Source organism: Orcinus orca, chromosome 20, assembly GCF_937001465.1.
Source record: "Orcinus orca chromosome 20, mOrcOrc1.1, whole genome shotgun sequence".
Classification (NCBI taxonomy): Eukaryota; Metazoa; Chordata; class Mammalia; order Artiodactyla; family Delphinidae; genus Orcinus; species Orcinus orca.
The window spans coordinates 41,987,363-42,524,200 of NC_064578.1; the positions used below are offsets into that span (position 1 = coordinate 41,987,363).

The 536,838-nt window shown below is 44.6% G+C and overlaps 3 protein-coding genes, 1 long non-coding RNA gene, 3 other non-coding genes and 1 pseudogene across 42 annotated transcripts; 4 read left to right on the forward strand and 4 right to left on the reverse strand.

Moving 5' to 3' along the window:
- Positions 1-5,945: 5,945 nt before the first annotated feature.
- Positions 5,946-127,022, forward strand: CHST8 (carbohydrate sulfotransferase 8). The gene is made up of 4 exons (XM_004284146.3): positions 5,946-6,304; positions 61,230-61,445; positions 124,859-124,896; positions 125,448-127,022. Exons 2-4 carry the CDS (start codon positions 61,316-61,318, stop codon positions 126,552-126,554), a joined length of 1,275 nt encoding a protein of 424 aa, XP_004284194.1. The 5' UTR covers positions 5,946-6,304; positions 61,230-61,315; the 3' UTR covers positions 126,555-127,022.
- A 25,836-nt stretch (positions 127,023-152,858) lies between these two features.
- KCTD15 (potassium channel tetramerization domain containing 15) lies at positions 152,859-170,466 on the forward strand. Of its 2 annotated transcripts, XM_004284147.3 has the most exons (7): positions 154,128-154,171; positions 155,812-155,907; positions 157,465-157,557; positions 158,207-158,382; positions 163,282-163,426; positions 166,058-166,363; positions 167,486-170,466. In XM_004284147.3, exons 3-7 carry the CDS (start codon positions 157,492-157,494, stop codon positions 167,642-167,644), a joined length of 852 nt encoding a protein of 283 aa, XP_004284195.1. In that variant the 5' UTR covers positions 154,128-154,171; positions 155,812-155,907; positions 157,465-157,491; the 3' UTR covers positions 167,645-170,466. The 2 variants fall into 2 exon arrangements, with proteins under 2 accessions (XP_033269915.2, XP_004284195.1); XM_033414024.2 differs by lacking the exon at positions 157,465-157,557 and having other exon boundaries at positions 152,859-154,171.
- Positions 170,467-174,528: 4,062 nt separating this feature from the next.
- On the reverse strand, positions 174,529-174,601 carry TRNAG-CCC (transfer RNA glycine (anticodon CCC)). The gene has a single exon. It is a non-coding gene; the product is annotated as a tRNA-Gly (tRNA).
- A 25,390-nt stretch (positions 174,602-199,991) lies between these two features.
- On the reverse strand, positions 199,992-436,220 carry LOC117198252 (uncharacterized). Of its 28 annotated transcripts, XR_007474150.1 has the most exons (9): positions 408,778-408,792; positions 383,081-383,152; positions 319,471-319,619; positions 313,938-313,994; positions 240,162-240,279; positions 222,496-223,720; positions 222,076-222,232; positions 201,108-207,171; positions 199,992-200,646 (listed from the first exon to the last, which is right to left on the reverse strand). It is a non-coding gene; the product is annotated as an uncharacterized LOC117198252 (long non-coding RNA). The 28 variants fall into 28 exon arrangements; XR_007474142.1 differs by lacking the exon at positions 240,162-240,279; XR_007474144.1 differs by lacking the exons at positions 240,162-240,279; positions 408,778-408,792 and adding an exon at positions 403,684-403,698.
- A 14,140-nt stretch (positions 436,221-450,360) lies between these two features.
- Positions 450,361-450,473, reverse strand: LOC117198264 (U5 spliceosomal RNA). The gene has a single exon (XR_004479352.1). It is a non-coding gene; the product is annotated as a U5 spliceosomal RNA (small nuclear RNA).
- A 12,259-nt stretch (positions 450,474-462,732) lies between these two features.
- Positions 462,733-532,466, forward strand: LSM14A (LSM14A mRNA processing body assembly factor). Of its 8 annotated transcripts, none has more exons than XM_049703013.1 (11): positions 462,733-463,089; positions 487,993-488,156; positions 490,857-490,986; positions 500,831-500,953; positions 506,020-506,199; positions 506,481-506,546; positions 509,899-510,081; positions 510,189-510,360; positions 511,458-511,689; positions 513,768-513,844; positions 515,092-516,021. In XM_049703013.1, exons 1-11 carry the CDS (start codon positions 462,969-462,971, stop codon positions 515,138-515,140), a joined length of 1,497 nt encoding a protein of 498 aa, XP_049558970.1. In that variant the 5' UTR covers positions 462,733-462,968; the 3' UTR covers positions 515,141-516,021. The 8 variants fall into 8 exon arrangements, with proteins under 8 accessions (XP_049558970.1, XP_033269803.1, XP_033269804.1 ...); XM_033413912.2 differs by lacking the exon at positions 515,092-516,021 and adding an exon at positions 517,053-518,156 and having other exon boundaries at positions 462,734-463,089; XM_033413913.2 differs by lacking the exons at positions 513,768-513,844; positions 515,092-516,021 and adding an exon at positions 532,401-532,466 and having other exon boundaries at positions 462,734-463,089.
- LOC117198261 (U6 spliceosomal RNA) lies at positions 508,224-508,330 on the forward strand. The gene has a single exon (XR_004479350.1). It is a non-coding gene; the product is annotated as a U6 spliceosomal RNA (small nuclear RNA).
- Positions 525,247-525,393, reverse strand: LOC117198263 (uncharacterized; annotated as a pseudogene).
- Positions 532,467-536,838: the final 4,372 nt, after the last annotated feature.

Here is a 536,838-nt window from a genome sequence, read left to right on the forward strand (position 1 = left end):
TAGGAGGGGCTGACAGTTAAGTGTCAGCACGACCTGCTTCCAGCTTGGAAAACCTTTGGAGGGTCTGAGGAACTAAACCTTCTCAGGATTTTCCGGTTTCTCCTTCACGGGGAACCTGCAGGAGAAGGGTTCAGGTGCTTCCCTCCAAGGTAAACTCGGGTGTTTCCTGTGGAAGCATCTTCCCACAGAGGAGTGGGTAGCAGAGGCTGCAGGTTAGGGACCCGGTTTGGGTGTTGGACCAGGGACAGGCATTCCTGATCTGCTGCCCTTGGATGTCCCTCTTGGGGGCATATGCTGCCTGATTGATGGGCTTCTCCTGATCTGTTTCCTTGGATGCATCATGCAACCGGACTGGCTTTTGTTTTCAGTCCCGGTGGAGAGATGCACGCTGCCAGGTGCTGTGTGGGCCCCCGGCACACCGTGGAAATGCCACTTGCTCAGGATCGCCTGGAGAAGAAGGGCAGTACCTGCCACGGCTTTATCATCTCTGCCGTGGCCGCCCACGTGGTTTATGGCAAAACTCGCCTTTGCTAAAAGGGTCTGAGAGAACCTTGAGACTAACCCACTGCATCTGGGAGATTCTCTACAGTATCTGTCTTCAGGAAAGCACACATCGCAACTGAGCTTAGTGACCGTCTTGCTTTGCAGCTCTGTGGGCGCAGACCTGGGGCTCCTCCTGAATGCGCTTTTTCTAGCCTGGCTAAGAAATTGCCACTTGTGTGTCCTCTATCTTTGTGTCACATTTCTAAGCTCATATGATGATAAACCTCCCCCAACAGGGAAGTCTCAGGGTATATCTCCTTACCCCATGGCATGCTCCCAATGGCACCCGATAAATGTTTCTGGAGTGTACCTATGGAAGTATTTTGTTCAGCTCAAAGCAATCCTTTCTTTTCAAAAATCTCCAAACATGATTCTTAATACTAAGCATTACATTTAGAATAGCATTCAAGTTTGCATTTTTAAAAAACGCTTTTATCTATCTCAGGAACTCAGAAGATACTTAAGCCCCATTTTCTTACCACATAATGGAAAGAGATGAAGTGATTTATGCCCCTTGGTAAAGGCATATGGGCTGATGATGCTAGAGAGGAAATTCTACCCTCAGAGACCCCACTGCCTCTCTCAGACCCCATGGAGCCCTGGATGAAGCTGAGTAACCTACAGCCACTCTACTCTGGGCAGGGACCGGCAGACACATGAGAAGCTAAGCCGTGCCAATCCGGGCTAAGCCAGAAGGAGTCCTAGAGGATCAGCAAGCTCTCCCTATTAGGGAGTGTTTAAAAAGAAGTACCATTTATTTATGTCATACAGTAATTTCCTCATTTTAATAGTCATCTCAGTTAACGACTAACAAGACATAGCCTGAAAAGAAGGTCAGCCAGGTGAACTTGATTGACTAGGGAGAGCTCTTCATGATGAGCTCGTCTGTACCTGGATGCAGACAGACGCACAGGAACACTACAGTGGCAAGAGAAGTCCAAACTCATTTATGCTCCAGGTAGGGAAGACGTGCCCCCTACCAGGCGATTTCCACTGTCTTTGACTGACAGTGAAAAAGTAAACTTCAGCCCAGCCCCGCATGACGTGAATGCTGAATTCATTTGGTCCAAATGAGACAGCATGTACTGAGTTGTGACGTATAAATAGTCTAGAATTTTAAACTCTTTACCGCAAAGTGAAGAGAAAAATCTCTACCATTTATGTTCAGGGTCTATTGGACCCCCTCCTGCAGCTAAGCCCCACCTTAGTGTCCTCTCCCATAGGCAGACGGCCAGAGGATGATGGGGCCTAAGGATTCGTGGGAACTGAAGGAGTGACCTGCAGCTGACTAGCTCAATAGTGTTTTGTGGTTTGTTTTTGTTTGTTTGTTTGTTTTGCTTTTTAATTAAGAAGCACCAAAATGAACTTGATATCGGCAAGACTCAACAGAGAAACCAGGCTGGCTCTGAGCCCAGTTTGCGTGGATGGGCTGGACTTGGACTTAAATCTATCCGGCTGCTTCTTGGACTTTGGAGTCAACAAAAGGCCATCTGCAGACCTGTGGATCTTAGATTGGAAGCAGGGTATCCCTTCCTGTAAACCCCAAGGGTCCTCTAGCCCTCTGCCCTGGTTGCTGACTCTAGGCTTCCTCTCTGCTCTGAGACCCCCAGTGTCCTTTCAAGAAGGCCTCCCTTTTTACTCAAGTTAACCACAGTCAGTTTCTACTATGTGCTACCCAGGAAACCCTATCTGTTCCCCAGCTCTCGTCGTGTTAAGGATGGACACTGGTGTCCCCAGAAACCTGCTCTTTAAAAAGGAACTGTTCTTACGATGGTGGAATTTGAGAAATTATAACAGGTATCTGGTACACGTGGGTGCCTGGAACCCCAGCAGCATTGCTAATGCAGCCAACTTTCACACAGGCACGCTGACATTCAGGGAATTTCAGGCAACTCAACACAGAAGGAAGCAAAGTGACGTATTCCCTCCAGCTCCTCAGAAACCCAAGGGTGGACAGAAAAGGAGAAAGGTCACGGCGAGTGGAGGAAAGGAGCAGGGAAGGGACATTCATCTGATAAGATCCCAGGGGGCCAAGGGAACCTCTGGGCCTCCATTCCAGGTGAGGAAATTTTAGGAATCATGGAATCACAGCTCAGGCCTGGAGGAGCCTCAAGAACCTGGGCTGCACTCCCCTCACTATTCAAATAAGGAGGAAAGGCTTGGCCACCAGCCCATAGCAGGACCACAGCAGAAGCAGCTGGGAAGCAGCTAGGTCCCCGGGGAAGAGTTCTCCATCTGAATGGTGCTCAGATCAGCATGTCCTGATGTGGTGAAGAGACTCTGGGAAACCTTGGGGTCATGATATTTTAGAGGTCAGTATAGGGCCAGATGCTGGACACCTAAGCCCTGAGGTGGTTGATCTAAGTGTGATTTCAGGGCGGGCCGGCCCCGGACTCCACTTTTCAAAATGTTTTCACACCCTTCATCTCTTCTGCGAATCCCTGCTGCCCTAGCGGGGCGGAGTCGACTGTTCCCATTTTGCAAGTGAAGAAACAGGATGGGGAGGGCTAGGAGATTCGCTCAAGACCAGCCAGCCGGCCCTTGGAGACCTGAGACAGACCCCCTGGTCCATACCATCATTCTCTTCTCTCTCCCGTGGGATCAGGGAGACAGATGCTCCCAGACCTGCCACTCCAGATGACTTCCATCCCCCTCCAAGAACAGCGTCCTGGTGCTTCTCACTGCAACAGAATGGAAGGTTTAGAACTTAGGAGTCAGCTCTGCTACCCGGTTTCCATGCCCTTCATCAAACACAAGGTGCTTTCCCTGCTGTGCTGTCTCACTTCCCCGCCCCAAGGCAGCAAGAATCTCCGCTGCTCCAGGGAATGGTCCGGGGCCCAGCAGGGGAGGGGTGATTTGCCTGCTGCCCTCCGCCAAGCCTGGCCAGGCCCCCTCCTGCACCCACCCCTTTGGCCGTAACAGAATGCCTTCTGAACCCCTGTTACCTCTCCTGGGGCCTGGGAGGTGGACTCAGGGGGCCATCCAGTACGAATGTCTTTTTACCCTAGTTGGGATGCAAAGGGAACAGTTTGCCACTAATCTTTCAGTGGAGACACACATATCAAGAATCGTAAGCGAGCACAGGGCTTCCTGCCTGGGATTTGCAGTGTTTCTCCGCCTTCCTTGCTGCAGAGGCTGAGCCTGACTTTCAAAAAAGGGCACACAGCCCTGGACAAATCCCGAGGAGGAAATCTCAGTGTACGTTGGTGCCAGGGACCTCAGGCCCCCTTTGGGGATTTCCCTGAGGGCCTCTCGAAACAAGAAGGAAGTCTGAGTGCAAAACTGAGCATGTAGCATATGTCAAAGGAATGCAGTATTTCTGATTCCTAGTCGGTCTGCCTGAATATTAGATGCAAATAAGTGCTAATAAGTACGGTTGGAAAAGCTAATGGAATAACCGTCCTTCCCAGTAGGATCACTGCACACAGATGCACAGGGCAGCTGAGACAGCCTGGCCAGCCACACTCACCGTTAGCCTGCCCGGGTTAAAGCCTGTGTAGACACGTCCTGTGGAAGTAGAGCTTGTGTAGACTCATCCTGTGGAGGCACCTGTGGTTCAGAGCCTCCTCCTGACTGTAGGGCTGGGGTCAGGGAATCGGAACTCCTCTCCTCATCCTTTTCCCACTGTCCAGTGAGTGAGTGAGTGTGTGAGTGTGTGTGTGTGTGTGTGTGTGTGTGCATGGTACTGAAGAGGTTCCCTTGACCACCAGGCTTCAGCACCCAGCCCAGCAGCCCAGCCAACCAGCAGCCAGGACCCCAGGTGGTGAGAGGGGGCTGGAGGTGTAGGGACGAGGGGGCACAGGGGCAGGTAGAGGGGCAGGGAACTCTGGGCTCCTCAGGAAAGTAGATTTCTGCCCACTTCACCACCAAGCCCTACCCCTTTGTTTGCCACCTCCTTTCCTCCCTCTCAACTCTGACAGCTTTGGGTCATGGGATGGATAAGGACGCCACTGTCCTGCTCTCCCTAACACTTGAGTCCTTGTCCCTTACATTCAGTTTGTCCAGTCTGCACCTGACTGAGGTGGAGCAGGTAGATTTCAGCCATACACATCCCCCTCCCTCATATGCACACAAGTAACATGCAACCAGTGGAGCATGGCTGGGCCTAGGGCCCTGGTCTTGGAGAGGGAACCCCAGCACCGAACCCATTCTACTTTGGAATCAGCAGCCCAATCCTGGCTCTGCCATCCTCCAGATGTGTGGAATCCAGCAACCTGGTGGCTTGTAACTTGTATGCTGGGGGTAACCTTGTACCTCAGTTTCCTCCTCTATACAACAGGAATAATAATGCCTACTTAGTTGTTGCAGAAACGGAGGGAGATCATGATAGTTTATCAGCCGATAAAATGAGAGGAGGGTGAACATCCTTCACTTTATTTTACTAAAGGTTTCTCTACAGGTTTTTGAAAATACTGGGTGTCCCTTCAAGACTAAGAGGTGACTGATTAGCAGTTTCGTGTAGCTCCTGTGAGAAGCCAGCCTGCCTTCCTTCCTGGCACCTGCGGGGCCCCTGCAGGTGGGGGCTGCCTCTTCTCTGGAAGAACAAGGACCATAATATCAGAGCCCCCCACCGACTCCCTTCACGTCCCTGCTCTGCCCTGGCTTTGTGTGGCTATGAATCTGTCACGTGCCCACTCTCCTCTTGGGGGGATGTATGCAGAGGGGTTGGTTGACCCAGGTTGACCTCGTTCAGGACCCCTCCCAGCTCTCAGGTCCATGACGCAACAGGGACTTCAAGGAGGTAGCCCTCAACGGAGAGCCTGAGTCATGGGGCGCTTTCAGCGGAATCCAGAGCCCTAGGAATGCGGGGATAGGTGGGGACACGGGGGCTCGAGGCTGCCCAAGACCTTGACCGAATTCCACCGAGGCTGTAGCCCAGGGACCTTTCACAGTCTTCCTCGACTCTATCCAATGCGTTTCCCCAGCCCCGCGCCCCCGCAGAGTCGGGTCCTAGGCGCGCCCTCCTGCCCAGCTGTGGTCACGGCCCACTCTGGTAACACCTAGTCCTTTCCCGGGGTCGGCGCCGGCGTGCGACCCCCCGAGGCAGTGGCAGCACTCTGGCCGCGGTCTGGAGCCAAGTGGCAGCCGGGAGTCCGGCTCTCAGGGAACCCGGGAGACCGGCGCCACGCCGGGCATCCCCACCCCCACCCCGGCGGCCGCCGGACCGCGCCCAGCGGCGTTTACCTCCCAGCGCGCGGTTCCTGGGGCCGCCGGAGTCGCAGAGCGCGCGGGGGCGCGGAGCCCATGAGCTCCCTGGAGGGACAAGTCGTTCGCAGGAGTGATCCCCTCCCGACCCCGCCACCGCCGCCGCTTCCACCACCGCGGGGCGGGGCCCGGGGCGGGGCCCAGGCCGGGGGCGGGGCGCCGGGCGGGCGCGGCGCTATTTCCAGCCTCGCCGGAGGCTCCGCTCACACTTCGCTGGGAGCCTTCCCAGCGCGAGAGTAGGATCCGGCGGTGCAGTGAGAAGAGGAGACGAAGACGACAACGACGACGGCGGCGGGAGGGGGACGGACCGGAGCCGGGGACCGAGGAGGAACACGCCGCCGCGCCCTCTCCCTCTGCTGCGCGCTCCGGTGGCCGGCCCCACGCCTCTCGCCTCACCCACCGCACGGGGCTCCGCTCCGAGCAGGAGGAGGCACCAGGCCCGAGCTGGGGCGGGGGTCCTCCCTGCAGCCCGGGCACGCCGGAACAGAGGATTCGCCGTGGAGGACCGTGCCCGGGCTGGTGGCACCCGAGGCCCCGCCAGCGCCGGCTGCGCCAGGTAGGTGCGCTGCGCCCCCGCCCCACCCCTGTCCCCGCCCTGTGCCGGCTCCCGCCGAGAGCGGCGCCACGAAGGGTCCCGGGAGGGCCCGGGACTGCACTGAGCCGCATACCCGAGAACCGACGCCGGTAAGAGTCCCAAGCCGCGGGCGGAGATAGAGCGCGCGGGGTTCCGGTCTGGCCGCACTTTGGGGACTGGCTCCAGTAGCGGGAACTTTAATTAGACTTTTGCTCCTTGGATTTTAGTCGTTGCCGCGCGTCTGTGAACTGCCACCCTGAGGGCTCCCTCGGTCCCTGCGGATCCTCCGCTCCTCTTCTTCGCCCTGGATGCTGGGCGCGGGGAGGCAGCGTCGGGCCCGGAGAGAGCCGGGCTGGAGCCCCGCGGCGCCCAGAGCTTTCCCGCGCGCTGGGGACTGGGACTCGGGGACCGGTTGTGGCGGGCAGGGGCGAGGAAGGAGTTAGAGGCTGCCTTCTTGGCTTCCTACGGAACGGCGGAAGGTGCCTACGGGTTCCGTCGCGCGCATCCTCACCCCACGACTCTCCGGGGCACCAGCCTGTTTTGTACTCGAGGAGAGTGTGTGTGCGTCAGTGATCGTGTGAAGGTGTGTGCGTGCGTGTGTCTAGTAGTGCAGGAGCCCAGGAGTGGGCGGTGAAAGGATCCGCTTTGCCGCGGGACCCAGCCGAGCTCTGGCGGCGGCTGCAGCTTCAGCTGCTGGCTTCTCGTTCTGCACACCAGCCTCGCCCGAGGCCTGCCCGGCCGGGCGAAGCCGCATTCGCGGGATTTAGTTGTGCCAGTGCTGGCGCTTGTGTCGGAAGTGACCTCTCTCCCTTCCCCTAACTTTGCGGTAGGTCTGGGCTCCAGGCCCCGCGACCCCGACGTGGAGCTGGCGCGGCAACTATGCAGCGCCCTCGGCTGTGGGCACTCGCTGCCCGGCTATCTGTCCTAGACGAAGAGTAGGGGCCAACCCTGGGACTCTCTGTCCCTTAGCCGTCTCCGATATTGCGGTGGACCCCGGATCTTTGGGCCCCCTCCCACCTGTAGGCTGAGCCGTGATTGGCTATGCTAAGGGGAACGGGTTGGGCCCTCTGTATCTGTTTGGCGGAGATCTGGCCTGGCAGCGGAGCCTGAAGGAGAGGCCTGTGAGTGAAGGGACCTGTGTGTGTGTGTGGGGGGGGGGGGGGGGGGCGGCGGGGGGGTGGGGGTGGGGGGCGGCGGTTGCAGAGGCGTAAGGGGCAGAATAGCTGCTTCCCCATCCCTGGGCTGCTTACCAGCTGCACTACTAAGCCCACTTTCTTTAGCTAACCTCTCACATCTGTGTTCACCTTGACCCTTGCTCATGGGGTGGAGAACTTTTCCTAAGTCCTGCCCTAGAACAATGCAGCCTCTGGGGCAAGAGTGGCAGAGCCCTCTTTAAAATTTCCCAACTGTCATAGCCTCTCCTGCCCACCCTCTGCCCCTGTCCCAAAGGCAAGGCAGATAGGCCACCAGAAGGGGTTGACACTCTGGTCCCTGGAGGAGACCTTGTTTTAATCCAGACAGCCCACTACATATGGCAGGACGGGTTCTGGGAAGCCCTTGGCGGGTGTGGAAGCATATTCTGAAGACTTCATCAGACTTGCCTCTGTGAAGTGACCCAAAGGAGGGATAAAATTCAGACCCTGAAGAGAACTGGGCCTCATAGGATGATCGATAATCCAATAGCAGTTAAATAGAAAAAAAAACCCTCAAAGTCTGACCCCATCTGTTGCCTGGGACAGAGGGAAGGCATCGCTTATTTATTTATTTACCTGGAATCAGACTCCACAAGAGTGATTTATGTTCCCCCCAGTATTGATTTTTTAAAAGACCCCAAATTTAAAAGTCAAGGCTCTCTTAAAGCAAGGTCAAGGATTAATTATTTATAGAGACACATCCATCAGCCAGTGCGGGGGCTCACTTCCAAATCGCCTGAGTGGCCGAAGGAGCATTTTCTGATTTTCCCTGGTTCCGGCGGGGAGAGGAGCAGCCTCACCTGACCTCCTGGGCTTGAGCTTTCCCGAACTGTGACCAGAGGAGGAGGCTTTGTAACTCAGCCTGCTGTTTGAGATGCCTTTTTCATCTTGTAGCCAGAATACCACTTGGGAAATTTCATGCATATTTGCTGTGTTTCCGTAATGAACATTTACTGATTACAGCGTATCAGGGGAATTTCATTTTTTAAACATTTATTCAAATCTCTGTTTGTGTAAGCTAATAAGTCTGGGAAAGTTCAGTAACTACTTTTTGTGCTGTGTGGTTCTTGGGAGGACGTGCCTGGTGGGCTCATCTCAGAATTCACCTTCAAAAGGAGGAACGTCAGATTCTCCTGATTGGAAACGTCTCACAGGCTGCTTCCCTGCGCTTCACCTGGTTTCTGCCACCGGTGGCCTGATAGGCTTTTTGTGGTTTTGCCAATCGAAGAGGTGGGAGCTTTTAGCATTGCTAGCTGATGCATGTGGTTAAAGGCACCCGCGGTGGGCACGGGAGTCTTTTGGGGGCTGGTGGGGGAAGGTGTGGTTCCCCATCTCCTGCCTGCTGCCTGGTCTGGAGTCTCAGACACCTGTCTTAGCTGCCTCTGCCACACCTCCCTGATTTATCCGTGTGTGGCAGCCACATTGGAGAAATATGGATCAGGGAGGGAGTGTACGGGCAGGAAGGTGGACAAAGGACGATGGCAGCTCCTTCATGAATAACTATGGCGATTCGAGTTAGTAAACACTGTGAACTAAGTACCCAGCCTTTCAGCTAATCAGAAGGTAATGAGTTATAAACAGGAGATTTATGTAGTGCTGGCCCAAGGAGATCAATGTGGCTCTGACACGGGACAGCGAGAAATAGAAAAGCTATCAAGGCTGGTTGTCTGGACGTATATGCGGCCACGGTGTCTGGGAGCCTCTGGACATTTGTTGGGAGCAGGTGGCCTGTGCGGCGACTGCGGGGTGACAGTAGGCTCCCTGGCACTGTCTCTGGAGCCACTGCCAAGGCTCGTCCGACTCCAGAGCAGCTGTGTTCCCTCCATCCTGGGAAAAGGCTGCCCAAAGGCAGAGGAAACCCCTGGGCTCAGACAGCCAGCGGACAGAGCCACATTAGCTCAGGTGGCAGAGGACACCGGCGATGCTGTCTCATTTCTTTCCGGCTGGAGGATGTGTGACCCTGTGGTCGGTAAATCACTGTGGCAGAACATGAGACTTACAAATTGGTCATGGGAAAAAGTTGTAACTTTTACCCTGTACAAAACTACCTGTCATTTGTGATCTGGTGCTCTAACCTGCACCTGCTGGCCACAGATGCAGCCTTGGCCACCAGCAAAATGGGGGAAGCCTGCGTGTGACCAGGTAGGTTGACATCAAGAAGCAAAATTCCGTCTCGAAACCCACCTTTGGGGAAGTCAGAGAGTGTCTGCAGGCAACGGACCTGGGTCTCAGCATTCCCACTCCCCACCTTGAAGGCTATGCATTTCTGGGAAATCAGTGCTCCTTGCTACTGGTGACGGAGGGCAAGACACCCTGTCCCTGCCCACTCAAGGTCAGAGCTGGCCCTGGTGAGTGACATTTATCTGAACTAAATTAGAGTTGTCAACATTGAAACCAGAAGCCAAATCATGATCCGTCCCACACTCCCAGCGTCAGACTCCTTGCCACCCTCTGTTCAGTGACCGTATATGAGCATGTATTGCTTTGGCCAAAAATTTCGTTCAGGTTTTTCCGTAACATCTTATGGAAAAACCTGAACAAACCTTTTGGCCAACCCAATATTTTGTGTCTGTTGTTGGATCAGGCTCTGGGGAAAGCAAAACTAAGAGGGGCACCTGCCCTTGGGGTTTGTCGCCTACAGAAACTCTCTCACCATCCCCTCGTCACGCACCGATTCATGCTGTGCCAGACGACCCCATTACTAAACAAGTCACCAATACAAGTGTGATTCTAGGCCGTGATAAACGTATAACGGAAGCATCTGGGTGGTCGCGAGATGTACAGTAGGGTAATCTGACCTAGACCGAGGGCTCTGGAGGACCTCCTGGAGGAGGTGACTCTTCTGCTGAGCTCTGAAGGAAGAGCTGGAACTAAGCAGGGAGGGAGCCTCCCGGCGCAGAATGTGAACGAGTGAGAGAAATCGCAGAGCGCCGTCCAGGAGCTGTGGGAAGGCCCATGTGGCCAGCAGGGTGAAGGAGGGGGAGACGAGGCTGGAGACACAGGTGGAGTCCTGGCCGTAAAAAGCCTTGAAGGCCAGGGAGGGACTTGGGACTCGATGCTACCAGCTGCTGCAAAGTAAGGAGCCCAGTGAGGAGGGGGGCTGCAGTAATCCTGAAGGAAGGTGGCTGTGGTCCTACACAGCGGGTGCGTGGGCATGAATCTGCCGGGGCTTGGTTACGCGCAGAGAGGAGATGCTGACCGTGGTTGGGACCATGGCTTCTGGATCTTGACTGGGAGCTGTTAGTGCTCCTCGGACCAGAATGTTCCAAGTGCCCATCCGCTCTGGTTGGGTTATATCCTCCAGGGCTGGTGGGTCAGGCAGCCACTTGTGTGCCCCTGCCCACCTGGCCCACCTCCCAGCTGTCCCCTAAGCCCTTGGGCCTTCTTCTACCTTCCCCCGTGTGTTCACCGTTTAGCCCTGGCTCGTGGTGGGCACTCAGTAAGTGACAGCTGAGTGTCAGTGCTCTCTCATGAGGACAGGCTGCTCGGACGCCCCCCTTCATGCCCACCTGCTGGCCAGAGGTGGCCTCGACCTGTGTTTCATCCCTGGTAGGTCCTTAACCTGCCACCACTTGTATCTGACAGGCAGCTGGCTGCCGCCTGCCCCGGAAAGAACTCCTCTCCTTTCCCCTCCCCTCATTCTCCATCCTCTCTCCTTTCCCTCCTCCCTGTGGAGCCAGGCTGTGCCTGCCCCCCACCCTCTGTGAGGGGCTCTGCCCAAGGCCCTGAGCTCCCAAACCCGCTCTGATGCCGGTGAGTTCCGTGCAGCTGGCTGAGTTCAGCTCAGGCCCTGGCTTCCCCGCGGGCATCAGCTGGGTCCCCCCGGCTCTATCTTCCAAAACTAGAGTGGGGGGAGCAGGCCTGTGAGTCACCCCGCTTCCTGTTGTGCCCACGCTGCTGGCTTCGGGCCCTGAGCCGAGCAGCCCCTGAGCTGCAGGCAACAGGCCAGGTCGCTGTCACCTTGTCCTCACTCTGCCTGGACCTGAGCCAGCTCCTCCCTGGCTGGGCCAGACTCTGGGACGGGAGGGATGAGCACCAAGGAGAGGATGCTAGGAGGGACAGATCTACTCCACAGGTCCCAGGCCTCCCTGGGCTGCTTCCTCCAGCCCCTGGGCTCTTTGCCTGGAGTGCGGCCTCACCAGATCCGCCTTCCTTTCTATTCTGCCTGCTGCACTCGCCACCGTGGACCACCGGTCATGCCCTCGTGCTCATGAGTGGGAAGGCAACACAGGAGAGCACGCTGCCAGCAGCTCCCAGCCCAGGCTCAGGTTGACTCATACCTGGAAGACTAGCTGTCCCAACCTTTGAGGCTGCTTCTTCTTGGGGGGCTGACTCATCTCCCTGGACAAGACCCATCTGTCCAAGCCTGTGAGCACTGAGACCCTCCCCCAGCCCGGAGATGGGGGTGGGCCTTTTCTCCCTGTGCTCCTGAGGGAAGCATCCAGGCCTGCAGCAAATACTGACTGTGGTCCTTCATGTGCAGCACCTCCTGCCAGGTCTGGAGGAAGCCAAGGGAACGCAGCGGGTCATGATGCTGGTAGAAGCACTGCTCTCTCGGCATGGAGAAGGTACTCACTGATTGCTGAGGGCAGACAGAGTGAGCTCAACTGTGCAGTCTGTCTATACTGGTGGAGCCAGTGTGTGACACAGATACTTTACACCAGCTGAGCCAGTACATGGTGCAGGCAGTCTGTCCACACTGGCTGAGTCAAGGCTGTGAGCACTGGAACCTTCCGTTTAGTCCACGCCTGCCCCACTTTCTGTGGAGTCTTTGCACAAGCTCTGAAACTCTCTCTCTGGCTTCGGGGACTTCCCTGGGGCTGAACTCAGCTCAGGCCCCCTGCTTCCCCTCAGACATGGTCCTGCCCATCAGGCTTTGTCTCCCGGAGCTGGGGTGGTTGAGCCCAAAGTGCAACACAGTCTGTCTACACTGGTTTGGCCCAGTTCATGATGTAAGCCACCTGTCTATACTGGTGGAGCCAGTGGGTGATACAGCCAGCCTGTTTGACACATTTGCCAGGAATACTGTTTTCTACCCCTTGCCTTACACACATCTGGGTCCAAATTGAGTCTTACTTCCAAGGAGCTTTTCTCGATGGTTCCCTCAGTTCCCCACATCTTATTCGAATCTCTTTGGCAGAGGCTGGCACAGGGCCGGGGGTGGTTGTGCACGTGGGGCGTGGTGACCTGGTGCCGTATGGCGATCTCAGCCCGATGCCTCCTCTCCCGTCACTGTGCTTGGGGGCCAAGCCTGCCGCTGCTGTGGTGCAGGGGTTGCCTGCTGTCCGTGGTCACGGCCACCTCAGCATCCCTCGCAGCACCCACTCCCACACGTTTTTCTCATGAAAGTCATTTAGGCGTGGATTACTGCCTCCGTGTGCCTGGTGAACTGCATTGCTCCAGATGGGGCCCATCTTGCCGTCTCCTGCTTAGATTCTGGGCCTCTGTCTCCACTGGTGTTATTTCCACTCCTGAGGGTTGGCCTCATCTGCAAATTTAATTTCATGACCATTCATCCCTGTGAAAACACAATCTATGCCTATTACTTAACGCTTCTCAGTTCCCTCTGCCACGAATTAAAGTGTCAATGGACAGCCATGGCAACCAGCTCCACCCCTCGCTCCACCCTGTGCGAAGCCAGCACCTGGAGTCCGACTGCCTGGATTCAAAACCCAGCTTCACCACGTGATCACTTTGTGGACTAGGGACTCAGTTTCCTTATCTGTAAAATGGAGATGATAATAGAATACACCTCATAGAGCAGTTGCGCCCAGCAGATAGCCAGCCCACAGTAAATGGAAACTGCTATTATTTCATCGTCATTATCATCATCATCTCCTGGGTTTGGTCTTTCAGCTGAGGCTCAGTCCTTCTCCATCTCAGGGGCAAGGAAGCATGTTGATCAAGGGCCTTGTCTGGTGATGTGACCAAGGCTTAGGGGGCATGTGCCGCTACAGACTGGTGTCCCTTTTCTTAGCAATTTCCCATGGATGCGTTTTCCCTGTCTTGCATTCAGTACATTTGAAAACTTAAAAAAATTTTTTATTGAAGCATAGTTGATTTACAATGTGTTAATTTCTGCTATATAGCAAAGTGATTTAGTTTTGCATCTATATATTCTTTTTCATATCCTTTCTCTTATGGTTCATCACAGGATTTTAATATAGTTCCCTATGCTATACGGTAGGACTTTCCACTTCATCCCTCCCCCACCCCCCTCCCTCTTGGCAACCACAAGTCTGTTCTCTACGTCTGTGAGTCTGTTTCTGCTTCGTAGAGAAGTTCATTTGCATCGTATTTTAGATTCCACGTATAAGTGATATATGGTATTTGTCTTTTCTCTTTCTGACTTACTTTGCTTAGTGTGATTATCTTTAGGTCCATCCCTGTTGCTGCAATTGGCATTACTTCATTCTTTTTTACGGCTGAGTAATATTCCATTGTATATATATAACACGTCTTCTTTATCCATTCATCTGTGGTTGGACATTTAGGTTGTTTCCATGTCTTGGCAATAGTAAAGAGTGCTGCTATGAACATAGGGGTGCATGTAGTTTTTCGAATTAGGGTTTTCTCCAGATGTATTCCCAGGAGAGGGATGGCTGGATCATATGGTAACTCTCTTTTTAATTTTTTGAGGAACCTCCATACTGTTTTCCATAGTGGCTGCACCAATTTACATTCCCACCCACAGTGTAGGTGGGTTCCCTTTTGAAAACTTTTAACTCCAAGTACGGTGTGCATACCGAAAGCACAGATTGTGTGCAGAATGCAATGAATATCTGGCAAACAAGACAGGCCTGTGTGCCCAGCACCAGAGCAGTGATCAGAACATGGCAGCATCCCTGTGATCGCTTCCTGATACTTCCCTTCTAGCATGGGTAACTGCTCTCTTTACTCATAATGGCATAGATTGGTTTTCTTTGATTTTATTTTTTAATAAATTTATTTATTTATGGCTGTGTTGGGTCTTTGTTGCTGCGTGCGGGCTTTCTCTAGTTGTGGTGAGTGGGGGCTACTCTTTGTTGCAGTGCGCAGGCTTCTCATTGCGGTGGCTTCTCTTGTCGCAGAGCACGGGCTCTAGGCACATGGGCTTCTGTAGTTGTGGCACATGAGCTCAGTAGTTGTGGCACGCGGGCTCTAGAATGCAGGCTTCAGTAGTTGTGGCGCATGGGCTTAGTTGCTCCGCGGCATGTGGGATCTTCCCAGACCAGGGCTCAAACCCGTGTCTCCTGCATCGGCAAGCGGATTCTTAACCACTGCGCCACCGGGGAAGCCCGGTTTTCTTTGTTTTTAAACTTGATATAAGTGGAGTCATAAGTCTGTGTGCCTTTGTGTCTGGCTTACCATCATGTCTGTGAGAGTCCGCCGTGTTGCTGTGAGTTGTTGTAGTTTGTTTGTTCTTGTTACTGTATAGGACCCCATTGTGTGAAGATACCCTGATTTATTTATCCCTTCTCCTATTGATTGAGATTTGGGTTGTTCGGAGTTTGGAGCTATATCAACAGTGCTGCTGAAGACATTCTCGCATGTATCTCTTGGGCATATGTTGTACACATATTCATAAGCATGTACCTAGAAGAGAATTGTTGGGTCTCAGAATATGCATATGTTCATGTTTTGTAGGTACCAGCAAACAGTTTTCTAAAGGGGTTGTACTAATTCCCCCAACACATACCAGTTATATATGAGAGTGCCTGCTGTTCCACATCCTTTCCAACACTTTGTGTTGTCAACCTTTTTCATTTTAGCTCTTCTGTGAGTATGCAGACGTATCACACTGTGGTTTTAATTTGATTTCCCAGATGACTAATACAGTATTTATTTTTGCCAAGGATGTGTTGTAGTTGAAAACATTATTCAACAAATTTGAAAACTCACTTCCATCTTCAAATCATTAAGTGTCTTAAATGTCAAGGGTGCTGGTAATTCACTCTGCCAGGTAGGTTTCAATCCTCCATGTCGTTAGGCAATGGGTGGAGTAGACAGGTTATTTCTCTGGATGAAGCTGGGACCTGGCCACCTGTCCCAGAATGACCAGATGGATTCCTGTGGTCCATCAGTCTCTCCGGGGCTCGTTTTTCTTTCCCTTCACAGATTCCAGGAGCACTGAGACCGCCCTGTCTGTCATGTGCACTGCTGTGTCCCAGTGCTTAGGACAGTCCTGGCACAGAGTGGGGCCCAGGGCCAGAGGACGGAGCACTGCCTGTTGGCTTTGTCCTCTCCCACCCCAGCTGACTTGACAGGGACTTGTTGGAAGCCTGGGCTGCTATGAGGATGGCTCTGGAAGTCGAGCTCTCGGACCCTGGAGGGTGTTCTGTCCTGGTGCTCTGTTCCTTTAAATGACCTCCCCACAGCAGCTGTGCTCACCTCCAGTGCTCCAAGCACTGGCCATTTAGGAGCACCCCGAGGGGGCCCTCATCCCTGATGGGCTTATCTGTCATTGGGTCCCTCTGCAGAGAGCAACGCTCCATCCCTGCTCCATGTAGCCTGCTAGGCTTTTCAACACCACCTTTTCATAGATGACACACAAAGGGCATAGATGACATGCCCTCTGGTCAGGTGAAGGCGAGAGGGCCAGTCTGTTAGCACCTCATCCATTCCTGCCCCATCACATTTTGATGGGGACCATGATAAAGCCTCCTTTCTTTGGGTGTGACTTGGTCCTTTTCTCCTCAAGTGTGACAATTATGTGGAAAGCAGTACTGCCAGGGGGATGAGAGTTCTGGATCAGACCTGTGATCAAATCCAGGTTCTGTTCTTGTTTGGTTTGGGGACCCAGCCGTTACCTCCAGGAGAGAGATTCACATACAACTCTGATGCAGCCCATGGGGGAATAACGGGGTGGGGGGGGCTGATTTGAGATCTCTGAGGTTGGGGAGTGAGGGCAAGTGATTCTGGCCAGAGCATCTGCGGGGGGCTCTGGAAGAGGGAGGTCTGGGCTGGCCCTCAAAGATGGGGAGCAGGGAGATGACACCTCGTGGATCACTCAGTGTGAGCCCCATCCCTGAGGGTCCAAAATGTGAAGTCCTCAGGGAAGGAAGTGCATTGAGCCCCCAGGAAACTATAGTCTAGTTGACACGACACACAAGGGCATAGAGCAGGGACCAGAGTTCATCGACACACAAGGGCATAGAGCAGGGATCAGAGTTCATCGGTGAGTTATGGAAGGCTTCCTGGAGGAGGTGTGCTTGGGACTGCACATCAAAGGCCAGGCGTGAGAACTTTATCGTGGGCTGTTACCGAGCCCAAGCTCTCTCTGCTCGCTGCACAACAGGCCACTGAATGGGAGACAAGGTGTTGAGGCAAGGAATACGACTTTATTCGGAAAGCCGGCAGACTGAGAAGATGACAGACTAGTGTCTCTGAAAAACCATCTTATCGGGGTCTGGATACCTTCTTCATTAATAGAATCATAGAGGGAGAGGCGGTGAAGAAGTAAAGTAAAAGGGCCATCAGTCTTGCAAAACATCTGGAATGACCAGCCTCCGTGAGGGGATGTGTTAGTTTCTTTTTTCTTGCAGCCATTCACAGGTGGGAAGGGTTCCCTGAGGCAGGCCATTAGGTATGATTATAATAACAAAAGCAACGAAAAGCAAAGGTTAAAGTCGAACTGATCCAATGTGGAGTCCGATTTACCTCTTCCCTGTTACAATGCCAGTAGAAATTTTCTCCAAGATCATGGGGCAGGGGCCGTGTGAGCTAAATACCAATCACTTTAAAATAGGGCAACAAAGAGTCCATGACACATACATTGCTTATGCCGATGTGGCGGCGGGTGTGCAAAGATGGAAGAGCTAAAAGCAGTTTGGGAAAAACAACACCTTTTTTTTTCTGTGGAAAGACAGATTAGAAAGGTTTATGCTCTTCTGTGATAACTAATATGAAAAGTTTATCAAAGTTAAAAAAAAAACCTTTGACACTTTCTCCGGATTGATCTGAAGACTTGGCAGATTTGAGGAATCGTTCAGTAACGTTTTATGGGTTGATGCTAATTTGATGCCGCAGACGCATGCATCGTGCCAATTTACTGCCAAACCAACATTAAGCATGGACCTTTCATGCAAGGTTTATAGGCGGACAGCTCATAAAGATGCATGCTTGACAAGGATTCTGCTTCTCTTAGGATGTGCTCTATGAAGTGTTTATCAAAACCCAACTAAATCACCCGCGCCTTTTACTAATAAACAGTCTCTGGGGACTTCAGGCGTGAATTCCATACAGCATTTCATTCGGTGTTTCCTATGCAGTATTGCATGCAGTATTCCACCTCTCCAGGTCCTGGAACATGGGGAACCTATGTCTCTAAAAGCCACGGGTACTGGGTAGTGGTAGAAAAGGGAGCCCTTTGGGGTGGAGGATGCCTCAGGGACCACTTTGGAAATGACTTGTTACCCGGGTCCTGGGAAAGCTGGCGACACTCTTCCTAATGGGGTCTCCTAAAACGAATCAAGGGCTGCAACCTAAACGAGGTCTGTGGCCCCAAGGAAATACATTTCATGCTTTCGTTTCTGTTTCCTGGGCTGATGTGTGATGGATCATCGCTGCCTGTCTCTCTTCATCCAAATACGCTGTCAGAGCCTCGTCAGTGAGGAGATCGCCGCGCCTTGGCACTTTGTTTTGCCTGTTGGAAAGTGTTTAACAATAAATATTATCAAAACTCCTGTCTTCCACCACTGAAAACCACTGCTTTTGTTTTCCACAAAGGAAAAGTTGGCTTTCATGGTATGAGTCTAGTCTGCACCACTCCAATCCCTCGGTTCCTCCCATCCAGTGTTAATTACCCAGGTTTAAATGGAGAAGGTGGCTGGAGGGGGGCAGGAAGGCCGACTGCCCTCAGCACAAGGCCTCCTGGGGTTTCGCAAGGGGAGATTTGATCTTGGGCAAATGTCAAGGAGTTTTTGAAATCTGTGTTATGGTATCAGCTCATTGCCAGGGTAAGGCTTCATCTGGATTTCATAAATATTGTAGGGGGCTCTCTTCCTGCCACTCAGCCCCCTGAAGACCATTCCCGCCCCCCCCACACACACAACCCATCGCAATTGCAGGCTATTGCAGAGTTGTCATGAAAAGCCAAGCGGTGATATTTCAATCACAATATCCCTGTAACAAATTCCATTCACAGTCCGTTGGAAAGGGAGTTCAAGCTTCCTCCTGCTGCTGGGAGAATAGTATGTTAAATGTAGCTTCCTGGGGCCCTGGCAGCTAGCCAGGGCTTTGTAATTTATAGTTCTCCTTCCTGGTTCTCCAAGTGACCTTGGAACCTCCCTGCCAGTGGATTCCTTAGGTTCACTCGTTGCCCTCTCTTGTCATCCTCTCTTGTGAGAAAGGTCCTTAAGCCAAGCGAGCGCTCCCAGCACCCTTCAGGCTGGAGCTTGAGAGAAAGGATGTGAGCAGAGGCGCCCAGGGAGCTCGTGGCAGGTGATTGGAAGATTGCTTGTTGCTGCTGACCTTTCCTCTGAAATTTATGTCAGCCGTGAAACAGTCCAATATTGTGTTTAGAGGCAGCCTGCAGGTGACAGGAGCCTCTCTTGGGCACACAGCAGGTAATCCTTGGAAAAGAAGGGGAGGGACGATCTGCAATTACATTCATCAGCTATTTTTGGTTGAGGAATAAACAAAATGGCCCAAACTGCTGCTGTTACAGATTCTAGCAGAGGAGTGGCGTGTAGGAAAGATTAATGTACAATTAAAACCCGTGTACGCGTAAATTACAGGGTGACAGCTATCTAATGCAAACAGTGCAGACGTGTAATTAAGAGGAGTTATGGGCTCTCCAGGGTGGATTTGCTGAGGAAGGTGCTAGGGAGCTGTCTGTGGAGCTGGAAAGGCAGGGACGCGTGCTGGGGACAGGTGGGGGCCGTGCAGGTGGTGAAGAGGAGCGCCCCACCCCCCTGCAGCATCTGGGATGTGAGGGACCGCAGCTCCTTCAGGTGGCAGCTCCTTCAGGTGGCGCAGCCTGCCTCTCCAGCGTCCCCCGGTTCCTGTTCCAATCTTCCAGCCCTTTCTGGAGCAATCCTGCTCTCCCCTTCCTCACCTTTGGCTTTGTGGCAGTGAGCTCCCCTGGATGTCTTTTTTTACATTTTTAATTTCTCCTGCTTTGTCAGCTTTTTAAGGAATATGTTACATTATGTAGCAATCGGATGCTAACAAGCTTTGTATGAATAAATTAGACTCTAAACTTTTAATGTTATTACAAAATTGAAATGGACTCTAATGACAGTCAGAATTAATGTTCTGTTTCAAATAAATGCCGGGATGTGACTGAATTCTCAGTGCACTCTCCTCTCACGTCTCTAGCTCTTCCTAGAAGGGCTTGCCTGAGAGAGCACTCAGGCTGGCAGCACCCCTCCAGGGCGCTTCCCTGGCCACTCCCAGGTGGTGCTCTGCCCACAAGCTCCCATGGGGGCTGCTGGGAAATTCTGCTACTGATGCTCCCAGCCGTACCCCTCCTCACCAAATGAGAATTGCCCTCGACCTCTGCCCAACCCCATCTGCATCCGATGACTGGCAGTGTCCGTCCCTGCTCCGGAGCCCCCTGTGGGACGGGCTCAGGCCTCAGTTGTGAGGCATTGCGTCAGTTTCTCTGGCTGCCCACTCCTGTCTTCCTCACTTCCTCACAGGGGCCTCTTCCAAGAGCCCTTCCCAATAATCCCCAGAGTTTCCAGGAAACGAAGCCCACAGCACTGGCTCTTAGGGATTTCGCTTTTCCTAAACCAGCTGTCTGCCAGGTGAGTATCTTCTGCCAGCATCAGAGTCCCCGAGGACCAAGATCCTTCTTTTTGCTCTGTGTCCCCTTCTTGAGCCCAGGGCTGGGGTGAGGCAGTGACCAGGTCTTGGCCTCAGTCCAGGTCCCCCTGGGGAGGGTTTGAGCAGCAGAAGGGCCAAAGGGCTGCCTCGGATCTGAGCTGCCACACCACCCGGCTCTGGGTGGGGGGCAGACTTGGAGAGGTTTTCCTCAACAAAAACCCTAATGTCCCAAAGGGGCAGGTCAGAACAGGGGCTGAGAGCACTGGTTCCCACAGCCAATGGTAGGAGGGAAAAGGGACCTGGTAAAGTGGGGAGAGGGCATGATGTAGCCCAGACATGAACAGCCCGGGTGGAAAATGCAGCCCCCAGTGCAGCCAGGCTTCCTGGAAAGAAGGTGGTGCGGTTTGGGATGCCTGGGGACACTTGCCCCTTCGGAAGCGGGGAGGGGAACTCAGATCCAGCTGTCATCGCAGGCAGGGCTAGGGGTTCGGTGTAGCCAGGTATTCGAATATTCAAGAATGGGTAGATTTTTATATGAAATCTCTCCCCTTGTGAAATCTGGAGACTAATTCAGAATTTAAAATCCAAGTCCTACACTGACCAAACAATATGCCTGTGAACTGCATTTGGCTTCTGGGCTGGAGGAATTTGGACCCCAGAGCTTCACTGGCAAGGTGAACAGTTCCCCACTTGGAGGGTGGGGGCCAGAGCCCCAGAAAGGGACAGTAACCGCCAAGACTGCAGGCCATGCTGAAGAACTGCCGGGCTGCAGGCAGCTGTGGCCTGCCCAAATATGGCTTCCGTCCTGGGACCCCCCCCCCCTTGTCCAATCTGCTAGAAGGGGGTCCTTGCCACTGTGGCTGCGGCCATCGGGCTGCTGCCTGGACCCTGAGTGCAGCTGGATCCTGGCAAGTCCAGCGCTGGCCGGTTGGTCCACTCAGCTTGGGGTGTGGTGGATGAGTGAGTAGCAGAGCGGCCTGTGCAGACTCCCACCCCACTTCTGAGGGACCTCACCTTAGCATTCCTGCCTTCACCTTCACAAATCTTAGTAACTCCCTGCCTTAAGAGCAGAAAGAAGAAAATAAAAGTCTCATCACCCAACCTACCCTCTGGATCTGAGGTTCCCATACATTTTCACAGGGTGGGAAGATCTCACATTTAAATCACTTTATGTACATAAACTCGTAAGTCGTATTCGTTTTCTAAAAAGTGCAATAATTTTTATGCCTACTGCACATAACCTGTTTAATCACTCTATACGTCACGAACGCCTTTGCCTGCTAATGGATCTCTTTCCATCCCGCTTTTGACACCTGCACGGCATTCCTTCCTATGAATTTATCATAATTTATGTAAACCGTTCCCTGTTGGACATTTGGGGGGATTTTCATTGTTGTTTTTCAATTTTAAAGAATGTCAGAGTGAACGTTCTTGCTGTATTCCTTTGTGTCATTTCAGGATAAATTTCTAGAAGTAGAATTGTTGGCTCAAAGGGTATGCCTGATTTTTAAGACTTTTAATACTTCCCTGCAGATCACCTTACAGAAAGACCCAGTGGTGCATGAGTGTGCCTTTTTTCATACCAGCAAATCTTCATTTTTAAAATCTTGGTTAACTTGACAGGTCAAAGAGGGGCATGCTTATTGCTTTTTTAAAATAACTTCTATTTTCATCAAGGTAATATGTATGTGTCATTTTAAAAGCATAGATAATAAAAGGAGTGTAAGAAACGCAGCAATCCCCCGCTTTATTCCCCCCCCCACCCCTCCCAGTCCTGCTCCCCAGAGGCAACCCCCCAGGACTCTGAGCTGTTTCCCTGGCGTATATGACTACTTCTCTATTTATTTCCACATCACATGCATATGCTGCAGGTGTAAAACGGCCAGCCAGTTGTCCCACCTTTATTTATTAAGCACTCACTCTCTGCTTACTTTTTTTTAAAATGCTAGCTTCATCATTTGCTTAATTCTTGTATTTCCTGGGGCCGCTTTGGGACTCCTCTGTTTCAGTCTGTCTATTCTAGTACCAGAACCCACTATTTTAATGATTGTAGCTTACGAGTACATTTGTAATATCTTAGAGTGGAAGCAAACCATCTCATTATGCTTGTGTGATATCACATTTTTATTCTTTCAGGTACGCTCGTGGAAATGTTGGGTCAAATTTCAAATACTATCCGATAGTGAGTTGTATCGGGATTGTGTTTCATTTGTAGATAAATTTAGGATAAGTTGGCAGATAAATTGACCTTTTACTTTATTTATTTATTGTGTTTTGCCATATTGAGTCTTCTGATTCATTTACGCAACAAATATTTATTGAGAACCAGTTGTGTGTCAGGCGGTATTTGAGGCATTGGGGATACGTCAGGAAACAAAGCAGAGGAAGATCCCAGTCCCCCATGAAGCCAACATGAGAGTTGCTTTGAAGAGCCAAGCAGGGTAAAGGGGATCGGCAGTGGGGGGTGGGGAAGGAGGGAATGTGGGGGTCAGAGTAGGCCTCATTGTCAAGGTGAGATTTGGGGGAACTGAGGGCGTGGGCCATGCAGGTGATCTGGGACAGTGGTTCTCAACCTGGGGCAATTGTGCCCCCCCAGGAGAATTTGGCAACAGCTGGAAGATGCTATTGGTATCTAATGGGTACCGCCAGGCAAGGGATGCTGTTCCACATCCTACAATGCACAGAACAGCCCCCACAGCAAAGAATTGTCTGGCCCCAAATGTTAATGGCGCCAAGGTTGAGAAATCCTGATCTAGGCAAAGATATTCCTGGCAGAGGGGCACTTAGTGAAAGGTCTTAAGGCAGGAGTGAGGAACAGTAAAACGGTGGAGAGATGCAATGGGAGGGCAGCTGGGAATGAGGTCACTGGTCAGAGGGCAGATGGGAAGAGGGCTGACAATTTGGGTTGCGCGGGGCAGGATAAGGAATTTGACTTTACTCCATAAGAGGTAGGGAGCCACTGTGGGATTTTGAAGAGGAGTGCCATCATCAAATTATGTTTTGAGAGGATCATTCTTTTCTTGCTGCCATGATAAAGGACAAAGAGAGCTGACAGGCTGACAGGCTGTTGCAGTGAGAGATGGTGGTCTGGGCCAAGACAGTGGCAGTGACATGGAGAGAATGGGTCAGATTCCAGATAGATTTTGAAGGCAGAGCCAACAGGATTTCCTTATGGCTTAGATGGGGTGTGAGGAAAAGAAAGCTTTTGTCCGAGCAACTTGAAAGATGGAATTACCCACAACTGAGATGGGAAAGGCAGCGGGCAGAACAGGTGTTGGAGGGAATTCAGTTAAGAACACACTGTATTTGAGGAGATGAGGAGGGACCAACCAAAGAGACCAAAAAGTGACCAGTGAGGTAGGAAGAAAGCGAGAGTGTGGTGTCCTAGAACCAAAGTGAAGAAGGTACCTCCTGGAGGAGCGTGTGGTCCACCTGTGTCAGATGCTGGTGGCAGGTCAGGTAAGATGAGGACCAAGGATTGACTAGTGGATCCACTATGTGCCCTGGCAAGAGGGGCTTTGGTGGAGTGGGGGAAACAACGTTCTGATTTAAGTGGGTCTGTGAGACAATGGCAAGAGATGAGATTGTGAATATGGGTAACATGTTTTTCTGTGAAAGAGAGCAAAGCAATGGAAAGCAAAAAGAGTTGAGAGAGGTTTTTTGTTGTTGCTTGGTTTTTCTGATGGGAAAAATAACAGGATATGTATTTTTTTAATAAATTTATTTATTTATTTATATTTATTTTTGGCTGCGTTGGGTCTTCACTGCTGCGCCCGGGCTTTCTCTAGTTGCAGCGAGCAGGGGCTACTCCCTGTTGCAGCACATGGGCCTCTCATTGCTGTGGCCTCTCCCGTTACAGAGCATGGGCTCTAGGCACACGGGCTTCGGTAGTTGTGGCACATGGGCTCAGTAGTTGTGGCCCGCGGGCTCAGCTGCTCCACGGCATGCGGGATCTTCCCAGACCAGGGCTCGAACCTGTGTCCCCTGCATTGGCAGGCAGATTCTCAACCACTGCGCCACCAGAGAAGTCCATAACAGGATATTTTTATGTTGATGGGAATGATCAATGTGGAAGTAGAATGTGGAAAATTCTATAGGCTGTTTCGAAGTCCCTGAGAAGGTAAGAGAGCATTGGAGCTGGTAGAAGTGGAGGGATTAGCCCTTGGAGTACAGACACGTAACCTCTGGCAAAGCACAGAGAAGACTAAGAAGGCAGAATAGTGGGTGCCAATATGGCGATTGGAATCTGGAAGTTCTCTGTTTCTCTGTCTTGCTCTCTCTGCCCACCTCTCTAGTATAATTACATACTGTACCATTCACCCATTTCAAGTGTACAGTTTAATAGTTTTCAGGACATTCTCTGGAGGTCCACGCTCTCACTGCCGAAGGCCCGGGTTCAATCCCTAGTCTGGGAACTAAGATCCTATGAGCCTCGCAGTGTGGCCAGAAAAAAAAAAAAGAAGTTTTCAGGATGTCCACACAGTTGTGCAACATCAGCACAGTCAATTCTAGAACATTTCCATCACCTCAAAAAGAAACTGTGTACGTATTAGTGGTCCCTCCTCGTTTATTCCTCCCCAGTCCTATGCAACCCCTAATCTATTTCTATCTCTGTAAGTTTGCCTGTTCTGGACACTTCATATAAATTGAGTCGTATAGCATGTGGTCTTTTTTTGGCTTTTTTTCACTTAGCATAATGATTTCAAGGTTCATCCATATTGTGGCATTTCATTCCTTTTTATGGCTGAATGATACTCCCTTGTAATGTATATACTACCTTTATTATTTTATCCTTTTATCAGTGATGGGAATTTGGATTGTTTCCACCTTTTGGCTATGATTAATGAAGCTGCTGTGTACACATTATGGGACAAGATTTTTTGTGAATGTGTGTTTTCATTTGGGGGGGCATAGACAGAGGAGTGGAAATCATGGGTCATTTGGTAACTCTATGCATAACCTTTTGAGAAACTGCCAGGCTGCTTTCCAAAATGGTTGTACCATTTTACATCCCCCCTAGCTATGTATGGGTGTTCTCATTTTTCCACCTCCTTGCCAATTTGTTATTGTCTGTCCTTTTGATTTTAGCCATCCTAGTGGGTATGAGGTAGTATTTGATTTGCATTTAGTATTTGATTTCATTGTAGTTTTGATTTGCATTTCTCTAATGATTAATGATGTTGAGCATCTTTTCATGTGCGTACTGGTCACTTGTACATCCTTGGAAAATGTCTATTCATATCCTTTGCCCGTAAATTAATTTTTTTAAATTATCAAATTGTAAGAGTTCTTTGTATATTCTGGATACAAGTTCCTTATCAGATATATGATTTACAAATATTTTATCCCATTCTGTGGGTTATCTTATCACTTTCTTGGTAGTGTCATTTGCAGCACAAAAGTTTTTAATTTTTATGAAGTCCAGTTTATCTTTTTTTTTCTTTTGTTGCTGTGCTTTGGTATTGTATCTAAAAAGGCCTTGCCTAACTCAAGGTCATGAAGATTTACTCCTTTCTACTTTTTATTTATATATGTTTTAAATTTAATTTTCCTTTCTAATTAAATTGACAAATCTTCCCAGGGCAATATTAAATAGTAGCTGGCTTCCCTTGTTCTATTCCTGACTTTAATGTTTCATTATTAATCATTGATGCTGTCTATGAGATAAGATTTTCAGAATTTAAAAAAACAAAGTATCTCATCTTACTAGTGTTTATATGTAATCAAGGGCTTCCCCCTCCCCTGCAAATGTATTTAATCTATCTATGTAGATAAACATGGTTTTTATCCTTTGACCTATTGATCAATAAGTTATATTATAGATGTTCTAATATCGAGTTGTCTGTAATGCATTTCTGGATTAATCTTAATTTGTTGGGGTACATAATTATTTTATTATACTGCTTGTTCGATAGCCAGAAGTTTTATAATTTCCTTTGTGATTCTTTGTCTCATGAGTTATTTAGACTCTTAAGCATTTCAAAGCCATATTTTTCTGTTCTGCTTTCCAGTTTTACTGCACTGTAGCCAGAGATTGTGGTTTCTGTGCTATTGATTCTTTAACTTTAGTTGAGAATTGCTTTGTTTCCTGGTTAGTATATGGTCATATTTTGTTCCATTATGTTTGAAGTAATACATATCCTCTAATAGTTGGGTGCAGAATTCTATTACCTATAACTATATACATTCTTTAGCTCAATCTTGTTAATTGTATTGTTTGTATCTTCTATATCTTTAAATTTTTGTCTTTTTAATTATCAATTTCAGAATGAGATGTATTAAAATCTCCTAATATGATTATCAATTCGTTGATTTTTTTCTTTGTAATCTTATCAACTTTTACTCTCTCTTTTTTTTAAAAGCTATATTATTGGGTGCATACAGGTTCAAGACTTACATCTTCCTAGTGTGTAAGAACTCTTTTAATCCCCATTGATGCTTTTTTGCCTTAAATTTGGTTTAACCTTATATTAATATTGTAAAAAACAACTTTGTCTTTTATATGGTATAGCTTTATAGTATCTTGATTTTCAACATTTCTGAATCATGTTTCGGAAGTTTCTTGTAGCAAGATTCATCTGTGTGTGTGTGTAGTTACTGGTGTATTTGCATTCTTTTTTCTGTTTTGTTTTGTGTTTTCTACTTTCCTTGCTTTTTTATTGTTTCTTTTAAAAAAATCTTTTCTGCTTTCTAAAAGCTTAATTGTATTTTCTTTTTTCTTTTTTGCTCCCTCTATGGATTTGAAAGTTATACATTCTGTTGTTTATTCTTTCAGTGATTACCTTCAAATTCTTAATATGCATACTTGGCTTAACACAGTATGAATTAAATAACAGTTTCTACCTTTTTCCAAAGCAACACAATGACTGTAGAACACTTTAATTCTGATTATATTCCCATCTCATATCTTTTGTCTAATTTTAGCACCATATTGTTGACAAACTCCCCAATTTTTAAGTCATTATTACTGTTATTATTATTTACAGCTAGTGATTATTTAGGTTTACAACTGTTTACCAACTTTTTGCTTATTGCATCTTACTCCTTCTCTCTGGGTTCCATTTCTAACTGCCCCCTCATAACCCTTTAGTAGTCCTTTCAGGGAAGACCTGTGTGGAAGACCAAAGACTCTCTGGGACTTTGTTCATTTAAATACGATTTTGCCCTTAATGGTTAAACTGGGTATAGAATTCTTGGATGATAGTTATATTTCTTTAGCTCTTTGAAGACTTAGTCCATTGTTTTCCGGTGTCCACTATTCTTCAGAGAAGCTGGGAGTTAGTCTGTCAGTAATCTGTGGATAATATCTTTATCTCCAGTAGTTTTTGTGATTTTCTCTTTGTTTTGATAGTCCTCAGCTTCATTCAGATATATCTACTTACATAATTTTATTTCTCCTGCTTGGAAGTTGAAACACTTATTTATTCAATCTGATGACTTTCTTAAATTCTGAAAAATTTTCAGTCATCATGTCTTCCAATAGTTCTTTTCCTTCATTCTCAATGTTAGCCTTTGAAATGCCAACCACATGTATGGGGACAGTATAGCATGGTGGTTAAGAATATGGACTCTGCAGATAGCTACGTGGATCTGACTCTACTTCAGTGCATAACAGTTGAGGAGAATTATATAAACTCTTTCTCAGTTTTCTCATCTACAAGTTGAGCATAATAATATTACCAAACTCTTAGTTAGGTTGTTGTGATAATAAATGAGTTAATGTATGTAAAGTGCTTAAAATAGCTCCTAGAACATGGTCATTTCTTTGTAAGTCTTAGTTATTAGTGTTCTCTGGAATGCTCCAGAGACCCTACACTGACACTAACACGTTTGCTTCAAGATCATTATTGTAAGTTTTCCAGAAGGATCTGACTTTCTTTTAGTCCCTGGGGATGCATTTCTGCCAGAGTCTCTATGGTTATTAGTTATGGTTATTAGTATTATCTGGGACCTTCTCATTCTGTTCTCTTCCTTGTAACCTCAGTCTCATATTTTCTATGTATGAATTTTGGGTGATTATATCAGATTTAGTTCCTAGATCACTACATCTCCTGGTTTACTAATTAATCTATTATTAAACTCTTGTACTGTGTTTTTAATTTCAACCATTATATTTTTTATTTCTAGAAACTCTGTGGAGACCTTTTAAATCTACATGCTTGTTTTCGTAGTTTTTGTTCTTTCATTATTTTAAGTCTTTCTTTTACTCACTTAATAATTTAAAACATAATTATAGTATCTTTTGGGGTTTTTCCTTATTGTGTCATGGAGTACTAGTCCTGTTTGTTTATCAGCTGATTTCACTCACAGTGAATCATTTCCTTGAGCAGATTATAATTTCTATATGATATTCTAGGGAAACAAAAACATTATCCAAGCTAATTTAAGATTGGTGATTTCTTTCTCTCTCTTTTTTTAATGGTAGCCCTGTGCTTCCTGGGTTGTAAAAGTGTTGCTTCGGTACATTTCAAAAATTGTTTCTGCTGGGAGTTCCATGATGCACCAGTTGGGACCCATTTTCCCCATTATTTCTACATGCGGGGATTCTAACACCACAGCCATAGTGTAAATTTGGATTTCATGACCATAGTGCAGGGATGGGATTTCCTTTCTTTCTGGAAACTGCCCCCCTACAAGATCTTTTGTATTTCCCCAGACAGAGGTTGAGTGTTCCAGGCCGCATTTCACTGAGGTGAGATCCCCTCTAGAGCAAGAGCTCAGTTTTAGCTCCTCTTCTTATGAGAGGTGAGAGCCAGGCTATATCTCCTGCCCCTCATGGACACTAACGCCCCAGCTCTGCCCTCTTCTGTCTGCCATCTGCTATTCAGGGCCTCAGGGGCACCAGCTGACAGTTTATCGCTCCAGTTCACACATCTCTCTATTTTTTGCACCCAAGGATTTCCCTTTTTTCCCTTAAGCCTGATTATGTATTTAATTATTTTATATTATATTTTATCCAGCATTTCCATACATTTGGAACTGGGGGTGGTGATGGTGGGGGCTGTGTTTCTCTGTCATGATCTTTTATTTAGGATCTTTACATCTAGAGTGACAAGCAAGATAAATCTATGATTTTATTTTTGTTTCATCTTTGGCAGGTTTTGTTGCCAGGGTTATGCGTTATTCATAAAATTAATTAGGAAGTTTCTCTCCTGTCTTTATCCTCCGGAACATTTTAAATAGCACAGAAAATTTTCTGTTCTTGAAGTTTTGAAATGTTCCAGTGAAATCTGTCTGAGGACAACGCCTCTGGGGGTGGGGATGACTGTTTTCCACACTTACTTTCTATTCAGCTTTTCTACTTCTTAAATCAGATTGTGTAACTTCTGCTTCCCTAGACTATCATCCATTTAATCAAGATTTTGAAATTTATTAGCATAGAATTCCACGTGGTATTCTTACATTTTAATAGTTTTTTTTCCGTCTCTGGTTATACCTCTTTCTCTTTAATGTTTTTCTCTCTTTCTTTTCTTGATTAGACTTACCAGCGATTCGTATATTATATTGACCTTTTCTAAGAAACAGTTTTCTTGAATTTATTCATCCTGCTGTTGAAGTCTTAAAAATCTGTAGTTTCTTCTTTCATCTTTAATCCCCTTTTAAGGTTTATTATCTTGTTCTTTTTCTAATTTTAAGTTGAATGTCCAGTTCGTTTATTACCTTTTTTCTTTAAGCATAAAACACTTAAAGTATTAAAAATTTCCTCTGAGTACAGTTCTGGCCACATTCCATGAGTTTTGGTGTGCGTAAGTAGCCATTATCATAATTTTTCATGGTCTAAAAGTGCTGTTTTTATTTTCTCTTTGATATGAGAGAGGTGTTCAGGAGAGTATTTTAAAACTCTTTATTTTTTCTTCTGTTATTAATTTCTAGTTAGTATTGTATCCCATACATTGTTTAAAAACTACCATATTTACATGAAATTTAAATTGATGCCGATTGTAATGCCACTATTATATATGCCACTATTAATACCACTATTTTATATGCCAATAAGCAGGAAAAAAACCAAAACACTGCTAGTTAAACTCTAACATCACATCTATTGTAAGATGTATCTTGGTTTCATCAATGTTATGAAAAAGTAAATCTTAGCATGTATGAAATACGGAGTTTATCATTTATTTTATAAAAAAATTTTTTTTTATTGAAGTATAGTTGATTTACAATGGTGTGCCAATCTCTGCTGTACAGCAAAGTGACTCGGTTATACACATACAGACATTCTTTTTTTATATTCTTTTCTATTATGGTTTATCACAGGATACTGAGTATAGCTCCCAGTGCTATACGTTAGGACCTTGTCGTTTATCCATTCTAAATGTAATAGTTTGCATCTACCAACCTCAAACTCCCAGTCCATCCCTCTCCCTCCCCACCTCCCCCCTGGCAACCACAAGTCTGTTCTCTATGTCTATGAGTCTGTTTTTTGTTTTGTAGATAGGTTCGTTTGTGGCATATTTTAGATTTCACATATAAGTGATATCATATATCATTCATTTTAAATTTAAGTACATTGTGGTCAGAGAATGTGATCTGTAGTATATTAGTTCCTTGCAATACATTGTAACCTGGTATGTGGTAGGTGGTCAGTTTTTATATATGTTTACATGTTCTTGAAAATAATGTATCTTCTCTATTTGCTGGCTATAGGAATACACACACACATTTATATTTGCATATTCCACATATGCACACATTCATACACATGCATATCTAAAATCAATCTTGAAACGATGCTTTTCAAATTTTCTGTACCCTTGCTAATTTTTTGATTGGTTTGGTCTCTCCATTTCTGAGTGAGACCTGTTAAAATCTCCCACTCTGGTGGTAGATTTGTTAATTTTCCTTGTGATTCCCACTTTCTGCTTTACGTATTGTGAGGTGCTGTTGTTAGATGCCTACAAGTACCTAATTGTTCCACCTTCTTTTTCAGATTGTTCTTTTTCTCATTGTGTTGTGCCACTCCTTACCTCTGTTAATTCCTTTTTTGCCTTGAATTCACTTTTATTTGATAATAATATCAATAACGTCATGTCAGTTTTCCTTTGGTTACTACTTCCTGGCATTCCACGTTCCAGCCACTTCCAGCCTTTCCGTATTGCTTTTAAAAGGGTTGTACCATCAAGATTGATGGTTTTCATCTGGCTGGCAGTAGGCCAGATGAAAGCACCTGTTTCTGAAGGCAGCAGAGAACATGAGAAAGTGCATAGGCTGGGGATCCTGCGTGTGCACGTCTGTATCCTGGCTCTGCTCTCTAGCAGCGCGGGTGATGCACACATTCCTTTAACCTCCGGGGCCTCAGTTAGCCCATGTATAAAATGTGATCGTAACAATACCTAGCTCATGCACTTGTTTGGAGGATTAAATAAGCCAATACATGTAACATGTTTAGTTCGGCATATAGTGAGCATCGCTAACTGTTAGATGGGCTTCATCTCTTAATATTTATTGTTCTCACCAATACTTTGGATTTACTTCTATCGGCTTATTTGTGACTTCTGTTTACTTTCCTTTCTTGTTTTCCGTCCAATCAATACAACTTTCTTTCTTTTTCTTTCTCTCTGTTGATTTGAAAACTATAGATTTTTTCTATCATTTGAGTACCCTCAAAATGTTAACATACATATTTAACTATAAATTTTTTAGCAAGTCTAAAGTTATTATCTCTGTCATCCTCCAAAATAGTCAAGGATCTTTGCACATAGGGACTGCACACCAAACACTTTCTCCCTCCATCTTCCTTGTTGTTATAGTTGAGAATTTTTTGGTACCTTAATGCAAAAAATAGTATTTTTAATATGTACGGTTGATAGTTAATTAAATTTGCCAACAAATTTTACCAATGTTCTGTTTTTTAAATCCCACTCATTCTCTCTGAGTTCATTTTTCTTGCAGAAATGTGTCCTTTAGTAATTCTTTTATTTTAGCTGGCACACCCTCAGCTTTGGGTGTCTGAAAATGTCTTTATTTTGCCCTCATTCTTGAATAATTGAATAGAATGACCTTTATTTCCCTACAGCACCTACAAAAAATAATATTCCTCCACTGTTTTCTGGGCATCTCTTGATGCTGAGATGTCTGCTGTGGTCTAACTGTTGGTAGATGATCAGTCTTTTCTTTCCAGTAAACTTTAAGATTTACCTTTTTGGTATTCTGGAGTTTTACCAAGATGGGTGAATTTTTAAAATTTTTACCCAGATTTTAGCATTGTGTGTACATTTTCAGTACAAAAAAACTATGTTTCTTCCATTCTGGAATATTCTCAGCCATATTCCCTCAATTTATTGCTTTTTCTACCAGTACCCCATTCTCTTCTGCAACTCTGTATTAGATGAATGAGGTGATTCTTTTCAGCAGTTGTATAGGATTCCAGAGTTTGGAAGGACCAAAATTTAATTAAACATTCTTCTACTAATGGGGATTTATATTTTTTGAAATTTTTTCTATTGAAAACAATGCTGTAGCCAACATTTTTATCTCTCTTTTTTTCATTAGAGTCTGTTTTACTGCATCATGGTAAGGTAATGACGTTTAAGAAAAAAAGATTTATTTATTATTTGTTTAATTTCTCTTTTGGCTGCCTCAGGTCTTAGTTGCGGCACGCAGGATCTTTCGTTGCAGCACGCGGGCTTCTCTCTAGTAGTGACATGCGGTTTTTCTCTTCTCTAGTTGTGGCGCGTGGGCTCCAGAGCGCATGGGCTCTGTAGTTTGCAGCATGCGGTCTCTCTAGTTAAGGCACGCAAGCTCAGTAGTTGTGGTGCGCGGGCTCAATTGCCCTGCGGCATGTGGGAATCTTAGTTCCTTGACCGGGGATCAAACCCGCATCTCCTGCATTGCAAGGCGGATTCTTTACCACTGGACCACCAGGGAAGCCCCAGTAATAACTTCTATTGAGATTTTTTTCTGTAGTCTAATATAAGCCCATATTTCTAAATATCCTAAGAGTGGTTGAGAGAACTGTATCCTGTTTGCTGAGCACAAAGCTGTGAGAGAGAGCGCCAGATTTTATTAGTCACGCCTTTAATATTCTCACTTAATTTTGTTTGCATAATTTATTCATTTAAAAAGTGTTAAAACCTTTATGACTGGCTATTTGTCAAGTCTCCTTTTGCCTTTAATCGTTTGCTTTATAGACTCTGAAGCTATGTTGTGAGATGTATTGGTGCCCATCTGTGGAGGGCACTCCATGGGGCTGACCCTTGGCGTCCCCCTGAAGCTTTCGTGAACCTCCTTTGTGGCTCTTGGACTCTGCCAGGCACCCTGACCTCCCAGAGGCTGCCCTGTCACCCGTCCTGTGCCCGCTGCACCAGGCTTGCTAGAATTCTTGGCTGTGCCTGATTTCCTGCCCCATACCTGACCAACTTTCCTCCATGGATACAGGCTCCACCCCCCACCCCGCCCATTTCTATATTTATTTGATTCTTTCAAAGTAAGCTTGGAAGGAAAGAAGTTAGACAAATGGTGTTTGTTGTCATTCTTAACACAGAAGTCCCTTTCCTTCCGACAACTGCTTTTCCAGGCATGAGTGTTCTTTCCTTACTCAGCTTGACCACCTTCCTTAGCCCCAGCACCCTCAGGTGTCCATCTGTACATGTGTTCATGGCAGGAAGGAAGGTTTCTAACAAACATCCCAGCCCCACGTGAGGGCATGGAAGCTGGGTGGAGCTGGCGGCCTTGTCTTGATTCCAGTCAATGAATGAAAAGGGACCCAGGGTTGAGCCCCGTGTGTGTGGTCATCCAGCCAGTCAGTAGTCCAGTGGGGTTTTCACCCGGGTCCTCTATTCCTGGCTGCTTCATGAATTTCAGCTGGAGAGAGCTCAGCACCCCCTGGAGTCCCTCTCTCCTTCCCCAAGGAAGGGTCAGTCTGGCGCCCCATGGTTGGACCAACACGGCCAGACCTTCAGGAGACAGGCGGTACCCACCTCCCAGCCACAGTCTTCCCTGCAGCCTGCACAGCCCCTGCACAGTGTGCGTGGGACCCCTGCTCCTTTGGCCAATGTTTACCCAGCGCCACTCAGGCTGCCCTCGGGTGGGTGGGGCAACTCCCTCCCACAGGTCTGTTCTCCATCAGCAGCCGGAGTGCGTCTTCTTAAGGAGAAAATTGCACATATTTGGTGGGAGAGGTTCATACCCCTCCCCCATCCCTTACCTGCCCTGCTCCTCCTTCAGTTCTCACCTTGCACATCCTTTTGCCCAGGCCAGAGCCACATGCCATGGTCCCTTGCCTCAGGACTGTCTTGGCATCACTGGCAACTCTTTGAGGGCAGTATATACAAGCTGGCACATGGTGGGTGCAGTGCTCAGTGAGGGTTTGTGGAACAAAGGGAGGAGATAAAGGTGGGGGGTATGATGAAGGCGGGGGGCAAAGAGGAGGAGATACAAAGGCGGGGGGAGGTGCTCGTGAGTCAAGTTCCAGGCTCTGCCTGTTCCCAACGCCCGCCTTTGCTGCACTGTTCCCGGTGGGTGCCAGCTCTGAATGCCTGTTTAAGTCACTCCGTGAAGCTCAGCTTCTCAATCTGTTTTTTTATTTGCAAGGGCCAGATTCATCTTCCTTTTTTAAAAGTCAAGCTTCTGAGAAAGTCATTTAAATTCACAGTGATTCTCCTTTCAAATAGCTCGTTCGAGTGATGTTTTTGGAGTCATGGTTCTTAGGGACTCTGCCAGGAGGGGCTGAGGGTCATGCAAAGAAAGACTCCTTGAGGGGGCACAAGTTGTAGACAAGGACCAGGGCCTCCGGGGGTGGGGAGTGCCTTCAAATAGATGGCGGGGGTGTGTGTGTGCCAGGGGCCTGCAGTGCATCAACTGAAAGGTTGCTTTCTGACGTGACCCAAGGACGTTGGCTCCTCTTTCCTGGGAATAGGGATAGCTGGTTATGCTAAGCTCAGCGGGCACTCCAGACGTTTGTGTGCATTGAGATTAGAGTTTGCAACACCCAACCTTCAGATATTCTAGATGGTTAAAAAGCATGTATGTACTGCCTTGGAAAAATGTCCAAAATGTATTGTTAAATTAAAAAGCAGACTGTGAACAATACGTACTTATATACCATTTATGGCTTAAAAATATGTGCATGCAAAAAAAAGCCACAACTGTATATTCTCTATTTACATAATTGTAAATACATAGCTAGAAAGAAGTCTGTAAGGAATTAGGCCAAATTATCCCAGTGTGGAGTGGATTGGATTGGGGTGACTTTCAAAGGTATCTTTAATTGTACTGTTTGAAGTTTTTTCCTATGAGAATATATTCCTGTGTGTGTGTGTCATTTTAAGAGATGTATGGATTTAGAATTGAGATTCTATACGGTTTACCTTGAGCTTCTGGGATTTTCATTTTTATATCTTTGAGTGATGGTGTTGAATGGCTTACTCAAAGTTTATTGGACATCCCAAAAGTTTATTTGACTGCTGATTTATAAGTGAATTATATTTGCAGTTCAGGTCAGAGGTCAGCAGACTTTTTCTTAAAGGGCCAGGTAGCAAATATTTTAGGCTCTGTGGGCCGAAAGGTCTCTGCTGAAACCATTCAACTCTGCAATCGTAACATGAAGCAGCCATAGATAATAGGAAAACGAATGAGCATGTCTATGTCCCAATAAAACTTTATTTACAGAAACAGGTTGCCGGTGGGTTTTGGCCTGTGAGCCGTAGTTGGCTGACTCTTAGGGGTTTAAGACACAGATGGGTATGAAAGTAGAGAAAAATATCAAATGGAAGTATTTTAGGCATCTAATCAGAACCATCATATCGAAAGAATTGTTTGGGGATCTGCAAAACTGAAGGAAAAAGAAAAAAACATTGCTTTTCTTAAGCACTGTCCTACAGCCTCTTCCAGGGTGAAGCTAGGCTGCCGGAGCCCAGGAAGGAGAGGCAGGACTTCTCCTCTGTGGCTCTGGGGGAAGCAGCCCCTCTGAGAGGTGCTTCCCTACCCTGTGCTGGTCTGGGAGGGACCTGAACTTGCACACGGTTGCACTCAGTAAGCTTTGTTTGCCTGAAGAGGACTCTGAGTGGCCCACCCAGCCCTGGGGAGGTGGTGGACAGGGTCAGATTGGGGCAGAGGAGCCCCTGGACCACCCTCGGCCCTCCTGACTGGGGCATCAGAGCCCCTCTGCCTCACCCGGCTTTCTCCCGGGCCAGGGGGCTGAGGTTAAGCACCATGAGCTGCAGAACAGGAAGGACCTATTAGCGCCCAGCTACGTAGGCCACGTTAATTAGACACGTGGCTTAAGACGGAGCACTTGTTTCTGGGACTGAGCACCTTACACCCCATGGGACCCAAGAGTATGTGTGTCTTCTCTCCTTCATGGTAAGTGAGCACGTGTATGTGTGTGTGTCCCCGCACATACACATGCAGACGCCTGCAGAGGGGTGTGGCTGGGAAACCATCTCTAACAGGCGGGCACTTCAGCCTCCCCTCCTCCCAGCCTCATAAGGAGAATTCTGTCTTCCTGGTGTTTCCCATGCCTTTGTGTAGTCAGGGTAATGAGAAGAAGAAAGACAGATCCCATTGGTCCCGGAAGGAAGAGGGAACAGGGTTACCCAGGAAAGAGCAGAGTTATCACAGCAAAGAAAAGAAGGGAGTGGAAGGTGAGAGGGGCTGGGTGGGCTATGGAGCTCAGAGCTGGGTGTGAGGAGAGAAGGGGTTTGGGGCATTTGGACAGAGGGAGGAGAGGGACAGGGACAGCTGGTGTGCATACACGCAAGATATCGAAGCAGGATGGGGACAGAGGGCTCTAACAGGCAGCTGGGCGTTACCAATGGGATCCCTTTGTTATCTTAGTGAGCTTTGGGGATAGATTTAATTAAAGGTTGGTTGTAAAGTGGGTATTTTTTTTTTTATAAATGTATTTATTTTTGGCCGTGTTGGGTCTTTGTTGCTGCACACGGGCTCTCTCTAGTTGCAGCGAGCGGGGGCTATTCTTCATTGTGGTGCACAGGCTTCTCATTGCAGTGGCTTCTCTTGTTGCATAGCATGGGCTCTAGGTGTGCAGGCTCAGTAATTCTGGCTGTGGGCTCTAGAGCACAGGCTCAGTAGTTGTGGTGCAAGGGCTTAGTTGCTCCGCAGCATGTGGGCTCTTCCCGGACCAGGGCTTGAACCCGTGTCCCCTGCATTGGCAGGCGGATTCTTAACCACTGCACCACCAGGGAAGTCCCTAAGTGGCTATTTTTTAAATTCAATTTATTTAAACTAAAAAAAAAAACCCCACAAAACAGTTCACTGTTTCTCCCACCCCCCACCCCCTGCCTCTGGCAACCACCGATCTGTTATCTGTATTTGTGATTTTACTTTTGTTGCTTTGACTTTCAGTGTCAGATTCAAAAGATCATTGCCAAGACCTATGTCAAGGAGCTTACAACTTATGTTTTTTTCTAGTTTTATGGTTTTTGGTCTTACGGTCTTTAATCCATTTTGAGTTAATTTTTGTGTATGGTGTAAGATAGTGGTCCAGTTTCATTTTTTTTACGTGTGGCTGTCTGGTTTTCTCAACACCATTTACTGAAGAGACTTTCCTTTCCCCATTATATATTCTTGGCTTCTTTGTAATAAATTAATTGACCAAGTATGCATGGGTTTATTTCTGGACTCTGTATTCTTTTCCATTGATCCATGTGTCTGTTCTTCTGCCAGCCCCACACTGTTTTAATTACTATAGCTTTGTAATATAGCTTGAAATCAGGGATCATGGTGCCTCCAGCTTTGCTCTGCTTTCTAAGATTGCCTTGTCTATTTGTTGTCTTTTATGGTGCCATACAAATTTTAGGATTATTCTATTTCTGTGAAAAAGTGTCATTGGAATTTTATTAGGGATTGCCTAGAATCTGTAGATTGCTTTGGGTAGTATTTTAACAATATTAATTCTTCCAATACGTGAACATTGTATATCTTTCCATTTTTTACCTGTCTTTTTCAATTTCTTTCATTGATATCTTATAAGTTTTCAATATACAGGTCTTTCACCTCTTTGATGAAATTTATTCTTATTCTATTTTTAATGTATTTGTATAGGATTGTTTTTCTTAATTTCTTTTTCTGATTGTTCATTATTAGTGTATAGAAATGCAACAGATTTTTGCATATTGATTTTGTATTCTGCAACTCTGCTGAATTTGTTTATTAGTTCCAACAGTTTTTTGATGGGGTCTTTAGGGTTTTCTATGTAATATGTCATCTGTAAATAGTGACAGTTTTACTTCTTCCTTTACAGTTTGGATGCCTTTTATTTATTTATTTTTCTTGCCTAATTGCTGTGGCTAGGACTTAATACTATGTTGAATAAAAGTAGTGAGAATGAGCATCCTTGTCTTTTTCCTGATCTTAGAGGAAAAGCTTTCAGCTTTTCACCGTTAAGTATGATGTTAGCTGTGGGCTTGTCATATATGGCCTTTATTATGTTGAGGTATGTTCCCTCTATACTCACTTTGTTGAACGTTTTTGTCATAAATGGATGCTGAATTTTGTCAAACGCTTTTTCATCTATTGAGATGATCATATGATTTTTATCCTTAATTTTGTTAATGTGGTATATCACACTAATTTACAGATGTTGAAACATCCTTGCATCCCTGGAATAAACCCCATTTGATTATGGTATGTGATTCTTTTAACGTTGAACTTGGTATGCTAATGTTTTGTTGAGGATATTTGCATCTATGTTTATCAGAGATATTGGCCTGTAGTTTTTTTTTCTTGTGGCATCCGTGTCTGGTTTTTGTATCAGGGTAATGCTGGCCTTGTAAAATGAGTTTGGAAGAGTTCCTTCCTCTTCTGTCTTTTGGAAGAGTTTGAGAAGGATTGGTATTAATTCTTCTTTGAATGTTTGGTAGAATTCACCAGTGAGGGTGTCTTGTCCTGGACTCTTGTTTTTCAGAAGGTGTTTGATTACTGATTCAATCTCCTTACTAATAATTAGTCTGTTCAGGTTTTCTATTTCATCATTATTCAGTCTTAATAGGTGGTATATTTCTAGAAATTTATCCATTTTTTTCCTAGGTTGTCAAATTTGTTGATGTGTAATTGTTCATAATAGTCTCTTCTGACCCTTTGTATTTCTGCAGTATCAGTTGCAATGTTTCCTCTTTCATTTCTGATTTTATTTATTTGAATCTTCTTTTTCTTGGTAAATCTAGCTAAAGGTTTGTCAATTTTGTTTATCTTTTCAAAGAACTAGCTCTTAGTTTCATTGATCTTTTCTATTGTCTTTTTAGTTTCTATTTCATTTATTTCTGCTCTAATCTTTCCTATCTCCTTCCCTCTACTAATTTTGGGTTTCATTTGTTCTTTGTCTAGTTCCTTGAGGTGTGAAGTTAGGTTGCTTATTTGAGACTTTTCTTTATTCGTGAGTGGGCATTTATTGCTATGAACTTCCCTCTTAGAACTGTTTTTGGGCATCCCATAAATTTTGATATGTTACATTTCCATTTTCATTTGTCTCAAGTATTTTTTATTTCTTTTTGATGTTTTTCTTTGACCCTTTGGTTGTTCAGTAGCATGTTGTTTAACCTCCACACATTTGTGAATTTTTCAGTTTTCTTCATGTAATTAATTTCTGTTTTCATACCATGATGGTGAGAAAAGATACTTGATATGATTTTAATCCTCTTATTTTTATTAAGACTTGTTTTGTGGCCCAACATAGGATCTATCTTGGAAAATGTTGCATAAGCACTTGAGAAGAATGTGTAATCTGTTGCTTTTGGATGGAATATTCTGTAAGCATACTTAACAAAGTCCATATAATCTAATATGTCATTTAACGCCAATGTTTCCTTATTGATTTTCTGTCTGGATGATCTATCCATTGACGAAAGTAGGGTGTTGAAGTCCCCTACTGTTATTGTATTGCTGTCTATTTCTCTCTTTAGGTCTGTTAATATTTGCTTTATATATTTAGCTGCTTCTATGTTGGGTGCATTAATGCTTACAAATGCTACGTCTTCTTGTTTGATTGACCCCTTTGTCTGTAATGCCCTTCTTTGTCTCTTATTACCGTCTTTGTTTTAAAGTCTATTTTGTCTGATATAAGTATAGCTACTCCAGTTTTCTTTTGGTTTCCATTTGTATGGAATATCTTTTTCCACCCTTCACTTTCAGTCTGTGTGTGTTCTTACATCTAAAGTGAGTCTCTTGTAGGCAGCATAGGGTCTTGTTTTTTTTAATCTATCACCTTTCTATGATTGGAGAATTTGGTCCATCTACATTTAAAGCAATTATTGATAGATATGCGCTTATTAATTGTTTTCTGGCTGTTTTTATAGCTCCTCTCTGCTCCTATCTTCTCTTGCTTTCTTCATTTGTGATTTGATGTCCTTCTTTACAGGTATGCTTTTATTCCTTTCTCTTTCTCTTTGTGTATTTACTATAGGTTTTTGCTTTGTGTTTACCATGAGGCTTACACATAACAACTTATATCTATAACAGTCTATTTTAAGTTGATAACAACTTAATTTTGATCCCATTGTAAAGCTCAGCATGATTACCCCCCCATCCCCCATGTTTTATGTTTTTGATGTCACATTTTACATCTTTTTATCTGGTGTATCCCTTAACTAATTGTTGTAATCATAGTTATTTTTACTACTCTTGTCTTTTAACCTTCATACTATCTTCATAAGTGATGAAAGTGGGTATTTTTCTGAAAGGGACCTCAGGCATGCCAAAGCCAGCCTCATATGGGCTAGGCCCTATGTGGTCACAGGTGTGTGTGTGCACTCCTAGGCTTGTACACACCGAGGCTAGACCACGTAGGTGCAGCCAACATCATTCTAGCCTTGAAGAGTAGGGTTTGTAGAAGGCGGGTGAACAGTGCATTCATTTTATCTGTGTCCTGGCAGACAATAGTCAGCCCCATGTGGATGTTGCCCAGAGACCCTTTTCCTGGGTCTGGGCCTGGTTGTGGGAAGGGCAGAGGGAAAAACAACGTAGGAGAAAGCCTTAATGCAGCGCCCAAACGGAATTTCCTCCCCCTGCTGAAAGTTAGATCCAATTCACACCCTCGCACAGCCCGAAGGCTGGTGCTGACTCTGTTTGGTAACATCACAGCAAACGGCCTCCTTGTCTCTATTTTTGTTCTTGCCACTGCTGCTTCTCTCTGCACCTTTCAAGAAGCGTTCCTTCCTTCTGGAAGGCTGGGGTGCCAAGCTCCCCCAGCTCCTTCCCATTTTGGTAAATTAAGGGACAGATCGTGCCAAATTGTTCTCGTCTCTTTCACGAGGTTATTCGTAACCGGCTTATTTTCTTTTCCTCCATTGAGTGAACACATTAAAACTAAAATTAAATCATCACCCGAAGCACAGACAACGATCCCCTTCATAATTACATCCTCTTAATTGGCATCTGAGGACCCAGCTCATTTTTATGCTTGCTGGAAAATGTCTCAGGCACATTTAATTTTTTTAGGTTTAAAGGTCAACAAGAATATCTTACCTTAATTTGACAAGTGTGCAAGAAATAACGCAAGACTGGTTTATGTTCAGGTAATGCACAAAGAAATCCATAAATCAAGCTGGGGGAGCATTAGATGATGCCATATCGGAACCATCTGCCTTCGATCTGAGAAGAATCGATACCACAGAGAAAGCACCAAAGATGTAGTGATTTATGCCTTTGTGTCGGGGGAGAAATATTGGCCATTTTTAGAGTTACTTCATATCATCCTAAAACAACAGGGCCTGAGGGAAAGAATGAGAGTGGCCATAACGCTGCACATGTCAGAGAGCAAATCTGACGCTTGGTTTTTAATTGTCTCTGCTTGAGAAAGGATGATACTGAGGTCCCTTCATGCCCACCACTCTGCCCCCTCTGCTATTGTATGCAGGAAGGCTGCCATGAGTGCTGAGTCATGCCCAGAGATGGTGTGGAAGGAAATTAACTAAACTGCATCTGAGCGATTGTTGCCAGGGGATAGATAGATAGAGGCTTAGAGCTTGGGGACCCTGGGTTTTCCATGCTAGGCACGCTGCTTAAACCCCTGCCTTCCTTTTGAGAACCTCCACTGGTCTTCATCATGGGGCTGGGAGAACACACAGCCTCGGGGAAGTCCACCCTCTACCGTGCTGGGTGTTGGGGCTTGGTCCTAACCAAGATGGGAAGAGGTGCTGTGGCTTTGTGGGGAGGGAAAGAAAGGCTCTGAGCAATTAGGGCTTGGAAAGCAAGTGGCGTTGCTTCACCACCTTCCCCAGAGGTGGTCGTCGACAGCAGCACTTCTCCAGGGAGATGGGAGGAAGAGGGACAGGCAGATAAAGCTCAGGCAAGTGTATCAGTATCTGGGGAGGGAGAGGAGGATTTGAAATGCTTGAAAAAGGATATTTCATAATTGGAGAGGTGTTTTGTGGGGAGGGTTCAAAGTATAAAATTATATTTTCATAATCAAACTATAGAAAGGAAAGCTTTTTACAATTCTTCTGGTGGGTGGGGCTCTGCAGAATTTCGAACAAAAGAGATTTTGCTCTGTGACACTTGTGTATATTGTGGACCGTCATTGTGTGCTTATGTTGCCGTGTGCCCTGTGGTTCCCATTACATGTCATAAACAGAAGCATTTTCTGTTTTAAAGTGAGGATATGCTTTGAGGAAAAGTTTGATTTTTGTATTTACTAGAGAGTAGCACAGAAAAGGGACTGTGAGCTTGTTACATCTTCAGTTTTATCCATTCCAAGAGTTGAAGTTGGTCCTAACACTACACGAGCTGGAAATCAAAGTAAGATCATTTCCATCACCACAGGCGCCACTACACTGTGCTCACGACTTTTTATGTGAAACAAACCACCGCCACGTTCCTGCTTCTTGGAGCCTGCGTGTGGATGGATGCCGGGCCTGCCCCACTACCCTCTGGCTGCTGGCCGTGGAGGTCCCACTGCCATCTGCAAATCAAATTGAGCATCAAGACTCAGGTTTTGCTTTCTTTGTCCCTTTTGAGGTAACTGACGATGATGACACATGAGGCTGGTATCAAGGGTAGATTTATGTCTCTTGCAAAGATGGGGTCACCTTCCTTGAGGCACTGGAAAATCTGGGCAGTCAATGCCAAACCACCCTCCCATCTTAAAATATTTTGGACCAAGATCACATGAAATTTATTCTAAAACCTGTGGGTCTAATTTTTTTTTCCTGCAAAACGTCATTCTCTATGTCACATGAAAGAAACTAGCATCATCAGGATCTTGTCACGAGTCTGTGCAAAACTCTTGCAGTCCTAAAGGATACAGATTCTCACCTTACTGCAAATTCCCATGAAAACTACCTTGACGGCAGCCAGACCTTGCCTTAGTGAAGAAACTGAGAACATAGCCCGGAGGAATTCATTACAAGGGTGGAAGGCTAAAAGTTTTGCAAAAGGTCAGATCTATTATTTGGCTATTAGCTGTGCTGAATGGGTGATAAAGGAAACCGTGCATAGCTACCTCGGTGTGTGTGACCCCTGGCTCTGGAGGTGATCAGAGAGGAAGTGCTGTTTTCCTAAGCCTTGGAGGCTACCAGTAGAATAGATTATGTCTCTGAACTGGAGTCAAATTTCTTCGAAGTAAATGAGCTGAATTGGAAAATAATATTAGACTTCCATTAAGGGTGTGTTTGCAATGCCACATTCAAGACAAGGGCTGTGTGTGTGTGTGTGTGTGTGTGTGTGTGTGTGAATACAAGGGAAAACCTCACAAATATTTTCAGAATATACTCCATCATTCCCTGCCAAGCTTCAGCATTTGCCAGGTTTTTTTAGAAGACTTCAACCTTGCTAGTAAAATAATTATGTCAAAACAAAACAAAACAAAACACCTCACAACAACCAGAAACACCCACCCAAACCCAATGCATTGGATGCCGTGCTGTTCTCTTAATTCTCTGAATTTGGACTGCACACTGGGTTCTCTTGGTCTGAGCTGAAATTGTCCAAAGTGCTTGGTGAGTAAACAGGCTGAAGGTAGACGTTACCATGTTTTTAATCATCAGCGAAAAGACCAACTGCATCAAACTTTTGAAATTGATCATTCTGAAGTGTCTGGCATACTCAGCAGACATGATTGAAATAGTTTTGCAAACACGGTACTTTGAAATATATACCAACCCCGTTGCTCATCATGACACACGCAGTAGAGGTAGCCCAAGGCCAGTGCTGGCTGCAGAGCCATAGTGCTTGGAACGGCTGCTCATTTTCCCTTCTTGAAGACGTGCTCAAGGGCCAGTTTCATGGAAGCCCTTTCCAGGAGCGTCACATTTTTCTGTGGGTCTGCCTATTAGCCTGAGTCCCTGAGACATTTCTCGGAGACCCCCGTTGGAAGCTTCCACAACTCCCATTTCTTGCTGTCATTCAGGCTTTGCGAGAGGGAGTTGTTTCTCCAGGTCCAGGTTGATGGATTTGCTCGAGAGAGGAACGCTTCGGGGAGCGCTGTTCGTCTTCCCCAAAGCACCCGCTAACATGATGGAGCACTCCCTGTGTGCCAGGCACTTCCCATTTAGTCCTTATCACAACTTTGGGAGGAAACCATTATTACCCCCATTTTGCAGATGAGAAAACCAAGGCACATAGAGCTTAAGTCACTTGCTCAGGGCTACACAGTTGGTAAGTGATGGAGCTGGGATTTGGACCCAAGCAGCCTGGCCACTCCATCGCCCTCCTTCCAGTCATCACTGTGTGTCTCATTATCTCATTTCCATTTCATTCACATATACCAGGCAACTGAGTTTCCTGCACTTCTAGGTATGAAAAACAGCTGGGAGGGCCAGGCTTGACATGAAGAGTAACTTACAGTTTTCTCAGGAACTAGAATATTTACATGAGAAAAGCTCAGCAAGTGGACCTGAGATACACATTGATATCAGAGCAACAAAGTAAAAACATATAATTTTCAACATCATAATAAAGACCTCTTCTAAGAGTACCAATTCTCATGAGAATGGCAGACGCAGATTTTCATGTTACAGCTGAAATTTCTCACCTGGATTATTATGGTTGCCTGTTCCCTGACCCGCCTGCTTCTGCCCTTGCCTATCTACATGGCCAGAGGGGTCCTGCTGAAATCCAAGTCATAATATCCTTCCACTGTCCCCCATCTCACTCAGAGTCAAAGCCGACATCCTTTCAACAGCCCACATGATTGGCCCCTCATTACTTCTTTTACCTTATCTCATTTCATCTTCCTTATGTTCACTTCTTTGCAACATACTGGGAGTCAGGAATGCTCCCACTCCAGGGCCTTTGCACAGGCTGTTCCCTAGATACCCACATGGTTCAAATGTCACTTCTCAAGGAGGCCTCCTCCCACATGCTTAGGTCTTGAGACTGCCTCTAGCCTCCAGCTCTCCCATCCCCGTCACCCAGCTGTTATTCTTTTCTCCATAGCATTTATCACCCTCTAGAGTTATTTGTAGTTTACTCATTTACCATGTTCGTAGCACTATCTCTCTCCTGGTTGGAATATAATTCTACAAGGGCAGGATATTTGTTTGTTTTGTTCACCAGTAGATCCTAATTGCCTAGAACAGTGCCAGGCACATAGTAGGTGCTCATTAAGTATTTAACACATGTGGTTACCTCTAGGGGGGAGGGAGGGGTTAAGTAGTAGGAAGGGGTACAAAAGAGATTCCAAATATTGGTAATTGTTTTATTCTTTAAGCTAAGGGTAAGTGCACTGGTTGTTCCTTATATTATTTTAATATTTTTTTGTCTATCTGAAATGTTTCACAATGAATTTTAAAGAATCAAACTGGGAGGGACTTCCCTGGTGGCACAGTGATTAAGAATCCACCTGCCAATGAAGGGGACATGGGTTTGAGCCTTGGTCGGGGAAGATCCCACATGCTGTGGAGCAACTAAGCCCGTGCACCACAACTACTGAGCCTGTGCTCTAGAGCCCGCGAGCCACAACTACTGAAGCCTGTGAGCCTAGAGCCCGTGCTCCGCAACAAGAGAAGCCACCGCAATGAGAAGCCCGCGCACCAAAACAAAGAGTAGCCCCCACTCGCCGCAACAAAAGAAAGCCCGTGTGCAGCAACGAAGACCCAACGCAGCCCAAAAATAAATAAATAAATTTATTTAAAAAAAATCAAATTGGGTCAAAAAGTAAGATTTATATATGGTTTGTATCAGTAGGACAGTCCCCTTCCCCACCCAAGTGTATTGGCTCACTTTTGTGTACTATCCTGTGTCAGTGGCTGAAAGTGCAGGTTCTTAGGCAGTTGCGTTTGTAACCAGGAAATGTGGAGGGACAGTAAGAGGAAGTGGGACAAGGGCTCTGACCATCAGGGCAGCTTGGCTTGGAGGGTGAATGAAGTGAAGGGATCCCTGAGCTGACTTGCAGAGTTGACCGTCAAAACATGTTGAGAACAGATGAGGAACAAAAGCACAGCTGCCCTGGGTCAGCTTCCGAGAACAGCATGCTGGGAGCAGGGTGGGGGGGAGGGCGGTGAGGGATGTGTCTGAGGACCCTTGGCAGAAGGGCTCGCATCCCTTCTGTTTGCCAGAGAAGAGGCAGAAGAGAAATGACATTTCCTGAACCACGAGGATGGTGGAAAGGGCTCAGTCGGGGACCTGGTAGAAGGCTCAGATGGGACCTCCTCTGGGTGGAGACTGACCTGAGCAGGACAGAACTCAGATCTCGGGCTCCGTGACTTCCTGTGGCCCCATAAGATCCCCAAATCCACAAAAGGAGAGCCAGTTGCTGAGAGCCAGTTTTGGCTGTGTGGACGCCCTGGCCCAGCACAGGGCCAGTGGTCTGCAGATGAGGTGAGCTGGTCATGGCCGGGAGGACACATCTTGTCCCCACGCACGCCGGGCAGCTTCCCAGGTGTCGATCGATGCTTCTGGCGAGAACACTTCCTTCAGAGGAGCGCCATTGATCAGGCCAGACGGAAAACAAGTGGTGGCGATCGGGACAAGTGAATATTCATCTGGCAGTGTTAGAGGGCACGTGGAGATTATGCTTGCGGTGAGCGGCAGGGCAGGATCGATTCAGGACAAGAGGTGGACCAGATGTCTACAGGGGCTGAGACTCGGGCCGGGGGAGAGGGGGCCAGAGAATGTCTGGAACAGCGAGGCTGCCATGCCACCCCACTCACAGCTGTCTGAAAGCTGACTGAAGCTGGGGCTGATGGAGTGTTTCTGGGGTGTGTGGAGGTATCCTGTCTAGGGCCTTTGGGTCACTTGCTGCACAGCGGCCACCAGGCCTGGGGACATCTGTGTGCATGGCAGGAGTTGAAGGGACACACAGTTGCTGGGAGAGAGAAGGGATCTGCTGAGCCTGCCTCCATCCGAGGGTCCCGCTTCCCTCCTGGGCACACTGGGGGGTGGGGGGGGGTTGAGGATGTCCGACTGGTGCCATCTCTAATCGCTAGCTGAGACCCTTCTCCCGCGTCGTCAGTGCATCCCGCCCTGCACAGATGGGACCCAAGCCAGGGAGACTGTGAGATTTGGGACCAGGGTCCTGTGTCGTGGTCCTCCTTGACCTGGGGGTGGGGGGGTGGGGGTATGAACATGGATCCACCCGTTACACTCTGGGAGCCTAGCCCTTGGCTAGAAGCTTCCTAGATAGAGGTGAGAGGTCATCACTGCTGGCCTGGGAGGTCAGGAGTCTTGCCGGCTCATTGCCAGGTGCACGGTCAGCTAGGTGCAGCCTGCCCCCTCCCCCAGCCCCAATCAACCATCTGTAGGAACTGCTACCGACAGGAGGGAGGGGCTCGGTTCCACTGCTCTGTGCAGGCTGCTCAGCTAATGAGGGGGTTTGTGAAATTTTTAATTATGGCTTCCGTGCCTGGCTTAATTACTTGCGTATGGTTCTACAAGTGAGGAGAGGATGCCTGCATGCAGCGCTGCTCCTCAGCCCCACGTTTGACTTTAATTAAAGGCAGAACCTGAGGTCTTTCCATCGCTAATGATCATGGAAAATTAGCTTCCAGTTCCCAGGGGTCGCCAGAGTGATGCACCCTGAGGCGGAAAGGGACGGAGTGGGGAGAGTGGGAGGCACAGCACAGATGGCCTTTCTGGGCTGCCACCCCTGAGCACTGCCCCCCGCAGCCCACCCTCCCGCCACCTTCCCTCCGGGCCCTGCAGAAAAGGGAGCCTTGTTCTCCTCTGCCAGGAAGGAGGCCTGACCCCAGGCAGCAGCTGGGGGTGTGGGAGCACCGCTGATCTGGGAGCGAGGGCTGCTGTGGTCTGTGTCCTGGTGGCCAGGAGCTGGGAACGGCCTGGGCTGCAGCTGGACTGCTCCCTGCTGGTGGTCACAGGGCAGAGGGGTGGGAGGTTCTGGAACCGCCACACAGGGGCACACACACGCACACGCATCCACTCACACACACACGTCCACTTACACACATGCTCACCCAGGCCAGGCACACATACCCGGCCCTTCACCCACTCAATCCACAGGACGGAATCACAGAGACACGTCTGCACGCTCACACATGTGTGTGCACACATGTAGTTACAGACGCTTCCACGCATGAGCTGAGGGCCCTCTTGGGACCTTCCTTGCTCTCACTGTCCCTCAAGCTCTCACCAAGGCCAGTATCTGCTTGGGAGCCAGCAGGCCAGAGCTGCGGGCAGGGTGTGGCTTAGAGAGGGCTCCCGAGAGCGGCAGAGCAGCCCTGACCACCTCCCCACTGACCGACACAGGTCTGTGCTGGCGTGTACCTGGCATGTGGCTTCCTTGGTCACAGTCAGGGTTAGTTCCAGGGCTCAACAGGAGGAGTGGTGGAGAGCACGTCCTTTGGACTTAGACCTGAATTCAAGTCTGACTCCACCACTTCCTAGCAGTGTGGCCTTGGGTAAGTTATTCAGCCTCTCTAAGTCTGTTTCCTCATCTATAAAATGGGGGTTATACGTGTTCATGTGGCTTTTATATGGAGCGAAGGAGATAATTGTGCAGTGAGCTCAGTGGCCAGCTCTGGATCCCCCCTCCCCAGCTCGTACCCTAGTCTCTGGGTTTGGGAGGGATTGACCCCACCCTCAGCTCCAGGGAGGCCAGTTCCATCCCACTGGCTCCAGGAACCCAGGCCTGCATCCACCAACAGAAGGCATTCCCCCAGCCCCAGAGGTGCCATTGTCTTGGGATCCAGCTGGGGACGGGGCTCCCTCTGTCCTGCTGGATGTAACGAGGATGCCTGTGAGCTGGACCGCGGCTCAGCCATCGCACAACCGTGAAGGAGCCGTCTGAGGATAAAACCTGCCTGAGGACAGAGGAGTAGAGCCACAGGAAGGACCTGGGTCCTGGTGACACCATGAAACTTCGGGATTCCCACCGAGCTGGGTTTTCTATTGCTCACCTCCAAACACATGCTGGTTGTCACAGGGCTCATGGCAAACACTTAGTCTGACACTGCACACAGTTGATGGCAACCACCGAACCAGGCAAGAGCTGGTCTCCTGGCAACACCCCAGCTCCTTCCTGTCCCACCGAGGACGCTGCCCTATGGGTGGGGGTTGAGCCTTCCGCCCCAGGAGCTGTATTCCTTTGCCGGGGCTGCCATAACAGAGTACCACAGATGAGGGGGGCGCTTAAACAACCGAAAAATACTGTCTCACCATTCTGGAGTGTAGACGTCTGCGATCAAGGCATTTGCAGGGTTGGTTCCTTCTGGGCGTGGTGAAGGAGAATCTGTTCCAGACCTCTCCGCAAGCTTCTGAGGGATTTCTGGCAGTCTTTGGCATCTCATGACTTGTAGATCTCTGCCTTTATCCTCCCAGGACATTCTCCTTGTGTGCATGTCTGTGTCCAGATTTCCCCTTTTCATAAGAACATCAGCCCTATTAGATTAGGGGCTCACCTACTCCAGTGTGACCTCATCTTAATTAATTACCTCTGCGATGACCCTGTTTCCAAGTAAGGTCACATTCTGAGGTACTGGGGATTAGGGCTTCAGCATATGAATTTGGGGGGACACAATTCAACCCATAACAGGTGCATACGAGTGTGTGTGTGTGTGTGTGTGTGTGTGTGTGACTGCTGGGTTGGGATACTGTGTCACTACTCCCCTGTCCTACCACAGTGACTGTCCTCCAGGTGGAGACAGATGCCCTGGGCTGGAAGGCCCTGTTTCTGCGTGAGTGCCATCTGGTTACAGAGCTGTAGGAAGCAGCTCCTGACCAGCGAGGCTGCTGCAGTCTCACTCCACTTCAGCTGACTCACAAGCTTTCTCTCCCCTCAGATGATTTTGCACAAAAATTCCTTGAACTGTTAGGTGTCATTTTTATCCAGAGGTTGGGTGCTTTTCCCCAATCCAGGCTATGCTTTTCATGGCAGGACTGGTAATGGGTGGACCCCGGGCCAAATCCAACTTGGACATGAGTTTTTATTGGGTCAAGTCGGTTTTTAAAATGTACATTACCAATTTAAGAATCAGGAAATATCAAGTTAAAAATCCAGGTTTTCAAACCAGAAAATCTGAAGGTCTGGATCTGCTACCAAGGGTTACTTTAAAAGAATTTTCATATTAAAATGTCTTACGGTTATTATAGGACAGGGCTGCTTTAAACAAATGTTCACTGAAGACCATCGATTGGCCAGTCTGAGTCTCGTCATAAAAATGTGTATTTGCACCTGTGTCTTCCTGTTTTCAGCAACCATGTAAAAAGTCAAGGCTCAAGTGACCCTTTGCATGCAGAGTGGTATAGGGCATAACGTGGGCCCTGTGTTGATGCCATTCTGTTTTCAGATGCTCCCAGCTCACTGGGTGTTGCCCACCACTCCAGCCTGGCAAACATGCCATAGAGTGCCATGTCCAGGGATCATAAAGGTTTAAACCCTTTTCTACCTGTGTCCTTGAAGCTGAAAGATGAGAACATCCAGGACGCAGGGCAGCAGAAAAGAGGCTGCAGGCTCAGGGAGAGAAAAACCAGAACCCCTCCCCCTGCCTTGTATGTTGTTCAGGGTAAGCAGAGAAGTCAGCAGAACTGTTTGGAGAGAAGGACAAGACCAACCATGGAGAGCACGTGCCCTGCAGGGAAGGGACTGGGACTCAGAAGCTCACCCCACCTGCCCTGAGTCTCTTTCCTCCACCCCAGGACAGCATCCCATCACAGCAGGAATCTTCACAAATAGCCCTGTGGTATCAGTCCACCTGGGACTGACTTACTGGTTGGGAAAACTGAAGCTCAGAGATGTAAAATGATGATCCCCAAAGTCTCCTAGGGAGAAAATTTAGTGCTGAGAGTAGCACACACTCAGAGCCCAGTGGTCTTTTCTCTACACTAACTTCTCACTCTTACCTGTGTTGGAGGAAAGCCCAGGGGCTCTTTGGATGCCTCTCACCCAGCCTGGGGGCTGTCAGGGAATGGTGAGAGATGAGACCGGATACTCACTTGCCTTGTGGGACATGCTGAGACATTTAAACTTGGACTATTCGGCAACAGGGTGCCCTCAGACGGTTTTGAAAAGGGAGGGACAGCACATGCACTGCCAGAAGTGGTGTGGGGGTGGGGAGCTGTCCAGGACCCCGGTGCTGAATTAGCCACACTGAGGGGCTGGAAAAGATAGACAGGACAGGAACATGGGACCAAGTGTACAGTTGGATGTCGGGGGAGAGGGAAGGGAGGGGAGGTTGGTCCTAAATTTATGTCTTTCCAGCCCTGTGGTGAAAAGGCATTGAGGGGGAGGAGACTTGAGATACAGGAAGTCAAGTGGAAGGAGACATGAGGCAGAGTCTCATGGAGAAGGCAGGCTCCTACCTCATGCATAGCTGCTCATTAGGACTTCCAGGTCACTCACAGCCTTGGCCCCATCCTGATAGCCTGAGAGAGACCCACTTCTCCACGGAACAGTCAGGACAGAGACAACTTGGTTATTCTGCCATATCCTTAGTCTTTGAGCCCTTAGATCGGAAGGAACCAGCAGCCTGTTCTGAGAAGAGCTCCAGGGGAAATCATGCTGGACTGGTAGGAATCATGAATGTGGCGGTCAGCCTTGGTACCAGCTTAGAAAGGCCAGCCTGCTCCCACAGGACACCCAGGGCACACCTGCTGGGCTCCACATGACCTCAACTCAAAGCGCCCAGCCGGCCTTAGTGTACAAGCATCCTTTCCCTTCCTCCCTCCTCCTCCTAGCCTTTCATCACTCACTACACGTTGCCCGAATACCTCCTCTGTGCCAGGCACTTTTGGCAGCTGGGAGCACAAAAGCAAGTCCTCTGGGGCTTCCTTGCGCCAGCCGCAGGGAGAGGGATTCCCTGGAAGGAAGCCAAGCCTCCTAGCCATTCTCTACTCCTCTGGAGTCTGTGGATTCAGTTTGCAACTAGAGGCAGCTGCACTCTGCCAGGGCCCAGGGCATTCTGGGTTTACTCATACACTCCTTTCTGTTCATATTATACCCAACTTTCAATTTTGAGAAGTAAATATGCAATTTTTTCCTCCCTGTAATTTTCCCTGCTGTGGCTGTGGATTTCAAAGCAGCTGGAAAGTGTGAGTAGCTCAGTGCTTTCTAAAAGTAAAAGGAGGCCGTGCGGCTTCGTACGTCGTCTGCTGCACTTCGCAAGATCCAGAGGCTCTACTGTGGGGAGATGCTCTCCAGGCCGTACCGTCAGGGGAACTTTTAACCCAGATAATCCACGTCCCCACCTACCATTAGCAATGAGTTAATTGCCAAGAAGTAAGCGTGTGTGTGCACCCAGACGCATGCGTGTTGCAGGGATGTTAGTCGTGCGCGTTGCAGGTGAAACAAAGGTATCTGCTTACGCAGTCAAACTTTCTGCATGTTCCTCTGGAGACTTTCAAACCTTCGTGCCTCAGTAATTGAAGGTCAGGATAATCTGATCTACGCTTTTGTTTGGAAGAAGCAAGACAAACAGATCTGGGATGGCTTATTTACCGTGTAACCTTGACAGTCTCTCTGGGTCTTAATTTTATCATCTGTAAAACAGAGCAGTGGACTTGGAGATGTGCTGCCTGGATCCCCTTCCAGGAAGGACTCACTGACCACCCGCGGGACAGGTGGTCAGCCGTCAGCTCCTTAGGGATCTGCAGCAAACTGCCTTATCCCGGGTCATGCCCTTCCCTGGGCACCCCACATCCAGCTACTGAGTAAGGTAGAGGCATCCAGGCGGAGCCATTTCTGCCTGCGGCAGGGTGCTCTGACAGCCAGCACCTACTCCAGAGTTCCCATCCAGGCTATGTTGGACCTGAATCCCTGACCGACTTCTGCTCACTCCCCCTTCCTCCCTTTTCCCTTCATAAATGTTGAGCCTTGATAAACATCTTGTACCCCAGACTCCATCACAGCATCTCCTTATAGAGAACCAAAGCCTGTGACAAATAGGGATAAAGATTTTCACTTCAAGAGGTTATTGTGTGAAAGCTAAATGAGATGTTTATGTGGTATCCCACATAGTGCCTGGAACGTTCGTTAACAAAGCATGACAAATGTCTATTCCTTTTCCGTTTCCCCTAAAAACTGTGACACTAAGTCCCATTCCAGGCCTTGAGCATTTGTTCATAGCCTGTGCTCTGTAATATCGGTTTGGATAAAGACCAGAGGGGAAAGTGGCCCTGAAAGTTTGTCCCAGCTGCTAAGTTTGAGAACCTGGCAGAGGACTCTGGAGCCAACCTTGTCCCTGTGAAGTTCAGTATCCATGGATCACATCAGCCGTCTTCAGCGTCCCTCACTGACAAGAAATCGAGCATGCAAATACTCTTTTATCATTGATTATGATAAAAGAGTATTATCCAGGGGGAGATTCATGAAAGAGCCGGAAATACATTGAAATTCAATATTGTTTTAGTCCAAATCAATATTAATAATTGTTTGCATTTTTTAAGTGCAATTTGCAATTGAAAAATACACAAAGATCAACCAGTAGTTGCTAACACATCAAATTTTCCCGTTAAAGGCATAGTCCCTTACCTTTAAAATGTTTCTTATTCAACAGAGGATGGCGCTAATCCGTGAAAATGGTTATCTGTTATTTACGTGCACAACATTAGAATGGGCTTCCATTATGCGTGAGCTGAAAGGCCAGTACCTTTTCTTTTTAAGTTCTTGATTTTTTTAATTAAACTTTTTATTTCAAAATAATTATAGATTAACATACAGTTGTAAGAAGTAATACAGAGAAATACTGTGTACCCTTTATCCTGTTTCCCCCAATAGTAACATCTTGTAAAACTACAGTCCAATCTCACAGTGAGAACGTTGACATTGATACAGTCAAGACAGAGGATATTTCCATCACCGCAAGGACGCCTCATGCTGCCCCTTTTCCATTGTTTAAGAATTAAAGATTTTTAAATGACAAAGTTGACCATGGATACAGTGGGATTCAAATCATTAGCCCTGTTTAGATTTCTGCCTTAAAATGATTTTTATCATTAGGTGAGACACTGTCCCAACTGGGTTCAGTGGGTTCAAACACAGAGCAGTGGTAACCTAGGTAGAGAGTGGACCCAGGAGAGACTCGCCTCAACCATCCAGGCCTCAGGGGTAGATCAGAAAGAACCTGAGAACACATTTTTTCAGTTGGACACTTGCATCAGCGTCCCTTGCCCCCTCAAATGAGGACAGAGTTATCTCGAAGAGAAACAGCTTGGCAGCTTTGGTCCATAGGGGCACAGCATTGACCCAGATTTGTGGCAAGGGATAGTCAGCAGGTGTGGGGGAGGGACCTGAAAGTGGCCTCACGCAGATAAAATTCCCAAGGTGCCTTTCTGTTCTCCAGGATAGGTGTTTGTCTCACTCCAGAGCTGCAAGGAATTTGGAAACTCACCTATAGTGCATATTTTGGACGCACCTTGATTTCAAGGTTAGGAAAATCAAGCCCTGAGGGTCAACAGTTAATTGGAGGGGCAGCCAGGCCCAGAACCTGAGCTCCGCTCTGAGCCTTGTGTCCATCCCATGACATCTGGTCGCTTGTGTGGGGGCTGCCTGGGTTCGTAAACTTAGTTCCTCTGTGTCCTGGTCATGTTTCACACAGGCGTGAACTTGACCATTCTGGTCCTCCTCAGCTTCTGGGCCCACACCCAGTCACCTGTGGGATGAGCAAAATGATAACATAGTGATTTCTGCTCAGTTTGCTTTCATTGATTTTTTTTTATTGCAGTAAAATTGCTATTCTTACTGTTATTTATATATATATAATAGAAAACTTACCATTTTAACCATTTTTAAGTCCAGAGGCATTAACTACATTCACATTGTTGTGTAGCCATCACCACTCTGCATCTCCAGGACTTTTTTCATTTTTCCCAACTGAAAGTCTGTACCCATTAATTAATAATGCCCCGTTCCTCCCTGCCTCCCCTGCAGCCCCTGGTAACCACTATTCTACTTCCCGTCTCTGAATTTGACTACATGGAATCGCAGTGTTTGTCCTGTTGTCACTGGCCTCTTTCACACAGCATAACGTCCTCAAGCTTCATCCATGTTACTCCATGTGTTGCTTCATTGGCTTTTGATCAACACGTTCAACCTCCAGTTTTGTCTGGGAGTTTCCTGTCATCCTACTGTATTTTAAAGGTTTGGGAATCATCCATTTTACAGCCTCTAAATTACTTGTATATTTGCTTGTGCACGTGTTGTGTGTGTTAATACACGTGTATATATAGAAATAGAGTCGTCATTTACCTCTACAAGTCTACGAGTCTTCAAGCCCCATGATTGGAAACCCGCCCCACCAACATGAGGATCCTGGTGGTGCGTGTGCCTCGGGTGTTTGGGAGCTGTCAGGTTCCATTGGGCTCCCTGGTGGAGCTCAGTTCCTTGTCTCTTCTTCAGTCATAGGATTGGACTACTCATTGGACCTGATTCCAAGCCAGACCTGATCGAAACAAACCCACAGCTCCCTGAAACATAAGTGACCTTTTTAAAATTCCAGGTTCATGGAGTGCCTCTCTCCGGATGGCCCAATCACCTCTGTCTATTAACTCATGCTCATTCAACATGCAGCGAAGTTTATCGATCACCTGTGCCAGGCACTGTGCTAAGTGCCGGGAGTACAGAGATGAGCAGAGAGTCTGAAACAGGCATGTGAATGCTCTCCACACATTCGGGAAGGGCTGTAACTGAGGTACACATGCTCACAAGATTGGAGGTACAGCCAGGGCAGGGGTGGGGAGGGACTCAGTTTTTCTACCTGTAGAATTACTACTCCACGACCCTGTTCCATTGTCATAAAACACCCTGAAAATATAAGACGTTCTGGGCAGAGATGATACCCAGAGTAGCAGTGGAAGGCACTGCAGCCTGTGACAGCTTGGCCAGGCTCTCAGGACCCTCTTGCTGTGGCTGTTCGTCTTCCGTTCATCCTCTTTGTATGCGCAGTGGTGGGAAGCTGGGCTGTGGTGTTCCCAGTGGGGCAGTGGGGATATGGCTTGGGGCTGTTTGAGCCTGATTTATGCCTCGGCCTTCACCTTAGCGTCCCCTTTCCCTCCCCCTGCAGAGAGCATGGGGGATTGGAAGGACTCCCTGCCTTGTAACAGGGGATGCATATCAGGTGAATTGCTTCCCCCAGGAATGGGGTGCTGTCATGCCTACTTGGGTGTGCCAAGGCTGGGCCCTGGCCATTTCAGGACCCAGGTCAGCGCGCGCGCGCGCGCGCGCGCGCGCGCGCGCACACACACACACACACACACACACACGTGGCAGCGGTGGGGCAGGAGTCTGCAGCCCCGCCTCAGAGTCTCAGCACTTGCAGCCATTTGTCATCCTCACAGAGCATTGCAACTTTATGCCTAGGCATAAAAACTGGAGGGACTCGTCCCAGAGTTTGCTGCTGCTTCCACCACTGCCGTGAGAGCAGTTATAATTAGCTGCAGGATTTTAAGGACCTGAAATCAAGAAGAACCCCATCTCAGAAGTAAGCAGGAGCCACACACATGGAGGAACTCGTCTGACAAAACAGATGGAGGTGGTGTTCTCAGGGGACTGGGCTGTGTGCTTTGTTTCAGCAAAGAGCAGATGAGTTACTGAGGCCAGGAGGCTGAGGAGGGAAGCCGGGAGGTCAGCCCCAGCGCCAGCCTCGGTGCGGGGCAGAGCTGGAGGCGCAGCCCCCTCTGCTGCCCTGGCAGAACGCTTGGTGCCAGGTTCAAGGTGACGGCAGTGCCTGGCTCCATTCTCCTCAAGTTGCCATAGCAGCCTGTCTCCCGATGAGCAGCTTCTCCTGGAACCCTCAGCTGGGAGGGACGTCATTCTTCGCTCCTGCTTCGCTCCTGCCCGGTTAGAGAAGGAGACTGACTAGACAGAGAACTTTCCTGGGCCCGGGGTCTGCACACCAAGTGAGTGCACCCGGTGGGCATGTGGCTGGATGCATCCTGCTGCCTCCAGCGGGACCCAGAGTCCTCTGGGTGACTGGGGCGAGTGTCTGGGCCTTGGAGCCTCCACAGCCACGTGTGTCCTTGGAGCCGTCCGTCCGTCTGCCTGCCGGCCCTTCGCCACTGGAGGTGCGTGTGTTTTGTTGGCTGAATTCCCAAGTCCTTGCTTGTGCCCTGAAGTGAATTTTCTAGAGACGAATTTTTAAATCAGATAAATAAGGAAATAGGAGAAATCCTTGGCCCTGCCCTGTGTCCCAGGAGGTGTTTACAAGATTAATTGGATTTCTTTTTCTTACTGTAAAAATTGGTGGTGTCATTCAGGCCTCAGGGAGAGAAGCCGCTGGGAGCGCTAGGAATTGGGAGAAGGGCAGGACCTTCTGAAAACTCAGCGGGCTGTTTATTTTTCTTGCCTCACCCCTCCCCCTTCCACCCCCAGTTATTTGAATTTTCTTATTGTCTGTTGGCCTTGGAAGGGAAGCAGGGAAGTAGGGGAGGCTTTTCCACTTGTCGTCAGAGCCGAGGGTGATGCAGCACGTGCAGAGGATGCCCCAGTCCTCCCAGCTGGGGGCGGAGGCCGGTGAATGTGTTTATGGGCCCCCGGGCAGCCCGGCCCCAGCCTGTGGTAGAGTGTGGTGTCCCCTTCCCAGGCAGCAGCTCAACTCCCTGGAGAGGGAGACAGCCTTTGGACAGCTCTCCCCACGGCCTTGAAAATAACGTGTGACTTTGAAGACAAGGACCCTCATGGGAACAGTAGTGGATCAGATGTGCATACCCTCTGGAGTGTCTGGTGGTCTGCTGGTGACCTCTCAGCTACCTCCCTTTAAAGGAAGGACGTTCCTATGGATAATGTGATGTTGGCCCCCTCCTGGGGCACTGAAGACTGAGCCAGACTGTGAACTAGTCTCCCAGGAGGGGAGGCATGCTAACCTTTGATTCTTGTTTACGTGGAGCAGGGAGTTAGCCAATCAGATGGTCTCTCAGTGAGAGCCCCCACTGGGAGGAGTGTCGCGGGGGGTGGGGGGGTGGCGGGGGCGGGGGAAGGCTGGGGTCTGAGGCTTAAGGGCTGGGTCTGGGCAGGGGAAGCCAAACACAACTCTAACACCAGCTTCCCTGGGCTGGTGGGGGAAGGGGCTTATATTCTCTTGGGGGCCAACAAAAAAAAGAGTCACTGAAATGAGACACTTGAATGGTTGACGCTCCTGCCACAGTGAAGGTGCAGGTCCTGGGGCTGTGTTCTCTTCTCCCCCAGATTTGGGGGCGGGGATGTGGTCCTCATCCTGGCTCCAGGCACATGGGCTGCTGGAGCCTGGCTCCACTGGGCGGACTTGGTTTGGGCAGGTTCAGAAACAAGCGAGGACAGGTCGTGGCTGCAGGACAAGGGGAATCGATACTGGCTTGAACGGCGACAGTGTGACAGATTAGGAAGAAAAAGGGACTGACCAGCTCTCTGTACTCACTTCTGCAGGGCCAGCCACTGTACAGACAGTGCGATGATGATCACATGTGCGTCTGAGTCCCCTTTTCTCATCCAATAGAGTCTCTGGGTCGAGATCAGGCAGCTCTTTATTAGCTGTTTAACCGGGCCGCTGTGTACACTGGCCATCAATTTGCCATCCTGTCGTCCCGCCTTCCTCTCTCCTTCCCTCTCCCCCTCCTTAGATCAGATCAGCCTCCTGGCCTCGTGTCTGACTCTGCAGGCCGGTGTGGCTGCAGGAGGTGTGCCAACACCACGGCCAGCATAAGCTGGGTGTCCTTACAGCTGCGGCCTTGCTTATAGGCTTACCCGGTGGGTCCTGCACTCAGGGCCTGTCTTCACTGAGGGAAGGGCCTGGGAGACCACAGGGTGCCGGGCATGCTGTGGGCAGCGCTGAGAGTGGCCTCGTCCTTTCCCGGAGCCTGGGGCCCGCGCTCTCGCATCTGTGTCTTTGCAGGATGATGAGCCAGGTCCCCAGGACAGTCCCATCTGGGGCAGCCATGGAGGGGGAGGCCACAGCCCTTCATGAGGGGCTTCAGGGTCTGAGCCTTTGGGGACACGTGGCTACCCATTTTCACCCACCGCAAGCCCAGGGTGGGAGTGTCCCTGGTGACGGCAGGAAGCAGCCATCTCTCTCTGCGGCAGGGGCCACTGCAGCGAGGTCAGGGCCAGCTGGAACCCCAACTCCAGAGCCAACTCCAGAGGCAACCCGAGCCCGGCTCAGCGCTGCCTCCCAGACATAAAAGCTGGGAGGCCGTGGGAAACCCCTGCTCGGGCCAGCCCAGAGAGCCCGGCATTCACGCACGTTCCCGTGCGTGGAGGCCTGGAGCAGGTTAATTAAAGTTAACTGAGTGAAAAAATAATTACAGAGACTGTAGAGGGGAGAAATCTAAACCTGCAGTTTAACTCTCCTCAGCCTCAGAGCTTTGCTGAGCACCGTCTAGTCCTTGGGAATCTGTCTGGGCAGAGGAGGGAGGGGCTTCTCTTAATATCATTTCCTGCTTCGCGCCCCCCAGGTTGGATGCAGAGGGGGAAGAGTTAGGGTTTCCTCCCCCAGCACCTGGGTGCCAGGTCGCAGATGGGTTCCCTGACCAAGGTATCGCACCAAGGAGACCCTGGGCAGGGGCCATCCTTGTGCCGAGCAGCACATCTGGTCTGGGGCCCCATCAGCCACCCAGCTGTGCTCTTGGAGGCCGCTGGAATCTGCCCCCCTGGCCTCAGCCTCCCTCGGGCACTACCCTGTGCCAGGGAGGGGCAAGTTCCCAAGGGCTCCTTGGGTGGAAAGAGGGTGGTATCCCTGGGCCCGGGCGGGTAGGACCCAGTGAAGGTAAGGGGACCCTAGGCCAGGGATCAAACCCACGCCCCCTGCAGTGGAAGCATGGAGTCTTAACCACTGGACCACCAGGGAAGTCCTGGGGTACCCCCATCTTGACCCACAGCCTGGCCCAACCGATGTCACTTGGTTGGTACTGGTGTATTTGCAATTTCTTCTACTTCAGGAGGAACGAGGGTTGGGACGAGCCACGCAGGCATGCTCTGGGTCTGCAGCGGCCAGAGCAGTGGGGGTCCATCTGCAGGGACACAGCCTCTGAGCCTGGGGTCTGTCAGATCTGGGTCTGGCTGCCCCGTCTCAGCTCCAGGCCCCAGGGCTTTGAGAGCAGGGACAACCGTGATCTGGCCAGAGCTTCAGCTCCTGCAGGTGTGACTGTCCAGTGGAGCCTCGATCCCACCAGCCCATCCTTCAGTCTGTCAGGGAGGGAAAGCTCTGGCTGGTGGGGGTGGGGAGTCACTCAGTCCCTGACATCCTCTGGGCCTGGGAGGCTCCTTCTCCCAGCCTCCAGTTCCATGGAGACCCTTGTCCCCAGCACCCTGTAAACAGGAGCCAGGGCAGAGAGAGACCCAAGAGCTTTTCTGTCCACCAGGCCAGTTGCGAGGGAGAAGGACCCAGATTCCTGCCTGGACATTGCAGGGGTGTGACCGCTGTCCCCAGCTGTGGGTGTTGGGGCTCCATCCTGGGCTCCCCTGGGCAGGAACTGGGCAGTGTCTCTCCATGGTTTTTCTAGGGGTGCAGATACAGGAGACCCTGGCAGGAAGCTGGTGTCTTGGCCACAGGTGGTGACCGGGCTTCCCTTCACCTCCTTGGGCTTGAAAACGTGAAAGGGACGCACCTGAGTAAGGGTGGAGGGATCCAGGATTACGCTGGTCAAGTGCAGCGACTGGGGCCCTGGGCCTCAGTGATGGACCGTCTTTCTCCTCTGCTGCTCCGTAGACTGTGGCCTGATGGACACCTGGTGTGGACGATGAGGGAAGAACGCGCCTCCCACACCCGAGAGGTGACCCCAGAGCGAGCCCCGGATGGCCCCGCGAGCAGGAACGATGCGGCTGACCTGCATGTTCTCGTCCATCCTGCTGTTTGGAGCCGCGGGCCTCCTCCTCTTCATCAGCCTGCAGGACCCCACAGAGCTCGCCCTCCAGCAGGTGCCAGGTGAGCCCTCACTCTCCGCCCCGCCGTCTGCTGCCCCGGCTTTCCCGCTCGAGGCGCAGGTCTCCGCGCTGCTCTGGTGCCAAGGCAGGGGTCCTGGCCTCAGGGTGGGCACACAGTGTCTGTTGTCAGACCACCAGCCCCAGGGTTCTGGCCTCTGGCCTGTGCACTCTTCTGGGGAAGGACAGCCAGGCTACCCATCGCTCAGCTGCTCCCTGCCTTTGGTGAAACCCAGATTTAAGGAGGATTCTGCCACCTGTCGGGGCCTCTTCCACATGGTCTCGGACACCCGAAGATGAATGCCTTCTCCCTGAGCCCGGGCCTCCCAAATGGGACTCTGATTCTCTGCCCAGCCCCGGGGACCCCTCAAATGCAGGGAGGTCGGGGTACCTCCTGGCTTTGTGAAGCTGAGGTGGCTCCTGCTGGCCCCCCACCTGCTTCCTCCTGACGCACTGGAGGGAAGCACCCTCCCTGACTCAGAGGTGGGGTGGCAGTGAGGGGAGAGCAGGAAGGATGGTTCTGGAGACTCGGGGTGGACAGGATGTGGAGAGGGGAGCTCAGGCCAGGCCCCTCTTGCTGGGACACAGAGAGCACGGCAGGGCTGGAGGGCATCTGGCTCGGGGCCAAGGCCAGGGATCACTCTGCTCTGGGGTGAGAGGAGAGCGTTGCCAGGCCCGAGCACCAGCATTTCCCAGCAGTGGTCCCAGAGGCCTTGTTAGGGGAGAGTCCGTGATGACAGCCCTCTGCTCCAGGACACGAACAGAATGAGAGAGGTGTGGAGGCTGGGGAGTTAGGCAGAGGGATTCCTGTGCCATCCCTGCCCGCAGCCCGTAGCACAGGAGCGCGGGACACGGCACTGGGGCCCCTGGCCCTGAGTGCGGAGGGCTCTCAGGCCTGCAGCCTCCCCGCTCAGCACCCCCTCAGCCATGGCTCACACGCTCAGGGCAGCCCGCACCCGGGCTCAGACTGGGGGCCTGTAGGCAACACGCGGAAAGGCAGAAGAAGCACCAGGAGGCCAGAGCTGGGGCCCTGGGCCTGGCAGCTGCTCTCAGAGGCCCTGGTGGGAGAGGCTGATGAGTTGATTCTCTCATCACAGAGAGTCAGCTAGAGGCAGCCCAGGCGCTGGGTCTCCAGGAGACAGTGGGTGAGTCAGTGGGGCTGACTCACGCTTGGGCCGGACCCTCCTAGCGGGTGGCTGTCGAAGGGGGTCTGGCTGCTTCCTGGCTTCTGGAGAAGCAAAAGCAGGGACCCATGACCGAGTTGGTCCCCTGCGGAGACTTTGCAGCCCCACGTGAGCCCCAGAGTGGCCGGCTCACTGTGTCAGTGGAACCGGGCTCCACAGGCAGTGCCCGCGGGGACACTAAGAGTTGGTCTCTGCAGTTGCGGGTTATATATGCAGACGCGGGCTCCCAAAGAAGGGCCCTCAGACAGGGCTCGGGGTTAATGGCACCGTGTGTCCTCGGCAGAGGTCATGGTGAGTATGTGTGATTGGAGCACACGTGGGCAGAACATCTGCGTTCTATGGGACGAGCCTGGGAGAGAAGGCATGAGTGCGTCTGTGGTGTCCACCTGTGTATCCCATCCGTGGTGTCCTCTGGAGACAGGTGTTATTTTCCTGGGTGGGCTCAGGGTCTGGTGGCCACGACACACACCCCCCCACCGTGCTGTAGCAGCTGGCAACGCAGAGCCCTTGCCCCTCATCCTTCTGCAGACGTGGCTTCCTGTCCCTCCCGCCAGTCAGCACTGCCTTGCACAGCCCCCCCAGTGCATGCACGTGCGGATCTCCTTGATTACTGGTGGGGTGGGAGCCCACCGGATGGCTGGGGTTTCTGGGGTGGGCTGGAGTGGTGAGCAGGAGGGGAGCGTGGAGCCTCAGCCGGCAGGGCGTGTAGGATGGCAGGAAGCGGAGGTTCCCCTCCCGCTGCAGCCGGGGATGGCAAAGGCCTGGCAGACCCAGGCAAGGTGCACACCTGGGTCTTGGGCTCCTTTCCTCGGGCTGTAGATGGAGCTGGACCACCCCCTCGCCACATGCCAGGTGACGGGCAACCTGGATGTTCTACGGAAATCACCTCAAACACAGTCATAAAACCTTAAGTAATGCTTACATTACTTTCCCTGAGCAAAGTGTTCCTGACACAGGCTGTTTGTGTTGATTTGTTGCTATTCATTTATTCTTTCCCTGTACTTCTCACAGCAGCCTAATTGTGATTCGGTACCAAGAAAGCAATATCAAAGTAATTTTCCACAACATTAGTTACAATTTTCTTCTGATCTTTCAAGTGAAACAGTCCCATCCTGTTGGCTTCTTTGAGCATATAAACCTTGATTACATTTATCTGTTGGAAACCAGTACTTACAAAGTGTATGTATCGAGTTGCATGGGTGGGTGGCCCCAAGGGCCCTGGACAAGTCAGGATTTCTACCCACGGGAGGTGTGGATGTGTGGGGTCTGCCCTGTCATCTGGATCAGGCAAGGCCGATGGTGGGGGGCACCTTCAGAGGAAATTCCACACAGGCTACTCTGGCTTTCCCAGCAGCAGAAACTTCCCTGGGAACGGAGTGTCTGGTACCCGCTGTTGGTGGCACTGATCAAGGTGGAAGGGGGAGGGTGGGCAGGTGAAGATCCAGAAACAAGCTTGAGAAGGCGGGCAGAGCCTGTAGCTGTTTGTGGTCCCTTGGGGTTGGGGGTGTCCTTCAGATTTCTCCCATGCAGCTACCAGCTGTTAAAAGCACCTGAACTTCTCAGAGACCAGTCAGCAAATCTCACCTGGTTTGTGCATTAGATGCAGTCCTGTGGGGCTGCCAGCTTTTGTAAACCAAGCGATATTTTCCAAAATGTTTGCTATATTTTATTTATTTATTTATTTTTTGTGGTACGCGGGCCTCTCACTGTTGTGGCCTCTCCCGTTGCGGAGCACAGGCTCCGGACGCGCAGACTCAGCGGCCATGGCTCACGGGCCCAGCCGCTCCACGGCACGTGGGATCTTCCTGGACCGGGGCACGAACCCGCGTACCCTGCATCAGCAGGCGGACTCTCAACCACTGCGCCACCAGGGAAGCCCTGTTTGCTATATTCTAAATCAAACCTCCTGGAACATAAATCACTGCCGGTTAACCTACCTTCATTCTAAGATTAGATTTTCTTGGGTATCAGAATCCACCTATCCTACTATTTTTCAGTCTCCAATATTGCCAGGCCCTGAGGCCTCAGGAAACTCACTTCTTGACCCAGGAGACTACACTTGCCCCTTCCTTAAGTGGAAGAGAGCAGACCAGAACCGGGAATAACACATCCCGATGTGCTGGCCCTGGGGGTACAAATGGTGCTCTCCACGTGTGTGTCTGGACACCCTGACTTTTTATGAGCTGCCTGTCTTTACTATGAACGTTGTATTATGGAGAGCTTGGAACACACACAAAGGTAGGTCAGCATAATGCAATGAACCCCATGCGCCCAACACCCAGTAGCCTCAAGAGGGCCCCATCCGCAGCCCCATCCACTTCTCTCCTTTTGAAGCGTATACCATATGGCCTGTCAATTCAGCCATCAATTTTTTTTTTTAATTTCTATTGGAATATAGTTGATTTACAATGTGGTGTTAGTTTCTGCTCTACAGCAAAGTGAATCAGTTATACACATATATCCAGTCTTTCTTTTTTTTTTTTTAAATTATTTTTGGCCACGCCACACCTCATGCAGGATCTTAGTTCCCCGACCAGGGATCGGACTCGTGCCCCTTGCAGGGGAAGCACAGAGTCTTAACCACTGGACCACCGGGGAGGTCCCTATCCACTATTTGTTAGATTCTTTTCCCACGTAGGTCATCACAGAGTATCGAGTAGAGTTCCCTGTGCCATACAGTAGGTTCTTATTTTATCTACTTTATATATAGTGGTGTGTATATGTCAATCCCAATCTCCCAATTTATCCCTCCCCCCCTTGCCCCGCTTTACCCCCTGGTAACCATAAAGCCATAACTATTTCAATATATTTCTCAGTTTAAAAGATAAGAACTCTTTTTTTTTTTTAACATTCAACAGTTCTTTAATCTCACCACATGACCAGTGTTCACATTTCTAGTGGTCCCACAAATACCATAAACACCTTTATTTCCAATTTGTTTTATCCAGTATCCAGATAAGGCCCACATGTCGCAGTTGGTGGATGAGTCGTTTAGGTCTGTCTCAGTCTATAAGAGGCCCTGCACACCTTTATTTCTCTCTTGCTGTTTATTGGAGGAAACTGGGTCGCAGGTCCTGTGAGTTTCCCACAGCTGGGGTTTTTGCTGATTGTGCCTGTTTGGTGTAGCTCAGCACAGCCTTCTGCTCTTTGTATTCCCTATAAATTAAGTAAATTTAGCAGCTTGATCGGATGCAGGTTTGGTTTCTTCTTTCTTTCTTTCTTTCTTTTTTTGGCAAGAATTCACGTGTGGTCCTATGTTCTTCCGTTGGGAGACGCACATCTGCCCAGCTTTCTTTTGGTATGTCAGTTAGCCACTGACCCTGTGCCTAGACCGTCCATTCATTTGGGGCTGTACAACGCGATGTTCTTTTTTTTAAAATTATTTATTTTTGGCTGTGTTGGGTCTTCGTTGCTGCGCGCGGGCTTTCTCTAGCTGCAGCGAGCGGGGGCTGCTCTTCGCTGCGGTGCGCGGGCTTCTCATTGCGGTGGCTTCTCTTGTTGCACGGGCTCTAGGCGCACGGGCTTCAGTAGTTGTGGCACGTGGGCTCAGTAGTTGTGGCTCACGGGCTCTAGAGCACAGGCTCAGTAGTTGTGGCGCACGGGCTCTAGGCGTGCAGGCTTCAGTAGTTGTGGCACGTGGGCTCAGTAGTTGTGGCTCACGGGCTCTAGAGCACAGGCTCAGTAGTTGTGGCGCACGGGCTTAGTTGCTCCGCGGCATGTGGGATCTTCCTGGACCAGGTATCGAACCTGTGTCCCCTGCATGGGCAGGCCGATTCTTAACCACTGAGCCACTAGGCAAGTCCAGCGATGTTCTTTTTTTTTAATTTATTTCTTTAAATTGAAGTATAGTTGATTTTAATTTATTTCTTTAAATTGAAGTATAGTTGATTTACAATGTTATGTTAATTACTGCTGCACAACAGGGTGATTCAGTTGTACATATATATACATTCTTTTTTTTAATATTCTTTTCCATTATGGTTTATCACAGGATATTGAATATAGCTCTCTGTGCTATACAGGAGGACCATTCTGTACATAAAAGCTTACATCTGCTAACCCCAACCTCCCACTCCATCCGTCCCCCAGCCCCTCCCCTGTGATGTTCTAATCATTATCATTCCTTCTTCATTCTTTTAAGTGGGATGGATGTTGTTTTAATGGGGTAAAAAGAAGCATTGTTAGTGACCCGTGAAGCCAAGGTGAACAGTGGATTGATTGGCTTGTTCATTGATATATTTTAAAATGTGACCTTATGATACAGATTCTGTTGCTGGCACACTACAGATAGGTTGTTTTGTTTTTTTTTTAATGTTTGGTTTTGGCAGAGTGGATTTTCTTAGAGTGAACCGCCCCACGTTTTAGTGAAGTAGCTCTTTACTTTCCCCAAAGCCATGTGGTTGTGATGGGGGGGGGTCTCTGGGGACTGAGGCCAGTGCTGGGGTGCCGACGGAAAAAGGCAGCCACAGTGATGGCTCAGCGGCCCCGAGTGCAGACAGGACAGCCTCTGATGACTTGTTGGTCCATAGCCAGGCCCCAGGGCATTCCTTCCAGGGCATCCAGGAATAATAATAATAATAACAAAAGTTTACCATGTGCCAGGTCTTGTGCTAAGCCCTATACGTGTTTTAATGCATGTAATTCTTATAATAAATGAGGTCCTGAGACTTACAGGATGGACACGCAGAAAACACTGATGGGGGCTAACGCTCCCAGCCACTCACTGCATGCCCACCACTAAGACAAGCACTTCACAAGTACTTAGCACTCATTTAATACTTTCGGAACCCCCTGAGTTAAGTACTATTACACCATTTGACAGACAAGACTCCTGAGGTGAGAGAGGTTACGAGCTGTGCCCAGGGCCATAAAGCTTTGGGCTTCAGAGCCCGGATTCATCCTTAGGCAGCCGGCTGTTGCCCACGGCACCTACTGCCTTCCCAACAGCAGTGATGCTCACTCGGTCTGGCCTGTCTGGTCCCAGAGCAGAACCTGGCAGAGAGAAGAGGATCAAAGAGGCATGAAAGAATGTGCGTGCGAAGAGCTCCCAGTGCATTAGGGGCTGGAGTGAGACCCGGGGATCCAGACTAGTGGCTGAAGACACAGCCAGGCGCTGGGCCCCCTGCGCCCTTGGAAGACTGCAAAGAGCGAGCCTTTGCAGGCTCAGCGGGAAAGCTCTGGGGATTCTGAGGGTGCAGGGGCCACCGGAGAGCCCACTCCAGTGACTGCATGTCGTGGACCTGTGGGCAGAGGGGGAGAACACAAGTATAAGGAGAGTGGCTGGGAGGGGTTGAGGGAGACTGGAAGAGATGGCAAGGCCTGGGGCAGGCAGGCAGGGACTGGAGAGGGTGGGTCAGGGCCATCGTGGGGTGGCAACCCCAGAGTTGGTGACCACATGGGTGAGAGGACGAGGAGGGTGAGGAAGGCAGCCGTCAGGGTTCAGGGTGACTCTAGCGCAGAGCGTCTGTCTCTGCTAGATGGGGGTTAGGGTGCCACTCACCGAGGCAGACACTTCAGACAGGGAGTGGTCAGAGGAGGGAGCTGGAGACCACATGTTCTATTTTGGGCAGATGGCATCTGAGATGCTGGGCAGGGTGTGTGGAGTTGCACTGTGACTCCTCCATCCAGGGTTCCAGACTCACAGGTCACAAGAACAGGCGAGAAAAACAGGAAGCTCCCACCCTGCCCATCCCTCCTCCACCTGCATCTTCATTCACACAGGTCACACACTCACGCCTTCGCTCTCACACACCCGAGGGCAAGGTCCTGGCTGGAGGAGTCGGGAGGGCTTCCTGGAGGAGGGGAGCTGTGGATTGCTTGTTGGCCTTCTCCAGGGCACAAGAGGTGACGAGATGCTGACCTCCAGCAGAAGCAGTGACGTGGATTTGGATGAGACTCAGTGGGAGCCCGTGGTCTCTCTCCAGAGTGCATGATGCTAAGTATTGTGCCCAATATCTCACAGTTAGGAATTAACAGAGCCAGAATTGACTCAGAAATTGACAGAGCTCCTGCTTTGGTCCCCTGGAGGCAGGGCTGCGTTGGCTGGAGAGAGCGTGGCCCTCACTCTCGGTTCCATGGTTACCAGGGACACATGGCCCTGCCTGTGCCCATGTGCGGGGGTCAATGTCAGAGGGTTTGTCTTGTTCCTACAATGACTGTCTTTGCCTAGGTGTGACCCCTTGTAGCCCTGAGACACCACCAGGCCAAAAGCCCTGGGTGAGCCAGGGCCACAGGGGTAACTGCTGAGACGCTCTCAACAGCTCACCCACGTGAGGGTGATGGAGTAACCAGAAGCGCGGTGGCCGTCCCTCCTCCCCCTTCTCTGGGCAAGGTGGCCTTGGGGTAGGGGCAGCCTGCTGGAGCTGGTGTGCCTGAGCCCACACTCCTTCCCGGGCCAGGGGAGCCAGCCCCACCAGTTTCCATGGAGCTGTCTGCTTTGCCCAGGCAGGTGGGTTTTACTAGAATCCTGTCGAGTCTGTCTCCTGAAACCTTTTTCGAACAGCACTGGGAACATCATAGATATTTCCTACAACCCTTGTGAAACTGACACCTCCTTGTTGTGACTGTGAATATCAGAAGTGACATGTAATTGCAGTGATCCGTCCTGTTAAGTAGCTGGCAATATATCATTGCAAAATCAGCAGGGCTGGGACTCTCAGAACCCAGTGTTTCTAAACAACGCACCTGCAAGCGTGTGTGTTCAAACTCTCTTCACCAAACGCCGCCCAGGGCTCACGAAGGCTGCCTCACCTGCCTCGCCTCGCCTTTCTATGACCACAGCAAAGAAAACTTAACTCTGGTTAAAGCCACCCAGTGAGTTTTCGGTTCTTTGGAATGCCCACTCCTTGTCACAGAACGCACTGGGTTCTCGAAGTCAGGGCTGCGGTCAGGATGCTTGTAGCAGTGCTCCTTCCAAGCGTGGCCCTGGGGCTTCCTGTCCCCCCCTTTCCTCTACTCCAGAGTGGCTTTGTGGGGGGTTCTTCCTGGTGCCACAGGGTGAGCAGTGTGCTGGGCTGGGCCAGCCATCACTGTGCCAGCCTAGGGAAGGACACTGGTGGGGTCAGTGTGGACGATTGGATGGTTGGGGACCAGGGGTGGCCAGAGCCCATGGCACGATGGCTGAGCCCCGCCTTGGTCGGGTGGGAGCGTTGAGGCAGGGCCTGCACATTTCGAGGGCACTACTCACACTGTGTTCTATGCTAACTCCAGGGTAGGGTTGATTTCAACTGTGGTGTGAAGGGTGCCCCCTGGAGTTGTGCAGAGGACAGTACTGATGGAGGGGCAGACATGGGACCTCCACGGCAATTGGACAATGAGTGCCAGAAAGGGGGGCCATGTCAGAACACACAGCCCTCAAGTGTGGGCACCAGAGCCCAGGGGGGCTGGTAGGCCCCAGGGGTGCTGGTTTTAGAGCCTTCTCTGAAGTCTGCTTTGGGGGGAGGACCCTCACAGAGCCCTCCCTGGGACGCCCTGACCTCAGGGGTGTCCACTGCGGGCCCGTCTTCAGTGGAAGTTTCTCTGCCCCCATCCTCTCTCACCTGAGACACCGCCCCGGCCTGCAGCCCCCTGGCATCTGCTTCTCTGCTGTGGCCCCCATTTCCTGGGTTCCTCCCTCCCCACTGCAGAAGACGCCCTGGAGGTCTCCAGCTGGAGCCTCACTTTTCCTTTGGTGCGTTCGAATATGCTAAGTGAAAAATAATGAGCATGTAGGAGCTAATAACAGGAATCACCTAATTAAATTAGGAAACAGACATCTTATCACTGTAATCTGAAAACTGATATTAATAGAAAATGGTCCCAGCATTGTTATGCTAAATGTTCCTACGGGTGGGGAAATTAAAAAGGAGAGCAGAACGGAAAATGGGGACAATCGTATCCAATAAGAGCAAGACATGTTTTAAAGGAACTAAAGTAAAATGCTAAAAATAGAATACAGGATCACTGTGAGGCTCTAATGAAGTGATGGACAAAGGTGCCTTTGAAAACCACAGAGCTCCACACACGTGTACAATGATAATTTTTTAAATGAGACAATGTAATTAAGCTTCAGCGTGCAGGAAACCTAGTAATAGTTATCGTTTATTGGCACCAGGCACTGTCTCGGGTGCCTTTATTTCATCTTCCTTCACCCAGTGAGACACAGGCATCCCTGTCCTCAACTTACATTCAGAGAGGTTAGGTCAGTTGCCCAAAGTCCCACAGCCAGAGTGGCCGGAGCTGGGATTCGAACCCAGATCTGCCTGCTTGCAAAGCCCTTTGCCCTCCTCACCTGTTGCTGCTGGTTAATGTCACGGTCAGCAGTTCCTGTATTTTCTGTTTTTCCACCATCTCCTCAAAGGGTATTTCTTGCCGACACCCAGCAGATTTCTTGGCAGCCAGACTCCCCGCCCCAACCCCAAGGCTCCTCTGGCGTCTTGGTTAATAAAACCCACACAAAGACACCTTCTGAAATTACAGTGCAGCTGGGAAACTGGGGCTCCCATTGTGTCCGGGTCTGGGCGGGGCTGAGCGGCCGAGCTGGGCTGGCGGTTCCGATGCTCATGCCAACCCCGGAAGCCCCGGTTTCAGGTTGTGTCTCCACAGCAGCTGATTGTTCCCCCCCTGCCCCCCGCCAAGCCCCCTCCTGGGAGGTGAATCAGGCTCTGTTCACCTGCGATGTGAGTCATGACTCCGGGAGCCCAGAGCGGGGCTCAGGTGTGGGGTGACCCCTTTCCCATCTGCCCGGCCCAGAATGAATAGGAGGGATCCAGGGAGGAGGACGAGGGCTCAAGATCTGTGTGTGAGATGCCCCAGAAGTACCTCGTCTGGGCCACCGTGGGGAGAGCACCTGGGCCGGCATTAGCAGGGACATGCACCCCGTACCTCCCCACCTCTGTGCCCATGCACCAACCGGGCATCTTCAGTGGGGGGATGGAGGGGGAGTCAGTCACCTGACATCAGAGCCAGGCCCCCCACTCAGCCCAGAAGCTCTGCCAGGGAGAGCAGGACAGGGCGAGACTTCAATCCCAAAGTGGCACGGGGCTCTGGGGGTGGCCTCCTGCCTGGCTTGCCTCTCCACTCAGCCCCACGTGGTCTGCAGTCTCAGGGCTCTGGGAGAGAGGCTAGGGAGACAGTGAATCTCACCGCCAGCTTGGGGAAGGGTCCGGTCGGGTCCTAACATGTGCTTCTCTAGGCCCTGCTAACCTTCCAGAAGTCCTAGGTTGCTAACGTGGGCAGCAGAGAAGTGGTTCTCTGCCAGAACCTGGTCTAAGGACAAGGCTGTTGCTACGACTGCCATCCTTCTCCGTAGCTGGTTCTTGTTTTTTTAAACCCCAAAAATGTCATGGTTGTAGTTATGACAACAGAAGTGCTGGAGGCTGATTCTGGAGGCCGATGCGGGTCCGTGGTGAGGTGGGCCGATCAGGGATGCCCTCGGGCCAGGCCAAGGGGAGCTCTCACCTGGGCACCGACTGCCTGCCGCCGGGTGGGCATGCCGGCCCCTCCTATTATGATGATGCCTGTCTTGTAGCCTTCGGGTCGGTGTGGGTCTCCTGCCCAAAATCTTTGCAGGAAGTTGGGTGCTCAGGCAGGTGCCATCTAAGCCAGAAGCCCATCTTACCTGTCTGCTGGTATTTGCATGGTAAAGCTTATCTCCCAGGATTTATGGCTCTGCAGTTTTAACTTGAATCATGGTAGAACTCAGTGGACGATTCTTGCTTTTAAAAGTTTGTATTTATCTGGGAAAAATAGCTGAACTTAAATGGGTTCCATTGTCCCCAGCAGCTGGCTGGCTCCTGCCGGAGGGGTGAAGAGCCCCGGGGGGGTCTTCCCATTCTCCGTCTGGGGTCCAGGCAGGAAGCTGCGGGCTGCCTCTTACCGAGCCCTGCGGCCCAGCCATGGCATTTCCCAGCCCTCCTCAGCAGTCCTGAAGACCGACCACCTATAGAGCAGGCTCTCCCCGCCCAAGCTACCTGCTCACCCCAGCTTGGTTGTCCTCAAAGCAGGCCAAGGGTCCAGTCCCTGGCCAGTGGTTCTCAGCCCAGGTGGTTTCCAAGCTAGGTTGGACCGAGGGGGTGATCTGTGAACCCCTCACCACGTTTTGGTTGTGTGTCTGAATGTGCTTAGGTCCTGGGAAGAAAAGGCAGCCTGGAAGGAGTCTGGGACCCCCACTCTACCTCTCCAAAGGCTACAAGCATCTGTGGGTGCTTTCGACCTTTGCCCTCAGGGTCTGGGCCTGCCCCGCAGGGAGGGAGATAGGAAAGAGGAAGGGATGAGGGGGAATGTCAATTTAAAAAAATGGTGTTGGGTCACCAGGCCCATCAGAAAAAGTATCAGCGCAGAGCTGCCAGGGCTGGGAGACCCCAGGGAGCGGGGTGGGGGAGGGGAGGGGGGAACAGATGGTCCCTGGCTCCTGGGGCAGGGCCGCCGCTCAGCCTTAGCCAGGAGCGCTGTGTGGAATGCGGGCCCAGCGTGGCCAGATCCTCCTTTTCATTTTTTAGTTTTTCAAAGAAACAAGGAATCCGTAACATATAATTTCTTCTGATTTTTAAGTGGCAGCTCAAACTTTAGAAGGTGTTTTTACAGTTGGTCACGCTTGTCACCGCCTGTTGGTTGGATGGGCTGGAAGGAGAGGCTGTGTCCATTCTCCTGCCCTCCCTCAGGCTGAGACTTGCCCCCTCCCACCCTCCCTAGCTACTCCCCCCGCACCCCCGCCCCAGGACAGAGAGGTAGTGGGTCTCCCTGGTGGGCAGGGAACTCGTTATCTTTCCAGCCCCGGCAGGACTCACTCCAAGCCAGGCCCCAAGGGAGTGCTGGACAGAGCTTCTCCAGGTGTCTGCTGACCAACGGTGGCTTCCCAGAGCCCGAGGGGCCCCTGCCCAGTTCAGGGGGCCAGGAGCCCTGCCAGATCACTGTTCACCATTCGGGCCTGGGACCTGGGGGGCCCAGAAGATGACTGGGTAGCGGAGGTGCCAGGGAGGCAAGGGCCAGGGAGTGGCAATGGCACTGGGGCTGCGAGTGGGACCTGAGAGTCCCAGTAGCACCCAGGGAGGTGGCACCTGGCGGTGTGTTCTGGGCAGTGACAATGGTATGAGTGCCAGGTGCCTCCTGTGTCCCAGGCGCTGCACTTTACCTGCCTTATAGATATTTCCACACTCACAGCTGCTTGTTTCCATTTTATAGGTAGGGAAACTGAAGCACAGGAGGCAAAGTCACTTGCCCAAGGTTACACAGCCCGGAAGTAGCAGTGCCTAAACTAGAACCCAGGTCTTTGGATCCCAAAGACACAGGGTCTTATGGGTGACTGACAGCCGCTCAGAGCTGAGACACACACTGTTGGAGGACCAGCCTGGGAGCCTGCACGCAGTGCCACGCTGATGTGTGGGGTGTACTCCATTCCTGTGTGTTGCAGACACGTTCTGGTTTGCGCCTAGATCGGCTGGTGAAGGACGGGGACCTCTGTGAACGTGTGTGTGTCTGGCTCTCATCCGCGATCCTGTGTACAAGTGTGTATGTGCACAACCATGAGGTGTGTGCGCGCCTCGGGCTCACAGCTCACATGGGGAACGCTTCCCACTGAAGTTTGTGGCCGCCTCCTTGGAGGGCACACTGACGTTCCCACCTGCCACGGGCAGGCGTGGGACACACACAATCAGGGCCTGGGCTGGGACGAGCGACTCGGGCAGCAGCGTGGGAGTTGTCACCACAGAAGTGGGTGAGGAATGAATTGCTATTCCAGCAGGAACTTGGCAAAACCAGTTATTGTAACCCCCTGCCCGCGACCGGGACAGACCAAATAATGAAATTACATTCTTAATAGGTCAGGTCGAGTGACGGCTGCTCGAATTAGTTCCTTCCCAGAACCCGGCCAGAAGTAGCAGCAGTAATTAAAGGATTTTCTGGGCTTAAACCAAGTCTGCTCGTCAAGCAGGTACAATATACAGGGCTTGCAAAATGTGTGTGGGCCTTGTCCCTTCCTGGGGACTGGGATGAAAGTCGGCGAGAGCAGTCCCAACGTGGCCAGGCACTGGGATTCTGCAGCGAACCGGACCATGAGGTCCCTGCGCTCATGGAACTCAACAGTGAGTAGGGTGATGGGGAATTCCTGGTGTTCCCCACCCGACTCCCGCCTCCTTCCCAAGCAAGCTGGTCCCAGGAGCCCTGTGATGTTGAGAACTGCCTCCTTCCACTTGGGGACGTGTAAATTAGCGTCTGAGGCTGAAACCGTGCTGGAACTTCCCACGCACCAGAGAAAGAGAAAGGAAGGGCATTAGTGTGGCATGACCCCCCATCTGACCCATCCTGTGTCCTAGAGAGAGGGATGAGGGAGCCAGATCCAACGCTGGAGGTCAGTTGGAGCTCACACCCAGGCTGGAACATCCCTCCCCCGAGCCCGTTTTTCATTTCTTCCATTTGCTTCACTGAGAGGAACACACAGCCCTCCTCGGGAAGCAGAAAATGCCAGAATTCCAAGAAAGCAGATATCGGTAGTGTGGCTGACAGAGGTGATGTGCCCACCCACCCTGGGCAAAGCAGAACCTACAACTTCCTTAAAACTCCAGAAGGAAAGGGAAATCCCAGGAGCCAGAAAATGAGGCGGATTAGCGAAGCAGCAGTGAGTGCCAGGGGTCGCCTGCCACCGAGCCTGCGGCTAGAGCCTTTTTTTACAAAACACCTTTATTCGGGTATAATTTACATGCCATAAAAGTCACGTATTTTAAGTGTACACTTCAGTGGATTTTAATAAATCTACAGAGCTCTGTAATCACCACAATCCAATTTTAGGATATTTCCACTGTCCTCTGCCCCGCCCCCAATTTCCATCCCAAATCTCTCAGGCGCTTTGCAGTCACTCCCTGTTGCCCCAGGCAACCACTAATCTACTTTCTGTCTTTATCGATTTGCCCATAAATGTAATCATACAATATGTGGTCTTTTACATCGGGCTTCTTTCACTTAGCATCAGGTTTGTGGTCACTTGTCATCATGTAGCCTGCATCAGTAGTTCATCCCTCTTTATTGTTCAATAGTATTCCATTCCATGGATTCTTGGTTTACCCATTCACCAGTTGATGGACTTTTGGATTGTTTATACTTTGGGGCTGTTATGAATAATAGTGCTATGAACATTCACATGCAGGTTTTTTATTTCTCTTGGGCAGATACTTAGGAGTAGACTTGCTAGATTGTGCTAGATTGTTTAGTAACTTTATGTTGAATTTTTAAAGACACTGTTGCCAAAATGGCTACACTGTTTCCATTCCTGCCAACAATGCTCGAGTGTTCCAATTTCTCAACATTCTCATCAACACTTGTTATTATCTGTCTTTCTAATTATAGGCATTCTAGTGAGTGTGCAGTGGTATCTCATTGTGGTTCTAATTTGCATTCTCTAATGACTAGTGTTATTGAGCATATGTTCACGTGCTTAATAGTCATTTGAATATATTCTTTAGTGAAATATCTATTCAAATCATTTGCCCATCTTTTAAATTGAGTTGTCTTTTTATTGAGTTGTTATTTTTATTTTGTAGATACAAGTACTTATTAGATTTGCAAATAATTTCTCCCGTCTGTGGTTCGTCTTCATTTTCTTAATGGTGTCTTTTAAAGTGCAAAAGTTTTTAACTTTGAAGAACTACAGTTCATTTTTTTTTTCTTTTATGGATCATTCTTTTGGCCTTGTATCTAAGAAATCTCTGCTTAACTTAAAGTCATAAAGATTTTCCCCTATGTTTTCCTTTAACGGTTTTATAGTTTTAGCTCTTCCATCTATGTCCATGATCCATTTTGAGTTAATTTTTGTGTTTTGTGTGAGGTAATGGTCTTTTGCACGTGGATATCCAGTTGTCCCAGCACTGTTTATTGAAGGCTATCTTTTCCCCATTGAATTATCTTGCCAGTCTGGTCAAAATAAATTGGTCTTGAATGTAAAGGTTTGCTTCTGGTGTCTTAATTCTATTCCATTGATCTATTTGTTGATCCTTACACCAACAGGACAATGTCTTAATTACTATGGGTTTGTAATAAGTTGTGAAATCAGGAAGTATAAGTCCTCCAGCTTTGTTCATCTTTTTCAAGATTGTTTTGACTATTCTGAGTCTCTGTAAAGACAGTGTAAGTTCCCATGTAAATTTTAGGATCAGCCTATCCTGCCAACAAAAAGCCTGCTGAGATTTTGATAGGTATTGCATTGAATCCAACAGTCAACTTGGGAAGAACTGCACCCTTAGCAATATTGAGTCTTCCAATCCGTGAATGTGGAATGCCTCTCCGTTTATTTAGATCTTCTTTAGTTCCTATTAGCAATATTCTATAGCTTTCAGTATACAAGTGTTACCCTTCTTTTGTTAAATTTATTCCTAAGTATTTTATTCTTTTTGATGCTATAGTGAATGAAATTGTTTTTCTTTTTTCTTTTTTTTGGGGGGGCTGCGTTGGGTCTTCGTTGCTGCGCGTGGGCTTTCTCTAGTTGCAGCGAGCAGGGGCTACAATTCATTGCGGTGGGCGGGCTTCTCCTTGCAGTGGCTTCTCTTGTTGCAGAGCATGGGCTCTAGGCGTGTGGGCTTCAGTAGTTGTGGCACTCAGGCTCAGTAGTTGTGGCTCGTGGGCCCTAGAGCACGTGGGCTTCTGTAGTTGTGGTGCGTGGGCTTGTTGCTCTGCCGCATGTGGGATCCTCCCGGACCAGGGCTCAAACCCCTGTCCCCTGCAATTGGCAGGTGGACTCTTAACCACTGCGCCACCAGGGAATTCCCTGAAACTGTTTTTCTTAATTTCATTTCTGGACTGTTCATCACTAATATAAAGAGATAAAATTGATTTTTCTATATTGATCTTGTCCCTTGCAACTTGGTGATTAATTCTAGTTCTTTTTGTGAAATTCCCTGGAATTTGCTAAATACAGGGCCATGTTGTCTGCAAATAAAGAGCGTTTTACTTCATTTCCAATCTAAATGCCTTTTTTTCCCCATGCCTGATTGTACTGGCTAGAACCTCTAGTACAATATGAAATAGAAGTGGTGAAAGTGGACGTCTTTGCCTTATTCCTGATCTTAAAGGCGTTCATTCAGCCTTTGACCATTAAGTATAATGGTAGCTGTAGGATTTCTATAGATCACCTTTACCAGTCTGAGGAAGTTTCCTTCTATTGCTAGTTTGTTGAAAAAAAATTTTTTTTACCCTAAATGGGTGTTGGATTTTGTCAGATGCTTGTTCTACATCTATTGAGATGTTTTATGGTTTTATCCTTTATTCTGTAAATATAATATATTACATTAACACATCAACCTTGCATTCCTAAGGTAAATCCCTCTTGGTCGTAGTACATAATCTTTTTTATTTGCTACTGGATTCATTTTGCTAGGATTGTGTTGTGGAATTTTTTTTTTTTAATATTTATTTCTTTGGCTGCACCGGGTCTTAGTTGTGGTGTGGGGGGATCTTCATTGCCGCGTGCGGGATCTTTAGTTGCGGCATGTGAGATCTTTTAATTGTAGCACGTGGGATCTAGTTCCTTGACCTGGGATTGAACCCGGGCCCCCTGCATTGGGAGTGCAGAGTCTTAGCCACTGGACCACCAGGGAAGTCCCTGTGTTGTGGAATTTTTTAAGGGATAGTTGTCCGTAGTTTTCTTTTCTTGTGATGTTTTTTGTCTGGCTTTGGTACCGGATTAACATAGGTCTTAGAATTAGTTGAGAGTATTTCCTCCTCCTCCTCCTTTATTTTTCTGGAAGAGTTTGTGAAGGATTGGCATTATTTCTTTTTTAAATGTTTAGAAGAATTTGCTAATAAAGCCATCTGGAGCTGGAAGAGTTTTAAATTACTAACTCAATTTCTTTGCTATAGGTCTATTCAGATTTTCTGTTTCTTCTTGAGTCAGCTTCAGTAATTTATGTCTTTCTAGGGCTTTGTTTATTTCACTCAAGTTGTCTCATTTGTTAGCATAAAAATGTTGATAGTATTTCTTGATATTCGTTAGTGATGGCCCCTCTTTTGTTCCTGATTGTCAATTTTGTAGATCTTTTCAAAGAACCAGCTTTTTAGTTTCACTGTTTTTGTCTTTTTGTTTTTTCTGTTTTCTATTTCATTGATTTCTACTCTGATATTTATGATTTCCTTTTATCTCCTTGCTTTGAGTTCAGTTTGCTCTTCTTTTCTCTTTCTAGTTCCTTAAGGCAGAAGCTTAGGTCATTAATTTGAGATCCTTCTTTTCTAATATAGATATTACACCTATAAATTTCCCTCTAAGCATGGTTTTATCTGGAGTCCACTTTAGTTGTCTCATTTCCTAGATCTCACTTTAAATTTCTGCATGGTCTATTGCTTCCCTCAACCCATATCACAACCTTGGGCTAGCTGAGAATCTGGAATTATTATTTTCAGCAACATTCCTGGGCATGGAATGTTTCCATCTTCTTGGCCTGCTCTACCTTGGTAGAACTTCAACCACCGGGGAACTGAGTCGGGGTGATGGAAGCAGCCCCAGGCTAAAATGCCATAGGCTTACCTTATTCTTCCTGGAGTTCAGTAGAAGTTCTTGAATAAATGTTTCCTAATATGTTGTATACCGTTGGTCAATTTTCAGAGTTCTTAAACAGTTGTTTTGATTTTTTTTTTTCCTGTTCTGTCATTTCTTTGAGGGAAGGAATTTGCCGAGCTCCTCACTCAGTCATTCTAGACGTCCCACCTCCAGGACTGGGGTCTTGATGTCTACAAAGACAGGAGGTGGGGTCTCTGGCCTGACTAAGGTGCTGAACTGGGGTGCAGCCTCTCTATAAATAGCACCCTCAGAAGGCATCAAAGCCTCTCCCCATGGGTCCAGTTTGCTTGGGACAACCCCGATTTATACCTGTGGCCTGGTGCAATTATCATCAGCACTCCCCTCACTCCCGGAAGTGGCTTTATTTTGATGGTAAGTCACTGTGTAAGTGTAATTCTGTAAGAAGAAAATTTAACCAGAAAGGATGGGATGCAAGAAATAATGGTAAGGAAATAAGTTGTAGGTATGTAGATAAATGTGAATATTTACTGTAAAAAAAATAAACACTCATTTTGCAAGTTTAGGAACTGCAATAACATGGAAGTGTGTATGGGGACAGTAATTGGCTTTAAGAATTCTAAGATCTTAATCTTGTTAGGGAGGAAAATAGGGATAGTAATAAACTTTGGACTTTATTTTCAAATGTGGCTCAGCTCTGGAAGTATAATGTATATCTTCTGAGTCTCTGCACTGGCCCCTCTCAGTGTAGCCCCACTCTTAGAGCTGGGCACCTGTTTAATCACCTCCTGTTCACCTCACTGGTAAAAGAGGCTTCCCAGCCTATGGTTATGGGGATGGTGAACCCTCAACACTGGACAGATGAGCTCCACAGCCATTGATGAGTCACTCACAGCCTGGGGAAGAAGGACACTGCACGCCTTGCCCCTATGGTCACATGGAGAGAGAACAAGCGGGGGCTGTGGGAGGCAAGCTAGTAGTATCAAGAGGGTGGGGTGCCCCCTGGTTCCCATGGGAGGATGTCATTGATTTGTTTGAATAATTCCGTGGGCTGGTAGGGCACTGAAACCTGCTCCTCAGGGAAAGCAGAAACTGTGCCTGGTCCCCTTGATAGGTGTTGTTTGGCTAGGGGACCTCATCTGCAGGAGCAGAGTGGGGAGGGGACTTGCAGTGGGGCCATTGGAGGCCCTCCTGATTTCACCAGGTGTCAAGGCAGCATGTGATATTGGGCCTTAATTTTAGACCGACCTTTAGGCAGATTGTCCCACAGAAGCCTAAGAGTGGAAACACCTCACCCTGAGTGGGGGCAGCCCTGAGCTAAAAGCTGGAGAGAGGACGTCCTTGCTGTAGTCTCAGGACTCCCCTCACGCCAGCTAAGGTGCTGGAACCCTGCTTAGCTCCTGCCCTGGTCACCCTCTGCCCTTGCATCCTGCCTATCTCTATATCCATCTCTCTCTCCACCATCTGTCCAACCTCATTTATAGGAACATGCTATAAAACCCCATAGCCCCCTAGTTTGTGATTCCTTCAGAAATGATGTAGGTGGAGACTGTCCAACCAGTGTGGGCCCTCACCCCATGGACAGCAGCCACGCACCAGCAATGAGGCCCTGAGCCCAGCATTGGGGTTTCTGGTACTCACAGCCCCTACCTGCCATAGGTAACCCCAGCATCACCTGGCGCAGGTCCCTCCATCCCTGACACACGTGAAGGGTCTGTAGCCTGGCCACGCTCGCTGCTGTTTCAGGAACCAGTGTAGCTCAGTGGGTGGGTGAAATGAGGTTCCACTTGCCACCTGTGGCTTCTCCCGGTCCGTGGGGATCTGTGGAGGTGCCACATCTTCCAGTATCTTCTCTCCAAGCAGAAGAACAAGGATTGGTGACCCTGGCAGGTACCGTCGCAGCAGTAGTGAAGTGACAGGCTCCCTCCTCAGCTGTCTTTGAGGCACCATCTCAAATGCCACCGGGGCATGCTCACCAGCACGACCCTCTTTCCCTCCCCAGGGTCTTCATTCTTTGAGGCATGTAGCTACCAGGCAAAACCCGAGCATTTCAAACTGTTATTGCCGGAGAGGATGAGATTGGGGTTTTGAATCTGCCAGGTTTTTTTGAGCCACGGGTTCCAGACAGAGCCTGGCTGAGGAGCGCAGGGCTGGGTGAGGGCAGCCTGCATACCACAGCTTCCATCTACCTTGGCACCGGGAGGGGCAGCCACAACTTAGAATAACAGTTCTCAGCCTGGGCTCCACGTTAGAGTTACCTGTGGAGATGTTAAAAAGCTGATGCCCAAGCTGCCCCATGCCTAAGACCAATCAAATCTGAATCTCTGGGGGAAGAGATCCAAGCAGCAGAAGTTTGCAGAGCTCCCCAGGCAACTCCGCCGTGCAAGCGATTTTGAAAGCCATTGGATTCAGAATAGTGTTTCTCAGAATTTAACATAACTACAGATCATTTGGACAACCTGCTAAAATGCAGATTCTGATTCTCTGGGTCTAGGTGGGGCCCAGGATTCTGCATTGATTCTGCAGCAAGGGTTCATAATTGGAATCGTGCTACTTAAAGTGTGGCTGTGGACCTGCAGCAGCCGCAAAGCTTGGGAGCTTCCTAAAGATGCAGGCTCTAGGGCCTGCCACCAGATCTACTGAATTAGAATCTGCATTTTGATAAGATTCCCAGGTGGTTTGAATGCGCTTTGAGGTTGAGACACACTGGTTTAGGAGACTTTTATGGCCCAGCAAGCCTTAGAGAGAGGGGCAGGCTGCTTCCAGGCCTCATCAGAGGTCACAGGCAAACATCTCTTCATCATCAGATGACAAAGCCCAGGCTTGGGTCCTTCCAGAATCCTGACAGCTCTTTCATCTCTTGCTCTCCTACTCTGGGACCTGACCCAGCTGGGTGTGTCCCTCCCTTTGCCTTCCCCATGGCCCCTGCTCCAGCCCCGCCTTCCCTATCCCGCCTCCTGGGGTGGGATCCTGACGCCAGGCTTGCTTACACTGCCCGAAGCCTCAGAACTTCTCCGGCTTTGCAGAGCAGCCTTGCCCATTAGGGAGAAGGCACAGCCTGCTGACACACAACACTGTCTCCAACACAGTGTCCCCACTGCACCCTCCCTGCAAACCCAGCCAGCCCCTCCCTCCACAGGCCCCTAACCCCAGCGCCAAAGACGCCGGCTGCCGCCTTCTCCCACACACCCACTTCTCTCTAGACGGCTTATCCAGGATGCTCGCCCGGCTGTTTTCATGTTTGCCCTGTTGCCATCTGAGCTGCCCCTCTGCTCCAGCCAGTAAAGAACTCCAGCCCTGTCTTCACACAAGTCACTGGCTCACCCTTGGTCCTCCCCTCCCTCACTCTCCCAGCGCTGCTGTTTGGTCCAAGCCATGGGTGTTCTGTGAATGGCCTGCAGCTCCCAATTCACTCTCTGGTTGTGCCATCCCATGCCTTGTCCCCTGCACGATCTGAGCTCTTTCGGGAGCTGGGACTCCCATTCCCAGGGGTGGGGAACCTAGGGGTCTTGGCTGGTGTCTCGCAACTTCTCCTGGAACTGGGGTCAGGGAGGGAAAGCAGACCCAGAGGGCTGGTTTCTGAACTGATAGGGACAGGCCTTGAGGTAGGGCTGATAGGGCTGTGATTTAAGAAATGGAAGATAAGACTTCCTGGGACTGTCGGCTCTGCATCCAGCATGCTTCTGGTTGCCTTAGCAACTCAACAGGTTCAACCTCTTTTCTGGGCATCGCTGTCTGCTCAGACAGGAGGTGACAGGAGTCCTAGAGGTGTGCAGGTCTTCAGCAGGCAGACAGCTCAGCGCCCAGGATGCCCCTCACCTCCTTGCTGGGTTAGCTGACCTCAGTTGTCCTCTAGCTACCTGCATGATCCTGTGATCGTGTCCAACCAGCCAGCCATCCTCCCATCCATCCATCCATCCATCCATCCATCTGTTTATCCAGTAAGCAGTCACTGAGCATATGCTGTGTGCCTGGCCTCATGCTGGTCTCTTCAGGCACGTATATGAGTTCCTGGGCCTCCAGGTCAAACACGAATGCCTCTATGGGTCCAGAGGTAGCTGGGCAAGCCTGGAGGTCAGGAAAGCCATAGACATGCGTGAGTCCATTTAGAAGATATTCTCAACCCATAAACACTGCAATCCTGTCTACCACCCTCTGCCAGGCCCTTATGTACGTGTAATTTGCATAAACGCAGTCACATTCTGCACACTGTAATCTATTTTCTTTCACCTAATGCTACATGGTGGACCTCTTTCCACATAGACACATAAAGATTATTTTCACCCTTTTTAACAGCCTTATGGTATTCATTGTAAAGATGTCCCATTGGTTTATTTAAACACGAAATGGTGTTTGCAGTCTTTGGCTGGTTCATGAATTATTTCTGTTTCCTCTAGGGTCATCTTTATCTGTTTGCTTCTTTTGGTCTCTCTCTCATGTTGGAGGCTGTCCTCAGATGCTTGATGACCCTTAGATATCGATTCATAGTTGAGAGCAGGTCACCAAACACCTGATTGTTTGAAGTAAGGTCGGGGGCAGCCTTTACTTCATAAAGTGTGGGGAGGAATCAGCCATCTACCTGGAGTCTTCCAAGGGAGAGTGTCTTATCTGCTAGGGCTGCCACAAACTACCACAGACTGGGGGGCGTAAACAACAGAAACTTATTCTCTCACAGTCTTGGAGGTTAGAAATCCAAGATCAAGGTGTCAGCAGGGTTGCTTTCTTCTGAGGTCTCTCTCCTTGACTTACAGCTGGCCGTCTCCTCCCTGTGTCTTCACATGATCTGTCTTTATCTGTATTTGAATTTCTTCTTCTTATAAGGACACCAGTTATATTGGATTAGAATCTAGCCACATGACCTCATTTTAACTTCATTGCCTCTTTCAAGTCCCTGTCCGTCACATTCTGAAGTACTGAGGGTTAGGACTTCAACATATGAATTTTGGGAGGACACAACTTAACCCATAACAGAGATTTGCAATCTCCAGCCTGAGGGGGAGACCCCTGGCATATGCAGTTAATCCTCTTGTTTCAGAGCTGCCCTGCTCCCCTCCCAGCCTGGAGTCCTCAGGCCCTTTGCAGTCTCATCAGAGGTGAGATCTTCCATCTCCTGCCGGGTGGGGTCAGGGTACAGGTGGTGATTAGGGGACAGTTTGCGGGGCTGCTGGGCTTTCAAGCCTACACATCAGCCCTGGCAGCTTTGCCTCTCCAAGTCCTGGCTTCCGTGACACAGATCAACCCTCCATCCGCACCTCTGCAAGCTCAGCTACACGTCTCCTTCACCTTGTGGAATCTGTGAAGCCACTCTCCAACTTCCAAAAATCTGTTGGCATCTGTCATCTGCTGCTGTCCCCCTCCAGGTCTCTGCTCCCATGGGCCTCTATCTGTTTTATTCCTTGGCTGTCATTACACTAGAATCTTGGGAGGACGATGAGATAAATGTGTACGTTCAATCCACTGTGTCCACCCAGAAACCTCCTGGTCTGCAGGGGAGGGCACAGAAGCAGCGCGGACTCAGCCAGGGGCTCTCGGGCCCCATTGGACCCAATGGGGAGGAGCTATAGCCACCTAGGGCTTGAGGGGGTGGGTTTGGGGTGAGAGCACAGCTGTGGGTGAGGCCTATGGAGCTGCCCTTTGAATCCTGAATCCCTGTTGCTGCTGGGAGAGAGGGAAGGAGATTCCCAGCTCTTGCTGTGTGTGACGGCGGGCTCTGGACCCCAGGCTTGGTTCCAGGGCCTGGAACTGCCCTGCCTGCCAGCCCCTCTCCCCCTGGTGGTGTCACAGGTGTGACACTCTAGAGCCAGAGACGGTGTGGGGGGGGCATCTGACACCTCCAAAATAATACATGTTTTCCAAACTGTTGCTGAAGCTGCTAAAATGTTTTTTTAAAACCGTTTACACTTCCCTTGATATAAGGCAAATACCTTCTGTCAGCCGGATGTGGGTCGGGAGGCGGGGGGCCCTTAAACTGGAGAAGCTGGATCAGAGCAAGGCCTCTTCACGGGGGAAAAGGACAGGCTTGGAGGGAGACACAGGCCTGGGGTAGGGGGCCCTGTGTCTGTGAGGGAGGGGGACCTGCAGGGCAGGCAGGAAGGGGCTGTGCCGAGTTGCCGGATAAGCCATGGTGACAGTCATCTGTGTTTAGTCCCAGTTGAATTTTTCCTTCCGAGTCTCTGTGTCCTTGTGAGGGAGCGGGTCCCACCCCTACTTTTGGCTTCTGTTTTGGAAATCCTGAGCTTACTTTGGAATTGTTCTAGGGAAAAGGAACGGGGAATGTCCTTGAAAGATGTGAGGCAGATTCAGTGTCCAAAGCTGAGAGGAATGGAGTTTGCCCAAGGCTAGGAAGGGGTAGGTGTTTGGGGTTCCCTGGGTAGGGGGTGACAGGTGTGCAGGGGGGCCAGAACCACGCACAACAAGCTGGGCTTTACCCGGCCTGTGACTGTCTCCTGCAAACATCTCTCCAGCCAACCAGAGAGGCTGCCGGCCTGTATTGTGACAGTGCCACTGCACACTCAGCGTGTCAGCTGCTGGGTGACGATGGGAAGGCTTAGGGCCACAAGGAGACACTTGGGCTCCGGCTTCCCCGCTGCGAGAGCTTCAGCACTGATTGCTCCACGGGCAGCCCCGCTGTGTGCCTCGGTGGCTCTCTCCTGCAGAGGCTGGAGTTACCCCTCTGAGCGCTGGGAACTCCCAGCCAGACCTTCCCGACCAGAGAACCGGCCTGACAGAGGAGGGAAAGGACCTGAGGTTCCTGGTACCTTGGGAGGGGCAGGGAGGAGCCGTGTGGGCCCTGTGGTCCACACACACCCACACGTGTACACACGCACACACACACATCACACACACACATCACACACACCGCACTCCATCCCCTTGGCTGCGGTTCGCCAGCCAAAGTCACGCCCAGCCGAAGCTCTGCTGCCAGTCCTGGTGTCTGCTCGCTGCAGGGGGCAACCCTTTCCCTCTTTTAACCCTCTGGGGCTCCCATGTGGACTGCAGCACCTGCCCTGATGAGAGCTGGGCAACGTCTCCACTCCAAAGCCATGAGGATGCAGCAGGCAGGGAGCTGGTCAGGCAAAGGTGTGCAGGGCCAGAGCTACCAAGGGCAGGACCTTGCCTGCCTATCCTAAATGCCACCCCTTGGTTCCCTTCCCCCTGCAGGGTCAGCCTAGCCTGGGAGCTGGGGTCAGAAGTGGGGGAGCCCACAACAGGGATGGCCGTGCTCTGGCCGTTGCTGTGCTCTGGCCCAGCCTGGACACAGGGAGGAATGGTGCTTGGACCTGGCCCAAGCAAGGGCGGCCGAAGCCTGGTCGGACCAGACATGTTCTGTTTGTCCTTGGCCTGTGCCTGTGGCCATCCCCAGGTTCAAAGCCATTTGTCCCAGATGTGACTGGCATGTAGCACCAGGAAGCCCAAAGTCCACATATCCACAAATGAAAACTTTGTGGGAACACTGGTGGTCCCTCAGGACCCATTCTGGGAGCCCTGTGACCACCAGCTGAAGCCCAGTTCCAAGGTCCCTAGAGCCCCCGTTGGCTTTAGAGCTGTGCATGTGCCTTGCCACCAGCAGAGGGCGCCGTGAGCCTGCTCACAACAGTCTAGTCTACCCTCAGTTCTCGGTCCTCTGTCCTCCAAGACTGGGCACCCTCAGGACAGGGCCCAGGTCTGTTCCTGTCTCTGTCCACCTCCAGCCACCTTCTCACCTCCCATCACCATAAAGGATGCAGGACTTAGCACCTGCTAAGTACTTAATAACTATTGAATGGATGGAAGGATGGATAGATGGACAGATGAAAGAAGGAAGGAAGGAAGGGAGAGAGGGAGGGAGGGAAGAAGAAAGGAGGGAAGAAGGAAGGATAGATGGATGGACAGATGGGTAGGTAGGTGGATGGATGAACAACTGGATGGACAGATGGACAGATGGACAGATCAACAGTTGGATGGATGGATGGGTGGGCAGGTTGGTGAGTGGATAGATGGATGGATGGACAGACAGACTGATGGATGGATGGATAGGTAAATGCACTATAAGGAGGAAGTCACAGGGAGGTCAATAAAGGCTAATTGATAGACTGAAGCTATAGCCCTGGCTGTGGACTGAATTCTTTCAGGAAAAAGAGAGAAAGCTTCATTTTTCCAGTATCTCCAGGGAAAAGGCCCAAATGCTGACATTTCCTCACACCCAGTGTTCCTGTGGTCTTGTCATCAAGTTTCCCTCTGTTCGCTGGTTACGCCCCTTCCCCTCTCCAACCTGGGCTGGGCCCTCACGACTGGAACACAAACCTGGAAGGGGCGTGACTGCTGAGATGAGGTTTCTGGAGAGAAAGGACTGTTCCCCACCCGAGCGTAACTGCTGACCCAGCACCCCGCCCCTCACCCCTGCGCGGTCCTTTCCTGCCCTGCTCCTTGAATTCCGTAGCTCACCCCAGCAGCTCACCCCAGCAGTGCAGGCTGCTGGTATGAGCACACTAAGTGCTGAGGGACAGCTCGTCATTTTTCACCTGGCACTCACCCTTCCCGAGATCCACGGCTCTCCTCCGAGGCCTGCTGGCGACCAGGAGGCAGTGGCAGGCTCTGTCCCACTCCCCTGCAGGCCGAGAGTGCTCAGCAGGTCACACTTCCACTCCCAACACGCAATCCCACCGTGGCTTAGTGGGAACGTGAGCATGCCCTGGGCTCGTGAGTGCACATGTGCGTGTGAGCAGCCTAGAGCGTGAACGCCTGGCCTTTGGGGTGTGCCTGAGGGCGTATCTGTAAGTGTGTGCATATGACTGTGAACATCTGTTTGAGAATGTGTGTGTGTGTCTGCGTGCGTATCTCTTGAGTGTCCGTGTGTGTGTGTGTCTGTGTGCGTATCTCTTGAGTGTCCGTGTGTGTGCGTGCGCAGGCGTTTAGAAGCCGGTGTCTGTGCACGTATGTATCTACGCATGTGTGTGTCATGAAGGTGTGTGCCAGGTGCCTCTGTTTGTCATCAGGGTGCTGCTGTACGTGCCAGAGGCTGCAGCCCCCTTGGGTACCCCTTTGAGTCCTCCCTCCGGGAGAGGGGTGCCTGCAGGATGCCCTACCCTGGGCCATCTCAGTGTCGCTCCCCCCTTAGCTGGTGCCTAGAAGGGAGGAGTGGTGGCTGGAGCTCTGTTCTCACCCATTGTACCTTTCCTGCTGGAGAAAGCAGGTGCCAGAGAGAGGAGAATCCGTAGGGAGAAGGGTCCTGGGTTGACAGGGACATCTCAGTTGAAATGGACGGCATCAGGTAGGGCTGTGTTCAGGTGCTGTCTCCGTCATCAGAACTCAGCTTCTCCATTCTTCGCCTCTGCTTTCCCTTTATGGGCTTCACTCCCAGGCAGCCTCTCCCCAGGGGGGTGGCCCTGGCATCTCCAGGCCTCCATTATCACCTAGCTTTGTCACTAAGCTGGTTGGTCCAGCTGGATCACATGTCCCTCTGTGTGTGTGTGGTGTTGCCCCATCCAAGCTGCAGGGGCTGAGAGTGTGGAGGGGATAAAGTGGGTGTTGATGGGATGGGAACGGGGCGACTGGGTGGGCAGGAACAGGATGTGGACACTTTTCTCCCTGGTGTAGGTCTCACGTCCCGGGCACGAACAGGTGCAGACCCTTCCTCCTCAGTGCCCCAGCCCTTCATGGGGGCTCACAACAGCCACTCTGCAGGCCCTGGGTGAGGCCAGCTCCTCTGGCTTCAGGCTTTCCATGACCCTGGCCTTTGGCCACATGCCCTTGACCAAGTTCCCCTGGTTACCAGCCACCCAGGCCCTAAACTGGCTCCTGCCCATGAAACCCAAACCCTACCCCAGGCTCCCTGGCCCGGTCCCGTCTTGCCTCCTGCTTTGTTGCCTCCCCCTCCTCCCTAGAGACCCTGACCCACAGGTAGTACCTGCACCCTGGCGTGGGGCCCCTAACCCCATGCAGCCTTTCAGGAGGGGAAGATGCTGGGCCAGCTCCTCTCTCCCCGTGGACAGCATGGGGGGCCTCGCGTTCACAGTGGGCCTCCCATCCTGGATAGAGACACCCAGGACCCCTCTGACATCCCGCCAGAGGAGCCGGAAGCCGTCCTCCATGGATGGCTGCCGGGTTCCAGCAGGCAGGCAGCTCTTCCAAGTGTCTGTGAATAATTGAAGACACCTTAGAATGTGCGCCTGCGGCCTGGAGGACGCCCCTCCCCCACTGAGTGCAGGAGCGGGCCCAGAGGGTGCTGCTGCGTGGGCCCCATCTGCCGGGGATGGCCCTGGAGAGGGTGGAGGCCAGGCCTGGGCCTGCCCCCTGCACCAGTCTCCTTCCCGCCTGCCGCCCTTGGAACCCTCAGGGCAGAAGAGGGTCTGCTGAGGGCCTGCTGCCTATGGCGGGCCTAGCAAGCCTGGAGTTGCCCAGAGTGGCTGCTTGGGGGAGGGGGAGGGGAAGGGGCCCGGGCCATCCCCAGCAGCCCCTCCTCTCCGCGGCTGTTCCAGGGGGTCCAGAGGGAGGGGCCCCACCCGGGCCAACCCCAGCTAGGGGCCAGGCTGGAGCAGAGCCAGCCTGCAGCTGCTCCAAGGCAGATCCCTGGAGAAGGGACCCAGCAGGTGATGCGGAAAGGGGGCCGGTAGTGATTTCTCCGAGCTCTGGGGAGCCGTCCAATTCAGCTGTGCGTGTGACGTGCCTGGGGTGGGGAGGCAGATGTTACGAGGGCCGTGAGCGTGTGTGTGTGTGTGTGTGTGTGTGTGTGTGCAGGTGTGTCACACTGTGTGGATGTGTCAGGAGCTGGGTGGCTGTGGGTGTGATTGAGGGGTCGCAGCTGGGTCTCTAGGTGTACAGGTCTGCATGTCACAGAGCCTTGATCAGAGCTGGGAGGTCCCGAGCCTGGCAGGGCCTCTCCCTTTAGCTCCAGGCTGAGCCCTCAAAGCCCTGAGACAACCCCAGGGCGTCCCATCCTGGAGTGCGTCCCCTGGCTGCCGTCGGGGCTCCTCCAGGACCCTCATTCTGAGAGCTGAGCCTGAAGGTCTAATCCTTCAAACCTGGAATTTTCGGTCATGAAATTTGTGAAAGGTGAAAATTAGAAACCAAGGGGCACGTTCCTTGGCCACTGCGCCAGCCCGGGCTCCCTGCTGGGCCCTGGGTGGGGTCTTGGAGGTAGTGCATGCCCTTCTTGGACAGCTCCTCCCCCCTGGCGCTTGGTGTCCTCCTTAGTAGACAGCAGTGACTCCTCCCTCCTTCCCTTCCACATCTGTTCCAAATGCCACACGAGTGAGAGGTCGGATTTCTCTGTGGCTCTTCCTGCCCCTGACCCCCGACCTGGTCCTCACTTGGGACTCTGGGGGTCTCTGTAGAGAGGTGTGAGCAGGGAAGGGGTCGGGTGGGAGGAGAAGCTAGGAGAGCCAGGCTGGGGCATCTAGCCATAGGTGACCTCTGGCCCCAGCATTCCCTGTCCCTTTGTGTCCCCTCTTCCGGTCATGGTAGACGCTTTGGGGAGACTCGGCTCAGGGCGGGCTGGGCGGGGGCCTGGGCTCAGCTGGACTTGCCACTTGGGACGCTTGGAATGGGGTCCCTCGGGACTCTCTCCTGCAGGGGGTCCTGCTCTCCTGCCGGTCCAGAGAGAAGCAGCCGGGATGGGGCAGGAGGGTCAGTGCTCAGGGGGTGGGGGCATCCTGCACAATCCCTCTTATTCCCTCCCTGGACCTGGGAGAGAGGGTGGTCAGCTGGGGACTAGAGTTGACCTGACTCTGTCCTGAGGCCTTCGTGGACCTGGGCGGAGGGTCCTCAGGCCACTGATCTCTTGAGATGACCGTGCCGCCCGCTGGGAGTGCAAGGTGGAGCTGTGGGTAGGGCAGAGGACAGAGCCAGGTCACGCGGGCCTGGCCACACTGGGCCTGGGGCCGCCTAAATGGGAGGCATCAGCCTAGGGGTGGTGGCAAGGTCTCGGGCCTCAGATCTCCCTGCTGGGTGGGAAATAGGATGGAGCTGGGTCCGTTTCCCCAGAGCAGAGAGACCCACCAAATACTTGCCTCTCCACAACGGCATCCAGCCCCACTCTTGGCAAGGGCGGCTCTGGGTTTGCATCTTCATCCCAACTGCCACAAAGGAGGGGCTCCCCTGGCAAGGGGCGAGGGAGACGTGGGCCGAGGGTCCTGAGCAAGGGGAGCCGGCCAGCTGGCCCCGCATTCGGGCCTCCCATCTGCCCAGCCTCAGCGCTGCTCCCAACCCACACCAGCATCAGACCTGGCCGCACTCCCCGATTGTTCCTGACCTGACGGGTCCCCCTCCCAGCATGTGCACCTGCTGGGACGATGCACTCTGTCCAGAGTCACGTGGGAACTATTGACGGCCAAGTGTCCAGCTCCCCAGCCGCGCCTGGGTTATGATGCTCCCACATCACCTCCCTTTCTTCAGAACCGTGTGTTTCCTTGCTCTGAGGCTGTCTGTGTTCCTGCCAGGGGAGAGGCCTGGTACTGTGGGCATCCCCTCCTGGAAGTCCTCCATCTTCATAGCTTGGGTTAGAAAGGCAGGGCCAGACCAGTCTCGTGCTAACCTGGGAGGCTGGACCAGCTCCCATAGCAGGTCTTAGCACCACCCGAGGAGTCCTGCCTGTGAGACCCGAGGACGGGAGGTGGGGCTGGGGGCCTGCAGGCCTGTGGGCGGGTGCATCCGTGCACATGAGTATCAGTGCACGTGTGTGTGCCGCGTGGTCCTGGAGCGGGCCTCAGGGGAGCTGAGAGTCTGCGGCTGACGGGGCTCCTGCCCCCAGCCCGAGGAGCGGCGCTGGGGGCAGGGGGCTCCCGCTTGCCGGGGGTCGTGCATCTCGTCTCGGCTGGCTGCTTTATTAACCCATTTTGTGAGCAGACTCGGAGTTCATGTTGTGAATCCGGCCATTTGCTCCTGTTGCCTCCGTGCCTCCTGTGGGGAGGAGCACATGTTAAATATTTGCGGTTTTGCTGCGTTAGGTTTTAAAGTTCAGCTGTAATTACCGTGACCAGGTGCCAAGCGAATCTGCTCCCTGGGGATGGCTTCCGCTGTAGCGGGCTGGTGGCTGCATTCCAGGCCAGCCTCTGTGTGCTGTTTGCAAAAACCTACGTGCCTCCCCTTGCCTTTCCTTCCAGAGTCCCGCTGCCCTGGCCCCACTGAGCCCCGAAACCAGCCAGGCTCTACCACCTGTGGTGGGTCATGGATGGGTGTGTCCTCAAAGGGTCAAGGGCAGGGCCGTGGGCAGCCGAGTACCCATGTGGGCCTGCTGTGAGCAGCGCCTGGAAGCTCCAGCCGGCCTTAGCCTCGTGGCAGGGTCACAGCCCCGCCTGCGGCAGTCAACAGAAATTCTGGCTTCACAGGCAGAACTTTATTTCCAGAAGAGATTTGAGTTGTTTTGTTCTAGATCCCCCAGCCCACCTCGTGCAGACTGCTTAGCTACTCTTTCAGATAAATGCAGCCCAACCCACGATTTCCTGGACACATTTGGGATAATAAACACGACCCTGTCCCTTTCAGAAACCTCTCCTGGCTCCGGCCGGGCCAAGGGTGGCGTCTACGGCCTTCATCTGGTCGTACGCACACGCTGCTTTGGGGGTGGTTCCTGTTACAGGGGTGGTGGTGCCCCTCAGCTTTCTGGGTAGTGTCTGCTTCTTGCCCTGGCTTGCCCAGGACTACACATCACAGCCCCCAACAATGGATGTCCTTCAGAGTAGCTGCCAGACCCAAAGAAGGCAGGTGGAGTAGTGCCAGCTGGTGCCAGGTGAAGAAGGGGCGCATCTGGGCTGGACCTCAGGTAACCGTGCCTCACGCAGCCTCAGGAGAGAGCTCCCAGCCCATCTCCTGATACTTGGGTTTGGTTCAGTCAGCATCCTGGTCTCTCCTCTGGCCGTGCCTGGGCTGGCTACAGGTACCCAGACGTGCACCTGCCCTCAAGAGGCTTGCAGCCCACTGGGCAGAGGGATGTGGGGGAGCACAGAACGGGGGTGGGGGGGGGAGGGCGGCAGACCCCACCCCTTCCAGCTGCCTGGGAGACTGTGAGCTGAGGTCAAGAGGAGCTGGGGCCCCCCAGGGAAAAAAATGCATCCTAAGGCAGCCTTGCCCCCTGAGGGAGCTTTGGGCCTTGGGATGGAGACAAGCTCACACGCCCCGTGGTGTCAGCTGCTCTAGTCCAACTTCCGGCCCCACCCTCTGTGGACCACATCTTGTCCTGTGGGAGGGGCTGGGAACAGGCAGGAAGAGCAGCTGACCAAGTGCTGACGAAGCACAGGGAACTGGTCTGCTGGCATCTAACAGGGGTGAGATGCAGGGGAGATGGGCCCGACCCTGTTTTGCACCAGAGTGCCCTGCTTTGTGGGCATCCCAGGAGCTCCAGACCTCGGTTACCAGTGGAGCTTAGAGGGAAGTCCAGCGGACGCTCAGAGCGAAACAGGCCACAGTCAAGGTGTAGCTGGGGCAGCAGTCTCATCTGAAGGTTTGACTAAGGGTGGATCTGTTTCCAAGCTCAGCCATTGGCAGGAGTCATTCCTCCCAGGCCTGAGAACTCCCTCAGTTCCCTGCTTGTGGGCCTCTCCATAGGACAGCTCACAACACAGGAGCTGGCTTCTTTCAGAGCAAGGAAGCAGGACAGAGCAGATCACACAGGCATCTCAGTGTCTCTGTAAATTACCCTCAGAAGTGACATCCGTCACATTAGCCGTCTCCTGTGTGTTGTGTGTTAGAGGCTGGTCTCTCGCGTGTGGGGAGAGGGGATTGCAAGGGAAGTTACCAGGCAGGGATATCTTTGGGTACCACCGCGGGGTCTGCAGGTGCTTTCATAGGAAAATGACATGTTCTGATTTACTTTGTAAAGGATCACTCTGGCTGCTGTGTGGAGAAACAGTTGGGACGGGGCAAGGATGAAGCAGGCAGACTTGACTTCTCTGAGATTCGTTTCCCTATATGTAAATTGGCTGTAAGGTTAATCACAGAGCCTCTCTCACAGGTCCTTGTGAGAATTAAATGAGATAATATGGGGACCAAGCTCAGCACGGGGCGATGCAGACGTGTAATCTTTTTCCTTCGGACGTGTCTTTGGCCCTGGCCCTCCCAGGGTCTGGCATTTGCTGCCGCCCCCTTTGCTGTAGAACCCAAGTTCGTGTGCCCGACACACAGTGAAGCCAAACAAGCTGAATCATCAGAGTTTGGAGGAGAGAAATGTTTCTTGACCGAGAGCACCAACTGGGAAGATGGGAGACATAGGCTTGTTTCAAATCCATCTTCCTGGCTGGTCAGGGTTTTTAAAGGTATGATGGGGGTGAGGGCTGCAAGGGGCATGAATTTCTTCTGATTGGTTGGTAGTGTTTCAGAAATCTTAATCATCGACCTCTGGCTCCAACCAGTCTGGGGTCTACATGCTTGTCCTCAGCATGTGGTCACCACCCTCCACCTGGTGGGAGGGAGGGGGGTTAGTTCCTGCAGAACAACCATATAGCCTTTGAGGAGGAACTAGGACTCTGTTACTGCTGAACTGTTGTTTCTTAACTGCTTTTCCTTTGTTCCTGCCTTCCCTCATTTCCCTAATTAGTAACTGCTTGAATCTGCTCTTTGGAACTCAGGGAAGGCCTTGGAGACTAAAGCCTTTTTCTACAAACAAGAAACAGAGGACACAGAAAGGCCTGTGTACACAGAAAGGCCTCTGTACACAGAGGGCCCTGCAGCGTCTTGCTCAGCTTCCATCCCCCTTTTCTTTGATATTCCTCAATCCGGAGGGGAACAGGTGCAAGGCCAGAAGGGGAATAAAGTTTTGGATAGAGAGGTTAATCATAAACTCGGCAGGGGAACTCAGTTTTAGGGGGACTCGGTTTCACCTTCATCTCGCTGGATGTGTCTTTATGTGTCTAGATGTCTGCAAACAATGATTGGAGACAAGTTCAAGTTCTTCCCCTGGAGCTCTGGGCCCTGTGCGGCCAAGGGTGGCCCAAGTTCCTCGTTTGCCCAAGAAGACCCTGGGCAGAGGAGAGGTGCGAGGAGGTTCTGTTTTCCTTGCCGGCTGCCTCAGGCCCCATTTCCACCCGAAGCAGCTCACAGTCTCAGGAGACCAGGAGAGGCATCTCAGCACCTTGATCACATGGAAGAGATTGGGGTGCGGGTGTGGGGAGGGCCCTTCATCCACACGCTGGGGCCGCAGAGCCTCCACTTCAACCTGGCCAGGGCTGCCACCGCACCGATCGTTGCCCTGTGAGTCCAGCTGGATGTCCTGGGTGTGCTCCCTGTGACGCTGCCTCTTTCTTTGGAGGGTCTGGAAAAGAGCCCCCTGAAGTTCATGATTGACTTTAATTTAAGGATGAGCTCAGCAAGAATCTTTGTTCTGTGTTGGCGCTTGAGAAGCTCGTGCCCGTGTTCTGTTTCTCCCGCCACTAGGAGTGGGGTGGCTTCTACAACACAGTTCTGACTCTTGACACCCAGAGTTGGTGTCAGACCCCACAAGTGGAGGGCAGAGTGCTGCACACGACTGAGCTTCCTGCAGACACCAGCCACAAGTGGGGTCCCCAGGCCACCCGCACTGCTCACCAATGGGCTACAAATTCAGGGGCTCCACGATCCCCTCAAGTTTGATAACTAGTTAGAAAGACTCACAGAACCCAGGGAAGTGCTATATTCACAATTACAGTTTCGTTATAAAGAACGCACATAGAGCAGGTCCGGGAGGGTCTTAAACCCAGAGCTTCCACGTCCTTCCCCATGGAGTCAGGGCACATCACCCCCCGACACATCATTGTGTTTAACTAGGAGCTCCCCTGAACCTCGGTGTCCAGAGTTTTTACTGAGGTTTCAGAACAGAGGCAGGATCAATGAATCATTGACCAAACGATGGGACTCAGCCTCCAGGCCCCCACCCCCCACTCCATCAGGCACTGAAATTTCCAACCCTCTAACCGCCGGTGGTTGACCTTTCTGGTGACCGGCTCCCATCCTGAAGCTCTCAAGGGGCCCAGCAAGAGTCACCTCGTTAGCACAACAAAGACCCCTACCGCTCAGGAAATTCCAAGGGAGTGTGAAGCTCTGTGCCAGGAACCCCAGGACAAAGGCCGGTTATGTAGTTTATTATATCACAGCCTGTTCCCAAGTGAATACGTCATTGTGAAAGGCAACTCTCAGCTTTGCTTCTGAATCCATTTATAGCCCCTCACTCGTTTTTCCTTTGTCAGTCCCACTTTTAATTTATGCTGTCATTTCTTGTATGCCATCTTCAACCCTCTCTGCACGAGATGGAGTAGAATAGAGAAATCATCCCTGGTTCTAGCTTCAGCTCCAAAAGAACATGTGACCTAAGAGCGGAAGCTTCCTATGTGTATCGCACCTGACATCTCGGAGCACGGTGCTCAGGGGGCCCCCAGTCCACCCCCGTGCCTGCTGCTGAGACTTCAGTTGATGATCTTGTCAATTCTTCTAGTCAAGGCTCATTGCTCTGTGAGCAGACAGCAGCAGGGTGTGTCTGCTGGGGTGTGCCCCAGAGCGTGACTCGGGGTGCTGCCCTCAGGTGGGGTGGAGAGGAAGGGGTGGGGCTAGCCAGGCCAAACCCCAGGCTCCTAACTCCAAGGAGTGTGCCCTTCCTTTGTCACCCCAACTGCAGGAGCGCAGTGAGGAGAGAAGGAGGGAGGGCACTTGTGCCCAGGCAGGAGGGACACCAGCAGCAGAGTCCGCTGGGAGTGGGGACCCAGCTTCCTGTTCCCAGAGCTGCCCCTCCCACCATGCCCAGCCCCCCTCCCTGGGAGCTCAGACTTACCCAGGGTATCCTTCCTGCCCAGGGTGTGAGGGAGTGGGTACAAACCCTGCACGGTGAGTCGGGGATGAGGTCCCAGTGACGACCGCGAATCCTCCCGAGTTGGTCCCCGAAACATTCTCCGCTCCCCTCATCAAACTGAGCAGAGGGTGAGTGGGGTCTCTGTCCGAGGGTCCTCCACGCCGTGGCCTAGAGGCTGTAGCACATTTCAGGTGAGGAAGGCTGTGGCCCGGGGTGGGGGGCGGGGGCAGCCTCTAAGGGCATGTGCTCTCTGGCAGGCAGCAGTACCAGACCCGGCTTTCCTTTAGAAACATCCCAGCTGTTGGCAGAGATGAAGACAGTCCCTGGACACAGCCTGGCTGGGGAGAAGTGGAAGAGAGGCGGGGACAGCTTTGGGCCCCCTCCCCCCGCTGGCACTCATCCCACCACAGAGGCCCCTTGCTTCTCGGCAGGCGGGGAGGGGGCACATCCAGATGAGGCTTCAAACACCTGACATGCAGAATAAGCAATTGAGCTGGAGAAGAGAAAGGCACCAAGCGTGCCCCTGGCAGCGTGAGACTGTGGCTGTGAGAGGGGGCGGTGCCTGCCTCCCGCTGAGTGCTGTCCACCTCCTGGTTCCCCAGCCTATGGACAGCCAGGGGGTCTTACCTAGTCCGTCTCCCTCCGTCCCTCCATCCCTCCTTCTCTCGCTCTCTCTCTCTCTCTCAAGGACAGCTCCTTGCTGAGGGACCACAAGTGACCTTAGCTCAACCAAGCCAACAACTTGTGGTGACCAAGACAGACACCTGAGCCCCAGCCTTCTCTCAGGCCTCTAGCCTCGCTCCCCTGCATGGACTCTCAGCGTGGGGACAGTCTTGGAGGGCTTCTGGGTGGAGGCGGTCTCGGGAATCCCTTCCTAAGCCTATGTTCCTCTGAGTTCCTAGCAGCAGCCCAAACTCTGCCCTCAGGCTGAATGATTTGCTTTCATTCCTGTCCTATCAGCTGTGCTTACTGAACTGAGAATTGGACCCCTCAAGGGCAAGAGAGGAGGCTGGAGGATGGATTAGAGAGTGCTTCAAAGTCCAGGTGCTTTTTGGAAACCAGCAGTGAAGCACTAGCCAGGAACTGATGAAGCCAGACTCAGTACTGCCCTGGGGTCCTGCCTGCCTTCCCGGCTGCCCTCCAGGACTCCACTCCCAGCTGCTGTGGAAACCGCCTTTCTTCGTCAACTATGAGCATGGTGGGGTTGGGGGTGGGGGGAGGAGGCATTGGTGGAACCGGGGGCTCTCAACCCTGGACGCACATCGGGATCACAAGGGCCTCTCGCAGAGGTGAGGGGTTGGGGGGTGGTGCTTCCTACGGGCACTTAGGCTCCCCTGCTTCCCCTCCCCTGTGCCTGGCTGTTTCTTTAGCCGGGCACTGCCATCTCCAGAGAGCGGGGCTTCGCTTTTACAGAGGACCCTTCTGAGGCACTCTGTGGGGTCTGCTTGAGCTCAGACTGGACGCACAGTCTGTGCCTGTCAGGCCAACCTGGGTGACCGCTTCCTTGGTAGATAAGTGTGTATGGGCAGTTTGGGGACCTGGGACACTGCAGAGGTCCCATGTCCTTGGGGCTGTCCAGACGCCCTTCCTGTGCCTGAAGAGATGGTCTAGCACCAGCAGACACACTACCCTGCCCCCCACCTCCTTACCCCACACCACAGAAGTCGGGGATCTGTGGCCATGTAGGATACAGCCCACAGCCCTGTCCCCAACGTACATGAAAGAATATGTGGTGTGTCATTGTCATTCTACATCCAAGTGCAGGGCCAGTGGGACATCCATTCAGAGCTGTCCCCTGCAGTGGAAATCGACTGCCTGGTGACCAGGGATAAAGGTGGACTTGATTAGAGCTGAGACAAATGGGGGAGACAGTTCACTTCCCCTTGCCATTCGGTCCTTACCTTCAGCTTTTCAAAATTCAGAAAAAGGCCACAGGACACGGGCTTTCCTGGTGGCACAGGGGTTGAGAGTCCGCCTGCCGATGCAGGGGACGCGGGTTCGTGCCCCGGTCCGGGAGGATCCCACGTGCCGCGGAGCGGCTGGGCCCGTGGGCCATGGTCGCTGAGCCTGCGCGTCTGGAGCCTGTGCTCCGCAATGAGAGAGGCCACAACAGTGAGAGGCCTGCATACCGCAAAAAAAAAAAAGGCCACAGGACAGAACTCCAAGAAGGAATTAGCGCCAGGGAGTGCTTGGGCCTGTCACGCTCTCCTTCCAGGATGGGTGTCCTAGCCATCTCTTCCCCTGGGGCTCCCCCTGGGCCTTCTCCACTTGTTCTCCGCCCAGCCTATCCCCTTGCCTAATCCTGGGTTCTCCCTCTTCCCTGGACCACCTGTCAAATGACCTCTGCATTTGATAGCTAGGCACCTGGCCCCTGGGCTGTGACTCAGCATTTATCCCCGAGTCCTGGAGAATTTTCTGTCATCTTCAGCAACAAGTGGGTGCAGTTTTCATTATCATAAGACCAAAAAAAAAAAAAAAATGTAGCTGAGAAAATAGAGATGTGCTTTTCCACACTACACTGGGAACATCTTGACATTTAAATCCAATTACCCTTTTCCCATTCTTGACGAGGATATGACATGCAGCTAGAGAACATTCTGCTAGATAAATGTATCATCGTCTCTGCCTGCTTATCATTTCCCAGGGCTGATCTGGGGACTCTGTGTCCCCTGGCCACCCTCGGCCTGTGTGAGAGGATGGAGTCACGAACTAGGTACTTCAAAAGGCCCTGAAAATGTATGTTTGGAAAATTTGGGCAGCATTTGATCTCTGCCCTTCCCTGTCATTAGAATTAATTGGGGAAATGGCACAATTGCAGAGGCAGGAGGACTCGTGTCAACCTTTGTAAAGATTCTGCGGTCGTTCTGAGCTCGCCATCCCCCGGCTTTTGACAAAACGCCGCAAGCCAGGTGGCTGTAGCAGAGTGGAATTTACCAAACGCATTCCCGTATTACTTCAAAACTTCAGTTCTGTCAGAGGCAGGAAGTCGTGGACTCCAAATGAGCCAGAAAGCCAGTACGGACTTGTGTGCTGTTATTCTGATGTCCCCATTAGTTCTCTTGGACATCTGGAGAGATGAGGCACAAGTTCTTTGGCAAGGGCACAGATGGTTCCACAGAGGAAATTGCCAGGATTAATTAAGGCTGTGAGAGTCCTGTCTCCTCTCCCTTCCAGCCAGACTCCCTGGGATGGGCTGTGTCCAAGGAGATCGGACACAGCTCCCCACCCAACCCTGCCCCCTTCAGAAATCCATTTACCACTTAAACTCACAGGGAGTGCCTTGACTCTCCTCTCTCCATTTCCATCTGCAGAGAGAGAGGGAGAGAGCAAGGAAAATGTAAGTTCACGGAGATTTAGAGTCTACTTTTAACTTCGTTCCAACCACCTAATCTCTTCCCCAGCCCACTCCCAGCCATGGCTATTACCAGCCCGAGCTGATTCTTCTCCCACTCCCACAAGATGGAGCAATAAAAAGCAGAGAAAGGTAATCCCCACCCCGACGTCACCCATCCCCCCAGAAGTCATGGAAGCAGAAAACCTTCCCTCCCCTTCCTTCAGAGCTGGGTGACCAGTTGTCTTCCTCCCCTGAGGCTCTGGTCATCCTCAGACACCTCACATGGTGTCTGGACTTGTTCATCCCAAATTACACTGTTGTTTTCTCCTGTGTGCTCAGGGCTGGTTAATAAATAGAAATTAAGTCATTTATTTGCTTTTTGCTGCAAATCACAGTGTGAGACTCGAGTGGTACTTGCATTTGTGAATGCAGAGGTGTGAAATTTTTTGTCTGCTTGCATGTTAAATGGAATTCAAGGCTCATTCCATCAGCCCCAAAACATTGTTCCCAAGAGTTCACATGTATTACGTATTTTTACAAACACACTTTCGTCTCTTCTAATATTCCCTGAATGCTTAGGTAAGAGTTGAAAATGAGATCTCTCTTCTTTGACATCCAGGTTCTGGGCACCTCTCAGAAAGAGAAGGTCGAGGGATCTAATGGGATTTGGGGCTGATAAACAAGGAGCCATAGAGAACTAGACAAGGCTACATCCTGGCAAGTGGTACCACACGCTCGAGGCTTTGGTCAGGTGCAGCCTGGTTAGGGGAGGTTAACTCTCAGAAAGAAGGAGGGGTAAGAATGAGGACCCTGTCACTTTCCTTATAAGTCCTTCCATACTACTTTTTAAAAGAAATATGTGCTTTAAAATATTTTCTAAATCAGTTTGTAATAAGTGCCAACCACTTGTCCTGGAATTAGATGCAAATATGAGGCTGTACTGGAACCATCCACCAACCACAGGAGCCCTGGGTACAGAAAGTCAAACCAGGTCATAGAGCAGACCTCTCGCAGCTCCCTCCAAGAGTGCCTCACAATGGTTTGTGGGGTTCCTTGGTAGAAATTCCCAATCTCTGAAGGTGAGGGGACCTCTCCAATGACCCTCAAGGGTGAAGGTGTGTTTGCAGAACTGTGTCATGAAAACCGTGGGCCGTACTAAGTTCAAAGTCAGCAGTTACCAAGCTGAGAAGACACAGGTTTTCCCCACACAGCACAGGCTGTGTGGCCATGTGCCATGGGAAGGTGAGTCTGGGACAAAGAAACTGCCGGACTATGTCACTTTAGGGAATTAGTGGAAACACCCTTTCCAGAGGGAGGAGAATCTCTCTGAAACAGGCCTAGGCTGGCAGTTTAAGACATACTGTTAGACTCTCGCGATTAAACCACAGCATGGAGTTTCAGCCAGAGGAGGCCTCACTCCTCCTCTCCTCTCCTGTTTGTTCTCTCTCTCTCTCTCTCTCTCTCTCTCTCTCTCTCTCTCATCTCAGGAGGTTCAAGGACCCATAAAGGGGATTATAAGTTGACCTACGTGTCTTTCCCACTGGACAGTGAACCCCTCTGGAGATAAATGATTTATTTTTGTATCAGCCCCCAGAACTGGTATCATGTGCACGTGCAAATCTTGGCTTCTGAGTTTGAGGAACTGTCCGTGGTGTTGACACTCAGTTGCAGTCATTTCACTTGATTATGCTGATGGCCAGGACCTCACCTGGTTATCCATAGTGATGTTTTGACAGACTTCACACTGTACATTTCCAGGGGCTCCTGGAACCAGAGACCAGAACACGAGCTGGGGCCAAACCTTGGAGGCGGAATAGCATTCGCAGCTGTCCGTGGTCCTGAAAACAGCCACCCTTCTTCCAGTTGGCTGAGTTGCCAATGGGGCCCATTTTCAGGAATGTCTTAGTGCCAGGCCTCAGCCTGATTTCAGTCACCTAATTGCTGGTTGCTGTGTTTGTTGCTGCAGCTTAGATTCTGGCGAGAATCTGGCCTTCTGCTTCAGTCATGCTCCCAGTCCTTGCAGCTGTTGACGTGATCCTGTCTGAATCAGCTCTGCCTGTGACTTCAGTCTTGCCAGGCCCTGAACCAGGGTTTGGCCTCTGATTGCAAAGCTGTGTTTCCATTTCATCCTACTGCATGCTTGGTTCCTTGGGAAAGCAGACTCTGAGACAGAGATTCACGTGCAGGAAGTTTATTGGGACTCTATTATGACAGAGGACAGGAGAGTTAAAATAGCTTTGGAGCAAACTAAGCGTCTACTGTTGTCCATTCCAAGTCAATGTGAACTGTTTCTGATACTTTTTTTTGGACAGAGATGGAAAAGAATCTATTTGTCAAGCTATGGTCGTATACCATGTACCCAAGGCCACGTAAATCTAGCAGATACCACACGACACAGTGATTACAATTAGGGCTACAACTTGATAGAGTTTGCAGCAATCTCCTTTCTTCCTCCAGGACTCATTTGTCATTTGTAGGCACTAGACTAGTGAATTACATGGTGATTTGATGGTTTGACTACTCCTGCATCTTTTAGGTCTTTAAAGGTAGCACTCATCTCTGCCATTTCCCCAGGAATGGCAAAATGGAAAATTAAATATTACCTTTGATTTAATATCTTGGCTCAGGGGATATGGTAACTTCCAAAGGCTTCCTAGGTATTCCTTACTATGGTAGCTCTTATCCCATGGGTCAAGGACATAGGGGTTCTGCCAACTATCACATATGTCCATTTCAATTGTACATTCAGAGATGGGGGAAATGATCACTGGGGTGGGGGAGTCTGCCAGATATAGGCCATTTATTACCTGGTCCCTATATTCCCTCACTCTCCCTGAAAGGCTACATGTCCAGTTCCCAAGAGCCAAGTCCCTAGGTGTAAATGTCAACTCGGACAAAAATCTAGAGAAGTTTAGATGTCATTCCCCCCAACCCCTGCAGTGTACATTTATCCAAATAAATGGCTACCGGTCACTTTGAGGAAGGACTACTGTGTACACTTGCCATGATGACGTAAGGTTCCTCCTCTTGGGGACCCAACCTCCCCTCAGTCATTGAGTTCTGGATTTGAAAACTGGCTCAGGGATTGTGCCATTTTATTGGATCAGCGGCCCTCAACCTCCTGATCGTCCATCCTTGGTTTCTTTGGGTTGTATATATTGGTCAATACCCTTGTTGGCTACCCATCTTTCTTGCCCTTGGGATGACGTCTTCTATTAACCTTCCTCATAGCTTTCTGCAGGCCAGCTTCTGTTGGCTGAGGCTCTGACATTGCTGCTCATTAAGATTCATTTATGGTGGCTAAGCACCGCCACGTGGGTTGTATTATTTCAGGAGCCTATCGTCTCCCATGGATATCAGGGAGTCCTGATCTATAATGGCATCTCTTTATTCAGCCCTGTCCTACACAGGAGAGCCACCACTGAGCTTCTCATTGATGCTGGTGCCTGTCTCACCGGTGTATTTTCTATTGCTTTAGACAAGGGAGTACCCTTCAGGTCCTCCTACAAAACTCAAGTCATGTGGTGAGTTCTCTAGCCTTTCATAGATCAGCTGGCGTGATCACCTTTGTGAGCCTTTTGATCTCTTCCTCCACTGTCTGTCATAGCAGTTCTATCATTTCTGCTTCATTTGTGTGGGCCGTCGCCTTCTCTGTGTTTCTAAGAGCCATCCTAGCAGCATGTTAACATCATCACCTGGGGTCCTCGCCATACTCTTAAATCCTGTATCCCGAGAGAACGCTCCCCTATAAATTCTTCCTCCTTATCCAACTTGATGTTCTGCTTTCTTATCTAACACCCGCAGAATCTATGTATACTCCTGGCTCCTGCCGGTACCTGTTTTATGGATCCTTCACCTCTCTGAGGAGTATAGTCCCTTTTCTCCTCACATACATCAATCCAGATGTCCCCATCCCATTTCTCAGGCTCCAATTCCTTCTCCATCAGGTGCCTGACATTGCTGAGAACGAACTATGTCTGCAGCTCTGCTGCTCCAACTATGAAGTCCTGAGGCTGGTCCTCCTGCTGCAGAAGATGAGGGTCTCTTGATAGGCTGCCAAAGAGGCAATAGCCAACCGACTCCATTGTCCCTAAATGACTATTTGCCCCACATTTCTCAAACTTCTCATACATTTTTGAATACACCAGTGCATTTCCTTCCACTGCTATGCCATCCTAGCTCACCACCAGTGAAAATTTTAACAATTGTATTACTGCCTCTTGCCAGCGACAGTCTGTTGCTCCACCTACCACCAGGTCCGGGGTCCTCGCTGGCTGGCCAGCAGGTGATTCAACTCTAACACTTCATCTTCGCATCTGCTTTCTCAGACCACCGGCACCAACTGTCTGATTCCTTTGGAGCAGACTCTGAGGAAGTGCAGGGAATGTGTGGTGGAAGGTGTTCTCTCGGATCAACACCTGTGCGGGAAGGGGAGAAGCAAGAACGGGCAGAGGAAGAAGAGTCAGACTGTGATTTAGTCAGCCAGTCCCATATGGAGCTCCGGAGCAGGGATGGCCCTGAATGGATGCAAGGAGCTGGAGCCTTCATACTTGCATCAGCCAGTTACTGGATGCAGGCAGCCCCAGGGAAGATGCGACCTTGGGTGAGGCGACTTTCTGCAGCCGGAGGTAATCTCTGGAGGGAAACTCAGGGAGCAGTTTTTCCAAATTGCTTTGCTTACTCGAGTATCATTGAAAATTAGCTGTAGCTAATGTTACTGAGTTCACTTCTTTTTTCAGTTTTAGAAAAGCCTTTTCCTTCCAGGAACTGCCGTTTGGTTCCTGAGATACAAGCATGATCTCTGAAACGGAGATGGCAGGTTTTCTTAACGTGGCACGTCAGAGTTCTAAAATATGTTTACACAATTTTTTATCAGTTTAATTGAGGAATAATTTATACACAGGAAAACACATTCATTGTGCGTTCTGACAAATGTATACCATCATCCCAATCGAAATATACAACATTTCTTTCATCCCAGAATGTGCTTCCATACGCCTGATCACTCAACCTCCGCGTCCCCATCCCCCGGGCAACCACCGATCTTATTCTGACTCTAGAGATTAGTTTTGCCTGTTGTAGAATTTCATGTAAGTGCAATCCTGCAGTACGTACAGTGTGGCTTCTTTCGTTCAGCGTGAGGTCTGTGAGCTCACCCGTGTTGCCATGTGTATCGGTAGTTTGTTTCTTTTTACAGACAGTAGCATTCCATTGTATGGACATGCCACAATTTGTTTATCCATTCATCTGTCGGTAGGCATGTTGTTAGAGTTTACTGTCACGGCATACCTGGACACAGGCAATGCGGTCCTTAGTGAAGTTCAGTAAAGGGGTGTGACCTTACACAGCCACGCAGCCTTGAGTAGCTAGGAGGGGGGCTTCATGAGCCAGGAGACCGGACATAACTTCACTCCAGCATTGCTTAACCAAAGAGCCCTAGGAAACAATGCTCTGGCCAAATAACTGGTGCATTTTGTAACTTCTTCCAAGGCATGTATTTTTCTAGAAGATGCTCTAGGCATTTTCTTTGGAAACTACTTGAGTTAGTGTCCTGCCAAGCAATATTAATTCTCCTTTTTTAATTCAGGGTAATAGTAATTGAGGGGCAGACCTGCAGAGCAATGGGTTTGGGCACATGCATGTCAAACGGACTATATATCATGACATCAGACATTTCGAGAAAATTGCTTTTCCTCCCTGAATGCCAAGTCATAAATAATTTCAGGTTGGGAAGAGCTCTGGTAAGCATGTGCTTGACTCCAGGGAGTGGCCTGTAAGTATTGTGAGCCGTAGAATAAAAAAATGAGGGGACAGATTTGCGGGGTCACGTCTAGTCTGGATCTTGCTATAGCTCTTTGCCCCGCCCAGATCTGCTTTCCCAGTGATGAACCCATCACCCGCCCCCATAAGTGTGGGCTGCTGATGGCTCACAGCTGCACCCTTCATTCAGAGACTTGACTTCGGCTGACAGGAGCCTCATCTGGAAGGTGATACCTTCCTCCTGGAGGCGGCCTACAACCAGACACACTCTGGTTAACGTGCTTTGGGTGCAGGGGACAAACCGAAAAAGCCCTGGTTTGTAGCACTCTCCAATGTCTGTGGTGTAACTACTCCCACTGTGGCCAATGCCAGGCTACCTTGCAAAAATAAATAAGTTGCTTAGGAGTGTAAGCACGTGCCAAAAAAAAAAAACAAATGACATTTAAAAGCATGGGAATGATAAACACAGAATTCAGTGTAGTGGCTATCCTGGCTGGGTGGGATAGGGATGTCAGAGGGGCTGAGGGAGTCTGGGTGGCACTGGTACTATCAATAAAGCTCTGTTTCTTAAGCTTGGTTGTAGATACCTGAATGTGTGTGCTCTTTTTCTTTGTACTGTGTACATTATATGTTATACATCTTCTTTTGCGTGAATGAAATGTTTCATGACAAAAGCAATTCTAGAGAAGCCTTTTAAGCTTTGAACTCGTCTTCACCTACACACATAAGGCGTGGCTTTTTGGTAGAGACCGTGGAAGCAGCTTGAAGGCTGGTCTTGACTCTCCCTCCGTCTGCCTGCTGGGTGCAGCTACAAAGTTGACACCCCTGACAAGCTCTAAGCGTGGTCCCGTGGAGGGAGATGCCCATTTCTCTCAGGATGGGCAGCAGAAGGAGATGAGTCAGGGCCTGTGGACAGAACTGCGCTGTGCAGCACCTCCTCCCATCGAGGACCAAGCCATGCTGCCCTCAGGCCTGAGGCTAGATCTGCGCCCCACACCCAACTCAGTTCTTCTTTTGACCCGGAGGGGCTATTAGAGCCAGACCATCCCACTGTGTGATACTTAGCATCTAAATGTGCCCCAGGCACGTAGCAGCCCTGGGCGCTCTGCTTTTCATCTCCCACGGATGAGCCCCTGCCGCCCTCCCCAGAGTCCCCCTCATAATCCCATTTTCCATGGAAGGAGATGCAGGACCGGAGCGAGTCTGGAACCGGGCAGGGCAAGAAGCTTCCGGCGGGAGGGCTTGCTCTTGCAGCCACGCGGTGCCCCCTGCGCTCTCGTGCCAGCGCCACTGGGCGGCTGTGGCCCTGTCCCCTCCAGCAGCCCAGGTTCCCTTCACCAGGGCCTTCCTTCCCCGGGGTTCACTTCTGCTTGCAGCCTGGCTGGGGCTCCCAGCTGAGGAGGGGAAGGTGGAGGGTCTGGCCCACACCTGGGCACCCAGGGGCTCCTACCATCTGAACACAGTGGCTGCATGCTCCTTCACCAGGTTGTTCATGTCGCCCTTTCGTCTGGGAGACACATTCGTCTGTGGGTACAAAGCCCCTGACTTCCCATTATAGAGTTGGTGAAACTGAGGCTGCAGGCCAGTGAACTGCCGTTGCTCATGGGCCCCGTGGGGACTCTCACAGCTCAGACCCTCGGGGCCAGGCCACCTTCGTTAATGCAGAAGCTCGTGTAGTGAGATAGCAGGGACCACAGCCCAGGGGGAGGCGGCCAGGACTGAGGGCGGACAGCCAAGAAGAGTCTAAAGAAGAAACTCAGGCTGGGAAGCTCACGTCCCACACGTGCACACAGATGCCTGAGGGCGTCAGAGAAGTTCCAGAAGCTGTTTCAGATACGGCCCAGGCTGAAGCTGGAGGGAGGCAGCAAGGAAAATCCCCACCCTGAGTCAACCCCCTGAGAGGCCGGGCGGACTGGGAGTGGAATGGGGGAGCTGGGTCTGAGGAGACGTAGCAAGGGCAGCCTGTGTCCCGTGCTCAGCAAGACCCTGAGAAAGCAGTAGGTGGGGAGGGGAGCAGACCCTGGGGCCAAGGACCACAGGGTTTAAATCCCAGCTCCGCCACTGACCAGCTGTGCGCCCTTGGGTGGCTTAACACGTGTGCATCTCTGTCTCTTCGTGGGTCAAGTTGGGTCAAAATAACACCGACCTTGTGGGCTTCTGTAAGGGTCCAGAGCTTCTACAAGGTACCTGGAATCAACAAATACCCTCACTGACGAGGACAACAGGGTCGGTGTGGGAGCAGAGTGGGCTCTTCCCTGGGTGGCCTCTGGGTGCGGTGGGGGGGCCGCTGAGGTGGGAGACCCAGCCTTCTAGGATCAGAGCCCCAGGGAAAGGAGGCAGGGGCCCCTTGCAGAGGGTGGGCACGTGCAGTGGGCTCACACAGTGCTTGAGAAGATTGGGGTCATTGCACACATCAGGCGAGGAGGGGCCGTGCCAGGCGCTCAGAGGGGTGGCTCCTGTCCTTCTTCTGTCCACAGGCTGCATCGCCTGAGTCCTGCAGGGCCCAAGGGCCTCCGTGAAGCCAGAGCCTGGGTTAAGGGTGATCCCAGGCAGCTGACGTGACCCAGACGCAGGCCTGAGAGGTCAGGCCTGGAAGGACCCAGACCCTGCACCAGGGTGGTCTATCAGGCCTGCCTGGGAAGTGGGGTCTCTCCCCAGGGAGGAAAGGCCAGGGGTCTGGAAGCTGAGAGAGAGAGAGATGAGGCCTGAGAAGGGTGGCCTGAGAAGGGTATCCTGAGCAGGGTGGTGACAGCATGGGGGCACTAAGGAGACCCTGATGGGGTCAGGGAGTCTGTGACTAGGGGAGGTTACCAAGTGGGGTCAGTGGGGGTCGGAAGGATGCGTTCTTGGGCAGGGGCCTGTCACATGTCCACGGCTGGTCACAGCTGAACTCAGCTCTTCCAGCTGCGCACAAAACTAGATGCCCTCACCGGGGGCTCCGGTCCCCAGCAAGGGCGTGTACTGGGACAGACCCTTTCTCCTTAGTCTCTTGTTCATTCCTCTCCAGAGCTACCTGGGCCACCCCTCCCTCCACAGCCCCCTCCCCCAGCCTTGGGCCAGGCCATCCAGACTGCAGAGACTGCCAGAGGAGAGCGCCACAGCCCCACTCCGCCAGCAGCCAGGCTCCTGGGGCCCACCTTCTCAGCTCCCTGTCAGGGGCCCAGAACTATTGATTCTCTTAATTGGTTGCTCATAGAGGACCGAAGGAAAAACAATAAGCAAAGCAAAATAAAACATTCCTTTTAGCCTTCCACAAGTGTGGGCACCAAAACCTCAAGGTTCTCCTATGAGACCCTGGACACCGGGTGCCCACCCCCAGAGGAGGGAGAGGCAGCCATGGGCACTGGCCCAAGCCCCTCAGATGAGCTTCCCGTCCAGGACAGCCCTTATGTCCCTCAGCCGCAGGTAAGTGCACCCCCTGCCAGCCCCCGACCCTCCCAGCCATGCCAGGGAGGGCCTGAGGATTTCATTATGAGCTCAGATGATTATCAAGTACAAGGGGGAGTGAAGGGGACGTTATAAGCTCTCCTTTTAATAATGAATCCCATTTCCTCTTGCAGTTGGTTTTCTTGCAACAGACGCTGTTGCAGAAAATGGAACAAAATGGAAAAGACGAAAAGGCGAGTAACTCGGCCCCAAAGCCTTCCCAGCAGATGTCAGGGACAGCAGGGCAGGGTGCCCGAGGCCCGCCCACCGCACCCTCGCCTGGCACAGAGGCACGGCTGCTGCCACGGCGACCCATATGTTTGGACGATTCGCAGCTTGGCTCGGTATTGGGGAAGCTCGATACTGGGGAAGCGTGGAGCCGCCCTCCCGCTGTTCAATAACTGATGACCATTTTTCTCCAATTAAACTGAAATTGAAGGGTCCTCAGACTTAGACACCCAAGTAAAATAATTAGTGCTTAAAATGTTAATTGTGCTCAGATGTGCCTTTGCCTCTGGAAGCTGTCTGCAAGTGAGCATGCAGGAAGACAGTCCTTGGTGGAGAGAGCTCTGCCCCCGTACACCCCCTGCCACTGCCCAGCAGGCTGGCCTCCCCAGGAAGCCCAGAGTGCGCAGCACAAGTGCTCATTCTGTCCATGTGATGCCAGTGTGATGGCTCTGTGAGACCTGCTGTGACCCCCTGCCTGGCCAGCCCACTGTCCCCAGACACAGACAGGCAGTGTGGCGTAATGGTTAGAACAAGGGCACAGAGTCAGACAGGTCTAGCCTGGACCCCGGCTCTGCCATCCACAGGGCCAGCAGTGTGGACGCAGGCAGCATACGTGACCTCTGTGAGATTCATGCTCTCATTCATGCAAAACGGGAGCAAGACCTCCCCTGCTGAAGTACTTGAGACACCCTTGGGTCCTCAGCACCCAGCAGGTCCCAGATGATTCATTCCAGAAGCAATGGACCCCTTTCACCAGGACCAGGAGGGTTGGGGGTCGAGGGCAGGGCCACTGTGTTCTCTCCTTGTGGGCTGTGCAGCCTGCTTCCCCTGGGAACAGCTATTCTTCTGAGAGGAAGGGGTGTGAGGGCCGCCCACACCCTCCACGGTCCCACCAACCTGCTCGCCAGCTAGGGGAAACATCTCCCTGCCTCTGGAGAGGATTCACCCTGCCCCAGGCATTTCCTGCTCCTGACTCTGCCCACTAGTGCGCCCTACTTCTATTCTCTGCGGAGACGACACGTGTAAGAGGCTTAGGCTCCTTCATGCTGTGCGTCCCAAAGAAATCCACTTAGATATTCCGTGTTCCCTGATCCCCCACATAATAAGATTCCTTTATCTCTTGTTGTCATGGGAAGTATATATTAACTGATGAATATTAATGTATTGGCCGATTAATATTAATACCGAACCGGTTCATACTTCACAAGGCAGGGATGTCGATGAGCACGGCAGAGCCCAGACAGCTGTTGGGTTTTGGCAGATCCCGGGGGAGATGCTGACCCTCTCCGCCGCGCCTCGTTATGGACACCATGTCATTAGCGGTGTTTGTCAGAGCTGGCATAGAAGTGTGTTTGGACTCGGAGTGTGGCAATTAAAATCCTTGCCATCCAAGACAGAATATTTTATCATTTAAATAGCATTTTTACATTCTCCTAACATATTTTCCCAGTAACGTTGTTAAATTAGGTGATAAAAGGTTATTTCTTGCTTCTGAAGTTGAAATACGTTACCATTATTCCTTATCTAGCTGGAATTAGAAAAGTTTGGGTATTATATGTTCTGAAGGTTTCATTATCAAAATTTGCCCGACTTTATAAAGCAAACAACATTTTTCGGAGGGGAGGCCCTTGGTTTAATCAAAGATGGACAGAAGCTTTGTCTTCTGACATATTGGAGATTGCTCTCAGCATTTGGTGGAAAGGGAAGTGCTGTCTTTTGAAGCGGCCAGGATGTACACTCAGGGCTCAAGGGGGGTCAGAGGGGGTGCCGGCTTACCCTTGACTTGGAGCTGTTACCTAAGCCACCTCCTGACCATCAAGGAAGCCAAAGATGGTCAGGGACTGAGCTTCCCGTCCATCTTGCCCACAGGGAAGCCACGACCAGAGGCTGCATCTTTGGCCAGTGGGGCTGGACTGGAGCCTGCCTGTGTCTGTGTAGCCTCTTCATCCCTCCGTCACCCCTCCAGCTACCCACCTGTCCAGTCCTCACCCAGCATCCATCTCAAATCCCTTCCCTGATTGACATATACACACTACTATACATAAAATAGATAACTAATAAGGACCTCCTGTATAGCACAGGGAACTCTACTCAATACTCTGTAATGACCTATACGGAAAAGAATCTAAAACAGAGTGAAAATATGTATATGTGTAACTTTCACTTTGATATACAGCAGAAACTAACACAATATGATAAACCAGCTATACTCCAATAGAAAAAAATTTTTTTGGAAATCCCTTCCCTGGACCTCAACCCATCCATCCACTATCCACTTTCCATCCACACCCCCATCCACCAGCCATCTACCCACCATCCATCACCACCCACATGCCATCCTCTTCCCTTCTCGCCCACTATCCTCTGTGCTGTCAGTGCGCCACTCACGTGCCCTCTCCCCAGCCATCACCTGTGCTGCATCTCGTCTGATGTGGAAGACACCCCCTGTGCACCATATGAGCCTCCCCCCACCCTGATTTCCCCACCCACACCTCCCAGTTAAATGTGCCATGAGCAGCGGCTGGGGCCAATACCTCATCATGCATCACTTTCCCCCAGTGCCCAGCATCCCTGAGTCACGCCGTCCCATGACCTCCAGTGGGCATACTGTCTTTGATGTGGCATTTAAGGCCATGGGGCTCCTCCGAGAACACATCTCTTTGCCTAGGAAGAGAGTGCCAGAAGAGCTGCTGTGTTCCCGTGGGATCAGCAGACCTCCCCCCAGAACCTGACCCCAGTCCTGCCTCCTCCCATTGCCTTTCCCCCAGTTTGATGCCAGGGACAGGATTCATTTTACCAACAAAAAGGCTTGGAATCTCACAGACTTCCAGCCAGAATGGAGCGTCAGCTGGTCTGGTGGGAACTGTCCAGGTTGCTCTGTGGCAGCCCCTCAAGCGTTCGCCCTCCTTGCATGCCAACTCCAGCCTCTGCCCTGCCTCACAGGGACAGCCATTCCCAGCCATTGGGGGCATGGGTGGCAGCGTCTCTGACAGAAGACTTCAGCGAAGGACAGGAGCTGGGGAAGCAGGGCTGTGGGTTTCTTCCTGAGCCCAGGCTGGGGTCCCATCTAAATCCTTGGCCAACCTTGAGGTTGACTTCGGTTCCTCTGAGCTCTGCTCTGCAGGGTGATGTCTCGGGGGAAAGAGATCGCTCTCTGTTGACCATCTGAGTGAGAGATGCCAGCCCAGGGGCACCTGTCTGCAGCCCGATTGGTCCTCATTCTTCCCAGAAGCTGAGCCCTGCAGAGCCATTCTAGCCTGGCCCATCCAGGTCCTCTCCCCACCCAAGACAAGGCTGCAGACTGGCACATGGCCCCAGTATGCTGCGGAAGCTGTCCAGTGCACAGAGGAATGGCATACATGGGTTCCTGGGCCCTGACATCAGCCGGCTTGTGCCCTCTGTCGGGGATGCAGCAGGGGAGACAGTGGCTGAAAGCTGGAAATGATATTCTCAGGATGTCCACCACCCGTGAGCCTCCTCCAGCGCCCAGAATAGTGCCTTCCTGCGGATCTCCAGCTCTTCTGAAACCCCTGCCATCTCCAGCCACAAATTCGCACAAAAGCCTCAGGCGTTCAAGCATCCCTCTGCCCGATGCCACGTGTGTCCTGGGCACTCCCTGCCCCACATGAGCTATTACACAGCAGCCCCTCGTTCTCTAATCACCTCCCTAACAAACAGAAAACACTCTAGTCGCCGTTGTAAACATCCCTGGTGTGATTTATTGCCATCCACAATATTTTGTTTGGAGCTGTAAACCTCCAGACGTAAGTCATTAGAAGGAATGATGTTTAATCCTGCAGAAGAAGCCTCGGTGGGCTGAGCCGCTCTCACCCAGTCAGAACCAATTCCTTCTGGAGAGGATGGCCCCAAAGACACCAACATGGGCAGCCCCTCGTCTCCACCGCACACAGGCACAGAAGGACAAGGCGCGAGCCAGGTCGCTTCTGTTTTGTGGAATGGCACATTCTCAACTGCGAAGAGGTGCCCCAAACGCATGCCCAGTAATCCAGACAGGAGTCTTAATTCCGAAGGAAATGCACATAGCCGGGAGGGGCTGCGTCTGTGCCTGTGATCCGTGCTCGTCGTCCTGAGAGCAGCTGCCGGTTGGACTTCAAAGGAAGCAGAAAGACAGCTCAGAAAATCTTCTTCAGCTTTCTGTTCACAGTGGCCCTCGCCACCCTGTGAGCAGCTATTACACGGGGACCATGTTCTATTTGCAACGCAGGCGCGTCTGACTTCCAGAGCTTCGCTGCCAATGTGCAGGCCGAGGCTAAGAGGAGAACGGAGCCTTGAAGGGAACATCCGGTCACCTCAGAGAGTGCCTGCTAGGAACCCAGCAGCCCCCGTGCCCCAGCCAGGCATTTCCCTGTGAAGGGTGCCTCTCAGAGTTAAGGTGACATCCCCCAAATGCTGCTGGCCAGAGGGGCACTGGGGTCTCTGCTGCTTTGGCAAAGTCTAAATACACGTGACAGTTGTGAAAATGCTGGATGATAGTTCCGGTGTGTAGTTCTACTTAATATTCTTGTGCTCAGAGCTAAGAGGGTATTGTTATGCAGTGTTACGTTGGCTCGTGTTTCAAGGATGTTGGAAGTTTGGGCTGGGTTGTGTCTAGACACTGTTTCCAGCTTCTATCTGCAGGCCTTACTCAAGTCTTGGGTCTCTGGTTCAAGATGAACAAACCCAGGGTGTTGTCTTCCCCCGCCGGCTCCTCCCTCCCCCTGGACCTCCCCCGGACAGCAGGGCACCCCAGACACTTCCCTCATCCTCAGCCCTGACTCACCAAGCCCGCCAGCCCTCCCCCCTGGCGGTTCTCCAGAATCTGCCCTCCCCTTTCAGCTCCCTGTCCTGCCTGAGTTCAGGCCCGGCATTGCTCATCTACGTTAGGGTTTAAGAGTCCTGATCAGTTTTTCCTCGTCCTTTAGGCCTTTGGTTTCTGCAGGCTGTTACCTTTCGTGAGCTGGGGGCTGGGGACACAGGGCCTGTGGGTCTTTGCGTGATGGCGTGATGTGCGTGTAGAGCCCAGCTCCAGCACGCCGTGAGGGAGCAGTGGGAGAACAGGTTTTCTGCGCTCCCCAGCCCCCAGCCAGCCAGGCCCACTGCTGGCTGGACCCCAGGGTGATGAGCTGGGCAGACAGAAGGGAGAGTGAGTGGGTCTTAGCCAGATGTCCGGGGAAGGTGACGTCTCCACAGCCAGCCACTGTCAAGGCCCGGATTAGTGCCTCACCTCTTGGAGGACCCGGCCAAATCCTCAGGCCGAAGACTTCCTGAGCCGCTGGTGGCCCGGTCCTTGGCTGGACCAGCTCCACTTTCAAGGCCCTGCCTTGGGGTTAGGGTTAGCTGTGGACCGCAGCTCTCCAGACCCGTGGCAGAGAACAGCTGGATGGACTGCCAGGGCCCCCTGCCTTGCCCTTGCCATCTGTGAGTCACCAGGGGCTCAGTTCTGCTCAGGGGCACGCAGGATGATCCCTGAAATGCCACTGCCCCTCGGGGAGGCGGGGGGGGGTGGTCCCAATGGTGCTGGAGGAGGCACTGGAGAGAGGATGGGCCTGGGAGGTGCTGGAGTCGGGGCCAGGGGCCCCTCCGGGCACGATCGGTGGACAGCGTGACTGCCGACGCACGGCCATCTGGGGCGGCCCATCCCTGAGCCCCTGGGCAGCGCTTTGCGGTCTCCGTTGCAGGAGCCCGACTCCCCCCTGGGAGCCTGGGATGCCTCCCTCACCGAGCGGCCCCTGCAGCAGGTGGGGGGCCCTTCAAGGAAGCATCAGCTACGACGGATTTACTGTTGTGGCTCTTCAGGGTTTCGCAGGCAGCAGCTGTGACGGGTCTGACAGCCACAGGCCAGCTCAGTAATTGATGCTGCGGCCGGCACGTCACATCCTTAAGCCGGCTCGAGCCGGCCCGATCCTTATCTTGCGGCCAGGCCGTCGCGGTAATGAGGCTGCCCCGCCAGCGGCCTCTGACGGCCTGACTTGGCTCCAGAGAAGCAGAGTCTGTCACAGGCCTGGGCCAGTCGGTGGTGTTGGCATTTTCCCTGCAAACAGGCAGCCCCTCAGTGGGGCCGTCTCGGCCTCGGGCTCCAGCATGACTCACTCGTTTTTATTTTCTGGCAACCCCCAGCAGGAACTCACCAATATTCAAGCCAAATTAGGCCCCTTCCTGCAGAGCGCTGGCTGGAGAGCAGTCACCAGGGGCCCCTGACAGCCAAACAGGAAGAACATTACATCCATCCCATTCAAGCTGGTCACGCGACTTGGAGCCGGAGCCGTGGCTCCCCGGGGGCTGTGGACAAGGGCAGGACTCAGGCCAGGCCCACTGCCTGTGCTCCAGGTAACTGGCTGCGTCTGCCCTGCTTTCTGTCCTCTGGAAAGTGCTGGTCCCACACCGTCACCGACCCCAGAGAGCCACAGGCCATGGAATGTGCCCCAGCTCATACACCTGCCCCCATCGTCCCTCCTTCAGCCGCCCTCTGGACGTCTGCACTTGGGAGACCCATAGGCGTCTCAGACTCAGTGAGGATCTGCCCCCCTTCGCAGGAAATGCCACCAGCGCACCCCTACTGCTGAAGCCAGAAGCCCGGGTCCCTGACTCTGCTCCCAGTCAGCCCCCAGGTCCTGCTGATCCAGGGGCCCACTGGTACCAGTCCACGAGGGCCCAGCTCCACAGTTACATCAGCAGCTTGGAATCTGCCACGGTAGGAGTATTTACACACGGGAAATCAGCAAACACTACAAGTTAGGCTCCTCCCCCACCCGCCACCCACGGAGCCAGTTGTTAAACATTTACCAGCACACCTCCTACTGCTGACTGTTCCTCCTGAAATACTCTTCGCACGTTTCCCCACTTTCTACCGTCATCACCTGGGGCCAGGCCTCAGACATGTCCTGCCCGGACAACAGCAACATGCACGGACCAGCCTTTCTGCTCTGTCTTCAGCTCTTCATCTCAGAATCACTCAAATTCAAAATAACTCGCAGCTTAAAGCCCTTCTAGGCTCCCCCTGGGGCCTTAGGAGAGAAGTTAAGGATCTGCTACCTTTGCCGGGACCAGATGGCCCCTTGCTCGCTGGGCCTCCCTGCAGCCACCATGGTCCTGCCATTTCTGGACACCCTTCGGTCTCTGCCTCTCTGCATCCCGTGAGCCCTGCTGTCATGGTCAAGGCCATCGACCTCTGCCAGGAATGCCCTCATCACTTTCAGGTGTCAGTTGATTGTCACTACCTAAGGGAGACCTCACCTGATGCCCTGGACTTGCTGGTGTCCCCCACCACTTGCTGCCTGCCACGTCCTCCGTGACTGCCATCACACATGGAACCCCTGTTCAGCGCCTCACCTCCTGTGAACGCCATGAGGGCGGGGCCGCGACTGTCCCGTTCACGGCCAAGATGCTGTCACTGGCGCCTAAGACACTGCCGGGCACATACAGTGCTCAGTCAGCGTGGAGTGAATGGCCAGACCGTGGTGGCCTGCATGACTGTGTTCTACCACCAGCTCCCACGCCGCAGGTGCCGCCGGGGGCACCGTGACTTTGCCGGCGAGTGTCACGAGCTTGCTTCTATCTCACCTGCAGCAGCATCCGCTAGCTCCCGCTTATCCTGGAAAGGCCTATGTGTGTTGAAGGAATACATAAAAGGAAGGAAAGGCATGGCTTGCTCGAAAGCGTGTGCCACGTGCTCTCAGAAACCGTACACGGACATGAACGTGGCCTCCCCGCCCAGCGCAGGCCGCAGCGCACAGCAGGAGGCATGCGTGTGTGCGGCACAGAGATGTGGTGCGAGGCATCCCCTTGGCACACATGGTGTAGCAGCACGACGTACCAGGTCCCGTTCCATGCAACGTGCATATGTGAGGGCACAGAGCGGTGCATGGCACGTGTGCTGGGGCCACACACACCCCCTGAACGTGGTGGAGTCACCCCCAGGCTCTGACACAGGAGATCCTCGAGGTGGGAGCTGGGGACCCCTCCCCCGTGGACAGGCGGGTACTCGGAGGATGCTCAGAGACACCGCCCACCCAACCAAGTGATGGGCAGAGGGGTAGGGGTGGAACGGCAGGACAGCTGTCGGCTTTGCAGACCCTCTAACTGGCTGGCTGGTTGACTGACGGGCAGCTCCAGGGCCCCACTCTGACAGCTCCAAGGGGATTCACAGCCAAGGCTGAGCGGACAAGGAGCTACCCAGTTGAAATGCGGATCCTAATCTCAGAGGCGAGGGAATGGAATCGCTAACCAAAACAAGTAGCGGTCCAAGCTGTCAGGTGCCCATCAGCCCAAGACGGGAAGATTCCCGCTTCCCTCCCCGGCAGACAGGTCCCAGAGGTCCTGCGATCGCGCGGGAGCTGGGCTCAGGGAAACTCAGCCGGGGCGAAGGTATCCATTTGATGGGGATACCAGGGGCCGGTGGCTTCTATCCTGCGTGCGCTCTCTATGCCCACCACTGTGCACCGTTTCATTTACACATCTGTGGAACTGGGAGATGGGTATTTTTATCCCATCTTCCTGGTGAGGAGACTAAAGTTTAGTGAGGTTAAGGTCACACAGCAGTGTTCTCATTTTCTCTTTTCCTTCTTTTTAAATATGCTGACCCCTTGTTAAAAGCTATGACTCAGTGGAGTCTCTAGGTTAAGGGAGAGGAAGCCCTTGCTCTGGTCTGGGGCCGAAGGTGACCCCACTGTGAGTTTGGTTGTCTCAGAGCAACTTGAAGAAGTTCTCCCCACTCCCCAGAGGCTGAGGCAAGAGGACAGAGCCCTGCAGGGCCACCTGCTGTCCCGCCCAGGAGCATGTGTAGCCTGACCCCCACCTTTCCCCAAGGTCCACACTGACTACAGAGCCACCTTTTGGTTCCAGGAGCAGCCAGCACCTTCGTCTGGGGCCCCCAGCTGCCTGGAGCCCCATTTGCCTGCCCTGGGCCCTGGGGGCAGCAGGGGTGGCATGGCTGTGAGCTGAGTCCCTAGCAGAGAATTTAATGAGTTGAATTTTCCAGTGAACACAAGTGAGAATTTAAGGCCCTTTGGTGAGGCTTCTTCCGTCTGAGCTCTGTGCCTTGAGTCCAGGCTGCCCTCTAATTGCTGAGTTTTGCATCAAATCTGCATAAATTAACAATCTGCCCAGATGAAGGGAGCAGCTCACAATGAGGCAGACAGAGGCCGAGGGGGCGGTCAGGAGGGCTTGCCCCTCAAAGGGGCAGAGCCTGAGCTGGTGGGAGAAGAGCCGGAGGAGATACAGCCACTGCGAGGACCCAGGAGCAGGCCCTGGCCAGGTGCCCCCCAGGTGGCAATGGGCGGGAGCCAGCTGGGCGTGTCTTAGTTCCGACCACACAGACCCCACACAGCCGGGCTGGGCTGGACAAACCCTCGGCCGGCGCAGCTCCTGTCTGCATCCGGCTACTCGGCTGGCACCTGCCACCCAGACACACAGACGCTTCTCAGGCTACCAGGCCGAGCCAGAGAAGCTCAGCGGGGGGTTGGTGGACTCCAGCCGGAATCCTGGGCTGCAGAGAGAAGCCCGACACCCGTCCCCCCTCCAGGGCCAGCTCTCAGTCCAGGCAGCCTTGGCTTTCTCACAAGCGTTTACTGAGCTCCTGCTGTGTGCCAGGCCTTGTGCCAGACTCTGTCTGACACCGTTTCTGCCCCAAGAACACGGAGAACTAACACAGTCCTTCCTTACTAATTGGACCCCCCAACCCAGCAAGGGAAGTGTTTTCTCACCTCCTCCAGGTTTTCCCTGCCCAGTGCTCTGAAAGCCCTCTGAAGTCGCTTCCCCCGTGTTAGGAACTGAATTGTGCCCCCCCCCCCAAATAGGTTGAAGTCTCAGCCTCTAGTACCTGTGCATGTGACCATATTATAGGCTCTTTGCAGATGTCATCAAGATGCGGTCATTAGGGTGGGCCCTAGTTCAAAACGACCAGAGGAGAAGGGACAGGCACATAAGACAGCCGTGTGAGGACAGAGGCAGAGGCTGGATCTAAATTGCCACAGCCAAGGAGCATCTGGGGCAGCCAGAAGCTAGACGAGGCAAGGAAGGAGCCTCCCCTTGAGGCTCCAGAGGGAGCAGGGCCCTGCTGACGCCTTCATTTCAGACATCTGGCCTCCAGAACTGTGAGAGAATGCATTTTTGTTATTTTTACACCAGCCCGTTTTGTGGTACTCTGTTACAGCAGCCCTAGGAAACTGCTACACCCTCTGTGAGGGTTAAGTTTATATGTCAGCTTGACTAGGCTGTGGTGCCCAGGTGTGTGGTCAAACACCAGTCTAGATGTTACTGTGAAGGTATTTTTTAGATGTGGTTACCTTTATTTTTTAATTTTTTGATGTGGATCCTTTTTAAAAGGCTTTATTGAATTTTTGTTACAATATTGCTTCTGTTTTATGTTTTTGGTTTCTTGGCCCCGAGGCGTGTGGGATCTTAGCTCCCCGACCAGGGATCGAACCCGCACCGCCCCCTGCGTCGGAAGGTGAAATCTTTAACCACCGGACCGCCAGTCTTTGAATCAATAGACTTTGAATAAAGAGATTACCCTCCATAATGTGGGTGGGCCTCATCCAATCAGTTGAAGGCCTTAGGAGAAAAGAAGGAAAGAATTCCGCCTCCAGACGGCCCTCAGACCCGAGCTGCACCATCAGTTCTTCCCTGGGTCTCTAGGCCATGGCCTGCCCTGCAGATTTCACCCATCCTCCACAACTACAAGAGCCAATTGCTTAAACTAAACCCTCCTCCACATACATATATCCTGTTGGTGGTTTCTCTGGGGGACCCTCATTCAGAAACCTTTCAGACTCCCTGCAGAGTGTGGCCTCGCAGCTCCCTCAGGGTCTCTCCCCCGACCCGAGCAACCAGCACATGCACCCTGGCTGCCGTTTCTCCTGCCAGCATCCCAGTCTCACACCTTGTAGCTCATCACCGCTTGCGTGAGGTCCTGCACACTGGCCAGCCAGGCAGGGCTGCCCCAGGGCATGAAGGCCTTTCTCCCAGTACACGTGGTAGGTACAGGATCAACTTCTTTCTAATTGGGATATGGAAACAGCAGAGCCGGGCAACGGTGTTCATCCCACCAGATGCAGCTGCCAGGGAATCTGGGGTGGGACCGATGCTTGGATGCAGGATCTCGCATGTGGGGCACCCAGGGTGCAGTGGGGGACTTGCCTTTGGTGTCTCTCCTGGCTCCGCCCAGCCTGAAACCCCTGGAGTCTCCTGGCCTGATGGGCAGCATAAGTGGACATGTGGGTGGACAGCACAGATGGGTGTGGGGATGTCCATCATGCAGACTCGGCCGCCGGAAGAGCCAGGCTGTGGAAAGGAACCAAGGAAACCCAGCTCAGTGCAGGAAACTCTGGGGAATCCAAGGACCACGAGTCTGAAACTCCAGACAGGGCAGGGACTTTGCACTTGCACTCATAGCCTGGGGCCCCGCCTGGCCCCTCCAGTTCTCTCCCATCTCTGTCCCTGTTTGTGGGTCTGACTCCTTCAGGACAGCCATGCCTTCCCCAAGGCTGCAGCGTTTAGAGTGGCAGGACCCTCTCCCCACTGCCCATCAGGGCCTAGGGCTGGAATTTGAGCAGCTAGAACAGCAGTCACTCTCCTCAAATGACCGACCTGGGGCCAGGGGGTCAAGGCAGCCCTTTCTAGGCACTTGAGTCCTATTTTGACCCACGTCAGTGTCACCTGTCTACACAGCCAGACCGAAAGGCTGGTCCCCGGCCCCCACCCCCAGTGGGTCCCGGGCAGCCAGGATTGGGACTTCTGAACTGAACACAGCAGGTCTCCCTCCTGTGATTCAGAGAGGAGTGGTGGGCTAGGGACCGTCCTCCCCAACAGCCCACATGCCAGTGACCCCCCGCTCCCCAGCTCTGCTGCAGACCCAGGCTGCACGGCCTAAGTATAGGGCTGGCCTCACTCTCATCCGTCTCTGCATCCCCTTGGCAGGCAGCCAGGAAGCTTCTTCAGCCAAACGCTCAGAAGAAAACCTTCAGCCAATGAAGGGCTCAGTGTGGAGGGCGCTTGGCAGCCCCAATAGCTCACACCTTGTTTACTCCCACCGATGCTCACTGCCATCATACTGCATGTGTTTCAACCACTCTGCCAGAAAGAGAAAGTGGCCGTTTATTTCTTTCCGTACAGGGGGATAGTGCTCCCTTACAGGTTATTCATGTTATGCTGAAGGGAGAGGACAGGTGACTCAGACTCTGAAAGCAGAGGGTGTACATGACTGGCGTTGGGGGTTCCTGTCGCAGGGTAGACGTGAGGGAGACAGGCGAGGTGAGACGCAGTATGGTGATATTGGATGGAAGAGAAGCCTGGGGGCATGGCTTTTATCTACCTCTTAGACTTATTTGGGGGCTGGGCATGTGGTGCTGTGTTGAGGCCAAGTCCCCCATGGCACGGGTTCCGGGGGCTCCTGGTGACAATACCTTCCTGGTGGTGCAGCAGAGGCAGGGCCCTTCCCGGGCTGCTCCCTGGAGCTGTCCAGGGTCCTGAGTGCAGCTCTCTAGGGAATGCGCAAGCCCCAGGCTCAAGATGCCCAAGGCTCCTCCTGGCCGTCACCTGCTCAGAGCTGGGGGTGGTCTTTGCTTCAGCCTTTATCTGAACAGGGTGTGAAAGAGCAGCTTCCTCCAAGAAAAAGGTAGGGACACCGGGACCCTGGCCAGCGGGGCCATTTCCGGCCATTTCTGTTACATTTCCTTCCTTAAGTTTCTTTATTCCAAAGTGGCCATGTGGGATAGGCTCACAGTCTGCAAACAAGCTGCCATAAGTTTAAGGGTCACGAACATGCAGCTTGTGGCCAACTCAGGCTCCACATAAGGTCTGTTGTTGGGTTTTCCACAAGATAATCGTTTTTTTCAAAGGGGACAGTTGCAACCAGGTTGACTTTGTTGGACAAAAGCGGCCAATAGCTCAGGAGACTCACCCAGCCCTGGGCTCTGTGCAGCAAGGACTTTCTCTCCAGGCTGTGCTCAGAGCTCTGGCCTGGCCTGCCTTGGAACCCCTTCAGGCTCAGAGCCCTCCCGTCCGGTCTGCACAGATGAAAATGGGTCAGACCTCACAGCCCACCACCCTCCAGGCTGTGGGGATAGAGCTGATGGGAGGTCGCAGCCGTCGGGGCTGTGACTCTGTGAGCACATCCTCATCTGACTTCACCTGCTGGCAAGATGCCTTTTGTAAGCGGCTCCTCCACCCCGTTCTCGGCCAAATCTGGCACGACTCATTTGCTCCAGAAAAGGAAAATAAATAAGCAGCATCGCACCTTGACAAGTTGACAGGATTGACAAGCAGAGTAAATGCCTGTGTCTGAGGCTCTGAGGAGGAAAGGTGATTTAGCAGAGCCAGCTGCCATCAGAAAATAATTAAGGAAACCCGGCAGCGTGAAGGAAAACTGAGTGTGCAGAGGGTCCCTTCTGGTGAAGGGATCTGTGATCATTGGCTGCAAGAGGGAACTTGCACGTATCAGAGGGAAATGAGCCCAGGAAGCTCATGCTGGGGACTGCCACCTGAAGAGATGTGGAAGGGCGTGGGGAGCGGGGGGCGCGGCAGAGGGAAGGAGGCTCTGGGCTGAGAGGGGGACCCTTTGAGGGGCTTAATTCTAAGAGGCTCCTGCCTCAAGGTCAGGCACCCGCTGCTGACACCCCACCCCCTGAGGGGTGCAGCCAGTTCTACAGGGAGCTTCCCCCTCTCCATGGAAGAGTCTGGAAGGCCTGTTTCAGGGCTCAGCCACATGCACACACACATAATACACATAAGCTGGGGGATGCCCAGGAAGGTGTGGACACTCTGCCCTTTGCCCAGGGAAGGGTCATCCTCTGGGAAAAGAGGTCAAAGACTAGTATTGCAGAGAAGAAAGATGCAACGTAAGTTGTGCCTTCACCTCCACCTATCATGGGGACTTGGAAAAGGTCCAGCCAGGCTCAGGGAATTTAGGTTTTCCAGCCCAGGGGTGACCTCACATTCCCCCACTCTCACTTGCAGATGAATGAAGGAGAATTGTGGGCACATCCTCAGACTGACCAGTATAAGGCCAGGGGCACAGCAGTGGCTGAACCTGTAAAAATGGATCTCACAAGGAATCAGCGGAGTCCCTGGGTCAGGGACAGAGGACCCGGATGTCCCCTCGTCAGCTGGGCTCCAGCCACTGGACCTCTGCCGTGTACACAGAGACAGCAGGGGAAGCGCCTTCAGAACAGTCCCCACCCCCAGCAGCAAGCAGAGCTCAGGCAGGCGTCCCACCGCGCCAGCTGGAAGTTGGAGCTTCCCGCTTGTTTAAAGGATGCCCAGTGCTGACTGTGACTGTGGCTTTTGGCAAAGCCTCAGAGCAGAAATGTCCACTCGCCTGGCACAGGGGCAGGAAGAACCCCGGCGCCTCAGAGGCCAGGCTGGGATGGGGAAGGAAGCCAAGACTCCTGAATAGGCTCCCCCAGAGGAAATCCTCTCGTCCTCCTGGGACCTCCCCTGAAAAGGACCAAACGGACCAAACAGACCCAAGCAGAACCCTGTCCTCTGGTCAAAGCTTCGACTCCCCAGAGCTTATCCTGAGTGATAAGCGCAGGCAAAGCACCTCCTTGGTGGGCAGCGCAAACAGTTGAGTGTGGCCAGTGATGCGCTGATCTCTCTCCATTCTCCCCCCAGTCGCCAATAAAGGCTCACCAGGCAGTCAGTCACTGTGCGGGCCTCTCTTCAGCCCTTTGGAGATGAAGCCAGCTCAGCCAGGAGCCCCAAGACCAGCTGAGATGGTCCAAACCGCAAAGCAGATGCCAAGGTGAAGGAACTTTCTGGAGCCAGTGGGGAGGCCCAAGGCGGAGGGGAAAGAGTGTGTTCCACTCCCAGGCCTGTGTGCCAAGGTATGGGTACGAGTGTGTCATCTTCAGGCACAGAAAGGCTAGAGCTAGGACAGGGTATAAAGAGAAGATGGACAGATCTTCCCGGAGGGCCCTTCCCCATGACTTAATGAAAGTGTGAGGTGGGGGCAGGCTGTGAGGTTCCTGGGTGCTCCACTGGGCAGGTATGCGGGCACCCTTGGGCAGGGCGCCTCCGGACCCTCGTGATGGTCACATCAGGAGGTGGGACACCCAGCAGTGAGCGTCAGCTGGGAGCCAGTGGGACCAAGTCTCTGCTGCACTCCCACTCGCTGCATGGGTATGAGAGGGGAGGGGCACTTGCACCGTGCCATGCCTCTCCTCCCATCCCCCCGAACTGCCTTTTCCAGCCCAGGCATCCACAGTCAAGAGCCTGTAAGCAGGTGGTTCCTGTGGACCACGTGATACTTCCACTGCTAACACTGTCCTCTCTGTTTGCTTTTCAGGAATAAAGTTCAACATCAAGCCACAGGAGCCCCACAGCGTGAGTTCCGAGAGTCTGATGAATCTCATGGGCAACCTGGGGGAAGCTGGGGAGGGCAGGGAAGAAAACTCAGAGCTCACAGTAAACCCATTCTTGGAAAGAAAAATGTGTCCTGTCTTTCCCAGGAGCCTTGGGAACAAAGCCTGGGACCTTGGCCCCATGAATTTCCCTTTCCCTTTGGATGGCGGCCTTGGCCTGTGCTGATAGAAGCATTACCTCTGAGCCTGGCTCCCCCGGGCCACCGGCTCCCCCTGCCCCTCGTCACCAGGAGGCTATTCCTGGGAGACCTGCGCCATCTTGTGGCCTAAATGACACTTGCACCTCACACCACGGCCTCTTGAGGGGAGAGGGGATTGTGGGGGCTGTTATGGGGGCTCAGACCAAAGGGGTCGCGTCCTGCAGGGCCAGCCTGTCCCCCTCTCCCTCACCTGGGAAAAAACGCAGTCTACAGAGGGGTCAGGGACCCCGGCCGTGGCGAGGGCCTGACCTGTGTGACCCCCAGTGCCCAGCTGACCTGTCCACCCTGCTAACCAGTTCTCTTCTTGCCCCAGGACCTCCCATCAGGCAGTTCCCAGGATGGTGACTTTAAGGCACCCACAGAGAGTGTCACCCGAGACTTGTCCAGCCGGGCCCCGAGGGGCCTGAACCTACAGGTGTCCCAGCAGCCTCAAGCCCACCTAAACGTGGGGGCCCGTCTGCGACCCCGGCAGCGCCGCCGGCGACTGCTTATCAAGAAAATGCCAGCGGCGGCGGCCATCCCGGCCAACAGCTCTGCTGGTACGTTCGTCCGGCCAGCACCCCGGGCCCTGGACGGCCGTTGGGTCAGCCTGCACCAGAGCCAGCAGGAGCGCAAGCGGGTGATGCGGGAGGCGTGCGCCAAGTACAGGGCGAGCAGCAGCCGCAGGGCGGTCACGCCCCGCCACGTGTCCCGCATCTTCGTGGAGGACCGCCACCGCGTGCTGTACTGCGAGGTGCCCAAGGCGGGCTGCTCCAACTGGAAGCGGGTACTCATGGTGCTGGCCGGGCTGGCCTCGTCCACCACCGACATCCAGCACAACACCGTCCACTACGGCAGCGCCCTCAAGCGGCTGGACACCTTCGACCGCCAGGGCATCCTTCACCGCCTCAGCACCTACACCAAGATGCTCTTCGTCCGCGAGCCCTTCGAGAGGCTGGTCTCTGCCTTCCGCGACAAGTTCGAGCACCCCAATAGCTACTACCACCCCGTATTCGGCAAGGCCATCCTGGCCCGATACCGGGCCAACGCCTCTCGGGAGGCCCTGCGGACGGGCTCCGGCGTGCGGTTCCCCGAGTTCATCCAGTACCTACTGGACGTGCACCGGCCCGTGGGGATGGACATCCACTGGGACCACGTCAGCCGGCTGTGCAGCCCCTGCCTCATCGACTATGACTTTGTGGGCAAGTTTGAGAGCATGGAGGACGACGCCGACTTCTTCCTGAGCCTCGTCCGCGCGCCGCGGAACCTGACCTTCCCGCGGTTCAAGGACCGGCACTCGCAGGAGGCGCGGACCACCGCACAGATCGCCCACCAGTACTTCGCCCAGCTCTCGACCCCGCAGCGGCAGCGCACCTACGACTTCTACTACATGGACTACCTGATGTTCAACTACTCCAAGCCCTTCGCGGACCTGTACTGAGGGGCGGGGCCAACCGGCCGTGGGCGGCCCGGCGCCACCCACTCACCTGTCCGCAGGGGCATCCCACGCTCCGTGGGTTCTCACCTGGGAGCTGAGATGTACCCAGAGCAACAGGGCTCTGAGGAGCCGTGCCTGCTGGGTGGTGCGGGCCCTTCAGGGGGCCACAGAGGCCCAGGCCTTGGATGGGGACCCTGGCCTCTGTCCCATACCCACTTCCATACTCCTCAAATAAGGAAGGTGCTGGGGGGTGAGCTGGACACCCCAAGAGTCCCAGCTGCCCATACCCAGCTCTACCGTCAGGATGACCAGGGAAGTCTGAGGCCCAGAGGATGAAGGCCCCGGCTGTAAGGGATTTCCCGCATCCCTTAGCCATTGCCTTGTACCAAACCACAGGGTTTGCAGCTTTTCTAAGACCCGGGGGGAGGTTCCCTTGGAATGAGGTTCCAAATAAAGCACATGGTTTCCAGAGCAGCCGTGTCCGTACTCTGTGCGTTGGTGTGGAAACACAGGGGCCCCTCCCCATACTTTCTGGGGCTCCTTCTCTCTCCTGAGGACAGCCTGAGCCCCGCGCCTGCAGACCCCAGCCAGGCAAGCCCAGGGCACAAGCAGAAGGAGCAGAGCACCCAGCAGCTCGCTTTCAGGATGCCAGCAGCATCTCGCCTCGGGCTCCCGAGGCCAGGTCTCCATCAGTAGGGTCCTCCCGTCTGGGTACCGGCATATTCATCCCCCAAGAAGATAGACCTGTCCCCGTGGAGGACCATCAAGGTCACTTTTTGTCAGTGCACTTTGTGGGGGGCCCTCTGGGGACTGCCAGAGCAGTGACAAGCTCTCTGGGCAAGCTTGCTATTTGGGGGCTGCCCCTGGGGTCAATGGGACACTGCACACGGGTCTCAGGGGGTGTGGCATTTCCAGGCAGGGAGTGATGCCATCCTTGGCTTTCTGAACCCTGGGATAAGCAGAGCTTTGGCTGGAAGATGTCATCTGCAGACCCCCTGACCGGGCCTTGATCCCTGACTGCATTCCCTGACGGAACCACTTCAAAGCTACCAGGATTGCCTGCCCACATGTGAACCAGCTCTGCGGGGTGGGCGGGGGGGAGGAGCTGTAGAGGAAACTTCTCCCCCAAAGCATACATTTTTCACACGCAGGAATGGTCTGAAATTGTCAAAAGGCGGGGTGATTCTCGAAAGGCCTCAGAGAAAGTGTTGGTTGGAGCTTTGAGTTTGGGTATGACTATGGCTGTTTTGGGGTCTTGTTTGTAATAGGAAGTGCTGCCTGGATGTTTCTAGGGGCCTGTTTTTCTGTCTGCCACCGTTGGGTCTCATCTCTCTGTCAGCCTGTCTGCCCGCAGTCTGCTGCATGCCCTCCTGAACCCTTCTGTGGCCTTTCTCTCCCGAGCTGGCTCTCAGTCTGCTCCCACTTGCTAAGGGAGATGCTGCCAGACACAGGGGGCGCTGTGCTCCCCAAGGTGGGACATCCCAGCCAGCTTCACACTAGCATGATTGGCTCCATCTTTCTTTCTGGGCTCTGGAAAGGTATAAAGGCAGAACAAGGGGGTTGAGGCTGCCCACTAGCTGCTCAGGGCCACATGTAGCCAAGAACCCTGAGCAGGGTGAGGGCTCCGCTCGGGTTCCAGCTGCAAGTGGCCTGGGCCATTGGACAGAAGGAACCCAGAGGGGCAGGCGGAGGCTGGGGTCAAGGCCTGAGGGATTCACAGGTGTGGAAGGCGGGAAGGCAGATGGTGAGAGGCTCAGGGACGCCTCAACACCTCAGCCAGGGCCAGGTCAATGTGAGAGGAGGCAGGGAGGGGCCTGGCTGACCAGGACCCAGAAACAGCTGCCCCTAGGCTGTGGTGCTCACAGAGTGAGGTGGAATTCCTAATGCAGAAACAGTGCCTCTGGTCAAGGATGCCTTTGGCGAAGACTGTGGCAGTGTCACTGGTCTTCTACTCAGCAAGAAGACACACAGAAGCCCGGCTGGGGCAGCCTGCAGGGCACCTTCACCCACTGCTGCTGCTTGGAGGCGATCAGAATTGCCTGAGGGACCATCCTTCCATGGTGTGAATGAGTGTGTGTGTGTGTGTGTGTGTGTGTGTGTATCTGAGGGTAGGAAAAGACATCTTGTGTCATCTCTCAGAGACAACCAGGCCTGGGTTGGGCAGATGTACACACAAACACATCCATCAGAGAGGGGCTTTCCTTCTGGGTGGCGACAGCAGAAGCACAGTCCAGGCAATGACCATGATCACCGCTTGATGGTCCCCAGTATGAGTTCCAGAAGCCCAGCCCTGAGACCTCACCCTGAATCCACTGAGATGGTGCTGGACCCAGCTCCAGCCCCCAGCCCCAGGCCCAGCCTCATATAGCCCTAAGGACAGTGGACTTAACTGCCAACAAAGGAAAGTGTGTGTGTGTGTGTGTGTGTGTGAGTGTGTGTGTGTGTGTTTCTGGGGGGCGCATGGTGAGCATGTGAGTCTATGTGTACGTGTATAAGTGTGTGTGAGTGGTGTGGTAGGTGTCTTATGGGCATCTGTGTCTGGGGTGAGGGGGCGTGTACACGTGTGTGAGCCCGTATATGTGTTGGGAGGATGGGGGGAATGTGGACCTTCCTCCCTCCTCTCTGGGACCATCGTGTGCTGCCCCTCCCCTGCCCCTCCCTGCCCCATTTGACCTGTTTACCACTTCGTGGTGAAGGAGGGGGCCCTCTGAGTCAGGGGCCCAAGAAGGGGTCACAGCCTCCTCCTAGGGGCCAAGCCGGCCCATCAAGTTGGGAAAATAACCACTGAACTCCCAGTGCCCTCTGCCAGCTTGGTCCTCCAAATAGGCCCTCTCTGGGGCAGCCCACAGTGAAGTCCCTGCAGCTGAGCCCTCCCTAGACATGAGACCTGCTCTCTAAGTGGTGAAGAGAATAAACATCCCAAAAGCCCTAGAGTCCCCTGGGGAGATGAGATGTGAGGTCCAGCCAGATGGTCAGACATGAGTTTCAGTTACCTCTGGCCTCCCAGACATGACCAAACCATCCTATCTGCTGTCACCATGGGCCTGGCCACCCACAAAAGGGCTCAAGACAGAGGTGGGCAGGCAGTGGATGGAGGGACAGTCATCCAGGACCCCTATCCCCTCCCAGGCAGGGCCTGTTTACCAATTTCATCCTCAGGGTTGAGACCCCTCGGTGGGGGAATGGGAGCCCCAGGAGAGCCCTGAGGGCAGAAGGTGATCTTCCCTCACTCTCCCCACCCTCTTAGCCCTTTCCTCTCTGGGGAGCACTCATGGCTAATCATGGGAATTTTGTCCTGGTATCTCCCCCGATCTCACCTAGAACTGGGCACAAGGGGATAACTGCTGACCTATGGGCCCAGGAGTGGACCAGGGTGGTCTCCAGGAACTGGGGGTGGGCAGTGTGGGGCTGAGCAGGGCTGAAATAATCCTGCCCCCGTCTCCAGGCCCCATGCTTGTGGGTACAATGACCCTGGATGAGGCTGGGGGAGCTGCCCCTAGCATGGGGAGTGTGCTAGCCCCGGGTGATCTTGCTGGACGGAGGGGGCTCCGTGGTCCACGGTCCCAGGCTCAGGGGAGGGCACGTGACAGCCCTGAGCTTTGGTTCTTCGGGGCAGCCTGGCCTGGCGGTGAGGCCTGCGCTGCTCCCTGACTCTTCATGCTGCCCAGAAGGGCCCTTTGCACAGGAGGCTCGGCTGTAAGAAGACAGCAGAGGGTGGCCAAGGGTGCCGCTGGGGTTGGGGCCACGTGGGAACAGACGCTCCTGCCCCCTCCCCGTCTCTGGGCCGGCCTCCAGGAGGGGAGACGGAGAGAGTGGGCTGGAGGTCTGCTCCCAAGATCACTTGAAGCCTAGGGCAAGGGTCAGGTGTCAGAGGTCAGAAGTAATTCCAAACCATGGGGCCTAGGGTTTGCTACCGCGAATCAAGCGCTCCTGATGGGCCAGTGCCATGATGCCCTCTCCCACGTGCTGCCTGATACACCCTCCCAGCAGCCCTGACCATGCCTTACCCTACTTTATAGGTGAGGAGACCGAGGTACAGAGAGGCCTGCCCAGAGCTGCACAGCGGCAGGACCTGGAGCTGAAATCCCACCCAAGCAGTCAGGCTGAGAGCCCTCACTTTTGGGCCCGCCTTCCGCCCCGCCCCTGGGCATCTATACTGTTGAGGAGTGGGGGAGCGAGGGAGGGCGCACATCTTCTCAAGCAGAGACAGTACTGGGCCACCAGAGGGCGCTAAGCCCTCACTCCTGAGCAGAGGCCTGAGCATCCCCGGCAGGCCCACGAGGTGGCAGCAACACCCCGATTGTGTGCAGCTCACGCGGGTCGGAGTATCCCCCAGAACCACTGGAGACTGCGTCAGTCTTCGGCCCTCTGTCCCTCTCATCTGTAAGGTCACGGGAACCCTGCCGCTCCAGGTCTGTCTCCGGGCAGACCCTGGAGGTCAATCTCAAACCCTCCAGCTCCAGAGGACACATCTGCCCTAACACCAAACATCCCCAGCGCCCCTCCTGGGCCTAATGGGGCCAGGAGGTTTCAGGAGGTCCTGGAAAGCACAGACTGGTCAACACGAAGGACACAGAGAGCAGAAGGGCCAAGTGTCACCAGGAGTGTTGACGGGGGGTCTGCCATCACCCCTGCTGGCTTCACTCCCTTCTTTGGCAAGCTTAGATTTGGGGTACATCCTGACCCATCTTGGCCACTGTTCCTTCTGTCTCCTGCCCCTGGCAAACCCCAGAGCAGCCACCCCCCTCCAGCCTGCCCTCTCCACTGCAGGAGGAGAGGACTCCCTGGGCTGTCCTTACACGCACCATCACAAACCTCTCAGGGCCACCAAAAACCTGCCGGCGTTTGTCCTCCGCTCTCCACGAGGGTGATGCGGGCCCTCTGCGACTTCAGCCACATCACACACACATGTTCACATGGGCACAGACATGCACACACACACACACACACACACACACACCCCTTCTCACAAATACATACACATCCAGACCTGGGCACACATCCGCAGAGGCATAGGTACAAACACACATGCAGACACACACACAGACATATAAGCAGGCACAGAGACCCAGGTGCACAGGGACACAGAGAGAGACACATCTACACACTTACACAGACATGCACGCGCGCGCACACACACACACACAATGTGCACAGCTCACGGTGTGCCTCTTACTGCTATGAAAGGAAAGGGGAGGACCAGAAAGGCCTTCACTGTCTCACGTCAAATTGATGCTGCGTGTGCACTGACCCCGCTTCTCACTCCCCCCTGCCCTACCAGGGTCAGCCCTCCACTGCCTCTTGGATCCCAGCCCTTTGTCCCCTCCGCAAAGACATGGGCCTCTCTCTGCCGGCTCATCAGGCTTCAGCCCCTCTTCAGTTCACATCCCCTCCAGCCCTTGCCCCATTTCTGTCCTCTCCTTCCCAGCAAAACGTATCCTGCTGCCTCACGCCTCCATTAGCCTTTTGTTCTTGAACCCACCGTGGTCTGCCTTCCAGTGCCCCCCACACACAGAAATGGCTCGCTTCAGAGTCTCTAACGACCCCACGTTCTGAACTCAACAGACACCCCTTGATCGACACACTCCCTGGGCCAGCTCTGCCAGCCACACTCCGCTGTACGGCTGACGCCCAAACCTGCACCTCCAGCCCTGACCTCAGACCCCACTCCACACCTCTGTCGGCATATCTCAGGGCACCTCACGTCTCACGTCCCCACCAAGCCTCCCAACTCTCCCGATCGGCCCTGGACTCCTTTTCACACATGTCATTCTCTCTGTCCCCTAAGCGTATCCTCAATCCATGTACTTCGCTCTCTGTCCAGTGCCTTCACCTTAACCCAAGCCGCTTCTCTCCCTCCCAGGCCCCTGAGCAATATTAAGAATTCTGGTTTTACTGCTTTACCGGACATTGCTCTAAGCATTTCGTATATACTAGCTTATGGAATCCTCTCTACAACCCTGTAAGGTAGATACAGTCCTTATTCTCCCATTTTTTTACAGAAGAGGAGAGTGACACACAGAGAGGTTAAGTAATTTGCTCAAGCTCACACAGTTATTAAAAGGATGTTCCAGGATTCAAACCCTGGCATTTTGGCCCTGGTGTCCCCCAGTGTGGTGTCTCGCTTCTCTAGCAGCACAGAAAAGGTTAGAGCTGGGCTCCTCCTAGGCACGTGGGGTGGAAAGAGGGGAGGGGAGAGAGAAACAGTGGCCCAAGGGATCTGGGGTGGACAAGGTGGGACATGAGGACAAGAAGGGCTGATGGCAGAGGGAAGGTGGGATTTGGGGATCTGTAACCTTGGGGTGGTGTAGTTTCTGTGTGACAGGGCCAGACTGTGGCAGGTGTATGTAGGGCAGGGTGGGCAGAAGGAAAGGTTGCTGGACAGAGGCGACCTCAGTTCCAGAGCTTGTAAACAAGTCCTGTCCCATAGACATAGCTTCTTCTGCCTCCTCTTAGGTCTAAAGATGCCACCATTCCACACGGGTGTCTGCACCCAGCCCCATCGCGTGACCGCGGGCTACGTGGCAGTTGGCTGGGCTATGAGCCGGGCCTCTATTTGGGGAGCTGGTGGGAGAGGCTGTTGAGGGGTGGAGCCAGCACCAGCTCGAGGGGAGACGCAGGCGCGCCAAGGGCAGCCCCGGCAGACGCGGGGAAGAGGACCCAGCCTGGCAGGAAGGGCCGGGGCAGCGCATGCAGGTCAGCAGGGAAAGCTCGCCTTCTCACCCTCCAAGCCGATGTGCTGAATTTTACTTTTCCTTTTATTTACTTCTTCTGTTTAAATCCTGTTTCTCTCCCCGAGGCATCTAATCTATTATTTAACATTGGATTGTGCGATTGAACTCCCAGGCAAATTGGAAATTATTTGTGTTTGAGGTTTCAGGCATGAAGCCGAGGCAGCATTTCTGGGAGATCCTGGGAACCTGGGTGAAGGTGAAGAGCCCGCAGCCCTCCTCCTTGAAGGGGCGGGCGTGGGGTGGGGGGTCGGGGGGAAGGGGGTTGTCCAGGCCCCGGAGCTCCCCCACCAGCTCCACCCAGGCCTTGCGCGTCCAGAGCCCACAGCTCAGGGGTCATTCATCTCCACGCGGCATTTCACTTGGGAAACTCCATCCACACCACCCACTGGCAAAGTCCTGGCAGGCCGAGCAGGTGCCATCCGTCCCCCCGCCCCGCACCCACCCTGGGGGGAGGCCTCAGTACCAGGAGAATTAATGGCACAGGGACAAATTCGCCATCATTTTTCAGGGCTTGGGCTTTCCGTGGGGTTGCAGCCAGGGTTGGCGGCCTGATGGGGGTCTGTGCGGAGTGAACTAAGGTGGGAGGAGCCAGGGTGGGGCTGAGGGCCCGGCCCGGCAAGGTTGCTGCCGGCGCGCAGCCACAGGCCTCTGGAGCCCGAGCGCTGAGAGGGCATGTGACCCCCCAGGGCTGCCCCCAAGGACAGGAGTTGGGGCCACCCCCGAGGCAGAGAACGCTCGAGTCCGGGCAGGGTGCACGCCTTCAGCACGTGTGCGGGGTGCGGAGGGCAGAACCCCTTGGCCGCGAGAAGGAGATTGGATTTTGTGCTGGAAAAAACGGGGAGCCAGGCTTGAGACGGGGAGATGCGACAGGTTCTCTGTGTCAAAAAAAAGATCCATGATAAGGCAAAGGCCGTCGGCGCCCATGCACTCCACGTTTCCTGAATGGTCACACGTGCCAGGCGCCGTGCTAGGGACACGTGGTGATGGTCCGTGTGCTCCCGCCCGGAACCAGGGCCCAGCGTGTGGGATGACAGTGGGAGTGGGGATCCCCACATAGATCCTCAGCCACTCAGACGGGTCGCTCGAGCTTCCGCTGCAGACGGGTCACTCGAGCTTCCGCTGCCCCTGCAGGAACGCTGCGGGGGGCGGCCCACGGGGCACAAAAGCATCTCCCGGACCAGCGTGCTGCCAGCCCCTGCCACAAACCCCGGAAGCTGCGCAGACTCTGATGTAGCCCCCCTCAGCCCCTCACCCCAGGCCCCCACCCCGCCGGAGCCGCTGACACCGCGGGCCCTGCACACAGGATCCGGCACCAGGTCTGAGAGTGTGCTTGGCCATGTCACCCTCCTTCCACCCCTGACCCAGAGCCAGGCCCAGAGACCCAGCCCGGCCCCCTGCCAGGGCCAACGAGGGGCTCACGCTGACATGCCCATAGTTAGCATAAATATAACTTGGCACCCCCCAGAGAATGCATCATCTTTTCAGAGACCTCTGGAGTATATACAAAAGCTTATCACAGATCCCTCCGTCTCTCTCTCTCTCTCTCTCTCTCTCTCTCTCTCTCTCTCACACACACACACACACACACACCCCTCATCTCCCAAGGAAGGAATGTAAAAGCCACGTATGTAGACAACAGTGACAAGAATTGGATCTTATAAGAGCTGGGACCTTTTGGTAGCAAGTACAAGAAACCTGTTGGCACCAATCTCAGGTGAAGGAGGACTGATGAGGGGTCCAGTAAGACGGGGACTTAACAGCAGGACTGCAGAAGCCCAGGGCCTGGGACCCTGAGTGCCACCAAGGCTCTCTCTGTTGGGCTTACCTCCACTCCCTCGGTGGGCTGTTTCATGCTTCTCTGTCCCATTGTGAACCCACTTCCCCTGCTCTTTCTGTGCCCATGGCAGAAACTCAAGCAGGGGACTCACCAGGGGAGGGACTGCTGCCCAGGGAGGGACAGGCCCCTTGACTCCCAGTCCCAGCCTCAGGGACACTCTGATGGGCCCAGCAGTTCCATCTCTAGAAATCTGTGCTGCAGAAACTCCAGGTAGGGAGATGAGAATATGCGTGAAAAATGTTCATTGCAGCATGATGTGAACTACCAAAGGACTGGAAACAGCCTGAATATTCATCAGTAGGGAAGTAGAAGGACCAAATGCGATCCACTCGTGTTGCCAAATAGGATGGATCCACCTAACGAAGAAAGCAGGAGGTCCTCTCATTCACCTATTCAATAAATACCTTCTGAGCCCTTGTTACGTGAGGCCCACTGTGCTCAGTGAAGGGGACACAATAGTGAGCAAAAGCAAACCCCATCCTTGCCTTGCAGAGCTTGCTCTACCTGGGGGGTCTGATGCTAACGAAGGAGTAATGCTGCAGGGGTAGCATCATGAGCTTCGGAGGGCTACGGTGGAGATGACCTAGACAGAGAAGTCAGGGAAGGCTTCCTGGAGGAAGTGGTGATGGAGCCAAGATCAAGACAGGTGGCAGAGCAAGGAAAGAGCATGTGCAAATGTCCTGGGGTGAAAGACTGTGTGGTCAGGTGAGGGAGGGAAGACAGTTGCTGGGGCTGGAGCAGAGGGGCTGTGGTGGATGCCATGATGAGCCCCCCAGATCCCCTTCAGGAGTAAAGACCCTCCAGTGTCAGCAGTGCTGCTGGCAGGCAGTCTTCTTAAGGGATTGTCTAGGCTAAAGACAGCTGCTTGCCTGGGGTCACAGCACACCCGATATCTAATCAACATGGAAATAGAAAGGCCCAGCGTCCTCACCCAACAATTATGAAGGGTCATCCAGACTCAAAGCTCCACATGCCTGGACAGAATAACAGCCTCCAAAGATGTCCACGTGGTAATCCCCAGAATTTGTGAATATGTTAGCTTACAGGGCAAAAGGGATTTTTTCCACTATGATTAAGGATCATGAGATGGGGAGAAGATCCTGGCTCATCCAGGTGGGCACAATGTAGTCACAAGTGTCCTTATAAAGTGAGGCAGAGGGTCAGAGTCAGGGAGGAGAGGAAACGATGGAATCAGCGGTCAGAGCGATGGAAGGAAGAAACCACGAACCAAGGAATGCAGGAAGCCTCCAGAAACTGGGAAAGGCAAGGATACACATACTTCCTAAAGCCTACGGAAGGAATACAGCCCTGTTGACCCATTTTCAACTTCTGAACTCTGGAACTGCAAGATAATACATTTGTGTTGCTTTAAGGCACAATATTTGTGGCAATTTCTCATAACAGCAACAGGAAACTGACACAGCGTGAGAGCCCAACTTCTCCCTCCATCTAATCCTGCTTTATTCCCCTCCATTCCACAAGTGCTGATCCCAGGAACTCTCCCTTATAAACCTCTTGCATGCTAATGAGTTCTGCTTCCCGGAGGACCCCACCTACAGCAGCGAGGGCTGAGGAGGCTGAGAAAGCAGGTGCTGGGGTGGGATTCGGGAGCAGATTCACCCATCTCGCCTGCCTGGTGACAGTGGTAGGGGGTAGCTCCTCTTACAACAAGGTGACAGTGCAATTGTTATCACTTTCACCTTTGATGAATTGAGATCGTTTACCTGTGGAAGGAAATGCAACAGCTGAGGGCAACTATTCAGACACCTGAGAAATATCAGGGGAAAGCAAATTCGATGGAATTAGGTGGCTGTTGCCAAACTTGACTAACACTTTGAAAAAAGATAACCAAAGGCTGAGAGCAATTAAGAGTTAAGGGGGGGGGGGGGGCCTTCCCTGGTGGCACAGTGGTTGAGAATGTGCCTGCTAATGCAGGGGACACGGGTTCGAGCCCTGGTCTGGGAGGATCCCACATGCCGCGGAGCAACTAGGCCCGTGAGCCACAACTACTGAGCCTGCGCGTCTGGAGCCTGTGCTCTGCAACAAGAGAGGCCGCGATAGCGAGAGGGCCACGCACCGTGATGAAGAGTGGCCCCCGCTTGCCACAACTAGAGAAAGCCCTCGCACAGAAACGAAGACCCAACACAGCCAAAAATTAATTAATTAATTAATTAATAAACTCCTACCCCCAACATCTTTTAAAAAAAAATAAAAAGAGTTAAGCGTGAAATAATTGAAGTATAGTTGATTTACAATATTGTGCCGAAAGGAGGTCCCTGAGTCCTGTAGCAGGAAGGCAGACAAGGTGGAGAATCTCAGAGCAGCCAAGTTCCAAAGAAGATTAAACTTGGGGAATTCCCTAGCGATCCAGTGGTTAGGACTCCGCGCTTTCACTGCCAAGGGCCCGGGTTCGATCCCCGGTTGATCCCTGGTTGGGGAACTAGGATCCCACAAGCCGCATGGCGCTACCAAAAAAAAAAAAGCCTTGACATGATCAAGGCTACAGCAAAGAAGATTAAACTCAACCTAAGTAGCTCTGTGTCAAGATCATACTCTGATGGGGAGAGGATGGCACCCTGACGTTTCAGATGGGACATCTGAGTTGACACACCCCGAATCTGAAACCCCTGGATTGTCTTGAACGCTCTGAGCCTGCAGAAGTGACCCATTCTTCCCTATTAAGAACCAATGCTCCACTATTACTTGAAGAAATGCAGAGATCTCTGCTCTGCAAGACATTATACAGCCCCTCCAGGATCTGCCCCCACCTCCCCTTCTGGCCACTAGACCTATTAATTAGGGGTCAAGTCACACCATGACTGGGCCAAGGCAGTGCTGGACTTGATAAGGAAGGAAAGGAACTATAGCCCTTGGGTCCTGGCAGGAGCCAGGAGAGCACAGGTGGGACTGGAGTTTGAAGGTGCGTCATCCAAAGTCCACGGGGGAGCAGGGAGAGACACGTGAGGTTGGAACGATTGGAGAGCGTGTCAATGTGAGAGCACTTTCCTGGGATGCAAGATTCCCTAGCAAGGACCACGAAAGATGGTGCAGAAATTCTGCTAGAAGCATGGAAAAAGTCATGGTGGAAAGGGGACTTAAAGGGCTCTGCAAAGTGGGCAAGCTAGAGTGAACGTGCTAAAGCCCCAAGGCGGGGAAAACCGGTGGAGGACTATGTTGGGTAAGGGGTGGACACACCACTCACCCAAGCAGCAGGGAATGTGTGCATGAGAGGAGCTCCAGCATCACTGAGATGATGGGTGACGGCTCCCCTCTGGGCACCGGGCTGCTGGTAGGATCAGCTCTTGTGGCACAAGGGTCACTGACAGCAATGGGGCAAGAGAACCCAAAAGAAATAGAGGTCTAGTGGTGACATTTGCCCATCTGAAGAGAGGTGGAGGCACTCGTTATAGTGGGTGGTCCGGTCAGAGTGGCCCCAGGTGACCTGGCCTACAGCAGGTCCTCGAGAACAAGGGGTTCCCTGGAGGCAAAATAGATGGGCAGCCAACAAATGTTACACTCAGTCTGTACAATCAAAGAAATCAAGAATGGATAATCAGGAGCCTAAGGGCAATCCTCCCAACCAAAAAAAATGTCATGATTCCTTGCCCAGTTTCTGGAGGTAAGTCAGTTTTCAGACCAGGAACCCAATGACTGAAGGAGAAATCAAGCCTCCAGGATGAGCCTGTAACATCAAGCAAGAATATCTAGTAATCATCCCCCCAGTCCTTCTCCAAAGATACCCTGGGGAAAGAGGCTACCCAAGTAAGTCTAAGACATTAGACAGGGTCCACCTTGATATAGATATGCTGAGCTCTGATGTGTCATGGCGGCCCTCCATTAGAGTGGGGACATACAGGTCAGGTAACAGATGGAATGCTGGCCCAAGCCTGGCTTACAGTGGATCCACTGGACCCACAGATTCACCCAGTGGTCATTTCCCTACTCCCCAAAGTGTAATTAGAGACTTAGTAATTGTCACAAGCCCCACTTTGACTCCTTGGCCTGTGGGGTGAGAGCTTTCGTAGTGGGGCAGGCAGAGAGGAAGCCTCTGAAACTGCCCTCTGTCTGCTTCCAAGACAGTATATAAAAAACAATATTGCATGCAAGAGGGAGGAGATATGGGGATATATGTTTATGTATAGCTGATTCACTTTGTTATACAGCAGAAACTAACACACCATTGTAAAGCAACTATACTCCAATAATGATGTTAAAAAAAAGCAAAAAACAAAAACAATATCACATCCCAATTGGGGGAGGGGGAGGCTGGCGGCAGATATTGGAGCTACCTTTTTTTTGGCCGCACTGTGGGGCTTACAAGAGTTCCCCGACTAGGGATTGAACCCAGGCCCTCGGCAGTGAAAGCGCAGAGTCCTAACCACTGGACCGCCAGGGAATTCCCATGGTGCTACCTTTTAAAAGCTAAAGGATCTAAGGGTAGTGGTCCTCATTATAGCTCTGTTGAACTGACCAGTTTGCCCCTGCAGAAACGAGACAGTTGGAATGGATAACAGTGTACATTCACAGTCTTGCCCCAGAAATACATCAACTCTCCAGGCCTCTGTCCAATTATAGGCCCCAAAGATCTGGATTGGCCCCACATCCTGCAAAATATATTGGTCTGCCATATCAATAACCTCGTGCTCATCAGAATGAATGAACAAGAAGTGGCTAGTACACTGTGGGCCTGAGTAAGACCCATGCACTCCAAAGATTAGTAGGGTGAACCCAGTGAGCTCTGAGGAGCCTGTCATAACAATAACACTTTTAGGAGCTGCAATGGTCTGGAGCATGCCACGGCAACCAAAGCATAGGACAAATAATGGCACCTTGCACCTTCCACCTCAAAGAAGGAAGTATAATTCTTGGTAGGCCTTCTTGGGTTCTGAAGGCACCGTCCACGTACATGTGGTCTGGACTACTCCAGACCACATACCAGGAGACATGAAAAGCTGCTGGCTTTGATTCAGTTCAGAGATGGAAAGGACTTTGCAGCAGGTCCAGGCTATGATGCACGAGGTGCCAACTCAGGCTGTGCGGCCCAGAGGATCCTATGGTATTGGAGGTTATCAGCACTGGGAAAAGATACCATGTAGAGTTTTTGGCAAGCCCCAAGGGGAGGATTACGATGCAGACTCTTAAGGTTCTGTCACAAGGCCATGCCATATGGAAAATTATAAATCCTTTGAAAAGCTGTTCCCAGCATGCTATGGGCCCTGGTATAGACCGACCATGGGACACCAAGTGAAAATGCAGCCATAACTGCCTGTCTTAGTCTGTCCGGGTTGCTATAATAAAATACCATAAACTGGATAGTTTATAAACAGCAAATATTTATGTCTCACAGTTCTAGAGGCTGGGAAGTCCAAGATCATGGCACCAGCATGCCTGGGTAAAGACACTCTTTCTAGTTCATAACCAGCATTTTCTCACCATGTCCTTATGTGGTGGAAGGGGCCAGGGATCTTTCTGGAACCTCTTTTATAAGGCACTAATCTCATTCATGAGGGCCCCACCCTTATGACTTAAGAATCTCCCAGAGATCCCACCTCCAAATGACATCATATTTGGGGGTCAAGGTTTCAACATATGAATTTGGCGGGACATAAACATTCAGACTGTAGCGCTGCCCATCGTGAGCTGAGTTCTGTCAGACCCACCAAGTCAGAAGGTCAAGTGGACCCAGCAGCATCCATCATAAGACAGAAGTGGAACATCTAAGACCAAGTATGAGCAGGATGAGAAGCCATAAGCAAGGTGTGTGAGCAGGTAGCCTAGACTACCTTGTTATCCACCACTGTTGCACGGAGCCCTCTCCATTGATTCACACCTACGGCCACATGGTGAGGGGTATGACCAGCTGATGAAAGACCAGCTTTGTTCACAGAGGTGTTGGCTTGGTATGTGGAAGCAAGTTAAGAAAATAAGTGGTGCCTGCACTGCAGCCCCACTCAGGATTGACCCTGAGAGAGCACTGTAGACTGAAATCCTTCCAATGGGTAGAGCTGTAGACCTTTGGGCAGAGCACCTGTGATCCTCTTTGATGGAAATAGAAGCCCAATAGAAACCTAACAGGGTTTCTAGTTGGGAGACTAGAAGGAGACTGATTAGAAGCTAGGCCATCTGGGGCAATCATGTGGATGGGACATGGCACAAAGTGTGAAGCTTTCTTTCTCACTGGAGAGCATCCATCATAGAAGAGGCACTGAACAACCAAGTCAACAGAATGACTTGGCCAAGTGACATCAACCAGCTCCTGTCATTGACCTCTTCACTGCCGGCGCAGGTGGCAGGGTGGAGGCTATGAAGAAGTCTAACAGCATGGGATCTCACCCAGCAAGGCTGATCCAGCTGCTGCTGCTGCTGAATGTTCAATCTTCCAGCAACAGAGGCCAAAGCTAAGTCCTACACACAGTGCCATTCCTTGAGGACACCAACCTACAGATCCAAGTTGACCACACTGCAACCCTTTCATCCTGAAAGGAGCAGTGGTTCATTTTCTTAGGAGTAAACATATATTCTGGGTACAGATTTGCTTTTCCTGCCCACAGGGCCTAAGCCAGACAACTATACAAGGGCTTACAGAGTATTTGATGCACCCACACAGGGTCCCGCAAAACATTGTGTCAGCAATGGAGATATGAGGGGAGGCAAATGACTGTAATTTGCACTGGTCATAACACTTCCTATATCACCCTGAATCTGCCAATCTGATAAAGCAACGGAAGAGCCTGTTACAAGCACACCAAAGCACCAGCTCGGAGTTAATATTTTGCAAAGATAGGGTGCCATTTTCCAGAGCAAAGGGTACACTTTAAATCAACAATAGGTCGGCATGTGTCTACTTGTGTGTGGTCGGCAGAATAACAACCCGTTCCCCCAGAGGGTCCATGTCCTAATTCCCAGAACCTGTGAATATGTCCCCTTTACTTGGCAAAAGGGACTTTGCAGGTGTGATTAAATTAAGGATCTTGAGATGGGGAGATTATCCTGAATTATCTGGGTGGGGACAATGTCCTTCTAAGTGAAAGAGGGAAGCAAGAGAGCGTCAGAGCGATGCAGTGTGAGGAAGATTCAACCAGCTACAGCTGGCTTTGATAATGGAAAGAACCATGAGACTAGGAATGAGCCAGGCTCTAGGGGCTGGAAAAGGCGAGGAGATGGCTTTTCCCCTAGAATCTCCAGAAAGAATGCAGCTTGGTTTTTAGCCCAATGAGATACGTTTCAGACTCTGACGTCCTGAACTGTAAGATAATAAATTTATTTTGTTCTAACTCACCAAGTTTGGGGTAATTTATTACAACAGCGATTGGCAATGAATACACTATGTTGCAGGTAAGATGGGTCTGGGAACCAAGGAGTGGAAGTAAGAGTGTCCTGCTTGCCGTCACTCCTAGCCACCCACTTGGGAAATTTGTGCTTCCCACAATCTTGGGCTCTAAGGGTTTAGAGAGCCTGGTTCTCATAAAGAATGCTTCTGTCAAGGACCACAGTAAGAGTTCCGTGAATTATGGCTATAGATGCTGCCTGGACACTTGAGGACACCTGAGGCTCCTCGTGCCAAGGGACCAGCAAGAAAGAAGATTCACCATCTTGGCAGGGGTAACGGACCCTGATCATCAGAAAGAGGGAGCATTTTTGTTATACAGCAGGGAGCACGGAGAGAGAGATTCGGTGCCTGCTTAATCCACTTGCTTGGTGGTATTTCCCAGCCCAGTTTTGACAGTAAATGGGCAAGGGCAGCAACTCTGGCCTGAGAAGGTCATGTGTGCCAGGGTCTCAGACCCCTCAGGGATGAGGGTCTGGTTACTCCACCAGGTAAGCCACTGAGACCAGAACAGTCGTGGGGGGAATCCAGAACTGATAACGAAGGCAAGGGAAGATGAATATCGATTGTAGCCTCAAGACCAACTGCAGCAGTGGAGGCTGTAGTTAACCTCACTAACCCTCTCTTCTAAATTCCCCCAGGCAGAGGCACACCAGAATCCTGGAGGAGCTGCTCCCTGCATGTTTATGAAGAAGTAGAGCCTGGTCATGCAAGGGATGGACTGTGTTGGACATTTCTTGCACCACCAAATCCCCCTTCAGTACGAAAGAACTTATTCCCCCAACTTCTGGGAGTGTTGCCTGCAGAAAGCCTTTAGCCATCAGCTCCCTTCAGAGAATGCCTTGGGTGAAGAGAGACGCCTTGCCCAATGTTACACCCCACATCCAAAGACACATCCAGCCACCAATATGGCGGCACAGAAGCACAGCACACTTGCCCCATGTGGGGGACAACTCTGCGCTCCTTGTGGGGTCAGCTGAGACCTCTGTAGAGATTGATAAGAGCTCAGCTTCTCCCTCTGCCCACTCCTTCCTTGCCCCCCCTTTCACGAATGTTGATGCAAAAGCACTCTGTAAGAAACCTCCTTTGATAATCTCCACCTCAGAGCCTGCTTCCAGGGAGGAGCCCTCCCTGAGGGGGAGCAGGGAAGTGGGACCCTGAGGTGGGCCAGTCCGCAGGCACCACTGAGGGTGGTGTTATCTTCTCTTAGAGCAAGGGAAGCCTTGGCAAGGTTTAAGCAAGCGGTTACACGATCTTTTGAAAAGATCCTTCTGGCTGGCATGAGGAAAATAAATTGTGAGGGCAAGACTGACAGCAATGAGGACAGAAAGATAGTCCTTCAAGCATCCAGATGAGATGAGAAGGTGGCTGGACCAGGGTGGTGCAGGTGATGATAGAGAAACGTGGATGGGTAATTAGATAGTCCCTGGTGATGGACGGAGATGGGAAATGGAGAAGAGGATCAAGGAGAAGGAGGTTCCTGGATGACTCCCAGGTTCTAGCTTGCACAAGTGAGTGGCAGGGAAGATGGGGAAACCAGGGGGAGGCCAGGTTTGAAGTGGGGGGGCAAGATCATGAGTCTGAGTCAGGATATGTTGAGTCTGAGGAACCTCTGAGACATCCCCTGGGAGGCATCAAGTGGGGAGGCAGCGGGACCTGCAGGTGGGAGGAGGTGTAAATCTGTGAGTCATTGTCATGCAGAAGTGCTGTGAGTGAGATTACGGAAGGATAACCTGTGAGAGGAGAGGAGGAGGAGGCCTGGGAATGGCCAGATAGGGGGGCTGAGCCAGCAAACAAAACTGAACAGCAGTGGGCTGAGTAAGAGGGGAAAGAAACACGTGCGAGGTTTGCTCTGCAGATGTCAAGTGCAGCAGCCAGTCCAGGGGCAGTTATGCTGCATAAACGAATATCCCTAAGATCTCAAAGGCTGCAAAAGACTGAAGTTTATTTCTCCCTCACTCTAGGGGGCCAACGTGGGTTAGCAGGGTTTCTGCTCATCATGGTCACTTGGGAACTGGGTTGATAGAGGCTCCGTCTCAAAACCAGCTTCCACAACCGCCCAGGCAGGGAAGGCGTGTGGCATGGCACACAGCTCCTCGGGCTCGTCTCACATTTTGGGGGCCTCCCCTAACCTCAGAGGGGGCAGGGAGGGAGTCCACAGAGGAAGACAGCTGGGAGCTCTTGGGCGGCACAGATCACCGTCAAGCTGAGGGAGGGGAGGAGTGGCTGGCTGAGCGAAAGGCTGCTGAGAGGTGGAGTGACGTGAGGGCTGAGAAATGGAGGTGATGTAGGTCCTTGGTGACCTGAGAAAGAGCTCTGTGGTGGCTTTAAGGGATTAAAGGCCAGAAGCATCCCACTCCTGGGCATATATCTGGAGAAAACCATAATCCGAAAAGATACAAGCATCCCAATGTTCATTGCAGTGCTGTTTACAATAGCCAGGACATGGAAGCAACCTAAATGTCCACAGATGGATGAATAGGTAAAGAAGATGTGGTACATACATACAATGGAATATTACTCAGCCATAAAAAAGAATGAAATAAGGCCGTTGCAGCAACATGGATGGACCTAGAGATGATCATACTAACTGACGTAAGTCAGACAGAGAAAGACAAATATCATATGTTATCGCTTGTGTGTGGAATCTAAAAAAATGGTACAAATGAACTTATTTACAAAACAGAAATAGAATCACAGCCGTAGAAAACAAATTTATGATTACGAGGGGGTAAGAGGGGGGCGATAAACTGAGAGATTGGGATTGATATATACACACTACTATATATAAAATAGATAACTAATAAGAACCTACTGTATAGCACAGGGAACTCTACTCAAAACTCTGTAATGACTTATATGGGAAAAAAATCTAAGAAAGAATGGATATGTGTATATGTATAACTGATTCACTTTGCTGTACAGCAGAAACTAACACAACATTTTTAATCAACTATTCTCTAATAAAAAATTAATAAAATTAATAAAAAAGGTGGATCTCCATTTATGCTCTTGTTCTGGTCCCTGCAAATGTTAGGGGTGGGCCAAGGTGTATAATAAATAAACAAACATATATAATATACACACATATATAATTTTATATACTATCTATGTTATATATAATCTATAATAAATATATAATTATAAATCATAGAATAAAATGTATCATATATATGTATAGTATATACATTCCCACTCAAATTGGATTGGGATTGTACACACACACGCACACACAAAAGGATACAGTTTGTATCAGTCAGCTTTTGCTGTGTGACAAAGAAACACATACTATCAGTGGCATACAACAATAAGCATTTATTTCTCATGTGTCATGGTTGCTGGTGCAGCCCCACCCCACGTGTCTCATTCTGGGGCTCAACCTGGAGGGTCAGCAGTTGCCTGGGGCATTTTCTTCCTACTGCAATGGCAGAAGCTCGAGAGGCAAGCTCAGCTGCGGGAGTATACTTCAAGCCTCTGCTCCTTGTGCTGCACCTGCTAACTTCCCTTTGGTGAAGCCCAGGATTGGGGAGTGGAGGAGTACGTTCTGCCGAGCATGGTGCCATGGCAAGGGTATAGATGTCTAAAGCCACTACAGGGAAGGGAAAAACTGGTATCAATAATTTAATCTATCACATACCAAACTGAGGTTCCCTAGGAAGAGGAATATGAGATTGCCAGGGTGTGTGTGGAGGGGAGGGGGGCTAATTTGTAACTAATTCCAATTACGAAAATAACAAATGTTTTCATTTTTTACAATTTACCTGTAATCCCACATTCCTCTATTAGAAAGCAAAAATAAGACCTCGATTCTCCCCAGTCCCAGTCAAAAGCCTAATATAAAATTTTTACTAGTTGATTCACCCGAAAGACTGGCTAGACATTTTGAAAAACAAATTCTTTTTTAGATCCTGACCTCAAACCACAAACAAAAGTTAATTCTAAAAGGGTAAGAGACCTGAATGCAGAAACAGAACTGTCGAAATTAGTCTGGAGATATTTTGAGACATATCAAGATGCCTTTTCTTTTTGTACTTCCTTGGGTGACCTTCCAGCTTTTCAGCCAGAGGCTTGCATCGCCTAGAGGTGGAAGGAGATGGAGGGAGAGAGGGAGAGAGAGAGGTGGAGGGAGGGGGAGAAGGGGGGGAGAGGAGAAAGGGAGGAGGAGGATGGGGAAAGGGAGGAGGGGGAGGGGAGGAGGATCCAAACAGCAAACAGCACATCCAAACACCTCTTCCAAAAGCAGCCTGCTGGGAGGTGGGAGCTGGAGGAGGGGCCGTTCCTTACCTCTGACACCACAGTGGCCAGAAACCACTGTTTTCAGCATCAAAGACCCAATTCCAAGGGGAGAGGCCTTTGGGGGCCCTTGGCCTATATACACAGAAGAGCTGGCTGAGGGATGGGGGCCAGGGCAGGAGGCAGAGGCCACTGCATGGATCAGAGGGGTGACAAGGAGGGGCACCTACCAGGCCCAGGGATGTGAGAAGAGCAAGTGGCCAAAACACAACGCAAGAGGAGGCACCCGTTGGATACCAGTTATGTGAAAGTTTAAAGCAGACACAAATGTCATCATTGTTTATGAATACATTCATGTGTCGCAAAAAGTATAAAAAGGTGCGCAGGAATGTGGCAACTTCTGGGCAGCAATTACAGGGTGGGGGAAGAAGGGAGAGGTTTTAACTGGTCTGTATCGTTTCATCTGATTTTTAAATAGGAATCTGAAGCACATATTTGAGCTGTTAATATTTGCCATGCCTGGGTGGTGAGTGTATAGATATTTGTTAGATTATTTTCTATATTTTGAAATACACAGAAGGGGGAAGACAGACTGCGGATTAGTATGAGTAGTTTGATGCCATAGTTTAAAAACCATGTGCACATGTGCATGTTTGCATACCTGCTTGGACGCTGTGCACACGACGTGTCTGTGGTTCTGTGAGGCTCCATGTGTATCTGTGCCTGTGCAACATCATGTGTGTGTGCGTGTCCCTTTGTGTTTGCCACTTGCATGTGATCGTGTGTGTACCTGCATATCCGTGTGTGTGTCTCTGTGCAACTGTATGTGTATCTGTGGCTGTACGTGTCTGTGATTGTGTCTGTGTGTCCCTGAGTGTGTGTACGTGTGTGCGTATCTGTGCTCATCTATGTAATTGTGTCTCTGTGTGTGTACATGAACAGGAAGACGAATGGCTGGACAAACACCAAATTACTGACTCAATGCTCTCGGGGAAGGAGAAACCAATTTTTGTTTCTCCTTTGTACATCTCACTGTGTGTGTGTGTATGTGTGTGTGTGTGTGTGTTTTACAATGATCATGCAGTGTTTACTGAAACTTAAAATTACTTTTAAAAAGACAGTAAAGAGTTTCACAGTTTGAAAAATGAGAAGAATTTATCAGCAGACCCTTGTTGGCCTCTGGGGCTCCTCTTTGCCCCCTGGGTCCCAACCTGTGATTCCATCCGCCCCCAAGCGCCCTGAGCTCAGAGGAGCCTGAGGACACTTCCTAGCCCCACCCCAGAGGCATGGCCCACAGCAAGCATGAGATTTCTCTGAAGTTTTGTGTTTTATCTTTAAATGTTAGGCAACTTTTACATTCTCCCCTTTAACGTATACATGTTTGTCTTAATTATACAATCACAAGGTTTCAACCCCCAAATCTTGGAGTCAAGAGGCCTCCGTCCCTCTCATCTTCCCCAGCTTCTGTGTGTCTCCTGTAGGTGGGTGTTGGGCCAACAGCACCTGGAGTAGGATCCGGAGGTGGGATCACAGCCCCACCAGAGATTCTAGGAAGGTCAGTTGGAAGCAAGCAACCATCACCCTTCCAAGAGCTCTCACACCGGCCTGAGCCGAGTTCTCTGCATCTGCTCTCACCGTGAATCCTCCCAGCGAGGGCATCAGCTCCTCGTCATTACTATTCTCACGTTACACGGGAGGATACTGGGACACTGCGAGATGAAACCCAAGGTCACCCAGTTGTACTCAGACTTCCAAGTTCATGCCACGCATAGACGGTCTCCCTAAAGCCTAGGCCCAAGGCAAGTGAATTGCCTGTGACATGGAAGAGGGTCAGTGTACGGACCTTTGGCCAGAGGAAGGAGCCCTGGGCAGGGTTGATGACTGATCAAAGGCTGCCTCACTGTCTCAACTCTTGCTCTCCCTCAGGCCCATGTAAATGCATCTGCAGGGCCCCTAGTCCTGTGACCCCAGGGCCACTTTGATGGTCACCTAGAGCCAGAGTGGCAGCCACACAGTCATTTAGGGACAGGACTTGGTATTGAAGGCTGTCCTCCCAGGGATCCGAGCCAGCCTGACATTGATTGAGAGACCTGGAGGACCCTAGAGAGGGCCTCACTGGCCCCCAGCAACTGCGATAGCCTCACCTTTCTGGAATTCTTTTCTGTGTGTTGCATGGGGAGAGCAGCACGTGTTGATTGCCCTGATGAACGCCAGGTGCTTTTGCAGGGAACAGCCTCGTCTCCATACCTTGAAGGGCTGCAGGGAGGACCTTGGGACTTCACTGATGCAGCTCGAGAGAAGGAGCCCTGAGAAGAAGCCAGAGGTGAGGAGGTCAGAGGGCCTGGGGTCAGCGGCCTGGCTTGGTTGCCTGAGGGCAGCCCTTCTCTGCCAGGTCAGGGGTCTCCTGGGACCCTAGAAGGACCTGGAGCATCATCTCTGTTGCAGCCTCTCTGGAGGTGCCCTTTGGGGTTTGGGGACTCTCTTTCCTGTTCAGCTTCTACCTTCCTTCCAGCTCAGGGTTCTGGTCAACAGCTCTTCACCTTTGGGGCCCCCAGCACAAAGCCCATCCTCTCCTCCTTCCCCCAAGGCAGATCCTGACTGTGCCCAGGGTCTACCTTCCACCCCACGGCCCAGGGCAGCAACCCCAGCCCCTCACAGGCCAGGGCTAGACCTGATTGGTCCACGCTTTCCCCGGGACTGGCTTGCAAGTTGGCCAGTGGTGTGCCAAAGAGGGCTGTGAGGGCCACTGGATCACTTCCCTGGTCTCCACGCATGTCCAGGGAGATAGCAAGGTTTGAGCTACAATATCTTGAGACCAGAGAGGACCTGGCGTAAGGACAGGAGAACATGCAGAGGGTGGCAGGGGAATGTGGAGAGAGCCTGGGTCCTTGAATCCTCCGCTGAGTCTCTGAATGGCCTCCAGGACCACTCTGCCTCCCACGTGCCATTATGCAAAAGAATCCACCTTCCTTATCGTGAAGCCCATTGTGAGGTAGGTTTTGTTACTTGCACCCAACTCACACAGACTCTGAAAATCTGGTAAACGTGCTGAAACTTCTCTTGGGAAGAAGGCTCAGATGCAGAATATTGATCAAGTTGGGGGAGGGGGCCCTGGTCCCCCAGAGGTCATCCACAGGCCACCACCATGTTAGGATTCCTGGTCAGGAGATCTCAGTCTTGTCTCATCGCTATCACCCTGATGCTGGCTGCCGGGGAGGGCAGGTTGGTTTGGTTCTGAGCAGCATACCTGGGCTGCAGGCAGCAGGCAAGAAGGAGGGGGTGGTCTGTAGCCCCTGGAGACAGGCCCTGCTTTCCCTCCCATCAGAAACCAGAAATCCCACTGAGCATGGTGCTGGGGACTGAGCAGAGCTCCGTGAGAGCCGGCTGGTCTTGTTTTATTAACTTCAAGGACAGGCAGTTGGCCCCTACCTGCCATCCCTCAGTCAGGTTTGGACCGCTGCTCTCCAGGGAGCCGGTCACCTGGCTGACAGTCAGGAGGCCCTGTTTGCAGGGCGCGGCGCTAACAGTCCCACATTTTATCACTCCCTTTAGTTTCCAGATTCACTGGGGCCCTACAGGGAAGACTGGGGGATTCCTGGAATGGAGGCAGAGGCCAAGCGGATGTCAGACTGTGATCTCTGGGCCAGGCTGGCTCTGTCCTAGCCTGGTCAGGGGCCATCTCTGCCCACCAGGAGGTGGGTGCAGACCTGGGAGGGCCTGGCTTTCACCCCAGCGAGCCTGGGGGTGGCGGAGCAGACAGCCCTAACACCCCAGCCTCTCCCCATCCCCCTACCCTCACACTCTCCCCTCTCGGAGGGCAGCAGCTGTGTCTCAGTCTGTACATCTGCTATCTGGTCACAGACTTCCTGAGAAGGTTGAGTTCAGCAGACTTTGGGACCTCATCTTCTTATTAAGGTCTTGATCTTAAAATATAGTCTGCACACAGCAACAACAAAATACAAAGTCACACTGGAAGCCGCTTTGAAACATCCGGAGACTGAGGTCTTGTCCACAACACCTTGATGCAGGGCCTGACCCACATCGGCTTCATGTGAGCTCATGCAGAGCAGCCTCAAAGCAAGCTCAGGTCTGAACCCACTTTTTAAAATACGTGAACCATGACGGCTCAAGTGCTAGTCAAATCTACTGACAAAGCAAGTTCCATTCTGATTAGACTCACATCCCATTTCATCTCTTGGACTATAGTAATGAAACAAGATGTGTTTCACAAGACGTTTCAGTATGTTTTCAGTCCTAATTATACATCTTCAATTAAAAAAAACAAAACCTCACCACTGCCTTATATACCACAGATCATTAAATGCCTATCACAGCCCACGTCCAAGTCTCTCAATGTAAAAGATGGTTGACATTTAGCCGGGAACTTTTAAAACACTTGAGAATAAATTATGGCCCAAACTTACTCTTCTTAATGACACGTAAAAAGTTCAGCTCTTTAATAAAAGGATTCAGGAATATGAAAACAAAGTTCCCAGCAATATTAAGGAAATAAAGGTCTTTCAAAATGGTCAGTTCTTGTTTCAATTAAATTGTGCATTTTTAATATAGTTGGTATAAAGTGAAACGCTTAAAAAAACATCGAGGAATTTAAAATGAAATGGAACATCCTCTTTGCAGGGTCACCAGTACCACAGTGAGATTTGTCTCTTAAACAATGACACTTAGTATCTCTGTAGTTCCATGAATACTTTTGAAGTGTCATATTAAAACCAATCTCATGGCCTTGAGGCAAAGAGAAGCAATTAGTCTTGGAGTTGTGAATAAATAAAAATCCATTTATACACCCGTCCTTGACATGTACCTTGCAAATCTTAGAAACTTCATCTAGTGGGAAAAGAAATGTTAAATCATGAATACCCATACTAATCACATCGCCATGTGGCTTCCTAAAACAGTTTAGTTTATACCCATCTAAGTATTAATTTATATGTATATATTCATCCATATTGAACACAAAACAAAGAAGCTCTAGCAGGCACCTAGCGGGTGAGGGGAGAGGGGTGAGGGGCGATGGGGTCACAGGGGTGGCCCCATGACAAGCAAGTTTTCAGTGGGTCTCTGCTCAGATGGGAGCCTGCAGCATTCTTCCTCATGCCTCCCTCTTCCCCGCCCCCACCCCCACGCACTCCAAGGCTTGAGAAGGGGGAAGTTTCTTTCCCTGAAGAAGTTTGGGGTATCCACACACGCCTTTCTCCATGTGTGGTCCCAGCCAGCATTTAAGGGAGGACACAGGAGATCAAAGTATTTGGATACTTGTTTCACTTCTTATTTGGGCCCATCTCTTCAGCAGTGCCCGGTGGGGTGGGTGTAGATGGGAGCTTTGCTGCTCCTTGGCCTTGCGTAGCTCTGGAGAGACTGGGGCAGTCACCAAGGAGCAAAGCAGATCTGCTGGGCCTGGCCGAGATGTAGAGAGCAGACAGTGGTGCTGTCAGGTCCGAGCTGGGAGCCAAAAGCCCGGGGTCGCCAGGGCGTGGGGAGCTGAGTGGGCAGCCCATGGGCCGTGCGGGAGCCGCTGCACAGATCCCTGACCTACTTCCAGGGCCCCTTTCTCTTCAAGGAGCAGCTAAGAATCCATAAATTAAGGAAATTAACTGATGGGGCCTGCGGCATCTTTGTAAGCTATTTAAATCTATAAATTAACAACATCTTCTGCATATATCAAGTAATTGAACTAACTGCAGGGATGTAACTTTAATGAGAAAATTTCCCCCTTCTCCTGTAGTTCGAGCTCTAAAGTAAATAAATAAATAAAACCTTCCCTTAGGAGGAAAGTTTCTCCTTATTCCCGCGTGGAGAAGTTACAGTACGGCGGTGCGGGCCCTCTTTCCACGCGCGAGGTCTCCTGGTCAAGGGAGGCAGGCCCCCCACCTTGTCCTCTATTCACCAGCGCCCCTCCCGTGAGTGAAGCCGCTAGAGGGCGTCCAGGTCCGGCTGGAGCTCGGGGTGGGGGCCCCCGCGCCGTTCCCGGCCGGAGCGCACCGGTCCTCCAGCTCGAGCCTGGCTCTGGCCCGGGCGTCCCCGCAGCCGGACGAGGGCGCAGTGCAGGCCGGGCGCAGTGCACCGGAGGCTCCGCGCTCCGTTTCCTAGGAGCCGGGAAATGGTCCAGGAGGAGGAGGGGGGACGGGCGGGGCGCAAGGGAAACAGGAGAAAGAGGAAGGGGAGGAGGAGGTAGAAGAGGAGGAGGAAGGGGCAGCCGACTCGAGGACCAGGAGGGACGCCCCGAGCGCAGGCCTCAGCGCCGCGGGGAGTCTTGGCGGTAGACGTCTCCATCGCGCCGCGCGCGTAAAGGAAATGGCGCGTCTGGCGGCGGGGGGCCGGCTGGGCGCCCCCCGTGCGCCCCTCCCCCGCGGTGGCCGACCGCGTGTCCGCAGACGTCACGGGCGGCGCTGCTCCCCGGTAGAGGGGCAGCCGGGGCAGAGACCCGGGGAGGAAGGCCAGGGAGGGGGAGGGGCGGCACCGGCCCCCGGCTCCTCTGCAGCCCTGGCCGACTCGCAGCCCAGTTTCTTCCCAAGTCCCGCCCCTACCCTCGGGCGCCGCGGCGGCGGCTGCTCTCCTCTTTGTAACCGAGGAGTCAAGAAATGTGAGAAACGTGCCCTGTGTTACTTATTTGGGAGCCGAAAATTTATGCCCAGCTGAAAGCGCCCGGGGAAATATTACATCAGATGAAATGACAATGATTAAAATCAGCTTCTCCCCCGCCCCCTCCCGAGCCCGGAGGAGGCCCGGGCGCCGCGTGGCTGGCCGGCGGGGGGCGGGGGGCTGGGCGGCGGAGGGCGCGGGGGCCTGGGCGCACTGCTCCCGGGAGGGTCCTGGCGGAGGCCCCGGCGGGAAGGCGCGGACTCCGGGGGAGGCGGGTGGTGATCGCCCGGCTGAAGGAAGGGAAACGGCGCGTTTTTGTCGCCAGGCGCGGGCGCGCGGAGCTAATTGCGACTCTAATCCTCTGCCCCGCGGCGCAGCCGAGCCCCGAGCCAGGAGTCGCCGCGCGCTCCCGCTCGCGCTCGTAGCGCTGGGTAATTTGGAGCCGGATCGCTGCCCTTTGCGTCCGGGCTCGGCCGCGACGGGACGCGGGCTACGGGCTAAGGTGGGGGGCTGGCTTTCTCGCCAGCAATCGGGGAAGGCCGCTGGAGAGAGAGGAGGGAGGAGAGGAGGTGGGAGCGGCGGGAGGGCAGCCGGAGAGCGGCGCGAAGAGGAGGCGGCGGCGGCGGCCGCGAGGAGGGGAGGAGGCGAGGGGAGGGCGGGGAGGGGAGGCCCCGGCGCGCCGCGCCGCGAGGGGCCGCGCGAAGCGGGGGCCGGGGCGGGAGGGGTGGGTGGGGGGAGGGTTGGGGGCGAGAGAGAAAGTAACTCCAGGACGAGACCGGAGCGACCCGCGCAGCGAGCAGAGGCGGCGAGGCTGCGCCCGGCGCCCGAGACCAGCGGCTGCGCGGGGCGGGGGCTGCGCCCGAGTCCGATCCGCCGCTCCGGCTCCGAGGTAAGCCTCGCGCGGGCGGCCACCGCTCAGCGACGCGCACCCCTGTCCCTAAAGTGGCTGCGATACCCAGAAAGTCGCCCGGCCGTGATTCGGACGTGGGAGGGGCGGCTGCTTTGTCCCGGTGCAGGGCGGCGGGGGCTGGCGGCACGGGGGCACCCAGCACAAAGGCCTGGTGCGGGAGGGGGGGACTGCCCACGTGGGCCGGCCCTGGCCCCGGGTGGACCCTCCCCACGCGGGCGGGCACCGAGCTTCCTGCCGCACGGGGAGGTGGGGGTGAGGGGGTGTTCACGTCCCGGCACTCGGGCCTCAGTGCCGGGCCGAGCGCCCTGCAGGGCCGGCGTGTTTCCGGGGTCAGAACCTGGCTCACGCAGCCGGGACTTCGGCTGACTGGGCCCGGCTTGGTGTCCAAATCAGAGAGAGAAAAAGTCTCCAACGGGACAGATGTGTGTCCTCTGACGCCCACCCGCGAGTCCGAAACGGAGTGGGAGGGGCTGGCGGTCTGGTGGTCGTCCCAAGCGCGCGGGGTCTGGAGCCCCAGGCGGGCCGCGCGGAGATGCGATCGCCGCCTCCGGATCCCCGATTCCCGCCGGTACCCCCTGACCTGGACGCGCGCACCGGCACACTCTCAAACAGCCCCCCTCCCCCGTAGCTGGAGCGCGTTTCAGTCCTCCCGCGCCCCCCACCTCCGGCTGCAGAAAGATCAGCTTCAAGTTTTCACTCTGTGTCTCAAATGTGCATGAAGGAATTTAAGTGCACGAGTGAATAACAGCATTAGTTTCAATTAATTTTTTTTTAAATCCCGGCAACAATAAACTTTGAGAACAAAAGCGCTTTTACGTCCTTAATTAGGCGAGCTTCCCATCTGTGGTCTCTAAGTATCTGCCTCTTGATTTAACTTTGTCTTCCGCCCCGCCCGTGCCGCACACCCTCGCGGTCCTGCAAGGCGCTCTGGGTGCCGCGGCCACCGCCGCCCGCGGCGCCGCCGGCCTGCACCCAGCCGGCTCCGGCCGTCCCGAACGAAGTTCACACCGGCCGGCGGGCTCCGCGGCCGGGCTGGCGCGCGCCAGGTGGCCCGCCTGCCTCCCTTCCGGCCCGCCCCCTGGACAATTCTGCAGGCCCCTGGCCCTCTTGCCCGGGGCTGGCGCCCTGGGCGCAGACCCGAAGGGAGTCCTCGAGCCGCCTTCTGTTTACCTTTTATGGTTAAAATAACAGCTTAGCAAAGAAGCGACTTCACGAAGAAGCGATTTAGTGAAATCGTCTCAAGCTGCCGCAGCTCAGCCAGTTTAATCACCCCCAGAGAGCTGAACAACTGCGAGCACAATAGGACACAAAATCATTTTGTGTGTAAATGAGCGTGGCATTCTGCTCGCTTCCCTCTGCTCGGGCGGGCGGGGCTCGGTGGCGGGCGGGCGCGGGACCCCGGGCTCCCGCCGCAGCTTGGAGAAGCGGGTCAGTACCCAGCCAGTTTGGAAACCCGCGGGCCGTGCAGCACACGACCGCCGAGGTCCCTGCAACAGGCGGTTTGGCTGAGCCTCGGGAGGGGCGTGGCGAGCTGGGGCTGGTCGTGGGTTTGATGCTGGTGCTGGCGGAATGAACTTGTGTCTCTTCCTGCACCCACTTTATGCTTCTGACCTTGGCAGTGGTCTCGGGGAAAGGGTCGTTGTCCAGCACAGATGCGTTTGTCGGAGGGAGCAGTGGAGGTTCGCGGCAAGGCGTACAGCCTGGGGCTTCCAATGGTGAGTTTCTGGTGTGCCATGAACATCAGGTGTTGCCTGCGATGGAAAAGTCTGGGTGAGAACACGATCGAGCAGCTTTTGTGATGGGTACTTGGTGTTAAATGTCACTTCTGAGTAGTGTCCTGGCAGTAGGGCCGGCATTGTGCAGTCTGCTTTGATAGACGTTCCATCGGAATTCCTTCCAGCACAGTTTATCCTCAGTGTGGCTTTCCTTCTGACTCCTCCCTAGCAGAGCCTCCCAGGGCAGGATAGCCCATTCCTGAGATATGTTTTGGTTTCTCAGAACTTCCTTGAGATAAGTGACCTGGTTTTCTTTTTGAAGCTTGCGGGAACTCAGGAATGCCCAAAGCAGCAGACCCTGGACAGCTAGAAGTTAAACATGACTGTCTGCTAATAGCCACCCCCCACCGGTTTCCTGTCAGAGGACTTGCCAGGACACCGAGGGCAGGACAAATCCTGGGAGAGTGGCCCGGCTTAAATTTGCAGGATTTGATTCTCATTGGACCTTGGTTCATGTGTTAAAACTGGATGTTGAATTTCAAGGCACAAAGTCAATCCTTGAGAGAGGTTCAGGTTAAACCTGCAACGGATAAGTCCAGGTTTAGGTATATGGAAGCCAGTGGGGGCGGGGGGGGGGGGATGATAGTCACTGTGCACGTCTCCCCCAGCCCCGGGTCAGTGGAAGGGGTCTGCTTAAACCTGCTCTCCTCCAGCTCTCCTGCATGGGGCCTGCAAGTGTTCTCAGACAGCTTCTGGAGACTGTGGGACAGGCTTATTTCAGGTGGTTGCGGCTGAGAGGAGAGGCAGGAGAGAGTGTTCATTAGCTGAGCTGCTGTCTCCTTCTGGCCAGCTTTCTCTAATGCCTTGGGGCTGTGATCCCAAAGGGATCTGGAATATATTAGGCACAGACAAGACCATTCCCGGGGCCTGGGGAGAAACTGCAGAGGTGCAGGCTGGGCAAACAAAGAGAAGTTTTCTTCTCTAAGGAGCCACAGGGGGAGCGGTGGCTTCCTAAGTGACTTTCGCTCTTCCCTGGCTTCTCTGTGTCCAGCCAGTTGCAAACTGCATCTTAACACTGCAGAGATGGTGTTCAAAGAGGTCCTGGGGCTCCGAAGCCCATGGAGGGTGGGGGGGATCCTCTCTGAGCTGTGGTTCCCAGGGTTCTCTCTGAAGTAAGAGGAGACATGCTTGGTAACGTGTCTCAAAACCAAAATACCAAGAAAATCAGATTTGTTCTGAAACATTTTGGGGGCAATAATGGTGAGCATATGTTTCAGTACTGTCATTAGCTGAATTAGCAGACATGGAGCTGCCCTGAAAACACATGTGTGAGTGTGTGTGTGTGTGTGTGTGTGTGTGTGTGTGTAAGTAATCTCCTATGGCCCTGAGGCTTGCTTTGGGGTGTGGGGACAGGATAGTAGCGGGCAGTGTGGTAGGGCATGGGGTCCTGGGACGCATGTTCATAAAGGACGATTGTAAGCATCTTTGACTGGGAGACACGGCGCCCAGGACCACTGAGGAGTAAGTCCTGTCTGGTTGTGTTGGTGCTTCCCACAGATACTCTGGGCAGCGATGGAAGCCTAGATGCCTCACCGCAAGGAGCGGCCGAGCGGGTCCTCGCTTCACGCCCACGGCAGCACTGGCCCCGCGGTGAGAGCCAGCAGGGTGGGCTGGGTCAAGGGCTGGTGTCCTCCTATTTGCCGTCCTCCCAAGCGCCAGCTCACTGGCTGCCCTTCCTCGCAGCTGCAGTCACAGCGGTGGCATTCAAGAGACGGCTGTTGACTGGCCGCACGATTATGTATTTTTTTTGGAAACAAAAACGCTCTTAATTTGATGTGAAATTTACTACGTGTATAAAGCTCAATGCCTTAGGTGCTGAGGAAGTCCCTAATTTAGAGGTGTCTCGTTACTGAGACAAACTTGCAAAAACCCCTGAATCCCAATTCACAAATTGGTGATTCGTTTGTCAGGGGATATTTCACATCTAACACAGAAGCCCACGACCTTTAATTAGAATTTTGCAGTTTGTTTTATGCCCCTGGAGGCTGACACCTTGAACAAAATTTCTTTTTCTTGATTTCTTATTGCTAATAAGCATCTTTCTTTTTTCCCTCTGGTACTTTGAAGAAAATGATGCGAATACACTTAATTACAGTGGTGGCCACAATTTGTCAGCTGAATATGTGATCAGGCACAGGCAGAAGTGATCTGATTAGATCTGTGATCACATTGGCAGTAAAAGGAGTGCATAGCTCCGTCGTGGAGAAACCCTTGTTTTGTGCCTTGTTTCCATCTCCAGGAGGGAGGAAGCATGTCTCGGTTGTCTCTCACCCGGTCGCCTGTGTCTCCCCTGGCCGCCCAGGGGATCCCACTGCCAGCCCAGCTCACTAAGTCCAACGCGCCTGTGCACATCGATGTGGGCGGCCACATGTACACCAGCAGCCTGGCCACGCTCACCAAGTACCCTGACTCCAGGTAAGAGCCGAGCCCCTCATGGCACCGGGGTGTGCAGTGGTGACAGGCAGCATCTGTAGCCTGCTACCAGCCAACACGCAGGGCTCTCCAAGGCCCCCCTGCTCCTAGACCTGGGGAACTAGGGTTCAGGAAGCTGAGTGCCCCTGTCAACGGCTGCTTTGCACAGGGACTTGTGACCCAGAGCTGGTGGCATTGGTAGTATTAGGGGGAGTTCCTGACTCACTGGCAGAGGCCACTTTTCAGAGCCAGCCCCACCTGCAGCTGGCCAGCAGCTGGCTGGGGAATCTCATGCTCCTTCAGGTTACTCTTGAGTGAGACTCAAGCCCGGCCTTTGCAGGGGACCATTCGTGAGCAATGCTGCGTACTTCTTGGCGTCATGCTGGGGAGAAATAGTTCATCCTGTTTCCGAGCCTAACCCTTGGGATAGAGCGTAAGGGGAAGGGTGAGGGGCAGCTGCAATTTGTCCTCTTCGCCTGTTTGGGTGGCCACTGCTGGACCCTAAGGGCGAGCAGCAGGCTCCCTTGGATTTGGGGGGGTTGCAGCGACTGGCTAGGAATTCCGTGATGTGCGGGAGGATCCACAGCTGTGGATAAGCATGAGCCACATACCGCCATCAGCGGGCAAAGCGTCTCCGACCAGGACCCTCCCTGCAGGGAGCTTTACACTCTGCCCAGCTCCCCGGTGCTCCTGACTCCTGGACTCATCTGTGGGAGGCGCCGGGCACTGCTGACTCTCCTGCTTTTGCCTCTCAGGCATTTCTCTCCTAGGGGCAGACCTGGTTTCCGCCTGTAACAGCAGGGCTGGCCAGAGGTGGGACGGGTCTCTGAGCATCTCCTGGAGATGATGCCGCACGCTACTTGCTGAGCCGGGGACCGCTTGCTCCTGGTACAGTGAGGCGGCCACCACTGAGGGCTGGCGGCGGGAGGGCCACGGCTGCAGGGCATCACCTCTGTTTTAGACATTTAAAATAAAAAGAGGAGTTAATTAATTCCCCAGACACCGAGGGGGAGCGGCTCTGGGAAGCTTTCTGATCCGGCTGCCTCGTCGCCGGTGTGGCCGCTCAGAGCACGGAGGATCATAGCGTGTGGAAGTGGCGGCTTTGGGAGCTCGTTGGAGGCCAGCGTGGCGCCCTCCAGGGGGGAGTGCTGGAGGTGGATGCAGTGTGTCGTTCAGAATTGGGGGCATCGGGTGCAGGTGACGGTTGGAGCTTCACTCCCTCAGCAGACAGAGGCTAGGCCTGGGGCGCTTGTGACCTGGGGGTCTCGGAGGGGGCAGCATCCGGGAGGCCACGTCAGCCGTGTGGGCCTGGCGCTCTCTGGCAGAGCCCTGTCGAGGATGGGAGATGGATTCCACTTATTTAATTTCAATTTAGCCTTCTGCGGCATTCGCGCCTTGTTTGAGATAGATCATCCCTTAATCGGTTGACGACGTTTGCGAGTGAAATTCATGAAACCCTTGCCCACAACGTCTCTGAAGAGTGTTCCCTGAAATCAGACACTTGCCTTTCTGGAGTAATCATGGCCCAGGCCTGCAGGGAACGGCCTCCTCATTCTGTCTCCAGGCTGCTGCCTGGAACAGGGCGGGCAGGGGGTGGTCCTCCCCTCCCAGACCCACAGCCCATCCTCACCCATTGTCCTGCTTTGACGTGGGGCGGGCCATCTTGCTGGCCCGTGACCTGTGGGACCCGCGGGCCTGCAGGATGTGCCCAGAGCGGGTGGCGGTCTGCATTCTTTCCTGGGGCCTCAGGATGAATCTGTTCTGCCTGGATGGCTTCCGGCTCACAGGAGAGCTGCTCCTCAGGCCTGAAGCTTCGGCCTAGAGGCCAGTGGAGGGTGGTGTGACCTGTAGGACAGTCAGGACAGTGGGTCAGGCCAGGCCTGAGAAGTGGGTTGGGCAGCTCTGCTGGCCAGAGCCCCTCAGATCTCTCTCATCCTTCTTTGAGTAAATTATTAAAATTAAAAAACTGTTTCTCACTAATTCTGGAAACAAAATCAGTCCCTCATCCAGGGTCACCGATGTATAAGTCACCTGGAGATGGAGAATCGTGTTAAGGTCACCGGGGGTGGAGGGGGTTCTGGATGTCAGCAAAGTCCCACCCTGGGCAATGCCGGGAGCGCCCCCCAGCCCCTCAGGTCCCGGTGCCCACAGAGCTGTGCCTGGGCTCCTGGTTCTTGGCAAGGCAGGGAGCGCCAACGGGTCCTCGCCCAGAGCCGGCCCCGCCCAGCTGCCCGGGGCTGGGAGTGGACTCCTGTGTCTGCCAGCGCACTTGGAACATCGTTTAGCTCCTGCCATGGCAGCCCCACGCTTGCGTTCATCCTCGCTGTGGGAAGCAACAAATTAAGATGTCCAGGAACTTTAGAACTAATAAAACCTGCCACTGAAACATGCAGGAAATTGGAGCCGAGGCTTAAAAAAAAAAAAAGGAAGAAAGAAGAAAAAGAAAACAACCCCTATCAGCTGGGGTCAGAACCGGCCAGCTTATTCTGTGGAAGACTTCTGAAGTTGGTACCCCGAACCTGCAGTCTCCCTCAGAGAGTGGCCTGCGGTGGCAACGGACTCTTAAGACCACACACACGTGTCGGGAGCTCCCTTTGAAGTGACTAACCTTCCCTCAAGCTGCTCATGTCCTTGATAGCTTCAGACCCTGAGGGCATGAAAGGCCTTAGTCTGTGAAGAGACACCGAACCTGGAAAGACCTAGAACCAGCCAGTCCTGAAATAAGGCAGATTGAGAGCCTTCTAGCCTGGGACCCATAAGACAACCTAGAACCCAGGAAGCCCTGGAATGTGGTGGATTGGGAGTCGTCTAGACCAACAGGTCTGGAGCTTCACAGCCTGATGTCAGGAGGGTTTGCAACACAAGCAGCCGTGGAACATCGCTTGCTGCACAGAGCTTGAGCTCAGCCAGGGAGGGTGGAGCAAATTCTGCAGGGAGACTGAGGCTTCACACGTGCTGGCTCACCTATGGAAACGGCTCTCACTTCTTCCTGCTGGTGCCACGTGGGGTCCCTCAGCAGTCTGCGGATGACTGCCTGTGGCACCTGGCGTCTCACTCAGTCCTGTCTGTCTCCAGGGCTGCTGGGTGGCCCTTATTCTGATATCTGGATGCCCAAGCTCTGCTGAGGTCAGGTCTTGGGGAGTTTGAGGCCTGGAATAGGCCTTGGAGCCCACAGAGCTGTGCAGCGGGGCTGTGTTCTCCAGTATCATTGTCATCAGGCCTGGGGGTTGATGGGGCTCCGTGGCCTTTGGAGCTCTGAGATGAGCTGTATGTGGGTGACCGCAGCACTGGTTCCACAGGCTCGGGCCTCTCCACACCTCCCCATGGGCTCTGGCCTGCTCATGCCCTTCTACGAGGCAGCCTTGCCCTTTATATGGCCCCGCTGGGCCATGTCCCCAGAGTGAGAACAGGTTAGTCACTCTACCCCTGGGCAGACCCTCCTGGCCAATGCCTGAAGTGTACCAGGCCACCAGAGCGGCTGGTGTCAATGGAAGGCCCCGAGAGAGGCTTTGGGTGCCGTGACCCCCCAGCTCATTGCCCTGGCACACAGTGGCAGGAGTGGGGCAGGGCCTGCGGAGGGGGCTGCTGAGGGAGAGGGGAGCCTTCCTGGGAGGCTTGTACAGGTTGGGCTGGAAGGCCTGGGGCCCAGGTCGGGGCCACCCTTCTCCCGGGCTGTGCAGGGTCCAGCTGGGGACATGTATGTGGCCCTGCCTGTCGGCCGAAGGATGTCTGGAGATGCTGCCCCTGGGGAGACGCCGCCGACCTCCCTGCGGTTCCCGAGTCAAGCTCTTGGCTGTCCCCACCCCTCTTCGGGGTATCCTAACTCTCCCCCCCGGGGCCTGGGGTCTGCAGGGGAAGTTAGCCAAACCAGAGCCTGCCGCCCTGGGAAGTGGGGAGGCCTGGTTCCTCCTCCCTGGAGTGGAGAGGGCCAGGCATCAGGGCGCCCCGAGAGCCTGCTGCAGGTCCTGTGCTTCTGTCAGAGCCACTGTCCTTCAGAAGGTGGGGTGCTGGGACCTGGCCTCCCCTCGCGGTCCCCTCCCCAGTGCGCACTCGCTGTAGCACACGTGCACGCATTGGAGCACGTGTGTGCGCTGTTCTGTGTGCATCCACGCTGGTATGTGTGTACACACTGGGGTGTGCGTGTGTGTGTGTGTGTGTGTGTGTGTGTGTACGTGCGTGCACTGTAGCTACACACACACGTGCTGTCCCCGGTGCCTGCCTCTGTTCTCCCCTAGGGTTCCCTGAGCGCAGAGCTGTGGGTGGTTCGTCTGTGAGTTTGTTGAGCATACGTAGCTGTGTCTCTGGTGGACCCGTGCTGCCTGGTGTGTCCCGCACCGGATGTGTCTGGGTCTGCCTGTGGTTTGTGTGTTGTGAGCGAGGGGACCATGTGACGCCGTGCCTGCTGCCCGGGTGTGTCCTGTCCGCTGCTCGTTCACGCAGGTTGGGGGAGGTGGATGTGTGTGACCCGGGAGCGTGGCAGCTGGTTTACATGTGTTCACTGGACGGGCGGCCGTGAGCTGGCGTGTCTGGTGGTCAGTGGGGGTTTTCTGGGCGGTTCTGTCCAGCAAGGGTTTGTGTGCTTGGGACGGGGTGGCTGTGTCTGTGTCTCGCTGTGGTTTTCCAGGCCTGTAGCCTGTGTCAGCGGGCAGGCGGGCGTACAGAGCCGGGTGTGCCTCTCTCTGACTGTGGCTTGTGCGTGTAGGCGGGGCGTGTGCATGTGCTGGTTGCCGCGCTGGTGTCCCGGCTGCCGCTGGCATGTGCAGACATCCTTTTCAGTCCTGGCGCAGCCCAGAGTCACCATGTAAGGCCCCTCGCCCCTCCAGCAGGGTGAGCTCTAAGGAGTCGGGGTGGGGCAGGTGGACCCGCCCTTCCATCCCACATCTCCGCCCCCATCTCTCCCAGAATAAGCCGCCTCTTCAATGGCACCGAGCCCATCGTCCTGGACAGTTTGAAGCAACATTATTTCATCGACCGGGATGGGGAGATTTTCCGCTATGTCCTGAGCTTCCTGCGGACGTCGAAACTGCTCCTCCCAGATGACTTCAAGGTCAGTCCGCAGCTGGCAGCTGCGCGGCACACTGCCTGTGGGGTGGCGTTCCACAGGGTAGGCTGTGACTTCATAAATGGACCCACAGTTGTCACGGCAACCATAAAAACTTAAACGATGAAGCCGAGGGCTAAATCAGTTTTCCTAAACTAATTTTGTTTTCTCACATTTTTAGCTTATTTATCAGGGTGTAACAGCAGTTAAGCAGTGGCAGCGGCGCTTACCCCGGTTTCATGTTTGTCGTGTTGAACGACTGTCGTGTGCCGGAGTTACAGGAGTTAGAGGTTCCCAGATCTGTTCCTCGTAGGCACTTGGCAGGGGGAAAACTGATCCAGTCCAAACACCCTTAAACAAAAGCTTGCCCCCAGGTCTCCGGGCGAGCCTGTCTGCGGCAGCCGACCTGGTTCTGAGAGTCCTGCCTCCGGTGCTGGGCCCCTCACGGCACGGAGATCCCAGAGGCAGGAAGCCCATGCCTGGGCTACCCCAGCTCCAACCAGCAAATGTCCTTCCTTTCTTTCTTCCTGCCGGCACCCAGAGGACCCCAGTGGCCCTGGGGCTGTTTCATCCCTCATTCAGTTCAGTTCCTGGGTGCCAACAGCCGAACTCCGGCTGAACATGCAGTGAAAGACAAGGCAGACATGGGTCCTGTCCCCATAGTGGTTACGGTCTAGTGGGAAGACAGACGATGAACCAAAAAACACTTGAATTCCACAGGGGCAAACACTTCAGAGAAGCAGAGAGCACTGTGAGAGGGAACCACGCAGAGAGCAGGCCCGGGTGGGTTTGGAGGCAAGGCTGTTTCTCTGGGTGATGGCGGAGGAACGGGGGCAGACAGGTGTGAGGGCCTTGGTGGGAAGCGGAGAGGGGAGGGCAAGGAGCTGGATGGGTGGCAGCCTGGGACCGTATGAACTGGGAAGGAAAGAGCAGGAAGGAAGGCTGCTGCTTGGTGTCAGGACCTTGGTGGCCGGCTCAGCATTCGGCTTTTTACCCTGAATGCAGTGGAAGGGTTGTGAGTAGGGCCATGACCGTCAGATCTGTTGTGTGGAAAAGGATATGCAGGGGAGCAGGAGGGTAGAGGCAGTGAAGGTGGAACAGAGTCGGTAGATCAGATTCACGCTTAGGAAGAAGATGCAGGAGCCACGGGTGTGGATGGAGAGGGTCGGGGGCTCTCGAGGGTGCCTCTGGCCTGCAGCTTGAGTCCTGAGTGGCTGTGTGGAGGCCCAGGGTAGAACAGGCTGTGGGGGAGTGGCACCGCACTCCTGTGTGGAAGAGCTGGTGGGGCACCCGGGGGAGATGTTCTGGGCTATGAGGAAGGAAGTGGGGTTGTTGGTTTGCAGACATCATTTCAAACCTTGCATGGATGAGAGCAAAGGCCCGGCATGGTGCCTTGAGGAACCCCTGTGGAGGGACAGGATGGGTTCTTTTAAATGTTTGAATTTTATTTTGTTTATTTTTTATACAGCAGTTCTTATTAGTTACCTATTTTATACATATTAGTGTACACATGTCAATCCCAATTTCCCAATTCATCCCACCACCATCCTACCCACTTTCCCCCCTCGGTGTCCATACATTTGTTCTCTACATCTGTGTCTCTATTTCTGCCCTGCAGACCGGTTCATCTGTACCATTTTTCTAGGTTCCACATACATGTGTTAATATACGATATTTGTTTTTCTCTCTCTGACTTACTTCACTCTGTAAGACAGTCTCTAGCTCCACAGGATGGGTTCTTGACTGATCACCCCTGGGGTGACTCCGAAAGCTGGGGTCAGTCAGCAGGAGGAACGGACTTAGGGACAGTGGGGTGGGCCCGGCTTTGGGGGTTGGGCTTCCTTGACTCCCCCCAGGGGTCCTCAGGCTCACCAGCCGGACTTGAGCTGAGTGGTGTGGTCATGGGTCCTCAGCTACTCAGGGCTGGGGTGGGTGTGGGTGGACATGTGTTTGACCGGGGCAGTGGTCTGATCATCAGGGCCTGAGGGGTGGTTGGTGCGAGCCCGCCAGCCCGGGAGTGGGCTGCTGGTGAGAGGTGGGTGTCCCCCAGACACCTCCTCACACTGCCTGCAAGGGCAGGGGCCGACCTTGTCCTTTAAGCTTCACCCCGTCTTTGAGCTGGGTGTTTACATCCATTTTATAGATGAGGAAACTGAGGCTCAGAGAAGGTCTGGTAGATAATGATGCTGAAAATCCAACCCAGACAGGTCTGTTTCGCCTCCCTGCCCCGCAGTGAGCTCCTCCAGGGCAGGTGAGGACGGGGCTGCCCCGTGCCTTGCTGACAAATCAGTAGGTTTCCAGGCATCCGCACAGCCTCTGGCTCCTCTAACCTAGCCTCCGGGTCTATCCAGAGGCTTCTCTCTGCTTCAGGGGGATGAAGCCACCCCCAGTGCTTGGGGCCAGATGGAAGAGCTCATGGGGTCTTGGGACAGGTGCACACCAGCCGCTGCCTGCAGGGAGGCAACACCTTTTTTGGGGGGCACACATTAGGCCGAGACTCGTTTTCCCCGTCCCTACAATGGGGACAAACCGTCCCAGAGCACACTGTGCCCTGGGGGTGTGGGGTGTGAGGGGGGGGCCCCCTGGAGCCGGCCCGGCACATCCCCACCACCCCCAGCCGTGTGTGCGTGCCCACAGGACTTCAGCCTGCTGTACGAGGAGGCACGCTACTACCAGCTGCAGCCCATGGTGCGCGAGCTGGAGCGCTGGCAGCAGGAGCAGGCGCAGCGGCGCCGCAGCCGGGCCTGCGACTGCCTGGTGGTGCGGGTCACACCGGACCTGGGTGAGCGGATCGCGCTCAGCGGCGAGAAGGCTCTCATCGAGGAGGTCTTCCCCGAGACCGGGGACGTCATGTGCAACTCGGTCAACGCCGGCTGGAACCAGGACCCCACGCACGTCATCCGCTTCCCGCTCAACGGCTACTGCCGGCTCAACTCGGTGCAGGTGAGGGCTGGCCGGCCGCCGCCTCCCCCGTGCCTCGCCGACGCCCTCCGGCGGCAGAGGGAGATGGAGGGAGGCTCGGTCCCGGCAATGGCGAGGCCCTCCGTGCCGTCTTACAGAAAAGGCAACAATGTGTTGATGCATAATTTATGTCCCGCTCATAATTAAATGATGGCGCCTGGGGGATGGACTTAAAAAAATTGATCTATGCTTTTTTTTTTTCTTTCCCGAAAGGATGTTCTATAAAAATGGCCTAGAGTATTTTCAACAAAGTGTGCTTCATTTGACACCCAGAGTCTGACTTTGGATTCAAATTAAACCCAGGCAGTGGGAGCAGCAGGTCAGAGGCTGAGAGTGGCGGCGGCCTGGAGCCCCCCTACTCATCATGCTGCCCGGGGCCACCAGCACCCAGACAGCCGCCCCGTGCGTGTTTGGATTGGCTTTCCCCAGATGGGTCTAAGAGCTGGGAAGCCCCACGTGGAGTGGAGGCCTATTTTCCATAAGCTCTTCCAGACCCAAGAGCAGACTCCTATTTCAGGCTTGGGGCAGAGTGGACTTTGTGGGGAAAATTCCACAAGCTGTCCGTCAGAACTTGCTAGGTGCAGGACCCAGGTGTCAGACACAGTGACCAGGCCCTGCCCTCACAGAGGCGCAAGCCCGCCCACGTGGACACGGAGACCTGCAGAGACTCAAACATCAGGAGGACGCCTCCTCTCCACCCCAAGCTCCCTTGAGCTGATGGGCCCCCAGGCATCAAACCATCTGGGACTCGCAGCTCAGGGAAGCAGGTGGCTGCCCAGAGGCTGGGGGCAGGGTCTCTATTACTGGGGCCTCAGTGAGGGAGGGGGACCTGGAACCATGTGTCTGGAGAGAGAGGGGCCCAATCAAGGTTGTGGACCCCTGAGGGCAGCAGGGTTTGGCTGTTTGAGGGGCCCTGGGGCCTGGCCGCCCCTGTCCCTTCTGTGGCTGCCCCGCTGGATGTTCTGCAGGGACTTCTGTCAGGAAGCAAGACATGTCTTAACAGGAGAAGGTAGCTTGCCCTGGGCTAGTGCCCACTTGACCACCAGGCAGGGCAGGCAGACTCTTACAGCTGGGCAGGACTGACCCCTGTTTCTTCCCCGGCAGGTCCTGGAGAGGCTGTTCCAGAGGGGTTTCAGCATGGCTGCGTCCTGCGGGGGTGGCGTGGACTCGTCCCAGTTCAGTGAATACGTGCTTTGCCGGGAGGAGCGGCGACCGCAGCCCACGCCCACTGCTGTCCGAATAAAGCAGGAGCCCCTGGACTAGGCCCTGCCTCAGTGCCCACCTGAGGCCTTTGGGCCCTGGGGACACCCCAGGGACCAGGAAACAGTGCTGGGGAGTTCTGCCTATGCCTGCTTAGCGGTGGCCATGAGACTGAGGGTGGGGCTGGAGGGTCCAAAGCCTGCCCAGAGAGCCCCAAGGCCCCGTGTGTCATGGCAACAGAATGTGGGATGCTGGAGGCATGTCCACTGAAGGACTGTTGATGTGACCCAAAGATGCCGAGGTGGGAGAACTCGGCCACCAGTTGTCTGGGCCCCTCAGCTCCCAGTCCGGTCCTCGGGGCTCCGCGTGTGTCGAGGCAGGGTCAGCAGAGGCCTCCCCAGTGCACGCCGAGGAGCTGTCCATCCTTCACCACACGGCAGACTCCAGTGGGTCTCCTTGCGTCAGAGATGGCTTATTTTTCTACAGTATTTAAGACGGAAGTAAGTGCACAAGTCAGAGAGGCCGACAAGGACCAACGCTTCTTTATCTGGTGCTCAGCTCAGTCGGACGCGCAGCATGTCTGCATGGGGGGTGGAAGAGCTGCTGGACACTCGGGCCCAGGTGCCCGCAGAGCAGGGCTTGGAAACTTCTGGTTTCTGCTCTAGGAGCAGATGCAGGGATGGCAGTGCCACAGGGGCTGAAACTGGGCTCCCACGGGGTGGGGCTGCTGGGAGGAGGGTGGTACAGGTGGGGATGGATAGCTGTGGAGCCACTTGAGACCCTACCTTTGCTGCCACCTGGGGCACAGGCCACACTTGAGAGCCACCTGACCAACTAATGCCCAGGGCCTTCGATTCCTATCTATGCGTGCGCACACCTGGGCTCCCATAGAAGTCATCTCCCCATCGGGACCAGCCACGGGGCCACACCACATCCTTACCTCAGGAATGGGCCCCACGGTGAAGGGGCCCATCTGTCAGCAGCATCCTCTGGGTCCCCAGCTCAGGAAGCCATCCCCCACTCTGATTTTCCCACACTCATATGCACACTGAATTTTAATTAGACTGTTACACTAGCTTGCCAGTAAGACCCGGACAGAGTCATACCTTGGGTTCTTGGCCCTGGATTCCAACGAGGACTGCCTCTGAGGGGTCCTCACAGACCTGCTGCCTCTCAGATGACAGGCCCAAAGATGGATACCGCCTGCCTTGTCACACACAGTTCCCCTCCCCTCCCCTCCCGAGATGGCTCTTTCCCAGGTTGGAGAAACCGCAGAGAACTGCTGGGTGGGCGGGGCGTCCTGGCCAGCACTGCCCCTTGTACGATGCCTGTAGACTTGTATATGACTCCTTTAATATTGTAAAGATACTGATGTACAATTGTCGCGTGTTTGTGTAAACTACATTATGTTCCTAGTTCATGCCATAAATGATGCTATAAAGCGAAAGACTGAGGCTCCATCCTGTGCAGAAGCGGCAGCCAGATTCCAGCATTCCGTGCTGTGCAGGGAGGTTTGGGGATGGGATTCCTCCCTCGGTTCCTTCAGTTCAGATGAGGAAGAACCAACAGCCGTAACTGGGGGAGGGGCAGGAACAAGGGTCCTGAGCTTGCTGTTGTTAATTGCATTTGGGTGTTTCCTCACTGCTGTGCCTGTCCCCTCTGGGCAGCGCAGATTCGGAATTCTGATTCACAGCCCCTAACCAGATGCAGGCTGGGGAAAGGCAGACCCAAAGTGTCCAGGGACTTTTGAACCCAGTCTTCAATGTTTGTGATTTTTCCCTCCCTCTGGTTTTTGGTTGAGGTTGACGGCCTCTTTAGAGCGCCGCAGAGCAGTAGGAGAAGGTGGCAGGCGGTCCACGCATGGCTCAGGCCAGCCAGGGGACACGCAGCCCTTCGCATGAGGACAGGTCACCCTAGCTCAGCACAAGGCCTCGAGGCGTCTCTTTCCGAGGAGTTTGAATGTACTTACGCAGGCCTCCAATTTTAATGAGCCTTTTTGTATTTCTCCTCAAAGTCCTTATGTTCTAACTGACCAGGACCCTTTCCCATGCCAGTAAGGGCCACCAGCCTCTCCCTGCCTGGGGGACGGGCCACAGCCATGTGCTGTCTGAGGCCGCAGAGCAGTCGCCATCCCACTGTACAATCGAATTTGCTGGACAGACTTGCCAACCTTCTCCTTTGCTCAGCAACATGCCTACAGTTGGCACACGGGCATTTTGGCATCTGAGGTTCACGTCTGAGAGGAGGAGAAAGTGTTGTGTTTATTAGAAAGGAAGTCTTGTGGAAACAGCTCAGTGCCGTGTGTGTTTATGGATTTTTATAGTATGATAACCAGCATGGTTGCCGGTCGGTGGAGATTCCCTAACATTTTCAAGCAAACTATCATTTTGATTAAACCACTGTGCTAAAAAAAAAAAAAAAGTAACTACCTTACTGAATGTTACTCTTATCTCCTTACTAATTAAGACAAACCAGGAAGTATGATTTAGGGAATTTCTAAATTTGTAGAGAAGTACCATGTTCCCAAAGTGATGCAAAAATTCTAAGATAGTCCCTATAAACAATAAGTACAAACATCTTTATGCTTCCTGGAATGGATATGCTATATTGTAAGTAATCTCTTGATCAGTTGCCAGCGATATAAGTGTTACTTCTGCTCTTCATAAATTATTCTTGATTCTAAGCAACTGGACAGATAGCTGTGCCAACACTTCCCTGTTCCCCACCAGACCTCTGCCCGTGCAGGAACTCTGCAAAGCTACAACAGGTGGCTTTGGCCACTGTCCTAATGACACGGAGCTCAGAGTCAGGTCACGACACTAATATCTTTTAAAAAGCTTTTTTTTTTTTAATTTAAAGCTACCACTTGACTGTGTTCCATAGAAAATAAAGTATTTTTTATGAATTATACACCCAGCTCTAGCGCTTCGTTTCTAATCTACCAAGGCAGCCACAAGAAGGTGCTCTGGCTTGAGTGACTCTTAAGCCGCTGCTCCCCACACGTGGGACTTGGCTTGACCACTGAACAAGCACCTTGAGTAGCCCTAGTCCCACATACTGAACCTTCCTGATCTAGGTGAGGAGTTGCCGTGGAGGGTTGGGCCCTTCTGTACTATATTCATTTTGTGCACGTGTATATGTAAACCAAACCACTAACACATTTGACAAAGGGGCAGAGAAGCATGGATGTGAGTAATGGCTCCGTTGAGCCCCTGACCAAGGGAAGACCCATTTGGTTGAGTCAAGCAGAGCCTAATTAGAGCACGGGGTTGGAGATTACCCTTTTTCCCATCCAGGAGGCAGACCTGTGTTCTCCGGAGAATGCTACCTGCCAAGATGGCCCCATCCCATCAGGCCCTGTCAACCCTCCTGACTCCCCAGAGACAGGACGACAGCTGCAGGGGTCCTGCAGGACCCATAAGACTGGATGACCCATAAGTGGATGACAAGACGGAACGTTCAAATGCAGGAGCTGCCAGAGGATTTTCAGTTCGAGGCAGGGCACTTGGTTCAAGCCAATGGGGAGTTCTAGACAGAGCTGGAGGGCCAGCTCTTGGCTAGAGAGCACAGCTGCTGCCCTTGAGCCTGATATCTGGGCTGATGAGGGATGTTGTAAGAACTGTGATGTCACAGTTTGATGGTCTCGACTTCTGTTGACTTTAAGGTGGGTGGGCAAATGTGTTTAGCACAAAGGCAGCCACATAACGCTGGCCTTGGCTCAGATGTGATGAGACGTGGCTGACCGTTGTTCTGCTCACCCCCATGCCACCCAAAGGAGACGGCTCCATGTAGAGAGAAGCCTTGCCCTACCTGAAGATTGAGGCTCATGAGGCAGCCCTTTGTGGACCAAGAGAAAGAAAAGAGTATGGGTGGCAGCTAAGGGCCGCTTCCTGCCAGGAGCCAGAGTAGCAGTGACATTCTCTCAGAAGAATCAGAGTGACCCAAATGGAACCCAACCCCAGGGAGGGTTGTGGATCAGAAAAGGATTTCACAGCCCCTGCCTCAGTCCCTGCCCTCAAGTCCTCGGTAAGTCCAGGGGCATGGCTCTGAGAGCTGTTAGTGGAAGGAGAGCCCAGTCCCTGGGAAGCCCCCCAACCTCACCCCCTGCCCCTGGTTGATCTTGTTTGGGAACACCAGATGGCAGCTGTCTTCTCCCAAGCCCCAGAGCTGGAAAAACAAGACACCTGCTTGACCCGTGGGGAGCTCTTCAAACCTCAGAGCCTCAGGCAGAGTGGGGGCCAATCCTGGGATATGTATCCAGGCGTTGCTGCCTGTAGGTAGTTGTTTATTCACAGGGAGGAGGCCCCCTGTGTTTCCAACTCACCCTCTTACCCCCAGTGGAAGGATGTCTTGGACAGTATTTGTGCTATTTTGGGGTCATGTAACTTTGACTTGAACAGTGGGCCAGGTGGCTGCAGGGGCTTTGGACCTCGGTCAGCAAAAGGGTCCTGCTTACTGCAAAGATCTTTCTCTTCCTGGCCACCTGTGCCATTGATTGTTTGACAGCCAGCATGTACCAGCCACTGCAGGTACTTGGAGGACAGGACAGCCCACAGGGCTAAGAGAAGACGTCTGTTTATCCACAAGAATTGTTTACTTGAGGTCCTGTAAAGTTATCTGGAAAAGACCTTTCCATAGTACAGTTTTCAAGTTTGTCGTAACATCGAATATAGATGACCCGCAAATCCCTTGACTCGCAAGTAGAGCCGGCAACCTCTCCGGCCTCAGTGACTGGCACCTCCATAGTGAACCAGGCTTCTCTGAAATTCTAATGAGAGATCCAGGGACAGAGGCAGGCACACTCCCAAGGGGGAATACAAAGGAGATGGCTGGAGGTCAGTTGCATTTGGATTCTCCTCTTTGTTTCCATTACACAGAACAGCCAATCCTGACAGCCATCTCTGGGCCTCGCTGCTGAGCTGGACAGCACTCTTACTCGACTGAGTCATGGCTCTAGGATGACAACAGCTGGGTCATCCAGGCCTTGACTCCCAGGACCTCCTCACACAGACATCACAAACTGCGATACAGCCTTAGAAGAGCAGGGCCGGAGCCAGGGAAGCGCTGGGACGCCCAAGCCAAGCCCCTGGGAGGATGCTGGCCCTGCCCCTAGGAAAACAGGGGTCCCTACATCCCTGGCTGGACGGGGCGGGAGGTGGGCCACCTGCCACGGGCTTGAGCTGCTCGGGGTGGTGGGGGTGGGGGGCGGGCCAAGGCTGCTGTTCAAAGCCCATGTCTAGACTGTCACCAGAGCTTCCTCCTCTGCGTCCTGGACCCGGTCCAGGGCTCCCGCGGAAGCTGCGGTTTGGGGCAAACAGCCTGCACCAACTGGGCGAGGTGGCTGCTCCCACTCCGGACGCGGGCCACGCCCTCTTGGACGCGAACACACCCCCATTTCCCGGGGCCCACAGAGACACGCCTCTCCCTGCAGCCAAACAGCGTGAAGGCAGATTTGTACGAGTATGTGCAAGGTCCTGGAATTCTCGCCCGGTTGCCACACAGTATAAGGAGCATAACTGGGGGAGGTTATGCAACTGCCCGAGGGGCGCTGCCAGGGCTCTCCAAGTTCTCATCACAGGCATCCAGGGAGCCTGGGACGGAGCCAAACGCTAACAGTGCCACCTTTGGTGGCACTGATGGCCTCGCTCCGGCAGGGCAGCAGTATGGCTCTGCTGAGAGCTGGGGAGCCCAGGCCCCTGCTGGGCCAATGGGAGTGAAGCTTAGGCAGAGGGGACCGTGCCCGCAGCCAAGGCGGCAGAAGCCGAAGCAGTGGCAACAGCCCGGCCTGGGTTGCACAGGGCCGCCCCCAAACCCCCAGTCTGGATGCACACCAGATCCTGAGGGAGGGCAGTAGGGGGCGCACTGGGTGAGGGCTACCCAACTAAAGCAGGAGACTGACAACCCTTTCCCCACCCCGTGGGCAGCTGGGCTGCATTCTCAGTCCCACAGAGCCCTCCTGGGTGGGTCCAGCCCCGGGGCCCTGTGAGTCACTTCCCCAGGCCCTGGGGGCCTCACTTGAAGGTGCCTTCCTCTCAAGCAAAGCCTCCTTTGTTCTCCTGCTGGCTTCACTTCACAACCCTTTCCTCCCCTCTGCGTTACAAACTCAGGTTCTGTGGGTCATAGGGGCACCAGCTGTGAGCAGCACAGAGCTAGACACATGGAAAGTGGTCTGGCACTGCAGAGGGCTGGAGCTCGCTTCCCTGCTTCCTCTGTCCCCTGCTCGCTCAGAGCTCAGCCTCTCTCACTGTCCCAGACATCTGGGGAAGCCCCCACCTCCCTGCCCAGGCAGTGGGTGTGCAGCCTCAGGAGCGCCGATCATGGAAGAGTACCAGAAGGGAGGGCAGTTTGGATGCGCTCACCCTGGCCGGCACCGCCCAGAGCTGCTGAACTGGCCCCTGACACTTCTCTTGCCTCACAGAGAGGCTTCCTTGGCTCAGATGACTGCAGCACCATCACTCACTCTCTTGGTTCTCCATCCCCTTGCCTCCCCTACTTTCCCATGCCCTGGTGGAGGAGCCCAGTGGAAGCCCAGCCCAGGAATGGAATTCATCAAAGTGACTTCAGACACAGCCTCTAGTCTGCCTTCTCTCCCCTCCCACCTTCCATCTCCAGCTGGGCTGACCACGTGGGCCTCACTGTCCTGGGAGGTGCTTAGCTGCCGGGTGAGCTGAGCCACCCTGCGCTGAAGGCAGCCATCTGCTTGTGTGTGGTGAGCACCAGCCTTGCAGCCAGCAGGGACCCTTGTTTTGAAGCAGTAGAAGACTAATTCCAAGAAAACAAAAAAACTGTGCACAAAGAGTCTCAATTTTAAAAAATATTTAATTAATTCATTTATTTATTTTGGCTGCACCGGGTCTTAGTTGCGGCACATGGGATCTTCTAGTTGCAGCATGCGGACTTCTTAGTTGCAGCATGCGGTCTTCTTAGCTGTGGAATGCAGGATCTAGTTCCCCAACCAGGGATTGAACCTGGGTCCCCTGCATTGGGAGTGCAGAGTCTTACCCACTGGACCACCAGGGAAGTCCCAAGATTCTCAGTTTTATTAACAAGAGTAAAAATGAAAATAGGGAGAAAACCCAGTGTTCTAAAAGCAGAGGGAAGATGAAGTCTATTATGGAACAGCATTTGATGAAATGTATTCATCCTTCCATAAATATGTACTGTCTACAGTCTACCAGGCACTTGTAGGGTCTGTGGTCAAGTGGAGGGGCGACTGGAGGCCAGGCTCTAAGCCATGTGCATGTCATGCATGAGCTCACCAAATCCTTAAACCACAGCTGGGATGAAGGAGCAATCAATAGTCTTATTTACAGAGAAAAGGAAAGGTGCAAGATCCCCCAGATAACTGGCTCCAGAACCCATGCTCCAGCCGTTAAAAACAACAGCTAGTGTATTCGTTTCGTATTGCTGCTGTGACATATTACCACAAACTGAGTGGCTTAAAACAACACAGATTTATCATCATGCAATTCTAGAGATCAGAAGTCTGAAACGGGTTTACCAGGCTAAATTCAAGGTGTCAGCAGAACCACGTTCTTTTCTGGTGACTCTAGGGGAGAATCTGTTTCCTTGACTTTTCCAGCTTCTAGAGGCTGCCCACATTCTTTGGCTTGTGGCCTCTTCCTCCATCTTCAAAGCCAGCAGTGTAGCATCTTTAAATATCTCTGACTCTGACTCTTCTGGACTCACGATTACATTGGGCTCACCCAGATTATCCAGGGTAATCTGATTGTTTCAAGGTCAACTGATTAACCTTAATTCCATTTGCAACCTTACTTCCCCTTTGCCACATAACCTAACATATCTACAGATTCCTAGGTTTAGGATGTGGACATATTTGGGGGCATTACTCTGTCTGCCACAGCTAGGCAGCCACCTTATCCAATCAAAAACTATTCACTGAACACCGACTATATGCCTAGCATTAGTTTAGGTGCTTCCAGCGTACAGTAGTGAATGAAGAAGGCAAAAATCCCTGACCTTGTGGAGTTTATGCTCCTGTAGAGGGAGATGGACAAAAAATAAATAAATAAGCAAAATATATCATAGGTTAGGTGGTACTAAGTGAAGGGGAAAAATTAAGCAGAGAAGGGGATAGGCAGTATGTGTGTATTGCTATTTTGCCTGGTGTGCTGGACACCTACCATTTGTCCCTCTTTTTCTGCCTTGTTCCTTGTGGGCTGACATCTGTGAACAGCATGAAGGGGTTCCCTTACCCTCTGGCTTCCTTTTGGTCATGGCTGATGGGAAACACCTTCAGGAGACTGGAGGGCAGAAGGCAACTGAGGTCAGCCTCCCTCATCCCTCCTCCAAAGGCCTCACCCCCTATTAAGAGTCTTCTCATACAGTCCACCAAGCTCCAAGAACACATCCTTTCCTTGCCGTTTCAGGCCTAGCTATGGTAACTATGGCTGCCTTCATTAGCCCCAGGGCAAATTACCACCCCTTCCAGTTTCCCTATACCCTGTCTACCCTTTGTAAATAGTACTTTATTAAACTCTCTTCAGATTGTCTGAACTGGAGGGTGCCACCTGTTTTCTCAGGAAGGCCTTGCTGGGCTGGTAACATTTAGATAAAGCCCCTAAAGAAGGTAAGGTGAGAGACAGGCAGATACCTGGTAGAAGAGCACTTTGGGCAAGGTGGCTGCAAGTGCAAAGGTCCTGTGGTAGAACCATGCATGACGTGTTTGAGAAACAGCAGGAAGGAAGCTTGTGTGGCTGGAGTAAGTAAAGGAGTGAGAAGTGAGAGGAGGTGAGGTCACAGGGGTACCTGGTATAGGACAGAAGTCGGAGCATGTAGGGCCTTTGAAGAAAGTGCTGCCAGTGCCCCACCTACATCCCTTCAGCACTGTCCATTGGAGGCACGCAAACCCTCTGGCTTCCTACTGCCCCTGCAGCTCTCTGTCTGAGGGCCTCTTCTGGCCACAGGAGTGTAGCAGGGCAGGCCAGGGAGTTAGTTCCCTGGGAGTAGCCCCCAACCAATGTGGAGCTGGTGAATAAATACCCAGGTACCTTGCTGCTTGCATTTGACAATTATGAGGCATGCCCCAGGCAGCCTCCCAGAGGTCCCCAGAAGCATGGAGCTCTGGTGCTTACAGCGGTAACCCACTGATTAACACACCTCGTATTGGCTTTCTTCCTTTCCTGTCTCACTTCCCTGTTTATCTCCCCCTGCTCCTGGGAATCACCTCCCCAGTGAACCACTTGTACTCCAGCTCTTATCTCAGCATCAGCCTCTGGAACATCCAATCTAAGCTAGACTGTGGGCCATTATCAGGACTTAGGCTTTGAAGAGAGTGAGATGAGCATCCGCTGAACAGCGGTCATTAGAGGAGCGACATGGACTGAGGGGGCAAAGGGAGAGGCAGAGAGACCAGTTAGATGCTACTGTCATAGTTCCGAGGAGTGGGGAAGGAGCAGGGTAGAAGGAGTGGAGGTGGTCAGAGATGGTTAGATTCTAGATACGCTTTGAAGGAAGAATCCTTGTGATAGCTGCCCGTTCAGATATGGGATATGAGAGACAGTAAGGTGTCTAGGGTGATTTCAAGGTTTTTCCCTTGAGCAAAGGAAGGATGGAGTTGCCTTTTACTGGGATGAGGAAGACTATTGGGGGGAGAGCAAAACACGGAAGGCTGGGAGCTCAGGTTTGGACATGTTGAGCTGAGATGTCTGTTAGGCATAGCAGCGGAGATGGTGAGCAGGCAGATGGTCAGGTACACAAGTGGGGAACTCAGGAGGAGTCCAGGCTGCAGGTAGAAGTTAGAGGGTCATCTGTAGATAGGTAGTAGGTAAAGGCTGGATGAGGTCTCCAAGGGAGTGAGGGTAGAAAGCATAGGGAAGAGGACCTGGAACTGAGTTTTGGGCACCCACCATCTAGAATTTAGGAGAGATAAGAAGGGATTAGCAGAGAGATGTCCGAGAAGGAGCAGCCAGCAAGGTGGGAGGAAGGTCAGGAGGCTGAGTGAGGAGGAATATATCCACCTGCCAGATGCCACTGATGAGGCAAGAGTAAGGTGCAGCCTGGGGCTTGACTACTGGATTCAGGAGCATAGAGCTCATCGGTGACTTTAACACTCGCCCTATCAAGTGGGAATGAGGAGGCAAGACTCTAAATGGAGAATATTCAAGAGACAAGAGGAGGAAATGGGAAACAAATATGGAGAGCCCTTGAGGGAAAATATATCAAATATTTTCAATTAATTTTGTTTCATTTTGAAACAATCCCAAACCCATAGAAAATCTGTAAGCACCAGGCAAAACGATTTTTTTATGAGCCTTTTTACAGTAACTTGTTGGCATGATGCTCCATCACCCCCAAATACTAGTGTGTGTTTTTCACAAACAGGGACATTTTCCTATATAACCACCAAACGGTCTCCAACATCAGGAAAGTACACCGATACGTTACCAACATCTACTCCTCTGACCCATTCGGTTTCACCAACTGTTCTGGTAGCTTCCTTAATAGTAAGGCAACCAGTCCAGGATCATGTGTTGCATTTAGCAGTCCTGTCTCTTTAGTTCCTGCATCTGGGAAATTTCCCCCATCTTTCCCTAACTTTCATATCCTTAACGTTTTTGATGATTACAAGCCAGTTATTTTAGAGAATGTCCTTCAGTTTTGGCTTGCTGATATTGTCTCATGATACGAGCAGGATATGTGATTCAGCAATTCCACTTATATATTCAAAAGAATTGTAAACAGATGACCAAACAATACTTGTATAGCACTATTCACAATAGCCGATAGGTGGAAACAACCCAAACGTCCACCAGTGGATGAACAGATAAACAAAAGGTTTATCCATACAGTGGAATATTATTCAGCCATGAAAAGGAATGAGATACTGATATATGCTGCAACACGGATGAACTTCAAAAGCATTATGTAAGATGAAAGAAGGCAGACACAGAAGATCACATATTGTATGAGATTCCATTTATATGAAATATCCAGAACAGGTAAAGCCATAGAGACAGAAAGCAGATTATTGGTTTCCAGGGGCTGGGGGGAGGGGGTAACAGGGAGTAACTGCTTAATGAGTAGGGGCTTTTTCTGGAGTAATGAACATATTTAACTAGATAGAGGTGGTAGTCCTACCACATTGTGAGTGTACGAAATGGCACTGAATTGTTCACTTTAAAAAGATGATGTTTATGTTATGTGAATTTCACCTTAATTAAAAAATAAAGATTCAGGTTATGCATCTTGGGCCAGAATATCCCAGAAGGGTATTCCTGTTTTTCTCATTGCATCCTGTCAGGTGGCACATGATTTCTATTTGTCTCATTACTGACGATGTTCACTTTGATCATTAGATTAAGGTGGTATCTACCAGGTTTCTCCTCCTTAAAGTTACTCCTTTCCTCTTTGTAATTAATAGTACTTTGAAACTATGTAATACCCCGTTCTTCATGGAATTTTCTATCTATTTGTTTATCTCTTTATTCATCCATTTCTATTCTATTCATTCGGTCATAATCTGTTACCTTATTTATTTTGGTGCTCCAGTTACCCCAGACTTGGCCAGTGGGAGCTTCTCTATGCTGGCTTTCATATTCCTTTGACATATCCTCATCATTTTTAGTACCTCCTTGCTTCCCGGCATAACAAAGTCATCTTGTCTTTTTCCTGCTCCAGTCCTGGAGTCAGCCCTTCCTGCAAGGAACTCTGGTTCCTTTTAATAGAGAATACCATTTAGAAACCAAGATATAGGGCTATGTGTACTCATTGCTATTGGGGTATCACTTCTCCCAAACCTTCTTAGTGGACAATGCCAGGGAATGTAAGTGTGTGTGTACACATATATACTCATGCTTTTATGCACATTATGTATATATTTCTATATATATAGAAAATCATGAGTTCTTACCAATAATTCTAATTCCAGTCTAACAAACACCCCACATTCCAGTCTAGTGTTCTCCCTTTTCCAACAGTGAGAAACACGGCTCCCCTAGGCTTAAAGTATCCAGTCACTGCCTTCCCCCCAAATCCTCAGATGCCTTCTTCATCCTCCTTGGGCTCTGACACATGTGCTAGGCCACACCACTGTGCAGATGTTCTCCTCATCCAGCGTGGGTTCAGACCCCCCCAACCTTGCACTGAACTACTCTCCTCTGCAGATGTCCTGCTCACCCCTCAGGGTACAAGCTCTACTTTGGACCTCCACAGCTTCCTCCCTTGCTCAGCCCCACCTAATAAATGTTGGCCTGAATTGTTAAGGAAAGAAAGAGGACTAGAAGAACTCTGATAAACCATCAAGCATAAAAAGCAGATGAACAAACTATATACATTCTATACTTACAGTTTTAAATTTGGGGTGGAAGAAAGACTGTAGAAATTATACTAAAATTATAATTGATATGATGGTAGGTTAAAAGTATGAAGGTTCTTTTCCTTTTCCATATTTCCCAAATTATCTGTAATATGGTTGTATTACTTTTCAATTAAAATACTTCAAGAAAAACATAACTTAAATAGCACTTTCTAAATCACCCCAAGCTGCATACTGTGTGCTCAGGATTCATGCTGATGGTCCAAGAATATACCCACAATTTTAATAGAAGATCTGGAGAAAAGCAGTTTTATATCAAAACAAACCTGGATCAGAATACAAAGTTCTCATAAATTTTAAAATAAGACTTGAGCTCCAGTCCTGGAGAAAGATGGTACTTTTCCCTGCTTCTCTCTGTGCTGTAAGACTCACTATTGTGTGCTGCCTTGACATCTGGTAAAATCAGGAGGCCCTCAAATGGCATAACTGTAGGTTCCCTCCTCACTCTGCTCCCACAGATGAGGTCGCCTAGCCAAACAACCTCCTTATCAAAGGGACCAGGCACAGCTCCAGTTTATTCCTGAGTATTGGGTTTCAGTGCCATACCAGCCCATGGAATTATTCAAATAAGCTAATCACATTCTCCTGTGGGAACCAGGGGGCACCCCACCCTCTTGATACTATGCAGCCTGCCTCCTACAGCCCCTCTTTGTTCACTCTGTTCCCAAGTGAAACCCCCATGTGACCCTGCATGGCATGTGGTGTTCTCCCTCAGGCTATGACTATATGTGACTATTAAAACGCTGTTGATCTCATTTGCCCAGTCTCAGCAGTTGTGTATTCAACCATCCCCACAAACCTAGGGCAGGAAGACCTCCTCCACCTTTACCAATGGAGTAAAGAAGAGGTGTTAAAACACTACCCTCTAATTCTAACTAAATAGCTTGGAAATTATTTAATAGACAATGATTAAAAGACTCTTAAAGCCAGAAAGCTGAAGGTGGACTAGCTAGGGGATTCAGGACTTGAGGAACTATAACGTAGTGAATTTCTCCAGTTTTCTTTTTTATCTCTCATATGCCGAGGACTAGGTACCAAAGATTCCTACAATTCAGGACCACCAACGGGCATAAAAAAAAAAAAAAAAAACAACCAAAAAGACAAGGAAAGTCCACTCTTTCTGGACAAAGGACAAGTAAAGAAAAGCCCCAAAGAGACTAGACCTAGTGGGGACCCCCAATGCCTGCTCCGTGACAGAGGCACTGGCAGGCGGTCTGAGCTGGTGAGGTTGGTGAGCCGGTCCACCTGCAGGGGCAGCATCAGCTAGTGGCATAAAAAGATCCAGGCCCAGCAGATTCTGTCTCCCATCCCCAACCATCCAGCTGAAGAAGTTGGCCCAGCAATACCAGGTGGCCTCAGGAATGACATCAACAAATGACATCAATAGAGATTGAGCAGTAGCCCCAGCAGTGCTAGAAGAATGAAGCTAGAAGACTAGAATCACATTGAAAGGATTCTGATAGGCAAACCATCACTGGACCTAATACATATAGATTCTGGTATACATATATATCTATATATGATGAATATATACCAGAACCTACATGCTAAAATAGATTTAAATAGGTCAAGAGTATCATAACATAAAAACAAAAGTATCTGGGATACAACTGAAAATCACTCATCATTCCAAAGAACCACAATTTGAATGAGAAAAGAAAATTGACTCCCATAACTGGATGAATCAGATGTCAGAACCACCTGACAACAATTTTAAAGCATTGCCATAAAAATGCTTCAACAGACACAAATTCTCTAGAAACAAATTTAAAAATTAAAAATCTTAGCAAAAAATAGCAGTAATGAAAGACAACCAAATGGAAATTACAAAACTAAAAAATACAACAGCTGGAAGAAAAAAAACTTGCTAGATGGACTCAGTAGTAGAATGGAGATGACAGAGGATAGAAGTGATGAACCTGAAGACAGATCAATAGAATTTACTCAATCTAAACAACAGACAGACAGAAAACAGACTAAAAAAATTACAGAGCTTCAGAATTCTGTGAGACAATAAAAAAGATGTAACATTCATATAATCAGAGTCCCAGAAGGAGAGGAGAAAAGAGTGTGGGACTGAAAAGTATGAGAAGAAACACTGAAAGAAATCTACACCAAGATATTATCGTAATCAAACCTCTGAAAACTAAGAACAATGAAAAACAAAAATCTTAAAAACAGTCGAGAGAATCAATACATTACCTGTAAAGGAAGATCAATTTAAATGACAATGAATTTCTCATCTGAAACCATGGAGGTCAGAAGGAAGTGGCACAACACTTTTCCAAGTGCTGAAGAAAAGAACCGTTAACTACAAATCCTCTATCCAGTGAAACTATTTTTTCAGGAATAAAAAGAAAATAAAGCCATTCTCAAATAAAGGAAAACTAAGAGCATTTGTTGCTTTCAGATCTATCCTTAGAGGAAGCTCTTCAAACAGAAAGAAAATGATAAAAGTAGAAGACTGAGTCATTCAGGAAAGAAAGAAAAATGATGGAATGGGTAAAAATAGAAGCAAATTCAATAGACTATCCTTCACCTCATGAATTTCTTTAATCATATTTTGTGGTTGAAGCAAAAGTTATAATACCACCTGATGTATATAGGGGAAACTCTGAAGTCCATTATGTTTAAAGTGTGGGGATGGTAAAAGGATCTAAATGGAAGTATCATTTCTATCCTTCACTTGAAGTGGTCAAACGCTGACACCAATAGACTGCGATGTTATGTATGTATATGGTAATACCTAGAGAATCACTAAGAAAGCTATACAAAGCAATATACTCACAAACATCATAAAGAGTTCAAAATGAAACCCTAAAAATGCTCAAATAGCCCATGGGAAGGCAAGAAAAAGAGAAACAGAGCAATGAGAATCAGAGGCAACAAACAGAAAACAAATAATAAAATGGCAGACTTAAATTCTGACATATCAGTAAGTACTTTAAAAATGAATGTTCTAAATTCCAAATTAAAAGACAGAGATTGACTGAGTGTGTAAAAAAGCACAACTCAAGGATATGCTGCCTACAAGAAACTCACTTCAAACATAACAACATAGGGGGTTAAAAATAAAAGGATGGAAAACATATATCATGCAAACATTATTTTTTTTTTAATTGGCAATGATTTTTTAGGCTTGACACCATGAGCAAAGGCAACAAAAGCAAAAATAAACAAGCGGGACCACATCAAACTAAAAAGCCTCCACACAGCAAAAGAAAATATCAACAAAATGAAAAGTCAACCTACAGAATGGGACAAAATACTTACAAGTCATATATTTGATAAAGGGTTAATATTCAAAATATATAAAGAACTCATACAACTCAATAGCAAAACACCAAACAGTCTAAGTTAAAAATGGGCAGAGGATCTAAATAGACATTTTTCCAAAGAAGACATACAGATGGCCAACAGGTACATGAAAAGCTACCCAATATCACTAATCATCAGGGAAATGCAGATCAAAAGCACAATGAGATATCACCTCATACCTGTTAGAATGACTACTGTCAAAAAGACAAGAGATAATAAATGCTGATGAGGACATGGAGAAAGGGAACCATTGTGCACGGTTGGTAGAATGTAAAGTGGTGCAGCCACTATGGAAAACAGTATGGAGGCACCTCAAAAAGTTAAAAATAGAACTACCATATGATCCAACAATTCTACCTCTGGTTATTTATCTGCATAAAATGAAAACACTAACTCAAATATGCCCCAATGTTCATTGCAGCCATGTTCATATACTAGCCAAGACATGGAAACAACCTAAGTGTTCATTGATGGATGAATGGATACAGAATATGTGGTATATTTATACAATGGAATATTGTTCAGCCATAAAAAGAACGAAATCTTGCCATTTGCAACAATATGGATGAAACTTGAGGGCACTATGCTAGGTGAAATAAGACAGACAGAGAAAGACAAATACCATCTCACTTATATGTGGAATCTAAAAAACAAAACAAAACTGAAATAAACAAAGAAAAGCACACCAAATTCGTAGATACAGAGAATAGACTGGTGGTTGTCAGAGGCAGGAAGTGGGGGGTGGAGGAAATGGGTGAAGGTAGTCAAAAGGTACAACCTTCTAGTTATAAAATAAGTCTTGGGAGATGTAATGTACAGTATGGTGACTATAATTAATAATACTGTATTATATATTTGAAAATTGCTAATAGAGTAGATCTTGAAAGTTCTCATCACAGGAAAAAAATTGTAAATATGTGTGGTGATAAATGTTAACTAGACTTACTGTGGTGATCATTTTGCAATATATATAAATATTGAATCATTACGTTGTACACCTGAAACTAATATAATGTTAAATGTCAATTATATCTCAATAGAAATAAAAGGATGGAAGAAATATATCATGCAAAAATTAATTTTAGGGCTTCCCTGGTGGCTCAGTGTCTGAGAGTCCACCTGCCGATGCAGGAGACATGGGCTCGTGCCCCGGTCCGGGAAGATCCCACACGCCACGGAGCGGCTGGGCCCGTGAGCCATGGCCGCTGAGCCTGCATGTCCGGAGCCTGTGCTCCGCAACAGGAGAGGCCACAACAGTGAGAGGCCCACATATCGCAAAAAAATAAAAATAAATAATTTTAAAAAACAAGAGTCACTATATTAATATCATATAAAGTAGACTTCAGAACAAAGAAAATGACTAGGCACAAAGAGGGACGTTACTTAATGATAATAGGATTGATCCACCAAAAAATCTAGTTATCCTTAATGTGTGTGCACCAAAAAACAGAGCTTCAAAATATATGAAGCAAAAACTGATAGAGCTGCAAGGAGATAGGCAAATTCACAATTCTAATTGGGGACTTTAACAGCCCACTCTCAGCAACTGATTGACATACTAAATAGAAAATTAGGGAAGACATAGAACTGAACAACACTATGAACCAGCAGGATCGAATTGACATTTATAGAGTATTTCACCCAATAACAGCAGAACACAGTACTTTCAAGTACCCATGAAACATTAACCAAGATAGACCATATCCTGGGTTATAAAACAAATCTTAGCAAATTTAAAAGAACTGAAATCATATAGAGTGTGTTCTTTGACCATAGGGAATCAAACTAGAAATCAATAACAGAAAGACAACAAGAAAATCTCTGAACACTTTGAAATTAAACAGCCTACTTCTAAATAGTCCATGGATCAAAGAAGAATCCTGAAAAGAAATTTTAAAAATATATCACTGGGCTTTCCTGGTGGCACAGTGGTTGAGAGTCCACCTGCTGATGCAGGGGACACGGGTTCGTGCCTCGGTCTGGGAAGATTCCATATGCCGCGGAGCAGCTGGGCCCGTGGGCCATGGCCACTAAGCCTGCGCATTTGGAACCTGTGCTCCGCAACAGGAGAGGTCACAACAGTGAGAGGCCTGCGTACCGCAAAAGAAAAAAAAAAAATATATATATATATATATCACTGAGTGAAAATGAAAACACAGCATGTCAAAATTTGTGAGATGCAGCTAAAGAAGTAATGAGAGGAAAATTTATAGCACTAAATGCTTAACATTAGAAAAAGGAAATGTCTCAGATGAATCAACTATGCTCCCATCTCAAGAACCTAGAAAAAAAAATTAAAAGCATACAAATCGGGATGGAAGAAATAAAACATTCTCTATTTGCAAATGACATGTTGTTGATGAGTAAAATCCCAAGGAATTTACAGAAAAACATCAAAAACAAAAATTTAGTCAGCAATTTTTTTAATTCAAAGATTTAAAGGGAACATAATGAGACTAATGGAATGCATAAAGAGAAGAGCCAGATTGAACCTCTAGAGATGAAGAATTCACATTTGAAATGAAAATCTCACTGGATGGGATTAATATCAGAGTAGACACTGAAGAAGATAAAAATCAGCAAACATGAAGACATTGGATTTGAAGACATAGAATAGAAATAAATTGAAGCAGAAAGAAAAAAAGACTTTACAAAATGAACAGTCTCAATGGTCTGTGGAAAACTATCAAGCAGTATAACACAACTATAAAAACAAAGAAGGAAGTGGGGGTGGGATTTTTTTCAAGAAATAATGATCCAAAACTCCCAATTTTGGTGAAAAATGTCCACCCACAGACAGAAGAATCTCAAAAACCCCACATAGGATAAGCACAAAGAAATCATACTTAAATGGTTGAAAACAGGTGATGAAGCAACTACACATATTTTTTAAAGGCAGATTACAACATTACATACAGGAATTACAAAGATAATTCATGCTGACTTCTTGTCAGAAACACTGCGATCAAGAAGAAAATGGAATAACAGCTTTAAGTGCTGAAAGAAAAAGATGTCAATTTGTAATTCTACATTTAGCAAAGGTAATCTTCAAAAATATTTGTCTGAAAAATGTCTTTATTTTGCTTTAAATTTGAAGGTTACCTTTGCAGGATATAGAATTACAGGTTGACCTTTTTTTCAGCATTTCAGAGAATATATCACTAGCAGACCCTCACCTCAAGAAATGGGAAAGGACGTTCTTCAGGCTGAAGGAATACAATACGAAATGGAAATGTGAATCAACACAAAGGAGGGAAGACACGTGGAAATAGTAAATAGGTTGATAAATATAAGCCCTCTCTTTTCTTGCTTTTTAAAAAAAATTCTTTAAAGATACTTGATTTTTTAAAGCAAAACTAAAGATGCATTTGAGGTTTATAACATATATAGAAGTAAACCATATAATAACAATTGTACAAAGCACATGAGGCAGTAAAATGTAAAACTGTATAGTTCTTACATTATACATGAAGTAGTATAACATTAGTTGGAGGCAGACTGTAATAAGTTAAAGATGCACAAAATAAACCCTAGAGCGTGACTGAAAATAAAGACGTATAGCTAATGAGCCAACATAGAAGTGGAATAATAAAAATATTTAATCCAAAAGAAGGCAGGAATGAGGAACAAAAGAACAATAAAGATGGTACAATAAGAAAAACAGCAAGATGGTAGACTTAAACCTAATCATATCGATAATTACTTTAACTATAAATGGTCTAAACACTATATGGCAGAGATTGTCAGATTGGATAAAAAAGCAAGATGAAATTATATGCTGTTTAAGAAACACTTTAAATATAAAAACACAGATAGGTTAAAATTTTTTTAAAAGAGAAAGAAAAAGATATACCATTTAAATACTCATAAGAAACCTGAAGTAGCTATATTAGTATCGTACAATGTGGACATCAGGACAGACTATTATTAGAGATAAACAAGAACATTACGTAATGATGAAAAGATCGATTCATCAAGAAGACATAAAAAAATCTAAAATTTTTTGCACTAACAAAGTTTCAAAATACATAAAGTAAAAACTAACATACCTAAAAGGAGAAATTGATAAAATTACAACCATAGTTGGAGATTTCTACATTCCTCCCTCAATAATTGATAAAATAAATGGAATAAGGATATAGAACACTTGAACATTATCAACCATCTTGCCACAACTGACATTTATAGAACACTATACTTAATAATGGAAGAATACACATTCCTTTCAAGTGCACATGAATCAGTCACCAAAATAGACTATTTGCTGTTATATAACACAAGCCTCAATAAATTTAAAAGGATTGAAATCATAGATGTTTTCTGACCACATAATGTTAAATTAAAAATCAATAAGATATCTATTAAATACCCAAATATTTGGAAATTAAGCAATACAGTTTTAAATAATCAATGAGTAAAGAAGAAATCACAGATAATTAGAAAATATCTTGATTGAATAATAATAATGCAACACACTAAATTATTGGTACACAGCTAATGTGGAGTTGAGTGCAGTTGAATAGTGCTTAGAGGAAAACTAAGATCTTTCAACACATATATTTAGAAAAGAAGAAAAGTCTAAAGTCAATGATCTATGATACCATATTAAGAAACTAGAAAAAGAAGAGCAAATCAAACCAAAAGAAAGTGGAGTGAAGAAATAATATAAATAAGAGTGGAAATCAATAACATTGAAAATGGACAAATAACAGAGAAAAATCAATGAAATCAAAACCTTGAAAACATCAAAAAAAATTTAAAACTTCCAGTTCAACTGATCACACAAAAAAAGTGAAGACAATTACCAACATCAGGTATGAAAGAGGAGTCATCATGAAAGATCCTACAAACATTGAAAGAATAATAAGGAAATATTATAAACAACTTTATGTCAATAAATCTGACAAGGCAGATGAACTGGAAAAGCTCCTTGAAAGATACAAAGTATCAAAACTGACTCAGTAAGAAATGGAAAGTCTAAATAGTCTTCCATCTGTTTTTAAATTTTGGTTAATTACTAACTTTGAAAACCTCTGACAAAGAAAATTATGGGGCCTAGGTGGCTTGACTGAGAATTTCTGCGAAACACTTAAGGAAGAAATCATTTAGAAGCATACATAAATTCTTTCAGAAAATACAAAAGGAGGGAACCACTTCCCAACTCATTTTATGAAGCCAATATTAACCTGATAATGAAACCAAACAAAGACATTACAAGAAAAGAATACTCCAGGCTGATATACTTCATTAACATCAGTGTGTATGTTTTCAACAAAGTATGTGCAAATTAATTCCAACAATAGATGACCAAATGAGGTTTAACTGAAGAATGTAAGGTTGGTTTAACATTTCAAAGTCAATCAATGTAATTCACTATATTAACAGAATAAAGGGAAAAAAATCCATATGATCATCTGAATAGATGCAAAAAGAAGCTTTTGACAAAATTCATCATTCATTGATGAAAAAGAGAAAGCTCAGCAAACAAGGACTGAAAGGAACTTCTTCAACCCACTGAAGGGCATCTCTGAAGAGGCTACACCTAACATCATACTTAATCATGAAAGATTGAATGTTTTCATCCTGAGATCGGGAATAACAAGATTTCTACTCTCACCACTTTTTTTTTTTTTTTGCGGTACGCGGGCCTCTCACTGTTGTGGCCTCTCCTGATGCGGAGCACAGACTCCGGACGCGCAGGCTCAGCGGCCATGGCTCACGGGCCCAGCCGCTCCGCGGCATGTGGGATCTTCCCGGACCAGGGCACGAATCCATATCCCCTGCATCGGCCAGCAGACTCTCAACCCCTGCGCCACCGGGGAAGCCCTACTCTCACCGCTTCTATTCAACATTGTACTGAATATCCTAGTCAATGCAATAAGGCAAGTAAATGAAATTTTAAAAATATACAGCTTGTATAGGAAGAAGAATTTTTTTTCTTCAAAGATAACATGATATCATACATAAAAGTCTTAAGGAATGTCCAAAAGCCTACTAGAAATTATAAGTGAATTTAGTAAAGCCTCAGAGTTCAAGCTCAATATAAAAACCCCAGCTTTTTCTCTGCATAATAACAACAAACAATTGAAAAGTGAAATTTTAAAAAATTTACAATGGCATCTAAAACCATGAAATTATATCGGACTAAATTTAACAATAGATTTTCAAGACATTTATACTTAAAACTACGAAACATTGTTGATACAAATTAAAGACCTAAATAAGTGGAGAAACAGTCCCTGTTCATTGACTGAAGACTCAGTATTGCTAAAATATCGATTCTTTCCAAGTGGATCCATAGCTTCAAAGCGATCCCAATCAAAAATATCAGTGGGATTTTATGTTTGGGTTGAAACTGACAAGCTTACTCTAAAATTTATATGGAAATGTAAAGGCCTAGAACATCCAAAACAACTTTGAAAGAAAGAAAAGTTGGAGGACGTATACTAACTGATATCAAGACTTTTGTTAAGACTATAGTAATGAAGACAATGTGGTACTGGTGTCAGGATACATACACAGATCAGAGGATATAGATTCTGAAATACAGATCAGAATAGAGGTCCAGAAACAGACCCACACTTAAAGGGTTACTTGATTTTTGACACAGGTGCTAAGGTTATTTGATTGGGAAAATGATAGTCCTTAGAGCAAATGGTGCCAGAACAACTGGACATCTGTATGGAAAAAATCAGCTCAACGCTTATCTCACAACTTACACAAAAATTAACTTGAAATAGATTAATAGACATAAATGTAAAATATAAAATTATAAAATTTCTAGTATTAAATACAGGAGAAAATCTTTGTGAACTTGGGGTAGGCAAAGATGCGTTGGACAAGACACTTATTTTCTTTTCATAAAAGAAAGTTTTGATAAACTGGACTTTATCAGAATGAAAAGAAAAACTGCTTTCTGAAAGACACTATCAAGAAATTAAAAGTTCAAGACATAGACGGAGAGAAAATACTCTTAACACGTATCTTATGAAGGATTTGCATAGTCTCTACAAAGGACTCACTAAAACAAACAACCCAATTTTATTTTATTTATTTATTTATTTTTGCCATGCTGCACAGCATGCGGGATCTTATTTCCCGGACCAGGGATCAAACCCACGCCCCTTGCAGTGGAAGGGCAGAGTCTTAGCCCCTGGACTGCCAGGGAAGTCCCAACAGCCCAATTTTAAAATCGGAAAAAGATTTGAACAGACATTTCACAAGCTAAGAAGCACATAAACAGATACTCAACATTATTAGTCATTAGGGAAATATAAATTAAAACCACAATAAGATACCACTAAACACCCACTAAAATGGGCTAAAATTAAAAAGACTGACAATACCAAGTTTTGGTGGAGCAACTAGAACTCTCTTACATTTCAGAAGTGTAAAATAGTTCAATTTCTTTGCAAACAGCTTAGCAGTTTTTATAATGTTAAACATATACTGACTGTGTGGACCAGAGATTCCATACCTAGATATTTATCCAAGAAACAGCAAAATATATACACATAATCAACACCTGTACACAAATGTTCATAGCAGCTTTATTCATAATAGCCCCACTGGAAATAACTCAAATGTGTAACAGATTAACTGGAAAAACAAATTGTGTTATAGCCATCCAATGGAATACTATTCAGCAATAAAAAAATAAATGGTATGTGACAACATGGATGAAACTCAAAACCATCTGCTGGGCAAAAGAAGCCAGAAGTCTATCTATGGGCTGTGTATTTTATTTAAATGAAATTTAGAAAAGTTAAAGCTCATTTATAGTGACAAAAAGCAGATTAGTCATTGCCTGGGTCCTGAGGGTAGGAAGGCAGCTTGTCCGGGCAGGTGTGAGGGAACATTCTATATTTTCTTTGGGAGGCGGGGTTACTCGGTTGTACACATTTGTCAAAATGTGTCAGGCTCTACACTTAAAATGGATGCATTTCATTGTGTGTAAATTATACTTCAATCAATTTGAGGTAAGAAAAAAATATAGGAAAATATTTTTATGTCACTGAGGTTAGAGAAGAATTTTTTGAAGAAGATAGAAAACTTATAAACCACAAAAGGAGACTTCTACTACATTAAAATTCAAAAATTCTCACATCAGAAGATACCATCAGCAATGTTAAAACAAAACAAAACAAAAAAACAGTCCACAGACTGGGAGGAGATATTTACAGCCCATATAACTGAAAATAAAATAAAAATCATATCCAGAGTGTTTCACAAACTGTTATAAATAAATAAGAAAAATACGAATAATCTAGTAGAAAAATGTCAAGATATTATCAGGCAATCATAGGTGAGAAAAATGAGATAGTCCATAAACAGGTGAAAAGATATTCAAGCTCACTATTAAATAGGGAAATAGGAATAAGAATGGCAAAATGTAATCATCTGATAACATCAACTGTTGGCAAGGATGTGGGAAATGGGACCAGTTATGTGTTCCCAGTGGGAGTGTACTTTCATGACACAATTTGGAGATGAATCTGGCAAGAGCTAGAAAAACTGAAGATGCACTTACTCATCACCTGAGAGTTCCTCATTTAACGACATACCCCAGAGTCCTCAAGTCCAGGTGCACGCAGAGACATTAAAATGTGTTAAGTGCAGCATTGCTTATTAGCCCCAAAGTGGGACCATCCTACATTTCCATTAATTGAGCAGCGGATAAATAAAATGTAGTAAGTCATATAATGAAATATATTCAGTAATTAAAATGAATAACCTAGATCTATACACATCATCATGACATATGTTTACATAGAGAGAGGGAGAGAGAGAGTGTAAAGCAAGCTACAGAAAGATATATACCACCCAGAAGGGGAGGTGCTTAGTGGGACCCTGAGAGGGGGTCCCCACTTTATGGAGAAAGAAGGGGGACCTGCTGGGTGATAAGGCGTCTCCCAGATTCGGACTTCCCAACAGAGACCCAATCCAAGCCCTCCACCAGTAACACAGGTCTTTTGAATGTGTGGGATGCTGCTGCCCGCCCATCTCACCTGTGGCAATAAGATATGAACAAGCGCTGGGAAGCGTGATTCCACACAACCCGAGCGCTGCAGAATTCCAGACGAGCGGGCCCACGGGGCCTCCTGCGCCACACCGCATCACGACCTCGCCTTCGTTTTTCTTCTCCGCTAGCACTCCACTCACTTTGGCTCCAAGGACTTGCTTTGAGGTTTGGCACTCTCACATTTTTCATATAAACTCAGATTCTTAAGACACCAGCATCAAATCAGAAAAGGAAAAGAAAAAAAAACTGCTTCCTAATTTTCCAACTGCCCTTTGTCTCCAAAAAGACATGCATATAAGAGTAGCTTGTATGCTGCAGACTTTTAACTCAAAGAGAAAAAAGAAATCTGCTTTTTTCCTTCCCGTGCTCTCTGACCTGGATAATCCCAAACCAGCTTGGGGATGGAGCCTGGCTGTGATTTTAAACTCCTGACTCCTGATCCCCTGTCTGAGGCTGGGGTGTAGTCGGTTGGAGGTGCGGATGTCAGAGGTTTGTCTCTGAGCAGGACCCTACCTGAGTCCATCTTTGTCTGTCTTCTGTGGGGAATTTAAAATGCATCAGAAGCTGAGCTGGATGGAATCGGCAAAGCTGACGAAGGCCATTTTTGTACCTGTCAGAGAACAGTGCTGAGAAATGGGATCCACTTCCCTGCTTCCCAGGAGAGCCAAGCATGCTCATTTTGCACTTCCGATCCCTCTCCGCCCTCAGGGCAGGCCCAGGGGGTCCACATTAATGGGCTCTTTGCCTCTGGCTTCTAGTGGGGGTCAAGCCCCCAGGCTTCTCCAGCTCAAGATTGGAATGAGAGAGGAGAGTAAGAGAGGGCATTTATTCCCTACAGGGCCACCTTCGGTGAAGGTCATTGTCCAGAGGGGTCTCACACGGCCCTTGTTTTCTTTCACACTCACAGCCGTCTTCTTGTGACAATAACCTACATTGCCATTTTCTTAGCAATCCCTCTCTATGTATTAGGAAGAAAACTCAGTCCTTCCTCCTTCTTCCTCTCCTTTACTTTTCGCATGGAACACTTCACTTCTAACGCTTCTGGTCACCATATGTGTGTGGGAGGGTTCCCACAGCAAGCAATTCTGCCACACCAGCTGGACGTCCTACAATTTAACTCAATTCCGCCACTGTCTCCCTGAAGATCGCGTCAGATCCCATAGGTTAAGGGCTCAGCCTCACAAGGCTGCCCACCACCTTCAGATGCCAGTTACAAGTCCAGGTTGTCACCTGTGCTTCTGACGGATCAGCTATAAATCAGAGGCTCCCACGACCCTCTCCTTGGGTTTGATTAATTTGCTAGAGCAGCTCACAGAAGTCAGGAAAACAGTTACTTACATTTACCAGGTTATAAAAGGATACGATAAAGAATACAGATGCGCAGCCAGATGTAGAGATACATAGGGCGAGGTCTGGGAGGGTCCCAAGCACAGGAGCTTCTGTGCCCGTGGAGTCAGGGTGGTTCACCCTCCCGGTACGTGAATGTGTTCACCAACCTGAAGGTTTCTGAACCCTGTACTTTTGGGATTTTTGTGGAGGCCTCACCACGTAGGCATGATCTATCATTAACTCCATTTTCAGCCCTTCTTCCTTTTCAAGAGAATCGCGGGTGGGGCTGAAAACTCCAAGCTTCTAATCATGGCTTGGTGTTTCTGGGGACCAGCCGTCATCCAGGAGCCCCACAGAGTCACCTCACTAGAAAAAAAGACACTCTTACCACCCAGGAAATTACCAGGGTTTCAGGAGCCCCGTGCCAGGAACCGAAGGCAGAGACCAGTATGTATTTTCTATTATCTCACACTCTCTCTCCTACTCATTCGTTCACAGCAACTATTTATGCAACACCTGCCATGTTCTCAGCATTGGGAGGATGCCGGTAAGGAGCTGGATGCAGTCCCTGCCTTCCCGGAGAACGTTGTGTGTCCGGAAGAGGAGTGCAGATACAGAGCTGCGAGGGCCAAGAGGAGAGGAGGGTTTGGCATTCCTAAGTAGTACTATCAGGCACTCGAGATTTACGGAGCACTTGCCTCACTCGTAACTTGTGTAAGCGCCTCGGCATTGGGGGCAGGTGTACGAATCGGAGAACAACCCCTTCCCTTCCCTCTTGAAGATTACGGTCTACTAGGGGATGTCAGCTGAGTGGGGCTGTCTGATGAGGAAGGATTTATGGTGCGGAAGCAGCCAGTGGGCACTGGCGGGGGAGAAGGAGGGATTCCACTTATGCTTTTGTCATACTGGGAAGGGGCTCCTTTAGTGAAAGTCCATGAACGTGTTTGCAAAACAGAGCGGCTTCAAATAATACGAAACACTACTCCTAAACTCTTGAGTCATCCAGGGACTAATCAGTTCCTGACTAGTGTTCAAATGCTAGGAAGTTACCACCTGTTTCCCCCAGGGGCCTCGGGACCAGCTCCATAAGAAAGACCTGTGAGCGAGCCCAGGAGTGATGGATACAGGCTGCCTTTGTGGGAGAGCTCGGCCCACTCTTCCTTCTCATTAAAACCAGCACCGAAACCCATAATCACAAACCAAGCTACCAACAAATGTTACCCAAATACCTGCCATCTCCACCTCTGCCGCTACCCTGACGAGGCCCCTGCGCTGAGGGTTCCCTACCTTCAGCCAGCATGCAACCATCCATCGGAGGTGCAGAAGGAACCTCCCTAAGGAGGAAATGATCCCTCCGAGGAAGCTGATCAGTGGGGCAGAGAGAGAACCATGCCCTGAGGCCAGGTGGTGTTTGGAGAGGTGGTAGTAACAATAATGATGATGATGATGATCAACAAATGTTAGCTGCGTCCCAGGTGCTGTGCTAAGGGCTTCATGGGAATCATTCCCTCAGTCCTCCCTGAGCTCTGCAGGGTAGACATCATCATCCCCACTGACAGGTGAGGAAACTGAAGACGAAGCAGGTAAGCGACCTGCCCACGGTGACTCTGGTGGACTGTGTACTCTTCACCACGGTGCCAGACGATCTTGAGGGAAAATCCTGCACAGAGAGCACAGCATGGGTGACGGCCATGGCCAAGGGGTGGGCAGCACACAGCAGGTTTGGAGATGGGCAGGAAGCCGGTTTGGCCAGAGCAGAGGCCCGGTGAGGGGTGTTCAGAGGCAGAAGGAGCCCTACGGTGAGTGCTTCCGGGGTCAGGGCTGGAGGGGGAGGTGGGAGGGTGCGCAAGCCCAGGAGGGCAGCCCTGCCAGCTGTGGTGCTTCAGGCAGAAGTGGCTCCCCCATCAGCCGCTTTTCATTCACATAAAGCTGGGTTTGTCTCCATTTATCTGCTTGGCTTTTCAGCCGAGATGCTGTTAGAAAAACATATTGCTCTAATTTAATCCACATGTGCATCCCCAGGACAGAGTCTAACAGGAAACTTCAGGTCCTGAGTCTCAGGCCCAAAGCCTCAGCCCTGTGGATGTGGCAGAGAAGGGTCCTGGCCTCAGGACTGACCCGGATGCACTTTTCAGGGCCCCTCCTGAAGCGAGTCCACACCCCACCTGTGTCCTGGGCGAGCAGGAGAGGAGCATCTCGGGAAAGGAGACCTGCAAGGAAACTTCTATGGCCTGCACCTTATCACGCAGCGTGGACACAAGGTCCGGGCATGAGGGGTTTGACTCCTAATCAGCTCCTTCTCCTCCCTTTCCCAGGATCAAGTTCTTAAAACTCGAGCGAAGCAGGCAGGGGTGACACGAGGCAGTTTATCCAATCACACAGGGGAGATGCTGTCTGCAGGATGGACCAGGGATGCTGTCTGCAGGATGGACCAGGGATAAGCCAGGGCCAAGGTTCTGCGATGTGGCACAAGACCACATGAGATATATGTGGAATCTCAAAACATGATACAAATGAAAGTATTTACAAAACAGAAATAGACTCACAGACATGGAAAACAAACTTACGGTTACCAAAGGGGAAAGTTGGGGAAGGGGGAGGAATAAATTAGGAGTTTGGGATTAAAATATACACAATACTATATATTAAATTGATAACCAACAAGGACCTACTGTATAGCACAGGGAACTATACTCAATATCTTGTAATAACCTATAATGGAAAGGAATCTAAAAAAGAATATATATATATATATATATATATATATATGTATGTGTGTGTGTGTGTGTGTGTATGGTATATGAATAACTGAATCACTTTGCTGTACACCTGAAACTAACTCATTGTAAATCAACTATATTTCAATTAAAAAAAAAAAGACCACATGAGATCTGTCCCAGCATCTGGCTGTGCATCGTGGGGCATGGTTTCGGAAACTCATTTCGCAGCTCCCCCTCCCTGGCAGAAAGCCAGCAGGGAACAGAGCCAAAGCATTCATTTCAATACTCTCTTCAAATTCTGCTCCCATCACATAACTTACTTTGAATATAATTATATTACTTGGAGGAACCAGTTGCCACAAATTAGGAAACAGGACCTCTCTCACACAGATGCTTATTCCCGATTGGGATTGGAGCCACAGCACGGAAGGACAGAGCCGAAATGTCCGACTTTGATTCAAGGTCTAGGACCTTCCGTGTCAGGGTCTTAGGGAATGAATAAATCCACGCAGAAATGCCGCTCCTCCTTCCCCAAGCTGGCCACCTCTGGACTTGCTCCCTCTACCCCAAAACTCGCCATCTACTTGGTCTGGCCTTGGCTTCCAAGCAAAGACACATTTAAATGCCTGCGTAAAAAGAAACTGATGTCTGAGGCAGCACTGCTGTGTTCACACAAGCTTACACCTGGGACCCTCAGGGACCCCTCTCACCCTTGTGGTTTCCAAGAGGTGAGCCCACAGACCCTCCAGCTGGCAAGGGGCAGGAGCAGGCCTGAGAACCCATGTGGGCGGCAACTCAGAGGATGCTGCTGGAAAGATGGGATTTGGGCAGATAATGTGGTTTTTGAATTATACTAAAATGCATTTCCTTCAGAAGCAACAAAGGAAATGAAAACAGTATCTGAGAACATCAGTCTGGAATGGGTTTCCATTTACTGTCTCCAGATTGTAGAACAGTCCCTGGTCACGTCTGTGGCCAGGCTATCTTGTCAGGGTTGGCCAAACACAGGGCAGGGCTCCCTGGGGTCTTAGATGGAAAGCTGTGGAATCTCCCAGGCTGCTAACTTCGCCCCTCAATCTCAAGGCAGGGGTCCAGCTGGGAGGCGGCTATCAGGAGCTTCCTCCAGGCTAGAAGGGCCTGGGAGACCCTCCTGAGCCACGGTGGGACCCCCCTCAACCCCCGAGTGCCCTTCCCAGGCAAGGTTAGGGATGCCATTCTGGATTTCTCAAGGACTGGTGTCCAGGGCAGGCTTGAGCCCTGTGGCCCTGTGTGGGGGCAGCTCAGCCCAGTTCCCGGCAATCCTTTGATGATCTCCACACAAAGAAGCTAGGGGGCTACCACAGCGGGAGACACTTGCAAGAACCCAGGGCCGTGAGCAGGCAGAGAGTAGAGACCCAGATCGGCACATGTTCAGCCCTGCGCTGATGTATGGATCCAAAGTGAAGGCCTAGGACTCGCATCCTTGAGCTCATCTCATAGGAGGTGAAGGCAAGGAGGCCCCCAGATGGGACATCAGTGCCAGTACCGGAAACCAGCCACCCCACACAGGCTCCAGGGAGAAAACCCAGCCCACACGAACCCCGGGCAGCCGGATATAGAAGGCACTTTATACTTCCTTCATTGGGGCTGGGCCTAAATTCTGGTTTATCAGATTGGTCTTTCCAAGTTCCAGTGACCAATTAAGATGAAACTGCCTTTCACCATTAATGAAGTTGATAACAGTGGCACAAATGTATACCAGCTCCTCGCTCACAGGCATCAAGGCCGCCCAAGTTCCTCTGATGGAAACTTTTTTATGGTTTGACAAGAATTTGATGTGATTCTTTTTTCCATGAATGGCTGGGCCTCTCGACACAATGCTATACAATAACCCTGTAATCTTAGTGCTTAATCAAAACGTAGTCGAACAACCTATTCTGGTGCAATAAATGAATGTTTATTTTAAAACAATTTGCTATGGCTTTTTTTTTTTTGAAGGGCGAGAGAAGACAATTTCTTGGAGCTAGATTTCTCCTTGCCCCTAAGCAGTTCTCTCCACTCGAAAAGACTGTGTCATATGCTCAGGTCATAATTAACCACAGAGCTGTTTAGGAGAAAGGGACAACGAGAGGGCATTTGACAAAGAGTTAACAGATGTCATTTCAGAGGCGGCTGGCCCACTGCTGCTGGGTCATTTGTTGGATGGAAGCTGATTTTGCTGCTGTCGTAAACAGAGAGTAGTAATAATTATATGCAGGCTGCATTAGGCATAACAGATTGGATGTATAACATTCTGCTAAAACCCAGCTCGTATCCTGTTTCTCCCTCGACATACAATGGAGACGACCCCTAGTTCCTAGTTTTTAAAGTCGTCTCCCAGGATTCTTACAGACTTTCCAATAGAGAAATAGGTCATGTTCTATCAGGGCTAATTCTGCCGAGGTCCGGGGATGGCAAAGATATCCACCCCCGAATGAGTACGGGCACACTTCAGTGAGCCAGCCTCACCGCAACGCAGAGCTGCCTTTTCCATTTGAAAAATGAAAGAATTAAATTCAAAACAAACAACTTCAATTTAACACCAAAGTACAGGATAACCAATCTTAAAAATGTCACAGCGTAATGGATCTTAATACCCATAGAAAACACAAAAAGAGCACCATTGTTCCCCAGCAATGCAGAGCAACCTCGCAGAATTTCAGTGAAGGAGAAAGAAGGGAAAAACACCTTATTACTTCCAACCCCTGCGAGCCATTTTGGTCTCCAAAGGTTTTAGGCTGCCCGAGGCCGTGTGTCTGCAGTGTTTTGGGAAATGACTTGCCTTTGCACGAACGCTGCTCGGTTCTGCAGCGAGGCTGCCTGCCCTGGAGCAGCGCCGCTCCATTTCTGGTTAACTCTTCCTTCCCGGGCCTGCCGCTCGCCAGAGCAGTGTGGACAGGGCTGGCGGTGGGCAGGGCGCAGGGACGCCAAGGCCACGGCCACCTGGCCTCCTGTAGGGCAGCCGGGACTCGCCCAACTGGGAGCAGCTTCCCAAAGATGATGGCTCTGGCAGAAAGACCAGCTATTCTCTTTGCTCTTTGGAGAATCAATTCTCAAACTGAGCTATAAAGCAACTGTCATAAAACACACAACACAGCTGAAGCCAGAAGTGGGACTTGGTGGGCCAAGACTGGCCAATCCAGCCTCTCGGGATCCCCGGTAGGGACAGTTTATCATCTCTGCCACAGGTCAGGCAGGACTCTCTTCTGGTTAGTGCGGTGCCAGCAGGGTCCAGCCTGCTCCCAGGCAGGACTTGGGCTTGAGGACACTTGCTTCCCCCATGACACTGACTGAGGGAAGCAAAGGGACAGAAACACATTGGGGCTGCACATCTGAGTGGGGAGACGACAGCAAACCACTTAGCACTTAAGAGGTTAATACAATTCCTAAGTGTTCGGCAATCACTGCAATTTAGTGCCATTTCGATTATTACACAATAAACAGACCATGTTGTCTGGAAGTAAATTTTTATGAGTATAGCTGAAGGGGCTGCAACTCCTTTAGCTGCAGAAACTAGAAGGGAAAGAGCGTTTCCAAATGCTAACATCACGGATCAGAAACTCAGGTAGAAGGGAAAGGTTATTTTTAGGTCACTGCTCTGGCAACTCAACACCCTGACCTTTAAAATGAGCATGTTGTTAAAAGGAAACAAAGTTCACCAAGGTGTTCTTTAAACAGAACCATTTTAATAACAATATTGTTGAGTTTCAGAGTGAAAGATTCAGGAATTTTCAGAAACATGTTCAGGAAAGAACATCTTGTTAACATGGGTTGGGAATATGTAAACCGTTTTGCCTGCCTTGAATATATATTACACACACACACACACACACACACACACACACACACACGGAGGCACGCATGCACACCAAAAACAGCCAATTCGTAGACACCAGCCACTGCTGTATTTTTGTATTTTACAGGTACTCAGGTGCAATGATCACAAAGTAGGTCTAATTCCTAATATAACAAGAGATGCAAACATTTAATCTGGAAAAGGGGATTGTGGGGACATGCTGCAACCCTCAAAGCCTGTGCAAAGTTTCACTGCACACAGACCTTCAAGAGGCACTTTTCTCTCGCAAGGCACATCGAGGTTCAGATCTGGAGGGGAGGAGAGTCTTCCCCCAGATCCACCAATGGAGGAAGGAAATCACCCCAGATACACTTCAGGATTCAACGTTAAAATGGGCACATATGCGCAGAGCCTTTGCGCATTTTAAGACTTGCAAAGGTTTCTCACATTCCCGTGGTGTCCGAAGCAACCAAGGAGGTTGTTCTTCTTACTCCCAGTTTACAGATGAGATAACTGAGGCTCCACCTAAGAAGAAATAGCTTCGTTAGCCCACACTGACAGCTGCTATATCCCAGGAATTCCTCCCAGAATCCCAGAAGGAAATGTCTAGTCTCCCTCCTTTGGGGGAATTGGACAAGCTTGTAGCGAACCACTGATCCAAAGGGCCTGGGGCCTCTCACAAGGTCCCTGCTACTCAAGGAGCTTAATGTGGGCAGCATGGGGGCAGGGCAAAGCTGCAAAAGGTCCACCCTGATCCCAGGGCGTGAGGAAGAAGCCTGCTGCTGAGAGAGATGGGATGGGGGCTATGGGAATGTAGCCTCGGCCTTGTGGCAGGGAGGGCACCTAGTGTCCAGGAGGCTGAGCTGGGTCCTCGGGCTGCCTTGGATCAGGTAGGTGGTGCAGAAAGGAGGTTTTAGCTGCTGGTACCAGGGAAGAGTTTCTGCTCCCCCTCCAGCAGATCAGCATCCTAACTCCTAAAATCTTACCTTTAGAAAAGCAGAACTTCTCAAATACTGGAGTGCAAAAGAATCCTCTGGAGCACCTATTAAAAAGACACATTTCTGATTAAGTAGGTCTTGTGTGGGGCCCAAAGACCCAATGAAAAGGCTGCTCAGGTAAGTCGCATAACAGGTGGTCAGAGGAGCAAACTTTGGGTAACCCCACTTTGGGGTAACATTTCTTGGTGTGTGTAGCATCCTTCCTAGTGATAGAAGAAATGTTCACATATTGAGAAAAGGGGAAGTCATTCTGGCTTATACATGAATTAACTTGAACTGTATGCTAACTAAAGCAGACTGTTTGTGGCCTATCAAACACACGTTGTACGTCTGCTTTAATTATTTAGAAAAGGGTGCACTGACCAGAAGTAAAGAATGTCCATATTAAAAATAAAGATGAAATGCCTACCTTACTGGGGTGCCAATGCATACTCCTTTGATAAGACTCCCTTCCCAGGTGCCAGGCCATACTGACTCGCTGTGGACGTGCGGATCTGTTTTTTATGGAAACCCTGAAGGAATGTATCCCAGACTTGTTTAATGTTCCTTGTTCTGCCAAGATATAACACTGTGCTGAAAACCGTGCTTCTCCGGAGCAGTTCCTCAGTTATCCGAGAGGCTGTCTTCTAGACTATAGTCCTCAGTTTGGCTCACATAAAACTCTTTTCTATTCCTATCATAGATTGTTTATTGATTATTTTCATCAACATTAGGTCTTTCAAAATATGCCGATGCTCCTCGGAGGAGTAGCCTATTTCAGTTCCTGACATGAGTTTACGAGATACTCTCAACCATTCTCCAGTCTGTCCGTCCATCCATCCACCCATCCATCCATCCTTCTGCTCAACAGATCCTACCTGGACACCTGTTCTGTGTCAAGCCATGTTCTAGGTGCTGGAGTGATAAAAGAGATCTCAGCATGCAGATGAGGGAGCAAACCTTAATGGAGGCTAGTGACTCAGAGAGGGGACACCACGGTGGGAGACGCAGAGGTGGGTGAGCCCACCATGATGGTACACACTGCTGGCCCTGGGCTCAGGGTCCCACAGCAGGCCCTGCGTTGTCTGGACCACGACAAGAGATGGCTCACGGCAGTTTGGACCCCTATGGCACTAATCATCTCCTTGAGAGGTCTTTTCTTGCCACCTCAGAGAGGAAAATGCAATGCATCATCATTGCATGGTGAGAGAGGTGAGGACGCACGGGCAGCAAGGGAAAACAGGCAGAGGAGGAGAATGACAATGGCAGCCACAAAGAGACTGTGCAGAAAATTCTGCATCTGATGCCCCTTTAGAGACTCAAGCAGAGCCTATTAGGAGCCCAGAAGCCACCAGGCTTAGAGCCTTCTCGTCCCCATGCTCCAGCTCTATTTTGAATTCTCTTTGAAACATTGTAATTGGCCATTCAAAACAACCTTAGTAATTATAAAGCCATCACCTATGTGGTCCAGTCTCAGGGTAGTGTCTCAGACAAAGAAACACAATCTGTCAATGTAAACATAATAAATTTCAAAATAAGCCAAGTTCAATCCTGACATTCCTCCAACAGTCTAAGGGAGATACACAGATCACAGCACTGCTTCTGAACCTGGCTCTTCTCTCCTGCTTTCTCCCTGACGTACTGCAGTGGCCCCATCCTTTTCAACACTCCTCAGCACTATCCCCCAGGCCTCTCCCTCTCCACCCTGACCTTCTCTCCTCCTCTCTTTCTTTCTGATCCTGCTGTCAAAACCCCAGAGGGACTGGCCTGGCTGGCCAGAGAGGGAAGTTGCTGGATGATCGTGGGCCCCTTGCACCTCTTATCTGAAAAGTGGAGACAATACCATGACCTCATGGATTTGTGGTAAGAATTAAATGACATAATATAAATAAAGCTTTAAATAAAGGAATTGGTAGACAACAGGTGAATAACTTTCCCATATGAAAACTTAAATGTAGGGAGAAGACCATAATAGATTTTATTTCAGAAGAATTTATTATTTCACATAAAATGATTCTATATATTATAAATTATAAATTTGGGGGGATGTGCTCATAGTTTATGGCAAGGAGAATTGGAGAGTAAAGTTACTATTATGCAACATTTCCCCCCAATAATTCCCATACTGATGGTCTAATGAAAACGGGCTGCCAAAATTCTGCATTTTTATCATGTGTGTCTGTGTTAGCATTTATGGTATATTCTGAATTAACAAACATCAAACACTAAAACATTACATATGCATAAAAATGGGGAAAGGAATTTGCATCTTTTGTAAATCTCAGTGGAACGCAGTCAAACCTCTAGCCCCACCAGATACTCCCAGCTGAAACCACATGCTAATTTTGGAATAGAGGAGCATTAATGACTACAAAACAATAAGAAGGCTATTTGGGCATGTGCTAAAAAAAAAAAAATAAAAATCTTTAAATCAGGCTGTCCTTATCGTTGGATGCCTACTAATGAATATCGTTCTCAGTAAAGAACCTTCTGGTTCACTCATGTTCTTTCTGTTTGTTAAAATGGCATTCAAGTCATTTTATATAACACAAAGTTAATGCAAACCCAAAACAAAATAAAAAAGAAAAGAATGTCAAAAGAACAAACTTTTAAACTCTGCACTTTTTATTATTAGATGCTATTCCTAACTTGTTAAAATTGATCAAATAGAAAGCTGTGAAAAGAGAAAAAATTAAGCCAACTAGAAAAGTGTGACTTGGATTTAATATTTTATAATTGCCAAGGGACATACTGAGATCAATGAATTTTTGCCTGAGATGAACGTCAGAAAGAGATGTACTTCAGTCTTTTAGGGAACATTGGTCTATTTAATTCTTGTGTCTGATGCATGTGAAATAGGCCTGCCTTGGCCTTCTTTCTTTGCCAGGGGCACCGCCGGCAGCAAACATTACCGCTTTTAATAGGCCGCTGTCTGAGGAGTGGCAAGGGATCCGATAACCCATCGACTCTAATGGATCTGCCTGTTTATTCACTTACACCTTTTTTCTTCCAAGCTAATTTCAGTTTTGCATGCTGAGTTGTTTCACTTTGAATTAAATGAAAAGAAACAAAGGGAAAAGCCCATGCAGCTAATAAAGCATGATTATGTTCACGGCCCCTCTCGACAGGCTTCTCCACATACCAGGTGCACCATCGGAGAACAGATTCGCTGTGGCATTTTCTCCACTTGTTGATGAAATCAATATTTTATACATGCTCAAATTTAGAGGAAAAATGAGATTATTCAAATCACTTGACGTATAACGCACTGTTGTTTGTAGTAGATCTGAATGCCCAGCCTCAGGCCCCAGACGTCCTCAGATTTCGGACACCGGTCAGTGACTTTTCCTGCCTGGGGACTCACCCCAGAGCTCTCTCCAGGGTCATACAAACAGGACAAATGCCCAAATGCTTTGCTTTGTCTAATGTAAAACCAGAGAGACACAAGGAGACTAGGTCTAAGTGCCCTTCAACAGAAATAACAGGAGTCAGTGGTTTAAAAACATCCTCCCTCCCAAACTCCCTCCTTAGGCCTAGAAAGCTTTAAGTCTTCAGAAACGTTTTAGGCTGATACCTGCCAAGGGATTGGAGAGGGACAAGGATGTCCAATAGGAGAAGGAAAATTCCGGCTTCCCCGATTTTTCTGAACAAGAGCCATTTTCCATTGTGGGATTTTTGTCACAGAGATCCCGCCTACAGAGAGGGTGGGCGGTGCCACCCCTGCCCCATGGGAGCTCCCACTGATTGCTCGTGGTCCCAGCCGGTTCCGAGGGCAGCCACCTCCCCGCCACTGGGAAAGTCGGCCTAGATTGGAGGGTGGTGGCCTGAACTCCAGAAAAGGCATCCTCCCCTTGGGGGGAGGGATAACATTCCCCAAAGACCAGAAGATTCACCTCTGAGAGGTCACTATGCCCTGGCACCAGGCTGTGCGGCTGAGTTGTCTCCTGGCCAAAAATTAATAGTATTGTTTCCCGGTCAGAAGCTAAGATAATTTACACAATAATCCGGAAAATTTTAGAGAATTTAGACTAGCCGGGAGGAATAGAACGTAATGTGTCATGGACCTCCAACAGAATGTCAACAGCTCTCTGAATGAAATCCCTTTTAGACGAAACAACAGTCTAATACCTACTTCTGCCCTCACGTAATTAAAATAGGGTAATTTTTTAGCCCGTTTCTCTCCGCTATAATCTGTCACTCGAAGGAGCAAGCCCCTTAGCATCCCAGCTGTACCCAGTTTCACACAACGGCTCCTCTCCTCCCCACCAAGGCTCAGCGCAGCCGGAAGTCAGGCAGCTCGCAGACTCCTCAGCCCTGCCTTTCTTGGACTCACATTCCTGAGCGGTGCTTTCTTCTCTCCCTCTGAGCTCCACATCACCCGAATAGTCTTTCCTTCATTCAGCAGCATTTCTTCGGGAAATATGCATCGACTTCTACCCTATGCAAAGTACTAGACTGTCTGCTTGGTCGCTGGCCTGGAACTAAGATTTCCATGTGCTAAAGAAATGAAGAAATGCAGTGTGTAGGGTCCCCAACTTACCTCCCTGAAGTGTCATTCAATCCTGCTGTTCAACCCAGAGTCTAACAGGCTCTCTCTCTTATCAACACACAGGTTACAATGAAATAACAGACAGGTCCACAATCCATGCCTGCAGGGTTACTGCGAGCACATCCTCAACACGCAAGAAACTCTGCGGTCACTGAATAATTATATTTCCCTTCAGTCTGTGTGTGTGGACCTGGATCCTCACTCTCAGACGCAGTGTGCAGAGCAGACGGGAACAACAGACTCAAGTTGGAAGTGATTTACTTCATTAGCTGGGATTACAAGTTTAACTTACAAACCAGAGGTCAAAATTTCTCATTAACAAGGGGGCCGTGAATCGCTGCAGGCTTTGGTTCAAGAGGAGACCACTCTTACTACTAACTACACATTTCAGCCTGTCTTTGATGTTCTCCTCCCTCCCTCCTCCCTTTTATTTTTGGCAGAGGAGCTGATTTTAATTGTGGCGCTACAACAAGGCTCTCTCCGTCCAGGGGAGCAGCCTCCTGACTGCTGCCGCGAGTGAGCCAGGCTGCAAGATTGGGTGCAGCCAATCGCTCAGGGCACATTTTAATGGCTCCCTTTTCCTACAAGGCTTGGATTGTTTTCCACGTGATTCTGGTTAATGTCACCGCAGGAAAGGGCATCGCTTTTCCTTGTGAGCTTCTGCTCCGTCTGCCTCAGAGAGGTGAAATATATTAAAACAGAGAAGGAGGAGTCATTCTAACTTTCCAAATGCAAAGGCCAGACCCAGCACATTCTCCAGCACTCGGAAAAGAGAAAGAAGTTTGACAGAGACCGTTACACTAGAAAAAAGTGCTCTTTTTGATAAATCAGCTTTGGTTGTTTACAAAATACTCAGACCATCTTCACGTGCCTCTTCTCTTCAAAACCACTGCCAAGGGTTAAAAGAAGCAACTCAAATGAGAGACCACCTTTGCAGAGGACACTAGGAATATCAAAATTCAACAGCACAGAATCCTTCTCCAAATAGGAACACTGGGAAAAATATAGCAGAGCTTGTGGTGGGCAGCAGAAATAACAGAACGCTTAACATACACTTCCTATTTCCAAAGACCGAGCGCTACATGCAGGCCACGGTAGCACAATGACCATGTTAACTGAAACAGGGCTCCGAATGGAGTCACTGATGGAAATGATTACAATATCTAATTATTTAGAAGTACAGCCATTTTCGAAAATAACTAAATTGTTATTCTGCGCTAGTCTGGTAAGAAGGTCACATTCAAACCACATAAGCTCTAAATACTCCTCCGTTTCTGTTAATAGGCAGGGATGTTACCATTCAAGTCTGTTCTCCCTGAGAAATGTTTTCTTAGTCGCCTCCGTGTGAAGAGCCCGTGGGTACCGCAGAGACAGTGGATGAGTGGCCAGGGCCCAGCGGAGAGGCGGCTGTGCTGCTCCGGATTCAGGGGGCACAGTCAGATGCCTGAACCCCGGTTGGCCCACCTGGCTGCACCCGACTCCATCCACGTCCCCAGCAAGGCAGTCTGCTGTGGAAGCCACGTGCTACGGGGAAGAAAACTCACTGTGTAGAAGAAGCAAGATAAGTGGGGTTCAGCGGGGGTTCTGCGGAGGACCACCGGTCCCCATTCTGTGCCCCTTGGGGGCTCCTCCTCCTTGGAGGGATGACTGCTTTCTTTGCTAATGTTCAGGTCGAGTCCCTTTATGGCTCCAGTTCCCTTTAACAAAATACAGGTTAGAACTCAAGGAATCTCTTTTACCTGGAGGTGAGAGCAGTTCTCAGCCGGGGACAGTCAGCGGCTCAGACCTGGGAAGCAACGGTGGCTCCAGGTCATAGGGGCCCGAGGCAGCCCAGCCATCTGGGCTAGCGGCCACTTCCTGCCACCGGGCAGCACCTCCGGCCAAGCCAGGCGGTCACCTTGACCTGACTGCTGAGGCATCTCACCCACTCTGGTCGGGGGAGTGGGGGGAGAGGCCCTCAGCAGCCTTTCAGACTCAACAGGGGGCTATCTTAACAACGAGACATCTTAGAAAGGTCATTATTGCTAGTCTAATTTCAAACAGGCACCACAATGAAGGGCTGTCTTTGTGTGGGATTAATTTCAAAACCTCAGGATTTGATGTCAGTGGGAAAGAACCAGCGTGGGACTCAGACGGCTGCCTTCCCCTGCTTCTGGCCAGCGCCGGCGGCTTGTTTCTTAGGAGATGAAAACTCTGACAAGCCCTTCAGTCAAGCTGAAAGCAGGCAGCGGCCCAGCAACACCCAAGGGCCCCCAGGGCATCCTGTGACCCCTCCGAAAAGTCACATTCACTTTGCTCTTGAGAAAGGAAAAATAAAGCTGGAGGCATTTTATTTTAAACCATGTGAAATAAGGAAATGCGAAGATGCGAAAATGAAGCGGGAAAAAAAAAAGTTCGAATTCATTTCCGTCCTTTGCAGTGGCTTAGAAGCCAAACTGGTTCATTTTGAAAGAGTGTAAAAATCTGATCCGTTCACCAGTAGGCAGAGACTACAAAATGCTTAAGGTAAAATATGTAAGTATGTAAAATTATCTGTTGAAAACCATCTCCTTTTGTGCTTGAAAGAATTTTTAAAAGCATCTTTATTTCTATTCTGCATTAATATACTGTTGAACAGAAAAGTTACTTTCTGGCAAAAACAACAAAACCAAGGTGCTGAAAATAAAGTGATTTTTTAAATGAAGTTCACAGATAAAGGGAAGGACAAAACAGAGTCTACCTTCCTGTTCCCCTGGATGGCATTTTTAGTAATAATTTAAAGAAGATCATTAATATAACAAATTACAGAATCCAGTTTTTTCAAAAGCAGTGTTTGCCTGAACACTTAAAATCTGCCTGCCTGCCTCCACTGCCATTTCTTTCGGAAGTGGGGTCCTTCTGCCCCTAGATTTCCTCCAGCTCCCCTGACCTGGTCTCCCGACATCCACCTTGATAGAACTGCAGCCCCCTCAGCAGCGACTTTATTTTCTGTTTTTTTAATAAATTATCCTATTATTTTTGGCTGCATTGGGTCTTCGTTGCTGTGTGCGGCTTTCTCTAGTTGCAGCGAGCAGGGGCTATTCTTCTTTGCGGTGCACAGGCTTCTCATTACAGTGGCTTCTCTTGTTGTGGAGCATGGGCTCTAGGAGGGCGGGCTTCAGTAGTTGTGGCTCATGGGCTCTAGAAAGCAGGCTCAGTAGTTGTGGCGCACGGGCTTTAGTTGCTCCGTGGCATGTGGGATCTTCCTGGACCAGGGCTCGAACCCGTGTCCCCTGCATTGGCAGGCGGATTCCTTACCACTGTGCCACCAGGGAAGCCCAGCAGCGTGTTTAGATACACACCACAAATAATTGCCACAAACAGCTTACCTTACTTCTAAAAATTCTCAAATTAGTTTTTTAAAAAAATATATAGAAGAATGGCAGAATGCCTATGATTATATTATCATTCATTTAGTTTGACTTAAATATTGTATTGCAACAAAAATCATTTGTCACATGACTTCCAACTTGCAGAAGAACGTTTTTGGGGTTTTTTTCCCCCTAATCCCATTTCTTTTGGGAAGGGGTCAACCAACTAATGGATTGTCTCATCAAACCAACATCTTCTACACTGTAGCTGTTTCCTGTCTCTTCCTGGGTGAAAACATCCTCTCTCGCTGGGCATCCAGCCCCATCAGCCAGGGATGGGGGGATGTGCCTAGGATTGAGATGGGTGGTGTCTGAGAGCTAATCAGCTGAGCTTTCAAGCCAGGTGTACAGAATGCTCAGATCCTAGAAGGGCAGACAAGATGTACCCTTGAGCCTGTATTTACTGAAGCAGCATTGTTGGGGGAAAGCGAAAGCACTTAAAACTGAAAAATTGTTCTTGGTTTTGCAAACCCTTGACTATTTTCTGAAAAATAGACAACAGACAGTAGAAGACTTTCTGAAGTTTTCAAATCTGCTTTTTCTACTATAAACTCTCATGTTCCTATCACTTGTTTCTATGTTTTGTTTTAAGTCTCTCATTTCCTCAATGAAGGTCACCAAAAAATAAAAATTAAAAAAAAATCATACACACACTCAAAGATAATTGTCCAGAAAGGTTTCCTAGCTCCTCCCCATGCTGATGAAAGGCAAGTCACAGAACCCATTTCCCAGTTCCCTTCCCCTAGACCAGGGCAGACCTAGCCGTGCCCAAGACACCCAGCAAGAAGGATGTTAGGACCCTGACAGCTGCTGAAGGGGTCAGTAAGATGAGGCTGGAGGCCAGGGTGTAAAGTGGTGATATTTTGTTCATCATAATTTTTTTTTGCATTAATTCTTTTTTTAAAAAATTTATTTATTTTTGGCTGCGTTGGGTCTTCATTACTGTGCGCAGGCTTTCTCTAGTTGCAGCGAGCAGGGGCTACTCTTCGTTGCAGTGCATGGTCTTTTCACTGGGGTGGCTTCTCTTGTTGCCAAGCACGGGCTCTAGGCACACGGGCTTCAGTAGTTGTGGCTCGCAGGCTCTAAGAGCGCAGGCTCAATAGTTGTGGTGCACGGGCTTAGTTGCTCTGTGGCATGTGGGATCCTCCTGGACCAGGGCTCGAACCCGTGTCCCCTGCATTAGCAGGTGGATTCTCAACCACTGCGCCACCAGGGAAGTCCCTGCATTAATTCTTATTAAACATGTATTGCAGTAAAATGTTATTTATCTTGACTACTGAGTTTTTTGGCACCTCCTTAAATTTTGCCCCCAGGCAATTGCCTCACTCACCTCTCCCTGGTCCTGGCCTTGCTGTGGGGAATGATGGGTGCCTCCCTAGCTGAATGGGGTCCCACCTGGACCAGCCAACATGGCAGAAGAGCTGACATTTCTCCCAACAAGCCTCCCTTGGACAGCTGGAAGCAATTTCTTTGCTGACCCTTCTGAATCCAGGCTCACTAGAGCTTTTTGAAACAGTGAAACTCCAACTTTACAAAACCCAGGAAGGGAAAGACTTACTGAGTTGAAACACAGTTTTCCTGTTCATCACACTAGAATAAACTATTCTAAGTATGTCCCCACATTCATAGTACGTAAACATAGTGCGCTGTTCTGATAAAAGTCTTGAAGAGACAGGAGGAGATGTATCGTTAGCATCGTTATTTTCAACTACCACTATCACATACTGGGGGCCATTATGGAGCTGAGGGCTCGACACATTTTATTTTGCTTAGTTCCCAGAAACCCTGATGGCAAATCTGAGGTTGCACAAAGTTATACACGCTGGCCGTGGGGCTGAGCTGGCATATGAAGTCAGATCGGACTCCAAAGCCCACGTACTGTGGAGCCTTGGAGGTGAGTTTGGTTTTACTCTTCCTTTTGCATTTCTCTGGCCTAGCTCTGTGCAGGGATGCTGAGCCCAGGGCTGAAGGTTGGCCAGGTGGCTGCAACTGAGGCTCCCACACCACCCCCTCGTAAGCCTGAGGACCCCTGAGCATGACCCGGGAGAAGCAGGTTCCCCATCCACACAGCCATGGGCAGAAGCAGGTCTCCAGTCCTGCTGGGCAGCCCTGGACAGCAAAGGTGTGCCCAGGACCAGAGTCCACTTCCTTTGGATGATGGGGGGGTCAGTAGCAGGAGCACTGATTTTCAATTCTGGGTCCTTATGCAAAAATAATCAAAACTTCCTATCTGAGCAGCAGAAGAAACAGATCTCCAGCTTAAAAGGAGGATAGGAGGGGTGTGAGGAAGAACCTTAGTTGTCACAGCTGGAAACTTAAGCATCCGGAAACACATCTCTGTGGGTCATGCTCCCAGCCCGGCCAAGGACAAAGCAATGAGCAGCCCAGCTCTTCTCCTTCCCTCCCCAGTGGCCCCTTCTGTGTGTCCAGGCTCCTTGACTTTCTCACTCTCCTCTTCTCTTTCCTCCCCTCTGCAAGCCCCAGAGGGCTTTTGCTCATAGTACACGCTCTCCCATTCCTTCTTAGCCATTCTCTCAGCTTTTCACGTATTCTGCCAACCACCCCCCCTAGATGCACTTTGTTTCCCCTAGCCAAACTCTTTTAAAAATTAACCTCTAGGGACTTCCCTGGTGGCACAGTGGTTAAGAATCCGCCTGCCTGCCAATGCAGGGGACAGGGGTTCGAGCCCTGGTCCGGGAAGATCCCACATGCCGCGGAGCAACTAAGCCCGTGCGCCACAACTACTGAGCCTGCGCTCTAGAGCCCGCAAGCCACAACTACTGAAGCCTGCGCGCCCAGAGCCCGTGCTCCACAACAAGAGAAGCCGCCGCAGTGAGATGCCTGCGCACCACAACGAAGAATAGCCCCCACTCGCCGCAACTAAAGAAAGCCTGCATGCCGCCAAAAATAAATAAATAAATATATTTTAAAAAAATTAAAAATTAACCTCTATTCTACATGAGGTTCATTAACTCTTTTGCCTCCCCCAAACCTATAGCATTGCAGAGAAAGCTGAAGCCGCCCCACCCCCGCTGAACTCCTATCATCCACGGCTACCCTCAGCCTCTAAAAGGTAGCCACTGAGTCTGTATATATTCTTTCTTTTATTCTATGCTTTTGCAACATACATGGGACTCCATTAAAACCAAGCAGTATTAGTTGTTATTGTTGAGGGTTTTTTTTAACATAAACCATACATGTATTTGTTCTGCAGAATTTTTTCACTCAATAATACATCTTAGAGATCTATTTGCATACATACAGGCCCAACTCAATTTTTTTAAATTGCTATATAAAACTCTACGCTGTGAAGATGCCTTAATCTATTTAGACATTTCAATATTGATGGGCATTTAGGTTTCTGCTGTTACAAAGCCTGGTGTGATGATTCTCTCTCTGTGCACATAACATGTTTCTTGAGAGTAGGTAAAGCAGAAGGGAAATTGCTGGGTTTCAGGGTGTGTACATTTCTAGTTGTAAAGGAAACCGCTAGGTCCTCCAAAGAAGTTGCAGCAATAGGTAGCATCTGAGAGCAGTATCCTGACATACTCACTAGTACCTCCTATTATCAGACTGGTAAATTTTTGCCCATTTGATGAGTGACAAATGCTACCTCATTTTTAAAATTTAACTTTTATTTTATATTAGAGTATAGTTGATTTACAATGCTGCATCAGTTTTAGGTATACAGCAAAGTGATTCAGTTATATATATATCTCCATTCTTTTTCAGATTCTTTTCCCATATAGGTTATTACAGAATATTAAGTAACGTTCCCTGTGCTATACAGTAGGTCCCTGTTGATTATCTATTTTATATATAGTAGTGCGTGTATGTTAATCCCAAATTCCTCTCCCCACCTTTCTCCTTTGGTAACCGTAAGTTTGTATTTGAAGTTTGTAGTCTGTTTCTGTTTTGTAAATAAGTTCATTTGTATCATTTTTTTAGATTCCACATATAAGTGATATCATATGTTATTTGTCTTTCTCTGTCTGACTTCATTTAGTATAATTCCATCCATGTTGCTGCAAATGGCATTATTTCATTTTTTTCTGACTAATATTCCATTATACATAAAAACGCTACCTCATTTAACTTGCATTTTCCTTAAGATTTGGCAGGATTGAGCATCTTTTTTTTTTTTTTGGTAATCAATTTCCAAGCCATTTTCCAGGCCTCTTCTGTGAATTGCCTATTCATATTCTTTGCCCACTTAAAAAAAATAAGTTTATCTTTTTACCCTATCACTTGCTTTCCTGCTTGAGCACACAGCAGGTGCTTGGGACACATGGGATCTCAAGCCACCCATCCACTCTGTATGGGGGCACAGCACCTTTGGGCCACACTGTGGCTCTGACATATTCCTTTAAAAGAGATCACATAGCACCTCTTCTTGGAAGCTTTCTCAGTATTCCCACGGCATTTGGGGATCACTGATGCTGAAGCTGGCAGTGACATGTGCTAGCACTGACCAGGAGCCCCTTTTAAAGTCAGGGGACCCTGTCACACACAGCACCTCGGGCCCCACAGCCAGCTGGGGCTTCCATCTGGAGCTGTCAGCCTCCAGTGGGCTAGTCCCAGGCCTGGCCTCAGCCCAGAGCTTGGGGCTCTATGGGCCCCACCCGCAGGAGCCTTCCACAGCTGAGGGCCTACTGTGTGCAAGCCATAGGCAAGGTGGCCCGTGACCATCACTTTGTTTAATCCCACTACATTGACAGATGCCAACTCCCAGTTCCACAGCTTGCTCCAAACCTCCCAGTGTGGCCCCGGGAAGACTGGGATTTGAACTTGGATAGACATCCCTGCTTTGCTGATGGCCCTGCTGCACTCCTGGGCTGGCTGCTCCTGGAAGCTGAAGAGTGCAGGTCAGTAAAACCAGGGCCCAGCCACAGCATCCAGCACCCCCCAACATCCACACCCACTCCACAGCACACGCACCCTGGTCCATCGCCTGAGCTGCTGCAGGCAGAGCGCTGGACAGCCCGAATTCTCATTGAGGGGAACGCCCACCTTCCCCCTCCCCATGGCCCCACTTTAGAGGATGCTGAGTAACAGGTACACAAGGGGAGAGTCATCCCTGAGCTCAGAAAGCCTCAGGTGGAGGACCAGATTCAGCCAGAGGTCCACCCACCCTGGGTGTCCCTGCCCCATGAGCCAAAGGGAGAGAGAGGGAAAGAAAGTGGGGCAGGGGTTCCTGAAGGTCAACAGACCAAAGTTTGGTCAACTTCTAATACATCTTCCACTTAATATTAATATTTAATACTGAAAAATCCTAATGGTGACCTGATTGTCTCCTGTGAATTCCAGCCCTCTGAGAGAGCCTATCTCTCAAGGTGACAAGCTGGTGGTACCTGAATTCATTACTGCCTGATTAATTATGCCGCCTTTGTACAAGGGAAATGGGGACTTCAATCAGCCACAGCCGCCACCCCTGGCCACCACCTCATCAGGCCGGCCGCTGTTTGAGAGCCTGGCCCAGCGCCTGACATGGGGGCGACCGGGAAGCTGTGAGTGGTGGCTGGTTACATGTGGCTGCCGGCGGTCAGAGGGCTTGGGATGTGGGGCCCTTTCTGCAAAAAAGGGCATTTGGGCAGTCGAGGGAAGGAGGGGCGAGTTGGTTCTACCAGCTGCTGAGTGGAGATTTCTGCTCTGTCCCAGGAGGGGCCTGACCAGGAGGCCCTCCTCTGGATTCTCTGAAACTGGCTGTCATCCCTTCAGGAAGGGGCACTAGGTCTCAGAAGGTGCTATTTAGAGCAAATGTATCCCTTGGGATACAAGGTCACTTTAGTGAAGGCAAAGGTTTACTTGCCAACTACCCAGAGCCGTGTTCGGGCACGGCCCTGGTGGGCATCAAAGCACAGTCTCACCATCTGGGGTGGGGCTCAGGGCAGCTCCAGGTACCTATGCAGGGTGAGAACGTCACCTACTGACTTCACTGGTTTGTTAACCTGCCAGGGCGCTCCCACTGCGGCCCTTCTGCATTTGTCGAGGTCTACCAAGTTGTGCAATGCAGTCATATTTGAAGAGTTGCAGAGTGATATACTTTTTCAAAGAAGAAAAGACTAGATATCTTTGCAAATGTCAGTTCCCCACCCCTATCCTGAGCCTGCCCTGTGTGGAGCAACGGAAGAGGTACACACCAGCCTAGTGCCCTGTGAACCTTGGCCTCAGCAGGTCTGGTTTAAAATAGTACCCTGTCATGGATGTGCTGTGTGACCGTGGCCAAGGTACCTAACCTCTCTGAGTCTCGGTTTTCAGACGGCACTATGTGCCCCACAGGGTGGCTGTGAGAGCTAAATAAGAGAGTACACGTGAAGTCCCGGTTTTGCCCCAGAATACCTCCTGACATGGGCCAGCTGAATCCAGCTGTTTTGGTGCCACTTTGTCAAAGCTGAGCAGTCAAAAGGGGCAATGCTGGTTTTCGTCACTAAGCTGTGTGTGAATCCATCTTCTCACTGCGAAGCTTCAGGGACTGGGAGAGCATGCATTACGGGGCAATTCTACAAAACCTTGTTTCTAGGCCACAACAGAGCAGTCCACACCCCCCAGCTTTGCTGAACTGCCCCACCCTAGCTGCCCTCCCTGGAGGCGTCACTGGCCTCCTCACAAGCCACCTGGCAGGTGTGGTCACAGAGGAACCCCTACAGGGCGGGGAGGGAGGAAGCAGGTCTCAGGAAGACCCAGGACAGTTGCTCACGTCCTAGGGAGAAGGGTGTGTGCACAGAGGTGTAGCCAGCAAAGCCATGAAGAGTCGGCAGTGGTTCAGGGGCACCAGGCAATGGGGACAGGGGTGTCACCAATCAGAAGCTAGGATTAGAGTTTAGTCAAGGGAAAAGTCTAGGTCCAGGTTGGTCAGAAGCTGCCACACGTCAAACGGCAGGAGTCCTCAGCCTGTCAGGAGCACTGAGGCTTAGACTCCCCCATTCGGACTCGTGGTGCAGGCCCGGCACCTGAGGCAGGGCTGGGCTGGGTGTCTGAGCCTCCACTTGGAACCCTAGAGCACACAGGCTGAGGTCCTACCAGAAACTAGGTGGCTGGGTCCCCAAAAGAAAGATCTAGTAGCTGGGTTCTCCTGAGGACCAGAGGGAGTGGGGCTGGGGCAGGGAGACTGAGTCCATCCAAGGGAAAATGGGGCAACAGCCTCTATAGCATCTTCGTTTTCAGCAGATAAACTGACAAGGTTCAAACTTTGGAGGTTTAAAAACAAGCTAATTGGGAAACCTATGAAAGATATAAAGGTTGCTTAATGATTTGACCTTCAGATGGGAACAGCAGCCACCTTCCTTAGGTTGCCAGGTGCCTAGACACATGCTCAACACCACCTGAGACATCTGTTACCCGCCTCCTCCAAACTCACTTGGAGAAACTGCATGTAGCGTGCTTGGGGTCATTTTTCTCAGTAAGGGAGACTGGCCCCTCCTGAGCCCTGGCTGTGAAGCTGCCAAAGGGCCTCTGAAAAGACAAAGGGGAAAGAACAGACAGCAGGGCAGGGGCTCTTACTTTCTACCCCTTTGGAATCATAATATGCCCATTACACTGGTAAGAGATGAAGAGATTTGCCCAAAGGCACAAAACCAATGGCTATGGACTTTCAGTGTCCCCCAAAATTTACATGTTGAAGCTCTAACCTCTAATGTGATGGTATTTGGAGATGGAGCCTTTGGGAGGTAATTAGGTTAGATGAGACCATGAGGGTGGGGCCCTCATGATGGGATTAGTGGTCTTATTAAGATACCAGAGAGCTCACTCTTTCTGCCATGTGGGGACACAGTGAGAAGGCAGTCTACTGCAAACCAGGAAGAGAGCTTTCACCAGAGCCTGACCATACTGGCATCTTGATCTCGGACTTCCATCCTCCAGAACTTTGAGAAAATAAATTTCTGTTGTTTAAGTCATCCAGTCTATGGTATTTTATTAAGGCAGCCTGAGCGGACTAAGACACCTGTGAATAGTCTTTTCTTTGCTTTTCTCCTGTCTGCTTCTGAAGCTACACTATTGGCCCAAAGGACTAGGTGAACACCTTGCACCAGAGCCATCTATGCAAATGCCAGTTCTTAATGAGTACAGAACCTTCTGGAAACTGTCAAGAAAATGCTAGGACCCTGATGACGAGAGGATCACCCACAAAGACAAAGGCCTTCACCCACCTTCAAATGCTCTATCTTATTACCTGTCAGTAGATGACAGGCTGATGCAAAGTCCCAAAGATAGGGAGGCCAAGGGGTGAGCAGTGGGTGGAGGAGGCACCAGCATCCAACCCCACGTGGGACATCTGGGCATTTCAACCTGAGAGCATAGCAGACACAGAGGCTGAAATGTGTTCCCCCAGGCTCCACCCCCAAGCCCAGGGGCTCCGCAAGTGAAGAAGGTCTCTAGGACACCTATTACTCAGCTGCCTGGTACAGGAAGAACACTGGACCAGGAGTCAAAAGACTTGGTTGTCTATAGATCAGCTCCTCAATTTGTAAGCTGGGGCCTTAGAGCAAGTTACTTAACCTCTCTGTGCCTGAATTTCCAATCTGTAAAGGGTATCCACACCTCACAAATTAGGTTATTATGGGGATCAGTGAGAGAACAAACAATGGTGGCTCTATAAGGGCTGGTTTCCTTTCCTGTTTTTCCTGCCTCGGCCTCTGTATTTGCCCGTTTGCTGTTAATTTATAGATATTTCACAAAATTCACTGACTGGGGAGAAAAATCTTCCCCACTTTAAAAAAAAAAAAGATGACATAGTTTTTTGGAAAGAATATGGGTCTTAGGTCAGAAAAAAAAAAAAAACATGTTAATGAGCCTGGGACATAGTAGGTGCTCAACGAATATTTGAGGAAGGGAGAAAGGAACTCCGCAGGAAGAATGAGTCCCTTTCTCATCAGGTTCCCGTGCCTTTGCTACAGTGCACATTCAGATATTTGGGGGTCCTGTCCACACATGCCTATCTCTCTCTGGAGTTTTGAGCTCCACTAGGACAGGCACTGCCCAACACTGAACCTGACCTTTGGCAAAGCTCAGCAAACTTGGGGTGAATGGAAAGAAAGCTTCGAATGCCTACACACTACATACACACAGACTGCCAGACTCAACAGAATGGTTTTCAGGCTGGCAGGAGGCTCCTGGCACCTGACTCTTTGAATACGGATGACATGTGGGTATGTCAGAGTGTGATCCTGCTTTAAGAAAATGACTAGTTTCAAAGACGTGAGAACAATCAATTTGATCCAATAAAATTCAGAAAAATACATTTTCCATTAACTGTTATCGATAGTGGCAAATTTGTGTGGTCACATTAGAAATATTGATATTTCTGCCTTCCAACAACCTCTTTAGTCATTGTTTGCATGGAGTATTTTTTCCCATCTTTGCACTTTATACCTTTCTTATCCTCATGCCTAAGGTGTGTCTCAATATGTAGTTGGCTTTCCGTTATTTATCCTGTCTGTCAATTTTTGTAGTTTGATGGCAATGTTTAGTTCATCTACATTTGATTTAATTACTAACATATTTAGTTTTGTTTTACTTTGTTTTGTTTTTGGCCACGACGCATGGCTTGCGGGATCTTAGTTCCCCGACCAGGGATTGAACCTGGGCCCATGGCAGTGAAAGCACCGAGTCCTAACCACTGGACTGCCAGGGAATTCCCTCATATTTACGTTTAAATCTACAATGTTTCTATTTCTTTTTCTATTTGCCTCACCTTCTTTGTTTTCTTTTGAAGTAATTATTTTCACATCATTTATCCCTCTAGTATTAGCTTGATATATATATATATATATATACACTCACACGCTAGAGATTATGTTATGGACAGAATTGTGTCCCCCTACCAAACTTATATGTTGAAGCTCCAACCCCCAGTGTGACTGTATTTGAAGACACGACCTTTACAGAAGTAATTAAGGTTAAGTGAGGTCATAAGGGTCTGACCTGATAGGATTGCTGTTCTTATAAGAAGAAACACCAGAGAGTTCTCTCTCTTTCTGACATCTGACGACAAAGGGAGAAGAGGGCCATCTAAAGAGAGCCCTCAGGGCTTCCCTGGTGGCGCAGTGGTTGAGAGTCCACCTGCCGATGCAGGGGATGCGGGTTCGTGCCCCATCCGGGAAGATCCCACATGCCGTGGAGCGGCTGGGCCCGTGAGCCATGGCCACTGAGCCTGCGCGTCCGGAGCCTGTGCTCCGCAACGGGAGAGGCCACAACAGTGAGAGGCCCACATACTGCAAAGAAAAAAAAAAAAAACATAAAGAGAGCCCTCACTAGAACCTGACCATGCTGGCACCCTAATCTCTGACTTCCAATCTCCAGAACTGTGAGAAAATAAATTTCTGTTGTTTAAGCCATCCAGTCTATCTTATTTTGTTATGGTAGCCCAAGCACACTCAGACATTATAAAATGCATCTTAACTTATTAAAATAAAAAAAAAAGATTCGTAATTTTACTAGTTCTTGAACAGTGTAAGAACCTTAACACATCTTAACTCTATTCACTCCCCTCCCACTTCTTGTTCTATTGCTGTCATACATTTTTATTCTTATATATATATATTGTTAAAATGTTTTTCTATATGTATTTAAAACCCCACAAGATATTATTTTGGTCAGATTTACCCACTTATTTTCTCTTTCTGCTGCTTTCTACATTCATTCCTTTTGGCATTTCTAAAGTTCCACTTATGACAATTTTCCCTCTGCCTAAAAGAATCTCCTTTAGTACTTCTTTTAGTAGATATCTGCTAGTAACAACTGCTCTCGTTTTTTGTGTATTTTAAGAATAATCTCATTTAACCTTCATTATTGATAAGTATTTTTATTGGTTAAAAAATTCCAGGGACTTCCCTGGCAGTCCAGTGGCTAAGACTCCATGCTCCCAATGCAGGGGGTCCAGGTTTGATCCCTGGTCAGGGAACTAGATCTCACATGCCACAACTAAGAGTTTGTAGGCCACAACTAAAGACCCTGCATGCTGCAACTAAATACTCCCCATGCCACAACTAAGGATCCAACAAGCCACAACAAAGATCCCATCTAAAAAATTCTAGATTAGCTTTTCAGTGCTGTAAAGATGTTATTTCATTGTCTTCTGGCTTTCATGGTTTCTGTTAAAGTTAGCACTAAGTCTTATGATAGTTCCAGTGAAGGTAATCTGTCATTTTACTTGGCTACTTTTAATATTATCTCTTATTCTTTGATTTTTGGTAGTTTTACTCTGATGTGTCTAAGTGTGATGTTCTTTATATTTATACTGCTTAGGGCTCTAAAAGGATTCTTGAATCTGTGGATTTATGTCTTTCAACAACTTTGGAAAATTCCTGGCCATTATCTATTCAAATATTGCTTCTGTTCAATTCTTTCCCTCCCTGTCCTCTTCTGGGACTTCAACTACAATTATGTTAAAACCTTTTCACTATGTCCAAAATACGACATACTCTTTCTGTATTTTCCATTCTTTTGTCTCTTGATGCATCACTTTGGATTTTTTTTTCTATCTTCCAATTCACTAATCCTCTCTTCATCTGTGTCTAATCTTCTTTGAACTCACCTGTTACTTTTTTTTTTTTTTTTTTTTTTTTTTTGCGGTACGCGGGCCTCTCACTGTTATGGTCTCTCCCGTTGTGGAGCACAGGCTCTGGACGCACAGGCTCAGTGGCCATGGCTCACGGGCCCAGCCACTCCGCGGCATGTGGGATCTTCCCAGACTGGGGCACGAATCCGTGTCCCCTGCATCGGCAGGCGGACTCTCAACCACTGCGCCACCAGGGAAGCCCACCTGTTACTTTTAATTACACATTTTCAGTTATAAAATTTCTATTGATTCTTTTTTTATATACTTCTATTACCTGTTGGAATTTTCCATTTTGTCTTTAATCCCCTTGAATGTGTTGATCAGAGGTTATTCTATCCATATTTGTCTATATCTGATAACTCTAATAACTGGATTTCTGTGAGTCAGTTTATATTAACTATTTCTTCTCTTGGTTTAGGGTGACTTGGTCTTGTCTCCTGGTATGCCTAGTAAATTTTGATCAACAGCTACAGGTTGTACATGAAAAATTATAGAATCAATGCGGTATTGTGGATGATGCTATGTTTCTCCAGAGATTTTCTTTTGCTTTGTAATGCAGTTAGTATAGAGGCAGACCATCTTAATCTGGTTTGAGTCAAAGCTGTACCTTTGTGAGAGTTGGTCCTTTTTTGATTTGCCCTTACTACTGGTATAACCTTTCAAAGGTCCTAACCAAAAGCCTAGGATATTACCAGGGCCTCTCTGAGATTGCCAAAGCTTTGCTCAGCTTCTTAGCACTGAAATCACTGCCTTGAAGAGGCAGTGAAGAGGTAAATGCCTTGAAGGGAATAATAGTGCTGTTATGTACTAAATATTTGTGCCCCCCCATTCATATATTGAAGCCCTAGCCCCCAACGTGGTGATATAAGGAAATGAAACCTTGGGAAGGTAATTAGGTTCAGATGGCGTGATGAGGGTGTAGCCTCTATGATTGGATTAGTGCGCTTTTTTTTTTTTTTTGGCTGCATCGGGTCTTTGTAGTGGCATGCAGGGTCTTCGTTGAGGCAAGCAGGATCTTTTTGTTGCAGGCTCTTTGTTGCAGCGCACATGGGCTTCTCTCTAGTTGTGGTGTGCAGGTTTTCTCTCTCTAGTTGAGGCAAGTGGGCTCAGTAGTTGTGGTGTGTGGGCTTAGTTGCCCTGCGGAATGGGGGATCTTAGTTCCCCAACCAGGGATTGAACCCGCATCCCCTGCATTGGAAGGCGGATTCTTTACTACTGGATCACCAGGGAAGTCCCTGGATTAGTGCTCTTATAAGATGAGGAAGAGACACCAGAACTTCCTCTCTCTGCCATGTGAGGACACAGAGAGAAGGTGGCAATCTGCCAGCCAGCCCTCACAAAGAACCAAATCTGCTGACACCTTGACCTTGGACTTTTAGCCTCTATAACTGTTAGAAATAAATGTCTGTTGTTTAAGCCACCCAGTCTATGGTATATTTTATAGCAGCCCAAGCTAAGACAAATGTCAAATGTCAGGCTCACCTTTCTATGTTTCCATTCTCTCCAGGATCTTGCCCTCTCAGGTTCTTACTGTCAGACAGATTTTTTAAATTATCCAGCTGTTCTGCTTGTTTGAGGTGGGAGGTTTGGTTTGATCCAGGCTGGTGTTCAGAGCCAGAAGCAGAGGTCTCAACTATTCCTATAGCATAATTGCTCAGTTATAATGATGGTTAGCACAAAAATGCAGGTTTAGGGTATTAGCTTTGGTGTAATAAATTCCATCTGAGTGGATTAAAAAAAAGTACACATTGGTTCAACTGATTGGAAAAAGTAGAAAATTATAGTTTTCTATTAAGGTAAATTATTCTAATTAAATGAGTATAAGAAGCTTTTGAGCAATCACTGGAAACATACAATATATCACAGCTAATTTCCCAATATTTTTCCCACAGTGAAGTATACCTCTGGTTTATAGTAGTAAGAGTTAGAGGAGCTGCTAGCATTCCCAGCCCTCCACCAGGCTCTGGATCACACGGCTAGATGCAGCCAGGTCCCTAAAAAGACAACATATTAGACTCAGCATGATAGCCCAGGCAAACTCATTCAACAAACATATAGCAACCAAATTTAAACAGTCTTATCTTACTTCTCCAGAAGTTTCAGAAATTGTCCTTTAAAGTACAAACATCCACAAAAACTGAGATGAAAACAGAAAAATAATTTTCCATAACAGAGTAGAGATGTGATACTGCCAACTACTTGTCAAATGACAATTGCTGTTTTAAGCTTTGCCCCAACAGATGGTTCATGTCACATGGGGGAAAAGGCCATCAAAGCACAAAGTTCGACCTGTTTTGGCAGAGTATCAGGATGAACAATTAACCCAAAGGCCAGGATGCATGCTGAATATTGAACTGCATGTCCTACAGGAAGAGAGGGAAGATAAAAGCAGTTGGGAAGGCTGAGGGTATCAACTACAGGCACCCATGTTTTGATGAGCAAATGGCTCATCAAAATGGCTGGGCCTTGGTATAGCTTGGTATAGCTACAGTTACTAAGTGAAATGCCTTGGGAACTAGATGGATGGAAATAAATCTATGAGCCCAAGAGACCAATCCCTAAGAAGGTTACAGACTGGTTAACATGATAATGCTTTGGCCTCCAAACACAACTGGGAGACTCAAGACCAACAGCTCAATTTGGATTGCTTCAGCTAACAAAATAAAGAATGATGACAGGAAGTCCATGGTGGTCTCTCAACTCCCTGGAGGGACACACAGAGAAGAAAAAGTTGATTACGGGCAGGTTATAACCACAGAATCTATTAGGATTAAATGGGTCCTCCACGTAGACCTAGTCTAACCACCTTATCTTATAGAAGATGAACTGACACCACCCAGGGAGCTCCTTTTCATCTGTCAGAACCCATATCAAACATCAATTCTTCTGCAAAGCCTTCCATGCTTCCATTTGGTGGCTTCCTTCTTTGTTATTTTCTAATCTGAAGTGTCAGCTCCATAATTTCAAAATCTCAAGCAGACAGAAGGTCCTCCATAGTGTTTCTTGAACGGACAAGTGAGAAATGACATGTGTAATTTCACAGAGCAAGACATGGGCCAGTCGTCCTGAGCTCCAACCCAGACAATTTAGTCAGGCTTCAAGGCAGGTTCCCAAGTTTGAAAACGCCCTGCAAAAAGTAAAAGATAAAAAAAATTTAAACATTAAAAAAAAAGAATAATAAAATGAACCACCATGTACTCATTACTAATATTCAACCTTGTTTCCATCTATACCTTCACCTACTTTCCTTACTACTACATAAAACTATTTAGATCTTTTTTTAAAAAAAATAAATTTATTTATTTTTGGCTGCATTGGGTCTTTGTTGCTGCATGCGGACTTTCTCTAGTTGCAGTGAGCAGGGGCTGCTCTTCATTGTGGTGCGTGGGCTTCTCATTGCGGTGGCTTCTCTTTGGAACATGGGCTCTAGCCACACGGGCTCAGTAGTTGTGGCTCATGGGCTCTAGGGCACAGGCTCAGTAGTTGAGGCACACAGGCTTGGGTGCTCTGCTGCATGTGGGATCTTCCCGGACCAGTGATCGAACCTGTGTCCCCTGCATTGGCAGGCGGATTCTTAACCACTGTGCCACCAGGAGAGTCCTACATAAAACTATTTAGATATAAAATCTAGATATCATATCATCTGTAAATATTTTAGCACATATTTCCAAAATACATCGGAAATGTTAAAATATTTTTAAATACTTAAAAATGTAACCATATTATCATTCTGAAATAATGTAATAATACTTTTTAAATATCAAATACCACACTGGTGTTCAAATTTACAAGTGTCCTGTGAATGTCACTTTTTTCTTTTTGCCATTTATTTGATTTAGAATCTAAATGCAATATTTTCCTTGCAAGTAATTATTAAAGAACTGAGTCACTTGTAGTTTCACAAGATGTGGATAGTTTTGATTATGTTCCCGTAGTGTTGTTGATCCAGATGAGGCTTGATCAGATGGAGCTTTGATTTGTGTGGGGGCAGGGCTGTAAGGAGCGTCAAGATGCCTTCAGAGTTTGTGCTGAGTTTTTCCATTAGCACATCATGTGGGTTCTCTCTTTTCAAGACTTAGTAGCCATAGCTGATCATGCCTAGATCCATTAATTAATTAGGAATACAAAATGGTGATGTTCTTTCTTTCTTCATTTATTAACTGGAAATACTTTTACAAGGGGAAATTTCCCCTCATCTACCATCTGGCCACCCAAGCCCAATTTTAAAACAATTTAACCAAGACCATGCTTTCTCTCAAGTTAGAATCCTCTGCAGGAGGATGAACAGCTTTAAGCAAACCTTCATTTATTCTTTATTTTCTAGTCAAGAGTTAACTGAAAGACGGTGGGCCTGACGGCTGCAGAAAAGACCATCTCACTTGGTTCTGAGGACCTGCCTGCCCTGAGATTTTCTTTAGAAGCATTGCTCCCGGGTTTGTTCTAAAGGTCTACCCTTTCTCTTTGAAAATGTTTTCTCCTGTAATTAAGGGAGTTTCTAATTTAGAGAACCGATAAAAATTCATCAAACTTATATTTTAAAAAAGTCATAATCCTGAAGCTGCAAAGATCTGGCTCCAGGGAAATCCTGAATTGAGGAAAGATGCTAATCAGGACAGAATTTAAGACAACAGTTTATAATCTTTCATCCCCAGAACCGAGACTATCCCAAGGAAATGCCAAGTAAAAAAGTAAAATCGGCGATTGATTTTGCATTTTGAGAAACTGGCCAAGCTTTTTGATCAAATGCTGATTGCAAGCCTGATTCAAGGTTAAGCAGATAAAAGAGTCCTTCAGGGTACCCCCGCTTTCGGTGCCAGCATGCTATGATTTGGAAAAACCAGATTCTGGCAATCAGGGACCTCACTTGTTCCACCGCCGCAGAGGAAATGAAGGATGCTTCGCCTCCAGTTCCTGGCTCCTGTTGACATGCCCTCGGGTTCCTGCTGGCGCCAGGCTGGGAGGGAGAGTGGTCCCTGTCGTACTGTCTGCAGAGGTTAAACGGAATCTCTACTCCTCGACTGAGGAAAGAAAGGCATCTTCCTCATTAATTTCGTGAGGCTGGGGGCCGTCGCGGTGATCCAGCTCGGTCCACCCCCCGGGGAAGCTGTCGGGGCAGCGGGCGCCCAGGCCTTCGTAGCCCCTCTTGTCTACTCCAGACCCCCAGGACTCAGGGCCTGGGAAAAATCCCGGTCTCTGTCGGGTCTCTCCCCATAGGCTTTCCCTTGGCTTCCTCGTGGTTTGCTAATTTTTGGTGCGGCCTTGGGACAGTCTGTGCCTCCGTTTTCCCAGCTGTAAAGTAATAAGGTTAGTCTGGACCCTTGATTCCCAGAATCACCCAGGAAGCTTTTCCAAAACCATCTGTCAGGGTGGCCCTGGGGACTCACCGGAATGGAAAGAGGGGCCCCGGGGCTCGCGGAACGGGCTGGAACCCAGGACCCGGGCTCTCCCGCCTCTCCAAGCGCTCCACCCACCGGCCTGCTCTCGCCCTCGGCCCGGGCGGGGTACTGCACGTTTCCGGGCGGGCTCCGGGAGGCTGGGGAGGGCGGACCCGGCTGGGCAGCCCCACCGGAAAGACTCGTTTTAGCCGGAGCAGGCGGAGGCCGGGCGGAAACAGACTTGTCGCCCCCACCTCGGGCCCTCCGGGTCCCCTGCCCCCAGCGCAGCCCCGCCGGACAAACGCCGGCCCGCAGCTGGGCAGCCCTGGGGTCACCCCTCCCACGCCAGTCGCGCCCCCCCAGGCCACACCTGGGCTCCGCCTCGGGTCCCGGGGCTCTGACTCCGCGGAGCTTCAATGGGGGAGGGGAGACCGACCAAGAAGGGGGTGGGCGCGACCCGAGAGGGGCCCCGTTGCCAAGAAACCGACCCCGCCTCGGGCTCTGGCCGCGAGCAGCCGCGGCGCAGCTGCTTCTTCCCCCTCCCCCCACGTCATCCCGAGCAGCCCTGTAAGCCGCAGTGCTCAGGCGACCCCAGGCGGAGACCGGAACCTCGGACGGCGGCTCTGCGGGTGAAAGCCCTCGGGCACGCCAGCCGACGACCCCAGGCCCGCCCGCCCCGCGTGGGCCGCGCCTCTGGGCCCCGGGTGGGGCCGTCCAGCCGGCCCAATCACTCCACCTCCGTGGGCCGCAGCCTCCAAGTGGGGCGCTCGGGCTGAGCTGTGTGGCGGCGAGACTCGGGCCCATAACGAAGGCCCAGCTGAGTACGGGCGGGTCTGGGGTTAGTGGCTCAGGTCAAATGGTCAGCTGGCGCGCGTAGGGCCCCCAGCTCCGCCCGGGGGGTGTCAGGGCACGAGGGAGGCCGGCCCCGCCCAGGCTGCAGCCCTGAGGAGCACTGACAAAGCATTTCCTCCTCTCGGGGCCTCTTCTCTGCCTTTCCTGCTGGGGAAGATCGGCACACCCAGGTCTCTGCCACAGCCTCCCTAGGGATACAACGATGCACGGGATGGGACATCCAGGCGTTTTACAGGCCTTCTGTGAGAACGGAAACCTAGACAGAAAACAGCCCTTTCTGGGAAGGCGCTCAGGTGACCAAGAGCGCACATCGACGACCGGCTCAGATCCCTGCTCGCCGCTCAAAAGCTTTCTGGGGATTTAAGCCAGGCGAGGAGTGCAGATGGAGAAGTACGACTCCCCGGAAAATACCCACAGTAGCCGCGGGCCTCTAAGAGCAAGTGCTGCTTAATCGTCAGGCTTGGTTTAGACGGAAACCAGTCTGGAGACCAGTTAAGAGAAATGCCAAGTCCAAAGCCCCAGACTTGAGCGCCAGATCTGTCCTGTCCCGTAATCCTGGGTGACTTGGTCAATATATTTAAAGTCTCTGAGCCTCACAGTGTTCTCATGCATAAAAAGAGCCTGCCCTACCTTACTTTCAGAGTCCAGCTAGAACAAGTGGAGACAGCAAACATGACAACTCACTACTACCAGTTTTCTTAGCACCTGGAAAAGAATGTACAACTGCCAAGGTTGCTGGGAGGGAGACTCCCATCCCTGAAGGAAGAGAACTTAAATAAGAACTTTATTTTTCCTTCTATAAAAGTACAATTCCATAGTGGGGAAGTGTAAAAATCAAGGAGTCGTTAGAAGCCATTTACTGAGGTTTAACTTTCTCTTTTTATCAAGAAATGGATGGAGGTTGGACAGGAATGCTGGTACTCTAGATGTGAGAGAGTTAAGAGCATCAGTTATGGAATCACACATACCTGAACTGGAGTCCCGCCTCTGTTTACAAGCATTGTTACCTTAGATGAGTGACTTAACCTCTCTGAGCCTCAGATTTCTTAGCCATAAAATGGAGAAAGTAATAGCACCAGAAAATAATAATATGGGGCTATTGGGAAAATTAAGTGAGATGATTGTAACAGTGCTTGGCACAAGGCCCAGCACACTGTAGTACAAGATGAATGCTAGCTAGCGCTTTTTCTCTTATTCACAGTGGCCCCTACTCTTTCCCTTACCAACATTCTATTGTAAAAAACGTCAAATATACAGAAAAATTCAAAGAATTGTACAGTAAACACCTGTGCATGTTCCACCTAGATGGTACAATTAGTATTTACTATACTTGCTTCAACGTATCTGTTCATCTTCAAGCATCCAAGACTGTAAGAAATTAAATATCTGTTGTTTAAGCCACCCAGTCTGTGGTAGTTTGTTATGGTAGCCCTAGCAAACAAACAGAACCCTTTAGGATTAGATGAAAATTGGAGTTATCAGTGTAAATTCATGGTTTTCAATATACATTAAAATAGATATAAAAATAAATGCAGATGTAAATGTGTGTGTATTGTATAACTGTGTATGTATGTTTGCATGTCTGTATATGCATTCATCTACTTCCTATCTCTGTTCCCAGCCATGTTCGCTGAGAGTCCCTGGGAGCAATGACGTCCCAAAAGCCATACGTTCCCCTAGTGTCCAGATCTTGCTTTCTAAATACCATTCTCCATTAAAAGGGCAGGGCAGGGAAAGTACAAGATGAGCCTGGAATATCTTTTTGTGCCAGAAAATAAGGAAGTGCCCAAAGAATGATACAACATGTCAAACAGACACAGAAGGAGCTGCCACTGGCCAAATCTGGGGTCATTATGATCCACTGAATGAAAGAGAAATCCGTGAGTCCATACATTAATAAATGGGGAGAATGGTAGAATGCTTCCATATGGCAGAATGCCAACTATATAAGGAATAATGGAGTGAGAAAAGCATCATCTCACAACCAGCAGAGTAATTCATCCAAGAATCATCAGTGGATGCTAGAACTTGTAGGAGGAGGTTTGATGAGGAACAAGATATTTACGTAGTTTCAAAGACCGCTCCCCCACCACTGCCACACAAAAAGCGTTTATTAATTACAAAGGTAAAGAGTAATTTTGTAGTAAAGAAGCTTGGCAGATACAGATACACCTTAATGAAGTTACCATCATCAGTAATGGGACAAATCGAAATCAGGTGCCACCTGACAAGATGCACCTAGAGGAGCAGCCCCTGTGAACTTCCTGCCCAAAATACAAAACTGAATCGAAACCTGAGGGGACATCAATCAAACCAAACTGAGGGACAGTTACAAAATAACTGTCCCATAGCCTTCAAAAGTATTAAGGTCATGAAAGTCAAGGAAGGACTGGGGAACAGTAGAAACAGTTCCAGATTGAAGGAGACTAGAAGATGTGACAATTAAGTGCATCACAAGATGCTGGACTCAATCCTTCTGTATAAAGGATGTCATTGAAACAACTGGTGAAACTTGAATAAGGTCTGAGGCGTAGATGTGAGTAATGCATCAATGTTAATTTCCCAGTTTCAGCTATGTATTATGGTTATTTAGGAGAGTGTCTTTGTTTGTAGGAAATACACATTCAAGTTTTGGGGAGTGACAGGGTATCAAGCCAGCAACTTATTCTCATATTGTTCAAGAATAGTGAAGTTCTTTATACCGTATTTGTCATTTTTCTGTAGATTTGCAATGATTTAAAAATAAAAATTATCTATAGAAGATAAGCATATGAAAAGATGTTTAACATAATTTGTCATTAGGGAAATGCAAATTAAAACAACAATGCAGGGACTTCCCTAGTGGCACACTGGTTAAGAATCTGCCTGCCAATGCAGGGGACATGGGTTTGAGCCCTGGTCTGGGAAGATCCCACATGCCACGAAGCAACTGAGCCCATGTGCCACAACTACTGAGCCCTTGTGCCACAACTACTGAAGCCCATGTGCCTAGAGCCCGTGCTCTACAACAAGAGAAGCCACTGCAATGAGAAGCCCGCACACCACAGTGAAGAGTAGCCCCCACTTGACACAACTAGAGAAAGCCTGCACACAGCAACAAAGACCCAACACAGCCAAAAATAAATAAATAAATTTATTTATTTTTTAAAAATGCAATATTGCTACACACATATTAGAATGGCTAAATTCCAAAACACTGACATTACCCATTGCTGGTGAGAAAACGTGAAGCAACAGGAACGTATATTGCTGGTGGGAATGCAAAACCGTGCAGCCACTTTGGAAGACCAGTTGGCAGTTTCTTACAAAGTGAAACATAGTCTTACCATACGACCCAGTCATACTCCTAGGTATTTATCCAACTGATTTGAAAACTACGTCCACACAAAAGTGTGTCCATGAATATTTATAGTAAATTTATTCATAATTACCCCAAACTGGAAGCAACCAAGATGTTCTTCAGTAAGTGAAAGGATAAACAGTGGTAAATCCATTCAATGGAATACTATTTAGTGATAAAAAGGAATTAGCTGTGCAAAAATATGGGTGAATATTAAATGTCTATTGCTAAGTGAAAGAAGCCAGTCTTAACAGGTACAGATTTTATGATTCCATTTATATGACATTTTAGAAAAGGCAAAACTGTAGAGACAGTAAACAGATCAGTGGTTGCCAGGGGTTTGGAGAGGGAGGAGACTTGACTAAGATGAAGCACAGATGATTTTTTTTTTTAAGGCAGTGAAGCTATTCTATATGATGCTATAATAATGGATACTATGCATTTATCAAACTCATAGAACTTTACAGAGCAAAGAATGAACTTTAATTTGTGTAAATTTAAAAAATCACTTAGGAGGTTGGAGAATCCCAGGATTGAATAACGACAAGAGAATTTAACTGTATTACCAATGGATGAAGTAACTTCACTGAAGGGAGTGGGAGAGTAACTTTAGAAATGAGTGGAGACTTAGGACTAAAAGCAAAAGGAACTGTACGTAAATACTGAACTCTAGTTGATATAGTGTTTCCCATAGGGGTAAGGGTTAACAATTGTAAAACGACTCAATATATATAACAATTACATAAATGGATGGTGGATGGTTGGAGCCAGGTTTCTCACTAATGGAGTGTTAGTTTACACATAAGCAATAGGAGGAGATTAGAATGATCCATGCAGTAATAGATTAGAGTTGGAGATATCAGTATGAACTCCCGTTTAGCTTAATATAGATAAATATGGCTACGTCTAGAAATATTTAGAGATATGTGTGTACACAAGTTAGTATACACACATATATTTTCTTGCTCTGTCATTTGAGAGGCCCTAGAAGCAATAAGACCCTGGTAGCAATGAATGCACCTATTGCCCAGATCTTGGTTTCTATTATCACGCTCCAATAAAAAGGATCCAGGGCTCCTTGGAGAAATGGCTGATTCTAGGACTGGGATATACAAGATGAGCCTGGAGCATCTTATAGTGTTAGAAAGTAAGGAAGTCTCCATAAAGGCAAAGTTATGGAGGTATGTCAGAGACACAGGGACCAACTGAAAGAGCTCCCAATGGCAAAACTGGAGAAATTTGATTAACAATAACCTAGTATTAGATTTTAACTCAAAGTATAATTTAAAAATATCCATGAGTCCATACTAATATAAATAAATTATTAAATAACTAATTGGGGTAGAATAGACAAATCTTTCATGCAGAAGAATTCCAAATAATTTATGGATGTACTCTGCCCTAAGAAGGTAGAGCACACTCATTCACTCCTTAAGCATCATGACTTCCTTCCAAAGAGCACCGTAGGGAAGGGGGTGGGGAGGAACCATACGGTGGAGAAACCTGACAAACAGTTCCTAGGCCTGGTTATCAAGGTCACAGTGAGAGCGCATATCCTAGATAGGATATGATGAGAAGGTACTTCACCTCTGTGATCTTCCTCTCCAAAACCCACAACCTAAGTCTAATCATGAGGAAGACATCAGAAAAATTCCAACTGAGGGACAGTCTATAAAATACCCGACTTCAAATCTGTGAAGGTCGGGCTTCCCTGGTGGCGCAGTGGTTGAGAGTCCGCCTACCAAGGCAGGGGACACGGGTTCGTGCCCCGGTCCGGGAAGATCCCACATGCCGCGGAGCGGCTGGGCCCGTGAGCCATGGCCACTGAGCCTGCGCGCCCAGAGCCTGTGCTCCACAACGGGAGAGGCCACAACAGTGAGAGGCCCACATACCGAAAAAAAAAAAAAAAAAAAAAATCTGTGAAGGTCATCAAAAACAAGGTGAGTCAGAGAAACTGTAACAGGCAAGTGAAGCCTAAGGAGATATGACAACCAAATGTGATATGGTGTCTGGGATGGGATCCTGGGACAGAAAAAATGTTAGGTAAAAAATAAGGAAATCTAAATAAAGGATGGACTTTACTTAATCATGTATCAATATTGGTTTATTAATTGTGACAAACGTACCATATTGATTCAGGATGTTAATGACAGGGAAAACTGGGTGTGGGGTATACAGGAACTCTCTGCACAACCTTCACAACTTTTCTGTGAGCTAAAACTACTTGAAAATAAAAATGTATTAAAAATCATCTTTAGAATTTTAGAAAGCTCAATATTGCGATAGAGAAACAATCATTGTTCAGGCCTGTCAGTTCTTATGGTCAATCAGCTGTACGTGTGCAACTCTAGTTAGAGGCTCTTGCCTCTAGGTGACATTGTCTTCTGTTCAGGTTTTTGGACTAGTCAAGTGTACTGCCAGACAGATGGACTGATAGAAAATTTACAGTCTTTATCTCTAGAGTTTAAAATTGTTTGGGCAAGCATGCCAGAACACCTAATAAAACTCGTGGTTTGGATTGATGCTAGGAGTCCATTTGAAATGCCCCAAAATTGCTTTGGACCTCAGCTACAACAAGGAGACCTTTGGGAGGCCCTTTGCCCTTAAGAAACATTTTTTTAAATTAATAAACTTTACTTTTTAGAAAGCAGTTTTTGGTTTACAGAAAACATGAGTAGAAAGTGCAGAGAGTTCTCATATACTCCGTTCCTCCCACACAAAGTTTCCCCTGTTTTAACATTGTATTTGTGTGGTACATTTGTTACAATTGATAAGCCAATATGGATACATTATTATTAATAATAGTTACATTGTTTACATTAAGGTTCTCTCTTTCTATGGGTTGTCACATCTCCACCATTATAGAATCATATAGAATAGCTCCACTGACCTAAAAAAACCTGTGCTCTACCCATTCATTCCCCCCCAACCCATTCTTCCCCTGAACCCTGAAAATCACCAATCTTTTTACATTTTCCCTAGTTTTGCCTTTTCCAAAATGTCACAGAGTTGGACTTTTATAGTATGTAACCTTTTTAGATTATCTTCTTTCACTTAGAAATAAGCATTTAGGGCTTCCCTGGTGGCGCAGTGGTTAAGAATCCGCCTACCAATGCAGGGGACGGGGATTCGAGCCCTGGTCTGGGAGGATTCCACATGCCACAGAGCAACTGAGCCCGTGCGCCACAACTACTGAGCCTGCACTCTAGAGCCCGCGAGCCACAACTACTGAAGCCCATGCGCCTAGAACCCATGCTCCGCAACAAGAGAAGCCACCTCAATGAGAAGCCCACACACCACCATGAAGAGTAGCCCCCGCTCGCCACAACTAGAGAAAGCCTGAGCGCGGCAACAAAGACCCAACGTAGCCAAAGCTAAATAAATAAAATAAATAAATTTTTTAAAAAAGGAAATAAGCATTTAAGGTTCTTCCATGTCTTTCCATGGCTCCATAGTTCGCTGCTTTGTAGTGCTGTATAAATTCCATTGTGTGGATGTTTCACAGTTTATCCAGTCACCTATTGAAGGATATCTTGGTTACTTCCAAGTTTTGGCAATTATGAATAAAGCTGCTATAAACATTCGTGGGTGGACATAAGTTTTCAACTCATTTGAGTAAATACCAAGCAGCATAATTGCTGAATCATATGGTAAGAGTACATTTAGTTCTGTAAGTGGCCAAACTGCTTTCCAAAATGGCTGTATGCACTATTTTGCATTCCCACCAGCAATGAATGAGAGTTCCTGTTTCTCCACATCCTCACCAGCATTTGGCATTGTCAGTGTTTTAGATCCTAGCCATTCTAATGGGTGTGTAAGTGGTATCTTATTGTTGGTTTAATTTGCAAGTCCCTGGTGAGCATATTTTCATATCTTCTTTTGCTATTTTTTGGTGAGGTGTCTGGTAAGATTTTTGTCCATTTTTAAACTGCGTTGTTTATTTTCTTATTGTTGATTTTAAAGAGTTCTTTGTATATTTCAGAAAGCAGTCTTCTATCAGATGTTTTGCAAAAATTTTCTAGTCTGTTTTTTCACTCTCTTGACAGTGTCTTTCACAGAGCAGAAGTTTTTAACTTTAACGAACCTCAACTTATCAATTCTTTCTTTCATGGATCATGCTCTTGGTGCTAGATCTAAAAGGTCATCGCCAAACCCAAAGGGCACTAAGGTTTTTTCCTAGGTTATATTCTAAGGGTTTTATAGTTTTGTGTTTTATATTAAGGTCTATGAAGACCTAGTTTTTGTTGTTGTTGTTTTTGCGGTACACGGGCCTCTCACTGTTGTGGCCTCTCCCGTTGCGGAGCACAGGCTCCGGACGCGCAGGCCCAGCGGCCATGGCTCACGGGCCCAGCCGCTCCGCGGCATGTGGGATCTTCCCGGACCGGGGCATGAACCCGTGTCCCCTGCATCGGCAGGCGGACTCTCAACCACTGCGCCACCAGGGAAGGCCCGAGACCTAGTTTTAATTGCAAACCCCAAGGGGTGGAAATCGTCAACACCTGGAACACCTCACGTGGAAATAATAATAATTGAAGGCCGAGTTGCAGTTGAAAACACCCACGACAAGTGTGGCAGGTGAGATCTAATCCTCCTGGAAAGATGGCAAGTTCTTTCAGACAGAGGTGCCAGAGATTTCTCCCCTAAGGATATGCTGCTTCTCCTTCATGTTTCCTGACTCCTTTTCAGCCACGAGGGGAGTTAATCTTATCAGGGAAAAAGGCAGGGACAGAAATATTCCTGCTTGCGAGCTGAGGATCACTTCCGTCCCCATCCTCAGTGTCATTCCCACCCCCACAGGACGGGCAGGAGAAGAGAAGGGAAATCCATCCTACTGCTTCAGATGATGAGGAGCTGAGGAAAAAAGAAGCGGTGAACAAGAATTTCGAATTATTATTTGTTCGGGGTTAATTTTTTTCTGCTGCACTGTTGTTTCTTTGCATCTGATTCCAAGAAAAGGACAGACTCCAAGGAGGGGCTCTGGAGAGATCACACTTCCGTACCCCTGCAGGACTACTTTGCTTGGAGGTGGGGCCCGGAAAGGGATGCTGCGGAGGCTGGCAATGGAGGCTGGAGGTTTGCAAGGAAAGTTTTTCTTGTGTATGTAAGGCTTGAGCAAAGACGTCCTGGGACGGGAGCTGGATCTTTTGATCTCCAAGGCAGCCCCAAACCTATTCAGGGAAAAATACACCCTCAGGGCTTCCCTGGTGGCGCAGGGGTTGACAGTCCGCCTGCCGATGCAGGGGACATGGGTTCGTGCCCCGGTCCTGGAAGATCCCACATGCCGCGGAGCAGCTGGGCCCGTGAGCCATAGCCGCTGGGCCTGTGGCGCGTCTGGCTCAGGTGACCCTCTCCAAGGAGGAGATTCCAGAGCTCTCTGTTGAAATGTGCTAAGTCTGAAGTACCTTGGGGATGTCCGAAAAGCAATGTGTTTCTTGTAAAGCCCCAATAAGTGAGAGCAAGGGCTTCCTGTTTCCTGGGAGCACCCAGGGTTCTAGCTGGTAAGGGGCAAGCATGGAGATAAGTGGTCCAGCAAAGACACTTCTTCTTTACCAATCTTAGTATTAAAATCCCTCTGATGGTCCAATGGGCCTTGGGCCAAAGGCAGGAAAGAGTTCATGAAAAAACTAAAAATAATTCGCTTATTTCTTAGCTAGGCTGGCTTTGCTCAAGTCTTGGCAAAGGAAGAAGAAAAAAACAAAAAACAAAAAAACTTGAGAGCAGAAATCCATGGCAACAAGCAACTTCTGTTTATGGATAGCATCCCAGGGAAACTGTCTGGCTGTGACAGAACAGAAGTGCATGTGAAGTCAGACGTATCCATTTACTTTCCTCTGATTGAGCAAAAGAAAATTCATACCTGTTCTATCTATTCATGAGAAATACATTCTTATATTTTTGTTTGACAAGACATATGCCATATTGTTTCAGGAGTTTTGAATAAAGATGATAACATACCACTCTGATTGCTGACCCAGATTGCAAACTGGGTTTCTATAGCCTGGGCTACCAAGAAGAAAGGGGGACAGGATGAAAGGGGTGGGTGTTCACAGGTGGAGGTTCTAATTTCTAATTAAAATTCCTGTCACTTTTTCACTTAAACTGTTGACTGCCCTCCTTGATCCTCTTTTTAAATTATAACTGGTTTCAGACATACAGAAAAGCAAAGTGATCCACATTCCATGATCTCTAAATATTTTAAACACATTTTAGAATCTCTTTCAGTTTGTTCTATTATTTCCAGTTCCTGGGATGTCAATTTCTCTGTTGGAGCAGACTCTCTCTCGTGGTGGTTTGTAATTTATTATTGTGAACTCAACTTCAGCAGGGGTTCCTTTGGGAGTCTCATGTGCCTTGATTGCAAAACCAACATAACTGGAAGTGGTGTGACCCTCCCATCTAAGACCCTGAAGCTCTGTTCTCATTTCTGACCGGGCCCACTCTCAGGATCCAGTAAAGAGTTCACTACAGATGTATGTGTCTCAGAGAGCTGCACCCCACAGGTGACCACGTGTGCTTTTGAAGTCATCTCCCCTGCACTTGGCACTGGTGCCTGTCCCGAAAGACACTCCTTTCCATGAATAAGGACATTCACATTTCACATCTTCCGCTTCCTCCTGTCGGGGCTTCTGGCCAATCAACACTTTTATCCATCAATATTCCTCCCAAGCTAAAGAAATGCCTCTCACACCATAGAGGCAAATAGGAGCTGCTTTATGGATTTTGCTGGCACTGTCCATATTCCTGTTTTACAGTCTGGAAGTTGTAAACAATTAGAAAACCATGCTCCAAAGGAGTGTGACTAGAAGGGAAACTCTTTACTATGCTAATTTATCTTCCCTTCCATAGACTCACAGAATAGTCTGACTTTATCCGTAACACACCACACTCTCTCTGGCTGCCGTGGGGGAGTCAGCCAAGCAAGACTGAAGAGATGGATGACAGGGAGATGGATGAGGGAAGGACCACCAGAAGCCTTGGAACCTGGAATGGGAGGCGAGAAATGAGGAGAATGAACAAGAATGGCCATTCTTGATTAGGGGAGGATGACTATGGAAGTCTAGAAGAGGAACGTTCCAGGGAAGCCAGAGCAGCGGGACAGAGGAGGGGAGGGCAGAGATGGGAACAAGACTCTGGGCAGGTGTGCAGTGTGGGGTGGGAGCCCGGGAGGCAGGCAGGTGTCCTTTAGATGATGTAAGAGGTCAATGCTCTGAGGCCACATTATCTGACAAGCAGGGTTCGGGCTTTGGCCAGAAGGTTACCATCATTTTGGCCCCTCCATGGTGGGGAACCCTCAGGTTCTGACTCCACTGTTCCCATCCCCATCAGCCCTGCTGACACAGTGTATCACATGAGGCGGATGCCTCGAACTGGAAGACATTTCCGGCTCAGTGATACAGCGCCTTAGGAAAACTGGTACCAAGCCAGGGTCCCTGGGCCTGCTCTGCTCAACCAGTATTCCCTCTTAAGGATGCTTAAACCTCTTGGACCACTTAGGTGAAATGAGAGCTCCTGCCTACAGGGGTGGGGCCAGAAGAAGGAGGGGGAGCAAAATCCCAGAGACAGGAACAGTGGTGGGGCGACAGAGCCACGTGAGGGCCTGTTACCCAAAAAGGACTCTGCCTGTAGCACAAACTGCAGGATGGGGTATCTGTAATCAGGACCAGGTGACTGGGGGCGGGGGGGACCTGACACGCACACCCACCCCTGAGGATACCTAGATTTGAGGATAGGAGGCGAGACTTTCAGAACCAGTTTTGAGCCCTCAGGTTCTAATCAATTTTCCAAGTACTGAACACATTCAAATGGTGAGGTTTTCACCCTGGGCCAGGGGCTGCACACGGTTTAAGTGCACATTACATCTCAATGCACGCCTGTGGCCGGCTCCCGGTTACTCCCCAAGATCTAACGAACGCGTGCCCGCCGTTCATCTGTTTCTCAGCGAGTATTCACAGAGAGTCTTCCAAGTTGCGGGAGTGGTTCCAAACGCAAAGGGTCAGTGTGAATGGGACAGACCAAGACGCTGACCAATCTGTCCTCATGAGATTCACATTCAGGCAGGGAGAGATAATAGAACAATAAATAAACAAGATACCTTCAGAGAACAAAGAGTGCTATAAAGAAAATAATACATGTTAATGGTATATAAAGTGACTGGGGCAGGTGCGGGAGGTGGGACACAGCTGGTGATGGGAAAAGCACCTCTCACAAGGTGGGTTTGAGCTGTGATCGGAATGACAAGGAGAAGCTAACCAAGAAGATCAGAGGGAAGAAGTTTCCAGGCAGGGAAATCGCAAGTGCAAAGGCCCTGGGGCAGGAAGGGGCTTGAGCAGTTCCAAGGGGGGAAGAGACCAGGGTGGCTGAAGCCTTTGGGAAGGAGGAGAGTGGAACAGAGAGGAGAGGCAGGCCTCGGGCCACGTTAACAGCTGAAGTCTATTCTGAGCGCAGTGGGAAACCCTTAGAGGGTTTGAGGTTGGGGCGTGACATGCCAAATCATCTTTTAAAAAGTCCCCTCTGGCTGGGTGTGGAGAATGGGTTCTGGAGGACAATAGAATGACAGGGTGCCAGTGGAAACTATCACATTTGTCCAGGTGACCAGGGATGGAGCCCTGAGCTAGGATGGCAAGGGGAGATACACAGTACGAGCTGGTAAAGAAACCTGTTGCACATGGTTTGACCTACTACTTCCCAAACTGTCTTGAAGATGGAACCCTTTTATCTTGTATCCTATTCCTGTAGCATGGGTGTTTTCCGTTGGAAAATATGGCTGTTTGCTCTGCCCATTTCAGCTAAATTTTCATTCATGAAAGCCATCTTCTTTGTTGGTTTTGCCCCTGCCAGTTGGTCTGGGTGTGAAATTATACTATATCTACTTGACTGCACAAGTCAATTAGTCCAGAAGCTTGGGGCACGTAGGCACTGCTTCTTCTGAATTTCTTAACAGAAGGGTTCAGAAAAGAATTTAGAAGACTACCCAACCCCCGACTCAAACATTCATCGTTCACTGATACAGGTTTCTGATGACGGTCCCTGCCCATGAGCAGACTCCTATCTCTGCACTCAGGTATTTTAGATGCCTGTAGGATCAGCAGAACTCTGCAAAAGTAACATTCCCACGAAGGTTAAACAGTGACTTGAAGTGCAAATTATACACTTTTAAAATGCAGGCCATTATTCTAATCAGAATAATAACTAATAGTATATGTGCCAAGACAAAGGTGAAATTCAAGAGATACAATTTGCCGGTGGTGGGATCAGTTATCATACCTCACTGCCATGCACTTCCTTCGTTACCAGGAGCAATAGATTTTGCACTAAAGATTCTCACCTAAATCCTACTGTTATACATTATCTGCAAAACATGACACGAACGTAAGCATCTTTGAAAACACAGGTACACATGTTAATAGTGGGAAAATAAACTCAACTGAAATCAGTAAAGTCGCTGCTCTTCAGGGAGTGATCAAAAGGTAACAGCAAATAAAGATGCAGAGGCATCTTCCACAGTCAAGATGCTTTACCATCCCACACTGTGGCTGGGACTAATGCCTGATGATGCCAAGGGCTCCTGGGATGGCAGTTCAACGGATTCGGGCTCCAGGCTCAGATCTGCTGCTGAGCCTGAGGACACATTTTAAAGCCCATCCTGACTGCACACAAAACACATCTCACGCTTCCAGATTGCCATTGTATTTGGGAATTAAATCAATTGCTTCAAACTGTAATCCTTGGATATACCATAATAGAAATATCTTGAAATATGCTGTGGTCACATTACTGGGGCCTGCTAGAATGTATACATTAAAACCCAATGATGACAACTGGGAAAGCCCACTGAGTTCGGCCCCAACCTGTGAGATTACACTCTTGTTCTGTAAATAAATGGACAGGACCAAGGAGATGTTTTTTGTTGTTTTTTGATGCATTTCAAAGGCCAAACAGAAGGAGATGCTTAGTCATGAGACATAGAAGAAATCATGCACATTCACACAGGCCGGGCTCACCTCCCCACTTGCGGAAAGAGCTCAAGTGAGTTCACCTCGTGGCCTTTCAAGGGCTGGAAGCTACTGATGTTATTCGGTTCTCTGCCTTTGCCTCAGCTGAGCCAGCTTGTCTCTGCATCTGTGGCAAAGAAAGAAAGTTGTCCTCCACATTCTAAGAACACATGTGTACTTGTGACCCATGGGGGAACACAGCCTCAGCACACACTTTCCTGAGACTTTTGCAGCAGGACAAAACTGTGGGGGGTTTTTTTGCTGTTGTTGTTCTTTTAATAAATTTATTTATTTACTTATTTTGGCTGAGTTGGGTCTTTGTTGCTACGTGCAGGCTTTCTCTAGTTGCAGCGAGCGGGGGCTACTCTTCATTGCGGTGCGCAGGCTTCTTATTGCGGTGCCTTCTCTTGTTGCGGAGCACGGGCTCTAGGCATGCGGGCTTCAATAGTTGTGGCACGCGGGCTGTAGAGCGCAGGCTCAGTAGTTGCCGCGCACGGGCTTAGTTGCTCCGTGGCACGTGGGATCTTCCCGGACCAGGGCTCGAACCCGTGTTCCCTGCATTGGCAGGTGGATTCTTAACCACTGTGCCACCAGGGAGGCCCTAAAACAGTGGTTTAACTGAGACTTCTCATGTGATTTTAGATCGTAACTCTTAATGATGGCTTTCACTTCTGGAAACATTGGTGCTTTTATAAGAATTCTGTTAGCAGTTGCATCACAGAGAGATGCTAGCAGGCCAACCATGGGATCAAGCTTCGTTTGCTGGCACATCTCAACTTATCCCCTCCCCGGTTTCCTCCTCTACTCCTGGAACCTCAGGTGTCCAGGAGCCAAAGAGGACTCTCATGGGTTGGTTGAGAGTCAAGCTTTCCCTAGGGACTGGCACGACGAGGAGCTGCAGTGTCTATAAGGATACATTCAGGTGCTCGGGCGGGGACGGGGGTAACCACTGTCTGCGTCCTAAGCAGGTGCCAGCCCCGCTGCCTGGATCGCTCAGGGGGGCCGACACAGAGCCAGCTCAGGGTGGCTGGATGCAGGTGGAGAAGGGGAGGTGTGGGCGATGATGGGGTGTTGTGGGACATAGCTTGGGCAGCAGCTGATACACAGGTGCTGAGAAGGATGAGTCCCAGGGAAGCTGGCCTGGCTGCAGAGGGGACAGAGGGTGTCGTGAGAACCGGTGGGCTCCAAGGCTGGGCTTAGGGATGCTCAGAGAACCCCGAGACGGTGCTAGTAGCAGACAGCCCGAAGACCGCCGCCCAGAAGGAAACATGTTTCTATTACACAGAATAAGACTCTGGAAGGGCAAGGCCGACAACGCATCTCAATGGCACGGCCGCACCCTGACCGCAGATAGAGGTAGCAAATCATTCCTAACAGCAGCAGTTCAAGAAACTGAGGTGGGGCTGGCGGCCAAATAGGAGGCTGTCTCACCCTCCCCGTGGCCCCTACATTGCCATCAAGGGAGGTGGGTGGGAAGCGGTCTTCCTGACTAACCCCCCTCCCCCCTACATTGCCATCAAGGGAGGTGGGTGGGAAGCGGTCTTCCTGACTAACCCCCCTCCCTGCAAATGCGGGAGGATCACGTTCCAGGCCTCGCTGGCTGGGCTTCGGCCCTCTCCCTCAAGCAGTGCCGCCAGGGGCCTCAGCAGGCTCAGACACACTGCAGCTGGCTCCAGCCTGAGTCAGAAACTCCAGCCCTGACCCTGAGGATGGCTGGGGCGTTATGTGGGAGCTCAAGGCAAGGCCTGGACCCAGTTTCTTACACTGAAGCTTTCTCAGGCTTCACCATCTAAAGCTTAGCACGGAGCTCAAACTCAGTGATTTAAAAAAAAAAAAAAGAAGAAGAAAAGGAAGAAACTTCTGAAACGTCTTTCCGGCAAATAACAATTTTTATCTGCAGGTTTACAACTTCCAGGGATGTTCCGAATTCAGCCCACAAGGGTGCTGAGTGCAGCTCCAACCACAGACATCCTCAGAACTCAGAACCTGGACAAAGGAAAGGGGGTGTGGGGGACCCCCCGGAAGTGTTCTTGGGGTGGAGACAAAGTCCACAAGCCCTTTCTCCACCGGCAGCCCATGGCCGGTTTTCATCTGGAATATCTTTGGCCCACATCCAGATTAAATGCCAGTTAGAAAGCTCTGGCCACTCACTCTTTCCGGGCAGACGGCAACAGAGGTGAGCTCTAATCATTTACAAAGGTCACGATCGGGAGCCAGCCCCGGAGCGGTCATTTAAAATTCGATTGATCCCTATTTGTAGTCAAGGAAAGAAAATGGGCACTTGGACTGTATTGTAATTATGGGGCTTCCAGGCAACCGTAAATAGATGTGCAATCTTGATACTGGCAAATACCTGGGAGAAGAAATTATGACTCTGGTAGAGCACGTTGCTAGGAAAGGTTGAAGATAAAATTGCACGTAAAAAAAAATCAATCATCTTTTAGCTAATTTGCCCTGCTCACCACCCATCAGGGTTATCACAATTGTCAGATGTCTGCTGAATACATTAAGATGAGGGTCTACTTGTTAAAAATGATCACCTAGAAAGCAAAGGCCTCAAACAGCAGTGGGGACCCTGGAGAGCTGACACTGGGGTCTGGGTGGGTCCGGGGGCCTTGAGTACAAAGAAGGGGCCTCTTGCTGAGAGACAGGGAAGTAGGGGAACCAGCATCAGCTCTCATGTCTGAGATGCCCCCCACCATGGGCACAGCAAACACCAGCCCCATGCCCACCCTGCTGATGACTGGGGAGAAAGACATCTGGAAGGAGGAAGGTCTGCTTGTCCTGTGAGTGGCAGTAGGAGAGTGAGTAGCTGGCACATTCTGTGCTGCTTGGTTACAGAGGACTGGGCCTGGCACTGTGACATCCATAACCTTAACCCTCACTACGACCCACCGGAGATAAGTATTATTAGCCCCCTTTACTGATGGGAAAATGCAGGCAGGGCGAGGTTCAGAAATGTGACCGAGGTCACATGGAGGCAAGTGGCTGAGCGGTGTCCAGAGTCAGCTGGAGGTAGAGACCAGGGTATCTGGGTGCCTCACCCCGCTCCGGCCGAGGTCGCACTAGCACCTCTGAAAGAGCTGAGGGGCAGGGACTGGCTGCACCCACTCTCCAAGTCTGCCTCTGCCTCTGTTCCACACCCCTGGAGAATCTCTCTCTCGCTTTGCCTCTCTAGGAACCTACAAGGCACCGAGCATAAAATGATACTGGTGGGAATTCCCTGGCAGTTCAGTGGTTAGCATGGCATGCTTTCACTGCCAAGGGCCCAGGTTCAACCCCTGGTTGGGGGGCACGGCCAAAAAAACCCCCCCAAAAAACCCACATGATATTGGCTGGACGGCAAACATTCCCCACAGGGGCTGGAGGGCCTTCTGTCTTTCTTCTGAGCTGAGTCTACCTTATGAGAAGCAAGGCTGCTACGGTCTGGAGAGTTTGTTTCTGCTTGGGGATGGTCTCTCACATCTGCCCCCTCTCATCAATCCCACCTTCTAAGGTCAGTATGCACAGTGCCTTGGCATCCCAGGAGCTCCGTGACGGCTGCCAGTGGGATGGGCAGTGCCTCGCTCAGGAGTGAGGTATATTAAACCAAGATACCCCCTTCTCCATGTGGAATCAACAGTTCTAGGACACAGGTGGTAGGCTGGGTGCACGCCTGTCAGCCAGGTGAAGGTATCAAATGGAGAGCCTTTCTGAAATTGACCAGCCACTGCGGGGTAAACCTCTATAAGGGCTCAATATCATACCCAAGTAAGGCTACTTCTAAAAATCTATTCCAGGGAAAATTTCAGGGAGTAGATAGAGACTTATGCACATTGATCACAGTGTTGTACATAACGTGAAAAATTGTGAAGAGCTTAAATAGCCAACATTTGGGATTGATCAAGTGAATTATGGCATCTGCATATGGCATTAGAGTGTTTTATATAGAGTTTCTCGTGATATGGGGAAATGTTTATGACATAAAGCTACACAACAACAAAAACCCAAGTATCAAATCATAGAAAACCTTATAATGAAAAATTCATAGATAACTATGAGGATTATGGGTGATGGGGTTCTGCTTTCATATACTTCAGTTCTTTTCAAAATTGTCTACATTTAGTTATCCTCCCCGGGTGGCTGGCGTCCAGGCCTGGGCTAGGGTCCAGCCAGGCCACAGCGACCCCGGGAAGTCCAATTTGGGTTCATCGGAAGGTGCTTTTCTTCCTCTAATTTTTTTTTTTTTTTTTTGCGGTACGCGGGCCTCTCACTGCCGTGGCCTCTCCCGTTGCGGAGCACAGGCTCCGGACGCGCAGGCTCAGCGGCCATGGCTCACGGGCCCAGCCGCTCCGCGGCATATGGGATCCTCCCGGACCGGGGCACGAACCCATGTCCCCTGCATCGGCAGGCGGACTCTCAACCACTGCGCCACCAGGGGAGCCCTCTTGCTCATTTTTAATGTGGTAAAATGCACATAGCATAAAATGTGTCATCTTAACCATTTCTAAGTGTACAATTCAGTGGCATTAGGTACATTCACATTGTTGTGCAGCCATGACTGCTATCCATTTCTAGAACTATTTTATCATCCCAAACAGAAACTGTGTCCACTGAACAGTAACTTTCTATTCCTCCCTCCCCCCAGCCTGGGAACCTCTATCCTACTTTCTGTCTCTATGGATGTGCCTGTTCTAGGCGCCTCATACAATATCTGCCCCTTAGATTCTGGCTTCTTTCACTTAGCATGACATGTCTTCAGGGTTTATCTAAACTGGCACCCACCCTGCCCCTACTTCCATTTAGTCCTCATTGAACTCAGGACGGGAGGGGTTGTTCCCATTCCACAGCTGAAAGAACTGAGGCTCACAAGGGTAGAGTGGGGACTTTTCCTCGGTTTGACTGAGTCCATCACTTGCTGCTGGCACCAGGACACCTGCCATCAGTGGTCCAGAGTCAGACAAGGAGCGGTGATCTGGCCTCTTTGCCGCGAATACCTGTGCTGAACTTACGTGATTGCGTATCTCTCTCACCAAAACCAGAGAACAAAAGGGACATTCTCCCCAAATACTTTCTGGAGGTCACTAGGGTCTGGCACAAGAATCCCACCCTTTGTGGGCAGCGGGTCTCTAGCCGGACCCTTCCCAAAGCACAGCTCTGCACCTGGCTCTCCAACCTTCCTCCCCACCCGTGGGCGTAAGGTGAGCAGACACCCTCCCCCCTCATCTGCCGCCCTTCCCCTGCAGCATCTCCAGACTGAGGAAAGAGCCTGGCTGCAGTCCCGCTGGGAACCATCTCACGTTCTCCCTCCACATCTGTCCTCAAGAGGGATGTGGTGAGGGCTGTGGCAGCAGGGTCTAGCTGTCCCAGGAACAGGTCTTCTCTCAGTGCTGGCCTTTTGCTCCTGCCCTGAGCTTTCGCACTCTGAAAGCTACATTCCAGTCATCGGCAGATTGTGAAAAGTCTACCTCTATTAACGGTACGTTTTCCAGTATGGAGGTTTCTCAAAAAACTAAAAATAGAACTACCAAATGATCCAGCAATTCCACTCCTGGGTATATATGTGAAAAAAACCAAAAACCCCTTATTTGAAAGATACATGCATCCCTATGTTCATAGCAGCATTATTTACAATAGTCAAGATATGGAAGCAGCCTAAGTGTCCATCAACAGATGAACGAATAAAGATGTGATACACACACACACACACACATACACACACACACACACAATGGAATACTACTCAGCCATAAAAAGAATGAAATTTTGCCATTTGCAGCAATATGGATACACTTGGAGCGCATTATGCTAAGTGAAATAATTCAGACAGAGAAAGACAAATACTGTATGATACCACTTATATGCAGGACCTAAAAAATACAACAAACTAGTGAATATAACAAAAAGTAAACAAACTCACAGATATAGAGAACAAACTAGTGGTTACCAGTGGGGAGAGGGAAGCGGGGAGGGGCAATATAGGGGTAGGGGAGTAAGAGGTACAAACTATTAGGTACAAAACAAGCTACAAGGATATATTGTACAACATGGGGAATATAGCCAATATTTTATAATAACTATAAATGGAGTACAACCTTTAAAAATTGTGAATCACTATATTGTACACCTGTAACTTATATCATATTGTACAAGTATACTTCAATTTAAAAACAAAAGTTCGCTTTCCACAACCCAATCGCAACAGCTCATTAATTGATGGAGTCTAATACCTGCCAACAACACACTCCTCATAGAATACATTAACTGATGCCAGGCAATTATCAAGTTTCTTCTGTATTTAATACAACACATTGCATCATTACTGTGGCACAATCACCTTAGAAGATGATAATTTTTGTCCTTCTGTGTATCATTTTGATCCTAGGACATCCAGACAGGCCTTTCCCTGCAATGCCCGTCTTTGCCAAATCTCTCCCACCGTCCCCAGCTTGGACCACCATGGGGCCTCTTCACTAGCTTCCCTGCCTTTGCTCTTGCCCTCTTTGAGTCCATTTTCCCCACGAATGCCAGAGTGACCTTTTAAGTATGTAAATCAGATAATGTCATTCCCTGCTTCAGAAGTTCCAATGGTTGCACATGGCAACTAGCCTCACCTCAAGCCCCCTATGGCCTACTGATGGTGCCCTGAGTGGTGTCACCCAGCAGCCTCCTGGCCTTGTCCCCTCCAGGCACACGGCTTCCCCCTCTCCCTCGAACACCCACCCCAGGGCCTTTGCACTGGCACATCCTCCCCCAGTTCTCTGCCCAGCTGTGTCCTTCCCATCCCCTGCAGTCACAGCAGTTGTCACCTCCTCAGAGAGGCCTTCCCTAACTAGTCCAGCTGAAGTAGCCCTGTCACTCGCTATCACATCACCCTGATTTATTTCTTCGTGCTTCTTAATCAGTATCTGAAATTATTTTATTTGCGTTACATGTTTACAGCATCTGAAATTATTGTGCTTTTTATTACATGTTCACTCTCTGAGGACAGAAGCTTAGTGTGTGTTGATAATGGTCACATCTCCAGGGACTATCATGGATTAGGCACTCAGTAATGCTTGTTGACTGACTGACAGAATAATTTTTTTTTTTAAGTTCTCCTTTTACTCCAACTCTCCCTCAGCCCCTGTCTTATGGTTCTCCTTGAAGGGACTGTCCTCGGCTACAGGCTCCACTTCACCAACCCCCCACTCACGCCCGCACCACTGCCATTAGATTTCGTCCCTCTGCTCCTCTGCAGCTGGTCTCACCAAGATCACCTCACCCACTCCAGGGCCCCTCAGTCCTGCCCCAGCTCAACCTGCCTGCGTGCCCCGGCGTGCGCAAACCCAACCCACTGCTGACTACACTCTGTGTACGCCCCCCACTCCTCTTACGTGATCCCCTACTCCCCCACTTGCCCGAGCAGGAAACTCAGGAGCCTGGGGCAGACACTTTCTGTGTCCTCGCCGCATCCCTGGGCACACCTGATTTCAGCACAGCAATTGTGAATGGTCCCAGGCACACGGCCTGGGTCCCACATCGAAGGCACCCCTCAGCATCCATCAGATTTTTCAGTGGCCACGGGAGGCCACTCAACAGGAGACAGTGTGTCAACTTGACCGGGCCATGGAATGCCCAGATATTTGGTCAAACATTATCCTGGGTGTGTCTGTGAGGGTGTTTCTGGATGAAGTTAACACTTGAACTGCTAGACTGAGTAAAGCAGGTGGCCCTCCGCAGTGTGGGCAGCCCTCATCCAGTCTGTTGAAGGTCTGAATGGAACAAAAAGGCGGACCTTCCTGAGAGTGAGAGAGAATTCCTCCTGCCTGTTTGAGTTGGGAACACCAGGTTTTTCCTGCCTTTTCTTAAATTGAAACATCAGCTCTTCCTGGGTCTTGAGGCTGCTGGTCTTCAGTGGTCTTCTACCCCAGTGGCTGTCCTGGGCTGCAGCTGGCTGACTGCAGATCTTGGGGCTGTCAGCCTCCATAATCACATGAGCCAGTTCATCATAAAATACGTCTCTCTCTCTCTCTCCCTATTTACTTATTTTTGTTACATTTAACAAATATATAGAGACATTATATATATATGTACATATGAGAGAGTTACTGTGATGAATGTTTAATATATTTAGATGAAACATAATGAATATACAGCTCATTTGTTCTGTTTCTCTGGAAAACCCTAATACAGGCAACCGTCAACCACCGCGAGATGGGCGCTAGTTGATAGGTGCCCCAGCTTCCTGTCCTTCTGAGGGACGATTCAGAGGAGTATTCTACATGGTTCCTCTGCCCACTGCAGTCACCAGCTCACTCACGCACCTTCACGGGAGTCTCCTCCTTCCCTGTGCCCTCCCTCTGCTTCCTGGGCCTGCTCCTGTACCTCTAGCTGAGTCTCAGGCTTGATTTCAGCAGGACTCAGCCGGGGGACCTCCTAGATGCCTCCCATCCCCACAGCAAACACATCCACTCAGTCTCCAGACTGGTAGGCTCTACCCCTAAGGCCCTCTGACACTGTCTGTATTAGTTTCCTGTGACCACTGTAACAAGTCACCACAAATCTTGGGCACGGGGTCTGGGGGTGGGGGGGAGGAGGTTAAAAAGAACAGAAATATATTCTCTCACGGTTCTGGAGTGGAAGTTAAAAATCAGTATCCCTGGGCTGAAGCCAAGGTGTCAGCAGGGGCACACTCCTTCCCAAGGCTCCAGGAAAGAATCTGGTCCGTGCCTCTTCTTGTGGCTGCTGGCATTCCTTAGCTTGCGGCCACATCCCTCCTGCCCTTGCTTCTACGGTCCCATTGCCTCCTTTTCTACCTGTGTCAAATCTCTCCCTGCCTCCTTCTTATAAGTAGACATGTAACTGGCATTTGCGGCCCACCTGGATAATCCAGGATAACCTCCCATCTCAAAATCCTTAATTTAATCAGGCCTGCAAAGTGTCTCTTTCTCTCTCTCCTATATAAGGTAATGTTCACAGGTTCCAGGGATTAGAATCTGATATCTTTGGTGGGGGGGCATTTTTCACCCTCCACAAGTTTCCCCCATCATTCTTCCCATGAACTATTATGAACAGCCTCCTGTCCAGCCCCACCAAATCCATTCTCCAGGCTATAATCAGAGACACTTTTCTAAAGGCAAACCTGCTCAGGTAGCTCCACACTCACAGCCCTGGAAGGCTTTCTGTTGCCTGCAGGACAGGGTGCCCATTGTGGAGCCAAGGCCCCACCCACCTCTGCACTGCCCCTTGCAGCTCCAGGCTCAGACACCTTGGGGACCAGGACTGCTGTCAGGAGGGAATGCGGATGCCAGGATTTTTAGAAAACCCAAAAATCCAGGTTTGGCTCGGTTTGGTTTTGAATGTGAAACCGCTCAGTGTTTAAATGTTGGCAGCTAATTTAAAAAGAAAATGTAACACATCGCAGGCCACCCAAAGCAGTCTTCAAGCCGTCCCCTTTCAACCTCTGCCCAGCAGCTGCAGGACGTGCTCCTTTCTGGCCTCAGGCGTCTCCTGATCTCCCCGCTCTGCTGGAAGCACTCCCCTGACCACCCCAATACACTCCTTGTCTGACTATCCCCTGCTCTCCTTCTGGTGGACTAACTCCTGTCATAGCTCACAATCCTCCTCCAGGGGTGGTGCCCGCCCATGGGACTCTGTCTCCCACCAGACTATGAGCACCTCAAAGACAAGAGCAAATCCTCCCCTTTCTTTTCTTTTCTTTTTTTTAAATACCATTTTAGTTTCTTATTAATTTATTTTTGGCTGCATTGGGTCTTCATTGCTGTGTGCAGGCTTTCTCTAGTTGCAGCGAGCAGGGGCTACTCTTCTGCTGCGGTGCGCAGGCTTCTCATTGCAGTGGCTTCTTCTGTTGTGGAGCACGGGCTCTAGGCACACGGGCTTCAGTAGTTGTGGCACGTGGCTCAGTAGTTGTGGCGCATGGGCTCAGTTGCTCCGCGGCATGTGGGATCTTCCCGGACCGGGGCTCAAACCCCTGTCCCCTGCATTGGCAGGTGGATTCTTAACCACTGCACTACCAGGGAAGCCCAGTCTTTTTAAAAAAATATTTATTTACTTATTTATTATTTATTTTTGGGTGCATAGGGTCTTCGTTGCTGTGCACAGGCTTTCTCTAGTTGCGTTGAGCAGGGCCTACTCTTCATTGTGGTGCGTGGGCTTCTCACTGCGGTGGCTTCTCTTGTTGCGGAGCACGGGCTCTAGGCACGTGGGCTTCCGTAGTTGTGGCACCCGGGCTCAGTAGCTGTGGCTCACGGGCTCTAGAGCGCAGGCTCGGTAGTTGTGGCGCACAGGCTTTGTTGCTCCGTGGCATGTGGGATCTTCCTAGACCAGGGCTCGAACCCGTGTCCCCTGCATTGGCAGGCGGATTCTTAACCACTGCGCCACCAGGGAAGCCCAATCCTCCCCTTTTTGTTAGAGAACCTCCCAAATAGGGAGTGCTCAGCAGATAGTTGTAGAATTATGAATATGTCCTCACGTTTAAGAAAGCATCAAACATTTTATTTTCAGAGCAGAGCCACAGATTCACCAAATTTGGAAATATAAATATGGGTTAAAGTTGTTTCAAAATGAGTCTTTCCGTTCAGAAATCAAGATTGTTTGGTCTATCGCAGCAAAGGGCAGACAGGAAAAAACAGATGCTGCCTGCATTTCATGGGCAGATTCACTAGTCACTGATTTGTACAAGTTTGCTGCAAGCACTTAGCAGCCTTCTGTAGCTGGGACACCTGCATCCATCTGCACACATGCGCATGCCCCTATATCCCAGCTCATCAATACTGCTGTGCTAAGGTTAATCATTCTTATGAGTGTGAATGACACTCACTTATCTGCTTTGTGTACACCAACTTGACCTCACCTGCCGTTGTATCATCCCAAACCCTCTACTAGGAAGGAGGTGGGTGTCACCACTTCAGATAAATCGTGCTAGGAGTTTATACTCATATCATTACTGCAAAAGAACACCACAGAGTTTCGAATTCTTCCTTCACCCCAAAAAGTCCATTAAAAGAGTTAATTTTACAATAGCCAATACAAAGTAAGAAGGCTGAATTTTGGAAGTCGAAAATCAACTAGAGCGTTGTAAAGGTGGATATTGGGAGGGCAGGGGGTATATATTTGGCCTAAACGAGCTGGATCAGTCACTCCGAAACAGTTCAGCACCTTTGCACTTTCCAAATTATCTACCATCAACACACATTACCTTTAGAATCAAGCAAAGGATGAAATTTTTAAATGTGTGGAGAAACTACTAATCACTTAGCAGAGGCTTCCCAAGAATCCATGGTGCTGCTGGACTTGGTACCACTGGGGCAACAGGAGGTGGGCAAGACTTTGCCCTCCTGGGACACGTCACAGACTTAGGAAGCTAGCACACCAACATGTGGCGCTCAGCCCGGAGGAGGAGGGAGGGCGGCAGGGTGGTTGGTGGGCAAGCAGCAGGGTGAGGCCCATGGTGTGAGGGGGGTCCAAGAGGTCTCATGTCCCAGGAGAAACCTTATGGGGCTTTCAGATGCTATTTTAATACTACTTTCATTTCACTGTGTGTGTATGTGTGTGTGTGTGTGTGTGTTTCTACCTCTTCATTGTCTTGTAACTCATGTTACTGAAGCCAACGACTTGCTAAAGGAACAAAGTCTGGTGTTGTACAACTGGGTGCGGGAGGGGCTGGCAAAAGCTTCCTTTATAAGTTTAAATCTGATCCTGTTTCCCTCCGATCCTCTTCCCCCTGCGACCCTACTGCAAACCCTCCAGGCTCATTCCCTGAGTTGGAACGTGAATGAATTCTTGCAGCTCCTGAACCCACAGTGCATGTTCACAGCTCCTTGCTCTGCACGTACTGTCCCTTGTTTAGAAAATCCTTCCTCACCATTTCAGTCTAATAAATTCTATTCATCCTGTAAAACTCAGTGCCAGTGTTACCTCTCCCGTGACACCTCCCTCTCCTGGCTGCTGCTTTGATACTTAACAGTGCGTCCTCTACATCTCTGTAAACACGCATCACTTCTGCCATCTCTTGTGAGCTTCTTAAAGGCATGAGATGGTGTCTTTTTCATCTTTGTATCCCTGGCTATTTGCTCTAACCCCGGCAAAGGGCAGGTGCTCAAATCCCACTTGAGGAGCTGATCTAGGTGTCTGGGAAGTGCTGTGTGAGGGCCCATGCTGCAATCTGGATCCTTGGTAAAATTCTCAAGGTCAAACTGGTGGAGGCTCTTGCAGAAGTAGCTTCTTTTGCCCAGGAGATTCCTGGCAGGTCAGTATCCACCCTCACCACGCCCTCTACTCCCTATGTTTGATGGATCCTGCACCCAGGGCTGGAGCTGTGCAGAGGGCAGATGTGCCGAAGAGGCCAAGTGCACTTTTGCATCCTCCTGTGGAGTCCTACAGACCCACACGGGCTATTCCTGAGCCCAAACCCAGGTCTGGGGTGGCCACATACTGACCCCTCTGCCCCCTAGTCCCCGCCCGAGCTGGAGGCTGTAGCAGAGCCAACAGCAATGCTGTGCACCCAAGGTAGAATCCAGGGTAGAATGTTGGCCCTGGGGACCTGATTGGTGCCTCCCTCCCCTGCAGCCCTCTGTCGTCTGACTCACTCATCCTCCAGCCTTCCCGCCACTCACACCCCTGCAACAGGCCAGGCATTTCCACACCTTTGCATGCACTGTGCTCCCTGCCTGCAAGCCTTCCTCCACCTGGCCAGCTCTGCTCAGTCCCCAGCAGCCCTCACAGACGTCCCTCCTCTGTGACCTCAGTCCCAACTCCCCTCCCCTGTGCAGGCTCTCCAGTGCCCACCACTCGGTGGTAATGATTTGCTTCTTCTCCGATTCTTTCTTCCACCCTCACGTGGTGTCCTGAGGACAGGGGTGACCTCAGGACTGGGGCAGTGTTTTGTATGCAGCAAGTGCTCAATGTGTGCTTGTGGGCCCAAAATCAGATATTGAGAATGGTGGGGAAAGCATCTAGAAAACAGTTACTCCAGTCTACGCCTTTCCCAGGAAGAGCAGGTATAAAATTCTTTCCTTTTTCTAAAGAAATATTTGCAAATCTTTTGCCAGAATCTCTGCAAGTGAGATGCTATGGATGAGGAGAAAGGTGAACCTCTTTAAGATATTAATTAACAGGGACTTCCCTGGTGGTGCAGTGGTTAAGAATCCGCCTGCCAATGCAGGGGACAAGGGTTCGAGCCCTGGTCCGCAAAGATCCCACATGCCGCACAGCAACTAAGCCCGTACACAACAACTACTGAGCCTGAGCTCTAGAGCCCACGAGACACAACTACTGAGCCCACGTGCCAGAGCTACTGAAGCCCGCGCACCTAGAGCCTGTGCTCTGCAGCAAGAGAAGCCACCACAATGAGAAGCCCGTGCACCACAGCGAAGAGTAGCCCCCGCTCGCGGCAACTAGAGAAAGCCCACGTGTAGCAATGAAGACCCAACACAGCCAATAAAGATATTAACCACACAGACTGATAATGTGGCTAATGAACAGGCTTCTCAGCAGAGACAACCAGACTTGGTGGGGCTGAGCCCCATCCCTCTCTTTTTTTCATGGGAAAGCTACACCTTTACTACCCTCCTTTCAACCAATGAGAGTTCACTGCCTTTTTCTATTCTCCTTTAGCCATAATGCTTCAGTTTAACCAAGCAGTCGGAGAGAAGGCCACTGAAACTAATTTCCGAAGTGTTGTGCAGGTTGGAAAAGGAGGCAACATGGTGCTTAAAGGCACTACTGCTTCTGTGATGGCGTCCAAGCCAAACTATTAAATTTTTTTTTAAAGACACACAATACATCTAAAATCTCAATTCCAAGAAGTGGGGGTCTCTATTACAAAAGAACGTCTCCATCAAAATGACCTGCTGTGCCCTGTTTCTTCCTAAGCAGACGGGGGCCCGGGGGCGGCCGGGGAGAAAAAGTTGGTCAAACCCCCTCCTCAGAGGCCTGGGTTTCAGAGGCTTCCCTTCCTCTGACCAAGAGAACAACAAACCACCAGTCCAGACTCCGACAGCTCAAAAGAAGCAACTGTGTTTCTCACTCAACACCCTCCTTTACCAGATGAAGGACACCGATTCATGGAGAGGAGACATATATTTCAGGCCATTTTTCATACACCGACAAGAAGTGAATTAGGAAATCATGTAAGTACAATACATGAGTCATCCCTTCCTATTGATCACATGTAATTTACATCTTACAGAGAAGTGAATTCTTGCATTCTCACTCCACAAGGAAAATCTCAATGATTTATTCATTTCAAATGAAAAATAGAAGGTAGATGAGAAGAATGACTTCACAGACGCATCGTTCTCGGGGCACTGGTGCGAGGCTCTCTCGCACACTGCCCGAAGGGCTCCGTGTGCAAGTCCCTCTAATTAACAAGGTGAATCAGGCAGCAGCTCTCTAATTAGTGAGCATGGCAAGCCAGTGGAAACAGGCAGGCAGACTGGTACACATAGCTGGCCAACAAAGGCACAGCACATTTCAAGTGAAAAATGCAGATTTCTTCTAAATAACTATTAAAAGTAAGACGGTTGGGGGGAAAAGAACACCTAATTTTAATTCGCATGTTTCATGTGTAATGCTCATTCATTCTCAGGGATAACCAGCTCCTTTGGTAAGACAGGGTTTGTGTCAGCCCTTTGTACAACCTTTCCAGGCAAAGCGTCACGAAAAACATGGGCATTTTTGCTTGAAATAAGAATCAACATCTTAGTTTGGGATATATGATCCATTTGTGTGTTTTAGGCTAGTAAGCAATACCTGCTATTTATCTTTATTTCTTGTTCTTCCAAAACTCAGAGATGTCTGATGGGAAACACTCTCCAGAGATTTGCTCAGTGCTGTTCAGTCCCTCGGGACACATTGCAAGGAGCCCCCATAGGACAGAAACGGCTAGCACCTGCACTCTCTAAAGAGGGGCAGAGCCCCTGCAGGGCCACACCTGGTGACCAGCTTGGCCTCAAGGGGAGTCTGGACTGCCACTGGACACAGGTTTGGCACCCTGGCCATTTGCCCTGGTTTTACCTGTCTTTGCTCATCTGCCATCTTTAATGCCTTTCAAGATAGCACCTACCTTTGCCAGGCAAGCTCCCCTCTGCAACAGCCGAGCTCTGTGGGTGCAGCCTGCAGTCACCCACAGCACAGCAGTATGTCAGTGGGGATACCACCATGCAGGTTCACCTCCTCATTGATGCTCCTAAGGACACGACCACACCTTGCTGCCCGATGGGTTTGACTTCACTGAGGATGGTGAACAACCTCTGAGTCTTTTCTATTCCAGCCACTTGCAGTGTTGCCCAAAAGGTGTTTTCTTTCAGCATCAGGGACTAGTTATTAGGTAGCTGCTGAAACAGTCTTGTGAATGGAGAACGTACTGACTCAGATTCAGATACAACACACATCTACTGAATCTCCGTCCCGGACACTTTGCCGGGCACTTCCTCTGGAGCAGGAACTGATGTTACCACTGTTTATAGTTTATGGTCAGGAGGGGTAAAGAGTGTGCCCTGGGTCCCTCAGCTGGAAAATGCTGCTGGAAGCAGACAATGAACTCTGGGTTTATACCCCAACCTGCACTCTCCTCTCCTCTCCTCACTAAGACTCACGTGCCCCTGCTCTGAGCTGCAGGCCAAAAAGTGTCACTTCATAAAACTCACTGTTGTTCCCACAACAGCAAACTCTAAGACCCATAAGCAGTTCAACAGTTGTTTCCAAAGAATATTTTCCCTGCCTTTCTGGAGAGAAATAAGAGGGACAGCTTAGAAATGTGGGGATCCTTGTAAGGGCGCCCCTCCCCCCAATTTTACTGTCCCTGGAACCTCGTAAAAGTTTATTTCCGGGCAAATGTAAGTGAAAAAGATCTGAAAAGCAGTCACGGAGGAGGGGGGCAGTCAAAAGAAGCTAAAGGAAGCTGGGCCAACTGGGAGACTGCACAAGCCCTGTTTCACTGTGGCTTGGAGTTCCCCTTCCACACGTGCCAGGCAGCTCCCAGATTAAATTTTCTTGGGGTTTTCTCTGCATCCATGCAAACATCCACCCACATGCTCTCTCTTCCCTCTTCAACTCTTCACTCACGATCAGCTTCATCTATATAGTCTCCATCTTATGCACAAACTCAGCATTTAAGAGTCTCCAGCGCACACTGGCCCACAGGACAGCGGTGGCCGAGGGGACAGGGAGGGCAAGTGTGTCACTCCCGCCTTCTCCCCATCCTCCCACACGTTCCTCACCAGCTCTGCCTGCAGAAGCCTTTGTAGCCCCTCTCCTGCACCCACTCTTCCACTCATCACCAACTCCCCCTAGAATAACAGCCCCCCTCCTCCGAATCCTGTAGCGATCTGATGGGGCCCTCTTGAGCCATTACCCTCTGTTTCATACGTACAGTCACCTGGGCAGCAGAACAAAACTGTGCTTTCAGCCAGTCAGACCTGGCCTCCAATTCTGCCTCTGCCAATTTCAGGCCATGATACCTTATTTCCATCATTAAGTTTCCGCTTCCTTAGCTGGAAAAAGTGGAAATAACCCTCCTACCTTGAAGAGTTGTTCAGAGGGTTAAATGAGATGAAGCTGAACTAGCTTCGTGTGGTATCTGGCATATAGCAGGTGCTAAGGACTAATCTAAGAAAAATTCTTTTCATTTTGGAAACTACCTGGTATAATTTAAAAAATGATGTATTTGAATTTCATTTATGTCTGCTACCAACCCCAGGCAGGTCAGTCATGAACTAACTACATGACCTTGTGCAGGACACCAAAACCCTCTGAGCCTCAGTTTCCTCATCTGTAATATGAAGTTAACCATACCTGACTCACAGGCGTGGTTTAATGAAGCAAGAGATGCCAGAGCCCGCAGCACAGGAGTCATGCAGTAAATGTCAGTCAGAAGCAAGAACCTCGTGTGTGCCCAAACCTGACAAAGAATCTGAACGGAGGACCACTCTCAATAAATGAATATTTGTGGAAGGAATGAGAAGGGAAGAGGTGTAACAGATGCATGTACCTTTGGCAATTTTTATTCTTTATGCCTTTGGGTGAGCCACTCGCCCTTCTGGGGTCTCAGTATTTTCAATCCACAAAATGGGAGAAAATCTGTCAACCTCATTGGATTGCTTCCAGAATTAATACTTACAAAATGTAAGTCTAGGGAAAAAAGTACATCAAATTATGAAACAAGGACTATTTCAGAAACTTAGTTAATTATTTCAACTGGAGTGAATATTAGAGATAAAAGCATCTATTACATTCATTATAATCCCATGTTTTCACTTGATCAAACTTTGATGGTCACTTTTTTGCTCAGATACCAAGTATTTCTGCCTTTGGCTCAGAGGCGAGCCATCTGAGGTAATTCAGGACAGCTGTTTTTACATTAAACATGGAAAATTTTAAATTTCATTAAAAAAATTACAACATGTTTTATGTGCAAATAGTTTTAAATGTCTGAGCTTTCTTACCGGAAAGTTAGTATGTGATTAAAAATTCCAAAGTAAATTTTTGGGGATTTGCAAAGCATTGAAATAAACAGACTATGTTTACTTATGTTTGGAGCAGAATGGTAAATTCCCACTTTAAATAAATTATAATTTGTCTTTAGGAATATCTTTTGGCGCTAATGCCTTCTATATACATAGCTGAAATGCTTGTCTTATCTGAAGCTAACTTTAAAAAAATTAAAAAGCACTGGACAGTACTTACTCAGCCCTGCAGAACATCTATCCCTGCTGGTAGAAATTCTCCATGGCCAGAGATTCTCTACAGCGACACCAAGTTTGCCCAACCATAGTTCATATTCTTAGGGGATTGCTTTTCCAGCAACAGGTAAAGTCAGGGACCAGGGCTAAATGGTGAATCGTAACTAACAGCTTTAATTCAGAGTTCCCTGGTAGAAAGTCCAGTACAAGGTGTATTAGTTTCCTAGGGCTACCATTAAAAAGTTCCACAAACTGGGTGGCTTAAACAGAAATTAATCGTCTCCCAGTTCAGAGGCTAGAAATTCAAAATCAAGGTGTCAGCAGGATTGGTTCCCTGTGAGGGCTGTGAGCTTGTTACAGGCCTCTCTCCTAGAGTCTTGTGGCCTCAGGCATTCTTTGGCTTGTAGATGGTGTTCTCTCCTATCTTTACATCATCTTCCCTCTGTGCCTCCAAATTTCCCCTCTTTATAAAGACACCAGTCAAACCAGATTAGAGTCTACTCTAATGACCTCATCTTAACTAGATCTTCTGCAAAGAGCTATTTCCAAATAGGGTCACATTCACAGACACTGGTGGGGTTAGGACTTCAGCGTCTTTGGGGGACACAATTGGGCCCATAACACAGGGAAAACTGTCGAGAGTCACTGGTTTAGAAGTAAAGTCTCCAAGGCTGCAGCTGGGCAGAGGGAGGAAGTGTGCAGCTGGCCTGCTCTTGCACTGCCTCCTGGAAGGCAGCTGGCAGAACTGCCACAGTGCAGGGTCTACCCATTGGCCCTGCAGGCTTGGAAGCTGGGTGTTGCCAACAAGTGGAGAGTGTATCCATCTCACAGGGGCTGTGTTCCATGAGGCTAGCTCTCAGGACTGCTGTAAAAACTCAGCATGCCCATTTATTGACAGAGAGGGACCATTCACAGGGAGGGTGACGCTTGGGTCTACATGATCTGCACATTCTCCTCCTCCAGGTGAACATGCAGCTGTGCAGAGAGTGTGGGTTTGTGTGTTTCAGGGCATCACAGCTTGGTCTCCATCTCCACACAGGGGTAGCCCTGCTCATAGGGTAAGGTGCTGCCAGGATTCCCTGGGGAGGGCCTAGAGTGGTCTCTCATAGTCTCTCCCTGCTGACCTTGAGTGGACCAGGCATGTTTCTAAGAGACACATTTTTCTGAGATATTCCCAGGAACCCTCCTATTGACAAACTGACTCTGAAGAACTCAGCTTTGATTCAATTCCTGTAGATTTCATCATTTAGCTCTGAAGTCATTCTCTCCTCCCTCATTTCCGGGTTCTTGGGGTACCTCACTATGGTCCCCAACTACATACCCACAGCCTTCCTGAGAACATATTTGCCTTAATTAATTCTCTCTTTAAAAATAAATAAAACCCGACCTTCTGACTGTGGTATTTTATTCAGTGCCCCTCCTGGACAAGGTCTGCTCTTCCTCTTTCACAAATAGGGGCTGACCAGACAAGCTCATCAAGACCCACCCAGCAGGCTCTGAGCAGAGCTGGCAGTGGGTGTGAATGGCCAGGAGGAGTTGGTCTTTGGTGCGATGTGCAGCGAGCTTGGGGGGACTCAGATGTGGCTAAGAAACAAAGGAAGTGCTATAAGAATTCTCTTTTGGACCAGCACATTGGAGCTCCTGAAAAAAGGTCTTCAAATAAATCATTCCTCCTGTGTCACATAAAAGGTTCAAATAGATCACTGATGTCAATTATACCTCAACAAAGCCGGAAAAAATAGAGAAACTTGAGATATTTTAAAAAATAGATCACAGATTTTTCTAAGTGACAAGACAACTAGATGCACAATAAAAAACAAGTCTTATTCCAAGATCAGGAATATACATCTCTATTAAAATATAATTATTTGGGGGTAAGCTAGTATTAATGGCAAGGATCACTCAAAATGAGTAGTTGAGGGGCTTCCCTGGTGGCGCAGTGGTTGAGAGTCCGCCTGCCAATGCAGGGGACACAGGCTCGTGCCCCCGTCCGGGAAGATCCCACATGCCACGGAGTGGCTGGACCGCTGAGCCTGCACGTCCGGAGCCTGTGCTCCACAATGCGAGAGGCCACAACAGTGAGAGGCCCGCGTACAGCGCCAAAAAAAAAAAAAAAAAAAAAAGTCATTAAACTAGAATTATCACTAGTTTTTAAAATACGAATACCTTAAAGAAGATTCACCAGACACTGGGAGATTTAAAGACTTATTTTAAAATGTGTCTGTGATGTTTCTGTATAACAGCAGAACCTGTACAGCAGATAGAGATTCCCTTCATCCGGCCCCATAGAAATGGCAAATTCTATAACCAAGGCAAAAGATGCAGAACTAAGAAGCCATGGCAACTGGAACAAAGAATCTGTACGATCTCACCTATAAAGAGACCGACAAAGCACTGTAAAATGACAAACAGAAAGGCATGGAGGTGAAGAACATGGGGCTTTTAAGTCATGTAGCCCTGTTTGAATCCCAGCTTCCCTCCACCCTCATTACTGCTTCCTAATTACTGTCAACTTCAGTTTTCTCATCTGGTGGGCAGTTCTGCCTGATTTGGATCCCCAACCAAGAAGCCATACCAGCTGTGGAGCTTGTTCTGCAGCCCTGCCCGGGCAAGGAAGCAGATTTGAAGTCCCATCTACTGTACAGTCTAGCCCCCAGTCTAGCCCAGATAAGTGGCCTGGCTGGAGCACCCAGGGGGCTGCATGACCCCATCCTACAGTCCTACTTATAGTGGTACCTGAGCACAGAGTCACACCAGCAGTTCTGTCTACACATAGAGCTGAGCCAGTGGCCTTCTCTGGCCAGAGAACTCAGTGGGCAGTTCTCCTCATTCAAGTTCCCAGACAATAAGCTATGCTATCCTTGGAGCCTGTTCTGCCACCCCGCCCAGGCAGGGAAGCAGGTCCATGGTATAGTCCTGCCATGAGTATAGCCCTCAGTCCCACCTAACCAGAAAGGTTAGCTAGAGCACCTGGGAGACTGTATGGCCCACGCTACAACCCAGCTTGCAGTGGCACCCAAGCTGACAGCCCAGCCAATGGCTCTGCCCATCTGCAGACCCAAGCCAGTGGATCTGGCCAGGGATCTTGGTGAGCAGTCCTGCCTGATTTGGGTTGGCAGGCATCAAGTTGTAATGGCTGTGGAGCCCACTCTATGGCTCCTATGGTCAGGGAAGCATATTTGCAGCCCTGCCCAACTGGTGAGTATAGCATTCAGTCCCACCTGACTAGGAAGCCTGACTGGCAACTGTGGAGCCCATCCTATAGCTGCGCTTGGGCAGGGAACAAAGCCAGCAGTGCTATCTGTTTCCAGACAGCAGTACCACACACACACACACCCCTCAGAGCTTGGGCAGTAGCCTCACCCAAATAGAGACTAGGGGTGTGAAGTTGTTATATACTACATATATTGCATTATTCCATAATAAAATAAGTTTCTATAAAAAAAAAAGACTGGGTGGATTTCTCAACAGAAACTTTGCAGGCCAGGAGAGAGCAGGATGATATGTTCAAAACATTGAAAGGAAAAACTGTCAACCAAGAATACTATACCTGGAAAAGCTGTCCTTCAGAAATGATGAGAAAAAGACTTTCTTGAACAAACAATAGCTGGGGGAGTTCATCACCACTACACCTACCTTACAACAAATGCTAAAGGGCATTCTTCAAGTGGAAATAAAAGGATGCTAATTAACATCATAGACATGTGAATGTATGTATAAAACTCACTAGCAATGGTAAATTTATAGCCAGAGGCAGATTCTTTAATATTGAAATGGTGGTGTATAATTCACTTACAGTTCTAGTTTAAAAGTTTTAAAAAATGTATTTAAAATAACCATAAGTATAATAATTTGTTATTGGATACACAATATAGAAATATGTAAACTGGAACATCAACAACCTAAAATATATGGGGGGAAGTAAAAGCATAAAGTTTATGTGTGCTATTGAAGTTCTTATCGGCTTAAAATAGGATCTTGTAAGATATTTTATGTAAGCCTCATCATAACCACAAAAGAAAAACGTGTAGTAGATACACAAAAGATTATGATAAAGGAGCCAAGCATAAAGCTACACAAAGTCATCAAATCACAAAAGAAGGCAGCAACATAAGTGAGGAACAAAGAATCTACAGTCAGAAACAATTAACAAACAGACAACAATTAAGTCCTTTCCTACCAACAATTATTATAAACATAAATGGAGTAAATTCTCCCATGGAAGACACAGAATGGCTGATGGATAAAAACACAAGACCCAAAGGGGATCAACCCCTCAAGAAGATATAACAATTGTAAATATTTATGCACCCAACATCAGAGCATCTATATAAATCAAATATTAACAGAACTAAAAGGAGAAATAAACAGCAACACAATTATAGTCGGGAACTTTAATACCCCACTCTCAAATATGTAGATCATCCAGATAGATAATCAATAAGGAAACAGTGGATTTGAACAGCACTATAGACCTAATAGACATAAACAGAACGTTCCAAAAAACAACAGCAGAATACACATTCTTCTCAAGCACACAGAGAACATTTTCTAGGATAGATCATATGTTAGGTCACAAAACAAGTCTTAGCAAATTTAAGAAAACTGAAATCATACCAACTATCTTTTCCAACCACAATGGTATGAAACTAGAAATAATAGCTGGAGGAAAGCTGGACAACTTACAAATACATGGGACTTAAACTACAGACTCCTGAACGACCAATGGATCAAAGAAGAAATCTAAAGGGAAATTTAAAAAATGTCTTGAGACAAATGAAAGTGGAAAATTATGGGATACAGCAAAAGCAGTTCTAAGAGGGAAGTTTACAGTGATAAATGCACACATTAAGGGAAAAAATTAAATAAACAACCTAACTTTACACCTCAAGGATGTAGAAAAAGAGCAAACTAAGCCCAAAATTAGCAGAAGAAAGGAAATAATAAAGATTAGAGCAGAAATAAATGAAACAGAGGACAGGAAAACAATAGAAAAGATTGGCAAAACCGAGAGTTGTTCTTTGAAGATAACCAAAATTAATAAACCTTTAGCTAGACTAACCAAGAAAAGAAGAGAGAGAAGCCAAATAAATACAACTACAAATGAAAGAGAAGACATTACAACTGATACCACAGAAATACAATGGATCATAAGAGACTACTATGAACAACGATACCCCAACAAATTGGACAACCAAGAAAAAAATGGATAAATTCCTAGAAATATACAACCTACCAAGACTAAATCATGAAGACATAGAAAATCTGAACAGATCAATAACAAGTAAGGATTAAATCAGTAATCAAAACTCCCAAGAAAGAAAAGCCCAGGACTATATGGTTTCACTGGTGAATTTTACCAAACACTCAAAGAAGAATTAACACCAATCCTTCTCAAACTCTTCCCCAAAAAATCAAAGAAGAGGGAATACTCCCAAACTCATTTTAAGAGACCAGAATTAACCTGATACCAAAGTCACACAAGGCCACTACAACAATTGAAAAATATAGGCCAATATCCCTGATGAATATAGATGCAAAAAATTCTCAGCAAAATACTAGCCAACTGGAATTTAACACTACATTTAAAGGATCCATGATCAAGTAAGATTTATTCCTTCTCTGCAATGACTGTTCAACATATGCAAATCAATAAATATGATACACCATATTAATAGAATGAAAGACAAAAATCATTATCTCAATAGATACAGAAAAAGCATCTGACAAAATACAAAATCCTTTCATATAAAAACTCTCACCAAACTGAGTACAGGGCTTCCCTGGTGGCGCAGTGGTTGAGAGTCCGCCTGCCAATGCAGGGGACACGGGCTCGTGCCCCAGTCCAGGAAGATCCCACATGCCACGGAGCGGCTAGGCCCGTGAGCCATGGCCGCTGAGCCTGTGTGTCCGGAGCCTGTGCTCTGCAACGCGAGAGGCCACAACAGTGAGAAGCCAGTGTACCACAAAAAAAAAAAAAACCAAAAAAACAAAATAACTGAGTACAGAAGGAATATATGACAACATAATAAAGGTCATATATGACAAGTCCATAGCTAACATCAAATTCAATGGTAAAAGATTGACAGCTTTTCCTCTAAGAATCAGGAACAAGACAAGAATGTCCACTTTCACCAGTCATACTCAGCATAGTACTGGAAGTCCTGGCCAGAGCAACCAGGCAAGGAAAAGAAGTAAAAAGCATCTGAATCATAAAGGAAGGAGTAAAACTGTCTGTTTGCAGATGACATGGTTTTATATACAGGAAACACTAAACACCACCAAAAAAATGTTAGAACTAATCAATGAATTCAATAAAGTTGCAGAATAAAAAATCAACATACAAAAATCAGTATCATCTCTAAACACTAATAATGAATTATCTGAAAAAGAAATAATGAAAACAACCCCATTTACAATAGCATAAAAACAATAAAATACTTAGGGATAAAGTTAACCAAGTAGGTAAAAAAAGATCTCTACCCTAAAAACTATAACACAGTGATGAAAGAAATTGGAGAAGACATGAATAAATGGCAAGATTCTTTGTTCACGGATTGAAAGAATTAATATTGCTAAAATGTCCATATGACCCAAAGCCATCTATAGATTCAATGCAGTCCCTATAAAGATTCCAATGACATTTTTTAAAGAAATACAAAACAATCCTAAAATTTGTTTGAAACCACAAAAGACCCTGGATAGCCAAAGCAATGCTGAGAAATAAGAATAATGCTAGAGGCATCACATTTTGTGATTTCAAACTATATTACAAAGCTATAGTAATCAAACAGTATGATACTGACATAAAAACAGATCCATAGACCAATGAAACAGAATTGAAAGCCCATAAATAAGCTCATGCATGTATGGTCAGCTAATATTGGACAAGGGTTCCAAGAATACTCAATGAGGAAAAGGTAGTCTCTTTGATAAATGGTGTTAGAAGAACTAGATATTCACATGCAAAAGAATGAAACCAGACCCCTATTTTACACTATTCACAAAAATTAGGCTGAAATGGATTAGGCTTAAATGTAAGACCTGCAACTGTAAAATAAGAAGAAAGCATAGGGAAAAACTTCTTGGCATTGGTCCTGACAACATCTTTTTTTGTTATGATACCGAAAGCACAAGCAACAAAAGCAAAAATAAACAAGTGAGACTGTACCAAAATAAAAAGGTCCTGCACAGCAAAAGAAATAATCAACAAAATGAAAAAGCAACCTATGGAATGGAAGAAAATATTTGCAAACCATATATCTGATAAGGAGTTAATATCCAAATATATAAGGAACTCACTCAACTCAATAGCCAAAAACCAAATAATCCAATTTAAAGATGGGCAGAGGACTTCCCTGGTGGTCCAGTGGGTAAGACTCCACACTCCCAATACAGGGGGCTTGAGATCAATCAGGGAACTAGATTCCGCATGCCACAACTAAAGAGTTCCCATGCCACAACTAAGAAGTCTGCATGCTGCAACTAAGAGTCTGCATGCCACAACTAAAAGATCTTGCATGCCACAACAAAGATCATGTGAGCCACAACCAAGATAAATAAATAAATGAATAATTTTTTTTTAAATGTAAACCTTAAAAAAAAATGGGCAGAGGATCTGACTAGGTATTTTTCCAAAGACATAAAGATGGTCAACAGATATATGAAAATGTGCTCAACATCACTAATCACCAGGGAAATGCAAATCAAAACCATAATGAGCTATCACCTCACATTTGTTATAATGGCTATTATCAAAAAGACAAGAGATGACAAGTGTCAGCAAGGATATGGAGAACCCTTTTGTACTGTTGGTGGGAATGTAAATTGGTGCAACCAGTATGGAAAACAGCATGGAGGTTCCTCAAAAAATTAAAAGCAGAACTACTATATTTTCCAGCAATTTCACTTCTGGGTATATAGCCAAAGGAAATAAAATCATTATCTCAAAGAGATATCTACACTCCTGTGTTCACTGCAGCATTATTTACATTAGCCAAGACATAGAGACCACCTAAGTGTTCACTGATTGATGAATGGATTAAAAAAATGTGGTCTATATAATGAAATATTATTCGGCCATAAAAAGGAAGGAAATTCTGGGACTTCCCAGGTGGTCCAGCGGTTAAGACTCTGTGTTCCCAATGCCAGGGGCCCGAGTATGATCCCTGGTCAGGGAACTAGATCCCACATGACACAGCTAAAGATAGTGCATGCCACAGCTAAAGATCCCACATACCACAACTAAAGATACCAAGCGCCACAACTAAAGATCCCGCATGCCACAACGAAGATCCCACGTGCAGCAATGAAGATTCCACGTGCCACAACTAAGACCTGGCACAGCCAAATAAATAAATATTTTTTTTAAAAAAGGAAGGAAATTCTGCCATTTGTGACAACATGTATGGGCCTTCAGGGCATAATGCTAAGTAAAACAAGTCAGACGAGACAGAAAAATACTGTATGATCTCACTTATATGTGGAACCTTAAAAAAAAAAAAAAAATCAAACCCATAGAAACAGAGAACAGATTGGTGGTTGCCAGAGGCAGGGGGTAGGGGAAATGGGTGAAGCTAGTCAAAAGGTACAAATTCCTAGTTATAAGATAAATAAGTTCTGGGGATGTAATGCACAGCATGGTGACTATAGTCAGCAATACTGTATTGTATATTTGAAAGTTGCTAAGAGAGTAGATCTTAAAAATTCTCATCACAAAAAATTATAACTATGTGAAATTATGGATGTTAACTTATGGTAATCATATTGCAATATATACATACATCAAATCATTATGTTGTACACCTTAAACTTATGTGTCAATTATATCTCAATAAAACTGTAAAAATGTTCAGAATTCTTTAGGTATCATCAACTGTACTGTAAAGAATATGTTCCATTAGTCTGTAATGGTCAAAGTCAATTACAGTGGCTGAAATCTAAGGACACTGGCATGACCCTATGGCTGTGGGACCCAAGACTCAGGTCAGTAGGGCCTTGTCTCTATGTGAACATTTTAAACCCTCACTGTCTTTACAGCTTCTCTGACTTTTCACATATTCTTTCTTTCTGTTATATAAACACTATATGCCTATTCTTCATCTCCACTTGCATGTTTAATAGTCAAGTCAAAATTAACACATCTGAAGCCAAGCTCCTGAAATTCTCCCCCTAACCTGCCCTGGCCACAACTTACCCATCCCAATTAAAGGCAGCTCAATTCTTTCTGGTGCTCAAGTGAAAAAGCTTAGAGTCACTCAGTTCTTCTTTATCTCAAACTCTATACCCAGTCCATGAACACATTTTGTCAGTTCAGCCTCCAAAATATATCCAGAATCCAATCATTTCTCTCTCTCCTTCTACCACTGCCACCCTGGTGCAGGTCCCCATCTTCTCTCTGGAGATTACTGCAACGGCCCCTAATCAGCCTCCTTGCTTTCACCCAGACCCCTTATGGTAATTCTCAACATAGCCTGACCAATTAAGTCAGAGCATAACCCTTCCATTGGTCAAAACTCTCCGGTGGTATCCCATCTCACCCAGAGTAAAATCTGTGTATGTTGGAGTCTTAGATTTATTTGTTTGCTGTATTGTTGTTTTTAGTTCCCTGCTGTGTTTTTGTGGGAGATGACAGTGGCCTGCAGTAAATAGTAGGGATGGAGATGGAGAGGGGTAGATAGACAAGAGAGATGAAACAGGGAAAGGGAAAAAAAGTATTTAGTCAAACCTAACAAAACATTTTCATTACAGCAACTTCTATCACTTCTTAGCTTAAAGTCCTCCCTTCTCCAGAGATCTGATGAATGTTCGGTTGAGATTTTCACATGCTTCTTTCTTACAGCGTGAACATTTTTTTTTTGTCTGCTGTTACCACCTCTAAGATGCAAAGATCCCGTGAAACTTTGCTTCCATTGAGCCAAAAAGGCTTTAGAGAAGAGAGGTGGGGCAGGAGGAGGGAAGTGTCATTTCCCCTTTTGATGCCAGCCCACCTTTGTGTGCTAGAATAAATCTGTATTACACTGACTACCAACTTATTTATTCTTTAGATTTATACAGAATCAGGAAAATACAATTAATGAGTATTTATTAATCAACAATTATCTTCTTTTAGTCAGAGCCAAGATAAACAATCTGTAACTATCAATGACTTATAGAAGAATATTCAACAAAGATACTAAAATCTATCAGTTCATTTTGAACACCTCCAGTATCTGATCAGTAGAAAGATTTATCATATTTTCACCACTTTCATAAGTCCCACATTGAAACCTTAATTTATTTTAGTAGACCCTCCTAAATACATAAAGAATTCCTTCCTACTCTCAAATTACAAACTCACTCACTATAAGAGAGATTTAGGAGAAAACTGACCATGCTATTGACATTAAGAATGGAAATAATGGCACTTACTTACTTAAAAAAAAAGGTAACTGGAGGGGGGAAACATTTTTAAGAACATACTAAGCAGCATCTCATTATTCAATTAAGATGATATCCTTAAAATAAACAAATGGGACCTAATGAAACTTAAAAGCTTTTGCACAGCAAAGGAAAATATAAACAAGACGAAAAGACAACCCTCAGAATGGGAGAAAATATTTGCAAATGAAGCAAACTGACAAAGGATTAATCTCCAAAATTTACAAGCAGCTCATGCAGCTCAATATCAAAAAAACAAACAACCCAATCCAAAAATGGGCAGAAGACCTAAATAGACATTTCTCCAAAGAAGATATACAGATTGCCAACAAACACATGAAAGGATGCTCAACATCACTAATCATTAGAGAAATGCAAATCAAAACTACAATGAGGTATCACCTCACACCGGTCAGAATGGCCATCATCAAAAAATCTACAAACAATAAATGCTGGAGAGGGTGTGGAGAAAAGGGAACCCTCCTGCACTGTTGGTGGGAATGTAAATTGATATACAGCCACTATGGAGAACAGTATGGAGGTTCCTTAAAAAACTACGAATAGAATTACCATATGACCCAGCAATCCCACGCCTGGGCATATACCCTGAGAAAACCATAATTCAAAAAGAGTCATGCACTGCAGTGTTCATTGCAGCTCTATTTACAATAGCCAGGACATGGAAGCAACCTAAGTGTCCATCGACAGATGAATGGATAAAGAAGATGTGGCACATATATACAATGGAATATTACTCAGCCATAAAAAGAAAGGAAATTGAGTTAGTTGTAGTGAAGTGGAAGGACCTAGAGTCTGTCATACAGAGTGAAGTAAGTCAGAAAGAGGAAAGCAAATACCGTATACTAACACATATATATGGAATCTAAAAATTTTTTAAAAAATGGTTCTGACGAACCTAGGGGCAGGACAGGAATAAAGATGCAGACATAGAGAATGGACTTCAGGACATGGGGAGGGGGAAGGGTAAGCTGGGCGGAAGTGAGAGAGTGGTATGGACATATACACACTACCAAATGTAAAACAGATAGCTAGGGGAAGCAGCCGCATAGCACAAGGAGATCAGCTCGGTGCTTTGTGACCACCTAGAGGGGTGGGATAGGGAGGGTGGGATGGAGACGCAAGAGGGAGGAGATATGGGGATATATGTATATGTATAGCTGATTAACTTTGTTATAAAGCAGAAAATAGCACACCATTGTAAAGCAATTATACTCCAATAAAGATGCTATAAAAAAAAGGATATCCTTATAAATCAGAAAGCTCTTTAACAGGCTGAAAGGAAAGGTATTTTCCACGTAAATGAGAAATTAAAAATAGATATTCAAACAAGGCTTCTTTAGTCATCTCGACACCAATTAGTGATACACTGCTTAATTTACATATAAGCTGAGTCTGGGGAAGTATAACTGTATCTTGCTTAGCATTAGGATTTTTATTTCTTTGGGAATATGGGAGTTTTTACATATCTTTGGGCAATTGGCTGCACAGATGGAAAACAGTGCCCCAGATGCAAGCTTGCTATGTGCCCTACCGGAAAGGAAGGGAGCAACCAAAGTCAGCCTCAACCCCACAGAAGGCCCCAACTGGGGTCCCCAGTCATGCTTGGTTTTATCCAGACATGGCTTATCCAAACAAGCTCAGAGGCCAAGGCTGGATCCAAAAGTCTTCTCAATGTAAACAAAATCTTTTATCAGTTTTTACCTTTCAGAGGGCACCACCAACTTAGTGACAGAAGCTAGACAGATCTGTACAGAGTAGAGTTTCTTTTCCTTTATTTTAGGTTTTCCTCTCTTAAGTACTCATATTCTACATTCCAGGGTTCAGTGACCAAGAACATTTGCACAATGTCAGGAACCCTGATCAGATGCTCTTCCCACCTTGCCTTCCCTATTCTGGACCTGCCACACCTACTCTCCTTCGTATCTGCCAAATGTAAGTCACATCTCAGCTAGTACTCTCAGTGGTCCTTGATGACAACCTGATGACAGCTAGACCTGCACCCTTCTGCAGGTCAGCATCGCTCAGTGCCCACTCAGGAGAGTTCACATGACCCCATCTTACCTACTCCTTCTTGGTCTACTCCACATCTCAGTGAAACCAACCTGAAATCTCATACCTGGGAACGGATTGGTGCACCTTCCAAGCCCAGAGTTTCCTGTGCTCTGTGACCTCCAGATTATGGATAAAGATGTTAAAAAACGTAACTCTCCTGACACCAGTAAGGCTCCCAATGGCTCATCCCTATCCTCATGTTTCTTTCAGCCAGCTTTCTACACATGCCAAGACATCATCCCCCACTCTCACTGAAATGGATTTTTAAAAAACATTCTCCATGTGAAATGTTGTCAGTGTCACCAGCTTGAGCCCTGCAGCTGCTTATGATACGTAGGGACATCCAGAGTCTGATTCCTTCCTTCCCTCCTTCCCTCAATCCCCTTTCCCTTTCTTCCTTCAATGATTTTTTATGTGCTGGGAACTGTTACAGCTCTTAGTTAATTAATTTTTAACGTAAAAAAATCTTAACATGATGCCATACTATTTGTTTCAAGTTCTTTGTCTTTTGTTTTAGTTGTGTAAGAAATAAAGTATTACCACTAGAGGTGAAGCCCCCATTTTCTTCCTGCATCCCAACCTCCACTTCTCCTCCAGAGGTGATTGGAAGTTGGTGTGTATCCTTTCTGTTCAGGTTGTTACATCTTTATAACTTCTGTATATATATTTTTAAAGAGTTTATAGTATTATTTCCTTTACTTTTTTTTTTCAATTTGGCTGCACCAGGTCTTAGTTACGGCACACAGGATCTTTGTTGCCGCACGCAAGATCTTCATTGCGGCATGAGCGATCTTTTAGTTGCAGCATGCAGGCTCTTAGTTGCAGCATGCGGGATCTATTTCCCTGACCAGGGATTGAACCCGGGCCCCCTGCATTGGGAGTGCGGGGTCTTAACCAATGGACCACCAGGGCAGTCCCTCCCTTACTTTAAAACTTTGCATTATGTCATATTGTACATTACCATTCAACATGTTTTCCCTTTCATCAGTACATTCTCAAGATTTATCCATGTTGATGTACATAGACCTAGTCAATAATTTTAACTGCTTTATATTAATCTATTATACAAAATAGCTCAGGTTTCAAACTCATTTTCCTATTGATGGACACACAGGTTGTTTCCCTTTTTTATCACCACTAATTGTGCGGCAATACAGACCCTGGTATGTCTCCTTATGCATACATTCAATACCTCAAAGGCTTATAACTAGGTTTGGGATGGCTGGTTCAAAAACAGTGCATGTGGGCTTCCCTGGTGGCTCAGTGGTTGAGAGTCCGCCTGCTGATGCAGGGGACATGGGTTCGTGCCCCGGTCCGGGAAGATCCCACATGCCGTGGAGCGGCTGGGCCCGTGAGCCATGGCTGCTGAGCCTGCACGTCCGGAGCCTGTGCTTCGCAACGGGAGAGGCCACAACAGTGAGAGGCCCACGTACCACAAAAAAAAAAAAAAAGCAAAACAATGCATGTATTCAATTTTCAGTAGATATTACCTTCCAAAACAAAACTGGCTGTTCTCATTTGTACTCTGACTTACAGAGTGACTTCTTGTCTCCCCAATACGCTTCAAAGAATTGTAAGATTTTTAAAAAATTTTGACAATATGATGGTCATGAAATATTTCATTGTTTTAATTTTGAGTTCCCTAATTATTGGTGAGTTGAGCATCTTTTCACATGCGTATTGGTCACTAAAGCATCTTCCTCAGACAACTGTCTATATCTTTTGCCATTTTTTTCTATGGCGTTTCTTTATTTTATTTTTCTAATTTATTCTGGATACAAATCTGGTCATTTATGGAGGCTTAAAAATCCTTTCGGAAATGGGCTTGCATTTTAACCTTAGTTTTTGGTGACTTTTGTTCTTATGAACTTTACATTTTATTTCAGTCTAATTTATCAATTATTTCTTTTAAATATGCTTTCTGGATACTTCTGCTTTAAGAATATCAAGATAGGGTCCTCTATTTTCTACTAAAAGTCTTAAGGTTTTACTTTCCTTATTTTGGCCTTTAATTCATGTTGAATATATTATTGTATATGAAATAAAGTAGAGGTTCACTTTTCTTTTTTCAGGACAAGTCAATTTTCAAGAAAAAGAACTAAGCAAAGCACTTCCACCTCAAGTAATGGTGGGCTAGGTCCCAGTAACCCTACCATAAAAGGCAATTAGAAAATCTGGAAAATAAAAATAAAACCTGCTTGAAAGCACCGAAGAGCTCCACCATGATAGTAAAGAATTAGCAGGATAGAAAGAAAAAAAAAAAAAAGAATTACCAAGATAGGATCTGGGAAAGGATGGAGACCCTGGGAGTAGAGCATACATTTGGGACCACTTTCCTCCAGGAGGCATTTGCCAGTTCTGAGGTGGAAAAACTGAAAAGCCAAGAGATTAAGCTATAATTTTGACAGCCTTGAATGTGAGAGGGATTTGTGTTCAGGCCTGCCAAGTAAGGAGAAGACTAGCGAGCCTCCATCACTTTGGGATGGGACCACAAAAGTCTATATCCTGGGCATAGGTATGAACCATAGGTAGGCTCTTTCAAGGATTTCAACTCAACTACAAATTCTCTCAAGTAGTAGTCCTGGATGAAATTTTATTAAATTTTATTAAAGTAGTCCTGGATGGCTAATGTCCCTATCTACATGGCAGAAGCAAAAACATGATCCGAGGCTTCACAACTTTCTGTGAACAATATTGTACACACAATGTCCAAACCACAATAAAAATTAAGCAGACCACAAGAAAACAAGACAACATGAATGAAAATCAACAGAAATAAAAGTAAAGAGAAAAAGACACATGGGGGCTCCAGACATTGAAGCTATCAGACAGACTTTAAAATAACTATACTTACTATGTTCAAGAAGATGAAAGATAAGATTTGTGAATTTTAGCAGTGATCTGACAATGAAAAGAAAAAATATTCAAAAATTGAAAAATAAAATAACCCGAACTAAGAATCCAGTGAGTGGATTATTTAGCCTATACACAGATAGAGAATTAAGGAACTGGAAAATAAAGCAGAAGAAAATATTCAGACTTAATCATGGAGAGATAACAGGTTGGAAAAATTTGAAGAGAGGGTAAAAGATATAGAAGACAAAAATGGTCTAACACACCAGTAACTGAAGTCCAAGAAGAAAGGAGAATGATAATAATGACTGAGAATTTATCAGAATTATTAAAAAACATCAATCCATCAACTCAGGAAGCCCTAAGAACAACAATGACAATAAGTACAAAGAATCCATACCTAAACCTATCATAATGAAACTATTAAACAAAAGAGAAAGAGAAAAAATTTAAACTGGACAGAGAAGAAAGACAGATTGCCTTTAAAGAAGCAACAGTTAGACTGATAGATGACTTCTCAACAGAAACAATGAAGCCAAAAGACAGGGAGATAATACCTTCAAAATGCTAAAAGAAAATGACTGCCAAGCTAGAAGTCTATACCCAGTACATGGGTCTTCAAAAATGAAGGTGAAATAGAACATTTTCATACAAAAAAAAAAAAAGAAGAAGAAGAAAATATTTGATGCCAGTAGAGTTGCACTAAAGGAAATAGTAAAGAATGCTTTTCAGACAAAAGGAAATAGTCCCAGATGAAGACAGAAAGGAATAAACAGTAATATATATGTGGGTAAATCAAAATGAATATTGGCTGCATCAAACATAACAATAATGTATTGCAGGGATTACATTATATAGAGAATAGAAATATTGGGCAACCATGGCATTTAAGCCAGTAAGGGGGTAAAAAGAGTTTAAAAACGATCATACTTGCATTTTTCCGGGAGGAGATAAAGGGATTGATTAATATTAGTATTATATAAGTCAAGTACACATGTTGTAACAGTAAAGGATACACACTAAAAAAAAGTATTTAAAAGAGTGTATAACAGGCTAACTGAGGAAATGAAATTATAGAAAATACTTGATTAATCCAAAAGAAGGCAGGAAAGAAGAAAAGGGGGAACACATATCCCAGGAATGCAAGGATTCTTCAATATACTCAAATCAATCAATGTGATAAACCACATTAACAAATTGAAGGAGAAAAACCAAATGATCATCTCAATAGATGCAGAAAAGGCTTTTGACAAAATTCAACACCCATTTATGATAAAAACCCTCCAGAAAGTGGGCATAGAGGGAACCTACCTCAACATAATAAAGGCCATATATGACAAACCCACAGCCAACATCGTTCTCAATGGTGAAAAACTGAAACCATTTCCTCTAAGGTCAGGAACAAGACAAGGTTGTCCACTCTCACCACTATTATTCAACATAGTTTTGGAAGTTTTAGCCACAGCAATCAGAGAAGAAAAAGAAATAAAAGGAATCCAAATCGGAAAAGAAGAAGTAAATCTGTCACTGTTTGCAGATGACATGATACTATACATAGAGAATCCTAAAGATGCTACCAGAAAACTACTAGAGCTAATCAATGAATTTGGTAAAGTAGCAGCATACAAAATTAATGCACAGAAACCTCTTGCATTCCTATACACTAATGATGAAAAATCTGAAAGAGAAATTAAGGAAGCAGTCCCATTTACCACTGCAACAAAAAGAATAAAATACCTAGGAATAAACCTACCTAAGGAGACAAAAGACCTGTATGCAGAAAATTATAAGACACTGATGAAAGAAAGTAAGGATAATACAAACAGATGGAGAGATATACCATGTTCTTGGACTGGAAGAATGAACATTGTGAAAATGACTATACTACCCAAAGCAATCTACAGATTCAATGCAATCCCTATCAAACTATCAATGTCATTTTTCAGAGAACTAGAACAAAAAATTTCACAATTTGTATGGAAACACAAAAGACCCCGAATAGCCAAAGCAATCTTGAGAAAGGAAAATGGAGCTGGAGGAATCAGGCTCCCTGACTTCAGACTATACTACAAAGCTACAGTAATCAAGACAGTATGGTACTGGAACAAAAACAGAAATATGGATCAATGGAACAGGATAGTAAGCCCAGAGATAAACCCACACACATATGGTCACTTTATTTTGATAAAGGAGGCAAGAATATACAATGGAGAAAAGACAGCCTCTTCAATAAGTGGTGCTGGGAAAACTGGACAGCTACATGTAAAAGAATGAAATTAGAACACTCCCTAACACCATACACAAAAAAGAAGGTGTGGTTTTATTTGTAATTACCCTGCCTGGAGTTTTCAGTCTTCATGAATCTATGGCTTGATGTCTTTTAAACAAATTCTTAGCTATTATTATCTCTTTAAATATTATTTCTGTCACATTCTCTCACTCCTCTTTTTGGAATCTAATTATATATATGTTGAACTTTCTCAATATATCCATATATATTTTACCCTTTCTTCTGTATTTCCCCTTCTCCCTTTAGTTCATTTTGGGCATTTTTTTTCCTGGTTTACCTTCTAGTATCTTGCTATTCAGATGTAACACTGGCATCACCTGGGAGCTTGTCTGAAATGCAGAATTTCAACCCCAACAAGGCCTATTGAATCACTGATAAAGGAACATTGAGATCTCCAACTATAACTGTAGATTTTTCTATGTCTTCTTGCAGTTGTATCAGTTTTTGCTTCATATGCTTTGAAGCTTTGTTGTTTGGTATATAAACATTTAGCATAGTTAATCCTTCTTGTCTAAATGACTATTTCATCATTATGAAATAATAATCCCTGTTATTATTTTTTCCCTGAAACCTATTTGGTCTGATATTAACACTGCCAACCCAACTTTCTTTGAACTAGTGTTAGCATGGCATATCTTTTCTCATTCTTTCACTTTTTTTTTTTTTTTTTTTTTGCTGTACGCGGGCCTCTCACTGTTGTGGCCTCTCCCGTTGCGGAGCACAGGCTCTGGACGTGCAGGCTCAGCGGCCATGGCTCACGGGCCCAGCCGCTCCGCGGCATGTGGGATCTTCCCAGACCGGGGTACGAACCCGTGTCCCCTGCATCGGCAGGCGGACTCTCAACCACTGCGCCACCAGGGAAGCCCCTCATTCTTTCACTTTTAACTCATTTGTGTCTTTGTATTTGAAGTGTGTTTCTAGTAAATAACATATAGTTGGGTCTTGTTTTTTTCTCCACTCTGAGATTCTCTGCCTTTTCATTGAGTTATTTAGACCATTTACTTTTAATGTGTTGTTGATATGGTTAGATTTAAGTTTATCATCTCATTACTTGTTTTCTATTTGCTCCTTCTGTTCTTTGTCCCCCTTTCCCTCTTTCTGTCTTCTTTTTGAAATAATTAAATGTTTTATGATTCCATTTTATCTCCTCCTCTGGCTTATTATACAGAACTCTTTGTTTTGTTATTTTAGTGTTGCTCTAGGGTTTATATATATATTTAACAATCTGCCTTCAAATGGTATTGTGCCATTTCATATATAGTATAAGAATCTTATAATAGTATACTCCTATTTCTCCCATCAAGACCTTTATGATGCTGTCATACATTTAGTGTTAGTTTACATAACTCTATAACCTTGCTTGTCTGACTCTGCTATGCACTGCTTCTGCAGGCTCTTTCTTATGATGTCTTCCTTTTGTGTATATTTTGAGTATGTTTTTGTTTGTTCAATTTTACTGTATGCTCATATTTTTCTAGAACATCATCTAGGAAAATTCTTTGAGCTCCTGAGGAAGGTGGGTTCCTACAGAGAGAGATTTTTCACTTCTTTCTGTCTATTGTTCTGGAGTACTACCAGAAGGGTAACATTCTACACTAAAACTTCAGTAAATCTCAGGTTGAGATTTTTTCAGACCATCTAGGTAGTGTGAATTTTGGGTGCAAACTTGTATAAAGATTTGACTTGTTTGTGGTTACAAATATTCAGGAGAGATTGCTTCCCATACTATTTTATCACTACATTTCAAGATTGGTAATTTTCCATGAAATTCCCTGGGGTAGGAGGGTGGGTTTATTTCTAGTTTGTCCTTGCTTTAAGGGTGTAATCTCTGAGGTCTCAGTTTTATGATGGAGGTCTCCTATTAGACTTCCCATTTTGGATGGGCCCCAAGCTGTGTCCTGCACTCCACGGCCAAAAAGGAAATAAAAATCAATATTTAAGTTCATCTTATTTAGCAAATGCCCTCAACATAAAGGGGAAGAATCTGTGTTTCCCTTTCTGAGTTTCTCTCTTTACTTGGTTTTTGGTTTGAGTCCTTCTTACTTTCTTGCCAGCTCATTGATTCATTTAAAATTTTATATTAAACTTGTTTTCATCTAGCATTTCTAGTTGTTTTCAGTAGGAAGGTTGCCCAGGTTATCTCAACCATTGCACTGTTAATCATGGACATCCTCTATCTAGAGTGATGTTTCTGAAACACCAACCATATCATTTCGCTTTACTCCTTAACCATCTTTAATGGCTTCCCACTGTTTTCACAATCACATGGAAACTCCTTAGCTTGATACCCAAAGACTTGCTGATCTGAACCTCTCTAGCCTTACTGTCTGCATAGCATTCTCACATCTCTTTGTTTTTTGTGTGTAATCTCTTCTCTCAGCTTAGGCACCGGTTTTCCAGGAAGCCACCCACAATTCAGTCTGGTTACATGCTCTTAGTCTGTTCACACACACAACAATGCTTACCTTCACTGCACTGTAAATCATCTGTTTGTTAGATCAGTCCTGACAGAAACCACAGAATATATTTTTCTAGCATAGACTTTAGCCCATAATAGGTATTCAACAGGTGTTTCTTAAATGAATGAATGAACAAACCATTATTGCTATGGTTCAGAAGTTACAGAGTGTTAGAATGGACAAAGGAGACTTCATAAAGGATAGGAGATTTTAGCCAGAATACATCATAAGATTTGAACTTAGAAAAGATTTAGATGACCTTAATCTGATACTAATTTTCAAAAAAGTTCAAAGCCTTAAAATTTCTCACAAATCATATATTCTGAAACATTTCTGCAGAAAAACTTAGGCAGTGAAATTGAAAAAGCATTGTCTTCACAGGCTTGCATCTTTCTAACAAAATTCTGAACAGCACAGACTTGCCCATTTCTGACTTGCTTAGAAAAACAACACATGGCAGGTCAGGTCTCATGGAGCAGCGCAAAATGAAGGAAGAATTTGCTTTGGAAGATGGGATGGAATTGGGGAAGGAGGAGGAGATATGGTCCTTTTTTATAAACACGATGATGATTTGTGCTAGAGTTGACCTAAATATAATTTAGTTAGTAGCATCAATCTTTACTAATACTGGTTATAAAGAATGGTTCTTACTTTTTCTCCTCCCTTACAGAATGGCCTACCAGCTGCATTTTCATCCTCCACAATAACCAAAACAGTCCGATTTGAAATATAAACCCAAGAAAGACAAAAATTCCAACCGAGACAAGAAATCATATGCAAAGACATTCATTTTCACTGTTATTGTTCCAGCTGTTATACTGTTAATTGATACAACCTATTTATTCATAAATAAATATATTCATAGCAAATATATGGATAATCAAACCTAATGTAACCGTCTGTCTAAAGATTTAAATTCCTTCAACCTTAGAAAATTCTTAAATGCAATTATTATTCAGTGGCTGGAAAGAATCTTTCTTAACTTACAGTACTTTCTGCATTTTGGTGAAGGTAAAATTTCTTAATTTGGTAATTTGGGGTGGATTAGTACGTTTTCATGCTATACAGTTGAAGGGTCAAAATTAATTAAGGATACATGATACCATTCAATTATTGTGCTAATACATTTATCTGGTGGCCACTATAATGTCCCCCCAAAGCTCCATACATGTGATGGCATTTAAAATGTTGTATATTAAAATTTCTATACTGCTACTCACTAAAAACCAAGAACAAATAAAGCAACTTCAACATCTAAGAGATGAACATTATAAAATGGTGTGATCAAAGGTAAATGATGCTGAATCAGAGCTATCCACTCTGTATGCCAATCTCCTCGAGACATCTGGCAGTTCGACCCCTGCCAGTTGCCAAGGCTATATTTAAATGGAGGCTGCTTTAATATGGATTTCTGCATCACAAGTAGGTGCCCACTTCCCAGCCAATACTTCATGCCACCCTAGGCTTTTCAGAGGACACATGACCCATGAAGGCAAGGATAAGACAACTGTTCCCCAGAGGGCATCCTAAGATGCAGAGAGAGGCTCGGTTCCCTGCTCCTGATTGTATCCCTCCTGGCAAGGCCCACATGCCAGCCGGTCATTCTGGAGTCTGTAGCAATAAAACTTTACTATATCTGCAGTCCCAATGGAGTATCAGTATAAGCCTTGTTTTCTCTCTTTCATATCTAGAAATTAAAGAAACTCACAACATAATGCAGGCAACCAAACTTAACTTCTATTAGTTATTTTAGTATAACTGATCAACCATGGTGTTTAATCTCTCTGAGTCATAGTTCCCTCATCTGTAAAATCAGAATCTGCTCATTGGCTTCACAGAGTTGTTGTAAGGAAAGTTCATGAAGAGCTGTCCACAACACAATTCACCTAACTAAACAGCAGATTCTGGGGACAGGGACCTCCTTGGGCTTGGCATGTTGTAAAAACTGATAAATATAGGAAATAAATGTTAGTTAAATATTCTAGTTATCTTTTGCTGCCTAACAAATTACCCTGACACTTAGGAGGTTAAAAGCAACAAACATTTATTATCTCATACAGGTTCTGAGGATCAGAAATCTGGAAGCAGCTTAGCTGGCTGGTTCTAACTCAGGGTCTCATGAAGTTATAGTCAACCTGTTACCCAGGGTTTCCGTCTTCACAAGCCTTGACCAGGGTTGGAGAATCCACTCCCAAGCTCACTCATATGCGTGTTGTTTGGCCTCAGTTTCTCACTGGCTATTGGTTGGAGGCTTCAGTTCCTTTCTGCACAGTGCTCTCCTTAGTACTGCCCACAGCATGGCAACTGCCTTGCCTCAGAGAAAGCAAGGGAGAGCCCCCAAGGTGGAACCACAGTGTCTTTTATTACCTAATCTTAGAAGTAACACACCTTCACTTCTGCCATATGTTAGTGGTCACACAGACCAATCCTGGTACGATATGGGTGGAGACTACATCAGGGTATGAATTTGGGGAGGTAGGGATCATTGGAGACCATCTTTGGAGGCTGGCTGCCACATCAAAGGAATGAATAAAGATATCCTTTAGGAAACTTCTGTGCTCTGTTTATCATGAGGAGGGTTGCCCTTAAATACTCATGGCCTCTTATCCCAACTTTTAGTACTTGCCTTAGCTGGAAATGGGGTACAATGGTGGATGACAACCAATGGTCCATTCTTCACTGGATGGAGTTAATCTATTTAGATTTATGACTAGAAATGTCCTCTTCCATTTGAACTAGTTCATGGCAGAAATCCTGGCTAAGTGAATCCACTCTGCAGACCCAAACTTGCCTTTAGATGGACAGTTCCAAGGTTTAAACTATCTGCAGGGAATCAGAGAATACACCTGACCAGGATTTCAGGCCACTTGTTTCAATATATCAGTGCTATAACAGAGGTTATATTCAATCTCCATCCATCTGATTCTCACTTCTCTTCTTGGTTGGTTTGAACTCAGGCAGGGAAAAGGGCATCCTCCGTCTGCAACTCGGACCTCAACAAGAAGGAATGCCATACCAGAAATGAGGAAATGTCATCTAATGGCACTGGGATATTTTATATCATTACAATTGAATAGGATTGATCATCAGTTTAGGAATTTTATTTGTTGATTTTCCTCACTGAGATAGAGGGAAATTTTAATTTAGTAATTAGGTTACTTTCTTCTCCCTGGAAGTTTAAATCCTTAATGTTCTTTATCTTTGTAGGGGTGTTTACTCCCTACAGAATGCTAAATCAGAAATTTAGCCGTGGCCTTGTAATACATTCAGGGTTTTAGTTATTTGCACTCCAATTGCAATGGCATAGCCACAAGATGCTAAAGGACTGCAAGAAGGTTCAGTCACCTGTTTTTACATACAACTGGACTCCAGCTGAGCCTACTTTTGTAATCTGATTCTTGAGTTCTTGTGAGATTTTCATGTAATTTTTCAATTTTAAGATACATTTCCCCTACATTTTAATGTTTTAGGGATCAAGATGTCAAAAGAAACTTACCAGTGCTTTCTTTCATAATTATAGGTATGATGCCTTCTACATTTAGTGGTGTTTTGGAATCAAAGAAATGTACATTTATTGCATCTGGGCTTATGGAACTCTTCCAGCTTGAACTATATATCAGGCGAAAGTTGTTCAACAACAATTTTTGCCTGTGTCTCCTGGCAATATTGACTGGCTTTGATTTCTTGGGAGATCTGGAGAATACTAAACCAGTGACACGGTAGCTGGATATGCCATTCTCACTGACATTAGTGGTGACTTCACCAGAGGACACATGATATCCTTTGTTCCTAGCTGTCCTGAATTCCTGCTGGGGCTACCTAAGGAGTAAACCCTCTATTTGTGCCTCTGAGCACTGGAAATTGATGTTGAGGTAATTCTTCCTAAGTGAGGTAGGACCAGGTCCGCAGGGAGGCAGTAGAGGAAGGAAGTTGCCTATCTAAATGCTAGAAACACAGCCTGGAGAAAGGGTCCTTGACAAGAATGGTGGAATATGCTTAATACTGGTCTAAGGAAAAGGGAAAGCAGCAGTGAGGTGGAAAAAAGAGTGGCAAATGACAAGTTGCAGCCCTTAGGAATTAAGTGTATGTTTGTCTATGGAAATTGGAGGTGATGTGGAAGCAAACATTCTCAACTACACTAAACATTTCTTTACTCTACCAATACAAGAAAAAGAGTAAAGAAAAAGATTTGGGGGGAAGATTAGATTGACCCTGGAAGAATAGAATTCATGGCTTAATGTTGTTGCCAAGACATTAATTTGAAAGTATTTGTACTCAAAAGAATTTCTGTATTGGATGTATCTATAAACCCAAGCAGAGGTGAAGGTGAATGTAAATCAGAGACACAGAGTTGGCTGTAAGTCATAACATGACCCGTGGCAAGGAAGAGGATCCATGAGTGATAAAAACTGTACTACCCAAACCAGGAAAGGGCACAACCTTTGCCTCAGGGTAAACATTCTCACAGCAATTTTCAGAAGCCCTAATTTAGAGGCCCAAAGTAAGGATAGTTATTCTGTGCAGTTTCATTGTTGCATGTATAAAATGATTCCTTATGTAGTCCCTGTAGCTTCATGCTATTACTACATAATCATATAGCATAAAGAGAACACCCACTCCATCTTTTGGGGTGTCGCCCACTCCTAAAATAAAGGTGGACTCTTAGCAGCCATGTTCGTACCACATGACCAGGCTCTCTGGCCACAGCCGGCTGGACCGGGGTGGAGAAGTATCCAGTTGAACCAATCTGATGCTGAGAATGAGGAACTAGTTCTGCCCAGACTATTGCATGACAGGACATGAACCTGGAACCTGGGGTGTGTCTATCACAGCCTCTGAGGCAGAGAAGGAGGAATGAAGCCAACTCCCCAGGAGAAGTGGAGGTAAAGGACCTGGAGAGAGGGAGAGAACATGGGTGCAAAAGGTCCTGGTGGATCCTGGTTCCAGTTCTTCCTGAGAACTGAAACTCAGCTACATGTCCTACCTCTGGACTCTGTTAAAGGGCCTTCTATTTCAAAATGAATACAGTCCCCTCTGTTTACTTCTGCTGGCTTGAACTTTATAACTTGACACTTAGAGTCTTAATCAAGATAGGCCCATAGATTTAACATAACTTAATATACCTCATATTCCTCCCATCTAACTATGAACCACATGGTTCCCTGCCCCTGCTTCAGTACAAAGCAGGTCAGAGGGATGAAGGAATGGTAGACATAGTGTTAATATAAAGGTGGGTCTTATTGTAGAGAAAATGATATATGAGAAATATAACAGATATAATATATAAGAGATATAAGAGAAATATAAGAGAGAATATAAGAGGAAATAATTATGACCTCTTTATTCGCTGCTAGCTATATTCCCAGCCTTAGAGCAGTGACTTGCACATGGCAGGTACTACTAAATATTTGTTCAACTGAAATTAAATACGTAGACCAAATTTAATGTCTCAAACCAATGTCCAGCACTGAGCATCATACTTCATGGGGTAACATAAGAAGCATTCCCAGTGAATGAGGAATGAGAAAAGAATAGATTTTATTCCTGTTATCATTTAATGCTGTCCCAGATACACTAGCCAGTACACTAAGAAAAAGATGTGAAATAAAATGCCAAATGAAGTTCTTGGAAGATGGAATAGATGTATTTTTCCCTATTCCTCCAGCTAAGTACAACTAAAAACCCTTGATATTATACATGTATAATGACCATAAGACTCTGAAAAATGGAGAGAAAAAGGCAAACTAGCTAGGGAGGTTGGGGATGACTATCAAGGAAAAGCATGTTAGTGAGTTCTCTGGATTTTCTTTTTGCCTGAAATATTCCAGACTTGTAGCTAAAGAAGCTGTAACCCAGAAACATCAAACTGCACAGACCCCCGCCCCCCCACCACAAAATAAGCCCCAACAAAACTCTGCTCTTTCAAGCCAAAGGACCAGGAAAGAGACAAGAAAGAAAACATTTAGACAATAACTATTCTACTCCAGCCAAACACCACAGAAAAATTGTGGCCCCACCTGCCTGCAAAGTGGGAGTAGGGTACCTGGACTTCCACCCTCACTAGATTGTAATGAGGTGTAACAAACCCCCTGAGAAGGTGGTGTCAAAGAAGGCTGAAAAGGGGCTGGGATTTCCACCCCAACCTGTAGTAACAAGGCACATTCACTCCCCCACAGAGGTGGTGTTAGAGAGACCTAAAGAAGAGTCAGGGCTTTTACCACTGCCCAGTGGTAATGAGGCTACCTCATTACCTGTGTATCAGCACAGGCCTAGTGGGGAGCCAAAACTCCCAACCCAAACCAGTGGTAATGAGGAGCCTCTCCCCTTCATAGGGGTCAACAGAGGCCAAGTAGGAACCTGGATTTCCACCACTGGGAAATTACCAAGAACCTGGGAAATGTCAATTTGAATGAAAAAAGACAATCCACAGATGTCAACACCAGAATAACAGAGATGTTAGAATTATCTGACAAATATTTCAGAGCAGCCATTATAAAATGTTTCAACAAGCAATTATGAACAAGCCTGAAACAAATGAAAAAGTTAAACATCTCAGCAAATAATAAAAGATATAAGGAAGAAGCAAATGTAAAACTGAAAAATACAACAACTGAAAAAAAGAATTTTAACTCAATGGATAGGATCAACATGGATAGGTCACTGGAGGAAGGACAGAGGAAAGAATCAGTAAATTTGATGCTTGACCAATAGAAATTACCCAATCTGAGCAACAGAGAGAAAAGAGACTTTTAAGAAAATGAACAGAGCCTCAGGAGCCTGTGGGACTATAATAAAAGATTTAACACTCATGCCATCAGAATCCCAGGAGAGGGTGAGGTCAAAAAGTATTCAAGGATTTAATGGTTAAAAATCCCCAGACTTGGCAAAGACATACATCTATAGATTGAAGAAGCTAAAAAAAAAAAAAAAAAAAAAATCCCAACTAGGATAAATCTAAAGAAATCCACATCAGAAAACATCACAGTCAAACATCTTAAAGCTAAAGACAAATATGTCTTCAAAGCAGTGAGAGAAAAACAATGTCTTACTTACAGGGAAAAAGCAATCTGAATGACTGCAGATTTCTCATCAGAACTCAAGGAGGAGTTTCTGTTGTGCAATCAGTTAGCACATTCAGCTGTTAACTGAAAGGTTGGTGGTTCAAGTCCACCCAGGGACAGCCCCCTGACATAAACCATGGAGGCCAAGAAGGAAGTGGCACTATTTTCAAGTGCTGAAAGAAAAGCACTGTTGACCCAGAATTCTATATGCAGTGAAAATATCCATTAGGAATAAAGTGGAAATCGGGACATTTTCAGATGAAGGAAACTAGGAGAATTTGTTATCAGCAGACTACCTGAAAAGAATGGCTAAAGGAAGTTCTCAAAACAGAAATGAAACTACAAAAGGAGAAATTTTGGAACATCGGGAAAGGAGAAAGAACAATAGAAAGAATAAAAATATGGTTAAATACAATTTTCCTTCACCTCTTAGGTTTTCTAAAGTCCATTTGACAGTTAAAGGAATTAGTTCTAAACACATATACAGGAAATTCTTAAGACAATTATAAATGGGGGATGGTAAAGGGACATAAAAGGAGATAAGGTTTCTATACTTCACTTGAACTAGTAAAATGTCAACACCAGTAGACTATGATAAGTTCTATCTATACCTACAGCAATCACTAGGAAAGCTATACAAAGAAATACAGTGGAAAACACTATAAATAAATTAAAATGGAATTCTTAAATTCATAGGAAGGCAGGAAAAATAAAACAGAGAAATTAAAAACAGAAGGAATAAACAAAAACTAAAATAGCAGACTTGGGGGAGACCTTCAAGATGGCAGAGGAGGGAGCCTTGGAAGATGGCGGAAGAGTAAAACACAGAGATCACCTTCCTCCCCACAGATACAACAGAAATACATCTACACGTGGAACAACTCCTACTGAACGCTGGCAGAAGACCTCAGACCTCCCAAAAGGCAAGAAACTCCCCACGTACCTGGGTAGGGCAAAAGAAAAAAGAATAAACAGAGACAAAAGAACAGGAACAGGACCTGCACCAGTGGGAGGGAGCTGTGAAGGAGGAAAGGTTTCCACACACTAGGAAGCCCCTTCGCGGGCGGAGACTGCGGGTGGCGGAGGGGGAAGCTTCAGAGCCGTGGAGGAGAGCGCAGCAACAGGGGTGCGGAGGGCAAAGCGGAGAGATTCCCGAACAGAGGATCGGTGCCAACCGGCACTCACCAGCCCAAGAGGCTTGTCTGCTCACCCGCAGGGGCGGGCGGGACTGGGAGCTGAGGCTCGGGCTTCGGTTGGATCCCAGGGAGAGGACTGGCGGAGTGAACACGGCCTGAAGGGGTTAGTGCGCCACAGCTAGCTGGGAGGCAGTTAAGGGAAAAGTATAGACCTGCCGAAGAGGCAAGAGACTTTTTCTTTCCTCTTTGTTTCCTGGTGCGCGAGGAGAGGGGACTAAGAGTGCCGCTTAAAGGAGCTCCAGAGACAGGCGCGAGCCGCGGCTATCGGCGCAGACCCCAGAGACGCGCATGAGACGCTAAAGCTGCTGCTGCCGCCACCAAGAAGCCTGTGTGTGAGCACAGGTCACTATCCACACCCCGCTTCTGGGGAGCCTGTGCAGCCCGCCACTGCCACGTCCCGGGATCCAGGGACAACGTCCCCGGGAGAACGCACGGCGCGCCTCAGGCTGGTGCAATGTCCTGCTGGCCTCTGCCACCACAGGCTCGCCCAGCATCTGCACCCCTACCACCCCCCGGCCTGAGTGAGCCAGAGCCCCCGAAGCAGCTGCTCCTTTAACCCCGTCCTGTCTGAGCGAAGAACAGACGCCCTCCGGTGACCTACACGCAGAGGCAGGGCCAAATCCAAACCTGAGCCCCGGGAGCTGTGCGAGCAAAAAAGAGAAAGGGAAATCTCTCCCAGCAGCCTCAGGAGCAGCGGATTAAAGCTCCACAATCAACTTGATGTACCCTGCATCTGTGGAATACATGAATAAACAACCAATCATCCCAAATTAAGGAGGTGGACTTTGAGAGCAACATTTATTATTTTTTCCCCTTTTCCTCTTTTTGTGAGTGTGTATGTGTATGCTTCTCTGTGAGATTTTGTCTGTATAGCTTTGCTTTCACCATTTGTCCTAGGGTTCTATCCGTCCGTTTTTTGTTTTTTCTTTTTAAAAAAATTTTTTTCTTAATAATTATTTTTTATTTTAATAACTTTATTTTATTTTATCCTCTTTCTTTCCCTTCCTTTCTTTCTTTCTTCCTCTCTCTCTCTCTCTCTCTCTTTTTTTCTTCTTTTTCTCCCTTTTATTCTGAGCTGTGTGGATGAAAGGCTCTTGGTGCTGCAGCCAGGAGTCAGTGCTGTGCCTCTGAGGTGGGAGAGCCAACTTAAGGACACTGGTCAACAAGAGACCTCCCAGCTCCACATAATACCAAATGGTGAAAATCTCCCAGAGATCTCCATCTCAACACCAGCACCCAGCTTCACTCAACGACCAGCAAGCTACAGTGCTGGACACCATATGCCAAACAACTAGCAAAACAGGAACACAACCCCACCCATTACCAGAGAGGCTGCCTAAAATCATAATAAGTCCACAGACACCCCAAAACACACCACCAGACGTGGACCTGCTCACCAGAAAGACAAGATCCAGCCTCATCCACCAGAACACAGGCACTAGTCCCCTCCACCAGGAAGCCTACACAACCCACTGAACCAACTTTAGCCACTGGGGACAGACACCAAAAACAACAGGAACTACGAACCTGCAGCCTGCAAAAAGGAGACCCCAAACACAGTAAGATAAGCAAAATGAGAAGACAAAAACACACAGCAGATGAAGGAGCAAGATAAAAACCCACCAGACCTAACCAATGAAGAGGAAATAGGCAGTCTACCTGAAAAAGAACTCAGAATAATGATAGTAAAGATGATCCAAATCTTGGAAATAGAATAGAGAAAATGCAAGAAACATTTAACAAGGACCTAGAAGAACTAAAGATGAAACAAGCAGTGATGAACAACACAATAAATGAAATTAAAAATACTCTAGATGGGATCAATAGCAGAATAACTGAGGCAGAAGAACGGATAAGTGACCTGGAAGATAAAATAGTGGAAATAACTACTGCAGAGCAGAATAAAGAAAAAAGAATGAAAAGAACTGAAGAAAGTCTCAGAGACCTCTGGGACAACATTAAATGCACCAACATTCGAATTATTGGGGTTCCAGAAGAAGAAGAGAAAAAGAAAGGGACTGAGAAAATATTTGAAGAGATTATAGTTGAAAACTTCCCTAATATGGGAAAGGATAATAGTTAATCAAGTCCAGGAAGCACAGAGAGTCCCATACAGGATAAATCCAAGGGGAAACATGCCAAGACACATATTAATCAAACTGTCAAAAATTAAATACAAAGAAAACATATTAAAAGCAACAAGGGAAAAACAACAAATAACACACAAGGGAATCCTCATAAGGTTAACAGCTGATCTTTCAGCAGAAACTCTGCAAACAGAAGGGACTGGCAGGACATATTTAAAGTGATGAAGGAGAAAAACCTATAACCAAGATTACTCTACCAAGCAAGGATCTCATTCAGATTTTATGGAGAAATTAAAACCTTTACAGACAAGCAAAAGCTGAGAGAGTTCAGCACCATCAAACCAGCTTTACAACAAATGCTAAAGGAACTTCTCTAGGCAAGAAACACAAGAGAAGGAAAAGACCTACAATAACAAACCCAAAAACAATTAAGAAAAAGGGAATAGGAACATACATATCGATAATTACCTTAAATGTAAATGGATTAAATGCTCCCACCAAAGGACACAGACTGGCTGAATGGATACAAAAACAAGACCCATATATATGCTGTCTACAAGAGACTCACTTCAGACCTAGAGACACATACAGACTGAAAGTAAGGGGATGGAAAAAGATATTCCATGCAAATAGAAACCAAAAGAAACCTGGAGTAACAATTCTCATATCAGACAAAATGGACATTAAAATAAAGACTATTAGAAGAGACTAAGAAGGACACTACATAATGATCAAGGGATCGATCCAAGAAGAAGATATAACAATTGTAAATATTTATGCACCCAACATAGGAGCACCTCAATACATAAGGCAAATGCTAACAGCCATAAAAGGGGAAATCAACAGTAACACATTCATATTAGGGGACGTTAACACCCCACTTTCACCAATGGACAGATCATCCAAAATGAAAATAAATACGGAAACACAAGCTTTAAATGAGACATTAAACAAGATGGACTGAATTGACATTTATAGGATATTCCATCCAAAAACAACAGAATACACATTTTTCTCAAGTGCTCATGGAACATTCTCCAGGATAGATCATATCTTGGGTCACAAATCAAGCCTTGGTAAATTTAAGAAAATTGAAATTTTATCAAGTATCTTTTCCGACCACAACACTATGAGACTAGATATCAATTACAGGAAAAGATCTGTAAAAAAATACAAACACATGGAGGCTAAACAATACACTACTTAATAACGAAGTGATCACTGAAGAAATCAAAGAGGAAATCAAAAAATACCTAGAAACAAATGACAATGGAGACACGACGACCCAAAACCTATGGGATGCAGCAAAAGCAGTTCTAAGAGGGAAGTTTATAGCAATACAATCCTACCTCAAGAAACAAGAAAAATCTCAAATAAACAATCTAACCTTACACATAAAGGAACTAGAGAAAGAAGAACAAACAAAACCCAAAGTTAGCAGAAGGAAAGAAATCATAAAGATCAGAGCAGAAATAAATGAAATAGAAACAAAGAAAACAATAGCAAAGATCAATAAAACTAAAAGGTGGTTCTTTGAGAAGATAAACAAAATTGATAAACCTTTAGCCAGACTCATCAAGAAAAAGAGAGAGAGGACTCAAATCAATAATATTAGAAATGAAAAAGGAGAAGTTACAACAGACACCACAGAAATACAAAGCATCCCAAGAGACTACTACAAGCAACTCTATGCCATTAAAATGGACAACCTGGAAGAAATGGACAAATTCTTAGAAATGCACAACCTGCCAAGACTGAATCAGGAAGAAATAGAAAATATGAACAGACAAATCACAAGCACTGAAATTGAAAATGTGATTAAAAATCTTCCAACAGCCAAAAGCCCAGGACCAGATGGCTTCACAGGCGAATTCTATCAAACTTTTACAGAAGAGCTAACACCTGTCCTTCTCAAACTCTTCCAAAATATAGCAGAGGGAGGAACACTCCCAAACTCATTCTACGAGGCCACCATCACCTTGATACCAAAACCAGACAAGGATGTCAAAAAGAAAGAAAACTACAGGCCAATATCACTGCTGAACATAGATGCAAAAATCCTCAACAAAATACTAGCAAACAGAATCCAACAGCACATTAAAAGGATCATACATGATCAAGTGGGGTTTATTCCAGGAATGCAAGGATTCTTCAATATACGCAAACCAATCAATGTGATACACCATATTAACAAATTGAAGGAGGAAAACCATATGATCATCTCAATAGATGCAGAGAAAGCTTTCGACAAAATTCAACACCCATTTATGATAAAAACCCTGCAGAAAGTAGGCATAGAGGGAACTTTCCTCAACATAATAAAGGTCATATATGAATGGCCTTTATCGTCCTGAATGGTGAAACATCGTCCTGAATGGTGAACATCGTCCTGAATGGTGAAAAACTGAAAGCATTTCCACTAAGATCAGGAATAAGACAAGGTTGCCCACTCTCATCACTCTGATTCAACATAGTTTTGGAAGTTTTAGCCACAGCAATCAGTGAAGAAAAGAAAATAAAAGGAATCCAATCGGAAAAGAAGAAGTAAAGCTGTCACTGTTTGCAGATGACATGATACTATACATAGAGAATCCTAAAGATGCTACCAGAAAACTACTAGAGTTAATCAATGAATTTGGTAAAGTAGCAGGATACAAAATTAATGCACAGAAATCTCTGGCATTCCTACACACTAATGATGAAAAATCTGAAAGTGAGATCAAGAAAACACTCCCATTTACCATTGCAACAAAAAGAATAAAATATCTAGGAATAAACCTACCTAAGGAGACAAAAGACCTGTATGCAGAATAATTATAAGACACTGATGAAAGAAATTAAAGATGATACAAATAGATGGAGAGATATACCATGCTCTTGGATTGGAAGAATCAACATTGTGAAAATGACTCTACTACCCAAAGCAATCTACAGATTCAATGCAATCCCTATCAAACTACCACTGGCATTTTTCACAGAACTAGAACAAAAAATTTCACAATATGTATGGAAACACAAAAGACCCCGAATAGCCAAAGCAATCTTGAGAACGAAAAACGGAGCTGGAGGAATCAGGCTCCCTGACTTCAGACTATACTACAAAGCTACAGTAATCAAGACAGTGTGGTACTGGCATAAAAACAGAAATGTAGATCAATGGAACAGGATGGAAAGCCCAGAGATAAACCCCCACACATATGGTCACCTTATCTTTGATAAAGGAGGCAGGAATATACAGTGGAGAAAGGACAGCCTCTTCAATAAGTGGTGCTGGGAAAACTGGACAGGTACATGTAAAAGTATGAGATTAGAACACTCCCTAACACCATACACAAAAATGAACTCAAAATGGATTAAAGACCTAAATGTAAGGCCAGAAACTATCAAACTCTTAGAGAAAAACATAGGCAGAACACTCTATGACATAAATCACAGCAAGATCCTTTTTGACCCACCTCCTAGAGAAATGGAAATAAAAACAAAAATAAAACAAATGGGACCTAATGAAACTTCAAAGCTGTTGCACAGCAAAGGAAACCATAAATAAGACAAAAAGACAACCCTAGAATGGGAGAAAATATTTGCAAATGAAGCAATTGACAAAGGATTAATCTCCAAAATTTACAAGCAGCTCATGCAGCTCAATAACAAAAAAACAAACAACCGAATCCAAAAATGGGCTGAAGACCTAAATAGACATTTCTCCAAAGAAGATATACAGACTACCAACAAACACATGAAAGAATGCTCAACATCATTAATCATTAGAGAAATTCAAATCAGAACTACAATGAGATATCTCAAACCAGTCAGAATGGCCATCATCAAAAAATCTAGAAACAATAAATACTGGAGAGGGTGTGGAGAAAAGGGAACCCTCTTGCACTGCTGGTGGAAATGTGAATTGGTACAGCCACTATGGAGAACAGTGTGGAGGTTCCTTAAAAAACTACAAGTAGAACTACCATATGACCCAGCAATCCCACTATTGGGCATATACCCTGAGAAAATCATAATTCAAAAAGAGTCATGTACCAAAATGTTCATTGCAGCTCTATTTACAATAGCCCAGAGATGGAAACAACCTAAGTGTCCATCATCAGATGAATGGATAAAGAAGATGTGGCACATATATACAATGGAATATTACTCAGCCATAAAAAGAAACGAAATTGAGCTATTTGTAATGAGGTGGATGGACCTAGAGTCTGTCATACAGAGTGAAGTCAGTCAGAAAGAGAAAGACAAATACCGTATGCTAACACATATATATGGGATTTAAGAAAAAAAACATGTCATGAAGAACCTAGGGGTAAGACAGGAATAAAGACACAGACCTACTAGAGAATGGACTTAAGGATATGGGGAAGGGGAAGGGGAAGCTGTGACAAAGTGAGAGAGTGGCATGGACATATGTACACTACCAAACGTAAAACAGATAGCTAGTGGGAAGCAGCCACATAGCACAGGGAGATCAGCTTGGTGCTTTGTGACCACCTAGAGGGGTGGGATAGGGAGGGTTGGAGGGAGGGAGACGCAAGAGGGAAGAGACATGGGAACATATGTATATGTATAACTAATTCACTTTGTTACAAAGCAGAAACTAACACACCATTGTAAAGCAATTATACTGCAATACAGATGTTAAAAAAAAAAAAGATGGCAGAGGAGTAAGATGTAGAGATCACCTTCCTCCCCACAAATACATCAAAAATACATCTACATGTGGAACAACTCCTATAGAACACCTACCAAATACTGGCAGAAAACCTCAGACTTCCCAAAAGGCAAGAAAATCCCCATGTACCTGGGTAGGGCAAAAGAAAAAACAGAGACAAAGAACAGGGACGGGACCTGTGCCTCTGGGAGGGAGCTGTGAAGGAGGAAAAGTTTCCACACACTAGGAAGCCCCTTCACTGGTGGGGATGGGGGAGGGAAGCTTCAGAGCCACAGAGGAGAATGCAACAACAGGGGTGCAGAGGGCAAAGCGGAGAGATTCCCACACAGAAGATCAGTGCCAACCAGCACTCACCGGCCTGAGACGCTTGTCTGCTCACCCACTGGGGTGGGTGGTGGCTGGGAGCTGAGGCTTGGGCTTCGGAGGTCAGACCCCAGGGAGAGGACTGGGGCTGGCTGCATGAAGACAGCCTGAAGGGGTTCCACAGCTAGCCAGGAGGGAGTGCAGGAAAAAGTCTGGACCTGCTGGAGAGGCAAGAGACCATTGTTTCAGGGTGCGTGAGGAGTGGGACTTTCTGCTCCATGTGCCCACAGGCGGCAGAGCCCCACCTAAGCAAGCTCCAGAGATGGGCACGAGCAGAAGCTATCATCTCGGACCACAGAGGCGGGTACACTGCTACTGCTGCTGCCGCTGCCACCAAGAATCCTGTGTGCAAGCACAGGTCACTATGCACACCCCCCTGGGAGCCTGTGCAGGACGCCACTGCCAGGGTCCCGTGATCCAGGGCCAACTTCCCTGGGAAAACACATGGCATGCCTCAGGCTATTGCAACGTCACGCTGGCCTCTGCCACCGCAGGCGAGCCCCTCATTCCAATTATGACTACCGTACACCTCCCTCTCCCCAGCCTGAGTAAGCAAGAGAGTCCTAATCAGCCGCTGCTTTAACCCCCTCCTGTCTGGGCATGGAACAGACAACTGAGAGTGGCCTACATGCAGAGGCGGGGCCAGAACCAAAGCTGAAACCCAGGAACTGTGCGAATAAAGAAGAGAAAGGGAAATTTCTCTGTGCAGCCTCAGGAGCAGCAGATTAAATCCCCACAATTGGCTTGATAAACCCTGCATCTGTGGAATACCGGAATAGACAATGAATATTCCCGAAACTGTGGTGGTGGACTTTGAAGGAATAATAGACTTGGGGTTTTCTTTCTGTGTTTGATTTGTTTTTGGTTTTATGTTTACCTTAGTTTAGTTTATAGTGCTTGTTTTCATTGGTGGGTTTGTTTATTGGTTTGGTTGCTCTCTTCCTTTATTATTTTTTTCCTTTTTATGAGTTTGTGTGTGTATGTTTCCTGTGTGATTTTTGTCTTATTTAGTTTTGCTTTTACCATTTGTTTTGGGGTTCTGTCTGTTTTTTTTTTTTCTTTCCTTCTTTTTCTTCTGTGCTGTGCAGCTGGCAGGGTCTTGGTGCTCCAGGCGGGTGTTGGGCCTGAGCATCCAAGGTGGGAGAGCCAAGTCCAGGACACTGGACCACCAGAGACCTCCCGGCCCCATGTAATATTAATTGGCGAGAGCTCTCCCAGAGATCTCCATCGCAACACTAAGACCCAGCTCCACCCAACGGCCAGCAAGTTCCAGTGCTGGATGCCCCATGACAAACAACTAGCAAGACAAGAACACAACCCCACCCATTAGCAGAGAGGCTGCCTAAAGTCATACTAAGTTCACAAACACCCCCAAAACATACCACTGGACGTGCCCTGCCCAGCAGTGGGACAAGATCCAGCCCCACCCACCAGAACACAGGCGCCAGTACCCCCCACCAGGAAGCCTACACAAGCCACTGAACCAACCTCGCCCAGTGGGGGCAAACACCAGAAATAAAAGGAACTATGAAACTTCAGTTTGTGAAAAGAAGACCCCAAACACAGTAAGTTAAACAAAATGAGAAGACAGAGAAATATGTAGCAGATGAAGGAGCAAGGTAAAAACCCACCAGACCAAACAGATGAAGGGGAAATAGAAAGTCTACCTGAAAAAGAACTCAGAGTAATTATAGTAAAGATGATCTAAAATCTCAGAAATAGAGTGGAGAAAGTACAAGAAACGTTTAACAAGGAACCAGAAGAATTAAAGAGCAAACAAAAAATGATGAACAGCACAATAAATGAAATTAAAAATACTCTAGAAGGAATCAATAGCAGAATAACTGAGGCAGAAGAATGGATAAGTGAACTGGAAGATAGAATAGTGGAAATAACTGTTGCAGAGCAGAATAAAGAAAAAAGAATGAAAATTATTGAGAACAGTCTCAGAGACCTCTGGGACAACATTAAATGCACCAACATTCGAATTATAGGGGTCCAAAAAGAAGAAGAGAAAAATAAAGGGTCTGAGAAAATATTTGAAGAGATTATTGTCAAAAAATTCCGTAACACAGGAAAGGAAATAGTCAATCAAGTCCAGGAAGTGCGAAGAGTCCCATATAGGATAAATCCAAGGAGAAACACGCCAAGACACATATAAATCAAACTATCAAAAATTAAATACAAAGAAAAAATATTAAAAACAGCGAGGGAAAAGCAACAAATAACATACAAGGGAATCCCTGCATGTTAACAGCTGATCTTACAGCAGAAACTCTGCAAGCCAGAAGGGAGTGGCAGGACATATTTAAAGTAATGAAAGGGAAAAACCTACAACCAAGATTACTCTACCCAGCAAGGATCTCATTCTGATTCGATGGAGAAATTTTAAAACCTTTACAGACAAGCAAAAGCTAAGAGAATTCAGCACCACCAAACCAGCTCTACAACAAATGCTAAAGGAACTTCTCTAGGCAGGAACCACAAGAGAAGGAAAAGACCTATAAAAACAAAAAAAACAATTAAGAAAGTGGTAATAGGAACATACATATTGATAATTACCTTAAATGTAAATGGGTAAATGCTCCAACAAAAAGACACAGACTGGCCGAATGGACACAAAAACAAGACCCGTATATATGCTGTCTACAAGACACCCACTTCAGACCTAGGGCCACATACAGACTGAAAGTGAGGGAATGAAAAAAGATATTCCATGCAAATGGAAATCAGAAGAAAGCTGGAGTATCAATACTCATATCAGATAAAATAGACTTTAAAATAAAGAATGTTACAAGACACAAAGAAGGACACTACATAATGATCAAGGGATCAATCCAAGAAGAAGATATAAAAATTGTAAATATTTATGCACCCAACATAGGAGCACTTCAATACACAAGGCAAATGCTAACAGCCATAAAAGGGGAAATCGACAGTAACACAATAATAGTGGGGGGACTTTAACACCCCACTTACACCAATGGACAGATCATCCAAAATGAAAATAAATAAGGAAACACAAGCTTTAAATGACACATTAGACCAGATGGACTGAATTCATATTTATAGGACATTCCATCCAAATACAATAGAATACAGTTTCTTCTCAAGTGCACATGGAACATTCTCCAGGCTAGATCATATCTTGGATTACAAATCAAGCCTTGGTAAATTTAAGAAAATTGGAATCCCATCAAGCGTCTTTTCCAACCACAACATATGAGACTAGATATCAATTACAGGGAAAAAAACGTAAAAAATACAAACACATGGAGGCTAAACAATATGCTACTAAATAACCAAGACATCACTGAAGAAATCAAACAGGAAATCAAAAAATACGTGGAAAAAAATGACAATGAAAACACAATGACCCAAAACCTATGGGATGCAGCAAAAGCAGTTCTAAGAGGGAAGTTTACAGCAATACAATCCTACCTCAAGAAACAAGAAAAATCTCAAATAAACAACCTGACCTTACACTTAAATCAATTAGAGACAGATGAACAAAAAAACCCCAAAGTTAGCAGAAGGAAAGAAATTATACACATCAGAAATAAATGAAAAAGAAATGAAGGAAAAATTAACAAGGATCAATAAAACTAAAACGTGGTTCTTTGAGAAGATAAACAAAATTGATAAATCATTCTTGATTGGTAAGTTAAGAAAAAAAGGGGAGAAGACTCAAATCAACAGAATTAGAAAGGAGAAAGGAGAAGTAACAACTGACACTGCAGAAATACAAAGGATCATGAGAGACAACTACAAGCAACTATATGCCAATAAAATGGACAACGTGGAAGAAATGGACAAATTCTTAGAAAAGTACAGCCTTCCAAGACTGAACCAAGAAGAAGTAGAAAATATGAACAGATCAACCACAAGCACTGAAATTGAAACTGTGATTAAAAATCTTCCAAAAAACAAAAGTCTAGGACCAGATGGCTTCACAGGTGAATTCTATAAAACATTTAGAGAAGAGCTAACACCTATCCTTCTCAAACTCTTCCAAAATATAGCAGAAGGAGGAACACTCCAAAACTCATTCTATGAGGCCACCATCACCCTAATACCAAAACCAGACAAAGATGTCACAAAAAAAGAAAACTACAGGCCAATATCACTGATAAACATAGATGCCAAAATCCTCAACAAAATACTAGCAAACAGAATCCAGCAGCACATTAAAAGGATCATACAAAATGATCAAGTGGGGTTTATCCCAGGAATGCAAGTACTCTTCAATACATGCAAACAAATCAATGTGATAACCATATTAACAAACTGAAGGATAAAAAACCATATGATAATCTCAATAGATGCAGAAAAAGCTTTTGACAAAATTCAACACCCATTTATGATAAAAACTCTCCAGAAGGTGGGTATAGAGGGAACCTACCTCAACATAATAAAGGCCACATATGACAAACCCACAGCCAACATCATTCTCAAAGGTGAAAAACTGAAACATTTCCTCTAACATCAAGAACAAGACAAGGACGTCCACTCTCACCACTATTACTCAACATAGTTTTGGAAGTTCTAGCCACGGCAATCAGAGAAGAAAAAGAAATAAAAGGAATCCAAATCGGAAAAGAAGAAGTAAAGCTGTCACTGTTTGCAGATGACATGATACTATACATAGAGAATCCTAAAGATGCTACCAGAAAACTACTAGAGCTAATCAATGAATTTGGTAAAGTAGCAGGATACAATATTAATGCACAGAAATCTCTTGCATTCCTATACACTAAAGATGAAAAATCTGAAAGAGGAACTAAGGAAACACTCCCATTTACCTCTGCAACAAAAAGAATAAAATAACTAGGAATAAACCTACCTAAGGAGACAAAAGACCTGGATACAGAAAACTGTAAGACACTGTTGAAAGAAAGTAAAGACGATATAAACTGATGAAGAGATATACCATGCTCTTGGATTGGAAGAATCAACATTGTGAAAATGACTATACTACCCAAAGCAATCTAAAGATTCAGTGCAATCCCTATCAAACTATCAATGCCATTTTTCAGTGAACTAGAACAAAAAATTTTTACAATCTGTATGGAAGCACAAAAGACCTCAAATAGCCAAAGCAACCTTGAGAAAGAAAAATGGAGCTGGAGGAATCAGACTCCCTGACTTCAGACTATACTACAAAGCTACAGGAGTCAAGACAATATGGTACTGGCATAAAAACAGAAATATGGATCAATGGAACAGGATAGAAAGCCCAGAGATAAACCCACACACATATGGTCACCTTATCTTTGACAAAGGAGGCAAGAATATACGATGGAGAAAAGACAGCCTCTTCAATAAGTGGTGCTGGGAAAACTGGACAGTTATATGTAAAAGAATGAAATTAGAACACTTCCTAACACCATACACAAAAATGAACTCAAAATGGATTAAAGACCTAAATGTAAGGCCAGACACTATAAAACTCTTAGAGGAAAACATAGGCAGAACACTCTATGACATAAATCACAGCAAGATCCTTTTTGAGCCACCTCCTAGAGAAATGGAAATAAAAACAAAAATAAACAAATGGGGCCTAATGAAACTTAAAAGCTTTTGCACAGCAAAGGAAACCATAAACAAGACGAAAAGACAACCCTCAGAATGGGAGAAAATATTTGCAAACCAAGCAACTGACAAAGAATTAATCTCCAAAATATACAAGCAGCTCATGCAGCTCAATATCAAAAAAACAAACAATCCAACCCAAAAATGGGCAGAAGACCTAAATAGACATTTCTCCAAAGAAGATATACAGACTGCCAACAAACACATAAAAGGATGCTCAACATCACTAATCATTAGAGAAATGCAAATCAAAACCACAATGAGGTATCAACTCACACCGATCACAATGGCCATCATCAGAAAATCTACAAACAGTAAATGCTGGAGAGGGTGTGGAGAAAAGGGAATCCTCTTGCACTGTTGATGGGAATGTAAATTGATACAGCCACCATGGAGAAAAGTATGGAGGTTCCTTAAAAGACTAAAAATAAAACTACCATATGACACAGCAATCCCACGACTGGGCATATACCCTGAGAGAACCATATTTCAAAAAGAGACATGTACCACAATGTTCATTGCAGCACTATCTACAATAGCCAGGGCATGGAATCAACCTAAGTGTCCATCAACAGATGAATGGATAAAGAAGATGTGGCACATATATACAATGGAATATTACTCAGTCATAAAAATAAAGGAAATTGAGTTAGTTGTAGTGAGGTGGATGAACCTAGAGTCTGTCATACAGAGTGAAGTAAGTCAGAATCTAAGAAAAAAAATGGTTCTGATGAACCTAAGGGCAGGACAGGAATAAAGACGCAGATGTAGAGAATGGACTTGAGGACATGGAGGGGGAAAGAGGAAGCTGGGACGAAGTGAGAGAGTAGCACTGACATATATACACTACCAAATGTAAAATAGATAGCTAGTGGGAAGCAGCTGCATAGCACAGGGAGGTCAGCTCAGTGTTTTGTGACCATCTACAGGGGTGGGATAGGGAGGGTGGGAGGGAGGCTCAAGAGGGAGGGGATATGGGGATATATGTATACATATAGCTGATTCACTTTGTTATACGTCAGAAACTAACAAAACATTGTAAGGCAATTATATTCTAATAAAGCTGTAAATAAATAAACTAATTAAATAGACTTAATCCCTAATACAGTTGACCCTTGAACAATATGGGTTTGTATTGCATAGGTCCACTTATACATGGATTTTTTTCAGTAGTATATACTGTTGTACTACACCATCTGTGTTGGTTGAATCCATGCATGCAGAGCGCCGCAAACAGAGAACTGCAAATACAGAGGGCCAACTGTAAGTTACATGTGGATTTTCAACTGTGTGGAGGGTCAGCACTCCCTCAGGTTGTCCAAGGGTCAACTGTATATCAATAATTACATTTACTGTAAATGGCCTAAATATACCAATTAAAAGACAGAGATTGTTAGGGTAGACTGATAAAGATGATCCAACTAATCACTATATTGTACATGTGTAATATACTTAAATAAATTTTTAAAAAGATGACCCAACTATATATGCTATTAGAAACTCACTTCAAACATAATAATTGTCTTAGTTCATTTGGGCTGCTATAACAAAATACCATAGATGGGGTGGCTTATAAACAACAAATATTTATTTCTTACAGTTCTGGAGGCTGGGCAGTCCAAGATCAAGGCATGATAGATTTGGTGTCTGGTGAAATGGGCAAGGGACCTCTCTGGGGTCTCTTTTATAAAGACACTAATCTCATTCATGAGGCAGAGCCATGATGACCTACTCACCTTCCAAAGGCTCCACCTCCAAATACCAACACACTGTGGATTAGATTATAATACATGAATGGGGGGGGCACAAATATTGTCTATAGCAGTGAGGCAGGTAGGTTGAAAGTAAAAGGATGGAAAAAGCTATACTATGCAAAACATTGCTCAGAAGAAAATAGGAGTGGATATATTCATATCAGATAAAGTAGACTTCAGAACAAAGAAAACTACCAGAGACAGAGAGATTCATTATATAATGATAAAAGGGTCAACCCATCTAGAATACACAGCAATCTTGATTGTGTATGCACTACACAAGAAAGCTACAGAATATAAAAGGCAAAAACTGATAGAAACAGAAGGAGAAATAGACAAATTCACAATTACAGTTGGAGACCTCAACACCTTTCTCTCAACAATTAATAGAGAAACTAGACAGAGAATCAGTAAGGATGCAGCCAACAATACCATCAATCAACAGAGTCTAATCAGCGGAGTCTAGTTCCACCCAGCAACAGGAAAATACACATTCTTTTCAAGTATCTATGGATCATATACCAAGATAGACCATATCATAGGCCGTGAAACAAACTTTAACATATTTAAAATAATTGAAACCATAGAGGGAAAAGAACTTTTAGAACTGATAAAAAATTTGCAGAGTGGTCTGTTATAAAATAAATATACAAAAAGCAATAACAATATTCACTTAAACTATGGTATCAAAATAATCCTATTCACAGCAACAATAAACAAAATAAAATATCTAGTATATACTCAACAGCAATTGTGCTGGAGTTATGTGAGAAAAACCATAAAGTCTCACTGAGAACTAAATTTTGTAGATATATACAAGATTACCCAAAAATTTATATGGAAAGGTAAAGAAACCAGAATAGCTGAAACAATTCTTAACACAAGAATATAGTGGGATGAATCAGTCTACTCAATTTCAAGACATTATATAGCTACAGTAATCAAGGCTGTGTAATACTTTCTGTATACTCAAATAAGTAGATTTAATATTGGAAGAAATCCATTAATCCTCAGATAAATCTCCAAATACAAAACAATTCCAATGCAATTCTTACAGAATTTACTTGGGAAAAGACACACCTGATTCAGCCAAGAACATTTTGCAAAAGAAGGGTAATAGGGTGAGACTTACCATACCAAATATTGACATGTATGATATAGTTTCAATAATTAAAAGTATTTTAGGGTGGAGGATTACACAGACAAGTGGAAGAGAATAGAAAGTACATAATCAGATCCATGCATATGTACAAATTCAGTATGAGTTTATGTATGTAAAACAATTGTTTCATATATTTTGATGGGTTTTCTAGTTGTGGCAGGAGGGTAAATCAAGCCCTGCATCTCCCTTATGCTAGAAACAGGCATCCTCTGGCTGCTTTCAGAGAATAGACTGTGGGGGGTCCAGGCCATAAAGGGGAGACAGCTCTGAGGCTCTTTGATGATCCAGACAAGAGCTGTGGTTTGAAAGAGGAGAGTTGGGGGCATGGGGAGGTTCTGTGAAAAGTGCCCGGATTTAAGTGGATTTTGAAGAAAGAACCAACAGAACTTGCTAATGGATTAGATGTGTGGGTGAGAAAGAGTGGACTGCAGCATGACTGAGCAACTGGAAAAATAGAGTCCTGAGCTGGGCAAGCCTGCAGAAGGCATAGGATACAGGGTGGTTCAGACTGATTCATGTCAGACATCCAGGTGAAGATGCTGAGTGGGCAGAAACTACAGTGCATGCATATAAACATACACATCTGTATTTTCAAGTTTTCCATAATGAATTATACTATTTTTGTATTATTTTATCGGAAAAAGTCATTTTAAAAGTCATTGGCGGGCTTCTCTGGTGGCGCAGTGGTTGAGAGTCTGCCTGCCGATGCAGGGGACGTGGGCTCGTGCCCTGGTCCGGGAGGATCCCACATGCCGCGGAGCGGCTGGGCCCGTGAGCCATGGCCACTGAGCCTGCGCGTCCGGAGCCTGTGCTCCACAACAGGAGAGGCCACAACAGTGAGAGGCACGCGTACCGCAAAAAAAAAAAAAAAAAAGTCATTGGCTATATTTTACTAATTTCAGAACTTCCAAATTATCATCATTTCTAATTTAGCAGATTTGCCCCCCTAACAGTTCAGAAGAGGTTGAGAAATGCATGTGAGCTTCCTTGAGCAAGCAGTCAGTTAAGGAGATGACTCACGGGGGCCCTGGAGAAATCCTCTGCAGAAGGAAGAAGGGGCTTAACCTCCACACCACCCGGCGGCACAGTGACAGCCCAAACCACCACTGAGGAAGGATCCAGGCCCCTAAGTTTTTCTTTTCCTTTCTTTAAGCAGAGAACCCAAAGTGGAGGAAGATCATTCCTCATTGAGGACAAAATGGCAGCTTAAAAGTGGTGAAGACTTAGACCAAGCATCCAGGTAAGGAAGCAGGTTGGATTCCACAAACATTGATTACTTGCTACTTGCCAGGGATATGAACTACAAACAGGGTCATAACAAGGAATTTGCAATGCAGTAGGGAAAAAAATTAAAATCATGAACAGGAAGGGAAAAGGAAAGGAATGAACATGTATTAGTAACCACTCATTTGCCACTAATTTCATCACAACTAGGCTATGAGTCAGGAGTCCAGGCTTGCAGAGGGGGAAGAGGCAAACACTCCAACACAAATGCCCAGATGCAGGGGTGAGTCCAAAACATTTAACAACAGACTGGTGAGAGCATCCTGGCCAATCACCAGTCCTGCCCAGGCGGGTGGTGGCGAAGTCCACTGAGAAATGAACTTACACTTTGTCCTAAAGGATAACCGTAAGTTTCTTACAGGCAAGTAACCTCTCTGGCTTCGGTTTTCCAGAAGCCTGAGTTCCTTGAGGAGACCATGAGTAGGGAAAAGAAGCAAGAGGGGCAAAGGCTAAATCTGGGGGATGGAGCAGGGCACAAACAGAGCACAAGTTGCCCACCTGGGGAGGGACTGAGTCAGCAGGTGCCACAGCAGTGGGAAAAGCTAGGCCCCATTGGGAGGTACCAGCTCAGTGTACCCCAGAGGCTGGAAGTTGAACCCCAGGCTACCAGCTTTGGCCATGTTCCCAGGACCAAGCTCATGATAGAAGCTGCAGAGCTACCTGCCTTCAAGGGAGCTTGGAAATGAGGCCACTGGGGTGACTGAGAGACTGAAAATGAGTCTCTTCCCCCATTGTCCAGGCGCCAAGGAGGCTTCCCAGATCCTGGGAAGGAGGACACTTTATTCCCACTCCCCAGGATGAATGGAGTCAAATTTCCCTAACCCAGCCACGTGGGAATTCAGAATTCAATTTATTTTGATTTAAAGGGAATAAAAGGAAGCTTCATTTCTTTTACACGGGGGTCTATGGACTAAGATGAATACCCTTTCATAGAGGTTTCACAGCCCCCTAGTCATTTATTTATGGAGCAAAACTGGACGGGGTGAGTAGAAGAGATGTTCAACTGGGGCTATGGTTTTATAGCTCTCCAAGGACAGCTTCCTACATTCTACAAATAATGTTCTCACTCCTGCTATGGGCAGCCTCTGGACTGGCTGTTGGCAACACAAACTTAATGAGGAAATGGGCCCTGCCATTAGGGACATCAGTCTGGAGGAAGAGGCAGATGTGCCCACAAATGATTCCTGAGCTCCTTGTGGCTGAAACAGACACAATTCAAGAGTTGGGTTTGTCACTATTCATCTGAGAAGACCCTTCTTCCTTGGTCAGTGGTCAGTAACAAGGCATGGCTACCCAGAGGCAGGTTCCTGCATTGTAAGCTAAAAACCTTCAAGGACATAAACAGACTCAAGGGTACGCCTGCATAATTCAGTCCAATTCAGTGCTAGTTATGGCATCTCATACTGAGAACTCTGCTCTCTAAAGGACTCTATGACCAATAAACATTGTGAAATTATAGGAAAATTCCAGGATCCCTAACAAACAGTGAAGCAGAATGGTAACAGAGGATTAGGACCTAAAAGTCTTCATTAGGTTGCAATAAATAAATAAAAACAGTCTACATAAAAAAGTTATGTGCTTTTAAAACTATCTAAGATTCCCTGACCCAATATAGTGGACCAGGCAGATATGATTTTTGTTCTCTTTGTATCTCAGTCCCATCTGGAAATAAAACAATACTTAAATGGGATCAATCAAGAGTTTAATAAAGAGATTATTTACAAAGATGTGGGCAGGGTGTAGGAAAACCCATAAACGATAGGTGGTGCCCTAGGGCCAGAAAGACCAGGGTCCTTTGCCACACCTGCCTGAAGAAGCAAGGCTACTTCAGTCTGGAGCCAGAGGCCTGTGTGAAGAGGGCCACCTGGTAAAAGCTGTGGCTGTTAGTAGGGGGCTCAGCCAGCCCAAGGCAACCTCACAGGGAGGGAGCTGAAGGAATAAATACCATGGCCTCACCCTTTCCTCCCTCTGATCTTCTGCTGGGCTCCCCATTGGCTGGATCCAACCAGACACAGAGGGCAGAGAAGGTGGTTAATGTAACTCTACAGGTCAGCCACCTGGAACAAAAGTCAGGGTAGAAGAGGGTGAGGAGTAGATGGGAAGGGGTGGTAAATGGAAGACATCTGACACACTCTTCCTCCTGAGCCCCCAGGGAAATGATGGTAGAAGAATAGAAAAGATTCATTCCCACACTGTGCAGAGAATACGAGAGGGATCACTGGTGGACCAGAGATTTCCATAAAGGTTTGGTTGAAAGGAATGGACAATGTGAGTTAGCTGGGGAGGTAGGGCAGAGAAAGCTGTGATTTGAACATAGATGGGAGGCCTGTAGCTGTGAGTAGGAAACTAGCCATAGGAGATTCTAGACTCAGAATTGTCAAGCTTGACAACCACAGAGTGAGCAGTGGGGCTGGAAATGGGGAAATTAATTAAAGGGTCTGGATTCTGAATGATCTGCCATCTGCCTACTCAAATCCAAATGTAAAAAAAACAGCAGTTGGGGCTTCCCTGGTGGCGCAGTGGTTGAGAGTCCGCCTGCCGATGCAGGGGACACGGGTTCGTGCCCCGGTCCGGGAAGATCCCACATGCCGCGGAGTGGCTGGGCCCGTGAGCCATGGCTGCTGAGCCTGCACGTCCGGAGCCTGTGCTCCGCAACGGGAGAGGCCACAACAGTGAGAGGCCTGCGTACCGCAAAAAAAAAAAAAAAAAAAAAAATGCAGTCATGCATTCATGCTGCCCTTGAGCATATGGACATAACATCAGCCTTTAAGGTAAGAGGATCTCTCAAAGGTTCAGCAAGCTAAATGTAAAAGACCCAACATAAATACATCACTGTGAAATTTCAGAATACCAATAAGAAAAATTTGAAAAGACTCCTAGAAGAAAAAAGAGTTAGCTATTAAAAAAAAAATAGAATCAGACTCACATTAGATTTCTCATCAACAACACTAGACACTTGAGGACAATAGAGCATGACCTTCAAATTGCTGATGGATATTTAGATCTAGAATTCTATACCCAGCCAACTTATCAATAAAGTTTGAGGACAGAACAAAGCACTTTTCAGACATGCAAACACTCAAAGAGTTTGCCTCCCATGTACCTCTTCTGAAGAAGTCACTTAAGGAGTTGATCCTGTATTCAGGGGTCTGGTTGATAGAGAAGAAGACATGGAACTGAGAGGGCAGGGAGGAACCAGAATGTCAGCTATATAGCAGCCAGAGATGCCACCAGCCCTGCCTGGAGCAGGAAGACCGCAGGTTTTGGAAGGGAGGTATCCAGGAAAAGATGTGGGGGGATTCCATAAGAGAGTATGACTGGGCTTCATAATAACTGAGAATATTAAAAATGCACAGAATGCAAGGCCAAAAAAGAAAAGATAACTAGAAAACTCTAAGAAAAACTAACATCTGCACCATAGAATCATAACAAAATATTGTAAAATTGGAGCAGATGTGAGCAGAAGTCAGTGAATGTGAAAAAAGAGTTGAATGAATTCTAAGTAATGGAGAAAATAACCTGGAAACTATAGTAATGTAATGAATAAAATATGTTTCTTCTATCACCGAGAATAAAGAAAGGTAACCAGCAAAGGGGGTGGAGAAAATACATAAGAAAGGTATAATCTAAATATAACATAGAGGAAAACATGACGTGACTGTGAGCAATTAGTCGAGTACAAGAACAAATTCTTTTGAACATTCTTCTGTGAATAGCACAAGAGTGGGGTTCCTGGAATCACTGGGAAGGAATGTTGTCACAGAAACATAGTTTCTTCTTAGCTCTAAGGCAAACAGTATTTACTCTTTATAATGGACATGTACTTACTGCCTAGAACTCTTTCCCCAGATATCCACATGGATTATTCCCTTACCTCCTTCAGAACTTCACTCAAATATCACCTTTTAGAGAGATCTTTTCTGACCATTCTATCTAAATTACAAAACACACAGGTGTGTGTGCACATGTGTACACAAACACACACACACATACACACACACACACACACTCCCTGTACCCTTTCCTAGCTTACTTTTTCTCCTAAACACAATGCTCATACTAAACATTTTACTTCTTTATCTTGTTTATTTTCTGTCTCCACCTCACCACGAACGCCCCCACCAGAAAGCATGTTCTACAAGGGCAGGGATTTTTCTTTACTATTGTATTCATTGCTGTTTCCCCAGCACCAAGGACAGGGGCTAGCTCATGCTAGGTCCACAATAAATATTTGTTGCATTCATAAGTGTTGAATCAAGCCATAGGCAAGTCACAGAAACCATAATTGTGTTTATGTGATAGAAATTAAATGGCATTATGCTTGGCAATGCAAAAATAAAGGCACAGCATACAGAAGTTGGGGGGGGGAGGCAAAAAAAATAAAAGAGGGAGAAGGAAAGTTAAAAGTGCTAATATTCTCTTTTTACTGTGTGGATAATTAAGATACTGTCCAGAGTTGATGAATAAGAAATATAGGTTTAAGAAGGTTATCTAAAGTTACATAGGTGACAATTAAAATAACTAAAAACAGTGATGTAACTATATTGGTACAAGTGAACTATATTGGTATGGAGGTGAAAGACGTAAATTAAGTTAAATTTCATATAACATAGCAAAAATCCACTAGATAATTCTAAAGTTGAGACATTCAGACATAAGCATAGTATTTCAAGTACAGAAATAACTGCAAAAGACCTTTTACTAGAAATGGTTAAACATGATTGCTGTGAAATTGTGGTTTAAATTATGAAAGACTACATTGTATCAGACTACCACTTCTGTAGATAATAATTATAAACTCTGGACAAAATGTTTGAAAAACTATTTGAAGGCACTAGAAAGTGACCTGAAGCAGGCATAAAGAGGAGGGGATTCAAGGCTTGAAATAAGGGAATTGTACTGGGTGAGATTAATGTTCTTATTAATTTTCCCCAAAGGCACTCCCTAGTCTGTATGGGGTGGAGCAGCTAGAACTGAAGTAGAAAGCCTGAGTTGGCTTGAAGTGTTAGAGTTTGAAGCAGCCAGAGAAGCTGAAAATTCAGAGGGAAAAAGCCAGGTGGGAAAAAAGGAACCACAGAATGGGGAGTCACCAAATTTGCATATAAACTCCCCTCAAATGCTTAGCTCACCCTGAACTGTGAATGTGCAGGGAAACTCTAAGAAGCCTGCTGAAAAGCAGCAGCTGAAAGAGTAGAGATTTCAGCTTTCACCCACTGCAAGGGAGACAATTTGAGTTTAGAATCCTCCCAAGTTAGAGGGATTTGGTCAACACTCAGGCTTTCCAAATAACAAAGTCTCAATGAACTCTGAGATAATATCAAGTGGTCTAACAATGTATGCAACTGAAGTTCCAGAAGGAGGGGGTGAGGAGCAGAAAATAATTGAGAAAATATAACACTGTTCACTGATGCCTCGTAAGAAATAATGGAGGCCAGCTGACAATGGAATTACATCTCTAAAGTGTTGAAGAAAAATGCTGTCAACACTGTATTCTATATTCAGTGAAAATACCCTCCAAAAATGAGACGAAAACTATTTTCAGATAAATGAAAGCTAAAAGAATTTGTCGTTAGACTTTTAATACAAGAAATGCTAAAGGAAGTTCTTCAGGCTAAAGGAAAGTGATACCCAACGAAAACCTGAATCTATAGGAAAGAATAAGCAAACTAGAAATGGTAAATAACTTTGTAAACATACAAGACTTTTCTCTTGCCATATTTACTTTAAAAACTGACTGTTTAAAGTAAAATAATAGCACTGTAAGGTGGGGCTTATAAGATTTAGAGAAATAAAAGATATAACAATAGCATAAAGGATGAGGTGGGAGAGTGAATAAATGGAATGATTCAATTTTAAAGTTATTTAATTTGTGACTTGTGAAGTATGAATTGTGATGTGGGAAGTATAAGGTGTGAAATGAGAAGTGGTAGATGTGAACAATGGTACAATGTAATTCTAAATAGGTTTTAATACATCAAGGATACATATTGTTAGCCTTAGAACAGCCACTAATATATAATAAAAATAGGTGTAACTAAAAAGTCAATAGTAGAAATAAAATAAAATCTGAAAACATTCAATTAATCCAAAAGAAGGCAGGATAAAAGGATCAAAAGAATGAAGGCCAAAAGAAGAAAACAACAAATCACGAGACAGTAGACTTAAACTCAAACCACACCAATAATTGCATTAAATGTAAATGAAGTACTTTTAACGTCAGAAAAGCAGACTTCAAGGCAAAGAGTATTACTAAAGAAAAAATGGAATATTTCATAATTATAGAGGAGCAATTCATCAGGAAGCTATAATTATCCTAAATGTGTATGTACCTAATAACAGAGCTTCAAAATACATGAAGCAAAAATGACAAAAATAAAGGGAGAAATCAACAACTACACAAAAATTAATTTGAAATGGATCATAGACATAAACTTATAAGATAAACCACAAAACTTCTATAGAGAACATCGGAGAAAATCTTCATAACCTTAAGTAGACTGTGATATAGATTTATAATAAAAAATATATATTTGGTCTTCACCCCGTTTCTGACACAGAGCTCCTAAAACCCTTGGAATATCCTGTAGTGAGAGGTAAAGGTGTCTCTTTATGTTATTAAGGTGCTTTTGGAAAGCACCTAAGGATGGAGGCTGGCGGCCAGGGGAACCAACCACGTGATTAGAGGGTTGGAACTTTCAGTCCCATCCCCCTAACCTCTGGGGAAGTGAGAGGGGCTGGAGGTTGAATCACTCGCCAATGGCCAAGGATTTAATCAATCGTGCCTATGTAATGCGGCCTCCGTTAAAACCTGAAAGGATGGGGTTTGGAGAGCTGCCAAGCTGGGGAACCAGAACACTTCCATCCGCCACCTTGGCAGGCCCAAACTCCAGGAGGATAAAGCTCCTTTGTTCAATACCTCACCCTGTGTATCTCTTCATCTGGCTGTTGATTCATATCCTTTAATATCCTTTGTAACAAACCAGCAGTCTAGTGAATAAATGGGTTTCCTGAGTTCTGTGAGCCACTCTAACAAATTAATCACACCCAAGGAGAGGGTTGTGGGAACTTCCAATCTGTAGCGGTTTGGTCAGTCAGAAGCACAGGTTAACAACCTGGGCTTGCAATTGGTTGTGGGCTTGCAAGTGGAGGGTGGTCTTGTGGGACTGAGCTCTTAACCTATGCACTCTGACCCTATCTCCAGGTAGATAGTGTCAGAATTGAGTTGACTGTAGGACACCAGTGGGTGTAGGAGCATTGCTTGTTGGTGCAGGAAACACTCCCAAACAACACTGGAATTGGGGTGCAGGACAAATATAGGCAAAGATTTCTAAGAACACAAAAAGCACTAACAATAAAAGAAAAAAATTGATAACATGCACTTCATCAAAATTAAAACTTTTTTCTACCAAAAGACTGAATGCTCTCCTCCTAAGATTGAGAACAAGACAAGGATGTCTATTCTTAACATTGTACCGGAGGTTCTGGACAGGGAAATAAGGCAAGAAAATGAAATAAAAGGCATCCAGACTGAAAAGGCAGAAATAAACTATCTTTATGCTCAGGCAACATAATCTTGTATATAGAAAACCCTATGAAATCCACTTAAAAAAAAAAAAGAGGACTACAACTAATAAGTGAGTATAGCAAGTTTGCAGGATAGAAGATCAACATACAAAAAATAAAAATGATCAACAAACAAAAATCAATTTTACTTCTATGTGCTAGCAATGAACATCTGAAATGAAATTAAGACAGCAGTTCCATTCATAATAGTATCAAAAAGAAAAATATTTAGAAATAAATTTAACAGAAGAAGTGTAAAACTTATACTCTGAAAGTATAAAACATTATTGAAAGAAATTAAAGAAGACGATCTAAACAAATGGAGAGACGTTACATCTTCATGGACTGGGAGACTCGGTATTGTTAACATGGCAATTTTCTGCCAACTGATCTGTCTCAATATAATCCGTATCAGAATCCCAGCAGGCCTTTTTTTTTTTTTTTTTGGCAGAAATTGACAAGCTGATCTAAAATTCATATGGAAATGAAAAATGACACAAAATAGCTAAAATAATCTGGAAATAGAAAGTTGGAGAACTTATACATCCCAATTTCAAAACTTACTACAAAGCTACCATAAATCAACATAGTGCAGTACTGGCATAAGGATGGACATTTAGATCAATGGAAGAGAACCGAGACTCCAGAAATAAGCCTTTACATTCACAGTCAACTGATTTTCATCAAGGGTACCAAGACAATTTAATGGGGGAAAGAACAGTCTTTTCAACAAATGGTGCTGGGACAACTGGATAGCCACACACAAAAGGATGTATTTGGACACTTACCTCACACAATACACAAAATGTAACTCAGAATACATCAAGACCTAACTGTAAAAATTGAAACTATAAAACTCTTAGAAAAAAGCAGAGGAGTAAATATTAGTACCTTGGTTAGGCAATGATTTCTTAGAAATGATATTAAAAGCATAAGGGATAAAATTTTTTAAAAACTGATAAATTGGACTTCATTACTCCCTCTAGTGGATTTAAAATATAACCATATTTATAACTATTTCACCTTTTTGGAAAGAGTAGAAAAAGAAATTTCTATAGCAATCACTCTAATCAGTAGTCATTTTAACAGTCACTATGGTGAATTAATTTTGACAAGAAGGGGCATGAGGGCATTTTCTGGAGTGACAGAAATGACCTGTATCTTGAGTGTGGTGGTAGTCACACAACTGTACCAATTAATCAAAACCAATTTATTTGAAGACTTTCAACTATGCGTTTCACTGTATGTAAATTTTACCCCAATAAAAATTTTATTTTATAAAGTGATAGCTCTGAGGAGTGACATGAGCAGAAGAGAAGATGAGCCCAATGCTGTGCTTTTCATTGCAAGCCCTTCAGTACTTCTTAACATTTGTAAAACACTGTGTATGAATTACTTTAAATTCTTTAAGTTTTGAAAAATGAAACACATTAAATTTGAAGCTTCTTATTATCATCACTTCATGGAAGACAGAAGTTGAGACGAAATCTCCTGTTTGGGAGGGTGTCATTTACCCACCAAGCCAAAGCACTGGTCTGGGAGACCACCAGGAGGTCCAAGAACAGAGACACGTTCTTGAAAGCTGCAGTAGAAATGAAGTTGTCATCATTTATTCCCATTTATTGTGGGGCTACCACACCAAACACACAATCTCTCAAAAAATGAAAGTCAGGATTTCAAAAGCTTCCTTTTTTTTTTAATGCTAAAGCTTATTTGCTTATCAAAATTGCCTCAGGATGGTAAGCAGAATTAGAAAATTAAGGAATTACATTAGAAGGGAGAGAAAGAAGTAGGACAAATGTGTGAAAGTATAGAGCACTCCCCTCTGTCACCGAAAAGCTGGTTTAAAGTTTAAATCAACCACCCAGCAACATTCGCAAATAAAAAGGAAGATCTAAAATACCACGGCTGTTGAATTTCGGTAATACTATTACCACAAATTTATTTACTAACTCAATGACAAACAAATCTTTTTCATTAAAAGTACAAATCTGTACAGCATTACTCCCTCTAGTGGATCTAAAAAATAATCATAGTTGTAACGATTTCATCTTTTTTGGAACAATAGTAAAAGACATTTCTGTAATGATCATTCTGATTGGTGGTTATTTTAATGATCACCACAGTGAATTAATTTTGCTTTCCTGTACAGTGTGCTTTTTTCCATTCCCTCTCCTCTAGGAAAAAGGTACTTAACATCTACCTGAATAATTAACCACACAGAAATCAGAATATGATAGACATTTCAAACATTACCTACAAGGATAAAAATCTGAAAACTATTGAAGGTTGTATGACACTCAGCATAAATCATAAATATTCAGAGAATTTCACAGTCACTTTTGAGTTAAACACAACTGAAAGAGCCATTTCAACAGCCTATTCACCCATGTGTCACAGCAAAGTATTCAAAATCGGGTGAGCAATCGTTTTTTAATGAGTAATCATTCAAGTTTCATATCTACTTATTTTTACAAAGTAAAATTTCAAATGTGATCTAATTATTCATTAGACTCTCAAATCAAATATTTTTTAGAAGTTTTTGGTGAACATTTTGTCATGCCATGACTACATTTTGCACTTGTGGACATATACATAACATATAAGTAACAAAACGACATGTTTTAGCTGGCATGACTTATGTTTCTAGACAACCAAGTTTACTGCAACTCTATTAGTCAGTCACAGCTGCCACTACTAGGGAACAGGCACCTTAAAGGGAGCAAAGATAATGACATTCAACTGAGCTGATCTCCAGCCTAACCTCAGCGAAATTTTGATAACTAGACTGCAAGCCCTGTGATTAGATGATTTGGGATAAGTTTTACTATTACAAATAACTGAATGGAGTTTCATATATCTTTCCAAAATGAAGAATTTGAAATGGCAACACCTCTTAGAAGTGCGGATCTTACAGAAGTGAATTTAGGTAAAATATTGATGACAAGGTTTCACACACTTAGGAAGTGACATTTAACAGCAGGCAAAGAGATACATTTCCCAACCAAAATCGAATGCCACCGCCATCAACAACCCCACAGAGGCTCAGCTACCTAAAATGGAAATGAAAATATAATGTATGGAAATATTCTCTTAGAAAAACTCCTTAAGGCTTCACATGTATTAATGTATTAGTTTGCAAACATTAAGATCAAAGCCAAAGCAACAAACACATCCTAAAAAGTTTTTCGTCAGATTTTTATTAACGATATACAAGTAGCAGGGCATAAAAAATTAATAGGCAGAAGCCTTGAAATGTCAAACCCAATGATCTCAAGCCATGCTTACCTCCTTTGCTTTTTGTTTCAGTCTTGCTGGCTCTGGGTCTTCTTGCCTTGAGCGACTCTATATGGTTAAAAAAAAGAAAAAAGAAAGGGTAACAGATGGTTTAAGAGCCCCTCATCTGTTGCAGTAAGTTAAAAAATAGCAAAGGAAGGAGAATAGGATCCAAGGTGTCAAAAACGCAAGGCCTAAATTCATAGACGTGTAAGTTTAAGCCTTTAGGCTTACCCAATTAGCTGTTAAATATTCAGTTTTAAATAAAATCTACTCTAGGTTTAAAAAAATCAACCCACTTTACTTATAATATTGCTAACTATTAAGTTTCAAAATAAGTTTCTATTCTTTTTGAAGTATTTTAAATGCTGTACACGAAGTCCTTCTACACTCATTAGGCCCTCTATACAATTCTATGCCCCCAAATCTTTTCTTTCCAGGAAGCCCAACTCATCTGATAGAGAAGCAGCTACTACACAGCAGAGAAAGAAATGTGCACATGTCCCACTTCCTGGATCCCAAAATATCCGGTGGTGCCAAACTTTCCATCCCCAAATCTCCTGGACAATGAAATCAATCCTTAATTGCTAACAGATCTTTGCACATCTATCACAGAAAAATGCCAGCAACATAAGGCAAGATTCCCTCCTTCCATGCTGGTTAGCATGTGCTGACATACTTGGGGCTTAAAGTGAAGAAGAAACAACAATTTTAAATATTTGATTTGAAATTCCAAAAGAAAGAAAATTTGCCTGGTCCTAATCTATATTTACTGGTAACACATTTGAAACAGACAGAATGAAGAATGACACGCTAAAGCCAAAATATACCCACTTAAACAGAGAACAGTGGCAGAGACCATCAGAGGAACCTGAATTTGGACACTGACACCAATGAGGAGTGATGGGAGGGGAGAGACAGCTTTACGGTTTGCAGAAAGAGCCTCCTGATGCTGGACTAACAGGGACTCCCCACCGCCTCCCCAGAGAGGAGCCCTGAGCTGCCCCATGACTGCTACCAGTGCCTGTCCCCAGTCCTGACTGCAGTGGCCGGACCCTCCCCTTCAAGCACACAGCTATCCCATGCAGCTTCTGATGTAGAAACTGCCTGCTTTTCCTTCTTTAGATAATCTGCACCAGATTCTCCCAGATACAACAGGATCTGCCGAACAAGATCAGGGGCTTGTCTCTTCGCTCCCTCCTTCTTGCCATCACCAAAGCCTCCTTGCTTTGCTGTACAAAACCGGTGGGAAGAGGAATAAGAAAAAGAGAGGAGTAAGGAGGAGAAACAAATGAAGGCAGAAAACAAGAATCGCGTACTTCCTAGTTTTCTGGAGTGAGGAACTAAACGAATGGTGGTGCTATATCCTGAGATGGGGAAAGTCAGAAGAGGATAAGGAGTAACTCAAGAGTATGTTTTGGGACACACAAAGTTTGCTATGCCAATTAGAGAGCCAGGGAAGGTGTCAAGTAGGCAGTCGTATATAGGTGTCAGGAACGCAGGGGAGAGCTACTGGCTAGAGATAAGACAACTGGGAATCATCATTTATATGAAACTTCCAGAATAGGTAAATCCATAGAGAAAGAAAGTAGACTAGTGGTTGTGAGGGCCTTTGGGAAGGAGGGAATGGGTAATGACGCTTAATAGGTATGGGGCTTCCTCTTGGGGTGATGAAAATGTTTGGGAACTAGGTAGAAGAGATGGTTGCGCAACACTGTGAATATACTAAATGCCATAGACTTGTACACTTTGAAACGATTACTGGTTAATTTGATGTTATATAAATTTTATCTCAATAAAAAAATAAATAAAAACATCTGAAGCATCAGTCCATAGATGGTATTTACCTACAGCCTACCTATCACCTACAGCCTGAGAGTAGACAGAGGTGAGAAGCTGCCTGAGGATGGAGCCCTGGGGGTACTGGAACATGTGGACATCAAGAAAAGGAGAAAGATGGCCATAAAAACGAATGAAATAATGTCATTTGCAGCAACATGGATGGAGCTAGAGACTGTCGTACTGAGTGAAGTGAGACAGAGAAAGACAAATATCGATATCATATATCACTTATATATATGGAATCTAAAAAAGCGGTGCCAATGAACTTATTTACAAAATAGAAATAGAGTCACAGTCGTAGAAAACAAACTTATGATTACCGGGGGGAGAGGGAAGAGAGATAAATTGGGAGACTTGGATTGACATATACAAACAACTATATATAAAATAGACAACTAATAAGGACCTACTGTATAGCAACATGGAACTCTACTCAATACTCTGTAATGGCCTATATGGGAAAAGAGTCTAAAAAAGAGTGGATATATGTGTGTGTGTGTGTGTGTGTGTGTGTGTGTGTGTGTGTGTGTGTGTGTGTGTGTGTGTGTGTGTGTATATAACTGATTCACTTTGCTGTACACCTGAAACTAACACAGCACTGTACATCAACTATACTCCAATAAAAAATTTTTTAAAAAGAAAAGAAAAGGAGAAAGATGGGCAAAGGAAGCTGAGAAGGAACAGCCAGTAAAGAAAGAGAAGCTCCTGGAGAGTGTAGAGTCCCAGAGCTCAAGTGAAGAAATTTTTAAAAGAAAATTATGAGAATCTATCAAGTTTGATGGGAGCTCAAGTCACAGGAGGACCAAGAATTAACCATTGAATTTGGCAAGAAGGCGGTGTTCTTCTAAGATCTGTTTCAGAGGAATGCTGGGGACAAACATCTGATTACAGTCATAGAAAGAGAAAAACCAGGCAGGATGTGTATTCTAACATGTGTACCCAGGATTTGTTTTAATCAGCTCTGGTAAGGTACACAAACACAGAAATGATCATCATGAAGGAAGAAGTTTATACTCACAGATCCCTAGAAAGAGGAGGCATGGCATACCCTGCAGGGCCACACAGGGAAGCACCAAGGTCAGTCAAGAGGCAGAAGGCGAGAGGAGAGAATGGCCCAGAGCAGAATCTTTTCTGGGGTTTTCAAACGAAGGAATGGGTGAGGCAAGGCAGGTAGGTTAAGCTTAGAATTGTATTGTCTGGATAATTTCAGCTGGCTCTGGGCTATAGGAATGGTCACTAGTTGCCCAGTACCTTGGGCCTTGGAGTGACTTAGGGCAGGGGGAATACTGGTTTGGTGAGTGAGAGTTGGATTAAGGAGATGGTTGGGGTGTGTGGGCTCTGAATTGAATGGTTTGTATATCATAGGTGCCTGCAGGGGAGTCCTTTGCTAACTCCAGGAATTAGCTAGCCCTGAGAGGAGCAGTCTCCCCAGGAAAAAGGCCCGAAATGCCAAAGAATTAGGAATACAGAAAATAAGAAAATACAGTCAATACAAAGTGGAAATGGTGAGTCTACCAACTCTTGAGAAATTCTTCCATAAAGGGGAGAAGAGAAATGTCGTCATAGGTGGGGCAGACATGAGGACAAGAAGTGTTTTTAAGATGGTTGAGAGCACAGCATGCTTCTATGCTACTGGGAGTGAAGGAGTTGAGAGAAACACTGATGAGTGGAAGAACGAAGGGATGGTCAAGCCCTGTCAGAAGCAAAACCACTGACTAGGAGAAGGGATGGGATGCACTGCATGCATGGGGGTTGCTCGCAGTAGGGGGAGAGCCACAGTGGGACCAGGGGCCAGGGAGGCTGGTGGGTTTGATCTGATGGCTGGGCCATGAGACAACTTTCATTTATTGCTTCTATTTTCTCAGTGAAATAAGAAACAAGGTCATCATATGAATGTGAGGAAAGGAAAGGGTGTTAAGGATTGGGGGAGAAAAAAGAAGGCATAAAACAGTGGTCTTAGAGAGTGGCAGAGTTAACTGACTGGGGAAATGGATTCATATTGCTGAGCTGTGCTAAGGGCCCCGTTGAGGCTCATAGTCATAAAATTAAAGTAGGACCAAGTTTGGGAGCTACTGGGCAAATAGGGGAGACAAGGGAGTTGGGAGTGTTCTAAAGAGACAGTGTAGTTATGCATCGCACACATATAGACAGCTGTATTTCTAGTTCCCTAAAAAGGACCAGAAGGATTTAAATCAAGTGGAAAGAGACACTGTCTCCGAGAAGTGGAATTATGAGTAGTCTTTGCTAACCTCTTTGTATTTTTAGGGATTTTCCTTAGATTTGCAAAGAGTATGTATTTCACTTTATAAACACATAAAAACAATAAAGCTATTTCAAGAATAAATTTAAAAATTAAAAATCCAGCAAAGTGAGGTTTTTGTTAGGAAAGAAAGCAATTTCCTTTAGAAAAATCACTGCCCTAAATTTGGATGCTTCCTTGACTATTAATTTGGATATTAATGATAACACTTTACAACAGGAAAAATACTAATGAATCACTTGGGGAGAATGAAGAAAAGCACAGGACTGGAAAACACACCAAAGACAAATCTGCAAAGCTCCTGAAAACACAATGGGATGTCAGCAGGATCTGCATGTCCTTTTGAAACGGAGCAGGACCCTATGGTCCTTGCCCCCCATGTCCTCAGCCTGCTTTTGTCTGTAGAAAAATTTTAGCCAAAGAATAAGTTTAATCAGAGAAGTGAGAAAATGCAGAAACAAAGGAAAACAGTCAAAGGAGACCAAATAATAATAATTTAGTCATTAAGCAAAGTCAAGGACCTTTAACTCCTCCTCAAGGGCTATAGATAATATTCTGAGCCATATCATTTTTTGTTTGTTTGTTTGTTTGTTTTTTACGCAGCACGCATGGAATCCTAGTTCCCCTACCAGGGATCAAACCCACGCCCCCTGCACTGGCAGCGTGGGGTCTCAACCACTGGACCACGAGGGAAGTCCCCCGGAGCCATATCCTTTGAGCTGTCTTATAGATACTGAAATCCCCACGAGGTGGAAGAAGTTAACTACGTGATGACCAAACTGTAGCCATGACGTAAGCTGCCACAATTCCAAGAACTGGCCTCAAAGAAATGGGAGCAAACCAACCCTGGAACTAAAGACGAACCGTACTTAAAACAATCAAGATAACGCTGATCAGTCCACTGCATGACTAATTTCAAGATGACTGTCAGAGGACTTCCCTGGTGGCACGTGGTTAGGAATCCGCCCGCCAATGCAGGAGACATGAGTTCGAGCCCTGGTCCGGGAAGATCCCACATGCCCCGGAGCATCTAAGCCCGTGCACCATAACTACCGAGCCTGCGCTCTAGAGCCCACGAGCCACAACAACTGGGACCACGCACCTCAACCACTGAAGCCCACGCGCTCTAGAGCCCGTGCTCTGCAACAAGAGAAGCCACTGCAATGAGAAGCCTGCGCACCGCAACGAAGAGTAGTCCCCACTCGCTGCAACTAGAGAAAGCCCGCACGCAGAAACGATGACCCAACGCAGCCAAAAAATAAATTAATTAAAAAAAAAAGATGACTGTCAGAGCTGTGTTCTACATGTAGCCCCCTCCCTCCATCTATAAAAGCTCTTGCCCCCTGATTGTCAGGGGGTGGAGTCAGCCTTTGGACAGGGCTCTGCCACCCCCACTCCCCACTAGTTGCTGGCAAAATAAAGCAAACTTTCCTTTCCACCAACCTTGCCTCTTCATGGGCTTTTGAGCAGTGAGCAGCCGGACCCCACTTTCGGTAACACTCTTTGGAGATTTCCAGGTGAAATGGTTGGAGATAATGGTTGGCCATCCCTAGAAGGTGCTGTAAAGAGGAAGAATTCCCTCCCAGATCAACCTATGAAATAAAATAGCAGAAGATGAAGGAAGCTTTGGGAAGCCTGGTTATGCTTATTCAGAAACCCATGCAATGGCTGCTGTCTGTCTCCTGATACGTGTGGTCCCCTCTGTTCTATGAAGGCTAGGACAGTGGGGCCCCACGGTCTCTTCCTGATCACATGGCAGGCTGGGCACAGAGGTCTGATGTGGGAGGGGATGGGGGTACCCCCAGCTTTCTAGACCCTGAAGGCAAGTGGGGTGTGGGAGTCCTGCCTGCCCTGGACAGCCATTCCAACTGGTGCCTGGTGCTCTCATAAAGTCCTCTCTGTCGGCCACAGTTGCTTCATGTAAAAACTGAACATTTTAAAGGCGTCAGTGTTGTTGGGACTAAATGTCTATTGACTTGGTCAGGTATGCAAACTTAGGGGAAAAAAATTCCTGTTACATTTACCCAGATATACTACCCTTTAGTTTGTTTTCACTAAATCTCAGCTTTCAGTTCTTGTTGGAAGACACGGGGAAGGTACTTGACTGAAAGACCCTTTGCCTTCTCCCACTTTAAATTTTAGGGATGATAAATTACCGTGAAATTAATTTAGTTTTACTATTACACTTTTACTGTGAGTCCCAAGCCAAGGACATTTTTATGTTAAAGTCTTTGTAGATGTAACATGCTGTATGCCTGGAATATCTCTGTGTATAATATTGATATTGGGAAAATCTATTAATATTTTGTAAAACGACATGATTGGTATAACATTTGGCTTTTTCTGGGGGGAAAAGAACATAATTCTACAAAGTATTAGAAATTCTACTGAGTGGACTGCACAGGCATGACAGATACACTGATATCAATAGGTTGAGGTCTTCATGAATGGGAAACTATTGTTTGAAAAGATACTTTCTGATATAAATGGAAATTAGAGAGAGGGATCTTAAGACTCTCCATTAAAAGACACTTGTCTGAGTACTTTACTTTTTAGTCAAGAAAATGAACTCCTAATGCCACTCCCACTGGCACAAAGACTGTAGATCAGGGTTTCTCACTGGGATTTTGTTATAATCAGGTTCAGCACATTCCAGAATGATTGTTTGTTTCACATACTTGCCAACTTTATGAGGCTGGTAAAAGTGAAGGAGGAATTCTGCTTTGCCTGACCTAATTTAAGTTCAGGATACACATTCTCTCAGAGTTTGAAACCTCGAGTATTCATGCTTTAATCTTTCAAACTCCCACCTTCCCAGGGCATCCTCGGCTTTCATCAGTGCTTTTCTCATAGTCATGCCTCTTATAGTTTTATAATTTTTTTAAAGTTAATACTCGAAGAGTTTAAGGCATTGGTATCCATTTTCCATTAAATAAAGTGTCAAAACTCCTGATGCTGTACTATAGTCACCATCATGCCAACCGTTTCAATTTTAAACCCATCTTCCCCATTCTGATGACATTAGAACTTCACCCATGGCACTATTACCTTATAACTTTCATGTTTAATTAAAGAAGTTATATTGGCAACAGAAAACACTTTGCTTTCACATTAGCTTCGTTAATAAAAAGTGAAAGTTAAAAGCAGTGTACCTGTGGATAAAATCTAGTTCCAAACCCCAGTTTCTCCTTTATCACATGAAGGTATTAAGTTAAAGGTCTATGCTTATGACAATCTTAAAATAAAAGGAACAATGAAGGTTGAAAATATTCAAAAACCAACTAAACTAGAATAGATATTACTACTCAGCAAAGGTTTCACAATTCTGAGGACACTTTGGTACTTAATTAGTAAAGATAGGCAGCAAAAATCCCAAAGCGAGTTAAATAAAAATAATCCTTCTCAAAAAACATGGTAGATGTTCATGCATAAGAAGGAAATCTGTAATTATCAAATCTAACTGAAGAACTAATGTTAAGATTCTCTGAGAGCAATATACAGATGTAAAAGATTTTTATTACCATAGTATGAACAAATTAAAATATTTTTATTTGGTTAACACAAAGAGAGGGAAAATGTCTTCTTTATCATATATGTATATATTTGTATTCTAAAATTGGAGAAAAGCTCTATTCTAGCCTTCTGGAAAAAACAAAACAGCAGATTTCCAATTAATTCTTCCAATTTTCTGATAGATGCCCCTGTTACCTGTCATAAAAGAAAACAAAACAAACAAACAACAACAAAAAAAAAACCCTGAGAACTTGAAATGGAACTGAAAAAGCAACAATCATACTGAGAAAAGCAAGAAAAAATAGTCAAAGTTTGCACAGAACACAATTTTATTAGAATCCATGAAACAAAGACAGAAGATTGACCATCTCCTCTTTTTCTTAATTTAAGACCTTTACAAAAATTATAAAGAACTTTAAACAAAAGAACAAGTTCTTGAAGACAAAGAGAACTAAAAAGAAACACCCGTAGATGGATGTGTCAAGTGTCAACAAATGTTTAAAAGACAAAATGGATGAAGTAAGATGGAAAAAATACACTCCTCTCTGTCTCTCCCATTGAATGCAGCTATAAACTGTAGACAGGATACATGAATCAGCTATTTGAGGACTCTGAAAGTAAAATGATAGATTGGGGGAGGGACATAATTCAGAGTATCATCAAATCCCTCATTTCCCCTCCAGTAGCCCCAGCCTGGATGCAACACAGCTGAAACCTAGAATGGGCACTGGTGCAGACAAAGAGAGCTATAGAACACACTCCCTTGTTCTGGTTTGACGAGCAGGAAAGGGGTCTGCTAATGCTCAGAGTAAGTGGGAGAAATAGTGCCCCCCATTCCATTCTCCATTTCCTCACACCACAGCCCAATGTGTGACAGAGCAGGATAAATAAAGCTTCAGCTTTCTGGCCAGGAGGAGTGAAAAGAGGACACCCAGGGAAGATGAACGTATCTGAGAGAGTGTGAAGAGGCAGAAGCTGAGAAAAGTGACCCCACAAAGTCATTTATGAACTCATGGACAGACCCCCGGCCTGTGTGTATATGGACCTATTCCTAAACTGCCTACCATAGACTTTGTGAAGGGAACAGGATAAGCCACAGCTCAAATCCCAGACTGACTGTTGGTGCTGCATACCTGGGACAGATCCAATAGCACTGCAAAGGCTCTGCAAATAAATTTGACATGGAACCATAACCCATAGATCTAGTTGGAACTTGTAGCCTGAATCCAGCTGGGTAGATAAACTTTTAATACAACTATAATAAGTTGTATTAAATAACTAATAAGCTGTACTAAATAATTAATAAGACAACTGTAACATAAAGGAGAGAAGGGTAATAGGCCTTACATGATGATAGGTTTCTACATTCTAGCTGAAGTAGTAAAATACTGATTCTAAGTAGAATGAAAAGCTAACTATGTTTTTTGTAGTCCCCAGAGCAATGAAACCATACTAAGAGATATTATGCAAAAAAGATAAACTAAAATGGAATATTAAAAAATATTTAAACATTACATAAGTATTCATAGCAACTTTATTTGTAATAGTCAAAAACTGGGATTGGCCTAGAATGTTCTTCAACAGGTCAATTGTTAAACAAACTGTGTTACTGATATACCATGAATTATTACTCAGCAATGACAAGGAACAAACTATTAACCATGCAACAACTTGGATGAATCTCCAGAAAATTATGCTGAGTGAAAAAAGCCAATCCCAAAGGTTATATATTATATGATTCCATTTAAATAACATTTTTGAAATAAAAAAATTTTAGAAAGAGAGGAAACATTAGTGGTCGCCAAGGGTTAGGGCAGGGGGAGCTGAAGGAAGGTGAATATGGTTACAACACAAGAGAAACACAAGGGACCTTTGACTGGGTCTTGACTGGGGTGGTGGATACACAAACATACATAGGTGATTAAATTATATATCAATAGAACCTAAGACACACATACATACACACAAATGGATACAAGTAAAACTGAGGAAATCTGAATAAGATTAGTGGACTGTATTAATGTCAATATCCCGATTCAATATTATACTGTAGTTTTGCAAAGCATTAAAATTAGAGGAAACTGAGCGAACTGTATAAGGGATCACTATTATTTCTTACAACAGTCAATTTAAAAAAATTTTAATGTTTAAATAACCCAAAAGAAGGCAAGAAATGGTAAACAGAGGAAATAAAAAGAGAAAGAACAAATAGAACACAACAAAATGATAGGCCTATCAAAATATATCAATAATTACATTAAATGCAAACAGTCTAAACATACCAATTAAAAGATAAATATTTACAATGGATAAAGATGATCAAACTAAATGCTATTTACAAGAAACTCACTTCAAATATAATAATATTGGTAGGTCAGAAGTGTAAGAATGGAAAAAGATACAATATAATAACAATAGTCAAATGAAGGCTGGAATGGCTATATTAATATTAGACAAAGTATATCTTAGACCAAAAAATTAACTGAGATAAAAAGAGACATTGCATACTGCTTAAAGGATCAATTTACCAAGAAAGCACAATAATCCCAAATGTGTATGCACCAAACAACCTCTAAATACATGAAGCAAACATGAGAAAACTGAAAGGAAAAATAGACAAATCTACAATTATCATTGGAGATGTCAACACTTCTCTCTCAGTAACTGAGAGAACTTGCAAACAGAAATTTAGCAAGGTTATAGGAGAACTAATCAACACCATCAACTGATTGGATCTAAATATACATTTATAGAATGCTTCATCTAAGGGCAGCAGAATACACATTCTTTTCAAGTGTACAGGGAACATTCACCAAGTTAAGCCATCTCCTGGGTAATAAAATGTATCTTAACAAATTTAAAAGAATAAAATTATACAAACCAAATTTTCTGACTGTAACTGAATTAAACTAGAAATCAGTAATGAAAAAAATTAACAGGAAAATCTCCTCCTCAAACCTTAGAAATTAAACAATACGCTTCTAGAAAATCCATGAATCAAAGGGAATATCAAAATAACGAGAGAAATTAGAAAATAGTTTGAACTGGAAGAAATGAAAATAAACATTTCAAAATTTGTGGAGTGCAGCTAAAGCAGTGCTTAGAGGAAAATTTATAGTGTTAAATGCTTATATTAGAAAAGAAGCTCTTAAATCAGTAATCTAATCTTTTCTTCAAGAAATTAGAAAAAGAAGAGCAAAATAAATGCAAATCAAACAGCTGAAAGGAAATATTAAAATTAGAGCAGAAATCAATGAAATTGAAAAGAGAAGAAGAGTAGAGAAAATCAATGGAATCAAAGCTGTTCTTAGAAACAATCAATAAAACTGATAAACCTCTAGCAAGATATACCAAGAAATAAGAGAAAAGATATAAATTACCAATACCAGGAATGAAACAGGGGATAACACTACAGACCCTACAGACATTAAAATGATAACATGGGAATACTATGAACAGCTCTACATTCAGAAATTCAGTAAGTTAGATAAAATGGGCCAATATTTGAAAACCACAAATTATCAAAACTGACTCAAGATGAAACAGAAATTCTGAATAGTCTTATAACTAGTAAAGAAATTGAATGCCTAATTTAAATTTTTTTCCAGGAAAAGAAATTTCAGACAGTTAGGTGGTTTCACTGGTGAATTTTACCAAAAAGTTAAAGAAGAAATGATACTAATTCTACACAATCTTTTCCAGAACATAGTAGAAGAAGAAATATTTTTCAACTCATGAGAACCAGCATTACACTGATACCAAAATCTAACAAAGACAATATAAGAAAAGAAAGTTACAATCCAATACATTTGATAGATACAGACACAAAATAATAAATATTATTTATTAGTAAATAATATTTAATAAAATACTAGCAAATGAAATACATTATATGATGTATAAATGTATAAAATATATTAAAAGAATAATAACACCACTATCAACTGGGTTTACACTGGGCATGCAAGTCTGGTTCAATATTTAAAAATCAATCAATGTAATCCACCATTTTAACCACCTAAAAAAGAAAAAACACATAATCACTATATAATTGATATAAAAAAGCATTTGAAAAAATTAAACATCTATTTATTGAAAAATCTCTCCAGAGACGGCAGACAACAGAAGCAAGAACTACAATCCTGCAGCTTGTGGAACAAAAATCACATTCACAGAAAGACAGACAAAATGAAAAGGCAGAGGACTATGTACCAGATGAAGGAACAAGATAAAACCCCAGAAAAACAACTAAATAAAATGTAGATAGGCAACCTTCCAGAAAAAGAATTCAGAATAATAATCGTGAAGATGATCCAGGACCTCGGAAAAAGAATGGAGGCAAAGATCGAGAAGATGCAAGAAATGTTTAACAAACACCTAGAAGAATTAAAGAACAAACAAACAGAGATGAACAGTACAATAACTGAAATGAAAAATACACTAGAAGGAATCAATAGTAGAATAACTGAGGCAGAAGAACGGATAAGTGACCTGGAAGACAGAATGGTGGAATTCACTGCTGCAGAACAGAATAAAGAAAAAAGAATGAAAAGAAATGAAGACAGCCTAAGAGACCTCTGGGACAACATTAAATGCACCAACATTCACATTATAGAGGTCCCAGAAGGAGAAGAGAGAGAGAAAGGACCCAAGAAAATATTTGAAGAGATTACAGTCAAAAACTTCCCTAATGGGAAAGGAAAGGAAATAGCCACCCAAGTCCAGGATGCACAGAGAGTCCCAGGCAGGATAAACCCAATGAGAAACACACTGAGACACATAGTAATCAAACTGACAAAAATTAAAGACAAAGAAATATTATTAAAAGCAGCAAGGGAAAAATGACAAATAACATACAAGGGAACTCCCATAAGGTTTCTCAGCAGAAACTCCACAAGCCAGAAGGGAGTGGCACGATATGCTTAAAGTGATATGAAAGGGAAGAACCTAAAACCAAGATTACTCTACCCAGCAAGGATCTCATTCAGATTCAATGGAGAAATCAAAAGCACTACAGACAAGCAAAAGCTAAGAGAATTCAGCACCACCAAACCAGCTCTACAACAAATGCAAAAGGAACTTCTCTAAGTGGGAAACACAAGAGAAGAAAAGGACCTACAAAAACAAACCCAAAACAATTAAGAAAATGGTAATAGGAATATACATATTGATAATTACCTTAAATGTGAATGGATTAAATGTTCCAACTAAAAGACACAAGCTCACTGAATGGATACAGAAACAATACCCATATATATGCTGTCTACAATAGACCCACTTCATACAGACTGAAAGTGAGGGGATGGAAAAAGATATTCCATGCAAATGGAAATCAAAAGAAAGCTGGAGTATCAATACTCATATCAGATAAAATAGACTTTAAAATAAAGAATGTTACAAGAGACAAGGAAGGACACTACATAATAATCAAGGGACAATCCAAGAAGAAGATATAACAATTATAAATATATATGCACCCAACATAGGAGCACCTCAATACATAAGGCAAATGGTAACAACTATAGAGAGGAAATCAACGGTAACACAATAATAGTGGGTGACTTTAACACCTCACTTAAACCAATGGACAGATCATCCAGACAGAAAATTAATAAGGAAACACAAGCTTTAAACACAATAGACCAGATAGATTTAATTGATATTTATAGGACATTCCACCAGAAAGCAGCAGATTACACTTTCTTCTCAAGTGCACACGGAATATTCTCCAGGATAGGTCACATCTTGGGTCACAAAGCAAGCCTTGGCAAATTTTAAAAAACTGAAATCATACAAAGCATCTTTTCTGACCACAACGCTATGAGATTAGAAATCAGTTACAGGGAAAAAAAACGTAAAAAACACAAACACATGGAGGCTAAACAATACGTTACTAAATAACCAAGAGATCACTGAAGAAATCAAAGAGGAAAATAAAAAATACCTAGAGACAAATGACAATGAAAACACAATGATCCAAAACCTATGGTATGAAGCAAAAAGCAGTTCTAAGACGGAAGTTTACAGCAATACAATCCTACCTCAAGAAACAAGAAAAATCTCAAATAAACAATCTAACCTTACACGTAAAGGAACTAGAGAAAGAAGAACAAACAAAACCCAAAGTTAGCAGAAGGAAAGAAATCATAAAGATCAGAGCAGAACTAAATGAAATAGAAACAAAGAAAATAATAGCAAAGATCAATAAAACTAAAAGGTGGTTCTTTGAGAAGATAAACAAAATTGATAAACCTTTAGCCAGACTCATCAAGAAAAAGAGAGAGAGGACTCAAATCAATAAAATTAGAAATGAAAAAGGAGAAGTTACAACAGACACCACAGAAATACAAAGCATCCTAAGAGACTACTACAAGCAACTCTATGCCAATAAAATGGACAACCTGGAAGAAATGGACAAATTCTTAGAAAGGTATAACTTTCCGAGACTGAACCAGGAAGAAATAGAAAATATGAACAGACCAATCACAAGTAATGAAATTGAAACTGTGATTAAAAATCTACCAACAAACAAAAGTCCAGGACCAGATGGCTTCATAGGTGAATTCTATCAAACATTGAGAGAAGAGCTAACACCCATCCTTCTCAAACTCTTCCAAAAAATTGCAGAGGAAGGAACACTCCCAAATTCATTCTACAAGGCCACAATCACCCTGATACCAAAACCAGAGCAAGATACTACAAAAGAAGAAAATTACAAACCAATATCACAGATGAATATAGATGCAAAAATCCTCAACAAAATACTAGCAAACAGAATCCAACAGCACATTAAAAGAATCATACACCATGAGCAAGTGGGATTTATCCCAGGAATGCAAGGATTCTTCAATATATGCAAATCAATCAATGTGATACACCATATTAGCAAATTGAAGAATAAAAACCATATGGTCATCTCAATAGATGCAGAAAAAGCTTTTGACAAAATTCAACACCCATTTATGATAAAAACTCTCCAGAAAGTGGACATAGAGGGAACCTACCTCAACATAATAAAGGCCATATATGACAAACCCACATGTATATAATATGTATAAACCCAGAGAAAACCATACTTCTAAAAGACACATGCACCCCAATGTTCATTGCAGCACTATTTACAATAGCCAGGTCATGGAAGCAACCTAAATGCCCAATGACAGACGAATGGATAAATAAGATGTGGTACATATATACAATGGAATATTATTCAGCCATAAGAAGGAACAAAGTTGGGTCACCTGTAGAGATGTGGATGGACCTAGAGACTGTCATACAGAGTGAAGTAAGTCAGAAAGAGAAAAACAAATATCGTATATTAATGCATATATGTGGAACCTAGAAAAATGGTACAGATGAACAAGTTTGCAAGGCAGAAATAGAGACACAGATGTAGAGAACAAACATACGGACACCAAGGGGTGAAAGCGGGGGGTGTGGGTGGTGGTGGGATGAAATGGGAGATTGGGATTGACATATATACATAATATGTATAAAATAGATAACTAATAAGAACCTGCTGTATAAATAAATAAATTCAAAAAATAATAATAATAATAATAAATAATTTAAAAAATAAACTTCCAAGTTAATTAAAAAAAAAGAAGAGGAAGAAAAAGAAAAATCTCTCCATAAGGGAACTTCCTATGCTTGATAAAAGTCATTACAGGGCTTCCCTGGTGGTGCAGTGGTTGAGAGTCCGCCTGCCAATGCAGGGGACACGGGTTCGTGCCCCGGTCCGGGAAGATCCCACATGCCGCGGAGTGGCTAGGCCCGTGAGCCATGGCCGCTGAGCCTGCGCGTCCGGAGCCTGTGCTCCGCAACGGGAGAGGCCACAACAGTAAGAGGCCTGCGTACCGCAAAAAAAAAAAAAAAAAAAAAGTCATTACAAAAAAATACTTTTTTAAGCAACCATCATGCTTAATTGTGAAAGACTTCCCCCTAACACTGGAAAGAAGGCAAGGATGTCCACTCTCACCACTTCTATTCAACATTATACAGGAGATTCTAGTGAGGGACATTAAACAAAAAAATGAAATAAAAGGCATTCAGATTGGAAAGGAAGAAATAAAACTATCTCTATTTGTAGATGACATGATTTTATATATAGAAAATCCCAAGTCATCTACCAGAAAACTATTAGAACTAACAGCAAGGTTATAAGATACAATATCAATATACAAATTCAATTGTACATTTATACTCTAGCAATAAACAATCCGAAAATAAAATTAAAAAAAAATTCTGTTCACAATACCATCAAAAAAGAAGAAAATATTTAAGAAGAAATTTAACGAAAAAAGTACAAAACTGTACTCTGAAAACTACAAATCATTGTTGAAAGAAATACAAAAAGACCTAAATAAATGGAAAGCCATCCCATGTTCTTGGATTGGAAGACTTAATATTTAAGTTTTATATATTAATGTTAATAAGTTTAATATATACTATGGTTAAGATGGCAACATTTCCCAAATTGGTCTACAGAGTCAGTGCTCTCCTCATCAAAACTTCTGCTGGATTCTTTGCAGAAATTGATAAGCTAATCCTAAAATCCATACAGAAATGCAAGGGACCCATAATAGCCAAAACAAACTTGGAAAAGAAAAACAAAGTTGGAGGATTTACACTCTCTGAACTCAAAACGACAAAGGAATGGTAAACAAGACAATGCATCATTGGCATAAGAATAAACATACAGATCAATAGAATTAATTGAGAGTCCAGAAGTAAACCCTCACATTTAAAGTTAACTTATTTTCAACAAGGGTGCCAAGACAGTCCACTAGGGAAAGAACAGACTTTTCAACAAATTGTTCTGGGGACAACTGAATAGCCACATGCAAAAGGATGAAGTTCGACCCCTACCTCACATCATACCAAAATAATTGACTCAAAATAGGTCAAAGAGCTTCCTGGTGATGCAGTGGTTGAGAGTCCGCCTGCCGATACAGGGGACACGGGTTCGTGCCCCGGTCTGGGAAGATCCCACATGCCACAGAGAGGCTGGGGCCGTGAGCCATGGCTGCTGAGCCTGCGCGTCCGGAGCCTGTGCTCCGCGACGGGAGAGGCCACAAAAATAGGTCAAAGACCTACCTTTAAGAGCTAAAACTATAAAACTCTTAGAAGAAAACATAGGTGTAAATTTTCATGACCTTAGGTAATGGCTTCTTGGATATGACATCAAAAGCACAAATGAAAAAATAAACTGACCTTCATCAAAATTAATAACTTATATCTACAGACGACATCATTAGGAAAGTAAAAAGATAAGCCAAGAATGGGAAAAAATATTTGCAAATCATATACCTGATAAGGGACTCATATCTGGAATTTATAAAGCACATTTATAAGTCAACAACGTCAACAAACAAATAAGCCTTCTACTTTTGTGTTTGTGCATATGCATACAGTGTGAAATGGAATGATCTTTAATGAATATTATTTAAAATAATTTCTGGGGCTTCCCTGGTGGCGCAGTGGTTAGGAGTCTGCCTGCCAATGCAGGGGACGCGGGCTCGCGCCCTGGTCTGGGAAGATCCCACATGCCGCAGAGAGCAACTGGGCCCGTGAGCCACAATTACTGAGCCTGCGCGTCTGGAGCCTGTGCTCCGCAACAAGAGAGGTGGCGATAGTGAGAGGCCCGGGCACCGCGATGAAGAGTGGCCCCCACTTGCCACAACTAGAGAAAGCCCTCTCACAGAAACGAAGACCCAACACAGCCATAAATAAATAAAATAATTTCTGGATGGGAGAGTATTAATTGACTTTTACTTATTTCTTTGTATTTTTCCATATTGCTTGACTTGTTAAAATAAAGAGTATGTATCTTTGTTAAAAATAAATGAAATTATTTCTCTTTTAAAAGCCTGTTAAAATGATAATTTGAACATATGCATCTACTTTAATCTGAAAACCTCACTAAAATTACAGTAAAGTTATTTTCTCAAAAAAAAGAGACATAAACCCACAAGAAGAGAAATAACAATACAACAAACAATAAACTTTTGGGAGGTGGAAAGGAGGTGGCAGAGTGACCTAACAGACACAAGAATGTCAAATCCTAAACTGAGAACTGACCTAATTTACACTATGCTGCCTTCAAAAACCTTCTATCTGTATAAATCCCACCCATTCTCCAAAGGCCTTCTCCTTTTGGACATTCAATACTCCAGCCCATCCTCCATTCACTCTAAAATCCGACCTCTGTGCTCCTAATGATAATAAAAATAAACAATAATAATAATAACCTACAGAGCATTTACCAAGTACCCTAGCATAATGAATGAATAGACTTTGGCATTTGGTGGTTCTCAAATTGTTTCTTATTGTTCAGTATTATTTTCCCAATCTGGGTATATATTTCTTAAGAGGAGAATTTCTATTTTATCTAGCTCTAAAATTTTTCACAGCACCAGACTCCAAATCAGTAATCAACAAGAACCTAAGTTGGCTCCATTCATGGAATACACACCTACTGATCGTCTTTAGGGCCAATTAGCCAACGTCCACCTGCCAATCAGAAAACAAAGAAGCATGCCTCTGTTGCCATTTTAGGTCTTGCCACCAAAAAATGTGTCTGTTATCCCAAAGGACAGCAGGTGGCATATCCGAGACCCATCTATCCATTGACTGCAGGGTGACCTGCCTAGTTTAGCATTTAGCAGTCAGACTTCTAAATAGCAATAAACCCCATGCTGAGTAGGCAACAGATGAAAAAAAAAAAAAAAAAAGATGCCTTTTATGGCACTTCATGATAATGGCTTTATTGCCAAAAGCCATATTAGCAGAAGATGGAAGATTCAATTTATAGAACTTCCTGAATATCTGCCTGTCCAACAACAGCCTGTTTATGCCCAAGAAGAGACTGGTGCCTGGGAAAAATGTATTGGAAGGACAACCCACAATGCTACCTGCTCTGCCAAGTGAAAGAATTCACATCCTTTTCTTTTTCAAGCCAAAAGGGGGCAAAATTAACCAAATGAATTAGCGCAGCCTGCTCTAAACTTCAGAGGCAAATTGGAGCATTGAGAATTAGGACCACCCCACTCACTGTGATGATCTAAAAGTCACTTAAGACAATTCAGAGAAATGCCAGAGAAACTTCCTTCTTTTTGAGACAACAAAAGCAGATGGAAAACTGCTAACATGGCTCAAGTATGTGGCACTTCTATAACTTTTATGAGGCTCTTGAAAAAAATCAGCTTTAATTGACTTTTTGCTTCCCATGTCCTAGTTCTGTCAAAACCTCTTCTGGTTTTTCAGGGATTTAAATCAGAGAACAAACCATTCTCAACATACCTTTAATTACTACATTTCAGAAACAATGTACTTCTCCGGTGCTCGCCAAAAAGGGCAAGGGAGGAAGGCAGTGGAAGGGAAAATTATACGTAAAACCTACGTCTAAGATGGCATTAAAAACAAAACAAACAGAAAAATTACACTGGCAATAAATTTTGTCAGGTGGCCTAGCAGAGCCTCCAGTTCCCTGTGTGACCTGGAAAATTCCATTAAACCTCTTCTTTTCTATCATCTTCATGAGAAGAATAAGGAAGTTAATATACTTCTACCTCAAATACCAAATACCAGAGCTGAAGGAGCCATTGATATTCACCTTATTTATACCTGCCTTCATCTGTACATGAGGTGCCTTGAAAGGCGTGTCATGAGAATAAACGCAATGATGACTGTTCTCTGATTCTCAGAAGGTGTAAGTAATGGGTTTAAAAAACAAAGAAACAAAAAATCTTTCACATTCTTTATGGACAAATTTGACCTTGGGTTAACGTTCTACTTCTGTCTCCCTGGAAACCTGGTCAAGGTGTAATGTCAGCTTGTTCCCAGGCTGTCACTGGGTGGGGGAAGAGAGGCAAAGAGACTAAGCTCCCTGGACTGGGTTAATAGTGCTGAGTGGGGTTGATTTGGGTCTCGTGGATCTAAATGTCTGGTTAGATCTAAGAAAATCCCTAAGATGGGGGGCTTAATAGAACAAAAATCACTATATAAATTTTCTAAAGTATGGGTATATTTTAGAAAATTTATCATAATTTTTTTCCCTTTTTTAACCTTTTTAAATAAAATAAACATCATCATTTAAAAAAAAAAAGGGGGGGACTTCCCTGGTGGCACAGTGGTTAAGAATCTGCCTGCCAACGCAGGGGACATGGGTTCGAGCCCTGCTCCGGGAAGATCCCACATGCTGCGGAGCAACTAAGCCTGTGCACCACAACTACGGAGCCTGCGCTCTAGAGCCCATGAATCACAACTACTGAGTCCATGTGTCTAGAGCTTGTGCTCCGCAACAAAGAGAAGCCACCACAATGAGAAGCCTGCGCACCACAGCGAAGAGTAGCCCCCGCTCGCTGCAACTAGAGAAAGCCTGTGCACAGCAACAAAGACCCAACACAGCCAAAAATAAATAATTAATTAATTAAATTTATTTTTTAAAAAAAACAACACTTGTAACCATCACCAATGGCAAGAAATATAAATTTACCAGCAACCCCAGAAATCCCTCCATATGCCCTGTCCCAGTGTCAAACCCCTCCTACTCTCCAAAAGGAACCAACATCCTGGCTTTGCTTGTGTGTGTGTGTGTGTGTGTGTGTGTGTGTGTGTGTGTGCGCGTGTGTGTGATTTTATCACCAAGTGTGCACCTCTAGAGTGCACCTCGTCTTGCCCTTTAAAAAAATGTAATATGTCTTTTAGGTCTCTCTTAGTTTTATAGGTCCCTCTCCAGCCCTTTCTTTTCATTTACAGTTTATCTGTTGAAAAATCTGGGGCATTTGACCTGTAGAGTTCCCACAGTCTGGTTTTGCTTATTGATACTCTTGGTGTAATTCAACATGTTCCTCTGTATTTCTTGCAAAATTGGCAGCTGGATCTAGAGGCTGGATCAGACGCAGGTTCAACCTCTTTGGTAATACCATGGGTGGTGTTCAGTTCTTTCAATAGAAAGCACATAAAATCTAAGGATCTCTCTTCTTGTGATGTGAGCAGCTGTCAACACACAATGCCTAAATCCATTAAAGTGGTGATATTCTAATTCTGTCATTTATTTTTTATTTACTAGTTGGAATATTTTTATAAGCAGATGCATCCCCTTTTCTACACTTTAGTTACCATTGGTCCAGGTCACCTAGAAAAGTCAGAATAAATGCTTGAGTCTTTCCCTTCATTTACCAATTTGAAGATAAGAAATTGGATCTCTATCAGCTGACAGTGACCAATCGGGTTTTTATGTTAAATATCATTATACACTCATGGATTTAAACATATTTTGTTAAGTTTTGATCCATTACCAATATTTCCCTTATTGCAGATCAAATGGTCCCATATTTGGCCAATGGAAGTCTTTTCAAATTAGCTTCTGAGTCCTTTTGACATGACCTTATAGTCTCTGCTAGCTTCCTCATTATTTGTTATGACAAGATGTTCCAGTTCATCCTGTACATTTTTGATCCCAGACCTGGAATCAGCCATTTCTCCAAGAACCCTGGTTTCTTTTAGTGGGAAGTGATATTTTAAGGCTACAGTCTGGGCACTGAAAATACTCATTGATAGGCCTTTTCATTAGTCAGAACTAGACATACACACACATATATAATATCTTTTAATAAAATAGCTCTTGAGTTCATACTGATAGCTCCTCATTTAAATTTAAGACCACTACAGTTCAACATAATCTTTCTGTATTACATCTATGTCTCCTTTCTTCCACACTGGGAATCCTAGTTCTCTAAAACACAAGAGATGATATAAATACAATATCTCCAAATTATTAATTTACTTCATCCCACATTATACACATAATGGTCTTGTTAACAATACTAATACTAGCACCACCAACCTAATTACTGAGAACAATTTTTAAAACTTGCATATATTCTCTTCTTGCTTCCCTATTTTTCATAGTTGTACTATATCGACAGTGTCAGAGCATACAGCCATTACATACCCTAGTCTCTCCCTTTTGCCCTCAATTAGTCTAAGATCCATAAATAATTTTATGTTTACCAGCAATCCTTATACTGGTGTCTTTCTAGTCATTTTGATTGTCTGAAGCTCTTTCTCTAGTAGATTCCTCAAGAAAGTTTCACGGAAACATTTTTTTCCAAGTTCCTGAAAATTGATAACAGTAATCTTTTTACTTAAAAGTCAGTTTTCCTGGATATAAGATCTTTGGCTCACATTTTCTTTCCTTGAGTATCTTAAACATTACTCCATTTTTTTCTGGCATAAAGTGTTGCTGTAAAAAAAGGTCAATATTTAATTGACTCTCCCTTCTAAGTCACTTGCTCTTCTTGCTTAGATAGCCAAAGGAAGTTTTACATCTAGTTATTTTACCAGAATAAGTCTCAGTATTGGTCATGATCCCCGGGCTGGGGGTGAGGTGGGCTCACCCCAGGTTCTACATGTCAAATGACAACAAGAGCCAACAGCTACTGGGTGCTGGACGGCACTCGAAGTCCTTTATGTGTTTTAACTCATTTAGTGCCCCTATCAAACCTCTAAGGTCGGTGCTATTATTATCTCCAATGTACAGGTGAGAAATTGAGCAAGTAATTCACTACGGTCCCTCAGCTAGGAAGTGGTGGCTTTATTGCCAGCACATAATGTGTCTTTTGGCCATTTCTGCTCTGAGGGCTGAATGACACAGCTGCCAAAGTGCTCTGTGCTTCTCTTTGATGCTGTCTTGGTTCCTCCCTAAACTTTTTATGGTTTCTAACATACCCATTTCCACAATGAACCCTGTCTCCTTTCTGAGAAATTAGAGCCATAAAACAATAACTGTGGTCCTTCCTAACTTGAGCATGTGTCTATCCTACCGCCTCCTCAAAGGACGGTTCCCCCCAGGTGGGTAGAGCAGCTGAGCTTGTACTGGGTGCTGACAGCCGCTCCTGGGCACTCACTGCACACGAAGCATCATGCAAGACACCCTGTGCTCAGGGGACTCGGAAAGAGCCCTAAACCCATGGACGCACAAATACCACCAGACCCGCCAATGAGACATGCAAACAGCATGGCAGCAGGGTTCAGAGCAGGGAGACAGCACTATGAGTTGACTGGGAAGGCTTCCTAGATAACATTTAGACAGATGGAGAAGACAGCGTCTCAGGCAGGGAGAGCAACGTTGGAAAAGGTGCGGAAGTGGGAAAAAAACTGGGGCTGTTATTTCAATTCCAGGCTTGGTGACTCCTTTTGGGGGAAAAAAAATGCTGGCAGAGACTGCCACTAGCACTTGGAAAGAGGCTCAGCGTTAGGTTAGATCAGGGGTTGGCAAACTCAGGCTGTTTTTGTGAATGTAGTTTTTGCGAACAGCCAGGGCCCATCATTTACAGTGATCCGTGGCTGCTCGCCCACTACAGCAGCAGAGCTGTGGTAGATACCAGATGGCCCACAGAGCCTAAAATATTTACTATCTGGCCCTTTAAGAAAAAGGTTGCTGACCCTGGTCTAAAATACCAACCCTCCAAAAGAAAAGCTAACCAACTGATTGGCACTACAGGTATATTATACTTAAAATCATTTATTTAAAGATTAAACAAAATTCAAGATACCCAAGTTAACTGCATTCTCAAAAAGCTGTCAAAGAAGATAATCTGAAAAAACTAATACTACATATTCAAAGGTAACCCCTTTCCACATGTTTCAAAGGATCCTAGAGCACACTCTGATCTGCACGAATTCTAAGGTTCCCAAAGAATTTGGGATTTCAATAACCAAATTCACTCATTCATTCACAGCAACAGAGGTCGTCTGCATGCTATTTGTTAAGCATATGTTAAATAAAACATACTTGATTCACAGATGTACAATAACTTTAAATAAAAATTCAGTTAAAAAACATGTTTTATAAGGATAAAGATAACAAAATTAAAATGCATTAAAGCCAAGGTCATCTTACCAAAAATGTCACTAAACAAGACGATTCCTCATCCCTCAAAATGATGATTAAAGGAGAATGTGGGTGTCTGTGTACACTTAGGTATTTATAAGAATGCAGGAGGACTTCCCTGGTGGCGCAGTGGTTAAGAATCCTCTCCCAATGCAGGGGAAAACGGGTTCAAGCCCTGGTCCAGGAAGATTCCACATGCCGTGGAACAACTAAGCCCGTGCACCACAATGACTGAGCCCATGTGCCACAAGCACACCACAACGAAGAATAGCCCCCCGCTTGCCACAACTAGAGAAAAGCCCGCGCACGGCAACGAAGACCCAATGCAGCCAAAAATAAATAAATAAATGTATTTAAAAAAAAAAAAAGAATGGGGGAGAGGCATGTTGGACACAGAGGTGAGAGGCACAGCAGAAAAAGCCCTGCCCTAGAAGACACAGGCCTTAGTCAGAACTCTGCCAGGAATGAGGCATGTGTCCAAGCACAGGGCACTTGACCACCCTGGGCCTCAGCTTCTCTGGGGAAGGAATCCTGCTAGATGATCGCCAGGGCTTTTCCATTTTGCAATTCATGAAGATTAACAGAATATGAGAATATATTTTAGAACAAGGGAACATTGATTCATTTAATGAACATTAACAAAGGAAATCCTTCTACAGCCTTCTGGTATTTTTTGGTTCCTGTATTTAAATAGACTCTCTCTGCTTAAAATAATAAAATTACTTCATGTACAACCTAATATTATCGAGACTTCCAAGAACCTTAATGTGTTGGACCCTCCCAGATCAGAAAGAAAACTGTAGAGCAAGAGCAACGAATAAACACGGAAGTCCCCTGAGAAGAGTAATGCGGTTAAGAAACAGCCCGTGGCCTTAAGCAGCTGCAGGATCATCCACTAACGGTGCTCACTTTAAGAGGATGGCACAGAAACAGGGAAACAGCACGCCTACATTCCCTCCTCAGTGCTCATCAACAGCCGTAATGAAGGCTGCCCCCCAGGGGAAATTACAATGAGATTTGGGAAACGGCACCAAGCACATAATAAAAGAACAGGAAACGTGTTAGAGGAAAGCTCGGTGTCACCGAGGAAGCAAAGATAATAGAAGAGGGGTGGGGGGAGAAGACTGTTTCTTCCAAGGCTCTGTCTTCTAACAGAGGAAAACGTTCAAGATGCACAGATTCCGAAGAGTCACAGAAACTAAAAAACCCAGAACCCGTGGTATGGTGTGACACAGGGAACAGACCCATGGGTGTTCAGAAACAGAAAGCTGGGAGCAAGTATGTCAGTGGTGACGAAGCAGGGACAGGAGTCAGATCCAGGGATTGTCGGATAAATGGTCTGGAGCTGAGAGGTTTGGATTAGGGATGTCACTCAGTGGATGGTTTGCATCCAAGTGGGTGTGTGATCACCGAGAGGGAGGTGGAACACCACGGTGGGGGAGAAGGAGCACACACTGAGCTGGGTGCTGCTGGAGGACCAGTAACGAGAGGCCCGGACATCAACCATCAGAATTAATGACCAGGGAGCCATTCGTGGCCAGAGCAAGGGCTGTTCCAGTGCAAGGCTGGCGCGGAAAGGCAGTCAGGATTGTGTGGACAGAGAGGAAAGGGAACAAAGAGGACATGAAACCATGTGCTGTAATGCACATGTGGCCATACAGGGAAGGGTGAGGAGGGTTCTTTAAAAATCCAGACAGACCTGAGTTTGTTAAGTGATAAAGGATCCAGCTTGAAGAAAAAAGTGGAATATATAAGGGAAGAAAGGGATGACCTGCAGCAGTGTTTTTCAAATTGTGAGCCAGGATCCACCAGTGGTTGAAATATCAATTTATTGGCCAGTATTTTAAACATTAAACTGAATGGATAGAATAAAACAGAACAAAATTTAAAATATCAGAGAACATCCCAATAAGGATTGCCTCCTGAAACCTGTAAGGGAAGTGTATGTGTGTACGTGCATGTGTGTATGCCAGAATGCAGTGTAACCACGGGGCTCAGTCAGAAACCGTGGAAGCCACTGATGCATCGGGCAAGGCTGGAGAAGGTGGAAGAGGCCAGGGTTTATGGCATCCAGGTGATGGAGTGTCAGAGAGAGCAACAGCCCCTCTGTGGTACCAGAAACAAAGGAGCAAAGGATAGGTGTTCTCGTAAGCAACAAATCAGAGACTTGAGATTTCTCCTGATTCAGTACCCCCTCCCTCCCTTCTTCTCTCTCTCATCCCCTCCCTCTTAGATCCCCTCCATCACGAAGGCTTGGCCATGAGGCCAGAAGTAAGGAGGAAGATATAATATGGAAATGGAAAGTCAAATGCCAGTTCCTGGGCTTCCCTGGTGGCGCAGTGGTAGAGAGTCCGCCTGCCGATGCAGGGGACACGGGTTCGTATCCCGGTCCGGGAGGATCCCACATGCCGCGGAGCGGCTGGGCCCGTGAGCCATGGCCGTTGAGCCTGTGCGTCCGGAGCCTGAGTGTACGGAGCCTGTGCTTTGCAACGGGAGAGGCCACAACAGTGAGAGGCCCGCGTACCGCAAAAAAAAAAAAAAGCCAGCTCCTTCTATTTCCAAGAAATTTCAGGGTGAGGGATGGGAAGGAAAGTAGGAGACTGAAAGACTAAGAAAAAGCAGAGCAGTCGATGGCCTGGAGGACCCGGTCAACGAACAGCCGTGGTGGAGGCAGCTTACCCAGAAGGACACACGGATGCGCTCAGAATGCAATGTCTGAATAAGTCAGCAGGGCCCAACGATGACAAGGCCAAGGTGCAGTGGCTGAAGTGAGTAAGGGAGGTCAGTGGAACCACGGGATCACGGAGCTGGACGGGATGTACCTGGGCACCCTGAAGAACTCCAGGACCATTGCAGGGCTCAAAGTATAGAGTGCGGCCATGAACCAGATGCTCAAGTCCTTAGTGCCTTGACCTCCTTGGATAATAAAACTGCTGCCCTCTGCTGGTGCAGAAAGGGGGCTGTCCCCCCAGGTGTACAGAGGCAGGGTGAGGATCTAGGGCTTGGCTCCCACGGGCTCTTAGACAGATTATGGTATAATTCCCCTGTCCTTATGCCCACCTTCAACCTTGGTCTGCCTATTCCTAAGCCGTGGCAGGATTTTGCCATGTACATTGGATGCTTCTTGGGTTTTCCCCTTCCAGCTTAGGATACAGCTTTCTTCTCTCTGCTAAGCTTTGTGCTTTTTAGCTCATTCATGTGCTTTTTAGCTTCCAAAATGTTGCTCTATTCCGCTTTCTCGTTTTTGTTTGTTATTGTTGTTGTTGGATATTGGGGAGGGGTTGTTTGTTTGTTTGTGGGGTGTTTTTGGTCCTAGAGGATTTTTCTTTAAAAAAAAAATCATTTTACTCTTGTTTTGGTAGGGTTTCAGGAGGGACCAAAAGTAAATGCAGGTTGAATCCCCCATCTTCACCCCAGACTTAATTTTCATAACTATAAAAACTAATAATACTATATTCGTTTCCACACAGAAAAATATGCGCTCTCCTTGGTGTGTTGAACAAGATGCCCCAGCCCCCCACCCCAGGGGCAGCTGATGGACCTGGCTGAGGGATGTTCAGTCATGCAGGCAATTTGCCCAGAGCCAAACAAATCCTCCTGGCCAGACCCCCAAGAGCTTTGTCTCTCAAGAAAGTTACCACCCCACTGGGAAGAAAATCACCAAACTGTTCTCTGAACGTCATGGCAGAGTGGCACCCTCATCCATTTAAATTAAATATTTTAAAACGTCCTTTCACTGTAATGTACAGATATGGAGCCCAAATAAATGATTTAAGAAAATGGTTCCATAAGAAAATGTAATTCCTTCATGATTAAATAAAATGTCATCTAGTTGATCCTCCTTAAAGCTTTGATTGCCATGAGACACATACGCGAAGAGTAGTTTCAGATCTTTCACCATCACATTCAGAAACCAAAAGTGTAATAAGAGAGAGAATCACAGAATTCAGGGACTTCAGAGGTGGAAGGAACCTTGGCTACTATTACGGACTGAAAATTCCTATGTTAAAATCCTAATCCCCTAAGTGACGGTATTAGGAGGTGGGGCGTTAGGGAGTGATTAGGTCATGAGGGTGAAGCCCTCACGAATGGGATTAAAGCCCTTATAAAAGAGACCTCAGAGAGCTTTCTCACTCTTTGGCGCATTGTGAGGACACAGTGAGAAGATGGCCATCTATGAACTGGGTAGTAGGCCCTCACAAGGCACTGCTGGTGTCTTTTTTTTTTTTGGCTGCGTTGCTGTGCTCATGCTTTCTCTAGTTGCGGCGAGCGGGGGTTACTCTTTGCGGCGGTGCGCGGGCTTCTCATTGCAGTGGCTTCTCTTGTTGCAGAGCACGGGTTCTAGGCACGTGGGCTCAGTAGTTGCAGCACGCGGGCCCTAGGGCGCACTGGCTTCAGTAGTTGTGGCATGCGGGCTCTAGAGTACAGGCTCAGTAGCTGTGGCGCACGGGCTTAGTTGCTCCGCGGCATGTGGGATCTTCCCAGACCAAGGATCGAAACCGTGTACCCTGCGTTGGCAGGCGGATTCTTAACCACTGCACCACCAGGGAAGTCCTCTGCTGGTGTCTTAATCCTGAACATCTCAGCCTCCAGAACTGTGAGAAATAAATATTTACTGTTTAAGCCACCCAGTTCTCTGTTCTCTGGTATTTTTGTTTTATCAGCTCCAGTGGACTCAGACAGCTATCATCCAGTTCTGTGTTTCAGGAAAACATACCACCTGGGGAGCTTCATAGAAATTTTGTGTTGGGGTCCACGCCCAGATCTCAGGGACAGGGACAGGCATGGACACATTGATCAAACTGCCCAGATGGCTCCTCCAGGTCCCAGGCACCCCCAAGAAACCACTGTTTGCCTGTCCTCATTCTGTTCCTTGTACATAAGGTGATAATTGGCTCAAAGAACATATATGGTTCACCAGAGATGTACTCAAGTAGGCCTGGAAGAAAGGCACTGAAAAACAGTGTTTGGTTTCTTTTTACATCATACTTTAGTCTTTCATTTACACATTTATTCTTTCAACAAAAACATATGGATATCTACCATATCTTAATAATGATAGTAACTTTTATTGAGAGCTTACTATCTGCCTGGCACTGCTACTGCTTTACAGATATTATATCATTTAATCCTTACAGACATGTTATGAGGTAAGTACTCAATATCCCCATCTTGTAGATGAAGAACAAAGCACAGAGAGATTGCATAATGTGCTCAAGGACACAGTAAGTGGTACCACTCACATATGGCTCTGGGACTTGGGCTCCTTCCTAACTGCTATATGTCACCTGCCTTTCAGCAGCTCTATTTCCAGGTATCACATCTGTGATGGGGTGCAGAGAGAAAGAGAGCACACACTGGGAGACAAGTGGGTGGGATTCCAACCCGACACAGTAAGTTGGATGGTGATTGGCACCCGGGTGCCATGAGAGTATAGAGGGGGCCCCAGGGGTGGGGAGTTGAGTCTTGAATTATAGAAAGTGGGGAAGGGGCAGTATAAGCAGAGGAGGAGTCTAGCAGCAGAAATAACAGAAGAATACCACTGGGAATACCACAGAAGTGTAATGGATTCAAATTAAGATTCATATGCTCAGGTGGCAAGAAATGCAATTTTCTCTTTTCTTTGGGATCTTAACATCTGTTAGAGTCCCCCACTCTCCAGGTGTCTGAAATAATCTCCTTCAATCCAGAGTCTGGGTCCACCTTTGTCCAGGGACCATGTCCTCAACTGGGGGCTTCCGTGGAGCCATGGATCGTATCTGCATTGAGGACAAAGGTGGGAAAACTATCCTTACTCATCCTGGGTCCACAGTGTTTCTACTGAGACTGCCCACAGGGGTCCTTGACTGAGAGTCTATGATTATTCGCATCAGAATAACAATTTGCCTAAGTAAAGCCTTTCTTATCACATCCTTCTTTGACCTTCTATCCCCCCTAGATATAGTTCTCTCTCTACTCCCCTTCACTGACAAACTCCTCCTAAGACTCTCATCTCCATGTCTCCATTTCTTCACCTCCCAGTCTTCATTCACTATTCAACACATGGTAGGTTCTGTTCCTACAACCCACCCAAATTGCTCTGCTAAGACCATCAGTGGGCTTCCTGTTGTTAAATCCAATAGACGCTTTTCTCTTTGTCTTAGCTGACTTCTCAGCTATATTCAACTTCCATGACCCCACACTCTCCTGCTTTCCTTTCTACTACTTTGACCACATCCAAAAATCACCCTGGATTTTTTTTCTCATCGCCTTTATTTTACCTGCCCCCCCAAACATTTAATCTATTAACAAGTTCTATCAATTCTATTATCAAAAATTATATGTCATGTGAAACAGCCTCTGTCTGCTTCCACCCTTGCCTCTGACAATCCAGTCTTCATGAAGCAAAGATCTTTAAAAACAACACACAGATCTGATTATGGCATTCCCTTTACCAAAACCTTTCAATAACTTCATGGTGTTGCTGTTCTTCTCGATGACTCCTTCCAGCCGCCCACACCCTTGCTACCTGTGCCCTGGCCTCACTGGCTTTCCTTCTACTCCTTTCCACCCTGCGCCTTTGCACTCTGCTCGCTCTGCTACAAGGGCTCTTCTCCCAGCTTTGTGCTCAGCTATGTCCTTCCCACCCTTTACATCAACAGTTCAACTGGCACTTCTTTAAGGAGATACTCCTTGAGTCCCCAGTTTAAATTCAAGCTTTCTTTTGTATTCTATCTAAATTCCTGTATTTTCTTCTCACAGGATTCACCACAGTGTCATGACTGTTTTGTTTAATACAAGCTAGGCTCTCAGATCTGGGAGGTCTGGGAACATGTCCATTTTTATACCCAAACTAACTAGACCCTTGCTTCACAGAGTCAAATTCAGTAAAAGTTTGTTGGATGAATGACCTAAATGGTCTAAGGATCTAAAAAGGAAAATGTAAAGAGTAATAATAATTGATTTTAAATATATACAACAAATGTGATAACAGTTATTCTCTACCTTCACAGAGGAGAGAAAATAAGCTTTAAATACAGCAATTTCAACCTATCTGAGGTACGAAGAAGTTTTTCCTGAAAGTGGGGCTGATTCTGGAAAGTACAGGTCCATGAAAAGGTGTGTGACATTGTTTTCTTGGCAATCACTGAAGTATAAACTTCCATTTTCCCTAGATGATGAATCCAAATTTCCATGGTTGTCTTGTACCCTCATCCTAGAAAGTTCATTCTAGTTTATCTTTCTCCCCCCTCTACTCTCCTATTTCTTTGCTCCTGCTTACAACAAGACTCCTAGAAAGAGTTATCCATCCTCATCTCCCAGTTTTCTTCTCTCACTCTCTCCTCCTCTCTGTTTTATTTGTACACAAACTCAACAGTAAATATAAAGAACTTATTTTCCTTAAACCATTGTTAAGAAGCTGTCAGTATGGTACTTCATCACACTTGAATACTTCAGTGCACAGCTCCTACAAATAAGGAACATCTTCATACTAAACCACAGAAAAATATCAAAATAAGAAGATTAACACTGATATGTTACTCCCATTTAATCCTCAGACTTCATTCAAGTTCTGTCCAATAATATCCCATGTAACAAAATATTTCAGTTCAGAATCACACATGGTACTCAATTGTCATGTCTCTTTAGTTTCCTGAATTTGGACCCATTCCTCAGTCTTTCCTTGACTTCCATGACCTGAACTTTTCTTTTTTAAATTTATTTATTTATTTTATTTTTGGCTGCGTTGGGTCTTCGTTGCTGCGCATGGGCTTTCTCTAGTTGTGGTGAGTGAGGGCTACTCTTCGTTGTGGTGCGCAGGCTTCTCATTGCAGTGGCTTCTCTTGTTGTGGAGCACAGGCTCTAGGTGCACAGGCTTCAGTAGTTGTGGCTCATGGGTTCGAGAGTGCAGGCTCAGTAGTTGTGGCACACAGGCTTAGCTGCTCCGCAGCATGTGGGATCTTCCCGGACCAGGGCTCGAACCCATGTTCCCTGCATTGGCAGGCAGATTCTTAATCACTGCGCCACCAGGGAAGCCCATGACCTGAACATTTTTGAAGATTACAGGCCAGTTAAACTGTAGAATGTCCATCAGTTTGGGTTTGCCTCTTTAGATCTGGGTTATTCATCTTTGAGACAGCAATGCTGTGACTGTTTGATTGCATCTTATCAAGTAGTAGATGATTTCCACTTGTTCCTTACTTAATGATGTTGTTTGGTCTCCTGATTAAGGGAGTCTGCCAGACTTCTGTACTGCAAAGTTATTATTCCTCTCTATAATTAATAAGTATTTCGCATGGAGGTACTTTGAAATCTTTGAATATCCTGGTCCTCATCAAGCATTCAATCCATTCATTCATTCATTCATTCATTGATGCCAGTGTGAACTCATGGATTTCTGTTTCCTTCAATCCATTACTCTCATTATTCCGATGCTTCAGTTGTCCCAAATTTGGCCAGTGGAAGCCCTTCAAGATAGTTTCTGTGTCTGCTTGATATGTCTCCATCATTTCTGAAATGCATGCATACTTTCTGGCGTATGATGTTCCAGGTTTACCTTATACATTCCTACCCCAGCCATCTTTCTCCCATTCAAGGTGTGACGCTCCAGCCAAGTGGCCTTTCCATCCCCACCATATGCATGCTTTCTTTGTTCTGCTTGGACTCACACCTGACATCAAGCTGTCCACCAGGTGTGGATGTCCTCCTTACCCCATTAGGCCTCCAACACTCCATGCCAGCCTATTTTCCTATGTGGATATCTTCCTCACCTTGCTCAAATTCTGATACCCTGTGTGGACATCCCTCTATCTGGTCAGGCTCCAACACCACACACCAGGCTGCCCTCCTCTACAGACAACCTCCTCACCCCACTCAGACTCAGACACCTTACACTGGTTATCATCCTACATGAATGCCCTTCTCACCCCAATGTCTTGTACCCCAAGCTGGGCCATCCATCCACTTTATCCCACTCAGGTTTCAATGCCCTGTATCAGACCACCATACCTCATCCTGGTTGGCTCCAACATCCCATGCTGGACAATCTCCCCACCATGTGGATACCCTCCTTTGTAGGACATCACTGGACACCTACTTTAGGGTACTGGGGCTTCCGACCACCTCGTATGGATACCTACCTTGCTTGGTCTTATCTAAAGACTTTTAAACTGATTTGTTCAGGAAGTGAAAGAAAAGAAAGAGGTGGGGGGAAAGGAAAAGATAAGGGAGAGGAAAAGCCCATTCTCTTATAAACTCACTCTAATCAGACACCTCTCCACCAAAACTTCCCCTGCCAAGGTTACAGTGACCTCCACAGTGATCAATTATCAGAATTCATTCAACAGAGTAGTCACTCCCTCCCTCTTGATACATTTTCATCACTTGGGTTTGAGGACACACATTCTCCTGGTTTTCCTCCTACCACACTGGAAATATCTAAGTATTCACTAACCTTAGACATTAAAATCCTGAAGTCTGTACTGCATTCCTGGATTAAAGGCCACCAAAAATGTCACTACCATGACAATACCCACCACAGATGTATACAAAGAAATTAGACCCACCTACTATGGAGCAAAATTAATGATTTGCTAGTTATTCATTATAAAAACAATTACCGGACTTCCCTGATGGTGCAGTGGTTAGGAATCCACCTGCCAATGCAGGGGACACAGGTGCGATCCCTGATCCAGGAAGATCCCACATGCCGCAGAGTAACTAAGCCCATGCGCCACGACTACTGAGCCTGTGCTCTAGAGCCCGTGAGCGAGCGTGCGACAAACTGCTGAAGCCCGCACGCCTAGAGCCTGTGCTCTGCAACAAGAGAAGCCACCGCATGAGAGGCCCGCGCACCGCAACGAAGAGTAGCTCTAGAGAACTACTAGAGAACTAGAGAAAGCCTGTGCGCAGCAACAAAGACCCAACGCAGCCAAAAATAAAATTAAAGAAATTAATTAATTAAAAAAAATAAAAACAATTACCTTCACCAAAGGCCAAAGTTAAAATAATCATCTAAACACTAATCTGGTCCTTAGTTTTAATTAATTTTCTTTAAACTGATCATCATTTAGAAACCAGCACAGATGTACACTAAAGACTTTTAAACTGATTTGTTCAGGAAGTGAAAGAGTGCTAATTCCTATCGGTGAAATAAAAATGAAAGGGGCCTTTTGTTTAAAGTGCTATTCTAATTTCTAACAAAATGAGCATTCCTAAAATATTTCATGTTTAAAATCTTCTCTGCCAAGGCTCAAGTTAGGTTTCCCTACTGAAGAAGAATACAGCTCCTGAGAATCAGGGCAAAATGGTTTGTTAAATGAACTAAGACAGAGGCTGAAATACAAACATTTTTGTGAAGTGTTCATATTTTATCAGCCAAACTGAACTATAGCAAATCCTCACATGTCTAAAAAATGTAGAGAAAACTGTGAACTGCTCATTTTATATTGATTCGACCTTCTGTTCCTTTAATGACCTGATCTAAAATGACCTGGCAGGCTCAGCATCACCCCCGGCTCATTGTCAGCAAAGGGACACACTCTGTCCATCACTGACATGAGGCAAACTCACAGCTGCCATTCACCAGCAGGGGGCACTGCACTTGGGTTTTTCTGTAGGCAAAACCACTCAAAAGCTGAAGGTTGAGAAATGTGTATTTCAGGAGACTGAAAAATGTGTGTTGCCATCCCAGACAAACAGAAGGCCACACAATCGATAGGTCATCTCCATGTATGCTTTCAGTGGCACTATCCACTGTAGGGTATTCTGAAGCCTGGAGTATATCTTAGAAAAACAAATAAAATGGCACTGTAGTTGGGTCATAAATACCAAGTCTTTCCAGAATCTTTTCAGTGAGCAAGAACATTATAAAAGACAGGGTACCAAACTCTTCATTAAATTGCTTCAGTTCATAGCTTATTGGGCCAAAATTATTATCTAAGTAGGCTCAGCTATAAGTCAGTAAAGTGCCCTAATACGTAAGAAAATGGCCCAACTATCAGTATTTAACATAAATTCACCCATATTAACTTGAATCAAATGTCATATGTATTATTACTAAAATAGGATTATTAGGTGTAGGGAAACCAGTAATTACTGAAATATCAACATTACTATGTTTTATATTAGCAGAAGTGTTTTGCAAAAATAATTTTTATACCATAAACGTTATAAAAGGGAAAATGTTTTAATTGTATAGAATCCTGAAGTCACAGGTGGTCTGTTATGGTCTGTCGTGACATCTTTTCATAAATGAGAGGCCCTGAGCAGAAAACTAGTTTTAAATGCTCACTTCTACTAATCACTGCAAAAAAACTAAATAGAATGAAACAGACTTATAAGATTGGAAAGGCACTTTGCAAATTTTCTTGATTTGCTACCTTACCAGTTAAAAAAAAAAAAAAAGTGTTAACATGCTCCCAAATATATGTATATTTTGTTTATAAATTATTATAATATTGTAATTATATATCATGTATATTATAAAACACATAAAAATAAAAATTGTTACAAGGTACCACAAAAAATAAAAATATAAGCTATTAGATTTTTCTCCCATACCCAAATGATCATCTTTTCTTGAATTTTCCTAGAATATATATTCCCTACTGTAACTTGGGAAAAGTAGAACCCATAAGTCATGCATTTTGTGATACATGAGAGACAAAATGAGAATTTTCATTGCAAAAAGAAAGAATTTTTGTTGCATTTATATTAAAAAGAATATAGGAACCCTCCTACACTGTTGGTGGGAATGTAAATTGGTACAGCCACTATGGAGAACAGTATGGAGGTTCCTTAAAAAATTAAAAATAGAACTACCATATGATCCAGTAATCCCACTCTTAGGCATATACCTGGAGAAAATGATAATTTGAAAAGACACATGCACCCCAATGTTCATTGCAGCACTATTTACAAAAGCCAGGACATGGAAGCAACCTAAATGTCCATCAACAGAGGAACGGATAAAGAAGATGTGGTACACATATACAAAGGAATACTACTCAGCCATGAAAAAGAACAAAATAATGCCACTTGCAGCAACATGGATGGACCTAGAGATTGTCATACTGAGTGAAGTAAGTCAGACAGAGAAAGACAAACATCAAATGATATCGCTTATATGTGGAATCTAATGAAAGGGGACAAAACAGAAGTAGAGTCACAGATGTAGAAAACAAACTTATGGTTACCAGGGGATAAAGGGGGTAGGGATAAACTGGGAGATTGGTATTGACATATACACACTACTATATATCGGGTGATTGGTATTGACATACACACACTACTATATATTGGGTTGGCCAAAAGGTTCGTTTGGTTTTTTTCCATAAGATGGCTCTAGTAGGGCTTAGTTGTCTCTAACTTCATTCGAAACAATTTTGTTAGATTGTATTGTGACAGATGTCATATCAGCATGCATTTAAAAAAAATTATCAAAATTCGTGAATTTCTGTGTAGCCATTTTAATATTGAAGAGGGAAGGAAAAAAGCAACATTTTTGGCATATTATGCTTTATTATTTCAAGAAAGGTAAAAAAGCAATTGAAATGCAAAAAAAGATTCATGCAGTGTATGGAGAAGGTGCCATGACTGATCAAACGTGTCAAAAGTAGTTTGCAAAGTTTCATGCTGCAGATTTCTCACTGGACGATGCTCCATGGTCGGGTAGACCAGTTGAAGTAGATAGCAATCAAATCGAGACATTAATTGAGAACAATCAACGTTATACCACACGGGAGATAGCCGACATACTCAAAACATCCAAACCAAGTGTTGAAAATCATTTGCACCAGCTTGGTTATGTTAATCGCTTTGATGTTTGGGTTCCACATAAGTTAAGCGAAAAAACCTTCTTAACTGTATTTCCACATGTGATTCTCCACTTAAACATAATGAAAACATTCCGTTTTCAAAACAAATTGTGATGGGCAATGAAAAGTGGATACTGTACAATAACGTGGAACTTTATTTCCCCAGCAATGCTGTGTGACAACACACACAGAGTATTGCCTAGGAAACTCACTCAGGCCTTGTTATCCAGGGTTTTTATTGTGGGTTGGTTACGCAGGCACAGCTGACTGCATGCATGGCTGACCTTCGGTCTCCAGCCCTTCCAGAGATCAAGCACATATTGTGTAGCCCAAGGTGCCCACATACATCACATTAGCATAAACTATCTGGCATGGCCCAAAGCCTGAGCTAAACAAAAACACTCTTAACAGGCAGGATATTCCCAGGAGCCAGGCAAGGACCAAACCTTTCTTTGGAATGTGCAAGGTTTTGACAACCCAGACCTACTGAACAGCAGTCATGGATAACTAATAAAGATTTTTGTTACCTGGAAGTATGGTGCTACTGTCACAAATACATAAAAATGTGGGGAATGGCTTTGGAATCAAGCAGTGGACAGAGGCTGGAAGAATTTTGACAAGAATTTAGACAAGCAATTTTTTACAAAATTTAGAGAAAGGCTAAATTTCCTGAAATAGTCTTTTAGAAGAAATGTGAACTTGGAGGATACTGCTAGTGACAGCTCAGAAGGAAATGAGGAACACGGTATTAGAAAATGAAGGAAGGGGATCCTCATTATGCAGTGGCAGAAAGCTTAGTTAAATTGTCTCCTGCAGTTATATGGAAAACTGAACTTGTATGTAATTAACTTGGCTATATAGCTAAGGAAATTTCCAAGAAAAGTATTAAAGGTGCTTCCTGGTTTCTCCTTGCTGCTTACGGTAAAATGTGGGAAGAGAAAGGTAAATTAAGAGAAGAACTGTTAAACAAAAAGAACCAGAACTTGATGATTTAAATGATTCTCAGCCTTTCCAAATACACTACTAAATGATTTCTAAGCACTGTCAGGAAAGCATGCTCTATAGAAAAGCTGAGGGTGTGACTGTACAAACTTTTACTTAAATCTCAGAAAGACCAACAATTCAGAATATTCAGTGACGCAAAGTGCCCCTTCAAGAGATGAAGAGTGGGCCTCACAGAGCCTCGCAGCCAAACCATTCAGCCTGTAGGCACTCAGAAAAATGTTCCCCAGCCCTCTTGGCAGAAGCCCCAGACAGAGCAGGGCTTATCTCAAAAAGATCTGTGTGTGCGTGGCTTTGTTATAATGGAGTAAATCTAAGTGAAACCCATGGGAGGCCCAAAAAGTTCTTGAGAAAGTTCTTGCAGCAGAAACTAAGAGAACAAATTGACAAAGAAAAATAATACAAAATGAAAGGAAGATGTAGGACCTCCAATATTCTACTGGCAGGAAGCAGGCTGACAAAAACTCAGATGCAAACATATGCTACCTTTCATGAAAACAGAAGAATGACTCAAAGGGCAGAACCAAGATATCAGAGAGCTGAGAAACACTAAAGGAAAACTGTTTCTCTTCTCACACATCTGACACCAAATGCGTGGGGGGGTTTCCACACTAAGAACCAATTCTCCACCTCTATGGACACTAACCTGATGTCCTACAATGCAATTCAATTCTGAAACTATCTATTTGGAGAGAGCATTGGACCCCATTATTTAAGGGCTCAGTCCCATAAGACTAAGCTACTTCAGATGCCAATTGCAAGTTCTGGGTGGGCCTGGTACTTCTTACTGATGTGGCTACAAATCAGGGGTTCCCACTACCCTATTCTTCGGTTCAATAATGCTATAACACCTCACAGAACTCAGGGAAACACTGTACTTGCATTTACTTGTTTTTTATAACAAGGATAATATAAAGGATACACCCATATGAAGAGGTATGTAGGGTGAGGTCTGTAAGGGTCCTGAGTACAGAAGCTTCAGTCCCCATGGAGTTTGGGGTGTGCTACCTTCCTGCATGTGGATTCCTTCCAAGAAGCTCTCCAAACCCCATTGTTTAGGGGTTTTGTAGAGGTTCTACTATGTAGGAATAATTGATTAGATCATTGACAACTGGCACTCAATCTCCAGCCCCTCTTCTCTCCCCAAAAGTCAGGGGATGAGGCTGAAAGTGTCAACCCTCTGCTTATGCCTTGGTCTTTCTGGTGATCAGCACCCATCCTGAAACTATCTAGAGGTCCCCAGGAACCAGTGATCTCATTAGCATACAAAAGACATTCTTATCACTCCAGGGATTCTAAGGGTCTTAGAAGCTCTTATGTCTGAAACCAGGGTCAAAGATCAAATAGAATAAAAGATGCTCCTAGCATCCCATCATTCAGAAAATAACAAGGGTTTTAGGGGCTCTGTATCAGAAACCGAGGCAGAGACAAAATATATATTTCTTATTATGTCACATAATTATTCCCAGGCCTTGAAACCTAATCAAGGAACTCCCATTTGCCTGGCTGGATTTCAGAACTGCTATGACCCAGTGGCTCTTTTGTATCTCTCCTTTCCCCCTCTTTTTGAATGGGAATGTCTATAGCTGTTATCCTTTGCCTATTCTGCCATTGTTTGTTGGGGAAGTGGGGGTTGCGGGGCAGGAGATGGGCAGGCCCAATAACTTGTCTCATTAGTTTTACAGACTGACAGGTTGAGGAAAACCCAGGAGCCTCATCCACACCTGGACCTGATTTAGACAATGAGATTTTTGACTTTGAGGAGATGCTACATTGGGATGAGATTTTCAAAGACCTTGGAAAATAGTGAATGTATTTGGCATGTGGGAAAGATATGAATCATTGGGGATTAGACTGTGGTGGACAGATCCTAAGGTGACTCTCAAAAATCCCTACATTCTGATATTAACATCCTTGTATAATCCCCTCCTCTTGACTGAGGGCAGGACCTGTGACTTGCTTTAATCAATAGAATATGACAAAGGTGATGGTATTACTCCCATTATCATGTTCATTATGTAAGATACCATCTTGCTAGCAGACTCACACTTGGAACTTTCTCCTTTGCTGGATACTGGATATGAGGAAACAAATGGACATGTTGGAGAATCTTAAGTGGCAAGAAATTGCAGGTAGCCTCTGTAAGCTGAAGATACCTTGAGCCAACAGCCAGAAAAAAAACCAAAAGATCTCAGCCCTACAACCTCAAGGAACTAAATGTTGCTAACAACCACATGAGTGGGAAATGGATCCTTCCCCAGTTGAACCTCCAGATGACAACCCAACCCAGCCCTGGCCAACACCATAATTGCAGCTTTGTGAGACGCTAAGCATAGGGCTCATCTAAGCCATGTCCGAACTCCTGACCCATAGAAAAGTGAGATAATAAATGTGTGTTGTTTTAAGCCACTAAGCTTGTGATAATATTGTTATTCAGCATTAGAAAACCAATACAATTTGTTTCTAGTCATAGTCTACAATTTCTCTCTTCCTGTATTCTATGAAATCACACTCAGCCTCAGAGAACACACTTCATATGATTTTAATTTTAAATTTGTGAAGATTTGTGTTATGACACAAAGTGTGTTATGTCTTGGTGAATAACCCATGTATGCTGGACAAAAATGTATGTTGTGTTGGTAGGTGGAGTGTTCTACCCATGTCAATTAGATCCACTTGGTTGATAGTGTTGATCAATTATCCTATATCCTTGTTAGTTTCTATTTGATATATAAATTACTGAGAGAGGTGCTGAAGTCTCCAACTATAATTGTAGATTTCTCCTTTAAGTTCTATCAGGTTTTAACTTCATGTATTTCAAAGTTCTGTTGTTGGGACTTCCCTGGTGGTGCAGTGGTTAAGAATCCACCTGCCAATGCAGGGGACATGGGTTCGCGCCCTGTCTGGGAAGGTCCCACGTGCTGCGGAGCAACTAAGCCCATGCACCACAACTACAGAGCCTGTGCTCTAGACCCTGTGAGCCACAACTACTGAGCCCACGTGCCACAACTACTGAAGCCCGCACGCCTAAAGCCCATGCTCCACAACAAAGAGAAGCCACCACAATGAGAAGCCCACATACCACAACAAAGAGTAGCCCCCGCTCACCGCAACTAGAGAAAGCCTGTGCACAGCAATGAACACCCAATGCAGCCAAAAATAAATAAATAAATAAATAATCTCTGTTGTTAGGTGTATACACATTTAAAATGCTTATATCTTCCTGGTGACTTGACCCTTTTATTATTATGTAATGTCCTTCTTTATCTCTAGTAATTTACCTTCCAAAATTAATATCTTGATATTAATATAGCTGGTCCAGTTTTCTTTTGATTAGCATTTGCATAGTATATCTTTTTTTAACATTTTATTCTTAATTTACTTACATAATTTTATTTAGAGTGAGTTCTTGTAGACAGCACATAGTTGGCTCCTGTTTTTTACTTCAGTTTGAAAATCTGAGTTTCAGTTAATGTATGAAGATTAGTTACATTTAATATAGTTATTGATACATTTGGATAATTATTGATATGTTTAGAATAGAAGTATGTTCTATTTTTCCCATTTTCAGCTTCTCTGCTTCCTCTTTTCTACTTTCTTTGGTTTATGTGAATATTTTTAATATTCCATTTTAATTTAGTCAGTTTTTAATACTATATATCTTTGTATTTTTTTGTTGTTTGTTGTTGTTGTTACAATTCTTGCTTAAATTTTTTTTTTTTTTTTTTTGCAGTACACGGGCCTCCCACTGCCGCGGACTCTCCCCTTGCAGAGCATAGGCTCCGGACGCGCAGGCCCAGCAGCCACAGCCCACGGGCCCAGCCGCTCCGCGGCACGCGGGATCCTCCCGGACCGGGACACGAACCCGCGCCCCCCGCATCGGCAGGCGGACTCCCAACCACTACGCCACCAGGGAAGCCCCTTGCTTAAATTTTCATGCTCCAGTTAGAATTAATATTTTACCATTTCAAGTATTTAATCCATTTACATTTAATATAATTATTGATAAGGTAAGACTTACATTTGCCATTTAGCTATTTGTTTTCTATACGTCTCATTTCCTTTTTATTCCTGTATTTCTCCATTACTGCCCTCTTTTATGTTAAATAGGTATTTTCTATTGTACCATTGCAATTCTCTCATTTCTTTTACTACCTATTTATATTCATTTTTTCATTATTTTCTTCATAGTTGCTCCTAAGGATTACAATTAATATTAACTTATAATAATCTAATTTAGATCAACCAACTTAATTTCAATAGTATTCAAAACTTTGCTCCTATATAGCTCCATTCCTCTCCTCCTTTGTGCTGTTTTTGGCATAAAACTTACTTCTTTATACAATGTATGCCCATCAACACAAATTTATAATTACTGCTTTATGTAGTTATCTTTTAAATCAGATAGGAGGGATAAAGTTACAAATAAAAATTACATTTATACTGCCTTTTATATTTGGGTTTTTTGTTTTGTTTTGTTTTGTTTTTTTGCAGTACGCAGGCCTCTCACTGTTGTGGCCTCTCCCGTTGCGGAGCACAGGCTCCGGACACACAGGCTCAGCGACCATGGCTCACGGGCCTAGCTGCTCCGCGGCATGTGGGATCTTCCTGGACCGGGGCACGAACCCGTGTCCCCTGCATCGGCAGGCAGACTCTCAACCACTGTGCCACCAGGGAAGCCCTATACTGTCTTTTATATTTACCTGTGTAGTTACCTCTACTGGAGCTCTTTATTTCAGCATGTGGATTTAAGTCACTGTCTAGTGTCCTTTCTTGTCAGCCTAAAGGACTCCCTTTAGTATTTCTTGTAGGGCATGTCTGCTTGTGATAAAGTCTCAGTTTTTTTTTTAATGTATTAACTTCTCTTTTACCTTTGGGATGATAATTTTGCAGCATACAGAATTCTTGGATAACCATTTTTTATTTCAGCTCTTTCAATATATCATCCCACTGCTTTCTAGCTTCCATGGTTTCTGATGAGAAATGGGCTGTTAATCTTATTAAGGATCCCCTGTACAAGATGAGACACTTCTCTCACTGCTTTCAAGATTCACTTTGAAAGATGTCTTTGAAGTGCAACAGTTTGATTATAATGTGCCTAGGTATGTATTTCTTTTGAGTTTATCTTATCTGAAGTTTATATGAAGTTTACTTCAATGTGTAGAAGTTTGGGAAGTTTTCTGCCATTATTTCTTCAGATATTCTTTTTTTCTCTCTCTCTCCTCTTCTTCTAAAATTCCATTATGTATATGTGTGAGGTACCCCACAGGTCTCTAAGACCCTGTTCATATTTATTCATTCTTTTTTCTTTCTGTTCCTCAGACTGGATAATCTCAATTATCTACCTTCAAGTTCACTGAGTTTTCTACCTCCTCAAATGTGCTGTTGAGCTCCTCTAGTGAATTTTCAATATCAGATATTGTACTTTTCTAATCCATTTCAAAATGATCACTATGATAAGTCTAGTTACGATATGTCACAAGATACTACCTAGTCATTGACGATATTCCCCATACTGTACATAGCAATATATATGATTATGATTAAGTTGCTTATCTCTTAAGTTCAAACGCATTTTAATATCCCTTCATTTTTTTTCTCTCCCTCACCTTTTTTACTGTTTTTGACATCTTTTTTTTTTTACAACTTTTTGTTTCATATCTCTTAACTACTTATTGCAGATATAGATGATTTTACTACTTTTGTCTTTTAACCTTCCTGTTAGCTTTATACATGGTTGATTTACTATCTTTTCTGTATAATTGCCTTTATCAATGAGATTTTTCCTTTCATAATTTTTATATTTCTAGTTGCAGTCTCTTCTTTTTTGATTAAAGAAGTCTCTTTAACATTTCTTGTAAAGCTGGTTTGGTGGTACTGAACTATTCTATTTTTTCTGGTCTGTAAAGCTTTTGATCTTTCCATCAAATCTGAATGAAAGCCTTCCCAGGTAGAGTATTCTTGGTTGCAGGTTTTTCCCTTTCATCACTTTAAATATGTCATGCCATTCCCTCTGGTCTGCAGAGCTTGTGCTGAGAAGTCAGCTGATAGACATGGAATTTCCCTTGTAGTAACTTGTTGCTTTTCTCTTGTTGTCTTTAATATTCCTTCTTTATCTTTGATTTTTGCCATTTAAATTACAATGTGTCTTGGTGTGGTCCTTTTTGGGTTGATTCTGTTTGCTCTGTGTTTCCTGGACCAGGATGTCTGTTTCTTTTCCCAAGTTAGGGAAGCTTTCAGCTATTATGTCTTCAAGTATTTTCTTTTCCCCTTTCTCTCTCTTGTCTCCTTCTGAGATCTCTATAATGCAAATGTCGGTATGCTTGATGTTGTCTCAGAGGTCCTCATTTCTTTTTATTCTTTTTTCTTTTTTCTGTTCAGCTTCAGTGATTTCCACTACTCTGTCTACATTGATCCATTCCTCTGTATCATCTAATCTACTACAGTAAGCCCCCTACAAACAAACAAGTTCTGTTCTGAGAGCGCATTCATAAGTTCAATTTGTTCGTAAGTCCAACAAAGTTAGCCTAGGTACCCAACTAACACAATCTGCTATATAGTACTGTACTGTAATAGGTTTTTAATACTTTTCACACAAATAATACATAAAAAACAAACAGAAAAAATAAAGAAAACATTTTTAATCTTACAGTATAGTACCTTGAAAAGTAAAGTAGTACAGTACAACAGCTGGCATACAGGGGCTGGCATCAAGTGAACAGGCAAGAAGAGTTACTGACTGGAGGAAGGAGAGGAGGTGGGAGATGGTAGAGCTGAAGGATCATCAGCTATAGGAGACAGAGAGCAAGCTGCAATTTCACTCACACCTGATGATGGCACAGGTTCTGGTTCCTTGCTGGATTCAATTCTATCTACCCTATTTAAAAAGATGATCCAGTGATGTCTGGACAGTAGCTCTCTTTTTCTCATCATAGATGACACAGTAGCACTGGATTGCATTCTGAATGGCTGCTGCACTTTCATGTACCATTCCACGTTTGAGTCCTGTACCTCAAGAACTAACAGTGCCTCCTCAAATAAAGAAAATCCCCTTGCCATTTCCTGCAGCGTGAATCTCTTGGGTTCTTCAGTTACTTCTTCTTCCTCTTGTCTCTCTTCGTCCTTTCTCTGGGCATGTTCGCACCTTTGAAAGTTCGCAACTTGAAGGTTCATATGTAGGGGATTTACTGTATTTATTTCTTCTAGTGTATTTTCATTTCAGTTATTGTAATCTTCATCTTTGCTTGGCTATTCTTTATACTGTCTAACTCTTTGTTAAAAAGAGATTCTTAAAGTTACTTTCTAATCCTAGTTTGCTGAGAGTTTTAATCTTGAATTGATTTAGAAATTTATCAAATGGCTTTTGGTGTCTACTGAGGTGATTAAATGGTTTTTCTCCTTTAGTCTATCAATATGATGAAATACACTGATTGGTTTTCCTAATGTAAGCCAGCCTTGCATTCCTGGTATAAATTCTACTTGATCTGATGCATTTGACTAAATGTTCTTTTTTTCCTCTCGTTCTTCAACTTATTTTTTCTGATTCACTTTTTCCACCCACATAATTGAAATACATCAAAATTTAATGAGTTATGTAGTGTGCAATAAACATGATAAAGTATTTTGGAGATCAAGTTCATACTTTACAAGAAGTCATAATTTATAGTAAATAGTACAAGAATTATATGTTACCATACTTTACAAGACACCAACAATTTCTTAAAGATATCTGAGAACAACACTCATTACTTCTACAGACAAGAAACTGGCAGTTGACAAGTAAACCAAGCCTTTTGAAATAGATTCTGACAACAGTCCTACCCAAAATACAAAATTATGACCAATATTAACCCTAAAGCAAGTTCGGAACTCAAATCCAGAACAAAACATGTGTATCAAAAAATTCTAGACCGTGATGCAACTAAAAGGATCAGTTACTCAATAAAGCAAAACTAAAATAAAATAAAGACAATGTGTAAGAGGGGAAAAAAGGATAAAAACATAAAGAAGCAGGACGCTTCCTTTACTTTAAATATGGGTATGTGCACTGAATCAGGCTTTTTAGTAGTAAAACACTGCAATATGATCATCTCTAAACAAAACACACGCAAAAATTAATGTGCAGTTTTTATCACGTTATAAAATTTCTCTTTGCTTTTCCCCTTTTCCTTATAAGAAAGCTAAGAGCTCACTGCTCCCACAACTGATTATGCTCTGCCTATACCTCCAACATGAGTAAGAGTCAAGAATCTACCCCTGGAGAATGGAATGAGTCATTTCTATATAGAATGGGTCTTTAGAGGGTTCCTTTGAGCCCCAATCAAAAAGTACACAAAAATGCATGCAGTCCAGACTGTGAAAATGGACAAAAAGAAGAGAGAGGTAAGATAGAAGTGATGACAGCATGGTTTTATAATTTCCCCAAATCCCCTCATAAACAAGATCAAGTAGGATAGCAGAAGACAAAACCCATGGATGACAACATCAATGAAACTAGTTCACAAAGAAATCTCCAATAACCTTATAATACAAGTGGGTGGGGCCAAACCACTGACCACAATAAGACCCACAAGAGAATGACAGCAAGGCAGAAACAAGGGGGAAACCAGGGTCCTAAATGTTGGGGAACTGAGAGATTGTAGCAAGTAGTTAGCTCCAAAAGGAGGGGCTCCCACTCAGATGTGAATGTAGGCACAACAGGTAAAACTGGGCATCAAAGGGAGAAAAATGTTCAGATAACAGTGGAGGAGGGGACAGGAGGAAGCAAATATCACAAAGCACTGAAGAGATGAATGCACAAGAACCATTAAATACTTTGAGATAAAATCAGAAAATAGAGAAAGATATATCCATCCCCTACACAGGAACTTCCTTCTAAAAATACAACTTCAGCAACAGTAAAAGATTATGATCAATCCCCCATTCAAAAATACCAAAAGGTGAGAAAAATCATCCAAATAACATATATACAGAAAATATTTACCAGAAAAGTATGACTACAAAGCCTTTGAAAACAGTGAGCTAATATTTCAAAATGAGTTAAACAAAATTAAGAAAGTAGGAGAAGCTATGTAAGAACAGCATAAGGCAGAACTAGCAAAGCTCAGAAATGAGATGGTCAGACAACAGGCAGATATGAAGAACTGACAAGCTCAGAAACGATTCTAAAACATTTCAGGAATGAAGACTAAACTAGAAGGAATAACTAGAACCCACAGAAAGTACTGTAAGAGAATAACTTTGTGGAAATGAGAAAAAAATGGAGGAAATGAAGAAAGAAATAAAATGCATCAAGAGAAAAATGATAAACATAGAAGACAAGCAAAAAAAAAAGCCAACATAGGCATAGGAAGAAAATTAAAGAATTTTTTAAATGATAATCAAAAAATCTTCCCTGAAATAAAAGAAGACTTGAACCTTCATATTTACAACACAGGGCTGTCAACACTGAGGCATATTCTAGTAAAACAATGGAAATATAAAGAAAAAAAAAAAGAAAACCTTTCAGGATTCAGGCAAAAACACAACGTGACTTTTAAGGAAAAGAAAATCAGCTTGGCATCAATAGCAAGCCTCAAAGCCAGAACACCTGGGAATAGCATATTTAAGATCCTCAAAGAAAGGTAATGTCTAGCAAAGATTATATCCTGAATCACTTTCAAGTATAAAGTCATGGATCAATTTCTTCTGAGCACAAAAGATACCAGATATCATTTCTTCCTTCTTCCTCTTCCCCCTTCTCTTCCTGAACGGTTCAGTGCTAACTCAGACAGTAGGTAGAGGAGAACAAGGCAGTCATCTGCACAGGGTGTGGCAGGGAGGCAGGGAACAGCCATGATGGCATAAAGTGGGGGGCAAAAGCCTAAGTGGGTTGAGGAAGGCATTCACAGAAGAGGGCACCTAGCAGAGTCTGAGTGGAAAGAGAAAGACATCAGCACAGAGGAGACAGTGTTGGGGTCAGGGGGTGAAGCCTGACATAGAAGTCAGAGTCTGAGTGAAATGAAAAGGACAGTCTGACTTGGGGTGCCAAAGCCCATGCAAGGGAAGAAGGTGTCCATGTGTGTGGAGAGAGGATGGGAGGCATCCCAGTGTAGGGAGTCAAAGGCCAAGTAGGATGAGGGTCTATAACAGACCACCTGGCACAGGAGGTAAATGCCTAAGTGGGGTGAGAAGGGCATCTACATAGGGGGCATCCTGGCATGGGGAGTGAGATCCCAAGCAGAGTAAGAAAGTCATCTGTGCAAGGGGTGAAGGTGGCAGTCGGTATGGGAGATTTGTTACTCACAGGAGGGTTGAACAAATAAGTTAATAAATTAGAGATAACAGTTTATAACTGTTTATAACAGAGATAACAGCTTCTCACTGTCAAAGAAAAGGGATACCAGGAAAAGGAGGGAAACAATAAATTTTGTGGTACTGAATTAGAATTGAAGGTACTGATGTGACTCCTAGTTAGATAAATAGGTATGTGGTTGTTGATTGATGGATGGATACATGGATGCATGGATGACAGACATAGATGCAAATGTGTATATGTGTAGTACATCACATACATATATCCCTTAGCTTGTCCATTGAGTGTGCCTGGGAATAACTATACCACAGAACTGATAAGCACTCAGATCTCAGTTTCTAGGTATCAGTCCACAATAGAAGAAATCAGGGCTTTTTGGAAAAATGACAAAGTCCAGGGCTGAAATGGGTAAAAGATGTGTCTAGCATATCTTGTACCAGAAAGTAAGGAAGTTCTCGATGAATGATGGTGACATGTCAAAAGGACACAGGAATGAGCTTGAAGAGGCTCCCACTGGCCAAATCTAGGACAGTTTGAGCATCAAAATAATGATAATAATGGAGTCTAATCCACCAAATAAAATAGGAAAACTTGAGTCTGATATAAATGAATGAATGAATAAATTGAAAGTTTGATCAGGAACAGAGTATTTATACAGTTTCAAAGTAGCTTCCCACCAAGTGTTAATTAATTACAAAGGGAGAAAGAGTAACTTTACAGCAAAGAAGCCTGGCTAACATCTCCTTAATCAAGGGATCACAGTGAACATATCAGTAACGGGACAAATCAAAATTGTGTGACACCTGATAAGATGCATTGCAAACACAGCATCACTTTTGTGATATTCTTCCCCAAAATGTATAACCTGATTCTAATCATCAGATGGCATCAGACAAACCCAGCTTGAGGGACATTCTACAAATTAACGCGTCTAAAATCTTCAAAAGTATCAAGGTCATCCAAGTCGAGGAAAGACTGGAACTGTTCCAACTGGAAAGAGGTAAATAGACATGACCACTAATTACGGTGCATGACCCTGGCTGGATGACATATAAAACATTATGGGGGGGAAGGAAAAATTGGAAGATTGGGATTGACATATACACACTACTATGTATAAAATATATAACTAATGAGGACCTACTGTATAGCACACGGAACTCTACTCAATACTCTGTAATAACCTATATGGCAAAAGAACCTAAAAAAGAGTGGATATATACGTATAATAGACTCACTTTGCTGTACAGCAGAAACTAACAGAACATTGTAAATCAACTGTACTCCAAACTTTTTTAAAGCTTAAAAAAAAGAGACTTTATCAAAACAATCGGTGAGGGACTTCCCTGGTGGTCCAGTGATAAAGAATCCGCCTTCCAATACAGGGGATGCAGGTTCGATCCCTGGTCGGGGAACTAAGATCCCACATGCCACAGGCCAACTAAGCCTGCGCACCACAACTACTGAGCTTGCGCGCCTCAACAAGACAGCCCACATGCCCTGAAGCCCACGCGCTACAACTGAAGAGAGAAAATCCACAGGCCACAGCTAGTGAGAAGCCCACACGCCGCAACAAAAGATCCTGCATGCCGCAACTAAGACCTGACGCAGCCAAAGATTTAAAAAAAGAAAAAAATCGGTGAAACTTGAGTTTCACTTGTCTGAGGATGAGATGTTTGTGATGTATCAGTGTAATTTTCCTAACAATATTGAGGTTATGTAGATGAATGTCTTTGTCTGTAGGAAATACACACCTGTCTGTATTCAGGGGTGACAAAGTATCAGGTGAGAACTTATTCCCAAAAGATTTGGAAGGAAAAAATTTCTTGGTGCAGTACTCTCACTTTTCTGTAACTTTAAAATATTGCTCATGATCAAGAACCTATAAACAGTGCCAAAAAAGAAAAAACGGCGGGAGGGTATTTAAGGTATTATATAAAGGTATCGCTATAAAGATAACCATTAGGACAAAAATCCAAGTCTTTCTAAATATCAAAGGAAATTCTAAGAAAGACAGAGAGAGAGCAAAAGAGAGACTACAGAGAAACTACACACATGAAAACAACTAAGAGAAGAATCACAACTTCAAAAAATTTTGGTAAGGACTGTCTCCATAGCCGTGATCTATCTGGGGAATAAATGCTTTTTCAAGAGAATGCCTTTCAGTGGCCTGATAGAGAGAGAAGGAATATTCCTGTGATAAGGATCACAAAAGGATGCATATAAAAGGTTTTTAAACAGAAATAGTATTACCTTTCCCTCACCAGCAGGCAATACACTCAAAGACTTGTGATGTTGCTCAAGGCCCCAGGGCACACATATACTATAGTAGCCTTGGCAGAATGGGAAGTTGCAAATCATATACCTAAGAAGGAAAAAATAATAAACTGAAAAATAACTGGTTAGCCTGATAATTACTTAGGTTTATTTAGCAAATCTGCTGCTTTTATATTTTCTGTTTAGGCTCTAATATAAATCATTGCATGAAGTTGAAATTCTCTTTGAAGTACTTAACTAATTACCGCAGGGGGAATAAAAGGAAAATAATTTCCTTCTACATTTGAGCAACAAGTATGTTCTCTTTCCCCATGGCAACCTCAAGGGACAGAAGCTTCCAACAATCTCTCCAAGTGACCATCCCAGGTGCTGAAGGGTTCACATGCCATGATCTGGCGTGACCTCACAGCAGTGAAAAGGTCAGGACTTTCCTGCTCATACCTGTCCTTGGTGCCAGGTGAGAGTGGGACTTTCTGTGACTACACAGGTATCCATCTAACCTCATCTTTTACAGGCAGGTAATCCAGTGACACTTTGGGCCTGTCACCAACAGCCAGGGCCCTCTTTTCCTGTTCCTGTTAAACTATCATCCTATCCCTACTTAGGCCAGTCCTGAATAAGTCAACACAATTAGCATTGAGCTAACACACACCTTATGTCAAGCCCTGGGGTAGGCACCGGGGACATAACACCAAATAAGACACATTGTCCCTGCCCATGAAGAGGTCAATTTAGTCAGAGAGACAGGCATGAAAAACAAAGACCACCACATACCTCCATAAGCACCTAAACAGACATGATTTAAAGGTACTGAGGGCACAGAGGAGGAAGGTGCCAACTCTGCTAGAGTGATTCAAAGGAGCTCTAGACAGAAAGAATATTTACAATGGATGTTCAAAAATGAATATGAATTTTCTGGGCACTTGGGGGTTGAGGGGGATGTCAGAGGAAGAGATTAGCATCTGAAAAGCCAAGAAGGCATGAAAAAGCATGGCATGTTCCAGATCTCCAAGGAGGGCAGGATGACCAAAACATATACGGTACATGTGGGGAGAGGATGAGACCGAGACTGGCCAGGAGACTGGCAGAGGCCAGATCCCACACGGTCTTAGGTTTTGAGCCAAGGAGTTTAGACTTTATTCAAAGGCAGCAGCACAGAAGACCATTCTACAGAAGAGTTGTGTGTCAGATTTCAGTTTCAGAAAGATCACTCCTTGGTTGAATGGAGTGGGGCGGGACCAGAGAAAGAGAGACTAATGGAGAGATTACGACAGCACATCAGAGCAGCTAGACAAGTCAGTCTGGGGAGTCTGCAGACCTGGGTTTCATGCAGGTACATCACGTCAAAAGGTGAGACTTTCACTGACCGCCCTCTGCCTCGGATGCCTCACCCCAGGACTAGCTTCACTGGCCTACGAACTGTGTAGTTGCAGAAAGTCCCACACGTAGACAGACTATACACTTGGTTTAATGCCCTGCTGGCCCTCTCTTGAAATCCTTAATAATTTTTAAACAAGGGGCCCACATTTTCATTTTGCATTGGGCCCTGCAAATTATGTAGCTGGTTCTGCCTCACCTCTAAGTGGGTATAACAATGGCACCATAGGGTTACTGGAAAGATTAAATGCGCAAACACATGTAGCAAGCACAGTGTCTGGCACAAAATCCTCCATAAAGGGAAGCCATTTTTATTACCATTATTATTATTACACCCCCAAGAAGAAAGTGAGGGGCCTGAAATAAAGGACCAGCAGGGGAGTCCAAGGAGAAGGAAAGTAGGGGCAGAAGGGACAGGACATCACTCCAGAGGGCAGAGAAGGAAGCAGGAAGGCTAGCTGGGCAAGGTGCCCTTGCCCAGACCAAGACTGGAAGCAGCTTTAATAAAATGGAAAACAACCTACGAATATCCACAAGGCTATAAACTAAAGCACCTTTGACATTCATATTCAAATACAACTTTCTTCTAAAAGTGAAGTCTCATTGCTACTTCTGCGCAGGTTTTAGCAATTTCAGAACATACTGCAAGAAAGGCTAAAGTGTAATATGTGGCCTGTGGTTCTGAGCAGTTAAAGGAGAGGGTGGATTGCCATGGAAGCAATACTTTGAGAAAAGAGAGCACGTGGGATCAGGTTTCAGCAAACTTTCCAAGCTCTAGTCAAATTAATCTGCAACAACTAAAATCCAGACATTTCACTGAAAGGCTGAGTGAGTGTTAAGAAATATTACTAAAGCAAACAAAACTGTTAGGTTGGACCATTTGAAACTGCCATTTCTGTAGTCAAAATGCTCAAATATCAGCAATTTCATATAACTCAACCCAATATTTCCTGAAAATATAGGAAACGCAACACTAACCTAAAACATACAGTAGCCAAAAGAATATTATGCCTTAAAAAAAGGAAGTTTAGGAATCTTTAAAAGGGCATCGGTCTTCCCTGGTGGCGCAGTGGTTGAGAGTCTGCCTGCCGATGCAGGGGACGCGGATTCGTACCCCGGTCCGGGAGGATCCCACATGCCGCGGAGCAACTGGGCCCGTGAGCCATGGCCACTGAGCCTACGCATCCGGAGCCTGTGCTCCGCAACGGGAGAGGCCACAACAGTGAGAGGCCCGCATACCGCAAAAAAAATAAATAAAATAAAAAATAAAAGGGCATCATTTATCACTTATGATCAGAGAAAAGTAAATATTAATTTTTAAATGCAATAATTCAGGAAGAAAGCAAACTTTTTACTAAAAGACATCACAGAGAAACAATAAATGATCAAACATCATGGCAAAAACTACAGCTGAAGAAAATATGTATGGGTAAGAAATAAATACTGTAATAAAAAGTTTTATGTCTGAATTACAGGCATATTATAGCACATGTTCAATAATACAAAAATGGTAATTTATTAAAACATGAACTCTGCTTGATAAAAAAGCAAATTAGTGACTGGGTAATTCCTCTATTTACTATTTATTGAGCTAATAACAAATGCAGAAAGAAATGAGACAGAAGGCTTTAAAACCTATTGGAACCCTCTTTGTGGAATTGGGCCAATCAGATCTTCCAGGCAGTTCTAACTCATGATATAAAAAGCCCTCCAGAGCATTCAGATGGGCTTTTAAAAAATATACACAGCTGCTTGACACCAGGATGTCACTATGGGGTAGGTTAAATGCTACCAACAGATACAAGGCCTCCAGCACTTTTTAATTCTTTAATCTTTTTCATTCTATATCTAATGATATACTTAGAATGGGATGGGGGGTGTGGGGTGGGTTTTGCTATCCCCGTAAGAATATTAACAAATACTGAGGACTACAATTAAGGTGTCAAAATACAGGAAAATCAAAGGTAAAAGGTAACCAAAGGACTCAGATGATTTTGGTCTATTCGCAGAGCTCATCTTAACGTATCAGCAGCATTTGACAGCGATTTTCCTTTCTTCCTTTTTTCTTTTATTAATAAATTTATTTATTTATATTTTCTTTGGCTGCGTTGGGTCTTCGATGCTGCCCGCAGGCTTTCTCTAGTTGTGGTGAGCGGGGGCTACTTTTTGATGCGGTGCGTGGGCTTCTCATTGCGGTGGCTTCTCTTGTTGCGGAGCATGGGCTCCAGGAATGTGGGCTTCAGTAGTTGTGGCTCATGGGCTCTAGAGTGCAGGTTCAGTAGCTGTGGCGCACGGGCTTATTTGCTCCGCACTTGTGGGATCTTCCCAGATCAGGGCTCAAACCCGTGTCCCCTGCATTGGCAGGCAGATTCTTAACCACTGTGCCACCAGGGAAGTCCCTTCCCTTCTTCTTAAAGTACTGTCTTCGTATGGCTCCTGACTCACCATATTCTACTTCACTTTTCACTGGCCTCGCCTCTGTTTCCCTTGCTAAATTCTCTTCCCTTCCCAGTTTCTAACTGTTAGAGGTCTGAAAACCTCTTCTCATCTCTCTATACATACCCAGGTAATCTCATCCAGCCTGTGGCTTTAACTAGGACCCTAAATGTAGCTCTCCAGCCCCTACCTCTCCCCTGAGCTCTCAGCATGCATAACAAACTGCACATTCCGCATTTCTACTTGCAAGTCTAATAGGTATTTCAAACTTAATACAGCCAAGACAATTCGTGATTTCCCCAGCCCATCCCCTTGTTGCCCAGTCTTCTCCCTTTCATCAGTGAGACTAAAAACTAGGAATCATCTGTCACAGCCCATATCCAATCCATCAAAAGTTCTGTGAACTCTATCTCCAGAGTACATCCTGAATTCTACAATTCATCACCATCTCCACCAGTACCAGCCCCATCCAAGGTACTACTGTCTCTCATCCAGATTATTACAATAATAACTGTCCCCTTGCTTCCACTCTTACTTACCACCCCCAGGTCCCCACAAAGCAGCCAGAGTTACTTTTCTATTAATCAGATCATATCATTCTTCCACTAAGGCCCTCCAACGGCCTCCCATCATCCTTGGAATAAAACGCCAACTTCACCAATTTAAGACATGTAAGTATAAGTTGATACAACTATATTGGAGAACAATCTGGCAAAGTCTGGTACACCAGAAGATCAGCACACCTTCTGACCCAGTGATTGCTCATCCAGGCATCTCCCTGAGAAAACCACTTGCAAAGATTCTGTACAGAGATGTTCACTGCAGAATTGTTTCTAGTAGTAGTTAAAAAAAAAAAAAAAAGTGTAAAACACCTAATTGTCCCTCAATACATAAGTTGAAAAATAACTTGTTTTTTTTCTTTTCACATGATAGAACACTATAAACTAGTTAAAATAAATAAATTTGATCTATTGACACAGTAATAAAGAGTCTGACTTTTTTTTTTTTCATGGTGCTGCAAGGCTTATGGGAATTTAGTTCCCCAACCAGGGATCGAACCCAGGGCCCTGGAAGTAAGAGTGCCGAGTCCTAACCACTGGACCGCCAGGGAACTCCCAGAGTCTGACTATTTTTGATGTTTGACCACTGACAGCATTCAAGTCCCAGCACTCTCCCTTTGCCTTTTGCCCCACATCTAGGCCAACCTATAAGAAAGCCCAGACACCCTCCCGTGGTGCTGGCAGGGAAGTTTAAACCAGCCCCTTGGTGGAATCCTCTCTCCACCTCACTTCCTAACCACAATACAAACCACAGCCACCGCCCCACCTTTACTCTTTTTTTGCTCCAGACAAAACCCAAGTTCTTGTCCTTCCAGGAATTTTTTTTTTTATCATTTCAATGTTTCACTTAATTTTTTCCAGCTTTACTGAGATATAATTGACATATAACATTGTATAAGTTTAAGGTGTACAATGTGTTGATTTGATATATTTATATATTGCAATATGACTACCACCATGGCCTTAGGTAACACCTTCATCCTGTCACATAATTACCATTTCCTTTTAAGGTGAAAACATTTAAGATCTCCTCTCTTAGCAACTTTCAAGTATACAATACAGTATTATCAGGTATAATCACCATGCTGTACATTAGATCCCCATAAATCATTAATCTTATAACTGAATGTTTGTACCCTTTGGTTCAATATCTCCCCATTTCCCTCCACCCCCCAGCCCTTGGGACCCATGGCTCTACCCTCTGTTTTTCTGAGTTCAGCTTTTTTGGATTCCACATATAAGTGATATCATACAGTATTTGTCTTTCTCTGTCTGACTAATTTCACTTAGCATAATGTCTTCAAGGTTCATCCAAGCTGTCACAAATGGCAGGATTTCCTTCTTTCTCAGGCTGAATAATATTCCATTGTGTGTGTTATGTATATATGTATAATGTATATATACACTTATACATTATATCTTCTTTATCCATCCATCTGTTGACAGACTTGAGTTGTTTCCTATCTTGGCTATTGTGAATCATGCTGCAATGAAGACGGGGGTACAAATATCTCTTTGAGATCCTGTTTTCATTTCTTTTGGATATATACCCAGAAGTGGGATTGCTGGATCATATGATAGTTCTACTTTTAGTTTTTTGAGGAACCTCCATACTGTTTTCCATAGTGGCTGTACCAATTTACATTCCCACCAATAGTGCAAAAAGATTTCTTTTTCTCCAGATCCTCACCAACATTTGTTATCTCTTATCTTTTTGATGATAGTCATTCTAACAGGTATGAGGTGGTCTCTCATTGTGGTTTTGATTTGCATTTCCCTGATGATTAGTGATGTTGAGCATCTTTTCATGTACCTATTGGTCATTTGTATATCTTGTTTGGAAAAATGCCCATTCAGTTCCTCTGTCCATTTTTTAATCAGATGTATGTTTTTTGCTATTGAGTTGTATGAGTTCTTTATATATTTTGGATATTAACCTCTTATCAGATATGATTTGCAAGTATTTCCTCCCTTCCCATAGGTTGCCTTTTTATTTCATTAATTGTTTCTTTTGATGTGCATAACTTTTTAGTTTGCTACAGTCCCCCTTGGTTTTTGCTTTTGTTCCTTGTGTTTTTGTTGTCATATCCAGGAAACCACTGCCAAGACCAATGTCAAGGAGCCTTTTCCTTTCAGGGAATATTTTTGATGCTGACAATGTGATTATTTCAAATACATTAGAACCTAGACATCAATGTAGGCATCCCCATATCCATAAATCCCTGAAGGGGGAGAAGGATGGAGCTTCCATGCATCCAGCAGGCAATGCTGGTATCCATATAAAACACATACCAATTAGATAAACCTTGAAAGCATGTCAACTGGGTGGGAGGGAAGAATATATGACAGAATTGATACTGTATGATACAATTTATGTAATAATCTGACCTATTTCCAGTAATTTTTTTGTTGTTTTAAAATCTACCTTATCTGCTATTGATCTTTCTTTTGGGATGTGCATTATGTATATTTTGCCATCCTTTTGTTTTCAGTCTTTCTATATGCTTAGGCTTTAGATGTGCCTCTTATAAATGGCTAATTTTTTTTTTAATAATTAAAAAAATCTGGGACTTCCCTGGTGGTGCAGTGGTCAAGCATCCACCTGCCAATGCAGGGGACACCGGTTCGATCCCTGGTCCAGGAAGATCCCACATGCCACAGAGCACTAAGCCCATGCACCACAACTACTGAGCATTCACTCTAGAGCCCACTAGCCACAACTACTGGGCCCACGCGCCACAACTACTGGGCCTGCATGCTGCAACTACTGAAGCCCGCATGCCTAGAGCCCCTGCTCCACAACAAAAGAAGCCACCGCAATGAGAAGCCCACACACCACAAGGAAAAGTAGCCCCCACTCCCCACAACTAGAGAGAAAGCCCGCGTGCAAAGACCAATGCAGCCAAAAAATTAATTAATTAAAAAAAATCTAGTCAGATAATCTTTATCTTTCAAGTGGAACATGTACACTTACTCTATTTACACTTATTACAATTTTATATATAGATAAATTTAATTCTAAAATCTTAGTTTATGCTATCTGTCCCATGCTTTTTTTCTCTCCCTTCTTGCCTTTTTCTTTTAGGAGCTGCTTTCTAATTTCTATTCCATTCTTTTCCTCTACTACTTAGGCAGTTATATACTCTATATTCTTTTAGAGGTAATCCTAGATATTTTAATGTGTGTAATTAACTTATCCAACTTAGTCTTCCTACAGAACAACTCAGGACTTCAGATCACTCTAATCCTAATTACCACTGCCCCAGACTTATAAGTTATTGCTGCCATATATTTTTACTCTGTATTGTTTTTTGATCCCAAAACCATTGTTATTGTTGGGTATACAATCATATTTGTCCAGGTTAAACCACGTATTAATTATTTTCTTTGCTCTTCATTTCTTGTTGTATCTCAGACTCGCACCTGGGATCACTTTACTTTTGTCTAAAATACATCCTATAGACCAGTGCTGTCCAACAGAAATATAATGCGAGCCCATGTGTAATTTTAAATGTTCTGGTAGCCAAATTTTAAAAATTTTCAAGAAACAAGTGAAATTAATTTTAATAAAACAAAAATATCTCATGACAAATGTTTGTCTTGATGCGGTTTTTTTTTAGTAAAAACGAATCATCTGGGCTTCCCTGGTGGCGCAGTGGTTGAGAGTCTACCTGACGATGCAGGGGACACGGGTTCGTGCCCCAGTCTGGGAAGATCCCACATGCCGCGGAGCGGCTGGGCCCATGAGCCATGGCCGCTGAGCCTGCGTGTCCGGAGCCTGCACTCCACAACAGGAGAGGCCACAACAGCGAGAGGCCCGCGTCCGCAAAAAAAAAAAAAAAAAATCTAAGAATTATCTTTTCTCAAAGATTATTTTGTCACTGCTAATAAATTAGTATGCTTCAATTTCCGAGATAAAACAAAAAAGGATTCTCTCAGGAAGTTGCCATATTAACAGACAGCTGTGTGTGAACATAGTGAATACTGAATTCTGAAGGATTCAGGATAACTTGACAACTGAGTTTTACTCAGGCTAATCTATTTCATGTCTACTCTCTTTTAAGGTTTATAAGCTGTATTTCTTACTGTACAGATCTTATTATATCCTATGGGCATTCCTCAGATTTTCGGAGAAAACTTTCTGACATCAGAACTAAAGCTTTAGGACCATAAGTGAGCTAGAGCCAGCTTGTACCAACTCACAATAGCAGATTGTTAAATATCAGGACTTTTGTAAGTTAAACCACTGGGAGCTTGAAATTGGCCATGGTGGGAATATTTACCCCATGGAAATCACCAAACACTACACAGCTCACGGCTTCCTCTTTTTAGAGCATGCGACTAACACCACCAATTAAGATTCATCTTTGGGCTTCCCTGGTGGCACAGTGGTTGAGAGTCCGCCTGCCGATGCAAGGGACACGGGTTCGTGCCCCGGTCCGGGAGGATCCCACATTCCGCGAAGCGGCTAGGCCCGTGAGCCATGGCCGCTGAGCCTGCGCGTCCGGAGCCTGTGCTCCGCAACGGGAGAGGCCACAACAGTGAGAGGCCCGCGTGCCGCAAAAAAAAAAAAAAAAAAAAGAATCCGCCTGCCAATGCAGGGCACACGAGTTCGATCCCTGGTCGGGGAAGATCCCACATGCCACGGAGCAACTAAGCCTGTATGCCACAACTACTGAGCCCGCATGCCACAACTACTGAAGCCCACACACCTAGAGCCCATGCTCCACAACAAGAGAAGCCACCCCAACGAGAAACCTGTGCATCACAACGAAGAATAGCCCCTGCTCTCTGCTACTAGAGAAAACCCACGCATAGCAACAAAGACCCAACGCAGCCAAAAATTAATTAATTAATTAATTAATTAAAAATCATGAAGGTGGGGAGTTAGTGTTAATGGGTACACAGTTCAATTTGGAAAGATTAAAAAGTTCTGGAGAACGATGGTGGTGATGACTGCAGGACAACGTAAATGTACTTAATGCCACTGAGCTGTATGCTTAAAAATGGTTAAAATCATCGATTTCATGTTATGTGTATTTTACCAAAATTTTTTAAAAATTCACGAAGAACAACAGAAATATTGATATTTTCTATCAACAGTGTTTATATAATATTCATAATACTAATAAACATTCTTATTCAGGATATATTATTTGGCAAAAATATACCAAAAAATTTATATAATTAATATCTGAATTCAAACTACTTTTAAGAGAAATAAAAGTCATATAAATACCCCAAAGGAACTTCTGGTTCATGATAATGAGGTAGACCCCATATAAATATATCAGAAGAAATATATATTCTTCTATCTAGAAATGTTATATTCTTCTGACTATGACAGAAGAAAAATAATAAATTGAATGAAACATTAAAACAGAAAGGATGACATCTGAAAATTTTGAAAACTTTTTGGAGCACATAAAGTGAATGGGTAAAATTTAATTCATTAATTGATGGATTAACTAAGAAAGCAAACTAATGTAGAGCAGTGGATGGTCCGGCACTCAAGTAGGAGGATGAAGTGGTACATCTGGGAGCTTCCATGTGGTTCCCAGTGCAGATATGACATGAACTGAGGCCCCAGTCATGACAGCTAATTGAGAGACTATCTCCAGAATGAAGGACCAGTTAGCCTGTTCCTCTCTCCCACAAAAGTAGGACCTCTGCTACATCATTTGCCCCTTGCTGGGGCCCAGCTAATGGTTTTCTTAAAAGATCGTAGGATTTTTCTGTTTCATTAGAGTGCCAGAAAAAAAAAATTTTTTTAATCCAAAATTCTGACCCATGCTACATGGATGAACCTGGAAGACAGTATGGTAAGTGAAATAAACTAAATATAAAAGAAGTATCGTGTGACTCCACTTACATGAGGAACCTAGAGTACTCAATTTATAAAGGCAGAAAGTACAGTGGTCGTTGTCAGGAGCTGGGAGGAGGAAAGAATGGAGAGTTTTGTTTAATGGATAGAGAGTTTCAATTTGGAAAGATAAGAAAATTCTGAAGATGGATGGTAGTGCTGGTTGAAAAACAATGTGAATGTATTTAATGCTGCTGAAATGTATGCTCAAAATGGTTAAAATGTTATATTTATGCTATCTATATTTTACCACAATAATAAACATTAAAATCCAGCTATATGCTGTTTCCCAGAGATATATCTGTAACAGAAGAACATAAAAAGATAGAAAATAAAGAGCAGGAAAAAAGAAAAGTCAAAAGAACCCTAGAACAACAGTATTAGAGATAGGCAAAACAGATGTTAAAAGAAAAAGTGATAAAGGGGCATCAAATAATAATAAAAGGAAAAATTCGCTAGGAAGGCATAACAATCCTTAACTTGCTTATCTCTAACAAGATACATATACAAATTTATAAAATGTATAAAGCAAATGTTATAATGAAAGATTTAAATAACCACTTTCAGAAAATGACAGATCAAAAAGGTATTTTAAATTTTTGTAATGACAGTAGACTTAAACATTATAAATAACAAGCTTGAAATAATGCAAAAATATAGAACCCCACACCTGACAATTATGGAATACACATTATTTTCTACCAACATGAAACAGATAACAAAAAGATGAACATATACCTTTTCACAAAGAAAGGCTGGGGGGATAAAAGAAGTGATACAATATAAAGAACATTCCAAAACAACAATGCAATAAAATTGGATGTTCACAACAAAAGATAGTCCCCAAAAGTGACCCATGAAGTACTCTCAGGTTAGGTAATTCAAAACAATCCTCTAAGGACAACTAATAAAGCTGAATTAAACATGATTTTTTAAAATCTTCTTAAAAGCAGAGGCCAGCTAAAAAAGAGAATGAAGAATTACTGAACCAAAATCTAGGAGGTTAGAACCCAGAGAAATAACCTAGCATTCAATACGCCTTTTATCTGGATGGCATTTAACAATTCATAAGGCAAAAATACAAAAACTGAGTTATAGTTAGGAAATAAGGTAGATAAAAGTGAAATCGCAAGATCCGCACAAAGCAGGAAGTCTGACAAACACTCCTCCATTTAAGCTGGGGCAAGACCCCAAGACTTTGCTTTTTCTGGATAATTCTGAGAACCTCAGCCTTGAAATTGCTGTAAGGTAGTCCTAAACTAGTAGGGCCTGCAGATTACTAGTAAAGCAAACAAAAATTCTTTCTGGAAGAAGATTCAATTGTCCTATGTCTCAAAATTTTCCCACAAGCAGGTTTTCAAATACAATAACCAGAATACAGTCAGAGAGTACTAAGCATTCAAGGGGGGGAAAAGACCCTATCATCAAGAACCAACAGGGAAAAAAAGAGACAACAGAAAGACTTCAAAACAAGAACCTTAGATAGGACTTCCCTGGTGGCACAGTGGTTAAGAATCTGCCTGCCAATGCAGAGGACACGGATTTGAGCCCTGGTCCGGGGGGATCCCACATATCGCGGAGCAACAGAGCCCATGTGCCACAACTACTGAGCCTGCACTCTAGAGCCCTTGAGCCACAACTACTGAAGCCCGCGCACCTAGAGCCCGTGCTCTGCAACAGAAGCCACCACAGTGAGAAGCCCACGCACTGTAATGAAGAGTAGCCCCTGCTTGCCATGGCTAGAAAAAGCCCGCGTGCAGCAATGAAGACCCAATGTGCCAAAAAAAAAAGAACCTTAGATATTAGGCTTTTAAGACCCAGATTATAAAATCACTATTTTACTATGATAAAAGAAATAAAAGAAAAAGTTGCAAATGTCATCAGGGAACTGTATACTTTAAAATGTGGCATCACAGAAGTGAAAAGGTGTGAAATAGCAGTTGTACAACTAAAAAACAATAAACAATATTAAAAGTTCAACGGGCAGATTTAACAGCAAGTTAGACACAGCTGAAGAGGTCACTGACAAACCAAAAGAAAAGTCAGAAGCAACTATCCAGCATGGAGCATAAAGAGAATATATATAAAATATAGATGAAAAGGAACAAGCCCAGAGAACACAGTGAAAAAGTCTAATATACATTTAATCAGAATTCCAGATAAGAGAATAAACAGAGGCAATATATGAAAATATAATGAATGAGAATATCTCAGAACTTACAAAATTCACCAACCCATAACTTCACAAAGCTTAACATATCCCAAAGAGGATAAACAATTTTTTTAATCCACACCTAGACACACCATAGTGAAACTACAGAAAATCAAAGAGAAAAAAATATGAAAAGGAGCCAGAGAAAAAGAGACATGATCTTCAAAGGAGCCACAGCTAGCCTGACTGCTAATATCTCAAGAGAAAATATGGATGCTAGGAAATGCTAGAAAAATAGCATCAATGTGCTAAAAGAAAATAACAACTTACCATAACTGTATAAAGCCATGATATCTTCATATATTGCCTCTGTTTATACCCAGCAAAAAAGTAGCCTTCAAAAATAATGGTAAGCAGGGCTTCCCTGGTGGCGCAGTGGTTGAGAGTCCGCCTGCCGATGCAGGGGACACGGGTTCGTGCCCTGGTCCGGGAAGATCCCACATGCCGCGAAGTGGCTGGGCCCATTAGCCATGGCCGCTGAGCCTGTGTGTCCGGAGCCTGTGCTCCGCAACAGAAGAGGCCACAACAGTGAGAGGCCCGCGTACCGCAAAAAAAAAAAAAAAAAAAGAAGAATGGTAAGCAGTAGAGAAAACTCCATTTACAGCAACAACAAAGATAAAATACTTAGAACTAGACTTAACAAGAAATATGTAAAGCCTATATAAGGAAATTTACAAAACACCCCTGAAAGACATAAAAGGAGACTAGAACAGATGGAAAGACATCATCCTTTCTAGCAATATCCCTTGTTCTTAGAAAGGATGGATAAATATCATAAAGATGTCAGTTCTACCTAAGTTAATTTAAAATTTAAATGCAGTCTCAATTAAAAAAATCCAACAAGATTTTTTTATGGAACTAGGCAAGATGACACTAAACTTGATACGAAAAAATAAAAATGTAAAACAATTAGGAAAATACTAAAAAAAAATGCTATAGGTAAAGCACAGGGGATTTTCAGGACAGTGAAAATATTCTGCATGATAACAATAATAAAAGATACAATGTATACAATGTATCCAAACTCATAGACTATATAACACCTTGTATAGGGTGAACTCTAATGTCAACTATGGACTTTTGTTGATTATAATGTGTCAGTGTAGATTCATGAATTATAACAAATGTATGGCTCCAGTGAGGGATGTTGGTTATAGGGGACGCTGTACATGGGTGAGGCCAGGGAATATATGGGAAATCTCTGCACCTTCCTCTCAATTTTGCTGTGAACCTAAAACTGCTCTAAAAAAAAATGAAGTCTTTAAAAATATGTAAACAGAAGGAAAGAAAGAAAGGAAGGAAAGAAGGGAGGGAGAGAGGGAGGAAGGAAGGGACAAAATGCTACAAGAAGAACTAGTCTTACCAGATATTAAAATATACTGTAAAGATTCTATACTTAAAACAGTATGGTAAAGGGCATTCCCTGGTGGTCCAGTGGTTAGAACTCCATGCTTTCACTGCCAAGGGCCTGGGTTGAGTCCGTGGTAGGGAAACTAAGATCCCACAAGCCACACAGGGTGGCCAAAAAAAAAGGAGTATGGTACAGATGAACAGACAGACCAGCATAACAGAATAGAAAGTCTAGAAAGAGACCCAAGTACAATAAAGCTTTATTATATAATAAGGGTGGTATTTCAAATCACAGGGGAGTTCATGGAGTTTTTAATAAAAGGTACTGAGACAATCGATTAACCACTTAGAAAAAAAACCACGCCCCACACAATACACAAGAATAAACTCCGAAAGAATCATGCATCTAAATATAAAAGTGAAACTATATTGGGGAGGGGGACGGGTAAGCTGTGACAAACTGAGAGAGTGGCATGGATATATATACACTACCAAACGTAAAATAGATAGCTAGTGGGAAGCAGCCGCATAGCACAGGAAGGTCAGCTCGGTGCTTTGTGACCGCCTGGAGGGGTGGGATAGGGAGGGTGGGAGGGAGGGAGATGCAAGAGGGAAGAGATATGGGAACATATGTATATGTATAACTGATTCACTTTGTTATAAAGCAGAAACTAACACACCATTGTAAAGCAATTATACTCCAATAAAGATGTTAAAAAACAAAAAAAACTTTAAAAAAAAGTGAAACTGTACAAGTACTAGAAGAAAACATGGGTGAATTTTTTGAACTTGAGTTTAGGAAAAGGCTTTCTAACTATGGCCTCAAATTCAGAATCCGTGAAAGAAAAAAATTGATAAATTTGACGACATAAGGAATCTTTTTAAAAACTACTGCATAGTTTTACCATAAACAAAGTCAAGAAAACAAGTTAGGGGGAAACATTTGCAACATATCACAGATAAAGGAACAATATTCTTAATATATATAAAGGACTCTTAAATTTGATGGAAATAACATCAATCCTTCTAAATTCTTCAAAAAAATTAAAGAGGGAACACTTTGTAACTCTAAACAAAGATACTACAAGAAAACTACAGACCAATATCCCTTATGAGTATTGATGCAAAACAGTGAAGCATTTCTCATAGAGCAAACTGAAATCAGCAGCATATTAAAAAGATTATACAAGTGGGGCTTCCCTGGTGGCACAGTGGTTGACAGTCCACCTGCCAATGCAGGGGACGCGGGTTCGTGCCCCGGTCCGGGAGGATCCCGCATGCCGCGGAGCGGCTGGGCCCGTGGGCCATGGCCGCTGGGCCTGCGCTTCCGGGGCCTGTGCTCCGCAACAGGAGAGGCCACAGCAGTGAGAGGCCTGCGTACCACACACACACACACACACAAAATTATACAAGTGGGTTATGTGGATTATACGAAAGGATTATGACCAAGTGGGGTTTATTCCCAGTATGCACAGATGATTCAATATATGCAAATCAATCAATGTAATACACAATATTAACAGAATCAAGGAAAAAAGTACATGATCATCTTAATTGATGCAGAAAAGCATTTGACAGAATTCAACATCCTTTTGTGATAAAAATACTCAATAAACTAGGAATAAAAGGAAATTTCCTCAAAAGAATAAAGGCCATATGTGAAAAACCCCACAGTTAACATCATACTCAACAGTGAAAAACTGAAAACTTTTTATTGTATCTATCTGAGATAATGGATGCTAATTAAATTTATTGTGGGGAATTCCCTAGGTGGTCCAGTGGTTAGGACTCTGAGCGTCCACTGCAGGGGGCACAGGTTCAATCCCTGGTCAGGGAACTTAAGATCCTGCAGGCCGCATGGCATGGCCAAAAAAAAAAAAAAAACACAAAAATAATAAAAAAATAAACTTATTGTGGTAATATTTCACAATACATGTAAGTCAAACCATTACATGTAAGTACACTTTAAACTTACACAGTGATGTATGTCAATTATATCTCAATAAAACTGGAAGAGAAAAGAATAAATCACTGGTGTCCACCATTACCAGTTCTACTCAGTACTGTACTCTAGCCAGCAGAGAAGAGCGTGAAAAGGGGGGAAAAGAGTAAAAAAGATTAGAAAGGAAGAAACAAAACTGTCATTAATCACAGATGATCTATACTTAACCCCAAAGCATTGACACCAAGAATTTTAGCTTCCAGCACTGTGGCGGGTTAAACCATTGCTTGACACAGCCTGCCACCATTGTTAATTCAAACTCTATACATTTTCGTTGAGCAGGTTCTCAGTACTATATATGGGTTTTTGTTGAAGCACCTATGTTCCAGTGAAGCATTTCTCAACCACCAGGGACAATGGTTAAAAAAGCAGATTTAGGGGCTTCCCTGGTGGCGCAGTGGTTGGGAGTCCGCCTGCCGATGCAGGGGACGCGGGTTCGCGCCCCGGCCCGGGAGGATCCCACATGCCGCGGAGCGGCTGGGCCCGTGAGCCATGGCCGCTGAGCCTGCGCGTCCGGAGCCTGTGCTCCGCAACGGGAGAGGCCCGCGTACCGCAAAAAAAAAAAAAAAAAAAAAGCAGATTTATGCTTTTTATGGAGAAAAGCAGATTCCATAACCCCAGAGTTATGGAATCAAAACATCTACAGTTTAGACCTGTGAAGCTTCACTCTTTAAATTTTCCAGGTGATTCATTTGTACACTAAGCCATTATGATGGATTCCAGAGGTGTGCTACAACCCTGTTACTCCTACACATTTCTTAGAAATGCTACAAAATAATTGGTCAGTTATAAACCAATAAGGTCCTCCCTTCCAATCCTAATCCATTTCATTTACAAACAGCATACTTTATTCCATCTATTTTTGAAATTTCTTTCTTGTTCAATTAATTTCCCTGGCCCCTCTGATGTTAACACAGCAGTATGTCTGCAAAGCATATATTCAAAATAATACTAGTTTCTTACCTCAAAACATACAAAAAATAAAGAGTATACAACGTGATTTATTGTTTTCTAATAATATAACATAGCAAAAAATCCCAATGAGCAGAATAGTTCTAGTAGAAAAGCAATTAAATTTTATCTATCTCTTATTCTATCAGTGAAATATTTTAGCTCATTCAAACAGTACAGTGAAGTTGCCCCTCAAAAACCACGATATAGGGCTTCCCTGGTGGCGCAGTGATTGAGAGTCCACCTGCCGATTCAGGGGACGCGGGTTCGTGCCCCGGTCCAGAAGGATCCCACATGCCGCGGAGCGGCTGGGCCCGTGAGCCATGGCCGCCGAGCCTGCGCGTCCGGAGCCTGTGCTCCGCAACAGGAGAGGCCACAACAGTGAGATGCCTGCGTAACGCAAAAAAAAAAAAAAAACCCACGATATAGTTAAACTGCTTGCTGCTAATCCTAACATCTGGCCTAGACTAGGGATCAATTTCCAGTTTAAACGTACAGGCAGATAATGAATAAAGAGATTTAGAAAGCACAGGTTGTGTGATGGAATTTACACCATGACCCTAACCTAGGGGGCAGCATTATTGTAACTATTTTTAAGAATTACAACATAGAGCTCATTATGTGTCAGTCACACTATGATTTACAAATAGCTAACAATGGATTTGGCATTAACTACATAGTATATAAATGGAATCATCATCCCTACAGACAAGGGTGTAATTTTACTGCATATGAAAGAAAAATATACATTGCTGTTCTCCTAAAGACCTAATGAATGATGAGACTTAAATTTAAATTATTTTTAGAAAACCATCTCCCACTGCTCCCCTACACTTGTGCAAGCTGAAGGGAATAGCCAATTACACACACACACACACACACACACACACGGTCTCTCCCCACTCCACCCCCTCTCCCCTGTGCTTTTACAGGCAGGATAAATGTAGCTACATTGTTGAAATACCATCAATCCTTCAAAGTTCATCTCCAATGCTCCATTGTCCACAACCTCTCAAACAGGATTCTTTCCCTGATGGGTAAATTCTCTGGCATTCTCTTTATTCCATCCTGTATTTTGAGCTCCTGCGGGCAGAGGCTGAATTTTACTTCACTTTGGATCATGCCTCACCTGCTCCACCCCCGATGGCTTGCAAAAAGGTTCCCAATAAATTACTACTGGTGACCCTTTAAGTTAATGTGCCAATTCATCCATTTAGTTTGGTTTTTCTGCCCAAATATAATTCATATTTCTTCTATGGATGCTAAAGAGTAAAGAGCCAGTTGAGAGAATACATTTGGGTTTTTCACCTGAAAGCAGGTACAATAATAACCTAAACTTAGAGAAATAAATCCACAGCTCAAAGCCGTGCTGTTCCTATTACACGCGCTACAAACCTAAGCTGTTGCCTTCCAGTACCTGTCAACACTTCCAAATGGGCCCGTATTTGTTTAGAAGGAAGGCCACACAGACACCTTGTTGGAAATCACCAGGCCTTCTCTACCAGGAGGAAAAATATCTGAGCCACCCATCCATGGTTTGGTATTTAAATGATAAAGAAACAAAGAATATTTAAAAATCAAGACCGCAGCATTCAACAACAAGTGACCACAGTTTCGGTCATGAGGATATCAAACAAAACTAAACTATTTTAAAAGCAAGTAGAAACAAGGAATAATGAAACCGGCAAGAATAAAACACTAAGAGCAAAATAAATTTATACATAAGACAACTATTTTTCAAAATTCTTGCTCAGCTTTGGATGTTCTGTTTGCCTCCCAGCTACAAACACATTCTTCACACATGCTGGGAATGCTGCGGAAAACTAGTCAGCATTCAGAGGCTTAATCCACAGTCCCAGTGCTGTGCCTGTGGGCGTAATAGTCAGACAGCCATTTGTCCTCAGGAAGGGTTAGGGGCTGAAATGCAAATACGCAAACAACTGAGTTCTTTCCCTAAAATAGCTGGAAAAAGCATGACCCTTATTGCTATTTTTTTTAAAGGAAAAAAGAGGGGGGAAAAAGCTTACAGTCTTAGGGATTTGTTTAAATACCTTAGTATAACACAATTTTGAGGGAGAAAACAATAGAAAGGAACAAACACACTTGTCCTGGATAAAATCTACACTCTGGAGAAAAGGTTGACATATGTGTGACAGTTGATTTACCAGACTCACTAAAGATTTATTGATTTACCAATCAGTGCCTTGGGCACTTGATTCTCCCTGAGGGAAAATTAACAGTTCCAACTAAACTAATATATTCTATTATGAACTAAAATGAATGCAAGAATCAATCCTGCCACTTTGTACAACATCCAATTATGAAAAAAGTATGTCTATCCTTTTGGGGATACCTAAAATTAAAAGTTATTTAATGAAAGAAATAATGTATTAAATAATCATAATTGAAGCCAATAGACATTTTTAAAGGATGGCTTTGGCATGTTTTAAAGGAGATAAGGGAATCTCAGAAATGTAATTGTATAAGTGTGTTAAGAACATGATTTTTAAAGTCAGATTACCTGAATTGACTGCTGCCTCTGCCATTTAGTAGGAGCATTCTCTTGGGCTTCTCTAGGCCTCAGTTTTGTCATCTGTAAAATGGGGAGGCACAGTTGTCCTTAGGAGAATGAATAATGATAATGAATATAAAAGCATTTGGCACAGTAGCTGGCATACAATCAGCTTTCTGTGCAGTGGTTCCATTTTTATTAGTCATTCTAGAAGCATATGAAGTATAATACTATGATGATGGTGTGAACAAAAAAAAGAACAAAGAGCATCAATCATCATCCAGTTATACAAGGGTTAAATTGCAACCCACTGCAGTCTCCCAGCAACAGTGCACCCTGAAAAGAATTCAGGATGATAAAACAGGATGAGGCACTCTGTGCTTTGGAAAAAGGGGCCCCTAGATAGATGAATATCTGAGGAAGAATTTCAATGACCCCAGATTCTTGCATCTTCCCATACATAAAAAAGCACTAAAATCATTACCTTGAGATACCTGTTCTTCGTGATTAGCAGTAATCTTTTACCAAGATGTATGCTTGACTACATGTTATTTCCTAGTGAAAAAAAATCATATATATACTGGCTCCTCCCCTACCTCTTCAAAGCAGTTCCTCAGGGCTGTCTCCCGGGCTACAGTCCTCAGTAAGACCCTGAATAAAACTTAAATTCACAACTCTTATATTGTGTGTTTTTCTTTAAGTCAACAATAGACTACAATACCGACAGGCATCAGAACTAAAACAGTTCACAGGGTACAAAATGCCTTTCAAGCTTTTGCAAGAGTCGTTCAGTGTCATCTAACTGACAGCTTGAAAAGTTTTACTAATGAACCTACATATGTGAAACTTTCTTTAGTGTTACCCATTGATCAGAAAAATCAACATCCATAAGGATGCTTTAAAGAAGGGGTCAGCAAACCATAACCCGTGGGCCAAATCTGACCCACAACCTATTTTTATAAATAAAGTTTTATTGGAACATAATCACACCCATCATTCATACATTGTCCTGGCTGTTTTGGCACCACATTGACAGAGTTGAGTAGCTGTGACCAAAACCATATGTCCTGCTGTTTTAACATTTAACATTTAACATTGTTGTTATTCCTACCGCTGCTATTTAATATTTCCTGTGATAAGGTATGGTGAGACTAGATGCAGCTCACGAGAGAAAATGAAAAGAGTTTTATAGAAGCCCGTGTGCCTAGAACCCATGCTCCACAACAAGAGGAGCCACCACAACGAGAAGCCTGCGCACTGCAACAAAGAGTAGCCCCTGCTCACCACAATTAGAGAAAACCGGCATGCAGCAATGAAGACCCAATGCAGCCAAAAATTAAATAAATAAATTTATTGATTTTTTTTAAAAAGAGTTTTATAATTTTGTTACTCATAGTTCCCTGCGGGGAACACAGCACACCTTGCAGAGTCGCTCAGGGGAAGATCCAGGGTCAATCACAAGGCAGAGGGGTTTTTGTGGGAACTGTGGTCAAGCATCTTTATTATGGTTTCCACAGAAAGGAAAGGATGATACAGAGTAGGCATGTTTAAGACAGGCTAATCTGAATCAGTTCAGGGGGCTCTGGGGCATTGGGGCTGTCCTTGGTTGTCAAGTATCTGGCCCTGGGTGGGTATGCAGCTGCCCAGAGTATGAGAACCCCTTCAGGGAGGTAGATGGGGGTATGGATTTAAAAGGCTGCTCAAGAAGAGGAACTGACCAGTCCCTAGCCAGAGCCTCAAAACTTGGTCAAGACAACATTTTTAAAAACTCTACTATTCCCACAAAACCTAAAATGTTTAATATATGGCCCTTTACAGAAAAGTTTGCCGACTCCTGGTCTAAACAGGAAATCTGGACATCCAGTTTAAGTGGAGATTACCTTAAATGTGCTCTCCATAAGTGCTCATAGAAATCACTAAGCGAGTTTTAAATACTTAAAAAGCTTAATTCATACTAGGAATGAGGGAAAGATGCTCTTAGAAGTCATAGAGTCAGTTCTCAGTCCCACAGGCCACAGCAAACCCACAGAGTCAGTTGCAGTTCACAACAGGCCCAGGTTAAGAAGGCCTGACACTGTAGCTATCCCCACAGCAATGGAGCCCAGCGGCCAAGAACTCAGGCTCTGAAGTTTGACAAACCCAAGCTCAAGTTTTTGTCCTACTACTCATCAATAGTGTGTTCTTGATCAAGTTAACTATATTAGTTATCTACTGCTGCATAACACATATGCCAAAACTTAGCCACTTAAAATAATTATCATTCATTATTTCAAACAGGTTCTAAAGGTCAGGAATCCAGAAGCAGCTTAGCTGGGTGGTTTGGACGCCATATCTCTCCCAAGGTTGCAGGCAAGCTGTCAAGCCGGGGCTACAACTATCTGAAAGCTCTAATGGGGATGGAGAATCCACTTTCAAGCTCATTCCTGTGGTTGTTGCCAGGTCTGAATTCCTTGCTGGCTCTTGGGCTGTGTTCCTTACCCGACAGGCCTCTCCATAGGTTGCCTGAGTACCCTTCTAACACCTTCCCTAGAACAAGTGATCAGAGAGAGAGAGAGAAAGAGAACAAGACAATGTCCAAGAAGGAAGCCACAGTCTTTATTAACCTAATCTCAAAAGAAACATATCCTGGGCTTCCCTGGTGGCACAGTGGTTGAGAGTCTACCTGCCGATGCAGGGGACACGGGTTCGTGCCCCGGTCCGGGAAGATCCCACATGCCAAGGAGCGGCTGGGCCCGTGAGCCATGGCTGCTGAGCCTGCGCGTCCGGAGCCTGTGCTCCGCAACGGGAGAGGCCACAACAGTGAGAGGCCCGCGTACCACAAAAAAAAAAAAAAGAAAGAAACGTATCCTCACTACTGCTGTATGCTATTGGTCCCACAGACCAGCCAGCCCTGGTATAATGTGGGAGAGGACACACAAGTATGTAAAAACCAGGAGGTGAGGATCACTGGGAACCACCTTGGAGGCTGGCTATTGCATTACCTAATTTATGCAAGCTTCAGATCTATCATCTATGAAGTTGGAATAATAATAGTACTTGCTCATAAGGTAATTATAAGGTTTAAGTGAGAAAGTGTGTGTAAAACTCTATCACAGTGCTTGGCACTCAGTGAAGCATTCAGTAAATACTAGCAATTGTTTCCAACCTCATTGTTTCATTGTTGTTATTCCTACCGCTGCTACTTCCATAATGGTAACAAAAGGGGTAAAAAAAAAAAACAAAAAACTTTTCAGCACCACAGGGAAGTTCCCTGCCCTTGGCTGCTTCTAGGTGAGCTCTCTTTCTACTCTACACAAGCAACTGTAACTCTGTCTAGAAAAATAAAGCCCCAGAAAATCCAAACTATTCTCTTCTCCTCTCACCTTGACCTGAAATAACTGAAACAGGAACCCACAATATAATAACTGATCAAATCTATTATTAGTTAAGCATTAGTCAAACATGGTTCCCTCTATAGGAATGAGCCAAAAAATTACCAGAGAATAAAAAATTCAATAGCTTAAAATAAGGGAGATTTACCCCCATTGAAATAAACTCATTGTAAGAAAATGGAGAAACATCAAAAAATATCAATTTGTATACTTAGGACATTCATTCAACAAATATTTATGATGCAATTGCTATGCAATAGGCACTGTTCCAGGAGCTGTACAAACAACCTTGACTACAATAAAAAAAAAAAAATCTCTGCGTTTATGAAACTTGAAGGCTACTGGGAAAAAAGCAAATACATAAATAGGTAAAAAAATAATAAATAAGGGGTATGTTAGCTGGAAATGAACCAGATGTAAGGAAGCAGCTGGATACACAAGTTTGGAGCTCAGAGGAGAAATCTGAACAGGGCATATAAATTCAGAGTTTCCATTAAAGAGATAATATTTGTATCTTGAGACTGGATGATGTGATCACCAAAGGAGTAAAAAGATAGAGAAAGAACAGACCAAGGTTTAAGTCCTGGGGTCTCAAGCATCTAGAGATGGGAAAATAAAGAGTAAGCAGCGAAGGACTCTGAGAAGTAGCCTATAAGGCAGAAGGAAAACCAAGTGAGTGGTGTTCCAGAAGCCAATGAAGAAAGGGTATCAGGAGAGTAATGCGCTGTATCAGATGCTGTTGGTTGGTCAAGTAATATCAGGATGTGAACTGACCAACGGATTTAGCAACACAGAGGTGCCTACACACTGGTGACCTTGGCCTGAGAGGTACTGGTGGAGTGGTGAAGATGAACAGCTGACTGGAATGCCTTCATGAGGAAAGGGGAGGAGAACTAGAGAAAAAAATTCAATACAATTTGTATGCTTTTCTACTCTGTCTTTGTCAGTCTAATTTTCAGATCCAGGTACGGACCCTAAGAGGATCAAGGAAAACTTTTTCCTTCCCTATAGCAACTGCAGTAAACACTGGTTAGGCAAGGATCACCAATGGGTGCAAAATCTAGGGGGGAAATTCTGATGAGGAACAGGATATTTGCATAGACTTAAAGTGTCTCCTCGTAGATGGGTTACTAATTTTAAGGCGGAAAAGAATTACTACCCAGTGGAGAAACAGAACAACTTGAATAGATGATCAAAATGAACATCACCATTGTAGGGCAGATGGAATGTAGTGCCTCAAGGTGGATGTGCTAAGGACACATACTATTATATATAAATGGTATTCCAGGCAAGAACGAGTTTCCTAAATCCAGTCATGAAAAAAACACCAGAGGCAACCAAAATGAGGAACATTCTCAATTTAAAAACGAGGGATCATATTTGCTGTGGTCTGAATGTTTGTGTCCCCCCCAAATTCCTATGTTAGGAATGAGGAGGTGGGGCCTTTGGGAGGTGATTAGGTCATGAGGGCAGAGCTCTTATAAATGGGATCAGTGTCCTTATAAAAGAGAGCTGACATTTCCCTGCCCCCTTCCACCAGGTGAGGACCCAGCAAAGAAGTCTTCAGTCTGCAATGTGGAAGAGGACCTTCACCAGAATCCAACCGTGCTGGCACCCTGGTCTTGGATTTGCAACCTCCAGAACTGTCAGAGATAAATTTCTGCTGTTTTTAAGCCACCCAGTCTGTGGTATTTTGTTATCGCAGCCGAGATAGACTAAGACAATAATATTCTTTTTAAAATGTCAGTATCATAAAAGACAAAAGCTCTGAACTTTCCAGATAGGGGAGCTTAAGGAGACAAGACAACTAAGTGCAAGATCTGATCTAAACTGGATCTTGTTTTGGAGGAAAACGAGGTTATTGGGTCATTTGACAAAAGTGGAATGCTGACAGTAGATTAAAGCATTATGCAAATGTACTAAAGTTGATCACTGCACTATGGTAATGTAAAAGAACATTCTTATTCTTAGCTAATATACATAAAAGTATTTAGAGGTAAAAGATCATGATGTATGCAACTTTACTCTCAAAGGGTTCAAGAAAAAAAACTAGATATATGGAGAATTGGTAATAAAGAAAACTGGGCAAAATGTTAATAATATGGGAATCTGGGTAAAGTATATACAGGTGTTCTTTGTATTCGTTTTTGCAACCTTTCTGTAGGTGTGAAATTATTTCCAAAAGAAAAGTTTTGCTTAAAAGAAATCACAACAAAAAAACTAACATCCCAATCAGAAAAATGGGCACAGGACATGGACAGACCATGCACATAAGAATAAACATATGAAAGGATGTTTAGCCTTAGTAATAATAAAAATACAAATTAAAATATCTGTCACTTCAATCAGAATTGCAACGTCACTGTCTCGTTTAGGCTTACCCTGACTTCTCCTACTGAAACTGCACCCTCTTCACTCCTACCCCCTTCACCTGCTCTGAATCTTTTTTCTGTAGCATTTATTGCTTTCTAAAATACTAAATGATTTATTCACTTACTACATTTATTATATGTTTGTCTCCCCCACTAGAATATAAGTTTCGTGAGGTCAGGGATTGTCCTTTGTCACTAATCTATCCCAAGCACTGAGAATAATCCCTGGTACATGGTCAGCCATCAGTATATATCTGTTGAATGAATGTAGCAGATTAACAAAATTGGGGGATTTTTAAATAATAGTAATACCCACGGTAGGTGAGCGTGTGAATAACCCAGACTCTCTCATGTACTGCTGATAGGAGGGTAAACTGATTTAATGAATCACACATATTCATAGTATAAAATACTAAATAATCATGAGAAGTGATGATACTTATTACATTGTTATGTGAAAAATACAAAATTATAAAATAGCATGTACAGATGTTTCTACTGTATTTTTAAGAAAGAAAAAATTTGAAAAAAGCAGAGAGTATATATAATGAAATCTTGTTTATCACATGAGATTACTAGTGTTTTTTACTTTCTTCTTTTGCCATATTTATTTTCTATAATAATGTGTAGCAAGAAAACTTTTTTATTTTTTTTGGCCACACCGCGTGGTTTGTGGGATGTTAGTTCCCTGACCAGGGATAGAACCCGGGCCCTTGGCAGTGACAGTGTGGAGTCCTAACCACTGGACCACCAGGAAATTCCCGGAAAACCTTTTTTAAAAAGAGAAAATAGGAATTACCTGGTCAATACAAATATGCTTCCCTGTTTTAACAAGGATATCAGAAGACTAGAAGAGTATTTTAAAAGATTCAAATATCTTGGTTATATTGAATTGAAACTAGCAAACAAAAAGAAATGGGGAACCAAATGTAATATATTGAAATATCCTCACTATTGTCTTTTGTTTTTAAACTGCCAAAAGTATAAATGTGCATTAAATAAATTTTATCTTTAATAAAATAAATTTTATTAAAGCTTCTGGAGTTAAAGCCCATTCTCTTCTTGGTAAGATCAGGATACTCTGGAACAAAATTCACAAATTCTGACCACCCCTGAAGCCAAACCAAGTCTGCTGGCTGCAAATGAATCTGACTTTTACTCCCTAACAGGGCAGGACCTCCTTTGGGCCTGGGCTCGGGGCACATGGCGCAGTGTAAAAGCCACTCATCCCTGCCAACCAGACTAACCACTGGAAACGGCACAGCTTAGTGTGAAAATTAATTCAGGGAGGTTTAACTCCACGAGACAGATTGGCTTTTTAAAAAAGCCTGCGGTTTATGAAATTCTAGATTCATTATGACTCTCAGAACCAGGTGCATTTTATAGCAACATGGGGAAAAACACTAAATATACACAGGACATCTTTTTTAATCCATCAAATAATTACAAAGACTATGAGGACATTTTGGCAACTACTATAAAATACTGCCCTCTGGTGTTGAGGTCATTCCATGTTTATTAACATAACACAAAAAACGAAAAGCCTTTCTTGAATATAAAAACGACCACCTTCGCGGACTTGTGCTTCTGGCTTGCAAAAATCTGAACACAAAATCCCACAGGATTTTACAGGAATATGTTGTGGACACTTTCCCTACTGTGCCAGAAAAATACTAAGTAATGTTATTACAAGCTGTCTTAGCCAATTCATGTCACAGAATCTTTCCAGGAACTATCAACTGGAGAGATTCTCTCTCTTTGGGAAATAAAAAAAAAATTTTTTTTTTTTAATTTTTTTTTTTTAATTTTTTTTAAAGGATTTTAAAGAGTTTTGCTGGGAAGGGGTTTCTGGAAAAATAAACCAAAGATTTTTTTCACAAGAAAATTTCTATTAGTTTTGGTATGAAGAATAAAAATAGGAGTGATACTACATATGCTATATATTATAGAAGTCTTTAAAAATGGGAGACAATTTTTATGAATGAGAAATGGCAACACTGACTAAGAAGCTGGTGACAACTACCTATATATTGATCATCTTATCCACGCATACAGGTACTTCAAGAAAATAATTTGGGAAGGAAGTTCTGATGGTTACACATATAGGAATTACATGTGCAAAGTCAGCAGAAAAATTCAAAAGAGTAATTAAATATAAGTAACACTGCATTACCACTGAGCTAAAAACAAAATCTGAAAGAGGTTATTTTTAAAGACACGGAAATAATATTTTCTCACATAAATAGAGTTTACACTGCATACTTCTCAGTCTGAATATACATATATATATACATATATACATAATAAGCTCAAATAGCTATCGTTTTTAATTTGTCAGATCTGAGACTTAGAATTTGTAGGTATTGTAATACTTATTAGAAAAAAATTCACCTAAATTTCACCATTTTTGAAGGAGCTATTTCACAAACAAATTGTTCCTGAATTCTACTCATTTTTTATTTAGAACTTGTTAATAAATGTTTAACAAACAAAACGCTTACTGAAATTAATAAAAATAATATTTACCAAAGGAATTTCTGACATAAATTTGTAGGAGAAATTATAGCTAATATTTCTCTAATATATAATTTTTAACAGACACTAACAAGTACTTTGCCAGAATTATCCCATTTAATCACCCATAAGTCCTTAAGGTAGGTATATCCCTATTTTACAGAGGAGGAAAGCAACACTTACAGAGGTTAATAACTTTTCCAAGATCATACAGCTAAAAAGTGACATTAAAACACAGGGATTCTGACTCCAGAAGCCATGTTCTTAATTCTCTGCTATACTGATCACTAAGGAATATATTTGTACAAACTGGTTACCCAAGTTTAGTACAAAACAAAATGAGGTAATTGTCTACACTTACGTATAACAAAAGACTAATATCCAGAATTTATAGAGTTACTACAAATAAATAGGAAACACAATCCAACAGAAAAATAAGGAAATATATGTAACACTCATCTTCACCTGTCCCCTAAATTCCAAGGGTCTACATTCACTTGCCTACTGGCTTTCTCCACTTGAATGGCTTTAGCACAGCTGCCAACAACTTATGTAAGGTGTCTATACTAATTTCTGAGGGCTGCCATAACAAAGTACCACAAACTGGGTAGCTTAAACCAACAGAAGTTTTATTCTCTCATAGTTCTGGGGGCGAGAAGTTCAAATTCAAGGTGTCAGCAGGCCAACACTCCTGCCAAAGTCTCAAGAAGAGTCCTTCTTTGCTTCTTCTAGCTTCTGGTGGTTGCTGGCCATCCTTGGTGGTCCTTGGCTGGGGCAGCATAATTCCAGTCTCTGCTTCCATCCATACATGGCTTTCTTCCCTCTATCTGTCTGTCTGAGTCCAAATGGACACTAGCCATTGATTAGCCCACCTTAATCCAGTATGACTTCATCTTAATTTAATTACATCTGCAAAGACCCTATTTTCAAATAAAGTCACATTCACAGGTATCAGGGGTTAGGACTTAACCATATATTTTGGGAGGACACAATTCAATCCAGTACAGTGGCATTTCAAATTACTGAGAGTTTCTCACTCCCAGCAATGGGCTCTGTATGCATGTGTATTTCAAACATATAAATTTAAACATATTTGCATACATATAACACATAGGTATACATCTACAAATACACACATATAAACCAGCAGATTTATACAAAAGGGAATAATTTCTATAAAGACTCTAGAATACTTAAATATTATACAAATATTTATGTTATTTTATCCATGTATAAAAGAAAACCTTTCTTAAAAAACTAATTTAGGGACCTCCCGGGTGATGCAGTGCTTAAGAATCCGCCTGCCAATGCAGGGGACACAGCTTCATTCCCTGGACTGGGAAGATCCCACATGCCGCAGAGCAACTAAGCCCATGCACCACAACTACTGAGTCTGCACTCTAGAGCCCACGAGCCACAACTACTGAGCCCGCTCACCACAACTACTGAAGCCCACGTGCCTGGAGCCCGTGCTCCACAACAAGAGAAGCCACTGCAATGAGAAGCCTGTGCACTGCAACAAAGAGTAGCCCCCACTGGCCGCAACTAGAGAAAGCCCATGCTCAGCAATGAAGACCCAATGCAGCCAAAAATAAAAATAAATAAATTTTTAAGTTGATAATTAGATTAAATAGATTAGACAAAGCTGAAGAAAGAATGAACAAACGGAAAACATACAAAAAATTCACGTAGAATATGGTAGATGGGGATAAAGACACAGAGAGTGTGAAATGTAATTAGTATACATAAAAAATAAAATAAGATCCAACATTTATCTAACTGTGAACACATGAACAACCAGTGGGTCAAAGAATAAATCAAAAGAGAAAAAAAAATTTTAAATGCCTTGAGATAAATGAAAATAGAAACCAAAACTTATGGGATGCAGCAAAAGCAGTTCTGAGAGAGAAGTTTATAGCAATAAATGCCTACATCAATAAACAAGAAAAATCTCAAATAAACAACTTTTCTTTACATCTCAAGGAACTAGAAAAAGAAGAACAAATGAGGCCCAAAGTTAGTAGAAAGAATGAAATAACAAAAATCAGAGCAGAGGGCTTCCCTGGTGGCGCAGTGATTGAGAGTCCACCTGCCGATGCAGGGGACGCAAGTTCGTGCCCCGGTCCAGGAGGATCCCGCATGCCGTGGAGCGGCTGGGCCCGTGAGCCATGGCTGCTGAGCCTGCGCGTCCGGAGCCTGTGCTCCGCAACGGGAGAGGCCACGACAGTGAGAGGCCCGCATACCGCAAAAAAAAAAAAAAAAAAAAATCAGAGCGGAAATAAATTAGAGACTAAAAAAACAAACGAACAAAAACAATAGAAAAGATCAATGAAACTAAGAGCTCATTCTTTGAAAAGATAAACAAAACTGACAAACTTTTAGATAGACTCATCATGGAAAAAAAAAGAGAGGACACAAATAAATAAAATCATAAAAGAAAGAGAAAAGGTTATAACTGATACCGCAGAAATGCAAAGGATCATAAGAGACTACTATGAACCATTACTCATCAACAAATTGGACAACCTAGAAGAAATGGATAAATTTCTAGAAACATAAAACCTACCAAGACTGAATCACAAAGAAACAGAAAATTGGGGGACTTCCCTGGTGGTCCAGTGGCTAAGACTCTGCACTTCCAATACAGGGGCACAGGTTCAATCCCTTGTCAGGGAACTGAGATCCCACATGCTGGTATGGCCAAAAACAACAACAACAAAAAGGAAATCTGAACAGATCAATTACTAGTAAGGAGATTGAATCAGTAATTAAAAACCACCCAACAAACAAAAGTCCAGGACCAGATGGTGAATGCTGGTGAATTCTACCAAACATTCAAAAAATTAATACCAATCTTTCTCAAAGTCTTCCAAAAAATAGAAGAGGAGGGAACACTTCCAAACTCATTTTAAGAGGCCAGTATTACTGATTCCAAAACCAGACAAGGACATCACAAGAAAAGAAGATTACAGTCCAACATCCCTAACGAACATAGATGCAAAAATCCTTAACAAAATATTAGCAAACCAAATTCAACAGTACATTAAAAGAATCACACGCCATAATCAAGTGGGATTTACTCCATGGATGCAAGGAAAATTCAACATCCACAAATCAATCAATGTGATACACCACATTAACAAAATGAAGGATAAGAATCATAAGACCTTCTCAATAGATGCAGAAAAATCATTTGACAAAATTCAACATTCATTTATGGTGAAAGCTCTCAACAAAGTGGGTATAGAGGGAACGTATCTCAACATAATAAAGGCCACATGTGACAAACCCAGAGCTAACATCATATTCAATAGTTAAAAGCTGAAAGCTTTTCCTCTAAGATCAGGAACAAGACAAAGATGACCACTCTCACCACTTTTATTTAACACAGTATTGGAAATCCTAGTCAGAGCAATTAGGCAAGATAAAGAAATAAAAGGCATCTAAATTGGAAAGGAAGAAGTAAAACTATTACTATTTGCAGACGACATGATATTATATATAATAAGAAGATGACAAATTAAGAATTCACAGAGCTAGGAGAAGGCAATATTTTAAGATATAATAGCTGAAATTATGAAGTTATGGGTCCTCACTGCTGAATAGGATAAGTAAAAACAAACCCATCAAAAACCCTAGTAAAACTGGAGAACATATGAAATGTAAGAATATAATCTTTAAAAGCTACCAAAAAGAAAAGTCAGATTGCCATATATATTGGCTGGCAGCACATTTCTTATCAAAACAGTGGATATAAAAATCGGTGGAAGGTAGTATAAAAGTACTGAGGGAAAATAATTGTCCATCTAGAATTCTATACTAAATAATCAGTGAGATAATTGTGAAATTATCAAGAGTAAGAGTGAAATAAAGACATTTTCAAAAAAAGATTGAGAGAGTGTATTACTGACAGACAGACAAACCATTGCTGAAGAATTACAAACGGCTGTACTTTGGGAAGAAAAGTACACTCCAAAAGCAGATGCAAGCAAGAAGAATAGTTAGCAAAGAAATTCATAAATGTATTTAAATAAGTATTGACTATAAAACATATTATTAAAAGTAATGTCCAACTTAGGGTAAGAATTAATTAAAAGAAATCAGTATTGGGGCAATTCCCTGGCAGTCCAGTGGTTGGAACTCTGTGCTCTCACTATCAAGGGCCTGGGTTCAATCCCTGGTTGGGGGACTAAGATCTCACAGCAGGGGGAGAAAAAAAAAAGAAGGTGGAATTTAAAACTACTCAATGATGGTATGAATGATAGGATGGATCAGCTTAAAAGTTTTCTGAAGTCCTTCCATTATTCTACAGGGAAGTGGAGAGATTACTCACTAAGCATGTTAAAAAGATAAAAGTAACCTCAAAAAGAGAAATAGAGTGTAAAACTTCTAAACTACTGGCAGGGTAAGGAAAAATTAAAGAAAACTAGACAAATAGAAGACAGGAAAGGAGTAGCGGAGGGAGAAGCACAATTATATAGAGAAAGCATTACCTGATAGAAATACATCTACATATGTCAGTGTATTAGTATGGGTTCCCCTGGGAGCATAACCTGAAACAAAGATTCAAATGCAAGTAGTTTATTTGGAAAGTGATCCCAGGAAACACTGGTTGGGGAATGGAAAAGTGAGACAAGGAAGGGAAGGCGGTCACAAAAGGGTATGTTGTGAAGCAAGTTTCCATTGTGGATAACTGTAGCTTAGTCCCGTTGGAGATTTCTGAGACCAGAATAAAGTCCAATGCAGAACTGGAGCCCAGAGTGAAGAAAGAGTAAAGAGACTGGGGTGCATATTTATCAGTCAATGGTTGAGAGATACCGCTGGGTATTAACTCTCAGACACTTTCACCCTAGACTGCTTGTGGCTGAGTACACTCCAGCAGTTAGAGAAAACTTCAGGCAAGGAGACAGATGCTGCCATGGACAGCTATGATGAGACAGGGCATCCCAGAGCTTCCTATGTAATCAGTATTCATAATAAATGTAAATAGATTTAAGTTGCCTATAAAAACAGAGTCCTCAGATTGGGTTTTTTTAAAGAAGAAAATTCCATTTACATGCTGTTTAAAAAGAGACATACCTATATATACACACATTTCCTTGCTCTGATAGCTGAGAGGGCCTAGAAGCAATGACATCACAGTAGTAATGAGCACACTTAGCACCCAGATCTTGGTTTCTAATACTATCCTCCAGCAAAAGGTACCATGGGTTCCTTGGAGGAATGACTGATTCTAGGACTGGGCAGGAAAAAAAAAAATCCCAAATCAAAGAAAGCATGTCAAAGGGACACAGGAGACAACTGAAAGGGCTCCCAGTGGCCAAATCTGGAACAATTTGAGCAATAAAATAAAGTAGATTGGATTATAACCCAAAGTATAAAATAAATATCCAGGAGTCTATACTGCTATAAATAAATGATTAGGGACTTCCCTGGTAGTGCAGTGGTTAAGAATCCACCTGCCAATGCAGGGGACAAGAGTTTGATCCCTGGTCCGGGAAGATCCCACATGCCACGGAGCAACTAAGCCCATGTGCCAAAACTACTAAGCCTGTGCTCTAGAGCCCATGAGCCACAGCTACTGAGCCCACGCACCGCAACTACTGAAGCCCATGGCGTGCCTAGAGCCCGTGCTCTGCAACGAGAAGCCACCACAATGAGAAGCCCACAAACCACAACGAAGAGTAGCCCCCACTCGCCGCAACTAGAGAAAGCCCGCATGCAGCAATGAAGACCCAATGCAGCCAAAAAATAAAAATAAATAAATAAATGATTAAATAAATAAATGGGGGAGAAGAAACAAATCTCCACGCAGAAGAAGTTAAAATAATTTATGTAGATACTCCACCCTCAGAGAGGTGGAGCATAACTCCCCACTCATTAGGTGTGGACTGAACATCAGGACTTACTTCCAAAGAGTACAGTATGGAAAGGATGCGGGGGGGGGGGCAGTGAAGAATCCTGACAAACACTACCTAAGCCAGGTGATCAAGGTCAGCATCAACAGTGATAAGTCGTATTGGTAGTATAGACCCTTGATATGAGGTGATGAAAATGGCACTTTACCGCTGTGATCTTCCTCCCTAAACCCCACAATCCCAGTCTAATAATGAGAAAGACATCCGAAAAATCCCAATTGGTGGACAGTCTACAAAATACCTGACCAGGACTCCTCAAAACCGTTAAGGCCATCAAAAAAAAAAAAGGGAAGTCTGAGAAACCGTCACAACCAAGAAGAGCAAGATGACATGACAACTAAGTCTAATGTGGTATCCTGGACTGGATTCTGAGACAGAAAAAGGGCATTCGGTAAAAACTGAGGACAGCTAAATGAAGTATGGACTTTGGTTAATAACAATGTATCAATATCCGTTCACTAATTGTAACCAATGCAGCATACTAATGTAAGATGTTAATAGGGGAAACTGGGTGTAGAGTATTTGGGAACTCTCTCTGTAACTGTTCTGTAAATCTAAAGCTGCACTAAAAAATAAAGCTTATTTTTCAAAAAGGAGAGAGAGAAAGAGACAACGAAAGTAGAGACAGGAAAACAAATGCCAAGCAAATACTCACCCACTTAAAGCTAGTATAACATAAGGTAAAATGGGAGGCAAAAAAAATGCTTAAGGCAAAAAGCATTATTAACAGTAAAGATAGTCATTACTTAACAATTCGCCAGAAGAACATCCTGATCTTATCAACACCTGTCAACATAGCTTCAAAATATATGATTTGTATACTTTTTCCCCAAAAGCTTTAATTCTGAAGTAGGCTCCCAAATAAAGTTCACAGTGTTCTCATTTTTCCATTATTTACCTGCTTCCTATCCTGAACTGTGACATACTCTAAAATATTCCAAGTTTTACTTTATGTAACTTTAAGTGAAATTATGAAATTGTAGTCCTTCCTTTGGGCAAAAGAAAAATATCTCAAAGGCAATTCATATAGAGGACTATCAAGGATATTCCATGTTTAGACCTGAACTGTTGAGTTTCTAATTTAGCATTAGCCTGAAGTAAAAACTCCTAACTCAGTGGTTCGCTTGCTTACTATTTCCTCCCTCTACAGACTCAAAGACACTGCCCGAATTAGACTTCCATTTTATCGGGAATTGCACAGCACACAGTGCTTCGAGCTCTCAAAAAACTTCCTGGAGACTTCCAGAACAGCAGGGATCAACCCCTTGGAGAGTGTCCAGACTTCAGCATCTGGAGAGGTCATCCACAGAATGAAGGTAAGAGATAAACATGGAAAAGAGAGGGATTTTTTTAAGACTACAGAAAGAAAAGAGGGGCTCAGGTGGGTCAATTAACAAGTAAGCAAATATATTTATAGCGTTTATCAGGAATATGTCACATGACATTTATGTGGATTTACAAAAAGAGGGCAAGTTTGGAAAATCAGAAAGTATGAAATGGTGATAAAGGTAGGAAAAACTGTCTTCCCAGGCAACAAGGAATTGTAATAACCGTGAAGCCTGCCGTCATTCCTTTAAGATCTCCCCTGTGCTGCCAGTTGCAAATGACAAGAAAATACTAGTGAGCTAATTCCTAGTGAGGCCTGTATTAAGTTAACTAGAAGGTTAAACCTTGCACCTTGTAGTCTTATTCTCAGTTATTTCTAAAGTCAAAGGAACACAGTTTTTTCTTTCATATGCTAAGCAAATATTCGCTAGATTAATCTGCATTTTACGTTATACTTACACAATAGTCACAAACACAACATATATTTGGAAAAATGAGTATCTGAAATCATATTTTTCATATCAAGGGGGTTTTCTAACTCAGAATCAATTAGAAGAACTCAGTTATGTAATGTACCACATGTGTGTGCATGTGTAGGGATGTTTCTAAAAATTAAAAATTACTGAGAGCAAACTCATTTTTTTTTGGCCACGCCACGCAGCTTGCGGGATCTTAGTTCCCCGACCAGGGATTGAACCCAGGCCCTCATCAGTGAAAACACAGAGTCCTAACCACTGGACCACCAGGGAATTTCCAAGTGCAAACTCATTTCACGTAACTAATTTTTTTTAATGCTGGTAAGCAGTCCGGTTTTTAAATTTCTAAAAAGAGTAATTTTTAAATTTGAAATCCTTCAGTGAAAGGAAGAACTAACATTTATTAAGCGCCTAAAATCCAGCACTGTTTTATAGTGTCTCATTTAACCCTTACAACATCACACAAGCTACACATTATGAAGCCTATTTTATACATCATGACTCAGACGGTTAAGTGATTTGCCCAAAGGCACAGTAGCTGCAAATAAAGAACCAGAACTTGAATTCACATCTCCCTGACTCCAAAGCCTGTATATACACTGCCCAGAATGTAACACGCACCCAGTTAATGTTTGAAGAACAAATGTTTAAAAGCCTTAATTTTGAAATTTTGTGAACCAAGACTACCAAATAACCCCTAAGAATCCGGTTAGGTCTAAAGAGAAAAATATTTGCTAATAATATACTCATGTACACCCTTAACTTCAGATATTTAAAAAATCCAGTTCTACTATCATGTGATCCTGATTCATACTTTCAGAATAAACTTGAAAATCATATATCAGTGACTGAGAGTCAATATCCATTAAAACAGCTCTAGGAAAGGAAAAATGTCCACTCAATGAACAAGTGGTATTTTGAACCAAAGAGTTCAATGACAAGTTCAGGTCAGCCACCTATCTACTCACAGCATGGTGTGAAAGTCAGGAGGCCTCCATGGCAGCATGTGATATAGCCATTTTAGCTTTCTTTTGATTGGTGTTGCATAGAATATCTTTCTCCATCATTTTACTTTTAACCTATTTACGTCCTTAAATTTCAAATGTGTTTCTTGTAGGCAGTATATAGTTCAGTCTTACTTTTTACCTAATCTGGCAATCTCTGCCTTTTAATTAGGGTGCATATAGCATATACATTAAACCTAATTATTAAAAAAAGAGACTGAATGTCATTTTAAACTTCCCACAAAGGAAAGCTCAGAATCAGATGGTTTCACTGATGAATTCTACCCAAGATCTAAAGAAGAATTAATATCAATTCTTCATAACTATTCAAAAAAAATAGCAGAAAGGAAAATCCTTTCCTGCTCATTTTATGATGCCAGTATTACACTAAAACCAAAACCAGGGAAAGACATCACAAGAAAAGAAAAAAAAAGTCTCCTAAAAATATAGATACAAAAATCCTCAAAAAATACTAGCAAACAAAATCCAGCAATTTATACAACTGATAATACGCCATGACCAAGTGGGATGTATCCCAGGAATGCAAGGTTGGTTTAACATCCAAAAATCAATCAATGTAATACACCATATCAGTTGAACAAAGGACACACACATGATCATCCTGATAAATGCATAAAATTTATTTGACAAAATACAATACCCTTTCATGATTAAAAACATCAAAAAACTAGGAATAGAAAGTAACTTCCTCAAAATGATAAAGGGTATCTATGAAACACCCATAGCTAACATGGTGAAAAATGGAATGCTTTCCCCCTAAAATCAAGACCAAGACAAGGATGTCTATTCTTACCACTACTATTCAACATTATACTGGAGGGTCTGGCCAGGGCAATTAGAAAAGAAAAAGAAATAAAGTGTAACCAGACTGGAAAGGAAGAAGTAGAACTGTCTCTATTTATAGATGACATGATACTGCATATAGAAAAATCCTTTAAAATCCACTAGAAACTACTAGAACTAATAAACAAATTTAGCAAGGTCGCAGGATACAAGATCAATATAGAAAATCAATTGTAATTTTCTGCATTAACTGATAATCCAAAATTGAAATTAAGAAAATAATTACATTTATAATACCATCAAAAATAATAAAATACTTAGGAATAAATTTAACAAAAGATGTATAATATTCTTACTCTGAAAATATAAATAAAAAAATATAAATATAAAACACATTGAAAGAAATTAAAGAAGACTTAAATAAATGGAAAGACATCCCATGTTCATGGATCAGAAGATTTAATATTGTTAAGATGGCAATACTTCCCAAATTGGTCTATAGATTCAATGCAATCCATATCAAAACTCCAGCTGCTTTCTTTTTTCAGAAATTGTCCAGCTATTCTAAAATATCCACATATGGATGCGGAAAGACCTAGAATACCCAAAACAATCTTGAAAAAGATCAAAGGTAGAGGACTCACACTTATCCATTTCAAAATTTACTATAATCTAGAGTAATCAGGACAGTGGGGTACTGACCTAAGGACAGACATATAGATCAATTGAGAGTCCAGAAGTAAATACTCATATGTGTAGTCAATTGATATTTGACAAAGATGCCATTCAGTTAAAAAGGGAAGGGCTTCCCTGGTGGCGCAGTGGTTGAGAGTCCGCCTGCCGATGCAGGGGACACGGGTTCGTGCCCTGGTCCGGGAAGATCCCACATGCCGCAGAGCGGCTAGGCCCGTGAGCCATGGCCGCTGAGCCTGCGCTTCCGGAGCCTGTGCTCCACAACGGGAGAGGCCACAACAGTGAGAGGCCCGCGTACCGCAAAAAATAAAAAAATTTTATATATATATATATAGCGTATCCATACAATGGAATATTATTCGACCATAAAAGGGAAGGAAAAACTGACACATGCTATAGCATGGATAAGCCTTGAAACATTATGCTAAATGAAAGAAGCCAGTCACAAAGGACTACAAATTATATGATTCCATTCATATGAAATGTCCAGAGAGAAAATCTATAGAGACAGAAAGTAGATTGGGGGTTACCTATGGCTGGGGGAGGAGGGATAGGGGTGATAGGTAAAGGATACAGGATTTCTTTCTGAGATGATGAAAATGTTTTAAAATGGACTGCGGTGATGGCTGCACATATCTGTGAATATACTAAGAACCAATGGACATACTTTAAATGACTGAATCATATGATATGTAAACTGGCTGTCAATAAGGCTTTAAAATAAAAAACTAACAAACCTGATATTTGAAGGTTAGATAAGATTAAGTTACAGAGGTTAATTACTAGAACAAAAATATCAACCTCCCTAAATACCCAAATTAATGTAAAAAATGAAAATATCAAGTAGAGAAGGAAATATAGCAAATATAATACACAGTAATTATAAAATAATACGACAGAGCAGAGACCTTAATTAATGTGAATAGGATTAAGCCCTTGAGAGGATTAACTGATTTATTAAAACAAGATTTCCAATTTGGCTCCCAAAGCAAGACTCACCTATATGCTGTATACAAGAGACAAACATGAACGGAAATGATTGAGAAAGGTTGAAAATAAAGGGATCAGCAAAGGTTAACAGGCAAATGGAAACAATGAGAAAGCAGTGGAGTGACAAGGCCTGATTTGCAATTTTAAAAGATGGCTCTGGCTTCTGTGTGGAGAATGGATTGAAGGGGTATTACGTAAACACGCCTGAAATGGCCTCTCTATACTGGCCCCTCAGTTGTTTATTGCTTCACTGCAGGCTGAGATGGTTAGCTCAAGAGCCCACGGACACCAAGCTCAAAATTTACATACGAATTGTTTGAAAATAGCCCAAACAAGCAGATTTTTAGCCATTTAGGGCCTCCCTGTCTTGCATGGTCCTCTAAACTACACCCAGCATCTGAAGTCCATTGATAAGGCAGAGGCTTGTGGTTATAAGACTGCAAGTTGCCACTGTCCTTCAGAGTGCCCTGACCCAGAGCCTCCCCACTGTGCCGCTGACAGACTCCACCTAGACACATAAATGCTCTCTCCCCACCGAGAGTCCCCTTGTCACCTCCCCTTCTGAACAGCAACCCCCATGCTCTGGCCTCTGGATAGACCCCCACTGAGAGGGACTTCCTCACCTGGGAACTGTCAAAGCATTGCCCAGTAAAGCTTGTGTGTGCTACTGTCACCTCACGGTCATATCGTTTTCCTTGACTAGTCCCCCAAAACCCCCAACACCCTACAGGAGGCAGTCTCCCAGATGATAGATGACAAAGGCTAGGCTAGAGAGGGAGGATATGGATGTAGAGAAAGGTGGGTGGGCCTGGAGCTCCAGAGGCAAGATCTAGAAAGAATGGTAATGGTAGCACACAGGCAAGGAAATTAGCAAAAGATGACAGTATCCCTCAAAAAGCATGATGTCAGTAGGGTGGTAGGTCACAGGTTAAAAAATGGTACCATGGACTCCTGCCCAGAGAGAGGGCCTGACACAGAGGAAAAGCTCCACACTCTTTAATAAGCCAGTCTGCTTCTCCATCTTCTTTCATATCAACCCCTGGTAAGAAATTTTGTATCTTGTTCCTCTGTGTCTGTCTGTCTCTCTGTCTGTGTGTCTGTGGCTACACAGACATATATAAAGATTCACTGAAACAATACTTACCTTCACTGTGCCACATATTTTTATTTTCCATTCATGCCTTTTTTTTTTTTTTTAATGCAGGTCATGAGCCTTTCAATTGATTTCATGGTCCGCCTGCAGTTTGAAAAACACTGCATTTAATGATGATTGCTTATTTTTCTCCTCCTTGACCTTCCTTGGATTTAGGATGAAGATGAGAAAAAAAAAGTGATTTTTCAAAAGTTTCCCCTCTTTTGTCCATGTTGCTAGTCAGCTCCAGTTTTTCTAGGAAGATGCACTTTGATTTGCTGGGGCCTCTGAATGCTGAATTAAAGGCATGGCTAGAACTTTCTGGCTAGAATAGCCCTGAGGCAGAGGGAAAGAGAGGCCTGGGCGGGTGTCTCCTCCTTGCTACCAAGAGTGTGCACAGCACCCTGGACACGTGCCCATAAAGGAAGCTGCCCGTGTAAAACTGAATAATTGACTCCTCACCCCCGTGATTTCTCTCAGAATACACCTGCACTTTCTGGGGAGTCTATTGTAAGTGGAATTTAGGAATAAGAGGAATTGCTAAGGAAGAGGTTTAAGATACATTCATACATTCTTTTGTATGTATGCGATAGCACATAAAAGGAACTTTATGTAAGAACTTTGTAAAAGTTCTTCAGTTAATAAAGATGAGAATCTCAATATTAAATTAATGTTACTGAGAACAGAATACACAAGGATCCAGATGCCCCAAAATTTCCTTTTCCTTTTTTTAAAATTAATTAATTAATTTATTTATTTATAGCTGCACTGGGTCTTTGTTGCTACACGTGGGCTTTCTCTAGTTGTGGCGAGCAGGGGCTCCTCTTCGTTGCGGTGCGCGGGCTTCTCATTGCAGTGGCTTCTCTTGTTGCAGAGCACGGGCACTAGGCACGCAGGCTTCGGTAGTTGTGGCTCATGGGCTCAGTAGTTGCAGCACACGGACTTAGTTGCTCCGCGGCATGTGGGATCTTCCCAGACCAAGGCTTGAACCAGTGTCCCCTGCATTGGCAGGCAGATTCTTAACCACTGAGCCACCAGTGAAGCCCTCCTTTTACTTTTATTTAGAAGGAAAACATTAAACAGAAAAAGAATATTCTGTAAATAAATACAACAGAACAAGTGACCTGTCGTCTGACTCCTCTACAGCCTACAGTATCCACAGAGTCATTTTTTGAACACAATGTATTATATGAATAAAATTCTACACTTTTAAAATTGAGTTTTCTCTTTTTGAAGTACAGCTTCAAGCAACTACAAGTTTCTATCCTGCTAACCCCAGGCAGCAGTTGCTTTTAACTTCTATCTTTTATTTAAAAAACTTAATTGGAAGTTTTTGTAGCCAGCAGGAGCACTTCAAAGAAAGGGAAAAAATGCCAAAAATTAATACTTTATGTCAGAGGTTAGTAGGGAAAGAAACAAAGATTGCAGAAACGAGGGGTTATTGGTATATAAGAAAGCAGTGGGAGAAGAGAAAGCAGGAATGGACTGAAAAAAGAAGGAAAAAGGGAAACACAGAACACTGAAAACGAGATGGGAGTACCACTGTCCCTCCTCTGAGCAGGGTGACACAACACAAGGCTTACAGCAGCATTTATAATTTTCCACACACCTCAAAGGCCCTGTGCGCAGATCTCACCCCCAGCTACCCACTCAAGTCATTTACCCCTGTCCACAGTTACACATCAAGGGACCACAGGTCTTCCTATGTTTTAATTTCTAGACATTCCTGTCACTGCAGATTCTAAGTCAACTCTGTCAAAACAATATTAAAACTTCAAGCATGATTTAGTGCTCTGCCTTTGAGGACAGTGAGATAAGAGGAAGAAGGCCTTGGATTGGGAAGGTCAAGGTACAAGGGTCCTTGTCCCATCTCTACCACCATCTGATGTGAGAATTTGGACCGGCCCCCTCTTCTCTCTGGAGCTCAGTTATGTCATAGTGAAGTGAGAGGGTTGGAGGAGATTCCTGAGATTCCTTCCAGCTCTGATAACCTATCACGCTGTCAGTGAATCTCCCGTATCACTCACCAAAGATGCTGATGAACAGGTCAAGAAGATGAATATCCAAGACTTGCTCCCAGAGGGTCTTAGAGTTGAAGTAAATACTAGATTCTATTATTTCAATGGGGAAAATTTCCCACACTTGTACAGGTCCTCAAGATCAGAATAGCTCTGACTAAAGACCTCACTGATCCCAGACAGGCTAGACTACTCTTCCATAAAAAAATCATAAGAGCCTGTTTTCCAGGCTCTGCATTATAAGACTTTGCCTAGCAGCCAATTTCAGAACCATTTTCCCAAAATGACCTTTATCTCTGATAAAAGGGACTTTGGGGCAGATGACTGGAGTGATGGGGGAGAAGGCCTGATAATGAACATTGAGCTGGCTTGAGAGGCAAGGACACTGATTATATCCCTAGATGTGAATCTCCAGCCTTCCTCAGAGCCTTGCAAAAGGCCCTGGCTTCCAGACGGGGCTGTGCAATTCAATGAGGCACCATGCAGCACTGCAGGGTGGCAGCAGATCCCGGACAGAACACTCCTTGCTACAGAAGCTGAGGCTGGGGGAATTCCTCGGCACTCCAGTGGTAAGAACTCTGCACTTCCACTGCAGGTGGCATGGGTTCGATCCCTGGTCAGGGAACTAAGATCCTGCATGCCATGCAGTGAGGCAAAAAATAAATAGATAAATAAATAAAATTAAAAAGAAATCGAGGCTGACAACCAAACAAAGCCCAGTTCACTAAGAGCCCATAGACAGAAGGGCCAAACTGGCCAGTATGCCATTCCACAGTCCTCTGCACATGAAGCTGTCCAGCTCACAGACCCAGTTGAATTGGGATGGGCATGTGTCCCAAGGGCAGCTAACTTATAAGTGGGCCAGGTCTCCTAAGGGGGATCTGGAGGAAAAGGATAAGCTAGGCCAATCAGAGTCTGTTGCTGGGGAATGTGAATGGGGACATGAAAAAAAAAGCAGTTCGTGATGACAGAAGAAGGTTAAAGGTCATGATGAAGAGAGAGGCCCTGACGGACAGCAGGGCTAGAGAGTAAACAGACTTAGTGTAGCAACTGCAACCACACACGCACACACAAACACACACTGACATGCTAGACAAAATGGGAGGGGGGAAATTTAACATATAATCGAGTTCAACAGAAAAAAAAAAGGGAAATTCCTGCATTCCAGAGACAGAGGAAACCAGAATGAGGAGCATAAACTAAAGGTGAATAACCTTGAAAGCAAAAAACACTTTATGAGATTAAAGTGGGTCACCACGCAATAATAAACGGTTAAACTTCTACACACCTAATCATGTGGCTTACAATATCTAAGGCAAAAATTAAAGAATTACAAGGGGCAACTGGTGTATCCACAGTCATAGTAGGAGATTTTTAACATGCCTTTCTCAGCAATTTATAATCAAGAGGACAAAAATTAATAAAGTTTAGAAAGAACATTTGAACAACAGCTTGGTCTAATGAACCAATAACTAAGGAATACATACTCTTTTCATTCACATGCAACATTTATAAAAACTGACCACTCAAAGATATAAGGCAAATCATAACAAATATTAAACACTCCAAAGCATACCTGGTTTAATCTCATCAAATATAACTGAGTTAGGAATCAATAATAAAAATAACAATTTTTTATAACTGTATATTTACAAATTTAAAGATACACAGAAGTCAGCGAAAAAAACCATCATGGAAATTAGAACATGTTCAGAATGGAAAGATAATTTTTTAAATTTAAACATAGCATGTCAAAACGAGTAGGATACTTCTACTTCCACTTAGGATGTAGAAGGTTGCAAGAGAATACCTCTCCCACCCTAAGAGCGAGAGAAAGGTGGTTCACCACAAAACCATAGTCTTTTCAGGTACATCAGAGAGCTGAGGATGCAATGAAACCTAATGAAATAAAATCCAAAACAGACAAGCATGGCTGCCTTCATCTTTGGTACAGCAGAGGAAGGCAGAGGAGGCTGCCACAGATGGGTAAGAAAAGCACTGAACTTTTAATGAATTTCTAGAGATTAAACAAAAGTCAGCATGATGGTTTAGAATCCCTAACAGCAACCATGCGCAGAGTCTGTACCTATGGCCACCTTTGCTCCTTGGGCATTTACTAAGTATATGTGAGAAAAATTGGAGACAGGACAGGAGAATTGCCAGACACACTCTCTGGGGCATATGTGTGGGGCCTCAGGGCCTATGGAACAATTTAAAAAATGTCTAGTATATGTGTAATTGGAGCACCAGAGGCAAAGAGAAAGAAAAAGAGTCAAAATAAATATTTGAAGAAATAATGGTTGAAAATTTCCCAAATTTGGTAAAAGAGATAAATTCACATATTCAAGAAGTTCACAAGTAGAATAAATACAAAACAAAACAAAAAACACCCCTACGCATATCATGGTCAAACTGGTAAAACCAGTAATAAAGAATCTTGAAAGCAGCCAGAAAAAGAGTGGAACAATAATTCGAATTACCACTCACTTCTCATCAGAAACTACAGAGGTCAGAAGACAGAGAGATAACATCTTTAAAGTGCTAAAAGAAAGGGAAAAAACCCTGCCAACCCAGAATTTAATATCCAGAGAAAATATGCTTAAAGAATAAAGTTGAAATAAAGATATTTTCAGGTAAAATGGGTTGACTATAGAACAAAATTTAAGTTATAACTATATAGCTTCTAGGAGAAATAGGAGAATATCTTGGCAAACTTGGGGTAGGCAAAGATTTCTTAAAAGGACACAGAAAACACTAAACATAAAAATATTGATAAACTGGATATCATTAAAATTAATAACTTCTGCTCTTCAAAAGTTACCATTAAAAGAAAGAAAAAGCAAGCCACTGACTGGAAGAAAAAATCCGTAGCACATAATATCTGACAAAGGACTCACATCCAGAAAACATATGAAAGAACTATAAATCAATAATAAAAAGGCAAAACCCAATTATTAAAAATGGGCAAAGGACTTAAACAGTGGTGGTTTGCAAACTGGCCCCTGTACACGGAGGGCAACAAGACACTGGAAAAAGGTAGGCCACTCCAGATGGGTAGGTGGCAGGTTTACCAAGCAAGGGAACTTACATATGAGGCTTGTCTTGATGAGTAGATCTCCACACCCATCCGTCAGGATCTTAGAAGTTTATATGGAGGCCTTAATTGGGTTCTGTCATGTACTGATAAAACGGGTAAAACTCTGACAGCTAACCAAAAAAAAAAAAAAAGGGCACAAATAATATTTGGAAAAAAGTAGAGATTCAAAAAATTCAAAGAGACTATTATCTACTATTTAATACCAATATATCTGGAAATTATGCAAAATAGATAATTTCACAGGGAAATATAACTTACCCAGAAAGAAAAAGAAAATTTAGATAGTCCTATAACTATTGCAGAAATTTAATAAGTCATTAAAATCAAACCCACAGTAAGTTGGGACGAAGTTAGAGAGTGGCATGGACATATATACACTACCAAATGTAAAACAGACAACTAGTGGGAAGCAGCCGCATAGCACAGGGAGATCAGCTCGGTGCTTTGTGACCGCCTAGAGGGGTGGGATAGGGAGGACTGGAGGGAGATGCAAGAGGGAGTAGATATGGGAATATATGTATACGTATAGTTGATTCACCTTGTTATACAGCAGAAGCTAACACACCATTGTAAAGCAATTATACTCCAATAAAGATGTTAAAAAAATACATTACAAAAATAAAATAAAATAAAATAAAACCCACAGGACTTCCCTGGTGGTGCAGTGGTTAAGAATCAGCCTGTCAATGCAGGGGACATGGGTTCGAGCTCTGGTCTGGGAAGATCCCACATGCCGTGGAGCAACTAAGCCCATGCGCCACAACTGCTGAGCCTGTGCTCTAGAGCCCACAAGCCACAACTACTGAGCCTGCGTGCTACAACTACTGAAGCCCACGCACCTAAAGCCCATGCTCCTCAACAAAGACAAGCTACCACAATGAGAAGCCCACGCACTGCAACAAAGGGTAGCCCCCACTCACCACAACTAGAGAAAGCCCGTGCACAGCAATGAAGACCCAACTCAGCCAAATATAAATAAATAAATTTATTTTTAAAAAATCAAACCCAGATAGAAAAAAGAAAAAAAATGTCCAAAACAGTTTTGAAGGTAAATTCTGCCAGTCAAGAAATTAATTACTTCAACTTTATAAACCTCTTCTGTTAAAAAAAAAAGGAATCACTACTTACCCCATTTTATGAAACTAGAATAATTTCAACACAAGAAAAGGCAATAAGAGAAAGGAAAATTATAGGTGAACCTCATAAAATACTAGCAAACCAAATCCAGGATATAGTGTTAAAGATAAAGACTAACTAAAGTCAAGTATTTTACCACATAACAGATTGAAGAATAAAAAGCATGATTCAAAGATTCTATGGGTGTGTGCAACACACACACACACACACACACACACACACACACAAAAGCACTTGGTAAAATTCAAGACCTTCTTATAAACTCTTTAGCAAGCTGGGAACACAAAAGAAATTTGTCAAAATCCCACTGCAAACGAAATACTATATTGAAATATTAGAATTCCCTTAATAATCAGCAACAAAGATACATGCATCCTCATTTCAGTTCAACACTGTACTGAAGAGGGTAGTCATCAGAGTAAAACATGGAAGATAAATAAGAGGAATAAAGACTGAAAAAGAAGAGTCAGAAATGTCATTAATCATACATGGTAAAATTGTCTAGACAGTACATCCAAAAATATCTATTGATAAATTATCAGAATAACAATTTAGCAAGGTTGTGTTATATATAAAATCAATATACAAAAATCAATTTCATCCCTGTGTGTCCATAACAATCAGAAGTTTTCACTTAAAATATCATTTTATAATAGCAATTAAAATATAAATAAATAAATCTAACAAAATATGTGCCAGGCTTCTATGGAGAAAAATATAAGACGTTATTGAAAGAAAACCTGAATAAGTGAAAAATATATGCCACATTCATGGATGAGAATACTTATGCCATAACCGAAATAAGAGAAGTCCCCATTCTAATATATAAATGCAATAAAATCCTAAATCGAAATCCCAAATCTTCATGGAACTTGATAAGCTGATCCGAAAATTCATATGTAACAGCAAAGGGCAAGAATAGCCAAGAAATTACTGAAGAAGAACAAGAATACCCAGATATCAAGACTTATGTTTAAACTATAATAATTAAGACATTGTGCTAATGAAGCAGTAGACCAATGGAATACGATAAAAAGAGCATGACTTAAACACATTGTGAACTTGACAAATGATAGAGAGGGCATTAAAAATCAGTGGAGACAGGACTTCTCTGGTGGTCCAGTGGTTAAGAATCTGCCTTCCAATACAGGAGACATGGGTTCAATCCCTGGTCAGGGAATTAAGATCCCACATGCCGCAAGGCAACTAGAGCCCGCGCACCATAACTAAAGAGAAGCCCGCCGCATGGCACAGGGATATTGGCTCGGTGCTTTGTGACAGCCTGGAGGGGTGGGATAGGGAGGGTGGGAGGGAGGGAGACGCAAGAGGGAAGACATATGGGAACATATGTTTATGTATGACTGATTCACTTTGTTATAAAGCGGAAACTAACACACCATTGTAAAGCAATTATACCCCAATAAAGATGTTAAAAAAAAAGAAATAAAAAAAAAAAAAGAGAAGCCCGCACGTTGCCAAGAAGATCCCACACGCCACAACTAAGACCTGATACAACCAAAGAATAAATAAATATTTTTAAATTGTTTTAAAAAAATCAGTGGAGAAAATATGCAATATTTAATAAATGGCATTGGGACTACAGATAAGCAGGTGGAAAACAATAAAAAATGAATCCTGTGGAATCTAGAAAAAGGGTACAAATGAACTTATCTACAAAACAGAAATAGAGTTACAGATGTAGAAAGCAAACTGATGGTTACTAGGGGTAAGGAGGGGAGGGATAAATTGGGAGACTGGGATTGACATATACACTATTATATATATAAAATAGATAACTAATAAGGACCCACTGTATAGCACAGGGAACTCTACTCAATACTCTGTAATGACCTATATGGGAAAAGAATCTAAAAAAAAGTGGATATGTGTATATGTATAACTGATTCACCTTGCTGTACACCTGAAACTAACACAACATTGTAAGTCAACTACACTCCAATAAAAATTTTTTAAAATAAAAAATAAAAGTGATGTAACAGCTTAAAAAAATGAATCCCTACCTTACATCACACAGAAAATTAATTTTGCAGGTGAATCATAGTTCTAAATGAGAAAAACATGACTTTGAACTTTAAGAAAGGAATATGGGAAAATAGTTTCATAACCTCAAGGTAAATTTCTTTAATAAGATGGGGGAAACTACATACGATAAAGGAAAAGACTGCTGAGCGTGATTACATTAGAATTTACACCTCTGTATAACAGAGGCACCATAAACAAAGTAGAAAGAGAGGATCAGAATGGGAGCTTTCTGTAACACATACAACTAAAAAGGAAAAATATCCCAGCTATATAAAGAACTCTTAACACATCAATAAGAAAAGACAAAGAACCCAGTTTGCAATCGGCAAAGAGTAATGATGTCCACACTCAATAACAGCCTAGTTAACATTGGAAGTATAGAGGGATGACAAGAGAGGATGTGTATGGCAGCAGAGATAGGAAGGAGGGTTGAATTCTCATTTTTCGATAAAACAGTGATAGTGGGCTTCCCTGGTGGCGCAGTGGTTGAGAGTCTGCCTGCCGATGCAGGGGACATGGGTTCGTGCCCCAGTCTGGGAAGATCCCACATACTGCAGAGTGGCTGGGCCTGTGAGCCATGGCCGCTGAGCCTGCGCGTCCGGAGCCTGTGCTCCGCAACGGGAGAGGCCACAACAGTGAGAGGCCCACGTACCGCAAAAAAAAAAACAAAAAAAAAAACAGTAATAGTGCCTAACACTGAAAAACCAAGGAAGTAGTGATGCAAGTACAGTATTTAGAAATATCAACTAAAAGAATTCAAAGTGCCTGGGATAGGAGAAGAAGAGAAATGAGACAGACACAAAGGAAAAAGTGTCAGATGATGCTATTGTCTACAATGAACACTGAGGAATTATTAACTTTGTTATTTTTTTAATTGATTTTTTGGAATATAGTTGATTTACAATGTTGTATTTACAATGTTGTCTCAGGTGTACAGCAAAGTGAATCAGTTTTACATATATTAATACATACATCTACTCTTTTTTAGATTCTTTTCCCATATAGGTCATTACAGAGTATTGAGTAGAGTTCCCTGTGCTATACAGTAGGTTCTTATTAGTTATCTATTTTATTTATTTGTTTTAATTTTTAAAATTCTATTTATTTATTTATGGCTGCATTGGGTCTTTGTTGCTGCACACGGGCTTTCTCTAATTGCAGTGAGTGGGGGCTACTCCTCGTTGCGGTGCACGGGCTTCTCATTGCAGCGGCCTCTCTTGCTGCAGAGCATGGCTCTAGGCACACAGGCTTCAGTAGTTGTGGCTCGCGGGCTCTAGAGCACAGGCTCAGTAGTCATGGCGCACGGGCTTAGTTGCTCCATGGCATGTGGGATCTTCCCGGACCAGGGATCGAACCCGTGTCCCCTGCACTGGCAGGCAGACTCCTATCCACTGTGCCACCAGGGAAGCCCCTATCTATTTTTTATATAGTAGTGTGTATATGTCAATCCCAATCTGCCAATTTATCCCTTCCCTTCCTTTCCCCCTTGGTAACCATAAATTTGTTTTCTACATCTGTGACTCTATTTCTGTTTTGCAAATAAGTTCGTTTGTACCATTTTTTTAGATTCCACATACAAGTGATATCATGATATTTGTCTTTCTCTTTATGACTTACTTCACTCAGTATGACAATCTCTAGGTCCAACCATGTCATTGCAAATGGCATTATTTCACACCTTTTTTATGGCTGAGTAATATTCCATCGTATATATGTACCACACCTTCATTATCCATTCCTCCATCAATGAATATTTAGATTACTTCCATGTCCTGGCTATTGTAAATAGTGCCACAATGAACATTGGGGTGCATGTATCTTTTTTTGTTTTTACATTTTATTTATTTATTTTTGGCTGTGTTGGGTCTTTGTTTCTGTGCGTGGGCTTTCTCTAGTTGTGGCAAGCGGGGGCCACTCTTCATTGCGTGCACGGGCTCCTCACTGTCGTGGCCTCTCTTGCTGTGGAGCACAAGCTCCAGACGCACAGGCTCAGTAGTTGTGGCCCACGGGCCGAGTTGCTCCGCGGCATGTAGGATCCTCCCAGACCAGGGCTCGAACCCATGTCCCCTGCACTGGCAGGCAGACTCTCAACCACTGCGCCACCAGGGAAGCCCGCCTGTATCTTTCTGAATTATGGTTTTCTCAGATATATGCCCAGGAGTAGGATTGCTGGATCATATGGTAGCTCTATTTTTAGTTTTTTAAGGAACCTCCATACTGTTCTCCATAGTGGCTATACCAATTTACATTCTCACCAACAGTGTAGGAGGGTTCCTTTTTCTCCACACCCTCTCCAGCATTTATTGTTCATAGATTTTTTTAATATTTATTTATTTGGCTGTGCCGGACTTAGTTGCAGCATGCAGGATCTTTGTTGCAGCATGTGAAATCTTTAGTTGCGGCATGCGGGATCTTTAGTTGTGGCATATGAACCCTTAGTTGTGGCATGTGGGATCTAGTTCCCTGACCAGGGATCAAATCCGGGCCCCCTGCATTGGGAGTGCGGAGTCTTAGCCACTGGACCACCAGGAAAGTCCCATTTGTAGATTGTTTTGATGATGGCCATTCTGACAGGTGTGAGGTGATACCTCATTGTAGTTTTGATTTGCATTTCTTTAATAATTAGTGATGTTGAGCATCTTTTCATGTGTTTGTTGGCCATCTGTATGTCTTCCCTGGAGAAATATCTATTTAGATCTTCCGCCCATTTTTTTGATTGGCTTGTTTGTTTTTTTGATATTGAGCTGCATGAGGTATATATTTTGGAGATTAATCTCTTGTCGGCCGCTTCATTTGCAAATATTTTCTCCCATTCTGTGGGTTGTCTTTTCGTCTTGTTTATGGTTTCCTTTGTTGTGCAAAAGCTTTTAAGTTTAATTAGGTTCCATTTGTTTATTTTTGTTTTTATTTTCATTACTCTAGGAGGTGGATCAAAAAAAGATATTGCTGCGATTTATGTCAGAGAGTGTTCTGGCTATTTTTTCCTCTAAGAGTTTTATAGTATCTGGTCTTACATTTAGGGAGGAATTATTAACTTTGAATGAAAATTGTAAAAACTGAAACCCAGGAAAGAAAGGAACCCAGAAAAAAAGAGATAACCCATGGAGCAGAAAAAAATTTTTTATTGGAATTAATGTCCTCCGAGAGAAAAGATATTTAATCCATGAAACAAGATTAGGAATTACATGGACTTCCCTGGTGGTCCAATGGTAAAGAATCCGCCTTACAATGCAGGGGACATGGGTTCAATCCCTGGTCAGGGAACTAAGATCCCACATGCTGCGGAGCAACTAAGCCCACGTGCTGCAACTACTGAGCTTGCACGTCTCAACCAGAGAGCCTGAGTCCCACAAACTACAGAGCCCACGCACTCTGGAAGCCACATGACACAACTACAGAGCCCACGCGCCCTGGAGCCCGTACGCCACAACTAGAGAAGAGAAAACCCACACACCACAACTAGAGAGAAGCCCATGCACCACAACAAAGAGCCCACACACTGCAACTAAAGATCCCGCATGCCTCAACAAAGATCCCGCTTGCTGCAACTAAGACCCGACGCAGCCAAAAATAAATTAAATAAATAAATAATAAATCTTTAAAAAAAAAAAGATTAGGAATTATAGAGAAAAGACACTCAAACAAAAAATAAGAGAAGTTTCTGAAAATCAACACTTCAAATTCAATAGAAGAGATTTTTAAAAAGGTAAGTCAAGAAGAGAAGAGAAACAGACAGGAAGACAGACAGACTTTGAGAATCAGAGAAAGGTTGAAAAATCAGTTCATGGGGTTTAACATTCAAATAAGAAGAGTTCCAGAAAGTGAATTCAGAGAAAGTTGAGGAAGGAAATAATTAGTTCAGGAAACACAAATCTCTAAATTGAAATGACCCATCTGAGTCCTCATCTCAATGAATAATTTAAAATTCACACTGTCGTGAAATTTTAGAACTCCAAGGATAAAGAGAAAATCATAATAGGTTGCAGAGAGGCAAAAATAACATACAAAAGGATTAAGGATCAAAATGACTTCTTACCATAATACTGTAAAGTAGAAAAAGCAATGCCTTTTAAAATTTTTAATACAAAAATATTGACATGAAAGCAAAAACTGATCATTATTTGCAGACACTATGATTTTCTTACCTAAAAAAATCCATGACAATTAACCGAAAAACTAACCATCAGAACTAGTAAGTTGTCTGGATACAATAAAAAATCAGTACCTATTTTATACCTGCCAATCTCACAAACTCATTAGGTTTTAACCAAACTCATCTTTCTCCCAAAAGAAGGCAGTATTCTAGATATTCTTACTTCTGTGAATTTGATCATTACTCTCTTAGTTACTCAGTCCACACACCTTAGAGTTTTCCTGTAATTCTCCTTCCACATCCAAGCAGCCAATGTATTTTATGGATTATTCCCAGACAATTCCTCTTGACCACATCCCTTCTGCTACCACCTAGTACAACACTCACATATTGCCATTTATGTCAACAACACCAAGTCCAACTCTCTTCTCCCTTATCTTGCTCTATAGTACAGGCTGGATATACGGACATCCTAGAATTCCCAGCTTTTTTTTTTTTTTTTGGCCGCACTGCACAGCTTGTGGGATCTTAGTTCCCTGACCCGGGATCAAATCAAAGCACGGAGTCCTAACCACTGGACCACCAGGGAATCCCTAGAATTCCCAGCCTTGAAGCCAAGGGTGACCATTTGACACAGGTCAGGCCAATGAGCACAGAAGTCCATGGGATGATTGCTTGTTTTTTCAACAGAAACTAAGGGAGCCAGAGACAATGGATAACATCTTTAAAGTGCTGGGAAAAAAACACATTATTCATCCAGTAAAGAGATCCTTCAAAAACAGAAATGAAATAAAGGGAGTTCCTCAGCCTAAAGGAAAATGGCTTCAGATGGAAGCAACACTGCAGGAAAGAATGAAGAGCACCAGACAGGATAAATATGGGATAAGTATAAAGGAACATTTCTTACCTTAAAAACAATAATGATAACGTTTTATAAAATGTGTAATACATGCAGAAGTAAAGCATATGACAACAATAGCAAAAAAAAAGGCAAGAGGGTATTCAAAATTGAGATAAGTTTCTTATATTATTTGGAAAGTGGTAAAAGCACTAATTTAAAGAAATCTATAGTAACTATCATAAGTAAGCATGTATACAGTAGTTTCTAGAGTAACCATGAAAGGATTATTACAAGAATATCTATAAAGATAATAAAGGAGAGAATAATTAAGAAATTGATTAATCCAAAGAGGGCAAGAAAGGAGGAGTAAATCAGGTTTCTCAACTAGGGATTTGTGGGACCCTAGGTTTCTACAAGATAATGCCAAGAAATTATGATTGAGGGGGAAAAACAGTGTTGTTCTTTTAACACTGCACACCATGCAGTGCTGGCACTCACAGGGATAAGCAGTGATGAAGCAAGCTCATAGCAATCTGGTTAGAAATCTTCAGCCCCACCTCACTCCCCCACCCCCAGCCCCCCGCTGTGGCAGTGCAGAGTAGGACCACGTTCATTTTATTAAGTCCATGATCAGTTCTGATGTAAGAAAAAGGGAGAAGAGGATGAGGTTCAGAGAGACAGGAGGGAGCCTAATCACGTAGGGTCTTGTAGACCACTGTAAAGACTTGGTTTACTCAAAGACAGGAAATCACTGGTGAGTTCTGAATACAGGAGTGACCTGATTTGGCTTCTAGTCAAGAAAAAATATAACAACTTTCTCAAAGAGCTTTGCTAAAAGGGAGGAGAGATATAAGTCATCACTAGGGAAGGAGTAAAGAAGCTTCTTTTTTAACCTTAAAATGGGTGATTTTATAGCAAATGTATATGCTGATGGGAACGATCCAGTAAATAGGGAAAAACTTGATGATAGAGCAAAGGGGAAAACGGCTGGAGCGAAGTGCTTGAGAAGGCAAAGGAAGGTGGTACCCAAAGTAACAGGAGGGAAGGCAAAGTAAACACAGAGGGACGTGGTCATTTTATAGATGTGATGATGGGAAGTACACAGGTTCTCTTTGATAGTTGCAAGTGAGAATAAGAAAGTATATGAAGTTTCAGGAAAAGGGAGAAATTGTTCAAGAGTCATCTAGGAGAAATCACTTGCTTTCTTTCCTCAACTCTGTATTCAGAGAAATTGAGCCATTTTAAGGACCAGCTGCTCTCAGTACACTACCTAATGAAAAGGGTTCTTATGTGTTTATACATTACACTTAATGGAGATACCTAATCTTTACCTTGAGATAAAAGAAGTGATGAACACGCTTTACATAATTACTCTGTACTCCCGACTCTCTCTGCTCTCAACCGCGTAAGTTAGGAGGTACTTACACTAAAATTATCCTTGTACACATCAAACCCATTACTTTACGAAGCCCATCTCTTTTAAGGAATTGAGCCTAACAATCCGTATGAATGAAAGCATGTCCCATGTTCTCTATAAAGTATTTTAAGAGCAGAACTATGATTTAATGTCAAGTACGTTTTAGATATTATACCTTTAAATGCTTCATGTTCACATAAAAAACTATATAACAGCCTGGAGATTCAGGAGCAGGTAATGCCTCTGATCATCAATCATGAAGGTTCATTTCCTCCACACCAGCCCGGTCTCTAGAGCCCACTTCTGTATGAACAGCTTCCATAAATATGATGCTTCTGAGTGGATTTTCTCTACCTGTTTGGTGTTGGGGTTAGGAAACCAAGGCATTCTAAAAGCCAAGGAACTAAATGTATCCTGCTCCCCCTCCCCTACTGTATCCATACACTAAGATTGTAAGTATATACAGCAGACAGAGACTACACTAGACCCAGAACCCAGAACCCAGAACCCAGAGCTCAGAGGATCCTGACCCCCACCCCACAACACACACTCACAGCCTAGGGTTGTGTTAGATATACCTGCAGATGGGGTTCAGGGCCAACTATCCTGGGCCAGGAGCAGCACCCTTGAGCTCTCAACCCAGTTCTGCCATCAAGGAGCAGTGGGCTTGGTAAACGACAAGGAGAATCTGGTCTGGACCAGCCTATGACATGAACTTCAGCTCTGTTTCTAACCAGCCCACTTAGGTCCGTCTCATGACCTGCTGGTGCCTGAGGATATTAATTTCCACTCTGCAGGAGTGCTGGGATACAACAGAGACTCGGCGAATGTAATTATTATCATTCCTTCATCCGCCTAAGTCTGTTTCCTAATCTTTGCAAATGCAATGGCTACTAATACCAGCTCCCCTTACCCTGAAGGGCTTGCTGTGAGCATCCCATGGAATCATACATAAGAAACATGAGCATCAAAGCAGGAGAGGCCGAAGGAGAAATGAAATGGTGGGAGTGATATGATTATTTACCTGAAAGAAAGAAAAGGTTTCTATTCGGGAAAAGTACACCTTCTCAAAAAAGAGCCTGGACCAAAAAAAAAAAAAAAAAAAAAGGAGGACTAACTGAAAAGTGGATATTTATGAGAGGAAGGTTAGAGAAAGCCTGCCCTAGCACGTGGTGAAAATGAAGGCATAAATTCACATGTCCAGTTTAGTTTTCTTAAGAGTCTCCAAAGAATAATCTCTTAAGGTTGCTTACAGCCAAAAGTGGTGTTTCTCAAAGTATGGCCCCAAGCACCCCCTTCTTTTGACATCCCTGATGAGATTGTTTAAAATACAGATGCCTGGGGCACTCCCCCAGAGAATTCTGATCTTTAGATCTGGATTTGAACCCAGAAATCTACATTTTAATAAGCCTCCCAGGTGATTCTGATACCATCAGACACTGAGGACCACCAGAGCAGCCTGTCCCAGTGGGCAGCCCACTGACTGTAAGCTCAGGCTTACTCAGGGAAGACTCCTAACACTAACTTCAGAGTGAAGTGAGCCCCCCCCAGCTCACCCCCAGCACTCCATAGGCTGGTGTCTGCAGTGGCCTGTGTCTCCACCCACAGTCATTGGTTCTGAAAATGGAGAGCTGGCTTTGTGGGAATATAATTATTATTAAATGATTACACATGAGCAAGAATGCTGAAAATCCTGACATAAAACACTGCTAAAAGTAGGATGAATGGGAGAATCTGCCACGCATCTGCATTTTGGGTCAGAGAGAGGGAAGTTTACAGTGTGTATCAAATGTTTTTAAAATGTACAAACCTTTTGAGCCAGCAATTTGACTTCAAGAAAACTATCCTTAGGAAATACAGAGACGAGTGCAAAGATGTGTGTATAGAGATATTCACTGCACCCTATATATAACAGAAAATAATTTAAACCAATCATCCAAAAATTGTAAAATGGCTAGAAAAATAATAGAACCATAAAAGAAAATGTTATTAACTACTACTATTAACTACTTTTAGAACTGGTGTTCTAAAAAATATTTAATGATAAGGAAAATGTTCATGATACATTGCTAGGTAAATAGCTAGTTACAAAATAGCATTATTATTATATGTAACAAATATATCCTATTTATTTATTGAAGTATAGTTAATTTACAATGTTGTTAGTTTCAAGTGTACAGCAAAGAGAATATATATATTCTTTTTCAGATTCTTTTCCATTATAAGTTATTACAATGTAGTGAGTACAGTTCCCTGTGCTATACAGTAGGTCCTTGTTGTTTACCTATTTTATATATAGTAGAGTGTATATGTTAATCCCAAACTCCTAATTTATCTCTCCCTACTCCCCACTCCCTCTATCCCCTTTGGTAACCATAAGTTTGGGAGTTTTTTTTGTCTGTGAGTGTATTTCTGTTTTGTAAATAAGTTCATTTGTATAAGTGATAAATCATATGATATTTGTCTTTCTCTGACTTCACTTAATATGATAATCTCTAGGTCCATCCATGTTGCTGCAAATGGCATTATTTCCTTCTTTTTTATGGCTGAGTAATCATTGGGGTGCATGTATCTCTTCGAATTAGAGTTTTCTCTGGATATATGCCCCTGAGTGGGATTGCAGGATCATATAGTAACTCTACTTTTAGTTTTTTAAGGAACCTGCATACTGTTCTCCCTAGTGGCTGAACCAATTCACATTCCACCAACACTGTAGGAGGAATCCTTTTTCTCCACACCCTCTCCATATATATATACATATATATGTATACTAATATAAATTATACAAACACATATTCACCAAACACAGGAGGCAGATGGAAGGATACTGATTAAACTATTAATAGTCCTCCCATTCCCCCTCTTATTACTGACAAAATTCATCAATGGATTCTAAAACTAGTGAGCAAATGTTTAAAGAGGAACAAGATTTGCATAGATTCAAAGATATTTATTAATACAAAAGGAAAGACAGTAACTTCATAGTGCAGAAACCCAGCAGATACCACCATAACCAAGTGATCAAGGTTAATAAAGCCATTAATAAGATATATCGAGACCATGGACGCTTGGATATGAGAAAAGCACACTTCTGAGGTACTGCTGCCAACAGTATCTAACTTCATTCCAATCAAATAGCAAAATCTAACAAACTCAAATCAAATTATATTCTACAAAATAACTAGTCAGGGCTTCCCTGGTGGCGCAGTGGTTGAGAGTCCGCCTGCCGATGCAGGGGACGCGGGTTCGTGCCCCGGTCCGGGAGGGTCCCGCATGCCGCGGGGCAGCTGGGCCGGTGGGCCATGGCCGCTGGGCCTGCGCGTCCGGAGCCTGTGCTCCCGCGGCGGGAGAAGCCACAGCAGTGAGAGGCCCGCGTACCGCAAAATAAATAAATAAATAAATAAATAAATAGTACTCTTTAGAAGTGTCAAGGTCATGAAAGGCTAGAGAACTGTCACAGATTGGAAGTGATTAAGGAGACATACTGATTAAATGCACTGTTTAATTCTAGATTGGATCCTGGAACAGCAAAAGAACATTAGTGGAAACACTGGTAAAATTCAAATAAAGCCTGTAGTTTAGTTAGTAGTATTGTACCAACATCAATGTCCTAGGGGAGGGGAGGCCGTTGTTTTTGTTTTTTTGTTTGTTTTTACTTTAACTTCATGCTTACTTTCTTATATGCTGAGTTTTATAGTATGTTTATTAAAGTACAGTTGATTTACAATGTTGTGTTAATTTCTGCTGTACAGCAAAGTGATTCAGTTACACACACACACATATATATATTCTTTTCCAGTATGGTTTATCACAGGATATTGAATATAGTTCCCTGTGCTACACAGTAGGACCTTTTTGTTTATCCATCCTATATGTAATAGTTTGCATCTGCTAACCCCAAACTCCCACTCTATCCCTCCCCCACTCCATCCCTCCCCTTTGGCAACCACAAGTCTCTTCTCTATGTCTGTGAATCTGTTTCTGTTTCACAGATAAGTTCATTTGTGTCCTATTTTAGATTCCACATATAACTGACATCATATGGTATCTGTCTTTCTCTTTCTGACTTACTTCACTTAGTATGATAATCTACAGCTCCATCCATGTTGCTGCAAATGGCACTATTTCATTCTTTTTTATGGCTGAGTAGTATTCCATTCTATATATGTACCACATCTTCTTTATCCATTCATCTGTCAATGAAATACCCTGGTTTTGATCACTGTACTATGGCATGTAAAATGTTAACATCAGGGGAAACTGCGTGAAGAATATACAGGAATTCTTTGTACTGTTGTATTAGTTTTCTATTGCTGCATAACAAATTACCACAAATTTAGCAGCTTGAAACAACACCCAGGGCTTCCCTGGTGGCGCAGTGGTTGAGAGTCTGCCTGCCGATGCAGGGGACACGGGTTCATGCCCCGGCCTGGGAAGATCCCACATGCCACGGAGCGGCTGGGCCCGTGAGCCACAGCCGCTGAGCCTGCGCGTCCGGAGCCTGTGCTCCACAACAGGAGAGGCCACAACAGTGAGAGGCCCGCATACCGCAAAAAAAAAAACCACCCAATTATTATCTCACAGTTCCATAGGTCAGAAGCCTGGCATGCAGGGCTAGATTCTCTGCTCAGCGTCTCAGCAGGTTAAAATCAAGGTATCCACAGAGGCTGTAGTTCCCATCTGGGACTCAGGGTCCTCCTCCTGCAAGCTCACTCAGGTTGTTGGCAAGATTTAGTTCCTCGAAGTTATAGGAAGAGTGTTCCACTTCCTAGCTGGCTGTCAGCCAGGGGCCACCCTTGTCTCCTAGAGGGTTCTTTCTGGTCCCTGCCCATGGCCTCCTCCATCTCACAGCTAGCAAAAGTGTGTTGAGTCCTCATGCTTTGAATCTCTCTGACTTCAGCCAGAAAAAGTTTTCTGCTCTTAAGGGCTCATGTGATTAAACTGAACCCACCTGGATATTCCAGGCCAGTCTCCCTATTTTAAGGTTTACAAACTTAAATACATCCGCAAAGTCTCCTTTGCCATCTAACATAATATATTCAGAGGCTTCTGAGATTAGAGCATGGATATCTTTGAGGGACAATTTTCCTACCACAACTCTATTTGCAACTGTTCTCAAAGACTAAAATTAGTTCAACATTTTAAATTTAAAAGAGTGATTATCTCTTGGTGTTGATATTTTGGTGGGGGGGGGGATTTGGTTTTTTACTATTTTCTAAGTCTCCTGCATTGATAATATATTTCTTCAGTCATAAAGCAGGATATCTCTGTTGTCTTGAGAATACAGACACGCTTCAATAATGCTGTGCAAAGTCAGACTGCATAAGAAAATCCTGCTGACTTCTTCAACAACCAGACTGGTTCAAAACAGCAAACAGGAATGCTGCCTTCCTGTGACCTCCCAAACTGTCCCTTCTTTCTCAGGCAAACACTGCTCAGAATTCAAACAGAATTCTAAAACTAACTTTTCCTGTCAAATAAGTCACTTGTTACAAGGTCTGACCCGTCAGAGAGATTCCCCTCAATATATTTTCTGAAAAGAACTTGTCATTTGAGAAGTCGAAGGCACTTGAATTGTTTTTAGTGATAAGTCAAAATGTCTGACTAGGTTGTTATAAACAGACCTAGAGATGTCATTTTCACTGAGCATTGGATCAATTTAGATGTTGCTATTCATTGAATAATAACAACATCATGCTGTCTTTCTAAAATTCCAACACAGAGTAATGAGACTAATTACTGGGCAAACTCAGCCCTGAGGAGGCCAAGGGGGCAGATATTCTCGGCAGCTGTCCAACTTGGAGAGCCTGGAGAAACAGCAGATGTTGTACAGAGGCTGATGGTGATTCAAGGCCCAGCCAAGAGGATCAAAGGATGAGGAGCAACCTGGGAAGAGGATAAGGTGTTCATTTTTTCAAAATGAAGAAAGTGGGGGAGGCACGGATTTAAATCTGACAAATGTTCCAAAGGAAAAGCTCAGAGTTCAACAAGAATGTTAGTCTGGAGGGCCAGAAAAAAGGATGCTCTGAAGATGTTATTTAAACATTTTATTTTGAAATAATTGTAGATTTACATGCAGTTATAAAAAATAATAAAGATCTCTCTTTTAGCATTCAGTTTAGAGGGTTCTTTATATATTGTAAATACTAGTTTTTTGTTGGATATGTAGTTTGCAAATATTTCTTCCAAGTCTATAATTTGTCTTTTCATCCTCTTCACATGGGCTTTAGGAGAGCAAATGTTTTTAATTCTAATAAAGTCCAGTTTATCAATTTTTCCTTCTATGGATCATGCTTTTGATATCAAGGATAAGAACTTTTTGCACCATTCTAGATCCTAAAGATTTTCTCCTTTGGTTTTTTCCTGAAAAATTTATAGTTTTGTACTTTACATTTTGAGTTATAGGTCAAGAATTATTTTTTGCCTATGTCTGTCCAATTGCTCCAACACTGTTTTTTGCAAAGCTATACTTCCTCCAGTGAATTGCCTTTGCACTTTTGTCAAAAATAAGTTGGGTATATGTGTGGGGTTCTATTTCTGGGTTATCTAGTCTGTTCCATTGACCTATGTGTCACATCTTCATTTTGCACTGGGCCCCAGAAATTATGTAGTTAACCTTGTTTACAGGTCAAGCCCTCAACTGAGTAACCCCTCCAACTCACACCTCCACGCTACCCTCATCTGCCACCACTTCAGGGCACAGAAAAATGGATAGCACAGGAAATATCCAGCCCTCACTCTGTGGCTCCTGAAGGAAAGCAAATTGCCCGGGTACTGTAGAAAGACTGTCAAGAAGTCACCCCACTGAGTCACCTCACTGAGCAGAGTGGGAGGCCTACACACATGCATAGCTGCCCAAGCATGAGCAGGTTCACAGGAAACAGAATGCACTATGCAAACACCTCCCAGGAACTTAGCACACAAAATTAACCCTGAAGACGATTAACTCAAAGAACAGAGGAACACTTCCCTACAACGACTTCTCATGATAGCAAGTCAAAGAGAACATGAGGGGCTTCCCTGGTGGCGCAGTGGTTGAGGGTCCGCCTGCAGATGCAGGGGACGCGGGTTCGTGCCCCGGTCCGGGAGGATCCCACATGCCGCGGAGTGGCTGGGCCCGTGAGCCATGGCCGCTGAGCCTGCGCGTCCGGAGCCTGTGCTCCGCAGCGGGAGAGGCCGCAGCAGTGAGAGGCCCGCGTACCGCAAAAAAAAAAAAAAAAAAAAAAGAGAACATGAGTTCAATAAAACTCAAGGACAAGATGGAAAACAACAAAATGGTTTGAAAAGGAAAAGTGCAGACAGTGAAACTGAGGACCAAAACATTACAGAACAAGTCAACACATTAGAAATGGCAAGAAACAGACTCCACCACAGCTGATGATCAAATTGAAGACATATGGGGGAAATGGGCTTACAGAAATGGCAAAGAACAAAGATTCAAAAGTAAAAAAAAAAAAAAAAAAAGTAAAGCAATTGGAAGGAAACATGGCTATGGAGGTCAGGTGGAGATGATCCTGTATTAGGATGACTGGTGTTTATGCAGTGAAAAACCCAACAAATGGAACAGAAATTTTCAAAGATGAAACATAAGATAATTTCCCTGAATTAGAAAAAAAAAGTCTGGATATTGAAAGGGCATATCACTGTCAACTGAAAAAAACATACAACCTAAAAGTTGAGAATTATATTTTATTCAGGAACATTACTGAGGACTATAGCTCAGGAATCAGCCTCTCAGATAGCTCCAAGAAACTTTTCCAAAGAGGTAAGGGAGGAGCCAGGATGTAAAAGAGTTGTTGCTGAAAAAAAAAAAAAATCAAAAGAACATCAAAAGGTTACTGCTAAGCACAAAAAACAGACATCTTAAGCTAATGATTTTAGTGCTTTTCTGTGTTGCAGAAGATGCAAGAGTCTGGGCTCATTAAAATTATTCCTTTGGGGACTTCCCCGGTGGCGCAGTGGTTAAGAATCTGCCTGCCAATGCAGGAGACATGGGTTCGAGCCCTGGTCCGGGAAGATCCCACATGTGGCAGAGCAACTAAGCCCGTGTGCCACAACTACTGAGCCTGCACTCTAGAGCCCGCAAGCCACAGCTACTGAGCCCGCGTGCCACAACTACTGAAGACTGAGCACCTAGAGCCCATGCTCCACAACAAAAGAAGCCACCGCAATGAGAAGCCTGCGCACCACAACAAAGAGTAGCCCCCGCTCGCTGCAACTAGAGAAAGCCCACACAGGGCAACGAAGACCCAACGCAGCCATAAATATATAAATAAATTTATTTTAAAAAAATTATTCCTTTGATATGCATCTTAACTATCTACGGCCAGTATCCTGTTTTTTCTCCATCCTGAATTCCCCTCAGGATGCACTATCAGGGCCGCTGCAGTGCCTCAACATTTGTTGTTTACTGGAATGGCAAGCAACAATAATTTGTCCACACCACACAACAAGAAATTGGATACAAAAAGCTCAATTTCAGTACCAAAGCTACTGAAGTTCAATCATAAGGACTTCCTCAGGTACCAGGTAGAAGAATCTGGATGGCCTCAGACTTCCCCACAGCAGCAGTCAAAGCCAGAAGACCACACAGAAATGTGTGCTGAAGCAGAGAATGTGTGACAGGTGTGTTTGTGTCTGCTAGGATGGTCATTTAATGTTAATGGTGGATACTTCTGGGTGGTGGGATTTAGGGAGGGTTCTATATATATTTTTTACATTTGATCATGCAGTTTTCTGCATTATTTGAACTCTTTAGAATGAACAAATATCACTGTTATCAAACTAAATTCTGGGTCCCAATTTCCATTGTGATACAGGTGACAGGGTTGGGGGGAGGTTCCTCCACAGCAACAGTTCTCAGGATACCAGCAAAGTGGCCTACAAGTCAACTAAACTCTGACACTCTCTACCTGGAGACAGCACCATATCCACAGGTTAAGGGCTCAGTCCTACAAGACTTTGTCTCCCTGCCCTACTTCAAATGCCAGTCACAAGCCCAGGTTATCACCTGGCTTCTGACCAACTAGCTATACATTGGAGGTTCCGATGACCCCTGCCTTGGGTTGGATCAATGTGCTAGAGCAGCTCACAGAACTTAGAGAAATATTTGACCTACTAGATTACCAGTCTATCATAAAAAGATATAACTCAGGAAGAGCCAGATGGAAGAGATGTATAGGATAAGACATGGAGAAAGACAAGAAAAAGAAGCAATTAAAAAAAAATGATATGGAGAAAGGGCACAGAACTTCCACACTCTCTCCAGGAGCATCACTCTCTCCAAATCTCTACATTTTCACCAACCTGGAAGCTCTCTGAACCCCATCCTTCTGGGTTTTTATGAAGGTTTCATTACGTAGGCATGATTGGTTAGATCATTGGCCATTAGCTACTGATCCAACCTCCAGCCCCTCCCGCTCCCAGGAGGTCAGGGGGGTGGGCCTAAATGTTCCAACCCTCTAATCACCTGGTTGGTTCTCCTAGCAACCAGTTCCCATCCTTAGGTGACTTCCAAAAGTCAGTTTACTAACATAACATAAGCAACACCTTTAAGCTCTCACCACCTGGGAAATTCCAAGGGTTTTGGGAGCTGTGAGCCAGGAACCACAAAGACCACATATTTGACCATCTGAATGACAAAATATATATTTCTTATAAATCACAATATCACACAAACTGATGGTGATTTTTCTTTAAAAAAAAAAAGATTTAAAGCAAATATGCAAAGATGTTAGCAGTGGTGTAGTCCTAAGTGGAAGGAATGTGGATGACTGTTTCCTTCTTTGCTGTGTATTTTTAATTTCTAAAAATTAACAAATAAATAGGAGCAGAGGGAAAAATGTTCCTGGCAAAAGAAATGGAATGAACCTAGTAGAAGAAGGAGATTGGTATCATCCAGGAACTAAGAACAGGACAGTGTAGAAAAGAAAGTCATACAAGCTGAGGCAGAGGGGTGGGAAAACCACCAGCAGAGCTTGCAAGCCACAATGGAGACCTGGAATGTCATATAAAAGCTTGCCCCTGATCAAAATTAAATCTACTCCACAAACTTCACTTTCTCCCCTCAGCCCACAACTAAAAATAATGTTTAAATACTGAAAAATTAACAATTTTCAGAGTCGACTGCTCACCTCCATGGCCAAAGCAATGCACTTCGAAAGCAACTCTAACCTTCAGCCTGCTTATAGTGCCTTTCCTCCTAAAATAGTCCTTCCTGTGTTCTAGGATAGTTTTAGTAAAAGGGTTATACCAAAGATATTAAATGTGTCACATAGTTAAAATAATGTTAAATCAACTCCAACAGCTGCAAATGAAAAATTAGCTTGGTCCTATATGTAAAACTCTGTTTAACGTTTCAGAGTTTCTCCAGCAACTTCATTCCAAATGTCAGCAAAGACAATAGTCAAACATATAAAACTAGATGGCAGCACTTGCCTGCCTTTCTAGGTCACAAATGGCAGTCACACTGCTGTCTTTTTTCAAACATCAAAAATAATTAGGGGGCTTCCCTGGTGGTACAGTGGTTGAGAGTCCCCCTGCCGATGCACGGGACGCGGGTTCGTGCCCCGGTCCGGGAAGATCCCACATGCCACGGAGCGGCTGGGCCCGTGAGCCGTGGCCGCTGAGCCTGCGCGTCCGGAGCACAGCAACGGGAGAGGCCACAACAGTGAGAGGCCCGCATACCACAAAAAATAATAATAATAATAATTAGGAATCAAGAGAGAAAATTGTATGAATTTGTATGAATTTATACAAATTTAATTTTGTTTACAAATTCCAAACAGGGCAAACATCCGTACACACTTTTTTTCTTACTACTCAATTTGCCTAAATTAAGTATGAGTTCATGAGCTCTTAACAGCTATACTTGTTTAGATGTGAGAAAAGGAAAAGATCCACAAGGTCAAAAGGATTTTTATTAAAACCATTATGGATCCCACAAGGACCCAGGGCAGGATGCAGAGCTGGTGGCTACTCTGCTCCCACCTTGGAAGTCCCCCTAGCCTGACCTCTGTCTTCCTGCAGCCAGGCAGGCATCCACCTCCTCAGGAGCAGACACCCAGTGCTCTCCTGAGAAAACCAGTGGTCCAGAAGCTCATAAGGCCCAGGTCTCTGTTTCAAAGTCCCACCAAAGGGTTGGTCCACAATCATCATTTCTGCATGAAATCCACGCAGTCAATTGAGAAATAAAGTAACATTGTATTTCTATACCTCTTTATGGTTATCAAACATTTCCTTTCATATGCATCATCTCACTTAATTCTCACAACACTGTAGGGCAATTATCAATATCTTCATGTTACAAATGAGGTACTAAAGTTCAAAGATACTGGGCATCTTACCTGAAGTCACACTGGCAGAGCTGAACAGAGCCCAAGTCTTCTTGGCCCTGAATTCAGGGAGCTCTTCACTTCACAATACTTAACAAAAGTAGTTGACCACCCTATCCCTAAAGGAGACCCACAGCCACTATCCCTATTCCACCCCACCCAGTTACTATTCTGTCACCCTATTTTTTGCTTCCGTAACCGAGCAGACTCTATGGGGCCTTCCTGGGACAGACCCCTCCCCCATATCCTCTGCTGTAGCTCCTCTCTGAAGTACCTGGATAATAGAATCCGATGCACACTTCCTGAGTTGTTTTACAGATGCTAAGACCACCACCAATTGGAAGAAATTAACTAGTTGATGATCATGAGCCCCCAGACCTACTGGCACCTAAGGATTGATCATGTTAATCCCTGTGACACTGCCCTGTTACCTCACCATTAACCAATCAGAGAACTGTGCATGAGCTGATCACATACCCTGGGACCCCGCCCCCCTCACCTGGCCTTTAAAAATGCTTTGCCGAATCCCTTTGGGCGGCTTGAGGTTTTAGAGCATGAGCCACCCATTCTCCTTGTATTGGCACCTTTACAATAAACGTTGCACTTTCTTTCACCACAACCCAGTGTCAGTAAATTGGCTTTACTGCACACAAGTGATCAGACCCAAGTTTGGTTCAGTAACACTTCCAAAATTATTTTACGTATTGTCTGTCTCCTTCATCCTCCCTTATTTTGAACATATCTTCTAGAACATGTGTTCCACCAGGGTAGGGACTTTGTCCACTGCTGAATCACCAACACCTACAGCAGTGTCCGAAACATAGCAGGCATGTAATAAAGATGAAATAAATAAATGAATGAAAGAAAAATTTCTGGGGCACAAGACTTGTCCAATGGTCTTAAGACCCACAGCATGCCTAACACTTACAGTCATGTGGGGCGTTAGATGTAATATACTTCTGAGACTCCTGGCTGGATCAAGAAATCCACCCAGGGGCTTCCCTGGTGGCGCGGTGGTTGAGAGTCCGCCTGCCGGTGCAGGGGACGCGGGTTCGTGCCCTGGTCCGGGAGGATCCCACATGCCGCGGAGCGGCTGGGCCCGTGGGCCATGGCCGCTGGGCCTGCGTGTCCGGGGCCTGTGCTCCGCGGCGGGAGAGGCCGTGGCAGTGGGAGGCCGGTGTACCGCAAAAAAAAAAAAAAAAAAAAAAAAGACTGACAACATCAAGTGTTGGTAAAGATAAGAAACACCTGGAATGCTCAAATTTTGCTGGTAGAGTATAAAATGGTACAAACACTTTGAAAAACTTAGGCAGCAGTAGAAAACTACTCGGGAGTAAAATGGAATGAATTGATACACATAACAGCATAGATTAATCTCAACAACATTATGCTGAGTAAGAAAAGCCAGACACAGAATAGTATATAGCACATTATTTCCACAGAAAGTCTAACACAGGCAAAACTAATCTATGGTGATAGAAACCAGTAATGGTTGTTTCTGGAGGTGGGATTGACTGAAAAGGGGCACAAGAGTACTCTCTGAGAGTGATGGAAATGCTCTGTATCTTGATAGGGCTGTGAGTTACATGGGTATATACATTTGTCAAACCTGGCGATCCAGAGGTTAGGACTCAGCGCTTTCACTGCCGCAGGCCTGGGTTCAATCCCTGGTCAGGGAACTAAGATCCCACAAGCTACGTGGTACAGACAAAAAAAAATTTTTTTGATTGAACTGTACTCTTAAGATCTATGCATTTCACTATATATAAATTATACCCTGATTAAGTTAAAGAGTCAAACTCATCATTCTTCTTTCCAAACCTTTTCCTCCTACTTTTTATCTTAGTTTACACATCACCATCTATTTAGTATTCTTCAAGCCCAACTCATCCTAGATTTCTCTCTCCCTGTTCCTGCCACCTTCATCTACTCTATATCCAAACTCTTCAGAGTCCATCTTGTAAATAACTCTCAAATTTGTCCCCTCATTTCCATCACTAAAGACCCAGGATTAGTTCATACTTCTGGACTAATGAAGTAGACCTACAACTGGACTTAGCCTTTCCTCATTAACTCTCTACAATGCCAACAGAGTGATCTTCCTAAAATTCTTAATTTATTATGTCACTCCCTCACTGAAACTTCTTCAATAGATTTACACTACCTGTAAAAGAATATCTAAACCCCTGGGAGAACAAGAAGCCAAGAGCTACCCGGTCTAGTCTATGAATATATCCAAGGGATTTAATGTCCAACGTCATCTGATCCCCAATTAGAGGCCTGGCAGTCCTCATTTTCTATCTGGTGAACTACGTGTTCATGTCGCAGCTTCACCTGTGATAACCTGGATTTCATAATCACCTCAGTCCGGTAACAAATGCTCATCCTCTTCCCTATTTGCCTCATTGAAAGGAGTCTCCATTTCCAGCCACCAGGACTCAGAGCCTGGAGGTACCAGCTCTTCCTTCCCCTCCTCTCTCACGAACCCAGGCACAAAAGTCCTGCCCATTCAGCCTCAATAGCTGTAATCTTAAAGAGAGGTGACAAGGTCCACACTGGCTGCCTTCTTCGACTGTCAGGACTGTGTCACCTCTCTTTAAGATTACAGCTGTTGCCCCTTTACAGGTTTTCTCCACTGTAAATGCAACTTAGAGGACTCACATCCAACACATTAACACCCTGCATGTTTCAGATTTTCAGCATCTCAGAGATTCCCACTTTCCCTGGATATCATCATATACCTGTTGCTTTAATTGGAGTTTTGTATTACAAACTTCAAAACGATTAGCTAAAAAATGAGGACTCTTAGTAATTAAATTAACTGTCCTTTTTTTTAGTATTCCCTTTATCTCAAAGTTAACATCAGAGGCTGATCTAACACCAAAACAAAGGCTTACTTTCACCTCATTGAAAATGTTCAAACATAAATTGAACTGTTTTTTGGGGGGGATGCTATTTATAAAAGAAATGTCCAGAGCATGGCAGATTAGAAGATATTACCTCTGGGATGCCTTCTTCCTAAAATACTTTTCTAATATTCAATGTGGCAGATTAAAGATGGTCATAGGGCTTCCGTGGTGGAGCAGTGGTTAAGAACCCACCTGCCGGGACAAGAGTGGTACTGAAAGAAGACATGGAAGCTGTAAACCTGGAGGGGCCAATGAGCAGAGGCATGGGTGTTTGGCAGACTGGATCTGAGTGTTTCTTAGCTGAGTGCCTTTGGGTAAGTTGCTCAATGCTTTAGTCTCACTTGGCTTCATCAGTAAAACAGAAATAAAAATGCCCACCTCTCAAAAAAAAAAAAGAAAAAAGAATCCACCTGCCAATGCAGGGGACACGGGTTTGAGCCTTGGTCTGGGAAGATCCCGCACACCATGGAGCAACTAAGCCCATGCGCCACAACTACTGAGCCTGCACTCTAGAGCCCTCGAGCCACAACTACTGAGCCCACGTGCCACAACTACTGAAGCCCGTGCATCTAGAGCCCATGCTCCGTAACAAGAGAAGCCACCTTAATGAGAGGCCTGTGCACCACAACAAAGAGTAGCCCCCCACTCGCCGCAACTAAAAAGAAAGCCCGCGCACAGCAATGAAGAACCAACACAGCCAAAAATTAATTAATTAATTTTTTTAAAAAGTTGATCATAAATTGACATTCCTCCCATTAAAGGTGGGATGTTTGTTACCTCTCCTTAAATTTGGGCAAGTTCTATAACTGCTTTGACCAATAGAATACTGCAGGAGTGATGCCATGCCAGTTTCCGGGCCCAGCCCTTAAGGACAAGCAGCTTCCATTTCCATTTCTTGTGTCTTGAAACAGTGGCTCTTGGAGTCCTCAGCCACCATGTAAAAATTCCAACTATCCTAAGGTCACTATGCTAGAGACACGTGTAAAGAGGCTGTGAGACTACATCTGTAGAGAGAGATGCCCAGCTAGCTCCCAGCCGAGGTCTCAGACATCATAGAGTACATATAAAGGAATCTTCCTCACTGCGTTCTGTCTGAATTCCTGGCCCACAAAACTGCAAAAAAAATTACAAAATGATTGTTGTTTTAACTCACTTGTGGGGGGGTAGTTTGTTATCCAGAAATTGATAGCTGGTACAATAAAAACCTGATAGCATTATAAGTTTTAAACAGAATTCTCCATTCTACAGAAATATACTGTTAGTGAAAAGAATCTGATTATACTTTTCAGATATCTTTATGAAATCATAGAGTAAATCTATTAGATATGAAACAAAGATAAAAGTGGGAAGTTTGTTTTTAAAAAGAGAGAATGAGAGGTTAATATTGGAATTCTACCATTATTTTGCTCTCCAGAATGCACATCTGGGAGAACATGTCAAATTCCACTTCTGGATGACTGCTAAGTTCACGCTTTTCAAAACAAAGCATTTCATTCATTTATTTATCCAATGAATATTTACTGGATACCTACTATGTGTCAGGTTCCATTCTGAATGCTAGAGATAAAGTGATGAACAAAACTGACAGTTCCTGTCTTCTGGGAGCTTAAAATGAGTGATAAAATATAAAAAGAGAAAATCAATAAGCCACATTTGGGCTCAAGAATAAGAAAAGTATCTCAGTAGACAAGGTACAGATATAGGTACACAGTGGTGGCAGAAGGGCAGCCCCAGGGCTATTGGGGCCTAGGGATGGAGCCCAGCACTGGCAGCCAGGCACTCAATTCCACTGCGGGAAAGAAGTCATGCCCCCTGCAAGAATAGAGTCCCAAGCCAAACTCGAGGCTTAAGGCCCTTCCTCTTAAAAAGAAGCTGAAAAAGACAGCTGCCAACTGGGGCTAGGTGTCCTGATGTCACAGGTAGCCATAAGCCTGGGGAGGTGAGGAACAGAGAATCCAAGACAAGCTGGACCCGAGATTCCCAAATATGATCAGAAAACAAGAACAGCAAAATATCATAAGAAGATCTGGTTCTGGGCTGGGGGTGGGCAGGGAACAACATGTGATAGCAACTATATGTCCATAAAACCACTAGGCAGGAAGGAAATAGAAAACACATCCATAAAACTGTGTATCTACTCCTGACAACATTCAAAACATATACCACTGAAACTGAACATAACCAGAACCTCCAAAGTCCATCTACAATGCTTGGCCTATGTAGAAGAAAAGTAGTAGTATGTTATTTTGTAATGGAAGTTTATGCTTTGGTTTGTCATCTATTGAGAGTTTTTATTCTTGTTCCTAAAGTGTTCAACAAGTACCACAGTGGAGAAACAAAACTCAGCAGCCTGCCAAGCATCAGGAGATGTCTGATGGTCATGGCTACTTATGAGTCTACTCAGCAGGCCAGCAGCTACAGTACAGCCCTGGAGAGGACCACGGGGCCGGCCGGAAGTGAAGATGGGTCTCCTCTTTTAGGGGAGGTGCTGTAACTCTAAGGAATGGATAAAAATTACCATAAAATTGCAGGTATTCTCACATACAGATTTGACTCCTTTAAGACAAAAATGAAATGAGGAGTGTTTTGGACCACTAAGTTTTTCATAGCTTGATGGCAAATAAAATAGCAATTTCCTAATCCATGTCTTTTTTTTTGTCATTAAAAGTTTGATGTTCCATTTATTCAGGTCTTCTGTTCAGTCAATAACATTTATAGATTTAGATGTAAGAGTCTTTCACATTTTTCATTAAGTTTATTGCTGAGAAGTTTATGGTTTTTTTATATTATTGTGAATATGATTTTTTCTCCCTTTCTTTGGAAATGGAAACCTATTAATTTTTTTTAACATCTTTATTGGAGTATAACTGCCTTACAATGGTGTGTTAGTTTCTGCTGTATAACAAAGTGAATCAGCTATACATACACATACATCCCCATATCTCCTCCCTCTTGCATCTCCCTCCCACCGTCCCTATCCCACCCCTCTAGGTGGTCACAAAGCACCCAGCTGATCTCCCTGTAATCCATGTCTTTTTTAATTCAAGTATGAATGAACACATCAGGTTGCCCTGAGTAACCTTTGCTTCATCTATGAGTGAAGCAAATTAGCATCCAGGATCCAGACATTTTATTCTTTTTTTTTTTAAGCAATTGAAGTAAATGTCTAACTACAGCTTGACAAGGAACTAGCCTGGAGGCAATATTGAATAGTCAAGAAGAGCAGAAGCTCTGAAGCCAGGCTGTGGAGATTCCTACCTTGACTGACTCTGCCACTAACAGGTGTGAAATCTTTGGGAGGCAACCTTTCTTCTCTGTGCCTCAGTTTCCTCACGCACTCATATATTATATTAGGTCGGGAAGGAACAACTGTATTTAAACCGAAAACTCCCTACCCAGGAAGAAGCAAACCACCCAACTGCTGCACTTCTTTTTCAACAGTGCTCCTGAAGCCGGCGAGAGGACGCGGAGAGCACCTCCCGCGTAGTTGTCCCACTCGCGGCGGGACTCAGGGGCTCGGTCCTAACTGAGCTGAGGGAACCGGAGAAGATCATCCCACTCAGCACCGGCAACACCCTGCCTTCCCTTCAGCAAACCAGTTAGTGTGAACAACCCCGGGCGCCCACAACAGCCCCGCCACACTCACCCGCTGCCAGACTGTCGCTCAGAAGCCAGCACCTGCGCCTCCTGCGGCTGCCCTGGTCGGGAGGCGGGAAAATGACTCAGGCCACGCCTACCTACCCTCGGGGCCGAACCTCACTGCGCCCTCCCCCCCGCCCACTTCACTGCGCCTGCGCCCGAAGCCGCGGGGCAGGTTGGGAGGTGTCGGTGGCTTGTTGATTGGGTCGGAGGGTGGGTTACTTGTGGCGCTGCTCAGGTGTTCGCCGCAGTTTCTGGATGTCGCTTTTGCCACAGCTCCTGTTCCACCCGTCTTGAGCCTCCCAGCATTACCGGCCACCAACCCAGAACATTCCTGCCGCGGCCCTCCGCCGGGTTCCAGCAACCAGCCAGTTAGCAACCAGTCTAACGCTACTGACGCCTCCTCTCCTATGTACCTGGTACTACGCTAGTTCCATGTATTGTGTCACTTTAATACCCTCTGCAACTGACAGTGAAACAGAGAAGGTAAAGAACTTGCTTAAAGTCACATACCCAAAAATGTTCTGGAGCTTGAAGTTTATTGCAGGCTGCCTACCACACTTCCACCTCAGATGGCGGAACGACAGAATGCCTAGCCAAGTGTCATATGCTATACATAAGTTTTCACTCTTTTAAGTCCCGCGAGGACAGTATTATCTCCACAGCTGAGGATTCTACAGTGACTTGCCCAAGGACACCAACCCAACTTTGGTGGCAATACCTGGGTCACACGTGGCCTCTGCTTCTCCACACTTTTTTAAACGGCTTTTTTGAGGTGATATACTCAAAATCTGCACATATTTGAATTGTACAATTTGATATTTACGTATATATGTATACACCTCTGAAACTATCACAACCAAGAGAATGAACATACCCATCACCCCCAAAAGTTTCCTTCTGCCCATTTGTAATCCCTCCTCCCAGTCACAGCCTACTATACTTACTCCTCAGAAAACCATAGATCTGCTTTTGACCAGTATAGATTAGTTTGCATTTTATAGAATTGAATATAAATGGAATCACATACTATGTGCTTTGGGGGAGGCTGGGGTGAGTCAGGCTTAATTATTTTGAGATTAATCCATGTTGCTGAGTATATCAACAGGTCAGTCTTTTGTATTACTGAGTAATAGTCCATTATATGGATATACCACAAATTGTTTATCCATTCACACATTGTTGGACTTTTATGTTGTTTCCAGCTTCTGGCTATTACAAACAAAGCTGTCAACGTTGATGTACAAGTCTTTGTATGCAAGTGTGCTTTTATTTGGATTAAAACCTAGACGTGAAATGGCTGTCATACGGTAGGTTTACATTTGACTTTTTAAGAAACTGCCAAATTATTTTTCAAAGTGGTTGTTCCATTTTATATTCCCACCAGCAATGGATGAGAGTTCTAGATCTTCCATATTCTCACCAACGCTTGTTAGACATTCTAAAACGTGCATAGTGATATCTCATTGTAGGTTTAATTTGCATTTATCTAATGACTAGTGATGTTGAGCATCCTTTCATGAGCTTATTTGCCATCAATATACCTTTTTTTAATGAAGTGGCAATTCAGATCTTTCGCCCATTTTTTAAAATTAGGTTCTTCATTCTCTTACTATTCAATTTTGAAAGTTCTTTACATAATCTGGATATACCTTTTCAGATAATGTGATTTGTGAATATTTTCTCCCAATCTTCTGGCTTGTCCTTTCATTCTCTTAAAAGCATGTTTCAGAAGCAGACATTTTAAATTTTGATAAAGTTTAACTTAATCAATTTTTATTTATAGATTTTTTTTGGTGTCATATCTAAGAAGACTGCCTAACCCAGGGCTCCAAAGATTTTGTCTGTTTTTTTCTCTAGAAGTTTTATAGTCCTAAATTATAAATTTATGACCATAATCTATGATATATTAATTTTTATATACAGTGCAATATATGGATTGAAGTTAATTTTTTTGCATATAGAAATCCAATTGTTTCAACCATTTGTTGAAAAGATTATCCTTTCTCCACTGAATTGTCTTTGCCACTTTGTTGAGAATCGATTGTATAAATGTGGGTTTATTTATGGAATCTATTCTGTTCATTGAATTATTTTTCTGCCTTCACATTGATACTACATGGTCTTGATTACCAAAACTTTATAATAAATCTTGAGATCAGGTCATTTATTTATTTTTTTTATTTGGTTGCACCTAGTCTTTGTTGTAGCACGTGGTCTCCCTTAGTTGCAGCTCGCCAGCTCCTTAGTTCCTGCTCACGGGCTCCTTAGTTGTGGCTCGCAGCCTGCTTAGTTGTGGCATGTGAACTCTTAGTTGTGGCATGCATGTGGCTTCTAGTTCCACTGACTAAGGATCGAACCCGGGCCCCCTGCATTGGGAGCTCTGAGTCTTATCCACTGTGCCACCAGGGAAGTCCCAAGATCAGGTGATTTAAATCTTCCAACTTTGTTCTTTGGTCTCAAAGTTGTCTTGGCTATCCTATATCCTTTGCATTTACAAATGAATGTTAGAATCAGTTTATCAATTTCAACAACAGAAAAAGAGCCTGCTGGGATTTTGATTAGTATTTCAGTAAATCTGTATATCAATCTATGGCACACTGACACCTTAAAAATGACATCTTCTGATCTATGACTATGTTATATATCTCCAATTATGTAGGTATTCTATAATTTCTTTCAGAATTGTTTTGTAGTTTTCAGTGTACAGGCCTTGCACATCTTTTGTCAGATTTATACTGAAGTATTTCATATTTTTTATGCTATTGTAAATAGTATTGTTTCTAAATTTTTAATAGCTTATTGCTAATATATAGAAATACAACTGTTTTTTTGTATATAGATCTTATATCCTGAAAACTTGGTGCACTCGCTTGAGTTTGAGTAGCTTTTTATAAATTGTATAGGATTTTCTGTAGATACAATCATGTTATCAGTCATCAGTAAATAAAGGTGAATTTCTTCTTCCTTTTTAATCTAGATGATTTTTATTTCTTATTCTTACCTATTGCACTAGCTGTAACCTCCAGTACAATTCAGTAAGGAATGGATGGTCTTTTCAATAGGTGAGACTGGATCGACTGGATATTCATATAAGAACACATGAACCTTGACCCCTACCTCATACCATACACAAAAATTAATTTGAGAAGTATTATAGACCTAAATGTGAAAGACAAGACAATAATACTATTAAAGAAAACATAAGAAACTATGTTAATGGGTAAGAGTAGGCAAAAATTTCTTAAATGGGACACAAGTAGCAGTAACCATAAATGATTAATAAATTAATCCAACTTAATGTATGAATTAAATAAGTTTAATTTACATATTAGTTTAATTACTAAAATTTCTAATCATCAAAAGATGCCATGAAGAAAATGGAAAGGTAAGTGACCACCTAGGAAAAGAGATTTGCAAAACATATATCTGACAGAGGACTCCTATAAATTTCTAAGAAAACATCTGAATCAACTTTAGGGGAGCAGAGGGGCAGAAGACTTGCTCTGACCTTCACAAAAGAGGATATCCAAATGGCCAATAAGCAGATGAAAAAAGCATTCAGCATCATTAGTCATCGAAGAAAATGCAAATTAAAGCCCCACTTGAGATATCACTACAAACCAACATCCCAACCCCTACCATGGAGCAACCACTTTGGAAAACTGGCAGTATCTACAAAAGCTAAATACACATATTCCATCCTGTGACCCAGCAGTTCCATTTCAGGGTATACCTGACAAATCAACACTTATGTCCACCAAAAGACATGTACAAGAATGTTCATAGCAGTTTTATTCATAATGACCAAAACCTGGAAACAACCCAAATGTCCATCAACAGTAGAATGGGTAACTAACTATTTTGTGTTATATTCATATCATGGAATGCTATTGTATGGAATGGAATACTACAACAGTGAAAAAGAACAGATCACTGCTACATGCGAGCACACAAATGAATATCACAAATATAAAGTTGACCACAGTAAGCAAGGTACAAAAGATTACATCTGTATGATTCTATCTATATGAAGTTCAGAAACAGGCAAAACTAACCCACAGTTACTTTTGGTGGAGGGAGTGATAATGACTGGGAGAGAGTACAAGCAAACCTATTGGGGTACCAGAAATGCTCTACATCTTGATCTGAGTGGTGGCTAAGCTGAGATAGATAGATAGATAGATAGATGTAAAAATTCACTATTCTTTGCATGTAAAAATATATATATTTCATGTATGTAAGTTATATCAACATAAAAGAAAACTAAAGTGTCTGTTTATGAACATAATTATTCAATTCCACTGATACATATGCCTATTTCTGGGCCAAAACTGTACTCTTTTGATCACTATAACTTTCTAGTAGGTTTGAAATCTACAAAATAAGGCCACCTCTTTTCTTTCAAAAATTTCTTGCACATGTATGCTTCCAGGTGAATTTTAGGATCAACTTTTCAAATTCCTTAGAAAATTCCTATTGTGATTTTTATTGGGAATGTGCCATATATTTAGTTTATTTGTAAAGCAACTACAATAGTGAGTCTTTCCATTCAATTAACATGGTTCATTTATTGAGGAATTTTCAATGAAGTGTTCTTATGTAGGGCTTGAACATTTTTTTGATATGTATATGATGTAATTGCACAATTGTGGTTTCTGTTGCTATTATAAAGGAAATATTTATCCCATTACATTCTCTATTGTTGGTATATAAAAAGGCTTTTTTTCTTTTTTAAATATCTGGCCACCTTATTGAACTCCTTCATTCATTTTTGTAGTTTTTCGTTTGATTCTTTCCATTTCTAGGTTGTAGTAAAGTGTTAAAACTTTTTCTCCTTTGTATGAGAATCTGACTTGTGGTTAATTTTCTAACAATGTTTTCCTGGAAACAGATGAAGATAGCATGTGTCAACTAGGCAACATTGTTTATAATTACAGTGACCCCTAGTTTGTAACTTTTATCTGGACTGGGAATCACCTAGCCTTGTGTTCCTTTTTTAATCTGAAGGTCCCTGGTGGGGACCCAGAGCCATCTTGCTGAGTGAACTGCTGCAAAGATTCCCACCACTAGGAATATCTGACTGTGTTTGCTGGCACGTGTGGTTCCTGTCCTATGTCCCTGACTAGGCCAATGTCATGTGTGGCCTGCGATAGTCTTGTGAGTCTGAATATTTAGTCAAATCTAAGAAGACCCCCCCATGGGCATTGCAGAGTGGCGGCAGCAGTAGGCTAGACTTTCAGACCATCAATTCAGTTTGACCAGTGGGCTGTGAGATAAAGGAAGGAAGAAGGAAATTCTGACAAGGTGCTAAATGCCTGTGTGAGAGAAGCCATCTACCCATTCTCTGATGTTGAAAACTCTGCTGTATATAACGGGATAAATCATCCCCTTGTGGGGGCAGGTGTGGGCTAGAGTAAAACCAAATTCACACTGAGAGAAGAAATTGCTCACTGTCCTTAAAGGGACTCACTGCAGCTGGGCCACAGGAACTGATTAATAGACATTGGCTGGGTGGGTGTTGGATAGGGGTGGCAAAGACAAGAGAATGAACCAGAAGACACCATGCTTGTGATGGGGCTGCCACCTGATAAAGCAGGTGGAACTGCCAAGTAGACTGACTCCATGCAAACTTTAATCTACAGAGCAATGTTTGAGAGTACCCAAGACAGTAGAGGGCAAAAGCAGACAGCTGGCTGTGTGGTGGCCATCAGGTCCGAGCAGGGCTACGTGAAACAACAGTGTAATAGCATTTGGGGTCATCAATAAAAGGTTAAAGAAAGTGGTAAGGGATAATCCCAGGTCAACCTGATCATCCATGGGTCTGGTAAAAGCTGTGGACTGAGAATTCTTGAAGTCATTTAAGGCTACACGGGAGCCTGACCAGTGTCCTCTGCTGCCATCTAGTGAAAACTTGATGGGAATGCAAACATTTTCTAAAGTGACAAGGGATTGTTAAAGCAATAATAGGTTGTTTTAAAGGCCTAAGCTGTACTTTCAGACTGGATAAAAACTTTGATTTACAAATGGTATATAGGGGGAAGAGATACCTCTTCTAAAAAAGTTAAATAAATTTCAATGTAGTAGGTTCCATTTCCTAAAAACTATCACGTAATATTGTTAGATGTAAAATGCCTAGAAATCCCAGAATAAAGAAGGTATTGTGGGCACTGTAAAGACAGATGGCCTTGGGACTTACCTGGTGGCGCAGTGGTTAAGAATCCGCCTGCCAATGCAGGGGACACGGGTTCGAGCCCTGGTCCGGGAAGATCCCACATGCCACAGAGCAACTAAACCTGTGCACCACAACTAGTGAGCCTGCATGCCACTGCAACTACTGAAGCCCACTCGCCTAGAGCCCATGCTCCACAACAAGAGAAGCCACTGCAAGGAGAAGCCTGCGCACAGCAATGAAGAGTAGCCCCTGCTCTCTGCAGCTAGAGAAAGCCCACGTGCAGCAACGAAGACCCAATGCAGCCAAAAAAAAACAGATGGCCAAAGACATGGGGATGGACTATAGGCAAAGATTTAACAAAACATTTCTGCATGACAATCTAACCTTAGGTTTATTTCCCTGAATGTATGTTAAGTATGTTGCTAGGCTACATTATGGTAAAAATGATCACTGGTGGGACATCCCTGATGGTCCAGTGGTTAAGACTCTGCACTACCAACACAGGGGGTATGGGTTCAATCCCTGTTTGGGAAACTAAGATCCCACATGCTGTGTGGTGCAGCCAAAAATTTATTTTTAATTTTTTAAAAATCATCATTGGTGGGCTTCCCTGGTGGCGCAGTGGTTGAGAGTCCGCCTGCCGATGCAGGGGACACGGGTTCGTGCCCCGGTCCGGGAAGATCCCACATGCCGCGGAGTGGCTGGGCCTGTGAGCCATGGCTGCTGAGCCTGCGCGTCCGGAGCCTGTGCTCCGCAACGGGAGAGGCCACAACAGTGAGAGGCCTGCGTACCGCCAAAAAAAAAAAAAAAAAAGATCATTGGTAACTTGCATCTGGACTGACAGACCTGTAACTACCTGATGGGGAAAACATTGTTTTGGGCTTCATGAGTGTAGAACTCATAACTAGGCACATTCCTTGCAGAAACCCTGGAAACTATGCCTATGGAATTGTGAGATTGTCTCTTGTGAGGCATGGGACTTTTAAATCAAAGCAGCTCTCATTAAGGCGCAATGTGTATCTAGCATCTTTGCACCTACTGAGAGAACTATAGCAAGGACACTGGCTGTAGCTGCAGGGAAAGTCTGAAGCTCCCCTGCCCTATCTCCTTCTAAAGAGGCTGAGCGTGACCTACGGTCATCTTGTGAGTCTGAATAAGCCTAAGAGACCACTAGTGGGCCTTGCATAGGTAATTATACCAGCTGCCAAAAATGACTTTTGTTTTCCGTAACTATGCTCATTTCCTTTTCATTTGTTATTTGTTATAATTCACTGAATTACAGTGAGCATAATGATGAAGGGAGGGAGAGGGGTGCAGGGGTGAAAAGGGGAGAGGGAATGCCCTGTCCCCACATTTTATTGTTTCGCTTTTTATTATGAAATAATTTCAAACATATATAAAAATTGCAAAAAAAATATAAAGAACTCCTAGAAAGACTTCACAGAAGATTGACCAATTGTTAACATTTTGCCACATTTGCTTAGTTATTTTTTTCTCTCTCTACATATATATGTATTTTTATTATCATTATTATTATTTGAGTGTAAGTCGCAGCCATCATGTCCCTTAAATACTTTATTGTGTACTTCCTAAAACTAAAACGTCTATGTACATAATTACAGTATAATTCTCAAATTGGAAATTAGCATCAGTACAATGCTATTACCTAATTAACAGACCTATGAAAATTTCCATAGGTCCCACTGGCCCAGGACTCCAGAATTCCAAGCCCAAACAGCCTCGAGCCCATTTCTAGGTGGGCCTCCACGGGCCTCTCTTCCCATGTCCACCATCCTGAGGCCTGGCACATTGCCACTTAGGGTGTGCATTTCCCTAGGCTTGAGTGTGACCTCAGGTGGCTGTTTGGAGGAATGTAGACAGATTTAACCGCACAGATGGGGCCTTTATACTGTTGGAAAGAGCTGAGAGTGAGAAGAGAAGGGGGACCAGGCCACAGTTGGGGCTGGGTCTCCCCATTCACCATGTTCTGACATGGAACTCCAAGGAGTCTGAGAAGTCTGCATTTGACCTGGCCTTCCTGGTTGGTTTGAAGGTACAGTTTATCCAGAGAAAAAGGAAATAACATATCTTATGTAACTGTTTATTGCTTGAATTATAATTTTTTTTTTTTGGCCATACTGCACAGTATGTGGAACTTGCCCAACCAGGGATCGAACCCGTGCCTCCTGAAGTGGAAGTGTGGAGCCTCAACCGCTGGACCACCAGGGAAGTACTTGAATTACAATTTTTAAACATTTAGACATATGGTACGTGGTCTTCATTTGTAATTTGCCCCTGCTCCATAATGCAAGAGGCAGCCTGGGTAAAAACCACAAACACTTCTCAGAACAGTCTCAGGGTGAACTGGTCCCCACAGGTATTCACCTGCGAAGGGAATCTGCAAGCTGGCTCCTATTGTCCCTGGGAGAATCAGGAGCAGTCTGTGGCAATGCCTCCCAGCCTCCCTTGCCTGCAGCCACTCAGCTTGGCAACAAGCCCCAGGCTTAGTGCTCGGCCTTTCAACAATACAGAGCAGGGACTTCCCTGGTGGTCTGGTGGATAAGACTCCATGATCCCAATGCGGGGGGCCCAGGTTCAGTCCCTGGTCGGGGAACTAGATCCCACATGCGTGCCACCGCTGGGAGTTAGCATGCCACAACTAAAAGTCCTCATGCTGCAACTGGGACAGCCAAAATAAATAAATAAATATTTTTTAAAAAATTCAGGGCAGACCCCAAACTGGCCATTTCCTCATTCTTTCTACCCTCTACCTCTGGAATGTCTTTTCTTTCTAATTTGTCTAATTTCTTTGAACCTCTTGATATTTGACCAACAAAATCCCCTATGACGGACTTAAGACCTCTGGAGGTTTCTGTGTCTCCCTCTCATTCATTTAACACACTACTGCCACCGATACCACCCCACCATCAAGGCTACAGCCACCCACACTGCCACCACTGCCTCTGGTCAGCACCTTAAGGCACATTTCCCTTACCCAGAACTCTCCAAAGCCAAAAGATATTGTAGGGGGTTGCATCTTACCGACACTAGTGTGCACTCATGTCCAAGACACCTTGGAATTCCAACTAAGTAAATAACACCAATATGGTGCCCAGATCTTAGAAGCGAGGTATATCTGGAAACATGAGCAATTTTTTAAAATGCTACCCCAGTAAGTACCTCTAACCTTTAATATTTTTTAGAGATAAATTATGTAAATATCACCTCCAATAATATAATACTGTCGGTAAGGCAGCCAATAACATCCAAATTTAAGAATTACTGCTACATGATTTACATAATTACTATAATATAGTAACATATAATTTATTGTTATATAATTTACTGTTCTTTTCATAATTTTGCTCAATTTTTTTACTTTTGTCCTAAAATTACTTTCTATAAATATAAACTCTGGGGAATTCCCTGGCGGTCCAGCGGTTAGGACTCGGCGCTTTAACTGCCGGTGCCCCAGGTTCAATCCCTGGTCGGGAAACTAAGATCCCACAAGATGCGACAGTGTGGCATATATATATATATATATATATATATATGTAAACTCTAAAAGTTGTTCCATTGTAATTTGTTTCTTTTTATGATGCTTTGAATCTCCAGAAAAAGGCCATTTTTATGAAAGTGTTTTGCAATAACACATTGATTAGTTACTCCATCATTTTTATTTGCCAATAGTTATGCCTATTACTTATCATAACTTATTTATATCTTCAATAACTCTGGTCAACTATCAGAATGCAAAATCAGTCAAGATATGCAGTAGAGCAAAACAGGGATTTTGCACACAAAGCAGTAGAGCTGAATCAGTTATTGCGTAGACTGCTTTCTCTTCTAGCTGGGTGCTGAGGTTTGAGCTGAAAACACTTGAGTACAAGTCTTGGCTCAACCATTGTCCACCTGAGGTCAAAACCATCACCTTCTCTGGCCCTTGGTTTCCCCAGTGTTAAGAGAGGAGCATGATAACACGGATCCTCTGCTCTACTACACATCAAGTCGTATGAAGATCAACAGGTAAAAATGCTCTGTTAACAGTACATTAATGCGCTATTTGTGATCATCCCACAGCGTGCAAAATCTGTTCATTAGATCATGATTCCTAATGCTGCAGTGGTGTGGCAGTGTGCTGGAGTAGTCCTCTCTCTTACTGGAAGTGTACACTGACAATGATTACCTCCTTAAATTTTGCACACTAGGTGCCTACCTTGTCTCACCCTATCCCTGGCCCAGATACCTTGGAGGGAGACACTTCCAAAGCTTGCAGATGCAGGAATAAGCCAATGTAATCGTTTCCTGGTCTATTGTGCTCTGGTACTGAAGTTCCATTGTAGAGGGATTGACCCTCTGCATTCCTCTGCATTGGGCTCACAGTAGGCCTAGAAGTCATTAGATTTTAACTTCGTGTCCCATCTTGTCTAAGTCTGCTTTACATCTGCACATACACTTTGGGAAAAAAAAATGTGCAAGAGCGACTGGGAAGCGCTGCTATAGATTCTCTTTTGAATTTGGACCTGTGGGTTCATGTATCTCACCAAATGTGGGGAGTTCTGGACCACTGGTCTTTGATATATTTTTTTCCTCTATTTTTGGAATTCCAACTACACATGTATTAGACGACTTGATATTGTTCCACAAGTCACCGAGACTGTTCATCTTTTTCAATAGTTTTCTCCCTATATTTGAATAATTTCTACGAACCTGTCTTCAAGTTGACTCTCCTGTGTTCTGCAGTTGCATTCTGCTATTAAGTCGATCCCGTGGATGTTTTTGATAATCCTTAATCCTGGGCTTACTTGTAAGACGTGGCCCTTTTGGATTTCAGTAAAAAGCTTTAGGAGTTCAGTGAGCCCCTCTTATTTGTCAAGACTTGAACTTCAAACTAGTACAGAAATTTCTGCCTGAAATTCTAGCTAAAACTTTCAGCTGGGTTCGCTGAGGTCTTGCCCTGCACATGTTCCTGTTAGAAGTCAGCCAGGGATTTGAGGGGAATTTACATGCAGATTTTGTAGTTTCTCTCTATGACTCTCTCCTTTCTGGGATGTCCTCTATCAATTTCCAGCTATTTTGGCAGCCCTAAAATCTAACCTCAGTCTCTTCAGCTAGTAAGACCACCACTTAAAAAAAAAATTATTGAAATATAGTTGATTTACAATGTTGTGTTCATTTCAGGTGTACAACAAAGTGATTCAGTTATTCTTTTTTTAGATTCTTTTCCATTATAGGTTATTACAAGATATTGAGTATAGTTCCCCACCACTTTCTATTTTAGCTCTATTCTACCATGTGTCATGTGTTGCTGAAAAATGGAAGTGCCCTTGGAGGAAAAGTCTGATAAACTGGAAGTAACCAGTTTCCTTCCCTTCTTACAAGACTCATTTTCTCTTCAATTCCTGCCTGATTTAGATTGCTCACCGGTGCCTTCAAGTAATAGCACTTAAAAGAATTTTTTGATCCAGGGTTAATAATTATTATCAACAGATAAGTCAGTTCAATACAAGATACTGTCATTTCCAAAATTAAAACCTCACCTTCCATAGCATTTTTGTGTGTGTGTGTGGCCATGTTGTGTCTTCGTTGCTGCGCGTGGGTTTTCTCTAGTTGCGGCGAGCAGGCGCTACTCTTGGTTGTGGTGCGCAGGCTTCTCATTGTGGTGGCTTCTCTTGTTGTGGAGCACAGGCTCTAGGCGTGCGTGCTTCAGTAGTTGTGGCACCTGGGCTCAGTAGTTGTGGTTTGTGGACTCTAGAGTGCAGGCTCAGTAGCTGTGGTGCACAGGCTTACTTGCTCTGTGGCATGTGGGATCGTCCCAGACCAGGGCTTGAACCCGTGTCCCCTGCATTGGCAGGCAGATTCTTAAACACTATGCCACCAGGGAAGCCCTCCATAGCATTTTAAAGGGGCTGCTTCGGCGTGGAGCGTCACAACAGGTGAGATGCTGGGAAGCTTGCCCTGGCATGCCGCCTGAGAGCCCTTAAAAACTCCTTAGGGAGGCCCCTTGGAAAAGATGGGAAGCAGGCTGAATACCAGTGTCCAATCAAGACAGGGTAAGAAAGAAAGCTGAATCCTCATTCTCCATAGTGGAGAGACAATGGACAACACTAAAACTGAAAATTCACGAAAAACATGTCACTTAAAATCATGGGGTAATTGTGGGGAAATAAAAAAAAGAAAGAAAGAAAAGAGAAGAAGGCTAAAAGGAGTGCCTCTGAGTATGATGTCCATTTAGGTTTTTTGTTTTGTAGAATTCTTGGTAGAAACTTTGTAGAATTATTTGCTTCTTAAATCTATGTTCTTCTATAATTTTAATAAAGATTTTAAAAATAAATAAATAAAGGAGCTACTTTTACTTAGACACTTAATTGTAACAAAATCATATACAGTGAAGATAAACCCTTTCTAGTTTTTCTTCTGGTAAAATAGACATAACTGAAAATGTACCATTTTCACCATTTTTAAGTGGCATTAAGTATATTCACATTGAGTTTCTTTGTTTTTTATTTATTTATTTTTGGCTGCGTTGGGTCTTCATTGCTGCATGCAGGCTTTCTCTAGTTGCAGCGAGCAAGGGCTACTCTTCATTGCAGTGCACAGGCTTCTCATTGCGGTGGCTTCTCTTGTTGCAGAGCACGGGCTCTAGGTGCGCGGGCTTGGGTAGTTGTGGCGCACGGGTTTAGTTGCTCCGCGGCATGTGGGATCTTCCCAGACCAGGGCTCGAACCCATGTCCCCTGCATTGGTAGGTGAATTCTTAACCACTGTGCCACCAGGGAAGCCCGAAGTATATTCACATTGTTGTATCATCCACCTCCAGCACTTTTTCATCATCCCAAACTGAAATTCCATACCCATGAAACAAAACTCCCCACTACTCCTTGCCTGCCCCCACCCCTGGTAACCACCATTCAACTTTCTGTCTCTATGAATTTGACTATTCTAGGTACCTCATGTAAATGGAATCATACAGTATTTGTCCTTTTGTTAGAACACTCCCTTTTCAAAATGAGTGAACTACTGGTTAAAGATGGCTGTTTAACCCACATTTTTATCTCCATGCCTTCCCAATACCCCACTAAGATAATAGTAAAGGAGGTAAAAGGTGCAGCAAGAGACAGGAAACAACCAAGAGATAAGACATTTCAACGGATTTATTAAGGATGTAAAGTAAAGGGTGAACACGAAGAACAGATATTGTATGATTCCACTCACGTGAGGTATCTAGAGTAGTCAAATTCATAGAGGTAGAAAGTAGAATGGTAGCTGCCAGGGGCTGTGGGGAGAGGGCAAGGAGAAGGTATTGTTTAATAGGTACAGAGTTTCAGTTTCAAGAACTGAAAAAGTTCTGCAGGTAGATAATAGTGATGGTTACAAACAATGTGAGCGTAGTTAATGCCACTGAATTGTACTTAAAAATGGTGAAAATGGAAGTAAGTCAGACAGAGAAAGACAAATATGATATCACATAGGTAAACTCTAAAAAAATGATACAAATGAACTTATTACAAAACAGAAATAGACTCACAGACAGAAAACAAACTTATGGTTACCAAAGGAGAAAGGTAGGGGGAGGAATAAATTAGGAATTTGGGATTAACATATACACACTACTATACATAAAATAGGGAAACAACGAAGACCTACTGTATAGCTCAGGGAACTATATTCAATATATTGTAATAACCCATAATGGAAAAGAATCTGAAAAAGCATATATATATATGTGTGTATATATATATATATATATATATATATATATATATAGACTTCCCTGGCGGTCCAGTGGTTAAGACTCCGTGCTCCCAATTCAGGGGGCACAGGTTTGATCCGTGGTGGGGGAACTAAGATCCCACATGCTGCACAGTGTGGGATAAATATATAGAGATAGGTAGGTAGATAGCGATATCTAGATAGATATAGATATATAAAACTGAATCACTTTGTTGTACACCTAAAACACTGTAAATCAACTATACTTCAATTTTTTTTTTTATTTCCACAAGGCTTCAAAAAATTGAAGCAACAGTCGTGCTTTTCCCTCCCCACGTGAATCCTTAGTAAAAGGCAAAAGATTCACTCGATTATGAAGGGAAGCATGAGTATAGATTATACTTCAATTTTTTTTTTTTTTTTTTTTTTTTTTTTTTTTTGCGGTACGCGGGCCTCTCACCGTTGTAGCCTCTCCCATCACGGAGCGCAGGCTCAGTGGCCATGGCTCACGCGCCCAGCCGCTCCGCGTCATGCAGGATCCTCCCGGACTGGGGCACGAACCTGCGTCCCCTGCATCGGCAGGCGGACTCTCAACCACTGCGCCACCAGGGAAGCCCTATACTTCAATTTTTTTTAAAAAGTAAATCAAAAAGCAAACACACCAATAAAAGGGAAAAAATGGTGGAAATGGTAAATTTTATGTATATTTCACCACAGATACACAAAAATAGAGAGTAGAGGTCACTGATGAAGCCAAGTACAGGAGGCCAAGGACTGAAAGCATGTGGTGGACAGTAGGAAGGAGAACAGCAGCCCAGTGGGAGCAAATCATCCCTCAGACGCCCAAGTGGCTTGTGTGTTGTGCGCAGTACAGCAAAGGGTAGGAGCCAGACATGGGGCTGAATGCCACTCCTCTCCCCACCACTCTCACCTAGCTGCCTCGTGATGGCCTGACATGCATCCCCCAGAAAAACTACAGGAGTTCTCTAAAAAGGAATTGAATGCCTCAAAACTTCCATAACCTGTCATTTAGCGGTGTACCCATTAAACATCTAAACAGTGGCTTCTGAGACAAATACTGTATGATATCACTTACATGTGGACTCTAAAAAATACAACAAACTAACAAATAAAACCAAAAACAAGGGCTTCCCTGGTGGCGCAGTGGTTGAGAGTCCGCCTGTCGATGCAGGGGACACGGGTTCGTGCCCCGGTCCGGGAAGATCCCACATGCCGCGGAGCGGCTGGGCCCGTGAGCCATGGCCGCTGAGCCTGCGCGTCCGGAGCCTGTGCTCCGCAACGGGAGAGGCCACAACAGTGAGAGGCCCGCGTACCGCAAAAAAAAAAAAAAAAAGATATAGAGGACAAACTAGTGGTTGCCAGTGGGGGTGGGGAGGGGCAGTACAGGGATGCGGAATGGGAGGCAGAAACTATTGGGTGTAAGGTAGGCTCGAGGATACACTGTACCACGTGGGGAATATAGCCAGTATTTTATAATAACTGTAAATGGAAAGTAAGCTTTAAAAATTGTACAAAAAAATAAAAATGTTTTAAATAAATAAATGAGTGGCTTCCCACCCGATCACCATAAGGGAAGTCCTTCAGTCAGCGAGTCCACTATAAACACAAAGGCCCCATCACAGAGATGATTTATGATCTCGTTCTTACATATGCTCCAATGGTCACCATACTCTGATGAAAGCCTCCAACATGAAAGACTCACTCTAAGATAAGCAAACAAAATCATAGCCAAGAGGCAAGGGACATCTTCATACTATGGAACTGACAGTACAGCAAGGGCTATACATAGTCAAACTAGGCACCACCAGGACATAGCAGGCCTACCTTACAATGGTAGGCCTGTAAAAGTCACAACAGGGACCTCCCTGGAGGTCCCATGCTGGACCTCCATCCTGCATGGAGGAAATAAAAGCAACTCAGGAAAAGAACTTTAAAATATCTCTAAGTACTTGCCCTGTGAGATAAATCTTCATTTATCATAGCTGGAAATTAATAGATAATGTCTACAACGGATGAATCAAGATTGATGATGTAAGCATATTATTTAGAGACAAAGATAACCACCAGGAGAAACAGCTAAAAAGAGTTAGAAGTGGAGGCCTCCATAGGTCCATGGCTGGGGAGAGGTAGGCTAGGAATAACTGTTATGCATCATAAGCCCTTCTGCATGATTTGATGGTTTAAACTTATGCACGTATTAGTGGTACTTTGATTTTAAAAACACGGTTGTTTTTCAAAGAAAATGACTGGAAGGTTTTTTCTCATGTAGCATTGTTTCATTCTGGAATTTTCCGATTAAGCTTTTGGCTAAACACATATACATGATAATGATAATTATTCAGGAAATTGGGAGATTTGTAAAAACATTGTGTGCCATTAGAGTAACCAAGCTCAGCTCTAACACATCTTGGCTCTTCAGGATAATTAGACCACACTGGAGGCCCAGATGGGGTGAATGAGAAAGCCATGGGTGTCTGCCATATAGAACTACTCAACTGGCAACTGAAATTTGCATGTTAACTTAGTACACAAGCTTTCTCACTGCTGTCCTGAGATAGTTGCTCCTCCTAAACGATCCTATTCAACCTGTACTAAGTCCTTTGTGCTGTCACATTGTGGAGAAATTGCCTATTTACATATGCACATTTTACCCTAGTCTGTAAGTTGTGCTGAGAGCAGGGACTATATGTGCCTTTCCACCACTGCATTCTTAGCACCAACTCAGGACCTTGCACAGAGTAGACATACAAAACCTCTCTGTCAGATGAACTAATAGATTTTTTCTTTTTTTTGTATTTTGTGAATTTACAACAAAGATACAGTAGGAGGTGACTTTTTAAAAAACAGAAGCTATAGAAGGAACTACTTGTAGTTTTGAAGATTCTATTTTAATACATGAAGGCTTAAAATGAGTTGTGTAGGACATCAATTAACTGCACCTATGTTCTATGTTTGTTTGTTTTTATAAATTTATTTATTTAATTTATTTATTATTTTTGGTTGCGTTGGGTCTTTGTTGCTGCACGCAGGCTTTCTCTAGTTGCAGCAAGCAGGAGCTACTCTTTGTTGTGGTGCGCAGGCTTCTCATTGCAGTGGCTTCTCTTGTTGTGGATCATGGGCTCTAGGCGCGAGGGCTTCAGTAGTTGTGGCACACGGGCTTCAGTAGTTATGGCACGCGGGCTTCAGAAGTTGTGGTGCGCGGGCTTCAGAAGTGTGGCTTACGGGCTCTAGAGCACAGGCTCAGTAGTTGTGGCACACGGGCTTAGTTGCTCCATGCCATGTGAGATCTTCCCAGACCAGGGTTTGAACCCGTGTCCCCTGCATTGGCAGGCGGATTCCTAAGCACTGAGCCACCAGGGAAGCCCCTATGTTTGGCTTTTTTTTTTTTTTTACATCTTTATTAGAGTATAATTGCTTTACAATGGTGTGTTAGTTTCTGCTTTATAACAAAGTGAATGAGTTATACATATACATATGTTCCCGTATCTCTTCCCTCTTGCATCTCCGACATGCCACAGAGCAACTAAACCCGTGTGCCCCAACTACTGAGCCTGTGCTCTAGAGCCCGCGAGCCATAACTACTGAGCCCACATGCCACAACTACTGAAGCCCACGTGCCTAGAGTCCGTGCCTAGAGTCCCAAATGTAATGTAAAGAGTAGCCACCACTTTCTGCAACTAGAGAAAGCCTGCACGCAGCAACGAAGACCCAACGCAGCCAAAAATAAATAAATAAAATGAACAAATTTATTTTTAAAAAAATTATGAGATGCAAAGAAGCAGAGAAATGTGATCCATAGTCAAGAGAAAGAAAAATCAATACATACAGATCCTCATATGACCCAGATGCTGGAATAAGCAGGAAAGAACTTTCAAATAACTATCACAATTATGTTAAAGAAATCAGAGCATAAGTTGGACAAAGTGGCTAAGAAGATGCAAATTTTCAACAGAAAAATACACTTTCTTTTTTTTCAATTTTTTTTTTTGGCTGCGTTGGTTCTTCGTTGCTGCATGTGGGCTTCCTCTAGTTGTGGTGAGAAGGGGCTACTCTTTGTTGCAGTGTGCAGGCTTCTCACTGCGGTGGCTTTTCTTGTTGCAGAGCATGGGCTCTAGGCACGTGGGCTTCAGTAGTTGCAGCACGTGGTGTTCAGTAGTTGTGGCTCACGGGCTCTAGAGCACAGGCTCAGTAGTTGTGGTGCACGGGCTTAGTTGCTCCACAGCATGTGGGATCTTCCCAGACCAGGGCTTGAACCCATGTTCCCTGCGTTGGCAGGTGGATTCTTAACCACTGCAACACCAGGGAAGCCCAGAAAAATACACTTTCTTAAGAAGATCCAAATGGACATTCTAGAACTGAAGAAATATAATACTGGATGGGATGAATAATTGATTGGGACCAGCAGAAGAAAGGATCTGTGAGCCAAAAAACAGCCCAATAGAAATTACCCAAAATGAAACAAAGAGGAAAAAAAAAAAGGAAATAGAACAGACCATGAGAGACATGTAGTAAAAAGCTAATTCAGTCTAGACTACAGTAAGTTGTGGATGTATTTTATAATTTCTAGGGCAACCACTAGTATAAATGCAAAAAGGTAGAGCTAAATTTCCAATAGAGGAGGAAAAAATGGAATAATAAAAATTATTTGATTAATACAAAAGAAAGCGGAAAAGAAAAAACAAACAAAAAGTAGAACAAAGGAAAACAAATAGCAAAATGGTAAACTTAAACATAATCATATCAATAATTATATTAATTATAAACGGACTGAATGTTCCAAGTAAAAGTTAGGACTTGTCAAACTGAATGTAAACAGAACATTGTTATATGCTATTACAAAGTACACATTATAAATAAAAGGATACAGATAGGTGAAAATAAAAGGACTAAAAATATATGCCAAGCAACACTAGTCATGAGAAAGCAGTTATAGCTTTATTAGTATCAGGTAAAGCACCTTACAGAAGGACATTTCATAGTGATAAAAGGGTTGCTTCATCAGGAGAGAGTAACAATCCAAAGTACATGCACTTCATAACATAAATGAAGCAAAAACTGATAGATATAAAAAGAAAAATAGATTAATCTATAATCATAGAGACTTTTAACATACCCCTCTCAGTAACTGACAGATCAAACAGACCAAAAAAATCAAAATATTTGAAGAACATTATCAACCAACTTGACTTAGCATTTATAGAATACTAAACCCAGTAACTGCAGAATACACATTCTTTTCAGTTGCATATGGAACATTCATCAAGATGTCGGGCTGTAAAACAAGTCTCAGGAAATTCAAAGCATTGCATGCAGAGCATAATCTCTGACCATGATGGAAATAAATGAAAAATTATTAACGAAAGACATCTAGAATATTCTCCAAAGTCTGGAATTATGCCACATACTTGGAAATAATTTATGGGTCAAAGAAGAAGTCACAGCAGGAAATTAGAAAATGTTTCTAACAGAATAATAATAAAAACAATACATATTAAATTGTGTGGGATGCAGCTAAAGTAGTTGTTAGAAGGAAATTTACAGGTTTAAATGCTTATACAAAAAAGAAGAATAGTTTAACATCTATAATTTAAGCTTCTACCTTAAGAAGCTGAGAAAAGAAGAGCAAATTAAACCCAAAATAAGTGGAAGAAATAGTGAAGATAACAGCAGAAGTCAATGAAATGGAAAATAAACAACAGATAAAATTAACAAAACTAAATCTAGTTCTTTGAAAACATTAATAAAACTGATAAACCCTAGCAAGATTGATCAAGGGAAAACAGAAAGAAGACTCAAATTATAGGGGAATTATCACTACAGAGCCTACAAACATTAAATGCACATTAACAGGGTATTATGAATAAGTTTATGCCAATACAATTTCACAACTCAGATCAAATTCCTTAAAAAGAAAAACTTAGTGAAGTCGACATAAGAAGAAATAGGAAATCTCAAAGGTTCTACTCTAGTCTATGAATGTAAAGTTTTATAGAAGAGAAACTTATTAAATCGGGGATCAAATTCACTAACACTTGCTAAAGTGAGATGTGATCACATAAAAAGACTTTAGGGAATTGTTGACTCTACCTAATTTTTACTTGACTCTACCTAATTTTTACTTGCAATCTACTGCAAGGAGTGAAGTTAGTGGACAGCTTTCAATCCAAGTCCTTGCTCTTCCTGGGTAGCCCAGGCCAATGACAGAGCACAGCAAGGGTCCTAGGGCCTGATAGTTTCTGCCTGATGTGGGTCTATTCTAAAGAGCAATCTTTGCTCAAGGACCCCCTGTTAGGTTGCCTGAGACTTTGTCAGATCTGCAAACTCTACCTGCTGAATCCTGCTTCCTCTCCCTTTTATCTTTCACAGGCATTACCTCCAATAAACCTCTTTCACTTACGTCTCAGAATCTACTTCTAAGGAGAACCAGCTGACACACATGCTGAGTTTAGAACTCAACCCTGTTTAAGATGTGGCTCCTCCAATGTATATAAAATGACTGACCCAATCATTTGCCTTTCTTTTTGCATCACTTAGGAAATGTATTTGACTGCTAGTTAAGAGAGACAAAATAACACTGACATGGGACTTCCCAGGCGGTCCAGTGGTTAAGACTCTGCTTCCACTGCAGGGGGCATGGGTTCAACCCCTGCTGGGAACTAAAATGCCGCATGCTGTGCGGCATATATATATATATATATATATATATAAAACACTGAGACAAGTAAGATAGTTGACAGTCCAAGCTGGTAAGGTGGCTTCACAGTGTCATAAAAGTCCCAGCCTTCTATCCTGCCAGACATGTGAATGAAGCCACCTTGGACCCGCTAGACCAGGCAAGTGGCCACCCAATGATCCTAGATGATGCTACATGAAATAGAATTACTTAGTCATGCCTTGCTCTAAATATTATGAAATATAACAAAATGGTAATTGTTTTAAATTATTGAATTTTAGGGACTTCCCTGGTAGCGCAGTAATTGAGAGTCCACCTTCCAATGCAGGGGATGCAGGTTCGATCCCTTGTCAGGGAACTAGATCCCACATGCACACCACAACTAAGAGTTCACATGCCACAACTAAGGAGCACACATGCTGCAACTAAAGGAGCCAGCGAGCCGCAACTAAGGAGCCCGCCTGCTGCAACTAAGACCCGGCACAACCTAAATAAATAAATAAATAAATAAAGATATTAATAATAAATAAATAAATAATTGAATTTTAGGGTGGTTTGTTATACAGCAATAGATAACCAGAGCACGTCTCCTAACTAATACAGAAAGAAAAAATTAACATAAAATCTTATATCTAATACCTTGATACAATAGCATTTTGAAGTTATTACTTTCCTGCTTTATTTTCATATGCTGCCTGTTTTTTTCCTTTAAAAAAGTCTTTATACTCATACAATTTTGTATTTAGCTTTTTAACTTAAATATTCTCTTATGTATAACTGATTCACTTTACTGTACACCTAAAACTAACACAATATTGTAAATCAACTATACTGCAATAAAAAAAATTATTCTCTTTTAAGCATGTGTCCATTCGGCTATGTAACCTTAGTGTAATAGAATCATAATATGAGGAGACTTTTTTTTTTTTTTTTTTTTGCGGTATGTGGGCCTCTTACTGTTGTGGCCTCTCCCGTTGCAGAGCACAGGCTCCGGACGCGCAGGCTCAACGGCCATGGCTCACGGGCCTAGCCGCTCCGCGGCATGTGGCATCTTCCCGGACCGGGTCACGAACCTGTGTCCCCTGCATTGGCAGGCGGACTCTCAACCACTGCGCCACCAGGGAAGCCCTTGTTTTTCTTTTTCAATAAATCTGTTTATTTATTTATTTTGGCTGCGTTGGGTCTTTGTTTCTGCGTGAGGGCTTTCTCTGGTTGTGCGAGCGGGGGCTACTCTTTGTTGCGGTGCGCAGGCTTCCCTTATTGCAGAGCACAGGCTCTAGGCGTGCAGGCTTCAGTAGCTGTGGCGCACGGGCTTAGTCGCTCCGCGGCATGTGGGATCTTCCCAGACCAGGGCTCGAACCCGTGTCTCCTGCATTGGCAGGCAGACTCTTAACCACTGTGCCACTAGGGAAGCCCAATTTACTGGTTTTTAGAATCTTCGTAATGTAGTGTAACAATCACCACTATCTAATTCCAGACATTTTCATCACCTGAAAGAGAAATCCTGCACCCATTAGCAGTCACTCCCCATTCCTACTCCCCAGCCATACGCCTCAGCCCCTGGTAACCACTAATCTACTAATCTATTCTGAACATTTCATATCAATGGAATCATACAATATGTGTCTTTCCTGCTGATTTCTTTCACTTAGTGTAACATTTTTAAGGTACATCCATGTTGTAGCATGTACCAGTACTTCATTTCTTTTTACTGCTAAATAATATCCCATTCCATAGATATACTATATTTTGTTTATCCATTCATCAGTTAATGGATATTTGGGTTGTTTCCACTATATTATAAATAATGCTGCTATAAACATCTATGCACAAGTTTTTTGTGGGGACATTATTTTCAATTATTGTGGGTATATACCTAGGAATGGAACAGTTGTGTAACATGGTAACTCTATGTTTGACTTTTTGAGGAACTGTCAAACTATTTTCCAAACAGCCTGCACTATTTTACATTTTACATTCCCATCAGCAATGTATGAGGGTTCCAATTTTTCCACATCCTTACTAACACATGTTCTTGACCATCTTTTTCATTACTAGCCATCCTAGTAGGTATGAAGTGGCATCTCATTGTGGTTTTGATTTGCATTTCCCTAATAATTAATGATGTTAAGCATCTTTTTTGGTGCTTCTTTGGCCATTTGTATATCTTCTTTGGAGAAAAGTCTATACAAATCCCTCACACATTTTTTTTAATTTATTTTTTTAATTGAAGTATAGCAGATTTACAATGTGTCAATTTCTGCTGTACAGCAAAGTGGTTCAGCTATACATATATATATACATTCTTTTTTATATTCTTTTCCATTATGGTTTACACATTTTTTAATTGGGCAACTTAATTTGTGTTTTTTAATTTAATGTTTTAATTTCTTTTAGTTTTAAGAATTCTTTATATCAATATATTCTTTATATATTCTGAATCTCTTATCAGATCTATGATTTGCAAATAGTCTCTTCCATTCTGTGAGTTGTCTCTTCACTTTCTTGATAATGTCCTTTGAAGCACAGAAGTTTTTAATTTTTACGAAATCTAAGTTAACTATTTTTTCTTTGGTTGTTTGAGCTTTTTGTGGCATAGCCAAGAAACTACTGCCTAATCCAGGTCAAGAAGATTTACCCCAATGTTTTCTTCTAAGAGCTTTATAATTTTAGCTCTTACATTTAGGTCTTTGATCTATTCTGAGCTAATTTTTATCTATACTGTGAGGGTGACTTTGAATCTTGCCTGTCAAGAGGAGATGGAATAGAGAGTCTTTCATATCAAACAGGAGATGAAAGAATGGTTAGAAGTGGGAGAGTGATACATATGTTCTGATAAGCAATGAATTCAGTGTGGCCAGAGCCTAAGACATGCAGAGAGTATGTTGGGAGTTACAGTGAATAACTGTGGCCACACCAAAAGACGGTGAGTGGCAGGAGTCTATTTCCCCCATATTCTCCATCAGCCACTCCCCAGCCTCACCAAGCAAACACAAATGTAAAAAAAAAAAAAAACAACAGTGTACCAGCTAGAAACATAGCTTTGGACAAGCCTCCCATCCTTTTCATTTCCTCTTTCAACTTGATTGCCTCTCCTTAAGCCCTCCAATGTATAAATTCTAGAGTTTCTATTGCTGAAAACATTCAATGGAGAAGGAGTTTTGTTTGTTTGTTTCTGTAGGCTACCAGAAATCACTGATGGTCTTAAGCAGGGGAGCAACATGAGATTTCAGTTTTCAGAAGCAATGGTAGTGAAAGTTGTCACCTTCTCAACCTTTTTCTAGCACCTAAGTTAGAGATTCACATGCATAATACACTATGGACTACCACACTGATCAGCTGCATTTATGCACAGTTCCTGGTGCCCTAGGGTGCAGGAAACTATGAATTGAAAAACATAAACTGGAATCACCAAGATTGGTGATTGATTACATGTAGCCAGATAAGGACTCTGGTTTCAAGACTGGACACCTGAGTGAGTCCTGGGGCCAGTGATAGGGCCAGGGAGCATGGATAAAGGGCAGGTTTATTTTGGGGATGGAGGGGAGTAGATGCAGATAATTTTGAACATGTTGAATTGGAAGTGCCTGAGGGACACCCAAGCAACTGCATCTAGTAAGTACGTAGTTAGTGCGACCCTGGAAATCAGGAGATCTGGCGTGAAGATGTAAATTTGGGAATCAGCTTATATATGGAACAGTATGAGCTCACTGAAGAAGCATGAGAAGATAAGCTGGGTTCCAGGCCTGGAAGGGGGAGGAAAGAACAGAAATAAGAGTTCAACTCCCTGGCAGGGACTTTGTACTGAAGCAGGTATTTCACAGCCTTCCTTTGAAGCTATTGTGCACCAGACCCAACACAGCCTCTAGTCTTCTCTCCTGCTTCCCTCTCTTTATTGCCAGGCTTCTCACCATTTGTTCGCTCAGCTCACCAGACATCCTGCCTGTGCTCTGCCTTTATCCAACTTCATCCAATTTACTGAAAAGCTCCTCTGTTCCAGGCTCTGTACTAGGTTCTGATCATATAGCAGTGACCAAAGTCACATCCCTGTCTCAAAACGTTTACATTCTAGTGAAGGAGAAAGACACAAATAATTAGAGATATTGGAGGGAGATATGAAGAAAAAGCAAGCAGAGTAAGGGTATGTAAAGTGATGACGGTGGTATTATTTTATCTTTTTTTTTTTTTTTGGCCACACCATGCGGCATATGGGATCATGCAGGATCTTAGTTCCACAGCCAGGGATCAAACCCGTGCCCCCTGCAGTGGAAGTGCAGAGTCTTAACCACTGGACCGCCACGGAAGTCCTAGGTGGTATTATTTTAAACAAAACAGTAAGGAAAGTCATCTCTAGAGGTGACACTTGAGTAGAGATCTGAATAAAGTGGGAAAGTTCTGGGTGAAAAAGGAGTGGCTAGAACAGAATGGTGAAGTGAGGTAACAAGGGACTAAATCATGTACGTCCTTATAGGCCAAAGTAAGGAGTCTGGCTTTCATTTTGTGTGATATGAGATCACTGGGGAGAGGAGTATTGAATAGAGGAGGGATATGATCTGACTTAGATTTTTTAACAAGATCCCTCTGGCTGCTGTGTTGAGAATAAACTATTGGGGACACGGGAAAAGGTAGAAGGACCTTTTAGGAGGCTACTGCAATAATTCTGGCCATAGTAAGGGTGGCTTATTGTAGGGTAGGGGTGAAGATGGTGAGAAGTGCTCAGATTCAGGATATATTCTGTATGTGAAATGAACATGATTTTGCAGTCAGAACAGATGTGGGCGTGAACAGTTGAGTGGAAAGGTTGGGTTTACAGGGGAAATCGGGATTATGGCTTCGGACACACAAAGTTGCCAATTAGCGACATTCAACTGGAGATGCTGATGCTGAAGAGGCTGTGGGCGTCCCCTGCCGTATAAGTAAACATAAGGATTTTACAGCTATCAAGCCGTCAGTCACAGTAGCCACCCCCAACTGTGCACCCTGAGGGGGTTCAGGACAGAGAAAAAACAGTTTACTAACCCTAGATAGTTAAGGTGCATATCAAAAGAATGATTTCAATGAGCCCAGACTCTTACATCTTCCCGTACATAGAAAAGTGGTAAATTCATTAACTTGAGATGTCTGGTTTTTCTTCAGTTAAGAGTAATCTTTTGATGTTAGGCTACCTGGGTTGTTATTTTGTTTTCGTTTTTTCAAAAACTCCTATATATCCTGGCTCCTCCCTTACCTCTTCCCAGTAGGCCCTCAGAGCTATCTCAGAGGCTGTCTCCAGGCTTAAATCCTCAGCAAAATCCCGAAATAAAACACAATTCTCAACCTTTAGGTTGTGCTTTTTTTTTTTTTTAGTTAACAAGGCTATGGCTTATATGAATTCAGAGTTCACAGGACTGAACAAAACTGCAGACAAACACTTGGGATTGGTCTGTGTGCAATGGCATTGAAAGCAATGAGCCTGGATGAGGCAATCTGAAAGTGCTGGACAGACTCCCACCTCCAGGAGCAGCGAAGGGGAGAAGAGGGGAGACTCCCTGGGTAACATGCTGTAATGGGGCCATGAGGGTTCCATGAGGGGCGCACCTGCCTCAAAGACGAAGTGCCTGGGTCTTAAAGAGGCTCACCAGGAGCTTGGAGGCGGGTTGGAAACTTTCCAGGTAGAGGGATCCTCTTTTGCAATGACACCGGCCTCAGGACAAGATACAATGGGTCTGGAAATGGCGGAGGCCGCAGCTGAGGTCAAGAGGATCGCGCGCGCCGCCACTCCAGCCCACAGTGTCCTCGCGTCCCGAGGAACTTGGCCTCTCCGTGAATCTCCTCTCAGGCCGCGCGGGCGCGGTAGCCACAGATCAGATCAAGCGGCGAAGCTAAAATTACTGAGGCTGCCAAGGCGTCCGAAGCCGCCCACAGCCGGCCGAGTCTCGCGAGAGCGCGGCCTCCCCGGCCCAGCATGCCTCGCGCCGCCGCCGCTGGTGCTGCCGTCGCAGCCGCCGCCGCCGCAGCCGCCGCTGCAGCCGCCGCGCCGCGGCTTGAGGGCGGGAGGCTGGGGGAGGGTAGCGGAGCCGGCGCTGCCGCCATGTTGGGTCTGAGGCGGCTGCTGTAGGCGCCTACGGAGCAAGCGGGCGTGCTGAGCGGCCACAGCGGCGCGGGATCTGCCTCTCTGCGAGCGGCCGGGAGCGGCGGCGGCGGCGGCGCCATGAGCGGGGGCACCCCTTACATCGGCAGCAAGATTAGCCTTATCTCCAAGGCGGAGATCCGCTACGAGGGCATCCTCTACACTATCGACACCGAGAACTCTACCGTAGCTCTCGCCAAAGGTACGCCGGGGCGGGCCTCTGGGTGTGGAGCCGGGCCGGGCGCTCGGGGTTGCGCCCGGCTCTCGGCCCGCGACCTCCTCGCCCCCTCCCTACTCCCTCCGCCGTCCTCCCGAGCGGGGCCGCCCCCTTCCCTCCTTCCGGGCCCAGGCGTCGCGGGCTGGGCCGGGCCGCGGCCTTCCCCGGGCTCCCAGGCTTCTGCCCCAAGGTCCGCGCCTTCAATCCGGGGACTAAGGACCGGGAGCTGGGCGGGCACGGCGGCCCTGAAGTCCGAGAACGGGCCGAAGAACACGGAGATACGCGTCTTCCAACTCCGAAATTCGGTCTTAGCATCAAACAAAGCCTGAGTAGTCAAAGAATTTTTCCGCCTAGTCTTAGTTTAAAGTGCTGATTTGTTGATTCTCCGGCACCCATTTTCTCGCGTTCTTAATTTCAATTCGCTGCATATCCCTCAGGTGAACTGTAAGTGATGTGCCCAAACTTTGGATTTCCTCTGCGACGCAGACGGTCTCGAAATGCCATTGGTACCATGGAGCAGATCACATCCCACTTGTCTCCTGTGTGGTATTTACCTGTTAGACCGGAATCCTTCTCCAAACCTGTTGTGCAACCATCTCTTTAAAAATGTTTGCTGCTCTCGTTTCGGCCTTGTTTCTGGAAGCTCGGGGGGAAGAAGTGTTCAAGCTTTTTCCGGGACCCTTGTTCACAAGGCAGATCTGAGTGGTCAGTGGGCGCTGACCGACCCCCGTGCAGGCTCCCTGGGACAGAGTTCTGGGGTCGGGGAGGAAGCTGTTCTCCCCCAAATATTTAGCATCGCCACAGTCTTCTGGGTTTTGTTTCCGTTTATACGTCTGGGCTTTAGCTCCGCCGGGAAACCAGGAAGAAAATAAACTTTAGCTCCTGATCTTGAAAGAAACCTCACAAGTTTTTGGAACACTTAGGAGAGGGAAGCAAGATAACTAAGGTATTGATAATTTTCGCAGCACATGGTAGAGTTATAGAATGAATAGCATGGTAAGGAGAGAGGTACGGCGATAGGAAAAAAATTTTCTAAATCTATTTTTTTAAAAAAGATTAATTTTTGACCCAGGAGAGTCATTTCGCGGTATCACGCAAGTATTTAGTGACATTTTTTTTGGATTCTCTGGTACATCCTTTTTAATAGCACTCGTGTTGGGACAAATCTTATATCTGGGTAGGGAGCCTTAAATTATTTTATCTTAATTTTCTTTTCTCTCCCCTCCCACCGACCCCCCCGCGGGCATATTTAGCTGTATAATGTTTTAATTTTTATGATTTTGTGAAATTGTGGAAAAGGTCCTCTACAGTTCTTGGTGAGAGCCACATACAAGCTGAAAACAGTATTTCTCTTTAAAGTGGTTTAATAGCTTTTTAAAAAGGCATTGTTTTACCTAATCTGAATTTTAAGGTGTCTTGCCAGTTCCTTCACTCTTCACCAAGAAAAAAATCTGTACATTGTAAAGATTGCTAATGTATTCATTTCAGTCTTTAAAAAAAAATCTGTATACTCTTTTATGCAAGAACCTAAAAAGTCTGTATTTTAATAACGATCCACATTTTTACAAATTATCCTTTCAACAGCTTCTAGGGTCAGTGAACATTTTGTTAGTCTGTAATAGTTAAAATCATATGCAAAACATAATTTGTCTTTTTTATCATGACTTGATAAATATGTTATATAAGTACAGCAATGAAAATATTTTTTTAATCATTGAATTTATGTCTCTACTTACGGCTTTGATATTTAACCCCACATACATAATATATTCTTTTTTCTTAAGAAATATGAGTTATTTAATGTGTAACAGAGGTTTGGGAATTTGTGTTTGCAAAAAATTGGAGTTATCAAATCTTGATATTATTCTACCTAGCGGTATCTAATCTAAAACTACTTTATAACTGTACAGTCAACAACCGGGCACTTATTTCAAATTTCAAAATTAGAAGTGGGGTGTTTGGTCTTAAAATTTTAGAATTTACATGACTTATTGAGTAATTTGATATCTGAAATTCCACCTTTTTCAAAATTTGGATGAAGAGTGGCAGTATAACAGATTGAAGCCAGAAGTTTATTCATGGATTTTAGAATACTGTATGTTTAGAATACAGTGTGTATTTGGATTTAGAGATCCTTGTTAACTCTTTTTAAGCTATGGAGTGAGTTAATCTCTTTAACATTCTTAGAATTCTTTTCAGGATGTTAATTTTTTTCCTCTCTAGGGAGCTGTTTTTTTTTTTTTTTTTTTTGTGAAATATAACCACACATGTTGAAAAGATAAGTAGATAAACAAAGATCTTTAAACAAAGATCCTTGTAACTACCATCCAGGGTAAGACAGGCATTGTCAACATCCCACAAGCCTTCCACCCCCTGCATCTTCCCATCAACTACTACCCTCTTAAGCTAGATATAAATGTTATTCTGACATTCATAGTTTTATCACTTAAGTTTACATCTCTGAATGATAGAGTTTTGTCCGTGTTTGAACTTTATATAAATGGAATCATCTTGTATATATTTATTTTGGCTTTTGTTGGGAGATAGTATTCCATCATGCATATGATATGTTTATTTCTGCAGTTGTTTTGGATATTCTGCAGTTGTTTAAATTGTTTACAGTTTTTGGCAATTATGAACAATGCCTTTGTGAACATTTGTGTTTGAGTTTACTGATGCATGTTTACGTAATTTTCTTTATGGTGTATACTTTGAATTGCAGGATCATGGGGATTGTGTGTCTTTATTAGATAATGACAAACAGTTTTCCAAAGTAGTTGTTTACTAGTTTTTATTTCAATTATTAGTACAGTATATGAAAGTTATAGTTGTTCCACATCCTTCAACAATAATATTTAGTATAAGGTATTTTATGTTTTAGTTCTATCCAATCTGGTGGGTATGTATTTGTAGCTGGTTTTAATCTCCCTGATTACTAATGAGGTGAACACCTTTTCATATCTTGGTCATTTGGATTTCATCTTTTCGTGAAGTGCCTTTGAAATCTTTTGCCCATTTTCCTATTGAATTGCATGTTTTTTTCTAGAGTTCAATATTTAGAATATGAATCCTTTGCTGGATGTATCTGTTACAAGTATCTTTTCCCATTTAATGGTTTCTTTTGGTGAATAGAAGTTCTTTTAATGTAGACATGTTTATCACTCTTTTCCATTATGGCTAGTGTTTCTTTTCCTTTTTTTTAAGGAGTTTTTCCCTATCCCAAGTCATGGAGTTACTTTGATTATCTTTTCAAAACTTTTTTATTTTGCCTTTTCGCATTTAGGTCTATAATACGCCTGTAATTAATTTTGTATATGTTGTGAGGTATTTAAATCTTTAAATTTAGTAAGGGCATCACTTGGCTTATGTGATCCAGATTATAATTTAGATTCTTTACTTGGATGTTACTTACAATTTAAATCCATCTGGAACTATAAAATAGTCCTGAAATTTTGGACTATTTCTGCTTGATGTAGTATGTAATTAGGGTGACCATATGGCCTGGTTTGCCCTCGTGGAAAGTCCTTGTTTGTGCCTGTTATTCTGGCATAATGGTTAAAACATCCCTTTTCTCTCTTGAAAATGTTGCAGTTTGGATAATAAATTGTATGGTCACACTGTATATAATCAAAAGTCCAATCCCAGAGGTACTGCTGAATGGGTGATGTCTTTTATTTTCTGCTAGAGATTTCACAGACTAGCTCTAGTTCTATAAAGTGAAATTGAGGTAAGTTTGATGAACTTTAATACTCAGTCTTCTAAATCAATGTCAGGAAGTTTTAAAGGCAACCTAGAAAGACTTTAATGTAGGTCTAAGTATGTTAGTAGATAACCTGGGCTGTAGTTTGTTTCTTATAATCTTTGTCATAGCTCTGCGTTTTTCTTCTTCCTAATACTGATCATGACCTACACGTAATCATCTTTGTTTATTTGCATGTGTTTATTGTCTCCACCTTCGCTCCCCACGTAGAGTCTGAGCTCCTGGGATGAACGAATATTTATTAAATGAATGAATAAATGGAAGTTAATTAGCATTTTAGTTTATTAATCTTATAGAAGTCTCTTGGGGATATCTCCAAATTCCATGTTCACAATTGTATCTCTCTTTAAAATTAAAATACATAGGTATGTTCCCTCCCCCAACAGTAAGAAATTTTGGAGAATAGGGATATAAGAGGAAAAAATCTTATGACATGATTCAAATGACATTGTTGGGGAGACAGAGTTTCACCTTATGACTCAAGCTCAATTATAGTTTTCATTTAAAATTTAAGAGAAGAATCAGTTCAGGACATTTGAGGGAATTGCAAAGTGATGACATGCATCAATAGTTTGTGGGATACTTCCAATTGTATTTGCACCTGTGTTTGTGAATATGACGCCCAGACACATACTAGATCCTGGATTCTAAGAGATTTCGCACAGAATGGAAGCTTCGTGAAGGCAGAGAGTTTTGTCTCATTCATTGCTCTATCCTCAGTACCTGGAATAGTGCCTGGCACATAGCAGACCCTTGGTAAATATTTGAATAAATGAAAAGGATACTTGTAGTTATTGAAGGTTTCTAATTATGGGAATCTCAAAGTTGGAGGAAGTTTACATTTCCTATAAGCATTATATACGTAGATTTTAAAAGTATTTAAATAAAATTAAATGAAATTCTTATGTAACATATATTTAGTTAGCCGTACCTGGATAACATACCCCTCAAGTGAAAACCAGGTTGCCACTGAATTAGGAAAAGAGACTTTGTGAAGAAGAATGATTATATAAGCCAGCTGCCTTTAAAATGATTTGTTTTTAAAATCCAGTGACTGGTGGAGGAATATAAAAGTGGGTAAATTGGCAATGGATTATTTCCTTACTCATCTGCTAAGTCTTGCCCATTGGCATAGCTTACCTACTTCTTGACTGTTGATTAGCCACATAGTCATAAACTTCAGAGAGTGGGAGAGTTTTGTATGATGGATGAAATGCCTGTGAAGTGCTTTACTGATTTCTTGCATTCTCGCATGAGTTGGAGATCCAAATCTAGCAATTCACAAAATCACTACCTAGAACAGCAAAGATCCAGTGAAACTTAATGCTGCGATTTCTTTTGGTCGCCCTATTTAGTGAGGTTGCCAGAACTTGGAGCCTTGGAAACAGTTTGTTGTTGTTGCATACATAGTCCACAGAAATTCTTGGTAATTCTGGGAGTCTCGTGTCAAGTGCCAAAAACTAACTGTACATTTTCCAGTGGAGTAAAATAAGCCATGACTTTCTGAATCAGAAGTAAAGAAAACAACGTAAAGCCTGAAGAAAATAATAGTAGAAGGAAGGAAATATTAAGAGTAAAGAGATCTTACCTGTGCATGACACATAGCAAGAATTTTATATTTAACTCAGTGCCAAAGTAATAATAGCAGTAACTGTAGATAGTTTAACTTGAATTTATTACTCCATGATAGAAGGTGTTTTCTATAGAAACAATTTACCTTTTATTTTCTCTATGATGCTTTAAAGTAATACTTCAGTTAGCCATTTTAAAAACTGGATATCCTTGAAGTACGTTTTTTTAATGGATAAAGTGTGAGTTAGTCTGTAAAATATTTTATTCACAAGGATTTTATTCTAGTTTTGTGAGGTGTTCGTTTCTGAAAGAAAATGTGACCCAAAGGCCAGTTGGAATACTTAGTAGCTCTTTGACCTTGGACAAGTAATTTAACATTAGCTTTAACTTCATCTTTTAAATAAGGATAATAACGCCCATCTTTCAGAGTCATTCTCAGAATTAAATGAGATAATATCAAAAGTTAACTGTTGGGCTTCCCTGGTGGCGCAGTGGTTGAGAGTCCGCCTGCTGATGCAGGGGACACGGGTTCGTGCCCCGGTCCGGGAAGATCCGACATGCCGCAGAGCGGCTGGGCCCGTGAGCCATGGCCGCTGAGCCTGCGCGTCCGGAGCCTGTGAGGCCACAGCAGTGAGAGGCCCGCATACCGCAAAAAAAAAAAAAAAAGTTAACTGTTTTATTGTAGGTGCTTAACAGAGAGTAGCTATCTCAGTGTTATTTCCAACCACTGTCTCCATCTTTGTCTAGGTACCCCAACTCCATCAGTCATTCAGATCTATTGTAGTCTATAGTCTGTTGATCTTACTACCTTTCACTGCCCCATACTCCCCTCATAACTTTACTTCCTGCTTTAATTCCACAAGGAGTTGTTACAGTCAGTACAGAGCATATACTGTCAATCCCCCTTTCCCTCTCCCACTTTCTTGTACAAGTGTCAACACAGACATGCTGGCCAATTTCACTGTACATTTATGTTCACTAAGCCCAGCGGTCATGGCTACTTCCCATATATATATACTGTATTTCCATAGTCCATTCGTTCCATTTTTCTGCATGACTATTCCATTCCTTGTTTTCCTCAGACTTCCACCACCTCTTCCCCCATCTTCACTTTCAGCCTGTGAACCTTGCTTCCTATTTAATTGAGAAGAGAACAGCAAACAGAAGAGAATTTTTATCAACTCATCCCACATGTACCTAGTTACCTGCATCTGCCCCAAACCTCTCCTTTTCTCTGGTCAATATAGATAAACTGTTCTCTCTAAGGCCACCCTTCCACTTGTGCAAGATTTCATTCCTTCTTGATGATTCAAGGACATTGCTCTAGCAGTTCTCTACTCTCTCTCCTATGTATTCAGTTTTTCTTTTTCTACCAGATCCTTCCTGTCTACTCACAGATATGCTGTTATTTCACCCATCTTAAAAACAGCAACAACAAAAAAGCACTACTCTTAATGCAGTTCTTCTTTGTTATCTACTGCCCCATTTCTCCCCTTCCCTTTGCACCAGAACTCCTTGAAGGAGTTGTCTACATTAAGGTTACCAAAGACTTCCATGTTGCTAAATTCAGTGGTTGGTTCCTGTTCTCAGTCTACTTGACTGATCAGCAATATATGGCACAATTGATCTCTTCTTGTAACAATTTTTTCACTTGATGTTATCCTAGTTTTCTCTAATACCTCACTGGTTGCATCTCAGTCTCCTTTGCTGATTCTTCAACTCCTAAACCTCCAAATGTTGGAGCATGCCAGGGCTTAGTTCGTAACTTCACTCTCTCGTTCTCTCTCTCCTCTCTTTTTTCTTTTCTGTTGTTTACAAGTTATTTCCTTATTTTATCATCTGCACTCTTGTCTTGATGACTCTTCTCTTCATGACTTCAAATACTATCTATAGATTACTGTTATTTCCAACCTGTACCCCTCCTCTGAACTCCTGACTTGTATATCCATCTGCCTCCTTAACATCTCCACCTGGAAGGATGTCTACTAGGCATCTCCCATTCAGCATGTCCCAAACCTGTTTCTCCATCTAATCGAATGACAACTTATTCTTTTAGTTGGTAAGATCAAAAACCTTTGAGTCATCCTTAATTTCTCTGCCTCTCACAGCTCATACGTGTTTCTGATCCTGTCAGCTCTAATTTCAAAATATATGCAGAATTTTACTTCTTACGACCTCTACCACTTTACTCTGTTCCATTATCTCTCACCAGTCTATTCAGAGACATTCAGGGATTCCTGTTTCTTGTTTACAAGTTGACCTCTTAGTTGACTCTCTTTTTCCCTTAGTATTGCAGGGCAGGGGTGGGGGGATGTGTGGGTGGAAAATTTTCTTAGTGAACCTATCTTTTTGTTGATTACTTGATTGGCTGGCTATATTGTTACAAATTCAGAATTTTTTTTCTATGGAACTTTGAAGTTATTGGAATGTTGTGTTCTCACATGCTGGTGTTGCTGATGCCAGTCTGATTCTCAGTCACTTTTCTCTCTGGAAGCTTTATTCTTGAGTTAAGAAACGTTGCCACACTGGCATGTTTTTTTCCTGAGTGATTCTCTGTGGATCTTGTAAATCTTGAAAAAACAATCTTTTTTTTTTTAAATTGGAGTATAGTTGTTTTACAATGCTGTGTTAGTTTCTACTGTACAGTGAAGTGGAGTTCCCTGTGCTATACAGCAGGTTCTTATTAGTTATCTATTTTATACATATTAGTGTATGTATGTCAATCCCAATCTCCCAATTCATCCCACCCCTCCAACTGCCGCTTTTCCCCCTTGGTGTCCATACATTTGTTCTCTACATCTGTGTCTCTATTTCTGCCTTGCAAACCGGTTCATCTGTACCATAATAAATTTACTGTAACCTAACAAATTTACTCTCTCTGTCTGACTCTCAGATTAGTTTCTCTTCCACCCTGGTGTTTTTTGTTTCGTTTTTTAATTCCTATTGGATACATTTATTTTTAATTAATTAATTTGCTCTTAGAAATATTTTTATATCTCTGTCTGTGGGTTATATGTTTGGAAGATTAAAATAGAAAAACCAACCACAAGGAAGAATGCCCAACAAAGCAAGCTTAGAGAGTCAAGATTAAATTTAGACTGCAGATTGGACATGCTTCTACTTTTTCTTCCTGTTTATAAGTCCTACTAAAACTACATGAGAAGGCCTTTTTTTAAAGACATAAACCCATAAAGGACAAAGTAGATTTGGAAAGGAGACAACAGCCACAAAATTTTGGAGGCTGAAAACAAATGGATGAGTTTAAATGTCTTCTTAGCAGTATTTAGAAAGCTGCAGCCTAAGTAGGCAGTGGGTAAAGCCACGAAGTAAACCTGATTTGCACCCAAACTCCTAAAAGTCTCAGGAATTAGCATCATTATATGCAATGGAAACAAGGACTATAGTAATTAGGTAAGATAGAGGTAAAAACTGGAATATTAACTTGAAATTTGTTTCAACAGTGGTCAGATTTCCAAAGCCCCTTTTGCATTTTACACAACTGGATAGCCATTCCTTTCCAACCCTGGTGCTCTCTGGTGAGGGTAAACTAGAGGTTCTGGAGAAACCTTAGCACATATGGGAGCAGAGATACCTACCACACTAAAGACAGCATGGAGCACATGGGGCATAAGGGAAGCTTGTATCTGCCTGGTGCTTATTATATCCATTCAAGAGAATTACTGAGCGCCTACTATGACTATATGTTAAACACTATGCTAGGTGCTAGTAAACAAAAGAGAGCAACAGAGACAAGGTTCTTGAGGACCCAGCAGCTAAGTTAGGGCCTGACAGATAGTCACAATTAGCCACATGAAGAGGATATCTAGGAAGAAGTGTCCAATCCTTGGTCACAGGGAGTTTGCAGTCTGTCAGGGAAGTGAACAGAGACAACTACAACACAAAGTCCAAGACTTATCCTTACCCACAACACCTTGCAACTCACCTAAGGTAGGACCACACTAGTTGTCATTTAGGTCTTCAGATCAGTCAAGTTCCTTCAGATTTGTGGCCTTTTCACGAGGTTCTCTTGACTGGAATGTTCTTCCTTCTTACATGGCTGTTGAAGAAATGGAACAAAGCAACAGATTGATAATGAAATCACAAACGAAAGAGAAGGACTAACCGCTCTGGAAGGCGCAAGTCCCAAGGAAAATGTGTCAGATGACAGATTCAAGCACTCCGTCCCCTTTTATTTTGCTTCCACTGCTACATTTATCTTTGTTTATTCCGTTTGTCATTTGAATGACATGCGAACAAGTCTGAGTTTTCTTGGTGGATTGTAAGGAGCCACGGAAAGTTTTTGGCCAATAAAGTGATGTGTCAGAGTCCAGGTTTAGGAAGTTTATGCTGACAGCATTGTGCAAAAATTGGGGGTGAGGGACAATATGAGCGGACAATATTGAGTTCGGTTGGAATATTTTAAGAGTTTGGGAAAGAAGAAATACAGACCTAAACTAGTTAAAATAGAGAAGAAAGAGCAGATACATGAGAAATTAGGAGAATGGGTTGGCCTTTAAAGAATTGAACAAGGAACAGGGAGGAATCGAATGATGGTACCTATAATGGTTCCTATTGACCAAAATTGGGAATGGATCAGGAGGGAATCAGGTTTATACTCCTAGATTCTGCTTCAGTATCACCACCCCTGCAAAACCTTCCTTGATTACCCTAGTCAGGAAGTGTTCATTGCATCTTCTGTGTTCGTGTTTTACCTTCTATTTTCTTTTTGTGCTTACCAAGCTTTTCTTATCTTTCATTACTAGACCTCAGCATCTTCCCCCCCCCTTGTGTCCCTTGTGCATAGCAAATTAACTGTTGATCACATAAAGAATTATTATTTCTGAAAATTCTCCTCGGTCAGAAAATGTGTGGTTGAACTTGACATTTAATAGGAAAAGACAGTATGATAAATTAAGACAGTATTGAGAATATTTTATTCTCTCAGATTAGTAATAATAAGATAAACAAATTTTCTTTTGCCATCCTGTGCTTTATAGAAATGTTTCAGGATCTACAATTTCAAAGAGGTCCTTATTTATGTGTTTTGCATTATTACTGTTGTTTGGCATCACCATCTAAATTTTCAAATTGCTTTCTGGTTTTACAATTCTCTCTTCATGGCACTCTTTCTAAATTCTTATTCTCACTCGTCGTTATTCCCTTAAGCTCAGTCTGAAATTCTCATGGTTGAGCAAAGATATGTCTGAGTAAATCTGCATGTATTAGTAATCCAACAGGAGGAAGCAAGTGAAGTTGCAAGTAAGACTGAGCAAGGTCTCAAACCTATAATCGTGGAAGATGACATTGGGTTAAAAGAAATGTATGGGTCTTACTTCCCCCAAGACTGCAAGGAAGAGGGGAGAAGATGAGTGAAGATAATGAAATGTATTAATGAAAAAGACAAGACCATTTGGAGTCTTTTTAGTCAAACAGGAGTTTACTTTTAGAATTAAGTGATAAGGAGTTGGTTTTAAGAATATGTTTGAAAAGGTGAGAGAAAAGTCATCTAGGCTGTGAACTCTGTTATCTTAGAGTCACCAGTGACTGGCATGTGACAGTGCTGAGGAGATTGAGAATATTGCGGAGAGGTCAGTAGTAATGTGTCTATTAGGGATGACAAGTATATAGTGGGTACAGGAAGAGATTACAGAGGCTGGGGACAGATGTTTTTATTCAGCGCAGTAATATTCCCTAATAGAAGGAAAGTAGTGTGAAGAATGGACCAAAGGAGAAAGTGCAGGTGTGCAGAAGGCGGAGGTTTGTGGTGACAGGCTGTGGTATGATTCAAAGTCCAGGCCTGTGGAATCTTATTTTTTAAAGCTCCCCGCCCAAGTAAAAAAAATCCAGAGCCTGCTTACTACTGTCCTGCTGTCAGGGTCTGTGCAGGGTAGTACGTTTTGGAGAGATAGCTTGATGAGTGAAGATCTTTTAATATTTAAATAATTAAACCTTGTATTAAACCCTTATATAACAGCTATTCCAAATATATAGTATCTCAAATAGTTTCAGCAAAAGTTTATATATGATATTGGATTTGCACCAAGCACTGTACTTAAGGATAAATATCAGAAGGAGAAAAAAAAATACCAAGTGCAGCTTTTAAATCCATGTGCTGTTTTTTCTGTTTGCGCATCCTGTTGATGTCCAGCTATTTCTTTTTGCTGTAAATAGTCATTTTCCCATTTTATTCTAAGTAGGTTTATTGTGTAACTTAATTCAATTCCTTTGGTATTAAACAGTGCTCAGCAATTTTGGAAATAGCTTACTTAGTAGCTTTTTCCACTGTAGAATTTATTCAAGAAATATTCAAAATCAAAACTACCATGAGGTATCACCTCACACCAGTCAGAACGGCCGTCATCAAAAAATCTACAAACAATAAATGCTGGAGAGGGTGTGGAGAACAGGGAACCCTCCTGCACTGTTGGTGGGAATGTAAATTGATACAGCCACTATGGAGAACAGTATGGAGGTTCCTTAAACTAATAATAGAACTACCATACAAACCAGCAATCTCAGTACTGGGCATATACCCTGAGAAAACCATAATTCAAAAAGAGTCATGCACAACAATGTTCATTGCAGCTCTATTTACAATAGCCAGGACATGGAAGCAACCTAAGTGTTCATCGACAGATGAATGGCTAAAGAAGATGTGGCACATATATACAATGGAATATTACTCAGCCACAAAAAGAAACAAAATTGAGTTATTTGTAGTGAGGTGGATGGACCTAGAGTCTGTCCTACAGAGTGAAGTAAGTCAGAAAGAGAAAAACAAATACCGTATGCTAACACATATTTATGGAATCTTAAAAAAAAAAAAAAGTTATGAAGGACCTAGGGGCAGGATGGGAATAAAGACGGCAGACATAGAGAATGGACTTGAGGACACAGGGAGGGGGAAGGGTAAGCTGGGAGGAAGTGAGAGAGTGTCATTGACATATATACACTACCAAATGTAAAATAGATAGCTAGTGGGAAGCAGCTGCATAGCACAGAGAGATCAGCTAGGTGCTTTGTGTCCACCTAGAGGGGTGGGATAGGGAGGGTGGGAGGGAGACGCAAGAGGGAGATTTGGGAATATATGTACACATATAGCCAATTCACTTTGTTATGCAGCAGAAACTAACACACCATTGTAAAGCAATTATACTCCAATAAAGATGTTTAAAAAAAAAAAGAAATATTCAGATGTCAGCAATATGTAGGGCACTGTGTTAGATACTGTGGTAGTTAACAAAGATACAGATCTTTGTCCTGAAGATCTTTCACTTTTAGAAGAGGTAGGTATATCCAATGGTAGAATACTGTGTGATTTTTAGAGGAAGAATGTGTTACTTCCATATGGGAATATCATTGGTGGAGTTGTGTGATGGCTAGTGTTGTGTCAATTTGGCTGGGCCACAGTGCCCAGATATTTGGTCAAATATTCTGGACCTTTCTGAAGGTGTTTTTTTAACCAGATTAATATTTAAATTACTGGACTTTAAAGTAAAGCATATTTACTCTCCATGATGTGGGACATGGGTGGGCCTCATCCAGTCGAGTTGAAGGCCCTAATAGAACAAAGACTGACCTCCTCTGAGCAAGAAGGAATTCTGCCAGCAGACTACCTTTGGACTCAAACACAACTCTTCTCCAGGTCTCCAGCCTGCTGGCCTACTCTGCACATTTGGGATTTTCACATGAGCCCAGTTTCTTAAAATAAATCTCTCTGTGTCTGTGTGTGTATACGTGCATCCTGTTGGTTCTGTTTCTCTGGAGAACCATGAGGAATACAAGTAGTATCCAAGCTGAAATTTAGGATAGGTCAGATGTGGGGAGGAGTTTTGGTAGAGGACGGAAAACCTGCTCCGTGTATGGAGAATAATGAGCTTGGTTGGAACTTAAGTTTGGGTAAGTGTTTGGGACCAGGTCTTACAACTGATACTTGACAGGAGTTTTAACTTTAAAACTACATCAGGGGGATTCCCTGGTGGTGCAGTGGTTAAGAATCCGCGTGCCAATGCAGGGAACACGGGTTTGAGCCCTGATCTGGGGAGATCGCACATGCCGCGGAACAACTAAGCCCATGTGCCACAGCTGCTGAGCATGCGCTCTAGAGCCCGTGAGCCACAACTACTGAAGCCCATGTGCCTAGAGCCTGTGCTCTGCAACAAGAGAAGCCACAACAGTGAGAAGCCCATGCACTGCAACAAAGAGTAGCCCCTGCTCACCGCAACTAGAGAAAGCCTGCGCGCAGCAATGAAGACCTAACGCAGCCAAAAATAAATTAATTAATTAATTAAAAAATAATATATATTTTTTAAAACGACACTATAAATGTTATTCTAGATTTCCATTTGAACTTAGCCTTAGTTTCACAACTAACTTTTGGACATTTCTTGAATGATTCAGCCTTTTGTTTATTGCTCTCCCATTTTACTATTCAACAGACTTATTTTTCTTCTTCATCAGTCAGTATTAGAGCCTAATTTATAATTTTTAGTTTGTGTCCAAAAGTTAAGCCTTGGGACTTCCCTGGTGGTCCAGTGGTTAAGACTGCGCCTTCCATTGCAGGGGGTGCAGGTTCAGTCCCTGGTCAGGGAGCTAAGATCCCATATGCCTCAGGGGGGCTGAAAATCCAAAACATAAAGCAGAAGCAATATTGTAACAAATTCAGTAAAGACTTTAAAAAAAAAAAAAGTTAAGGCTTTTGGAAAATATTAATGTTATTTTGAGGATGGTAACCATACTTGACTATGGACATATTTATCATTTAAACTTAGAAAGCTTTGGTATTTTATAATGGACGTATTGTATTGGGAATTTGGTCACTATAGCTCTTTCCTGTAGTCATGTACTATGACTATGGGTATGGGTGTTAATATACTGTTAACCAGGTTTGACAGTGTGATATTTGAGCTTGCCTTGATTTAGAGATAGAGATATTTTAGATAAATGATTTTGCCAGAACTTTGACCCTATCTCTTTTTTTAAAAAAGAGTATCATGGTATACATTTTTATTAATAAATCTTTGCTATTTGTAGCCAGAGTGGGGAATTGATTATATTCTTTTAAGACTAATAGAAAAAAAAAAGTATTTTCCCTACTTCCCCCTCTTTTGAACACTGGCCTAAAATTTGGGCTTTTCTAGTTTGGGGAATAAGAAAAACTAGAATACTTATTAAAGCAAGGTAACAACATGATGAAGTTGAGAATATAGAGGACAACCACGCCTAGTTTTAACATTCTCATCCAACTATTATTATCATTTTGTGTATTCTCTTACCAGCTATATTTGTAGGGATGTGTGTGTGTGTGGTTTTTTGTTTTTGTTTTTGTTTTGTCTCACCGTGTGGCACGTGGGATCTTGGTTTCTGTACCAGGAAGACCAGGGCTTGAACCCATGCCCCCTGCAGTGGAAGTGCAGAGTCTTAACCACTGGACTGCCAGTGAAGTCCCTGTGTATGTTATTGATGTGAAATTCATATAACATACAATTAACCATTATAAAGTGTATGATTCAGTGGCATTTAGTTTAGTCACAGTGTTGTGTAACCGCTACCTCTCCTTAATTTCAAAACTTTTTCATCACCTTGGGAAAATACCCCTTACCCATTAAGCAATTCCCTCCCCATTTCCCCGCCTTTCCTCAATAACCACTAATCTGCTTTCTGTCTCTCTGGCTTTTCCTATTCTGGATATATTATATAAAAGGGATTGTATAATAGGTGACTTTTGTGTCTGTCTTCTTTCACTTAGTATAATGCTTTGGAGCTTCTTTCTAGCTGTAACATGTATCAGCATTTTGTTTTTTGGGTTTTTTTTTTTTGCGGTACACGGGCCTCTCACTACCGTGGCCTCTCCCGCTGCGGAGCACAGGCTCCGAACGCGCAGGCTCAGCGGCCATGGCTCACGGGCCCAGCCGCCCCGCGGCATGTGGGATCCTCCCGGACCGGGGCACGAGCCCGTGTCCCTGTGTCCCCTGCATCAGCAGGCGGACTCCCAACCACTGCGCCACCAGGGAAGCCCTGTATCAGCATTTTGTTCCTTTTTATGGCTGGATAATACTCGTTTGTGTGTGTGTGTGTGTGTGTGTGTGTGTGTGTGTGTGTAAAAAACACAGTTTGTTCATCTGTTGATGGGCATTTGGGTAGTTTCCAACTTTTGACTATTATGAATAGTACTACTTGAAACATTCATTTCTGTGTGGACATAGGTTTTTTATATATGAGTGAAATTGCTGAGTCATTTGGTTATTATATGTTTAGTTTTTTGAGGAACCACCAAGCTATTTTCCACAGCAGCTGCACCATTTCACATTTCTACCAGCAGTGTGCAAGGGTTCCTATTTCTCCACATCCTCGTCAATATTTGTTATTTTCTGATTTTATTACTAAAGCCATCCTGGTAGTTGTGAAGTGGTATTTCATGTTGGTTTTGATTTGCATTTCCATAATGACTTATGATATTAAACATCTTTTCATGATCTTGTTGGCTATTTGTATATCTTCTTTTGAGAAGTGTCTCCAAGTTTTTGCTCATTTTTAATTGGATTGTTTGTCTTTAACAATTTGTTGAGTTCTTTATATATTCTACATATTAAACGCTTATATATGACTTACAAACATTTCTCTTATTTCATAGCTTGTCTTTTAATATTCTTAATACTGTTTAAGAAGGGGTTTAATTTTTATGAAGGGTTTAATTTTTATGAAGTCCAATTCATCTGTTTTTTTCTTCTGTCGCTGTTGCTTTTAGTGTCAAATCTAAGAATCCGTTGTCAAAGTCAGGGTCATAAAGATTACTCCTATGTTCTCTTAATATTTTTATAGTTTTGGCTCTTATATTTAGGTCACTGACCCACTAAAAGAAAACTTCTGTGTTTCTCTTCCATTCTAGCTTCCAAATTGTGGGTGGGTGGGTGGGTTTCCCACATCAATCAATTCTCCAACTCCTTGGGCACCAACTGGGTGTCCTACAATTTAACTCAATTCTGACACTGTCTATCTGAAGTTAGTGTCAGATACCACAGGTTAAGGGCTCAGTTCCATAAGACTTCCCCCCACCCACTCCCCACAGCAGTCTCAAGGCCCAGCTTGTGACCTGTATTTTTAACCAACTGGTTATAAATTGGGGGTTGCCACAACCCCTTCCTTGGTTTGATCATTTGCTAGAACAGCACACAGAACTCAGGAAAACAGTTTACTTGTTAGATTACTGGTTTATTGTAAAAGGATACAACTCAGGAACAGTCGGATGAAAGAGATGTAGAGGGCAAAATGTGGGAAGTGGTGCCGAGCTTCCGTGCCTTCTGTAGGCACATCACCCTCCCAGCACCTCCACATCTTTACCAACCAGGGAGCTCTCCAAACCCCATAGTTTACAGATTTTTATGGAGGCTTCATCACATAGGCGTGATCAATTATTAACTCAATCTCAAGTCCCTCTCCCTCCTTAGAGGGTGGGAGGTGAGGCTGAAAGTTTCAAGCTACTTATCATAGCTTCGTCTTTCTGATGTCCAGCCCCTTTCCTGAAGCTATCCAGGAGTTCACCAAGAGTCTCCTCATTAGAGCAAAAGATGCTCTGATATCACCCAGGAAATTCCAAGAGATTTAGGAGCTCTATGTCAGAAGCCAGGGTCAAAGACCAAACATTAGAGCAAAAGATGCTCCTAGTACCTTTATCTCTTAGGAAATTACAGAAGTTTTAGGCACTCTGGCCAGGAGCTAGAGATAAAGACATATATATATATATATATATATGTATTTCTTATGATATCTTAATATCACACCCACTTAGGGATAATTTTTGTATATGGAGTAAGGTACGATTTCACCCTCATTCTTTCACATTTATCCAGTTGTCCCAGAACTTTTTTATTATTTTTTTTATTATTATTATTATTTTTTTTTTTGCTGTACACGGGCCTCTCACTGTTGTGGCCTCTCCCGTTGAGGAGCACAGTCTCCAGACGCGCAGGCTCAACAGCCATGGCTCACGGGCCCAGCCGCTCCGCGGCATGTGGGATCTTCCCGGACCGGGGCACGAACCCATGTCCTCTGCATCGGCAGGCGGACTCTCAACCACTGCGCCACCAGGGAAGCCCAGAACATTTTTTGAAGAGACTGTTCTATTATCCCTGTTGAACAGTCTTGGACCCTTGTCTAAAATTAATTGGTCATAGATGTTTGGGTTTATTTCTGGACTCTGTATTCCATCCCATAAATCTATATGTCTGTCATTATGCCAGTACCACACTATTTTGACTACTGTAGCTTTGTAGTAGATTTTGAAATCAGGAAGTATGAGTCCTCCAATGTTTTCAAAATCCTTTTGTCTATTCAGGCTCCCTTGAAGTTCCATATAAATTTGAGAGTTAGCTTTTCCATTTCTGGGGGAAGGGGGAAGGCCATTGTAATTTTGATAGAGACTGCACTGAATCTGTAGATCACTTTGGGGAGCATTGTAATCTTAAGTCTTCCAATCCATGAACCTGGGATGACTTTCCATTTATTTAGGTCTTCAGTTTCTTTCAGCAACATTTTGTAGTTGTTAGTGTACAAGTTTTTTACCTCCTTGGTTAAATTTATTCTTAGATATTTTATTCCTTTGGATGCTGTTGTAAGTGGGATTGTTTTCTTAGTTTCCTTTTTGGATTGGTCATTGTTGGTAGGTAGAAACACGGCTGATTTTTGTGCTGATGTTGTACCTGTAACTTTGCTGACTTCATTTATTAGCTCTAGTAGTTTTTTAAGAAATAGATTTTATGGACTTTTCTATATATGGAATCGTGTCATCTGCAAAAAGAGTTTTACTTCTTATTTGGATGCCTTTTATTTCTTTTTCTTGCCTAATTGTGCTGGCTAAGACTTCTAGTGCATTGTTGAATAGCAGTGGTGAAAGTGGACATCCTTGTCTTGTTTCTGTTCTTAGGGGAATGTTTTCTGTCTTTCACCATTGAATGTGATGTTAACTGTGGGTTTTTCATATATGCCCTTTATCATGTAAAGTAAGTTTTCTTCCTTTCCTAGTTTGCTAAGTATTTTTACCATGAAAGGGTGTTAAATTTAACAACCGCTTTTCCTGCATCTATTGCAGTAAACCTGTGGGGTTCCCCCCTACCTTGGTCTATTAATGTGGCATATTACATTGAATTTTTTTGTGTGTTAAACCACCCTTGCATTCTTAGAATAAAATCCCAGTTGGTCATGGTTTATAGTCCTTTTAATGTACTGTTGAATTCAGTCTGCCAGTATTTTGTTGAGGGTTTTTGTGTCTGTATTCATAAGAGATATTGGTCTGTAGTTTTCTTACAGTATCTTTGTCTGTCCTTGGTGTCAGGGTAATGCTGGCCTAATAGAATGTGTTAGGAAGTGTTCCCTTTTCTTCTGTTCTTTTGGAGAGGTTTGAGTAGGATTGATGTTAAAATGTTTAGTAAAATTCACCAGTGAAACTGGACCTGGTTCTTTGGAGGTTTTTGATTACTGGTCCAGTCTCTTGTTGGACCTGTTAAAGATCTGTTGAGATTTTCTATTTCTTCTTGAGTCAGTTTTGGTAATTTGTATGTTTCTGGGAATTTTTCTTTTTTGTCTAGTTTATCTATTTTGTTGGCATACGTTGTCTGTAGTATTCTCTGAGTCTTTTAATCTCTATAAAGTTGGTAGTAATGTCCTTGCTTTCATCTGATTTTAGTTATTTACCTCTGCTCATCTTTTTCTTTAGTCAGTCTAGTCTAGCTAAAGGTTTGTCTATTTTGTTGATCTTTTCAAAGAACCAATTTTTGGCTTTGATGATTCTGTTTTTCTGTTCTCTATGTTGTTCATCTCATCCCTAATCCAGTATAATTTCCTTCCTTCCTTCTGCTGGATTTGGGTTTAGTTTGTTCTTTTTCTAGTTTCTTAATAAAGATCATTTGAGATTCTTTTAGTGTAGCATTTATAAATTTCCTGCTTGAGTATGGCATTCTCTACATCCCCTGATTTTGGCAGGTGTTATTTTCTTTTCCAGTTGTCTTCAGATTTTTCTTAATTTCCCTAGTGATTTCTTCTTTGACTTATTGGTTCTTTAAGAGTCAGTTTAATTTACACGTACTTGTGAATTTTCCAGTTTCCCTTCTATTATTAATTTCTAGCTTCATTCCACTGTGGTCAGAGAATACTTCATAAAATTCAATCCTTTTCAATTTATTGAGAGTTGGTTTTGGCCTAAAATTTGGTCTGTCCTGAAAAATGTTCCATGTGCAATTTAGAATAATGTACATTCTGCTGTTGTTGAGGGGGGAAAGGATATGCTAACTCTTCTAAATGCCTTCACCAGCACTACTAGGGAAGCTACTTGTGCCCTGCCCTTGAGGGTTGAAACAATGGCCAGCCTCTGTGCTGGGCCCTCAGTGAATTTTCAGGCAGATCATGTCATACAACCCTAATTTTTTGGAGGACAGGATCCCTGTTGCCCACCTGGCATCAGCAAGCTGCACCAGAAACATGGGCCACTGTCCCCACAGCTGCCCTTGACAGAGATGGGAGATGATGAATGGTAATAGCCAGCCACTCTGCAAAATGCCAGAATTCACCAAAGGTTACTGGCCTCTTTCTTCATTAGGTGCTCCCTTGGATGCTACAGGCATTTGACTAGATTCCATAGTTCCACAAAGGTTAATTCAGACTGTTTGCCAGCCCAATAGTTGTTTGGGTGGAGGGACCAATTCCTGGATCTTCCTATTCTACCATCTTCCATGATGTCACTCACATATATGTTTTAATTTCAGATAGTTGTAATCTTTTGAAAATAATAGTTTTATAATCTGCCTCATACATAGAATGTTTAATGTTACTGTATATTTACCTAATATACAATATATTATTGTATATCAAATATATTATTTGATGTAACAAATAATATAGCAGTCTATTTTGAAAAAAAATGGACAGAGTTGTAGAACTCTAAGTAAGAAATTACATTTGATAAATAATGTTATATTTTGACCTTCCTCTTTAGGTACCTTTTCACCAGCACTTGCCCAGTAATTTCCAAACTGGCCCTCTGCTTCCTTTTTGATTTTATTTTCCAAGTCACAGAAGAAAATATACTGGAGGATAGTGGTTGCCAGGGGCTACGGGTAGGAGGAAATGATACACTGTGGTCCAATGGGTATAAAGTTTCCGTTAAGCAAGGTGGTAAAGTTGTAGAGCTCTGTTTATAATTAACAATACTGTGATGTACACTTAAAATTTTGTTAAGAGGGTAGATCTCATGTTATGTATTCTTACCACAATTAAGAAAAATAGGGAATTCCCTGGCAGTCCAGTGGTTAGGTAGGACTTGGCGCTTTCACTGCTGGGGCCCAGGTTCAATCCCTGGTCCGGGAACTAAGATCCTGCAAGCCAAGTGGTGTGGCCAAAAAAAAAAGAAAAGAAGAAAAAGAAAATGAATGGAAATGATAGCATTAACAAAAATGCTGGTGAAGTATACCTAACAATGAAGTTGTCTGCCAGCTTGAAAGAAAAAAATGTAAGGTAGCCTGATGGAAGAAAGTATAAAAAAGAGTTGAATCTGCTGTTGGAGACAATGAAAGAGTGCATCAGGATCAGGGAGAACCATGCAATAAGCACTTATAAGACTGATTACATAGCCAAATTGAGCCAAGAGGAAACTTGGGGTGATTGGGCATCATATACTGTTACTCTGTGGCTTTCTGTGTTTAGCTGCTGCCCCCTAAAGTGCAATAAATAAAAATAACAGGTTAAAAAACTTAGGGATGAAACAATGTGATTTTTGACTGTACTGACATAATTCCCTTACTAACCAGTTGCACATGAGCTAATTCATGTATTGAAATGTTTTGTAGCAGAATAGTACTAGTAATTTTCTACCTTTTCTGTGTTTGTCCGGCCTTCTCTCTTTCTACTCTCAATGTCCAGGTTTCAACCTTCACCACCTCTCATTTGTTCTGTTATCTTCCAGACATGTGTTCCCTTCTGATTGCTGTTCTAATTAACTTATTCTTTATAATGCTACAAGAACTGTCTGTTGAAAACATTAAATCTGATCAAATCGGTTTCCATCATTAGAGCCTGTTTCTCAAACTCATGGTCTCTGTTTTCATACTTTTTCATTTTCCCTCTTTTGCTGTATGGTAGCTTTTTTTTTTTAAGGGAACTTTTGTTTTTATTTATTTATTTTTGGCTGCATTGACCTTTGTTGCTGCGCTGGCTTTCTCTAGTTGCGGTGAGCGGGGGCTACTCTTCATTGCGGTGCGTGGGCTTCTCATAGCAGTGGATTCTCTTGTTGAGGAGCACGGGGGCTGCAGTTGTTGTGGCACGAGGGCTCAGTAGTTGTGGCTTGCGGGCTCTAGAGCTCAGGCTCAGTAGTTGTGGCGCATGGGTTTAGTTGCTCCGCAGCATGTGGGATCTTCCTGGACCAGGGCTCGAACCCGTGTCCCCTGCATTGGCAGGCAGATTCTTAACCACTGCACCACCAGGGAAGCCCGGTAACGGTTTTCTTCATACCATATTTTGGAAAGTATGCCTTTAGTTTTCAACTCTATTGTTGGTTACCTTTAGGACTGCAAATAACAAATTTTTAAGCCTACATATGTTAATTTATCAACTTCCCCCCAAATTTTATGAGGTGACTCCTACTATAAAAGATGAGTATTAATTTATAAATTTCCTTTTGTGTTTCCTCTGCTTCTTGTCATTTTCATCTCCCAATTTTTGTTAGAATACTGTGTGAAATAGGTACCATCCTAATTTTTGCAACACTTTGTAACTTTGTAGTCTTTTTCAGAACTATTAAATTTACATTCTATTCTAGCACCTTAGTAAATTGTCACATATATTTATGTGCTTAAATGGATTTGTTGTCCATCTCTTATTTTTTGATGGCACTGTTTCTGTGAGTTCTTTATTTTGATGTAGCAAAGGATAAGTCTGTATGGCTTATAGTGCACTAATTTTTTTTTTCCTGGAAGTACAGTGAAACCTGATCAAATTTAGGTCTTTATGTCAGGATGCTTGTTATATCTTTAGTTATATTTTCTCTTATTTGTTCTGTTGTCTTTCTCAGAGACTGTTCTGCTTATTGTTGATTTGTTTTATTAGTTCTGCTGTTATATTTGCCTTGTCTATTTTTTCTTTCCTTAACTATGCTGCCTTTTCTTTTCAGTATCATTTTGATCATAAGAGTTTTATTTTTCTTGAGAATGTAAAGCAGTTCTTTCTGAAATTTTCTTCTGTTTCCTGTGATAAATATTAATCCTGAATGGATTTTTCATCTTTCTTTTGACTACATGGGTATAGTTTGAATGGTTTTGTTATGCCTTAGAAAGCCTAGTAGAGCTTCTCTTTGGTTTTGTAAATAGATGGAAGACCTTTAACCCCACCCCACCTGCCTGCAGCTTCAGGATGAGCTAATCTGTTACTTTGGAGGTCTGGGACTTTATAAAGCATTGTATGGTGGCGATAGTGGTGGTGCTAAGTTTAGGAGTGAGATTGGCCTACTTGTAATTTTATTAGTCTTGCTTTTTCTAATTCTTTTTGGCCTTCCTTTTGGTTAAAGGACAAGATGTAGGACCTTGTCACTTGCTCCCGCCCTGATAAAGTATTGTTCGGCCACCAGAGGAAGGGATGCTTCAGCTAGGACGTCCTACATCTTTTCCTTTATCACATCTGTGTCCCCGTCCACCAGGTTGGAGGGTGCCTGGGAAAATTTCTCAGCATGCTACATGTGGATTCTGGACTTGGTCTTCTGGTTTGTACTAACTTATTCAGTATCTGAATGATAGTTTTTAATAAAGCTTTTTGGTATAGGTTTGAGGTATTTTCCTGGTTTAAGGATATTTAAACTTTTTAATTTTCTTTAGTTTTTAGGGAGGCATATTCTGCAAACCTACAACCATGCCATCATCTTTCCTGGAAGTCTCATAAGTACTAGGAAGAATTTTTAGGATTTAAAAAAAGGCATTATTTAAACTGAAATCTTTATTTTCTATCTAGCTATGGATCAATTCTGCAGAAAAATGCATACATTCAAAACATTGCACAATGTTAAGGTGTTTACTTCCTCTAGGACACTCTTTAAATGAATAATATCTGATATTGAAAACTTTCTTATTTGGAGTTTCTATAGGGATGTCAACATCAGAAGTCTCCTAAGATAGTGAACCTGAAACTTTAGTATTCATAAGAAACTCTTGAGGAATTGGTTTAAAATGCAGATTTCTATACCCTCTTCCCAGAAGATTTGAGTCAGTGGATTTGAGAATCTTTCTAGCTTACCCTGATGCAGGTGGTCCACAGTTCGCCTTTGAGTAATGCTATCTTAAGTGTTAAAATAATCAGATTTAATTATGAGATAGATATTTTAGGTAACTAGGGCATTTCAGGCTATCCCATGGAGCTGAATAGTTTGACAGCTGCTTTCCTTGGCTTCTAGAGGACGTACTATTCACCAAGATGGATATTCTTTCCATTTTCTTCTCTTAAACCCGAAGCTCAGTTTCCAAAACTTTGGGATTTTTGTAGATTGGGAAAATCTTCACATCTTCACTTACTACATTAAAAATAAATAACAATGAAGGACATTTTTAACAGCTCCTCTTATCACAACCACCAAAGATATAAGTAAATAAAAATGTAGGAAGAACACAACCTCATAATACCGATAGTCTTGTTTGTTTTTTTAAAGATAACTTTTTTTTTTTTTTTTTGCTGTGTTGGGTCTTTGTCGCTGCGCGTGGGCTCCCTCTAGTTGCAGTGAGCGGGGGCTACTCTTTGTTGCCGTGCGTGGGCTTCTCATTGCGGTGGCTTCTCTTGTGGAGCACGGGCTCTAGGCACGCGGGCTTCAGTAGTTGTGGCTCACGGGCTGTAGAGCACAGGCTCGGTAGTTGTGGTGCACGGGCTTAGTTGCTGAGCAGCATGTGGGATCTTCCCGGACCAGGGCTCGAACCCGTGTCCCCTGCATTGGCAGGCAGATTCTTTTTTTTTTTTAATATATAAATTTATTTATTTTATTTATTTGTTTTTGGCCGCATTAGGTCTTCATTGCTCTGTGCAGACTTTCTAGTTGCGGCGAGCGGGGGCTACTCTTTGTTGCGGTGCGCAGGCTTCTCATTGCAGTGGCTTCTCTTGTGGAGCATGGGCTCTAGACGTGCAGGCTTCAGTAGTTGTGGCATGTGGGCTCAGTAGTTGTGACTCGCAGGCTCTAGAGCGCAGGCTCAGTAGTTATGGCGCACGGACTTAGTTGCTCTGCAGCATGTGGGATCTTCCCGGACCAGGGCTCAAACCCGTGTCCCTTGCATTGGCAGGCGGATTCTTAACCACTGCGCCACCAGGGAAGCCCCGCTGCCCCGCCAATAGTCTTTTAAATTGAACACATTTAGCTCTATGCAAAACCCACTCTGTTTTCCACTTAAGAAAAAAAATTTACTTAGCTACAAATTAATGAATACTTTCTTATGGATGGCATTTAAGAACTGCTCTTTAGTACTTGAAACAGTGCATTGTAAGAGGCACTAGCTGAATACAGTGAGTAGACATGTATCTCATATCCTCTGTTTTCTCACCAGTTCGGTCCTTTGGTACAGAAGACAGACCAACAGATCGTCCAATACCACCTCGAGATGAAGTCTTTGAATACATTATATTCCGTGGGAGTGATATTAAAGACCTCACTGTTTGTGAGCCACCAAAACCACAATGTTCTTTGCCTCAGGACCCAGCTATCGTTCAGGTAACATAGTAAATTTGTCTTGGAGTTCAAGTAAATTTCATGCACATAACTAGCCTTGGATTTTGCCTCTCCTTGTTTTTGTTTTTTAAATTTTCTCGATTAAATGTTCATATAAGCTTATTACCGTTTTCTAGTTACCTGGATACCCAAAATAACTGGATAATGTTCTCACCCAGGTTTTTCTCTTTAGATAATAAGTTGGGACTAAATAGATTAAGAAATAGCTGAGGAATTAATTTTTATCATAAGATACTTTCTGATTTCAACAATGGTTAAAATAGCTAACATTTATTGAGATCTGACTTTATAAGAAGCACTATTCAAAGCACTGCACATATAATAGGACAATCCTCACAACATCCTCTCAGCTTGGTACTATAGTTATTCTCATTTTTATAATCCTCATTTTTATAAGTGAGGAAATTGAAGTAGACCCATAATTTGAACAGACCCAGGAATTCTGGCTCTAGAATCCAGGATCCATGCCACTATACTATTCACATGTGGATCATGTTACAAACCAGGGTGGTGATGGCTACTCTTAGGTAAGATGACTAAGTTTAACAAAAAAAATGCTAAATCACATTATATATGATATGTTTGTTACATAGTATACATGCAATGCAAAAATATAAAAGGATTTTAGCACGTACAGATACGTTGTTCAATTCCCAAATAAAGTATTAAAGAAGACGATCCTAAGTATTCTCATTAAGAGAAGGTTTTTTTTAATGAGTTAATTTATTTATTTGGTTTTATTCTTGTCTGCGTTGGGTCTTCGTTGCTGTGCGCGGGCTTTCTCTAGCTGTGGCACGTGGGCTTTCTCTAGTTGCGGCGAGCGGGGGCTACTCTTCGTTACGGTGCACGGGCTTCTCATTGTTGTGGCTTCTCTTGTTGCAGAGCACGGGCTGTAGGTGCACAGGCTTCAGTAGTTGTGGCGCATGAGCTTAGTTGCTCCGTGGCATGTGGGATCTTCCCGGACCAGGGATTGAACCCATGTCCCCTGCATTGGCAGGCGGATTCTTAACGACTGTGCCACCAGGGAAGCCCGAGGAATTATAAAATTTGTGTATTTTATTTAAAACAGAAACACATGATGTCTAAAAGATTGTAAATTATGAATTAAAGAAGATGTTCATTATAGTACCTGTTTATATGTTAATTGGAAGCACATAGAAGCTCTGAATTTCTACTATAGCAGCAGAGGAAGCAGGTTAACATGAGTGTTTTTAGTTCCTGGCATAGATGATTAAAAACTTTGTGGCCCCCATATGGTTTTCCTGCTGAATCCATTTTCTTCTCAAGTTTTTTTCTTGTCGAAAGTCTTTGGTCATTTGCAGTAAAACATGCTTGTTGCGTTTTTTTAACTTCCTCTTTTTTATGCTGTGAGTGATAAAAATCTTAGGTTTTCACAAAACTGACTATTAAAATATATATTATCTTGCATAGAATGTGCCTTCCAGCTATTAAAAGGAAATACCTAATGAACTCTTCTAAAGAAAATATTAAGTACTATATAAAATTAAAATGGGGAAAAAAAGAGAAAGTACCTTTTAACATTTACTTACTATTTTTCTGAGTATAAGATAAGCTTTTTAAGAAATAAAAAATTTGGTTCTTGAAACATAAACTGGAGAAATTCTCTACTCTTACCTATCCCCTGCTTTTTAAGTCTTACTTTTGAAGAATTAAGTCTGAAAGAATCCTGAGAAAGTGCGAACTTAAATGGAGGGAGAGGAGACACATTCTCATAGAAATAGCTGCCTACACCGAAGAGCGATGTTATCGGACTCTCATATCTTTTGATAACTCTCCAGAGAACAACTTATTTCATCAGTCAGTTTTATGGAATGACAATAACCTAGAGAGCACAATTCAAAATGATTTTTAAAAACTTCTTCCAACCACTGTAAATTTTGGCTTTTGATCTTTTGATTCATTCGTTCAGTAGTATTTATTGAATACCTGCCATGTGTCTGATACTAGCAGCAAACATACAGACAGGGTTCTGCCATCAGTGAACTTGTATCCTGGTGGCTGTTAGTACACTTCATATTTATATTATCAAACATTTTATGTTAAGATAAATTAATGTATATATATACATATTAATATATTTATATATATGTATTTTAGGTTTAGTAAGAAGCTTTTTATAAAGTGCTCTTTAACGTAATAATAACTATTTAAAAGTGTAAGTAGTAAGTGGTTTTGTACAGGATAGTTTGTTTCTGCATTTCTTTCCCATAAATTTAATAGTATACCTCAAGTGATTGAAAATAAGAGTAAAATCAAAAGTGAGATGTCTTACTTATGTCACCGCCAGACTGAAACTTAGTACTATAACGAAATTTGATTTTTCTCATATTTTTTCTTTAAGCAAAGTTAGTTTACTTATTCGGGTAACTTTTCTTCGGTTCTTTCCTAAATCTGTTGTAAAACTGAACTCAGAGGAGGAGTTCATTGTAGAAAAAAGCATTTATAAATCACATTGCGTACAATTGACACATGTATATAAATTCTGCAATCAGGTTATTCAGCTGTTTTAACATTAAATGCATGTTGCAAGTTGTTATAATTGCTTTTGTGTCTAGTAGTTGTAATTTAATAGTTTTCTTTAAAATGTAAATATCTAAATTTCTTTCCATTATGTACATATTGCTTAGAGCCTGGAAAATTAACCCATGATCTCTTCTTCAGTCTTCACTAGGCTCATCTACTTCTTCATTCCAGTCAGTGGGCTCCTATGGACCTTTCGGCAGGATGCCAACATACAGTCAATTCAGTCCAAGTTCATTAGTCGGGCAGCAGTTTGGGGCTGTTGGTGTTGGTATGTTGTGCTTTTTTCCTTTTTTTTCTTTCTTTTTTGTATATTTCCCTGTCTTTACCACAAAGATATATAAAACCACAAATTTTCAGACATATTGTTTGGTGTTCCTTTTGTAGCCTATTATTTTAAAGACTTTATTTTAATGTCCTTAATGATTAGTGGTTCTATAAAGGCCATCTCTTAGAATGCTAACATTAAAAAAAAATCTAGATATATCCAATTACCAAATTTTATTGAATGTTATTTTAAATTTACATAAGATATATCCATTTAAAATAAGCATTTTTTCCAACATTGTGGGTTTTCAAAAAGGGAAGTAGAGATAATGCCATTATTAGGGAGCAATATCAATATATAACACTATAAGGAGAAAGTATAGGAGGGCTAGGCTAGTAACAGTCCTGTTTATGATTGGAGGACAAAGGTTATCATGTACAAAAGCTAGGTATAATCAGATCAGATTTTTTTGTGTTTATTTTTATAGTTGTGCATTTTAGCTCTTAAGTACACCTTTATTGAAATTTCCACAATAAAGAAGAGTTTTAAATCTCAAACTCTAGCCCTTAATCTTTTTTAATTCCATTGAAATAATCACTTATCAGTTTATTTCACTGATCACAAATCCAGTTTCAGGTTTATCTTGAAGCTCATTATTATGTTAACAGGTTTTGTTAAAATTAATTCCTTTCTATGAATATTTTTTATATAGTTGTGACTTTCCAAGTATGTAAATGTTTTACTTATTCACAAAATAAAAAACAATGGGAAAAAAGTAAATCCAAAAATTGAATGAATACAAACAGAAACAACTATATCAGATAACATAACCACACAGAAATAAGAATTTAAGTAAATTTTTACACTCTTAGTAAGATATATTGTAGGAATAAATACAACTATTAAAAAAAACTTGACTTAGGGTTTATTATTGGTAGTGGTATTGGTGGTGTTAATTTTGAAACTATTTTGTATGTATTATAGGATAGGGCAAATGAGTAATATATTGATGTTGTTGAGAAATGGTATTCTTACCTTGGAGAAGGGAGATATAAATATGGAATGGGGAAAGGTAAAGAAGAACGCTATGGTGGTGAATGTGAATTGGAGGTATAGGTGTGAACTCATTTTTTAAAAACTGGTTGTTTCCTGACTCTGTTCATAGAAAGGGCCTGGAAGCAGTGATACCCAGTAGCAAAGAACGTGTATAAACCCAGTTCTTGCTTTCTAAATACCTCTCCCCACTAAAAGGGATCTAGGCCCCTTTTAAAAAGAAGAAGAAAAAGAGGAAACAATGCTTTTAGAATAACACTAGCTAATAAATAGAAAGAGTGGTGGACATAGAAAATCACCATTTTGTAATCTCTAGTGAAATAATTAACAAGGATTATCAGTGGATGCTAAAATCATTGGGTGAATGGTGTTGGAACAGGATATTTAAATGATCTTAAAAGTATCATCCCACAGTTTACTTATTAATTCCAAAGGGAGAAAATGTGCCTTTATAATGGAGAGATCTGATGGTCGCCATCTTAATTAAGTCGTCAAGTTTGGCATTGCCATAATTAATGATTATATGTCTGCTGATGTGATGATATGGGGGAAGGGGGGTAAACAACTTCACTTCTGTGGTATTCTTGCTGAAAATGCAGACTCTAATCATGAAGAAATTGAGATATATATTCAGAATGCCAGGCTCTTCAAAGGATTCAATGTTGTAAAGAACAGAGGCAGCGGGACTGGTTTTTTTTTAATTGCATTCGATCTTTATTTTATTTTATTTTAATTAATTTATTATTTATTCTTGGCTGTGTTGGGTCTTTGTTGCTGTGCATGGGCTTTCTTTAGTTGCGGCGAGCGGGGCTACTCTTCCGTTGTGTTGCGCGGGCTTCTCATTGTGGTAGCTTCTTGAGGAGCACGGGCTCTAGGCAAGTGGGCTTTAGAGCGCAGGCTCAGTAGTTGTGGCGCACGGGCTTAGTTGCTCCGTGGTATGTGGGATCTTCCCGGACCAGGGCTCGAACCCATATTCCCTGTGTTGGCAGACGGATTCTTAACCTCTGCGCCACCAGGGAAGTCCTGGGACTGTTTTAAACTTGGGAAGACTGAAGAGACATAGCATCCAAATATAATATGTGATTGGATCGCAAGTTTTAGGAGAAGTTGATAATAAAGAATGTTTTAGGACTACTGAGGAACTTTGAGTAAGGACTAAATGTTGGATGGTGTTATTGTTTATTTTCTTAGATGTGGTAATGGTATTGTGGTTAACCATATAAGAGAATGTCTGTTTTGGGGAGATAATTTTGAAGTATTTAAGGGTGAAGAGGCAAACTGATTGTAGTCTATATAGGAAAAAGAGAATTGTGTATATCACAACATGAAGAAACGGAATAGGCGTGGCAAGATGTTAGTAGTTGGTGAGCTAGATGGAGGAATATATTGATATTCAGTGTACTCCTCTTTCAATTTTGACACAGGTTTGACATTTTTCAAATTTATTTATTTTTGTTGGGGGGTGGGTTGTAACCCAGACATTCATCCCTAATCAAAATTTAAATATTTAATTACTTTCAGATTTATTGTTGGATTGGTGAAATAGGGTAGCTTTGGTCCACGTACCTTCTAATCCTAGTCAAGTGAAGATCAATGTTGCTTATACATGTTAATCAAGATATACTCTACGTTAGTTATAACTGTTAGAATCCTATTCTGAGGATTCAGATAAGGGACAGTTGCAAATTATATTATCCTTTTGAGACTCCTTTCACTAAGTTGAATAGTTAGCTAACATTTGGATTATTGTACTTACCTTCTACATTACTGTGAAGTTTGCATAACTTAGTATGTATAAAGCATTTGAACAGCATCTAGCACAAAGTATCTACATAATAAATACTGCTTCTGCTATTCTTCACATCCTGCTCCTCTAATCAAAGTATTTTGTGGTGGTGAAATATATATTCCTTATAAATGCTTTTATCTAATTTTGATATTGGAGGTTGCTGGTTTAGTGTTCTTTGGGTGTCAAAAAGGTAGAAGGTTTTGCTTGTGCTTTCCATGTGGGTAGACTTAATTTTTGCAGTGACAGATTTTTTTCGTTTGTTTTTTTGCGGTACGCGGGCCTCTCACTGTTGTGGCCTCTCCCGTCGCGGAGCACAGGCTCCGGACACGCAGGCTCAGCGGCCATGGCTCACGGGCCCAGGCACTCCGCGGCATGTGGGATCTTCCCGGACCGGGGCACGAACCCGTGTCCCCTGCATCGGCAGGCGGACGCTCAACCACTGTGCCACCAGGGAAGCCCTGACAGATTATTTTTGATTGTTTGATTTTCATACTGGCAGAACAATTTTTGGAGTGGCTAATTAGAGAACTACATATAGTATTTAGAAGTAGTTAAACGAGGAGGAGGAAAACTGTAGCATTGATTAAGGTGGCAGATGTTTTTTAGAAACGGAATTAACTTAGATATAGTTTGTGTTGGTAAAATTAAGCCAGATTTTAATTTAAGCCTCTTGTTTTCATTTTCTGTGCCTAATATTCTGATGTAAAGAGAAAGTTTAAATAAATCAAGATTACACTATTGCTGTTTGGGAGGAATTTTTTCTATTTTAATTTTCATAGTTTTATTTGCAATTTATATCATGAAGGGTTAATATCCTGAATATCTAAAGAGCTTCTAAAAATAAAGCTCTACAATCCAACAGAAAAATTTGTAAAGATTAGAAACTGACTTTGCCTTTTTCAGAAAAAAATAAATACAAATGGCGCTTAAACATGGAAAGATGCTTAAATCTTGCTCATGATAAGAGATATACAGCTTAAGTCATCACCAAGACACCATTTCTCACTATCAATTTGACAAAAACCCAAAAGTTTGAATATATTCTGTTTTGGCAAGATTGTGAAGAAAGAGATACTCTCATACTTTGTTTTTTTTAAGTTGATGCACAAATAATTTTTATGTGCAAAGATTAGGTCATTACTGATGTTAATTAGGAAAAATTAATTATCTCACAGTAAACTGAAGCATCAAAATAGCCATGACATGCTAAGTCTCATACTACTCTTGTGGGCAAGATGGAGGCATATTGGCTGAACATGGGTTCAGCCAGTGGGTACATTTTAGCTGCTTAAATAGCAGAACCATATTGGACAGTGATTCTCTTAGGTCTCTAGTGTTTTGTACACGTTAATTTTTAATCACTGAGTTTAATGAATACTTAACATGCTTATGAACTTTAAAGTTAGCATAGGGACTTCCCTGGTTGTCTAGTGGTTAAGAATCTGCCTTCCAATGCAGGGGATACGGGTTCGATCCCTGGTCGGGGACCTAAGATCTCACATGCCGCAGGACAACTAAGCCCACACACTGCAACTACTGAGCACACGGGCCACAGCAAGAGAGCCCGCATGCCACAACTACAGAGCCCACATGCTCTGGAGCCCACACGCTGCAACAAGGAGCCCACGCTGCAGCAGAGGATCCCACATGCTGCAACGAAGATCCCATGTGTTGCACCTGAGACCTGACACAGCCAAAAATAAAATTAATAAATAAAGTTAGCATAAACCAGGAGGGTGTTTCATGCATTAAGGATGACAAAGGATTGTTAAAGATCTGCTTAGGGGCAATTCCCTGGCAGTCCATTGGTCAGGACTCCCTGCCTCCACTGCAGAGGGCACAGGTTTGATCCCTGGTCAGGGAACTAATCCCTCATGCCACGTGGTATAGCCTAAATAAATAAATAAATATATCTACTTTGGTAATGTATAAAGGAATTAAACATTCCAGTTAAAAAGCAGAGCTCATCAAACTGAATTTTTTTTAAAAAGACCCTGCTATGTGATGTTTATAAGAGATGAATTAAAAGACAGAAAGTTAAAGAACAGAAAAAGGCATGACATACCATACAAACACTGATAACAAGAAAACTGTGTTAGGAAAATTAACATCAGACAAAGCAGCTTAAAGATCAGGAGTACTGCCAAAGATAAAGAAGGATTCTTCATAACAGTACATCAGGAAGCTGTAACAATCCTAGATGTGTATGTAACTTTTATAAAATAGTACACCAACACCAACAATTGCAGAAAGTAGATTCTTTTAAGTAAATATTGATCAATCAATGGGATAGATCAAATCCTGGTCCATAAAATGAGTTACATTAAATTCAGAAGGATTGAAATCATACGTGGTATCTTCTCAAACCACAAAGAAATTAAATTTGGAATTAATAAAGATAACTTGAAAAATATACAAATAGTATATTTCTGTTTGCTCAATACAGAAATTGAGCAAACTTACAAAAATCACTAATGAATTAAAGAAGAAATCATAGGACAAATAAGATATTTTTAAATATAATGATCATAAAGTACAACATATCAAAATTTGTGAGTGGAGCTTAAGCATTGCTTAGGGGAAATTTCATACCTTTAAATACATATATAAGAAAACAAGATTTTTTTTTTTTTTTTTTTTTTTTTTTTTTTTGCGGTACGCAGGCCTCTCACTGTTGTGGCCTCTCCCGTTGCGGAGCACAGGCTCCGGACGCACAGGCTCAGCGGCCGTGGTTCACGGGCCCAGCCGCTCTGCAGCATGTGGGATCTTCCCGGACCGGGGCACAAACCCATGTCCCCTGCATCGGCAGGTGGACTCTCAACCACTGTACCACCAGGGAAGCCCCCAAAACAAGAATATTTTAAAATCAGTGCTCCAAGCTGCCAGCTTATTAAGAAGCTAAAAAAAAGGAAAGAAAATTAGCCCAAAATACTAGAAGGAAGAAAAAATTTAAAGCAGAAATCAAGGAAATAGAAACAAGTCAAAAATATATATATAATATCATCAAAGCCAGGAGCTGGTTCTTGGAAAAATTTCATAAAATTAATGAGCCCCTAGCAAGACTAAACAAGGAAAAAAAGAAGACTCAAATACTGATATCAAGAATGAAAGTGTAGGGCTTCCCTGGTGGCGCAGTGGTTGAGAATCTGCCTGCCAACGTAGGGGACACGGGTTTGAGCCCTGGTCTGGGAAGATCCCACATGCCGCGGAGCAACTAGGCCCGTGAGCCACAGCTGCTGAGCCTGCACGTTTGGAGCCTGTGCTCCGCAACAAGAGAAGCCCACACACCGTGATGAAAAGTGGCCCCCGCTCGCTGCAACTAGAGAAAGCCCTGGCACGGAAACGAAGACCCAATACAGCCAAAAATAAATTAATTAATTTAAAAAAATCAAAAAAAAAATGAAAGTGTAGGCATCACTATAGATCCTAAAAGGATAATATGAAGATATTGTGAACAACTTTATGTCAACAGATTTGACATCTCAGATGAAATAGACAAGTTCCTTGAAAATACAACTTTCCTAAACCAACACAGGAGGAAGTACAGTCTCAGTATCACCCTGTTAAAGAAGTTGAAACTAATTTAAAATCTTCTGTAAAGAAAATTCTAGACTATTTGCTTTACTGATAAATTCTACCATTTAGGGAAGAAATAATTTTACCAATCTTACACAAACTCTTTGAGAGAATAAAAGAAGAACACTTCCTAACCAGATAACAAAGGGAAGCTGAGATACCAAAACCTAAATGGTATCTAAATGAAATCAATACAAGAAAATAAAATTACAGCTAATTTCCCTGAACATATATGTAAAAATCCTTAACATAGTATTAGCAGTGGAAGCCAGCAGTTCATAAAAAGGATATTACATAATGACATCTCAGGAATGCAAAGATGTTTTAACATTTGAAAATCATTAGTAATTTACCACATTAACAGAATAAAGGCGAAAAACTGCAATCCCAAGAGATACAGAACAGGCATTTGGTAAAATTCAATACCCATTTATCAACAACTAAGGAATAGGAGGGAGTTTCCTAATCTGAACAGTGAAATGAAAAGCTTACACACATAATGGTGGGATAATGAATGCTTTTCCCTTGAGGTAAGGAATAAAGCAAAAGAATTGTCTTATTTCATGTAGTGTTGTTCTAGAGGTCCTAGTCAGTCCAGTGAGGCAAGAAAATAAATAAATAAATAAAAGATTTAGAGATTGGAAAGGCAGAGCTAAAAATGTCATTATTTGAAGGTGACATGATTGTGTATGTAGAAAATGCAAAGGAATATTCAAGCTACTGGAATGAATAAGTGAATTTAGCATGGTAAGGGAATACATGGTAAATATACAAAAATCAACTGTATTTTTGTATTCAGACCAGACAGTTTGGCAAACTATGGCCTGTGGACCAAATCCCACCAGCCTCCTGTTTTACTGGAATACAGCCATACCCATTTATTTACATGTGGTCTGTGGCTGCTTCTACACTACAAGGGCAGAGTTGTATAGTTATAACAGAGAGCATATGGCCTGAAAAGCCTAGAATATTTTATTTACCATCTGGCTACTTATAGATAAAGTTTGCAGATCTAGAACAAATTATTGGTAAATGAAATAAAAAGTGCAACACAGCTTACAATAGCACCAATAACATCAGATACCCAGGAATGAATGTAACAAAAGATAGTATTTGAAAATCTCTATGTGGTTCTCAGTGGAGGGGAGTTCATTTTACCCCCCTCCCTCAGGGGACATTTGGTAATGCCTGGAGACATTTTTGTTTGTCACAACTGGGTGATACTACTAGCATCTAATGGGTAGAGGCCAGGGATGCTACTTAACATCCTACAATGCATGGGACAACCCCTCTCAACAAAAAATTATCTGGCCCAACACGTCAGTAGTGCTGAAGTTGAGAAAACTCTGCTCTACAATAAAAATCACAGAACACTGCTGAGAGAATTTAGAGATCTAAATAAATGGAGAGTTAATCCATGCTTATGGGTTAGAATATTCAATATTATTTTTATGATGACACTTTCCCCAGAATTGGTTTACAGGTTGAACACAATCCTGATCAAAATCCCATCACACTTTAAAAATAGAAATTGACATGCTGATTCTAATATTTGTATGGAAATACAAAATCTATAATAGCCAAACTACTCTTGAAGAAAGAGGAAGTTTGAGGTATACACCCAATTTCAAGATTCAGAACAGGGAATTATTGATATAAGAATACACAGATATACCAGGGTAAAGAATAGAGAGTACAGAAATAGACCTACTTAAATGCTGATTTAAGACAAAGATGCCAGTGCAGTTCAATGGAGAAGGGGAAATCTTTATTGTTTTGTTTTGTTTTTTTTGTGAATGATTATAAATTTCACTTTCATTTTCCTGTGGATAGAAGGGGAAATCTTTTTAACAAATGATCTTGCAGCAGCTAGATATCTATTTGGAAAAAATTAACAATGACCCCTGCCTCACACTCTACATGAAAAATAATTTGAGATAAATCAATAGCAGCAATGGCACAAGGGAGGTGGGTGTAGTATGACTGGGAAGTCAGAAAAGAGACGGAGGATATAGAAGAGTTTGCTCATGGGGTTGGGTGGCGGTGGGGAGGCAGGCGCAAGCAGTGGGAGATTGAGTCAGAGCAGGATGGAGGTTGAATACGCATCATCAGAGTGGTTTATGTCTTGGTCGTTACCCAGAAATACTAGGGATAATGGGATAGATTCAGCATCCCACAGAATTATTGAGAGCAGTAGTTTCAACATTTCTGGGGATGTTGTGGGAGGTTATATTAGGCCTCTCCTTAGCTGGCTGGGACTGCAGCCTGAATGGATTACACCTCTAAAGGAGTCCCATTCATTCTTATTGTCTGAGGTACTTTGCTGAGTTCTGATGCCCCGTTTTAAGAGAGATATGAACAACTAGAATTTATTAAATTAGGAGAAGTCAAAAGAGGCAAGGCTTAAAGAGCATGTGAAGATGAGAATTGTTGAAGGAACTAGAGTTGCTTAGCTTGGAAATTAGAAGATGTGAGGAACATGATCATAATCTTCAAGTAATTTAAAAGCAGGTAGTTAAACTTCTGTTGTGGAACAAAGAGGTGTAAATGAGTAATGAGAAAAGAGGTAGGCAGATAAGGGGGAGGACCTTATAAACTAAGGTAAATAGTTTGAACTTTTTTCTTGAGGGCAGTGGAAAGCCATCAGAGAGTCCTAAGCACTGTAGTGATGTGATTATTTTTGTTTCATAAAAGATTATTCTCAGTACCACTTTCATACTGGATTTAGAGGTGGGGGAAGAGGGGCTATTGAAACAGTTCCTGCTAGAGAAAACCTATGTATATTAAATATTAAGAAGAGAGCACAGCATATGGAAAGTGATTGATCCATAAATTCTGAAGAAATGTAGAAAAGAAGATTGACATAACCTAGTATAGCAAAGGTCCTTTCCTCATATTTTGTTCCTCATATTACCAGAACTTTTTGTGGTTGCTTTAGGCAGAATGCAGCCCCACAATACTTTACTGAGGGGAGGCATTAAAAAGGACTGGAGTCCATTGTCCACTGCCTTGGAAATGCTGGAAAAGCTCTTCATAGACCTGTCTCCTGATTTGGCTATTTGTGCAGATACTTGGTGTTAAGATAATTGAACCGTAATGTTGGTATTGAATGTACCATTTCTGCTACTTCTCTATCTGATGAACATCCTTGCTGTCCCACCTGTATAACTGTCCAGGAGAGTATTGCATATGTTAAAAAAATTGTTTGCATTCAAAGATGCTGGAGTATATATGGGCTTGCTTTTTATATATTGTCAAAAATTTCTCAAATTATTTTTTGATTCAGTTTCACTAATTTCCAGTATTATTAATTTACACAGGTGCTACAGGGAGGGACAATTATCATTAAAATGCTGTGTTACTTTATATAATTGAAAGGTTTAAAATTTTTAAAAAAAATTTTTGTCATTCAAAAAAATTTTCTTAAAGCTGGAAGCTCCTTGACATCCTTTGGAACAGAAGCATCAAACAGCGGTACCCTGTCCCAAAGTAGTGCAGTTGGTTCTGCCTTTACACAGGATACAAGATCTCTAAAAACACAGTTATCTCAAGGTAAGCTGTTTTTTCCTTCAAAATTTTCTATTCTAAATTTCTATAGATAGTAGTCTTTCTCTGAATGTAAGAGCTTTTGCAGCTTGTAACTCATATGTATAATTTCTACTTAGTTCTTTAAAAAAATTTTTAAATTGTTGTTCAATAAGTACATTATTGAATGACTTCCACTGTTCAGACTTTTTATAATTCTTAGATCATAAAACTGAAATGGTGAACATTGTCTAAGTTTGACCTTTTTTTTTTTACAAAGCAATTATATTACTTGTATATAATACTTAAATATTACTGGTCAATCTCAGACTCACCACTGAGGATGAACTATCCTTGATGAATTTGAAATAGTAGCTGAGGAAACAAACTATTCATTATGCTGTTGCATCTTTCCTAGCATCCTCATAGAATCTAGAGCAGTGGCTCTCAGTGTGGACCACTCACAATCAAATCATCTGATCTGGAATGCTTCTTAAAAATGTAGATCCTGAGAACTGCTACATCAGAATCCCTGGAGCTTGGAGATCTGCATTTTAATAAGCTTAAAGGATCCTGTTTCATTTCTTTTTAATTTTGTTTTTCCACCAACCAGTCTCATAACCTTCAGTGGTCCCAGGATTCTTTATCTGCTGCTAAAGTGGGTGAAACTGGCCCATTGCTTTATATGGATGTTTACTTTTAAATAAAACAATGTAAAGTCATTTCAGAAAGATGCTATTATGATCAGGACAGTATTTTTTAAAGCACTTGAGGGTAAAATCAAGCCAATGCTAAACATAATCCTGTGTATCTCACTTTAGATATTTTGAAATAGTTGTAGTTACTTTTATTCATATTGATTTAAAAAAAACTTAATTTTTAATTTTTTAACATTCTAAAGATTTTTTGTAGGTAAATTAGAAATACACTAAGCGCACTGTATAGCACGGGAAGCTATATTCAATATCCTGTGATAAACCATAATGGAAAAGAATATGAAAAAGAATGTATATATATATAAAATATATATGTGTATATATATATGTATAACTGAATCACTTTGCTGTACAGTAGAAATTAACACAACTTTGTAAATCAACTATACTTCAATAAACTTTTTAAAAAAGAAATACACTAAGCATAGGAAGAAAATAAAAATACCTATAATCTCACCACCCAGAAATAACAAATATTTACATCCAGACTTTCATCTAGGTTAACATAAGTGTATATTTGTGTGTGTATGTTATTGGTTTGTTAATTTTTTAAAGATTTCCTTCTTAGAGAAGATATTTAATCTTTTTACGCTTTAGTGTTCCATACTATAAAACAGGACTTTACTGATAAAACAACAGACTTATTGTAAGGGTTAAATTTTTTTTTAATGTATCAGTGTCCTTAACATAATGCCTGACACATAGAACGTGCTCAGTAGATGTTAGCTATCTTAATTAATAACCAACATTAACCTTAATATTGAAGCACCAGAAGGATTCTTATTAAAATCATAACTAAGGATTCCCTTTCTCATTGCTACTCAGCATTGTTCTGGAATTTTTAGCTATGTCAGGAATACATGAAAAAGAAATAAGAAGTATGAATATTAGAATAGCATTATTTGCCAATGCTGACTTCCTACTTGGAATTGAGAATTCACTGAAAAACTAGAACTAATATGAGACTTAAATTAGATAGAGGTAAAATGTAGAGAATAAGTATAAAAATCAGTAGATGTCCTAGGGCTTCCCCCCGTGGCTCAGTGGTTTAAGAATCCGCCTGCCAGTGCAGGGGACACGGGTTCGAGCCCTGGTCGAGGAAGATCCCACATTGCCGCAGAGCAGCTAAGCCCGTGAGCTACAACTACTGAGCCTGTGCTGTAGAGCCCGTGAGCCACAACTGCTCAGCCCGCATGCTACAACTATTGAAGCCCATGTGCCTAGAGCCCATGCTCAGCAGTAAGAGAAGCCACAACAATGAGAGGCCTGTGCACCACAGCAAAGAGTAGCCCCTGCTCACTGCAACTAGAGAAAGCCTTTGCACAGCAGGAAGACCCAATGCAGCCAAAAATTAAATAAATTTAAAAAAAAAATAGATGTCCTAAAACCTAACCCACTAATTATTAATGGGGATAAAAGAAGATGTTCACAATGATGAGAAATAGAAATTATATATAAAATACATAATAAGAAATATGGCCAGTCTCTATGATGAAAGATAAAAGTATAATAGAGGGACATAAAAGAAGTTACATGTAATCAAAGAAAGATATCTTATTCCTAGATAAAAAGATTTAGTATTAGGAAGACTTTATTTCTCATAATAATTAAATTTACTGTACTTTCAATAAATCTACATGGAATAGTAAGAGAACCTAATAAAACAGATACACAGACTATCTTAAAAATAAGCATGCAAGTATACCTAGATATGTTTTAAAAATAAAAGTAATGAGGGCTTCCCTGGTGGCGCAGTGGTTGAGAGTCCGCCTGCCAATGCAGGGGACACGGGTTCATGCCCCGGTCCGGGAAGATCCCACATGCCGTGGAGCGGCTAGGCCTGTGAGCCATGGCCACTGAGCCTGCACGTCTGGAGCCTGTGCTCCGCAACTGGAGAGGCCACAACAGTGAGAGGCCCGCGTACCGCAAAAAAAAAAAAAAAAAAGTAATGAGATAGGGCTTACCTCCTTAATAAAGTATACATAAAATAAAGCAGTACAGGAATAAATTTAGAGATGAATAGAGCAAAAGTCAGAAATAGATCCAAGTATAAATAAGTAATTAGTATATGATAAAGATATTATTTTTAAATTAGTAGAGAAAGACTACTAAATGATCCATCCAATAAATGATGTTGTGAACAGACAACTGCCTGATCACTTGGAAAAGTAACTCTAGAATCCTTCCCTCATACTTAAGGCTAAAATAAGTTTTGAATAGATTAAAATGTTTTTTAAAATTTTAATTACATATTTATTAGAAGAAAGAGGTATGTTTAAAACAATGGGAGAGGCGGCCTGGGAATCTGCATTTTGATATCACCAGCTAAAATTTTTGAAGTTTATAAAATTTTAACACCTAGAATTTTCTTGTAACTGTAAGAATAAGAATGTGAAGATAACTCGAGGGGGTGTGTTTATTATAAAAGAGCTTTTGAGTTTATTCCTAATATGTCCAGTATCACCTGTATTTCCCTGTTTATAACAAAATTGCCATCATGATGTAGTACCAGACTTTAATTACAAAGGTTTTCAAAATACAGGGACTTACCTGTGGCTAAGGCTCTGTGCTCCCAATTCAGAGGGCCCAGGTTTGATCCCTGGTCAGGGAACTAGATCCCACATATTGCAACTAAAAGATCCCGCATACCATAACTAAGACCCAGTGCGGCCAAATAAATAAATATTAAAAAAAAAAAAAACAGCAGTGAGTTATTACTTACTGTGATTGCCCTATCACTTGCAGTTCTGTAATATTGTGAGTCACAGGATCTTAAAGAAAAGCCTTAATGAAGTAAAGTTTTGTAAGTTTATAAGATCATTTAATGTACTATGATAAAATTACCTAAACAATAGGCTTTTCCAAAAACTTAACACTTGTTTGACAAATAAATCTGTTTATAAGGTGATAAGTGATTACAAAATGTTTTCTCTTAGACCAAAACTTGTATAAACCAGTATGATTTCCCATTATAATCAGTGGGAAAATTACAGTGTTTCTATTAATGGCAGAGTAAACTTTGTCATTAATGCTGGAAATGGTGACACACATTTGTAATTGCATACTTTAGTTAACCATATATTTGGGGAGTATTACTACTAAACAGTCCCTGAAGCACCTGGTGCACAACCACCAATGTGCTGTCAGTACTCACCAGTTCCCCAGTTTGGAGCCTGTGCAGGTAGCACAGGTGGGTAGTAACATTTGCAGCATATTTGGGAATATATTTTTTTTACATAAAATGAGGACAATTTTTTAAAGCAAAACCTATTTTGGTACAATATCATGGGATGTGAGAGCATCTTGAGTGGAGATTTATGGCAAACATTAGAGACAAAAAGCATGATGGGAGCACCCAGTGTTACATTCTTCTGTTCATACTGTGACCAGGCTCTGACCTCATGGAAGAAAAAATGGAATTTGTAAGTACAAAACCCATATTAAGCAAAAATTTGCCAAGTGATCATTCAAACAGCAGAGGGTGAGTATGGCTACTGTGTAATTATCTGAAGGGTTTATTTGTTGCTGGCCTTTTAGTATTGATGTTTAATTGCCCAAGACTCTAAGGAATCGAAGAACTTCACCTGACTTTCTAGTTCTTTACTTCCTTTATAATAGAAATTTAATGCAGATAATACTTATAGATATAAGGGTATCACTTTAGACATATCTTCAGAAAGTACTAAAAAAGTTAGGACTTCCCTGGTGGCACAGTGGTTAAGAACCCGCCTGCCAAAGCAGGAGAAACGGGTTCAATCCCTGGTCTGAGAAGATCCCACATGCCGCGGAGCAACTAAGCCCATGCGCCACAACTACAGAGCCTGCGCTCTAGAGCCCGGAGCCACAACTACTGAAGCCCGCGCGCCTAGAGCCTGTGCTCTGCAGCAAGAGAAGCCACTGCAATGAGAAGACCGTGCACCACAAGGAAGAGTAGCCCCCGCTGTCCGCAACTAGAGAAAGCCCACACACAGCAAGGAAGACCCAGCGCAGCCAAAAATAAATTTTAAAAGAAGTTAAAGCCTCTAGAAATAATGGCTAAAGTCTCAGTGTAATCTGGTGGTTGTGGTTATTGGGGAAAGCCTACATCTGACCTGCCTAAATTATCTTTGATAATATTCCTGGGGGATTTTGTACCAGAGTTTTTTTGTTTGTTTGTTTTGGGGTTTATTTTATTTTATTTTATTTTTTTTACTGATCAAGTGACCAGCCCACTAAAGATAAACAGTTTTAAACTCTGGTCTAATGAGTAGATGGATTCAGATTGTGCTGAGGATTTGAATTGGTAGAAGTAAAACTCTAGACCTATTTTTAGGATCTAGGTTATTTTGAAACCCCCAGAGGATAGGGATAGTTTCTTATCTTTTGGTTACGTTTCAGGTCGTTCAAGCCCTCAGTTAGACCCTTTGAGAAAAAGCCCAACCATGGAACAAGCAGTGCAGACAGCCTCGGCCCACTTACCTGCTCCAGCACCTGTTGGGAGAAGGAGCCCTGTATCATCAACCAGGCCTTTACCATCAACCAGCCAAAAAGCAATAGAGAATCAAGAGCACAGGCGAGGTAGAACTTTAGCTATTTACTATTTTTTAATTGACTGGTCAACATCTTCCATTCATCTTACTTTCATTAAAAACATTTACTCTATGTAAATGATCCTAGAAAGTTTAAACTGAACTTGATAGAATGTTCAGTCTTTCAAATTTGACTCAAAGTAGTGATGGTGGTGGGGATATATAGATTTTTGGTTTTGTTCTGGGTTTGTTTGTTTTTCCATTTCTAACTTTCCAGAAGTTTTTGATTATGTGTCCTAAGTTAACTGTCACTTTCTGTGTGTTCTATAGCTGAAGTACACAAGGTTTCAAGACCAGAAAATGAGCAACTCAGAAATGATAGCAAGAGACAAATCGGTAAGTTGTTACTTGGATCTGAAAGCCTTATCCTATGCTTTTCAATAGAGGGAACATTTGAAATGTATGATGCATAATTACTATAAAGAAAGAATAGCAAGGGTTGGTGACTATAAAGGAGTAGCACAGGGGAGTTTCATTGTGGTAACAGACAGTTCTTTATCTTATGGTGGGGGTACTGTGGATCTGTATACGTAGCAAAATGTCATAGAACTGTACATAAAGACATACGAAAAAATGAGAACATCCAAAACTGTTGAAATCTGAATATGAGATCTATAGTATAGTTAATTATATTGTGCCAGTGTCCTGGTTTTTCCCGGTTTTTGATAATGTACAATAGATAATCAAGATGTAACTGTTGGAGGGGAAGCTGGGTGATAGGCACATAGGACCACTTTACTTTTATTTCAATTTTTTTTAACCTAATTATTTCAAAAGATTTTTTTTTTTTTAATCACGTGTCTGGAATAAACCCTACTTGATGGTAGGCAGTTGTCTATTGATATATTCTTGAATGTTATCTGCAAGTAGGACTTGTATATTTATATTTACATTGTTTTATGGCTTTCTCTTTTGTACTGTCTTGTATTTTTTTATGTTTTTGTGTCAGTTTCATGTTAGCATTATAAAATTGTTTTCTATGCTTTTAAGAATGGAATTGGGAGTTCCCTGGTGGCCTAATGGTTAGGACTCAGTGCTTTCACTGCCATGGCCTGGGTTCAATCCCTGATCAGGGAACTAAAATCCTGCAAGCCGCGTGGCATGGCCAAAAGAAAAAAAAGAATGGAATTATCGGGAACTATATTCAATATCCTGTAATATACCGTAATGGAAAAGAATATGAAAAAGAATATATATAACTGACTCACTTTGCTGTACAACAGAAGTTAACACAGCATTGTAAATCAACTATGCTTCAATAAAATAAATGTTTTAAAAAAGAATTGAATTATCTGTACCTTTAAAATTGAGAAGTTTTCTCATTAAAATTAAGCTCTGGGCTCCTTTTTTTTTGAAGTAATTATTCAAGGACTTTAACTTTCTTTCATTATTATTGATTTAATATGATTGTATACTTTCTTTATCTGTTTTGTAATCTATGCCATTTACCCCAAATGCATCCATTTTATTCTTTTCAAATTTATTAGCAGAGAATAAATTACAATTATAAACTCTTCCAAATTAAAAAATAAAAGCAGTGTGTGATCTCTTTAATTACATAATAATTGGAAGATGCTCTTTCACTTAATTTTAGAAAGCTAGATACAATTTTAAATGTATAAACACTTTATTTCTTCTGTACATTTTTATATGTTTATGTTTTTATTTGTTGTTGTTTTTTGATGTGGACCATTTTTATTTTAAGTCTTTATTGAATTTGTTACAATATTGCTTCCGAGTTATGTCTTGGTTTTTTTGGCTATGAGGCATGTGGGATCTTAGCTCCCCAACCAGGGATTGAACCCGATCCCCCTGCACTGGAAGGCAAAGTCTTAACCACTGGACTGCCAGGGAAGTCCCTATATGTATTTTATTTGTGCTGTGTGCCATAGAATTACAGAGGTTTTGGTTTGGTGTACTATGTTTCACTTTTTTTAATTTGGAAAAAGAACCCCTCTCTTCTCAAGATAAAATAATTGCCATGCTTCCATCATTCAAAAATCGTGTAAAGTAGTGCACGCTTTGGCAGCACATATACTAAAGTTGGAACAATACGGAGAAGGTTAGCATGGCTCCTGCACAAGGATAACATGCAAATTCGTGAAGCACTGCATATTTTAATATAAAAAGAATATGTGTATATATGTGTGTGTGTGTGTCTATCTGAATCACTTTGCTGTATACCAGAAACTAATACAACATTGTAAATCAACTATACTTCAATTTAAAAAATAAAATATAAATCATGTAAAGCAATAAATAAAATATCTCTCACTGCCCTTCAAAATTTAAGACAGAAATACTGTGCTGTAATTTCTGGCTTTTGGCCAAGACATTTTCAGTAGTAGAGCTGAATATTTAAACATCCTGCTTGTCTAGATTTAAGTGTCTGGATATACTGCTGTGGGTTTTTGAGGTTTGTTTTCTCAAACTTAGACAATTTGCCAAATTTTAGTGAACAGTGAGCTCCAACCTGTCTATTACTCTGTAGTCACTTCTGATCTTTATCAGTATGTGTTAAACATTTCACATAATTATAATCATTGAATTCATAGTGCTTTGTGCTCTATATTTTTCTGTTAACCGACATCAAATACTATTCCATGTTTCTCTTTAATTTTTTTCTTCTTAACTGTTCCTCTTGTGTTGGATATTTGGGTTCTCAAGTTTTCACTATAATTTATGCTACTTTGGTATTGCTTTATCATACCTCATAAATCTTGTTATTGTATTAAATTGTAGAGAAAAATAGATACAGGAAGACTTGAAAAATATGGAGCCATTTAGAGGGAGACAGTAAAGGTGAAGCAGGAAGTGGTTGGAGTGGTTGAGACCATGTACGTCTTTTCTTTTTTAAAAAAAATATAAATTTATTTATTTATTTTTGGCTGCGTTGGGTCTTCATTGCTGCACGCGGGCTTTCTCTAGTTGCAGTGAGCGGGGGCTGCTCTTCATTGCTGTTCACGGGTTTCTTATTGCAGTGGCTTCTCTTGTTGTGGAGCACGGGCTCGAGGCGCGTGGGCTTCAGTAGTTGTGGCACACGGGCTCAGTAGTTGTGGCTCGTTGGCTCTAGAGCACAGGCTCAGTAGTTGTGGCTCACAGGCTTGGTTCTCCGCGGCATGTGGGATCTTCCCGGACCAGGGATAGAACCCGTGTCCCCTGCATTGACAGGCAGATTCTTAACCACTGCGCCACCAGTTAAGTCCGAGACCATGTACTTCTTGTCTTTTGTGTTATCTTGCAATTTGTGCTGCTAAATGTTCATCTGTTTTTCTCACTATAAATCTTGATTTCTATGATCCTTTCCATAAAAGTCTTCCTGAATTTTGAGAACCCAATATATATTTGACATTTTGTAGGTATTAGGGATATAAGAAAAACAAAGTAATTTAGTACAGAAGTCTCCCAAATTGTTTGGCTGTATATTGTATCAGTAGCATGTATGAGTGTAAACCCCATAGATATAAATTTCATGTGTGCCATTTATAAATTTCATGTTTATAAATTTTATATGTGCTCTTCTCAGTCTATTATGTATTAAATGTTTGTGAAACTTCATCTTTTTTATATTAAAAAATACAAATATCGTCATGTGTATAGAGACTTGTAAGCATTTCTCTTGTTGACCATAAAGACCACAATAATAGCTTCTGCTCTAAACCAGCTTGTTCTTTCTTTATTAATATAGTTCCAGGTGCTCCTTCAGCTCCACGGAGAGGGCGTGGGGGTCATCGAGGTGGCAGGGGAAGATTTGGTATTCGACGAGATGGTCCAATGAAATTTGAGAAAGACTTTGACTTTGAAAGTGCAAATGCACAATTTAACAAGGAGGAAATCGACAGAGAGTTTCATAATAAACTTAAATTGAAAGGTGAGTTTTTATTTTTCTATTCAAAAAATACTCTTATTTGACTTGTGAATTATGGATGTTTAGTACAAGTCTTGACTTTTATGGTATGTGCTTTTGTTTTTCATTAGAAGATAAACTTGAGAAACAGGAGAAGCCTGTAAATGGTGAAGATAAAGGAGACTCAGGAGTTGACACCCAAAACAGTGAAGGAAATGCAGATGAAGAAGATCCACTTGGACCTAACTGCTATTATGACAAAACTAAATCTTTCTTTGATAATATTTCTTGTGATGATAACAGGTACAGTCTTTTAAGCTGCTCTTATGCTCTTAGGAGGTTGAAGTGTGAAATGAATTCTTATAAATTCACAAAGTTTAATGAATACTTAAAAATATCTAGGGACTGCCCTGGCAGTCCAGTGGTTAAAAATCCGCACTTCCAATGCACGGGTTCAATCCCTGGGGGGGGGGGCCACGGGTTTAATCCCTGGTCGGGGAACCAAGATCCTGTATGCTGCATTGTGTTGCCAAAAAAAAAAATCTAATGACTACAATTGTTTAATGATTTATTTTGCTAAAAGAAAATAATTTATACTAAAATTTTAAATGATATTACTCTTTGAGAAAAATAATCATATACTTTTGTTTGGGGATGCATTCACATTTGAAAATTAGTAAATAAAAATAGAGGCATTCATCTAACACCTAAACACCTTTTACTTTACCCCTCTGCAGTGTAGTTCAGATGAAGTTTGCTGATACAGTAAAGCTCTGCTATATTGCAGTAAATGTGGACCCAGAAAACTGGTTAATTAAAGGATCCAACATAACAAACTAAGAGTTCCAGGGTTTCTGCTGCCTGATCCTAATTGTCCTCCTGGCTGCAGTTTGGTGCCACCTGGTGGCAGTTTTCTACTTCACTTTAAACGTGGATGGGGATGATTCTGAATCCTCTGATTATCTGGGCTGTGGGCCAGCAGCAGCAATTCAGACGCTTCAGGCGTCAGGTTCAGAGGTTGGGCCAGGAGTATACTAGGAACTCAGGGATCTATCCTCCATCTCTTCACATCCTGAGACAGGGTTTCCTTTCCTGGCTTTGCCCTTTCTTCCTTTGGGGCTGATTGGAGGGTAGAGTCAATTGCCAATCCCATTTATTGGGGCTGTTGTCAGTTTCTTTGTATTATCAACTGCATTTGCAAGAAGCTTAATACCAGTCATATTTTCACATGAATTATAGGAACATATTGCCATGGACAGCTTGTGATGACTTAGATAAGGTGCTTATTTTTATTTGATTCTTAGGAATTACTTAGCCTTAATTTGGGAATCAGTGCTGCATAGTTTTGCTGGAAAATGTTTAAAACTTGATACACTAAAGATTATTTGTTCTCATAATAGAGAACGGAGACCAACCTGGGCTGAAGAAAGAAGATTAAATGCAGAAACATTTGGAATCCCACTTCGTCCAAACCGTGGCCGTGGAGGGTACAGAGGCAGGGGAGGTCTTGGTTTCCGTGGTGGCCGAGGACGTGGTAGCGGCCGAGGTGGTAACTTTGCCACTCCTCGAGGATTTCGTGGTGGATTCAGAGGAGGTCGTGGGGGCAGGGAGTTTGCAGATTTCGAATATAGGGTAAGTATTATTATGTGCTTTGGGGTTGGCTTGCAGTTGTATGAAATTCAAAATGTTTTAAACTCTTATCTATTAGAAGTGAATATTTTTAGGGCATTTGTATAACTTCCATTTGACTTTTCAGTGGAGGATGTACCTGATTAGGATATTTATATAATTTTAAGGAGCAGTAACTTCTTGGTTAATGAATCTAATTCTTTTTTAACTATTTTCTTTTCAGTTGGAGGAAGTAGAGAGAGAAATGTGATATTCTTTTTTATCTTTCTGTTATAAAACCATGGTTTCAGATTTAATGGACTGGTAAAATTTCTTCCAAAAACCTGTTAAGAGACTGACTTAGGATTAATTTCTTTTCCTTAAAAAAATTTTGTTGTTGTTGGAGGCACAGGGGATGACTAAAAGATATTATACGGTACAGAAAAGAGCCATATTGTATCACCTTTATTTCATATTACAAAGTATGCTTCAATACCAAGAGAATCTAGGAAGAACATATTTAAAGGGGTCTTTAAGTCAGTGTTACTATCCTAGTCATCGATTTTAGGGATAGTGGAGAGGAAAGTATATAATCAAAGAAACAATCAAAATCCTATCATAAAGAAGTCTACTAGGAATTACATAGGGCAGCTAGAGACAAAAAGACCGGGACTTCCCTGGTGGCGCAGTGGTTAAGAATCCGCCTGCCAGCGCAGGGGACATGGGTTCGAGCCCTGGTCTGGGAAGATCCCACATGCTGCGGAGCAACTAAGCCCGTGTGCCACAACTACTGAGCCTGCATACCACAACTACTGAAGCCCGCACACCCTAGAGCCCTGCTCTGCAGCAAGAGAAGCCACCGCAGTGAGAAACCCATGCACTGCAATAAAGAGTAGACCCCGCTCGCTGCAACTAGAGAAAGCCTGCGCACAGCAACAAAGACCCAAAGCAGCCAAAAATAAATTTAAAAAAAAAATTAAAAAAAAAAAAAGAAAAGGAAAAGAAACAAAAAGATCTACTAGCAGGAATTTCATTATTCAGTATTTAAAACTGGTCATTGTTGAGATCCCTCTTGAAGGGTCATTGTTAGTGGCTTTTGGATCTGTTCTGTTAATTATGATGCCTTTAATATTGTGTCATCACAGCCAAGGCTGCTGAAAATTAGCCTCAAGTCGTTAGCTCAGGATACCCAGCCACAGTAGATGCAGCCTGATGTAGCTTCAGCACTTCTAACTTGCAAAATGGCCATTCCAGCTAGGGGACTGTGTCTTAGGAACTACAGAACTCCTCTTCCTTGCCACTGTTACTCCTCTTGAGGTTGCCAGTGACCTTTGTTTATAGAATTCAGTAGCCTTTTCACAAATATTTGCCCTTAACTACTCTGCAATATTTGACACTGATAACTGCCTACCCAACGTGGAGTCTTTCTTCCTGCTTTTTGTTTTTTTAACACTTTTGATATTTTTCTCTTTATAAAAATAACGTATGTTCCTTAACACAGCCTATAAGGTGCTTCATGATCTGCCTGTTTCTCCAGATGAGAGGTCTAGTACTTGCTGTAGATCTTGTTGCCAGTGGGACTGCCCTTTTCTTCATTCATTCTGCTACACATATGTGGGTCTTCTTGCTCTTGTTTAGTGCCAAGCTTATCCCTATCTCACGACCTTTTTACCCATTCCTTCTGCCTGCAATGTTCAGTTTGCTCCATTGTGTTCATGTTTGCACTCTAGCATAGGCTCGAGCTTTCCCTCTCTCGTCTCCTGCAGCAATTTCCCCCTCCCCTTTCTGAGCTTGTCTATTCATAGCTTCTAATCAGTTTTTCAACTTGGACCTTGTATGCTTTCACTTACATTTTTCTATATTTACTTGCATTGTGTCCTGTGATCAACTTAAACTTAACCTTCCTCAGAATGTCCTCATCATCTTCTCACTTTCCCATCATCTCAGTTTGGTATTCTTTTGTCTCCCAGGCTGTGGAGGTATCCATGATCATGGGCCATTTCCACATCACCACGTTCATTCCTTTGAGGCGTTTCTGCCAACTACCATAATAACCCACTGATTGGTGTTTAGACCTTCAGTTTCTCTTTACCTCACTTCAGGCATATCAGCTACCTGTTGAAGAACGTGTGGCAACTCCTGTTGAAGACCACATTGAGTCAGCTTGGTTTGAGAAAAAGTACGTTTAAATTAGACCTTGATCCTGATGAGAATTTTAGTAATTTTTGCTAGTATGACCTCAGTTGAGTTGTTAAACCTTTCTGGCCCTCAGTTTTGCACAGTTTTATTTCAGACACACCATTAAAGTCTCAGAGTTGGAAAGCATCTGAGAGTTGTGACCTCCTGGCCAAACCAAAAACCTCTTCTGTTGGTATCCTTTATGAGGGCTGGGAACTTATTACACTTTCTAAGAGCATCCATCCCACCCCAGGGGTGCTCTAATTATTAGGATTTCACAGACACACACATAATTTGAAAAAATCTTTTTCCCTCTACCTTCTAAACTTATTAGTTTAACTCTATCCTTGTCTATACACAGAATATATACTCTTCTTCGTAATGATTTTTCATATATTTGAAAAAATTAGCTGTCATGTTGTGTAAGACTGGATCATTAATTCTCTTTATCTGAGCAGTCATCAGTAAACCTTTGAGTAACCACTGTGTGCATAGAATATGCACTTATTAATGCAAACCTTCGTTTTGAGGCCGTGTCTCACTGTTCAGCCATTTTGAGCCTTTAGTTAAAACTCCTATCATATATATTGTAGAATTAGAATGCATTGCAGAGGTTGTCTGCATGAGTCTTTATCCGCACTAATGTATCCCTGACAGATAGTTCAACCTCTGCTTGGGTGTTTCAAGGAGTGATAGATTCACTAGACGTCAGGCTGATGGCTAGAAGGTTCTAATGTGACGTTGCACTGCCTGCTCGTTTTACTCTGTAAGGGTCCCACTGGATATATCCAGCCCCATTTATTATTACCCTTTAACCTGTCCGATTCAAGCAGTTGACTCATGGTCATCTCTTATACACACTGCTTGATTCCAACTCTGACTTCATTCATTGACCAAATATGTTGAATTCTTCGCATGTGCCAAGCTCTATGCTGGACATTGGTGGTAACAAAACACATGCAGTCCCAGCCTTCTTGATGTTTATGGTCCAGTGGGAAGACAGACCCAGCTGAAAGACAGGGGCTTCCTTTCAGTCTTGCCTAAGGTTTGCTCTATCCTTAGAAACTTCTCTTCCTTCCTCCACTGATTTCTTCCTTTTCTGACCTCCTGTGGTATCTGCTTTCATCACCACACATTTTACGTATACTTATATTCCCTATTTCATGTGTTTTGTTTTGTTCTGCATCGCCAACTAGATGGGAGCCTCTTGGCATTAGTGAATATGTATTTTACTTTTCTTTCCACCAGAACACCTATCTCAGCATGGAGCCGTAGTGGGCTTGAAGTAAGTACTTAGCATGTTGATTGGGAATAAGTTACTTCAGTGAGGCTGAAGGTCCATCAGTGTGGCTAGCCATTGCTTGTCCATTCCAAAGTTGAATGATCCTTCTGTCTGCCACTAGATCCCGGACCTTCTCAGCAGCCTGTTCCTTCTAAATCATAGCATCTGGCACCTTTAAAGGTGGAAGTAGTGATTGACCATTATTGCATAAAGGAAATTTACCTTCTAAGATTATACTTGTTTCTGAAGCATCTAATACTTCTCAGAGATGAAGTACAGTGGCATTTGCAGCAGCCTTCATGTAATGGGTTAGCTTTGTTCTTTATGCTCCACTGACATGAACATTATGAGCAGATCTGGTTGTTTAATGAAAACATGGGTGATAGGATCATATATTTTTTTTTAGAACTCCTTAGAAATATCAGTCAAACTAGAACTTCTCTCCCACCCTACTGCAATAGATAGTTAGGAAACCAAGGACCCAGAGGAGTTAACTCTCTTGATCTAGGTATAAGCTTAGCCAAAATTTACTCTTCGGCTTCTGAGTTTTCCTTAGGATAATGTTAGAAACATAAACTTGTGGTGAGTTTGGTCCTATGGTGCTTTTTCTTTTCTTTCTTTTTTGGGGGCTGGGAGATCAGGCTGGGACTAATGAGAGAGTGGCCCACTCCTATTTTATACGCTGCTGCTAAGGAGGTTAAGCTGCCATGGTGGGTGAGACAGGTTGCCTTTCATTTGAGTCTGTGTTTCTTCAGAGAGGGTCCAGAGACAACAAGGTATCTGAAATGACTCAGCATGGTACTCTCTCCCTTTCCCCTTTTATTTTCTCCTTTCCTTCCTGCTACTTCTCTGTTTCCTTCTCCCCTTTCCCTCCCTCTTTCCCTTTCTATCTCGCTTTCTTTTTTTACCTTTCAGAAAATCACAGCTTTTGAACCCTAAAAGGTCTGGATTGATCATACAGCTTTCTGAAAGGTAAAAAAAAACACAGGGCATGTGAAGGTTGGCATTGGTGGGGGACAGACATCAGGATCATCTTCAGCTTATTTCTTTCTGTATCAACTTACACCATGCCGTTTGTATTCTAATTTAATAACGTACAAATGGTTTGGTGTTGTATACACAGATAAAATTAAGTTTTTAACATAGGCAGTGTGTATTTCTAACAGTCAGGGTGAGAATCAGCAGTAAAAATCAGGTAGCAACTAGTAGCAGCTAGTTGGTAGCAACTAGTCCTGAGGAAAAGAGAAGCCCTTGGCTCTGTGTACAGGCATTTGGTTTAGGATTAATCTCACTGGAAAGCTAGAGGCTTCTTGAGATTTTTATTGCTTTCTCCCTGGTTGCTTTTAAAAACATTTCCCAGGCAGCGCTCTGATTTTCAGAACTTATTTCAGATTTAAAAGTTGTCCTTTTAAAATGAATTTCCAAATCATTGCTTTCTCCTGACATGAAACTGTGGAGAAGAGAAATGTTATTTTACCACCGGGATATTTTATTGCATAGTAAAGATATCAAAGACTCGGGAATTTTATTATCTTCTTCCAAAAAATGTTGTCAGTTGTATTTGATGAGTTTGACTACTATGATGAAGGCTTAATTTTTTTTTAAATTATTAGGACAGCACCAAAGGTAGTAGGGTGTGCCTATATCTTAGCAGGGGGCCTTCTTGCTAGGACAAGCCCACAGCACCACTGCTTTAACCTCTACTAACTGGAAAATACACTTAACAAATAATGAGCTACTGCTGGGTATGTAAGTTATAAAAAGTGTTTCCTGGAAATCAGTGAAATGAGTTTATACATGAAAGTAAGAGGAGGATATATTTAAAGGTTATGAAAAATATACTTAAAATAAAGCAAATTTAAAAGAAATACTTATTAATAAACCCCAATAGTTTGAAACATGAGCTAATTTTTTTTTTCCTTTTTAGAAAGACAACAAAGTTGCTGCATAGTCTGCAAACAAGTCTTTGAAAATAGATGGATTTTTAGCTCTTCGTGGTCCTGAGAATTGGTTTCAGTCTTTGAGAAGAATGAAAAAGTGAATTTGCTGTATATTTGTCACCAGCACTGGGTTTTTTTTGTTTGTTTGTTTGTTTTTCTGCTTAATTTCAAAGATACAATACAGTTAATTTTGGGGGTGGGAGGGAAGGCTCATCTTAATAAATGAGCATTAAATATATTTGGAATAGCAGAAGGTTAAGTAATTTCTTATGTATAGTTAAACTAAAGCAGTACTCCAGTGGAACTTATAAGTATTTTTTCATCACTGAAAGGATTTTTCTTATCACTAAATTGTATTTGGCAATTATTGTGAGTTGCCTGCAGATAGGGCCGTGTTACTGTATTGAGCCACAGAAGGAAGGGTCTGTGTGTGTATGTGTCTGTGTGTCTGTCTATATCTTTCTTTTTCTTTCTTTCTTTCTTTTTTTGGAAATCCTGTAATAACCCTTCTGAGGTAGCTTATTTCGTCAATTAATTAGGGTGCTGGATGGTAGAGAATTTTGTCAGTCAACTATGTACACACAGTAAATACTGTTTCTTAGGCAAAGGTAACTTTTTTATATAGTTGTAAAATTCCATTATATTCCATTGCCAAAGAAACATTAAGAACTTTGTATAGCTGTATAAAAAGCAACTAATTTTTTAAAGAATAAACATTTTAAAGTCAGCAAACATACTGTGTCCTTGCAGAAGTTGATGTGCTGAGGAGCAGAAGTATGGGTGGGTCTTTTTTTCATAGCTTTTCAGGCTTAAGATTGTTGATTTTGATTTTTTTTTTAAATGTTTGGAACGTAAATGAAGATTTGATACATTCTTTCATTATCTAAAAAGGGTAAATTACTTATGCTCATTGTAAGAACTTTATTTTGTAGCAAATGGCATATCACAGGATTTATCCACATAATAGATATTTTCAGTATACAAATGTAAATAATCATAGATAAGAATGTACTTAGCTGTATTTTCAAATAAGTAAACCCCCCCTTTTTTAAGACAATAAAACTAGGTGTCAATTAACCTGTTCTTCCTGATATGCCTGGAGTTTTGTTGTGATACCTTGACTCTTTCCATTATATTTCAAGATGATTCAGAGTGTTAGAAATTATTTTGGCAACCTATAAGATATCATAACACTGGTCCTTAGGCCTGTGACCCACAAATGACTCAGTATAGAGTTAATTGCTAAAATTATTAGTAAATCTTTTTGATATTTTAAGCTATAGTGGAAAAAAAATCTGGCCACTTCGTGTTTTTATGAAGGCCGTGGAATAAAGGGATCCAAAGATTAAATATTTTTATCTATTTTGATTTTTGTTAACTTTCTCCTTAAAATATTCAGTAGTGATAAAGATATGGAAAATTGCACTGTAGGAGAATTGGAGTATATAAAGGTGGTTGATAATTTTAATTTTATATCTTTTGTGTAGCTCTACAAGAAAATGTTTTGTAATTTGGTTTCATTATTAAGGTCCAGTACTTGGCAGCCATAGTTTAGATAATATTGTTTAATACTGTTTGCTCGCATGTTAACAACAAAATCTTTTGGAGGACCCATAAATCATGGCATTGAACACATTTCTGAGGCATTCTGAACATCAAAGCAAGTGCTATGGCAATACCTGTGTAGACTATTAGAGATGTCCTGGGCTGATTTGAAAAAAAAAAACAAAAAAAACCTGTAAATACCAGTTCTACACGCTCTGAAAGTATGAATTCATGCATTTTCCAAGCCCTCTGCGTCATTGACTAGGGCATTTGGTACCCCAGTAATAACCGGCAGCGTGACATACCTGCAGTGCACCTTACAATATTAAAAAGGTTTTTAATTCTAAGACAGAATAAAACTGTTCAATAAAAAATGTTCGTCAAAGTTCTTTCTCCTTAAACACTAATATTTTCTTACAGTAGAAAGAAGTATAGTGAAGGGCATCTTTAACATGTAACAATGGAATTATGGTCATGTTTATATTCCCTAAAATAGCTAAATTAATTTGTTTTCCTAGGATTTATACAGTGTTGTGTTTAAAGCTGGAAGCCCTTTCTCCCCCTCCTAGAGTACAGACAGCTCCTGAGTTACAATCCATGACATGAGGAGACTAAGCCAACCAGGCACAGGCCAAGCTGGAAACCTTAGGCTAGAATGCACCCTCTGTGGGCAAGCACATGCAGAAGGCAAAAAAGGGAAGGGCTGATTCCGCTGAAACTTGTCTTTGGATAGACCATTTCTCCTTCCAAAAGCACGACTTAATGTGAGGGGTAGGGAGAGTGGTCAGGAATGTTAATTCAGCTCAATGGATCTTAATCAGGGGTGAACTGCCATCCAGGGAGCATTTAGGAATGAGAAAGCAGGTGTTTTGGTTATCACAATGACTCGGGGACCACCACTGGCATTTAAGAGTAAGGGCCAGGATGGTAAATGTTCTGTGCTATGCTAGACAGCGCCATAATTGATTATGTAGCCCAAGTGCAGCAGTGACCCTTCCACTTTGAGAAATACTGACTAAAGTCCCTCTACATGGAAAGACAATGAGTGGGGAATTAATTTTTCCCCAAAAATTTTTAATAAAACTTTACTAAAGAATCTTTACATGGTATATGAAAGGAAAAGGACCTTACTTGCAGGAGTACTGTCAACATTTTGGAAACTCATTTATCATCACATAGGAATTACCATTTCATCCTGTTCTCTGTCAGTAGTTCATAAATCTCATACCAGAAGCACCTGAGGAGCATTTTTTAAAGTACAAATTCCCATGCCCCACACTTGGAGAGTCTGATTCTGAAGTTCTGCAGTGAAACCTGGGAATCTGCCTAAGTCCCACAGGTAGTTCTGATCAGCCAGGTTTAGAAAGCCAATTTTAAAACATCACAGCTGACTCATCTAATCTAGCCCCCCTCCTTGTAAGGGTCTTGGTGATGTTTCCATGTAGAACTATTTTATCATTTCTCTGTCCTCCCAAATTCAGTATATCTAAGTGTGACTCCAGCATGAAGAGTGGGAAAGAACTAAATGGAGCAGGGGTACATTTCTGCAGGATAGAATCTAAGAGGAAACAGGAAGATTGAGACTTGCTTCCTCTAGGGTTTGGCTGCTTTGAGTACCGAGGCTCCGTTCCTAGCATGTAGGAAATGAGTGTGTGTTGTTTCTGTGTCTCAGTTTTACATAGTTTTTGTCCCTGTCTCCATGGGTTGTCAGTCTGAAAGAAAAGCTGCTCTTTCTGCACAGCCCTGTGGTAATAGCTCACATCTGATCGTGTCTGGATTCATTGTTACAGGATCCCCCTGCCCTATTAGTTCAGAGACTAAAAGCTGGTTTAAGTAGTGACAGTGGGGAGAGTGTCACAGAATAAAGTAATGAAGGCGAGTGAGCTCTTAGAGGAGCTCAGATGTCAACCAGTTTGCTTAGTTTACCTCCTTTGACTGTGATTTTAAAAGATGACAAGTATGAGTACAATCGGAATCAAACTTGAGGAAGTAAAGTAGCACCGTTAATCTCTGAATCTGGGTGTGCTTAATGGGGATTTGCTCAGAGCAGGCTGCCTTCGCTTCTCCCAGTATAGAGACACTGGGACAACTTCTTGGCATAGGAGCTAGTCAGGTGAGGGAAGTAAGGGAGAGTGTAGCTTTGAGCAGCAGAGACCTGGAGGCCAGCAGCAGTCTGTCGGCCAGCTAGTGTGTACACTGGGAAGCTGAAGATGCAGGTCCCAGGCCCTGTTGTGGGGGTCAAACCAACCTCCTGAGGAGGAGTGACGCAGACGTTTTTATCCTGTTTTTCAAAGCCATGGTTAGTAAAAGCGAGCTTGTGGCTTTTGAGACAGTTTGAAGTCTGGCTCCAGGAGCACATGATGAGACTATGAATCTAATGTGGTTTGTTCTCAGTGATGGTGCCAAGCTGTGCCCGTTATATGGGTGTTCTTTAAATTCCAGTTTGGTTCGTATTTTAACAGACTTGGCTGACTGATAAAAGTGTTTTCACGTTTAGCTCACAAACATATCAAAATCAACCTGAATCTGATTCTAGTTCATAATGAATGTTGATTTTTAGGGAAATGCTTTAAAATGCACTGGTGTCTGTATTGTGGTTTATAAAGAAACAAAGCAGCTCTGTGAGGCCAAAGCATATTTCAGTTTAATAATAAGGCTTTCATAGAGTGACTCATAGTTCAGGTGCACAGAAACAACTGAGAGCGGCCAGCAAGGAGCTCATGGCCCAGAAAGTCTTGCCTTTGCCTCTAAACTTGAAGAGCAGCCTGGGAGTGGAAGAGCAGAGAGCCAAGAATGCCAGTTTGAGGAAGTGTGAGAAGCCTGGGCCAAGGCGAGATTGTAATGAATTCCAGTGAATGGTTTACAGTCATCCCAGCACAGAGAACAGGAACGTGTTTACTAGATGTCTGGAGTGTGCTTCTGTTATCCTGGTACTCACTTAATCCTTATAATCCTCGGGTGCTGGCCTCACACAGGATTGTTGATGAGAATGCAAATCCCAACATTGCAGTTCAGGATTTTGCTTGTGCTGAAATTGTTTTGTAAATTTCTTTTAATGGGTTAGTTGGGTGACAGTTATCCCTTACTCCATTCCCCAGTGTTTAATAGCATTTCTTTTGTCCCAGAATGGGTTTTGGAGCTTTGCAGATTTCAGTTTACAGAGGAATGAGGTATAGTTTCATTTTTGTATAAGTAATACACTGTAAAAAGGATATGGGCAGTATGGAAGATGGTTTTTAAAAATAGATAAAAGAAGAAAGAAAATCTACCATCCTACCATTCAGGGCTAACCATTGGTAACACTATTTGGCTATATATTCAACCTGGCATTGTTCTGTACCGGCATGTGCTTTTCAGCAAAAATAGATTCGTAGTATACGTACTATTGTGAAGCTTGCTTTTCTCACTTCGTGTATTGAGTAGCACTGTTTTGTTTTAAAGTATGATTATGCACACAGAAAAGCACACATATCATGATTACTTATGTAAACAGTACCCAGAAGCCCCCTTAAAACTCCCTTCCAGGGGCTTCCCTGGTGGCGCAGTGGTTGAGAGTCCGCCTGCCGATGCAGGGGACACAGGTTCGTGCCCCGGTCCGGGAGGATCCCACATGCCGCGGAGCGGCTGGGCCCGTGAGCCATGGCCGCCGAGCCTGCGTGTCCAGAGCCTGTGCTCCGCAACAGGAGAGGCCACAACAGTGAGACGCCCGCGTACCGCAAAAAAAAAACAACTCCCTTCCAGCAGCCCCCACCCCCTCAAGGGTAACCACTATCCTGACTTCTAACAGCTTAGATTGCTTTTGCTTGTGTTTGTTCTTTACATAAATGGAATTAAACAGCATATATGCTTTTGTGCTTAGCTTCCTTGCTCAACATTGTGTTTGTGAGATTCATCCATATTGTTGCATTTGGCTGCAGACCGTTCGTTTTCGTTGCAGTATAGTATTCCATTGTGTTAACAGACCATGATTTATCCATTCTGCTGTTGATACCGCATTTGCATCATTTCTAGCTTTTGGCTGTTAAAAAAATGCTGGCACAGTTTTTTCCTCCACAAGAGAAGCTGAAGTTAGAGTGGGTAAGAGGAACGCGGACTTTGAATATTGTGAAAGATAGTAGTGCCCAGCTATGGAGCTGTTCCACACTAGTGTGCTGCTGCAAGGAATTTGTAACTAAGAAAAAAGTACTAGCAAACCATGATGTGCTGTAGATGTAGACATAGGTATGTATATTAGAGCAGATGCAGGGTTAATCCTCCTCTGTGGGCCTAGCCTTTTCCCGAAGGACGCTGCTCCACCTACCACCCTTCCCAGTGGCAGCACTGGAGTATTTCTTGCCCTGCAAACTATGTTCAGGATGTAGACTTGGTGTCCTTGCTCCCTCCCTTTCTGGTAAAACCCCTACTTACTCCGTTCAGGCTTATGTGATCCTCTCACTCTCCTGGTTACCTGATTACTCCCATCTTAAAAAAATTATTCCTGCCTTTCTCTTCCTCTATACCTCCATCCTTCCATATGACGTCATCTGTGTGGCTTACCCATCTGTGTTGGGAGTCCCCAAGATAATCATACTGATGGCAATGATTCTTACAGCACAAAGATGCAAAGCAAAATTGAGCAAAGGAAAGGGTGTATGGGCGAAGTCTAGAGTGAACCAGGCTCAGACTTTCAGAGGGGACTTTGAAAGTGGTGTCACAGAGTATGTACTTCGTTCCCCCAGCAAAGAATTGTTCCAACATGTGTGGAATGTTGTCTACCAGGGAAGCTCATCAGCGGCTGAGGGCCCAGGGTTTTGATCGGGGTCTGGTTATTTAGGCATCTTCTGTGTGGCACATACTAAAATCCCAGACTCCCAGCAGTAAAGCACAAATACACATCATTGACTGTACAGTTTAGGCACAGTGAGCCACTCTTATCAGTTCTGGGAATGATGGAAACCCTCCTCAAGTCCTCGTTTCCAGATGTCAGCCAAGGGCCAAACTTGTAAGCAGTCTTTATAAAGGATAGGAGTCAGGCCTGCTGTGTTAACTTTCCTGGACCCATCCTACACCCTGGCCCCTGTTCCTTTCCCTGTGACCTTTTCTTCTCACCTCCTCCCACCCAAACCTGTAGACACACCTGGACCTTGTCTATCAACCTCAACTGCATCATCTCTGAATCATGGATTTAGACACCCTACGCTTTGATCTTCCAACTGGCTTGCTCAAGAAATAATAAATAAGTACATACACACATAGAGTGACCTAACCACTCCTTTGGTCAGTAACTGCTTTTAGCTTGGTGCAGACCCCCAGGTCAGGAATCTTTCTACTTTGGATTCGTTAGCTTCCATCTTCTACTTTCCCTACCACCATCTCCAACCAGCCTAGACTCCTTGAACTATCATTATCTTACAAATAACCTTAAACTCCCTTGCACCTCTTTTGAGCTTTTTGTGCTCTTGTTTAGAGACACTTCAACCCTGAAAGCATCCAACCACCCACATGGTCAGTATTCACTCGGAGGGTTGTGTCCTGCAGGAGAGAATCACAATTGAATACATTAGTACCACTGTAAATCTGATTACTGCTCTCTCCTGGCCCTCAACATTGCCAGCAAAACTTAGTACTTTTCTGTAATCACCTCTCTGTAGTCAGCAAATGGCCCTGCTATCCATTTCAAAGAGAACTAGAAGACATTGGATGGAAACTGCCTCAGGCACTTACCACACTCTCTAACATATGCATCCAGCCTTTTCCTGGCTGTCCTTTAAAAACAGAAAATATCACGTATCAAAAAACTGCTTGTGCTCTGGCTCCCTAGTTCCCACCGTTCCCGTTACTGAATTACCTCTTTCTCTGTGTCTTCAACTTCTTCCTTGATAAAGGATCCTTTCCATTCGCATTTAATTATAATGCTAGCATATTATATAGCATATTAATGTGTTAGTATTCATATATTTATATATACAGGCGTAACTTGGAGATATTGCGGGTTTAGATCAAGACCCCAGTAAAGCAAATATCACAATAAAGTGAGTCTCACGAATTTTTTTCTTTCCTAGTATATATAAAGTTAGATTTACACTGTACTTTTGTCTATTAAATGTGCAATAATAGCATTATGCCTACAAAACAGTGTACGTACCTTTATTTTAAAATAATGCTGTTGGGAAAATGGTGCCGATAGACTTGCTTGATGCAGGGTTGCCACAGAACTTCCCATTTGTAAAAAATGCAATATCTGCAAAGCACAATAAAACGAAGTATGCCTATAATTGTAACTATGTAGCATTTATTATGTTAGACTTTTTTTTAAGAAAATTATCCTTGAATCCTACATCCTACCAGTTCCTCCTTAGCTCTTGAACTATCTAGATGCCTGATCTCCCTTTCACTTCTTAACCCACTTGTTCTACTTCATACACCGCTAAAACAGTTCTTGGTAAGGTCACTAATGATCTCCAGTGAGCCTTTCAGAGTTTTCCTCTCTTACTTGTTTTACAGAAGCATTCCATGCAGTCTGCCTCTCCCTTCTCAAAATACTCTTGTCTTCCTGGCTGCCAGATCCTCGGTCTGCCCAATTCTAATTCGTCAGTCACCCCATTTTGAAATAATAATGTTCCTCAGGGTTCAACTTTAGCTTTTTTTCCTTCTCCCCGCTGCTCCCCACACACAACACTACCACAAATTATGCAGTGGAGTTTCCCACATTTGGGGAAATCACAGGGGTCAGCACATCCGGAAAAGCCTCACCCTGGGAAAACCAACTTTGTGATCTTGTTACCTCTCCTGCCAGATAAGTTTGCTTTTTTTCCCCCCTCTTTTTAAGCTGCATACTCTCTCTGGCCTTAACTACATGGAGTTATTCTCACATTCACTTATCTAGCACAGATCTTTTCTGAGTCTGGATCTGACTTTTCCTTTGGCCGAGCCTCAAGGCTTGTGGAATCTTAGTTCCCCGACCAGGGATTGAACCTGGGGCCACAGCAGTGAAAGCACTGAGTCCTAACCACTGGACCGCCAGGGAAGTCCCTGGATCTGACTTCTTGATACCTGTGCTTGAAGGTCTTATAGTAGCCTCTCAAATGTAATGTTCCCCAAACTGAAGTGATGATCTTCCCTCTGCTTTTCTTCCAGTGTTCTTGATCCAGTTATGTAGTAACACCACCTACTAACCCGACTGTGCTGGAAATGTGGAAATCACCTTTGACACTCCGTTTATCTTCAGTTCTGCACCAGCTTCATGCCTGTTACCAACTTCTATCAATTCTTTCTCTTTTTTTTTTAACTTTTATTTTATTTTATTTATTTATTTTTAGCTGCGTCAGGTCTTAATTGTGGCACGTGGGATCTTTCGTTGTGACGCGCAGGCTTCTTCCTAGTTGTAGCACACAGGCTCCAGAGCGCGCGGGCTCAGTAGTTGTGGCACGTGGGCTTAGTTGCCCGACCAGGGATCAAACCTGCATCCCTTGCATTGGAAGCCCCTGGGAAGTCCCAAATTCTACTTTCTCAATATATCTAATACCTCTTTTATTTTTAAAACGTTTAATTATTTTGGTAAGAGATGTGTATGCATGTATTTTAATCTAAATGCTTCACAAAGGCTTATAATGAAAGCCCTCAGTCATGCTAACAATCAGTCATCTCTTGCTACCCCTATTCTTTTGTTTTTAGTTTTACTGATTTTCTGTGGAAAAGGGGAAACTATTTATTCAACAAATCTTTATTGAGCCCTTATGTAGAAGAGATATAGTTCATTTGCAGGGTAAGCAACAGTGAACAAAATAAACCTTGGAGCTTGTATTCTGGGAGGAGAGAAATGAGTAAAATTTATATAAAGTATGTTAAGAAGACGCTTAAGGGAATTCCCTGAAGGTCTAGTGGTTAGGACTCTGCGCTGTCACTGCAGGGGCCCTGGTTCAGTCCCTGGTCGGGGAACTAGGATCCTGCAAGCTGTGTAGTGTGGCCAAAAAAAAGATGCTTAAGTTCTATGGAGAAAAAGCCAAGAAGCGGGGGACAAGAAAGGGTGTGTGGGCTTGAGGGTGGATTGCTGCGTGAATTTAAAATAGGTTAGGAAGCTGACATTTGAGAAATGACTCAAGAAGCTGATTGGATGTTCAAGCAGAAGAAATTTTAGCTGCAAAGACCCTGAAGCAGGAGTGAACCTAGAATTGCTGGAGTGGAGTGAGGGAGGAGAGGCTTGTAGAGTGTGAGGTTAGAGTGTCAGTGGAGACTGGACAGGGAAGGAATAGTGGAGTCCACTGTAATGATTGTCATTTGTTCCGAGATGGGAAGCAATTGTAGGGTTTTGAATGGAAGAGTGACAATCTGACTTACATTTTAAAAGATTCTCTGGGACTTCCCTGGTGGTCCGGTGGGTAAGACTCCGCACTCCCAATGCAGGGGGCCCAGGTTTGATCTCTGGTTGAGGAACTAGATCCCGCATGCATGCCGCAACTAAGAAGCCCGCATGCCGCAACTAAGAAGCCTGCATGCCACAACTAAGAGTCTGCATGCCGCAACGAAGATCCTGTGTGCTGCAACTAAGACCTGGTGCAGCCAAAATAAATAAATAAATATTTTAAAAAATCATCATCATCATCTCTGGGGAATTCCCTGGTGGTCCAATGGTTAGGACTCAGCACTTTCACTGCTGTGGGTCTGGGTTCAGTCCCTGGGTGAGGAACTAAGATCCCGCAATCCTCGAGGTGCAGCCCCCCCAAAAAATTGACACTTCTGCTACAACTGTCAGTGAATCTCTTCCAAATGCACATCTTTGGATTTAAAATAAATAAATTTTAAAAAATAAAAAGAATCTCTGGCTGCTGTGTTGAGAATAAATTAGTAGGGAGGCCAGTTAGGAAGCCAGTGCAGTAACCCGGAGTGGTTCTCCCTGCTCCCTGATAGTTAGAACATAATAGCCTAGCCTTCCAGTACTGAATCTGCTGCAGAGGCCTTTGTGGTTTGGTCTCCTCAGTGGATTGTTCCTCTGGCTGAGGCTTTAATGTATGCATTCAAACAGTTAAAAAATAATAGGATTTCCAATGAAAAGCTGCTTCCCTTTTCTCACTGTCCCTCAGACCTACAGTTACCCTCTTCACGTGGAGCCAGGTTGTTTCCAAATTTTGCTAGTCCAAGCAGTGCTGGAATGACCCTTCATGAGTCATTTCACAAATAGATGAATGTATCTGTAAGATAAACTAATAGCTGGAGATTCTGGATAACTGGAGGCATAACTTCATAATTCTAATAAATATTCCTGTGTCCCTTTTGATAGAGATTATAGCAATTTACACTTCACCTGGTTTTTCAGGGTGCTTATTACCCTATATGGTCACCAGTACAGCATTAGCAAACTTTTGAGTACGTTTGCCAGTCTGATGAACGAAAAGTATTATTTCAGTACCCCGTGCATTTCACTTTGAGGGAGGTTGAACATTGTTAAATGAGTTTGGTATTAATATTTCCTTTTCTGTGAACTTTGTATAAATATTCTTTATTTGTCTCCTCTGATGTTAGTGTTCTTGGTTATTTACAGGAGCTCTTTTTTTTATTAAGGGAAAAAAGGTTTTATTTAATTCAATAATACTTGTGCATAGTTACTACAAATGAAACAAAATAGTATAGAGTTTGTCTACTTCTCTTCCTTAAAGACAAATACTATTAACAGTTTATCTGTATTCTTCCAGAAAGTGTCCCTCTCCAGATCGTGTGTGTATATATGTGTGCGCACCATACCCACGTCCCCCCTTTTGTTAATGTGTCAGTAGGAAGAGCCTGTGTGAACTGTTCTTTACTTTGTTATTTTCATGTGTTTATCAACTACGGACCTCCTGATATATAGATTTACTCTCTGAATTCCCCCCATACACACACACAGAAATTCACACATCCTTGCTCTGTATCCTCTTAATATACTTACTGTAACACTTAATTGCGGCTAGGAATACTCATTACAACTAAGTAAGTAATTTTTATGGATGAGCCAAGTAGTACAAACCCTGTCTGTTTCCTTTTTACAGAATGTTTTATTCTTCCCGCCACCAAAAATTGCCTTTTTTTTCACATGTTGATTGACTTTAAAAGCTGAAAACCAATAATATTCTGATATGATTTTATAAGAATTCTTCTGCACAGAGCCAAGTGATATGCCTTCTCTACAGTTCTAGAACCATAAATACTGTACCTTTCAAAAATATATATTACTATGATCAAGATTAAATAGATTGTCTTTTTCTGGATTCCATCAGTTTCTTAAGATCATCTACATTTTAATTTGCTTCGTGACTGGACCTTGCCTTTTTTCAATTTTTAGATTGTTTTTCCTTTATCTTTTTCCTTTTCCACATTTAATACATGCAAAAGGATGTGTGACCCATAATATGAGTAACTGAACCTGTCACTTAACCCAAAAACTAGAGCATTACTAACAACCTGCATCTATGTATTACCACTCCCCTATTCCATTTCTGCTTCACCCAAAAGGAAACCACTATCCTGAAGTTTGTATTTTATCTTGGTTTTGTTTTTGTTCACAATATTTTTCCATAGAATTTTTTTTTTTTCTTTTGACTGCACCTAGCGGCATGGGGGATCTTAATTCCCTGACCAGGGATTAAACCCTTGCCCCTTCACAGGGAGCGTGAAGCCTTAACCACTGGACCACCAGGGAAGCCCATCTGTAGAATTTCTGATTGGCTCTTGCACGTGTGTATTTGTTCTCCTGTGCTCTCTCTCATATCCTCTATTAATTGGAATCTACTCCATTCTTCTTGAGCTCACCAATTTTCAAATCTCATTTAGACCACTTTTTCCTTGGACCATTATTTTCCCTACAGCTTTTCGATTTTCCTGGAGTTTCTGAATGTTCTTTTTTACTTGTATTTGTTGCCTTCATCATATAATAAAGTTTTTCCAAACTGTTAACATTTGATTTAGTCTATGAAGTCTCCTTTTTTCCTAGAGACTATTGTACTATAAACTTTCGCCATTCTGCAAAAGGTTATACAAACATGTTGCTTTCGAGATCTTCAGGAAACTTAGGATCCTGGGATTTCTCTTCATTGCTCTCCTGGGTTAGAGTCACAGTTTCCTGGATGCATGTTTTCCATTTTCTTGTTAGAATTCTTACTTACGGAGCTTTCTTAAAAAGTATACAGGGCCAGATAGTAAGTTCTCTGTCACATCTTCCTCTTTTTTTTTTTTTAATTTAACAACCTTCTAAAAATATAAAAATCATTCTTAGCTCAATTGCTGACTGTTCATCTTACATGCAGTGGTGCCAAGTCTGATGCAAATTTGACTTTTTTCCCATGATAGATGACGTGTTTTTTCCTCTTTTTTGGGGGGGGGGAGGGGTGCGGCATGGCTTGTGGGAGTTCCCTGACCAGGAATTGAACCTGGGCCACAGCAGTGAAATCGCTGAATCCTAACCACTGGACCACCAGGGAACTCCCATGTAGACCCTTTTGACTTAAAGATTCGTGTCTTTCCTTTAGCTCTTTCTCTTATTACTTCTTAGATAACTTCTTTGATGTTACCCACCCTGTTCTTTCACTAGATCTCCCTCTTACTCAAATGTTAAAGCTGTCCAATTGAGAAGGACTTCCCTGGTGGTCCAGTGGTTAAGACTCTGCGCTACCACTGCAGGGGGCATGGCTTCGATCCCTCGTCAGGGAACTAAGATCCTGCATGCCGCACAGTGCAGCCAGAAAATTTTTTTTTAATAAATAAGGAAAAAAAACCCTGTTGAATCGAAGCTTTGTGTTTCTTAGTTTTTTTACCAAAGTTGTTAATCTTGGTAGTAGACTTCCTGTAGTAGACTTTATTCAAATATCTGACAATTCTTGGTTATCTCTTATTGGAAGGAAGCAGAAGAGTTGCCCTGGAGCTCTGGGTGTGGCCAGGATTTGTCATCTGACAAATGCTCTAAGTTGTGATCATTATCTTTGAGGTCTCTGAGGACTTGTTCAGAGGTGCCAATGTTTCCAGATCCACAGAAACACTGTACCTGCAGGAAAGAGTCTTCCTTGTACTTGTTTGTTTTTCCTAGGAGTGTGTTGTCTAATTATAGGTCATTCTAACTGCAGTGAGAAACAAGATTGTTCACTGCTTGTTGTGCAGACAGACCTTAGATTAGTTTTCCTGTTTTCAAGCCCCCTTCTCACACTTGCCCTCTGTTGTACCTCCTGCTTCAGAGTCTGCAGCATTTCAGAGTTTCGGGCAAGTGGCTCCTCCTGTACAATAGCACCCCCGGGTGTGGTCCAGGTGGCAGCACCCTCTGTTCTGCCCTGGGTCACCATACTTCTTTCATCTGCTCTAATCAGTCTAGAAATTTGTTGAAAAAATACCTAACAGATTCCTCCCTGCCCAATTCTATTTATATTATAAATATCATCTTAGTCATTTACTGACAATTTAATGTAGTCTTAAAGGAAAAGGTGAACATTTGTAGTTGATTTACTGTCTTTTTTTGGGGGGGGGTATGCGGGCCTCTCACTGTTGTGGCCTCTCCCGTTGCGCAGGCTCAGCTGCCATGGCTCACAGGCCCAGCCGCTCCGCAGCATGTGGGATCTTCCCGGACCGGGGCACGAACCCATGTCCCCTGCATCAGCAGGTGGACTCTCAACCACTGCACCACCAGGGAAGCCCTGGTTTACTGTCTTGAACCAGAAATCTATTTGCCTCTATTCGAATGTGAAACACCGTCAACCCTTTTTTTTTACACCCCCACCCCCCCACCGCGTTGGGTCTTTGTTGCTGTGCGCGGGCTTTCTCTAGTTGTGTCGAGCGGGGGCTACTTTTCGTTGCAGTACGGGGGCTTCTCACTGCGGTAGCTTCTCTTGTTGTGGAGCATGGGCTCTAGGCGCGCGGGCTTCAGTAGTAGCACACAGGCTCTAGAGCGCAGGCTCAGTAGTTGTGGCATGTGGGCTTAGTTGCTCAGAGGCATGTGGGATCTTCCCAGACCAGGGCTTGCACCCATGTCCCCTGCATTGGCAGGCGGATTCTTAACCACTGCGCCACCAGGGAAGTCCAGCACCATCAGCTCTTGCCTGTACTACTGTAATAACCTCTTCATTGGTCACCCTCCACCCATACTACACTCTTCCAATTCATTTTCTATGCAGTAGCCAGAATGAATTTTTGGGAATACAAATCTGACTGCCAGGTTATATCTCGTGTCTTAGAGAAGGCGTGTAATATGGAGGAGATTGTGTCCCACTGGAAATGGTATCACTGCAACTACAGTCTGAAATGGATGTGATCATGGTGTCAAACAGCCAGACCCATGCTGGTCGCAAGAGCCAACCCCTAAGCAGGGCCTCTCTCTCCCCAAGGCCTCAGTCCTGGTCTAGGCCTCTGAGTCACAGATGTAAAAATAAGTCGCAGGGCTGTGAGCTAGCAGGGCAGCAGCACACCTCTGGTTCTGTGGCTAGCTGGTGTTCAGCAGCAGTGAATTTGTGTCCAGCACTGCTACTGCTCCAGACAGCCTGGAGATCCAGCTCAGCTCCCACAGGGACTAGGCCTTGGAGCTGCTTGTAACCTGGCACTGGGTTTATCTGTAGTTGTGAATGATCAGAACCTCAGGCCTATTCTCTGCAAGTATCTAAAGGGCTTCTTGACAAAGCAAGAAATGCCAAGCCTGTCCATACTTCTTATCTCCTCTCCCTGGATGTGTTCCTGGTCAGATGCCTCTCTATGTCTGGTTTCCAGACTGTCAATGGATTTTCTCTGCAGCTTTCATCATCCCAGGTCATGACTTATACTCAAAACATACCTAGTGTCTAAGCCAGCTTACTTTTTTCTTTCAGCTGCTACTTGGTTTAAATCTGGAAATCCTGCAGTCTTCAGACTTCCATTGAACGGAGATAGGCCACTGTCCTGGTGTCTATTCCTAGCACAGTCAGAAGATAGCTGCTTTTTCTTTTCCCAGGAATAGAAAGGAACTGTCAGACATGCTCATTTTTGCATTATCCCAACTTAAACTTCCCTTGTTCTCACTTAAGGAGGCAGGGAAGTATAGAACCAATACTAGTGGGTGCAAGTAATGTCTGTAACAGCCAGCTACAGATGACCTGGCAATGATGAGCCACAGAGACTGTTGGTGGAAAGGCTGGCAGTATCCCAAAAATCGCTGGCATGAGTCCCAGGGTACCTAATGGAGCAGGCTGACATCTTTTCACCTTGGATCCTCTCTACACACCCCATGAACAAACTGGGTGTGCACACAGTCTTCAGCCTTTCAAAAAGAGTTTTTTTTGTCTTTTTTTTAAATTTTTAAGTAATTAATTAATTTGTTGGCTGAGTTGGGTCTTCGTTGCTGTACGCGGGCTTTCTCCAGTTGCAGCAGGGGCTACTCTTTGCTGCAGTGCGTGGGCTCCCAGCGCAGTGGCTTCTCCCGTTGTGGAGCACGGGCTCCAGGCATGCGGGCTTCAGCAGTTGTGGCTCGTGGGTTCTAGAGTGTAGGCTCAGTAGTTGTGGCACATGGGCCTAATTGCTCCGCGGCATGTGGGATCTTCCCGGACCAGGGGTCGAACCCATGTCCCCTGCATTGGCAGGCGGACTCCCAACCACTGCGCCACCAGGGAAGCCCCTCAAAAAAAAAAAAGAGATTTTAAAAACTCAGGAAATTGGGAATAGATGAGAACTTCCTAATCTAATAAAAGACATTTACAAAAAATGTACATGTAATATAATGTACATTACATGTAATGGTGAAATGTTGAACACTCCTCTCGTGACTGGTGTCAATTAGCATCACTTATATTCAGCATTGTATTGGCTGTCCTAGCTAGTGCAATAAGGAATGAAAAAGAAATAGAGGTATAAAGATTGGGAAAAAGAAAACTATCATTTTTAACATGACACAGTGGGGTATGTATAAAATCCAAACCTATCTACAAACTGCTGCAATTAATAGGTGAATTATCAACAGCTACAAAAATTGCTTGCTTCTATGCACAAGCAACAAGTAATTAGAAAATGAAAAGTTGAAATATTACCATTTATAATAGTACCCCGCCAAAAAATCAAATATCTAGCAATCTAATGAAGGATGTGCAAGACCTCTACACTGGAAACTACAAAGCTACAAAATATTTCTGAGAAAAAATAAGGACATATATGCAAGGCCTTGGAGTAGGCAAAGAAGACACAAAAAGTGATAACTATGAAAAAAGTGATAACCATGAAAGAGAAATTGGACTTCATTAAGACTAAAAATTTTGTTTTATCAAAAGTTATCAAGAGAGTGAAAATGGGAGCCACAGCCTGGGAGAAGATACTTGCATTATGGAATATTAGCCATCAAAGAGCTCATAATCCAGAATATATAAAGAATTACAAGTCAGTTTTTTTTTAAAGGACCAACAATTCAATTTAAAAAATCTTGAACAGACAATAAGTTCTGTCTAATAAATATCTAATAAACGTATGAAAAGGTGTTTAATACTTTTTGTCATCAAAAAATGCAAATTAAAACCACAAGGAGGGAATTCCCTGGCAGTCCAGTGGTTAGGACTCTGCACTTTTACTGCTGGGGCCCAGGTTCCATCCCTAGTTGGGGAACTAATATCCCCAAGCTGAGGGGTGCCGCCAAAAAAAAAAAAAAAAAGCACAATGAGATGCCATTAAAGACCCATGATGTTGGGACTTCCCTGGCGGTCCAGTGGTTAAGACTCCATGCTTCCACTGCAGGGGGCACGGGTTCGATCCCTGGTTAAGGAACTAAGAGCCCACAAGCCACGCAGCCAAAAATAAATAAATAAATAAAGACCATAATGTGAAGTGTTGGTGAGGACATGGATGAACTGAGCGTTCCACACTTTAATGGTAGGAGTGTAAATCGGTGTAACCATTTTGGAAAACTAATGGGCAGGATCTACTAAAGCTAAATATGTATATTTATGGCCCAGCAGTTTCACTGTTGGGTACATACTCAGTAGAAGTGATTGGCTTATGTCCACCAAAAGACGTGTAAGAATGCTCATAGTGTAAGTCATAATAGCCAAAACCTGGAAATAAATGTCCAACAACAGTAGAATGAATAAATAGTGGTATATTTATCAATGGAATACAGTGGGAAAAAAAAAATTGCTCTACACAACATTAATAAATCTCACAGACATCATGATAAGTGAAAGAAACCAGACACAGAAGAGTATATACTGTATGATCACATTTACATGAAACTCAAAAACAGGCAAAACTGACCTTGGTGATGGAGATCAGTAGTTATATTTGGAGGAGGCAGGGCCTGCTAAAGTATTTATATCTTGATTGGGGGGGTGGGCACAGTACGTAAGTGAAAATTTGAACTGTGCACTTAAGACCTGTGTATTTTATGTAAATTAAACATCAAGATAAAAGATATATGGAAGGGGACCTTAGATTCTCTCCATTGCTCTGCCCTCTGAGACCACACAGAGACCCCTGAGTGTCTTGATAACTCCCTCTGCCTCTGCCCTCCCCACCCCAGCGCTATGGAAACACAAATTTTTGCCTCAAACTCTCCAGTGATTTCCTGTTTCTCTTAAGAAAGAGTTTCATCCTTCCCAGCCTGCCTTATATGATCTAGTCCCTGGGGAACTACCCTTAGCTTTCCCTTAGTTCCAAATTCCAAAATGAGTCAAATTCCAAAGGCCTTTGCAATTCCTTTCACCTGGAGGTCTCTTCCCCAACTAATTGCTTCTCATTCTTCAAATGTCAGTTTAAACATTACATTTTCAGGACCTTCCAGAATGTGTTAAGTTCTCCTTGACTATTTTTCTTCAATGCAGCATGTCCTCACTATGCTTGCATGTCTATGTTTTACCTTTGTCATTTTTGTTTGGGGAAGGATCACTTTTGTCTTATTCACCACTCCATTCCCAGTACCTGGCACCATGCCTGGCCCCTGGTGGGTGCTTAGAAACTTGTTGAATAAGTGAGCAAGTTACTTTATGAATGCCTGCTGTTTGCTCTATGCGGTGCCAAGTGCTGGAGATACAGTTGGGTATGAGATGAATATCATAGAAGTTCACAGTCCAGGAGGGGCAAAACTTAACTGTTTTGTGAGATAAATACGATGACTGGGAAAATATAGCGTTGGGGATTTCAGAGAAGGCTTCCTGGAAGAGGAGGTCCATGACCCATGCTTTCAAACAACTTAAAGAGCCCCACAACCAGAGACCTGTCCTGAGAGGGGACCAAGCTTGTGACAGCTTCTGGACTCATGGTTCTCTTGGATTTGCCTGTGACTATGCCTGTGCAGATGTGGAAATTGCTAATTTGATGAGATCACAGGATTTTTGAGAAGTAATCTCATTTCTTCTTACTGATCTGACAGGCTTTATGTGAGATAAAGTTTCACTTTCAGGGTTCTCCATATATGTTTAAGGCAACCTAGCTCCCTTTCAATAAGCCCAATCTCCTTTTTTTTTTTTTTTCGGGCCCCAGCAGTGAAAGCGCCAAGTCCTAACCACTGGAATCACCAGGGAATTCCCTCCTTGGTGATTCTTATAAGTGTTGGCTTATAAGTCAAAGGTGGCTTTTAGTTTCATCAGCTCCTTCTGAGAGCCTCATTGTAGTCTCAGAACTGGATAGAGCTGCCCAGACTCATTTGTTGCAGTGCAGAGTGAGCATGGTTCATTATTTTGCACTTTAACAGCAATGTTTCATGGCAATGAAATCATTGTAGGTTAAGAGCCAAATTTTAGTTTATAAACTCAGCCTTTTCTCAAATATTTCTAGTAACTTGGCTCTAAAATGTTATTTGGTTCTGCCCAGTTTTGCCCCTAAATGGAAAGCATGAATATTTGGCTGCTGTGTGGCTTAGGGTTAAGGTTAGGCACAACATTGCTGAGCAGTGAGAAAACTAGAGGTCTGGGCCCCGAGCCCATTTCTCCCTGTGGAGTGAGTGGGGAGAAACCCCTTTCACTGTTCACCACTCACACACACTGGTCTCCTACCTGGCTGGAACACCGGGTGCCCCAAATTCCACATGGGAGGCAGCCAGCTGTCTGAGAACAGGAGTCTGATCTGTGTGGTCCTACCACCCAGCACCTACATCAAACATGAGCTGAGGGGACTTCCCTGGTGGTGCAATGGTTGAGACTGTGCTCCCAATGCAGGGGGCCCGGGTTCAATCCCTGGTCCGGGAACTAGATCCCACATGCATGCCACAACTAAGAGTTTGCATGCCACAACTAAGGAGCCGGAGAGCCTCAACTAAGTAGCCCGCCTGCTGCAACTAAGACCTGACGTAACCAA

What these genes read in the sequence shown, in the direction of transcription:
- CHST8 (XM_004284146.3), top strand. Translation starts at nt 61,316, where the DNA reads ATGGCCCCGCGAGCAGGAACGATGCGGCTGACCTGCATGTTCTCGTCC. An exon ending in CGCCCTCCAGCAGGTGCCAG is followed by an intron (nt 61,446 to 124,858) that starts GTGAGCCCTCAC and finishes TTTGCTTTTCAG; the next exon opens with GAATAAAGTTCAACATCAAG. An exon ending in AGCCACAGGAGCCCCACAGC is followed by an intron (nt 124,897 to 125,447) that starts GTGAGTTCCGAG and finishes TTCTTGCCCCAG; the next exon opens with GACCTCCCATCAGGCAGTTC.
- KCTD15 (XM_033414024.2), top strand. Translation starts at nt 153,371, where the DNA reads ATGACAATGATTAAAATCAGCTTCTCCCCCGCCCCCTCCCGAGCCCGG. An exon ending in TCCTCCCAGATGACTTCAAG is followed by an intron (nt 163,427 to 166,057) that starts GTCAGTCCGCAG and finishes GCGTGCCCACAG; the next exon opens with GACTTCAGCCTGCTGTACGA. An exon ending in GCCGGCTCAACTCGGTGCAG is followed by an intron (nt 166,364 to 167,485) that starts GTGAGGGCTGGC and finishes CTTCCCCGGCAG; the next exon opens with GTCCTGGAGAGGCTGTTCCA.
- LSM14A (XM_049703013.1), top strand. Translation starts at nt 462,969, where the DNA reads ATGAGCGGGGGCACCCCTTACATCGGCAGCAAGATTAGCCTTATCTCC. An exon ending in TACCGTAGCTCTCGCCAAAG is followed by an intron (nt 463,090 to 487,992) that starts GTACGCCGGGGC and finishes TTTTCTCACCAG; the next exon opens with TTCGGTCCTTTGGTACAGAA. An exon ending in TCAGCTTGGTTTGAGAAAAA is followed by an intron (nt 513,845 to 515,091) that starts GTACGTTTAAAT and finishes TCTTTCCACCAG; the next exon opens with AACACCTATCTCAGCATGGA.